At 39.1% G+C, this 499,017-nt stretch overlaps 2 protein-coding genes and 2 long non-coding RNA genes across 4 annotated transcripts; all 4 read right to left on the bottom strand.

Annotated features, from left to right (window-relative positions):
- Positions 1 to 23,500: 23,500 nt before the first annotated feature.
- On the bottom strand, positions 23,501 to 342,162 carry iglon5 (IgLON family member 5). Its single transcript, XM_022673935.2, has 8 exons — positions 341,405 to 342,162; positions 77,254 to 77,335; positions 74,248 to 74,480; positions 65,987 to 66,106; positions 45,693 to 45,824; positions 40,251 to 40,371; positions 35,892 to 36,043; positions 23,501 to 28,303 (listed from the first exon to the last, which is right to left on the bottom strand). The coding sequence occupies exons 1-8, from the start codon at positions 341,475 to 341,477 to the stop codon at positions 28,203 to 28,205; spliced, it is 1,014 nt and encodes a 337-aa protein (XP_022529656.2). The 5' UTR covers positions 341,478 to 342,162; the 3' UTR covers positions 23,501 to 28,202.
- Positions 58,186 to 58,621, bottom strand: LOC125784424 (uncharacterized). The gene is made up of 3 exons (XR_007427222.1): positions 58,572 to 58,621; positions 58,432 to 58,527; positions 58,186 to 58,343 (listed from the first exon to the last, which is right to left on the bottom strand). It is a non-coding gene; the product is annotated as an uncharacterized LOC125784424 (long non-coding RNA).
- A 45,911-nt stretch (positions 342,163 to 388,073) lies between the features above and the next one.
- Positions 388,074 to 388,949, bottom strand: LOC111193675 (uncharacterized). The gene is made up of 2 exons (XR_002650618.2): positions 388,674 to 388,949; positions 388,074 to 388,191 (listed from the first exon to the last, which is right to left on the bottom strand). It is a non-coding gene; the product is annotated as an uncharacterized LOC111193675 (long non-coding RNA).
- Positions 388,950 to 486,440: 97,491 nt separating this feature from the next.
- On the bottom strand, positions 486,441 to 490,723 carry LOC103030313 (hepcidin antimicrobial peptide). Its single transcript, XM_007239923.4, has 3 exons — positions 490,494 to 490,723; positions 488,669 to 488,776; positions 486,441 to 486,938 (listed from the first exon to the last, which is right to left on the bottom strand). The coding sequence occupies exons 1-3, from the start codon at positions 490,584 to 490,586 to the stop codon at positions 486,840 to 486,842; spliced, it is 300 nt and encodes a 99-aa protein (XP_007239985.1). The 5' UTR covers positions 490,587 to 490,723; the 3' UTR covers positions 486,441 to 486,839.
- Positions 490,724 to 499,017: the final 8,294 nt, after the last annotated feature.

Consider the following 499,017-nt stretch of genomic DNA (forward strand, 5'->3'; position numbering starts at 1 on the left):
CTGCTTCCTTTTACATTTTAAATGATTATATTTTTGAGCAGTCGTATGTCTTCTGGAGTAAAAGAGATCAGGGCATGTGTCTGTCTGATATAATTACTGTGTTATAAGACCTGAATAAGAGAGAGAACTGATAAAAATGGAGACAAAAAAACACAAAAAAACAGACTAGGGTTCAAAAGGTTAAGAAATGCTACTGGTGGTGACTGAGCTTTATTCCTATAGAGTCTACCTCATTAGAGGCGAGGCAGTCTCTACTACGCTTTACTCAGGGTTTGTCCAACCAAGGCTGAAGGTGATTATCCCTGGAAGCAGGTACCAACCCTACAGCTACAGCATCAGCCATGTAATCCAAGGCTGGTTTTCTTTAGACAGCTTTTCTAAGGCCTTTTATTCAGCTTCAGACCTTGAGGAAGAGCGTAGGGGTTGGACAATGAAACATTAACACCTGTCATTTTAGTGTGGGAGGTTTCATCATGGCTAAATTAGACCAGCCTGGTGGCCAATCTTCATTAATTGCACATTGCAGCAGTAAGAGCAGAGTATGAAGGTTCAATTAGCAGGGTAAGAGCACAGTTCTGCTCTAAATATTGCAATGCACACAACATTATGGGTGACATACCAGAGTTCGAAAGAGGACAAATTGTTGGTGCACGTCTTGCTGGAGCATCTGTGACCAAGACAGCAAGTCTTTGTGATGCATCAAGAGCCACGGTATCCAGGGTAATGTCAGCGAGATACCACCAAGAAGGACCAGCCACATCCAACAGGATTAACTGTGGACGCTGTAAGAGGAAGCTGTCTGAAAGAGATGTTAGTAAATTATCACCACTGCACTTTATCCCAATCACCCCAACTCATCCCAGACCAAAAGTACTGGATGGACCTATATCATTCTAGAGTACACAGTTCCACTGTTCCACAGCTCAAAACTAGGGGGTACCTGCAAACACTTGGACTAACTTATAAAATCTGGTCTGTTGCCAAATTATAGATGCTTCAAATGGTCATGTGTAACTAGAGCAAGCTAACATACAGCGCTGGAATAAATAAGAGGGCACTTAAAAATGATGAGTTTCTTTGATTTTACCAAATTGAAAACCTCTGGAATATAATCAAGAGGAAGATGGATGATCACAAGCCATCAAACCAAACTGAACTGCTTGAATTTTTGCACCAGGAGTGTAAAGCATAAAGTTATCCAAAAGCAGTGTGTAAGACTGGTGGAGGAGAACATAATGCCAAGAAGCATGAAAACTGTGATTAAAACCAGGGTTATTCCACCAAATATTGATTTCTGAACTCTTAAAACTTCATGAATATGAACCTGTTTTCTTTGCATTATTTGAGGTTTGAAAGCTCTGCATCTTCTTTTTTGTTATTTCAGCCATTTCTCATTTTCTGCAAATAAATGCTCTAAATGACAATATTTTTATTTGGAATTTGGGAGAAATGTTGTCTGTAGTTTATAGAATAAAACAACAATGTTCATTTTACTCAAACATAAACCTATAAATAGCAAAATCAGAGAAACTGATTCAGAAACTGAAGTGGTCTCTTAGTTTTTTTTTTTTTTTTTATCCAGAGCTGTATATATTACTTCAGAACAAAGAGTGAGAAAAAATATATATATTAGCCTTTGTGTAGAGAGTTCAACCACAGGAAATATACATGTCAGCAGTGTAAAAGAAAGAACTGCAAACCCTGAGAACAATAGGGTGTTAATTAGGCCATATGTTTCCATCAGCAGTAACTTTTAAAATCACTGTGTTCATTTTTAGAACGTTGGGTCTTGTTCACCAGGACATGAGGACACAGTGTTTCTCTGTTGCGTACAATAAAAACAATATGTTACTTTTTTTTGTCTGGTGAATCATCACTGATTGGTGGAAACTTCACACTAGACCTCGAGCAGTTTGGACTGTGTGTCTCTCCACTCTTCCTCCAGACTCTGCTCCCTTGATTTACTTTAAATGAAATGTAAAATTTACTGATGATCAGTGATGGTTTGGAGAGACATGTCTGTCATCTGCTGGTGTTGATCCACTGTGTTTTATTATCAAGTCTAAAGTCAGTGCAGTTTTGTTTTCCCTCAATCTTACAGCACTTCATGCTTCCCTCTGCTACAACTTTTATGGAGATGCAGATTTCATTTTCCAGCAGGACTTGGCACTCTGCCCAAGCTGCCAAAAGTACACTACTCACCACTGCACACTATATAATAGAGTTGGTTGGATCACCAGTGGCATAGTGAACTGAGAAAATCTGCTTTTAGCTACAGAGCACCAGCGAGCTGAAATTATTCACTACAGGAATCACTGAAGCTCAGCTCGCTTGGATCACTGAAACATTTTAAACTTTTAGTTTCTAATCACCATCAGAAAGCCTGTGATTGTTTTAAATGACTTTTTTGTTTATATTTATTTATTTATTATTACTATTATTATTGTTTTTTATTCAAATGTTTTTTAATATTTTCATTATTGTTCTTAGTTATATTTTTCATTTAATCATTTCTTATCCTTCCTAACATTTTACTTTACTTTTAATGTTCAAAGTCAAAGTCAAAGTCAAAGTGGTTTTTATTGTCATTTCAGCTATATACAGAGTACACAGTGAAACGAAACAACGTTCCTCCAGGGACCATGGTGCACATAAACACAGTGTAGACAGAACAATAGTGCAACAGTACAAAAGTGCAGACAGACAATACAACACAATACAGACAAAGAATAATAAATAAATAACAAGACAGTGTGCAAATTTTGCAGTGTGCAAAAAAGACCAGGTGAGGTAGTAATTACCTCTATTACACAGTGTGCAATAGAGTCCAGTGAGGTAGTAGGGTTTTTAGTGCTTTCCATTTTCTGGGGTAAGTGGGGTAAGAGTGTGTGTGCATGTACAGAAAAACCATCAGTTCAGTCTCTGCAGTTAAGGAGTCTGATGGCTTGGGGGTAGAAGCTGTTGCAGAATCAGGTCGTGCTGGACCGGATGCTGCGGTACCTTCTTCCCGAAGGCAGGAGGGAGAACAGTTCGTGTGAGGGATGAGTGGGGTCATCCCTCATTATCTTTTTACTTATTTTATATGTTATAAGTTTTTTACTTTTTATGTGTCAAATTTGTTTTTTATGGTATTTTAGAATTTTTTGTTTAACATATATATTTTTATTTATTTTATTTTATATAAAAAAACGGCTTTTGGATTTGTTGCTGATAAACATACTTTTTTCTGGCTTTTGTATTTCCACTTGGGTCTCGAGTGCCCCAAAAAACACTATAAACACTTCAGGTCCAAAAAAAAATTAATCCATCTGTTTTCTGTGAATCAGCTTAAAGAGTTTGGTGTCAGGAATAATTTGCTTCTATAAGCCGTTTGGATGCTCCTCTTTTATTGTTACAACACAATGAAAGGAAACCTGCATAGAACCCCTCTGACTCCACCCCTCACCCGTCAACCCCCACACTGTGAGCCCGGATAAGTTGAATTTGCTTAAAAATGTTGAGGAAATCGGTTGCCTTAAAAAAATTAAGTAATGGGGAATGAAAACTTGAGTTAGCATAACTTAAAACATCAAGTTATTACAAATAAAGAGGAAGTTGATTTAACTTTTTTATTTTTGTTAAACTGTAAGACCGGATAAGTTGAGTTTACTTAAAGCTCACCTTCCGTGAAAATCCGATTTTTCTTGTTTTTTGTGGAATACAGTAGGTCTCTCCGAGTTGAATGTGTACACCTGCACATTAAACTGTTTTGCAGCCCCCATTGTCTGCAGGAGCTAAGCAAAGAAATCCCCCCTCCCCCCCTCCGAAAAACGGGTGAATTTTGAATTATCTTTCTGCCTACGTAGGCAGAAACTCACAGACCAGCCCACCTTGGCTCGAGAAACTCCCAGAGGCGGAGCTGAAGCGACGCAACATCACCGCTCATCAGTTAGGAGGTGGGAGGCAGTGAGCGGCAGAGCGGCGGAGGGGCGTCGCAGTGCTCCTAGCCAATCAGAGGAGAGATATTTGCATGCTGTTTGCATGTATGAATATTCATGAGCAAAGCTGGAATCCGGTCATTTTGGACACACCCCTAAAACAGTCCATTAAAAAAGAGCTATACAGAGACACCTGAGCACTTTTTTTTTTACAAAAACGGCTCACATGTCATTCATTCATACTAGAGACCACAACTAGACATTTTAAAATGAAAGAAAAAACGATGGAAGGTGAGCTTTAACTTTTTTAAGGCAGCCGGTTTGCTCAATTTTTTTTTTAAGTAATAGGGAATGAAACCTTGAGTTAGCATAAATTAAAACATCAAGTTATTACAACTAAAGGGGAAGTTGATTTATTTTTAAGGTAGTCCAGGGGAAATCACTACACACTGATGGTGAGTGTCTGTCAGAAACTGTTGGACACGCCCAGTATGCAAATAGATTGTGACAGAAGCCAATGGAAAAGAAGCCGTTAAAAAAGAAACTCAAAGATCTCCGTTTGAATGTATAATATGTGCTCACAAATGTTCAACTAACTCAAACGTAAATATCCTATTTTTCCTCTGCAGGGGGATACAATTCTAAACACACAAACAATAAATAATTATACAATGGAAAAACAAAATTCTCAAAATAATCATTTTACACACCATAGGCCACGATCCCATAAAATAAACATTAACATAAGAAAAGGAAAGTATAAATAAAATCTTTTAAACCCCGAAGAACCCCCTCAAAATGGTATGGCCCAAAAGGACTGAGGGTGGGCCCTTTGCCAGTCCAGGAAGTGAGAGGAGCACAGGTCAGTATGTGAATGTGAATATTGTATCTGCAGCTATTTAAACAGAAATGTGTATCCCAGTGGCATACTTTAACTGTAAAATGTGAGAAATGTTTCAAGCTAGCAACATGTTCAACTTTTAAAGGGGGAATTAGTATTCTGTAGAGGGTTTTCCATCCACCAAGTTTTTGCGCATTTTCAAAATGCGCATGAAAAAAGCTGGATGGAAAAAGTCAAAAATTCGAAAAAAGCCCCAAATATCGCAAAACGATTTTTACGCTAGGAGGGGGTGGAAAAGTTAGAATATCGCATCGCCAAAATTCGGAAAAACTGGATGGAAAAGGTTTTTTCGCATAAAAAATGACGTATCAGGCCTCAAGTCATGTGATTCTGTACCATGTGATCAGACATGATCACAAGTTTATTCGCATAACTGTAGTGAATGGAAACACGGCTTAATTCGCATTTTTTTCTGCCGAAATTTGGAAATTGCGCATTCTTTTTTCGAAAGGTTTGGATGGAAACCAGACTAATGTGAAAAAAAAAAAAGAGTAAATGTGTATGCACTGAGAAAGTAGAGTAGGGACAGAACAGGACTGAAAACTAATTTGTTCTGTCACACAGTAAAACAAAAATAAAAAAGTTAAATCAACTTCCCCTATAGTTGTAATAACTTGATGTTCTAAGTTATGCTAATTTAAGTTTTAATTTCCCATTGCTTTAGTTTTTTAAGGCAACCAGCTTCCTCTAAATGTTTTAAATAAATTCAACTTATCCTGGCTCACAGTGTATAGGGGGAGTAAAGCTGAGTGGGTGGGATATTTGGCATAGCTAAATTGGGGGAAATAAAAGCGTACTCAAAGGACTTTTTTAAAAAGTGAAAGTGAAAGTTAAGAAAACTCCACTTAATGCACCAATTTCGTCTCAGTGACAGGTTGTTCTGTACAGGGTGTTCAGACGTTCATGACTTTAACAGATAGAAAGTGTCTTGTTTAGGACGTGCAGATCTCCTCGCCGTTGATGACCGCTGTGAAGCCGCTGTGAAACACACCCTGAATCTCCTGCTCATCAGGCTTATCTGCGAGGCGCATCTCTGAGGTCAGACTGGTGTGTTTTTCTGTTAAAGTACTGTCTGTCATGTCTGAACTTCCTCCTGATGAGCGCCGTTAAACACACCTCAGCAGTTTTCCTCTCTGATTGACGGCATCCTCCCGTCGTCTCCCCGTGGGTTCTCGCTTCTGTACCAAACAGTCTATTTTATTTTGTAGCTTCAGTGCAGGACTAAAAATACTAACCTGACTTAACAGGCATGATTTGAACCCGTGTGCTGAAGCTGACGGCCTAAACACAAAGCCTAGAATAAAATATGAATTCTCCCATTTTTATTCCCAATTTAGCTAGGACACTAGTACCAACTATTCAGCTGCTACTCAGCTTTATATTCCACCAACTCAAGGAGGGTGAAGACTAGCACATGCCTCCTCTGATACATGTGAAGTCAGCTACCAACACTGAGTAGCATCACAGCGCTAACGCTCGGAGGAAAGCGCAGCGACTCGGTTCCTATACATCAGCTCACAGATGCAGCCTTGTGCTGATCCACATCACCCTAGGAGTGATGAGGGGGAAAAAAAGAAAGAGCGCCATCTACTGTACCCACCCAGAGAGAGAGAGCAAGGCCAATTGTGCTCTCTCAGGGCTCCGGCAGCTGATAGCAAGCTGCATGACCAGGATTAAAACAAGAAATATTAAATAGTTAAAGGGCTTGTATTATGGAAAACTTAAAAACTCAATTTTTAAATACTGTTTTTTTTTTACTTTATGGATGATAAATCTTTCTATGGTCCTTTTGTATCTCTAGTTTGGAGCTCACACTGTTAGTTTCTTTTAAACATGAACTGTAATTATTAAATCATTTGACCAAAATGCATGAAGTGGTGTGAAAAAGTGGTGTTTGCCCCCTCATAATTTCTTATTTTGTGCATGTTAAATGTCTCTCTTATGCCTTTTCTGGATGGGATTACTTTCTCAGGGGGTCTGGGGTCATTTTCTCTTATGGGGGTTTTTATCCTCTGTGATTTTATTCCGTCAAGAACGATCATGTACGTGTTTTTCTCAGACGTCCTCTGATAGAAAATGACAGGCTGTATTATCTACTGTTTTTTTCTGGTCCTCCAGTAATTTTAGTCCCGTCTGGATCCACATCTCTGAGTTTTGTCTCATCGCGTTTAATAACGTAGATATTTGTCCACTGCCACGCACCATAATTACGTGATTACACTTTGGGCTCTGAGATCCACGTTAAAAACACAACAGCGAGTGGAAATGGAGGAGCTACTGAACTCAATGTCATGTGACCAAGAAAGCCTATAAAAAACTCTCTGGTCCTCCTGTTTTTTTTCAGTTGCAGTCTGTATACAAGAGTTTTATCACTGAGTAGAAATGATAATATAGATAATATTTTTTACAGACGTCCCCCTGAGAAACGAATCCCATCCGGATTATTAATGCACTTCAAGTAGTTTTGAAACCAGTTCTTTATTTAAACACTTTTACTTTTTTATTAAGAGTAAATAGCTTGAGCTGATTCTTCAACTTCTACAGAAGTATGATTTTAAACAATAGTATCTATAGTAGTTCTACCTACAGAGTAATGACTGACCTACTAGTGCATCCCTATGTTAATGCTAATGCTAACTCTGAATCCTCTAAAGCCGTGAGATACACAGTCCAGCTTCCCTTTCTTCAGAGTGAGGTTCATTTTGGGTCATTACATCACTCTCTGTGGTTATGGAGGCCATTATGTACGTGGTGTGAAGGCTGGAAGGCCTGAGGGCACGTCGTGTATCCGTGCTGTTCAGCGCTGCGTTGCGTTACTCGTCTTTCAGGGGAAAGAAAACACAAAGCAACTGTCAAACCACGTCTGAAGCAACTCGCCTCTTACCCCATCGCCCAGAATTTCCTGTCCCTGAGAGCAGAAAACAACAAACACACGTGAGAGAGAGAGCATGTGTTAAAAACAAAATTCACTTTTATTCTTTAATTTTCTTCTTGCCCATTTAATTCTGTCAATTTTAAACTCTTCTTGTTGGATACAGAAGGATAAAACAGTACACCTGCACAGAAAAGTAAAACAAGTGACCTGAACCCAAGAAAACACCCAAGGTGCACTTAAAATCCTTTAATTTCCCCAAAAATCATCAGAGCTCCTTATAATCTGGTGCTCCTTATGTATGAATTCTATCAGTCAGGTATTAAGGAGCAGTAAAGTCACTCTGCTGAAGTACAGAGTTATACAGGAGATTCAGTTTAGTTCTCCAGCACCCAGACTGGAGCAGTATTAGCATTAGCCGCTAACCATGCTAAGTGCTAGCTCTTTTACCATTCAGAGGTGAATATATCAGACTGTAGTCTGAGTGTTTACTGTGTTAAAACAAGCTACGTGGGACGAACCGCTAGCTAATATCTCCCTGGCTTACCGGAACACTCAGGGTTCCTCAATGTAGCGCTGTCGGTTAGCCTCTAATGCTAATGCTAATGCTGCTGACCCCAGCCTTAGTGTAAATCTATAAATCTAAGCTTACTGTAAATATATGGAAGAGCTTTACTCACCCAAATAAACAGTTTTCAGGAGAGAAATCTGTGTAGATTAACATCCAGCACTCGTTTAACTCTAAAATAAAATGTTTTTTTTTTTTAAAGAATTAAAGTTTGATTAACTTACATTAGCTTAGCTTTTAAAGCTAATCTCTTTAAGATCTGGCTTGGCTAATGCAGGTGAGATCTGCTAAATTAGAAGGAAAACATGGTGACACCCCTGTTCCTTACTAGTGTCCCATAATGCACCTTATTGTGCGAAAAATATGGTAAACCAATATTCCTTCAGTCGTGTGTGTGTGTGTGTGTGTGCATTTGGACACATAGTGTTTGTCCAGGTGGAAGACGTGTGCGTTTGTGTGTGTGTGTGTGTGTGGTTGTGTGTGTGTGTGTTTGTGTGTGTAAAGGGGTCAGGCTGATGTGGTGAAGTAGATTATGAAGAATTACGTCATAAAAAAAGCTAAAAAAATGTGCACCACAAATACACATACACACCCACACTAATACACACACCCACACATATACACACACCCACACAAATACACACACATACACCCACACTAATACACACACCCACACTAATACACACACCCACACAAATACACACAAATACACACACACACACATTTGCACGTACACATCAGTAATATAGAAGAAGAGAAACAAAAGAAGGGGAGGAGAGATGAGAAAGATGAGGGAACAGGAGAGAGAGAGAGAGAGAGAGAGAGAGAGAGAGAGGTAGTACTAATACAAATTAGAGAGAAGAGAGAAGGAAGACAGGGACACTGAAGAGAAAAAGAAAGAGAAAAAAGGTGGTAGTGGGAGAGAAAGCGAGAGAAAGAGAGAGAGAGAGAGAGAGAGAGAGAGAGAGAGAGAGAGAGAGAGAGAGAGAGAGAGGTGACTATAGGAGAAGGGACAGACAAAAAAAGTTTAAGAAAGAGAGAGAGATGAATAAACTGATGAAAACAGGAAGAGAGAGAAAGAAAAAAGGAAAGAGACAAAGAGCGAGAGTCAGAGAGAGAAAGAGAAAGAGGTAGTACTAATACAAATTAGAGAGAAGGAAGACAGGGACACTGAAGAGAAAAAGAAAAAAAGGTGGTAGTGGGAGAGAAAGCGAGAGAGAGAGAGAGAGAGAGAGAGAGAGAGAGAGAGAGAGAGGTGACTATAGGAGAAGGGAAGAGAGAGATGAATAAATTGTTGAAAACAGGAAGAGAGAGAAAAGAGAGAAAGAGTAACATATAAAGGAAGTAAAGAAAATGGTAAAAAATTTAGTAAAATATAAAGAAAAAGACTTTGGGCCCCAGATTAGCGACCTTTAACTAGAGCCATCAACTAGAGCACCGTGCAGCTTGATTTAGGGCGTCAGTGTGTCTTTGCTATCGTAACGACGGGAAAAGTACAATTTGAGCGGCACACAATGCGCAAAAGTCTCAAACTAATTCTCTTAATTAATCATGGGTGTACAATTGGTGTAACGTGAAATGTTGGCAGATTACAACAGCAATGGTCTAGGTTGTGTTCAGTCAGTGGAGCACCTGTGTTTTCTGTTGCCAAGGTAGCAATACGCCAGAAATTTACCTCAACACACCTCATTTTCAGACCACCACAGCAATCAGTGTAGATTTATCCAGAAGCTCTGTTGCTGTTTAAACAATGCAGGTGGAAGGTGTGAACATATTTTAGTATTTTTATATATTATGTCTATATACTATGAAATATATCTTATTTTAGTTCTTATTTTAGTTCATTTTCTTTTTTTAATTCTTTCTTTATTTTATTTTTAATAGCCTTTTTAACTTATTATAATTTGATTCTTTTATTATTATTACTACTACTATTAGTATATATTATTTGATTAATAATATTTGTATTTATTTATTTATTTATTTAATTATTTTGTACTGTGTGAAGTTTAGTTTTACCTTAAACTGCTTTAACTGTTTTTTTTTTATTTTATTAATCTCTTATCTTCTTTTGATCTTAACTTCTTATCAATTAAACTTAAATGTTTTATCGTTATTTTACTTTAATTTTTTTAAATCTATTTTTCTTATATTTACTGTTTAAAAAAAAAATCTTTTAATTTAAAATGATGAAAGTCACTGTATTTGTAAATGGTCGGCCACACTGTAAATGAGGGTTGCCCTCAATGTACTTCTGAGTCAAAATAAAGGTCGATTAATTGATTGATTGATTGATCGAAAAAGACTGTTAGTGGGGTGTAAGATAGCAATGAGCACCTTAACTGATATGGTACGGTGCTACAGCCCAGCTCTGCTGCTCTCACTGTATCCACACTTACAGCTCCCTGCCACAGTGCTGCCCCCTCCCCCCCCCCCCCCCCGTACCCCCACTTACCTATACCTGCCAGCCCACCTGCCAGCCCACCCGCCACTAACTGACAGACAGACTGACTGACAGACAGGATGTATGTAAATTGCAGTGGGCGAGCAGCACCGGGGGCCTGACACTCGGAGTGACGGGGCTTGTTTGTGCACAGTGGTGGGGCTCGCACGCCCACCGACTTCACAAGAACACACTCTCTCTCTCTCTTCCTTGTTTAACAATAAACCATTGAATTATGCTCATTGGTAATTAGTCTAGTGGCACTGATATGTAATGATGTACTGGTGTACCCATATTAAAGTATATTATCTAATATACAAAGAAAAGCATATCGAATTAATCTACTCTACTCTACTACTTTATATAGTTTTTTATTTTACTTGCACATTTTTACTAAGTAGTTTTTTGCACTAAACATTTTTATTTATTTAGACTAAAAAGTTTATATTTTTGTATATACAGTAGTTTTCTTTGTGTGTCCTGATTAAAATACTGAAAGGCATAGGCTGCTCTGAGTGTCAGGTGGTTTTTAGTATCTACATGTATCCTAGAGGTGTGATTATTGATTATCAAGAGAAATAAATCCACCTGATGCTGTTTCTCCATGTATTTTATCAAAGTAATAATTAATAAACCATGTAATGAACTTAAATCATTAATATTATTATGATTTCAACTCATAAACACTCTCGTCTAACCATTTTTGAAAATATATCTTAGGTGTGAATATATTTAAAGTCTATACATTCAAAAATAAGTAAAAAAAAAAAAAAAACAGGCGCTTGGTAAAATTTTGATTAAAACATGATCAGTTCCAGGAAAATATAACAATTCTGCTTCCTTTTACATTTTAAATGATTATATTTTTGAGCAGCCGTATGTCTTCTGGAGTAAAAGAGATCAGGGCATGTGTCTGTCTGATATAATTACTGTGTTATAAGACCTGAATAAGAGAAACTGACAAAAACAGAGACAAAAAAAAAAAAACACACCAAAACAGCCTAGAGTTCAAAGGGTTAAAGCACCTGTAGGACCCGGTAAGTATTTTGGATGTACTGGTTCATCCAGAGAAGTTTCATCGTAAGTAAAGGGAACTTACCTTCTAAAATGCGGGCTGTATTATATGTTTAACATTTTACATTCTTCAAAGTAGCACCTCCTGCTGATCAGGTTTACACATAGCTTTCAGTTAACAGCTGTGCTGAACTCATCAAGAGTTAATTACTTGAATTTCTTGTCTCTTAATAAAGTGTTTGAGAGCATCAGTTAAAGATAGATAGATAGATAGATAGATAGATAGATAGATAGATAGATAGATAGATAGATAGATAGATAGATAGATAGATAGATAGATAGATAGATAGATAGATAGAAATTCTTGAAAAAGTAGTGAAGTAGTGAAGAGGTAGAGTTACAGGTATACAGTGAATAGTGAATATTTGAGTGATGTTCTAATCCAGATTATGAGAAGCAACAACTACTCAACTAAATAAAGAAAAAATAATACATTAAGAAGAAATAAAGGTCAGTTAACCAGAACAGAAGGTTTTCAACCCTTGTGTGGTGTTCGGGTCCGTGGGACCCTTTTTCATTTTTCATCAAATGATACTAAAAAATATTTTTTCTAACTCAAACTCATTGGCATTGGCTCATTTTATGTAAAAGAAACATATATCAAAACACATTTTAGCTAAAACACACACTGTACACCCCCCCCCCCCCACACACACACACACACATTTATATTACATACAGTATGTTTGGCCAAGGGCTAATAAACATCGCTTCATTTGTAAATTTGAAACTAAACAAATTTTCTACTCATCTCTTGAGTTTAATTCATTTTCTTTTACATTTTATTAAAAAACTAATAAAAAAAAGAGTAGCACTTTTTAAAAGAAATGTAACATAAGAAAGGTAAAGAGCAAATATTAACCATGTAAGCTGTTTATATTGCTTGCAATTTAGGTGAAGCGAGCATGTGTAAAGCATTTTAATGTAGAACTGCTTAATTTTGCTGAATTAAATACAAGTAACAAAGTAAACGAGTAACAAAAATATGAACACCACACAAGGGTTAAGAACTCTGAAAGTATCCTCAAGTGCAGTCAAAGAAAAGACCATCAAAAACATTATAATGATGGAACTGGCACTCATCAGGACCGCCCCAGGAAAGGAAGAGCAAGAGTTTCCTCAGTTGTACAGGATAATACATTCATCATCACCACAGATAAGAGCACCTAAATAAATGCTTCTTCACTGAGTATTTTGGATTGTTTAAAATCTTTTAAGTTACTACATGATTCCTTATGTGTTTCTTCATAGTCTGGATCACTTCACTGTTCATTTATATATGTAGAAAAATAAAATAATAAAACAAAATTAACTACGTTAATGCCACTGATGTTTAAAATAAACCTTTGATATTTTCTGTCATTTTACACAAATTTATTTTGCATTGCTGGTGTATGAAGACCGGTCATTAACTTAAACTTGGTCTTTTTAAATATTTTTTATTGAACTTATGTTTTTTTATTTTTTATCTATTTTCTTGTCTTAAAAAAAGGAGAAAATGTTGTTTAGGTCTTTTTAAGAGGAAATAAGCAACTGATGTTTTATAAAAGGGTTTTAAGCGCCTAATAATAGCACATTATAATAGGCACATCATAGGCACTTCTAGATTATTACAGGAAATTGCTCTGAATTTCTTTTCATAGCTGAAATTTGGTTAAAAAAGTGTTTATTATAAAAGCGTTAGCAGGCCACAGCTATGGATTATGGAGGACCAAAATTGAGGACCAAAAAAAATAATAATAATAATTATAAAAACGTAATAATAAAAGTAAATCACTCAGTAAAAGTAATATGGTGATTGAAACAGTAAAGAATAATTATAATTAATATAAAGATAATTACATATCTATAAAAATAAATATCTTAAATTCTTATTTATGGGTTTGATTTCTCTTTTGATTCGTTTGTTTATTTATTTACATAACTATTTATTTCTGTATTTATTTATTTCACTATGTATTCATTTCTGCAATGATTTATTTCCCGATTGATTTATTTCTTCATTCATTTATTTCCCAATTTATTTATTTCCCAATTTGTTTATTTCCTGATTTATTTATTTTCCAATTTATTTATTTCCCTATGGATTTATTTCCCAATTTATTTATTCTCTGATTTATTTATTTCCCAATTTATTTATTTCTGTTTATTATTTATCTATTATTTATTTAATTTATTCATTTTCCTTATATGATAATGAAGGGGCTGTCCAGCAAAGATGTCACGGTGTCTTAGCATTTCTATTGGTTGATCGATGTTAGATAGCCTAGATTGATTGTGGAAATACAGATATAAATAAATCAGGAAATAAATGAATGCAAAATTAAATAAATTGGGAAATAAATTAATGTAGAAAAAAAAATAAATAAATAAACAAAGTTAATAAAGAAACCCATAAATAACAAAGATATTAAGATATTTATTTGTATGTATATGTATTTATTTGTATATTCAATTATAATTATTCTTTACCGTTTTAATCACCATATTACTTTTATTGAGTGATTTACTTTCGTTTTTATTTATTTATTTATTTTTAATTTTGGCACTTTTGGTCCTCCATAATGGATCTTCCTTCAGTGAAAATTATTAACTATTGGACTATTAAAATGATTCACTTTTCAGACATTTTCAGACATACAGAGTGATTCTTACCTTCACAAATAAAGAGAAACTTACCTTCACAAATAAAATTTACACAAAAAAAAAACACCCAAATACCTTAAAATTGAAGGCTGGCATGATTTGGCACTGCCCCCTGGTGCCCGGAGAGGCAAACTGGCTCCACAGATCAATCGATTTATATTTGATTCACACAGAAGAAGCCCTGTGAATCGTTTCCAGTGCATGAACCCTGAATCCGCTGCAGCAGAGGGAGGGAAATTCACTCTGACCGTGTTTTAAATCTGTTTGGACACAATGAGCCGGAGAAATCAATGCTGATTTAAAGCTCTTTCAGCTGCATCCAGGCCCTTAGTGTGTAAAAAATTTAACCACAGAATGAACGAATCATTTAGATTCACGATTCTTTAGAAAATTATTTCATTTTTTTTTTCATTTAAAAAATAAAATAAAATAAAAGGAGGTTAAAGGTTAGAATATTTTTTACACATCATACTGTTCATCGTCGCTGTCCAATGAAAAACACTCATCTCCATTTTTGTCGATTTTTAGTTTACTACATAATTTGAGCAGACAAACTGTCCCTTACACTGTGCCAAAATTTCTAGATGAATGGACCAATAGAAACTGTTCAAAATGACCTAAAAATAAACTCTTTTTACATTGACTTCCATTGAAAGTTTAGAAGGTTTTTTCTCTCTCCTGTAAAGTTGCTGTTTTGGAGATACATTTTTTTCATTGGACAGTGACGATATTAAAGCTGATGTCTGTAAGTTTTAGGATTTGGGAGATTTAGCACCCTCTCTGGTAAGAATGTGTAATTGCACCAAGCATGCGGAAGAATCATTTTAATAAACTGGGTTTTACTATGTGTAAGTGAGCTATTGAGGTCTGAGTTTCCTCTTCTGAAGTCTCCATTGCTCCACCAGCCGCTTGCGTTCAGTAAAACTGAGCCGGATCCTCTTTTAGAGGCTGTACATGTGACGTAAGTACGTAAAGACGCGTGACCTGGCCAGAAGAAGATTTCCAACGAAAAGCGACTCGACTTTTTAGTAATATATTGTATTAGGCTTAGCAGGGATGGTCGTTTCAGCACACTGCTACCATTAAACACTATATTTTATCTATACTCTTCTCCACTCAGAAGTACTTCTGCATTAGAAACAAAATATTAGGGACCGCCACTTTAAGGAAACATTCTGAGTTTAAGCAGTCCCATTTCCACAGCCCAGACTGCCAGGTATAGAACACAACAGCATGCAAACAGTGTTCTACAGCCTTGAAGATAGTAGAGCTGGCAATTTTTTTCTTTAGAACAGGTAATCACTGACCTTCAGTAAGGTTTGCTAACCTAGAAATCTAACAGAGAAATATACCAGTAACTTGAGTTTCTATATAAAACTATGCAAAGGTATAAATTCCTAAAATCACCTTACAGAGTACAACTTATTGTCACTTGCCACTTTGTGTCAATCTGTCGAGTCTAGTAAGTTGGGTATCTTATTTCCATCTTATTTAAATGAGAAAGAATTACCTCCTTTAACTCAGATGTTCTCGATTAGACAAGATATACCAAAAATATAATTAATTGCATCGAGGGTTAAGTACTGGCAGGTATCTTGCCAGTCCCATTTCCACACCCTGTGCTGCCAGGTATTGAACACAACAGCATGCAAACAGTTTATCACTGCAAACAGGTAATCACTGAGCTTCAGTAAGATTTGCTAACCTAGAAATCTAACAGAGAAATATAGCATCAACTTGAGTTTCTATATAACTTGCAAACAATAAAACTATGTCATGGTATAAATGTTTTAATCACCTTACACAGTATGACTCGTTGTCACTTTCCACTGTGTGTCAATCTGTTGTCGAGTCTGGGAAGTTGGGTGGCATATTTCCAGTGTTTTTTTTATAAATGAGAAAGAGTTACTTTCTTTATCCCAGATGTTCTCGATTAGACAAGATATACCAAAAATATAATTCATTGCATTGAGGGTTAATTACTGGCAGGTATCTTTCCACCAGTCCCATTTCCAGACCCTGTGCTGCCAGGTATAGAACACAACAGCATGCAAACAGTGTTATACAACCATAAAAACGGGCAAGCTGGTTATTTTTCTTTAGAACAGGTCATCACTGAGCTTCAGTAAAGTTTGCTAAACAAGCTAACAGAGTTGTATAGAATCAACATGAGTTAGTTTATAAGTTGCAAGCAATAAAAAATTGCAATGATCAGCTCACAGTGTATGATTTGTTGTTTTTTTTCCCACTGTGTGCCGATCTCAGGAGTCTGGGTTGTGTTTTCTACTGTTGTGAACATCCTATAACTTTTATTCTAGACAAAAGTATTGTCATTTTAACTTACATTTTACACCCCTCGTTGCATCTAACACCCAGCTTGCCTTTCTGAAAGATCAGAGATGAATCTACCGGCTGACCTGCAGTCATCTCCTCTCTTCTCACGGCTGTATTTCCGAGGGGGTTCACCGTCTGGTCAGAGCCGGCCCATCACCCCCAGTCAGTTATCAAGCTTTGAGCAGTCAGGGTTGGTTGATTCTCCAAAAGCAAACAGCAGACAGACTCACATCAGAGCATCCAAAACCTGTTTTCTAGACCTCCAGCTCATCAATTCACCCCATCAAAACCATTACCTCTTTTACTCTTTTATTATTTGGCTTACATCCCAATGGTATATGGTATAGACCCGAGGCTCCCAAGCATTTGCCACACATTGTGTGGCTCAAAATGCGCAAAAGGCATGAACTAATTCTCTTAATTAATCATGGCTGTGGTTATTTTTGGGCGTTACATGAAATAAACCAATCAGTGTGCCATTTCCCTTCATTCCTTTTAAGAACCAGCGTGGTGCTTTTGAGGGTCTCAGCAGAGACGGACACTGACCTGCATGTTCACACTGTAAAGATACACCAGCATTTAAGCTCATTTAAGGGAACAGTAATGTTATTTTATTCTTTATTTTATTTATTGTTAAGGTAAAAGCTTTGGGCGGACTGGGCGGGTGAATGTTGACTGTTGTCAGGGTTTTAATCGGTCAGTGGCGCACCTGTATTTTTCACATCCAAGATAGAAACACTCCAGAAATTTTCTTGAACACACCTCACTTCCAGACCACAAAGCCCATCAGTGTAGATTTATTCAGAAGCACTGTTGCTATTTAAACGATGTGGATAGAAGGTGTGAAAATAGGTTGTTGATAGGGTGTAAGATAGCAATGAGCATCACAACACACCTTTTCCTTCTTTTATGTTCTGCTTTGCACTCTAGGATTATAGTGTCCATTGTTACCATTGTTATTAATACATATGCAGTACTGTGCAAATGTTTTAGGCACCTGTTGGTGTAATAAGTGTTTATTAGCTCAGTAAAACACTACAATAACATTACAATAAATACTAACAGCAATTTTGCAAAAAGCAGTTACAGCTTCTACAGCCCTGTTTCCTTTCTTTAAAACATCTCCTAATCTTTCCTCTTAATCTGAGTTTAATAGAGTTATTTCTAGTTCTCATCATATTAATCAACACCTGGTTTGGTAAATTACTGGTAAATGTGGTAAATCAGATGAGCTGCTGACGGAACTGAACATAATCTACACATGCTGGCTGAGGAGCATCCAGGAGAAATCTGGATTCTCTACACTTTGTTCTTCAGCTCGGCTCACAGGATCTAACATCATACTTCGGTAAAAATGAGAATTCTTTGTTACGTTTTACTGTATTTATGTTTATTTGCATCTTTCTTTAGGTAAATACACTCATATTGCTGAGATAAATGGATTAGTTTAATTTGCTTTAGAGCCTAAAACTTTTGCACAGAACTGTATTTGAGATGTTTATCTGTACTACATAATTGGTACTGAAAAACAAACTGTATTTTTCGCACTATAAGGTGCACCTAAAATCCTTTAATTTCCCCCAAAATGAGCATTTACCATGTTAAAACAAGCTATGTGGGATGAACCACTAGCTAATATCACCCTGGCTTACCAGAACACTCAGGTTCCCTCAGTGTAGCCGTGTCAGCTGGCACTAGCCGCTAAATGCTGCTAGTGCTAGCGGTTGGCCTCTAATGCTAATGCAGCCTTAGTGAAACTTTACTCACCCAAATAAACAGTTTTCAGGAGAGATCTGAGTAGATTAACAATTACTAATTGTTTGACTTTAAAGGAAAATATATATTTTTTTAAATTACAGTTCTGTTCACTTAGCTTATTTTTAGCTTTCCTGCTGAGTTAGAAGGAAGACAAGGCGACACCCCTGTTCCTTACTAGTATCGCATAATGTGCCTTATAATCTTATAGTGTGAAAAGAAAAGTTGTTTGGCCTGTTCGCAATATATTTTTTTTTAATTAGGATGTACCGTTTTTATGTAAACGCTTGTTAGCATTAGCGCTAACCTTCACACATCGCTGGTCGCACATTCACACAAACCTCTCCACCGCATTCTCCACCTCACACAGAATATTCATATTCACGTCTGTTTATGTATATTATATATATTTCTTTAAAAAAATCCACCCATAACAAACATTTACATGCTTTTTTTTAACCCACATTGAGAAACATGACATACTTGTTAGCATTTTCTTTTTGTTTACTTCTTCTTCTTGAGGAGAAAACAGGTGCACAGGTTCGGCATGGAAGGGTTCGGACTTTACAACCGGGGGGGTGGGATGACCGACGAGGATGAATGGATCTGGAGACACAAGGACGGATGAGTGGATGGATGAATGGGTGGATGGATAGATGGGTGGGGAGTTGTAGAGGAGGAGAAAGTAAGTACTGCTGAGTATATATATACATATATACGGGGCTGTTTTTGTGCTTCGAATTGAACCCATATGTTGTGTTTTTGAACAGATTTTTACATTTTTGTATTGGGAAACTTATATATAACTTGTATAACTTAAACTTGTATATGTGTCTTTCACATTCGTAGCCATACAATAATTTGGATTGGAACGGGGTAAAAAGCTCACTAGCTAGCTAAGCAGTAGTGGTGTAATGTAATTACTTCAGATCACCATTGATTAATTGCTAAAGTTTAATCATAACTGTGTAAAACAATGGGTTAAGGTCTCTGTACAAGTTAAAAGTCCCTAATACTGACCAACAAGTAGACTGTGTCAAAATAAATGTCTTAAGTAAAATCTGTCAAAATAAAAAAGTCACCAACACTAAAACATACAGGGCCCTATTTTATAGCGATCTATAGCGCATCGGTCAATTGTGCATTGCACAGCTCGATTTAGGGTGTGTCGGTGTGTCTTTGGTATCGTGAGGGCTTCACAAATATGACCTAGACTATGAGAAGATTCCTAACATCCTAAAAAGCTAAGCTACAGCACAATGGCCATGGTCATACAGACCAACAAAGTTGAGTCCATTTGTGGACTATAATATCCAGGGGTAAGCCTCTTCTGAAGCTGATGCACAAGAAAGCCTGTAAAGAGTTTGCTCAATACAAGCAGAGAGCTTATCTTTGCCCCTACCGTCAAGCATGATGGTGGTAGCATGAGTGCTGCTGGCCCTGGGGACATTTTGAAGCAGAGCCTGAGCCCCTACCTTTGGAGGCTGGGCTGCATGGCAGTTTTCTAACATGATAACGACCCCAAACACACCTTCACAATGACTGAAGACATACAGTATTTCTAAATACTAAACCCAATTAAGCACCTGTGGGGCATCCTTAAGTGGAAGGTGGAGGAAAGCAAGCTCTTTAACATCAACCAGCTATCATTTATTCTGGATTTGGGCACGGCACTCCTGCATGGCTATGATAGGATTGGGCGACTGACTGTTGACTGTTGTCAGGGTTTTAATCAGTCAGTGGCGCACCTGTATTTCCCATCTCCAAAATAGAAACACGCCAGAAATTTACCTGAACACACCTCACTTCCAGACCACCACACCCATCAGTGTCGATTTATTCCTAAACTCCAATGCTATTTTAATGCCGCTGGAGCAAGGTGTGAAAATAGACTGTTGACGGGGTGTAAGATAGCAACGAGCATTGCGACACACCTTGCGCAAGGTGTACGATAGGGCTCAAAATTAGTAAAAATCAATCAGTGAAACTACTACATAGTACATTTGTGTTAAATAAAGGTGTTGATTTAACACTGGCAAATGTTCTGTGTACAAAACAACAATCTGTGTCAAAATAAAAGTCACTAAAACAACCAAACAAACATTTCATGTCAAAATAAAATTCCCTTATATGAATGAACAGACTGTGTCAAAATATAAGTCAGTAATACAACTGAACAAACAGGCTGTGTCAAAATAAATGTCCCAAGTATAAGCTGTCAAAATAAAAGTCACTAATATAAACATAGAATAAGTTGAACTGAGAATCAGCGTTAAACTGCTGCCCAATAGATATGTGTTAATGGTGTTGTTTTAACCCTGGCAAATTTACTGTGTATGAATGAACAATATGTGCCAAAATAAAAGTCACTAAAACAAACAAATAAAACAGTTCATGTCAAAATAAAAGTCATTAAAACTAGTGAACCATGTCAAAATAAAATTCCCTAATATGAATGAACAGACTGTGTCAAAATATAAGTCAATAATACAACTGAACAAACAGGCTGTGTCAAAAAATATCCCAAATAAAAATGAAAATAAAAATAAAAGTCACTAATATTTAAAATATAATCTGTGACAATCAGTGTTAAATTGATACACTGTGTGTTAATGGTGTTGTTTAAACACTGGCAAATTTACTGAGTACAAACAGTATTAAAACAAATATTATGAATATATTAAAATGAATAAAACAAAAGTTCATGTCAAAATAAAAGTCACTAAAAGTAGTTGACCATGTCAAAATAAAAAATCCCTAATATAAATGAACAGACTGTGTCAAAATATAAGTCAATAATACAACTGAACAAACAGGCTGTGTCAAAATAAAAGTCCCTAATATATAAAATATAATCTGTGAGAATCAGTGTTAAATTGATACACTGTGTGTTATTGGTGTTGTTTAAACACTGGCAAATTTACTGTGTACAAACAGTATTAAAACAAATATTACAAATACAATAAAATGAATAAAAGAAAAGTTAAAAGTCAAAATAAAAGTCACTAGTAGACCATGTCAAAATAAAATTCCCTAATATGAATGAACAGACTGTCTCAAAATATAAGACACGAACAGGTCGAGTCACTGACACACATGGACACACAGACTGTTTCAAAATAAAAGTCATTAATACAACCAAACATTCAAACCCTGTCAAAAAGAAAAAAAAGTCGCCAGTAGTAACAGACTGTGGCAAAATAATAGTTATTAAAACAAAAGATCAGACGGTTTTAAAAGAAAAGTACATAATACAAGCGAATAAACAAAATACACGAATACCAACAAAACATGTCATGATGTCCATGTCAAAAAAGTCCCAAATACAAACAGACTGTCAGAATAAAAGTCCTTAATAAAGAGGAAGCAGTAACACAAGATTAACATCTGTCTCCTTTTTTCTTTTTGCTGATATGAAAAATGGCCAAAAATGGCTCCAAGACCGTGATAAAGTTTTAATCCGTAAGTTTCTTGATTCATTACACCATTACTGAGCAGTTAGCTGACTAGAGAGCTAGCTACTGAGATAGATAGATAGATAGATAGATAGATAGATAGATAGATAGATAGATAGATAGATAGATAGATAGATAGATAGATGCATAAAGGTCAGGACGACTTTCAAGACCAAACACTGGCATCTACACTGCAGGTTTGTTGCAGAACATTCTGGATTAGATATAAAACAGAGCTTTTATGAATCATTTTCTTAATAGATTAATCCAATTCCCTAGTCTAGACACTTCTTTAACATTTTAGCTTGGGGTTATTGCTAGTTTAATTGAACATATACGCGGAACACACTGAGATACGAGTGTCGTATTGATCTGCAAATACAGGATTGAGTTCAGTGACCCTGCTGGGTTGAGTGTAGAGGCCTGTTTTTTTTTTTTTTTTTTTGCATTAAATGACCTATAAACTGCTTTTAATTTCATTTTTCTCAGATTTCTCAGAGGTATAAGAGTTGTTTCTATGTTTTTAAGAAACACTTATGTTCTCTGATTCGATTGCCTTGTCTGTATTACATTTCATTCAGAAAACAATTATCTGGCGAGTGGTTGATTTACCATTAAATCATCCACACTCCAAACAACTACAGCAAACTGTAGTACGATATTACATACAGTATCAGTCAACTTACTTTATAAATGAATAGTGAAGTGATCTATCAGACTATGAAGGAACACATAAGGAATCACGTAGTAACTTAAAAGTGTTAAACAAACCTAAATACAAATTATCTGGGGTGAGTAACAAAAGTAACTCTTGCTTTTCCTTTCTTGGCACGATCCTGATGAGTGCCAGTTTCACCATTACAACATTTTTGATGGTCTTTACAGTGACTGCACTTGAGGATACTTTCAAAGTTATTAAAATTCTTCTTTTCAGATTAAATAATCTTCATTTTTGTCCTTAAAGTCATGTTTATCTTTATTAAGTTGAGTAGTTCTTGCTTCTCATAATCTGGATTAGAACATTACTCAAATATTCACTATTCACTGTATACCTGTAACTCTACCTCTTCACAATTTAACACATTAAGAAGCAAGCAATTCAATTCAGATTAACTCTTGACAAGTTCAGACTGAGAATCTAACGTAGCAAGAGGTGCTACTTTGAAGAATCTAAAATATAAAACATATTCTGGTTGGTTTAACACTTTTTTCTTAACTAAATTATTCCATATGTTTTTCTTCAGTTTCTTCAGTTCCTCATAGTTTGGATGAGTTTGGATTAGTAGTTGGATTAGCCCAGTTCAGATAACGGCTATTGCTGTTAGCATCGTCTCAGATTAGCCTTATTATCAATGCTATCCAGTCCTATTTTGGACAGTTTTTCCTTTGAAGAGCACTCCTGATGAGTGCCAGTTTCATCATTATAACGTTTTTTTTATGGTCTTTGCGGTGACTGCACTTGACGATACTTTAAAAGTTCTTAAAATTCTTCTTTTCTAATAGATTGACAGACCATAAATTTTTTTTCCTTAAAGTAATTTTTTTATTCTGTACTTAGTTGAGTAGTTCTTTCCATAATCTGGATTAGAACATTACTCAAATGGAGCTATTTACTGTATACCAACTCTAAACAATTCCATATGTTTTTCTTCATAGTTTCTTCAGTGTCTCATAGTTTGGATGAGTTTGGATTAGTAGTTGGATTAGCCCAGTTCCAGTTGCATAGCAGTTGAGCATTATTATATCAGCTATCACTGTTAGCATCATCTCAGATTAGCCCTATTATATATACCATCCATTTCTATTTTGGACAGTTTGTCCTTTGAAGAGCGCTCCTGATGAGTGCCAGTTTCATCATTATAATATTTTTAGATGGTCTTTGCAGTGACTGTACTTGAGGATACTTTCAAAGTTCTTAAAATTCTTCTTTTCTAATAGATTGACCGAACTTCATTTTTAACCTTAAAGTCGTTTTTTTTCTTTACATGAGTTTAGTAGTTTTTGCTTCTCATAATCTGGATTAGAACATAGTTCTAGTTCTTTATAGTTTGGATGAGTTTGGATTAGTAGTTGGATTAGCCGAGTTCCAGTTGCATAGTAGTTGAGCTGTTAGCATTGTCTCAGATTAGCCTTATTATCAATGCTATCCATTTCTATTTAGTACAGTCTTTTGAGGATCTTTGCTTCAGCTTTTTAAGAAGTGTTAAACAATACAGAGACAGTCATTTTTGCTGTAGTTGCTTGAAGTTAATTGAGAAATGATTTAATTGTACCAAAGTTTAGCCGTAAAGAAGCTTTACTACACAGCAAATTCTGTTTTTTTAAACCCAACTTTAGAGTTAAAGAAAAATGTGTGAAAGTGTTCAATTGTGAGAGTATATTCTCCAACTTTTACTACAAGTTGAGTTGAGGGTAACTCTTTGGCGGTGTAGAGTTTATTTCAGAGTTTATTCCAAGGTGTTGAGGAGCGTGACTGAACTCAACTCCAATGGGCGTGTCCCCCAATCCTAACTTACCATCAGTGTGTAGTTTTGCCCACCAAATCTCTACCTTCCATTGGGTATTTCATTGTATTTTATATGATGGTTGTTTGCCTAGCTGATGTGTTGTTGGCTATAAGAGCAAGTTACCATCTTCTGCACTGTTAATGCGCTAAGAACAGCAATGCAGGACTAAAGTTGAGCCATGCAATTAAAAAATATACACTGGCATACAATTGTTGAGTATGAAATTGTTATTGTAAATCAGTAATGATGCTTTTCATTGTCATTTCTACTTCAAAATGTTCCAGTGTTTTAAAATATTAATAATATTAGTTTAATAACACATTTTTTTCCAGTGTGAAAGAGTTATGGTTAAAATTAACTCCAGAAGCTGAGATCTATATTTTACTGTAGATATATAAAATGAGTTGATATTAACTATTAAAGGGAGTTTATTCCAAAAAAACAGAATTTGCTGTCTAGAAATCGGCTAGGTTAAACCACTCTAGGCCAGATTAGTGCTGGTTGTAGGTTCAGCGAATGAATGTGTCCATCCACTGTGATTGGATGGCCAATTCAGAGCTTTTTTAAAATGTTTAATATTATTTTTTTTTGTATTTGAGAGAAAAAAACGAGCTAATAAAACCAAGAAAACCAATTTTTTTTGTCCTCAGGTTCTTTCAGCCAGGCACCGGCAAGCTCTCCACCAGCGTCCTCGCCATACGCCGCTAAGTGGCGGGTAATTAGTCCGCGGGGGGCTAAGATTCGGCGTGCCGCCGTCCTTGAAGAGGATCCTGTCAGTAGCGGGATTGAGCTTGATTTATGAGCCCCGTTCCGCAGCAGATGGAGAGACGAGGAGGATGCCGCGGTCCCTCCGCCTGGCCGAACCGCAGTGCCGGCTAGCTAATTACATCTCTATTTTACACTTATCTGGTTCCTGGTTGCGAGGAAGGGGATTTTTTTTGTGCTAATGCTAATGCTAGCGCTAACACTGTGTGAGTTTTTGGTTGTGTTATCAGGGAAGATGTGGGAACAAAGAGATGATGGCTGGATCAATTGATGGATTATCATACATCCCATACAGTACAGAGCCTTAAAAAAAGGAAGAAACGAACATACGAACAAACAAACGAACAAAATAGACCTAAAGAAAAGGACTTAAAGAAAAAAAACAAACTTTCGAATACATACACATTACAAATTATATTACATTTCATTGATTGCTCCCGTCGCGAGCAAGTGAGCGACCCGGCTCGAGTCGCGCCGCCCCCGTTTTGTATGTGTGTGTGTTTTTATTTTACGTTTTTTAAAAAGCTCGTCATGGCAAAATAGAGCACAAGACTTCGAAAAAACTCAACGTGATTTTTTTGTTTGCTTTTTTTTTTCTCTTTTTTCATTTTTGTTGTTTTTTCTCTTTTCTTTTATATATCTCCCCCCTCCCCCCGTTCATTGAATGCAGTTTATTCTATATTTTTTTAATATATTTTTTTTTAAACCAGAGCAAAGTACAAAAAAAATGTTATTTTCGCACGCATGGCTCCGTCGTCATTGCTTGTTTAGTTTTTTTGTTTGTTTTTTTCTTTATCGTCTGTTTTCCCTTTTAGTTTTTCGCTGTTTTTTTTCTCGTACACGTAAATATCATCATCACCGTCATCGACGTCGTAATGTCTGTTCAAATACTTATTATAACATCATCATAATAATCGTCGTCATCATCATTATTATTAACACCAAAAAAGTAATTAGCAGTTAACCTTGCAGATTAAATGTACACAGTGCAGGGGGGAGGGGTTTATAAGGAGGAGGCGGGGCTTTGGGGGAGGGGAGGGAAGGAGAGGGAAGGTTAGGGGCGGAGCTTGGGATGGACGTCACAACAGGAAACAGCTCTAACCAGTACATGCTATCAACAAGCGACAAGGAAGAGTGGAGAGTGAAGAGTGGAGGGTGAAGATCGACAGCTTTTCATTGGTGGGTTGATTGGTTGATTGGTTGATTGATTGGTTGATTGGGTTGATTGTTTTGTAGTAGAGTAGAGGATGCTGGGAAACGTGACCTCCAGGCTGCAGGAAAAACTCAATGGCTCATTGGGAAACAGAGAGGCTGATGGGAAATGTACTTTTTTTTTTTTCGTTTTGTTTCACTTCTTTCTTTCTTTTTTTTCTCTCTTTTTTTTTCTCGCTTCGCTATGAGACGGCCTCTACTGCATATACTGCATACGTATGTATATCTATTTACACTGGAGGTGATTCAGGTTCAACACGGGTGATGCGTAGCGTAAAGGGTTGCGGTGCGTGAAAAGGAAGAGGAACAGGAAGAGGAACATTATGAAGTGGAGGAAGTTGAAGAGGAAGAGTAGTAGGAAGAGAAGGTTTACAGATTCAGAAGGCCGGACTCATGGGGTCACATGCTTTGCCCTGGGTCGAGACTTCCAGCGAATGGAGCAAAGAGAACGAGGGAGAACGGGGAGAAAAGACGATGACCCCGCCCCCTCCCTTCCTCCATCCATCCCTCCCTCCCTCCCGAACATGTCCTCCATTGCTGACCCTTCAGCACAGGAAGTAAGGGTGGGTTTTGACATCATTCGGCACGCTCAGATGGCTGTGGGCTGGGGAAGTCCGAGAGGCGAAAGGCCCGGTAAGGGGGCCTGCTGGTGAACAGCCACGGGTATAGCAGGTATATAGAGGGTCACCTGACCTTCGTCTGCATTGACGTCGCCGATGGTAACAACGTCGCCAACGGCAACAACGTCACCCTCCTCATAAACATCATGATCATCATCATCATCGTCACTTTCACAAACATTATTTCACAACCATATCGAACAACATGCCCAGCACGCGCACCAACAAGACAACACAAGGTAAGAAGAATGTTCCCGGTCATTCCGTAACATGATTCGCGGTGCGTTACCTCGTAACCGTTTCTTTTTTTTTCCGTAAAAGTTTCGGTACCAGTCATTGTCATGTGCCGCTGTAGCTTCACATAACAATCGTAATCATAATCATAATAACAATAGTAATTCGTTTATAGCATTCGTTACGTTAGAGTTACCGTTACTGAATGACTGATTGAGTCGATTGAGTCGTTACATACTTACATACTTACATACTGACTGTAGCTTAAACACGGATTAACTAACATCATTCGCAGTAATATTTTTTTTTTACCATTTTTACCAATGTGGCGTGGTTAACAGTGTAATAACAATGTAACAACCATGTAACAACAATGTAATAACAATGTAATAACAATGTAACAATAATGATTCCTCCAGTTTCCAACGTTTTTCATCTTAGTCATTTTCCAGTCATTTTCTTTTCACATCATATCTTTTCTTGCACATCTTTTTCTCTTTTTTAAGCATTCGCGCCATCATTGCCATTACCATTACCATCACATCGTCGACGTACGCCAGCTATGAACATCTCGAAAGAAAAGAAAAATAGGAAAAAAAAAGAGAGGTGACCTTCACTGAAGAAGAGAAGAGGGAGAAGAGGCAGTGGCTTAGTGTGGAAGAGGAGTAGTTGATGCGCTGATGTGATGATAAGTGTGGATGAGTGGATAAAAAGTGAGAGATACAAAAAAAAAGAGAGAGAGAGATGGAGAGAGAGGTGAGAAAAGGAGAAAAGGAGGGAAGGAGGGAGGGGGAGTGATTATGGGATGTAGCGATGGCTCCTGGGTTAATGCATAATTCTTTTTGTTCACAGTGATGGGTTCGTAATTAAAGACTCCTTTTTTCCGAGGCGGCGAAGTTTTAGACCTTCATCAGGATGGAGACGGAGAGGCCCAGCCACAAGCCCAGTCCCGAGACGCAGGGGCTCAGCGGCGCCCCCACGCTGTACACCGCCCCGGGCCCTGCGGACGACAGGAGACAACGCGTCAAACAGGAGCAGGAAGGAGCGAGCCCAGGCTCTCAACCCCCCCCCCCCCCCCCCGTCCGGGGGGACTCCCTGCACTTCCCAACACCTTCTTCCCTTCTCCTCCAGCACTGACAACTCCTACCTACCATAATACAACAAGTCAGGTCATTATTACCAAGCTTTTCATGAGATGAAATCAGTGCCTGGGTTTTTTTTCGGCTATGAGATATTAGTGTATCAAGGAAGAAAAAGTAGAAGAAGAAGAAGAAGAAGAAGAAGAAGGAGAAGGAGTTAGTAATTGATATATTTAATACATAACAATTACGCTACCGATCAAAAGTTTGGGATCACAGTGAAATGTTCTTGTTTTCAATGGAAACACACTGTCAGAGTAGGAAATAGTCAAGTCAAGTAGTTTTATTGTCAATACTGCATATGTACAGGACATACAGAGAATTGAAATTACGTTACTCTCCTTCCCAAATTTTACAGCAGGTACAGATAATAGATATAATAAAAGAAAGAATGGGAGACACTATGTGCACAATACAGCAGGGACACAAATAGACATACATGAGACAAAAACAAGGTGCAGTGGTGTGGGGGTGAAATAGATATATAAATATAAGTAAAAAGAAATAGATATATAATCTAAAAGAGTGGGAGACACTATATGTACAATACAACAGAACACAATAAACATACATAAGACGGGAGACAATAGTGCAATATTGATGGTGATTGAGATGGAATGACAGTATAAATAGTATATAACAGTAGTGCAAATAAGGTATATAGCTTAGGGCTGGTAAAGTGAATGAGTGCGTAAAGTACTTAAAGTTCACAGTTTATGGGGAATTAAAGTGAGTATTGACAGTGCAAGTATATCAGTAGTGCAGGTGTTGTGTAGTGCAAGTCCTTTTGGAAGGGACCAGTACTTTGTGCATTGTAGTGCAGAGTTTCAGTACTTTATTAGTGGGGGGGTCAGGATGCTGAGTGTGTGTGTGCTGGGGGCAGGATTGGGATGGGGGTAGAGCAGGAAGAGAGTTCAGCATCCTCACAGCCTGATGGATGGGGCTGTCTCGCAGTCTGCTGGTCCTCGCCCCGAGACTCCTCAGTCTCCTCCCTGATGGCAGCAGGCTGAAGAAGCTGTGTAGTGGGTGGGAGGGATCTCCTGCTAGACAGAGGGCTTTAAAATATTGGTTTTAATGAAAATGATGACTGTGTACTTCAAAATTTGCTGTCATCAACGAAGCCACATTTTGCAGCAATTACAGCCTGGCAGACTCTAATCATTCTATCTGTCAACTTTTCCAGGTAATCTGATGTGATTTCATCCCATGCTTCCTGTAGATTCATCTCCCACAACATGGTCTGGCTTAGTGTAGTCTTCTTCTGTACCATACGATCAAGCTCCTCCCACAACAGCTCGATAGGGTTCAGATCCGGAGACAGTGCTGCCACTCCATTACAGTCAGAACTCTGGCTGACTCCTAAACTCCGGCTGATTTCCTAAATATTGTCGACACAATTCGTAGGTGTGTTTGGGGTCATAATCCTGTTGTAGGATGAAATTGGCCCCAATCAGGCACTGTCCACAGGGTATGGCATGGTGTTGCAAATCTTGTGGTAGCCTTCTTCTTTAAGATCCCTTCCACTCTGTATAAATCACCTATTTTACCACCTCCAAAGCATCCCCAGACCATCACACTGCCTCCACCATGCTTGACAGAAGGCATTAAGCATTGCTCATGCATCTTTTCATTGGTCCTGCACCTCCACAACACCTTCTTCCAATCTTCTGGTGTCCAATGTCTTTTCTCTTTGGACCATCGCAGTCTTTCCTTTTTACTGGCCAGTGTGAGGTATGGCTTTTTCTTGGCAATTCTTCTGATGCTGACACTGGTGTTTGACATGTTCCATTTAGTGCAGCTGTTATTTGACAGCCTGTAAGGCTTTTTTTCTCTCAAACTGCACACTTTAAGAAATTGACCTTCTTGCACAGTTGTGCATCGGGGCCTCCCACTCCTTTTTCTGTCCTTGTTAAAGCCAGTTTGTGTCGCTCTTCAAAGGGAGTAGTTAACAGCATGGTAAGATATTTTCAGTTTCTTGGCAATATCTCGCATTGAGTAGCCTTTCTTCCTTCCTTAACACAACTAAAGACTGACAGGTCTCTGAAGAAAGTTGTTTCTTTCTGGTCATTTTGAGCCTGTAAGCAAACCAACAACTGCTAATGCTTGAGATACTAAACTAACCTAGAATGTTGTGCTTCCTTTTTTATTCTCACTTATAACTCATAATGTTTTTAGCTGTGCATCGCAATTGAGCAAGAGTGTCCTAACAACCAATTAGCCCAATAAAATCCTTAATTTGGATTGGCGGCCGTACCAGGAGATTGAGGCAGAGGACTGAGAATTACTGATAATAGGACTATATGCAAAACAAGCCACTATACAAAAATAGGCTGTAATACAAATATTTTTATTCTTTAAAAATCATCTGATACACTTATATTAATTGTGAAATAGACAGTATTGTTTATGAATTGCATGAAAATGTGTTTTTTCTTTCAACAAAAGGGGAATTGTGCAAGTGATCCTAAACTTTTGAGCGGTAGAGTATACATAATTCTTTTTCTGCAGTTTGGCCTCCCATTAATATAATAGTATAATAAAACTAATACACTTTTATTTATTTATATAGCATCCTTCAGACAATAAAATGCAGCATGCTGTACACAAGGAGATGAACAAAGGAGGTGAACAAAACACCAACAAAGTTAAGAAAACCATCACAAGAACAAGAGAAAAAACCCCAGAACCAAATATATATATATATATATTTGTTTTTGAGGGGGGTGTTTACTTAGATTTATTTCTAATTTTCTCTTATTTTTTTCTCCGCAATTTATCTGGCCAGTTGTTCCACCCATTCAGCTGCTACTCAGCTGTATATCCCCCATCACTGGTGATGCCCTAACACCAGGAGGGTGAAGACTACTAACATGTTTCCTCCGAAGTCAGACTCCGTCTCTTTTTAAACTGCTGCTGATGCAGCATTACAGCTTCTTGACTCCTAAAACACTGATGTCACAATGCATGCAATGAATGTTTCTGACTTGATATCAAATATCTTCTTACCCCTGAATCCCCCAATACACTGAACCCCTTGGTGAGTTAAGTTGGGTGCATTTACTTACTTCTAATCATCTTTTATTAGTATTATGTTGTATTAATTCATTAACAATCATGAAAAATTGCAAGAAGTATGTACAATACCAGTTAAAAGTTTAGACACACCTTAAATTCATTCACTCATTTTTTTTAAGTTTGTTTTAATGTTCTGTATTGTAGATTAATACTAAAATCATCCAAACTATGAAGAAAAACAAATGAAATTATTTAGTAAACCAAAAAAGTGTTAAACAAACCAGAATATGTTTTATATTTTAGATTCTTCAAAGTAGCTCCACTTGATGTCTAGATGACAATTTTGCACATCTTGGCTGGAGGTAGAGTCAGCTGGAATTCAGACTTTCAGTTAACAGCTGTGCTGAACTCATCAAGAGATAATTACTACTTGCATTTCTTGTCTCCTAATAAAGTGTTTGAGAGCATCAGTTAAAGTAAAGTAGTGAAGAGGTGGAGTTACAGGTATACAGTGAATAATAGCTCTATTTGAGTAATGTTCTAATTAAGATTATGATAAGCAACAACTACTCAACTAAGTAAAGAAACATATTAAGAACTTTGAAGGTATCAAAGTGCAGATGCAAAGAACATCAAAAACATTTTTATGATGGAACTGGCACTCATCAGGCCCATCCCAGAATGGAAACTCCTGCTCTTCCTTTGCTTTGTTGCATCTAAAAGCTTCTTCACAGAGTATTTTTGGTTTGTTTAACACTTTTTAAGTTACTACATGATTCCTTATGTGTTCCTTCATAGTCTGATAGATCACTTCACTATTAATTTACTATGTAGGGAAAAACATGTGTACATCTAGCTAAATTACCCATTCCACCTTAAATGGCACAGCAATTATTGTGCAATTATTGTGTCTGTCTTGCATTTAAGGTGGAACTTAACACATTGGAACATAACTCTCTTCCAAAGGGAAGGATAGCCATTTAAAACAAGGGGTTGGGCTACAAATAAGAAATGGGATTGGTCCAAACAGTACTAGGACCACTGGTAGACCACTGTGTGGCGAGAGAAACATTGGGGACTGATTCAGACTGATTACGTCACGTGATCATCCAGGAATCATTTACACCGTATTGTCAGAGTGTGGCGGAGGTGGAGGCTGAGTTTCTGTGTTTTTTTATGTGGGTAAAGATGGAGGGAAGGAGATAAAGGAGAAGGAGTCCTGATGAGGAGATAAGAGGCAGGGGCCGAGGCCAGGATGCAGGAGCCACCGGCACGAATCAGCCGTAAGATGTATGAGACTGACAGCCAGTGACTCACTGAGGTGAAACTCGTGGAGATAATGGGAGAGAGAGAGATGGAGGGAGAGAGAGAGAGAGAGAGAGAGAGAGAGAGATGGAGGACTCAGTTACGATGGTAATGTGCAGAAGTGTGGCAGGAACGAGGGATGGAGGGAGGAAAGAGGGCCAGGGCTGCAGACAAAATCACTCACTGGGGACGGTAATGTGAGGAACAGAACCAGCCAACACGAGAAAGAGAGAGAGAGAGGGGAGAGAGAGGGAGAATGAGAGAGAAAATGAGAGAGAGAGTTAAAGAATGAGAGGGGGAGAGAGAGAATGAATTAGAGAGAGTGAATGGGAGAGAAAGTAAGAGACAATATGAGAGTAAGAGAGAGAGAGAGAGTCAGAGACAGAGTGAAAGAGTTATAGAATGAGAGAGAGAGTGAGGGAGTGAGAGAATGTAAGAGAGAGAATAAGAGTGAATAAGAGTGAGAGAGAGAATTAGAGAAAGAGAGAATAAGAGAAAGAGTGTTAGAAAGTGAGAGAGAGAGAGAGAGAGAGAATGTAAGAGAGAAAGGAAGAGTGAGAGAATGAGAGAAAGAGAGAGAATGAGAGTTAGAGAATGACAGAGGAAGAGAGAGAATGAATTAGAGAGAGTGAATGGGAGAGAAAGTAAGAGACCATATGAGAGAGAGAGAGTAAGAGAGAGAGAGATAGTCAGAGACAGAGTGAAAGAGTTATAGAATGAGAGAGAGAGTGAGAGAATTAGAGTGAGTGAGAGAGAGTGTGTTAGAAAGTGAGAGAAAGAGAATGTGCGAGAGTGAATAGAGAGAGAGAGAGTGAGAGAATGAGAAAGTGAAAGAGAGTTAAAGAATGAGAGAGAAAAAAATGAGAAAATGAGAGAGAGTAAATAAGATGAAGAGAGAGAAAGAAGACAAAATGAGAGAGAGAGTCAGTGAGAGAGAGACAGAGTGAGGCAATGAGAAAAGGTTTAGGGAGAATGAGAGAGAGTTAGAAAATAGAGAGAGAGAGAGAGAAAAAGAATGGGAGGCAGAGAGAGAGAGGGGAGAGAGAGAGAAAGAGAGAGTGAGAGAGAGTTAGAAAATGAGAGAGAGGGAGTAAGAGAATGAAAAAGCTAATTAGAGAGAAATACAGTAAATAAAAGTGAGAGAGAATTAGAGAGAGACAATAAAAGAGAGAGAGAGAGAGAGAGTGTGAGAGAGAGAAAGTGAGGGACAGAGGGAGAAAGGAGAGAAATGACAGCTTCCCGGGGTAACAGGACAGAACAAAGAGCGAGAATGGGCGAACGATAAACGAGCGGGAGCATAATGGCCCAGAGAATGGAGGGATTGAGGGAAATAAACGGGTAAAAGGAATGGCGAGAGGCGCGAGAGCGCTGAGCCGCACAGGAGGAAGAAATAAGAAAGAGTGTAAAAAAAAAGCGAAAGAGCGATGGAGGAAAAAAATAGAGGCCGTTTTGGGTTCATTGTAATGCAGAAGGCAAAGGAAATACGTCATATTAAAGCTCGTATGAAGTCTGATTACAGATCTTATAGGATCAAATATTGGTTTAACTGTTGAGGCTCAGTCCCATTTCTCACGTGTACACTACCCCTTGTTTTTGAGTGTCACCCTTACCCTTGGAACCAACGAGTTAATCATACTGTCTATCATACTGTCTCAAGCAGTTTGGACTGTGTGTCTCTCCACTCTTCCTTCAGACTCTGATTTCTCCCTTGATTTACAAATGAAATGTAAAATTTACTGATGATCAGTGATGGTTTTGAGAGACATGTCAGTCATCTGCTGGTGTTGATCCACTGTGTTATATTATAAAGTCTAAACTCAGTGCAGCGTTTTCATGCTTTTTCCCTCTGCTGACAACTTTTATGGAGATGCGGATTTCATTTTCCAGCAGGACTTGGCACACTGCCCACACTACAGCCAAAAGTACCCATTTTTTCTAATATAATATTCTAATTTTCTAAAACACTGATTTTTGGGTTTTCATTGACTGTAAGCCATAATCATCAACAATGAAATAAATATATGTGTTTCACATTTTGAACTGTAGGTCTGGCTCTCAGATCTCAGAGGCTGTTTCTGGGTAGTGTACCTCTTGGTGAGAGACTGATGACTGCTACACATGTCTCTATGAAGGGACGTAATTGATGGGACAACCCTTTAAGAACCCAATATACTGTATTATGAAATACATTTGACTTCATTAGCTGCTACTAGAGTTGCTGTGTAGGCGGCCTTTCTGGTCTGTTAGCATTTGGTAGCAAAGAATTGATAAAGTTCAGAAACCTCACTGTTGGGCTTTACTTATATTTACTGTAGGGCATCATATCTCTTTAAAAGGGGGGTAATCTGGAATGCAATATGTGTATTTTTGCTTTCTTTGTTCTGTAAACAGAGCTAGAAACTCCTTATGTCTACCTTCTGCACACGTTATCTGTGATGCTTTTCCAAGCTGAAGGATTTTCCACTTAGTTTGGTTTCATCTTTCTTTAAAGTAGATTGTGATTCCTTTACTACTTCCCTAAGAAGGTGGTAGCTGATGTCACTAAAAGTTGTTTTAGGGTTTTTCTTAACAGATCTCACAAAGTTTCTGTTATCAAATGCTGTGGTTTTCCTTGCTCTACCACCTGTAGAGCTTAGTACACCAGTGACGACTTTCTTCTTCAGGACATTCTAAACAGTTGTTCTGGCTATAAACAATATCTGATTGATTTTCTGTCTTTTCTAAGCTTCACTGTTGCTTGTTTTTCACCCATTCACTCACATAGCTCTTTGGTTTTTATGTTGGTTACTCCTCTAACTAGAAAACTATGCACAGTCGGCCAAAAAATCACATGTTCCAATACTTTTGCGTATAAGGAAAAATGGGTGAGTTCAGACAGAAGGTGCTGAATCTTCTGAACTGTGTATCACATCTAGATGTAAATACCTGGAAATAAAAGCTGAAATATTAAAGTTTTATATCATATTCATCATTTTAATGATTTCAAATGTTTTCAAATGTTTTCACTCGACAGCAGACATTATGCGATTGACCTCACTGTCAACTTTTGGAGGGCACTGGATCTATCTGGCAGTATATTTGGTGAGTAAGTCTATGTATGTATGTGTGTGTATGTGTAAATATACTCACTAAAGAGCAGCATGCTGGCGTTGGAGGCCCCTAGGCGGTTGGAGGCGAAGCAGGTGTAGTTGCCGAAGTGTTTCTCCGTGACGTTGGTGAAGAGCAGCAGGGAGCGCGTCTTCTCGTTTTTGATCTTCAGCGTGTTGTCGTTCTCCACCGGCCTGCCCAAGACCACACAGATAACATGCTTTTACATGTGAGTGCTTATACCCCTTGAACTTTTTCACATTTTGTCACTCTACACCCTTAAACTTATATATACAGGGGTTGGACAATGAAACTAAAACACCTGTCATCATTTTAGTGTGGGAGGTTTCATGGCTAAATTGGAGCAGCCTGGTGTTCAATCTTCATTAATTGCACATTATTGCACCAGTAAGAGCAGTAAGAGTGTGAAGGTTCAATTAGCAGGGTAAGAGCACAGTTCTGCTCTAAATATTGCAATGCACACAACATTATGGGTGACATACCAGAGTTCAAAAGAGGACAAATTGTTGGTGCACGTCTTGCTGGAGCATCTGTGACCAAGACAGCAAGTCTTTATGATGCATCAAGAGCCACGGTATCCAGGGTAATGTCAGCATGCCACCAAGAAGAACCAACCACATCCAACAGGATTAACTGTGGACGCTGTAAGAGGAAGCTGTCTGAAAGGGATGTTCGGGTGCTAACCCGGATTGTATCCAAAAAACATAAAACCACGGCTGATCAAATCACGACAGAATTCAATGTGCACCTCGACTCTCCTGTTTCCACCAGAACTGTCCGTCACCACAATAAATTATTGTGCTCTAAAACCAGGTGTTTCAGTTTCATTGTCCAACCCTTGTAATTTGTTGAGATTTGAAGTGATAGATCAACACAAAGTAGCATGTCATATGAAGTGAATTCTGCGTGATTTGTTCAGCCGTGGTTTACCTATCTATCTATCTATCTATCTATCTATCTATCTATCTATCTATCTATCTATCTATCTATCTACTAAGCATTACTATAGGGGAAATTAATATCGCTTATAATCTCGCTTTTCAGATTTTTATTTGACTACAATTTTGAAAACCATGTATCATTTTTCTATTATGTCTCTCAAATAAAAATCTCAATAAAATACATTTAAGTTTGTGATTGTAAGGTGAAAAACATGTGAAAAAGTTCATAGGAAAGTGATATTTTTTATAAAAATCACAAAACGAACTGCTTTACCGTATTTTTCGGACTATGAGGCGCACCGTATTATAAGACGCACTATCAAAGAACGCCTATTGTCTGCTATTTTTCCATACATAGGGCGCATCGCATTATAAGGCGCGTTAAGTGACACTAGAAAGGGTGCCTATATTAAAGTGAACAGGGGTGGCACCATGTTTCCCTTCCCCCACCGGGGGTGGTCGCTTGCCGGTGGAGCGTCTCAGTATACAAATCTAGCTCTTTCAAAGTCAAACGAGTGCTGGATATTAATCTACACAGATTCCTCTCCTGAAAACTGTTTATTTGGGTGAGTAACGTGCTTCAGTTTATTTACAGTAAGCTTAGATTTCCAGATGTCCACTAAGGCTTGCTGCACCAGCGTTAGCATAGCTATCCGCTAGCACGCTAGCTAGTCCCCTAAACTAGTAAAGTTAACCCAAACTTAAACGACAGCGTTACACTGAGTAATCCTGCGTGTTCTGGTAAGACAGTGAGATATTAGCTAGCGATTCGTCCCCCGTAGCTTGTTTTAACACGTTAAACAAGCAGATTACAGGCTGATAAAACTCACCTCTGAGAGAGTTAGCGCTTAGCATCTAGCTAATGCTAGCCAGGCAAAGCAGCACAGACTTACAGGCCGATAACTCACCTCTGAACGGTGAACGCTTAGCGATTAGCATCTAACTCTAATAATACTGCTCCAGCAGTATTAAAAGTGCTAAATTTAGAAAATACTGATCTCTGAACAGTAAAAAAGCTAGCTAGCTAAGCGGTTAGCATCTAGCTAATGCTATTTATTGCTGCTCCAGCCTCGGAGCGGCACGGCTCTGCACGGAGTGTGTGTTTACTGCTCCTTACACCTGACGGGTAAAATTTAGATAATACTGATCTCTGAACAGTGAATAAGCTAGCTAGCTTAGCGGTTAGCATCTAGCTAATGCTATTTATTGCTGCTCCAGCCTCGGAGCGGCACGGCTCTGCACGGAGTGTGTGTTTACTGCTCCTTACAACCTGACGAGTAAAATTTAGATAATACTGATCTCTGAACAGTAAAAAAGCTAGCTAGCTAAGCGGTTAGCATCTAGCTAATGCTATTTATTGCTGCTCCAGCCTCGGAGCGGCACGGCTCTGCACGGAGTGTGTGTTTACTGCTCCTTACAACCTGACGAGTAAAATTTAGATAATACTGATCTCACTGAATAAGCTAGCTAGCTTAGCGGTTAGCATCTAGCTAATGCTATTTGCTGCTCCAGCCTCGGAGCTGCACGGCTCTGGACTCTGTATAGCACTGAAACTCTCTATAACGCTGCACGGAGTGTGTGTTTACTGCTCCTTACAACCTGACGAGTAAAATTTAGATAATACTGATCTCAGTGAATAAGCTAGCTAGCTTAGCGGTTAGCATCTAGCTAATGCTATTGCTGCTCCAGCCTCGGAGCTGCACGGCTCTGGACTCTGTATAGCACTGAAACTCTCTATAACGCTGCACCGAGTGTGTGTTTACTGCTCCTTACAACCTGACGGGTAAAATCCATACAAAAGGCGCACCGTATTATAAGACGCACTGTCAATTTTTGTGAAAATTAAAAGTTTTTAAGTGCGCCTTATAGTCCGAAAAATACGGTATTTGTCTTTATATCTTTCAAAGCAGGTATGAGTCATATTTTTTTTTCAAATTATATAAAAAATGGCAATTTTTTAACACTTTTAACAGCTTTAACAGTTTTTTCTTCAATCACACAGAATCACTGCAATAACTAGCCTCACCCTGCAGCACTTCACCTTTACCCAATCTTCATAAAGATTTAATGGAAGTGGGATATAAGCTTCCATTACAAACTCCAGAGATGAAATAAAGAAGCGTTTTTTTTTTTGTGCTGCGCCACTCGTCTTCGGATGATGGACTACGTTTCAGACCAGGTGAAAATTGCGTAAGTGCCATTAAACGCTTTTTATGCTACAAATTGCAGTGGAAATCCAGCTCAGTCTGGCTCCCTGAGGTAAATTGTAGCTAAAGTGTAAATTAGCTGCCGCTGAGCAGCTAGCGCTAGCCTTGGATCTTAACCCTTTGAACTCTAGGCTGTTTTGGTGTGTTTTTTCCTCGTTTTTGTTTTCAGTTCCTCTTTCAGGTCTTATAACACAGTAATTATATCAGACAGACACATGCCCTGATCTCTTTTACTCCAGAAGACATACGGCTGCTCAAAAATATCATCATTTAAAATGTAAAAGGAAGCAGAATTGTTATATTTTCCTGGAACTGGTCATGTTTTAATCAAAATTTTTTACTTATTTTTGAATGTATAGACTTTAAATATATTCACACCTAAGATATATTTTCAAAAATGGTTAGACTAGAGTGTTTATGAGTTAAAAGCATAATATATATTAATGATTTAAGTTCATTACATGGCTTATTAATTATTACTTTGATAAAATACATGGAGAAACAGCATCAGGTGGATTTATTTATCTTGATAATCGATAATCACACCTCTAGGATACATGTAGATACTAAAAACCACCTGACACTCAGAGCAGCCTATGCCTTTCAGTATTTTGAGGATCAGGACACACAAAGAAAACTATATACAAAAATTTAAACTTTTTAGTCTAAATAAATGTTAAAAAAAATGTTTAGTGCAAAATAACTACTTAGTAAAAATGTGCGAGTAAAATATAAAAAACTATATAAAGTAGTGCGCACACCATACCTATAGCTTTAGTTTGAGTAAAGCAGGTAGTTTCACACTTTTTTTCTGCAGACACTTTTGAGTCTTTATTTACTGATATTATTTGGTTTGAAAATCATATAAATATGTTTGAAGCACTAAAGGTAAATAATATTGGTTGGGGAAAAAGATTTTTCACTTTTTTAGGTGTTTTTCTCAATGGGTTTCTTGTAGATTTAGCTTTACCGCACTGGGATGTGATCACTATTTTTAGAAAGAGTAAGCTCCGCCCTTTTTAACCATATATGGATTATGTTTATGTGTGAAGGAACTCCTGAGTAATTAAGCTGAGAACAAGGTGAGATTTTAGACAGAGGAAATCCGTCCGTAGGGTTCTAAGGGTTAAAGGCTTCATAAAAAGGTATCATCTGAAGCTTTTCTTGAAAAGACTTCCCCCTCGTCAGTGAACTATTCACTCCAGGGTTCATTCACTGGTCGAGACTCTCACCTCCGGTCGTCCCTGTACCACTCGAAGGACGCCGTGGGTACAGCCATGGCTTCACAGCGCAGGATGGCCGTCTTCCCGAGCTGAGCCGGCATGTTTTTCACGTCTGTGATTACAGGTGGATCTGAGGGGAAGAAAGAAAAAGCTTTTAGAAGATTTACAAATTGAAATTTACACAAATTACCATATAAAACATATAAAAAAGTACTTTGGTACCACTTTAAAATAAGACTACCTATATAAAGGATTTATAAATGGTTTATAAATTAGATTATTAAATATTATTGATTAGGTTTTAAATGCTTAAAGCAGGTTAAAACACATTAATTAAAAAGGCAAAAGTGATCCGTTGTTTCCTTAGTCATTTAATTTACAGTAAATAACTAAACATAATTACAATTTTATTAATAGGACAGGTTTAATGCTGTTTAATCATTACTTTGCAAATTTTCAGCTCACTGTTGCCATTTCTGTCTGTGTTGTTTTATATTTTTTATATTTACTAACTGATTATTCATAGGTTATACAGTATTTGCCGCCTCATTAATAACCATTGGTAAACTCATTTAAAAAACATTTATAAACCCTTTATGAAGGTAGTCTTATTTTAAAGTGGGACCAGTGCTTTTTAAGGAGAACAATCTATCCAAACCAACCCAAATCGAGCTTTTCTGATAAACAGCAACGGGTTTTTCTCATCTCTGTGGAGGAATTTTGTTCCACTCTTCTTTACAGAATTATTTTAATTCAGACACATTGGAGGATTTTCCAGCATAAACATCCTGTTTAAGATCATCCACATCATCTCAATCATCCAGACTTTAACTAGACCACTCCTCCAAAACCTTCATTTAGTTTATTTTTATTTTTATTCCATTCAGAGCTGAACTTGAACTTGTTTGTGTGCTTTGGGTCATTGTCCTGCTGCAGAACCCAAGTACTCCTGAGCTTGAGGTCACTAAAGAACAGATGGCTGGATATTCTCCTTCAGGATTGTCTGATAAACAGCAGAATTCCTGCTTCCATCTATTACAGCAAGTTATCCAGCAGCTCCAGACCATCACACTAATCACACTAATCACACTAATCACACTAATCACACTAATCACACTAATCACACTAATCACACTACCACATTACCACACTACATTTTATGTTCAGTATGATGATTTTTTTTTTGGAAATTGGTATCAATCAATCAACCTTTATTTTCACTCTGGAATACAGTGCATTAAGGGTGTCCCTCATTTACAATGTTACCAAACATTTACAGCATAAAAGTGATTAAAAACATTTAATAAGCAATTAAAAATATTACGGAACAAAATAGTAAAAAATACTAAATAAAAGAAATACTAACTAACTTTAAATATAGATTAATATATATATATATATATGATAGATAGATAGATAGATAGATAGATAGATAGATAGATAGATACTTTATTAATCCCCACAGGGGAAATTCATTTGTCCAGCAGCAACAACTATACAAAAATATACAAAAAAAAAAAAAAAACACAACCACAGAGTACACACGTCAACAAGAGGTGTTGTACAGCCTTATGGCAGTAGGAATGAACGACCTTCTGAACCTCTCAGTTTTATGTCGCAGCGAAAGGAGCCTGTTACTGCGGCTGCTTTTTTGAGCAGCCAGAGTCTCATGTAAAGGGTGTCTGTTGTTGTTAAGGATGGTTTGCAACAGACGCCTCACCCTCTTCTCCACCAGATCCCCCACATAGTCCACTTTCCCACCCATCACAGAACCACACTTTCTGATCAATTTATCCAGCCTGTTACAGTCTCTCACAGTAATGCTGCTTCCCCAACAAGTCACCCCAAAGAACACAGCACTCGCCACGACGGAATGGTATATATATATATATATATATATATATATATAAATTCTAAAAGACCTTAAAACGAAAATTACACATATAATATAAAATAAAATTCTATCAAATATATAGGAAATATAATAATAGTAAAGTAAATTGATCAGAATAAAAAAAAAATGATAAAATGAATATTAATGAGCTAAGAACACAGGAATATAAAATAATAATTTAAAACATTAGAATAAAAAAATGAATTGTATAAAAAATAAATACATAAAAAAATTATTCATTTATCATCTTTACCAAGACAGAAATCTGCAGGAATACCCATGAGGCTAATCTTCCTCTGCTGGGTGCAGGTATATATCCTATATATAGCCACTAATTTGCATTATAGTTATATGAACCTATATTGCGCATATCCAGATATAGAATTTAGAATAATTTCCCAGGTTCTTAGCAGTGAGATAACAGACATTATTCTCAGCTTTTTATGTATTTTAGTTCATATTTATAGATAACAGTTCATCACACTGTGTCAGAAACCCCATAAGTAAGTCTATTAGAGATGACCTCTAATGCAGAACTAAGTTTAGACAGCAGCGTTTGATCAGAGACGACATCTGGGGTAATGGGAAAACTGTGTAAATTGGGTAAATGGCTGAACGTTTTTATGTAGGCCATGCTCTGTGCTCATTTGCATCATCATGCATGATGCTTATGTTGTTATAAAAAGGGGTTAAGTCAAATATAAAATATATAAAAGATTCTCACATTTCCGCCAATATTTTATTATACCTTATATTAGCTTTACTACATCTGGAACAACACTATAGAAAAGAAACTTGGATATAACTTATAGTAATCAGTGTAGAGCTTTGTAAGCAGCATAGATGTACTGTTTTAAAATGTGGTGTTTTGTGTTAATTTCTCTAATACTGGCCACTGGATTTAACATGGCAACTCATGGCAAATAACTCTCTGAGGATATGAGAAATAGAAGTTTTGCTCTTCACAAAGATGACCTAGACTATAAAAAGACTGCGAACATACTAAAACTGAGATACAGCACAGTGGCCAAGGTCATACAGACCTTGCCAGGGTCAACCAAAGAAATCAAGTCTTAAAGAAAAAAAAAAAGAAAAAAAAAATACTACATGCCTTTTGTGCATTTTGAAAAATGTAGAAATAGGAGGTCAGCCTGCAATGCTCAGAACAAACACCACACACTGCATCAACTCTACGTCTACGTGGTCTGTGTCCCAGAAGTAAGCCTCTTCTAAAGCTGATGCACAAGAAAGCCTGTAAACAGTTTGCTAAAGGCAAGCAGACAGCTTTTCTTGCCTACAGTTGCCAAACAGAGTGTGATCCCTTTTTTTTTTTGGAAACTGGGTCGCATGGTAGTTTTCTAACATGATAACGACCCCAAACACACCTTCAATGTGAAACATTAAATTGATTGACTGGTGACGTACGGTATTTCCTCCGACCTAAACCAAATTGAGCACCTGTGGGGCATCCTCACGTGGAGGGTGGAGGAAAGCAAGCTATGATTTATTCCATGCCTAAGAGAGTTAAAGCAGTTCTGAATAATAATACGGGTGGTCACACAAAACATTATATATAAAATAAAAATAGCATTTAAAAATATCCCTTACAGTTTTATATTGTTTTTTCTTTTTTTATCATACCTACATTTTTCAGATTATCATACAAACGTTGACCAGAAAGAACAAAAAGCCCATTTCACGTTTGCCAGCTAACATCTTGAGGATCCCCAGCACTTTCCCCAGGAATATTGTTTTTGAAAGGGTGTGTTTCCCATTATAACTGGCATAAAACTAACCCATAAATTCATGAAAAGAACATCATACTGAAAACTGAAACTTGGGTTCTGCAGCAGGACAATGACCTGAATCACACCAGGAAGTCCAAATCTTCCAAATCAATTTTTTTACACAGGGCAAAATTGGTCTTGATATATATTTTTTCTATTAATAAATGAAATTATCCTTTAAAAAAAAGAGAATCTAAAAACTGTACGTATGACAAAAATACAAAAAACAAAAAAAAATACTTTTTTCACGACACTACGTTTACGGTATGAGGTTTTTTTCTCCTTATGATCCAGCTTTATCCTACATTTGTGGATTATAGCACAGTGAACTGTATTGTGTTCTATTACAGAATCAGTAAAGCCTGTTTTTAATGCAGAGCCACCTGAGGGCCCGAAGATCCCTAGCATCTTAATACTGACTTTAGGCCTTTAGTCCTTTACACACAGGCATTAATCCAGATTCTCTGAATCTTCTAATGTGAAACTGAGATCTCCCAATATTAACACTCTCTATTACACAGATTAGAAAAATAATACACTTAACTTTTACTATTAGTTACTCTGAAAAAAGGAAAAGCATGTTTTTTTTTATAAAACAGCTGTTTTACTCAGTAAGAACCTCTCAGGATATTTTTTGTCTGATATTAAAGTTTGTTTAATAATAAACAACAAAAAAGGTAATTATGACAAAAATTCAAATGCAAAAAGAAATTCTGTAAAGAACAAAATACTTTTTACACCACTGTAATTACAGGTTCTAACTTGTGAAGCACTAAACACTAATTAATATAATGTTAGGAAAATTATAGATAAAAAATGTATAGATTTCAGTACTTAGTATTTTAAAGGAAGCAGATTTTTTTTTTTCTGAGGTCATCTAGTTAGGGTACCACCTTGGGATATTTTGAGTACCACCAATGGTACCCGGTATCATCACAGTTAGGAAACACTGTACTGGTATATCATCGCTTTCCAATTAAAAAACAAGTATCTGCCACTATGATCGGGAGATCGCTGGTTTGAATCCCGGTCATGCAGCTTGCCACCAGCTGCCGGAGCCCTGAGAGAGCACAGTTGGTCTTGCTCTCTCTCTCTGTGGGTGGGTACAGTAGATGGTGCTCTTTCTTTCCCCTCATCACTCCTAGGGTGATGTTGATCAGCTCAAGGCTGCATCTGTGAGCTGGTGTATCAGAACCGAGTCGCTGCGCTTTCCTCCGATGGGTAGGTGGCTGACTTCACATGTATCGGAGGAGGCATGTGCTAGTCTTCACCCTCCTGGTGTTGGGGGGCATAACTAGTGATAGGTAGGAGTCCTAATGAGTGGTAAATTGGAGGGAAATTGGGATAAAAAAATTAAATATATTATAAAAAAGCAACTTTACAGCAGAGAGAAAAAACCTTCTTAACTTTCAATGGAAGTCAATGTAAAAAGAGCTTATTTCAAGTCATTTTTAGGTATTTTTATTGATCCGTTCATCAAGAAATTTTGACACAGTGTAAAACACAGTTTGTCTGTTCAAATTATGTAATAAACAAAAAATCGACAAAAATGGAGATACTAGTTTTACATTGGACAGTGTCGGTATGCAGGTCTGGTGCTGGTCTAGTGCTTATTAATGTCCTTTTGAGTGGGGGTGAACGCCTCCTGCCTACCTAAAGAGGAAGCTCTCCGGCCCTGATTAAAGAGTGACTTATTAAAATGCTGGAGTGTGTCCACACGTGTGTGAAGCGAGTGAGAGTGTGTGAGAGGGTGTGTGTGACCAGACTCACAGTTAACGGTGACCTTGACGCGGCGCGTGTCCGGCGGGGCCACGCCGTTGTTAGTGATGCATTCAAACTCCTCGGCCTGATGTCGTTTGATATCGGTGATGTCCAGGAACTCTCCCTCGTACATCCGGCCATCTGTATGTAAAGACAGACAGACAGACAGAAAGTGAGACAGACAGTCAGATATAAGTGGGCATTAAGGTTATTTTCCTTAACGAAAACGAACGAAATAACAAAAACTCAAAGAAAGAAAACATTAGTTTTTGTTAACTGAGACTAACAGAAACGGTAGCCTCTTCTGAAGTCTGCGTACAAGAAAGTCTGAAAACAGTTTGTTGAAGACATGTCAACACAGGACATGCATTACTTGAACCATGTCCTATGGTCTGATGAGACCAAGATTAATTAGTTTGGTTCAGAAGAATAAATTTACACTGTTATATAAGCTGCACACAGACTACTTTTCATTGTGTCAAAATGTTATTACTTACTATTTGAGATACTTGGTACTTAATCTCAAAAAAAGTATTACTTAGTATTTCAAAATACTGACTTGCTATATCAAAATAATGACTTAGTATCTCAAAATAATGACTTAGTATCTCATAATAATGACTTAGAATCTGAAAATAATGACTTAGAATCTCAAAAATTTATTACTTACTATTTCAAAATACTGACTTGCTATATCAAATTAATGACTTAGAATCTCAAAATAATGACTTAACATCTGAAAATAATGACTTAATATCTACAAATATTTGCTTAGATTCTCAAAAAATATGTAGTATCTCAAACAAATTACTTAGTATCTCAAAAGAAAACACTTAGTATCTCAAAATACTGACTTGCTATATCAAAATAATTACTTAGTATCTCAAAAAATGACTTATTATCTCAAAATAATGACTTAGAATCTCAAAAAATACTTAGTATCTCAAACAAATTACTTAGTATCTCAAAAAATACTGACTTGCTATATCAAAATAATGACTTAGTATCTCAAAAAATGACTTATTATCTCAAAATAATGACTTAGAATCTCAAAAAATACTTAGTATCTCAAACAAATTACTTAGTATCTCAAAAAATACTGACTTGCTATATCAAAATAATGACTTAGTATCTCAAAATACTGATTTGCTATATCAAAATAATGACTTAGTATCTCAAAATAATGACTTATTATCTCAAAATAATGACTTAGAATCTCAAAAAATACTTAGTATCTCAAACAAATTACTTAGTATCTCAAAAAATACTGACTTGCTATATCAAAATAATGACTTAGTATCTCAAAATACTGACTTGCTATATCAAAATAATGACTTAGTATCTCAAAATAATGACTTATTATCTCAAAATAATGACTTAGAATCTCAAAAAATACTTAGTATCTCAAACAAATTACTTAGTATCTCAAAAAATACTGACTTGCTATATCAAAATAATGACTTAGTATCTCAAAATACTGACTTGCTATATCAAAATAATGACTTAGTATCTCAAAATAATGACTGAAATCTCAAAAAACAATCTCAATAAACACTTAGTATCTCAAAAATACTTAGTATCTCCAAATACTCACTTGCTATATCAGAATAATGACTTAGTATCTCCAAAAATACTTAGTATCTCAAACAAAATACTTAGTATCTCCAAATACTGACTTGAAAATGTTATTTTATCATCTGCAGAAATGTGAGGGGTGTACTCACTCTTGCGATACTCTGTAATCAAAACTAACTGAAACTATGTACTAATAAAAACATTCAAAATAACAGAAACTAGCAAATTCACTCTGAAAATGAATTGAAGTAATTGAAAACGAAAAAAGTAAAGATTAAATAAAATGAAACTATAATTAAAAATTCTAATAAAACAATTATAACCTTGGTGGTCATCAGAGTGTGTGTTCAGGAAGATGTTAAAAGAGCAGGTTAGTCAAACTCTCTCCTGTTGCAGATAATGACTGAAGTGCAGTGGGCCTGGGATTTATGCTAATGAGAGCGTGCTAATTAGCGGCTGCTGGCTTTCACTCACCGTCAGACGTCCCGACGCTTTTGATCAAACTATTTGCTGAAGCTCGTCAGGTCTAATTGCAGCCTGATTTGGCCGTGGTGCTGTGATCGTTTGGACGTTGGCCGGCGAGAAGCTCTGCCAGCTTTCATAACCTCCAGTAGACGTAGCGTCGTGTAGTAAATGAAGTAGAGCATTAAGTACAGCATTAAAACATCCCTATTGTTTAGTAATTAGTCCAGTAGCAGTGCTGTATGGCCAAGACAAGCTGCATTTACATTTTTATTTTATCTTCATTTTATCAATGACTTTATTACTGATAATCACTTCCTCTCAGTAAAAAAACTCCTGCATCCAGACTGCAATTGAAAAAAACAGGAGGACCAGTGAGTTTTTAGGCTTTTTTCTTGGTCACATAACATTGTGGCGTTCAGTAGCTCCTCCATTTCCACTCGCTGTTGCGTTTTTAACATGGATCTCCGTGGAAACACAGTCCAAAGTGTAATTACGGTGTGCGGCACTGGACAAATAGCTACTTTATTAAACGCAAGGTGACGAAACTCAGAGATGTGGATCCGGACAGGACTAAAATTACCGGAGAATCACAGAGAAAAACTGTAGACAATTCAGCTTGTAATTTTCTCAGAGGACGTCTGAGAAAAACACGTACATGGTGGTTCTGGATGGGAATAAAATCACAGAGGACTCCCAATAAAAGAGAAAATTACCCCAGAACACCCTGAGAAACTAATCCCGTCCAGACTAATCCCATCCTTATTTTTCTCTTCACTGCTGAAACTGAGACTAATCCGGAGACGTTTAGTTTCTCCTACATTCTGTAAATAAGGTGAGATGAATGAACACAGATCCAGACACTGTCTTGAAGTGATGTTCTCAGGATTTTCAGTATATATGTCACAGCTTTCAAATTATCACATGTATCACCATGCACTGTAAACTCCCCATTTGTCTGAACTCGAAAAATTAAGCCTGTTTTAAAAAATTACTATTGTGAGTTAATATGCATTAATAAGTGCATTATTATGCAAAGAAATTGATTGAACAAAAGATAATATACTATTATATGTTCTGTGTTCTGGTTAAGTTGGCAGAAATTATAAAACAATTGTTATGTAATTCTTAATAACACCGATGTAACATACAGTTGCAAGAAAAAGTAAGTGAACCCTTTGGGATTTTTTTTAGATTTCTGCATAAATTGGTGATTAAATGTTTTCTGATCTTTATCTACGTCACAACAATAGACAAACACAATCTGCTTAAACTAATACCACACAAACAAATTATATGTTTGCATGGGTTTTATTAAACACAACATGTTAACATTCACAGTGGGGGGGGGGGGTGGGGAGTATGTAAATCTTTATATTTAATAACTGGTTGATCCTCTTTAGCAGCAAAAACTTCAACCAATCGTTTCCTGTAGTTACAGATCAGACCTGAACAACAGTCAGGAGGAATTCTGGATCATTCCTCTTCACTAAACTGTTTCAGTTCAGCTATAATATTCTCAGGATATCTGGTGTGAATTGCTGTCTTTTCATATTTTTATTTTTCTCCAACTCTATTCTTGTTTAATGTTTTCCTTATTGTGGTTTGTCAACCAAAATGTTAGCATGTGCCAGAGATTTCTTTAAGTCTTCAGATGACACTCTAGGATTCTTCCTCACCTCATTGATCATTCTGCGCTGTGCTCTTGCAGTCATCTTTACAGGACTTTACCACGCCTAGGGAGAGTAGCAGCAACAGTGCTGAACTTTCTCCATTTGAAGAGCGTCTGTCTTACCGTGGACACATGAACATCAAGGCTTTTAGAGATACTTTTGTAACCCTTTCCAGCTTCATGCAAGTCAACAATTCTTGAACGTAGATCTTCTGAGAGCTCTTTTGTAAGAGGCATGATTCACATCAAGCAATGCTTCATAAGTACAGCAAACTCAAAACTGGTGTGTGTTTTTGTAGGGCAGGGCAGCTTTAACCAACACATCCTTTAATCTCATCACATCCTGCTCTCACAATTATCTCTTAGAAAAATCATTAGTCTAGGGGATCACATACTTTTTCCACCCTCACTGTGAATGTTAACATGTTGTGTTTAATAAAACCATGCAAACATATCATTATTTGTGTGGTATTAGTTTAAGCAGACTGTGTTTGTCTTTTGTTGTGACGTAGATGAAGATTAAAACACATTTAATCACCAATTTATGCAGAAATTCAAATAATCCCAAAGGGTTCACATACTTCTTCTTACCACTGTATATATTAAGTTCAATGTACTTCAAAGTCATATTACATGAACTTTAATCATTTTAGGTAATCAGTTTTGAGTTCAGTGAACTTATTTGGTATTGCAGTGTGGGTTCTTTGGGTTAACAGTGTTTAATGGCATTTTAATGAAATTATCATTATTGTGAATACTTTTAATTCTAAAAAACAAAATAAAATTGCTATATCAAAATAATGACTTCGTATCTCAAAACAATGACTTAGAATCTCAAAAAGTACTTGGTATCTCAAAATTCTGACATGCTATTTTAAAATAATGACTTAGTATCTCAAAAAATACTTAGTATCTCAAAATACTGACTTGCTATATCTAAATAATGACTTAGAATCTCAAAATAATGACTTAGAATCTCAAAATACTGACTTAGAATATCAAAAAATACTTATTATCTCAAAAAAAAATGACTTAAAAAACTTAAGGGCTTGACAGTTTACTGCAAACTTTTTGTACACTGGATTTTATACCATTTTCACTGAACCTTAAAAGATTAAATGGCAAAAATAAAGGGGGGGGGGGGGGGGAATTGGAGTATCTTAAAACTTTTGACCAGCAGTGCACCAGCAGCAAAAGCTTAGATTTTAGTGATTTTAGTGATTGATTTGAGTGATTTAGTAAGGGAATTATAGTTATTGTAAATAATTCTAAAAAAAGTTATTGTGAATAATTCTAAAAAAAACAATAAAGAAAATTAAACTGCGTCTGCTTGATGGCAGACAAAAATAAAACATCCACGAAATCCTCTTTAGAAGTGTTTGTTTTTCTCCACACCTGCCGCCGGGCGATTGGGTGAGCGGTGGGCCGCGGGCGGCGCCAGCGGTCGTAATTCAGGAAGCCGCGAGGGGGAGCAGATTTTTTCTGGGCGGCTGTTCTAATTGAAGATTATAGCGGAGGATTATTAGCACAGCCACTGAGCTGGAGCCGATTATTTGCAGCTGCAGCCGCCGCTCCGCCGAGCGCACGCCGGGGCTCCGGCTACGCCAATGCTATTCACTCATTCTATTAAGTTATTAAACATGGCTCCACCGCGTCAGTCCCAGCCACCACACTCAGCACCCGGCTCCAGCCGCCGGAAAAAACAGGAGGGCAATGCTGTATCAGATCTGCTGTGAATGAGCATCAATTATACCAAAAATTATAATCAAAAATAGTGGGTGTCAAGAAATTTCTTAATTTTATCACTTTAAAAATATATAAGTAATATAAAAAATATAAAAAAATCCAGTTTTTACAGATCTGCATTTTTTAACTTTTGAAATATAATGATATTTATTATTCTGTAGCTAGAAGTATAGATACTAGAGTTTAAAATACTAAAATACGCCTCACAACTTACCATATTTTTCAGATTATAAGGCTCACTATCAATAAACATCTATTTTCTGGTCTATTTTCATACATAAAACACACCAGATTATAAGGCATATCTTATGAGACACTAGTAAGTTACAGGGGTATCGCCATATTTTCCTTCTAATTCAGCAGATCTCACCGCTGAGACAAGATCTGTAAAGCTAAGCTAAACTAAGTAAACAAAACTGTAATTCTTAAAAAAGTGCTAGATAATAATCTACAGAGATTTCTCTCCTGAAAACTCTTTATTTGGGCGAGTAAAGCTCTTTTGTTTATTTACAGTATTTCCACTAAAGCTGGGTGCAGCAGCATTAGCATTAGCAGCTAACCGCTAGAGCTATCCGCAGTTAGCAGCTAGTGCCACCTGACAGCGCAACACTGAGGAACCCTGAGTGTTCCAGTAAGCCAGGGAGACATTAGCTAGTGGTTCATCCTATGTAGCCTGTTTTAACCCAATAAACGTGAAGAGTACGATATACTCACCTCTGAATGGCGAAAGAGCTAGCGCTTAGCTCAGTTAGCAGCTAATGCTAATGCTCCTCAAGCAGTGCTAACCAGGGTTAGAAGCAGACTCCAGGCTTGACTGCCAGAAAAAGCAATTCAAAGGCAAAGACTTCACCATCCAAGATGCGTCAACCTAATTGTATAATCATCTGGATAAAACAATCTAGACCTCATCTAGATCGTTAAAATGTCTTATATCTTCATTTTTTTACAAGGACCCCCAGAATCTTCCAGGACTTCTTCTAAAACTAGTCGTAAAAAGTATTGACATTTATTACTTTGTGGGTAGAAGTATAGATACTAATGTTTAATAAAATACTTCTGTAGAAGTTAAAGTGTCAACTCAAGCTTTTTACTGTTTAAGTAAAAGTGTTTAAAAAATTACTGCTTTAAAAACTACTTTAAGTATAAAACTAAAAGAAATGTAAGGAGAAAAAAAAAGACTAAATTAGACTAAACCATAGAGTCCTAGAGTCCACTACAACCCCCCTCCCCAAAACACATTTTACTAAGAGCTATAATGACTATAATGTTCTATTATTGAAATGTTCATGTTGAAAATATAATTTGGGATTTTGCGCTAGGCTGTTCTCTAGTGTTTCAGCTGCATAGATGCTAATTATAAATAAATGTATTTATTTTAGTAGAATGTAAATATATTAAAGGTAAAGTTTAGTTGGACTGGAGTTTGTCTGGAGTTCTCTTGAGTCTCTGCACAGATCATCTTCATACTAGACTACGTACGTCTGCTATGTTCTTGCTGGAGTGTGTGGGGGGGGGGGGATTAACCAATAGGGTGTCGGAATGGTCGAAATAGTTATAATTACTCCAGTAGAGTATAGATAACCAACATTTCTATGACCAAGGATGTGATCATAATGCTATGGCTGATGGGTGTACATACAGTTATATCGAAATACATCACATTTTCTGGTTGTTCTGTCCTGCGTTTGATCTCAGCAGCAGTAAAGTGCTGATGTTTTTGTGTGAGAGGGACGTGAGTGGCTGGTGGAATAGGAGCTGACACTCGACGACCTCTCCAAAGGAGCAGCTCGGCTGATGGAAATGGGCTGAAAAAGCCTGGAGATAGCGATGGATCGGTGGGCTGCGGTGATGATGGGTAGATTTAGCAGGCCTTGTTCTCGAAACGAGGGAGAGAGAGAGAGAGATAGAGTGGGCTGAGCCTCGTTTGTCTTTTATCTGAAGTCCTCTGTGGTGTCACGGCGAGTGATATTTAGCCAATAAAGCGCGAGCCTTTCAGCGCCGCCACCGTGTCTCATCTCGGGAGATCAGGTGGAGGGGCTGTTCTTGCTGATATAGACAGATGTGAAGTGTTAATGGATCAAAGACGTTTTGTATGTGTCTGGTGAAAGTGTGTGTGTGTGTGTGTGTGAGAGTGTGTGTTTGTGAATGCTGAGAGAGAGAGAGAGCATGCTGATGGACAGGGACGATGCTGTTCGTGACACGTGATACTTATTTCTGACAGGCGTCTGTACGCCCGTCTGCGGATACGCTCTGTCAAAGACTGCAAGTGCTTTGTTTAACAGGTGAATAGAAAAAAGGGGGTGTGGCTTGTTGTTGCTAATTGATACTAATTTAATTATGTAACAAAAATTACATCATTTAAAAATGTCAAAAAAAGTGCACATTATCTCCACATTAATAAAAATACACTACAATAAATGCAGGAAAATGTCACCACATGAAAGCAGAACAATTGTCATATTATACTTGGCAACCGGGGTGTTGGCACATGTAACTTGGGCCAATTCTCATACTATACACAGCAACCAGGGTGTTGGTACATGTGGCTTGGGCCGATTCTCATATTATACTTGGCAACCGGGGTGTTGGCACATGTGGCTTGGGCCAATTTTCATATTATTCTTGGCAACCAGGGTGTTGGCACCTGTAGCATGGGCCAATTCTCACATTATACTTGGCAACCTGGTTGTTGGCACATGCAGCTTGGGCCAATTTTCATATTATTCTTGGCAACCGGGGTGTTGGCACATAAAGCTTGGGCCAATTCTCATAGTATACACAGCAACCAGGGTGTTAGCACATGCAGCTTGGGCCGATTTACATATTTACTTGATAACTGGAGTGTCGGCACATGTGGCTTGGGCCAATTCTCATATTATACTTGGCAACCGGGGTGTTGGCACATACAGCTTGGGCCAATTCTCTTATTATACTTGGCAACCGGGGTGTTGGCACATTTAACTTGGGCCAATTCTCATCTTATACTTGGCAACCAGGGTGTTGGCACATGCAGCTTGGGCCGGTTCTCATATAATACTCAGCAACCGGGGTGTTGGCACATTTCGCTTGGGCCTTTTCTCATATTACACTTGGCAACCAGGGTGTTGGCACATTCGGCTTGGGCCAGTTCTCATATTATACTTGGCAACCGGGGTGTTGGCACATGTGGCTTCGGCCAACTCTCACATTATACTTGGCAACCGGGGTGTTGGCACATGCAGATTGGGCCAATTCTCATATTATATTTGGCAACGGGGGTGTGGGCACATTCGGCTTGGGCCAATTCTCATATTGTACACAACAACCAGGGTGTTGGCACATGTAACTTGGGCCAATTCTCATATTATACTTGGCAACCGGGGTGTTGGCACATGTAACTTGGGCCAATTCTCATATTATACACAGCAACCGGAGTGTTGGCACATGCAGCTGAGCCAATTCTCATATTATACTTGGCAACCGGGGTGTGGGCACATTCGGCTTGGGCCAGTTCACGTATTATACTTGGCAACTGGGGTGTTGGCACATGTGACTTGGGCAGATTCTCATATTATACTTGGCAACCTGGGTGTTGGCACATGCAGCTTTGGCCGATTCGCATATTATACTTGGTAACCGGGGTGTTGACACATGTGGCTTGGACCAATTCATATATTATACTTGGCGACCAGGGTGTTGGCACATGTGGCTTTGGGCCGATTCTCATATTATACTTGGCAACCGGGGTGTTGGCACATGTAACTTGGGCCAATTCTCATATTATACAAAGCAACCAGGGTGTTGGCACATGTGACTTGGGCCAATTCTCATATTATACTTGGCAACCGTGGTGTTGGCACATAAAGCTTGGGCCAATTCTCATATTATACTTGGCAACCAGGGTGTTGGCACATTCGGCTTGGGCCAGTTCTCATATTATACTTGGCAACCGGGGTGTTGGCACATGTGGCTTCGGCCAACTCTCACATTATACTTGGCAACCGGGGTGTTGGCACATGCAGATTGGGCCAATTCTCATATTATATTTGGCAACCGGGGTGTGGGCACATTCGGCTTGGGCCAATTCTCATATTGTACACAACAACCAGGGTGTTGGCACATGTAACTTGGGCCAATTCTCATATTATACTTGGCAACCGGGGTGTTGGCACATGTAACTTGGGCCAATTCTCATATTATACACAGCAACCGGAGTGTTGGCACATGCAGCTGAGCCAATTCTCATATTATACTTGGCAACCGGGGTGTGGGCACATTTGGCTTGGGCCAGTTCTCATATTATACTCAGCAACCAGGGTGTTGGCACATAAAGCTTGGGCCAATTCTCATATTATACTTGGCAACCGGGGTGTTGGCACATGTGGCTTGGGCCAGTTCACGTATAATACTTGGCAACTGGGGTGTTGGCACATGTGACTTGGGCCGATTCTCATATTACACTTGGCAACCGAGGTGTTGGCACATGCGGCTTGGGCCAATTCTCATATTATACTTGGCAACTGTGGTGTTGGCACATAAAGCTTGGGCCAATCCTCGTATTATACTTGGCAATCGGGGTATTGGCACATGCAGCTTGGGCCTTTTCTCATATTACACTTGGCAACTGGGGTGTTGGCACATGCGGCTTGGGCAGATTCTCATATTATACTTGGCAACCTGGGTGTTGGCACATGCAGCTTTGGCCGATTCGCATATTATACTTGGTAACCGGGGTGTTGACACATGTGGCTTGGACCAATTCATATATTATACTTGGCGACCAGGGTGTTGGCACATGTGGCTTTGGGCCGATTCTCATATTATACTTGGCAACCGGGGTGTTGGCACATGTAACTTGGGCCAATTCTCATATTATACAAAGCAACCAGGGTGTTGGCACATGTGACTTGGGCCAATTCTCATATTATACTTGGCAACCGTGGTGTTGGCACATAAAGCTTTGGCCAATTCTCATATTATACACGGCAACCGTGGTGTTGGCACATAAAGCTTGGGCCAATTCTCATATTATAATTGGCAACTGGGGTGTTGGCACATGCAGCTTGGGTCGATTCTCATATTATACTTGGCAACCGATGTGTTGGCACATGCAGCTTGGTCCAATTTTCATATAATACTTGGCAACCGGGGTGTTGGCACATGCAGCTTGGGCAGATTCTCATATTATACTTGGTAACCAGGGTGTTGGCACATGCAGCTTGGGCCAATTCTCATCTTATACACAGCAACCAGGGTGTTGGCACATGCAGCTTGGGCCGATTCTCATATTATACTTGGCAACCTGGGTGTGGGCACATTCGGCTTGGGCCAGTTCTTATATTATACCAGGCAACTGGGGTGTTGGCACATGCAGCTTTGGCTGATTCGCATATTATAGTTGGCAACCTGGGTGTTGGCACATGTGACTTGGTCCAATTTTCATATAATACTTGGCAACCGGGGTGTTGGCACATGCAGCTTGGGCCAATTCTCATATTATACTTGGCAACCTGGGTGTTGGTACATAAAGTTTGGGCCAATTCTCATATTATACTTGGCAACCTGGGAGTTGGCACATGCAGCTTAGGCCGATTCTCATATTATACTAGGCAACCGATGTGTTGGCACATGCAGCTTGGGCCAATTTTCATATAATACTTGGCAACCGGGGTGTTGGCACATGCAGCTTGGGCAGAGTCTTATAATATAATTGGCAACCAGGGTGTTGGTACATGCAGCTTGGGCCAATTCTTATATTATACTTGGCAACCAGGGTGTTGGCACATGTGACATGGGCCAATTCTCATATTATACTCAGCAACCGTGGTGTTGGCACATGCAACTTGGGCCAATTCACGTATTATACTTGGCAACCAGGGTGTTGGCACATAAAGCTTGGGCCAATTTTTATATTATACTTGGCAACCGATTAAAGTCAGCTTTTTACTTCATAAACTCTAAGCAGATGAGCTGCTGTCTGTGTTTTATCTGTTGTGAACATCTGCGCTCTCTGATTGGGTGTTTAGAGGGCTGTGTTGTGTATCGGTGGGGGGCGGGTGGGCGGAGCTGGAAGGGGCTGAGGGGAGGGGATGATGGACAGTGGTTGGAGCGTGATGTCCGGTCTCCTGCAGGCTCTGGTTTCTGGTCCAGATGGTTCTCTCAGTCTCTGGGCGTTCGGCCGCCCTCACCGCTGTGCTGACAGCCACCGGCACCGCCGCGGAAACGCCTCCAGAATAACAATGTGTTCCTCTTATACTTTCACTTCCCTATTCTACCTCTCTCTCTCTCTCTCTCTCTCTTGCTCCAACGCTCTCAATCTATTTAACTATACCTCTCTCTCTCTCTCTCTCTCTCTCTCTCTCATATATATGTTATGTTTTGCTTTATCTCTTTGTCTCTGAACTCATCTTTCACACTACCATTTTAATCTCTTTTTCTTATTTTCCCTAACTTTCTCTATCTGTCTCTTTACCTCTATTTCTCTTTCTCTCGACCTCTCACTCATCCTCTCTCTCTCTACCTGTCTCACTTTCTCTCATTCTCTCTCTTACTGTTTTCCCTCTACCTCTCTCTCACTCACTCTTTCTCCCTCTCTCATTCTCGTTCTCTTCTCACTCTTTCTCTCTCTACCTCACTTTCTCTAACTCTTTCTTTCTCTTTCTTTCTTTCTTTCTTTCTTTCTTTCTTTCTTTCTTTCTTTCTTTCTTTCTTTCTTTCTTTCTTTCTCCCTCTGTCTCTCATTATTCCTGTACCTGTCTCTTACCCACTCTTTCTTTCTTTCTTTCTTTCTTTCTTTCTTTCTTTCTTTCTTTCTTTCTTTCTTTCTTTCTTTCTTTATTCCTGTACCTTTCTTTCTTTCTTTCTTTCTTTCTTTCCCTATCTATCTCTCTCTCTTCTCTTCTCACTCTTTCTTTCTCTTTCTCTAACTCTCTTTCTCTTTCTTTCTTTCTTTCTTTCTCCCTCTGTCTCTCATTATTCCTGTACCTGTCTCTTACCCACTCTTTCTTTCTTTCTTTCTTTCTTTCTTTCTTTCTTTATTCCTGTACCTTTCTTTCTTTCTTTCTTTCTTTCTTTCTTTCTTTCTTTCTTTCCCTATCTATCTCTCTCTCTCTTCTCTTCTCACTCTTTCTTTCTCTTTCTCTAACTCTCTTTCTCTTTCTTTCTTTCTTTCTTTCTTTCTTTCTTTCTTTCTTTCTTTCTCCCTCTGTCTCTCATTATTCCTGTACCTGTCTCTTTCTTTCTTTCTTTCTTTCTTTCTTTCTTTCTTTCTTTCTTTCTTTCTTTCTTTCTTTCTTTCTTTCATTATTCCTGTACCTGTCTCTTACCCACTCTTTCTTTCTTTCTTTCTTTCTTTCTTTCTTTCTTTCTTTCTTTCTTTCTTTCTCCCTCTGTCTCTCATTATTCCTGTACCTGTCTCTTTCTTTCTTTCTCCCTGTCTCTTATTATTCCTGTACCTGTCTCTTACCCACTCTTTCTTTCTTTCTTTCTTTCTTTCTTTCTTTCTTTCTTTCTTTTTTCTTTCTTTCTCTCTCTCTCTCTCTCTCTCTCTCTATATATATATATATATATATATATATATATATATATATATTTCTCTTTGTCTCTGAACCCATCTTTCTCTCTACCATTTTATTCTCCCTTTCTCTCACTCTCTACCTGTCTCTCTAACCCTCTTGATCTCTCATTCTCTCTCTCTGTGTCTTTTACTCTCTCTGCCCCTCTTTATCTCTCAGATGAGCTCAGACTTTGGCGTGTTGGTATTTTAACAGCGCAGTGCTTTGCAGGAGATACTGGTAGCCTCTTCTGTTCACTATGTGAAGGTTCTTTCTCTAAACCAATTTCATCCGTTAGCCCCTGCTGTGGTGTTTGGGGGTGTTGGGGGATGTTGGGGAGTGTTTTGGGGTGTGTGAAGAGCTGAGTGGACAGATTTGCCTGCAGTAAACCCAGAGCTTAGCGGGGAAGTGAATGCTTGTGAATAAACCGCCTGATGCCTGGCACACTGTTTTATGATGGTTTATGAAAGACCTAAAATGCAAATGCCAAATGTTCCCTAAAAAAACATAATTCCTTTAGATTTCCACTATTTTACCATGACAATTATTCCACTTAAAGCTCATATAGCACACGTAGGATCACTGTTGGGTTTGGACGTTAAATTAAGCGGCTATATTTGTACTGTAGTCATGGCCACCGCGAGTTCCAGCACTTATCGTCACCGCGTGAAGCGTTTTCACACCCGCACATTTGTCCTTGATAATGAGACCTGCTTCGAGGACATGCTAACCGACTAGCGTGTTCTACAGGACGACAGAGCGTGAGTGATTAGCTCGTAGATATGGATCCCATAGCTGTCCAATCAGAGCTCCAGTGGCTAATGGCTTCACACTGGAAATTAACAGAAGCGAAAGAGAAATCAGTGGAACGGAAACGCGCTGGAAACAAGACGTATAGTGGAGCAGATGGACATGTAATTAAATTAACTGCTGCACACTGGGGATTGATTGATACACTGGAGGTAGTGACGCTAATTAGATATGAGGGGGGGGGGGGGGGGGGTTTGGTGCTGGTTTATGTGATTATGCATGAGTCTGCTGAACGAGACGGATATAAGGTATAACTGATGTTCAGGTGTTCCACAGTAGGGCTGGGCGATATGGATAAAAAATAATATCTCGATTTGTTTTTCTTGATATGTTCCAGATTTTATACAGGCCTGTTTAATAGTCAGTGCTATATCCTGCATATTATAGTAGCCAATTAGGTTCAGCAGCATTTTACATTTTCAACAATGAAAAGGCTTTTTCAAGTTACGCTTATGTCCGTAAATTTGGGGATTCAGAGCCGATGAATCCGAATCCAGGTTATGTTCAGTCAGAAACTTCATACCTTCGTTTCTTTGTTTTTACTATGACTGAATGAGGGTGTTTGGTCCCACTTTATGAATAAAATCCTTAATAACTTGTAATTACACATTAATAATACATATAATAACATTGTAATTACACATTATTACAGATTTATTACAGTTGATAGGGAAAATACTGTGATATGTCTATCTACTGGTGATATGTTCATGAGGAAGAATCATTTACACAGGGAGGGTGTGAACAGGTTATGTTCAGTCAGAAAATTTCATAACTTCGTTTCTTTGTTTTTACTATGACTGAATGGAGGAGCTACTGAGCTCTGAGTTTCCCCTTCTGAAGTCTCCATTGCTCCACCAGCCGCTCTCGTTCAGTAAAACTGAATATATATAGGGAAAACTAAATATATTAGAGATATATTAGGGATGTGTTCAGTCAGTGAGTAAGAGAACGTGCATCCTGGCTCTAATCAAAACTCATTTCACCTCTCACTACTCTAAAGTATATCCTCTTGTAATTAAAGTTAAAAACAATGAAAGTCTTGCCCGCTGTACAGTTTGCATCAATGATTTCAGCATTGCCTAAAGTGGATTAAATGATTGTAAAAGGCATGTTGAGGTGATTTAATGTGACATGGTACATGTGTATACTTCTCTACATCCAATCACAATCAGATCTATCACTCTATCTGGATGGAGAGATGTATCTGGATGGGGGTTTTATTGAATGATGAGAAGCCAGAATGAAAACAAGCTGAAATGAAATAGGAGTAACTATTAAAGGCTATTTTTTTTTTATTTAAGGAGTAGGAAGTTCAGATAATTGTGTGAAATATACTGTCTGAAAAATAATAATTTCCTCAGCAATGTCACGCAGGAAGGAGGAGAGGATGGACGTAAATGCAGGTAGAAATATTTATATTTATAACAAAATAAGGAGAATTAAAGCATTAATAGAAAACAAGGGCTAGGATAACTTAATGAAAAAAAAAAAAAAACAAGAACTAAGCCTTACAAAAACTAAGAGCACAAGAAACCTAATAGATTGAAAATGACACATGGATAAAGAACTGAAACAAACCTGACACGCAAACATAGTATCATAAGCACACAAAATACTTCAAGCAGAGGGGGTTAAATACAAGAGATGGGTGAGGAACACGTGAGGCCGGTAATGAGGGGGCGGGGTTACCAACAAGACACAAGGTGACAACTCTAATGGCTAGGGCGGGGCTAGAGCAGAGTCAGGACTATAACAAAACAAGGCCATGTGCTTAAAGGCTTAGGTGTGACAAGTAAAATATAGATAACCAGCATTTCTAGTTAACTAACGTAACAAAGTATTGATCATAGCTGAGGTAGGCTTGGAATCATTGTCCATTTAAAAGACACAATAAGACCCAAACATCAGCTTTCTTAAAACTTTTGAAAAAAACAAGTGGGGTTATGTATCCTCCTTGGATATGTATTGTTAGGTTGACTTTATAGGCCTTGAAATAAGGCATCTAACCAGATAAAGTGACTGATTTAGGGTTTTTGGTCGCACTTTATGATTAAAATCTCTAATAACTGTGTAATTACACATTAATAATCCATATAATAACATTGTAACTAATGGTGAAGTACACATTATTACAGATTTATTACAGTTGATGGGGAAAATATTGTGATATGTCTATCTACTGGTGTTATGTTCACCAATAGATACACTGTTTTTACATGTATTGGCTCTCTCTGACTCCTGCTGCTGATGTCTAATAGGCGTAATCCTGTTTAAACCTCTCTGGGAAGTAGAAGTAGAAGTAGAAAGTTGTCTGAAGAATAATTAGTCTAGAAAATTAGAGATAACCAACATTTCTACCAACAGTTTTGATGATTTTTGAGGTATTTCTGGAATCATTGTCCTTTTTTCAGCTGTGTCAGCGAATGCAGTTATATAAAATAGAAATGGTGCTCTCTCTGACTCCTGCTGCTGATGCCGAAGGATTATAACCCCCTTTTAACCCTCTGTGTCACTTTATTATTAAATGTATTGTTATGTTGACTTTTTGGGCTTTGAAATAAGGCATCTAACCAGATAAAGTGACGAATTTATGGTTTTTGGTCGCACTTTATGATTAAAATCTCTAATAACTGTGTAATTACACATTAATTATCCATATAATAACATTGTAACTAATGGTGAAGTACACATTATTACATATTTATTACAGTTGATGGGGAAAATATTGTGATATGTGTACTGGTGATACGTTCACCAATAGTTACACTGTTTTTACATGTATTGGCTCTCTCTGACTCCTGCTGCTGATGTCAAATAAGCGTAACCCTGTTTAACCCTCTCTGGGAAGTAGAAGTAGAAGTAGAAAGTTGTCTGAAGAATAATTAGTCCTGAAAATTAGAGATAACCAACATTTCTACCAACAGTTTTGATGATATTTGAGGTATTCCTGGAATCATTGTCCATTTGGAAGGCACAATTTAGACCCAAGCTCCAGATTTTTTACAGTATTCTCCTTGGATTTATTGATTGAATGCATATTTGAGATGCGATAGCCTTGATTAGCCTCAGGAACCCAACACCCTGTTGCCAGATCTTGGACAGACCACCATCGTTAGTGCTCATCACTGCTGACCAAGCCTTACAAGACCCTTATTTTGGAGAAGATCCAACGTAGTCTTTAGCTCGTCTGGCCCTAACGATCTGGCCTTCGTCCAAGAGCTTCATATCTTCACACTGCCCATTTCTCCCAACATCCAGCACGTCGACGATGTGAACATGTATAATTAATGAGGGGGATAAACTTTAAGTAGGTCCAGAACTAAAAAAAAAACCATAAAACATAAAAACATGATATTTCTCCATCCATATCTCCATAGCTCTCTTCATCTCATATTCATATTAATTTTTTATGTACTGTAGTAACCCCCCCCCCCAACCCCCTCATGTTCTGCAGATCTTGCAGGAGATAAAGCTTGTTTAAAATTATGTTTTTTTTTTAAAGTTGCTTGTTTGTACGCTTGTGACAGTGTTTGTGTGAGTGTGAGTTAACTCCTCCCACGGGTCTAACTCCCCCCAGACCGGAGCGGTTCTTGCAGTGTTTTCTGGCAGGATAATACTCAGCAGTGTCAGCAAATGCCTTTATATGAAATATAAATGGTGCTCTCTCTGACTCCTGCTGCTGATGCCGAAGGAGCATAAGCCTTTATTATTAAATATATTGTTATACTGGCTTTAAAGCACTTGAGGATGCTTTCAAAGTTCTTGATTTTTTTCTTTTTGGATCGACTGACCTTCATTTTTCCTTTAAGACTTTCTTCTTTTTTACTTAGTTCATTAGTTCATGCCATAATATGGATTAGAACATCAGCACAGCTGTTAACTGAAAGCCTGTGTCTCACAAAGCTGAAGATGTACAAAGCTGTCTAATCTAAGCAAGAGGTTCTACTTTGAAGAATGTAAAATATAAAACAATATAAAACATATTCTAAATAATTCCATACGTTTTTCTTCATTGTTTGAGTGACTTAAATTTTTTAAATATTAAAAAAACACTGAATTTAAGGCGAGTTAAAACTTTTTGGAAGCTGATTAGTCAAAAAAATTGGTTTATCAGTCAATACCAATCCAATACTGATAATTTATATTATGTATTTAATTATGTGCCTGATGATTTTCTAACCAAGTTTAACCAAGTAGTTTGACACAAGGAGGGTCAGGAGAAGTGAACACCTCCTCCGATACACTTGAAGTCAGACCCCACCTCTTTTTGGAACCTGTTTTTTGGGGCCAATGGGCTTGAAGGAATGAACCGCAAGGATTATATTTGACAGACTAAGCGACGCCACCGCAAGCTTCCAGAGGATAAAGTTTTAGAACAAAATATAAATAAGCGTAAATGACCAGCTAGTTGTGCTCTCTCTCAGACTCCGGCTGCTGATGCAGATGGAGCACATCCTTGGCTTGATTTGGGTCAGGACAAGTGTATGCCACCTCTGATACATCTGAAGTCAGACCTCGCCTCTTTTTGGAACCAGATCAGATTTTTGTGGCCAATTGGCTCTGAAAAATTTGGCGGAAGGATTATACCCTATAGTCTAAGTGACGCCACCAGAAGCTTCCAGAGGACGAAGTTTCAAAATAAAATAAAAATAAGTGCAGATGAATGGCAAGTTGTGCTCTCTCGAACTCTGACTGCTGATGGCGAAGGGTTTTCATATTATCCAATAAAAATGCATCATTTATTTTAGTCCAAATGACAAAAAAGGAACTTGGCTAAAATTTGTTATCTGAATTTGTCTTGATTTCATAAATAGCACTTTTTTCCCAATACTGAAAAAAAATCATTGAGTATTGGCCAATACACTGTTTTTTTGGAATCAGATTTTTGTAGCCAATTGGCTTGGGGAAATTTGGCAGAAGGATTATACTCGACAGACTAAGCGAAGCCACCAATAAGAGCTTCTAGAAGACGAGGTTTCAGAATAAAATATAAATGAGAATAAATGACTAGCTAGTTGTGCTCTCTCAGACTCCGGCTGCTGATGCCAATGGAACACATCCTGGGCTTGATTTGGGTCAGGACAAGTGCATGCCTCCTCCGATACATCTGAAGTCAGACCTTGCCTCTTTTTGGAACCAGATTTTTGTAGCCAATAGGCTCAGAAGAATTTGATGGAAGGATTATACTCAATGGACTAAGCGAAGCCACCGCAAGCTTCTAGAAGACAAGGTTTCAGGATGCTAGTTGTGCTCTCTCGGACTCTGGCTGCTGATGCTGATGGAGCACATCCTGGGCTTGATTTGGGTCAGGACAAGTGCACGCCTCCTGTGATACATGTGAAGGAACCGAACTTTTGGAGCCAGTTGGCTTGGAAGAATTTGGTGGAAGGATTATACCCTATAGTCTAAGTGACGCCACTGCGAGCTTCCAGAGGACCCAGTTTCAGAACAAAATAGTTTATTTGAGTTTATTTGACTGGCTACTTGTGCTCTCTCGGACTCCGGCTGCTGATGGGGAAGGAGCATATCCTGAGATATTAACCGGCAATTGTAACCAATCATAACCATCATTACAGTTTACAGTAAGAATGCTGACCAACCCAATATTTATTTATTTATTTACTTACTTATTTATACATAATTTAGTTCAACCAATTAGCCACAAGAAGGGTCAGGACAAGTGTATGCCTCCTTTGATACATCTAAAATTAAAGGAACCAGATTTTTGTAGCTAATGGGCTCAGAGGAAATCGCTGCAAGGATTATAATCGAGGGACAAGGTTTCAGAATGAAAAATAAAGGAGCGCAGATAATTGGCTAGTTGTGCTCTCTCAGACTCTGGCTGCTGATGATAAAGGAGCACATCCTGGGATTGATTTCATAAACAGCACTTTTTTTCCTTTCCAAATACTGCTACTGTTTCTTTTTTATGATTTATTTATTTATTTATTTATTTATCATTTATTTGTTTTTGCTTTAATTTAGCTTAGCCAATTTGCCACAACAAGGGTCAGGACAAGTGCACGCCTCCTCCGATACATCTGAAGTCAGACCCCGCCTCTTTTTGAAACCAGATTTTTGTAGCCAATTGGCTCGGAAGAATTTGGCGGAAGGATTGTAAGCTTTCAGAGGACGAAGATTCAGAATGAAATATAAATGAGCGCAGTTGACTGGTTTCCGATCGGGTTGCCAGGCGTGCTGGCGAACAGTCATATTTCGCGAAAGGAAAAAAAAATAAAAATCACGGGACGATAATGAGTTCTAATAGGTGCTCCATCATGACCACCCGTAATGAACGTGATTTATATCAATGATGATGGAAGTTATAAATAGTGCCTTAATGACAAACATGATTATTAGTATTGCGGCGGCGGTGGCGGTGACAGTGGTGGAGGCGATGATGACAGATGTTGATGATTATGGCGCTGGTTATGGCCGTAATTACGGCTGATTTGATTGGGAGATAGCCGCGAAGTCCCGGCTCAGACCGGCGGGAGACTCACATTTGAAGTCCTTCCAGGTGATGGTGGGCTCCGGACGCCCCACCGCCAGGCAGAACAGGTTCACGTCGTCGCCCTCGTTCACCGATTTGTCCTGAGAGATGTTCACGATCTTGGCCGGCACTGCGGAGACAACCACACACACACACACATTCATCCCCGCCGTTATTAATCCCACAAACTCCAGACTCATTACACAGTTATTAATCTTCAGACTTATTATTCACCCACCGCTATAAATGATTCCCGTTCCGCAGCGGCGTGAAAAATACCCCGTCAGTTCTGCCATAAAAAATGTAGCGTGTGTGGAAACAGGCAGTTTAACTGCCTTTAATCAAGTCATCTTACATTCTTTCATTAAAAATGAAGCAAAGCTAAACAGCACTTCAGCTCAACACAGCCATGCTTTATGTAAAATAACCAGAAACTTCCAGAACAAAGAACAAAGCTTAACAGAGAATAAAGTTATTAAAAAATATATATAATCCAGACCGAAGCTGATAAAATGAACCAGTGCATCTAAAACAATTAGAGTCTCATTGAAAAGTTTATTGTACTTTATTTTAGTAATTCGGTTGACCCTTTTTTTTACATATTTTATAGATGTATCACACACAGAGCTATCTATTATCTAATCTACCTCTCTCTGTATTCGTCTTGGAGTTTTCTGAGCTTTTTATGGCTGCGGTCAAACGATTTGAACACAAAAATCTGAATCTGAATTGTTTTATTTTTTGGAGCAGTGTGAACACAAAGAATCTGAATCGTTTCAAATATAGATTTGAGCTTCATTGGATTCATAATGCTCTCTCTTCATTTCAAGGTACTGAAAGCCCTCTTGGGCCTTATTTTCACTGTTTAAAATTTAAATATGATCACATTTATTCAGAGCAGAGTGAACAAAAATAATCTATATTGTTTCAAATTTAGATTTGAGCTTAAATGGGCTCGTGATGCTCTCTCTTCATTCCAAGGTACTTTAAGGCTGCAATCAAATGATTTGGACACAGAAATCTGAATATGAATTGTTTCAATTCACGTTTAAATCTGAATTGTTTCTAAAATCACTTTCGAAACAACCCAACAGTGCCTCATTTGTCGCCATTCTCAGGCTATGTATTTACTGTTTAGTCTAAAAAAAAAACTTTTGAGCATTGTGAACACAAAGCATCTGAATTGTTTCAAATATACAGGTATATATAGATTTGAGCTTCACAATGGGCTCATAATGCTCTCTCTTCATTTCAAGGTACTCCAAGGCCTCTTGGGCCTTATTCTCACTGTTTAGAATAATTTTCTTTCAGAGCAGTGTGAACACAAAGAATCTGAATTGTTTCAAATTTAGATTTGAGCTAAAATGGGCTCGTAATCCTCTCTCTTTTTTCCAAGGTACTTCAAGACATCTTGGAGTTTTCTGAGCTTTTTATGTCTCTGGTCAAATGATTGAACACAGAAATCTGAATATGAATTGTTTCTATTCACATTTAAATCTGAATAGTTTCAAAAATCACATTTAAAACAACCCAACAGTGCCCCATTTGCCACCAATCTCATGTATTTACTGTTTAGTCTAAATAAGATTTTTTTTAAGCAGTGTGAACACAAAGAATCTGAATTGTTTCGAATTTAGATTTGAGCTTAAATGGGCTCGTAATGCTCTCTCTTCATCCCAAGGTACTTTAAGGCATCTTGGAGCTTTCTGAGCTTTCTGTGGCTGAAGTCAAAATCAAGTGTGAACATAAAAAACTTTAATCTGAATCTATTTTAAGCATTTATTTATTTTATTGTTGATGATTATGGCTTACAGCCAATGAAAACCCAAAAATCAGTCTCTCAGAAACTTTTCATATTATATAAGACCAAGATCTCTGAAGCATGAAGTGCTGTAAGATTTTCCGCAAAAACACAGCCCTGACTTTGGACATATATACATATAACACAGTGGACCAGAAGATGCTGCTCCTATTATAGTTGCAAGAAAAAGTATGTGAACCCTTTGGAATTACTTGGTAATGTCTTGGTTAACTTGTGAATTCATTTTTTATTGATGAGTGCAATCCGTCCAGACCCTGAGGCAGCAAAGCAGCCCCAAACCACGATGTCCCCTCCACCATGTTTCACAGTTGGGATGAGGTTTTTATGATGTTGTGCTGTGTTTCCTTTTTTCTCCACACATAGTGTTGGGAACATTGTGTGTTCCTTCCAAACAACTCAATTTTGGTTTCATCTGTCCACAGTATATTTAACCAGTACTGCTGTGGAACATCCAGCTGCTCTTTTTTTTTGTAAACTTCAAACGTGCAGCAATGTTTTTTTTGGATAGCAGTGGCTTCCTCTGTGATGTCCTCCCATGAACTCCTTGTCCATTCTTGTTTAATGTTTTCCTTATTGTAGATTTGTCAACAGAAATGTTGCCTGCATGTGCCAGAGATTTCTGTAAGTCTTCAGCTGACACTCTAGGATTCTTCCTCACCTCATTGATTCTTATTCTGCACTGTGCTCTTGCAGTCATCTTTACAGGACTTTACCACGCCTAGGGAGAGTAGCTCCAGTAACAGTGCTGAACTTTCTCCATTTGTAGACCGTCTGTCTTACCGTGGACACATGAACATCAAGGCTTTTAGAGATACTTTTGTAACCCTCTCCAGCTTCATGCAAGTCAACAATTCTTGAACGTAGGTCTTCTAAGAGCTTGAGGCATGAATTCAAAACTGATGTGTGTTTTTTTTATAGGGCAGGGCAGCTTTAACCAATACATCCAATCTCAAAAGTCAATAGCCTGTGCACTGTGAATGTTAACATGTTGTGTTCAATAAAACCATGCAAACATATATATTTTTGTGTGGTATTGGTTTAAACAGACTGTGTTTGTCTGTTGTTGTGATGTAGATGAAGATCAGAACACATTTAATGACCAATTTATGCAGAATACAAGTAATCCCAAAGGGTTAACATACTTTTTCTGCTATCCCCTTGAAATAGTTTCTCCATATCGGGTAAAATCGGGCTAAACTCTGCCCTTCTCTCTGCCAGTGCTCTGCATTGCGTATAGGTTGACAGCAGAACTTCCCTCAGGTTAGAAGGAATGGCAGCACTTTCAGCCGAGCACCACTTAGACACATTTCAGTTTCCTCCTCTTTCTTCCAAAAACTGATAGCCATAAGCTGTTGTGGTTTGCTGAAGCGGTGTTGTGGAGGCCGGCGCATAATGGTAGACAAATAACACAGATGCCCCTTGAATTTAAATGGTCTATCATTGCCGCTTTAATGAGCGTAGCCAAGGAATTCGCACTGCGAGGCATTCTCCGGCAGAAGCACCTCCCCGCCCACCCCGCGCCGCCCAAGCCGTTTCACCAGACAAAAGACACTTTTAACGATAAAGCAGAAATTGGACGTGCTGCAGGGTCAGTCCTGCTGGTGCCGTGTCTCCGGGGTGTAATTATTTTTCTGTGATATCATATGAAGACTTAAAATTGAGGGCAGCCCAGTATCAAACAAATACCATCGTGTCTCACCGAGTCTCTCTGCTGCCCAGAGAAAAGCTGTGTAAACACAAAATAATCTGAATTGTTTCAAATATAGATTTGATCTTAAATGGGCTCGTAATCTAAAATAAGATCAGATTTTTTTCAGAGCAGTAAGAATACATAGTTCTGCAGTCTGCAGTCAAATGATTTAGGCGCAAGTGTGAACATAAAAAAATCTGAATTGTTTCATGTTTAGATTTGAACTCAAATGGGCTCATAATCCTCTCTCTTCATTCCAAGATAAACCAGGGCAACTCGGTGTTTTCTGAGCTTTCTATGGCTGCAGTCAAATGATTTTGGCATAAGTAAGTGTAAACATAAAAAATGTAATCTGAATTGTTTTAAATCACATTTGAAACAACCCAACAATGCCCCATCTGTCACCATTCCAAGAGTACTACACTGTAAAACATTTCAAGTTGGTTAAACTCAGCAACATAAGTTCCCCTGCTGCCTTAAAAAGCGGAGTTAACTCAACTTGATAAAAACATTTGTATCAACTGAAGATGTTAAGTTAAACAAGTTGTTCAAATACTCATTACTTATTGTTACAACTTGATGCACTGAGTTAAAAAAAAACTTAAAAGGACTTAATTGGTCCTTTTAAAAAAATGATCTGTTTAGTCAAATAAACTAACATTTCAGCTTTATTTAAAAAAAAAATAAATAAAACTTCAGTAATATTCTCACAACTTATCATTTTAAGTTAGCCTTAGGTATTCGCAATATTTTTAATAATATTATTTAACTGCCAATACTGACAGTATAATGCTGAGGCAGTATAAGAGTAAACTGGGTAAAGAGTGAACTCTGTAGCTCAAAGCCAGCATACTGTGATCACTAGGAACACAGAATAAAGGTAACATGCTTTTACAGCCTACAAACACTGAGGCCTGGCAATAAACATGTATATTATAATACTGCACAGGATAAAGTGGCTTTGGGCAACAGACAACACAAAGATGGTAAGTAAGAGAGAGACCACACCCAATATGCAAATATTGGCCTGGCAATCAATGTATATATTATAATTAGTGCACGCCCAGAATAAGGTAGCTTTGGGCAACAGACAACACAAAGATGGTAAGTAAGGGAACACCCAATATGCAGATATATGGGACCAGGAGCCAATAGGAAAGCTGCATGAACCAAAACTGTAGAAAGAGCTAAAAGTTGGTTGAAATCACATTTTTTCATTGGCTCAACAAACATTTTTAAGTTTTCAGGTGGAAAACAATTGAGTTGTACTGGCCGGTGAGTTCACTCAACTTAATAACATTAGTTCTTCTGACTAAAACACAGAATTACTTTTTAGAGTGTTGGTGACTCAGTGTTTTCTGAGCTTTCTATGGCTGCAGTCAAATGATTTTGGCATAAGTGTGAACAAAAAAATTTAATCTGGATTGTTTCAAATTACATTTGAAACAACCCAACATTTGTGCCCCAATTGTTGCCATTCTCAGGCCTTGTATTTACTGTTTGGGGTTTAAATAAGATTTTTTAGACCAGTGTAAACACAAAGAATCTGAATTGTTTCAAGTTTAGATTTGAACTCAAATGGGATCATAATCCTCTCTCAAATCGGTGTTTTCTGAGCTTTCTATAGCTGCAGTCAAATGATTTTGGCATTAGTGTGAACAAAAAAATTTAATCTGAATTGTTTTAAATCACATTTAAAACAACCCAACAGTGACCCATTCACCACCCTTCCAAGAGTACTACACATTCTCTCAGGCTGTTTTTTGCACTGTTTAGAGTCTAAAGAAGATCTGATTTTTTCGATGCAGTGTGAACACAAAGAATCTGAATTGTTTTAAACTGTTTTCTTGTAATCCTCTCTCGTCATTTCAAGGTATTGCAAGTCCTCACAAGCTGCTATATTTCATTTTAGAATTAGAATTTAAATTTGATTAGAATTCTTTAGCAGAAGCTGCAGGGTGAGTCCTGCTGGTGCCGTGTCTCCGGGGTGTAATTATTTTTCTGTGATATCATATGAAGACTTAAAATTGAGGGCAGCCCAGTATCAAACAAATACCATCTTGTCTCATCGTGTCTCGCCACTGCCCAGAGAAAAGCTGTGTTTGTTGAGGTGCGTGGACATCTACAGGGTTTTGGGGGGGGAAGCCCCCCCTAGTCCCCGCCCACCCCTCTTTACAGCAGCGCTGAGCGCCGAGTTACCTCTCAGAGACCATTTTTCATTTTCCTAACACCCCGTCTCACGTTACAGCGCCCAACACAATGTAGAAAATACAATATACATAACAATTGACATGTTTTTGGGGGTAAGGGTCCGCCATCCATCACCAGCGCTGTCAGACTGCAATAAATTACATCACTACGGATCACTCATGCTTCCTGTCACTCTGCCGCTGCGCTGCGATAGGCTGGGTCCCTGTTTGGATGCTAATATTCAGTCGAGCAGTTCACCTTAGTCACTTCCCTTCCCTACAAACCCAACAGTGCCCCCTCTGTTGTGATTCTAAGGTACTGCAAGGCCTCTCAGGCCTTATTTTCACTGTTTAGAGTCTAATAAGATCAGATTTTTTCAGAGCAGTGTGAACACAAAGAATCTGATTTGTTTCAAGTTTAGATTTAAACTCAAATGAGCTCGTAATCCTCTCTCTTCATTTCAAGGTTCAAGGTTGTGAACACAAAAATCTGAATACGAATTGTCTCAATTCACATTTGAATCTGAATTGTTTTAATTCACATTTAGAACAACCCAAAAGTGCCCCATTTGTCACCATTCGCAAGCCTTGTATTTTATGGTTTAAAGTCTAAATAAGATTTAATTAGATAAGATCTGAGCAGAGTAAACACAAAAGGTATTTGAAGGCGTCTCAGGCCTTATTGTCAATGTTTAGAGTCTAATAAGATACGATTTTTTTCAAGCAGTGTAAACACAAAAAATCTGAATGTTTCAAATTTAGATTTGAACTCAAATGTGCTCACAATCCTCTCTTTTCATTCCAAGATACTGCAGGGCCTCTCTGATTTTTCTAAGCTTTTTAATGGCAGCAGTCACATGATTTTGACCTAAGTGTGAAGCAAAAATCTGAATACGAATAGTTTCAAATCACATTTAAATCTGAATTGTTTTAATTCACATTTAAAACAACCCAACAGTGCCCCATTTGACACCATTCGCAGACCTTGTATTTACCTTGTATTTTTATAATTTTTATAATGTAAACTTAAATAATCTACATTGTTTAAAATTTAGAACTCAAATGTAGAGCTCAAAAAGAATTCAAGAATCCGAATTGTTTCAAATCATATTGAAAATGATCAAACAGTGCCCCATCTGTCAGTATTCCAAGGGTACTACAAGGCCTCTCAGGCTGTTTTTTGTACTTCACTGTTTAGAGTCTAAATATGATCAGATTTTTTGAGCAATGTGAACACCAAGAATCTAAATTGTTTATATATATATATATATATATATATATATATATATATATATATGTATATATATATGTATTCAAATGGTATCTTAATCAATCTCTTCATTCTAAGGCACAGCAATGCCTCTCAGAATTTTCCTAGCTTTCTATGGCTGCGGTCACATGATTTTGGCTTAAGTGTGAAAGCAAAAATCTAAACCTGAATTGTTTCGAATCACATTTAAATCTGAATTTGAAACACAGTTGGAATATAGCAACTGTGCCCCATCTGTTGCTATTCCAATGTACTGCAAGGCCTCTCGGGCTGTTTTTTGCTTTAGTACAAAGTAGTGTGAACACCCATAATCTGAATTGATTCAAATTAGATTAAAACTCATTTGGGATCTTAAACCTCTCTCTTCAGTCCAAGGCACTGCAAGGCCTCTCAGGCTGTTTTTTTTAATAATCTGAATTGTTCCATTTCACATTTAAAACAACCCAGCAATGCCCCATTTGTTACCATTCCAAAGGTACTGCAAGGCCTCTCAGGCTGTTTTTTTGTACTTCACTGTTTAGAGTCTAAATAAGATCAGATGTGATCTTATCAGATCAGTATAAACACAAGTATCTGAATTATTAACACAACAGTGCCCCATCTGTCGCTGTTCCAAGGGTACTGCAAGGTCTCGAAGGCTGTTTTTTTTGTACTTCACTGTTTATAGATTAAATGTGATCAGGTTATTTTAACAAGTGTGAACACCAAAAATATGATCAGAATTTTGAGTAGTGTGAACACAAAAGAATCTGAATAGTTTCAAATTAGACTAAAAATCATTTGACATCTTAAAACTCACTCTTTAGTTTTTTGAGCTTTCTATGGATGTGAAATAAAACACTGAAATCAAAACTCAAATAGGCTTATAAACCTCTCTGTTTAATTTAAGTTACTGCAAGTCCTCATAGCCAGCTTTCTTTCACTGTTCTTTCACAGTTTTCTTTTTTGAGCAGTGTGAACACCAAGAATCTGAATTATTTCAAATTAGATTAAAACTCATTTGGGCTCTTAAACCTCTCTCTTCAGTCCAGGGCACTGCAGGGCCTCACTGTTTAGAGTCTAAATATGATCAGAATTTTTGAGCAGTGTGAGCACAAAAATATGATCAGAATTTTGAGTAGTGTGAACACAAAAGAATCTGAATAGTTTCAAATTAGACTAAAAATAATTTGATATCTAAAACCTCACTCTTTAGTTTTTTGAGCTTTCTGTGGATGCGGTCAAATGATTTTGGCTTAAATGTGAACACAAAAATGTGAATTTAAATCTGAATCAGAATTTTTTTAATGCGTGTCCTCACCCTGGACGATGAGGTAGACGTGTGCGATGCGGGGCTGGTTCAGGGCCTGGAAGCTGCAGGTGTACGGACCCTCGTCCGCCACGGCGACTCGCTCGATCTGGATGGAGAAGTCGCTGTCGTTACTGTTGACCAGAGAAACCCGCGGGTCCAGCGACCACTTATCCGTCCCCGCGAACAGGATGTTGGAGCGGTTCAGCCAGGCCTTGTGGGTAACTTCCTCATCAATCTTACACCTGAGAGAAACCAGACATATGATCAGTGTGGTCTGAACTGTAATTACACTCAGTACTGCATAACTTACTGAAGTAGAAGACTTTTTACTTCTACTTCTTTCATTTTCACACAATTATCTGAACTTTCTACTCCTTACATTTTATAAAAATAGCCTTGTTACTCCTATTTCATTTCAGCTCGTTTTAATTCCGGCTTCTCATCATTCAATAAAACCCCTATCCTGATAAATCTCTCCATCCAGATAGAGTGAATCTGATTGTGATTGGATGTAGAGAAGTATAAACATATACCATTCCGACTCCCTATTGGTTTATACTGTGATCCATCACACCTGCACACGTCACGCATATATATATATATATATATATATATATATATATATATATATATATATATATATATATATATATATATATATATGTAAAGTCACTACTTTACTGATAATGTTTGTAGTGTTGATATGTATTATGTTATGGGATGACAAGCAGACTGAATTAAGGATTTCATCATCACCATTACAACAGTAGATACAAATAAACCATATATACGCCATATGGCCATAAGCATTGGGAGACCTACTTATTACAAAGCAATAAAAAATGTATCATCCTTCTTTTGTTGCAGTAATTATTTAGACAAATAAATGCTATAATAAAGTCACATTCACTATTCATTAATAAGCATATTATTCTATATATATATAATGTCAGCATACCACCAAGAAGGACCAACCACATCCAACAGGATTAACTGTGGACGCTGTAAGAGGAAGCTGTCTGAAAGGGATGTTCGGGTGCTAACCCGGATTGTATCCAAAAAACATATATGTTCTAGTTATTGCTTAATAATGTATTGCCAAGAATTTTATTTAAATATTTTAATAATTATTATTATTATTATTATTATTATTATTATTATTATTATTATTATTATTATTATTATTATTATTATTATATATATATATATATATACGTGTGTGTATTGTTAATAAAGTATTGATGAGCAGTCAGTTAGTTACCTATTATATTAACAATAATAATAATAATAATAATAATAATAATAATAATAATAATAATAATAAATGTTATTTTATGTTTTAACTGAGCCCTTCAAATTATTATTATTATTATTATTATTATTATTATTATTATTATTATTATTATTATAACAAATATGTAGATATTGTTATGCAACCATATATACACTAAACTATCCAGACTTTTATTTTGACCTACATTAAAAATCTAATTCTAATCAATTCTAAGAGTACTTTTCTGATCATGCTGCTGTAGGTGAGCTGTAATATTTGTATTTGTTTGTTGATGATATTTGTGTGATGATCCTTAGGGATCATCCTTAGGGATCATCCTTAGGGATCATCAGATAAGATTATGACACATCACACAGTCTGATAACCAATCAGATTGAGTCTGACAGCAGCCGGAGGAACTGTAACTCCGCCCTCTGCCACTCGGTGTCAGTACTGAGCTCCTGTCGCTCACGGGAGTGAAAGTGGCACATCTCTGGGTGAAGAGCCTCCGGAGACCACGGTGCCCCAATTCATACCGCTTCCAGTCATCACATCAAATCAGTGTGTGTGTGTGTGTGTGTGTGTGTGTGCTGAATGCCAGCAGTTAGAACGCTGCCACCCTCCTGCGAGGTAAACTAGCGTCTGACAGGCGGTACAGGACTTCAACTGTTTGGCTGATAGCCTGAAACCAAGTCGCTTCAGAAAACATACATAAAAAATACACATTACAATATTACACAACTCAGACCCTATCTGACGTCTTTTGACAGATTTGAGCTGAATTAAATCAGACACACTGATGCACTACATTGTCAAAACTGTTCACCACCCATTCAAATCATTAAACTGTGTAAAAATCAGGTGTTCCTGAATCACTTTCATCTCCACAGGTGTCACAAAAAAAATGCAAAAAAAGCAGAAAAACACCCACAAAATAAAAAATCAGCTTGCGGGGGCAAGCTGATTGGCTGTTTCTCCTGAAAGGCGGAACTTAATGCTTGAACTGGCTCCGTGATTCGCGTCTAGAGATTTTTCATTCAGAGCGGACAGCAGCCTGTCTCCTCACTAATAATACAGCTGAGCTGAGCGAAATGATTCAGGGCTACTGGAAATTCATTCGGGGCTAAAGCCTCAGAAGCCCCGGCCAGGCGATGCCCCTGTGTATCATCATACATGAACAAACAGCTCTTACCGAAAATGTCGACTAGAAATAATTTTCCAACATCGATTATTGCACCTCCTCTAGTGCAGCGTCTCTATGCGTCTCATACGCTGCATACCCCCCTTTTTGCACCACTGAATATTCCACAGCCAACTGTCAGTGATATTATAACAAAGTGAAAGAGACTGAGAACGACAGCAACTCTTCTAAAGGCATTGTGCCAAGTGTAAAGTTTGGTGGAGGGGGGATTATGGGCTTAGCTCCTTAGTTTGAATTAAAGTTGAGACTCTCAATCAAACCTGGAAGAATGTACAAAAATTCCCATAAACACACTCCTAAACCTGGTGGAAAGCCTTCCCAAAGCCTTATGGCAATGCTCAAAAAATAAGAGGAAAGTGCTCTTTGGCAGTAAAGATAGTTTGTAAAATAAAAGCTCAAGTTAAATTTTTTTGTAAATAGAAGAAACTATGACACTGTGGTTTGAGGCACGTTAAATACCTGCACATCTTCAGAAATGGGCAAAGTTAGAATTAGCAAGTGGTTCCAAAATCATGATGGAAGTGTGGTGTTGAATACTCACCTCAGAATCACGCTTTCTCCTTCCAGAACGGTGAGGTTGTCGGGCAGGTGGCCGAACTCCGCCGCTTGGACGCTGTCGGGTCCTGCCAAGACAAACGAGAGGAGGAGGGGGAGGTGGTGAGTGTAACGCTGTTATTCCACCAGCAGACGGTGTGCCGGCTCGTGCCAATATCCCCCCTCACGCCAGAGCAACCCCTTAAGACAGAATCTAATCAACAGTGGCATTTCCAGAGACCCTCTGCAGACCCCCCAATAACCCCCCTCCATTTCCCAACCCTAGTCCTAGAAAACCCACCGGTCCACTGCAGTGACATTCCTACATAATTCAGTGCCATCCGTGGGGAGTTAACAGCAATAAAAGTTGTTTATGATCACAGGTTGTTAAAACTATACACCCAACCATAGGTAATACCAGTCAGTCTCGCCAGGGAGTCTGGCTGGTTGGTTGGTTTCACCCATTTTGATGCCCGTAGATCAATGTATACAAAACAGTCTTCTACTGATGGGCTTAACTGACCTCATAACAGAAACCAGTAGGTGGTGCTACATACCTAATTACCTAAACATAAGTATGTAATTATTAATGAAATTTGCATGCTAAACTTATGGGGTATACGTTATAAAAAAAATAGTCAGTGTCAGTTTTCATTTGTACTCAATCCTTTACTTGACCTTGACTACTTTTTAGAGTTTAGGCTCAATCTTGACTTGGTCTTAGTTCCCCTGAGGATTATGGACTGGCTTGATTTCAGCATCCTATAAACTCAGTCTTAACTCAATCTTAACCTCCATTCGACTTAGTCTTAGTCCTAACCTCCTGTAGACTCAGTCTTGACTTGGTCTTGGTTCACCTTCAGATAATGGACTTAATCTCAACATCCTATAAACTCAGCCTTAATTTAATTTTAAATTCCTTTGAACTCAATATTGACTTGTTTTTGCCCCCTTTAGATTCTGGACTCAATCACAATATCCTATAATTTTAGTCTTGACTTAATCTTAGCCTCTTTTAGACTCTGTCTTGGCACTCAATCATAGCCTTCTTTAGACCCAGTCTTGAATTAATCTTAGTCTCCTTTAGACTCAATCTTGACTTGGTCTTTACCTCTTTAGATTCTGGACTCTCTTGATCTCAGCATCCTATTACCTCAGCTTTGATTCAGTCTTAGCCTCTTTTAGACCCAGTCTTGACTCAATCTTAGCCTCTTTTAGACCCAGTCTTGACTCAATCTTAGCCTCCTTTAGACTCCGTCTTGATTCAGTCTTAATCTCCATTAGACCCAGTCTTGATTTAATCTTAGCCTCCTTTAGACTCCGTCTTGATTCAGTCTTAATCTCCATTAGGCCCAGTCTTGATTTAATCTTAGCCTCCTTTAGACCCAATCTTGATTCAGTCTTAATCTCCATTAGACCCAGTCTTGATTTAATCTTAGCCTCCTTTAGACTCCGTCTTGATTCAGTCTTAACCTCTATTAGGCCCAGTCTTGATTTAATCTTAGCCTCCTTTTAGACTCAGTTATGACCTGATCTTTTCCCCCCTTTAGATTCTGGACTCTCTTGATCTCAGCATCCTATAAACTCAGTCTTGACTCAATGTTAACCTCATATAAACTCAGAGCTGACTCAATCTTAACCTCCTTTAGACTCAGTTTTGACTTAGATTCTAAAGTACTGACTTGATCTCTGCTTCCTTTATGCTTCTAATTGATCCCAGTCCCCTTTAGACTTAGGCTTCAGATGGTAAATCCTGGCACCCTTCTTTATATCGCAACCACTTAATCACTCAAATTTCTGGCATTTTGCTCTCTTGCCAATGGAAAACACAGGTGCGTCACTGACTGAAAACAACCTAGACAGACGTCAACAGTCAGATGTTCATTGCTATCTGGGTAGTAAATTATCAAAACGGGCGCATCCTCAACACATGTACACCTTCACTTGAACCTACAGCAGTGCACAAACCCAACTTTTACATCAACAATAAACAGAATGAAGGAGTATGAATGAGCAGATCAATTTCCTCTGCTGAAAAGCATTGGACACATCCAAGTAGCTGCGCCGTTAATATAGCAATCTGCCAAAGTCAGAGCGCACCTGACTTTTAAAGGAAAGGGCAAGCGACACTCTGATTGGTTTGTTGCATGTTACACCAAAGACCACAAATAATTAAGATAATTAGAACATGCCTTTTGCAAGGTGTACTTTTCCCATCATTACGATAGCAAAGACACACTGACAAACTTTAAATCAAGTTGCGAGAAGCACACAATTTATTTATTTATATATTTTTTTTGCTGAAATAGGGCTCTTGTGACTTAAATGAGCAGGACAGTTTCCTCTGCTGAGAAGCGTTGGAATCGTCCAGGTAAATACACCATTAAAATAGCAATCCACCATAATCAGAGTGCACTTAACTCTTAAAGGGAATGATGAGCAAGTGACACATTGATTGTTTGGTTTACTTCACGTTGCACCCAAAGAGAAAACACCCAAGATTAATTAAGAGAATATGTACATGCCTTTTGCACATTTTGAGTCACGCAAGGTGTACTTTTCCCGACGTTACGATAGCAAAGACACACTGACATGCTCTAAATCAACAACTCCCCGATTTTTCTCGCTATAATAGGGTTCTTTCTGATTTGATATCAGGTCTTAGCCCCCTTTTACACTCTGGTCATATCTAGTCGGTATTCTTTTAACTTGTCTCGCACTTCACCGAGGTGGTCTTTTCACCACGGACCCACTCATTAGTGGAGCAGCCTTCACCAGAACCTGACGAGTGAACCGCCACGCCGGCCTGCACCGCCAGATCTCATCGATCCTGAGCTTTATTTTATTATTTATTTGTTATTTGTGAGCAGGCAGTAATAAGTACACATGCAGGGGTCCGCTGAGCTGTCAGTGCTGACCCGCCGCATATTTGAATAATGATTGGGTGGTGGTGCGCCCGGCCCGGCCTCGTGTTCGGCGAACAGGACCGATAATGAGCCCAGGGAAGAGCATTCACACAGAGCCGGCAGAGCGTGAAATGAAGGGACAGCCACGGCTACACAAGGGACACGAACGCTCGCACACACACACACACACACACACACACACACACACACACACACACACACACACACACACACACACACACACACTTTCCCAAAATGCACAAACTCACACTTGTACAATCGCTGAATACAAATAACAGGCCCATATTGTTAAATATACATTCAGGTAATTACATTCACAACTGCTGATGAAGCTACACATAAGCATGCGCACCATTACAAAAAATGTTAAAAAATTACTGTAAAAAAAAAACACGTTTTCATGGAAGTGGATCGATTTTTTTTTTTTTTTTTTTGGGGGGGGGGGGTACTTTTATGTAACCATGATAAAAAAAAAAAAAAGACTTATTTAAACTTTAGGTTTTGAACAAGGAAGTCAGAATTTACTAGTTCAGAGTAGAAATTGTAACTGGAGCTCTCAGAAAAGCCAAATCTTTAAATTCAAAATCAACATTTTCATTTTTATACATATAAAAAGAAGCTGAAAAATAAGTATAAATTACAATAAAACAAAACTGTTAAAACTTTGTAAGAACAGTGTAAGTAACATTAGCAGAAAAATTACACTGTTGTGATGAAACAGTTTAATTTACAGTTAAATAATGTAAAACATGCAATAAATGCTTGGCAGCATGATCATGATAATTCAGCAAAAAAAGGGTTGTTAAATTTACTGTTTTAAACTCTAATGTTTTTGTAAAATAACAGTTTTAAACTGTACAATATACAGGTTGTTCTGTAAAGTTATTTACATGCTGTTTTTTTTCTACAGAATTATTCTGGCCACCGCAGCTGCCAGATTTTTTTTTTGTAAAAACTATTTTTTTTGTACAGTGTAAGATTTTAAAGAACAGATCATGCATTCCGCTTAAAAAAAAATATATATTTTTGTCATGTTAGAAGATAATACTGTAAAGTGTGCTGGTATTGGATGGATGCTTTTGTGTAGTTTTATTTAATAATGATTGAAAATGACTTATTTAAACTTTGGGTTTTGAACAGGGGTGTCAGAAATTCCTAGTTTATGTAGAAATTGTAGAAGAGTGAAAAGTTCCTCACCAAACCCAACTTCAGAATTCAAGATCAAAAATATTCAGATTCTACTAAATCCGTTTCCAGTTCACAGAGGAGAGGAGGAGGATCGGTAGGAAAAAGAAGGAACTTTTGCGGTTGCTGGATGCAGCCTCTGATGTACCTCCCACAAAACAGATCATGTGACTTCTTCAACCAATCACAAAACAGAACAGATATTTATATGTAAATAGTAATCCCTTTTTGTTCTCTCTTGAACTGCTAGAACCAAAACTGTAACATTAAATTATATAATATTAAAACTATTCAACTTTTTTGAACTATTTAGTTCAGTATGCCAAATAGAAAGCTTACATTAGTATTGTTTTACACATTTTAATTATAAAAGAAAATACTGTAACTACTGGTATACTGTACTCAAATACAGTATCAAATAATCAAATACTGTACTGTAAAAACAAGGGAAAAAAAGAAAAACAAAGAACAAAAATAGTTAATTTCTGTAAAATTGCCAGCTATAAGGGGTTAAATAAACAATTTATTCCAATTCAATTGCAATTATATAAAATTCTTTTAAATTCTAAAGTTGACATGCGACACATTTCCAAAAACATATATGTCTATTGTCATTTTAATGTAAATACTGTGAAATGAAACTGAAAAAAGGCTGTAAAAATCATGCATTTTTTACAGCTCCAGCCCAGCACAACAAAAAATTGCCTACAGGGTGGTAAATCCCAGCTATAAATTCTTTGGTTAGTAGAACTGTTTTCTGAAAAATATAGAAAAAACATCAATTTATTCCAATACAATTCCAATTATATATCTTTCTTTTTGTTCAATTGACATGCGACACATTTCCAAAAACATATGTTTTTCTATTTGTCGTTTTAAAGAAACTATTGTAAAATGTACTGATATTTGAAAGTGGCATATCCACAACAGTATCACGTATCAATAGTGACCACTATTGACCACATATCAATAGTGTTTTTTCATGTTCCTAATTTTTTAAAAACAAAAAATAAGAAAAAAAAAATGGAAAACAAAAAGAACAAATATAGTTTATGGTTAATTACTGTACTATTGCCAGCTAAAATGAATAAAAAACAAACAAATAATTAATTCCAATACAATGCCAATTATGTATGCGACACATTTCCAAAAAAAAAGCATCTATTCCAGTTGAAATACTGTGAAATAAACTGGAAAAAAGCTGTAAAAATAATATATTTTTTTAAATGTTACTGGTATTTGAGAGTGGCAGATCTACATATCACCAGTATTCTTCATATTCCTAATTTTTAACAAAAAGAACAAACATTTTATTGTTAATTTCTGTAATATTGCCAGCTAAAATAAATAAAAAAATAACAATTTATTCCACTAAAATACCATTTATAAATCAATTTTTTTTGTAAAATTGACATGACACATTTCCAAAAACATCTGTTTGTCTATTATTTTCTGTCACTTTAAATGGAAATACTGTGAAATCTACTAGAAAAATCTATTTTTTAATTGTAAAATTCATGTATTTTTTACAGCACAGGCCCTGCATAACAAAACTGGCAGCCGTGTGGTAAATGACACCACAGAAAATGACAAATCTGCCACGTTTCTCTCTCAGGTGCCTCCTCTCGCATCCCAGAATGAAGAGGAAGAGCTGCAGCCCTGTTTTCCATTCCTCACGGCGGCGCGTGCGGCGTCTTATCAGCAGCGCTGGTAAAATTTATGCGTTTTTTTCTCCTGACGGACAGAAACCCGAGTGCGCTATCATAGCGGCGCCTGAAGCCGGGGCTTCCTCCCGCGCCGCCTCTCTATCTGCCGCTGAGCTCGGCCTGCCACAGCACCGGCGTGGCACCGGCACAGCGACCTGCCACCTGCCTCCAGCCTCGGCTCCGGCAGCCGCTCCTATCTCCCTCATAAACAGCCCTGTCCTTAATATCTCCCAGCCAATATTTGGCCGTCCTGCCTGTGAGGTTTAATATACGCCGACTTATGAAGCAGAGAAAAAAACAGCAAGTGCAGCAAAGAGGGAAGAAGCTCCCGCAGATCTTTCCCTTTCTTTTATTTTTCTGTTTCACAGGGTCAAGAATAGTCAGTGTCCTCAACTGACTGAATCACAGACAGGATAACTCACAGACCAGGGCTTCTGTTCACTGACTGAGTGATTTATATCCTAACTGATTCACAGCTCTATCTACTGTCTGACTGAATCACTGACAGGCTAAATCACAGACCAGTAATTCTGTTTACTGACTAAGTGAGTGATGTATATCCTAACTGAATCACTTATTTTTTAACTACTTACTTACTGACTTAGTGAATCACCAACAGATTAATTCACAGCTCTATCTACTGACTAACTGAATCACTGACAGGCTAAATCACAGACCAGTTATTCTGTTTACTGACTAAGTGAGTGATCTATATCCTAACTGAATCACTTATTTAACTACTTACTGACTTCAGTGAATCACCAACAGATTAATTCACAGATCTGACTGACTGAATCACTGACAGGATAACTCACAGACCAGGCCTTCTGTTCACTGACTGACTGATTTATATCCTAACTGAATCACTTATTTAACTACTTACTGACTGATTCAGTGAATCACTAACAGGTTAATTCACAGCTCTTTCTACTGACTGATTGAATCACTGACAGGCTAAATCACAGACCAGGGCTTCTGTTCACTGACTGATTCATATCCTACCTGATTGACTTATTCATTTAATGACTTACTGACTGATTCAGTGAATTACTAACAATTTAATTCACAGATCTGTCTGACTGACTGAATCACTGACTGGCTACCTCACAGATCAGAATAATCTTATATTCAGCATCTTATTACTGACGAATTTCCTAATTAATTGACTTATTGACTTATTAACTTACTGACTGAACTGACTCACTCAGAGGATCCTTAACAGGAACATTACATCTATTTACTGACTGACTGAATCACTGACAGGCTAACTCAAGTACAGTATGTATTTGTTAACGGACTTATTGACTGATTAAATGACTGATTGCTGTTATAAACAGCAAATGCATATGTTTACTGACTGAATAAATCACTGACTAACTGATTGATTACTTTATTGACTTACTGACAGACTGATATTTGATGAATCACTTGCAGGTTAAGCTACAGATATATTCAACACCTGACTAACTGACTGATACATAACTGACTGGCTGATTCTCAGATTTACAGATTCATAGAGAAACTGTGAACTGATTAATTGATTGACAGACTGATTAATTGATTGATTCAATGACAAGCCGGCTAACTAATTCACTAAATTATACACAAATTGACTAATTGATTCACTTAATAAATTACTAAAGGTCAACTGCTGAGAAATTCACTAAGGTTTGCAATCTAGATATTTGTTCTTCATTAACGTCTACAGTTAACAGTGATTAGCACGTAGCATGAATGCTACGCTAGCAGGTTGTCGTAGTCATTATTCAGCTGAAAGTGTATCTTTCTACAGTAGAAAAGTGTGAGGCTGGTAAACTGACAGACCGGCGAGCAGAACAGATGCGTAACGCAGCAGCAGCAGCGCTGCACGCTGACCAGCCACCGGCTTTTTAATTTGGACGCGAGCCTCGGTGGAGCGGGACACGTTCCAAATTGTGCACGCGACTAATGAAAAGGAGCACATCGCTGTCATGCCGCTTCATGCTCTCGCGCACAAATAGCACAAAACTGCTGCGAGTTACCATCCGGACTGACCGGCAACGACATCGCTAAATTAAGTTTTCTCTTCCTGCCAGACGAGCGCTGAAGCTTCGGTCTGATATGAACGGACGGGCCTCCTGAAGAAACGTCTCCAAACCCCTCTGTTCCTCCTCCTGCTCTTCCCTTCCTCTGAATTCATATCCAGCAGACATAAAACGAGATTAGTGTACTATTTTTGTTTTGTAGAAAAAAAGAGAGAGAAAAGGGACATCATGCAAAGGTTTGGGAAGCTCAAGAGATCTGAACTCTTTTTTTTTTTTAGGCAGTTGGTTATGGATTTTTTACAATCATCGTAAGAAAAGGTCAGCTGAAGTAAATGTCAAAGCTTTATGAATACTCTGACTCCTCACACCTTGTCTCAACGATTCACTGACTGACTGACTGACAGATGGAATGAATCTCTGACAGGTTAACTTACTAATCTCTCCACTGACAGACTGATTTACTGACTAACTGTTTGACTCACTGATTCAATGACAGACCAAGAGATTCACTGACTGACTGACTGATTCAGTGAATCACTGATGGGTTAACTTACTGATCCAGCCACTGAATGATTGATTCACTTCTAACTGGTTGACTTACTGTTTTAATTACAGACTAAGAGATTTAGTGAATCACTGATGGGTTAATTTACTGATCTGTTCATTGATTGATTTTCTGACTAACTTGTTGACTTACTGATTCAAAGCCAGGCCGTGAGATTCACTGACTGACTGACTGATTCAGTGAATCACTAATGGGTTAACTTACTGGTCAGTTCACTGACTGACTGATTCAGTGAATCACTGATTAGTTAACTTCTGATGTCCCCTTACTTTTTTACTGACTAACTGGTTGACTTACAGATTCAATCACAGACTAATAGATTTACTGGCAGACTGACTGATTCAGTGATTCACTAACAGGTTAACTTACTGATCTGTCCACTGACTGAGTGACTGACTGATTTACTGATTCACTGACAGACTGATTCAGTGAATTACTAATGTTAACTTACTGATCTCTTCACTGACTGACTGATTTACTGGATAGCTGGTTGACTTACTGATTCAATGACAGACTAAGAGATTAACTGACAGACTGACTGATTCAGTATATTACTGACAGGTCAACTTCCAGATCTGTTCACTGACTGACTGGTGCATTGACTGACTGATTCCTTTGCTAACTGACTAACTGGCTGAATGACCGAATGATTAATTCAATTCACCATTGATAGACTAACTTACATTTCTAGTTACTGACAGAATGATTCACTTTGTCTGCCTAACTGACTGACTGATTCGTCCAATGAATCATTCACAGGTTAAATCACATCCATTTGATGACTGAATGATTCACTGACTGGTTGATTCATTGACTGACTGACTGATAAAATTATAAATTAACTCAATCGCTAATAGACTAACTTGCATATATGTAATTACTGACTGACTGAGTGTTATTCCTGTGTATATACAGTATACACTGCTACGCTAATGGTTTCCAGTTTAACCTGCTAAGAACCTTATGTGGAGCATAGCTACGTTTACAGTACCAGTCATTTGGACAAACCTTAATTCAGACATTTTCCATTATTTTAAAAATGTGCTGCATTGAAGATTAAAACTAAAGTCATCTTAGGAAGAAAGACAAACCAAAATGTTTTTTTATATTTTAAATTCTTCAAAGTTGCACCTCTTGCTCAGATAGACCCAGCTTTGCACATCTTAGCTGGATTGTATCAGGCAGTTTCAGCTGGAATTCAGGAGTTATGTACTTAACAAAAAATGAGCTGAACCTCCACAGTCACCAGACCTGAACCCAATCCAGATGGTTTGGGGTGAGCCGGAGCACAGAGTGAAGAAGGCAAAGGGGCAACAAGTGCCAATAAACACCTCTGGGAACTCCTTCCTTCAAGACTGTTGGAAAACTTTTCATTTCAGGTGGCCACCTCTTGAAGAAGCTCATTGAGAGAATGGCGCCAAGAGTGTGCAAAGCAGTAATCAGAGCAAAGGGGGGCTATTTTTGAAGAAAGTAGAATATAATTTAAGTTAAGTACATAAAACTCCACATGTGTTCATTCATAGTTTTGATGCCTTCAGTGGGAATCTACCATGAAAACCAGTAATGGTATAGTTACTTTGAAAAAGTAATCCGATTACCGATTACTGATTACTCCTTTAAAAAGTAACTTAGTTACTTCATGGATTACTTGATTTTAAAAGTAACTAAGTTACTTTACAAGTTACTTTATTAGTTACTTTCAGCAGCTGCAGACACCACCTCCCGCCGCCTTAACATAAACATTATAACCAGTTTTGTCAATACTCCCTTTATTGGAAAATGCATTTTTAACAGCATCAATTTATCTCTATTAAGTCGAACTATTTCCTAAATAAGTTTTTTTTTATAAAAATAAAAAAAATAACTTAACATAAATATATATTTTTTTATAAAAAATAAAATATGGTCTTTCTTGATTTTACTTAACATAAATACTTGTTTTTATAAAAAATATATAAAATAAAGAAAGTCTTTCTTGACCTGACATATTTAACACTGTAAAACTGAACATTGAACCTGTTGTTCTCTGCAGGGCAGCAAGGAGTGGTTTTATAAAACAGAACCGTGTATATGGTCTAGACCAGGGATCACATATTTGCAGACTGCGGTCCGGGTCCGGACCCAGACGTTGTCCAATACGGACCCATACCGGACCCAACTACTGAGAAGGATTTAATTCTGACAGTGTTCATTTAAAGCACCGGAACTTTTCTTGTCTTTACGGTATTGTGCGCTCTGCGCCACAGTGAACTTCCAATCACGTGCGGTGTAAAATCTTTAAACGCTCTCCTCTGCCAATCAAATTTGTGGCAGACCGCTGCCCTGGCTAGTGAATTGGGACGCGGCCGCAAAAAAAAAAAAACGCTTTAATAAAGAGATAGGGCGCCGAGAACTGGCGGAAAACGAAAACGGGCGGAAACTAAAGACACGCCGAGCGCGAGAGAGAGAGAGACAGGGGAGAAAGCGAGACGTGTGTGATTGGGGAAGAGCGGAGGGGGAATCGGTAAGGGAGCGGTGTGTGTGTGTGGAGGAGATGAGGTGGAGAGAGAGAGAGAGAGTAACGCACAGTGACTTAAATAAGTAACTTTAATCTGATTACTGGATTGGAAATAGTAACGAGTTAGATTACTCCTTACTGAAAAAAAGGGTCAGATTAGAGTAACGCGTTACTGACATCACTGATGAAAACGCATTGAAAAAGAGAAGGTGTGTCCAAACTTTTGGCCTGTACTGTATATGTATGTGAGTGTGTGTGTGTGTGTGTGTGTGAGAGACTATTTAACAGCTCAGTAAGGTAAGTAACTAAATGGATCGTGGAAGGAAAGAGCGTGCCCCTGAAAATCTCCAGCTAAAAGCCCTAATCACATTAGCGCCAGCCGCTGCGCACTTGATGCCAGCCAACACACTGCGCTCGCAGCGGCACACACCTCTGTCTGCCTGTCTGAGAGTGGCAGAAGGGTGCTTGACGTATAAAAGTGTGTGTGTTTGTGTGTGCGCTATGATAGCGCTGGCTGCTGCCGCTGCCGAAGCAGCTGCTGTTGTTGCCGCCGCTGCCGCCGCTTCCTGCCCATGTGGAACAAGCGCGTTGAGTTCATTGAGTTGGGTGGTACAAGTGGAGCATTGAGGTTAATTCAATTCACTGCTTTCTTTAACACACACACACACACACACACACACAGATACACAAATGCAGAGGATCCTGGGAAATTCACACACACACACACACACACACACACACACACACACACACACACACAGTGGTACATGATGATGTGTTTGATGTGCAGATGATGTGCAGATGATGTGTTTGTAAGCTAAGCCCCCAACACAGCGCAGGGTGGGCTATAAAAACGAAGCGGGAGCTATTCCCTATTCCCTACTCAATTCCTATTTTCACAGCTCAATTGGCACCTATGATTCTAATACCAGACTCCCCCCTTTCACTCACCGGCTTCATGCTGCAATATGTTAGCTAGGGTAGCACACACACACACATTCACATATAGTCACATTCACTCACACACACAGAATTGCTGTGGGAATTCAGAATTCAGGATATCCTCTTTATTCTCTCCGAGATAGTCCGACATAAATAAGGCCACAAGTTGAGCTACAATAAACCAATTGTACATTTTGACACCAAGTCGTTGGCCAGCTCAGAGAAGATAAAAAAAAAATACACTTGGTATTAAGTTACTTCCATCTCCTGACTTTCCACAGACAGTAGGTATAGATTCCCCCCTCAAACAAAGTCTGCTGGCTATTCCCTGCTGTGTACTGTCTGAGGTTCTCAAACAGCAGACCGAATTTGCCAATGTTTCCTCTACTAATCAAGTGGTGGGGCTCTCGTGGGGGATTCAACTGTTTACAAATGAATGAATGAACACTTTTCATTCATTCAGTATAAATATTATACTGGGATTCATCTAATTTAAATATTGCTAGCTTGGGCTAAATAACAAAACAAGAAAAAGCTAGTTCACGCCTAACTGTGATTTTAAAGTACTTATATCTCCCTCATTTGCTGACTTGCCACGTACAGTAGGTACAGATCCCTCCCTCCTACAAAGTCTGCTGGCTAATCCTGTGTACTGTCTGAGCTTTTCAACCAGACGGAAATGCCAAATGGTCCTTCTACTGATATACTGGGTGGGGCTTAGAAATTATGAGATTCTTATTGATGATTTTACCTAATTAAAAAACTCTGGAATATAATCAAGAGGAAGATGGATGATCACAAACCATCAAACCAAACTGAACTGCTTGCACCAGGAGTATAAAGCATAAAGTTACCCAAAAGCAGTGTGTAAGACTGGTGGAGGAGAACATGATGCCAAGATGCATGAAAATGGTGATTAAAAACCACCTGGGTTATTCCACCAAATATAGATTTCTTTATATTCATAAAGTTTTGTTTTCTTTGCGTTATTATCTGAGGTCTGAAAGCTCTGCATATTTTTTTGTTATCTCAGCCATTTTTCATTTTCTGCAAATAAATGCTGTAAATGACATTCTTATTAGGAATTTGGGAGAAATGTTGTCTGTAGTTTATAGAATAAAACAACAATGTTCATTTTACTCAAACATAAACCTATAAATAGCAAAATCACCGATTCAGAAACTGAAATGCTCTTTTTTTTGCCAGAGCTGTACTTACATCTCCCTTATCTGATAACTTGCCACATACAGTAGGCACAGATCCCTCCCTCAGACGACGTCTGCTGGCTAATTTTGCTGTGCATTGTCTGAGGTTCTCTGAAACAGCAGATTGAAATGGTGTTTCTTCTACTGATCTAGTAGGTTTAAAAATTAAATTAATTAAAAAAAAAATTTAAAGAGTAAAAATTTAAAGAGTAAAGATGATACCGAGCTTCCTCTAATTTGAATATTGTTATCACTACATCGGCCAGGCCTGCTGTAGGGTCTGCAGCGCCCCCTCCTCCCCCTGCTGACTGTTCAGACTGGCGCGCTGTCAGATCTGGGCTTTGGGCCGTTAAGGATCACAGACAGGGTGTGGAAACACCTGGGAGACATCCGCCACCCTTCAACATCAATAATACACAGTGTGTGTGTGTGTGTGTGTGTGTGTGTGTGTGTGTGTGTGTGTGTAGGTGAGAGAGGGAAATAGAAATGTTTGAGCGAATGTTTGCGTGAGAGAGAGGCGCGAAAGAACCTCGGTGATGCAGAATGTAGAGTAATAAATGAATGATAGAATAAGGCATGGTTTCAGTGGGAGAGAGAGAGATGAGATGATCTATAGATATCTAGAGAGAGTGTGAATGTAGTGAGAGCGTGGGTGGGCTGAGGTTTGCACGCTAGCCGCAGCACTATTGATGTAACCTCGCGGCTTTATGTTGACTGCTATTGTAACAGGGTGGTGGATTCAATCAGCATGACTGGGGGGAAGCTCTTCTGGACAAGCTGTCTGTTTTTATCACCCCAGCTCTTTCCCAAATTGAACCATATTCAGCATATCTGTGACCTTTTGCTGGTCTGCAAGCATTAGCAACCAACCTGACCAAGCTAGACAACTAGTAAAACCAAGCAGGAGCTTGTTGGTCAACCAGCTTGGTCTTGCTTCTCATACTGGTTGATTAACTTAGTCTCGTTTGTCATTCTGGTCATAAAACTTAACTAGCATAATCTAGATGGTCATGCTGGTCAACCAGCTTGGTCTTTTTTTGTCTTGCTGGTTGACCAGCATGACCATCTATATGACCAGAATGACAAACGAGACTAAGTTAATCAACCAGCATGAGAAGCAAGACCAAGCTGGTTGACCAACATGGTTATTAAAATCAAGCTGGTTGGCCAGAAAGACCAATTGGTTGGCCAGAATGATCAGAAAGACCAGAAGAGAAGATAAACAGACCATTAAGACCAAGCTGGTCTACCAGAATGGTATTGAATCAGAATGGCCAGCTGGTTGGCCAGAATGACCAGAAAGACCAAAGTGGTTGACCAGAATGACCAAAAAGACCAGAAAGATTATTAAGATGAAGCTGGTTAACCAGGCTGACTAGCAAGACCAAGCTGGTTGGCCACAATGACCAGAACGACCAATACAACTGAGTTCATTGACCAGCATGACCAAGAGGACCAGCAAGTTTAAGCTTGTGGACAAGTATGAACATTCAAACCAAGCTGGTTAGCCAGCAAGACTAAGCTAATTGGCCAGAATGACCAGAATGACCAGAAAGACTAAACTAGTTGGCCAGTATGACCATTAAGACCAAGCTGGTTGACCAGAAAGACCCTCAAGACTAAGCTGGTTTGCCAGAAAGACCCTCAAGACTAAGCTGGTTGGCCAGAATGACCATCAAGACTAAGCTGGTTGGCCAGAATGACCATCAGGACTAAGCTGGTTGGCCAGAAAGACCCTCAAGACTAAGCTGGTTGGCCAGAATGACCAGCAAGACTAAGCTGGTTGGCCAGAATGACCATCAAGACTAAGCTGGTTGGCCAGAAAGACCCTCAAGACTAAGCTGGTTGGCCAGAATGACCAGCAAGACTAAGCTGGTTGGCCAGAATGACCATCAAGGCTAAGACTGTTGACCTGCAAAACCAGCAAGACTCCCAGCCAACACAGAACTTTATTAGAACATTCAGTAATTTTTTTTTTTAAAAAGTTAAAGCTTGTAACGTTACAGAAATAATGTTCCAGAAATGTTCTGAAATTATGTGACGTGATAACTGTTTGCATCACAGCATTATTAGATAGTTTCTATCTATCTATTTAACATTATGAAAATGTTAAAAGTGCCTTTTGCAAAACTAAAAATTAAAACATTGACACAAGAACAGTTAAAACGTTGCATAATTTTTTTCTAAGAACAACCTGAAAAGTTGACATGATTAAATGTTGTTAGAATGTTAATTTTAATGTTCTTTTAACCAAAAATTGTTAGTTGGAAGCTGGCTGACCAGCATATCCAAACAATGCATTGGTCAAGAGCTGGTTAACCAGTTGGATTACCAGTATATAAGGATTATTTTCTTGACCACCAAAGAGCAGCTTAGACCATACAAAATCAGCAGATCTACATTTGGTCCTGCTGGTCTTTTTGGGCCAAAACCAGCGTTTTCTGCTTGCTACACTTTGTCCTTCACCTCAAAGCCCCAGAGCTCGGTTCCTCCAGCGCCCACGGGACATTCATTTAAGCATGATTTGTATCCTCTTGACTTTTACACACTCTGGTGTGTAATTGCGCTTGCTCTTGCCGCAAAGTCATTAACCGGATCTTGCCTGAGCCAGACACTGAAGAGCTTCACTTTGTACTGTACATCTATTGCTTGTTGCCCTTGACGATCAATTGAAAACGGGAAACTTTTGAAAGCAAGCCCATCAGGACCGGTAGGAGCGGCAGCCAGGAACGAGCACGGCTCGCTATAATAATCCTCTTAAGCAATCATCAGCCAAAAATATATAAATAAACCAGTTTCACACACTTTCCTACATCAAATGTAGTTAATTAGCCAACACAGGTTTGGTGTGAAAAGTTTGCTTCTCTTGTTTCACACTGGCAGAAAAAGAAAAATCGGAACAAGCCATCGGGGGTCTGAACTTTGTCTGAACTGGCTAGAACAGTCTTAATAGTCTTAAAAGTCTTAACACCAAAGCTTTAAGTCAAGTCTCATGTCTTGACACCAAAGTTCTGAGTCAAGCCCAAGTCTTAGCACCCAATGTCTGGATAGAGTCCTAAGTCTTGACATGCAAGTCCCCAGTCAAATCCAGAGTCTTAACAAACAAGGGCAGAGTCAGCTCCCAAGTCTTAAGACCCTAGTTTCGAGTTAATTATCAAGTTTTGACACCAAATTTCAGAGTCAAGTAACCAGTCCTAACAGCCAAGTTTTGATTCAAGTCCCAAGTCTTGTCTGGATAGAGTCCCAAGTCTTGACATGCAAGTCCCTAGTTAAGTCCAGAGTCTTAACAAAGTCAGGTCCCAAGTCTTAACACACAAGTTTCGAGTCAAGTCTCAAGTATTGACATGCAAGTCTTCAGTAAGTTTGGAGTATTAACACCATAGGCAGATCCCAAGTCTTAAGACTCAAGTTTTAAGTCAAGTCCCAAGTCTTGACACCAAACCTTTGTCTCAAGCCTAGAGTCTTAGCAGCCAAGTGCAGAGACAGGTCCCAAGTCTTGACACGCAAGCCATGAATAAAGTTCCAAGTAATGACATTTAAATCCCTTTTAAGTTATCTGTTTTTACATTGGTGGATAAATGTTACTCATAAAAACTGGAAGCTTTACAACATATAACTTCATGTTAAAAAAAAAGAACAAGCCATCCTGTGGTCTGATCTTTGGCTGAACATGCTAGAACAGTCTTAACACTCAAGTCCACAGTCAAGTCCTAAGTTTTAGACCCCAAGATTCAGAGTCAAGTCCCCAGTCTTAACACCAAAGTTCAGGGTCAAGTCCCCAGTCTTAACACCAAAGTTCAGGGTCAAGTCCCCAGTCTTAGCACCAAAGTTCAGAGTCAAGTCCCCAGTCTTAACACCAAAGTTCAGGGTCAAGTCCCCAGTCTTAACACCAAAGTTCAGGGTCAAGTCCCCAGTCTTAGCACCAAAGTTCAGAGTCAAGTCCCCAGTCTTAACACCAAAGTTCAGGGTCAAGTCCCCAGTCTTAACACCAAAGTTCAGAGTCAAGTCCCCAGTCTTAACACCAAAGTTCAGAGTCAAGTCCCCAGTCTTAACACCAAAGTTCAGGGTCAAGTCCCCAGTCTTAACACCAAAGTTCAGAGTCAAGTCCCCAGTCTTAACACCAAAGTTCAGAGTCAAGTCCCCAGTCTTAACACCAAAATTCAGGGTCAAGTCCCAAGTCTTAACACCCAAGTTTGGAGTCAAGTCCCAAGTCTTAACTTCTGAACAAGATCAGAACAAGCCATTCTGTGGTCTGAACTTCGGCTGAAGTCCAAAGTCTTAAGTCCCCAGTCAAGAAAGTCATGAAATTTAATCCCAAGTCTTAACAATGAAGTCTTAAGTTGCGACATGTTCTGAGTCAATACGTAAGCCCCCAAATCAAGCCAACTAGTGTAATGCCATTTTTAATATTAAACGTCAAAAAAGTTTGTAATAAAATTACATTAGATGTGTTATCTGTGTGTCAGAGTGGATTTTTAATTATTACTTATTACATTAAATTAAGCCCAAATCACAACTACAAAGAAATTATATTATTTGACCTGTGACACAACTGGGGAAATAAACTGGAGGTTATTTTATACATTTATTGTCTGGATAAAAACATCGCTTTAAGAGTTGATCCATGGTCAACAACACCACCAACAATAAAAAGAGCTCTGAGCAGGAAAAAGCAGAAATAAGGATTAAATAAAGCTAGAGATAAAGAAGAGCAGCAGAGCGATGCATTGACTCTCTGAAGCCGGTTGCAGGAGATGTGGAGGTGCAGAACGAGGGATGACGGATGAGGAGAGGGCAGGGAGGAAGGAAGGACAGTGTGGAGAGAGAGAGAGAGAGAAAGGGGAGGTGCTCCCACGTAATTAACAGTGGCACCCTGCAACCAATTAAATATTTACAGAGGAGCTTCCCTCCGACACCTCGCTGATGAGGAGAGGCAGCCCGAGGATTATCAGATGCTCGGAGCCTCGGGCAGCAGAGGATTAAACATTAACCGGCAGATAGATCCCCCTTTTCTTCCCCGTCTGATCCTATTAACACTGGCCAGACTGCATCGACCCCTCTTCCTCACTAATACACACACATATATACACAAACATACACACACTGTACCAGTCTGAAGTGTGTACACACATTAAATTTTGTGATTTAGCATTATTTATTATAGATTAATTCGAAAGTCATCCAAACTATAAAGAAAAAACATCAAAGTTCTTAGATAGAGACAGTTTTGCACATCTTGGCTGGATTTTCTCTGTCAGTTTTATGAGGTAGATTCTCCTGGAATTCAGGCTAATTTCAGTTAACAGCTGTGCTGAACTCATCAAGAGTTAATAACTTGAATTTCTTGTCTCTTAATAAAGTGTTTGAGAGCATCAGTTAAAGTAAAGTAGTGAAGAGGTAGAGTTACAGGTATACAGTGAATAGTGAATATTTGAGTAATGTTCTAATCCAGATTATGAGAAGCTACACCTACTCAACTAAGTAAAGAGAAATGTTGTGATGGAACTGGCTCTCATCAGGACTGCCCAAGGAAAGGAGGAGCAAGAGTTACTCAAAAACTAAGCAAAAACTACTCAACTAAGTAAAGAAAATAAAAACTATATTTGATCATTTTAAAATAACGGTAAATAAAATATATGCATAGATACAAAATAAAAATAGAATTAGAGGGGGAAAAAATAAATTAATAATAATTATAATAAAGTGAGGTTTAATTGATAAGAAATTAAGATTAAAAGAAGAACAACAATTGGTTAAAATGAAGCTAAAACTAACTTTTACATAATACAATTAAAAAATACAAATAAATAAATTAACTAAAATAAATAAATAAAAATAATACAAATAATAGTAATAATAATAAAAGAAAATTAAAATAAGCTAAAAAGCAATAATACAAAACTATTAATAATATTAATAATGATAATAATAAGGAAAGAAATCAAAAAGGAAATAAAGAACTAAAAAAAAACTAAAATAAAATGAATAAGATTAAGTTAAACAGGTGCAGTCTGTCTGAAGGTGGTTAGATATTAGATATTAAATGTTTATATGTTATAGGTATATATTATATGCCTTATAGTATTAGTATGCAGAACACAATTGGGGTGTAGCTACAGTTCTTTCAGGACCGTCTCACTCCACCCGTCTCTCTCTCTCTCTGTCTCTCTGAAGGCTCTGAGTGATGGAGGTAGACCATCGCCCTCTAGACGCCACTCACTCTCTACACTGGAGGGATCACTCACCGCCCACACACACACACACACACACTCACACACTCTCTCTCTGACTGGTCAGCACTGAGGCATGGAGATGAGGAGAGCAGCAGGCCAGTCTGGAGAGTTCTCCACCCAACTTTACTTTCTTTCCTCTCAGCTTCTCAACAGGGATTAAGGGGGTGATGAGTGGAGACGGGGTCATATGGAGCAATGACTGAGATTCATAACAGCATTAATACTACTTCATAAGAGCACTAATATATCTGTATATATAGTTCTCAGTGCCTTTACTGTATTTTTCACACTATAAGGAGCACTGGAATATAAGGTGCATTATGCGACACTAGTAAGGAACAGGGGTGTCGCCATGTCTTCCTTCTAATTCTGCTTGGTTACGTTGGTTAATCAGATAATGGGAAAACAGCACTGTGTAATCCAATTACTGCAGAACATTGAAGTTTGTCCATTGAAGATATTCTAGTCAACATATTTACATGACTATGGGTAATTAGATAATTGGCAAAAGGCAAATTCCTATAGGACAAGCTTTACACACATGCATTTCTGGACAAGCTGAGAGATTTAGAACTATGTTTAGAGTTTAAAAAACTTTCATCCAGCACTCGTTTGACTTTTATATATATATATATGAATTGCAGTTTTGTTTACTTAGCTTAGCTTCACAGGTCTCGCTGCTGGGTGGTAAGACGAGAGCTGGATGTCAATCTACACAGATTTCTTTCGTAAAAACTTGTTTATTTGTCCACGCTAAAAATTGTAGTACAGTACATTAAAATTAATTTTTACACCCAATAAAGAAACAAGAAGCATATTTGTACTCTAATGTAAAAAGATCACATATATTAAACAGCAATTCTTAGTACATTTCTAATATACTCTGTGTATAATAAATAGTGATACAGTTGTAATACTCCTTAAATGTATTATAATAATTATTATTATAATAAGCATATTTATATAAATATGGGGTTACATATATGAAGTAGTTTAAATGTTTAAATGTTACTTAAGTATATTTAAAATAGTTCCATTTTAGTACAGTTAATTACACTTAGCACAATTTAAGTGAGACTTTTCTTTTTTTTTTTTTTTTACTATTTTTATACAATTAAAGTATAATAAGTACAAAAAAAATGTATAATACTGATTAATATTAGTGTGGCTACAGGAACACTTCAGTGTACTATAGCATAATAATGAAAAAAAAACCTCTCAAGGCCTGAATTTGTCATTAATTTCAGGATGCTTTGGCCTTGTTGAATCCCAAGGCTAGTTTATGATGGATACAGTAAAGGAACCTGTCGCCAGCCACGCTTTTTTCCAGTTTTTTTTTAGTCCAATTCTCAGGATCTCTATTATTAAACAGTGAAGTGAAAGCTTGTAATTCGCGTTTACGGAGCTCGCTCTGCGTCCGTATTACACACAATCTGCCAGCCTTAGAAAGACACAGCTGTCAAACGCCAGTCTAATACCCTGCTCTGTTACCTGGCTGCTCTGCTATCATACACACACCCATACCAACACACCCCCATACCAACACACACACACATATACGCCCGCCTCCATCCTTTAAGCGGCGGCAGTGCGCCTGCTGCATAGAAAGCCTCCCCGCAGCACTCAATCTCCTCTCCAGACGCCATTCCCTCTGCACACATCAGTCAATACACGCCTCCCGACTTCAACGGCAGCCCGAGCTCTGCGGATCTTCAGCGCCGGAGCAGCGCGCCAACCAACCGCAGCACCCGAGACCCTCTCCCCCAAGCCCTGTCCGTTTTTAACCCCCGTTTTTAGCTGGAAGGAAACTCCAAAACCCCTCCGCTCTCAGAAATCGATATGCTAGTTAAACTGTTATTTCCTCAGTAGACACAGAAAAAGGGGGGGGGGGGGAACAGAAGAAGGAGCCGGAAAAGGTCCCCCGGCCCGGGAACCGAACAGATAATTTGACGGAGTCGTCATCGGGGGGCTGTGCTGAGCCTCCTTTAAACAAGAAGTTAAAAGCACTGTCACAGTTCTGCAGGGTGGACGGCAGTGCAGGGGAAGCTGAAGTGTCAGGCCGAGCCAATGGCATGAAAAATGGAGGAGGGAAAACGGTCAGAGCGAGGGAAAAAACAGAGGGGATGAAGCAGTATGAGGAGAAACGAAAGTTGGGACCAGTGAAAAACACACATATTAACTAAAAAAGGACAAAAAACACAGATAACTCAGTAATATTGAACTATTTTAGTGTTTTCTATGGATAAAATTACACATAAAGTGACAGAAAGTGGTGATTATTATTTTCTACAGACTGGAGAAACTGGAAGACGTCTGGCTGACCCAAATGGAAGCAGCTTTAGCCTTCAGCTCTAAAGATGTGTCAGGCTGAGCCACTGGCATAAAAAAATCAAGAAGGGGCAACGGTCAAAGCGAGGGTAAACGAAGGGGATGAAGCAGTATTTAAATTTAATTTATGTTTTTCCTTTGGAGAAATTACAGATGAAGCCAGAAAGTGGTGATTACTCTTTTCTACACCTTTAAAAGACTTAGAAACTGGAGAAAACTGCTACAGAAAGAGTAGCATCTGGCTGACCCACATGGCAACAGTGCCTTTAGAGTTGTGTCAGGCCGAGCCACTGGCATGAAAGACAATGGGTAGGAGGGGAAATGGTCAGAGCGAGGGAAAACAGAGGGGATGAAGCAGTATGAATGAGTATGACCAGTGAAAAACCCCTTAATAACTAGTAAAAGACACAGAAACACAGATAACTCTGTAATTATTAATTATGTAAGTCTTTCCTTTGGAGAAATTACAGATAAAGTAAAAATTGAGGAGGAAAGAGAGTTGGAACCAGTGAAAACCTGGGAGGAAAGAGGGCAGCTGTTCTAGTGTTAATCTGGTTTTGAGAGCACCAACAGTACACACAAAAAATTGCCAGCTCAAGCTTTTTACTCTTGGGTTACTCTTTACAGAGGTTTGTGGCTGTATAGAGAAGTTTTTTGGCCATTGGGAAACTTTGTGCCATTTGGATACAGTTTGAGACACTCGTCTTTTTGGTTAATCTTTATTAAAACTCAAATGATTATGGGTAGCTCAATCAAATGGTGGCTTGTAGTAAGTGCATCTGTGTAAGCAGAACTAGTTTGATGTCCTCATGTACTTTGAAGATTGAAGAAAATTGAAGAAAATTATCAACATATATAATTAATAGGAGGTTATTTAATTTACCAAATACTGAAAAACAATTGATCCATCTTTGAAACCCAAGTATCTCCTTTCATATGAGCCATTAAACACCAAGGTACAGTGTGCTTTTAAAAAAAAATCTAAGCTGGGGGACCATCAATATAGGTGAAAATTTGCATTTTTTGGCCATTGTGTATAAATGAGTAAAAAACGGAAGAGGAAAGACAGTTGGGACCATTGAAAATCCAACAGGAAAAGGTCAGCTATTATAGTAATAATCTGGTTTTGTTAAGACCAAAAAAAGCAACATTGTAAAAAATCAACTCAAACTCAAAAACTCAAGCTTTTTACTTGTTTAGTAAAAGTGTAAAAGTAAAGGTTTCAAACCTACTTAAAGTAATGTAAAGTAAAAGTAATGTAAGATAAAAAAAAAATGCCATTATGAACAAAAGCTACAGGGTCCTAAACACACCATAATAACTAGAAAAAGGCACAGAAACAAATATAACTCTGTAATTATTAAATTATTTAAGTCTTTCTTTTAATGAAATTACAGATAAAGCCAGAAAGTGGTTATAACTCTTTATTACACTTTCAAAAGTCTTAGAAACTGGAGAAAACTGCTACAGAGTCGCGTCTGGCTGACCCACATGGCAACACCAGCCTCTAGGTCTTTAGCTAAGCATGATTGGACTAAGTCTAAACCGTTTCAGCATTGAAGAGAAGAATTCAAGGCCTTTAAACAAGAAGTTAAAATCTCTGTTACCCGAGACCCTCTCCCCCAAGCCCTGTCTGTTTTTAACCCCCGTTTTTAGCTGGAAGGAAACTCCAAAACCCCTCCGCTCTCAGAATTCGATATACTAGTTAAACTGTTATTTCCTCAGAAGGCAGAAAAAAAGGGGGAAAAAAGCAGAAGAAGGAGCCGGAAAAGGTCCCCCGGCCCGGGAACCGAACAGATAATTTGACGGAGTCGTCATCAGGGGGCTGTGCTGAGCCTCCTTTAAACAAGAAGTTAAAAGCACTGTCACAGTTCTGCAGGGTGGACGGCAGTGCAGGGGAAGCAAAACACATTTTACCAAAAAGCCTTTTTAAAATGAAAATATGTACTTAAATACATAATAAATGTACTTATTTTGGAACAACGTATACTTAAGGCAACTTATGTATGTTGTATATTGTAATTAAGCTATATTTAAATACAGCATTAAAAAAAATAATTAAAATAAATTGTACAATTTCTGCAAATGTAATTAATTGATTTAAGTATGTGTTTTGAAACACCCTTTTTTAAGTTCAGAAATCAATATTTGGTGGAATATCTCTGGTTTTTAATCACAGTTTTTTCATGCATCTTGGCCTGTTCTCCTCCACCAGTCTTACACACTGCTTTTGGATAACTTTTGAATGCCACTCCTGGTACAAAAATTCAAGCAGTTCAGTTTGGTGGTTTGATGGCTTGTGATCATCCATCTTCTTCTTGATTATAAAACAGAGATTTTTCAATTTTGTAAAATCAAAGAAACTCATCATTTTTAAGTGCTCTCTTTTTTTTCCAGAGCAGTATGTTGGGACAGTGAAACTGAAACACCTGTTTTTAGAGCACAATAATTTATTGTGGTGACGGACAGTTCTGGTGGAAACAGGAGAGTCGAGGTGCACATTGAATTCTGCCGTGATTTGATCAGCCGTGGTTTTGTGTTTTTTGGATACAATCCGGGTTAGCACCCGAACATCCCTTTCAGACAGCTTCCTCTTACAGCATCCACAGTTAATCCTGTTGGATGTGGTTGGTCCTTCTTGGTGGTATGCTGACATTACCCTGGATACCGTGACTCTTGATGCATCACAAAGACTTGCTGTCTTGGTCACAGATGCATCAGCAAGACGTGCACCAACAGTTTGTCTTTTTTTGAACTCTGGTATGTCACCTATAATGTTGTGTGCAATGCAATCAATATTTAGAGCAGAACTGTGCTCTTACCCTGCTAATTGAACCTTTACACTCTTACTGCTATATGTATATGACGTCCTAATGTTTGCTTTCAGTACTCAGGAGGTTCTCAGAAGGATACCTTGCACCTCTACTCCACTATGGAAATGTAAGACGTTCCTCCGCCATCTGTATCCGTTAATCGAGAGCATGGAAAAACATTAGTGTCAGCAAAATTGAATTTGCGGAGGAGAAAAGCAGAGAGGAATCTGTATTCTTTCCGTAGCTGGCATTTAGATCACATTTGAGTTTTTTTGTTTAGCTTTTTCTGCACGCGTGCCTAAGCTCGGCGGCGGATCACAATGGAATTAGCTTATTAACAGCGCGGCGGCGTACAGCGCTCGTGGCTTTTTAATAATTCAGTCTCGTTCTGTGTTTTAGCAGCGAGCGAGCGATGCGGCGGCGGCAGCGGCGTAGCGCTCAGAGGAGCGACTCGGTGACAGTGAGAATGTAGGCCACTGACAGAGAAAAGCAGCGCTCCAACCGCACTGCCATATGTCACCCTCTCTGTTCTGCTTTCAAGACACGAGAACACACAACACCGCGAGGCTGCGGCGGCTACGAATGCTGCTGCTGCTGCTGCTGCTGCTGCTCTACACCCTGCTTAGACCTGCACCGTCCTCCACGGCACAGGTACATGCACAGAGACACTGATAAATGAACGGGAACGCGCTGTGTTATCTGTCTTACGCTGATTCACAGCTAAAGCTACGGCGCGCAGCCTCAGCCTGCACCCGAGGGGGCTACAGGACACGTCCAGGGGGCTGCGGAAAAGTCTTACTCCACAAAAAAAGTGCAGAAGAATAGAGCCGAAAATATAGACTCGGGTATCTAGGAATAGACAGAAGAGGTGGGAATTGAGTACTTTTTTGTCAAAGGTACAATACTGGTCTTTACAGGGTCAGATTTGTTCCCTCTGAAGTACAAAGTCATTTCTAACAGCAATAAGTACAAATTTGTACCATTTAACCAGCAGCCAAAAGGTACATTCAGTATTCTGTATCACTGTACTAATAAATAATATATATTTTAATTGCACATTTTTTATTTGAAAGCCAGACAATTTTGTATCATCAAGTTTTTGAGCTATATTTAGTTGATGATAATGTTTATAATCTTTATAATCTTTACTGGCACAAAAAACATGGGTACAAAAAAGGACTTTCACTGAAAGGTACTTTTTTGTACCTCAATATAAGGTACAGCCCCAGCAACAAGCTTTGTACTCTTTTAGGTACAAATCTGTACTTACTTTTCTTAGTGTGTATCGTTTTTTTTTTTATATCATGAACGATATTATACCCTAAAATATCGAAATATCGTGCCAAATCACCCATCCCATTTCCCATTATATATCTACTAGAGACAAGAGATTATATCTGTCCAGTATTATCAATTATTTGCCTGTAATCCTGGATATATAGAGATATTTGGAGTGCGTTATTATTATTAGTACATGACCTTCTGGATCATTGACTTCTGTTACAAATCTGATAAAATTCTTGTATTTTTTTTTGCAGTATTATTATAATGTATGTAATAATAAAATATTATTTTTTATTTTCTTGCAGTGTATAGTGTATTTTTGAAATAGTTTTTTTTTTAAGTGTTTTGTCATATCGTCAAGAGTATCGTTATCGCTAAAATACCATAAAATATTGTGATATTATTTTAGGGCCATATCGCCCACCGCTTGTGGGAATATATCCTGAGTTTATAATAAAAAAAGCATTGGTAAGACTTTATAATAACTTTCATTAATATATTTTTACTTAATGATCAGTAGATGATGTAAACAAGGCAGTAGTTCATCAGAATTTGAATATTAACAAATGCTCACACATGACACTTATTTATTATTTATCAGCATAGAGTTTTATATTAAAAATGTTAGCAAATCATTAGCTCATCAGAATTTAAACGTTAAAAAAATCGCTAGTAAATGCTAACTTTAAACCAGGCAAATCAATCAAGTTTATCAATGCATTCAGTAGTATTTACAAATACGATAGCAACTTCTTAGTTTCTTAAAATGTGAAAAATAACAGTTATTAATCATTAGTTAATGGTATATTAATGAAAGTTATAATAAAGTGTTACTAAAGCATTTCTCAAATGAAAAAAAAAAAATATGCAAACCAATCTAGCCCTTAAAAAATCTAGAGAAAAACTCTTTAACCCCCCAATAAATTAACTATGATTAATCACACTTTTTGAAAAGCCGAGTTTAATTTTACTACTAACCACAATCAGGCCTGATTACTGCAAGATCTGTAGAATCAATAAAGAAATCACTTAAATAGAAGCTGTCTGACAACATGAATGTCATGAACATGAAGTCATTGATTATTTATCAGTCTGGAAAAGATTATAAAGTCATTTCTAAAGCTTTGAGACTCCAGAGAACCACAGTGATTCACTATTATTATTCACTAATGGAGAAAACACAAATGGAACACTGGTGAACCTTCCCAGGAGTGACCGGCCGACCTAAAGAAATTACTCCAAAAGGGCATGAACAACTCATCCAGGAGGTCCATAAAAAAAGAACCCAGAACAACATTTAAAGAACTGCAGGATCTCACTTAAAGCCTCAGTTAAGATTAATGAGTGTTAATGATTCAATAATAAGAAGAAAGAGACTGGGTGAAAATGGTCTCCACCCGTCTCACATTTACCAACTAACATCTTGATGATCTCCAGAACTTTGGGTAGATATTCTTTACAGGACTGACGAGATAAAAGTGGAGCTTTTTGGAAGGCGTGTGTCTATCCGTTACATCTGGAGTAAAACTATACAACACACATCATTTCAGTAAAAGAACATCGTACTGAATGTAGTAAAACATGGTGGTGGTAGAGTGTGATGGTCTGGGGATGCTTTGCTGCTTCAGATCCTGGACAACTTGCTGTAATAGATAGAAAACATGGAACACTGGTGAACCTTCCCAGTAGTGACCGGCCGAACTAAAGTAATTACTCCAAAAGGGCATGATCAACTCATCCAGGAAATCCCAAAAGAATCCAGAACTACAATTAAAGAACTAAAGGATCTCACTTAAAGCCTCAGTTGGTGGTAGTGTGATGGTCTGCTTCAGGGTCTGAACAACTTGCTGTAAGAGACGGAACCAGGAATTCTGGTATTAGGTAGGAGTTTATTTTGAAACATAGGGCTCTAAAGTCCCTAAGCCTCGCCCCCCTCCCCTATTAGACTTATTAAAGTTGCTGCTTCATTACTCTACATGGTGCGCCATAGTCAAATAAATAGGAAAAACCTGTGGTTAAGAATATGGTTGTGAAATTTTGTAAAACTGACACCAATAAAGTATGGTGGAATCACAATATTGTGATATATCATGGTTCATGTGGGATTCCAACACCAAATCAACCAATAAAATAGGACTTTCTGGAGCAAATGAATAAACATGAACCTACTGTATTAGCACCATCAGTGCGTAATATGCCAGGCATGGCCTCTATGATTAAATCATCACTAATCAAATCTGATAATCGCTCAATAATGAATGATTAGTAAACTTTTGAATCCATAATAACTAAAAAAAAAATAGATTTTATATAGCTCAGTATGGCTGCTGCACTTTCGCATATCTCCATATCTCCACATCGAGGACACATAGGCTCTTTCTGTTAAAGGGAGGGACTTTATCCTTGAAAGAATGCTGGGCTGAGTGTTATAAGATCTTCCAATCATCTTTAAATCATTGACTCTGATTGTACTGAAGAGCTTAGAACTTCTAAGGTGGATAATGATATAAATGCATTCTTTGTTATTAGATTAACTGCAATTCTCGCTCAGAATGTCTGAAAGCTTCTATATCAACCACTGAATTGTGAATAAATTCAGCACAGTGGGTGGAGTTCCCCTTTAACTGCTCTCTCATTCTCTGGTGACAGTTTTCTTTTCGGGTCGTCTGATGATGAAACTACATGGAAATATAATTTCAGCGAACCCCGGCGCTCGCGCATGCTGTTACTCGCGCTGAAAGTGAATTTTTCTCTCAAGTGAAATTAATGTTTGCTCCAGTGAAACTGGAAGTGCAGGTGCTGCCCTTGCTTAGGAGGTTCGGGCTCCCAGAAGCCCAAAGAGCCCGAGGAGCCTGAAGAGCCTGAACAGCATGAAGAGCCTGAGGAACCCGTGGGCTGCTGGCATAATTCAGCACTCAGGCATTCAGCACTTGTGCCTAGAACAAAAAGCAAATTACCTTAGGGAGCTTAAACCAGCCAACACCAGCGTAGGAGAGGGAGGAGACCCCCGGGGAGTGCAGGGAGGTGGGAGTGCGGAACAGAACGCATGGCACGGTGGCACAGCGGGTTGCAGGTACAGAGCGAAGGAGAAAAAATTAGTTTTTTTTTTAAGTGTTTTTTTTCTTTCTCTTAGCTGTACATTTCTCTTAGCTCCCGCACTTTCGCCGCACTGCTCCATTTCCACTCTGCTACTCCGGTGGGTAGGGGATTGGAGTTCCCCTCCCAGGCATGAACCCTTCAACGAACCCTTAGCTCAGCAGCTTCACCATTGACTGGCTCTTATTTCAGCCACACTTCTGTCTGTAGCATTGAGCGGATCTCCTGATAGCACCACCGGCCTTATTATCCAATAAGTTCCAATTACGGTACAGCACACCCCGGAGGGCTCGTCCACATCGTACTGTAGTGTTTATCCTCCTGTAAAACGCTCGATTCCCCTCACTCGCTAACGGCCTTCACTTAGTCCACTTTACTCAATGCTCCTTAGACGTCTTCATTATCAGCTGTAATGCCAACGACATGCTGTAGATTCATATGAATAACTTCTAACTCATTCCAAATAGTAAAAATAACTTGATCAAAAACTCAAAGCCAAGTCTGAGCTTTAATCTAGGCCTGATTCTCCCCGGTTGCTGAGTATAGTATTGGAGCCACTTTTGCCAACACAGTTTCAATCTAGGCCCAATTCTGGCCTATTCCCTGGTTGCCGAGTATAATATGGGAATCTGCTCGTGTCGCTTGTGTAAGCACCCCAGCTGCTGAGTACAGTATGGGAATTAGGCCTGTCACGATAAGACTTTTTTGTGGACGATATATTGCCCCAGAAATTATTGCGACAGACAATATTTTTGTCATTTTAAGACTATTAAATGCCACTGATATAATGATAAGAGAATAGCATACAAAAGCAATTTTTAACTTTGTAAAGACAACAAAATTTGAAATTAATTTTGTTTTTAGAGAATTATATACTTATTTATTTACAGTTATTGAAGCAAGACTTGCTAAAATACTGTTCACTGTTATATGTGTGAACAAACATACAAATAAACACAATAGACGATATCACGGTTATCAAAAATTATTGAGGTCATGTTCATTTATCGTACGATAAATCGATATTGCAATTATTGTGACAGGCCTAATGGGAATCGGTTTAAGCTGCATGTGCCAATACCCTGGTTACATATTATACTATGTAACCAGGGTATTGTTGGGAAATGCAGCTTGGGCCGATTCCCATACTATATATAGTATGGGAATCGGCCCAAGCTGCATTTCCCAACACCTCAGTTGCTGAGTATAGTATTGGAATCAGTCTAAGCTGCATGTGTCAACACCCCAGTTGCTGAGTATAGTATGGGAATCGGCCTGAGCCACTTTTGCCAACACTCTAGTTGCTGACTCCTAGTTTCTATAAGCCAGAGCTGCTTGTGACAACACCCTGGTTGCTGAGTATAATACAGCAAACAGCCAAGTCATATTTGGTTGCTGAGTATAATATGGGAATCTGCCTGTGCCCCGGTTGCCAAGTATAGCATGGGAATTGGCCCAAGCTGCAGGTGCCATCACCCCGGTTGCTGAATTTAGTATGGAAAGTGACCAAAGTTGCATGTACCAACACCTCGGTTGCTGAGTATAGTATGGGAATTGGTCTGAGCTGCATGTGCCAACACTCTAGTTGCAGAGCCCTAGTTGCTATGAGCCAGAGCTGCTTGTGACAATACTCCGGTTGCTGAGTATAATATGGGAATCTGCTTGCGCCGCTTGTGTAAGCACCCCAGTTGCCGAGTATAGTAGATAGATAGATAGATAGATAGATAGATAGATAGATAGATAGATAGATAGATAGATAGATAGATAGTATAGTATAGGAATTGGCATAATCCACTTTTGCCAACACTCTAGTTGCTACTTGCTATAAGCCAGAGCTGCTTGTGACAACACCCCGGTTGCTGAGTATAATGCGTCAATCGGCCAGAGCAGCATGACAACACGCCAGTTGCTGAGTATAATATGGGAATCAACCAAAGCTGCATGTGCCAACACCTTGGTTGCCGAGTGCAGCATGGGAATCGGTCTGAGCTTCATGTGCCAATACTCCAGTTGCTGAGTATAGTATGGAAAGTGGCCAACACCCCGGTTGTTGAGTATATTGCGACAATCTGCCAGAGCAGTATGTGACAACACTTTCGTTGCTGAGTATAATATGGGAATCTGCCTGTGCCACTTGTGCAAGCACTCTGGACACCAAGTATAGTAGATTAGACTGAGCTGCATGTGCCAATACCCCAGTTGCTTAATATACTATAGTAAATTGGTACCTGGTTGCAGAGTATAATATCGGTGGTACCTACTAACTGGCTAGCTCATGCCTGGTGCCCTGAGCATTCATGGAGACATTGCTATTTAGTGGCATTCAAGAGGTATTAACTAGGCTGTTATCATACCCAAGTAATAATACCCAAGGCATATGTGCCAATACCTCGGTTGCTGAGTATAATATGGGAATCTGTTTGAACCACTAGTTTAAGCACCATGGTTGCAAAGTATAATATGAGAATTAGCATAACCAACATCAACTAAGCCTTTTAGCCCCTCCACTTCTGTGACGTGGTTGGCTAGCTCAACTGGCTTTTTTTGTCTATGTTTTGCACGTTTACTACCCCAAAGAGAATGCACAAATTCTAATGGTGTTATTCCTTGGCAGACAATGCTAGCCAGTATGACCTTAGACAGTCGTGCCACCCGGGGCCTCTTTAATCTCGTACAGTCTGCGATTCTATAGATCCTCAAAAACACAGACTTCCTTTTGACAAGGAAAGTTCTTTCAAAAAGCTCCTTCCCGAAAAACTGCAGAAGCTCAGAGAGTTCCCTGGCATCCGTTAGCGTGACGCACTCTCGGTTTTGTGCACTTTTGCCTTCGGCTCGTTTTGTTTTTCGCAGTTGAACAGACTACTTGGCCGCGGCCATGTTGCATAAGAGATGGTTTCCCTCGGCAACGGCACATTCCTCCCTACACCAGCCCTCCCATCCCTCAGCCTCGAGACGCTCCGGGCCAGACGTGCCATCCTCACAAGACTCCAGCCTGTACAACTACATATTTTCTTTTTATGTCTCGGCTTTTGAGTGGGAAGGCCCATTAGAGGCCTGAAATCGATAGACAGCTATTTAATTTACTCTCAGAGCCGAGTGGAGAGGGGATTGGATGGGAGAAGAACAATGCTCTCTGTCTTTCATTCAAGAGCAGTATCATTACGGCCTTCAGAAACCCTCTACCACCATTCAGCCTGAGCTTTAGAAGAAGCTGTGGGTGGGAGCTTAGATTTATTAAAAACACCTACAGGAGAACCTTGTGCTTTAGCTGACTGGCCACTTTATTAGAAACACCTACTGTAGCATGTGCTTTCACTCACTGGCCACTTCATTAGAAACACCTACACACTACATCATGGCCACTTTATTAGAAATACCTACCAACATTACGTTACTGGCCACTTTATTAGAAACACCTACTACAGTACCTATTGCTTCCACTCACTGGCCAATTTATTAGAAACACCTACATTACATTGTACATCCACTCACTGGCCACTTTATTAGAAACACCTACACAGTATCTTGTGCTTCCACTCACTGGCCACTTTATTAGAAACACCTACCAACATTACGTTACTGGCCACTTTATTAGAAACACCTACTGCAGTACCTATTGCTTCCACTCACTGGCCACTTTATTAGAAACACATTCACAGTAGCCTACCTTGTGCTTCCACTCACTGGCCACTTTATTAGAAACACCTACACACTGGCCACTTTATTAGAAACACCTACTACAGTACCTATTGCTTCCACTCACTGGCCACTTTATTAAAAACACCTAACAGTACCTTGTGCTTCCACTCACTGGCCACTTTATTAGAAACACCTACACACTGGCCACTTTATTAGAAACACCTACACACTGACCACTTTATTAGAAACACCTACACTGGCCACTTTATTAGAAACACCTACACACTGGCCACTTTATTAGAAACACCTACACACTGACCACTTTATTAGAAACACCTACACTGGCCACTTTATTAGAAACACCTACACTAGCCACTTTATTAGAAACACATACACACTGGCCACTTTATTAGAAACACCTACCCTGTACCTTGTGCTTCTACCCACTGCCCACTTTATTACTACAGTGAGTGATACCAGACGTTACTGTCGGTGTTTCTATTAAAATGGCCAGGAATTGGAAGCACTATTTATGTTTTTTCTACTTTTTTAGGAGCACTAACATAAAATCCCCTCTCACTGGTCACTTTATTAGAAACACCAGCCTTCTGCTAGGGCTAGGGGAGCACTATCTCTAACTGTGCATCAGCTGGTTAACCCTACACCAGGCAGGGGTTTCTAGTGAAGTGTCCATACACTTTATAACCGCATTATACCAGCATTATAACTGAAAGGTTAGGGTGATGGGTGATGTCAGGTCATGTGATCTAACAGATAAAATGATAAAACAGCTGCAGGATGCATGTATGAATGATGACAGTCCGTGGTAACTCCAGACGTGGCTCTTTAGCGTTAGCCGGCGGCTAATCTGAATGGAGATTTGCTGTTTGTGTCGTTGAGGCGTTCGTATTCATATTCATGTCTGGTGCCCTGAGCGTTCATGGAGACATTGCCATTTATTGGCATTCAAGAGGCATTAACTAGGGCTGTAATCAAAAGCATGAGGCGCCTGGTGCACACCTCATCTGCTTGATTACATAAAAAGCGCAGACATGAGTCAGTCTCGGCGGTATTCTAACAACTAAGTCAGCTGCCTGATTTATCCTGATCCCATTTTTTTTCTCCCTTCTTTCGCTCGAAAAAACTCGCGGAGCACAAACTCTCCAAGTAGAACTCCCGGCACATCAAAGACCTTAAACAATTACATTCGCATTGGATGTCGGCTAATCCTTGATCGTCTGCAGCTCAGGAAATTATCCAGCGCTGTTCGCTTTTTACCGCGTTAATGTGGAAACGCTTTGAGCGGGAAAGAAGCGTGTTTCCTCCCTGAGGCAGCGCCGGTGTTTACCCGCGTATAAAGCATGCAAATGCCCTGCTAGCCACAAGTGATTGAACTGTGTATAAACAAACCCAACAACGGTATCTGTATCTGTATCTGTTTAGTGCTTCAACCTTTCAAGCCGAGTTTATCATATTTCATACATCCATGATAGCATCAGTGTATCTGTATAGCAATCACCTAAATCCACTTTAGCTCTGCAATCATTCTACTTTTCCTTTTCTAGTTTAAGATAATTTCTTACTTATTCATCAAACTAATGAAAGAACTATCAAATCTTCTCTAAAAATGCATATTCCTGGACCACGCTTATTTGCCATCAGCAGCCGGAGTCTGAGAGAGCTCAGTCGGCCATTCTCTCTCTGCTGCTGCTGGTTAACTAGTTAACTTTAGGGCTTTAACGTATGTTTTCAGAAAGGAAGCAGGTTGAGCAGCAATTAATAAATATCATCCATTATTTAATACCCTTGCGATGGGGAGATAAAATAAGCTTTTATTAGTTTTTATTCGCTTTTATTTTATTCGATTTTTCAATTCCACCTTACATTCCACAGGCTCTGTCGTCTGTTGCACCATTTAAGATAGAACTGAAAAGTTAGCTAGCAGGCTACTAGTTGAACTACTAGTGATTTTGTAATGCTTTTTATAAAGACAATGACCATTAAACATTGATACTACACATTAATCTATGGTAATATAGTTGTTATTGTCATTTTGACAAGGAAAACACTGAAATTGGTGGGTTTATTTGCTTTCTTGTGCTGCCATCTTCCCAGAGATTCTTATAAGCCTCTGTTTTTAGTGATTCCTCAGTTTCAAGGGTTAAGTATAGCCCTAATACTTCAGCCTAACCTACCGCTCTAACCTAGGCTTAAACACGCAAAACAGAGGGGTAGGGTAAGTGGTAGGGCCAAGGGCAAAAATAGGATTGAGCCTAAAATAGGGGATAGGGGGAGTCCTAATGAATGGGTGGACGAATTGGCTTTATACATAGGGGAGACAAAAAGGTTAAAATAAATATTATACAGAAATAAATGATTATATGCTTTGCCACGAGCATACATGGTAAATGTCATGGGCCGCTGCATCAGAAATTCAGAAATCAATATTTGGTGGAATAACCCTGGTTTTTAATCACGGTTTTCATGGCATCATGTTCTCCTCCACCAGTCTTACACACTGCTTTTGAATGACTTTATGCTTTACACTCCTGGTGCAAGCAAAAACAAAATTCAAGCAGTTCAGTTTGGTTTGATGGCTTGTGATCATCCATCTTTATCTTGATTATATTCTAGAGGTTTTCAATTTGGTAAAATCAAAGAAACTCATCATTTGTAAGCGCTCTCTTATTTTTTTTCCAGAGCTGTATAGCTGAAGAGTTTTACAAAATGATTTTAAAGACTTTAGACAATCACTAGTCTACAGTACGGCAAACAAATTAAAAAAGTCTACAAATTAAACTAAAATCTAACCCTACTCCTAACCCTAACCCCTAACCTTAACCTAAGCTTAAAATCTAACCCTAACCCTAACTATTAATCAACCCTAAAATCTAACCCTACACCTAACCCTAACCTTAACCCTTAATCATCCCTAAAATCTAACCCTAACCTTAACCCTAACCCTAACTATTAATCAACCCTAAAATCTAACCCTACACTTAACCCTAACCTTAACCCCTAATCATCCCTAAAATCTAACCCTAACCTTAACCCTAACCCTAACTATTAATCAACCCTAAAATCTAACCCTACACTTAACCCTAACCTTAACCCCTAATCATACCTAAAATCTAACCCTAACCTTAACCCTAACTATTAATCAACCCTAAAATCTAACCCTACACCTAACCCTAACCCATAACCTTAACCTAAGCTTAAAATCTAACCCTACACCTAACCCTAACCCTAACTATTAATCAACCCTAAAATCTAACCCTACACTTAACCCTAACCTTAACCCCTAATCATCCCTAAAATCTAACCCTAACCCTAACTATTAATCAACCCTAAAATCTAACCCTACACCTAACCCTAACCCTTAATCAACCCTTAAAATCTAACCCTACACCTAACCCTAACCTTAACCCTTAATCAACCCTAAAATCAAACCCTACACCTAACCCTAACAATTTATCAACCCTAAAATCAAACCCTACACCTAACCCTTACCCTAACCTTAACCTAAGCTTAAAATCTAACCCTAAACCCAATCCTAAAATATTAAGATAAGTGTTTGGATTAGAGTTGAATGTAGGGTTATATTCAATAGAAAATCATTTACTTTCACCTTTAAGTTTATTTGCATTTAATAGACATGCAGTTGAATGTTAGTTGAGCATCAAAGAGGCCATCAAATGGACCATCCAAGTAAAGTCTTACCAAAAAGAGACAAAATAAATATTATATAGAAATAAAGGCTTGCATTCCACAAGCAGTAGAGACACTCAGTGCAGTAGAGACAGTTGGTGCGTTGGAGTGTCTTTTATTAGTGCACCAGAAATGACAAACCTGCCCCTCCCCTCTGGGGGTCTTGCTGGTTGTTTGCCCCGGATAGAGCCGGCGTCTGTCTCTGCGATTTCACCAGCCCCTCTGTCGGCCCCCCAGCACCCAGACGCTCACACTCTGACTTCAGAGGCGTTAAGGCCTGCGAGCCCATCCTCCCCAACATAAATAAAACAACAAGCGCAGCCTCCTCTCGCGAATGCCGCTCACGCTGCCAGCAGAAACCCAACAGATGAGCGAGGCGGAAACCCTAACCACTCGGTCACGTTGCTGCTTCAGAGCAGGATCAGGGCCGTAGAGTCGCCGCACTGCCGGCGCACAGTCGGCCTTTCTCGATCAAAATGTTCAAAATCGCATTTCCCCACATTCTGAGGGGCACGGAGAAAGATTAACGCGCCATCCGGACATCCCCCACTCCACTCGTACACCGGGAGCCGCAGGGCTGCCTGCGAGCGGCTAATCAAATCAGTCGTCCGACACGTTTCCCCCCGAACCTGATCTTTGAGCTTGATTTGGCGAAGGTCCCCGCGGCTCGGCCGCTATAAACCAGACCCTCGCCCTCGACCCACTTCACGAGCTGACACCTGCAGTCTGCTTCAGTATAGTCTCAAATCAAACACTGGTGTCTGCAGCTGAGGTGGAAATTATTCATTCAGCTAGCACTATAGTGCCTGGGTTAGCATTAGCATTAACCTTGCACTAGCCTAAGACTCCTGGCTATAATTCAGAAGATACAGATATTTCTGTACATTGTACACTTGCTTTACAGGGGTTGGACGACGAAACTGAAACACCTGTCATCATTTTAGTGTGGGAGGTTTCTTAATGGCTAAATTGGAGCAGCCTGGTGGTCAATCTTCATTAATTGCACATTGCACCAGTTTGATGAAGGAGAGAGTGAAGGTTCAATTAGCAGGGTAAGAGCACAGTTCTGCTCAAAATATTGCAATTCACACAACATTATGGGTGACATACCAGAGTTCAAAAGAGGACAAATTGTTGGTGCACGTCTTGCTGGAGCATCTGTGACCAAGACAGCAAGTCTTTGTGATGCATAAAGAGCCACAGTATCCAGGGTAATGTTAGCATACCACCAAGAAGGACCAACCACATCCAACAGGATTAACTGTGGACGCTGTAAGAGGAAGCTGTCTGAAAGGGATGTTCGGGTGCTAACCCGGATTGTATCCAAAAAAAACATAAAACCACGGCTGATCAAATCACGACAGAATTCAATGTGCACCTCAACTCTCCTGTTTCCACCAGAACTGTCCGTCACCACAATCAATTATTGTGCTCTAAAACCAGGTGTTTCAGTTTCATTGTCCAACCCCTGTATTTCATATAAGTATTACTGAAAGTGTCCAATTCCATTGGCAGGTATTCCATTTGGATTAGGGCTGCACAATATTGCAAATTGGTAACCTCGTGCTTACTCCTGCCCCCCTCCTTCCCGCTCCCCCTCTCCATTGTGCTTCTCAGACAGCAGCATCCTGTCACTCACACAGACACAGAGACGGCGCTGTGTATCTACTTCTTGTGTCAAGAATCAAAACATTGCAACATGACCTGTTTGTTTGATTTAGTTGCCCTAAGTGACATCACACGTCCTGCGATGTTACTATTGTGCATGCGCACATCATGATGATGATGCTTAACCGATATATCGTGCAGCCCTAATTTGGATGGTGTCACTATATACTGTAAATGAAGCACTGGATTTGGTCTTCATTACAGGAATTTTGACAATGGTCCAAAGTTGTGTTAATGAGGTGCTGCAACCGGTGTCCCTATTTTTTCTGAATTCACACTCACTATTCTACTACTAGTGTCTCAAGAGCTTACCAGAAGGACACAGTTACAGTTATAAGCCATGGACGGCTGCATCAAACATTTAGAGTTTGCTCTGCACAAGAAGGATGCATGTACTTGAGCCATGCGTTGCCAAAAAGAGCTGTCAGAGGATCAACGCTAAAAAAAATGCTGATTTAAACGTAGCTGGAAAGTTTTACCCCATGATTTTAACAACTTAAAATTTTACCAGTCTACAGTAAGGCAATTGTTGGTATATATTTATATAGCTGGAAAGGTTTACAGCATGATGATAAATTAATTTTAATTTATTTTTTTACAGTCTTCAGTAAGGCAATCAATCTACAAATGGAGACAGTTGGGGACTATTGGGAGTACCACTCTGGCAAGTAACAATTCTACTACTGGTGTCTCAAGAGTTTGCCTTGAGGACACCTTTTGAGTTTGATGAGCACAAAAAGTGTTACGTGTATGTGAACCGTACTTTTAAAATAGCTTTCAGATAATCTACAATAAAAAAAAGTTGGTTTTCATATAGTTGGAAAGTTTGACAACATGATTTCAAAGACGTCAGCAATATTCCAGTCTACAGTAATGCAAACAATCTATAAACTGAGACAATTTTGGACTGTGGCTGCTTGTCTTGAGAACACAAACTACAATGTATGCCATGGTCAGCTGCAACGCCAGACCTCAAAGACCTATTCCCTGACTATATATGACTACAACTCTTGAAGCTTGTCAGTTCAGGTTTTGGTTAAAAACATCCAAACAATGATGAATAACAAACTACAACCAACATCTTTATTAACCAAAGCTTTTATTATATTAAACATTACTTTTATATGCTCATATTTGTCCAACACTAAGGCTAAAATACTAAATAAAAAGTATCTTCCGCACTGATAGGGACTTTATTTCTTTCTCAATTTTGGCAACCCAAAATTGTAGCCAAAAACAGGGCAGAGAACATACCAAGAATGGCGACACAGTCCAGGTCGATAACAAGGTGAGCAGCGTAGAAGAGCAAGGCAAAATTGTAGTTGAAAGTACAACATATGTGTCTACTACAGATTAAACAAGCATTCACAGACAGGATAATTGCTTTGTGTAGACAGACAGAACCAGATCTTATACTCGGTGCAGAGTAAATGATGTGCATGTGTATATATATACATATATATATAGTGTGGGGAACAGGTGAAATCAATACTCAGGTGATTGTGCTCCGGAAGTCAGTTTAATAGATGTGTTAATTACTGATTTTGTTTGGTATTTTTCTTACAGTCTGTAAAGTCCCTAAAGTTGCTGGCATTGTAGTAAGTTTAGAGGTGTTGCAAAATATTTGGAACCCTAGAAAGAGGTCATCAGCCTTAACTTTGACGCCACCTGTTGGTCAAGGGCGCAGTTTTCACTACCAGAGTTGGACTCCACACCGGTTCGCTGTGCAAATTTGATTTGATTTTCATTTAACGCTTAGCTCTGATAAGCTCTATGGTACTAAGGTGTCTCTTTACGACCCCCCTCTAACCCTATCCCCCCTGATGCTCTGTGAACTCATCACTGACACCGCGGCTGATCCCCTGCCTCTAATTCCCCAGCTTATCTGAGCTCACACGTTCAACAAGCCTCTCTCTCTCTCTGGCGGCCCCTCGCAGCTCCGATCCCTGGAGAGCTCCAGCCGGAGAGAGGGGCGGAGAACGGTAAGACAAGGGCGGAGAGAAAAAGACAAGAGAGAGAGAGAAAAAAAGAGAAAAGAAGAGCGAGACCACCCCTGCCCCCTCAACCACCCTGGGCCAGAGATAAAAAAACCTCGACAGGAAGTGAGTGACGGAGATTTTGTACAGATGTGTCACACAAAGCTGGATCTTTAGTCAGCCCCCCTGACAGCCTCAAAGAGCCAACTGTAGCTGTTGCCAATCCCTCTCTCTTCTCTTCCCTCTCTCTCTCTTTCCGTCCTGTCCTCCGCCTCGCGCTCGGTGTCTCCGCCTCGTTGTCTCCCGCTTTCTTTCGTCCCCCCGCAGAGCGGAGGCAGCGCCGGCGTCTCCAGCCCGCTCTCGCGCAGAACGTTAATGAAATTCAGCCCCTTTCTCAGACACAGATGGCGGAGACGCCAGCCTCTAGCTGAGGAAAGGGGGCAGAAGAAAAAGTCTCTGCAGTATCTTTCTTTTTTTTCTCTACTCTACAGAAAACCCAACTTAGCCCGCCCCCCCCCCCCCAAAAAAAAAGAAAAAAAAAACTTTGATTGACATGAACGCAACTGCTTACAGGACGTTTTTCGAGTTAACTCAACGTATTTGGTGACCACAAAGACCATCGAACAAGTCATAATGATGGAACTGGCACTCATCAGGACTGCCCCAGGAAAAGAAGAGCAAGATTGTCTTCTGTTGCACAGGATAAGTTCAGCACCCTTTTAAGAGTTACCAGTCTCAGAAACCATAAGTTAACAGCACCCCAGATAAGAGCAATTTTGGTATGTTTTTACTACTACTTTTACAGAGATGCGGATTTCATTTTCCAGCAGGATGCCTAGTTTTACCAGACATTCACACCAAGCAATTCAAACTGAGAGTTTCCCCCATGGTGGAACAAACTACCTTCCACAATCAGACCATAATTATTTGTAAGTCGCTTTGGATAAAAGTGTCCACAAAATGCTATGTAAAGAGCGAAAAACAAGCACTTTTCTCTACAAAAATGTATTTACCATTCATTAAATTGAGCCTTAAAAACATTAGTAAATGAGCTACAGCTGAAATTGATTAAACATTGTATACCTGGTCTTCCTGTTTTTAGAACGTTGAACATGTAGGGTTGTGGTGTTCATGAGTTGTGAACTTAATGAGTAGCAGTTAGACAGTCACTCCACTCTAGAGCTCAGAAGCCAATGTGAAGCCATTTCTGTGTTTGAAAAAGGTACATTTTTACATACATTTTCCAACATTTCTAAGCAAATAAACCAAAGTATTTTCACTTCTCCCATTTTTCTAGCGGTCTCTAATATTCCAAATGCCAATGCATAAAAAAAAGCCACCCACAAGACCCTCTACATTTTTTTTTATTGGAAATGAAAATGCTGTCAGATTTACAGTCACACAACAGGATTTTATGTGAAGTAATGCTGCACTGCTTTTATTGGTCCTTTGGTTGTAAAATATTCATACAATATAAAGTGCGGCTATATAAACTATATTACTTTGACTATATACTTCATTTACTGTGTGTAGAGTAGGAGATGGCGGCACCTTAGGAATGTTAATGAATTTCCTTTCTCTCTCTCCGACTGCAGAGAGAAGGAAAAGTGGAATGCTTTCTCTTTCTCTCTCTCTCTCTTTCTGTCTCTCTCTCTCTCTCTCTAGCTAAAAATATCTTAAAACACATTTCTATTTCTCTATTTCTTTCTCTCTCCATCTCAATCTGTAAATATATTTAAAACACGTCTTTAAACTTTTCTCTCTTTATTTCTTTCTTCCTCTCTCTCTCTCTCTCTCTCTCTCTCTCTCTCTCTCTCTTTGTCTGTCTCTCTCTCTCTCTAGCTAAAAATATCTTAAAAACACATTTCTATTTCTCTATTTATTTCTCTCTCTCTCTCAATCTGTAGATATATTTAAAACACTTTTCTCTCTTTATTTATTTTTTCCTCTCTCTCTCTTTTTTCTCTGTCTCTCTCAAGCTCTCTTTCTTTCATTCAGTGTCTCTTGTTCTTTCTGTTTGTCTCTATCTCTCTTTAAAACACATCTCTACATTCTTTCTTTCTCTCTCTTTAAAAAAATCTACTTGTTCCCTTGTTTTTTTTTCTCTTCAATTTTTAGTCTTCTCTCTTTCCTGCTCTTTCTCTCTCTCTTTCTACAGTTCATCCCTTTTTCCTGCTTTAGTTAAGCCCTGTTCATCTCCTTATCTTCTCTCTCTCTCTCCCCCTCTGTCTATCTATAAATATATTTAAAACACGTCTTTAAACTTTTCTCTTTCTCTCTTTATTTCCCTCCCTCTCTCTCTCTTTGTCTCTGTCTCTCTCTAAACCTCTCTTTCTCTCCTTTCATTCAGTGTCTCTTGTTCTCTGTCTTCTTCTCTGTGTGTCTCTCTCTATCTCTCTTTAAAACACGTCTTTAAACTTTTATCTTTGTCTCTTTATTTATTTATTTCTACCTCTCTCTCTCTCTCTCTCTCTCTCTCTCTCTCTCTCTCTCTCTCTCTCTCTCTCTCTCTCTCTCTCTCTGTCTATGTCTCTGTCTCTGTCTCTCAACCTCTCTCCTTTCATTCAGTGTCTCTTGTTCTCTGTCTTCTTCTCTGTTTGTCTCTCTATCTCTCTTTAAAACACGTCTCTACGTTCTCTTTCTCTCTCTTTCCAGACACATACTTGTTAACTATTTTTTTCTCCATTATGTATTTCTCTCTCTTTCCTGCTCTTTCTCTCTCATCCTTTTATCCTGCTTTAGTTAATTGCAAAGCCCTGTTCATTCCTCCCAGACCTAAAATATCTCTTTATCTTTCTATCTCAACTCTTTCTTTCATTCTCTCTTTCTCTTTTTCTCTCTTTCTCTCCTTCTGTCCAGACACATGCTTGTTCACTCGTTTTATTCATCTACTATTCATTTTTCTCTATTCACTGGGGTTACGGGGGCTTAGTTACTTTTACTGGTAACTAGTTACTTTTATAGTGGAGTAACTCAGTTAGTAATTCAGTTACTTTTTTGGAGAAGTAACTAGTAACTTTAACTAATTACTTTTAAGTGACGTCACCAACACTGGAGGTAACTCAACTTTGAGCACATGACTTACTCCCTTTCGACAAGCAGGCAGTTAGACAGTCACTCCACCTGAACTTTTACTAATGTAGACACACAAAGTGACTGCAGAGAGGAGGTGGACTAGAATGTTTTAATTTTCTTTCTCTCTCTCTCTCTCTCTCTCTCTCTCTCTCTGTTTCTCCCCCTCTCTCATCCTTCTCTTGTCCTCATGACCATCCTTTTTATCCTGCTTTAATTGCAAAGCCCAAGTAATTCCTTCCAAGCCTAAAATATTTCTTTCATTCTTTCTTTCTTTCTTTTTCTTTCTTTCTGCCTCTCTCTCACTCTCTCTTCATAAAATACATCTCTACTCTCTCTCTCTCTCTCTACACTCAACTCTATCTATCTATCTATCTATCTATCTATCTATCTATCTATCTATCTATCTATCTATCTATCTATCTATCTATCTATCTATCTATCTCTGTCTCTCAAATTTCAAATTTCAAATTCAAATGGCTTTATTGGCATGAATTGTAAACAACAACTGTTGCCAAAGCAAACAATTCAACAAATACAAAAATAATAATCAAATTATGACAAAATTGAAGGATAATAAATAAATTACAATATGTGAGAAAAAAAAAATAATAATAATAATAATTATAATAAGAAATAAATGTACATATAGTTTATGCAATAATATATATATAATTATATAAGCAGGGTGGTTTAGTGTAGGGTGGGGCTCTGGTTTCTCAGGGTGTGGCAGTTGTGTACATATTTAGCAGATAATCCAACACATTCTGTAATCTCTCCTAAATACAGTCTGATCAGATCTTCCTCTGTTATTAATCTGAGTGATGGGATGGTGGATGTGATGTTCTGTAGGAACTGGAGTCTGAGCTGGGTGTATTTAGAGCAGGAGGAGAGGAAGTGCTGCTCGGTTTCTACCTGCCCGGAGCTGCAGTGATCACACACTCGCTCAGCTCTGGGTCTCCAGTGTTTCCTCTGTCTCCCGCTCTCTATCGCCAGGCTGTGGGCACTGAGTCTGTACATCGTCAGCGTGTGTCTTTCTCTGGGGTTTTTAATTTTAGTCAGGTAATCTGCGAGGGTGTATTCTCTATTTAATGATCTGTAACATTCTAATTTATTAATGGAGGAAATTTCATGAAGCCAGTGATTAATATAGTCTGATTGCTGTGTTTTGTGGATGGTTTGGAGGTGTGTGTGTTTGAGGGTGTAGCAGGTGGTGGTGTGAAGGTGGTGGTGGTGTTTAATGTGTGTGAGAGGGTCTGTTTCTGGGTGTGTGCAGGTATTAAGGTATGCTGTGTGGTGATATGAGTCTGGGTGGGATTGGGACAGGTGAGAGTGGAATTTTAAAGCTCTGGTTATGATGGATAGGGAGAGAGGAAACTGGCCGAGCTCTCTCTTTCACTCTATATATATATATATATCTTTAAAATGTGTCGCTACTCTCATTCTCACTGTTTATTTCTGTCATCCTCTCTCTCTCTCTCTCTCTCTCTCTCTCTCTTTCTCGCTCTCTTTTTGCCTCTCTCTTTATAAAACACATCTTTACGCTCTATCTATCTATCTATCTATCTATCTATCTATCTATCTATCTATCTATCTATCTATCTATCTATCTATCTATCTATCTATCTATCTCTGTCTCTCTTTCACTCTCTCTCTATATATATATATCTTTAAAATGTGTCGCTACTCTCATTCTCACTCTTTATTTCTGTCATCCTCTCTCTCTCTCTCTCTCTTTCTCTCTCTCTCTGTCTATCTCTTTTTCTGTCTCTCTCAACCTCTTTTTTCATTTACTGTACCTTTCATTGAGAGTATCATTGACACTCTCTCTCTCTTTACTTCTTCCACACCTCTCTCACCCTCTCTCTCTCTTCCTCCTGCTCATCCCTTTATCCTGCTTTAGTTCATTATGAAGCCCTGTTCATTGCTTGCGGGTCTAAAACCCGTCTCCCAGTAGAGCGGCTGATGTTCTTCAGCCGGGGGAAAGTTTGGCTCTTTTAAACACCTCCCTGTCGCTCACCCCCCTCCTCTCATTTTCCATTTCCAGCACACATTTCTGATTTGCACGGCCGTTTCGTTCCGTTCTCGGCTTTGACTCTGTAAAATGGGGCCGGCGTGGGCGGCCACCTGAATAACCAGTGGCGCAGCCGTGCCCCGAACACGCTAGCGGGGGGCCGCAACATGCAAATCAGCAGTTCAGGCCCATTTACGCTGCAGGCATTAAACCGAGCGGAGACCACAGCCTTAATGGAGCTTCTGAGGACGGACAGCTGACCACCACACAACCTGTGCTGAGCCTTTCCATTAGTGTGCTGTGTGCTATATGCAGATTACAGTAGTACAGCCCTTAAAGGCCCTTAAAGGGATACAGAATTTCATAATTTTAAAATAAAATTAGATTTTTTAAAGTAAATTTAATTTCAGATCAATTTAAGTAACTTCAAGACTTAAATGTTACACAGAATAAGTGAACTGAACTACAGTCAATCCTTTCTTTTAGTAAACTTTACTTCATTTATTTTTACTGAATCAATCCTTTCTTTTAGTAAACTTTACTTCGTTTATTTTTATTATTATTATTATTCATCCAAACTTTGAATATCTAAAATTATTTAGTAAACAAAAAAAAAAAAACGTTTTAAAGAAATCAACTTTGCACAGTTAATTACTTGTTAAATTTCTTGTCTCTTAATAAAGTGTTTGAGAGCATCAGTTAAAGTAAAGTAGTGAAGAGGTAGAGTTACAGGTATACAGTGAATAGTGAATATTTGAGTAATGTTCGAATCCAGATTATGAGAAGCAAAAACTGCTCAACTAAATAAAGAAACAAATAATTTAAGAATTTCAAGAACTTTGAAAGAAAGCATCCTCAAGTGCAGAAATGATGAAACTGGCACTCATTAGGACAGGACCAGCCCAGGAAAGGAAGAGCAAGAGTTTCCAATGTTGTACAGGATAAGTTCCCAGCCCAGAACACAAGCCAACTAAATGATTATAATTATTGTATTTATTATTTATTGTCTTTTCTACTTTCTACCTTTCCTGCTTTAGAAACGAACCTCATATAAAAACAGCAAGCAGCATAAAATGCTAATGCGGGTCCTGCCTAAACTGGCAGCGGCAGCGGCGAGGTCGGTGGAATTGTTTGACCGGGTCAGTGATAAACAGAACGGGAGAAGAGAGGAAACAGCATCTTTTTGGTAAGTTCAGCGTATTTTTTTTCGCTCTGTGTCAGCGAGCGTGGGAGGAGCCAGAATCTGAAGTTAAAAAACGTGGAGGTTTTTGAGTTTTATGGAAACAGCTTTCACACCGAGCTCAGCGCTGTCTTTCCTAAAGGTCAGAGGTCAGAAGTTTTCTACTTAACCTAGAGAAGGAGTCCATCAGCCAAGACATATTTAGTGAGTAAATTCTGTTTTATACTAGTAATTCAGTTAAAAATGTGAAAATCATATATTATATAGATGTATTAAACACAGATTTATCTTTTTTAAGTGTTTATTTCTTTTATTGTTGATGATTATGAAGCTTACAGCCAATGAAAACCCAAAAATCAGTGTCTCAGAATATTGAAATATAATATTATATAAGAGCAATTGGTACTTTTAGGCAGTGTGGGCAGTGTGCCAAGTCCTGCTGGAAAAGGAAATCCTCATCTCCATAAAAGTTGTCTTCAAACCATCACTGATCATCAGTAAATTTTACATTTCATTTGTAAATCAAGGGAGCAGAGTCTGGAGGAAGAGTTCAAGCTGCTCAAGGTCTAGTTTGAAGTTTCCACCAATCAGTGATGGTTTGGAGAGACATGTCATCTGCTGGTAAAAGAAATAAATGCTTAAAATAGTTATAAAGGTGCGTTAGCAGCTCATTTACTGCAAGACCAATGCTATTTTTTTTAGTATTCTCTTTATTCTTGATGTAAAAGTCGGGTTTGTGCACTGCTACGGGTCCTTTTGTGTGTAACAAGTGCCACAAGTATTGTCAAGATAGCAATGAACGTCTGATGGTCGACCTAATCAAAATGTAGGTTTCAGAACCAGGAACGTTCGTCAGTAGTGAAAACTAAAGCATACTGGGTTCTTCAGAGGGAGTAAAACAAACATAGGTAATAACACTGGAACAGAGAAGTTACGATGTTGATCATGCAGGAGAGGATGCTGCAAATTAGAGGAAGTTAAGCTAATCAGTCAGCTAAACCAGTTTGACCAGCTTTGGTCATGCTGGTCATGTTTGAGCATTAGCCATGTCTTGGCTTATCAGCTACAACTGTTATGGACGGAAAATCGTGCGTGTTTGATTTTGTGGCTCAAAACCCTGATTGTTTTAACGACTTTTCCATTTTCTAATTGATTATCTAATTCATCTAAATTAACAAGCACATTAATTACAGCCTGAACATTAACATTTACTCTCACAGTCTCGCTTATCTCACTATCCTCTCTGATACTGGGAATAGATGACTGATTTTTAACTGGTGGCTGTTTGTGTTGTGGAGTTTCTTGTGTTGTGTTGTGTGTTTATATGTGGAAATAAACTGTTCCACGTGCCTCTAGATGTCTTTATCAGGATATTCCTGCAAATGATCATCATAAAGAGGCTTTCCTGGTTAAATAAAGGTAAATAAATCCCTCTTTCTTCCTCTGTCTCTCTCTCTCTGGCGGTCTCTGAAGGAGTGGACGGTGATCATGGCGGTATTTGTTGGCTCCCCTGCTAATCTGCACAGCATTAATAATTGATCAGGCCCTGTACACTGCAGTGCCGGGCTAGAGCTTTCCTTTCTCCCTCTTTCTCCCAGTCCGTTCATCACTCTGTTTTCTCAACCAGAAATAAATACATCATACAGCCCCTTATAGAGGAGTAATCATGTATAGGAAAGATTGTAGGAAATCAGCATGGGAAAGAGAGAATTTAATCATACATTCACTGATAAGTATTGGTTCAATATCTCTGGTTCAAAGAAAGACTGCCCAATCTACTGGAGGTGGTTTTTGGAATGCACACTAATTTATTGTCTGTGGGATTGCTCTGTAATTCAGGACTTTTGGTTGCAGCTACATAAAGAAAAGCTACATCAAGGAAAACCGTGCATTATGCCCCTACATAAAGTGAATGTTACGAGATGGAAAAACGTGCATTATGCCCCTACATAAAGTGAATGTTACAAGATGGAAAACCGTGCGTTAAACCCCTACATAAAGTGAATGGTATGAGATGGAAAATCGTGCGTTAAACCCCTACATAATGTAAATGGTACGAGATGGAAAACTGTGCATTATGCCCCTACATAAAGTGAATGGTACGAGATGGAAAATCGTGCGTTAAACCCCTACATAAAGTAAATGGTAGGAGATGGAAAACCGTGCATTAAACCCCTACATAATGTAAATGGTACGAGATGGAAAACCGTGTGTTAAACCCCTACATAAAGTGAATGGTACAAGATGGAAAATCTTGTGTTAAACCCCTACATAAAGTGAATGGTACAAGATGGAAAATCGTGCATTATGCCCCTACATAAAGTGAATGGTACAAGATGGAAAATCGTGTGTTAAACCCCTACATAAAGTAAATGGTACAAGATGGAAAATCGTGCATTATGCCCCTACATAAAGTGAATGGTACAAGATGGAAAATCGTGTGTTAAACCCCTACATAAAGTAAATGGTACGAGATGGAAAACTGTGCATTATGCCCCTACATAAAGTGAATGTTACGAGATGGAAAATTGTGCGTTAATCCCCTACATAAAGTGAATGTTACGAGATGGAAAATCGTGTGTTAAACCCCTACATAAAGTAAATGGTAGGAGATGGAAAACCGTGCGTTAAACCCCTACATAAAGTAAATGGTACGAGATGGAAAACCGTGCATTATGCCCCTACATAAAGTGAATGGTACAAGATGGAAAACCGTGTGTTAAACCCCTACATAAAGTGAATGGTACGAGATGGAAAATCGTGCATTATGCCCCTACATAAAGTGAATGGTACAAGATGGAAAACCGTGTGTTAAACCCCTACATAAAGTAAATGGTACAAGATGGAAAACCGTGTGTTAAACCCCTACATAAAGTAAATGGTACGAGATGGAAAATTGTGCATTAAATCCTAAATTAGGGAATGGTAAGAAATGGAAACCCATGCATGTTTGATTTTGTGACCAAAAACTCTGATTGTTTTAACGACTTTTCCATTTTCTAATCGATTATCTAATTTAGACCCCTACATTAAGTGAATGGTACGAGTTATTAAATAAAGTGACCTCCTATGAAAGACTCTCTTTCAGGCTGATAGGGACTAAAAAAAAAAATTAAATAATGAAAAAACACAGAATCTAAGGTAAAGGGGTTGGACAATGAAACTGAAACACCTGTCATTTTAGTGTGGGAGTTTTCATCATGGCTAAATGGCCTGGTGTTCAATCTTCATTAATTACACATTGCCCCAGTAAGAGTAGAGTGTGAAGGTTCAATTATCAGGGTAAGAGCACAGTTCTGCTCTAAATATTGCAATGCACACAACATTATGGGTGACATTCCAGAGTTCAAAAGAGGACAAATTGTTGGTGCACGTCTTGCTGGAGCATCTGTGACCAAGACAGCAAGTCTTTGTGATGCATCAAGAGCCAGGGTAATGTCAGCATATAATACCACCAAGAAGGACCAACCACATCCAACAGGATTAACTGTGGACGGTGTAAGAGAAAGCTGTCTGAAAGGGATGTTCGGGTGCTAACCCGGATTGTATCCAAAAAAACATAAAACCACGGCTGTTGTCCAACCCCTGGGTGTTTGATAATACACATTTCTTGTCAGATCAAGCCATTAAACTCCTGTTCTCACTCTTTTAACTCTGTTTTTTTTTTTCTTTTATATTGCAGAAAACTGCTTTTCCGAGCTGTTTAGAACAGATGGGCTTTTCTTTTTCTATCCGTTGTCTCCTTCATGTACAGCTGCCGATTGTCGTGTTGAGTTTAGGGTACTGACGGCGTACAATAGGCTGTCAATACCTGCGCCGCTGTCCTGCAGCACCGTCTGTTACGCTACACGGCGTAAATCTACCTCAGCGCTGCTGTTCTCTGTAGTGCAGAGTGGGATGTGTGCTGCATCCCTGCAGCAGTGACCAGGACATCCCCTTTATGTGGGGCGAAGGTACGCCCGTCATAATAGAGCTCTCTCTGAGGACCCACTGCACCAACACACTGCAGTGTCCATTACTCATAGCATGACACACATACTGTACACACACATGCTTTAGTACTACATGTGTATGTACACACTTATGCAGATACACACTTTTGAGTATAGACTGCACCAATCTCAATTTTATAAAATAGTACATTATTGTAATAAGTTACAATAGTCTGAAAAGGTGCATTAAATATCAGCATACAGTACAAATCAAAATAATAGATTTTATACTCAACACTTATGCTGACATTTCAAGCGATTTCATCAAATGATGATGATGATGAAGCCTCTGAGTCTTACACTTCAAAGATACAAGACTTGACTCAGACTCACAACCTAAAGATATGAGACTTGACTCAGACTCACACACCAAAGAAACAAGACTTGAATCAGACTCACACACCAAAGAAACAAGACTTGAATCAGACTCACACACCAAAGAAACAAGACTTGAATCAGACTCACACACCAAAGATATGAGACTTGACTCAGACTGACAACCCAAATTTATGAAACTTGTCTCAGACTCAAACCCCAAAGATAGAAGACTTGATTTAGACTCGCACAAGACTTGACTCAGACTCACAATCCAAAGATGAGAGACTTGAATCAGACTCACACCCCAAAGATACAAAAAGACTTGACTCAGACTCAAACCCGAAAGATACAAGACTTGACTCAGACAAGACTTGACTCTGACTCACAATCCAAAGATGCAAGACTTCACTCAGATTCACACCCCAAAGATGAGAGACTTGAATCAGACTCACACCCCAAAGATACAAGACTTGACTCAGACTCACACAAGACGTGAATCAGACTCACAAACCAAAAAGAAAAGACTTGAATCAGACTTGCACTCCAAAGATGCAAGACTTGAATCAGACTCACAAACCCAAAAATATGAGACTTGACTCAGACTCACAACCCAAAGATACAAGACTTGACTCAGACTCACACTCTAAAGATACATGACTTGACTCAGACTCCAATCCCAAAGATACAAGACTTGACTCAGACTCACACCCCAAAGATATAAGACTTGACTCAGACTTGCATCCTAAAGACACAAGAATTGACTCAGATTCCAATCCTAAGGATTGAAGACTTGAATCAGATTCCAATCCTAAAGATAAAGATCCTAAAGGTATCTTGACTTGACTCAGACTTGCACACCAAAGAGAGAAGACTTGACTCAGACTCACACTCTTAAGATGCAAGACTTGACTCTGACTTGCACAAGACTTGACCAGAGATTTTTAAACTGTTGAAGACTTTTACCCCAAAGACTGGTGACTTGAATTAGTCTTACAGTCCAAAGATTAAAGGCTTGAATCAAACTGACACCCCAAAAACTCAAGACTTAACTCAGACTCACAACCCAAAGATGTGATACATGACTTTGAACAACACGCCAACGATAGAAGACTTGACTCAGACTCACACCCCAAAGATACGAGACTTGAATCAGACTCACACCCCAAAAATACAGTACAGACTCGTACTCTGAAGATGCCAGACTTGTCTCACACTCACTTTAAAGATACGAGACTTGGCTCAGACTCAAACCCCAAAGATATGAGACTTGACTCAGACTTGCATCCTAAAGACACAAGAATTGACTCAGACTCACACAACAAAGATGCAAGGCTTGACTCAGACTTGCATCCTAAGAACACAAGAATTAACTCAGACTCGCACCCTAAAGACGCAAGACTTAACTCACACTCACTTTAAAGATACGAGACTTGGCTCAGACTCAAACCCCAAAGATATGAGACTTGACTCAGACTCAAACCCCAAAGATATGAGACTTGACTCAGACTCAAACCCCAAAGATATGAGACTTGACTCAGACTCACACCCCAAAGATATAAGAGTTGACTCAGACTCACACCCCAAAGACTCACACTCCTAAGATGCAAGACTTGAATCAGACTCACACTCCCAAGATATAAGACTTGACTCAGACTCGCACCCCAGAGATACAAGTCTTGTCTCAGACTCACACTCCAAAGATGCCAGACTTGTCTCAGACTCATACCCCAGAGACTCAAGGACTTGAGACTTATGCTCCAAAGATTCAAGACTTGACTTAGTCTTACAGTCCAAAGATTAAAGACTTAAATGAGTCGTATTCCCATAATAATAGTAATAATGTATTAAAATCTTGGATATGTAACTGCCATTTTCTAAAATGTATATGCAAACCTGTATTCCCCTACAAAAAGCAGAATTTATTAATTATCAGAAAATGTTAATTTTAGACACACTAATTGTGTATCAGCGCCTCTAAAACTCTTCAGTATCTCTTTTCAGTGTGAAAAATCTCTGTAGAATCTTACTTGTAAGGATTGAAACATCAATTCATATAAAAACGAATGTTTAGACTGTGGCTTGTGTGGTTTTAGAGCAGCTTGCAGGCAGCCAACCCGACACATTTCCTGTCAAATCAAGTCATAAAACTCTTTTATTTCCTTACTACTCCTTCTCACTCTATCCTCCTCTTCTGACTCTGAGTCTTTGCTTTAGATTCCAGAAAACTGCTTTTGCACGTTGTTATGAACAGATGGGCTTTTTTTTTCCCCTATCCGTTGTTTCCTCCGTGTACAGCTGCCGATTGCACTTGTTCTGTTTGTGGTAATGACAATGTACAATAGGCTGTCAATAACACTGCATCTGTCCTGCAGCACCTTCTGTTACGCTACACAGCTTAATTCTGCCTCCGAGAATCGACTCTGACTCGGGCTAGCACCCCAGAGACTCGTACTGGACTTGGACTTGACTCAAGAATTAACTCGGGTTTATACTCTAGAGACTCGGCTCAGACTTGGAATTGCAAGCCCATAGATTTGGTACCTTAAACAGACTCACACCACAGCAGCCGGTGCCAAGAGTGATGGCGGCGCTCGGAGCTGAAGCTAGAGTTATGGGATGTAAACAGTGGTTTTTAATACAGTTCTTGTGCCCTTTTTAAGTTATTAATGCCTCGTTTTAAATGTCAGGGCTCTCCGGATTCTAGCACGGAGGTGTGGAGCTTCTTTGAGCTGGATAACGGGGAAAATGCGATTTATCGGGGTAAATTATGCCCCGTGTCACCCAGTCTGAAGGGTGTTTGGACAAACTGTTAAAATTTCTGGATCTCAGAAAGCTGTGGGAGAATGGAGGTGTGCTAGTGATCAAAGGTAAATACTTTTTATCATGTTTTACTACAACAAAAGTCCATTTTACACCAGAGTTCTCCTTTAACTAGGGCTCCAATCCCTTTATTTGAACTCTGGAGACTTGATACTTGGACTTCAATGCTTCTGAATACATCTACACTGATGGGCGTGTTGGCCACAGAAAACACAGGTGCACCACTGACTGAATACAACCTAGACACATGTCAACAATCAGACGTTCATTGCTATCTTGGCAGTGAATTATGAATTATACACTATCTTGGCATCTCCAACACACAGCAGTGCACAAACCCATAACGCCTGCCTGTTGTCCTCTGTTGAGAAGCATTGGACACATCCAGGTAACTGCAACCCTGAAATAGCAATACGCCAATGTCAGAGCTCACCTGGCTCTTAAAGGGAATGATGAGCAAGTGACGTGCTGATTGGTTTATTTTACGTTACGCCCAAAATTAAACACACCCATGACCAATTAAAAGAATTACAGTACAGTACAGATCTTTTGTGTTTTTTTGAGCTGTGCAAGGTGTACTTTTCCTGTCGTTACGATAGCACAGGTATATAATGACATGCCCTAAATCATGTTGACGCTTCGTGTTTTTTTAAACATTCAGTGAAAATTTACGAACAAATCCCCATTTTTTTAAACAGTTTAGTGTAACAAAATAATAATTAAAAATATATATTCTAATGTGTAATGCGAACATATACCACAAAACTAAAGTACAGCAAGTTTATTCAGTAAAAATTATATAAACAGTAATACAAAATGGACTGCTTTTAGTAATATCATATCAATATATAGATTTTATATAGATTTCTTTTATCAAAGTGTATTAAAATGTTGGCTATATTGCTGCATGCAAGTTGATATGACACAACCTTACCCCCAGTTTCTGTTTGCTAGCTAGTACTCATTATTATGCTATTATACCACAGTTTGTTTCGACCCTGCAATGCGATTGGCTGAGAGGTGTTCTACGAGTGACGTTATCAGCTGGTAATGCACTGTAACCGAAGCTCTTCATGTATTGCTCTGCCACATACAGGTAACCTTGCAGCGATGCAGCGCTTACAAACCAAACAGCGCAGCTACAAACAGCAGAGCAGCAATGGAACTATTTTAACTCGCGGAGTGTTTTTCTAAGCAAACAGATCTCCAGTTCAGTTCATTTAACAGACTAGGGGATGTGGTGGGAAAAAGGGATCCTAAAGAATCCTAATCAAAGTGAATCGAGGTCAGAGATTTAGACTTTTAATATATGCACACATCCAGAGGGCGCTCCTGTGCACCCCGTTCATATGCAGATACTCGCTGCAGTGTTATAAATTCATTATGAAGCAATCGAGCATACAGAGCCGAGGCTGCACAAACACATTTACCACCCTCCATAAACACAGAGGCAACGGCACCAGGACACACACCGCACACCGCATGTGTGTGTGTGTGTGAGCACTGGGGAAGTCATGGGTCATTAAAGAACAGAGGTGTTGGCAGGCGGTGGAAGGAAAAAAAGAGGGAAAGAAACGAAAGAGAGGAAGAGCGAGGGAGGGAGGGTGGAAAAATGAGAGGGAGGTTCGGAAGGAGAGACGAGGGAGAGGCTGTTGATGAGAATTGAGCAAAATCTCACATGCGAAGAGTGACTGACCGCCTCACCATTACAAAGGATCAACGCCCGAGGCCAAAACGAGAGGCCAGCGTCCATTAGGCCACGACAAGGGAGGCGGTCAACTCTGATGATCCACTAATGAAATTATCCTGTTAGTGACCGCCGTTCCATTTACTACACTTAGCCGTGAGGAGGGGGGATTGTTTCTGTGGAGCGCTGACAATACTTTGTCATCCTTGTGATGCTATTCTTCAAATCGTTGGTTAATCTATTGACAGTTGAATTAAATCCGGCTATTAAACCTTCCTCAAAGTGCAGCCATCTGCTTGACTTAAACTTGCAACCCAAAGACTAGGGACTCTGTATTTAGGACTTCGAACTCACAAATCAAGTAAATCCACATTAATTAAACTTGCAACTAAAAGACTAGGGACTTGGGACTTTGCACAGGTTCATATCCCAGACATTTCAGACTCGATTTGAACTCACAAACTCACATTCCTCACAGTGCAGCTATCCACTTGACTTAAACTTGCAACTCAAAGACTAGGGACTCTGTACTCAGGACTTGTGGGACCTGTACTCAGGATGTGAACCTGTGCCAAGCCAGAGTACCGAGTCCTTAGTCTTTGGATTGAAAGTTTAAGTCAAGTGGATTAACTTGATTTCCAAGTTCAAATCAAGTTAATCCACTTGACTTAAACTTTCAATCCAAAGACTAAGGACTCGGTACTCTGGCTTGGCACAGGTTCACATCCTAGAGACTCAGGACTTGACTTAAACTCGCTAAGCAAGTAAATCTATCTGACTTAAACTTACACAACCCAAAGACTCAGGACTTGGCACAGGTTCACATCTAGAGACTTGATTTGAACTTGCAAATCAAGTCCATCTACTTGGTTTAAACTTGCAACCCAAAGACAAGGGATTCTGGACCTAGCACAGGTTCACATCCCAGAGACTTGAGATTTGATTTATACTCGCAAATCAAGTTAATCCACTTGATCTAAACCTAAATCCTGAAGACTAGGGACTTGTTACTTGGAACGGAAAAAAAGTTTCACATCCAAGAGACTTGATTCGAACTCGCAAATCAAGTAAAACTACTTCATTTTACTTTACAACCCAAAGACCAGGGACTTTGTATTTGAGACTTGGCACATGTTCACATCCAAGACACTTGAGACTTGATTTGAACTCGCAAATCAAGTCCATCCATTTGACTTACAACCCAAAGACTAGGGACTCAGTAGTCAGTACTTGCCAGAGGTTCACAACCTAGAGACTTAAAACTTAAACAAGTAAATCCACTTGACCTAAACTTACAACCCAAAGAATAGAGACTCGAGACATGGCAAAGGTTCACATCTTAAAGATTTGAGACTTGATTTATACTTGCAAATAAAGTAAATGCAAATAAAGTAAATCTAAACCTAAATTCCGAAGACTAGGGACTTGGTACTCGGAGCTTGAAAGAGTTTCACATCCAAGAGACTTGATTCGAACAAGTAAAACCACTTGACTTAAACTTGCAACCAAAAGACTAGGGACTCTGGACTTTGCACAGGTTCACATCCCAGAGACTTTAGACTTGACTTAAACTTGCAACCCAAAGACTAGGGACTCGGTATTGGAACTTGAAGGAGATTTACATCCAAGAGACTTGAGACTTGACTTAAATTCGCTAAGCAAGTAAAGACTAGGGACTTGGTACCCATGACTTTGCACAGGTTCAAATCTTAGAGACTTAGAACTTCATTTGTAATTGTAAATCACTTACAACCCAAACACAATGGATTTTGGACTTGGCACTGGCTCACAAATCAAGTAAATTCAATTGACTTAAATTTACAACCCAAAGACTAGGGACTCGGTATTGGAACTTGAAAGAGATTGACATCCAAGAGACTTAAGACTTGACTTAAACTCGCTAAGCAAGTAAAGACTCGGGACTTGGCACAGGTTTACATCTAGAGACTTGATTTGAACTCGCAAATCAAGTAAATCCTCTTGATCTAAACTTACAACTCAAAGACCAGGGACTCTGTACTCTGAACTTGGCAAAGGTTCACATCTTAGAGACTTGAGATTTAATTTATACTTGCAAATCAAGTAAATCCACTTGATCTAAACCTAAATTCCGAAGATTAGGGATTTGGTATTGTATGCCGTTGTAGCTGCTGAACTAAAATGCACAGGCAACTTTTGGACACCAAGCATGTCTTGACTGATTGACTACATCAGGAGCGAGATGGAAATTGTGTACATTTGATTGCTCAACAAACCACAGTATAGACGGGTCTAATGTGCTCTGGCAGCAGATCAGCTTGATTCTAATAGAAGCTACTTTTAAAAGAGGGGGTGGGCGGGTTGTACAGAAATTGCTGTGCCTTGATTGTAAACATATGAAGTGATTGTAAACAGGTCATATATGTCTTTGGGGCTTGGGGCTTAAGTGGGATTTATAACAACATTCCTGCTGCTCCAGCAGACTAAGGAGATTGCTGGTTAGAATCCCGGTCATGCAGCATGCCATTGGATACTGAAGCCATGAGAGAGCACAATTAGATGGCGCTTCATCACTCCTAGGGTGATGCTAATCAGCACAAGGCTGCATCTGTGAGCTGATGTATAGGAACCGAGTCGTTGTGCTTCCCTCCGAGCGTTAGCACTGTGATGCTCCTCGGTAATGTTCAAAAAGAGGTGGAGTCTGACTTCATATGTGTCGGAGGAGGCATGCGCTGGTCTTTACCTTCCTTGTGTTGTGCCATCACTAGGAATAGGGGCTAATAAACAGTCCTAATGAGTGGGTTGGCTAATTGGCCTGTTAAAATAGGTTAGGAACCATTATTTTCTAAAGCAGCCTTTCAATGCACTTTCTGTACAACATTTCCTAATGTCTTCTAGATGGTTCTTCTTTCACCCCATGGCTGCAAGAACCAATCAGATCCTAAACAATACAAAAAAAAATTATTCCACAATGGTATAAAGGCTAGAAAACAAGGGAATCGCTCCAGCAAACCAAGATGAAGGTACCGTAGGCATCCGTAAATGACGGAGGGCTTTTTGATTGGGGGGAAAAAAAGCAGAATTGCCTGCAATTAAATTTTAATAAGGGAACACTTTCCACCCTTCCCCATATCACTTAGAGGGGAGAGACGGATGAAGTGGGCTAAAGAGGAGAAGAAAGGGAGGGATGGCAATGATGGATAGAAGCTCTAAATCTGGCTGAATGCGCATCAACAGTTTCTCATTAAAGCGTAATCGCTCAATTGATCCTGGGCGAACTCAGCACTGCTTAAATAGTTACAGACACAATAGCGTGACCTCTGAGGACGTGGAGGAGATAAGACCTCCAGGCCATGTTTATCTGAGCGCTGCGGTGTTTGTGCTGCGTTTACAAGCTGACGTTGAAAAAAGACATCTGAAAGACGTCCGGAGCTTCGTACTTCTCCGTACAACTGACGCAAACATCAGTGGACGTTGTTTAATAAAAGAAATAAAGAAAAAAAATAATTGCTCTCAGTTCACTTGATAAAGCAAACTATTACAGCTCATAAACGCATTACTTTTATATATATATATGTCAGGTCTCAGTACACCGCACCCATACATCTGTGAATGCATTATGGAGTGGAGCGCATTTTCTCATTATCATTTCCTGAGATGTAAATGTGGCTGAAGTTCTTTTCTGTCTGTGATAAAAAAGAGAGAGACTATTGTTTATTGTAGTTTATTGTATTTAAAAATGTTTTTTTTTTTAACAAGAGAGCATAAAAGTGGTTCTCCGCTGCTCTATATACTGTAAAGACTCTTATTGGCTAGTTTTGGGTAGTGTACCTCTTGGTGAGAGATGGGGGTTGACTGCTAGACATGCCTCTACGACAGGGGTCAAAAATAAGCTGATTGTTTGAACTATAGTGAACAATAATGACATAAAAAAGGAAAATAAAATGCTTCTCTGGTGAGCTTTAGTTTACATTCCTCCCTGTCTGTCTGTCTATCTATCTATCTATCTATCTATCTATCTATCTATCTATCTATCTATCTATCTATCTATCTATCTATCTATCTATCTATCTATCTATCTATCTATCTATCTATCTCCCCAATTCACTCTCAAGGGCAGCGGTAATGTATTGTACCGTGACCCTGACGACACGGGTTCAATCCCACGTGAGGAGCAGTGTGTTTATTTATTTATTTATTTTTTATTCATCATTTGTTCTTGGGTTTACCTGTTTTGAGATCAACTGTTCTGCTGCAATTGGGTTCAACAACCCTCTGGATTGGAGAGCTACTAGTCTCTAGCACTCCATCCCACCATTACACTTCAATTTCCAGAACAGAAGGGTTTTTTTTAGTGGCCCGCCATGTAATGGCTTGAAAAATATCTGGCCCGCACCCAAACGTAATGGCCTACCCCTGATCTACAATGTAGACAATTCAGATAAGGTGAGCACTTCAATTATGCCTTTGCTGTGAAGCAAAACATTGATACTCTGATAATCGTAAGCCGTTGCATACCACAGTCGGCCACCCCAAGTAGTGATACGAGGTACACTTAGCCTTAGCTACTAACCGCAGCGCTAACTCTTTCACCGTTCAGAGGTGAAATGCTAATGCTAATGCTAATGCTGCTGCACCTAGCCTTAGTGCTGGAGAAACTTCTAAAAACTAAAAACTCACCCTTAGACCAAATATGAGAAATCTAAGCATACTCTAAATAAATGAAAGTGCTTTACTCACCCAAAGAAACAGTTTTCAGGAGAGAAATCTGTGTAGATTCATTTCCAGCGCTCGTTTGACTTTAAAAAAAATATATATATATATATATATATATATATATATATATATATATATATTTAAAGGATTACAGTTTTGTTTACTTAGGCGTTTCCCCTCAGCTTCCCCATTAGAAGGGAAACATGGCGACACCTTTGCTCATTCTGATGTAGGCATCCTTAGTGTTGCCTTATAATCCAGTGCCCTGTCGAGTTGTGTTACCTTGCCAAACCGTGCTTCCCTAGGGTGTATTTAACTGTACAAATACAACAGAAGCACTATATATTAGGGCATGTACCTAGTAAAAGTCTACATCTACATAAGCTGTAGGTTGGTATATCTGGCTAGCATTAATCAGTGTATCATGGTAAAGTTATGGCAAATAGAGGCCATGAAAAATTGCTTTTGTATTTTTTTTTTTATAAGAATAATTGTTGTATTAATTAATATTAATTTTCATTTACACTTTTGACAGTGCAATGACAATGAGACCAGGTTGTTTAATGCACATAAAACCTCAACAAAAAAAAAAAAAACAGATTTGTTATTTAAAAAAAAGAGAAATAATTAAATAGTGTAGGTCAGCACATGCGTAATACCTTTAGGAAGCACATATCGATGGGTAGCATAACCCGACAGAACACCGGTGCGCCTTATATTCCAAAAAATACAGTATATCTATTAATATGCTTTTTTATATATTTGTGTTTTATAATAATTACTATCTATTATTCTCCTGAAGTAGCCATCGCATTCAGGCTTAAAAAACGTCCCGAATGCAGGTCAATTTTGGAGGAAGTGCCAAGAATGGCCAAGAAATGCAGAGTTTTCCTTCTAGCACAGAGTAATTAATGTTAAAATAAATAGTTATTTGCTGGGGAAGATTAAGACGGGGCGCAGGGTCTGCGTCTAGGGTAAAACATGAATGGCAACATGTGCCATTATCCATGTTAAGTTTAGACGTGCAAATTGCAGCGTGTCCTCAACCAAAAGCACTAATGCTTTGACTGCTTTGATCTCCATTATTGCTTCATACAGCAGCACTCGAGACTCCGAATGAGAAAAGTTAAATTTAACAGTGTCTCAGCACTATCCCCTGAATACTTATTACATGCCGCCTATAAATAACACATGAAAAGAGTGACGGGGAGATGTGCAGTCGTTCGCTGACTGAGACTGTAACACTGTCTTTACTTTATTATCTATTTAATGCTTATGGTAGAGAAGCTAGCCATATTGTTGGCTATATGTAGCTGCAGCTACATATATAATTATTATGTGTATATATACATAAACTACATGTTAAATATTGGACACACCTTGAATTCTGTGTTTTTCATTATTTTATTATGTTCTGCATTGTAGATAATATAGACTGTAATACTAAAGTCAACCAATCTATAAAGACAAACGTTATTAACAATTATTTATTATTTATTGAGACATTTCTGCTTCTCTGCAGCATGATACTTACTTTTTAAAATCTTTGACACTTTGGCCTTAGACAGTGCTCATACCATCAAGGTCACAGTACAACATTGCACTTATCTGATTGAAAACACGATGGCGGGAATCCCAGTCAAAGGTTTCTACAGCCAGTCCAAGCAGAAACATGGGTCAGGTAAAAAAAAAAAAATCATAGAATTTTGTTTGAAAGTTTATTTACTTACTGTGGAAAGCTAAAAACTTTGTTTTAGCTTGTAAAACACAGAATCAACCGGAGATCCGATTTAAACCTATAGATCCTTACAAACTAGCTGGTATAAACAGAGCTGCAAGCTCTTCAGCTCTGCCTGTAGACTAATTGGTTCCATCTAAACCCAAAGGTTAATTTTTAAATGCTAAAATAAACTATTGTCCGCATTTGAGGACACTATGTTTGCACGTCAAAGTAGCACCTCTTGCTTAGATTAGACAGTTTTGCACATCTCTGCTGGATTTTCTCAGTTAGTTTTATGAGGTAGAGTCACCTGGAATTCAGGCTACTTTCAGTTAACAGCTGTGCTGAACTCATCAAGAGTTAATTACTTGAATTTCTTGTCTCTTAATAAAGTGTTTGAGAGCATCAGTTAAAGTAAAGTAGTGAAGAGGTAGAGTTACAGGTATACAGTGAATAGTGACTATTTGAGTAATGTTCTAATCCAGATTATAAGAAGCAAGAACTTCTCAACTAAATGAAGGCTTAAAAAATACTTTAAGAAATGAAGATCAGACAAACTGAAACATTTCAAAAACTTTGAAAGTATCCCCAAGTGCAAGCACCACAAAGACCATCAAAAAAACGCTCTCATCAGGACCGCCCCAGGAAAAAAGATGGATGCTCACAAGCCATCAAACTTTCAAGCTGAACTGCTTGAATTTTTGCACCAGGAGTGAAAAAGAATAAACTTATCCAAAAGCAGTGTGTAAGACTGGTGGAGGAGAACATGATGCCAAGATGCATGAAAAAAAACTGTGATTAAAAACCACCAGGATTATTCCACCAAATATTGATTTCTGAACTCTTAAATTGTCTCTTTATGAATATGAACTTGTTTTCTTTGCATTATTTGAGGTCTGAAAGCTCTGCATCTTTTTTGTTGTTATTTACGCCATTTTTTAAATCATTTTCAGCAAATAAATGCTCTAAATGAGAATATTTTTATTTGGAATTTGGGAGAAATGTTGTCTGTAGTTTATAGAATAAAACAACAATGTTCATTTTACTCAAACATAAACCTATAAATAGCAAAATCAGATAAACTGAGTCAGAAACGTGTTAGCTTTTTACTTAAAGTACTTTATTCATTATAGAGTTATTATACAAGGTTATGATGGTCACTATAAGGTTTAATTCATGCCATATAATGCATTACGAACCTTTATTTCTACCTAAATAAGGAAATAAAATGTAAAAAAGCAACGTACCCGTCTAAGGGATGGATAAGTAATGGACACAGACACAGTTAAGGATCTCTGATATTGAACATTTTCAGTGGAAATGACTCTAAACTCCACTCTGGGCTTCTTGGCACACATCCCCCCTCTCTTGGACGGCGCTGAAGTTATGACGGGTGTGTTGGCGAGTTAATTTATTCATGGGCTCATTTAACCAGCTCTTAAATGGTCTCTCAGACTCTGGTCCGGAGGCTCGGCGCTCGGAGGCCCGTAATGTTTTTCCAGATAGAAATTTAATCAGCAACCAAACTGCGCCATGGCCATGTAATCATGGCAACAGCACATCCCTGCTGCCTGGTCACTTAACTGCTCATCTGTTCTTTGCGAGTGGCCAAGGGGGTCCGGCTCTTCGTTTTCTGGCCCGTCTCCCAGCTAAAGCGAATGTTCTCTAGCAGCGCGAGAGGAACAAGGCTTCCCCTTCATGACCGCGTAGCGGTTTGAGCACCGCCGTGCCTCTTTATGTTGCACACAGTATGTAGGAAGTGTCTTTGGATCAGTCCCAATTTGACAACTTGATATTAAGCATTTAGCACTTAGCCCTTAGTCCTGTTTTGTGTGTTCTACCTTCTATATATAGGGTAGGGTTTACCAGTTCTTGTTGGGATTGAGGGGTAGGGTGCAGGGTTATCAATCAATCAATCAATTAAATATTATATCAACCTTAATTTAAACTCGGAGTACATTGAGGGTGGCCCTCATTTACAATGTAGCCGAGCATTTACATAGGGAAGTGAATGACCGCTACAATAGAATAAAATAAGTAATAAAAAAATAATAAAGGTATAAGAATTATTTTAACCCTTGTGTGGTGTTCATATTTTTGTTACTCGTTTACTTTGTTATTTGTATTTAATTCAGCAAAATGAAGCAATTCTACATTAAAATGCTTTACACATGCTTGCTTCACCTAAATTGCAAGCAATATAAACAGCTTACATGGTTAATATTTGCCCTTTACCTTTCTTATGTTACATTTCTTTTAAAAAGTGCTACTCTTTTTTTATTAGTTTTTTAATAAAATGTAAAAGAAAATGAATTAAACTCAAGATATGAGTAGAAAATTTGTTTAGTTTCAAATTTATAAATGCAGCAATGTTTATTAGCCCCAAACATACTGTATGTAATATAAATGTGTGTGCTCACAAAAAATGAGCCAATGCCAATGAGTTTGATTTAGAAAAAATATTTTTTTAGTATCATTTGATGAAAAATGAAAAAGGGTCCCACAGACCTGAACACCACACAAGGGTTAAACAATATAATTAATAATTATAAAAAATATAAAGATATAAAACAAATAAGGTATCATAGGTAAAAAAAAATAATAAAAAAAATCAACTACAGATGAATAAATACAAACTAAACACATAAAAGAGTAAAATATAAATAAGCAACACCAATAATAAAAGAAAAGAAAGAAGCTAAAATCAAATGAAATGAAATGAAAAAGTAGAACAAGAAGTTGTTAGTGAATAGCTTCTGGATAATTTCGGACCTCTATCACACCCTAACAGCATTATTATTATTATTTTTTTTTTGGTAGAACATTACCTGTTAAGGATTGTCAGTACCACCTTAAAATAAGACTACCCTTATTAAGGGTTTATAAATAAGATTATTCATTATTATTATTGATTGTGTTGTAAATGCTTAAAACAAAAAAAAAACATTGATGAGCAGTTACAACACATCAGTTAAAAAAAAAGGCCACAGTGATCCGTTGTTTGCTTAGTAATTTAATTCAACGTAGTTTAACATTTAATTTATAGTAATTAGGTAAACATACTTACACATATATTACTATGACAGGTTTAATGCTGACTGATGGAAAACACAAAGAAAGGTCAGTATCTAGAAAGATCTGAGGTTTATGTGTTGTTTTATCATTTTTAACTTAATCAGCTTAATAATGGATGGATGGATGGATGGATGGATGGATGGATGGATGGATGGATGGATGGATGGATGGATGGATGGATGGATGGATGGATGGATGGATGGATGGATGGATGGATGGATGGATGGATGGATGGATGGATGGATAGATACTTTATTTATCCCGAAGGAAATTTAGGCATCCAGCAGCAACAACACAATACAATAAGAAACATACTCAGACAAATCAAAACACAGAAGAATAGAACAAATATAAGGCTATATATTTTTTTTTGTTTTAAAGTATTTGCAACCCTAACAATTAGTAAACTCCTTTATAAACCATTCATAAACCTTTATAAAGGTAGCCTTATTTTAAAGAGGTACCAGATTATCTGATTTTCCAATCATTTTTCAGTTTTTTTATATATGGTCATCCATGGTACCCTTCTTTTTTTTATTTTATGTGATGTGTTGTATGTTGTAAAGTTAAAGAAGGCTTCTAAAACTTGTCATACAGTGTTTGCCCAACGTTAGTGATGGTGTTACTCATTTTAACGTTAGTGTTCCAGGGTTAATCGAGAAATGGGTTTGGGTCTTGTTTTAAGATGGACCGAGCCGTAGCCTCTTTCTCGCTCACTGCTGTAGCGCCTCACTCGAGATGCTGCAGGCGTGGGCCAGTGTCTGCCCTTGTGCTGCCCGGCCATTACGGATATTACTTGCTGCCCCAGAAGAATAGAAGCGCCGCGGCGCCGCATAAAGCGAAAATGTCACGGAGGACGAGGCCGTGGGAGAGTTCCTCTCCGGCCCGAGCGTGCCAAGTGTGACGGGCAGTGGTGCAGAGAGCCGCGAGGCCGCGAGCATCATGAATAATGCAGGACAGACCGGCCAGGACCCGCCAGTACTGCTGCTGCTGCTGCTGCCCATTTGCCTTTTGCACGCTTGGTCTGAGCGATGGAGGAGACTACAGCGAGGGGGACGCCGTCAACACGGCGGGAGACCAGGAGCAGGGGACGCTGCTAAGAGCTCAGGGTGCTAATTGGTGCATTTGATCAATATGTCCTAACACAGGGGTTCTCAACTGATCTTAGCCCAGGATCCACATTTTCTAATGGTCATTAAGTCATGACCCATCCAATATAGAATATAAATCAAAACACTTTTATTTCTGAAAAAAAGCCTTTAAAACCAATTTTAACATATGTATGCATGTAAAGTGAATTTTCTTTAATGGTTCTTTGTGAAATACTATAGATCTCTCTGAGTTGTATATGACGCTGAACATGAAACAAAATGTTTCTCAGCATCCACTGTCTGCAGCAGATAGTAAAAGAAAATCCTCAGAAATACGAGTTGATCAGAGAGACGTTAAGGTGTCTACGTCAACCAGTGACTTCATGGCCTCGCCCAACTCGGCTCAGGACCGCCCACAGCAGAAGAAGCTATAGTTTACAGAGCTAGTTAGCATTAGCTATCTTGTGTAAGTAACTATAGGTTTAAATAGGATCTCCGATTGATTCTGCGTTTTACAGAGACCTTAAATGTATACACTAAGGAAGCACAGTTTGACAAGGCAGCACAACTCGACAGAACACCAGTCTAAGCGAGCGCCGTTCACATTAGATTTTATGATATAGAGCGTACAAACTATGGGGCTTCGACGTGGTGAAACTGCCCAAACACCAAGTCGCCAAGTCTGAGGTAAGAGTTTAGTAGCGTTAGTTTAGCTGAAAGAAACTTTATCAATGCCACAGGTAGGGGAGGAGTCTTTGCTCGGCTCACGGCAACGTCACTTCATCTAGCACTCAGTTCTATATCTTTATAACTAATTCTGTATCTCTGAAAACATTTGAGATTCCTTTGAGTTTTAGAGCCGTAAAAATCACTATAGGGGAAGTCAGGTAAGAGATCTCTGCTGCAATGCTGTTAGCCAATCAGAGGCAATGTATTTGCATGTATTAATATTCACGAGCAAGAGCCCAAAATCTGTCTGTGTTCAGAGACCACTAAGGAAGAGAACTAAAGCAGGGCTAAATTGAAACACCAGAACTCTTTTTTTTTCCACAAAAAAAGGCTCACGTGGCATTTATTCAATACTATAGACCATAACAAGACTATTAATGTTTAAAATTAATAAAAAAAAAAATGATGGTATGAGACCTTTAAAGAAACCGAGGAGGAATTAACAAAGTTATAGTACACAGTATAAACCAATAGGGAGTCGGAATGGTATCTGTTTATACTTCTCTACATCCAATCACAATCAGATCTATCACTCTATCTGGATGAAGAGATTTATCTGGATGGGGGTTTTATTGAATGATGAGAAGCCGGAATGAAAACGAGCTGAAATGAAACAGGAGTAACGAGGTTATTTTTTTTTTGTAATAAAATGTAAGGTCCTGTATAGAGTATAGATAACCATCATTTCTACTTTTTTCCGTAAAACACTGGATTTCCTTATAGATGTATAAAAGTCTTCTTTTGAATTATAAGGTACATCAAGGTTAAAGGAGCGCTAAGACCGCTAACCTTAACTAATGCCAAACTCTGTAACTGTGAAAAGAAAGCTCTCATTCATTGCTAGCCTCATTAGCATTTTGGGTAAAGTTTACCTCTAATTATGCGCATACTTTAAGACTTTGTCAGGCCCCGACCCTACACAGATCAAGCAAACGCCATTGCCTCAGAACTGCTCCAGTTGCATCACCCGTCCCTTAGCGAAAACATTTTAATCGTGATTAACATGACAACAATCTGGCAGCGCCGGCACTCGATCGCTGGGTATTATCCCTCAGGTTTTACACAATACAAATAGCAGTAAACACCGGCTGAGTAACCGAGCCTCTGCAGCTCCTCAGACTCCTACAGTGAGGAGGACAGTGGATCTGTGTGTCTAAAGCATGTCATAGTTTGCCTGGGGCGAGATTTCGGGCACTAAATCCAGCCTCGCCTCCAGTTAGCCTTCCTCACACAGTCCCCAGTGTCACTTCCAGTTTCTAAAGAGCTGATCTGGGTACTGACGGGTGCACTGCTCCATCGCTCTGGAAAAAAAAAACAAGAAAGCACTTAAAAATGATGAGTTTCTTTGATTTTACCAAATTGAAAACCTCTGGAATATAATCAAGAGGAAGATGGATGATCACAAGCCATCAAACCACCAAACTGAACTGCTTGAATTTTTACACCAGGAGTGTAAAGCATAAAGTTATCCAAAAGCAGTGTGTAAGACTGGTGGAGGAAGAGAACATGATGCCAAGATGAAACAACTGATGAAAAAACAGAACCAGGGTTATTCCACCAAATACTGATTTCTGAACTCTTATAATCTTTATGAATATATTTCAGCCATTTCTCATTATTTTCTGCAAATAAATGCTTTAAATGACAATATTTTTATTTGGAATTTGGGAGAAATGTTGTCTGTAGTTTATAGAATAGAATAAAACAACAATGTTCATTTTACTCAAACATAAACCTAGATAGATAGATAGATACTTTATTTATCCCGAAGGAAATTTAGGCAAATTTAGTTTGCCTGGGGCGAGATTTCGGGCACTAAATCCAGCCTCGCCTCCAGTTAGCCTTCCTCACACAGTCCCCAGTGTCACTTCCAGTTTCTAAAGAGCTGATCTGGGTACTGACGGGTGCACTGCTCCATCGCTCTGGAAAAAAAAAAATAAGAAAGCACTTAAAAATTATGAGTTTCTTTGATTTCACCAAATTGAAAACCTCTGGAATATAATCAAGAGGAAGATGGATGATCACAAGCCATTAAACCACCAAACTGAACTGCTTGAATTTTTACACCAGGAGTGTAAAGCGTAAAGTTATCCAAAAGCAGTGTGTATAAATAGCAAAATAAATATATAACCTATAAATAGCAAAATCAGAGAAACTGATTCAGAAACTGATTCAGAAACTGAAGTTTTCTAGAGCTGTACAGTATAGTATACATTATATTATATTACAAACTAAAAAGTGTTCAACAAACCAGAATATTATTTATATTTTAGATTATCTTGCTTAGATTAGACAATTTTGCACAACTTTTTTATGAGGTAGAATCAGCTGTAATTCAGCCTTTCAGTTAACAGCTGTGCTGAACTCATCAAGAGTTAGTTACTTGAATTTCTTTTCTCTTAATAAAGTGTTTGAGAGCATCAGTTGTAAAGTTGTGAAGACACTGAATAAAGTGTTAAATCAAAACAACAAAAGAAACTCAGGGTTAAAGAGATCAGGATTTAGGTTCAATACTCGCCGAAGGGGAACAGAAACAGAGGGGTATTTATACAAAGTCAGACAGGCTGTGGCAATCACAACAGTCAGGTGAGCTGGGGCGTCAAAGCATCTTGTGAGGTTAGATACAGGTGCATTCTGGGAAATGCAGTTCTTTTTAGAGGGAGAACTAGAGTCTACGGCGGGCAGACAGTCAGCGGCAGGTCTTTTCTATCTAATCCAGGTCTGTTTCTCCATATGTGTTCTTGTATATTCGTATCTGATATTGTTAAATCTTGCAATAACCTTATTTCCAAGAACACAAGCCTGTTCTTTGCATTCTTGGTATTAAGAAATGACCCCTCAAAGGTCTTCTGAATGGAGCATCACCGTTTGAGGTCTACATTAGCTCTATTCTCAGCAATGCTCCTGTCGTCTTTGTGTGGAGGGCTGGAATTGTTCAAATCAAGAGCTCAAGTGAAGCATTCATGGATGAATCACGAGCGGCAGGGCGCCCATGCCAGCAGAGCAGGTGAACATGGCCCACATGCTCTGTATCTCTCTCAGGGTGAGAGTGGTGTGTTGGCAACATCACCTGGCACTCGTTCCCTCCTCACCGCTCCTCCAGGCACGGATATCGACGCTTTCTAACGATTTAGAATAACAGCCTCGCCTTTTTTTTACGGTCACAGCTTCCGCGGATTCAATACGGGGAACGGCCCCCTCTGGAACACAGCGGGAATGAGATTATCAGGTTTTCCTGAAGAAAGAAGTGGAAAAATACTGTTTTTTAGGTCAACAGTTTCTCAGATCTGACTATTTATAGGGAAATATTTATGTAAATGAACATGTTTGTTTTAATCTAGAAACTACTGGACATATTCTCCCCCCAAAAAAAGGTCAAAATAACAAAAAAGTGCTCAAATAATTCAAATAATTCAAATAATTCCAATTAAACAGGTTCATATAATAGGGCAAAATGAGGTTATCAGGTTATCCAGTTTCTTAGATTTGACTATTTAAAGGTAAATATTTATGTAAATTAACATGGTTGTTTTAATCTAGAAACTACTGCACACATTCTCCCCAAAAAAATGTCAAAATAACAAAAAGTGCTTTCAGACCTCAAATAATTCCAAGAAAACAAATTCTTACAAGGTAAATATTTATGTAAATTAACATTGTTGTTTTATTCTATAAACTACTGGCCACATTTCTTTAAAAAAAATAGTCAAAATAACAAAAAGTGCTCAAATAATTCAAATAATTCAAATAATTCCAAGAAAACAAAGTTCATACAATAGGGTGAGAATGAGATTATCAGGTTTTCCTGAAGAGAAAAGTGAAAAATTACTGTTTTTCAGGTTGCCAGTTTCTCAGATTTGACTATTTATAGGTAAATATTTATGTAAATGAACATTGTTGTTTTATTCTATAAACTACTGGCAATATTTCTTCCAAAAATGGTCAAAATAACAAAAAAAAATGCTCAAATAATTCAAATAATTCCAAGAAAACAAAGTTCATACAATAGGGCGAGAATGAGATTATCAGGTTTTCCTAAAGAAAGAAGTGTAAAATTACTGTTTTTAGGTCACCAGTTCCTCAGATTTGACTATTTATAGGTAATTTTTTTTATGTAAATGAACATGTTTGCTTTATTCTATAAACTACTGGCCACATTTCCCCCCAAAAATGGTCTAAATAACAAAAAGTGCTTTCAGACCTCAAATAATTCCAAGAAAACAAGTTCATACAATACTGGATTAAAAGCTTTAATGCATCTTGGCATCATGTTCTCCTCCACCAGTCTTACACACTGCTTTTGGATAACTTTATGCTTTACACTCCTGGTGCAAACATTCAAGCAGTTCAGTTTGGTTTGATGGCTTGTGATCATCCATCTTCCTCTTGATTATATTTCATATGTTTCCAATGATGTTCAACGGCACTTTATCGCATAGCATGGAGCATTGTCCTGCCTAAAAAACAGTACTCAGAGTTGGGAAACAGAAATGATTTTTCACAAATTTATTACAAGGAATGTCCCCCTCTGGAACAGTGCAGAAATGAGATTATCAGGTTTTCCTAAAAAAAAAAAAAAAAAAAAAAAAAAAAAGGAAAAAATGAAGAGCTAGGTTACAATATATTACAATATATTTTTTTAGGTTACCAGTTTCTCTGGTTTTAGCTATATGTTTAAGTAAAATAAACATTTTTGTTACTGACAAAATGTATCCCAAAGTCTAAATAAAAATATTGTCATTTAGAGCATTAATTTGCCGAAAATGGGCCAAACAAATGTCAAAATAGTGAAAACGATCCAGTGCTAGCCTGGACCTCAAATAATTCCAAGAAAACAGATTCATACAATACGGGAATAGCCCTTTTATACATCTTGGCATCATGTTCTCCTCCACCAGTCTTACACACTGCTTTTGGATAACTTTATGCTTTACACTCCTGGTGCAAAAATTCAAGCAGTTCAGCTTGGTTTGATAAATTGTGACCTTCAATCACCCTCTTGATTAATTTCAGAGGTTTTCAATGGGGTTTAATGGTCCTTCATTGCATGGGAACATTGCCCAAGTTATTTATTTATTTATTTTTTATGGTCACAGCTTTCGTGAATTCAGTGTGGGGGATGCCCCCTGTAGAACAGAGCAGAAATAAGATTTTCAACCAAATTCACACAATACTGGAATAGCTCTTTCATGCGTCTTGGCATGTTCTCCTCCACCAGTCTTGCACACTGTTTTTGGGTGACCTTATGCCACTCCTGGTGCAAAAATTCAAGCAGTTCCGGTTGGTTTGATGAATTGCGACCATCCATCTTCCTCTAGATTACATTCCAGAGGTTTTCAATAAGGGTTCTCCTAATGTTCTCCTCCACCAGTCTTGCATACTGATATTGGGTGACCTTATGCCACTCCTGGTGCAAAAAATCAAGCAGTTCAGTTTGGTTTGATGGCTTGTGATCATCCATCTTCCTCTTGATTATATTCCACAGGTTTTTAATGGGGTTCAGGTCTGGACCTTGGTCTGGTGGTCTCTGGTGGAGTTGGGGAACATTGCCAGAGCAGAAAGAAGCAAGTTTTTTTTTTTTTTTACGGTAACTGGGAAGAGCTTTAAGCTTCCCTGCAACAGAGAGGGAATGAGATTGTCAGGTTTTCCTAGAGAAAGACGTTAAAAATTGAGAGGTAGCTTCAAATCTATTCCTTTTTTGGGGGTATTTCTGCTTGGGCTGGCGTTGTGGAATTGGTTAATGATCTCCGAGAAGCGCATCCATCTGATATCCCTGTGGGAGGTCATGCTAGCATTGATCTGTCTTTTCCCCCCTCCCTCTGTCTTTCTTCTTTTTCTTCCTTCTTCTTCTTCTACTTTGGTCTTTTCTGCCAAGACCGAGGCGTAGGGGAAATCGATAGGAAATCAAGCAAACAGATAGAGAATAAGTTGTACGTAAAATGTTACCGAGTGAACTTTTACTTCAAAAGAACTTCTGAAATGAAGAGTAAGAAAGGTTTTTTTTTTCCCGTCCTCTTCATTTTTCGCTTTGTCTGGCATCAACTTTGATGCTTAGGCTCTGTAACCGGGATCGTTAGATGGAGGTTAGGAGTCAGGGATGGGATGCCGAGAGATTGCCGCAGGATTAAAGGTCAAAAAACGCTATTGACAGAAAGCTACAAATGAGAGGTGCTCTGTTATCTCAATCTGCTCGTGGCGCTCTGTGTCTGTGGGGTATGGAGCCGGCGTGGAATTATCTTCTGATGCGCTATCATAGCAGGAGAAGCCTGCGATTGGTGTTCACGGCACGCAGCGCCATCCCTCTGAAGGATACAGAGTGCCTGGTCAGCGTCTGAAGCCTGACCCTCCTCGCAGTGTTATTACTATTTCAGGGCTTAATGATCGGCAGTTACTGGACCTCAAATCCCACCGGCACCGGTAGAGCTTTCCGGAAAATTCCCAGTAGAAACTTTGGGTAACTTGACTGTCATGGAAGAAATATCTGGTGAAAACTGATCTGACTCTGGTCATGCTGTCATTTTACTGCTGAAACTGTTAATTGCCCATTTTTGACAACCTTCATGGTGGTCTAAGGTAACATTGAAGTGTTAAACACACAGTTATTGAGCTATTCTCAGCTGTCAACCTCACTGAACCTCTGGTTGACTTGTTTACCTAGTTTTCAGGGTACCTGCAAAGAGTCCTGGTGGAAACAGGAGAGTTGAGGTGCACATTGAATTCTGTGGTTTCATGTTTTTTGGATACAGCTTCCTCTTACAGCGTCCACAGTTAATCCTGTTGGATGTGGTTGGTCCTTCTTGGTGGTATGCTGACATTACCCTGGATACCGTGGCTCTTGATGCATCACAAAGACTTGCTGTCTTGGTCACAGATGATCCAGCAAGACGTGCACCAACAATTTGTCCTCTTTTGAACTCTGGTACGTCACCCATAATGTTTGCATTGCAATATTTTGAGCAGAACTGTGCTCTTACCCTGCTAATTGAACCTTCACACTCTGCTGTTACTGGTGCAATGTGCAATTAATGAAGATTGAACACCAGGCTGCTCCAATTTAGCCATGATGAAACCTCCCACACTAAAATGATGACAGGTGTTTCAGTTTCATTCTCCAACCCCTGTATATATTTAGAGCACTGTTGCTATTTAAACAATGCAGGCGGAAGGTGTGAAAAGAGACTGTTTGTGGGGTGTAAGATAGCATTGAGCATCCTGACACACCTTGAACAGGGTGTAAGATGTGGCTTTAAAAACTGTAACCCTAAATTAACAAAAATCAACAAACATGGAGATACTTTCTCATTGGACTGTGATGATATACACTGAGCAACATTCCATCTTGTTTAAAGTCTTTTAAGACTTTAGAAACTTTTAACACAAATTAAGGGGCCTTATTTTAGCGATCTATAGTGCAGTCATCAACCATCAAGTCATCAACAGCTTGATTTAGGACATGTCAATGTTTCTTTGCTATCAAAACAATGGGGAAAGTACACGTTGCATGGCTCGAAATGGTCAATAGTCATGTACTAATTATCTTAATTAATCACAGGTGTGGTTAATTTTGGACGTAACATGAAATAAACCAATCAGTGTGACACTTTCTCATGATTTCCTTTGAGAGTCAGGTGCGCTCTGACTTGGCAGATTGCTAATTTGATGGCGCAGCTAAACCTTCTAAGAGCTAAAACCTTCTAAATTTACAATGGAAGTCAATGTAAAAAGATTTTCAGTTCATTTTGGAAACATTCTGTTGGTCCATTCATCAAGAAATTTTGACACATTGTAAGGGACAGTTTGTGTGTTCAGTCAGTGGTGCACATGTGTTTTCTGTTGCCTAGATAGCAATACACCAGAAATTTACCTGAACACACCTCATTTCCAAACCACCACTTCTATCAACATGGATATATTCAGAGGCACTGTTGCTATTTAAACGGCACAGGTGGAAGGTGTGAAAATAGACTGTTGGCGGGGTTTAAGATAGCAATGAGCATCCTAACACACCTTTAACAGGGTGTAAGATAGCAATAAGCATCCCGACACACCTTTAACCTTTAAATTTCACCTTAAATTAACAAAAAAAATGGACAAACATGGAAATACTTGAACTTCATTGGACTGCGGTTATGTGCAAGGGAGTTGTTAATTTTTATCTGCGCTGTAGATGCATTTACTTTAAAGGTTTTAGCTGAAATTATAGAACTTTTTTTTTTTACACTTGATGTCCTTTAATCAGACTACATAAATAGAGCTGTCTTGTCTTATCTTGTCTTGTCTCGTCTTGCCTGATCTACAGTGGACCATCAAAGTACAACGTTCCCAAAGTTCCTCGCCGTAGTTCATGAAGGCCCAGCCAAGCAGGAGAGCTCAGCATTACCTGCCATTAGGCTGCCAAGCAAACAAATGAGAGGGAACCACATAAACAAACAAGGGCTGCTCCCCGCGAGCCGAGCGGGATGAATGTGTGCAGTCAGCCAAACAAATCCCACATGGCCGCGAAAAGCACAGGGAGCCCTCCGACGCCTTTCTGCACCAACAAAAATACACGCATTACGCAATCAACTGATGAAGTGGGTGAAAGAGTGGGACTCGGATTAGCTGTACTTCTACACAACTTTGCTGCTCGGGCGACCCTGTCCACCTCACTCCTCCTTTACAGTTTAAAACAATACAAAAAAAGACTATATCGCTAAAATGTGCACCAGAGAAAATAGCAGTGACACTTTCTATGAATGTCATCTCTATTAGACTCTATAAACATACGCTGAAAAAAAGGATACTTTGGACCAAACTAAAAAAAATTACTCTAATTTGTTTTTTAACTTATATTTATATTTAGGTAGAATCTAACATTTTGATTTAAAACCAATCAATATACTTTTAAACCAAGTACACTAAAAAAAGTGTAACAACCATGTCATTGATTTAAAGTGCTTTTTTTTTTACATTGGTCTAATGAAAAATGATTTCTGGTTCAAATTCTGGCAAATATTAAACAATTTTAAAAGAATTTAAAATAAATCAGAGGTTATGACATCATCACATCAGATCACTCCTCCTGGAGACTTTCTGTAAATCTGTCTCACACTTTTCCCATTGGTTCCCGTCACCACTATTACACGTAAAGGGCGTGACCTCCCTCACCATCATTTATCTATCATGTTATACGTCAATATTAAGAAACTTAGTCCCAGCTTGCAGAACTATGCAGTATGACTATTTACTGAAAAACTGAGAAAAACAGGTTCATAAACCAGAAATCATAATTTTTCATTAGACCAACATAAAAATACACTTTATATTCAATGCCATCAAATACACCTTTTACAGTGCGACTATAACACATTAAAATGCATTCTATCTATCTATCTATCTATCTATCTATCTATCTATCTATCTATCTATCTATCTAACATTTTATACGTCAATATCAAAAAACTCAGACCCAGCTTGGCTTGCAGAATTATGCATTATGACTACTATCTATCTATGTATCTGACTGTCTATCTATCTATCTATCTATCTATCTATCTATCTATCTATCTATCTATCTATCTATCTATCTATCTATCTATCTATCTATCTAATATGTTATGCGTCAATATACCTTGCAGAATTATACGCAGTATCAATAAAAAGCATGCCTTACTCTTCAATCATCAATATTCTTGCTTCACATGTTTTCCTAAGATATCTGATTCAAGCACTCCCTCAATGATATCAAGTAACAGTATGGTGAGTCCCATTAGGTTGCATTAGCAGGAGCCTTAGTTGGTAGCAACCAAACCCCAAACCTTAAGTCACATCCCCACTTTTGTTTGATTTGACGGAGAAAAAAATGGTTCCTAGTATCTTTTGAACAGAGTTGCCACATACTGTATGTAGGCACTACTGTTTCCTGGAAACTGAAGCTGCTGGTCTACATCAAGCTGGTCTGTTAACACTTCTGTGGTTCTGTTTCACAATGCACTTTTCTGGTGCATTCATAGAATCCTTTAGAAAATCTCGGACGACCTGGATCAGGGGTGTTAGATTAGTGTTGGGACAAAACTCAGCAGGAGGGGTAGCTCTCAGGGAACAAGGGAACAAAGTCTGGAGATAGCTGTAGCAACCCCTTCTTGGGCTCAGACAAGAAAGATATGTTACAGTAATGATACGAGAATCTCACAAAAGAAGAGCACAGGGGGAAAAAACAGTGCAAAATGGAATCAGTGTTATGTGGCGTTGCGTTAATTAGCGGATTGCTGGCAGGCCAAAGGCGGGAGCTGAATGGCAGCGGTACCTATTAGGCACTGGGAGGGTAGCGCATTCCTCCAACATAACCCATAAATGAGAGTGCGGTCGACTGCTATTCGGCGATGCCAAGGCACCCAGACTAAGAGTAATGAGTAACATGCTTGTGAGGAACCGGTGGGATCAGGGCCTTAATTAAATCTAAGAACAACCACCGGAGAACCAGGGAACATGCACCTCTGGGAATTGGGCAAGTGAGAAATAGAGAGCGAAAGAGAGAGAGAGAGAGCAAGAGTGAGAGAGCGAGAGAGGTGGAAGAAAAGTAGTCTAGGAACATGGGTAGGGTGTCGGAGGGTACTGTGATAATTGTAATTGTGTTGAGGAGAAGGAAGGTGGTGGGGGGCTTGTGGTGGAGTAGGAAGAGTGTGTGGTGAGAAGCAGGGAAGGAAGGGTAAGACAATCAAGGAAGACCCCATGGGAGGGCACTTTGTCGAACTGGGTAATTGGAGGTCATGGCAGTGGGACTTCTTAGGATTGAGAGGAAGGAAAAGAGGAGAGAATGGTGGGATGCTTAGACAGTGAGGGGGGGGTATTGGATGAAGTGGGAATCGTTGACAGATAGGAGGCGATGGCGCCATTCTTTTGGTTCGGGTCAGAAAAGGCAATATTGATTATCACATTTGTTTAGTGCCATTAAAGCCTTCCAAGAAGCAGGATCTGTAAATGTATTGAGCATTATTTTCCCTGTGTTACTGTATTCCTGTTTGTTGACTCTCTAGGAACATGGGTAGGCTGTCGGAGGGTACTGTGATGATTGTAGTTTGGGTCAGAAGAGGCAATATCGATTGTCAGATTTGTTTAGTGCCATTGATGCACCCCGAGAAGCAGGATCGGGAAGAATGGATAAGGTACCCAAGCTAAACTGCACTATTGAGATATGTGGTATTATGATATACAGGTCTGCCCCCCCCCCCCCCCCCCAAAAAAAAAGGTCTGACCAATAAGAGGAGAGAAGAGAATGTTCTCATGTGGTTCTCAAACTAGGTAATTGGAGGTAAAGGCCCCAATTATTGGGACTTCTTAGAATTAAGAAGAAGGACCAGAATCTGAATGGAGAAGAGGATGGTGGGATGCTTAGACAGTGAGGGGGGTATTGGTTGGTGGGGCAATTGTTGCCAGATAGAAGGCAATGGCGCTCTTCTTTTGGTTCAGGTCAGAAGAGACAATATCGATTATCAGTTTTTTTAGGGCCATTGAAACCCCCCAAGAAGCAGGACAGGGATCTTTGCCCCCCCTGACCTGGATCTTTTGTTAATTGTCTCTGCTTCTCTGTGAAATATTGCCACTTTGTGACTTTATTGAGCATTAGTTTCCCTGTGTTACTGTATTCTTGGTTTTTGACTCTCTAGGAACATGGGTAGGGTGTCAGAAGGTACTGTGATTATTGTAATTGTTCAGGTCAGAAGAGGCACTATCGATTAACAGATTTGTTTAGTGCCACCCAGAAAGGGACTTGAACTTAAACATGCCAACCACCAACCAAGAAGCCATGTATGTCACACCTAGCCACCATTCCACGGTTCCCTGACCTGGATCTTTTAGTTAATTTGTGGCTCTACATAAGCCTGGACTGACTCTACTTATGCCTATCTCTGCTTTTCCATGAGCTATTGCCACTTTGTTCCAATGTTTCTTCCATTAAACATTCCTCCTTTTGCATCCAACCACCTGGTCTGAGTGTTACAACGGAAGCCCTTGGAAAGCAGGGGAGACAAGGAATGGAGAAGGTACCAAATTGAAGCTAATTTAAAGCAATTTGTGGGGTGGGGGTGTATTAAAAAGGCACTCTGTCACACTGTGTAAATGGAGGGGATGATGGTGGGATACCTAAACTGCAGGAAGGCTATTTGACAGTGAGGTGGGTATGGGGTAGTTGACAATTGATTGGCAATTGGAAGGAGGCAAGGGTGCTCCTCCTTTGCCTTTGGTGAGCTCTTCTTCAATTCCTCAATTATCAGATTTGTTCAGTGCCATGGAAGCCCCTGGAAAACCAGAGGTACCCAATTCTCTTCAAGAAGAAATGAAGTGAAAAATATATTTAGTAGGGGGAGGGGTAGGGTACTTTCTTGCTACTGCCCCAGACAGGTTTGACAGAGAATAAAGCTTTCTTAAGAGGGAGGACACTCTCTCATTATTTGGGTAATTGGTGGTGATAGTCTTGGGACTTCTTAGGACTGAGAGCCAAGAAAGAAATCAGAATGGAGGATGAGTTGGTGGGATGCCTAAACTGAGAGGAATCTTTCTGGCAGTGAGGGGGGTATGGGTTGGTGTGGCAATTGATTGGCAGGCAGGAAGCAAGGGCACTCTTCCTTTGGTTCAGGTCAGAAGAGGCAAAGGCAAAATCGATGATCAGATTTGCTCAGTGCCATGGAAGCCCCCAGGAAGCCGGCAGGGAAATGGAGGAGGTACCCATTTGAAGCCGAACTGAAGCGCATCTCCCTTCAAGAGGAAAGAGAGACAAATAGATTTGGTGGGGGTGCGTCACAGAAGGGAGCAGACAAAGAGTTGGGAGCGAATGAGGAAGACTTCAGGGAGGTAAAGGGGAAAAAAAGGACAAGAAGCGAGGGAAGGAGATGGAAGGAGGCAATAATGAAAGCCGGACGGCAGAGAGGGCGAGGAACGCAGCGGAGAAAGTGAAGAGGGACGGGAGCAAATAGAAAAACAGAAAGAGGAGCGAAACACTGACTCACGAGGGATTAGAAGCGAGATGTGGCAGAAAGCGAAAGAGAGAGAGAAAAAGAGAGAGAGAGGGGGAAGCAAGGGGGGAAAAAATCTCAATTAAAGGAATTGGGTCAGGGGAGGTAGGAGGATGGGTTTGAAATGGTGAACATCAGGATATCAAAGGTCTGCCAAGCAATCCTTACGTAAGAGCAAAAGATCCACAACCTTCTTGACCTTTTCTTATTGCGTATGTTTGTCATCTTATGTGTCGGGAAATTGAATGCACTCGGGATATTCAGCACCGCTGTGTTTCGGGAGGGAAAAAAAAGGCAACTAGCCTTGATGTGGGCTTAAGCCCATGTGGCCTTCTCAAGACTGCTGGGTCAGTATTTCATCTTCTCAGAATACAAATTCTCTCAGGTCTCTCACGGCGTTAAAAATGTTCTGGAAATGTGGCAACAAAAGTGGCTCGAGTGGACAATGACAAATGGCAGGGAGTTATTCCGGTCAGAAAAAAAAGGTACTATACAGTTACATTTTTGTTCCTCGGGGTGCAAACAATTGAAATGAACTCTCAAAGGTGCAACATGGTCTAGCTTAAAGGTACACTACGCTCCCTTGCACCGATCAGCCATAACATTAACACCAGCTTCTTTTTGCCTGTTCTATCAGCTCCACCGAGTCTACAAAGCACTTAGAAAATAAAATAAAAGACAACAATATTCACCATACTTTTATGGCATGTCTTTGGCACCCTGTAAGAAGTCAGGGTTAAGATCTTTGATCAGGGGGTCAAACCAGTTTATAGTACCCATGCACAACCCTGTCATCAAAGACCCAGTGCTCTAGCAAACCAGGTGGTTTTTAACCACCACTGCCCATAATACACTAGGCCAGGGGTTCTTAACCTGGGGGTCAGGACATACTACCAGTTAAACTTAAGATTTGGGCACTGACCTATTGTTTTTCTTTACTGAATCAAACCGACTCATTCTCAGGCTTAATTCAGGGAACCGCATGCTTTAAAATAAGTCGCTTTTTCATAAAGCATCTTTTTGCTGATTCAAACTGACTCATTCGCCGCTTTACTCGACTCTTTGATCTCAATCTCGATTCAGGTTTACACATGCGCACCGCAGCTCTGCAAGTCCAGACTGGATTAAAATTGAGCTTTTTTAGAAGGTCGAGCTTCCAGAAAAAATATGATGAAAAGTACTTGAAATATAAATTTACAAAGACAAGCGACGGAGAGGGTGCACGACTGCAGTGTGGAGTATGTGGCGAAGAACGCTCTCTGCCCGATTTCTGGATTTTACTGTTAACGAAGTTCCTAGCACTAGGTTCAATGGCACTGAAAAAAAATCCTTTACTAAGCCATGTATAGAAAATATTTGTGCCTCAATGCAGGCCCAACCACTTCAGTTGTACTGCCAATGATGGGGTGGGGGGGGTGGGGGGGTCGCAAAATTCTCTGGAGAATACAAGGGGGTCATGCAGCTAAAAAGGTTAGGAACCCCTGCACTAGGCAAAATACACTGTTCATTAGCCAGGGTTCAAAGTTGCAATGTTGGGCCACAGAGAGAAATCTGTGTAGATTAACATCCATTGCTCATTTGACTTTAAAATATATTTTTTAAGATTTAAAGTTTTGTTAACTTAGCTAAGTGGTGAGACCTGCTCAATTGGAAGGGAAACATGGCGACACCCCTGTTCCTTACTTGTGTCACATAATGCGCCTTATAATCCGGTGCTCCTTATATAGGAAAATAAAAGATGAGTAACACAAACTCTGCAGTTTCTGTAGGTCTATGAGCTCCAGACCCCTTTGGCCAATGCATTATCTTGACACGAAACTCCTAGGCAAGGTCCAAAAAAGGATTTTTAGTAGTCTTAGTAGTTGTACTCTTACGCAAGGACTTCTTCTTCTACTTCTCCACGCATGTCCGTGCTACCTCCTGAACCGAGTGAAGAGCGGTAAACATGTGTATCCGCAGGGAGGAAGCAGTGGAAGATGTGACGAGTGACACATCTCCTAAGTGTGTGTACGTTTCGCTTTCATTTAAAAAAGTGTTCTTTTTAAGTCGAGGGCTTAGGGATTACCCTTGATACGTCAATCAAGTCCATTTGGAGGTTGAGGCGAGGACGGGGGCGACAGAAAGAGCGAGAGAGCGAGAGAGAGAGGAGGGGAGGAAAGTACAGAAGGACAGGAAGGCTTTCAGATGCATCGCCGGCTGTTGTTCGGCGGGTTCTCCAGAGAGAGAGAGAGAGGCGGCGAGAAGGATGTGAGCGCTGGTCCTAACTAGCCCTTATCTGACACAGCAAACACTCCAGCGCCGGGGCTCTCCGGGCGGCTGCCGCCACCGCTTACACACTTAACGCCCTTTTTGACACCTGGAATACAGTCAAGTTACTTTATCTGCTGAATGTAATGAGTTTGTATTTTGACGGAGTGCCTCCAGGCATTGTGTGCTTACTGCTGTCTTCCGACACCATCTCTCATACACGCAAAAAAAAAAAAAAAAAAAAAAAAAAAAAATCCCTCAGCAATTATCCTGAGAGCGCTTTTATTAGATTTAATACAAATGTAGTGAAGTAGAAAACAAACGCAGTTACTAAACCCGGCTCTCTAATCTCGCTAATTTGTTTATTTACTTAATGACTTGTGTTGCATATTTATTTATCTGTCTGTTTATTTGGCCAGCCAACAGAAGCATATTAAATAACTGATTAATTCATATATATATATACATATACAGCACAATTGGGAGGTCTGTAAACTAAAAAGAATTATCAGCAGATTAAAACTATGCTACAATTAACCTGATTGCTCACTGACTAATATCTCCTCGTTGTTATTGAGGTCCTGTACACTAAATAACGTATATGGTATTGTATGGCTGTGTTTGTTTGATTGTTTATGGACTAATATCTAATGTTAAAGTGTATAGCAGTTTTTATTGAGGGTGTTTATGGACTAATATCTAATATTAAAGTGTATAGCAGTTTTTATTGAGGGTGTTCATGGACTAATATCTAATATTAAAGTGTATAGCAGTTTTTATTGAGGGTGTTTATGGACTAATATATAATATTAAAGTGTATAGGAGTGTTTGCTGAGGTTGTTTATGGGCTAATATCTAATAGTTTAGTGTATAGGAGTGATTATTGAGAGTGTTTATAGACTAATATCTAATATTTTAGCATTTAGAAGTGTTTATTGGTGTTTTTTATGGACTAATATCTAATATTAAAGTGTACAGGAGTGTTTATCAGTGGTTTTTCTGGACTAATATCTCATATTTAAGTCTATATGAGTGTTTTTTCTGAGGGTATATACATGCTAATATCTCATATTTTAGTCTATAGAAGTGTTTATTGAGAGTGTTTATGGACTAATATCTCCTATTATAGTGTAATAATGGTTTATTGAGGGTGTTTATAGACTAATATCTCATATTTTTGTGTATATGAGTGTTTATTGAGGGTGTTCATTATCTAATATCTCCTATTCCAGTGTTTTGGAGTGTTTATTGAAAATGTTTATGGACTAATATCTCCTATTATAGTGTAATAATGGTTTATTGGGGGTGTTTCTGGAATAATACTTTATATTTTAGTGTATAGGAGTGTTTATTGAGGGTGTTTATGGACTAATACATATTTTAGTGTATAGGGGTGTTTATTGAGGGTGTTTATAGACTAATATCTCATATTTTAGCATATATGAGTGTTTATTGGGGGTGTTTATAGACTAATATCTCATATTTTAGAATATAGGAGTGTTCATTAAGGGTGTTTCTGGAATAATACTTTATATTTTTTTGTATAGGAGTGTTTATTGAGGGTGTTTATGGAATAATACCTTATATTTTAGTGTATAGGAGTGTTTATAGAGGGTGTTCATTATCTAATATCTCCTATTCCAGTGTTTTGGAGTGTTTATTGAAAATGTTTATGGACTAATATCTCCTATTATAGTGTAATAATGGTTTATTGGGGGTGTTTCTGGACTAATATCGTATATTTTATTGTATATGAGTGTTTATTTAGGGTGTTTATAGACTAATATCTCATATTTTAGAATATAGGAGTGTTTATTGAGGGTGTTTCTGGAATAATACTTTATATGTTTTGTATAGAAGTGTTTATTGAGGGTGTTTATGGACTAATATCTCATATTTTAGCATATATGAGTGTTTATTATGACTGTTTCTGGAATAATATCTTATATTTAGTGTATAGGAGTGTTCATTGAGGGTGTTTATGGACTAATACATATTTTAGTGTATAGGAGTGTTTATTGAGGGTGTTTATAGACTAATATCTCATATTTTACTCTATATGAGTGTTTATTGAAAATGTTTATGGACTAATATCTCCTATTATAGTGTAATAATGGTTTATTGGGGGTGTTTCTGGACTAATACCTTATATTTTAGTGAATAGGAGTGTTTATTGAGGGTGTTTATAGATGAATATCTCATATTTTAGCATATATGAGTGTTTATTGAGGGTGTTTATGGACTAATACATATTTTAGTGTATAGGAGTGTTTATTGAGGGTGTTTATAGACGAATATCTCATATTTTAGCATATTTGAGTGTTTATTAGGGGTGTTTCTGGACTAATACCTTATATTTTAGTGTATAGGAGTGTTTATTGAGGGTGTTTATGGACTAATACATATTTTAGTGTATAGGAGTGTTTATAGAGGGTGTTCATTCTCTAATATCTCCTATTCCAGTGTTTTGGAGTGTTTATTGAAAATGTGTATGGACTAATATCTCCTATTATAGTGTACTTATGTTTTATTGAGGGTGTTTATGGACTAATATTTCATATTTTAGTGTATATGAGTGTTTATTGAGGGTGTTTATGGGCTAATATCTCATATTTTAGTGTATAGGAGTGTTTCCTGAGGGTGTCTATGGACTTTCTTATATATAATAATATATAGAAAATATATTATTCTAGTGTATAGGAGAGTTTCTTGATGTTTTTATGTACTTACACCTCCTATTCTAATGAACAGAGGTTCTTCGTGGACTAATATGTACTTTTCGCTGCTACGAGAGTGTTTTTTGAGATTACCTATGAACCATTACAACACCTTGGCTCTTTCTTATTTACACCCCAAACTGACAAACACTCAGCCTGCTAGCGAAAGCCGAGGAAAAGCCTAGAGAAAGGTCACGGCCACTTTGGGAGAATATGATGTTTTTGATTTCCCCTGGATGCACTTCACTGCCAGACTCGGCTGGTTGTTGTGATCACGGCTTTGCTTGTTGAGCGTCTGAAGAAAAGTAGAGCTGCTGTTCGGAGAAGCTCGGCTGTGGAAAGGCGTGGTGGATATCGGCTAAAAGCTCAACCCAGACTATCGGGTCAACTCTTCGTCATTCAACAAACCAAGAGCCCTATATTACTTCCTGAGCAAGACGCTCATTGCTATCTTACACCCCGCCAACTGTATATTTTCATGCCTTTCACCTGCCTCATTTAAATAGCAAGAGTGCTTTTAAATATATCTACACTGATGGGCGTGTTAGAGTTCATTTCTGGCGTATTGCGATCTTGGTAACAGAAAACACAGGTGCGCTGCTGACTGAATACAACATAGACAGATGCCAGCAGTCAGACGTTCATTGCTATCTTGACTCTTGATCTTAAGAGTTCCTCTGTTGCACAGGATAAGTTTATCACAGTTACCAGCCTCAGAAACTGCAAGTTGTTGAGTATTTTTGTTTGTTTAAAAACGTTTAAGTTACTACATGGTGATTCAGTACCACTTTAAAATAAGACTACCTATATAACGGGTTTATAAATGGTTTATAAATACGTTTATTAATTATTATTGACTATTAAGTTGTATATGCTTTTAAAAATCATTGATTAACATTTACAACACATCAATAAAAAAAGAAACAGGGATTCCGTTGTTTACTTAGTCATTTAATTTAATTAATAGCAAATAGTTACATACTTACAAATATATTAATATGACATGTTTAATGGAAAACACAAAGTAAGATCAGTATTTAGGAAGATCTTAGGTTTGACAGTATAAATGAATGTGGAATAAAATTTGCTCATTTTCAGCTCACTGTTAACATTTCTATGTATGTGTTGTTATATATTTATTAACTGCTTATTGATGTTTTTTTTAAGTATTTGCAACCCAATTAATAGCCATTAATAAACTCATTAATAAACCATTCATACAATCTTTATAAAGGTAGTCTTATTTTAAAGTGGTACACATGATTCCTTATGTCCTAGTACTTTTAGCACGTCACGTCAGGGTGTATTGTATTATAAGTTTTTAAAATTGATTTTAGATAGATAGATAGATAGATAGATAGATAGATAGATAGATAGATAGATAGATAGATAGATAGATAGATAGATAGATAGATAGATGCCGTATGAATGATTAGATAGATAGATAGATAGATAGATAGATAGATAGATAGATAGATGCCGTATGAATGATTAGATAGATAGATAGATAGATAGATAGATAGATAGATAGATAGATAGATAGATAGATAGATAGATAGATGCCGTATGAATGATTAGATAGATAGATAGATAGATAGATAGATAGATAGATAGATAGATAGATGCCGTATGAATGATTAGATAGATAGATAGATAGATAGATAGATAGATAGATAGATAGATAGATAGATAGATAGATAGATAGATAGATAGATAGATAGATAGATGCCGTATGAATGATTAGATAGATAGATAGATAGATAGATAGATAGATAGATAGATAGATAGATAGATAGATAGATAGATAGATAGATAGATGCCGTATGAATGATTAGATAGATAGATAGATAGATAGATAGATAGATAGATAGATAGATAGATAGATGCCGTATGAATGATTAGATAGATAGATAGATAGATAGATAGATAGATAGATAGATAGATAGATAGATAGATAGATAGATAGATAGATAGATACTTTATTGATCCCCGAGGGGAAATTCTAGACATCCAGCAGCAGGTATAATACAAAATGAAAATATATAAAATATAAAGATATAAAGATACGTATAAATATAATCAAATAAAAAAAATAGAATGTAAAATGTAAAAGTACAGTCTTTAGTGTGTGTGTAATGTAGAATGGAGGTAGTGCAATTGAACAATAGACAGTGAACACCAGTTGATGTGCATAAAGTGAGGATAACTGATGTCCGCCATACAGAAAGTGCAAATGTGCAGTTATATAATGATTTAAATTCAGCAGTGCAAAAGATACGTAAACAGTAGATGGATGAACTACTAGTGCGAAATAGGGTAGAACTATAAAAATAGTGTTATAGGCATCAGCAAGTCTGAGAGTGTGTCCATAGCGGAGGGTGTGTCCATGTGTGGCCAGAGTTGCCAGGGTGAAAAAGTGTCACAGAGTCTTCAGTTTGCTGTGCTGAGAGGAGTTGAACAGTCTAATGGCCTGAGATCGTACCTCACTGGGCGCTCGTTCAAGGTGTCGTGGCAAGGACAGCTGTCCTCAGCCCGCTCCTTATCCACTGGGGTTCCCCAAGGTTCGGTACTGGGTCCCCTTCTCTTCTCAATATACACCACCTCTCTTGGTCAGGTTGTCCGCTCACACGGATTTTCCTACCATTGCTTTGCTGATGACACCCAGCTATACCTGTCGTTCTCACCTGAAGATCACTCAATCTCTGCACGGATATCGCAGTGTCTCTCTGACATATCCTCATGGATGAAGGAGCATCACCTTCAATTAAATCTCTCAAAGACTGAACTTCTGGTTATACCAGCAAAACCATCTTTTCAACACAACTTCTCTATAAGCATCGACTCTCTCTCTCTCTCACCGACAAAGGTTGCTAGGAACCTGGGTGTTCTGGTTGATGACCAACTCTCCTTCACGCACCATGTGGCCTCAGTTGCTCGGTCCTGCCGCTTTGCGCTCTATAACATCCGAAAAATTAGACCGTTCCTGACGCAACAGGCCACCCAACTCCTGGTGCAAGCGGTCGTCATCTCACGCCTCGACTACTGCAATGCCCTGCTAACTGGCCTCCCAGCCTGTGTAGTAAAACCACTCCAAATGATCCAGAATGCAGCAGCACGTCTGGTCTTCAACCAGCCAAAACGGGCACATGTCACCCCACTGCTCATTGAGCTCCATTGGCTACCAGTTGATGCTCGCATCAAATTCAAAGCTCTTACAATCGCCTACAAGGTGATGACAGAACAGGCTCCTTCCTACCTGCACTCGCTCCTGAAGGCTTACGCTACCTCCCGGCCGCTGCGCTCCTCCAATGAACGTCGCCTCGCTTTGCCAAACATTCACACAAAGCAATCCAGACTGTTCTCATACAGAGTTCCCCAATGGTGGAACAAACTACCTTCCACTACCAGATCAGGAGAATCTCTCGCTATCTTTAATAAACTCCTGAAGACAGAGCTCTTCAAAGAGCACTTACTCTCTTAACACCTCTAACACACTAACTACTTCTAACCTCATTTCCTTCTTCCCCTCCTTCACTCCTCTATCCTATTATTCCCCTTTGACCTCCTTTTATCCCTATCCAAAGACGTTTTACCTTTAAACTTATTTTACATTGTACTTGACTATTGTAAGTCGCTTTGGACAAAAGCGTCTGCCAAATGTAATGTAATGTAATGTAATGTAATGGGACAAAAGACTTTCTGAGTCTGTCTGTGTAGCAGGACTGGGACAGTAGTCTGCCGTCTGCCGCTGAATGAGCTTTTTTAGTCATGTTTTTAGCTGAACTGATGGAAAAAGGCCAAGCTATAGATGACAGACGTGACAGAGGCCGCTCTGCCAGACCTCAGGAATAGATTGACGTAATTGGCGGATCTGTTGGTATTTAGCTGAACGGGGAAAAGTGTAAACAGCACGGGGGGAAGACGGTAAATCAGGTTGCAAGCTACATAATAAATGCTGCTAGTCAAAGGCTGCTGAAACCATGAGTAATTCTCCCCAACTTCTGTCAGCTCCTGCCAGCAGTGCATCCATCATACCCCACCTGCTCTGCTGCCGGAATTCATCACAGCCTTTACGTGTTGCTCACTGAGATAATAAACCTGTTATAAACAAGTTCAGACTTTACTATGTGTACACAGCTCAGTGATTTTCAATAAGCCAGAGTGTGTTTTTATTTATTTGATTTACTTTACTTTAGTTTATATAAGATATCATTATACAATATATAGACTTGTACACAGTAATGTTTACTGACCTTAATATGACCTATTATTACGCTTCAGCTCATGTTTGTAGTGTTTCTGTAGTTATTTTTCTTGGTTCTTTCTGTTCCTTTATTGCTCTTTTTTGTGCTCTTGTTTGTCTTCTCTAGTCTGCTTGTATTTACAGCTAATGTCACTGCCATCAGTGTTCTTACGTGTGCTGGTGTGTTACCCCGCCCCCTTGTTATCTTCCCCAGGTGTTCCTTGTCTGTGTCTGTATATATACCCTATGCTTTTCTTTGTGCTCTGTCTATGTGTTTTCACCCTTCGCTGTGATGTTTGTCCCTCTGCTGTACTTTGCCTGTTAGTTTGGTGGTTTGACTTTTGTTTGTTAGTCTTGCTTTTAAAGCTAGACCTTTGTTCTTTTGTTTTAGAGTCTTTGTTTTTTTGTTTTTTTTTTAGAGTATTTGTTGTTGGTTTTATAGTCTTTCATTTAGTTTTTTTGTTTTATAGTCTTTAATTGTTTGTTTTTGTTTTCTATTTTTGTTTTTGTTTTACATTCTTTGTTCTCTTTTATAGACTTTAATTGTTTGTGTTTTTGTTTTATAGTCTTTGTTTTGGTTTATAGTCTTTGTTCGTCCATGTTTTTTTTTTTAGCTTTACTGTCTACGTGTTTTTTGTTTTATAGTCTTTGTTATTTATGGTCTTTCTCTTTGTCTTTTTTTGTTATATAGTCTTTGTTTTTATTTAAAAGTCCTTATTTTTTCTTTTATAGTTTTTGTTTGTCTTATTTTTTTATTTTATTGTTTTTTTTTAGTCTTTGTTTGTTTTGTTTTATAGTTTCTTTGTTTGTTTTTTCTTATGGCAACCAATAAAACCAACTTGCATCTCGTCTCCATCTTGTTACACCTATTGTGTTTTTTTTTGTTTTGTAGAGCATATAATAAATGGGCAGATTATTTATGTTTAATTTTGTTTTAATACAATTTTATTATTGAAATGTTTAATTGTATTCCAATTCTATTTAATAATCATTTCAATTGCAAAAATTGTGTCTTAAAATGAAAATTATATGGTTTATTGCAATTATATCTGGGCCAAATCTGAATATCCATGTATATACATACAAAACCGTGACAGACCTATTTAATCACAACCTTAAGAAAGAATAAACAAAAAAAAATAAATAAAACAGTGCATCCAAGTGCAGTCGATCTGAAAAATGTTTAAAAGTATCTTCAAGTGTAGTCACAAAGACCATCATAAATGTTATGATGAAACTGGCTCTCATCAGGACCACTCCAGAAAAGGAAGAGCAAGATTTCCCTCTGTTGCACAGGATAAGTGCAATATCAGATTTACCAGCCTAGGAATCCGATATATGGCGTATTTGGTGCAAACCTTGGGTCTGAATACAGTATTTTTGGTACAGGTGTCTGAGCTCAGTAATGTTTCAGGAGGTTTCTCTGCTTTAACTGAAATAGAAGCTTTTAGCACTTTGAGCTCCTCCGGTGGTTCCTGGGTTCACGGTGTGCTCTGCAGACCGCTAGAGGTTGCCATGTTTTAATGGGGATTTTTTATAGCTCAGGTAAAATTTGAGAAGCAGTGAAAAGCAATCCTGACTCATACTTGAACTCATCCAGCAAAATATAGACCCACCTGCCCAGTCCAGTCCTCGACTACACCCTCTAAACTGGAGCTGCTGCTTCTATGAGTGGTGCCATAAAAGATCTAATTTTGGATTCATAGAAGAAACTTTTAGCTATAACAGAATACCAGGAAAAATGTGTTTAAAATCCGCCTAAATTAAATTAAGGATTACATTTTCTTTCGTAACACTTAACAGGGTCAGGATGTATCATCAGATATTAAGGAAACATGCTGAGGTGAGTATTATCGGCCTGTAGCCTGCTGCTGCTAACTCCAGCTAGCACTGCTGGAGCAGCATTAGCATTAGCAGAAAAAACTGTGATAAGCTCTAGCTCTTTCCCTGTTCAGAGGTGAGTATTATCGGACTGTAGCTGCTGCTGCTAACCCTGGCTAGCACTGCTGGAGCAGCATTAGCATTAACTGCACTAAGCGTGCTAAGCGCTAACTCTTGCGCCGTTCAGAGGCGAGTATATTGGACTGTAGTCTCCACATTTATTGTGTTAAAACAAGTTACGTGGGAAGAACTGCTAGCTAATATCACCCTGGCTTACCAAAACACTCAGTGTTCTTCAGTGTAGCGCTGTTTAGGCGGCATTTAGTGCTAATGCTAATGCTAATGCTGCTGCACCCAGTCTTAGTGGAAATCTGGGAATCTTGGAAAGCTTACTGTCAATAAATGGAAGCACTTTACTCACCCAAATAAACAGTTTTCAGGAGAGAAATCTGTGTAAATTAACATAAATGAACAGCACTCATTTGACTTTAGAAGTAAATGTTTTTTTTTAAAGAATTACAGTTTTGTTTGCTTAGCTTAGCTTTACTTAACCACCACCAAGTGGCGAGAACTGCTGAATTAGAAGGAAGACATAGTGACACCCCTGTTCCTTACCAGTGTCGCATAACTCGCCTTATAATACGAGTGCGCCTCATAGTCTGAAATATACGGTAAGCATAATTATTCAATTCTGTGAGTAAAAAAAGTGAAATGAGCCGTAGGCCACCGTGATTAGGAGCTGCACTGAAATAAGCCAAATGGAGAGATTTAACTTGGCCTGCTTTAAGCAGAATCATCTTCACGGACCATCTGTAGGGCCAGTCATTTCCAGTCACCAGACAATCGTGCCAACTGATAAGAGAAGAGTGTCCAGTGCTTTAAACAAGCTGCACACTTTGGGGAGTATGGGGTAGTGGGGGAAGGTTTGGCGTACAACTACCTAGAAAACGCTTGTTTGCTTGTTTGAATCCCGGTCATGCAGCTTGCAATCAGCTGTCAGAGCCCTGAGAGAGCACATTTGGTCTTGCTCTCTCTGGGTGGGTACAGTAGACAGCACTCTTTCCCCTCATCACTTCTAGGGTGATGTGGATCAGCACGAGGCTGCGTCTGTGAGCTGATGTATCAGAACCGAGTCGCTACGCTTTCCTCCGAGCATTAGCACTGTCTGACAACATGAAGCAGATAAAAGATCTCAAAAAGCAACACATTATTATACCCTGATCTGAAGAAACTCAACAACAGATCAGAAAACAAAGTCATTGATCATCTATCAGTCTGGAAAAGTTTATAAAGTCATTTCTAAAGCTTTGGGACTCCAGAGAACCACAGAGATTCACTATTATTCACTAATGGAGAAAACATGGAACACTGGTGAACCTTCCCAGGAGTGACTGGCCGACCTAAATATATTATTCCAAAAAGGCATGAACAACTCATCCAGGAGATCCCAAAAGAACCCAGAATAACATTTAAAGAACTGCAGGATCTCAGTTAAGGTTAATGAGTGTTAATGATTCAATAATAAGAAAGAGACTGGGTGAAAATGGTCTCCATGGGAGAATTCAAAGACAAAAAAACACTGCTGGCCAAAAAGATTAAGCATTATATTTTTACAAGTTGCCAGATATAGAACACAACAGCATGCAAACAGTGTGCTGCAGCCATGGACAACAGGCGAGCTGACTATTTTTCTACTGAACAGGTAATCACTGAGCTTCAGTAAGGTTGCTGACCATAGGTAGGTCATTTATCATCACCACCACTAGCGTAGTAGAGAAGTAAAGCATCAGTACTAACCAGAAATAGGCCTGATTGCTACCAGATCTATAGAATTAGAAAATCACTTAAATAGAACCTGTCTGACAACACATTATGCCTTGATCTGAAGAAATTTAAAAACAGAAATAAAACAAATTCATTGATCATCTATTAGTTTTAATAAAAACAAGATAAAGATAAAAAAACACTAATGACCAAAAAGAACACAACCACCCGTCTTAAATTTACATCTTGATGATCTCCAGAACTTTGGGTAAATATTCTTTGGACTGATGAGAGAAAAGTGGAACTTTTTAAAAAGGTATGGTGTAAAACTAACACATAATTTCAGTAAAAGATAATCATACTGAATGTAGTAAAACATGGTGGTGGTAGTGTGATTAGTGTGATGATCTGGAGCTGCTGGATAACTTGCTGTAATAGATGGAAGCAGGAATTCTGCTGTTTCTCAGAAAATCCTGAAGGAGAATATCCTCCATCTGTTCCTTAGTGACCTCAAGCTCAGGAGTACTTGGGTTCTTCAGCAGGACAATGACCCAAAGCTCACAAACAAGTTTATCTCTGAATAGATTAAAAATAAAACTAAATGAAGTCTGATTGAGATGCTGTGGATGATGGAAATCCTCCAATGTGTCTGAATTAAAACAATTCTGTAAAGAAGAGTGGAACTAAATTCCTCCACAGAGACAGATGTGAAAGCGTACTTCCTGTTGAACAGAAGGGGGGTGGGGGGGGTCTTCCTGAGGTAAAAAAAAAAAAATCAACAGCAGTGTGTACATGAACCTTTGACCCTCTCAGTAAGCCCTACAGCCAGCAGCTATTTAAATAGAAGTAAATGTTTCAGTGCCAATCAATGTCAACCCCGCCCCCCTCTACCCCCGCCTTCCCTCCCCAAGCCTCCTGGAGCCGCTGTACAAACAGGGAAGTGTAGGGTTGGGGGGTAGTTGAAGGGGGGTGTGAAGATAGTGGGGTAAGTTGATCATTATGTCAGGCTGCACCTGCTCTTTCATCACCCCCCCAGGGTTAAACCCCCCCATCACTCTCTAGCCCGCCCCTCCCCACCCCCCCGGAGGCGGCGTGCACTTCCTGTCAGTTTCCACTTCTCAATGCCAGAAACTGGAGGAGCTTGTTACCATGGAAACAGCCACGGCGAGGGCGGGAAAAAAAATAATCTGCCGCATTGCTGGACTTGCGCACCTATACCCGCTCGCGCGTGTGTGTGTGTAGTGTGTGTGAATGTGAATTAGAGGGGATGGTCTGTCTGGCAGTAGTGTAGTGTAAATATATATTTATACTGTGTACTGTACTGTATATACCCATGTACACACACATATACTGATATGCACAGTTTACATACACTGTTTTCACTACTATTACCATATATTTTTGCACTATAAGTCACACTTAAAATCCTTTAATTTTCCCAAAAATTGAAAAAAAAAATCCAGTGCACCATATGTATGATTTTTTTATTATTTTTTGTGTAAGGAGTAGTAAAGCCACGCCGCTGAAGTACAGTGTTATAAAGGAGTTTCAGTTTAGTTCTCCAGCACCGGGGGCTGGAGTAGCATTAGCATTAGCATTAGCCGCTAAGTGCGCTAAGCGCTAGCCCTTTCGCTGCTCAGAGGTGAGTATATCGAACTGTGTTTAAACAAGCTACGTAGGACGAACCGCTACTAACTAATATCACCATGGCTTACAGAAATACTCAAGGTTCCTTAGTGAAGCACTGTTAGGCAGCATTAGCCGCTAACTGCTAGTGCTTAGCCGCTAATGCTAATGATCCAGCTTTAGTGCTGGAGAAATTTGGGAATCTAATGCATGGATCTGATGTTCCATATAGTGCAAAAAGTATAGTACTACTGTTTTTGCTACTTCTGATGCTATTGCTTTAATCAGAAATATTACTAACTCAACTATTCCTACTATCACTACTACTACTACTACTACTACTACTGCAGCTGCTACTACTAATACTACTACTATTACTACTACTACTGCAGCTGCTACAACTAATACTACTACTATTACTACTACTACTGCAGCTGCTACTACTACTACTACTACTACTGCTATTACTACTACTGCTACTGCTACTACTACTACTACTACTGCAGCTGCTACTACTATTACTACTACTACTGCTGCTGCTGTAACTACTACTACTGCTACTACTACTGCTGCTACTACTACCACTACTACTACTACTACTGCTACTACTACTGCTACTACTACTACTACTGCTACTGCTATTACTACTACTACTGCTGCTACTACTATCACCACTACTGCTACTACTGCTACTACTACTACAGTTGCAACTAGTACTACTGTTACTACTGCAGCTGCAACTACTACAACTACTACTGCTGCTACTACTACCACCACTGCTACTACTGCTAGTACTGCTACTACTACTACTACTGCTACTACTACTACTACTACTACTACTGCAGCTGCTACTACTAATACTACTACTACTGCTATTGCTGCTACTGCTACTACTACTACTACTGCAGCTGCTACTACTACTACTACTACTGCTACTACTGCTACCACTACTACTGCTGCTGCAACTACTACTACTACTACTACTACTGCTACTACTGCTACTACTACTGCTACTACTACTGCTACTGCTACTAATACCACTACTACTGCTACTACTGCTGCTGCAACTACTACTACTGCTACTACTACTGCTACTACTACCACCACTAATACTACTACTGCTGCTACTACTACTACTACTGCTACTACTACTACCACCACTACTGCTACTACTGCTACTACTACTACAGCTGCAACTAGTACTACTGTTACTACTGCTGCTGCAACTACTATAACTACTACTACTACTACTACTAATACTATACTACTACTACACAACATCAATTATTGGTGCAACTACTATAACTACTACTATACTACTACTCTTACAACTACTACTACTATACTACTGCTACAACTACTATAACTACTACTAATACTATACTATTGCTACTACTATAATACTACTAGGCAATACTACTACACTACTGTCTGTCTGTCTGTCTGTCTATCTAAACAAAAGTACATTGAGATCTTTACAGAGATTTTTACAGGGATGTTCCTGCAGTTTTCAACAAGACAAAGCAAATATATGTAAATACAAATTCTACTGCTGCTATATGTTTGTTTATATTGATATAGATCTACAGTATGTTGTAACCTGACCTGACCGCACTCTGTCTCTCAGGAGTCTTACCCGAAATTTCAACATCAGCCAGAATTTTTGACATACAGCTGCCAGAAACTGAAGAGGAGAAAAAAGAATCAGGGCTCCTCTAGCTGTCAGAGAATCAGTTCAATAGGGCTCGTTTTCCACAGATCCAAACATGCCACAGTTCCAGACTGCAGGAATCTGCTTTTATTTAAGAAAACAGAGCCGGGACTGGAGCGCCGGCCCGGTTACAGCACTGATAATATTTACTGAAGCCCATCAACCGCAGATCAGCCAGCCGAGTTCAACCATTCAGAGCTTTAAACACGAGCTGAGACAACTTTCAAAATCCATCCTCAAACATACAGGTACTCAGTGCAGTCCAACCTCTATCAGTCAATCTCTCTCTTTCTCTTTCTCTTTCTCTCTCTCTCTCTTTTTCTCTCTCTTCTTTTAGATAGGGTTCGTTCTGCTGCGTTTTGCAGAAGCTGTATAGATTGTTTTTATGAAGTCCAATAAAAAGATCTTTACAGTAATCAATTGTAACAAATGTGGGTACGAGACTCTCCTCATCGCTCAGGGATAGAAAAGGAGCAACTTCAGCAATATTTCACAGAAGATTAAAAAGTGAATTTAGTGACTGAACTCAAAATCTAAGGTCCTAAGAGCCTAAAGCCTAGATTTAACTCTTTAGAGCAGGGGTGTCCAAACTACGGCCCGCGGGCCATTTGCGGCCCGTTTCCTTTTTTGGAGCGGCCCGCGAGGTATTTTAGAAATAGAATGAAAGTTGGTCCGCTGTTAAACAGGTTTTTATAATGTGAAATTCAAAGTTTGAATGCTAGGTGTCAGAAACGGGCCAAAGAGTCTAAAAGCGGCGAGAGTGAAGTTGTAGCGCAGAAAAATGGGCCAAAGAGTCTAAAAGCGGAGAGAGTGCGCATTTCTAGCGCAAAAAAAACGGGCCAAAGAGTCTGAAAGCGAAGAGGGTGTGCGTTTCTAGCGCCAAAAAACGGGCCAAAGAGTCTAAAAGCGGAGAGGGTGCGCATTTCTAGCACAGAAAAACGAGCCTAAGAGTCTAAAAGCAGAGAGGGTGCACATCTCTAGCGCAGAAAAACGGGCCAAAGAGTCAAAAAGCGGAGAGGGTGCGCATTTCTAGCGCAGAAAAACGGGCCAAAGAGTCTAAAAGCGGAGAGGGTGCGCATTTCTAGCGCAGAAAAACAGACCAAAGAGTCTAAAAGCGGAGAGGGTGCGCAGTTCTAGCGCAGAAAAACGGACCAAAGAGTCTAAAAGCGGAGAGGGTGCGCAGTTCTAGCGCAGAAAAACGGACCAAAGAGTCTAAAAGCGGAGAGGGTGCGCAGTTCTAGCGCAGAGAAACGGGCCAAAGAGTCTAAAAGCAGAGAGGGTGTGCAGTTCTAGCGCAGAAAAACGGGCCAAAGATTCTAAAAGCGGAGAGAGATTTTTCCAGAAGAATTTCATGTACTATATTTGGATAGCCTAAATCACTTCAGCATGGTGGCTTTACTGCTCCTTAATACCTGACTGGTAAAAATTATATATAAGGAGAACCGGATTATAAGGAGCTCTGATTTTTGGGAAATTTAAATAATATTTAGCGCGTTAAATATGGTATTTATAGGACAACCAATTGAAAAGAAAGGTCAGAGATCATTTACATATATTAGTCTCAAAGGCACAGCACCAAAAAGAGAGAGATTGGAATTTTTTAATCGTGTAAAAGCGAGTTATGAATTATTGGTGTATAAACTCTCATATAAAGCAGCGTTTTATGGGGGCAGCAGTGGCCTAAAGGCCAGAGAAGTGGGCTGGGGACTGGAAGGTCACTGGTTTGATCCCCAGCACTGTTATCCATTAGGCCACAGCTGCCCTTGAGCAAGCCATCTAACCTCCAATTGCTCCCTGGGCTCTGAGGGGGCTGCCCACCACTCCAGGTGTGTGTGTTCACTGCCCTAATTAATAGTGTGACTGTGTGTGTGTGTGTGTGTGTGTGAGAGTGTGTGTTCTGGGGTTGAATTCTGCTATTTTATGCTTTGCAATGGACTTTAAACTACACAGAAATCTAATTATCCAGTTTAATCACTTTGTTCTTATATATATTTTTTATACATTTCCTGTCATGCATGCGTCCACCCTGTTACAGGAAGCTGCTTGACTAGATGGACAATTTTAGCAATTTGATTAAATAAACATGGTTAAGCTAGAGATGCAGATATGTTGAAATGTTCATGGTTACCTTGTTTTGCTTTAAATATATACAATTATTTTAATTACCATGATATTTTACCGAGACAGGGTGGACAGCTTGAACTTTACCTCAGTTTACCTAAGTATAGAAACAGTATGAATGAAATAAAACATAAAAAAAAAACAAAATTAATATTTGTAATTGCTAAAAATGCAGCAGTTGGTGTCTTCAGTTCCTTAAAAAAAAACATTGCGAAAGCTGTGATGGTTATTTTTCTTAACTTGCCAGAATTATTCCAAGAAAATAACAGGGTTAACAGGGAATTTCTCGACATGTTACACCCAAAACACACCCATGATTAATTAAGAGAATTAGTACCTGCCCTTTATGCATTTCAAGCATCGCAAGCTGTACTTTTCCCGTCGTTATGATAGCAAAGACACACGGATGCTCCCTAAATCAGGCTGCACAGATACAGATCACTAAAATAGAGCCCTCAGTTTTTGGCAGCTAATTCACGGATCATTAATCCAAAGTAATGCAAAATTAGAATTTCAGAGAGCTAGCAAGATGAAAGAGAATCATGCTAAAACCAACAGATTCATCAAAATACACATCTTAAAAGTATTGTTCTTCTCTATTGTAGAGATCTTTAAAAGGAGCCAGCACAAAATACATGTTTTAGAATATATTTGCAGTGATTTCAAAAAGGAGGGTGTACCAAAATGCATGTTTTAAAAGTAATTTTCGGCATTGTAGAAATCTCTAAAAGGAGAATGCACCAAAATACATGTTTTAAAAGTACTTTTCTGCATTGTAGAGATCTCTAAAAAGAGGCAGCGCCAAAATGCATGTTTTAAAAGTACTTTTCTGCATTGTACATATCTGTAAATGGAAAATGCACCAAAATGCACGTTTTAAAAGTAATTTTCGGCATTGTAGAAATCTCTAAAAGGAGAATGCACCAAAATGCATGTTTTAAAAGTAATTTTCTGCATAGTAGAGATCTCTAAAAAGAGGCTGCACCAAAATGCATGTTTTAAAAATACTTTTCTGCATTGTAGAGATCTTTAAAATGAGGCTACACCAAAATGCATGCTTTAAAATGACTTTTCTGCATTGCACTAATCTCAAAAAGGAGGGTGCACCAAAATGCATGTTTTAAAAGTACTTTTCTGCATTGTAGAGATGGGTAAAAGAGGACTGCACCAAAATCCATGTTTTAAATGTACCTTTCTACATTGCAGAGATCTATAAAAGGAGGCACATTTATAAATATGTGCATTTGGGTGCACTAAAATGCATGTTTTTAAAGTACTTTTCTGCATTGTACATATCTGTAAATGGAAAATGCACCAAAATGCATGTTTTAAAAGTATTTTTTGCATTGTAGGGATCTCAACAAGGAGGCTGCACCAAAACTCATGTTTTAAAATTACTTTTCTGCATTCTAGAGATCCCTTAAAGAAGGCTGCACCAAAATGCACGTTTTTAAAATCACTAAAATAGAGCCCTCAGTTTTTGTCAGCTCATTCACAGATCATTAAACCAAAGAAATGCAAAATTAAAACTTAAGAGAGCTATCAATATGAAAGAGAATCTCACTAAAACCACCAGATTCATCTGGACTAAAAGAAGACTGCACCCAAATTCATGTTTTAAAAGTACTTTTCTGCATTGTAGAGATCTCTGGACCAAAATGCCTGTTTTAAAATTCAATCTTTGCATTGTAGAGCTCTTTAAATCTGCAAAACTCACAGACTGTCACTTTAAGAACTATGCATTGGACACAAAAGACACGCTATATAGCTTTTCAAAGCAGAGCGCTCCCCCGCCCCCATGTTTAAAAGGCATTGTAAAAGCATTACCGAAGTTCTATCACCTGCATAGCCTTATTGAAGCACCTCGCCTTAATAAATGCCTTTACACAACTTCCTCAGACGCCAGCCCCCCGCCACTGAATGGTCAATTTACCATCTGCCGGTGAAGGTGCACAGACACGGCCAGATGTGCAAAGGTCGGACCCCGGCTCCCGTTGGCCGGGGTGAGAGCGATGGCGGGCGGGCGGGTGAGGGGAGGGGCGGGGGGGAGGTGGGGGGGGGTGTATAGAGAGGTTGGAGAAGCCCATTCTCATTCAGCCCCACATTCCTCTCTCTATTGATCCCACAATCTCATCAAGCACGTTTTCCTTGAAGAAGCAATTTCCAGCGCGTCGGCAGCAGGGGCTGCGGCGCTTTGTTCCACAAGCCATTGATCCTGGAGCCCTACGCCAGGCCTGCCAGCCCCTGCACCTCCAATCATGCCCACCAAAAAGCCCCTGTCCACTCCTGTCCACTCCCTTCCCCATGATTAGATGCTCCGGTTTGGGCCCAGTGAACTGGACTGACACCTGCTCTAATAGACAGGGCGTGGCAGACCCACTCTCTCCCATAGAAATTAGAGCGAATTTAGAGAGAGCATCACCTACACTTACACTTTTGGCCATTTTATCAGAAACGCCTTCCATATCCTCCTGAGACCCGAACGTTTGCTATGTAGGATCAATAGGAACAAACTTAATCAGTAGTATAAAAACTAAATTCTGTCTTTGTATAGAAAGTCATTTTTGCAAATAACATTGTCCTTAAAAGGAGACAATAGTTTATTTTAAAATTTAAAAATGGTCAGAAGAACTCAATTAGTCCAAAAACAAAATTTGAACTTTCTACAGTAAGTAAATAAACTAAAATAAACGTAATAAACGTAAAATTGGACGAGATTTTTTTTACCTGGCCCATGTTTCTGTCCGGACTGGCTGTAGAAACATGTGACTGGGATTCCCTCCATCTTATTTTTAATGGAGGCAATGTCTCCATATGAGGACAAAGGGCTAGCATTTAAAAAAAATGTCCAATCATGAAGCAGACATGCAGAAATGTAATGTCCTCATATAAGGACAAAGGATCTCAAGAGGATATACTTGGACAATTACATGGGCTGCAATTGCTATGCTGTCAACTAGAAGTAAGCGATACTGGGAATTTTGGTATCGATCCGATACCAAGTAAATGCAGGGCCAGCATTGCCGATATCGATACAGATACCGATACTTTTTTAAAGCTTCACAGATTCAAACCATAGACTGTGTATAGCTGGACAGAGCATTGTCTCTCTGCCTTTACATTAGGAAAATAAACATTTTTTGACGTAGAAAAGGAGCAGCCACAATACAAAAATTAAATAAAAATTCTCCCCTCACTAGACATCTTTTCTAGTTCTTTCTTTCTTTGTTTCGTTGTTCAAATATAATTGTTCTTAGGGAAAAAAAAAGATAGTGCACCAAAATGCATGTTTTAAATGTACTTTTCTGCATTGTAGAGATCTCTAAAAGAAGAGTGCACCAAAATACATGTATTAAAAGTAATATTCTACATTGTAGAGACCTCTACAAGGAGCCTAAACCAAAATGCACATTTTAAAAGTACTTGTTTGCATTGTAGAGATCTCTAAAAGGAGAGTGCACCAAAATGCATGTTTTAAAAGTAATATTCTGCATTGTAGAGATCTCTAAAAGGAGAGTGCACCAAAATGCATGTATTAAAAGTAATATTCTGCATTGTAGAGATCTCTAAAAGGAGTGTGCACCAAAATGCATGTATTAAAAGTAATATTCTGCATTGTAGAGATCTCTAAAAGGAGACTGCACCAAAATGCATGTATTAAAAGTAATATTCTGCATTGTAGAGATCTCTAAAAGGAGACTGCACCAAAATGCATGTTTTAAAAGTAATATTCTGCATTGTAGAGATCTCTAAAAGGAGAGTGCACCAAAATGCATGTATTAAAAGTAATATTCTACATTGTAGAGATCTCTAAAAGGAGACTGCACCAAAATGCATGTTTTAAAAGTAATATTCTGCATTGTAGAGATCTCTAAAAGGAGACTGCACCAAAATGCATGTATTAAAAGTAATATTCTGCATTGTAGAGATCTCTAAAAGGAGTGTGCACCAAAATGCATGTTTTAAAAGTAATATTCTGCATTGTAGAGATCTCTAAAAGGAGACTGCACCAAAATGCATGTTTTAAAAGTAATATTCTGCATTATAGAGATCTCTAAAAGGAGACTGCATCAAAATGCATGTTTTAAAAGTAATATTCTGCATTGTAGAGATCTCTAAAAGGAGACTGCACCAAAATGCATGTTTTAAAAGTAATATTCTGCATTGTAGAGATCTCTAAAAGGAGAGTGCACCAAAACCACCAGACCACCAGAAGACCACCATTTATTGTTTGTTTCAATGAAGCATCCTTTTTTTATCAGACTAACCATCTCTACTGTCCAGAGAAGACCTTCTACTAGCTTTTAGTACATCTGTGATGATTTGATTGCAATCAGAGTGGTCTATGACAAGAGATTGAGGTTATAATGTTGGATGACAGAGAGCATCACCTACACTTACACTTACTGGCCAATTTATCGGAAATGCCTTCCATATATGTGGACGATTACTGACTGCTATCGCTATGCTGTCATAAATGGGTCGATTAATGGGAACAGACCACCAGAAGACCCCCATTTACTGTTTTCTTACCAGAGTTATTATCTCTACTGTCCAGAGAAGACCTTCTACTAGCTTTCAGAACATCTGTGATGATTTGATTGCAATCAGAGTGGTATATGACAAGAGAGTGAGGTTGTATTGTTGGATGAGAGGGAGCATCACCAACACTTACATTTACTGGCCATTTTATCGGAAACACCGTTCATATACGTGGACAATTACTGACTACAATTGGGGACAACATTGACAACAAAACGGGAAAAGACCACCAGAAGACCACCAAAATGCATGTTTTAAAAGTACTTCAATACACATAAGTAAAAGCCCTTCAATACACATTCTTGTCTTTAAGCATCTCATGGCTTTTTCGGCTCTTTTTTCCTAATATTTCTCTGCTTCATGTGAAGGATCTTGGGCTCTTCCTGATCTTCCTTATGGGAGATCCGGGTGACTGATCACCCATATGGTACCAACAGATAGCAAACAAATGAGCATGTTCTGAAGCCTTTCGAGCATCTGTTAGCGTGGAACCTGTTGACGAGTCAGTCTCTAATAATCCAGATGTAAACATCTATTAAGCTTCATCATTATGCGAGCCTTATACGTGGTGCACGTTGGACTTGCGCTGTGAGATTAGCGATGCTAATGAGCAAGATGATGCCCTCTTGTTGGCACACATGGCTGATCTTGACGAGGCCTTATCTGAGGAGCTTACTTCAGTTCAATTTAGAGATAGAATACAGAGCGAACAGAGCAAAACTGCTGCGGCTTATTAGGGGATTTTCACGGTTGGAAGTCTGGATTTCATTGTACATTGTATACTGTAGAAATTGACTGGTTTTTATTTTAATTTTTTATTTTTTTAATTTTAGCTGTATGTCCTGTATCACTAGTGATTCCACAACACAAGTAGAATTAAGACTAGCACATGCCTCCTCCGACGATTCATGTAAAGTCAGACTCCACCTCTTTTTATCTTTTGCCGAGTAGCATCCCAGCGCTAACGCTCAGAGAAAAGCTCAGCGGTTCTGATACAGCAGCTCACAGATGCAGCCTTGTGCTGATCGACATCACCCTAAGAGTGATGAGGGGAAAGATTGCAATCTACTGTACCCATGTTTTTTTACGTTTGTGATTCATATATTTAAATATTTGCTAGAAAAAGCATATTAAACCCACGCTGAAAGGAGAACTCTGGTGTAAAATGGACTTTTGCTGTAGTAAAACATGATAAAAAGTACTTTCTTTTGATGAATAGCTCACCTCCATTCTCCCAAAGCGTTCTGAGATCCAGAAATTTTAACAGTTTGTCCAAACACCCTTCAGACTGGGTGACACGGGGCTTCTTGTGCATTTTTTAAGTAATTAAGGCCTTATTTTAAATATCAGAGCTCTCCGGATTCTAGCAAGGAGGTATGGAGCTACTTTAAGCCTGAATAACGGTGGAAACATCGATTTATCGGGGCAAATTATGCCCCGTATCTCCCAGTCTGAAGGGTGTTTTGGACAAACTGTTAAAATTTCTGGATCTCAGAACGCTGTGGGAGAACGAAGGTGTGCTATTCATCAAAGATAAGAACTTTTTATCGTGTTTCACTACAACAAAAGTCCATTTTACACCAGATTTACACCAGATTTACACCAATTGGAATCATTTTGTGTCCACCATTATTATGTAGTACTGCTTTACATCTCTTGGGCATCTCTCTTCCACTCATGGAAGCAAGTCCTATTGTGCTCTTTCGGGGCTCTGGCAGCTGATGGCAAGCTGCATGACCAGGATTTAAACCAGCGAACTTCCGATGATAAAATAATCTTTTTAAAAGATTAATATTTTGCAAAATGTGGTAGGGATGTGGGTTTTCTGTTCAGCCAGCATTGTCGTTTAGCCATTTCAGCCTCATTTTCATAATTATCTTTCACTAGGTTTTCACTAGTGTAAATTCTGGTTGGTTTGGCCCAGTTTACAGCTCTGTTTTGCTTCTGCCAGATGTTCTCTTGAAGTTCACGGTTCGTCATGTCAACGTGCCAAACTCTCCTTATTCAAATATGACAAGATAAACACAGTTTTGCATTCTAGGGCACGTTTAATGTTTTAAACATGCCATGCTGCCTGTCATTAATTAGCTAAAACTTGTCGCTACCACCTGCCAGGATGTCTTGATTGTCTCTGCTCTAAAGACCACCTGTAGCTTAGAGACTGAGACACGTCTACAGTCTAGTTTACACTCGAAAACAAGGGGGAAGGGTACGATTAAGAAATTTGGGATTTATTTCACAATCTATTGCACTACAATCCTCCAAACTAGCTGATTCTAATGCTTAGATTTAGTTTTTCTCAAAAAAGTAAGGAACAACAAATACATTGACTTGTTGTGGCTACAAATCTACAGCTACATCCCACAGGGGAAAATGGCCCAAACTGCCCAGTGCTCTTACCACTCTCCCTCTTTCCTCTCAGAAACTGATCCCAATAAGGAATTACGTTGCAGCAAAGAAAAGAAGGGCTTGTGTCTAGTTCGTTTTGATGGAATGTATTATTTATTTATAGCTAGTGTAGCCTATTGTTATATACTGTGCATACAGTATTCAAGTGTTAATATACAGGGGTTGGACAATGAAACTGAAACACCTGTCATCATTTTAGTGTGGGAGGTTTCATCATGGCTAAATTAGAGCAGCCTGGTGTTCAATCTTCATTAATTGCACATTGCACCAGTAAGAGCAGTAAGAGTGTGAAGGTTCAATCAGCAGGGTAAGAGCACAGTTTTACTCAAAATATTGCAATGCACACAACATTATGGGGGACATACCAGAGTTCAAAAGAGGACAAATTGTTGGTGCACGTCTTGCTGGAGCATCTGTGACCAAGACAGCAAGACTTTGTGATGTATCAAGAGCCACGGTATCCAGGGTAATGTCAGCATACCAGCAAGAAGGACCAACCACATCCAACAGGATTAACTGTGGATGCTGTAAGAGGAAGCTGTCTAAAAGGGATGTTCGGGTGCTGACCCGGATTGTATCCAAAAACATAAAACCACGGAATTCAATGTGCACCTCAACTCTCCTGTTTCCACCAGAACTGTCCGTCATCACAAGAAATTATTGTGCTCTAAAACCAGTGTTTCAGTTTCATTGTCCAACCCCTGTATATCCAAGGTCTACTTCAAGTGCTTATATTTTGCTTTATTTTGAATAAACAATGTACTGAAATAAAATGGTTGTATCTATATAGCAAAATATTATGTATAATACTATAAAAACACATGCAGTGCTGTGAAAAAGTTCTTTTTTTTTTTTTTTTTTACCTGTCGAATCAAGGAATAAACTACCAACATTACTCCAAAAGGGCATGAACAACTCATCCAGGAGGTCACAAAAAAGAACCCAGAACAACATTTAAAGAACTGCAGAACTTATTTACCTCAGTTAAGGTCAATGTTAATTGGCATCTATCTATCTATCTATCTATCTATCTATCTATCTATCTATTATGTTTAGGGGTAAATCTTTTTTTTAACACAGGGCTTATTTTTTTTAACATTAAGAAAATAAATAAATAACAGTATCATTAAAAACGGCTTTTATATTTACTTAAGTTATCTTTTTATCTCTGTTTGATATTAAAATGTGTTTGTTAGTGTGATTATGATAAAAATGTAAGTATAGACAGACAGTTCCTTCCTGCCCCTCCCATCTCTTTTGATCCTCTTGTTTTCTTCCCTCTGTTATCTTGTCGCGGACGCATTAGAGATATGACTAACACCTTCTTCTTCTCTTCCCCCCGACTGCGTTCTCTCTCTTCCCTCTCTTCTTTCCGTTCCTCTCCCCTCCTACTCTCTTCTCTTCTTCTCTTAATTACCACAGCAATCACATTTCCCCGTCACCCCGAGTCCTGCCTGAATACGCAGATTTACAATATTTTCATTTATCTCCACCGCTCCCCCCATCCATCCCCCGTTTCCCCCAGAAACAGACACGACTCGCTCGACCTCCAGACACAAAATCTACGATTTAATTGAGTGGGTCAGTGGCTCTGGGAGAAATTAAGGGGGGGGAAACTGATATAATAATAAATAAATAAAAACAAAGCGAAGCTGGAAGCTGAAAATGAAGCGATTGAAAAGAAAAGGCCTGGGTTTCTGTTGTTCTCTCCCTCCCTCTCTCCCTCCCTCCCTCCCTCCCTTCCTCCCACACTCGTTCTCTCCGCCGGACGTCAAACCTGTCCGTCAGCAGGCTTTTTAGCTGGAGACGAGATTCAGAGATACACACTCTGCACCGGCTGGCCTTTGCAACGTTAATGTCAGTGTTTATTTTAGTGCGTGTGCAATTATTCAGCCTGGAGTCTGACAAGTATTTTGCCTAGAGTGAAAGAAATGAAAACAGACACATACACACGCATACCTAGCAGCCTACGAGACAAATACATAAACACGTACATACATATTTATTTAACAGATGGATATAAAACGCATTCACGAATTTTATATACAGTCCTGATTACTGCCAGACCTGTCGAATCAAGGAATCAATTACGGACATCACTCCAAAAGGGCATGAACAACTCATCCAGGAGGTCACAATAATTATTAAATGTTACTATAATGCATCATCAGTTATGCCATGCTATATGTCAATACCACGAACCTCTATCTATCTATCTATCTATCTATCTATCTATCTATCTATCTATCTATCTATCTATCTATCTATCTATCGACAGCTGCATCAAAAAAAATCATTGAAAATCATTGAAAAGTTACTTTATTTCAGTAATTTAGTTCAAAATATTTTTGAATATTTGTATATTATATAGATGTATTAAACACACAGAGTAATCTATTTTAAGTGTTTATTTCTTTTATTGTTGATGATTATGGCTTACAGCCTATGAAAACCCAACAATTTCATTTTCCAGCAGGACTTGGCACACTGCCCACACTGTCAAAATTGGTACTTATATAATATTCTAATTTTCTGAGACACTGTTTTTTGGGCTTTCATTGGCTGCAAGCCATTATCATCTACACTAAATACATCTATAGGATATATTCTATCTATCTATCTATCTATCTATCTATCTATCTATCTATATATCTATCTATCTATCTATCTATCTATCTATCTATCTATCTATCTAAAAGTTACTTTATTTATATAATTCAGTTCAAAATGTGAAGCTCATATATTCTATAGATGTATTAAACAAAGAGTGACCTATTTTAAGCATTTATTTATTTTATTGTTGATGATTATGGCTTATAGCCAATCAAACCCCCAACATATCATTTTCCAGCAGGACTTGGCACACTGCCCACACTTTCAAAATTGGTACTTATATAATATTCTAATTTTCGGAGACACTGATTTTTGGGCTTTCATTGGCTGTACACTATAATCATATACACCAGGGGTGTCCAAACTTTTTTTGTTGGGGGCCAGAAGGAAAAATATATTTGAAGTCACGGGCCACAGACTCTGTAATAAAACAAATAATGAAATATACCACTTTAAATAATACATTTTCCTTACTTTCATTTACACACCACTTTACTTGACTTATTATCTTTATCTTTGACAGTGTTGTGTAAACTAAGATTTTTCAAATTAATGTTTCATTTCATGATCTCTCTTAATAATAAACTCCTTTATTACAGCAACTTTTAGACTCATTTGCCCCGTTTTTTTGCGGAACAACTGAACACTCTGGCCGCTTTTAGACCCTTTGGCCCGTTTTTCTGCACTACAACTGCGCACTCTCTCCGCTTTTAGACTCTTTGTCCCGTTTTTCTGCGCTAGAAATGCGCACTCTCTCCGCTTTTAGACTCTTTGGCCCATTTTTTTGCACTAGAAATGCGCACTCTCTCCACTTTTAGACTCTTTGGCCCGTTTTTCTGCGCTACAACTTCACTCTCGCCGCTTTTAGACTCTTTGGCCCGTTTTTCTGCGCTAGAAATGCGCACTCTCTCCGCTTTTAGACTCTTTGGCCCATTTTTTTGCACTAGAAATGCGCACTCTCTTCACTTTTAGACTCTTTGGCCCGTTTTTCTGCGCTACAACTTCACTCTCACCGCTTTTAGACTCTTTGGCCCGTTTTTCTGCGCTAGAAATGCGCACTCTCTCCGCTTTTAGACTCTTTGGCCCATTTTTTTGCACTAGAAATGCGCACTCTCCACTTTTAGACTCTTTGCCCCGTTTTTCTGCGCTACAACTTCACTCTCGCCGCTTTTAGACTCTTTGGCCCGTTTCTGACACCTATCATTCAAACTTTGAATCTCACATTATAAAAACCTGCTTAACAGCGGACCAACTTTCATTCTATTTCTAAAATACCTGATCTACACTAAAAACATCTATCTATCTGTCTGTCTACCTACCTACCTACCTACCTACCTACCTACCTACCTACCTACCTATCTATCTATCTATCTATCTATCTATCTATCTATCTATCTATCTATCTATCTATCTATCTATCTCTCTAATCTCGATCTATCGGATGTTTGACGGACTTTACCTGCTCCATATGTCCCTCTGCCAGCTCGCCCAACTTTAAATGAGATATCAGTATTTAAATGGGAAACCTGTCAGGGGGCTTTATGATGGATTTTTGGCAGCGTCTCGTGTACCATCTTAATGAAAACCTTCAATTAAACTGCCCTTTAAAGTGTTGCCAGTCTCTCGCATCGAGCAGGCCGTCCGCCAGTACCGAGCACGGGATTGCAGTGGCTTAACAAATTAATAGATGATCTATCATGATGACAAATAATGTAAGTGTCAATATGATGAATAGCCGTCCGGATGCGGCTGGCGCCAGGCATCTCGCGCTGAAAGCCATTAGGCGTGACGCTCGCACAACTGGACCATCATCCTCAAATATCATCCACGACAAATTCCATCATCCGCTCGGAGGAACGCCAGGAAACGGTAAACATCACGACGTCCGTTACGATGTTACGACTGTTCAATAACGATGTGAGATTAAACAAACGCTTTTTCAGCCTCTCTTTAGATTCTAAACTGAAGAGAAGGCAGAACCCAAAACGAGTTAACATGTTCATATTGGTCGTACATGTGTGAAACATGGGCTATATGGCTTTTAAGTGGGTTCCAGTTGGGTTTCTACTGTATATACATATATATATATATATATATATATATATATATATATATATATATATATATATATATATATATATATATATATATATATATATTGGTGATTGATATTGGACTTTAAATTGGGATACCAAATTTGTTCCCCAACTTTACAGCCCATCTTAGTCCCACATACAGAACAGAACAGAAAAAAGCAGCTGAAAACAAACTAGAATTCCGGGGATGATGAGCGTGAAAACAAGATGTGATTGGCTGAGTCTGGAAACATGATATTGTCAGAGGCATACTGGGAATTGAAGTTCTGAAGCAGAGATTGTCCATTGACGGAAAGGGAGATATCGCAAAAAATCATAGATATTATCTTTCCTAAGTATCGCAATATATTGCAACCTTTTAATGTAACCAGGCCTGTTGCAACAAGGCAAGCAAACCAATGAATTGCCTAGGTAAGCGTCCCTTAAAATTCTGTAACACTGTTATCAGGATGGCCCTCAGAAAGGCCCCTCCCAATAGTTGCTGACAGAGTTACTAATTGGCTCCACCTGTCCTCCCTAGTATATATACCCCTCTGTTTGCTCAGTTCATAGCTGAGTATTGAATCAAGTTTTCCTAGCTCTTCTACAATGCAATCTATTGTTTTGCCTTCCTTGTTACTGACCCTTTGTTGAATCTCTGTTTATCGTCTTTTGTCTTGCCCATTCTATTGAATACCTATTTTTATTTTTCGTATTTTTGACTCCTCTTTTGCCTTCTCCCTTGTTTTGCTGAATTATGTTTGGTATGTTGTTTATTTTTGATGCCATTCTGTCACTGACCCTTCCTGTCCCTCACAACTCTTTTAAGCCTAATCTCTTTTGTAATGTCACGCGGGGATGAGACGGGAGGCGGACGCTTGAGCGGGTAATCACTTTAATAAATAATAAATAAACAAGTAAACAAAACAGGGGATAAACGAATATAAATATGTACATAAACAAACAGGGAAAACAAACAAAGAGCTAAGCTAAACAGATAAGTGGCTAAACTAAACAGATAATAACAAAACAGGGCTAGGGAATATATACAAGGATAAATACGTGGATATGTACAAACAAGGAAAATAACAAGACTAGAAATAAACGTGACAAAATATAAACTAGAAATAAACAAGAACGTAAGAACACAATAACATAGAAAGAGCAATGACGTGGCGTAGTACACAATGAGAAAACGTGAACGTGACAGACAACAGAGGAAGGTGCAAAGACCGACACAAACATTAACAAAGGGAGACTATTTATAGCAACATGAAACACAGAACACCTGGGAAGGGGCGGAGTTACAAATTAGACACACATAATGGAAAATAACAGTGGAAACACCGGGGAAACAGAGGGAAACCTGGCGAGGGCGTAACATGTAATAAACTCTGTCATTTTTTCCGCGAGTGTCTGTCCTTAGTCTGGCCAGTGTGAGAGTCAGGTTTGTTGTTCCTGCAGCCGGCAAAATATGAAACTTCACCCATTTCGCTTGTGGCACCCAAATGCCTTAAAACGGCCACAAATGCACCCCGATATCATGCCACATATCAGATCACCAGGTTGTTCGTGTTCTTAATACACAGCCCTACAAGCCAGGGGTCCAAACCACAGTATCACCTGCTCTGCCGTGGTACAGTCCACAAACTGAAGTCCTGATACCAGAGACTGGAACCAGGAACAAGGTCACGAGATTGTGGCAAACTGCCCATGTCCCCATGATGATTTCTGAAAAGCAGAACCTAATAATTTTTTTAAAAATGATGCGTAAAATAGACTTCACTTATTTACTCTATGTAATATTTAAGTCTTGAAACCAAGTTGAAATTACTTAAATTTATCTGAAATTTAATTTACTTGAAAAAAGCAAATGCAGAAAGTTGCGAAACTTTTTTACAGTAAATTTTACGCATCATTTTTTTTTTCAGTGTATTTCCCAGAGTTCCCATAGATCCAGGCTGCCCTGCTCCTGCTTGTGCTTATTTAAATCAGTGCGGGGGCCAAGATCTGCCGGCCTGTCTGAGGTAATCAACGTCAGGGGCCATAAACTGACGCTAATTGAATGGTCTCCTCATTGTCATGCACAAAGGCATGCGGACTACTTCCATCTCCTTCCACCGGCCTCTCCGCCTCCCTCTCTCTCTCTCTCTCTCTCTCTCTCTCTCTCTCTCCCTCTATTACCAGTCCCCCAGTGCCCCTCCAACACCAGCAGCGTTTTTTCCCACACTTCCAGGAAGAAAGCAGGCCTTGTTCGGAGCAGGCAGGGAATCTGCTCTCTCTGGACGAGGGAGGAAAAAAAGATATGCTGTAGAGCATCAGCTTCCAACCCAGGTCCTGGAGTCACCCTACACAGGCAGCACCTCTTTACATCTCTCTGCTGGATTTCCTCAGTCAGTTTTATGAGGTAGAGTCACCTGGAATTCAGGCTAATTTCAGTTAACAGCTGTGCTGAACTCATCAAGAGTTAATTACTTGAATTTCTTGTCTCTTAATAAAGTGTTTGAGAGCATCAGTTAAAGTAAAGTAGTGAAGAGGTAGAGTTACAGGTATACAGTGAATAGTGAATATTTGAGTAATGTTCTAATCCAGGTTATGAGAAGCAAGAACTACTCAACTAAGTAAATAAAAAAAAAAAAGGTCAGTCAATATAAAAAGAAGGATTTCAAGAACTTTAAAAGTATTCTCAAGTGCAGTCACCACAAAATAGACCATCAAAAACATTATAATTATGGAACTGGCACTCATTAGGGCCGCCCCAGGAAAGGAAGAGCGAGAGATTCCTCTGTTGTACAGGATACGTTCATCAGAGTTACCAGCTTCAGAAACTGCAAGTTAACAGAACCAATGAAAAAATGAAAAAAATGAAATAAAAAAAAAAGAAATCCACAAAAAATATGTATTCCTTTGTAAAATGTGATGATTAGCATTATATCACCCTAGATTAATGTGTAGTTTTAATGTTTAATGGCTGAATTCTTCATAACAAGCATAAAAAAGATCGCTAGTAGTTTGCCTCAGCAGATAGCTAGCTAGCTAACTTTCCTGTTCCACCTTAAATGGTGCAACAGGCGGCAGGGGCTGAAGCATTAAAGGTGGAATTGAACCATAAAAGCTAATCAAAGCTAATTTCAGTCATTTTAGCTCTCCATCACAGAGGAATTAAGGAATGAATAATGGTAATTAATTTCTTCACCACAACCCCCTCCCCCCCTTTCTAAAGACATACAATAAACCCTAAACCCTAACTTAACTAGTTACTAGTTACCCAACAGCAGCTAGGTTGCTGAACTTTTGCGCTCCTGATGACGTATCTATCAGGTGTTTAAGGGTTGTCCCAATTATTCCTTTTGTAACTATGTTTTATGGGGAAGTTTACACTTAAAAAGAAGGGGTAAAGGTGAAATGGGATTGGGCCTAATTGGTAGTTCTTAGTCCTTGTTCTGGACTCAACAATAGTATCGTAATAGATGGAGATCCACTGTTTTAAATCCAATTTTATACTGTTTCAACTGCAAACTCTACCTCATACTTCTCAACTTGCCTCAAAGTTCTCCCAGTTCTTGAACTTAGTAATAAATTGGTGAGTCAGGTTGGTGAGAACAGTGGAAACGCTCAAATGTGCAAGACGGGGGAACTCTGGGGCCGGCGCTGATGACCACAGCTTTAGAAAGAGTCAAGGATTTTCTGCTTCTTCGTTTTTCTATTCTGAGCTCATCGGTGACACCAGAGTTCAAGCTGATTCTGTTCCTGCCAGTCTCCTCTAACTCTCGCTTCACCTCCTCCCAAAGGTTGTAATAAAACGCCCTGTGTAAACGGACCTCCCTGCCCTTGTATTAACATGTGTAGGAGATAATTTGGCACGAGCAGGGGTGACCCATCAGGGGTGAAATCATGAGCGGTGTGGGGGTTATAATGTGGCACAACAAGGGCAGGCTCTGCCAGGCACTGCTTTAAAGAGATAAAACACTTGAAGAGAGCCTGGAACTCCCTGGGTATACGGTATTGTGTTGCTTGCTCTTTGGGAGTACCATGGAGGTTTCTTGCATTTATTGCTTTTCGTAAACATGCAGTGTTTTGCTCGACCCTTGAAAAAACGAAAAACAGGTCTGATCTTTGTAGACATTGTTTCCAGCTGCAGTTTACTTCTCTTCTGTCTTTCTGTCGTTCTGATCTTTTCTGTTAGAGGTTAACCCACTAAAGAAAGTAAGTTTCTTTAAAGTTTTCTCATCTCTCACATCGCTAGCCTGGCTGGAAAAGTGCAACAGGAGAAAAAGATAAAAAAAAGAGTCAAAAGACTTTATTTATTATCACCTCAAAAAAAGAGTGAGCCAAACCCTCCATCGACTACATTCAAGAGGAACGATGACCTTGGTAGGCTGACACCATTCCTACACTTATAAAAACAAATGTATGAAAAGGGAAAATGGGAATAGTGGTTCCTCAAGACTGTTCCTGAAAGACCTTTTGTCCTACAAGTTTTACTGCATTGAGTCACAATATGACCATAGTTTATAATACATCAACATTTAATTGCTCTTCCTGAGTTAACATAAGATCATAGCAGGACTGGGAACCAATTGTCTAGACCACTGGTTTTCTAGACCACTGGTTCTCTAGACCACTGTTTTTCTAGACCACTGGTTCTCTAGACCACTGGTTTTCTAGACCACTGGTTCTCTAGACCACTGGTTCTCTAGACCACTGGTTTTCTAGACCACTGGTTCTCTAGATTCACTCAATGGCATCCATGGTACATTAGCTTCAGTAACTCATTGGTAATTCTAAGTCCTAGTTCTGGGCAGATCTGTTTTAAAATGGAGAGCTAAAAGTTAAAGTTTATGGTAAGGAATATGCCTTAAATGCCTAAAATCTAACATGCCATCAATTCCCATAACTTCTCAAAACCTACTTGCACCAAGGAGCTTTAACTTCAGCAGGCTACTCTTACACTTATAAGAACAAATATATAAAAAAGGACAATGGATCCTCAAGCATGTTCCTGAAAGACCCCCTATCTCAGAGGTTTCCTAGTTAACATCGTGCAAAACTTCATGCTGCATCGAGCTGAAATATGTACATACAGCTCTAAAAACAATAAGAGACCACTTAAAAATGATTATTTTCTTTGATTTTACCAAACTGAAAACCTCTGGATTATAATCAAGAGGAAGATGGATGATCACAAGCCATCAAACCACCAAGGTGAAATGCTTAAATTTTTGCACCAGGAGTAAAGCAGCATAAAGTTATCCAAAAGCAGTGTGTAAGACTGGTGGAGGAGAACATGATGCCAAGACGCATCTGAAAATCCAACAAATCAGAATATGCTGTTTACACGATTACTTTAATAATTTTATATAACTGCAGAAATCCTTTAATAATCGGATTATGAAGGACATATGAACACACTTGGTGTTTTACGGCTAGACGGTATTAGAATTGCATTCATTAGTCTAGTTACCACAATAAAGAAATGACATATGAGAGTTGGGATGCAGCCACAGCAAGTTTATATCTGCATTATACATTGTTCTGTGGTAATAAGCAAATTATCTTATCTTGAGTTTTATAGGTATAGGGAGACGATTTGAAGCTTTTTTCATCACTAGTAATTGAATGGACTACTCAGGACTTTACAGCCTTCTTTTATATGTCACCTTTTTTCCCCCAAACAAACCGTTGTTTGGTTTGTTTGCAAATATGTCTGTAGGTACATAACACCGTTTATAATTTTCTTGCTTGGTCCAGACCAAAAGAATCAAACTACAACAAGTATTAAAAAACACCCTAAGCATGCAACAAAGCATGCAACATTATCACAAAGTGCCTTACGGCAGAGCTACGGCATCCAATAAAGCAGCTGTAGCTGCCTCTAATGATAACCATTAACAATAACATATGTCCAGACAAATGGTCCTCCTGGACAAAGGATATAGCATGTATTGCTATTAAAGCGCTGGCACTCGTTCTGGTCCGTTTCAATCCCTGAATTAAACGAGCCTTGAGAGGAATCTGCCCTCCTGATTATTCAAAGGGAGCGAGAATCTCAGTCGAAGGCCTCCTACAACAACAAGGTCATCAATCTGAGCGATCTGGAGGTTCACGCTCTTCATTTATAATTCAGCTGCGTATCAAATCTTCTTATTCATAGTAACAAACCCAGACTACGCTTGCGTACACTTACACTGGAGCATTTATCATTTATGGCACTGCACGCACGGTTATAATTAATTCGTGTGCTGGGGCCCCGCTAATCGCTACACTCACCTTCACCCTCGGAAAATGACACCTCTTGCCCTCCCGTAACAAGGTCAGTGCCTGGGTCATTGCATCTAGCACCGTGCCGGAGCTCCACCACTGCTTTTGGCCAAAAGAGCAGCGAGTCGACTGTGGGCGAAGTCTGCGAAAACCACCTCGGCAACTGACAATTGATTGCTTTCTCTTTTTTCGTTCTTTCTTTTCTTCTGCCTTTCTTATTTTCCCTTCCTTTTCACCTGGATGCTTCGAGAAACTGTAATCATTCCTCGCAGACTCCCACCCCGCCACCACCACCATCATCGGATCCTCCCCCAATTCACTCCACCTCACTCCACTCCACTTCGCTCCCCCCTCCACCTCCCCAGTGGCAGCTGTTGCTCAGCGAACCATCTGGAGAGGCACGAGAGAGCCCTCATCACCCTGTGCCCCTAAGCACAGCTGGCAAAGAAGGAGAAGAAGGAGACGAGGGAGAGACTGGGGGGGAAAAGGGAAGTGGGAGGCGGTTGGAAAAGAAAAAATCGCAAGAAAGAAAGAGAAAGAGAGAGAAAGGGAAGGAAAGGAAGCTCTGCAAATGATACAAGCGAGCGAGAAGTACGAGAAGTAGAACGAAAGCATCGCCCATGTCCTTTATGGCTCGTAAATTGTCTTTCAAGGCATCGGCGGAGGGGCTATTGTTCTGAGATAGACAAACACACTCCCTGAGCCATTGCCAAAGCTTTGTTCGCCTCCATCGATGAAGTGCTGGATCTGCTTTTCTCTATCTTTTCTCTCGCTTCATTCTGTTCTCCTCTATCCTGCCGATGTTGACGATGATATTTGCTCTTTTCTGCTTCTTCCTCCGGGCGCTCCGCCTCTCAGCAAGGTCGTTAAGACCTCAGGAAAGGCAGAAAAAAACGAGAGACGAGGGCAAACTCTTAGGGAAGACCTGCCACTGCCAGGGCTTCTTCCTCTGCCTTCTACCTTCTTCCTCTCCATACCTCTAATGAGACGCGGTGTAGTCTCGGCGAGTTCGGCTGCCAGGAGAATCATGCTGCCACTCAGGCAGACGGAACGAATCCTCGCCGGCGTGGCAGGCGGGTTAAGTGCTACACAGTCCACTGTATCTCTCCCATCAAGTGTCAAATCGCAAATCTTCCGACAACTGACTGAGATTAAATCAAAAACCTCTTTACGCCAGCCTTGTTTATGAATCACGAGAAACCTGCGCGAGAGCCGGCCTTCCCTGCTGCCTACCGGTACTGATTTTTTCATTTCCCGCTCGCAAGGAGTTACTACTTATCTATTGTGGAGAAGCCTTTTCTAAAGGGGTGAAGTCTAAAGTCACCTCCTGTGAGATTGGACTGACTAAGGGATACAGGGATGTCCATGGATGTCCAGACTTCAGCTCTATTCCTAATCCAGTCCCATCCAATCATACTTGGGATTAACAGGCAATATGGGTTGATTACGTATGATTGCCAAAATAAATAGCCATCCAAACTTAGGGTCCTATTTTTCCGATCTATAGGCGAGTCATCAACCTTGAGCTTGGTTTACGGCGTGTTAGTGTGTCTTTCCTATCGTAACGACAGTAAAAAAGTACACCTTGCACAGCTCAAAAAGAGCAAAAGGCATGTGCCAGGCATCTCTCTTAATTATTCATGAGTGTCTTTTGGGAGTAACATGAAATAAACGAATAAGCGCATCACTTGCCATTCCCTTTAAGAGTCAGGTGCACTCTGACTTCGGCTGATTGGTACTTTAACGGTGCAGCGCTTCTGCGCTTCTCAGCAGAGGAAACTGACCTGCTTGTTCATAAGAACAGCAATGTTATATTATTCTGTGTGCTGTGTATTCTTAATGTAAAAGTTGGGTTTGTGCACTGCCTACGACGCCAAGATAGCAATAAACATCTGACTGTTGACTTTATTTATCAGAGTTTAAATCAGTGGCGCATCTGTTTTTTCTGTTGCCAAGATAGCAATACGTCATGATACTTCACGTTATCTTTGTTACTTAAGAGGATAAAACACTCCTAAATATTATTAGCAAATACTATTAATTTAGAATGAATTTATTGGTGTCAATTTCATATAATTTAATAACCAATATTCTTCACCGCATGTTTACCCTGTTCATTTGATGATAGCGCCACCATGTGGAGTAATAAGGCAGAGACTTTAATAAGTTAGATTGGGGGAGTCTTTTATTGAGTCTTGTTTCAGAATGTGGGATTCCATCAATTGTCGCAAAGCTTCTGACACTACCTGAGACTAAATCGAAACCTCTTTTCACCAGGCTTGTTTAAGAATCTCTTGACTGTTGCCAGGGTTTTAATCAGTCAGTGGCGCATCTGTGTTTTCTGCTGCCAAGATAGCAATACGACACGATATTTAACATTATCTTTGTTGCTAAAGAGAATAAAATACTCCTAAATAAGCAAATACCAATAATTTATAATTAATTTACTGGTGTCAATTTCACAGAATTTAACAACCACTATTCTTCACCGCATGTTTACCCTGTTCCTTTGATTATAGCGCCACCATGTAGAGTAATAAGGCAGACACTTTAATAAGTCAAATTAGGTGAGTCTGTTATTGAGTCTTGTTTCAACAAACGTTGAACGATATTTGATGCCACATATCGTCAATGTATCACAAACGAAAATTAAATTATATATTGTGATATTGAAGGTGGGATATTGAAGGTGCAGAAGGTGGGATTCCATCAAATGTCACAAATCTTCTGACACTTTTGTCGGGGTTTAAATCAGTAAGTGGCACATCTGTGTGTCCTGTTGCTAAGATAGCAATACGACACAAAACTTATCTGCAGGTTATCTTTGTTACTTAAAAGTATAAAATACTCCTGAATAAGCAAATTCCAGTTATTTGTAATGAATTTATTGGTGTCAGTTTAACAGAACTATTGACAGCCAATATTCTTTATCGTAGTTTTACCCTTTTTACTTGTTTATAGCACCACCCTGTGGAGTAAAAAGGCAGGGACTTCTGTAAGTCAAATTGGGCAATGAGTCTTGTTTCAATAAAATATATATATCGATATTTGACGCCACATATTAACATGATATATCGCAATATATATATATATTGTGTCCCACCCCTAGTGTAGAAGGTGAGACGTCAAAATCGAAAACCTCTTTTCACAAGGCTTGTTTAAGAATCATGAGAAACCTAGACGAAAGCCGGCCTCTCTGCTGCCTCCCGGTACTGATTTCCCGCTAGATGCGCTACCCTGCTTTTCTCATTCCCTTTTTTATTTCCCGCTCGCAAGGAGTTTCTACTCGGTGAAGCATTCTCTATTTTTGTCCGCCTTCATTGAAGTGGCTCCAACAGGGAGACTTGATTAGATCAAAGTTACATCAGTAAACAAGCCGACGAGTATTGCTCTGTTTTTTTTTGCGGAGCTGGGTAATTTGAATGCACCCGCACTTAGCCTAAAGTCTATTGGTAAAGTGGTAAACTCTCCGGCGGGCGCTGCCACCTGACGGTGCACCTGGCGTTCGGACATGAAGGCAGCCGGCAGGCAGGCAGCCGCCAGGTGTGGCGGTCTCCTCCCTTGCCGTTTCACTACCCCTCCTTCCTTCTTTCTCCGCCACGGATCTTAATTGCAAAGTTCAACTTCATATTTAGGTAATCATTCCGGCTGCACTTGTTTTTCCCTCTACCTCTTCGGTTTTAATGAGCTGCTAATTAAGAGGTACCTGAAGGATCTCAGCCCTGGAGAACAGAAGGAGCCCAGTTCCCAGAGCCACTCCGTCACTCGCCAGCCCACCTGGCCTGGCCCCCTTTTTTTTGTGGAGAGCTAGAGCGATGGTGGGCAGTCGCTGAGGGTCCCCGCCATCTTGATTTAATCAGCGGATTCGTTCTCAGCCTCGGTCCCTGTCGTCTCTTTGTTCCTTTTTGCTTTCTTCCTGAAGCTTCTCTGGTGGGATGCTGGGAACGAAGACAAATGCTCCAATACACTCCAATACACTTCCTACTCTCCATCTCCACACCTCCTAAACACTTCGTTCTTTCTGTTTTTTTTTCTTTCTAAAGAGATTATACATGTTTCTGAAATGACTTTACGGAAGTAGACGCATGCTTTTCCTTTTTTCCATAGTTCTGGTGGGATGCTGGGAAAGAAGACAAATGCTCCAATACACTCCTGTACACTCCACACCTCCTAAAGACTTAGTTCTTTCTGTTTTTTTTTCTTTTCTTTCTAAAGAGATTATATATGTTTCTGAAATGACTTCTAGAGTCCTGTTTTTATCTTGGTGAACCACCACATGAAGTAACGAAATAGAGACTTTAGTCAAAGTCAAATTGGGGTTTGAGTCTTGTTTCAATAAAATGTCAATATTTTACGTCACGTATCATCGATGTATCACAAGCAAAGATTACACGATATATTGATATTGATATTTTGTCCCACCCCTAGTAAAAGAGCATTGCTTTCTTCCTGTAGCATGTCTGGTGGGATGCTGGGAAAGAGGACAAATGCTCCAATACACTCAACACCTCCTAAAGACTTCGCTCTTTCTGTTTTTTTTTTCTTTCTAAAGAGATTATACATGTTTCTGAAATTACTTTACGGAAGTAGACTCATGCTTTTCCTTTTTTCTATAGTCCTGTTTTTATCTTGGGGTGAGCCACCAAGTTGAGTAATGAAGCAGTAACTTTTTAGTAAGTCAAATTGGGGGCGAGTCTTGTTTAGATAAAATATCGATATTTGACACAACGTAGCAAAAACGACACGATATATCGCGAAATTGATATTTTGTACTAACCCTAGTGAAGAAGCAAAAGGAGCCCAGCTCCCAAAACCACTCTACTCGCTACTGCCCCCTTTTTTTGTGGAGAGCTACAGCGACGGTGGGCAAGCTCTGAGGCAGGTCCCCCAAGCCTGCAGAGTCATCTTAAGGGACCCCGCCATCTTAACTTAATCAGCGGATTCGTTCTCAGCCTCGGTCCCTGTCGTCTCTTTGTTCCTTTTTGCTTTCTTCCTGAAGCTTCTCTGGTGGGATGCTGGGAAAGAAGAAGACAAATGCTCCATACAATCCAATATACTTCTGTACACTTCCTACTCTCCATCTCCACACCTCCTAAACACTTTGTTCTTTAATTCTTTTCTTTTCTTTCTAGATTATATATGTTTCTGAAATGACTTCAAAGAATCAGACGCATGCTTTTCCTTTTTTCTATAGTCCTGATTTTATCTCGGTGAGCCACCACATAAATTTTTCAGCTTAGAATTCAATTATGTTTCAAGACAGTAAAAACAAGAGTAGTAAAATACACCTACACCTGAACTTCTGGACATTCCTGATCATGTGACTCTTCGCCGTTCATACCCCCTGTTTCCTGTTCACTATTGCCCGGTCGGTTATTGAATCTAGTTACTAGCTCTTCTACCTCAAATTTTATTTGTTGTTTTTTGGTTGTTACCGAACTGATTTTGTATTTTTGACCACTCTTTTTTTGACTCTCACTATTTTTCTCACTCTTTTTGCCTTGCCCTTCTACCTATTTTGGAAAATGTTAATATTTGACGTCACATATCGTCAATGTAGCACGACATTACAAAAGACACGATATATCGAGATATTGATGTTTTGTTCCACCCCTAGTGAAAGAGCAGAAAGAGCCCAACTCCCAGAGCCACTCCATCACTCGCTACTGCCCCCTTTTTTTGTGGAGAGCTACAGCGATGGTGGGCAAGCTCTGAGGCAGGTCCCCCAAGCCTGCAGAGTCATCTTAAGGGACCCCGCCATCTTGATTTAATCAGCGGATTAATTCGTTCCCAGCATCTCTGGTGGGAGGCTGGGAACGAAGAAAAATGCTCCAATACACTCCTGTACACTCCACACCTACTAAAGACTTCGTACTTTCTGTTTTTTTTTTCTTTTCTTTCTAAAGAGATTATACAGTAACAGTAAGCAGTAACTTTAGTGCCACCATGTTTAACAGCAGAAAAAACTAACGTCAATTACCTTTTTCAGCTTAAAATTGAATTATGTTTCAAGACAGTAAAAATAAGAGTAGTGAAATACACCTACACCTGAACTCCTGGACATTCCTTATCATGTGACGCTTCACTGTTCTGACTCACCTAGTTTCTGAGATTACTCACACCTGCTCCCCCTAGTATAAAGACCCCCTGTTTTATGTATTGAATCTAGTTACTAGCTCTTCTACCTCACATTTTATTTGTTGTTTTTTTTTGTTACCGGACTGATTTTGCATTTTTGACCACTCTTTTTTTGACTCGCAGTTCTTTTTCCTTGCCCTTCTACCTATTTTGGAATTCCTGAGTATGACCTTTTGTCTTCCTCAGTCAAATCTCGGGTCGGGTCTTGTTTCAATAAAATATCGATATTTGACAATTGATATTGAAAATGACACGATATATCGAGATATTGTTTTTTTTGGGCAAGCATTTTAAAAATGGAGCAATACACTCCAATAAACTCTTGTACACTTCCTGCATTCCATCTCCGCACCTCCCAAACACTTCTTTCTTTCTGTTTTTTTCTTTCTTTTCTTTCTAAAGAGATTATACATGTTTCTGAAATGACTTCAAGGAAGCAGACGCATGCTTTTTTTCCTTTTTTCTTTTTCCTTCAGTTCTGTTTTTATCTCGGTGAATGAGAGCATTGAGAGCGGTGAGAGCACTGAGAGCTTTAGTCGTACAGGGAAGAGACCTGTCGCTCGGGCTCCTCGCGTGGCTCCCAGCAGCAGAGAACAGGCGGCTAATTAGTTTTGCTGTTTTACCGTTCCTCCTGCCAGTGTTTCCTCCAGCCCCGGCTCCTCCGCGACGACGGGCCCCGAACAAACTGCCCTGCCGAGACGAGAAAGTGTTTACTGACCCGGAGAGAGAGGGTTCAGCAGACAGACCAGGCATCTCTGCGAGCTAACCTCAGCGCTAATCGGGCTCTGCTGCTTAATTAGCCCGCTGAAGTTCGTTAGCAGGCCTGACGGAGGAGACAGACGAGAGCCCCAGCGTCTCTGCACATGCCCAGAGTGAGACGCTGATTAACTGGCTGGATTTACGGCAGAGGCTGTGATAAAACACACACACAAGGCTGTTTTAACCAGCCATGTTCTCTTTTGTTCCCGTCCAAGACGAGCAGAACATCAGGATTAGCAGGTCCAGGGATTAGCATTTTTTTGGCTAGTGATCTTTCATCGCTGTGACCCCCCCCCCCCCCCCCCCCCGGAGTCATTTCCAATTTTTCTTATTTGTCGCTTTAATTAGCAATGCACATACATACATGAAATGATCAACCAAAACATTATGACCATCTGCTTTTTTCCATTATTTAGTTGTTTTTTTTTTGAGTAGCATAATCAAATCAAATGAAGTTTTTGAGTATTTATATAGCACTTTTTACTACTGATGCAGCTTTAAAAATAAATGTGGTAGCAGAACAGAGAATCAGACAAATCATTGTCTCACATACTATTCTATGTACCTTGTACCCTCTCAAGGCTAATACCTATATAAGGGGGGACCAGAAGGTAGCATAGACACAAAGGCACCCAAAAACAACTGCATTCACCCACTCTACCATCTGCAAACCCCTCAGCATCCACCAGCTTCTCAGTTTACCACAATTCGAAATGTCTATGCACCCCTGGATCAGCAGGGATCCAACATCATTGGTGGTTATTCTTAGCACTTCTGATAACGCCAGTTAGCACTGCTGGAGCAGCATGAGCATTACCCGCTAACCGCGCTCAGTGCTCGCTCTTTCGCCGTTCAGAGGTGAGCATTATCGGACTCTAGTCTGCATGTTTACAGTGTTTAAACAAGCTACATTGGACGAACCGCTAACTGATATCACCCTGGCTACTAAAGTTTAAGCTGACTGTAAATGAACAGAAGCACTTTACTCACCCAAATAAACAGTTTTCAGGAACATAATTTAAGGAACATAAATTCACAGCTTTACAGGTCTCACCACATTAGAATTAGAATTAGAAGGAAAACATGGCAACACCCCTGTTCCTTACAAGTGTTGCATATCAAATCTATAAGTATATAAGTGCCTTATAATCCGGTGCGCCTTATAGTATGAAAAATATGATATATGATCAGTCTGTATTTAGTGAAGAATCTAGGAGTTGGTTTCGATGTTATAGTTGATGTCGTCGCTGTCCAATGAAAAACACTTATCTCCACAAAACAGCAACTTTACAGGAGAGAAAAAAAAACCTTGTAAACTTTCAGTAGAGATCAATGTAAAAAGACTTTATTTTTAGGTCATTTTGAAGAGTTTCTATTGGTCCATTCATCAAGAAACTTTGGCACAGTGTAAGAGACAGTTTGGCTGTTCAAATGATGTAGTAAACTAAGTGTTTTTCATAGGACAGCAATGATATATGGTATATTTGGGTAAAGTCCTGCTTTAACAGTTGGGAACTCAATGGATGACACTGATGCACGTTGTACTATCTAATAAATGCAACACATCCCATTATGATGGCGTCTACAGGACACTTCTTTTCACCTGTAGAAGAATTCTAAGGTGTTTAAAAACTCCAGCAGCACTGCTGCACAACACTGACTATCAAACCACTACTAATAGCACACTAACTGGCAACCCTCAACCTTTTTTTTTTTAAATCTTCAATATTAACAAGCGTAAGGATCGTATCATTAGCGCTCTTAGCTTGTCCAGCAGCTCCCTCTGCTTCCGTCTCTGCTTCTGAGAGTCCTCCAGCCGCCGTTGGGATGATGGAAAGCGCCTTTGGCTCTGTGTGGAGTGGTGATTATGATATTGAATTTGGAAAACGCTCAGCTGAAAGGAATCCCGCGCCGAAAAACAAAGGGATGTGCTAAACAGTAAGCCGCAGTCTTCTGTAGGTGAGTCACCCTCCGAGCTCACGCTTTTTTTTTTTTTTAAATATAGCAGAGGGCTTTTTTTCCCCAGGATTTACGCAACAATAAAGGCGAGGAGTATGGAACAAGTCGCGTTTTAAGCTTTGCCACTTGACTGCCTAATTAAATGCACTTGAGAGACGAAGGCCGCTTTAAAAGACGGGAACCTTTTATCTTAATGAGAACATTGGCTCTATGTTGCCACCCCGCTCCCCAGTGCGCGAGACTGACAGCACTTCATAAACTTTTTTTTTTTTGCGGTGACGGCCACGGTTCCAGTTTGATTAAGGCTTTCTACACCCAAAGCAGACAGCCAGCCACTTCAGAGGGGAGATAAAATGTCAGCGCTGAAACACGGCTGAGATATGTCTGAGCATGACGAGCTTGCTTCTTTTTAAATCTACAGCCGAGGCGAGTGATCTGGAGGGAGGACTTCCAAGAAGGCTTCTTTTTGTCCTCAGTTCACCTGATCCCTCATCACTCTATCTATTCACTACCCATCCAATACGATTTATTCACCTACAGTTGCAAAAAAAAAGTGGATTTCTGCATAAATTGGTCATTAAATGTGTTCTGATCTTCATCTACGTCACAACAATAGACAAACACAGCACGTCTGCATGCTTTTATTGAACTCAACATGTTAACATTCACAGTAAGGGTGGAAACAGTATGTGAACCCCTAGACTAATGACTTTTTTAAGAGCTAACCAAGACATTTTGCGGGAAAAAATTAATTAAGACCATCTGTCCACCAACTAAAGCTCAACAGAGGATGGATGATGCAACAGGACAACGGCCCAAAACATAGAAGCAAATCAACAACCGAACGACTTCAACAGAAGAATATACGCCTTCTGGAGATTCATGTGATTAATTACGAGAATTAGTTCATGCCTTTTTCTGTATTTCGAGGTCAGGATACCAAACACACACAGACACACCCTAAATCCAGCAGTGCAATTGTGTTATAGATCACTAAAATAAGGCTTATGATGTTTTAAACCCTTATTTACCCATATATATATATATATATATATACCAGTTTTACTTATATTGAGTAACCTGATTTTTCCATTTCTACCATTTTTCCATTCATAAACTGAATACATCCTAAAATAAGAAAACCTTTTTTAACGTACGACTTTTTATATTCAATCACCAATAAAGAAAAAAAGAACCACCTACACAGACTGCAAAGAATGTTATAAGAAGTTAGCCTGTTACGTTACATAAATAATGCTCCAGGAACATCTTAAAAAAAAAAAAAAAACCTGTGGCATAGTAATTGTTTGCATAGTTATTCATTACTCTGTAGGTAGAAGTATAGTTACTACGGTTTAAAATACTTCTGTAGAAGGTCATTGTGTGTAAATGTGAGAAGTAGATGTAAAAAGTTGTCTGAAAAATAAAGAATTACTCCAGTTAAGTAGAGATAACCAACATTTCTTCTTAAATAAGGTACTGGACACTTTTGATTGGTTAAGTACAAGTTATCTTGTACTTAATTTGTCATTTCATCACACTAACCACCTACCTCTCCATTCACCAATCCATCCATCCATTCATTCTTTCCCTTCTTTTTCTCTTCCCCCGGTCTCTAAATGATGGAATATGAGTAGAATGTGGCCCGGTGTTTTGGAGACCCCCTTGGTGGCACACATCAGGCCTAATTAAAGTCAGTGATCTGTGAACCGAACCGTACCGTGCACCACCCCGTCTCTGCTCCGGGAAATCGCACTTGGCACACAACGCAAAAGTTCGCCCGCGAGTCGAAGCCGAGGTTTCTCTTTATCTCTCTGCGCTCCTCTAGAACAAATTATGCTGGATGTGAAACGAGTGCACTAAACCTCCTCGTTTGCTTTATCATCATTTACAGAGCAGCAGTTCTTTAAACCTCGCCTCAGTGTCGTTACGGGACTGAGAACAGTCCAACAGCAGCGTCCTGAGAGCAGCGTCCTGTTGACAGTGTCCTCTGACCACTAATGAAGGACTAGAACTTCTGCAAGATCTACAAGATGAAGCAGCTAAAGAGGCAGTGTTTAAAAACTCCAGCAGCACTGCTGCATCTGACCCACACCGTGAACTACTAGTGCATCTTCAAAAGTTAGAATATCATTAATAAAGTTATTTTATTTTAGTAATTCATTTCAAAATGTAAAAAAAAATTTGGAGTTTGAAAATCTGGCGTTAACCAAAAATGTGTGAAAGCGTTAAATTGTGTTTTGAGTTTATTCTCCAACTTAAACTACAAGTTGCTATCTTGGCAACGAAAAACACAAATGCGCCACTGACCGGTTTAAACCCTGACAACAGTCAACAGTCAGACGTCCATACCTACAGTATCTTAGCTACCCAGGTGCACAAGTGTGAGCTAAGCGAATGTACACCACCACTCGTTACACATGCACATGGATGCACAGCAGTGCACCAACCTTTGCACAACTTTAACATTGAAAATAAACAGAATACTAAAAAGCGCAGAAGTGCTGCGCTGCTAAAATAGCAACGTGCCAAAGTCAGAGCACACCTGGCTCTTAAAGGGAATGGTAAAGTGATAAGCATTTGATTGGTTTATTTCAGGTTACGCTCAGAATTAAACACACCCATGATTAATTAAGAGAATTAGTATATTAGCCTTTTGCATATTGAGTTTTCAAATACTTTACCCGCCGTTACGATAGCAAAGACATGCAGTCACGCCCTGAAACAAGCTGCACGGTGCACACGGTTGATGGCTTGTCATTTACAGTTGAGTTAGAGTTGCAGTTCTGTTCTAGTAAAGCCCACACACTGAGCGTCTTGTCCGGGAAGACGGTGGATTTGCAGTTTTTTTTTTGTCCTGACTGCTGTTTTTTTTTTTTACCACGTCCCATTGTCCCATTGTTCCGCCGGACCCTCATTGTTCCTTCCTAATTTGTTTTACAAATTCCAAAATAGCTTTGAGTGGACTAATTTGTTGATCTCCTTAATTACCAGAGGACTTGTTTGGGTAGCGTTTGCTCAGCGGAGCCTGTTATAAACCGATGCATTCACAGTCAATTAGCCGCAACACCGTGCTGCATATTGCTGAACGGGAAACAATGGTTTGACAGATAATTTGCGAAAAAAAAAAAAAGGGAAGGGAAGATTCCCCCAGTAAAGCAGCCTTATTATTATTGTGTTATCACCAGAAAGAAGTTCCGCCGGGGCCGAGCCATCTGAATCCGCCTTGCATAACATAGTGGTGGTGGTGGGCGGCTGCTTTTGGTCAAGTGCACACGTTTTGGCCTTGAGAGGGAGAGCGAGATGTTAGCGCTGAAGGGATCTGGCAACCAATGCGCCCTTATTAACTCCTCCACCAGTCCTTACACACATGTAAGTCTGCTTGTGCTGTATATCTTTATTTTCTCCATCTGTATGTCTAGAGCGTTAAGAGAGGCTAGTAGTGTGTTGGAAACTGTGGGACCAAGAACTTGTACGTATATAATTTTAATTACAAATAAGATGTAATTAAGTACAAATTTAATCAATCAATCAATCAATCAATCAATCAATCAACCCTTATTTTCACTCGGTAAATACATTGAAGGTAACCCTCCTTTTCAATGCAGCCGAGCTTACACAAAATTAAGAACAAATTTAATTAAGAACAAATTAAAGAAATAAAGGACTAAAATAACTTAAATGATAAAAATTATAAAATGTAAATGGTGGAAATAAAATAAATAATAGTAGAAAGTAAAAAAAAAAATTATAAAAAATAAAAGGAATACGAACCCCCGCTCATGCAGCTTTGCCATCAAACTGCCGGCGTTCAGAGGGAGCACAATTGGCCCTGCTCCCTCCAGGTGGGTAGATGGCGCTCTCTCCCCACACTCCTAGGGTGATGTCTGCAGCACAGGGCGTCTGTGAGCTGATGTATCAGAACCGAGAAAAGAAGCGGTGGCTGGCTTCACATGTATCGGAGGAGGCATGTGTTAGTCTTCACCCTCCTGGTGTGTTGGGGTATTACTAGTGATAGGGGGAGTCCTAATGAACGGGTTGGGTAATTGGCCGTGCAAATTGGGGAGAAAATGGGAAAAATTAGAAATAAAAAATAAATAAATAAAAGGAATAAATAAATGAAATAAAAAGGTAAAAGGCCAAAAGCAAAAGCAGTAACAAAACAAATAAAAGGATGAAATGGATAAAATAAATAAAACAGTAGGGCTAAAAGGTTAAACATAAAATTAGATAAATAAAAAGACAAAATCATTCAAATAAATAACAAGGTAAAAGAAAACCATGACATAATGCACAGACCTATTTGACCGTAATCTTATTTAGTAATCAAGTATACTTTTTTATTTTTCACAAGAGCTTACTCTTTGCTATATTTTATTAATTAATTTATTTAATCGTTTATATAACAGGGACAGTGTACATTAATTAGCATTACTGTAAATGCAGCAGAATTAGCCTAAAGGCTATTTTTCATCCGTTGTCCCTGGACAGATCTTGAAATTGTCTACCTAAAAAAAACAACATGAAGATTACAATGAACAATGCCAATATAAAAGAGCAACAAAACAGATATAGCACAGTGTATAAGTTTGCTAAAATACAGCTGTAGCTGAAAAGACAATCTAACTAAAGATACTATATGGATAAAAATGGATAAAATATGGATCAAATGGAAAAAAAAAACAATACCACTAGCTGCCAACGTATTAAAACATGGCGCTGAACACTGATTGTATTCGCTGCCCAGCGAGCAGCCTGAGAATTGTGGTTAATTTGGACCTGAGGCTGTCAGTCTCCGAGTGAATCCTCATATTAACAGCAGCAGAGCAAGAATTGAAAAACTCGACTCCAATAAAGGGAATGTGTAGCTTCGAGGAAAATCCCCTCACACAGAAGAGAAAGTAGCCACTTGAGAAAGAACCAGTATGTGAATAACAATTAAATAAAATAAAATATATATATTTATATATTTGCGAAGGACAGCCATAAACTTTAACAGAATGTGTGTATGCTCATATACATTTATATACACTTTACTTAGTAGAGCGCACAAAGACCTGTTATAATACATTATAATTGACTATAACTAATATTATATCCAACACAAGTATGATTCATAAGTGGTTAAAAATATATTTATAGGATTACTGAGGGTGTGAAGCTTTTTTAGTCACAAATACAGTGGTAACACTTTCTATGAATGTCCTCTTTATTAGACTCTATAACTACATTCATAATATATTATGATGCATTCATAAGGCATTATAAACATGGCTATAAATATTTATAAAAATGCATAACCCACTATACCCATATTTATTAAGCATTATGACTTGTGATTATAATACATTATAAGCTATGCTTATGACATACATGTTAAAATAGTATATATCTATCGTTAATAATCCAGTCCTGCAATGAAAAAGTCTGTCACTTTACTTAGAGCGCACAAAGACCTGTTATAAAGACCTGTTATAGACCTGTTGTAAAACTGACGTAAAGCAATGAAAATGCTCTAAGATTATATGGAAGCCTTATATACTGTATTTAAGCAACGTGTGGTCTCCAAAAATATAAGATGTCTTCGAAGTGAACATTTATAAGGCATACAAGTCATTACACCATTCAAGAATACGTAATAAAGATACCCAGTAATCATAAAGAACATTAAAGCTATGTTCAGCCAGGACGTAAATTAGCCTAAAATTCCAAACTAAAATACAATATTAATTTTAGGCTGTTACCTATATCCAAGAGCAGTCTCCTAAACAATTTAGGGCCCTAAACTGACGCTTCAGTGATGTATCACTCTAAAGCGTGCGGCAGCTTCACGTGAAGTTTCGGTTTCATCTTCTGTTTGAACTATTGCACAAACAACAGTGTTACATTCATTCTACTTGTAATCAAAAGAAATCAACCGAAAGAAATGAATCTTGTTGCATTAATAAGGTCATGCATTCCAATGCGTTATTTTAATGGGATAATGCTCATTCAAATACTGCTACTGTCTCAGAAGCTAAAAAGATACTTCCCCCGATTAACTGGTTAACAGCTCTTGAAAAAAAAAATAAGAGAGCGCTTAAAACTGATGAGTTTCTTTGCTTTCACCAAATTGAAAAACTCTGGAATATAATCAAGAGGAAGATGGATGATCACAAGCCATCAAACCAAACTGAACTGCTTTAATTTTTGCACCAGGAGTAAAGCAGCATAAAGTTATCCAAAAGCAGTGTGTAAGACTGGTGGAGGAGAACATGATGCCAAGATGCATGAAAAAAACTGTGATTAAAAACCAGAACCAGGGTTATTCCACCAAATATTGATTTCTGAACTCTTAAAACTCTTTGTGAATATGAACTTGTTTTCTCTTTGCATTATTTGAGGTCTGAAAGCTCTGCGTCTTTTTTTTTTGGGGTACCACTTTTAAATGAGACTACCTTTATAAAGGGTTTATAAATGATTTACAATTAGTTTATTAATGGTTACTAATTAGGTTGTAAATGCCTTAAAATCATTAATAATCAGTTATAACACATACATAGAAAGGAAATTGTTGGTTCATTATTTGGCAAACAACAGGTCATTGTTGCCCTTTTTATGTATGTGTTATAACTGATTATTGAAGATTTTTAAGGCATTTACAACCTAATTAGTAACTATTAATAAACTAACCGTAAAGTAAACCATTATAAAACCTTTATAAAGGTAGTCTTATTTGTCATTTCAGACATTTCTCATTTTCTTGAAATTACAATATTTTTGGGGGAATTTGGGAGAAAAGTTGTCCGTAGTTTATAGTATAAAACTTTATTTTTACTCATTTTACTCAACATATACCTACAAATAGCAAAATCAGAGAAACTGATTCAGAAACTGTATGATAAAAAAACATTGGATTTAGGCCAGAATCTTCTGTAGACATCTTTAATGTTCCCACCACTTATACAGCACCATCTGTATGTGTGTTGCTCTTCATCTTATAACTAACTAACATCCCTTACTACCGCTACTGCTTCTGAATTAGCCTTAAAGCAAAAAAAAGTAAAGCCAGCATCTGGAAGCTGGAGGAAATGAGTGAAGTTGGAGCCAAAGTGAATCAGTTTGTTCTTTTAACCTGATCAAACATCTTTCAGCTTCATCAGAAGAAGAGAAAATTGGTCCATCCCTTCAAGGTCTGGGAGAAACTCCTACAGTTTACCTTTTCCAGGCATTCTAAAGGCCTGTCAACCTCTATAAATCACTCTCCATCATTTACAAACCATGTTGTCCAACATGCAGTGGAGATTTAATCCGGCCTGAAAATCTGCTCCGAACCTGAAAGCCCAGCAGGATTTCTGCTGCAGCACAACAAACCTGAATAAATCAAATAACCAGAGCGAAAGAAAAATCCTTAAATATTCCTTATGATAAAAAAAAAACTTGAGCTATTTCTAGGTTGAAAACCACAAGGTAAGCTTGAGTTACATCAGCCCATCTCTAGTTAAGATTTAGGTAAAATTCCCGCCCAAATGTGCCAAAACCCTTGTTGCCAAGTATAATATATTGGCAAGTCCAAACCACTTTTGCTAACTTTCCAGTTCTCGAGGATAAACCACATTCGAACCAATTCTGAATGGCTAATGTCAATTTTCAGCTCATATATCAGCCAATCTCAGGAGGAGTCAAGCTTGCATTGTGGTATTCAACCTAAAAATTGAGTGCTTGAATGATTTTTGTAATCTGGTATCCTTTCAGTGCCAGCACCATTGGCAGACGGCTGCACAACACAGGACTTGCACATGCATGCAGACTATTAGAATTTTTTTTTTAATGGCTTAACACTATGCCAACATCTCAAAGACTGCAATGCTTGCCTATGCCTATATTTCCTTCTGAATGCAACTAGTTTTGATGCTTATGATTGTAGTTAAAAAGTGATGTTAAATCAGTTTAAATAAATACTTTTTGTCCTAACGTGGTTCTGCAGACAACAGGGAAGGAAATAATGGGCAGTAAAAAGGGCAACTTGAGCATGCTGCTGGTTCCCAGCCCGGGCGAGGACAGTTGCAGAAAGTTTGTTGTTGTTCTCATTATGCTTCCTCGCATATCTGATTAATTACAGTAATTATGCTAATTGAAAGTCACCTCTCTGCTGGTCCTGCTGGGGGAAATTGCCAGCTAACATGGGCACGGTCCTGATTGAGCATTGCCATGTGACACCATCACTTTTAATGTTTCTATTCTCGTCTGCACCCCCCCTCAACAACTCCTTCGATAAATGACAGCCAAACCACACCGGCTGCCACGGGAGCAATTGGCCTAATAAACCAATTAACTAATTAAGAGCTCGTTTGGAGACTACACCGCCTGCTCATCCATAAATAAACAGCATTTTTACAGATCCACGTCTCGTTTATGTGGGTCATTCTACAGAAATGCCCACTTTGTTTAAAATATTTTAGTTTTTAAACATTTAAACTGTTATTACGTACTGAATTCTGTATTTATAATGCATCATATACCATGCACAATATCCTTATAATGACTGTCATAAGCTTGTTTAATAACTTTTATCAGTAATACAATAAGTATTTATACTGATGTACTGTACAAACATTAAAAATACAAATAAACTACAGGTATGTGACTTCATGAAGACAGCCTAAATGTAAACCAGAGTTGGGTCGATGTAAAGTGCCAGCACCATTGGCAGATGGCTGCACAACACAGGACTGCATGTGTGTAGACTTTTACAAAGAGCAAATGCCAACATCTCAAAGACTCCAATGCTGTCATGCCATTCATTTAAACTTAGACTATGTAATTCTATAATGTATATGACTGCTGTATTAATAATGCATTATATAGCATAATGAATAACTTATAATGATTTTAATAAGCTTGTACGATAACATATAAAAATAAAAAATACGTATTTAAAGAGACATATACATAACACTTTATAAACCATAAAGTATTTTACTTTAAAAAGACAGCATATTATATGTTTTATACAAGTATTATAAGGCATTATGACACATCCGTTTAAAAAGCAACATACTTGTGCTTTATAGTGTATTAATAATATCACTATAAGTACTTATGAGTTTATGAAACAACACTATGACATTCATTATAAGGTATTATGTATGCCATATAATGCAATATAAATGCTTTATTAGTGTGTTTTGAATGCAGGATTTATAAGAAGCTTTATCATTATTTGGGCATTTATCTAAATATTGTGGCAACAAAAAACAGTACCACCAGTGAAAGTGACACCAGAGACAATAACAAAAAAGACAGTACCACTAGTGACAGTAACACCAGTGATGGTAAAACCATATATAGTAACACATAACACCAGAGACAGTAGCGTGTAACATGAGGGACAATAACAGCAGACAGTAAAACCAGAGACAGTAACACTAGTGGCTTTAACACCAGAGACAGTAACACTAGTGTGTGTAACACTAGAGAAAAGTAACGCTAGTGACAGTAACACCAGTGACAGTAACACTAGTGACAATAACACTAATGATCGTAACAACAGAGACAGTAAAACCTGTGACAGTAACACTAGTGATAGTAACACCAGACAGTAACACCTGTGACAGTAACATTAGTGATAGTAACACCAGAGACAGTAAAACCTATGACAGTAACAATAGAGACAGTAACAATAGAAAGAGTAACACATGTAGCAGTAATATCAGTGATGGTAACTCTAGAGACAGTGACACCAGTGACAGTATCACTAGTGTTGATATTACCAGTGACAGTAATACCAGAGAGAGTAACATTACAGACAGTAAAACCAGTAACAGTAATACCAGAGGCAGTGACAGTAGAGATAGTAACACTAGAGACAGTAACACTAGTGATGGTAAAACCAAAAAGAGTAACACTAAATACAGTAACACTGGATGTAGCAACACATAACATCAGAGACAGTAACACCAGTGTTGTTATTACCAGTGACAGTAACAACAGTGACAGTAACACTAGTGTGTGTGTAACACTAGAGAAAGTAACGCTAGTGACATTAACACCAGAGACAGTAACACCAGTGACAGTAACACCAGTGAAAGTAACACCAGAGACATTAACACTAGAGACAGTAACACCAGTGACAGTAACACCAGTGACAGTAACACCAGATACATTAACACTAGAGACAGTAACGCCAGTGACAGTAACACCAGAGACAGTAACACTAGAGACGTTAACACCAGAGACATTAACATTAGAGACAGTAACACCAGAGACATTAACACTAGGGACAGTAACACCAGAGACATTAACACTAGAGACAGTAACACCAGAGACATTAACACTAGAGACAGTAACACCAGAGACAGTAACACTAGAGACAGTAACACCAGTGACAGTAACACTAGTGTGTGTAACACTAGAGAAAGTAACGCTAGTGACATTAACACCAGAGACATTAACACCAGTGAAAGTAACACCAGAGACATTAACACTAGAGACGGTAACACCAGTGACATTAACACCAGAGACATTAACACTAGAGACAATAATACCAGTGACAGTAACACCAGAGACATTAACACTAGAGACAATAACACCAGTGACAGTAACACCAGAGACATTAACACTAGAAACAGTAACACCAGAGACATTAACACCAGAGACTTTAACACTAGAGACAATAACACCAGTGACAGTAACACTAGAGACAATAACACCAGTGACAGTAACACCAGAGACATTAAGACTAGAGACAATAACACCAGAGACAGTAACACCAGAGACAGTAACACCAGAGACATTAACACTAGAGACAGTAACACCAGAGACAGTAACACCAGAGACAGTAACACTAGTGACAATAACACCAGAGACGGTAACACCAGAGACAGTAATACCAGAGACATTAACACTACAGACAGTAACACCAGAGACAGTAACACCAGAGACAGTAACACCAGAGACATTAACACTACAGACAGTAACACCAGAGACAGTAACACCAGAGACAGTAACACCAGAGACATTAACACTACAGACAGTAACACCAGAGACAGTAACACCAGAGACAGTAACACCAGAGACAGTAATACCAGAGACATTAACACTACAGACAGTAACACCAGAGACAGTAACACCAGAGACAGTAACACCAGAGACATTAACACTACAGACAGTAACACCAGTGACAGTAACACCAGAGACATTAAGACTAGAGACAGTAACACCAGAGACAGTAACACCAGAGACAGTAACACCAGAGACAGTAACACCAGAGACAGTAACACTAGTGACAGTAAAATTAGTGTGGTTTTAAGTTCAAAATATATATATTTTTTGCTCTATGGTAACACCACTGGCATGAATCCATCCCAGCTTTCCTTACATTTTCAATATATATATATATATATATATATATATATATATATATTTTTTTTTTTTTTTTTTTTTTTTTCATAAAAATATGCCACTTTCACATGTCACTGTCAAAACCAGCACTTTTGTTGTACTTGGAATGCAATAGGTATAATAAAAAAAATATATAATAATGCTAAATTGTAGTGTCATGAAGGTATATTCATATATATATATATTTAAATAATTTCTTTTTTTATGTAAAATATGAACGCATTGGAACAGTATCCTGTATTTTGTCAGGTGTAATATAGGTGTGTAATATATGCGTGTAAAGGCTGGGGACTGTATAGACGCGGCGGCGGCGGCGGCCGCAGTGCAGTAAGGTTACTGATGCTCTTTAATAACGCTGCTGATATTAGGTGGGTGATTTGAATTGACTGGTTGGAAAGGGAGCTATTTTCTCTGGCTGTCTGTCACATCTATGACTTTTTAATGAAAGCTGATCGCATACACATGAATATAAATACTCACGCTTTCATGTCCTCACACATCAATCTGCGCGCCGGCGGAGGTGCTGTCAGCGCCCGGGCTCGGCCTCAAACATCATCAGCCGTGAAAAAAAGACTCGATACGTTATTTGGTGGCGCGTAATAAGAGCAGTCCACGCTTTCAGAAAATCCATGCAGCGCACTTTCACCAGCCAGAGCAACGTTCAGCACAGTGTCTACCACTGTATCCAGCTGCCATACACAGATTTACGACAGATATATTACACAACCAGACAGGCTTTCAGTTAACAGCTGTGCTGAACTCATCAAGAGTTAATTACTTGAATTTCTTGTCTCTTAATAAAGTGTTTGAGAGCATCAGTTAAAGTAAAGTAGTGAAGAGGTAGAGTTACAGGTATACAGTGAATAGTGAATATTTGAGTAATGTTCGAATCCAGATTATGAGAAGCAACAACTACTCAACTTAATTTGAAACATTTCAAGAAGTTTAAAAAAGTATCCTCAAGTAAAGTCTCTGCAAAGACCATCAAAAACGCTATGATGATGAAACTGGCGCTCATCAGAACTGCCCTAAGAAAGGAAGAGCAAGAGTTCTCCCTGTTGCACAAAAAAGCTTCATAGAGTATTTTGGTTTGTTTAACACTACCTGACTTAAATTTAAGTTACTACTCCTTCTGTGTTCCTTCATAGATCACTTCACTATTCATTTACTATATAGAAAAAAATAATTAACATATAACAAATAGAAATATACAATTGTTTAAAATTATTTCAAATATCTCAGTGTAAAACAATACAATACATTGTTTTGTTAAATTTTTGAAAATTCTGATTTAGTATCTCATTGATTTTCTTAATCTGACTTCAGAAATCAGATTTTTTTTTTTTTAAAGCTTGGAGGCATAACGATTTACTTAAAATAATATCTGACAATTAATATAAACATTATGTCATATCTAAAAACGTTCTTATTTTCAACATTTTTTGCCATGTTGATGTTAATTAATTCTCTGTGACTTCAATTTGCTCCACTGACTGAACAAAACCCTGACAACAGTGAGTCATCAGAGTTCATTCCTGCCCATTCCTGTGCAAACCCAACTTTAATCTTAACAATAAACAGAATAAAGAATAAAATAACATTACTGTTCCCTTAAATGAGCTGCTGGTGTATCTTCAGGTCAGTATCAGTCTCTGCTGATATACGTATCTGAAGATACAAACGTGCCAAAGTCAGAGCTTACCTGGTTCTTAAACGGAATGACTGCTGGCACACTGATTGGTTTATTTCACGTTACACCCAAAATTAATCACACCCATAATTAATAAAGAGAATTAGTTCATGCTTTTCACGTGTTTCGAGCTGCATGAGGCGTAATTTTTTGCGCCCTCACGATACCAAAGACACACCCGCACGCCCTAAATACAGCTGTGCACAATGCGTAATTGACCGGTGCACTATAGATCACTAACATTGTCCAGTTCAGCTACCAGTTCTTCTGCTAAAGCTAAAGTTCTGCTTCAGACAGTCAGTGTCAAACTAACCTCCACTACACTGTCCAGATCTGTCACCCAGTTTCCGTGGCCAGTCTCCTCTGAAGTGGACTGAGTTTCTGAACAGGAAAGAGTGAGGAAGACCCTGAGTGACAGCTGGACTCATGAAAAGATGATCTATTGCATCAACCTTTCCCAGCATTGCTATTACTCAGAAATGCTTTACTGACAGTGTAGCAGAGAGCTGCACCTCATCACAGTGCTGGAAGAGTCAAAACTAGTGAACAGAGCTAACAGTCAGGACAGGGTCTTCTTTATATCCTGAAATTATGAGTTAATTTCTCAAAAATTTGACCTAATACCTCATATTAACAATTTGATACAGTGCAATAAAAAAAAAAACATTGATGTATCTTATAATAGTGTAATTTTTACAACATATTTTTACAATCTTAAAAATGTCCTGATATATTTTTACTTATACACAGTACCAGTCAATAGTTTGGAGCTTTTTTTATTTTACTTATTTTGTTTTAGTATTTGTACATTGTAGACTGATATTAAAATTGCATATTTAAGTGACCCAAGATTGACTGATGCCCCAGATACTTGAAACCCCACTTGGACATGGACCAAAAGAACCTAAGAATGAACTCAGATGCAGACACAAAGAACTCAAGATTGTCTCTGACTGATGCACCAGAGACTTGACATGTACATGTACCACAGAGACTCAGTTATTGACTTGGACACTGACTCAAGGGACACAAGATTGACTCAGACTGACACCCTAGAGACTCAACTTGTACATGAACCCTGGAGACTCAAGAACCAACACGGACACTGAATCAAAGAACACAAGACTGACTCAGACTAACACCACAGAGATTTAAAAAAAAAATTGGGCATGGTACCATGGGACCCGAGTAACTTAAAATTGCCCCAGACTAACACCCCAGAATCAACTCATATACAAACCCAAAGGACTCAAGATTGTCTCAAACTGATTCCAGAGACTCAACCTGTTCATGGACTATCAGAGACTCAAGAAACACAAGATTGACAAGTTTAACACTCCACAGACCCCAGAAACTTAAAACCTGACTTGGACATGTACACAAGAGGCTCAAGATTAACTCAGACTAACACCTCAGAAACTTGAAAACCCACTCAGACATAGACTCAAGGGACTCAAGATTGACTCAGACTGAAACCCTAGACACTCAACTTGTACATGGACCCTAAACACTCAAGAACCAACTTGGAGATGTACCCAAGAGACTCAAGATTGACTCAGACTAACACCCCAGAGACTCGACTTATAGCAAGTTTCTCAAACTTTTACTTGTACATGGACCTCAGAGACTCAATAATCTACTCAAGACTCAATCGACTAATCGCCTCAAGGGACAGAAGATTAAACTTGGTTGACTCAGACTAACACCCCAGAGACTTAAAATCCCAGAGACTCAAGATTGACACTCCAGAGACTTCACTCATACATGTACACCAAGAACCCTCAAGAACCAACCTGGATATGGACCCAAAGGACTCAAGATTGACATCAACTAACACCCAATAGACTTGAAACCCAATTTGGACATGGACCCATGGGATTCAAGATTGATTTAGACTGACACCTCAGAGACTCAACTCATATGTACCCAGGAGACTTAAAACCCAACTTGGATATGGACCAAAAGGACTCAAGATTGACTTAGACTAACACCCCAGAGACTTGAAAACCAACTTGGATATGGACCTAAAGGACTCAAGATTGACTTAGACTGACACCCCAGAGACTCAAGAAGCAACTTCGATATGGACCCAAAGGACTTGATTGACTCCAACTAACGCCCAAGAGACTTGAAACACAATTTGGACATGGACCCAATGGACTCAAGATTGACTTTGACTGATACCCCAGAGACTCAACTTATATATGTACCCCAGAGACTCAAGAACCAACTTGGATATGGACCTAAAGGACTTAAGATTGACTAAGACTAACACCTCAGAGACTCAACTTGTACATGTACCTCAGAAACTCAACTTGTACATGTACCTCAGAGACTCTAGAACCAACTCAGATACAGACACAAATAACTCAAGATTGACTCAGGCTCCTCAGGGACTTGACTCATAGGAAGTTCCTCAAGGTTACACATGTACATGTGCCCTAGGCACTCAAGAACCAATTCAGAAACCGACTCAAGGAACACAAGATTGACTCAGACTAACACCCCAGAGACTCCACTTGTACATAAATCCCAGAGACTCAAGAACCAACTTGGATATGGACCTAAAGGACTGAAGATTGACTAAGACTAACATCCCAGAGACTCCACTTTTACATATATCCCAGAGACTCAAGAACCAACTTGAACATGGGCCCAAGAGACTCAAGATTGGCTCAGACTAACACCCCAGAGACTTTTAATAGAACCTGGATATGGACCCAAAGGACTCAAGATTTACTCAAACTAACTCCCAAGAGACCTAACTTGGGCATAGACCCAATGGATCCAAGATTGACTTAGACTGACACCCAAGAGCCTTGAAACCCAACTTAGACATGGGCACAAAGGACTCGAGATTGACTTAGACTGACACCCCAGATACTCAACTCATACATGTACCCCAGAGACTGAAGAAGCAACTTGGATTTGGACCCAATGACTCAAGATTGACTTAGACTGACACCCCAGAGACTCATCTCATACATGTACCCCACATACTCAAGAAGCAACTTGGATATGGACTTCAACTAACACACAAGAGACTTGAAACCCAACTTGGGCAAGGACCCAAGAGACTCAAGATTGACTTAGACTGACATCCCAGAGACTCAACTCATATAAGTACCCCAGAGACTTAAGAACCAACTTGGATATGCGCCCAAAAGACTCAAGATTGTTTCCGACTGACAAATCAGAGACTCATTTTATGGTGAATTCCTATCGATTTTTGGGAATTGGGAAGCACTGCACACAACAGTGCAGAATACAGTAAATACACATCCGGTCTGATGTGAATGCTCAATCGGGAGTTGAGGAAAAAACTGTATTTATTCAAAAACACAGATATCAGGCTCATTTAAGGACCACGATGTGTGTCTAATGAAATGCCTGATGTAAATCCTCCGGGGAGTGGCGGAAAGCCCTGATCGACTCTGGCACTAATCCCTCTGCCAGAGCCCACAGAGAAGAGAGGCGAGGAAAAGCGAGGAGAGGCGATACGGGGGAGGGAAATGGAGAGATGCTGAACGGGAAGGAGACGAGATTAGGGAGGGAAATAGCAGTGGGGAAAATGGCGGGCTCTGGGCGATGTTGGGGGGCTGGGTTTTGGAGTGTTGGGGAGGTGCAAAGTGCAAAGCAACTTAGGCAACTCGGGCATGATGATATGGCAGAGAGGGGTGATGGGGAAGGATCAGAAAGTTGGGAAAAGATGAAAAGAAGCTCTGATGTGCATAAGCATGACCTCATGGGTTTCTGTCGCAAGCCAAACACGGGAGGCGGGGGGACGGGTGGCAAGAAAAGCTGAAGATACTTTTTTTTTTTTAACTCCCTACCATTTTTTTCCTTCGTTTTTTTGCACACAGTCAGCGGGTTTGGTCCCAGACTGCAGCGAGCGGATCGATGTGAGTTTCTGTAGCCAGAAAAATCCCCTCCATCTCTGCCACTCTGATACGGTGATGATAGACCAGAAGGCAGTGTGTATGTGCGAGTGTGGGTGTATGTGTGTGCTGTATGTATGTGCGCTGGGTTGGGCTGGCGGATATGTTGCAGATCCAGCAAACTCATTGCTGATGCATTACGGCAATACGCTTCAGCAAGAGAGAAAGAGCATAATAAATAAACATATTAATCACGGAGACAAAGTGTGTGATGCATCCTTGCACAAAAACCTCCAAAGCGTAAAGAACAGAAATAATCTACAACCCTAAATCAAAAAGGTAATGATTTAAGACAGTAAAGTGAAACCTCCTTCGCAGCAAAGGAACAACGTGAATCATAAGAAATGAAACAGAAGCAGAGACGGCAAAGCACAGAAAATTCAGGTATAAAACCTCGGACTTGGATATGTACTCTAGAGATTCAAGACCTTACTTGGACATGTATGGACCCCCGAGACTTCGATTTAAACTCTTTCATCAGCGACCCAATTTACCCAAAAAGAACCCCTGAGACTTGTGACCCACACACGGAGGCCCACATGGACTTGGACTTTATCCCAGACATTCAACTTAGACACAAACCCAAGAGACTCAATACTGGACTCTGACTAAGACACTGATTCTTACTTCAGGGAGTCAGCTTGGTCTCGCACTTGAATTGGACTCCACAGATACTCAGACATGAATCACAGGGGCTTGAGACCCAACTTGGACTTCACTCCAGAGATTTAACTTGGACATGGCCCCTTGAGACTTAATTCTCAGGTCGAAGATTCAAGACTAATTAATTCAGACTCAAGATGTGGAAGTAAATTGCAATTGCACTCCAAAGACTTAAACTTGCACATTAGACTTACAATTTGCACAAGATCCCTAGAAACTTGTGACCTGATGCCTACAAGGACAAATGAGACCCAATTTGGACTTCACTCCAGAGACCTGACTTGGACATGGACCCCAGAGACTCAAGATTTTACTCAACCAGTTAACCTCAGAAACCAAAGACACAATTCGGAATCGAGATGGGGAATGGACCTGCACTTGAACTCCAGACTTTGAACTCCAGAATTTAAACTCATATTGGAGGCCCAATTTGCACAAAGCTTTTGTGACTTGACTTTTGTGACTTGACTTGACTGTGACCTGACTTACACTTGGACTTATGCCGCTACACTTGAAATGTCTTATCAACGCAAGGTGACTTGAGACTTAATACTGCACTTCAACTTATACCTTACCCAAGAGAATCAACTCAGGTTTGCATGCCAAAGACTTAATTCTGAGTGTCCTGATGTAACTCTGACTTGAAAAATTGCACTTAAATAACTCAAAAACTTGACTCCATCTCTAGACCCCTAATGTTGACTTTTACCCAAGAGATTTAACCCATACATCGACCCAAAAGCTCTAGAAGTGACTCAGACTTGGAACCCAGAGATTTAAGGGTTGAACTGAACTCGAACTGAAATCCCAGAGATACACCTTGTATATGGACCACTCATGAAGAAACTCAAGAAGTGACTCAACCACAGTCTATTCAAGACTTGCAACTTAAAACTCGAGACTTGAACCCCCCCCCCCAAAAAAAAAAAAAAGTAAAATAAAGCCTTAAAAAACAGAGGAACGCGTTATGAATAACGCTTCATAAATGCGTGTGGTGTGAATTGGCCTTCAACAGTCTACACTGGACAGCAACACTATCTATATTTTATAAACTCAGCTGTCTAATTTATCACAAGAGCATACACTCTTTTAAAAAAGTTCTATTTTAGCCATAGTTTTATGCGATTCAGTGGTATGTAGATGCATTTATGCATTCTAGTAATTCCCTGAGTTGTCTTAGTTCTATATTACCATCAATGCTGCTAAATAATTCATAAGTGAAAAGAGTAAAAGATGCCAGAATCTGTAATCTTTTCTAAAGTTCTATGTTTAAAAAACTGTCATTGTATTTCAATATTTTTTTTTACATATTTAATGGTGTAAAAATTTTAAGATAACAACTTATGGTTTTTATATTTGAAAAAATCAGTACAGTAAGTTTAAATGTATTGATTTAAAACCCCAGAAACCTCACAATTCCAATATTTTATGTGTATTTTACATCAATCTCTTTAAAATATAAAAAGTAAATCATTTTGTCCACTTTTAAGCTCCATACATGCCCACCTGTTTAAAGGTTTTAAGGTTTTATCTTAGGTATGGTAAGTAAAAAAAAAAAAAATATATATATATATATATATTACTATTTTAAATTAGGGGACATTTGCAAATACATATACACTCAAACAGAGATCTTTGAGTTGAATCAACTTTTAATAACTGAGTTTAGTCTCTTGTCATTTGTTTTTTAATTGCATTTTTGAATTTTCTGTTTTATATATATATATATATATTTTTTTTTTTTTTTCTGTTTATTGGGTTTTTAATACACAAACTTACACACCACACAATATACAATCACACAAAAAAATTTTTCCAATGCGATCAACATGATTCACAAATTATATTTTCCGAAGGGGTCAATATCCCCCTTTTCGTGCAAGAGAGGAAAAAAAAATAAAATAATAATAATAATAATAATCATTTTTAAAAAAATGAAAAAAAAAAAAAAACAGTCGAAGGCAGCAACAAATCTTAACACCATATCTACATGTAAAAATAAAAATAAATTTCGGTAGCACTTTCTATGAATGTCATCTTTATTAGACGCTATAACCACATTCATAACATATTATAATGCATTCATAAGGCATTACACAAATAATAAACATGGCTATAAATATTTATAAAAATGCATAACCCATTATAGCCATGTTTATTAAGCATTATGACCTGTGATCATAATACATTATAAGCTGTGCGCATAATATATATGTTAAAATAGCACATATCTATATCTATCGTTAACAATATAGTCCCACAATGAAAGTCTGCCCGTTTCCTTAGAGCGCACAAAGACCTGTTATAATACATTAAAATTGACTGTAATTAATATTATGTTCAAGACATGCATAATTTATGAGTGGTTTAAAAATATATTTATAGGATTATTGAGGGAGTGTTTATAAGCTGGAAGCTTTTTTAGTCATTATACAGTCTGTAAGCTGAGACTGAGTTTCTTGGTATTGATGCATAACATGTTATAAACACAGCTATTAATGCATTATAATCACAGTTCATGATGCATAATAAACATGGCTATGATGAATTATACATTTTTATAAATATGTATAGCCATGTTTATAAAGTCTTATGAATGCATTATAATGTGTTATGAGTATGTTTATAGAGTCTTATAGAGATGACATTCATAAAAAGTGCCATAATGCTTAACAAACTATAATGGCTATAATGGGTTATGCATTTTTATAAACATTTATAACCATGTTTATAATGCCATATGAATGCATTATAATATGTTATGAATGTGGTTATAGCGTCTAATAAAGATGACATTCATAGAAAGTGTTACCAAATGATTTTATATTATTACATTATTATATTATTTCTAAATTATTATTAAATGTGTTATTAAACCTTTGAAGTTATTTCTAAATTATTATTAAATGTGTTATTAAACCTTTGATGTTATATCTAAATTATTATTATTATTAAATGTGTTATTAAACCTTTGATGTTATATCTAAATTAGTATTATTAAATGTGTTATTAAACCTTTGATGTTATATCTAAATTATTATTATTATTAAATGTGTTATTAAACCTTTGATGTTATATCTAAATTATTATTATTATTATTAAATGTGTTATTAAACCTTTGATGTTATATCTAAATTATTATTATTAAATGTGTTATTAAACCTTTGATGTTATATCTAAATTATTATTATTATTATTATTAAATGTGTTATTAAACCTTTGATGTTATATCTAAATTATTATTATTAAATGTGTTATTAAACCTTTGATGTTATATCTAAATTATTATTATTATTATTATTATTAAATGTGTTATTAAACCTTTGATGTTATATCTAAATTAGTATTATTAAATGTGTTATTAAACCTTTGATGTTATATCTAAATTATTATTATTAAATGTGTTATTAAACCTTTGATGTTATATCTAAATTATTATTATTATTAAATGTGTTATTAAACCTTTGATGTTATATCTAAATTAGTATTATTAAATGTGTTATTAAACCTTTGATGTTATATCTAAATTATTATTATTATTAAATGTGTTATTAAACCTTTAATGTTATATCTAAATTATTATTATTATTAAATGTGTTATTAAACCTTTGATGTTATATCTAAATTATTATTATTATTATTAAATGTGTTATTAAACCTTTGATGTTATATCTAAATTAGTATTATTAAATGTGTTATTAAACCTTTGATGTTATAAATGCTTGACAACATTGTAAAGGAGGGTCACCCTCAATATTTTTCCCCGAGTGAAAATATAGATGTGATTGATTAAATTTTTATCCAACAACTCAGAAAGTTTATCAGTTCATCAGTCATTGCACAGTATCTTGGGATAAAAGGAAAGCTGCTCCCATAAGAGACGGTGGAAATGCTTAGCGTAAGGTCATGGGCGCGGTGCGGTCGGGTTTTCGAGCTGAAGAGCTCCGGCTCTCCAAGGAGTAATATAAAATTCCTTTGTACCTGCACGAATGAATTCAGGCCGCTTAATTATGCATGATTGGGAGATTGTGATTTTGACGTTTCGTGACACAGATGTGAATTAAACCTCCTAAACGGCTCTTTAGAAACCGCTGGCCCTGTCTTACGCCGCTAAGAGGCTGCGAAAGGCGCCGGGCGCGAGAGTTTGGAGGTGTTGGGGGGGTTAAGCACGTATCGGAGAGAGAGAGAGAGAGAGAGAGAGAGAGAGAGGGCTGAGGGGGTCTCGTGCGGCGCGAGTGTCGCCGGCGCCCTTGAGCAAGGTCTTCACCGCTCGAGCACGACTAAACCGGCTAATACGCGCTGTGTGAAAAATGTAAGTGGCATAAATCGCATTAGCCTACGTTAGAGGAGCCTGCTGGGCGCATAAGTGACAGAATAAAACAATCCCTGCGTTAGAAACGGCACCCTGCTCTCCATTCTCTGCGCTGGGGATGAGTCGCATGCTAATCTAGGAAATTAACTCGTGGTTAGCTAATCATTCCGGTGCACAAACCCAATGCGAAAAATGGCGCCTTGCTGATCGTCTTGCATTATCTTGAATGTTTTTAAAAACGCACAAAACTCACCTCAAATCATCCCAAACTCACCACATATTAATCACAGAGTCAAACAATCCCTGTTTTAGAAACGGCACCCTGCTCTCCTTTCTCTGTGCTGGGGATGAGTGGCATGCTAATCCAGGAAATGAACTCATGGTTAGCTAATCATAAAGGTGCACAAACTAAAATGGTGTCTTGGATGGCGTCTACTACTACTACTAATAATAAACCCAAACCCTCCCCAAATGCATTACAAACTCACCCCCAAAATTTATTTAAAAAATTGTCCTAAACTCATCCCAAATTAATTTCAAATTCATTCATAGTTCATTCCGAGTACTGTGATCATCATTTGTGCAATTTATTTAATGTGCAATATTTTTTTCTCACTTTTGTTTTTATCTATTATTTATTTGATATGTATTCACTGTTACTCTTGTGCAATAATACTGGTCCACCCTACCATAATCATATCTCTATGCACTAGATGTAAATATATTTTTTTCTTTTACTATATATAATTTTTTAAACTATCTTTATATATTTTCCTACAATAGGTTTTCTGTATATATAGATTTATCATTATTTGTATTTACCTTTTCCTGACCTGTTTCTCTGTCCTTTACTCTGCACTGCTGTAACATGGTAAATTTCCCCATTGTGGGATTAATAAAGGATTATCTTATCTTATCTTATCTTATCTTATCTTATCTTATCTTATCTTATCTTATCTTATCTTATCTTATTCCAAACTCATCCCAAAACCCTAACTTACCTCAAACTAATGCCAACTAACCCAAATCAAATTCATCCCAAAATCACCCCAAATAATTTCCAAATTTATTCCAAACTTATCTCAAAATTCATTACAAAAACGTTCTAAACTCATCCCAAATTAATTACAAATTCATTCATAATTCATTCCAAACTCATTCCAAAATCACCATAAATTACCTCAAACTAATGCCAACTAACCCAAATCAAATGAATCCCAAACACACCCCAAATTATTTCCAAATTTATTCCAAACCTATCTCAAAATTCATTACAAATTCATTCATAATTCATTCCAAACTCATCCCAAAATCACCACAACTTACCTCAAACTAATGCCAATCTAACCCAAATCAAATTAATCCACAACTCACCCCAAATTAATCCCAAACTCACCCCAAATTATTTTCCAATTTATTCCAAACTTTTCCCAAAATCACCCTACCTTACCTCTCAAACTAATCCCAATCTCATAAAAAAATCCCCTGACCTCACCCTAACCCAAACTCACCCCAAACTCACCTCAAAACTCTTCCACAACTCATCCCAAACTCATGTCCAACTCATTTTAACTCATCCCAATCTCACCTCAAATCATCCCAAATTCAACACATATTAATCAAAGAATAAAACAATCCCTGTGTTAGAAACGGCACCCTGCTCTCCATTCTCTGTGCTGGGGATGAGTAGCATGCTAATCTAGGAAATGAACTCGTGGTTAGCTAATCATTTCGGTGCACAAACACAATACGAAAAAGGGGTCTTGCTGATCGTCTTGCATAACTTGAATGTTTTAAGATGCACAAAACAGTGTCTTAGGTCTTCTACTACTACTACTACTACTAATCCCAAACCCTCCCCAAATTCATTAGGAACTCACCGCAAATTAATCCCGATTAATGACAACCCTAGATTCATGACAATTGTTTTCTAAACTCATCCCAAATCAATTCCATTGTTCATTCAAAACTCATCCCAAAATAATCCCAAAACCCTAATTGACCTCAAACTAATGCCAAACTAATCCAAATCAAATGGATCCCAATCGCACCCCAAATTATTTCCAAATTCATTCCAAACTCATCCCAAAATCACCCTTACTTACCTCAAAATAATGGCAAACTAACCAAAATCAAATTAATAACAAACTCACCTCAAATTCATCCCAAACTCACCCCAAATTATTTCCAAATATATTCCAAACGTATCCCAAAATTCATTACAAATTTGTTCTAAACTCATCCCAAATTCATTCCAAATGCATTCATAGTTCATTCCAAACTCATCCTTAAATCATCTCAAAACTCTAATTCACTTCAAACTAATGCCAAACTAACCAAAAACAAATGAATCCCAAACTCACCCCAAATTATTTCCAAATGTATTCCAAACTTATCCCAAAATCACCCTCAAACTGATCCCAATCTCATTAAAAAAATCCCCTGACCTCACCCTAACCCAAACCAAATAAATCCCAAACTCACCTCAAATTCATCCCAAACTCACCCCAAATTATTTCCAAATATATTCCAAACTTATCCCAAAATTCATTACAAATTTGTTCTAAACTCATCCCAAATTCATTCCAAATGCATTCATAGTTCATTCCAAACTCATCCTTAAATCATCTCAAAACTCTAATTCACTTCAAACTAATGCCAAACTAACCAAAAACAAATGAATCCCAAACTCACCCCAAATTATTTCCAAATGTATTCCAAACTTATCCCAAAATCACCCTCAAACTGATCCCAATCTCATAAAAAAAATCCCCTGACCTCACCCTAACCCAAACCAAATAAATCCCAAACTCACCTCAAATTCATCCCAAACTCACCCCAAAACTCTTCCACAACTCATCCCAAACTCACCCCAAAACTCTTCCACAACTCATCCCAAACTCACCTCAAATTCATCCCAAACTCACCCCAAAACTCTTCCACAACTCAACCCAAACTCATGTCCAACTCATCTTAAACTCATCCCAAACTCACCTCAAATTCATCCCAAACTCACCCCAAAACTCTTCCACAACTCATCCCAAACTCATGTCCAACTCATCTTAAACTCATCCCAAACTCACCTCAAATTCATCCCAAACTCACCCCAAAACTCTTCCCAACTCATCCCAAACTCACCTCAAATTTATCCCAAACTCACCCCAAAACTCTTCCACAACTCATCCCAAACTCATGTCCAACTCATTTTAAACTCATCCCAAAACTCTTCCACAACTCATCCCAAACTCATGTCCAACTCATCTTAAACTCATCCCAAACTCACCTCAAAACTCTTCCACAACTCATCCCAAACTCACCTCAAATTCATCCCAAACTCACCCCAAAACTCTTCCACAACTCATCCCAAACTCACCTCAAATTCATCCCAAACTCACCCCAAAACTCTTCCACAACTCATCCCAAACTCACCTCAAATTCATCCCAAACTCACCCCAAAACTCTTCCACAACTCATCCCAAACTCATGTCCAACTCATCTTAAACTCATCCCAAACTCACCTCAAATCATCCCAAACTCACCACATATTAATCACAGAATAAAACAATCCCTGTGTCAGAAACAGCACCCTGCTCTCTATTCTCTGTGCTGGGGATGAGTCGCATGCTAATCTAGGAAATGAACTTGTGGTTAGCTAATCATTCCGGTGCCCAAACGCAATACGAAAAAGGGGTCTTGCTGATTATCTTGCATTATCTTGAATGTTTTAAAACGTATAAAACGGTAGCTGAAGCTCTACTACTGATCTCGGTTCAGAGAAGACCAGCTCTTCACAGAAACGCTGTGTCGTCGAAACACGTTAGCGTCAAAAACTTGGATCTAAACCAGCAACAGACCAGCGTAAACCAGTTCAGACCAGCATGGAATCACGGAATTCCTCCAGCAGTGTGTGTTTAACGAGGTTTTACATAGAAAGTGAGATAAACAGTCTCTCAGGATGGCTTTTAACTGCACACACACATTACTGCTGTAGCTGCCAGTACACTGATATCACTGCCAACAGTATTTATCAATCCAGAAATCTCAGTATATACAGTACACTCACACCCCCACAGGGTTAGACACACCCCTTCTCATCCAATGCAATGCTTTCTTTCTTTATGTCTTTTATGTTAGAAAATAATAAAAGTAAACACTATAAATAAACACACATGACGTTATATAACACCCCCAGTATGTTTTATACTTCAGATTCTTTAGACTCAAAGTAGCAGCTTTAGCTTCAGTGCCAGCTTTTCCCTCTCTCGGCTGATTCTCTCCGTCAGCCTCATGAGAAACAACCTGCAATCGTTCTCCAACAATCCTGAAGGAGCTTCCAGAGAGGAAGAGAGAGCAAGTGCCGCTGCTTTTCCTTCACTCTTCCTTCTTAACTCCTCCCAAACTCATCCCCAACGCATCCCAATCTCATCACAAACTCCAAACATCAGCTCAAATTAATTCCAAACTCATCAAAAACTCACCCTAGTCATCTCAAACTCATTCCAAATGCATTCCAAATTTGTTCCAAACCTATCCCCAAACTAATTTCAAACTCATCCCAAATTCACTCCACTCACCCCAAGTTCTCACTAAAGTTATCCCAAATTCAACCCAAATTCATTCCAAAATTCATTCCAAACTCATTAAAAACTCACCCTAGTAATCCCAAACTTATTTTAAATGTATTCCAAATTAATTTTAAACTCATCCCAAATTCACTCTAAACTCCAAACTCACACCAAATTCATTCCAAACTCAACCTAAATTGACTCCAAATTCATTCCAAATTTGTTCCAAACCCACACCAAATTCAATTCCAAACTCATCCCAGATTCACTTCAAACTGATCCCAAATTAACTCCAAACCCAGCTGAAATTCATTCAAACTCATTCCAAATCCACACCAAACTGATCCCAAATTAACTCCAAATTCACGCCTAATCCAAACCAAACTGATTCACTCCAAACTCAAATTAATTCCAAATTTGTTCCAAAATAATCCCAAACTCAACTCGAATTCATTCCAAATTTATCTTAAACTCACCCAAAATTAATTCCAAACCCACCACAAACTCATCCCAAATTCACTCTGAACTTCCCCTAAATTATCCCAAACTCAACTCAAATTGACTACAAACTCACCCCAAATTCATCCCAAACTCAGTCCTAAAATCATTTAAAACTCATCCCAAAATCATCTCAAACTCACCCTCAAATTCATTCCAAATTCACTCCAAACTCATCCCAAATTTATCCAAATTTATTTCAGACCCCAAACTCATCACAATCTCACTTTACAGTCATCCCAATTTATCCCAAACTCATAAAAATATATATATATCACCTGACCTCACTCTAACCCCAAACCAAACTCATCACAAACTAACCTCTCAATTAATAAAGAACTCTTCCAAAACTCACCTCAAACAAATGTCCAACTCTTTCAACCCGTAGCTCATCAAAAACCCACCCCAACTTCATTCCAAATCCACTCCAAACTCATCCCAAATGTATTCCAAACTCATCCCAAATCCACTCCAAACTCATCCCAAATGTATTCCAAACTCGTCCCAAATGCACTCCAAACTCATCCCAAATGTATTCCAAACTCATCCCAAATCCACTCCAAACTCATTCCAAATGTATTCCAAACTCATCCCAAATGCACTCCAAACTCATCACAAATATATTCCAAACTCATCCCAAATCCACTCCAAACTCATCCCAAATGTATTCCAAACTCACCCCAAATGAATTCCAAATTTATTCCAGACACCAAACTCATCACAATCTCACTCTAAAGTCATCCCAATTAATCCCAAATTTATAAAAAAAATAATCTGACCTCACCCTAACCCCAAACCAAATAAATCACAAACTAACCTCTCAATTAATAAAGAACTCTTCCTAAACTCATCCCAAACTAATGCCCAACTCATCACTGACTCATCCCTAAAGTTACCCCTAGCTCATCCTAAACCCATCCCAATCTCACCTCAAATCATCCTGAACTCACATTAACTTCATGGTGAGTAATGGATGAAGTAGTTGTAGTAGCTGAAAGTGGTTTGAAGGACTGTGTGTGGTTGTTTTGTGTGGTTGTTTTGTGTGTGGTTGTTTTGTGTGAGGTTGTTTTGTGTGAGGTTGTTTTGTGTGGTTGTTTTGTGTGTGGTTGTTTTGTGTGAGGTTGTTTTGTGTGGTTGTTTTGTGTGTGGCTGTTTTGTGTGTGGTTGTTTAGTGTGGTTGTTTTGTGTGTGGTTGTTTTGTGTGGTTGTTTTGTGTGTGGTTGTTTTGTGTGTGGTTGTTTTGTGTGGTTGTTTTGTGTGTGGTTGTTTTGTGTGAGGTTGTTTTGTGTGGTTGTTTTGTGTGTGGCTGTTTTGTGTGTGGTTGTTTAGTGTGGTTGTTTTGTGTGTGGTTGTTTTGTGTGGTTGTTTTGTGTGTGGTTGTTTTGTGTGGTTGTTTTGTGTGGTTGTTTTGTGTGTGGTTGTTTTGTGTGAGGTTGTTTTGTGTGGTTGTTTTGTGTGTGGCTGTTTTGTGTGTGGTTGTTTAGTGTGGTTGTTTTGTGTGTGGTTGTTTTGTGTGTGGTTGTTTTGTGTGTGGTTGTTGTGTGTGGTTGTTTTGTGTGGTTGTTTTGTGTGTGGTTGTTTTGTGTGTGGTTGTTTTGTGTGTGTTTGTTTAGTGTGTGGTTCTTTTGTGTGTGGTTGTTTTGTGTGGTTGTTTGGTGTGTGGTTGTTTAGTGTGTGGTTGTTTTGTGTGTGTTTGTTTAGTGTGTGGTTCTTTTGTGTGTGGTTGTTTTGTGTGGTTGTTTGGTGTGTGGTTGTTTAGTGTGTGGTTGTTTTGTGTGGTTGTTTTGTGTGTGGTTGTTTTGCTGTGGTTGTTTTGTGTGTGTTTGTTTAGTGTGTGGTTCTTTTGTGTGTGGTTGTTTTGTGTGGTTGTTTGGTGTGTGGTTGTTTAGTGTGTGGTTGTTTTGTGTGGTTGTTTTGTGTGTGGTTGTTTTGTGTGTGGTTGTTTTGTGTGTGGTTGTTTTGTGTGTGGTTGTTTTGTGTGGTTGTTTAGTGTGTGGTTGTTTTGTGTGGTTGTTTTGTGTGGTTGTTTTGTGTGGTTGTTTTGTTTGTGGTTGTTGTGTGTGGTTGTTGTGTGTGGTTGTTTTGTGTGTGGTTGTTTTGTGTGGTTGTTTTGTGTGGTTGTTTTGTGTGTGGTTGTTTTGTGTGTGGTTGTTTTGTGTGTGGTTGTTTTGTGTGTGGTTGTTTTGTGTGGTTGTTGTAGTTTTTTTCTCTCAGCTCTAATGAGACGGTGAGGCTGCAGTTTTGGACGTATCTGACCGGCGCTGGTTGGCCTCTTGCTGAGAGTTTGGCTTCCAGCCACACCGGATCACCCGCGCTACGCCATCAATGCCATCCTGGCCATGGGCCAGGGCCAGGTGCTCGGGATATCAGGCTCGTTACCCGGAGTCCTGCTGCAGAGGCCGGGGTAAATTAGAGCGGCGCAGACCCTTATTAGCCTCCTAATATCTTTTTTACCGGGCCGGCGGTGTGCTTTAGGGAGCGGGTGGAGGCTGGGGTACAGCGGGGGGAAATGCTGCGCTGTGACTTTTTATTTTTGCCTTCTTTGCGCTGCTTTCTGCAGAGCCAGGTGGTGGAGGAGAAGGGCTATACGTTATCCCACAATGCCGCGCTCTCTGAAGAATGGTCCGCAGCCTGTCGGCTGACGCCGGCTCGGGCGACGAATGCGACGACTGTCTTTTGTGGTAATGGCCTTGTGTTCACAGTCGCGCTCTACAACAGACCAGACCACGCGCTGAACGCTCGCTGATGACACGTCGATGGGAAGCTCACGAGCTCGTTGTAGTTTTTGACACCGCACCGCACATGAAGCATGAGCCGGCCTCTACAGAGCCTCCCCCCGTACTCCCCCCAACTCCCCCCCAGCCCCTCCAACTACAGCCTTCCCCCCGAGCTCCGTGCAGAGAACAGGCTTTATACACCTTTTACAGAGTAAAATTCAAGCACATTTAAGAGCCATTTATTAAATTTTTCCAGCACCTTTCAGCTGTGATAAATTAATGATAATGGTGATATCTCAAAACTGCGATTCAGCGATAATCAATATATCGCAAAACTCAGGGTGCTTGAAATCCTGGAAAATGCTCGAATTTTAACGTTCTGTTTTCCAGGCCTGGAAACTCACCCCAAATACATCTCAAAACAATTCTAAACTCATCCCAAATTCACCTCAAATCAATTCTAAACTTCCTTCCATCCTCCCAAACTCACATTTCTTCCAAATTCGTTCCAAACCCACACCAACTTCACTCCAAACTCACCCCAAATTCATCCCAAACCTACCTCAAAATCATTCAACAACATACCAAACTCATCATAAACTCATCCCAAATGAATTCCAAATTCGCTCTAAACTCAACCCAAATTCATTCTAAACTCACCCTAAATTCATTTAAAATGCATTCCAAACCCACACCAATCCTACCTGAAAATCATTCTAACTTTGTTCCAAAAACATACCAAACTTATCACAAACTCAGCTCAAATTCATTCACAACTCATCCCAAACTCATCCCGAATTCAATACAAACTCTTTGCTCTAACTCCTCCCAAATTCATACACAACACATCCCAAACTCAGCTCAAATTAACTCCAAATTCACTCTAAACTCAGTCAAAATTAATTTAAAAATGCGTTCCAAACCCACACCAAACTCATCACAACTCCCCCGAGCCCCCAGCCTCCAGCCCCTCCGACTACAGCCTCATCATTCCAACTTTTTTCCAAAAACATACCAAACTCATCACAAGCTCTGTTCAAATTCATTCAAAACTCTTTGCTCTAACTCCTCCCAAATTCATACACAACACATCCCAAACTCACCATAAACTCAGCACAAATTAACTCCAAATTTACTCTAAACTCAACCCATTTCATTCTAAACTCACTCTAAATTTATTTAAAACTCATCCCAAACCCACCCCAAATTCCTCCCAAACCTACCTCAAAATCATTCCAACTTTCTTCCAAGTACATACCAAACTTATCCCAAACTCAGCTCAAATTCATTCAAAACCCATCCCAAACTCATCACAACTCACTCCCCTGAGCCCCCGAGCCCCCAGCCCCTCCATCTACAGAGAACAGGGTTCATACACCTTTTACAGTGTAAAATTCAAGCACTTTGAAGACCCATTTTCAAGTTTTTCCAGCACCTTTTTTCTTTAGGCAAACTTATTTAGACAGATAGTTGTTTATTTTAAAGTAAATGCATTTAGAATTTCAAGCATTTTCAAGCACTTTTTCTAAAATTCCAGCACTTCCCAGGCCTGGAAAACAGAACGTTCAAATTCAAGCATTTTCCAGGAATTCAAGCACGAATGAACCAAATGAACCGTACGAACTCTGAGAGAAAGTCCAGCCAAAGCTAAATCAAGGCGAGGTGAGACGCAGGAATCTCTCAGTGTGAAACTGCAGGGAGCACTGTGATTGTGCCACAAGCAGGAGACGCTTTGTGGTGCTCTCATTCCTGCAGGCGTCAGGCATCTCCAAACACTGATGGAGGACCCCTGAGTGGGCGCCTAGAGCAGTGTAGAAATAATATGTAAAATAACAAAAAAAATACATATGTGCAGTTTTCTGAGCTGTTCTAACACTGGTGTTCTATTTATTAAGTACTACTACTATTCTTTAAAACTAAACTTTAAGTACTTTTACACAAATTTACACATTTGTTTTTGAGATATTGACATTCCAACTCTTAAAAATGTTTGTCATGATTGGGAATAGTGGGTGAGTTTATACAACATTTGGATATGTCCAATAGTTTTTGGACAGGAAGCATATAAACTGCTTAATTGCTAAATGTCCTTCAGATCAATAAAGTATCTATTCATCCATCCATCCATCCATCCCTCCATCCAACCATCTATCTATCCAACCATTCATCCATCCATCCATCCATCTATCCAACCATTCATCCATTCATCCATCTATCTATTCAACCATTCATCCATCCATCCATCCATCCAACCATTCATCCATCCATCCATCCATTCAATCATTCATCCATCCATTGGAACAAACCTAAAATAGCCAAATTTGTCCATAGGAAAGCATGGAAAAATAAGATGTACAGTTTTTGTAAAATTGTTATTTGAATAACCCCCATAGGAATATATAGGGAAAGTCATATTGACATGTTCCTTCTTCTTTGTATAATAGAGCTTTGGGATTTCGTCAGATTATTTAAACTTTCTTCACTATTTTACATTGAGAAACAGTTTTCCAACTTTATTTCATCACTTTTAAACACAGATTGGTAAAACTCTGCCAAGCTTTACTTCTCTCTAAAATGTTCTTTTTTAAACTAAATCATGTACTGTATGTGTAAAAATACATTAAAAAATATCAAACTTGTAAATGTTTTTTGGAAGTTTACTAAAACATTGAAATACATGTCAAATGTATGCTGCACTCTTTGGAAAATAATCCTATATACTGTATATATTGTTAAAGTGGAGCCAAAACAAGCAAAAAACTATAAAGGTGCTAGTCCATTCTTAACTGGGTGTTGTTCTCTGGATCTATTTTTAGTGTATTTCTAGTGTTTGTTTTATAGAATAAGATGTTAAAAGGTTTCTCACACTAGTGCCAAAATATGTTTAGAAAAATTGTGTTTTATTGTCTTTCTAAGAGTTACCCATTTTCATGTTTAGCGAATTAGCATGTTGCGTCCGCTGTGGACGACGTCGGTGGACGATATTGGGTGGCGTGTTGGAATCCTGCATGTTTCCTTATTACTTGGACGGGGATCAAAAGCATTAAATGAGCTGTCTCTCTCTCTCTCTCTCTCTCTCTCTCTCTCTCTCTCTCTGCAGTCCTCTCGCGCCCTCGCACTCGCGCTCTAATGTCGTCTCTCTTATTTGTAGTCACTTCGGGAAAAAATTTGATGACCTACTTGCCGGGGTCACAAGCAAAATGAACAAGACAAGCATCTTTGAAGATTATGATAATGGAATGGAGGGGAGGAATCGGGAAGGGCTTGAAATTCACAGCCACGTTTCCTCTTTCTTATTATCCTTCCTCCGTGTGGCGCCGCGTATCAAGGGTATGATAAAAAACACATTAACTAATATTACCATTCCAGATTCCCAGCCCAAATATTCCTGGTAAAGCTTATTTTTAAGATGAGAAAAACGTGTCGAGACAAATACATGGAATCAGGCGAGTGTGTCTCCAAAACAGGTTCAGAATACTGATGCCACATTAAAAATAAATAGATTTATGTGCATGCACTGATCAAGTTTCTACACCTCTTTTCCATAGCAGCAATGCTGCTTGAGTTCTTAAACACTGTCCTTTATGCTGTTAGGCACTCCTACCTACAGCTGATCCACCTTGTAGATAAAGTAAACTCAGAGATAGAAGATCTGAATCTATTTCTGCACAGTTTACAGTGTTGGTCATCCTCTAGTCCTTGCAGGACACTGGCCAAAAAGATGATGCCCACTGGATGTTGCCCAAAAAATGCTGACCACAGGATGCTGCCCAAAAGACTCTGCCTAAAAAGATGCTGCCCACAGGACGCTGCTCACAGGATGCTGACCAAAGCATGCTGACCGAGGGATGCTGACCAAAGGACACTGACTAAAGGATGCTGACCAAAAGATGCTAACCAAAGGACGCTGACCAAAGGATGCTGACTAAAGAATGCTGACCAAAGGATTCTAACCAGAGGATGCTGACCAAAGGATGCTGACCAAAGGATGCTGACTAAAGGATGCTTGACCCAAGGATGCTGACCAAAGGATGCTGATGAAAGGATGCTGACTAAAGGTTGCTGACCAAAGGATGCTGACCAAAGGATGCTTACGAAAGGATGCTGACCAAAAGATGCTAACCAAAGGACGCTGACCAAAGGATGCTGACTAAAGAATGCTGACCAAAGGATTCTGACCAGAGGATGCTGACCAAAGGATTCTGACCAAAGGATGCTGACTAAAGGATGCTGACCAAAGGATGCTGACTAAAGGATGCTAACCTAAGGATGCTGACCAAAGGATTCTGACCAAAGGATGCTGACTAAAGGATGCTGACCTAAGGATGCTGACTAAGGGATGCTGACTAAAGAAAGCTGACCAAAAGATGCTAACCAAAGGACGCTGACCAAAGGATGCTGACTAAAGAATGCTGACCAAAGGATTCTGACCAGAGGATGCTGACCAAAGGATTCTGACCAAAGGATGCTGACTAAAGGATGCTAACCAAAGGATGCTGACCAAAGGATGCTGACCAAAGGATGCTGACCAAAGAATGCTTACGAAAGGATGCTGACTAAAGGTTGCTGACCAAAGGATGCTAACCAAAGGATGGTGACTAAAGGATGCTGACTAAAGGATGCTGACTAAAGGATGCTGACCAAAGGATGCTGACTAAAGGATCTGACCAAAGGATGCTGACTAAAGGATGCTGACTAAAGGATCTGACCAAAGGATGCTAACCGAAGGATGCTGACCAAAGGATGCTGACTAAAGGATGCTGACCAAAGGATGCTGACTAAAGGATGCTAACCAAAGGATGCTGACTAAGGGATGCTGACTAAAGAAAGCTGACTAAAGGATGCTAACCAAAGGGTGCTGACTAAAGGTTGCTGACTAAAGGATGCTGACCAAAGGATGCTGACCAAAGGATTCTGACCAAAGGATGCTGCCCAAAAGATTCTGCCCAAAGGATGCTGACTAAAGGATGCTGCCTACAAGATGCTACTTGTGGACCAGGCACCTACTGCAGATTCACAGCTTGTAGAGAAGTGGTGCTGCTACGTGGTTTCCTATGGAGTTACTTGGTCAATAAATAGTTGCTATGAAGTTATTTAGTAGGTTCCTATGATGTACCTAGATAGTGGCTACCTGGTATCCCAGGTGGTCGCTACGGTGCTGCAAGGTTTGCTTTAGGCAGTTGTTCTGGTATCCCAGGTAGTTACTAAGATAGCTGGTTGCTAAAATACTGTAAGTAGATGCTATGGTATCTATGACGTTACTAGGCCATTGCTGTAATATCCCAGGTGGTGGCTATAGAGATAGATGCTATATTATCCCAAGTGGTTGCTATGCTGTTGCTAGGTTATTGGCTGGGCTAGAGATAGATGCTATGATATCTCAAGTGGTTGCTATGATGTTGCTAGACCATTGCTTTGATATCCGAGGTGGTGGCTAGGCTACAGATAGATGCTATGGTATCTTAAGTGGTTGCTATGATGTTGCTAGGCCATTGCTGTAATATCCCAGGTGGCGGCTAGGCTACAGATAGATGCTATGGTATCTCAAGTGGTTGCTATGATGTTGCTAGACCATTGCTTTGATATCCCAGGTGGTGGCTAGGCTAGAGATAGATGCTATGGTATCTTAAGTGGTTGCTATGATGTTGCTAGGCCATTGCTGTAATATCCCAGGTGGTGGCTAGGCTACAGATAGATGCTATGGTATCTCAAGTGGTTGCTATGATGTTGCTAGACCATTGCTATGATATCCCAGGTGGTGGCTAGGCAGAGATAGATGCTATGGTATCTCAGGTGGTTGCTATGATGTTGCTAGGTTATTGCTGTAATATCCCAGGTGGTGGCTAGGCAACAGATAGATGCTATGGTATCTCAAGTAGTTGCTATGATGTTGCTAGACCATTGCTGTAATATCCCAGGTGATGGCTAGGCTAGAGATAGATGCCATGGTATCCCAGGTGGTTGCAAAGGTGTTTATAATAACAAAACAACGCAAGCGTAACACAATATAACATTATTATTACATGATTATTCTAGCCGCCAAGGAGACAGGTTGACGTGATCTTAAACCTGGGCTCGCATTCTGACGCGGTGTTTACCAATAACGCGCCGAAATGAAAATTTAATGGCGGCGTGTGTCCTTGTGCAGCTCCTGCGAGGGCCTGTTTTTTTTTTTCCTGGTTCAGTGCAGTACAGCGAGTGCGGAGAGCCGGAGAGGGAAGGAGGACGGCTGTTTGTCTGGGAAAATGTCACGCTATTAATGTTTTATGAGTGTATCTCTGCTAGCAGTGTGTGCTAAGCTATGTGTGTGTGTGTGTGCACATGTGTGTGTGTGTGTGTGCACATGAGTGTGTGTGTGTGTGAGGAGGTCTGGGAGGACGCTGGTAGCCAAACAGAATAAAGACGTTCATTAGGCGACACTGGGCATGGCTCTAACGTCCGTGGGAAATCATCGCTGAGAGGGGACTCCGTGAGCAAACATGTAGAATTGACACGTGTTTGAGTAAAATTAACATTGTTGTTTTATTCTATGAACTACAGACAACTCCCAAATTCCAAATAGAAATATTGTCATTTAGAGCATTTATTTGCAGAAAATAATGAGAAATGGCTGAAATAACAAAAAAAGATGCAGAGCTTTTTAAGACCTAATTGCGTCAGTCAGTGCGGCATCACTTTCGTAACGTCGGGAAAAGTACACCTTGCTCGGCTCAAAACGAGCAAAAGACATGCACTAATTCTCTTAATCAATCATGGGTGTGTTTTGGGTGTAACGTAAAATATACCAATCAGTGTGTCACTTGCCTTTAATTCCCTTTAAAAGCCAGGTGCATTTTGACTTTGGCGGATTGCTATTGTATCAACGCAGCTACCTGCATGTTCATGCTGTAAAGGAGCTCCAGCAGATCATTTAGAGGAACAGCAATGCTATTTTATTCTGTATTCTGTTTATTGTTGATGCCAAGATAGCAATGATTGTTGACTGTTGTTTAGGTTGTATTAGGTCAGTGAAGCACCTGTGTTTTCTGTTGCCACGATAGCAATACAACAGAAATTTACCTGAACACACCTCACTTCCAGACCACCACGCCCATCAGTGTAGATGTATTCAGAAGCACTGTTGTTATTTAAACAATGCTATCGGAAGGCATGAAATTAAACACTGTTTAAACATGTTAAACATTTGGAAGTGAGTTCAGGTAAATTTCTGGTGCGTTTCTATATATTTTAGTGGTGGAAAACACAGGAGCTCCATTGACTGAATAAAACCCTGACAACAGTCAATCATCAGAGTCCATTCCTATAGGGGCTGGAAAGCACAAACTCGACTTTTAACTCAACAATAAACAGAATAAAGAATAAAATAACATTACTGTTCCCTTAAATGAGCTGCTGGTGTATCTTCACAGTGTAAACATGCAGGTCAGTATCCTCCCATGCCATGCTGTTAAGATACGAACGTGCCAAAGTCAGAGCTCACCTGGTTCTTAAAGGGAATGACAACTGACACACTGATTGGTTTATTTCATGTTTCAAAATTCATTGAACAACTTGCCAGTCTCTGGATCTACATCTTCCTAAATTTCTCTCTTGTAGAGGTCAATTTTCAATAAGATATAGGGGGAAAAAATGTGAAATGATTTTTACCATTTGGCAAAAAAAAAAAATATTATATGCACTGCAAAAAATCTATTGGCAAAAACTAGATAAAATGTATTTAAATTGAGACATACATGCTTAAATTAATAAAAAAAAATGGGGTAAGCAATTTTTTTATATATATATATATTCTTCTTAAAATAAGCAATGACAAAGCCTAAAAATGAGTGAAGTAAGATGCAAGTATCAGAATAACTTGACTGGTGACTCCTTGTGTTTATTTTGATTTCAAATTACTTAAAACAAGGTCAAAATTCTAAGCAATACTAAATAAAATAATTATTCCTAAAATAAGTAAAACAATCTTACTTTTACAATGCTTAGTAAGACAAAAAATACTTATCAGAGCAAGAAATGAGATTTATTGCTTTAAAACTAGATCCTTTCACTTGCTAAGATTTCGTTTTTGCAGTGTGTAAAACATTATAATCAATGTTTAAAAGATCATTTGCTTTATGTTTTTATATATTATTAAGATAGAGGCTTTATTTAAGCCTGTGTTAGGTTTTTGCCTTTACCTGCACTGTATTTTAAAGCTATTTGCACTATGTGTATGTTGTTGTTTTTTTTGTTTGTTTTTTTTGTGCAAAAATTAATTGAGTATACTCAGTGTGCTATAGATCGCTAAAACAGGGCCCTATGTTTTAACTGAGGGTTGTAGCCTTTAAAGAGAATATTCCTTGATAAAAAACAGCCGGTTTATTTCTAAGAAAGGCTGGAAAAAGTTGCTGGAAAAGTGAAGCATGACTCGAGCATCAAAAGTGGAGCTCGGGGAACAACATTTGGGTCTTATTAAATTAAATATGCAGGAAGGACAGTGAAACTGTTTTAGCACGCTGCAGAGGAAGTCACGGGTGAAGCTAGCTACAGCGTAGTGTCGCATTGCCAGCAAGCAGGAGTCACTGCAGTGGATTCTGCATGCATGCATGTATGTGTGTGTGCATATGTACACATGTGTATACTTGTGTGTGTGTGTGTGTAGCTGTGTTCTACTTGCTACTGTTAGCATGTGGCGCATCTGCGGCACCAGGCAGCGGGGTGTGTGCGAGTCCACAGCACGGGCAGATATTTACAGTGAGCAGCACGGCGCCACTGAGTGGCCGGGGGGTGTGTTTGTGTGTAAGTGTGTGTGTATGTGTGTGAGTAAGTGTGTAAGTGTAAGTGTGAGTGGAGGATGAGGAGGCGGGAGGAGGCGGCCAGGTGCTGCAGAGCGTGATGCTCAAGCAAGCGGTGGAAGATAAAAGGCAGGCAGCAGCAGCAGCACCATGCGGGTCGGTGGCTGACGTCCAGCGGAAGTCCTCCGACCGAGCGCTCGCCGAGCTGTCAGAGGCGATGAGTCGCTGCCTCGCCACCTCGCTGTCTCATCAGCGTCTCACCGCCACGACTCCACGAGAAACGACAGCAAGGATTAGCACGCATTTCTGTACACGTTCTGAAAACGTGACTGTAGATGCACCTCTAAAACGTTTAGTTCACTGAATTAGTGGTCTCTGAAGAAAGAAATTGGAGCAGTCTGGTGGTCAATCTTCATTAATTGCACATTGCACCAGTAAGAGCAGAGTGTGAAGGTTCTATTATCAGGGTAAGAGCACAGTTCTGCTCTAAATATTGCAATGCACACAACATTTTTGGTGACATAGCAGAGTTTAAAAGAGGACAAATTGTTGGTGCACGTCTTGCTGGAGCATCTGTGACCAAGACAGCAAGTCTTTGTGATGTATCAAGAGCCACGGTATCCAGGGTAATGTCAGCAAGATACCACCAAGAAGGACCAACCACATCCAACAGGATTAACTGTGGACGCTGTAAGAGGAAGCTGTCTGAAAGGGATGTTCGGGTGCTAACCCGAATTGTATCCAAAAAACATAAAACCACGGCTGATCAAATCACGACAGAATTCAATGTGCACCTCAACTCTCCTGTTTCCACCAGAACTGTCCGTCACCACAATAAATTATTGTGCTCTAAAACCAGGTGTTTCAGTTTCATTGTCCAACCCCTGTATATATCTAGAGTGTCATCCTGGACTAGTAGTCTGTACCATCACAGAACCCACCACACTTCAAACAAGCCCTTTTTTTCGGTACATTTATAGTGTATTCTTATCCTGTGATCAGAAGCTTCACGGTGCTAAAATATGGATTTTCAGGCTTTCAAGAGTTATTTAAGGTTTTCCAGCCAGGGAAAGTCAGAGCCAGATTTCCCCTGCAGGATACAGGGAGCCCAGATAATGCTAATGATGTCTTCTGGGACGAGGGGAAAGGAGGGGGGTGAGGGTTCCCGAGCGAGGTCCTTTGGGAAACCCTCTGACTTCTGGCGCTGCTGGCTTCATCCCAGGCCCCAGATAAGGTGGGCAAATCGCTGTTTCATAATGGAATTAATTTTGCCATGATAAGACCTTTTCATTAGGAGATTATCTGTCGGGATGACGCATTAAAACTGCAGCTTTGCACCGTCATGATCTCCTCCCCCCCAAAAAAATAGTCGAGAGAGAGAGAAAAAGAGAGAGAGTATGTCAAGGGTAAGTACTGAGTTGAGTAATGCACTTTTAAGAGGAGTATACGATCACGGTCCTGATAACATGATACTCACTGTGCTGGGTTGAGTAATGCCACTCAAGAGGGGGTATCCAGTTAGTGCTCCTTAATGTTGCTACTCAATGTACTGGCCTGAAGGATGCATTCTCAAGTGGGGCATAGAGTAAGTCTTCTAATACTCAATGTACTAGGCTAAATGACAGACTTTCAAGAGGGCTATCTGGTTAGTGCTCTAAAAACCTGTGTACTGGGTTGCACAAGTGATGCACTCTTAAGATGGGTATATGATTACGGTCCTGATAACATCATACTCACTGTGCTGGCTTGAGCAATGACTCTTAACAGGAGTATCCGGTTAGTGTTCTGCTACTCACTGTACTGGCCTGAGGGATGCTCTCTCAACAGGGATATACTGTTGAGAGCCAGTTATCGGACTGATCAAAATCTCTTAAGGTCATCTCAGGTATCAGGGATTATGTGATTATGTGCAATGATTGAGCACTTAAGCTGTCTCAGAAGGACGTAAATAGTCCAGAGAGAGAGAAAGAGTATGTCAAGCTCTTCAATTACTTTTACCGCTAATGTATTAGGCTGGAAGTGAGTGGAACATAATTGGTGGTTTTCTTAAAGGCAGAACTCTAAATCCAAGGAAAAAGCCTTAAAATGCTGTAGAACATTTAGAGGAGGTTCCTGAGTTCCTGAGGGAACACAACTTGGCATTCGAAGTACTCAGGAGAATGACTTCATGAAGGGGTCACGTGATTGTCATAGTCACAGACTGGTGCGTCCTGGGTAGTGTAGTTCTTGTGACTGGAAGTCGAGCTAGGTAGAGCTGAGTGTGGGTGAGACATAGCACAGTTTCAGGTGATAAGGTCATAATGACCTCAACATTATTACCACACAATTATGTGTAAAATATTGATATTTCTTAGGTTTTATGCCAAAAACAGCCTTAATAAACCAGACATTGAACGTTTTAAAATATTTTAAACATTTATTTTTTTACTTATTGCCTTCATTAAATTAAGAAAAGACAAGAAATATGAATCACAAAACTAATATAAACCTTTTTTACAGAGATTTTAAACACTGAATGGTGTCAAATTGACCTAAAAGACAATAGGAGGGTTTACAGGCTACGCCTACAACAATAAATTATGTGAGAAATCCTTTTACAAGCTTATTCTATTGGCAATACTTTTTTACAAAAACTAGAAACACTTTTTTGCGTATTTTTAACACATAAGTTTATTCTATTTCAGTCAAGGTTTGTCTTAAACTGTGGACTCAGTTCTCTCAAAAACAAATTTTCCTTTTATAAAAGTTAAGAGTATTGAGTGAAGACGTGCTGAAACAAACTTGAAACAGGTTAGCATTAGCATTTGGCAGCATTTAGTAAACACTTTCGAAATTAATTTCCTTACATTTCCACCTTACATTTCACTGCGTGCAACAAATCTCTGTCTTTGTGCGTTTTTCTAGCATGTGGCTAATAGGTAAAACAGGAAAACAGCTAAGCACAGTATTATTAGGAGGCAATCTCAAGCAGCGTGGATGGATGTTTACAGCTGTGGCAATAAAGCAGCAGCAGAACAGCAGTATAACATTGTTAGCATGGGGCTAGCAGGAGCCGAAGCATTAACGGAGTATGCCGTTAGCAGTTTGAGCAGTACGACTGCTGACTAGCATTATCACTCTGTGGCTAGCAGTTGATGCAATAAGGCTGCTCAGCAGATTAGCGCTGCTAGAATGTGGCTTGAAGGAAATGTAATTAAGCTGCTCAGCAGATTAGCATTACTAGCATTGATGGATGGCTATAAATGCAGTTAGGCTGCTCAGCAGATCACTGTAGCGCTGGTAATGAATGGCTTGTGGCTAAAACAACAGAGAGGCATTGCAGAGAAAGAAGCCTGCAAAATAAAATTAGCATTAGTATGAGTATGAAGCAGTAAGGCTGGTCAGCAGAATATCACTATTAGCATGCGACTAGCATTAAACTGGCTGTAATTGTTAGCTTGTTATATAGTAATCAAAGCAGATAGGTCACTGAGCCAGACTTGCCAAGTCTCCCGGAAGTCGTTGGATATTTATTAATCTGATTTATTAGCCAGATAACGCTAATTATGCTTTATCTGCTGCTCCATGCTGTTTACACATGTGACCTGTGCAGCGTTCACTGCTCGAAGACGCAACACAACACTCCATTTGCCATAGAACCAAAGGACCATAGAAACCAAGTACAGGTGTAAATACCCTAAGATCATCAATCATATAATCAGACTAGCAATGTAAAAGCATTTCTCTCAGTTGACACAGTAAGATTTTTAAGCAGATAAACGGACATGCTTTGCTACTCTGTATCTTCTACTCTCTATCTATCTATCTATCTATCTATCTATCTATCTATCTATCTATCTATCTATCTATCTATGTTATAGTAGCATTGTTAGTTGATATAGTAATGTAGCTAATCAGATAATCAGACTAGCATTGTTAGCATGCTCCTTATGTGGTTTTTAACTGATATATTATAATTGTTAATCAGATAATCAGATTATAATTGTAAGAATTGCTTCAGTTTTTTGTTAGCAGTTGATTTATTGAGTCTGATGAGCAGAGTGTGATTATTAGCGTGTTGTTAGCCGTCAGTGCAGTCAGGCCGTTAAGCAGACATGCTCATTATAGCTGCTCAATAGCGAGGGTTCAGCACAACCCTCTGCTCTCAGCTGTCAGAGCGCCACTCACCCCCGAGTAGATAACAATGACTGGAGTAAACACCTCCGAATCAACTGGTGCTCTGGAGTGGGTGCTACAGTATTGTATCCACAGCTGTGCCAACCCCCTCGCCACCCTCGCCACCCCCGCTCCTCATTCTCTCCCTCGCACGATTCAATTTCCTTCAATTCTTTATGCTTTACTGGGATAAACGCTACAAATGACATTATTTCCAAAGCAATTAATTCGATTGCAAATAGAAGAGGGGTGATATTAACATCATAAACTGTCACTCATCTCTCATCTCTCTCGATTGAGCCGTCCCCCCTCATCATCCTCCCCCGTATGCATCCTCAGCAGAACTCTCAGTGGATCTGGCATGGGATCTACTGCTTCTATGAACCAGCACTGATCTGGTTCCCACACCTAATTTTAAACCGGTTCGCCAAATTTTTTTACCAACAAAAGCAGATTCCAGAACCAGGAACGCACGTTCGTGGCAGGAACTGAAGAATACTAGGCTCTTCCGTGCGAACAGTGACCACTCCTGTTCACCGGTGCTGTGCAACATCCTCTGTTGATGTCGTATGATGTGATGTTTTGATGGTTTCCACTACAACTGGTGTATAAGCACCACGGTTCTTATAATCCTGAAAGGAAACTGGTTCATTCTTTTGGTGTAAAAGCGCTATGTTTGCGTGCTGTTGCTTTCTATATCTGGCAACCAGGGGTGTGGAAATGGGACTCGGGGATGGGTACTGTGACGTACTGCACAGTTCAAATAAGAAAATACTGGCTGAAGCCCTGGAAGAAGCCATGCATGCTCTTAATGAACGCTTTAGGAATCTATAAATACTGCATTAATCTGATCTAATACATAATTAAACACACAGTTATGTAACAAATCGCACAAACCTTGTCTGTCTGCACTGATACCACAATTCAGTAATCAGACTTGAGCTTATTAACCACTTAAATGGCCAGAAATGTTGTCAATTTCTAACTAATATTACACCCCTAAATATAGAAGATTTCTATTTCTAAAAGCTTTCATGTTTAATAAGGAACTTTACTGAAAATCATAATTATAATTGTAATAGAAAGTAGGTCAAGTAAGTCTGAAAAATAGTCAAGTAAATCTGCAACTGTCAAAATATTATTAATAAAATCCTAAAATTGGCTCTGTCCTGAACTTCATTTTAAAATCAATATTTTCCTGAATACAAATCAAACAGTTCCAAAATGCCTTACTACTTTACTACGCTAGTGGTGGTGAAGATAAATTACTTAGCTATGGTCAGCAACCTTACCGAAGCTCAGTGATTACATGTTTTAACAGCATTAAAGTGGCAGTACGTGTTATTTCGTTTCTAAACTAAAAGCAGAAGCATTTCTGAGTGGAGAAGAATATGGATAAAATATTGTGTTTATTTAATGGTACCACTGTACTAGAATGACCATCCCTGCTAAGCCTAATATCTAATATATTTATTAAAAAAACTGGGGTGTCGGGTCACTTTTCACAGAAGTTGTTCTTCTGGTCACGTCACACGTCTTTAAGTACTTACGTCACATGTACAGCCTCTAAAAGAGGATCCGGCTCAGTTTTACTGAACGCGAGCGGCTGGTGGAGCAATGGAGACTTCAGAAGAGAAAACTTAGAGCTCAGTCGCTCCTCCATTCACTCATAGTAAAACCAAAGAAACGAAGGAGTGAAGTTTCTCACTGAGCGTCCTCTCTCTCTCTTTCTCTGACTGAACATAACCTGGAATCGGAGTCATCCGCTCTAAAAGGAGACTGCATGACACCTGCACATTTCTCACCAGAGAGGGACCTAAATCCCCCAAATCCCAAAAACTTACGGACATCAGTTTTATATTAACCAGCTCGCCCATTTCCATAGCTACAGCGCATTGTTTGCATGCTGTTGTGTTCTATATCTGGCAACCAGGGGTGTGGAAATGGGATTGGTGGATGGTTACTCTGACATACTGCACCGCACAGTTCAAATAAGAAAATACTGACTGAAGCTCTGCTGATGGATGTGGTGGTCTGGAAATTAGTTGTGTTTAGTTAAATTTCTGGCATATTGCTATAACGGAAAAAAAACACAGGTGCTCCACTGACTGATCACAACCTAGACAGACGCCAACAGTCTGTGCAGCACACAGCAGTGCACAAACTCAAATTTTACATGAACAATAAACAGAATCCAGAGTAAAATAACATTACTGTTCCTGTAAATGAGCAGGTCAGTTTCATCTGCTGAGAAATGCTGGACACGTTCAGGTAGCTGCGCCGTTAAAATAGCAATCTGCCAAAGTCAGAGCTTACCTGGTTCTTAAAGGGAATGACGAGCAAGTGACATGCTGATTGATTTATTTAATTAAGAGAATTAGTAAAAGCCTTTTTTAGTTTTTTGAGTCATGCAAGTTGTACTTTTCCCGTCGTTCTGATAGCGAAGACACACTGACGCCCTAAATCAAGCTGCATGGTGCTGCTACAGTTGATGGTTCACCTACAGAATGCTAAAATAGGGCTCCTTAACTCTAATGCTTTGCCATTCTTTCTTTTTCTCTACTTTCTATCCAATAGAATTGTTTTTTTCTTTTTAGTTTATGACATAAAATGCCTGCGTTCTTATGGTGTAGCGTATGAGATTGCTTCGCCCACATGTTTATTAATTTAACTCATAACAAATCTCATAACTTCTACTTCTTCTACTTCCAGACGCGAATGTGGTCTGAATCGAAAGCTTATAATCTGCACTTTCCACACAATTCTCAGCTACTGATAACTGATAAATAATTAATTATTGTGCTGTCAGAGTTATTCATTATTTATTAACACCAGTCGTTTCTTTAAACACTGTGAAACACTGGGCTGAAGCTGGTGCTCCAGCACTGCATATGTTGTTCTGACAGAATACGGAGCTAAATCTCTAAGCTCTAATAACAGCTTCTACACCTCCGTGGTGTTAAATATGCCAGTTCTTTATTTATTTGCCTTTACAGAATTAATTTCTTACTCCATAACCAGAGAGATATAAATATTTAAATTATGTGATTATCATCAAGCAACCAATCAATCAGTCAAACTTTATTTTTAACTCAAGAATACATTTTCGATGCAGACAAGCACTTACAACTTAAAGGGACTAAAACGTATTAAATCAATATTTAAATTAAAATCAATTATTTTATTATTTGAGCTAAAATAAGGAGCTTCATAACCAAAACAATGAAAAATTTAATGGCACGCAGGCCTCACTTGATAAAAACACTATATAGAACTCTTAGAATCACTTAAAAATTATGCGTTTCTTTGATTTTGCCAAATTAAAAACCTCTGGAATATAATCAAGAGGAAGATGATCAAGCCATCAAACAAGCCATCAAACCAAGCTGAACTGCTTGAATTTTTGCATCAGGAGTGCAAAGCATAAATTTATCCAAAAGCAGTGTGTAAGACTGGTGGAGGAGAACAAATGATGCCAAGATACATGAAAAAAAAACTGTGATTAAAAACCACCAGGGTTATTCCACCAAATATTGTTTTCTGAACTAAGCTGGAGCATTAGCTTTAGCATTAGCAACTAACCGCTAATGCCGCCTAACTGCCACCCGACTGTGCTACACTGAGTGTTCCGGTAAGCCATGGTGATATTAGCTAGCGGTTCGTCCCACGTAGCTTGTTTTAACACAGTAAATGCGCATACTTCAGGCCGATAACACTTACCTCTGAACGACCAAAAAGCTAGTGCTTAGCGGCTAATGCTAATACTGCTCCAGCAGACTACAGCCGATAAAACTCATTTCTTTTGTAAAAATCTCACACTGAACTTGTTTTCTTTGCATTATTTGAGGTCTGAAATTTCTGCATCTTTTTTGTTATTTCAGCCATTTCTTATTTTCTGCAAATAAATGCTCTAAATGAGAATATTTTTATTAAAAAAATTATACAATAAAACAGCAATGTTCATTTTACTCAAACATTTACCTATAAATAGCAAAATCAGAGAAACTGATTTTTTTTTCCAGAGCTGTATATGCATTTATGTATACACTGTGCTTTTATGCTTTTTAAATAATGACCATCCCTTTGTCATTGGCAGCGGCGGTGGTGGGTGTGTCTCTTTGGCCCCAGCCGGATGGTCCATCCTGAATGTCAAGATCACCTTGGGCCAATCAATCCATGTGATCAGATAACAGACAGCTGAGGGATAGCTCCAGTGGCCCAGGGCAGGCGAGGCCGGGACAAGAACAGAGACCCAGACACACTGATTAACGTCCCCGCCTTGATTTGTCCTCTACAAACCCGCCCATTCTCTGATTTCTGCTGCCACTGTTTAAGAGGCACTCTGGCCAAAATCAAAAACGTGTCCACTGCTGCATCAGCTGTTAACACAAGTATCCACAACCTACAGCACTGCTGCCATAAATGTAAAATGTTTTAGAAGACAAAACACTTGGAAAACCAGAAACTTTACACTAAGCAACAATTCCATGGCAACTGATACAGATATAAGCAAAGTAGACCTGAAAATCTAACTTGTAGACCCTAAGAAATAACAAGAAATTAGCAATAGAGAGAGGTTGGCAATACTTCGCAAAATTTCACAGGAAAAAAAAACTGGTTCTGTATATATTAGAGCAATTTAAATTTTGTGTGGAATCGGAACTAATGTCACTGGGAATATGACACTAACAGGTGAGTGTAATCAGAACTCAGGTGACTGGGAAAATGGGATCTCTTCATGATTGGTTAAATTTTAATCTACTCTAGCTGCAAATTACTAACATGTGAGTGTAATCAGAACTCAGGTGACTGAGAATATGGGAACAGCCTATAACTGACTAAAGGCGGGCACATGACGGAGGGTTCTGAAGAGAGAGAATTATGGGAAATGTATTTTTTAGCGATAGTGAAAGCTGGTAATGACTAACAGGTGTGTGTAATCAGAACTCAGGTGACTGGGCATACGGGATCTCTTCATGATTGGTTGAATTTGGGCACATGTCAGAGTGAGAATGATTGATGAAGAGTGGGAATTATGGGAAATGTATTCATTGGAGTTTATGGCGGCAGAAGGAAGACCAGAGAGAGTGAGGGGGCCTTTTCAATTATTTCACTTATTTTAAGCAACTCTTTCACTTATTTTAAGCAGTAATGACTAACAGGTGTATGTAATCAGAACTCAGGTGACTAAGACAGTGGGACTTCTCCATGATTGGTTGAATTTGGACACATGACACAAGGTCCTAAAGAGCAGAAGTCATGGGAAATGTAACGGGTGAGTGTAATCAGAACTCAGGTGACTGAGAGTTTGGGACTTCTCTATGACTGGTTGAAGTTGGGCACATGACAGAGGGCTATGAAAAGGAGGAATCATGGGAAATGTATTTATTAGAGTTTGTGGAGTCAGGAAGAAGGTCAAAAAGAGTGATAGATATAAACAACTTGGCCTTTTCAATTCTTTTCACTTATTTTAAGCTACTCTAGCTGCTAATTACTAACAGATGAGTGTGATCAAAACTCAGGTGACTGAGAATATGGGAGCTGTCTATGATTGGATGAAGGCAGGCACATGACTGAAGGTTCTGATGAGACAGAATCATGGGAAATGTGTTCTATGGACATTGTTGAGGCAGGAGGGAGGACAGGAAGCATGATAGGTATAATAAACGACTTGGTCTTTTCATACACAGTATTTTCACTAAATTTAAGATACGCTTGCAGTTAATGACTAACAGGTGTGTGTAATCAGAACTCAGGTGACTGAGAATATCGGAGCTGTCTATGATTGGCTGAAGGCAGGCACATGACAGAGGGCTCTGAGGAGCCAGAATTATGGGAAATTTATTCATTAGGATTTATGGAGGTGGAGGTAGAAGGAAGACCAAAGAGAGTGATGGGGATAAATTGGCCTTTTCAATTATTTTCACTTATTTTAAGCTACTCTAGCTGTTAATGACTAACAGGTGTATATAATCAGAACTCAGGTGACTGAGACAGTGGGACCTTTCTATGATTAGTTGAAGGCGGGCACATGAAAGATGGTCCTAAAGAGCAGAATTCATGGGAAATGTATTCATTAGAGTTTGTGGAGGCTGGAAGGAGGCCAAAGAGGGTGATGGGGATAAATGACTTTGTCTTTTCACTTATTCTCACCTATTTTAAGTTACTTTAGCTGCTAATAACTAACATGTGAGTGTAATCAGAACTCAGAAGACTGAGAATATGGGAGCTCTCCATGATTGTTTGAAGTTGGAAATGTACCTATTAGAGTTTGTGGAGGCTGTAGGGAGGCCAAAGAGAGTGATGGGTATAAACAACTTGTTTTTTTTTTCGATTATTTTCACTAATTTTAAGCTACTCTAGCAGCTTATGACTAACAGGTGAGTGTAATCAGAACTCAGGTGACTGAGAATATAGGAGCTGTCTATTATGGGCTGAAGGCAGGCACATGACAGAGGGTTCTGAAGAGTGGGAATCATGGGAAATGTATTTATTAGAGTTTATGGAGTCAGAAAGAATGTCAGAAAGAGTGATAGATATAAACAACTTGTTTTTTCTTTCGATTATTTTCACTAATTTTAAGCTACTCTAGCAGCTTATGACTAACAGGTGAGTGTATTCAGAGCTCAGGTGACTGAGAATAAGGGAGCTGTCTATGATTGGCTGAAAGCAGGCACATAAGAGTTTGTGAAGGCAGCACGGAGGCCATGGAGGAGTGTGACAGTTGTATATTATTTGTTTTCCAAATGTTTTGTGCATTTTTATTGTAAATCAAACGTTCAGAAAAACATTTGTCTGCCGGCTCCTCTAAGCAGGCTGGTCTAAATTGTGAGTGTTTGTCCAACATGCTCTGCGTTTACGGCGGCTGATTGACGAGGAAGATAAAGCAGCTCGCTCTCGGTCAGACATGGCTGAGTTTCTGTCAGGGAGATGAACTGGCCTCGCGGCCTCTGTGATTACACCGCCTCGACTTTATCAATATATTGGACTTCATCTCCTCTATGGCAGTTTAAACGCTGCGAGAAAAGTCACAGTGAGCAATTTAGCTGCTATTCTGAGCTCCTGCTCTGTTACAGAGATCTGGAGCCGCAGTCGCTCGGGAGGAGCCGAAAATGGCCGGCGATTTGGTGTTGTTTCGGAACCCAGGGCTCCATTAACGCTCAGCCTCATCAATCCTCTTAACCCTTAGGAGTCTCAGCCATCGCCAGTCACGAAAACAGCACGCTGTCGTTTTCTGTGAATTATTATTATTATGAATTCTCCATCGCTCGTGGAAACAAGTGGAGAAATCGAGTGGAAACCGGCGATTCTACGCTTCGAGTCCATTAGTGTTTGGAGTCTCCATTAGGAGAGGAAATGCAATTCAATGCAACTCAATGCAATGCAACGTAAATCAAATGTAGGCCAACATGAGAATAATAAACGAATGAATGCAAATGCAATTCCTTATTTAACTAACTGCATAATTAATCACAGCGCTGGGATCAGATGGGGGCGTCCCTATGAACGTATGAGATTGTTATTCATTGCTTAATTAATAATTTAATGGAAGTACAATAACAGCATCATATGAATGTATAACAAAAGTCCAATAATAAATAAATGACTGTATATTCCACGGCTAAATACATTATTCAATACGAATGTGCATTTCCTAAAGGAAAGGCTGAATGGTTGAGCAGCGTAAGTGGTTTCCACTTGCAGGTGGTTGCTAAGCAGTTGCTATATGGTAACTAGGGTGAAAGTATGTTGTATGGTGTTTTTACTGGGTGTATACAGTGGTGTCCCAGGTGTGCAGGTGCTATGGCATTCTTGGTGGTTGCTAGGGTTCTGTAAACATTAAGGTGGTTAAGCTGGGTTTCTATCTAACTGTATGCAAGGTTGTTGCTATGGAGTTGAAGTGTGGAGTTTGTTTGTTTGACTTTTTTTTATTGATTGATTGATTACTAGGTGGTTGCTGTGGTATTACTACATGGTTGCTATGATGCTACCAAGTGACTGATAGATGCTTAGCTAGTTGCTATGATATCCGAAGTGTAAAGTGATAGCTCTGTTGTTAGTAGGTGACACATGTGATTGAGACAGTGGGAACTGTCTTTGATTGGTTGAAGTTGATCACATGACAGAAGGCTCTGAAGAGCAGGAATCATGGGAAATGTAGTCGTTAGAGTTTTTGGAGGCTGGATAGGTATAAACAACTTGGTATTTTCTTAATTATTTTCACTTATTTTAAGTTACTCTAGCAGTTAATGACTAATAGGTGAGTGTAATCAGAACTCAGGTGGCTGAGACGGTGGGACTTATCCATGATTGGTTGAAGTTGGACATATGACAGAGGGTCCTAAAGAGCAGAAGTCGTGGGAAATGTATTCATTAGAGTTTGTGGAAGCAGGTGTGTGTAATCAGAACTCAGGTTACTGAGAACATGGGAGCTGTCTATGATTGGTTGAAGGCAGGCACATGACAGAGGGTTCTGAAGAGTGGGAATTATGGGAAATGTAGTCATTAGAGTTTTGGAGGCTGGAGAGAGGACAGGAAGCATGATAGCTATAAAGGACTTGGTATTTTGTATTTATACTTTAACTTATTTTAAGTTATTCAAGCAGTTAATGGCTAACAGGTGAGTGTATTCAGGTGACTGAGAATAAGGAAGCTGTCTCTGATTGGCTGAATGTCGGCATGATTTCCAAAGTGATAGCTTTGGTGTTGCTTGGTACTGTAGTTGATACTGTCCTAGGTGGTAGCTATGGTGTTGGAATGTGTTTTTATTTCTTTAGTGGTTACTAGGTGGTTCCTGTGGTGTTGCTCCATGATTGATAGGTGCTTGGTACTGTTTATATATGATATAGTATCTAAAGTGTTTGATTTGGCTTTGCTAGGCAATCTGTATAAAGTTGCTTAATGGTTGCTAGGGTGTTACTAGGTGGTAGCCAGGGGATTGTTGGATAGAAAGATTGCTTTGCATTTGCAATTGTTTAATTGATTATTTTGTCTTTGAAAAACTATAAATACATAAAGTATTTCTTCTTTTTGATCAAATATAGATGTCTAAACTCTTAAGGTGAAGATTACAGAGTATGATAGAATATATAAACCTAAACTGTTACTCATCTTATAGTGTGCATTGTGATTTTTTTTTCACTTTTGGCATGAAAATAGTCATTCCACACAGTGGCTGGAACATGCTGTGATATTCTGAATGAGAGCAGGAGCACTTCTTCAGAGCCATTTGAAGAAAATTGGGCAAAAGTGACCAAATTACATTTTTTATTCCCTGTCCTTCCGTTCCTCACAGAGCCCAGCTAGAAAGATCGGCCACCGTGTTCTGGAAAACTCAGCCGGCAAATACGTGGCATTGATTTATTCTTAGAGCTCAGTGAAGAGCTTGTGCACTACATTTTACTGAATGCAATCAAATCCACACAGCAATGTCCCGAAATCTATTATAAACTAGTCCTTGGGCTGTAGAGATGGTTACTTCAACAAAAAAAAAAAACAGGATAAACTATTTTTTTCCCATTTATCCACAGTGTTACAAGGTAAGAATAAAATTACCACCCACAGTTGGAGTGTTTTTGAATTTACCATTCCACCTTAAATAGCTGAAAATGCATTTTCTTTAGGTGCTTTGAACTAAATGTCTTTAGCTTTTAAGGTGGAACAGACAATTCAAGCACAAATCCACATTTAGGTTATTTATGTCTTTATATCTGTACAAAATAAAGCAGATATCCTAAAACTCATTAGGCATTTAAACATAATGTCATGACTGTACAGGACAACCAGTAAACAGCAGCAAGAGAGAGAAAACATACCATAAACGAGGAACAGTTAAATCCAAGGGTCATACGCAGGCAAGGCGATATCAGAGGGCAGTCAAAAGGTACAAAAACAAGGTCAGAACGAGAGAGTTAACACAGGCAACGAATAAATGAGTTCTAAAATGATGAGTTTCTTTGATTTTACCAAATTGAAAACCTCTGGAATATAATCAAGAGGAAGATGGATGATCACAAGCCATCAAACCAAGCTGAACTGCTTGAATTTTTGCACCAGGAGTGTAAAGCATAAAGTTATCCAAAAGCAGTGTGTAAGACTGGTGGAGGAGAACATGATGCCAAGATGCATGAAAAAATCTGTGATTAAAACACAACCAGGGTTATTCCACCAAATATTGATTTCTGAACTCTTAAAACTCTTTATGAATATGAACTTGTTTTTCTTTTGCATTATTTGAGGTCTGAAAGCTCTGCATTATTTCTTATTTTCTGCAAATAAATGCTCTAAATGACAATATTTTTATTTGGAATTTGGGAGAAATGTTGTCTGTAGTTTATAGAATAAAACAACAATGTTCATTTGACTCAAACATAAACCTATAAATAACAAAATCAGAGAAACTGATTCAGAAAGTGAAGTGGTCTCTTAATTTTTTCCAGAGCTGTCTATATAGTGAGTAGAACAGGTGTAGGCAATATTCTGGTGATGAGCTTCTTAGAAGTGCCAATAGTGTGAGTATTGCAGAGTACTGCAAAACTGCAGAAGTAGGAACAATAGTTTGCTCTGGTCTTTTAGTGGAAATAAAAGGCAGCCGCAGTTCGCAGGTAGTGCTGATTTATTGTGCAGGACAGTGGCTTGTCCATTCCCATGAACCGCGGGCCGCCGGACGGCTGAGTGGGTGAAGCAGTGACTCAGATGTTTAACACTGTTGTCAGCTTTATCTCCATCACTCCCTCACCCCCTCACTCGCTCCACTCCTTCTCCAGGACTACGAGGCTTCAGGAGTCGAGAGAGCTTTACTGGTGTTTACATAAGTACTGCAGGATTCGCTCTGTCAGGTAAAGAAGCAGCATAGTGTCCCGTGACTTTTGCCATTTCCTATAGAAGCTAAAGAATGCTGCACAAAATATCGTGTTAAGATAGCATATGCTCATTGCTATCTCAACACCTCGCCAACAGTCTATTTTCACAGCTTTCACCTGCATCCTTTACTGGTATTTTTCTATCTTGGTAACAGAAACACAGGTGCGCCACTGACTGAATAAAACCTAGACAGACACCAACAGTCAGACGTTCATTGCTATCTTGGCAGTGAATTAAACACATATGGACACACAGCAGTGCACAAACCCATAGTGCATGCCTGTTGGCAGCTATGCAAACTTTTACATCGACAATAAACAGAATGAGCAATCAGTTTCCTCTGCTGAGAAGCGTTGGACACGTCCAGGTAGCTGCGCTGTTAAAATAGCAATCCGCCAAAGTCAGAGCGCATCTGGCTTTTAAAGGTAATGATAAACAAGTGACAAATTAATTGGTTTATTTCGTTTTACGACCAAAACAAACCCTTGATTAAAAATGAGATTAAGAGACGCACAAGGTGTACTTTTCCTGTCGTTACAATAGCAAAGACACAGCGACATGGTGACTTGAAGGAAGCAACAGTCTCAAACATTGGCGGATTCACTCGTTCATTAGTTAATTTATTAATTCACTCCTTTACTCGCCATCTTACATCCTGCACAAGGCTCGTTGCAATGCTCACTGCTATCTTACACCTCGCAAACAGTCTATTTTCTAGGCTTTCACCTGCATTGTTTAAAAAGCAACAGTGCTTCTGAATATATCTACACTGATAGACTGGTGTACTGCTATATATCTTGGCAACAGAAAAAAACACAGGTGCGCCACTGACTGAATAAAACCTAGACAGACACCGACAGTCAGGCGTTCATTGCTATCTTGGCAGTGAATTAAACACATATGGTTACACAGCAGTGCACAAACCCATAGCGCATGCCTGTTGGCAGCTATGCAAACTTTTACATCGACAAAAAAATAGGATTAAAGAGCGTGAACGAGCAGGTCAGTTTCCTTTGCTGAGAAACATTGGATACGTCCAGGTAGCTGCGCTGTTAAAATAGCAATCGGCCAAAGTCAGAGCTCACCTGACTTTTAAAGGTAATGATGAGCAAGTGACACTTTGAATGGTTTATTTTACTTTACGACCATAACAAATGCATGATTAAAAATTTGATTAAGAGACGCACAAGGTGTACTTTTCCCGTCGTTACGATAGCAAAGACACAGCAATGCCCTAAATGAAGCTGAATCAAGCTTAGTAAAATGTAATTTACACCACTCGTTCACTTCTTCACCACCTCGTTTCTTTTTGCTTTGTCTCCATCAACCTCTTTCTCTCACTTCGTCACTCGTTCACTCCTTTACTCACCATCTCCCTCCTCCATCTCTCCCTCCCTCCCTCTTTTATGCTCTCTAATTCTCAGCTCAGTCAATACACGTCAGCAATAATGTATGACTAAAGCCTGCTCCCCCCCCCCTCTCTCTCTCTCTCTCTCTCTCTCTCCACGTCTCTAGCTCTTGTTACACGTCTCTCCTTCATTTCATATTTATGCACCTATCGGCACTATCCATATTCCTCCCCTTCCCCATCCTTCCATTCTCCTGTCTTCTCTTTTACCCGTCATAAGCGTGGGTTTCAAATCTTCATTCACAAATTTTCACCTAAATCTTGTCGATTCATGCAAATGGATATTGATCTTTAATTAGCTATTTTTTCTGCTGTATAAGCATGAAGTATTAACCCCCATTAGCAGCCTGTTGTAGCTCAGTAGGCTATAGCTACTGCATGCTTAGCATTCCAGCTTCCATACTGTTAATGTTGCTAAAGCGCTGTTATCATTACCGTACCATTAATATTGCTAGCATGGCACTTGTCAATTTTACTTAACAACGCTACTATCGCTTTAACGGCTTTAACCTTGTACATCACTGCTACCGTGGTTTTAGTATCATTACTGCGCCTTTAGGAACGTTAAGGCACTGTTAACATTGCTACCACACTTTTTTATACTTTCTACTGCACCATTAGCATCACTAATGAACTGTTAACACTGTCACTGTGTTATTAGCACTACTACTGTGCTATTAGCATCGCTTCTTTGCCGTTAGCATCGCTACAGAACTGTTATTATTGCTATTGCATCATTAGCATTGCTACAGTGCCATATTGTAGCATCTCTACTGAACTGTTATCATTTTTACAGTGCTGCTAGCATTGCTACTGTGCCTTTTATCATCACTACTGCACTGTTATCATTGCTGCTGCACCATTAGCATCACTACTATGCTGCTAACATCGCTACTATGCTCTTATTATTGCTACTGAGCCTTTAGCATTGCATTGCAACTGCACTGTTATCATTGCTCCCAAGCTGTAATCATTAGCATTGCTACTATGTTGTTAGCATTGCCACTGTGCCTTTAGCATCGCTAATGTGCTGATAAATTGCAACTGCACCATTAGCATTGTTAGTGCACAATTAGCATCGCTACTGTTTTCATTGCTACTGTGCTGTTTTCATTGCTACTGGACCATTAGCATTGCTACTACACTGCTCATATTGCTACATGCTGGTATCATTGCTATTGCACCATTACCATCACTACCACACTGTTATCATTGTTATTGCAAAGTTATGCTTTTAACATTGCTACTGTGCCTTTAACATCCCTTCTAAGCTGTTAGCATTGCTATTGTGCTGCTAACATTGCCACTGTGCCTTTAGCATCACTACTGCACCATTAACACTGTTAGTACTTTATTAGCATTGCTACTGTGCCATATTTTAGCATTACTACTGAGCTGTTATTGCTACAGCACTGTTGTCATTGCTACTGTACTATTAGTTTTGCTAATGTGCTGTTAACATTGCTACTGTGCTGTTTAGCTTCACTACTACACCCTTATCATTGCTAGTGCATCATTAGCATCGCTACTGAACTGCTAGTGAATAGGGGTGTGAATTACAGGATCATGATACAACTTTATCACAATACATTGCACAATACGACAACAATGTTATCACAATAATCTGATTCTGTGATACTCAATATATCACAAGATGATTTCTCTATGATACTTCATATCTTCTGTGTTACCGAAGAGTACCAGGAATTATGAGTTTATTGGTTTCAGTTTCAGAGAATTTTAGAACCGATAGTTGTCGCCATTTGACCTTTAAATAATGTATCGGTAAAGAAAACCATACGATACATCGCAATGTCAATATTTTGTAACACTGTGATCAATCAATCAATCAATCAATCAATCAATCAATCAATCAATCAATCAATCAATCAACCTTAATTTAAACTCTGAGTAAATCAAGGGTGGCCCTCATTGTAGCCGAGGCAATACATAGGGAAGGAATTAGAATGCAACTACAGATGAACAAATAAAACTAAGAACATAAAGGCTTAAAATATATATATATATATATATATAATATGCAATAACCACAATAAAATAATAAACAAAGAAGAAAAAAAAAAGAAACTATAAAAGGTAAAAGCTAAAAAGACAGCTAAAACAAACTATAAATTAAAAAAGCTCAATAAAAATAAAACGTGACTAAAAAAAAAAAAAAAAAAAAAAAAAAAACTAGGGACTATGAGTTTAAAATGATTTTGGGACACCAGTAGTGAACTGTAGTGAATTCAAAGAAAACGATACGATATATCGCAATATCAATATTTTGTCCCACCCCTTAATTGAGAGGATGCACTAGGCTAGGTTTTTTTCTCACATTTTATTTTAATTCATCAGGAGGTCTTTGCTTTTTGCCGTTTTCCGTTAAAAAACTTGATTCCACAAGGAGGAGGAGGTGTCTGGTCTTTGACGGCCCATATTCTGTCTTTAATCTATTTTCCCAATAATGTCACATCAGACGTCCTGGAAGACACCGCGGGCTTAGCGGGGACGATCTGCGCTTCTGGGGAGACCGGGTGAGCTGAGGACGCCTGCGTCTCCGCAGCTGTTTTTAATTAAGAGATACCTAAGAGACACCAGCGGTGGTCTTATCCCTCCTAGGATAGTGTTAGTGCTCCCGGCAGTAGAGTGTGTGTAGTGTGTAGTGTGTAGTGAGTGAGGAGATGGGCATGTCCACCGGGTGTCCACTCGGCTCCCGGTGTGAGGGGCTTTGAGAAGAAGGTGGTTTGGGGGGGGGGGGGTGGTTTGGGGGGTTAGAGAATGACTTGTGTCTCAGAGACTCACTCAGTTTATTATTAGCTGGGAATGAGTGGGTGGGAGAGAGAGATAGAGGGGACGAGACGGAGGGAAGAGGGGGAAGAAGGGGAGCGTGAAAAAGGGAGGGAAGAGAAGGAGACGGAGATAAAGACAGCAAAGGCGAGGAGGGAGTTTGAAAGAGTGAGTGAGTTAGAGAGAGAGAGAGAGAGAGAGAAAGAGAGAGAGGGCAAAGATATGGTGGGGGGTGGGGTGGAGAGCCATTCAAGCAGAGTGAAAAGAGAGAAAAGAGAGAGAGAAAGAGAGAGAGAGAAACTGTAGAAGGATGAGAATAAGGTTTTCCCGAACAAAAATGTTCCTTGAGGAGTACAGCAGAGTATCACTTCTGCTTTTCTATACCTATGGTTGTGATGCTAACAGCGTGATCAATCAATCAATCAATCAATCATTCATCCAATCAATCAATCAATCAATCAACCTTAATTTAAACTCTGAGTACATCAAGGGTGGCCCTCATTTACAATGTAGCCGAGCCAATACATGTGGCCAGGCAGTGTTTATAAAATAAATGAGAATAAAGACTAAAAGTCCAATAAAAGCTCCACCTTAATGATGTCAGAATCCACACAGTATAATGTATAATTTTCGTACGATATAAAGCGTTACCGTTCGATTCTAAACCGGACAGTCTGTGCAGACGCACTGCAGGCGCTGAGGATTACAGGAGCGCACTGAACAAATTGAGATGCATGAAGAATGTCCTTGTTTTTCTCCTTTCTGCTGACGTAGGAATAGAAGCATTTCCATTTCCGTGCGTCTTCCACTTTAGCGTGGATTTCATCGTTTCCAGACAGCCTATTTCCCTCCGTTCTGTAACGCAATCGGAGCCAGAGAGCACGTGGACGGAATTACGCTCACTTTTCCTCACTTCTCTTCTCCTTCCTTAACTTGCTGTGCTTTCTTCGCGTTCTCCGACCCCCTGTTTCTTCAAAGTAAATCTAATAAGAATTTGCGGCGCATCCTGTACCCAAAACAAGGCGCACTTATCTGCAGAGCACCAGCAGCATCGGTAAGAAGGTCACGCCTCGCCGGCACACTCTTGTGCGGGATCTGGTTACAGCATTAAATTGGGAGCGCAATTTAAAGAAGGCTGGGATTCCAGTGGCTGGAAGGGTCTATATGTATATATTTGCATCTTCTCTCTTCTCTTTTTCTTCCCTTCAATTTTTCTACCCCTCCCTCTCTCTCCCTCTCTCTTTTTTCTCTTTCGTACGCACTATTACTCCGGCTGGGTGGAAATTGGCTCTAGAAGTCAATCAGCGTCTGATACGTGCGCCTCTACGACCGTCACCGCCGCCGCCACGGCTGCCTCCGTATCATCTTAATGTCAATGTCCTGTTTACAACCGCAGCAAACAAGCCAGACAGCAGACGAACCAAACAAGCCAACAAACAAACGAATAAGCGAAAGAACACACAAGCAAACAAACAGAGAAAGCTCAAAGATAGTCTCCGTTAAGCCCGGAGTGTCCTCAGGTGTGTCTGGTGTGACATTATTGGGGACTGAAGCAGAAAATTAGGCCTCAACTGTGTCTAGACCTATTTTTAAAGGTCTCTTTCCTCTAAAATCCACTTTTTCTTGTACTTTCTCTCTTGTTCATATGTTGTATATGCAGAAAATACCCACGTCTCTGTGTGTAGGTATCTATAGGTTTAAATAGGATCTCCGGTGGATTTTGCGTTTCACAGAAACTCTAAGACTAGGTCAGTGGCTGAACTGCACTTAGCAGAGCATCATTACACATGTAAATAACTGTGATGAATATAATAAATTAAATTAAAAAAAATAATTTTGGCGCTTCACTGTATTTTACGGGGTACTGAGGGTTAGTTATAAGATTTAATCCATATTTCAGGACAAATTAATTGAGATTAATCACACTTTTGCTTCATCTTAAGACTTAAGCCTTTAATAATGGGTAAAATGGATCGGCTATAACCTACAAAGTGGAATAGAAGTTAATATGTAGTAAACTAACACTTTTAAGTTCACTTTTAGTACAGTTTAAAGTAAACCTCAACTACAAGATTCAACTTATATGTAAACTACCTGTATACTTAAAGTTGACTAAATGTATGACTTAAAAGTACACCTAAAAGTTTAAAAGCAGTAAACTTAGTATTTTTCCCATATCAAAATGTAGTAATTGTACACCATAAGCTTATACTTAAAACCATACTTTTATATACTAAAATTTTACCAATTAGCATTGAAGTAGTACACTTGGAAGTCTACTACAAGTACATTGATCCTAGTATGCTTAATACATAATATATACTTAAGTTTACTTATTAAAATAAACTGTAAGTATATGTTTTTTTCGTAGGGGAGTTTATAATGCCAGCAGTTTCATGTCAGTTCATCTGTTCCAAACAGTCCAAACGAACCAAACAAACAAACGAATGAGCGAACAAACAAACAGACAAAGCGCAGAGATAGTCTCCGTTAAGCCTGGAGTGTCCTCAAGTGTGTCTGGTGTGACATTATTGGGGAAATAGCTTTAAAAATAGCTTGACTGAAGAAGAAAACGAAACAGGCCTCAACTGTGTCTAGACCTGTTTTTAAAATTGTATTTATAGACAAAAGTACTGAAACACCTGTAATTACATTATTTCTTTCAAAATCAAGGGTATAAAAAGGTGTCTTGCATTGGATATTCGAATGTTAATAAAATAATTAACATAAATATTGTCAAAAATGAATTAAGTCTATATTCGTGGTGTCAGTCACTTACAAGAATAAGTATGTTAATCACATTAACATACTGTAAAATACATTTAAGAAAATTTATTTCTGGTACTTCACTGTATTTTAGGGGGTAGTGAGGGTCAGCTATGACATTTAATCTCATAACTAACCTTCGCAACCCCCTTAAATACAGTGAAGCACCAGAATTTATTATTCTTTAACTCATGATTTTAATCACATTTATTTACACTATATTGATGTGATTAATAGACTTATATTAGTTTGTGACTGACACCACTAATATCATAAGCATATTAATTTTTTTTGAGAATCTTATGTTAAAATATCCATTATTAAAGCCAGCGCGAACAAAGCCCCAGAGTCTGCTCTATATCATAAAATCCGACATGAACGGCACCCGCTTTGATCGGTGTTCTGTCGAGTTGTGCTGCCTTGTCAAACCGTGCTTCCCTAGTGTATTTATTTAAGGTCTCTGTTAAAAGCAGAATCAACCGGAGATCCTATTTAAACCTATAGTTACTTACAGAAGATAGCTAATGCCAACTAGCTCTGTAAACAGAGCTGTAAGCTCCTCCTCAGCTATAGCTCCTAATGCTGTAGCCCGGGTTCAGCCACGCCTGTGGGCGGTCCTAAGCCGAGGCGGCCGAGGCCATGAAGTCACTGGTTGACGTCGACACCCTAACGTCTCTCTGATCAACTCGTATTTCTGAGGATTTTCTATTCTTATCTACTGCAGACAATGGAGGTTGAAGAACAGTTTCTTTATGCAGCATCATATACAACTCAGAGAGACCTCTATAGTATTATACAAAGAAAAACTAGAAAAAATGGATTTTAACGGAAAAAGACCTGTAAGGGAGTATTTTGTGAGTATACGTTTTTTGTAAGGGTATTTCATGATGCCTACAGGTTCATGTTGGTTCATCTTTTCAAGAGACTCTTACTACTGTACACACTTCTACTCTGGCTTGGTGTAAATTGGCTCTGAAATTCAATTAACATCTGATACCTGTGCTTCAACTACGACCGTCACCACCGCCACGGCCGCTTCCGTATCATCTTAATGTCAATGTCCTGTTTACAACCGCAGCAAACAAGCCAGACAGCAGACGAACGAACCAAACGAACAAACAAACAAACAGGCAAACAAAAAAACGAGCAGGCAGAAAGGACAGCCAGAGAAAGAGTCCTTGGGCGTCGGAGCGTAAACATTCACTGCCTCCTTCAAAAGAGCCGGAGCCTGGCCGGCTCGACTGGAGCCATTCTTCACTCGGGCGGACGTGCGGTAAACAAATAAATAAATCTTTCAGCCAAAGAAGAAAAAAAAGAAGAAAAAAAATGTCGGTATTCAACTGGTGCTCCTTTTTTTTTGTAGCTGCTGCCCAACAAATAAAAAACAAAACGTCCTTCTTCAGCTCTGGCAACCTACTATTGATCCTCGCTGGATTTCACCTTGTATTATCCGGCTTCAGGATCAATCAATCAATAAATAAATCAGTTGAGGTGCACACTGAATTCTGGCATGATTTGGGCAGTGATTCAATTCAGACAGCTTCCTCTTACAGCGTCCACAGTTAATCCTGTTGGATGTGGTTGGTGCTTCTTGGTGGTATGCTGACATTACCCTGGATACCGTGGCTCTTGATGCATCACAAAGACTTGCTGTCTTGGTCACAGATGCTCCAGCAAGACGTGCACCAACAATTTGTCCTCTTTTGAACTCTGGTATGTCAGAACTGTGCTCTTACACTGATAATTGAACCTTCACACTCTGCTCTTACTGGTGCAATAATGTGCAATTAATGAAGATTGATCACCAGGCTGCTCCAATTTAGCCATGATGAAACCTCCCACACTAAAATGACAGGTGTTTCAGTTTCATTGTCCAACCCCTGTAGATAGGGATGGGATTTAATTTTTTTTCAATAAATTAAAAAACAGCATTTTAATAAGATAAGCAAAGGTAATAAAACTAATAAAATGCAACTACAGATGAATAAATAAGATTAATCACATACAAGAGTAAAATATAAAAAAATGTAAAAATAAATAAATAATTAAATAACTAAATAAAAAAAGCAGCTAAAACAAAGCAAAATAAAAAAAGAAGTCAGAAATCATTGCAGGAGGCTCCTCTTTCATGTCACGTAAAATTTTGTAAAAAAAATAAAATAAAAAAATTCCGTCCTTCTGCGGCGGGGGCGGATAAACGGAGGTGAAATCGAGCCTTTCGGAAAAGCCGACGTGGCGTGGCGACGGATTTCAACGGGAGCTCGTTAAGAGAAGCGCGTCCCTCGTTTTCTGCCATGGAATTGCAAGCTGCGCTGATTACTTTCCTTTCCCCTTTTTTTTTCTTCCTTCCCCCAGATGCTATTTTCACGGATGACATTTAATCAGGAGCGTTTGAGTGTTGCTGCTCTTTTCCTCTCTCTCCGGCTTTCTCTCCTTTTTTGTGGGCCTTTTTTTTTTTGCGAAAGCTCGACTAAACACCACGCTGGCCATTAAAAACCTCGCTCCTTCGGAAACCTCTCTCTCTCTTTCTCTCTCTCTCTCTCTCGTCACTAATGTTTGTTTTTCTCGGGACTTTGCAATTAGGACAAAGAAGAAAGACCCGCAAAGGCTTGGGCTGTAAAGCGAAGCTGTTCCGAATGAAGCTTCAATTGTCTTTAAAGTGCCGTCCTTGATATGAAGAGCGCACTTTTGCTTAAATGATTCGACTGTTCTCTCTTTTATTAATCATTGTTAAAAAAAAAAAAAACACTGGAAATGGTTTTGCCTAAATGGAGGTGAAGCCTCTTTCTGCAGGCCCCCTATTGGCTGGCATGGAAATTAGCTTAGATAAATGGATTTAATACACAGATTTGAAAAATGGATCATGCGATAGCAGTATCTACAGATAATGAAACTGAAACACCTGTCATTTTAGTGTGGGAGGTTTCATCATGGCTAAATTGGAGCAGCAGTAAGAGCAGAGTATGAAGGTTCAATTAGCAGGGTAAGAGCACAGTTTTACTCAAAATACTGCAATGCACACAACATTATGGGTGACATACCAGAGTTCAAAAGATGACAAATTGTTGGTGCACGTCTTGCTGGAGCATCTGTGAACAAGACAGCAAGTCTTTGTGATGCATCAAGAGCCACGGTATCCAGGGTAATGTCAGCATACCATCAAGAAGGACCAACCACATCCAACAGGATTAACTGTGGACGCTGTAAGAGGAAGCTGTCTGAAAGGGATGTTCGGGTGCTAACCCAGAAATTACTCCAAAAGGGCATAAGCAACTCATCCAGGAGGTCACAAAAGAACCAGAACATCATTTAAAGAGCTGCAGGATCTCACTCGCCTCAGTTAAGATCAGTGTAAATGATTCAATAATAAGAAAGAGACTGGGTGAAAATGTTCTCCATGGGAGAATTCCAAGATAAAAAACACTGCTGACTAAAAAACAACACAACCACCCGTCTCAAATTTACCAACTAAAATCTTAATGATCTCCAGAACTTTGGGTAAATATTCTTTGGACTGATGAGACAAAAGTGGAACATTTGGAATGTGTGTCTATCCGTTACATCTGGCGTAAAACTTTAAAACACATAATTTCAGAAAAAGAACTGAATCATACTGAATGTAGTAAAACATGGTGGTGGTAGTGTGATTAGTGTGATTAGTGTGATTAGTGTGATGATCTGGAGCTGCTGGATAACTTGCTGTAATAAATGGAAGCAGGAATTCTGCTGTTTATCAGAAAATCCTGAAGGAGAATCAGAATCCGTCCATCTGACTTCAAGCTCAGGAGTACTTGGGTTCTGCAGCAGGACAATGACCCAAAGCACAAAAACACACAAAAAGTTCACCTCTGAATGACTTAAAAAAAAAAAATAAAATAAATGAAGGTTTAGGAGGAGTGATCTAGTTAAAGTCTGGATGATTGTGATGCTGTGGATGATCTTAAACAGGATGTTTATGCTGGAAAATCCTCCAATGTGTCTAAATTAAAATAATTTTGAACTAAATTCCTCCACAGAGATGAGAAAGACTAATTTCCAGTTATTGGTAAAGCTTGATTGCATGAACCCAACCAAGTTATTAGCTTTAGGGGCTAGATATTTTGGGTTTGGATAGTTTTTTTTTCTCCCTTAATAAATAAAAGTATCATTTAAAAAAGGTACCTAACTGTAACTTACTGGAGACGCTTCAGAAGGTTGGATGTCTCAAGGTGTTTGAAGCTTAGTCAGGCAGGCGGCTTTAAAGGGAGCGAGGTGCAGGTCTTCCACAGCCTCAGCAGAGTCTCTGTAGGATCTTGTGATTGAAGATTCGCTGGAATTCGCACGACCTGCCGTGCCTCCTGTCTTCTGAGAGAGAGGGAGGGTGGGAGGGTGCTAGACTGCCCCCGGTAAATGGCCACATTTAGCGCTCGGCTCTGGGTAGCAGGATCAAAGCCGGGCCTGTGGGGCCTGTGGGGGCAGAACAGCAGGTCTAGAAGCTGAAGCGTGACTGGTGGGTCCATCAGCCTGACACGCACTCCACCCGGCTCAGGGGAGCCAGCGAGACGGCGTGAGCCTCGCAAGCCGAGAGTACGGATACGCGCTGCACTCGATACACACCCAGGGCTGTGGTCAACCAACCTCTTCAGAGATCCTGCCCTACCCGAGCTAACACGGCCGAGCCGTTTGACCCGATTCAAGGTCCTCTGAAGAAACTTTGATGTCTTTTCAAACAAATTTGACGTCTATTCGGATGAAAGGAGCAGAAATATCGCCGTTTCCACTCCATCAAGTGAAGCTAAGAAGAAGGTCGTGCTTGAAGTATAAAGCGTGAGAGGGTCGTGACCACTGGCCTCGAGGAGGACCTTGTTTAAAAGGTCTACTGATGCCAGATGCTCTGAGGAAACCTGGGGCCTAAGTACTAAGACTTGCATAGATTCTATGGTTTTGGACTGCAGAAGAAAAGTCCTCAAGTAGGGACCTGAACCCAAGACTTTAGTTCTAATAGAAAGAATGTAGAAGGTGCGAACCACCAAGCCACAAACACCATTTTGTCTCGACTATTGGTCGAACTCAGAGGGAGAACCAATTAGTATCTTCATTTCAAGGGGTGGTGGGACTTCCAAGAGATGATCTGTACAGGGGATTCTGTCCTGCCTTGCAGCAGGAGGAAGCAGAAGAGGAGATGGACGGATGAATGGAGGTCTTTCTACTTGATCTAAATTTGCTTTCTTATACTTTCCTTGCTTTACTATCTAATTTATTCTTTGGTTTACTGTAACTGGGGACCTGGCATTTGTTTAAATCCAATCCTGCATACTCTTAGTAAGTAGTGGTGAGAACCAATGAAAATATTATTTTTAACTAGGGTCCGGCCAACAGAAAGTCAAACGCTGATGACCTAAACCTAAACCTAAAACTCAATTAAGACCTGCTTTTATTCCCAATGCTAAATCTTTAAATGTCTGTACAGCATATATATATATATATATATATATATATATATATATATATATATATATATATATATATATATATATATATATATCAGAGAACCATCCAAATAAATGACAGCACAAACATCTCGTCACTGTCAGACTGGGATCTGATTCCCCATCGAATTCACAAGCGACTCTAGACAGATCTATTGGTACCTACAAGTACCAATTCTGACAACCATCAGTGAGCTACACAACTGTAGACCTTTAGACAGTTCAGAGATGCCAGTTAAGGCAGGAAACAGCCTATTTTATGAGTGGCTGGAGTCACTAAACCACTTTGCTGTCGCCCAACAAACTCTTTGCGACTGTCACTGCAGGGTTGGTGGATCCATCAAAAATCTCCAGACCAAGGTTGACCTAAAAGCCTGATCTTTAGATCTTTCTGGCATTTGTGTACAAATGTTAACATTTGAAGGAACAGAGCTCTTCAAATAAATCAAATAGAAGGAAGCCTGGCTCTGCAGTAGGAAAACTGAGAACCTTGAAACCTCATACGGGAGGAAATAGACTTCTGGAAGAGTTGTGTTTCCGATATATCATTAATCTCTCTGTTCCATCCTTCTGTTATCTATAAACTTGCCTTTCTACCAGGGTCTGAGGTCTAAGGGTCCTTCTACTTCATGAAAAAAAAAAACATCATGGCAGACAATGGCTAGTCTAAACTGTCCCCTAGTTGTGGGTAAATGGAGGTGTGTGGCATCATATGGTGACTTGGCGATCTGTCTAGAAGGTAATAGTGCCTTGTGCCCAATGATTCCTACTAGGGTTTAGGCCCACGGCAAACCTTAACCAGTAGGGAAGCAAATAAAATAATTAAAGCTTTTCTCCAGCCAACATTTTCATGTAGGCTAGATTGGTTCCAAGTGGCCAGGTTTGGTATTAAGTACCCTACAAACGTAGAGTTGGCAGAATAAGCTTGGAATTGGATGGGATTCCAATATTATACTTGGCAACCGGGGTGTTGACACAAGTGGTTTTGGCATTTTCCCACATTTTACTCATGAACAGAGGTGTTGGTACATGTGGCTCAGACCGACTGTCATATTATACTACGCAACCGGGGTTTTTGGGCGCCAATGGGGGTTTTGGCATATGTAACAATCGATCTTAGATCCAAACAGGAGACAAGCGGCTGCAATTCAGGCTCGGCATGTGGTATTTGGCCTGGAAATGGATTGAGTAACTTCTGTTATCTGAAAATCCATATGTGGGGCCAACCTGGAACCCTGGGTATCATCTGGGTTGGTCCTATTTGAGAGTGAATGGGATTTGTGGAAACCTGAAGTTAGACTGGTGACCCAACACAACCCTGACTAGAAGAAAGCAGATAAGAAGATGGAAGGATGGAAGCCTTTCTATGTTAACCAATTTTGTTTTCTCAATATTTAAGACTATTTGCACATTACTGGCCAGGCTTTCTACCCAGTTATTTTTTTTTTTTTTTTTTTGACTTCACAGATCTATCTTCTGGCCCAAGACAGCATTTCCCAACACTGGAGAAGCCCTACCTTCCACATTACAGCATTTTCCTGCTCGACTGCTGCGTACCTGACAACTGGAAACTCCAAATTCGTGCTACCTCAGCTGCTTGAATTCACTCACAGTGACAGAGTGAGCTCAACATGCAATTACACAAGGATACCTCTGCATCCACTGGCTTTGGACTTGATAATAAAACACAGTGGATCAACACCAGCAGATGACAGACATGACTATCTAAACCATTTTAGCCATAGACTAAAAAGAGAATGGGCAGTGTGCCAAGTCCTGCTAGAAAATGAAATCCGCATCTCCATAAAAGTTGTCAGTAGCAGAGGGAAGCATGTAGTGCTTAAGTAAGATTTTGCGGGAAAACTAAACTGCACTGACTTTAAACTTGATAATAAAACACAGTGGATCAACACCAGCAGATGACAGACATGACTCTCCAAACCATCACTGATCATCAGTAAATTTTAAATTAGAAATTGAGGAAGCAGAGTCTGGAGGAAGAGTGGAGAGACACACATTCCAAACTAGTCGAGGTCAGAGACGTTACTGCAGGGAACAGAACACTTCGCAAATACTGACAAATACTGTATCTGTCTACATTAGATCAAAGACAAAGGTCATGCAAAGGAGATTCACACACACACACGTATATACACACACCACCGCAGGATTCCCTCTCTTATCCGGCACCCCGCCCCCCCTCGCCCCAGGCTCTCCTCCGATTAGCAGGCAGCTCGCGTTGGGTTTCACCTGCCCGTGCAGCGGAACACCGAGCGTCTACCTTTTGCTAACACGGCTGATCCACAATTAGCCTGTTGCTAATAGCATCTCATCACTACACTACAGGCCCGGGCGAGAGAGAGAGAGAGAGAGGCTTCCAAATGGCACGGGGAGCTGGGGGCTTCCTATACTTAGCCCTGGCTCAGGGTATAGACCCGGCACAGTCATGATTTATTCAGCAGAGGAACAGCGGGAGGTGAGAGCAGCACAGAAGAGCAGAGAGCGCTCAGTGGGTGAAAGCTCACGCTTCGTTACCAGCGCTGATACATGGTTCTCGTAACCGTCCGCCTGTCTGTCTGTACTCTTGTGAGTCTGTCTGTACTTCTGTAGGACTGTCTGCACATCTGAGCGACCGTCTGCCGATCTGTCTGTCTGCGTCCGCCGATCGCCAACCCCCTCTCGCCCCCCCGCCGCTGTCTTGCTCCCGGATGCAGGATCACAGCGAGCGAGGCGCTGGCCTTTGATGAAGTAGGTCACTTTTAAAGTTCCAGCCCTTGGATTTGGACCAGCGCTGGAGAGTTCGCTCCCCTGTGCCTTCTTAAGAAAAAAAAAAAGCCCAGAAATAACCCAGGCGATCGTCCACATTTATCACAAGCACTCGCCTCTTTTCGCCTCCTAATTTCCAGAGCACGCTAATCTGAATTAGCGGAGAAACTATGATACAACTGTTTAGCAACTAGCGGTATTTGCAGTACAGATACGATAGCAGGAATGACTGTACTCTACTGAGGTAAATTATGACCAAAAGCTAAATATTACAGTTTTTAATTGGTAAAAAAACACTTCTGTGATACAACTGTTCAGCAACTAGCGGTATTTGTAGTATAGATAGGATTGCAGGGAAGACTGTACTCTACTGAGGTAAATTATGACCAAAAGCTAAATATTACAGCTTTTAATTGGTAACAAATACTTCTATGATACAACTGCAGTTCCGCAACTAGCAGTATTTGCAGTATAGATACGATGGCAGGGATGACCGTATTCTACTGAGGTAAATTATGACCAAAAGCTAAATATTACAGTTTTTAATTGGTAACAAATTGGTACTTTTACACGTTAATACAACCATCTTTTACGATACGCCCTCCAGACAACAGACACTGTTTTTCAGACATAGTAGTGCAAGTTTCAAAAAATACAATTTTATCATTAAAAAGTTTTTATTGGTTTTATTGATGATAATTATGGCTTACAACCAATGGAAACCCAAAAATCAGTGTCTCAAAAAATTAGAATATTATATAAAACCAATTGGTACTTTTAGCAGTGTGAGCAGTGTGCCAAGTTCTGCTGGAAAATCTTCAGTAAATTTTACATTTAATTTGTAAATCAAGGGATCAGAGTCTGGAGGAAGAGTGGAGAGGTCTAGTGTGAAGTTTTCACAATCATTAATGTAATGGTTATCTTCCCCAGGTGTTCCTTGTTTTCCCAAACCTACATATTCCCCATGCTTTCCTTTGATCTGGGTTGTTCTTTGTTTGATCCTTCTTGTGTCCTATATCTTGTGTCGTATGTTTTCTGTATTCTTCTATTTCTGATTTATTGGCATTTTTGATTCGTTTATTTTGTCTATCTAATTTTATAGCTTTCATGTTTGTTGTTACTTTGTTTGTTTTCAATATGGCTACTAATAAAACCGCCTTGCGCTTGCATCCAGCCTCCAACTCTGGATTGTTACAAATTAAATTTTGATAAAAATTACATTTTGATAAAAATTACACTTAAAAAAAACTCAAGGATATATATATATTTTTAAGCTAAATATTATGACTTTATTATGTTTACATGTTTATTTTCATTCAACCATTTTTTTAACTATTGACCCTCTAAGGTGGGAACTTGATTTTTGCAAATGTCAGCATTTCTTAGACTGTTTTTATTCCTGTCTTGCTTTTCTATCTGTCTTTTCCCCAGCCTGTTTAGTTTTCTTCCCAATGGGCCCCAATTTGTTGCTGTCTTTTTTTCAGCCTAGCCCCGCCCTGCCATCAGTGTTTGTACCTGTGTAGTTTGTAACCCCGCCCCCTCGTTATCTCCTCCAGTTGTTCCTTGTTTTCCTAAACCTGCATCCATCCTCCAACTCTGGATCGTTACATATGACATTCAACAAAAAACAAACAAAAAAAAAAAAACTGATGGATATTTTGCTATTTTAAGGCTAAATATTGCACTTTTTTACTTACTAACAAATAATTTTCCATGATTATACAACCGTTTTCACTAGGAACCCTCCTGAAAATCTGGAGTTTTCCTTCGAATGGGCCCACATTTCTTGCTGTCTTGTCTACAGGTGTTTGTACCTGTGTAGTTAGTAACCCCGCCCCCTCGTTATCTTCCCCACCTGTTCCTTGTTTTCCTAAACCTACATATATTCCATGTTTTCCCTTGATCTAGGACGTGCTTAGTTTGATCCTTCACTTGACTTGTGTCGTTTGTTTTCTGTATTCTTATATTTCTGTTTTAATGGAATTTTTGGTTAGTATATTTTTTCTATCTAGTTTTTTAGTCTTCATGTATTTTATTATTTTGCTACTAATAAAACTGTCTTGCGCTTGAATCTAGCCCTCCACTCTGGATTGTTACAAATTAAATTTCAATAAAAATTACACTTAAAAATAATTATGGATAATTCGTTTTTTAAGCTAAATATTAATACAACTAAATGTTTATACAACTATTTTTACAATGGACCCTCTAAACACACAATGTTTTTTTAAGATACACAGTACCGTAGGTGTGAACTTGATTTCTGTAAATCTCGACAGCAGGGATTCTATTGAAGTCAGTTCAAGGTTTAATAAACAACATTTTAGCTGGAGTTAGCCAGCCAAGTTCACTGAGAAAAATCTTCAGCATTTGAACGTGAATCGTTCTCCGTATTGACGGCTTCATTTCAGCGTCTGATAGCAGTTTATATCGATTTATAGAGGCACATCAGAGCCTGTTTGATTCAGCCGAAGCAATTAAGTAGTCTGTTACGTCTGTTTTCACTTTCCAGGCCGAGCTCTTCGTCTGCGCTCACCAAACGAGGACGCGCTCACGCCCTGCGCCGTTTCAGAACCTAGCAAACATGTTTTTGGCTGTTTTCCTCCGAGCACACGATGTTTTCTCCAGCTCTTTAATATCTCTAATTTCAGTCTTTTAACGGAACTGTGAGGCTCGAAAGGATTGTAGCAGAGGACAGAAATTACAGAGCCTGTTACAGTCTCAGTGTCCAATTTGGCTTCAGTCCAGGGCTGACAGCTCTGAGTGCTTTTCTGTCTCATCTTTTTGAGTTCATATTAAATAAATAGGACTCACCTTTCAAACGCAACAAACTGATTATGCAGGGGTTTTTTTTTCTTGTTTTTGTGTAAAATATAATCACCACCTTGTTTGTTCTTAAACCTCCTTTTTTCGACCTCCTACTGAATTGTAAATTGTCCTTATCTATGCCTTATTTGTCCTAAAACTCCACCTCTTTTTTCTGTTATCGACCCTAATTTCGTTCTAAGACCTACCCCTGACTGTGATTCTAATCTCTTCATCATTTGTACTAGGACTTTCATCTGACTGTGTTTGGTTTTAATCTCTACCTAATTGGTTCCAAGACCGACCACTGATTCTGTTGGGTTCTGAGATTTCCATCTGACTGTGATCAGTTCTAATCTATGCTTCATTGGTTGTAAGACCTCCCAATGATTGTGTTTGGTTCTAAGACTCAACCTACTTGGATCGTAGACCTCCCAAAGACTGTTTTAAGACATCCCTCTGACTCTTTTTGGTCCCAAACTCTACCTTAATTGTTCTAAGCCCTCTGTCTGACTGTTTTTGGCCCCAATCTCTCCCTTAATTGTTCTAAGACCTCTATCTGACTCTGTTTGGTCCCAAACTCTACCTCAATTGTTCTAAGACCTCTATCTGACTGTTTTTGGTCCCAATCTCTACTTAATTGGTTCTAAGCCCTACGTCTGATTGTGTTTGGTTCTAATCTTTACCTCATTGGACCTACCACTGATTCTGTTGGGTCCCAATCTCTACCTAAATGTTTCTGAGATTTCCATCTGACTGTGATTAGTTCTCTACTTCATTGGTTTTAAGACCTTCCCAGGATTGTGTTTGGTTCTAAACATTCCCTTTCACTCATTTCAAGACCTCCCTCTGACTCAGCTTAGTCGCAATTTTTATCTCAATGGTTCTAAGACCTTACCTTGACTGTGTTTGGCTCTAAGTGTGCACCTCATTGGTTCTGAAACTTTCATCTGATTGTATCTGGTTATAATTTCTGCATTATTTGTTCTAAGACCTGTGAAGGACTGTTTGGTTCTAAATATTCCCCTTCATTCAGTCTAAGACATCTCTCTGACTCTGTTTGGTCCCAATCCCTACCTTAATGGTTCTGAGACTTTCATCTGACTGTGATTGATTCTAATCTCTTCCTCATCAGGAATGTGTCTGGTTCTAAGCCTCCACCTAATTGTGTCTAAGACCTCATCAGGACTGTGTTTGGTTCTAAAACCTCATCAGCACTTTGTTTGGTTCTAAAACCTCATCAGGACTTTGTTTGGTTCTAAAACCTCATCAGGACTTTGTTTGGTTCTAAAACCTCATCAGGACTTTGTTTGGTTCTAATCTCTACATCATTGTTTCTAAGACCTTCCACTGATGCTGCTTGGTCCTGATCTCTACCTAAATGTGTTTAGTTCTAATCTCTGCCTCCTTGGTTCTAAGCATTTCCCTTTATTTGTTCCAACACCCTATTGGTTCTTAGACTATCCCCTGACTCTGGTCCCAATCTCTACCTCAATGGTTCCAAAACTATCCCCTGACTGTTTTTGGTTCTAATCTCTACCCAATTTGTATAAAGACATCTTCCTGTCTCTGTTTGGTTTTAATTTCTTTCTCATCTTTTCTTAAAACTCTCTCTATATTGCTCATTAGTTTAAATGCATTCAGTTTTTCTTTCCAGTGTCAAAATTTCAATGTTACCACTCGCCAAACTCAAATAGAGCTGTGAATTTTACATGTAATACGCAAATGCCAGCAGTTTCTCAGTGGGTGCACAGTGTATACCTGCTCGACACGTACACACTACACCTCTGGCATTCGATAAATCCCCGCCTCTGGCAGCTCATCCCATCTCCTCCTCCTTCTCTAAATTGGCATCATTGCACCTGTAACCCTTGAGCGAGGGATGATTGCACATTGCAGGCTTTTAAAGCAGCTCCAGAGCTGATCCCTGACATTCTCTCAGACAAACGTCGTAAGTTGTATCACATCAGAAACAGAAATACATAAAACTGATTAATGTAGAACAGAGGAATATTTTTTATATAATTTTTTACCTGAAACAGACACAGTTACTGCAAAAAATATATGTACTAAAACATACATGTATAGTGTTTAAGGCCATAAGCTCACCCAAAACATAGGCTAGGCTAGTCATATGCTAGGCTATGCTAAACTGCTGTAAGCTACTGTGGTAACTCGGGTTAACCAGCTAATAAAAATCTGAGCATTTGTAAATAGGCTTGTTAAACAGCATCTGAGCATTCCATATCCAAACCTAAGTCACACACTTACTATTTATACATAAAATAATGAATAAAAAAGCCCTCAATAAATACATTAAAAGACACAGTTAATTAACGCCGGCTTCTCTCGCTCCCTTTTCTCTTTGTGTCAAACAGTAAATAAACCTTCAGACTCCAATGACCAGAAGGAAAATGAGAAAGGAAAGAAGGACGGAGAGAAAGAAAGAAAGAAAGATGAGAAAATGACCCAGAATTAAGTGAAAAATGTCAAAGGCAGCGTGAGGACAGGCACTGAAAGCTAAATGGGAGGCAGCTGAGAGGCTGCAGGATGGGAGACAGCGAGGATGATGAAAAATTACAGTTAAATATCTGTTTCCACAAATGATTTCTGTCTAGAAATACGCTGTGTTTTCTCAAAGTGCTCAGGTATCACGTAGCCTCCAGAACATCAGTGATATCCTACTGTTATCAGTGTGAATTTATTTTAATTCTGTTGTCTATATATAACAAATATGATCCTATTTTTTTTGCACTATAAACGTATTTTTTCTGGTCTATTTTAATGCATAAGGTGCATCAGATTATAAGGTAAAATTATGTGACTCTAGTAAGAAACAAGGGTGATGCCATGTTAAGCTAAGCTAAATAAACAAAACTGTAATTCTTTAAAATATATATATATATATATATTTTTTAAAGTCAAACTGCTACCCCTAAAAAAAGTGCTTCCGTTTATTCACAGTAAGCTTGGATTTCCAGATATTCACTAAGGCTGGGTGCAGCAGCATTAGCATTATCGGCTAAATGCTTGTACTAGCCATGGTCAACACTAGTAAATGCTGCCTCACAGCATACAGCTGCACTGTTTTAACGCGACAAGCGGCTAATGCTAATGCTGCTCCAGCAGTGCTAGACGGAGTTAGCAGCAGGCTACAGGGAAAAAGAGCTAGCGCTTAGTGCGGTTAGCGGCTAATGCTAATGCTGCTCCAGCAGTACTAGCCAGGCCAATAATACTCAGCTCTGAACAGCGAAAGAGCTAGCACTTAGCATGGTTAGCGGCTAATGCTAATGCTGCTCCAGTCTTGGTGCTGGAGAACTAAACTGAAACTCCTTGCCTTAAGCACCTCAATCACAAGATAACACCTCATATACAACATATACAGGTGAGGATGTTCCCATGCTGTCACTGGCATCAATTTAACTTCAACACAAATATAGACATTTTATTTATATCCAGTATACAAAGCAACCAGTAAACCTACATGTATCTCCTGATATTCATATGTCATGTTCATATTAGTAAAGTAATGGACAATTTGAGAATTAAGATGTTTTCTTTAGGGACTATTTTGTCGACCCCTGTTGTGCTCATATCCCTCCACCATTAATGGATTAAGTGTTTTAAGCCAAGATTATCTCAAATCTACTGTAAAAAGATTATCTCAGGCACCAGGAAGCGTATATTTCAGGGTTTTTTTTTTTATAACTTTAAAACGCCTGTACTTTTAAGGTGCTTAAGTTTATGCAAAACTCGGCATGCAGTTATATCATAGGCAAATATTTAAATGATTACAGTGTGCCGCCACACAGGGGGTAGTGTACCTCTTGGTGAGAAATTAATAACTACAAATAATGCCTCTACGATGTATTCAAAGGCTCTCAGAGTCTGATTTGGGTAGTGTACCTCTTGGGGAGAGATTGATAACTGCTAGTAATGCTTTTACAATGTACCCAAAGGCTTTTAGAGTCTTCTTCGGGTAGTGTACCTCTTGGTGAGAGATCTACAACTGCAAGTAATGTCTCTACAATGCCCCTAAAGGCTCTTAAGAGTGTTCTTAGGGTAGAGTACCTCATGGTGAGAGATCAATAACTGTTTGTAATGGTTTTACAATGTACGCAAAGGCTTTCAGTGTCTTTTTTGGGTAGTGTACATCTTGGTGAGAGATCAGGAACTGCTAGTAATGGTTTTACAATGTACCCAAAGGCTTTTAGAGTATTCTTCGGGTAGTGTACCTCTTGGTGAGAGATCTACAACTGCAAGTAATGTCTCTACAATGTACACAAAGGCTCTTAGAGTCTTATTTGGGTAGTACCTCTTGGTGAGAGATCAATAATGGCTAGTATTGCCTCTACAATGTTCCCAAAGTCTCTCAGATACTTCCCTGGGTAGTGTTCTTCTTGGTGAGAGTTTAATAACTACTAGTAAAGCCTCTACAATGACCCAAAGCCTCTTAGACACTTTTTTGGGTAGTGTACCTCACGTGAGAGATCGATAACTCCTTGTAATGCCTCTACAATGTACCCAAAGGCTTTCAGACACTTCTTTGGGTAGTGCACCTCTTGGTGAGAAATTGACAACTGCTAGTAATGACTCTATAATGTACCTAACGGCTCTCAGAGTCTTCTTTGGTAGTGCACCTCTTGGTGAGATATTGATAACTGCAAATAATGCCTCTACAATGTATCCAAAGGCTGTTAGAGTCTTCCTTGGGTAGTGTACCTCTTTGTGAGAGATTGATAACTGCAAGTAATGCCTCTAAACCCACTAATGCACCCAAAGGCTCTTAGAGTCTTCTTTGGTAGTGCACCTCTTGGCGAGAGATCGATAACCGATAGTAATGCCTCTACAATGTACCTTAAGGCTCTTAGAGTCTTTGGGTAGTGTACCTCTTGGTGAGAGATCTATGACTGCTAGATATGCCTCTACAATGCACTCAAAGATATTTTGGCCACTTGTCAGACTTTGAGTGGAAGCCAAAGACAGTAAAGTTGTGGAATCTGACTCAGGCTGATGAGCGAACTCCTATTACCTGCCGTACAAACACCACACAACCCCTGCCTGCAACATCACCACACACACACACACACACACACACACACACACTCCTGGTCTCCAGCTGTAAGGAGCAGCATGAGCACGCCAGGCCACTGGCTGTAATTTCTCATTCACTTAAAGCCGTGTGGCTAAATGACAGCTAGTCGATGCCGGGCTCCTGCAGCGCGGCCCTCAGTGCCACCGGCGCCGGCGCACACCTTCGCTTTTCTCCACACCAAAGACAAAGATTACTCAGGCATCTCCAGCCCTCCGCCGGGAACCTCGCTGCAGAGAGAGGAACGTGCCGAGTGTGTGTGTGTGTGTGTGTGTGTGAGGGGGAGTGTGTGTGTGAGAGGGAGGTTGGGGGGGGTAAAGGGGGGTAGCGGTACACTTTCCCAGCTTATTTACACGTAGCTGCAGCTATGACAGGTAATTTGGACAAATTCTCCACAGACCTGGAAGCAGACGCGCAGAGAGAGAGAGAGAGAGAGAGAGAGAGAGAGAGAGAGAGAGAGGGAATAGAGATATTAGAAGAATAGACAGAGAAAGAGAAGGAAGAAAGGGTTAGGGAGAGAAAGAGAGAGGGAGGAGAGAGAAAAGACAAGAGAAATATAGAAAAGATGAAGAGAAATGAACAGGAATTCTAAAAAAAGAGAGAAAGTACACAAATTGTAGGTGATGGAACAATGGACAACTATAAGAGAGAGAGAAAGGAAGAGAGAGAAAGAGAGAGAATAGAGATATTAGAAGAATAGACAGAGAAAGAGAAGGAAGATGGTGTAAAGGAGAGAAAGAGAGAGGGAGGAGAGAGAAAGCACAAGAGGAAGAGAGAAAAGATGAAGAGAAATGAACAGGAATTCTAAAAAAAAAAGAGAGAAAGTACACAAATTGTAGGTGATGGAAGAATGGATAACTATAAGAGCGATAAAGGAAAAGAGTGAAAGTGAGTGAGAGAGAGAGAGAGAGACAGTAGGGGAGGGAGAGAGAGAGAAAGAGAGAGATTAGGGGAGAGAGAGAGAGAGGTGGAGAGAGAACAGTAAGAAGGAAGGACAACAGATAACGAAGAAAAGAAGAGAGAGTGAAAAAATGAAAAGAGAGGGATATGTGGGCGATGTGTGGGAGAGAGAAAAAGAATAAGAAAGAAAAATAGCAACAAACTAACAAGAGAAGCGAAAGAGAGAACAAAAAACAGAACGTGTGAGAGAGAAGCCAGAAATAAGAAGAAACAGAGAGAGAGAGAGAGAGAGGGATAAAGGATGTGAGAGAGAAAAAGAACAAGAGAAACAGAGAAAAGCCAGTAATAAGAAGAAACAGAGAGAGAGAGAGATAAAGGATGTGAGAGCGAGTAAGACAGAAAAAGAGAGAAGTATAAAGGATTAGAGAGAGAAGGAGAGAGGGAGAGAAAAAGTATTAGGGTGAGAAAAAGCGAGAGAGAGAAAGTACATGAACTGTTAGTGATAGAAGGAAAGACAAATATAGCAGAGGGAGAGAAAGAGAGGAATAAAGGAAGATAAAGAGAGGTAGAGAGAGGAGGGGAGAGAGGGAGGAAGAGAGGGAGAGCCAGAGGAGAAGGATAAAGAAAGAGCAAGAGAGAGAGAGAGATAGAGAGAGAGCAAGAGAGAGGGATAAAGGAAGAGCGACAATAAGTGAGAGAGAGATAAGGGTGTAAGAGTGAGAGAGAGAGGGGGTAAAGCAATAGAGAGAGAGAGAGAGAAGGATAAAGGAAGAGAGAGAGAAGGAGAGAGGGAGAGAAAAAGTATTAGGGTGAGAAAAAGAGAGAGAGAGAAAGTACATGAACTGTTAGTGATAGAAGGAAAGACAAATATAGCAGAGGGAGAGAAAGAGAGGAATAAAGGAAGATAAAGAGAGTTAGAGAGAGGAGGGGAGAGGGGGAGGAAGAGAGGGAGAGCCAGAGGAGAAGGATAAAGAAAGAGCAAGAGAGAGAGAGAGATAGAGAGAGAGGAAGAGAGAGGGATAAAGGAAGAGCGACAATAAGTGAGAGAGAGATAAGGGTGTAAGAGTGAGAGAGAGAGGGGGGGTAAAGCAATAGAGAGAGAGAGAGAGAGAGAGAGAGAGAGAGAGAGAGAGAGAGAGAGAAGGATAAAGGAAGAGAGAGAGAAGGAGAGAGGGAGAGAAAACGTATTAGGGTGAGAAAAAGAGAGAGAGAGAGAAAGTACATGAATTGTTAGTGATAGAAGGAAAGACAAATATAGCAGAGGGAGAGAAAGAGAGGAATAAAGGAAGATAAAGAGAGGTAGAAAGAGGAGGGGAGAGAGGGAGGAAGACAGAGAGAGACAGTGGGAGAAGGATAAAGAAAGAGCAAGAGAGAGAGAGAAACAGAGAGAGAGGAAGAGAGAGGGATAAAGGAAGAGCGACAATAAGTGAGAGAGAGATAAGGGTGTAAGAGTGAGAGAGAGAGGGGGTAAAGCAATAGAGAGAGAGAGAGAGAGAGAGAGAGAGGTATAAAGAAAGAGAGCAGCAGCAGTGTTACATGTTCGGACTGCTCGACACTCTGGGCTCCAGCAGGAGAGGAAGAAAGCAAATGGGTTTCCAGATTTCAATCTAGAGCTGAGAAACGACAGTGTGTGTGTGTGTGTGTGTGTGTGTGTGTGTGTGTATGTGTGTGTGTGTGTGTGTTTTGGATGCTCGGGAGTGAAGCTGTTGACAAATTCTGACAATTTTATTTATCAGTGCCGTGGACGAGTGAAAGATATCAGAAAGCATTTTTTAAATTCAATTCCGCTCTCCCTCCGTTTAACTGAGAGCATCAGGAAAAAACGACAGCAGAGGGGGAGAGGAGGAGTAGAGGAGGAGAAGAGAGAAGAGGAGAGGAAGAGCTGTAGATGTTCCTAGTGGTGTCCTGTAATAATCCATCCCATGAAGCTTGAATATTCTCACAGTTTTCCAGAAGCCAATTAAGACTGCTAGATTCGAGTAAAGTAAAGTGTCAGTGTGTCTTCGCTATCGTAATGATGGGAAAAGTACAACTTGCACGTCTCAAAACACGCATGTACCAATTCGCTTAATGAACTATGGGTGAATTTTGCACACAACCACAAATAAAACAATCAGTGTGCCAGTTGCTCATCATTCCCTTTAAGAACCGGGTGAGCTCTGACTTTGGCACGTTCGTATCTTAACAGTGCGGCACTTTTGCACGTCTCAGCAGAGAAGACTGACCTCATGTGTGCCTAACAGGTAACAGAAAGCGAAATATAGCAGAGATGGAGAAAGGGAAAGGGATAAAGGAAGAGCGTACGTAAGAGAAAGCTAGAGTGAAAGAGGGATAAAAGAAGAGGCAGAGGGAGAGAAGGAGTGAGAGGAGTAAAGGAAGAAATGCACAAAAGCCATGTACTAATTCTCTTAAATAATCATGGGTGTGTTTTGGGTGTAACGTTAAACAAACCAATCAGCATGTCAATTGCCATTCGCTTTAAAGGTCTTACTAGTATGAATGAATGCCATGTGCGCTGTTCCGGTGTTTCTATTTAGCCCAGATTATAGATCACTCAATTAGTGGTCTCTGAAGAAAGACAGGTTTTAAGATCTTGCTCATAAATATACATACATATGCAAACATATCGCCTCTGATTGGCTAACAGCACTGCAGCAGACGCTAAGCTAAGTTAAGCTAAGTAAACAAAACTGTAATAAAAAAAGATTTTCTTTTAGAGTTAAATGAGTGCTGGATGTTAATCTGCACAGATTTCTCTCCTGAAAATGGTTTATTTGGGTGAGTAAAGCACTTCCGTTTATTTACAGTAAGCTTACATTAGCATTAGCGGCTAAGCATTAGAGGGTACTGCTAATGCTGCTCCAGCAGTGCTAGCCAGGGTTATAAGTAGGCTACAGGCTGATAATACTCACCTTTAAATGGGAAAATAGTGGTTAGCGCGGTCTCGGTACTGGAGAACTAAACTTTTTTTCACTGGGGACAGGCTAATAATACTCACCTTTGGACGAGGAAATAGCATTTAGCGGCTAATGCTAATACTGCTCCAGCCTCAGTGCTGGAGAAAGTTCACTAAAACTCTGTACTTCAGCAGAGTGACTTTACTGCTCCCTAATACCTGACTGATAGAATTCATACATAAGGAGCACCGGATTATAAGATGTACTGACGATTTTTGGGGGAAATTAAAGGATTTTAAATGTACCTTATAGTGCGAAAAATACGGTAGATAGGCGTTAAAAAAAGATGGAGTGAGAGATGGGTCTCTTGGTTTTTCCTCAGTCTCGTCTCCAGTAGTCTTGACACCATTACAGGAAGAACAGAGGGAAGAGAGTGAAAGGAAGGGAAAGAGGGAGGAGATAGCAGCGCTCCAGATCTACTGATTTATGCAGTCTCCACTTTCTTCTGTTGTTTATATCCGTCTGCCTCTCTCTGTATGTGTGTGTGTGTGTATTTATAGTAAACTCCTCGTATCGTCTCGTGCAGAACTCGTCTGTCTGTCTGTCTGTCTGTCAGAGCTCACAGCAAATTACAATACAGATGTTAATGGAGCAGCGGTGGGCTCGGCATGGGGGCAAGAGGACTTTATTCTTCCTCCATCAGAGAGAGAGAGAGAGAGAGAGAGAGAGATTAAATAAAGAGAAGAGAGAGGATGAAGACATCAAAGAGGGAGGAAGAAGAAGACTTTATCAAAACGAGAGAGAGAGAAGAGAAAATGAGATGTAGTCTATGTAGAAAAAATAACACTTTATTTTAAGGAACACAAAATATGCGCTTATTAATGTCTTATTATCTGCTTAATAAAGCCTTAATTAGACATTTGTAAATGATGTATTCACTACTTATCAGGCTTTATTCAGTGTTACTATAATAAGTGTTATTGGTGCTTAATTAGTGGTCTGTTATGTGGAAATGATTAATAATGGCTGTATTAGTTCTTATAGTGCACAATAAACAGTTATGTTAGCTAGCTATTAGCTAATTCTACATGTTATTAGTGTATAATTGGCAGCAGTTGGATCTACTGTATGTAAGTTTGGTAAGGTTATGGCTGTGCTGGAGTTTATTGAGTTAACCCTTTGAACTCTAGGCTGTTTTGGTGTGTTTTTTCTCTGTTTTTGTCCGTTTCTCTTATTCAGGTCTTTAACACAGTAATTATATCAGACAGACACATGCCCTGATCTCTTTTACTCCAGAAGACATACGACTGCTCAAAAATATAATCATTTAAAATGTAAAAGGAAGCAGAATTGTTATATATTTCCTGAACTGATCATGTTTTAGTCAAAATTTTACCAAACGCCTGTTTTTTTTTTACTTATTTTTGAATATATAGACTTTAAATATATTCACACCTAAGATATATTTTTAAAAATGGTTATACTAAAGTGTTTATGAGTTGAAATCATAAGAATATTGATGATTTGAGTTCATTATATGGCTTATTAATTATTAATTTGATAAAATACATGGAGAAACAGCATCAGGCGGATTTATTTCTCTTGATAATCAATAATCACACCTCTAGGATACATGTAGATACTAAAAAACTACTTAGTAAAATAAAAACTATATAAAGTAGTGCGCACACCATACCTAGCTTTAGTTTGAGTAAAGCAGGTAGTTTCACACTTTTTTTTCTGTGGACACTTTTGAGTCTTTATTTACTGATATTATTTGGTTTGAAACATCATATAAATATGTTTGAAGCACTAAAGGTAAATAATATTGGTTGGGGAAGGAGATCCCACTTTTTTAAGTGTTTTTCTCAAGGGGTTTCTTGTAGATTTAGCTTTACCGCACTGGGATGTGATCACTATGTTTAGAAAGAGTAAGCTCCGCCCTTTCTAACCGTATATGGATTATGTTTATGTGTGAAGGGATTCCTGAGTAATTAAGCTGAGAACACAAGGTGCGATTTTGGACTGAAAATCCAATGTAGGATTCTAACAGTTAATAAGTGGTTAATAAGTGAGGTTCTGTTCATCACTAATTAGACACTACAAAGAATTTAATAAATATTTAATCAATCACTGACCTCTAATTAAGCACCAAAAACACTTAATATAATAACACAGAATAAAGCTTGATAAGTAGTGAAAAACATTTACAAATGTCTAATTAAGGCTTTATTAAGCAAATAATAAGACGTTAATAAGCACCTAATTTGTGTTACTTAAAATGAAGCGATACCTGGAACAATTTCGGGTACCACTTTCAAATAAGACAACCTTTATAAAGGGGTTATCATGGTTTACTTTATGGCTAGTTTATTAATGGTTACTAATTAGGTTGTAAATGCCTTAAAAATCATTAATAATCAGTTATAACACATACATAGAAAGGACAACAATGACCTGTTGTTTGCCAAATAGTTGCCCTTTCTAAAAAACAATTATTAATGATTTTTAAGGCATTTAAAACCTAATTAGTAACCATTAATAAACTAATTGTAAACCATTTATTAACCCTTTATGAAGGTAGTCTTATTTTAAAGTGGTACCCAATTTCGTCTCCTTCGTTGTTTCTTTTGTAATTAAAACAGTTTATCTGTCTTTTGTTGAAGTAACTGCCTTTACCGTCACTACAATAAATGATTGTGATCTAAAACCTGGTGTTTCAGTTTCATTGTCCAACCCCTGTAAGTCAGAACCATCTGCTGGCCTCTGGTGGGCAGGCTGAGGTGCTCCATCATTAACGTTGAGGTGTTGTTGGGCAGGCGTGACCCCACGCGTCCCCCTACGTCTCCGGGCGTAATAAGAGCCGTCTATCTCCCGGACGAACGGCTCTCTTCACGTGGAGGTTAATGGGAATGACTCGCATATTAATAAAGCCATTATTACCGCAGAGACGGCCCGGCGTTTGAATTCAACACGACTGCAGCGTTCCCTGAGGCGGGCGGAGGGTTAAAGGCCACCCTCCCGGCTTTCTCCGCCGGCTAGCCGCCGCCGCCGCCTGCCTCGAGGACGTGACGGACGCGTGGTTCACGCCGACCGCGACTCGTGCTACCGTCAGACCGCGAACTGCAAATCGCCCGCGACAACGCCGACACGGGGCCACGGGGAATTAAGACCGAGCTGACCCGCTGGCTAATCAGCGATGGTACGCAGACAGCTAAGCAGAAGCATGCAGTCGACTCAGATTCCTGACGAGCAGAGAAAAAATAAAAGGAATGAAAGAGCAACAGAGGCCATGCCTGTGTTTTATTAGATTCAAAGGTGTGGAACATATTCCTCATTCATTAATCTGTAGATACTAGAGTTTAACACACCTTCTCTTTTTCAATGCGTTTACTATTTACACATAGTAGATTTTCACTGAAGGCATCATCAAAACTATGAATGAACACATGTGGAGTTTTATGTACTTAACTAAAAAAATGAGCTGTCCTCCACAGTCACCGGACCTGAACCCAATCCAGATGGTTTAGGGCAGGGGTCACCAACATGGTGCCCGCGGGCACCAGGTAGCCCGCAAGGACCTTATAAGTAGCCCGCAGACCTGGTCTAAAAATAGCATTTTTGTTGCTATTCTTTTTTTTTTTTAAATCACAGTTGCATTGGTGTAATTTTAGATTATATTAGATTAATATTAGCTTAGAGATAGCCTATAGTTTATATATTATACAATATAATGTAATATAATATGTAATATTATATTAAAATATAATATAATATAAAATGTAAACAATTGCAGAGATTTATAAAAATAGTGTTGCATATTGATATGTGTCTTCACATAGATGAATGTCATTAATTATTAATAATAACATATAATTAAAGGTAAATTGAGAAAAGTTGTAATTTCATGAGTGTGTATCAAACTGGTAGCCCTTCGCATTAATTGGTACCCAAGAAGTAGCTCTCAGGTTCAAAAATGTTGGTGACCCCTGGTTTAGGGTGAGCTGGAGCACAGAGTGAAGAAGGCAAAGGGGCAGCAAGTGCTAATAAACACCTCTGGGAACTCCTTCCTTCAAGACTGTTGGAAAACCATTTCATTTCAGGTGGCCACCTCTTGAAGCTCATTGAGAGAATGATGTCAAGAGTGTGTAAAGCAGTAATCAGAGCAAAGGGGGGCTATTTTAAAGAAACTACAATATAAAACATGTTTGTTTTTTATTATTTCACCTTTTTTTGTTAAGTACATAAAACTCCACATGTGTTCATTCATAGTTTTGATGCTTCAGTGAAAATCTAAAGAGAAAATGTATTGAAAAAGTGAAGGTGTGTCCAAACTTTTGTACTTCCGTAGAGGTTGAAGTAGCAACTCAAACAAAAAGTGTAAAAGTACTGGTTTCAAAGCTTCCACTTACAGTGGTATGAAAAAGAATTTGTCCCCTACAGATTTATTTAACTTAGCTTTTTTTGTCATAAAAAGAAAAAAAAATATTTTATGTATTAAGGGGAAAAAAAAATCTATCCAAACCCTGTGTTAAAAAAACAAGTTTTTGCCCCCTAAAACTAATTGTTTGAGTCACCCTTTGGCGGCAACAACTGCAATCAAGCTTATTAAACAAACTTTAATATCAGACAAACATAACTTGAGTAAATGTAAAAAAAAAAAAAACTTTTTTTAAATGATCACTTTATTTATTAAAGGGGAAAAACTATTAAAACCAGTCCCCGTGTGAGAAAGAAAAAGTGTTTGCCCCCTAAATCTAATAACTTGGTTGTGCCACTCTTGACTGCACTGTAAAAACTATTCATTGGCTTAACTTAACTCACTCAAGTCATCATTTTGCTTTGACTCAGTTAAGTTGTAAAAACATACAATTTTAAGTTCATTTAACTTAAATGAGTCAAAGCAAGATGATAACTTGAATCAGTTAAGTTTATTCAACTTAACTGAGTTTTGTTCACACAACAAAAATTTAATTAACTCAACAGTTTTATGCAAGTTTTGTGAACTTAAATAATTTAGTTTATATATATATATATTCTCAACATATTTAGTATATTATTATCTAACTGCCAATACTGATAGTATAATATTGGAACAGTATAGGAGTAAACTCCGTAAAGAGTGAACTCTGTAGCTCCAAACCACAACATACTGTGATCACTAGGAAAACAGAATAAAGGTAACTTGTTCTTACAGCTTTACAACACTGAGACCTGGCAACAAACACATATATTATAATTACTGCACAACCAGGATAAGGTAGCTTTGGGCAACAGACAACACAAAGATGGTAAGTAAGGTAGAGGCAACACCCAATTTGCAAATATATATGGTGCCAGGAGCATTATGGGACATCATGGGCATTGACACATGCAGTAACTAAAAGTTGGTTGAAATCACATGTTTTTCATTGGCTCAACAAACATTTTTAAGTTTTCAGGTTCTCTGAACTCATTTTATTGAGTTATACTGGCCGGTGAGTTCACTCAACTTGATATTAGTTATATTAGTTCTCCTGACTAAAACACAGAATTACTTTGTGTGGTAACGAGTCTTTCTCATCTCTGTGGAGGAATTTAGTTCCACTCTTCTTTACAGAATTATTTTAATTCAGACACACTGGAGGATTTTCCAGCATAAACTTCCTGTTTAAGATCATCCACATCATCTCAATCAGACTTTAACTAGACCACTCCTCCAAAACCTTCATTTAGTTTTTTTTTTTTTTAAAAACATTCAGAGATGGACTTTGAGAGTTTGTGTGCTTTGGGTCATTGTCCTGCTACAGAACCCAATAACCTCTTGATACATCTCTTTTCCAGAACAGAAGTTCAGAAAAAGGGTATCAGTTGTACCATTGTGGCAACTATGAGTACGGTTGGGACCACAGGCCAGGAAAAGACCTCTAGAGTCAGAGGATGAGGTCATGTGGACGGGTAAGGTAGGCATTCCTCATCTTCTGCAGATAGACACTTGAAACCCCCACAGGACCGACGCTGCCCTTCCTTCCATCCCTCCTTACTTCCCTCCTTCCCTCAGTCTCCCTCACCCACAGTTCTACCCAGATCTCTGCAGCTGCAGCTTAAAAATTTAATGCGTGTGGGTTTTAGGTCATTAAAGACTCATCAGGCAGGATTTTTCCTACGGAAATCCAAAGTTCAATATTCATGAGAACGTTTTTGTCTTTCGTCTGCTTCTTCGGATTGTTCCCTTCCTCCCTGCCTTCCTCACTGTTTCCTGCTTCCTGTTTCAGGCCGTGTTTGTCTGCAGTTCTGGGGCTTGTTTGTGGACGGCGTAGGTTAATGGAATGCTATACTGCCGGGCCAATTACTAAGTAAAGAGCTAGCGGCAGTAACACTAATGAGCTAAAGGCCAGCCTTAGCGGACGAGGCCTGTGTAGGAGTGCGAGGTTGCGCCGAAAAAAAGAGCAGGAACGCTAACCTCCGCGCCAAGGAACGGCTCGGACCAAGAGTTACCACAGGGTTACGTCACTCCATTCTCTCTCCTTTCATTCAAAATGCATTGGTTTCAGAGCCAGAGGAGCATTCAGTGCTCAAAACCTCGCATTTACTCATGCTCGGCTGCACACAGCCAACACATACGAGCCGGGTCACACCAGGCCATTCCAACTTCACCTCAAACCAACGTTCAGCATCAAACCAAAGAGAAGAGGGGTCAGTTTCAGATAGTGTCCAGACTAGGCTTGTAAAGATCTGCGAGATGCAACGATTTTCTGATGCCTTTTTTTTGAGTGTTTCACAAATAAATCTCAAAATCTCAGAAAATAAGTGAAATTCACAGAGGTTTTTTTTTTTTTTTTTTTTGCACACAATCAGCCACTCGGTCACTATTTAACTTTACTTAATTAAATGACTATAAGGCTCTAAACTTCAGAGAGTAAAAAAAAAAGAATTTTATCACAGTCAAATATCATGTACAACTTGCTTTTGGCCGTATTCGCCTATTCCCATTGCATAACGATTTTACATATTCATTATTATTATTATTAAATTAATAAATATATTTTGAATTGTAATCAAAAATATTGACTTGACTCACATTCAATACCATAGCAAAAGTTAAATATAAATATGTTTTATTTTATATCAATTTGTCACACACGCCAAACCAGGGACAGACAAGAGGGTGTGGCAAAAGAGTTGTCAAAGTAATCAAAAGTACAAAACACGTCTGTAACAAAGGCAAAAACAAATGAAAAGAAGAGCACTGTGGAAGGGCTAGATAACTAGATTCAACACTCGGTAGGAAACAGAGCAAACTGTATTAAGGGGTATTAATACTATACAGACCAGGTGTGGGCAATCAGTAACAGTAACTGGGGGAGCGGGAACGCCATAGTGTCACATAAGCAGCAGAGTCAGGGAAGTCCGATGTGAGTGCATGCTGGGAATTGGAGTCTTTGTTGTGTGATTCAGAGTCCAAAGCAGGCTGACCATGATCTATATATCTATATATAGCAATGAAGCTATATAATTAACAAATTAATGTATTTCTTTATTTGTTAAATGTTTTGTTTTTAGCTGTATTTATTATTCATTCTACTACTACAACTTATTTTACTACTTTAAAATAATAAAATCGAGTGGATTGCTATTTTAACAGCACAGCTACCTGGACCAATGTGTTCAACATTTCTCAGCAGAGGAAACTGAATTGCTCGTTCACTATTGTTCACTGGGGTGTATGAGTATTGGCAATTCACTGCCAAGATAGCAATGAACGTCTGGGTTTTGACGGCTGTCTAGGATGTTTTCAGTCAGCAATAGATAGATAGAGATGAACCTGAACACACTTTATTTCCAGACCATTTCACGCCCATCAGTGTAGATATATTCAGAAGCATATTTAAACGAGGCAGAAGGAAGGAGTGAAACTAGACTGTTTATGGAAGGGGTGTCCAAGGTACGGCACGCGGGCCATTTGCAACCCGCTTCCTTTTTTGATGTGGCCCGCAAGGTATTTTAGAAATAAAATGAAAGTTGGCCCGCAGGTTTTTATAATGTGAGATTCAAAGTTTAAACACTAGGTGTCATCAAACGGGCCAAAGAGGCCTTAAAGCGGCGAGAATGCGCAGTTGTAGCGCAGAAAACAAGCCAAAGAGTCTACAAGCAGCAAGAATGCGCAGTTGTAGTGCAGAAAACCGGCCAAAGAGTCTAAAAGCGGCTAGAATGCACAGTTGTAGCACAGAAAACGTGCCAAACAGTCTAAAAGCAGCTAGAATGCGCAGTTGTAGCACAGAAAAACGTCCAAAGAGTCTAAAAGCGGCGAGAATGCGCAGTTGTAGCACAGAAAAACGGCGAGAATGTGCAGTTGTAGCACAGAAAAACGGCCAAAGAGTCTAAAAGCGACGAGAATGCGCAGTTGTAGTGCAGAAAAACGGGCCAAAGAGTCTAAAATGTGCAGTTGTAGCTCAGAAAACGGGGCAAAGAGTCTAAAAGTGGCAAGGGTGCGCAGTTGTAGCGCAGAAAAGCGGTCAAAGACTCTAAAAGTGGTGAGAATGTGCAGTTGTAGCGCAGAAAACGGGGAAAAATACAGAGTTCAGAGGGAAGTGTGTGTTTAATTTGTATTGAGTTTAATATTAAGAAACATTATGAACTGAAACATCAATTTGAAAATCTTAGTTTACACAACACTGTCAAAGATAGATAACGATAGTAACTCAAGTAAAATAGTGTGTAAATAATAGTAATCAAGAAAATGTATTATTATACGTAGTATATTTCATTATTTGTTTTATTACAGAGTCCTTCTGGCCCCCAACAAAAAAAGTTTAGGCACCCCTGGTTTATGGAGTGGAGTGTAAGATAGCAATGAACATCGCAATGCACATTGTAAAGGGTGTAAAATAGGGCCAGCAATCTCAGATCTCAGATCAGACTCAAAAATCTACAACACCAAGAAATTGAAACTAAATCCTGTTTGAAAAAAAGTGATTCTCAAACCAGACTGATTCATAAACCAGGTCCAGATGAAATCCAGCCATTGAATAGAAATGTAACGGATCAGGTCGGATCCGGCTGACAGTACCAGACTCTCCGTATTATCATGTAAAAACACATCACAACAATCCCGACTCCCACTCCTGCTATTAATCCACCGGCGCCTCTCGTACGACACTCAGCACCAATAATAGCGCTAATAAAGTCTAAATGTAATCCGTGTTGTTAGTTCTCAGAGGCGGCTCTTTCAGCGGCTCTGTGGAAGCTTTGTGTTGTGTTGCGAGGCTGGCTGTAGTATTCTTTACCGCAATTACATCCTCCAGTGGAGCAAGATAGGTAATCCCTGCTCTCAGTGTCTCTGATTATATTTTATTGCGGTCGTTTTTCATTTCTTGTCCTCCCCTTCGCCGTAGGTATCTCCTCAGCCATCGCTCGGCTCGGCAGAAGAGGCTCTCTCTGTCTCTCTCTCTTTATCTCTATCTCTCATATATATATATATATATATATATATATATATATATATATATATATATATATATATATATATATATATATATATATGTGTGGAATTAAAGGGAAAAAAATCTAAAAGCTCTAAAGCTTTACCGATAACTGGCAATGAGTCTTTTTCATCTCTGTGGAGGAATTTTGTTCCACTCTTCTTTACAGAACTTTATTTTAATTCAGACACATTGGAGGATTTTCCAGCATAAACTTCATATTTAAGATCTACATCCACATCCACAGCATCTCAATCATCCAGACTTTAACTAGACCCCTCCTCCAAAACCTTCATTTAGTTATTTTTTTTTTTTTATCCATTCAGAGGTGGACTTGTGTGCTTTGTGAGCTTTGGGTCATTGTCCTGCTGCAGAACCAAAGTACACCTGAGCTTCAGGTCACTAAGGAACAGATGGATGGATACTCGGATATTCTCCTTCAGGATCACAGTTAATCACAAAGAGCTAGATTAGTTTGGTTTAGGTTTTTTTTTTTCCCTTAATAAATTGAATCACCATGTATGCAAGTTTGTTTGATTATATGAAAAATAAAAAAATGTAACAAAAGAAATCTGTAAGGGGACTAATACTTTTTCACACCACTGTATATGTGTATATACATAATGTAGATGTGTGTATAATACATAATATAGATTTTAGGGTCACGATTCGATTCGATACTTGATTTTCTTTTTTTTTTTACAGCAGAGAGGCTTATTTTAAAATGTGGGCTTGATATAAGTGATGCAAAGTGATACAAGTGATCTGTAATACACCACAGTATGCACTAATGGTCAAATTTAAATAATTTAATTAAGTTATATATGTAATGCCATCTAGTGGCTTTTTTGGTAGCAGCAGTGTGCACTATTAAAATAGCAATGTGCAACATAACAAAATAATTAATAAAAAAAATACAGGAACAGTCATGTACAAAATAATAGAACAATTAGAAACTGAACTCTATCCTACTTTTTTTCTTTAATAATGATATATTATTAACTTTATCTGGGAGAAAGATGCTCCTTAAGGTACCAAAACTATTAACATATTTGAGGCTAGACAAAACAACTGTTATTTTTATATTTTCAAGTTTTTCTTTAAGAAGATGAGATGTCCGCGGCGTCGGCTACAGTGTGCTGCGCCATTTGCCTAGCGCGCATCGATCCTCTTTTTGACTTATTTAGATGAAATATCGAAATCATGACACGCCTATTATATATATATATATATATATATATACAGCTCTGGAAAAAAAATAAGAGAAGAAACTCATCATTTTTTCGATGGGCTCTTAATTTTTCTTCCAGAGCTGTATATATAAGACTTCTTTCTCTTTATTTTCCTTTCTCTCTCTCTTTCTCTCTCTCTCTTTCTCTCTATGTCACCCACAGTGATGTTGTTGTGCGAATGGAGGTGGCTGAGCAGCAGGGGGTTATTTGGACTTGAAGTACAGACACAGATAGAAAACATTGTGTGGGGGCAATGAATGCCTATTGTGTATGTGTGCGTGTGTGTGTGTGTGTGTGTGTGTGTTTGTTAATACACACAGACCAATACATTCATTGCTGGAATCAAACAAAGATTTATAGTTTATGTGTGAATGTAATGATGATATATGTAAGTGACAGTATTATACAGTATAATACAGTGAAAAGATCAAAGGCTAAAGTTTATTGTTTAAAATGAGGCTTTAGTTCCTTTTATGCACCTCTATCCTGGACACAAAACTCATAATATTTAAAATGAAAATATCCAATTTTTCAGACTATAAGGTACGCTTAAAATCCATTCATTTTCCCAAAAAGTCGAGTATTAAGAAGCAGTAAAGCCACTCTGGTGAAGTACAGAGTTATACAGGAGTTTCAGTAAAGTTTCTCCAGCACAGCGACTGGAGCAGTATTAGCATTAGCCGCTAAGCACTAGCTCTTTCATCGTTCAGAGGTGAGTATATCAGACTGTAGTCTTCATGTTTACTGTGGTAAAACAAGCTACGTGGGACGAACCGCTAGTTAATATCTCCCTGGCTTACCAAAACACTCAGGGTTCCTCAGTGTATCGCTGTCGGGCGTTTACTTGCGCTTACTGTGGCTAGCACTTGTGGTTAGCAGCTAACGCTAATGCTGCTGCACCCAGCCTTAGTGGAAATCTGGAAATCTAAGCTTACTGTAAATAAACAGAAGAGCTTTACTCACCCAATTAAACAGTTTTCAGGAGAGAATTCTGTGTAGATTAACATCCAGCACTCGTTTGACTTTAAAAGAAAATTATATTATATAAGTTTTATATTATATAGTTTTGTTTACTTAATTTAGCTTAGCTTTACAGCGGTGAGAGCTGCTGAATAAGAAGGAAAACATGGCGACACCCCTGTTCCTTACTAGTGTCGCATAATGCGCCATGTAATCTTCTGTCCTGCTTCTTGTGCACATGGTGGTCTGGAAGTGAGGTGTGTTCAGGTACGTTTCTGGCCTGTTTTTATCTTGGCGGTGGGAAATACAGATGCGTCACTGACCGTTTAAAACCCTGACAACAGTCAACAGTGAGCTGTCCAATCCTATCTTAGCCATGCAGGAGCTACAGAGGGCAAATCCAGCTTTTAACTCAACAATAAACAGAACAAAGAATAAAATAGCATTACTGTTCCATTAAAAATGAGCTGCTGGTGTATCTTTACAGCTTGAACGAGCAGATCAGTATCAGTCTCTGCCGCGTTGTTAAGATACGAATGCGCCAAAGTCAGAGCTCACCCGGTTCTTAAAGGGAATGACTAGTGACACACTGATTTATTGGTTTATTTCACGTTACACCCAAAATGAAACACACTCAGAATTAATTAAGAGAATTAGAACATTAGTGCCTTTCGTGCGTTTCAAGACGTGCAAGGTGTACTTTTCCCGTCGTTATGATAGCAAAGACACACCGACACGCCCTAAATCCAGCTGCACGATGCACAACTGACCTGTTATCATTTACATATCTGCCTGAGACATAACAGAGTCTTGAGCATTGCAGGGTTTGTGTATCTGTGTGTAATTTCTGTGCGTTTTGGAGGTGTTTGTGCACTCAAGCGAGCGACAAAAGGAGATAGAAGGGTAGACACGATGCGCTGTGGTGTGTGTAAGTGTGTGTGTGCTCCTGTTTGTGCCTGAGTGAGCAGGTATCTGGAAAGAAGGCAGGGTGAAAAGGTCACCGCAGGAAAGCCGCCCATACAGCTTTTTTCGTGAGTCACGAATAAGAACACACACACCTGCTTGTAAACAACTGCAGAACTCGCTGCTTACAAGACAATGTCCAACACACTCTAATATTCGATTGGATCGTCTTTATCTTTGATTGCAGCTTTACACATTCACTGTGGCTTTGTTTCAATAAGCTTCTGCAACGTCACAAGATTTGTTTATATTAATCCAGTGTTGCATTAATGTATACATTTTTCACCAAGATCTTGCAGCAGCATTGATGATGGTCGAGTCTGACCAACCGCTGCACAAAGCCTCACATAATGCAGCAAAGACAACAAATTCATACTCATAAGAGAGTTTTAAGAGTTCAGAAATCAGTATTTGGTGGAATGAGCCTGGTTTTTGATCACAGTTTTCATGCATCTTGGCATCATGTTCTCCTCCACCAGTCTTACACGCTGCTTTTGGATCAAGCAGCTCAGCTTGTGATCACCCATCTTCCTCTTGATTATATTCCAGAGGTTTTTAATTTGGTAAAAGCAAAGAAACTCATATTTTTTAAGTGGTCTGATACCACGTTTACTGTAAAAGCGCTACTATATAAGAGTTGCTGAGTTGTCCAGTGGTCTAAAGCCCTGCTACTATGATTGGGAGATCTCTGGTTTGAATCCCGGTGATGCAGCTTGCCTTTAGCTACCGAAGCCCCAAGAGAGAGCACAATTGACTTTGCTCCCTCTCTCTCTCTGAGTGGGTACAGTAGATGGTGCTTTTTCCCCTCATCACTCCAAAAGGGCGATGTCGATCAGCATGAGGCTGCATCTGTGAGCTGGTGTATCAGGACCGAGTCGCTGCGCTTTCCTCCGAGCGTTAGCGCTGTGATACTATTTGTCACATGTGCTAGTCTTCTTCACTAGCTGAGTAGCATCTATCAAAACAGCCACACGCTACGTCTTTACTCAAACAAAATCCCATTCAAGCGTCACAAACTGCAGGTACGTTACCGAGGCCCCCTGGATGCGGGAGTGCGTAACGGCGAGGCCGAGACGGGAGGAATATGACACTAATTGGGGTGTGAAAGTGGTTTGACTCGGGTGTAATGAGAGAGTGATATTGCAGGAGTGAGGCTCGGCCTCTGCTGTGATTAAACCTGCCACTCTGACGAGCGCCGGCACCGCCGCCGCAGTGCGCCGCTGCCATTAAGTGGGTGACGGCGCTAACATTAACTGTACGGAATAAGCGCGCTTGTCGCTTCCACGCTATATTTAAATAAACCCTATCAGTGTACGTTTCACTCCGCCTCCGTAGCCACGAGCTGCGGTGTACGCTTACCAAACGCCTCGTTATTGGCAGATAGATACGTTACCGAGTTACGTGTTATGTGTTGAGATTGCAGGAGCCTGACTTGATATACTTCCTTAGCAAGGTGCTAAAAAAGTAGGGTCGCCACCCGTCCAGTAATTGTAACAGTATTTGTTACGTATCTGTTTCCATAAATGTCCCAAACACATATCTGACACACAAGCAGAGATTTTGAAGAGAGAGTTTTGAATAAATGATCATTTATTTAATTCATGGCCATTTAAAGAACAAATCAAACTAATGGATAAACAGTTGATAAATAAATAGCTAAATAAATAAATACCTAAATAAATACATTTGTTTAGAAAAAAATATATATTCTTTAATATATAAAGAGTGGTTTATTTTTTTTTTTCATGTTTGTCACTCAACTTTTATACTTTATACTTTATTTTATTATTTTTACTCTATTTTTCATCTGTATCATATGATCCTTTTGATCTTCTGTGTACTGTGTATACCTGCTGCTACTGGATGTCCAGAATTTCCCTCTGGGATCAATAAAGTATCTATATATCTGTCTATCTATCTATATATATATATATTAAATGTTTCAAATCATCAAACCAACTTAAATATTAGTCAAAGTCAAATCAAATAAACACAAAATGCAGTTTATAAATGAAGGTTTTGAAGGTCCTCAAGCAGCAAAGAACCCTTACAACATCACACTACCACCACCATGTTTTACTGTAGATGTGGTGCTACTTGTGGTCATGTGGTCATACATAATGGGACAAACACCTTTCAAAAATTTAAACTTTTGTCTTGTTTAGGCCTGTTTAAAAATCCATTTGCGGGTGAAAATTCTTTGTGCTACTTAAAAAAATTACCGCGGCCACCAAAAAACAGAAATCACCAGGTGATACAAAAAAAGTTTAGAACTAATAAAACACTAATGACATTAAGATAAATTAATAAATAAATAAATACATGTTGATAATAAATCCCTTATTAACAAAATACATTCATTTAAATAATTCATTTAAAATACAGCCATTTGCTTCAAAGGTGAGAGACATATATATTCTGGGCTAGTTTAACCTTCTGAAGAGGATTTAGACTGATTTTGGGCTGGATATTTTTATTGGACCTGGCAACCCTGCTTATTTTCTGAAGTCTGAAGGGTGGGAACCCTATAAGGAAGCCACTGAATCACTGAGTCAATCCAATGGGCACATTTCACTTGGCTTAACGAGCTAACAAGCTAACTCTCGACTCAGCAGCTGCGGCGTATCGGCCGACTCCCGGCTCCTCGACTCCCGACTCTGGCAGGCTCATCATCATCAGAAAAGAGAGAAAAAAGAAAAAACGAACAAAAGTAAAAAAAAAAAAAAAAATCGAGGAATAAAGACGAGCCATCATGAGATTTTGTCAAGAGGCCGCCCAGCCTTTTTCCTACATTTCACTTCACAGCACGACCCCGAGACGCTCAAAGTGCCCAACTTTAGCTTGACAATTTAGCTTAGCATCCTACAGAGAGCGGGAGAGCTTAGTGAAGACATGCCCCGACAACCCCTGCATTGATCCAAGGCCTGTCAGAACTGTCGTCCAACTTTTTCTTATTATTCATGAGCAGAAAAAAAAATAATAAAAGGGCTATTCAGACTGGCTAAAGTGGCAGGCTACACGAGGCTGTCGTGCTGATATAAGACGCTAACGGCTAACACTCTAGCCCTCTCTCTCTCTCTCTTTTTCTCTGTAAAAGAGGTGAAAAAGGAGCTTTAACTGCAGTTCTAGCAGCATTTGAATTTCAATAGCAGTCGACGGCTATCCCCCACAATGCCGCGCTGTGTTTACAAACATGAAATTGATCCATTATGGTTTTACGGCATCCGCTTACAATGCGGCATAAGCTGCTTTGATTGTGCAGAAAGCGACGTACACAAAAGAGTCTGGCAGCTGGAGTTGCCAGCCAGAAGTGCACTATAGATAATGCCGGGTCTGCTCTCAACTGTTCGTTTTTTTTAGTCGACTTAATTTGGGTTTCCCTTCCATTTGTTTCTTTATTTTCATGTTTTACTCGTTTTAGCGAACGTTCAAGATATGCTAAGGCTAAATCTCTTTCATTTACTCTAGATGTAACACATTTAGGCTCTTTAATTTATGTATTTGTGTGAAAAAAAGTGGCAAATTTGAATAATGAAATAGTTAAATAAGCAGCATTCTCTACGATTGAGTTGAGAGAACTCTAAAAAGTTCTAAAGAAACAAGTGGTCTGGTAGGTTTGTAGGATGTAATTGCTCTCTACATTTTGAAATAAATAATCAAATAAAACAATATACTCAAAAACATTAAACATTTCACACATCAAAACATTTACAGCTCTGTAATTAAAAATAAGAGACCACTTAAAAATGATGAGTTTCTGGGGCGCTGAGTGGTCCAGCGGGACCAAAATTGGCCTTGCTCTCTCTGGGTGGGTACAATACAGTAGATGGCGCTCTCTCCCCTCATCACTCCTACGGTGATGTGGATCAGCACAAGGCTGCGTCTGTGAGCTGCTGTATCAGAACCGAGTCGTTGTGCTTTCCTCCGAGTGTTAGCGCTGTGATGCTACTCGGTAATGCTAAAGCATCAGCAGCAGTTCACATGTATCGGAGGAGGCATGTGCTAGTCTTCACTGTCCTGGTTTTGGGGCATCACCAGTGATAGGGGGAGCTGGGTAATTGGCTGAGTAAAATTGGGGAAAAAATGAAAAAAAAACAAAAACAATTATGAGTTTCTTTTATTTTACCAAATTAAAAATCTCCAGGATTTAATCAAGAGGAAGATGGATGATCACAAGCATCATCAAACCAAACTGAACTGCTTGAATTTTTGCACCAGGAGTGTAAAGCATAAAGTTATTTAAAAGCAGTGTGTAAGACTGGTGGAGGAGAACATGATGCCAAGATGCATGAAAACTGTGATTAAAAACCACAGTTATTCCACCAAATATGGATTTTTGAACTCTTAAAACTTGAATAGGAATATGAACTTGTTCTCTTTGTATTATTTGAGGTCTGAAAACTCAGCCATTTCTCATTATTTTCTGCAAATAAATGCTCTAAATGACAGTATTTTTATTTGTAATTTGGGAGAAATGTTGTCTGTAGTTTATAGAATAAAACAACAGTGTTCATTTTACTCAAACATAAACCTATAAATAGCAAAATCAGAGAAACTGATTCAGAAACTGAAGTGATCTTTTCATTTCTTTCAGGGCTGTACATTAACCTACTTTAAAAGTACTCTTCAGCATGCTCTGAGTCAGTGGTGATGCTGGATGAGCCTGGTAGCTGGAGTGCTAACCCCGCAGTAGTGATGCTCAAACAGTCTAAACTGTTAGCCCAATATATTCCTAGAAATCCTGTATACAGCAGATGTAATGATGTTTAATTGATATTTAATTGATGAACGCCCGGGCAACATGCATTATTTTGCTGCACTTTTGAATGATGCTCTTTTATGCGGCGCTACAGTGAAGCTCAGGCGCGAGAGCGGCTCCACGCCGCGACTGCACAGCGGAAAACCTCCTTTATTAGCCAGACCTTTGGAGCTGGAGCTCATGTTCATCAAAGCGCTCCACGCAGCGTGGCGTACTGCTGTTTCCCTCAGATAAAGACCTGACGAAGGTCTGGCGTCGGAAACGCGCTAACAAACGCGGCGTTTTGCTTAGCAGGACCCGCACGCAGTCTCTTAAACTTACATGGCAGGGCTTTATTCTCCTCTACCTGCAGCTAAAGAGATATTTTTGATATTTTTTGATATTTTTTTCTTCGTTTGAACTCTCTGACAAAGACTTTGTTATTGATATAATATTCAAAGACATGTATCGATACAGAGGGAATATTAAAAACTGTATTCACAGCTTGGATGTTTTTCCCCTCAGGGATGCACAGGATATTCAGCAACTGAAAAAAAAAAGTATTTGACAGAAAATGAAAATAATAAGTAACTTTTAAATTTGGCAAAGTAAAAAAAATATTAATATATATATATTTTTTACAGAACAATCAAATTGCAGAACACTTGTGTGTTAAAAAAAGTTCAGATTTCATTTTTTAATTGTAGTTTTGTAAAACATTAAACAAATATTTAAAAAGCTGCACAACAATATATTTAGGCTATTTTGTAAAAAATACATATTTTTTTATGGCACAATTGAATTGCAGACAGATGGTGTGTTAAAAAAAAGTTCAGATTTAATTTTTAAATTGTATTTTGTAATATGTTTTATTTAAAAAAGCTGCACTACAATATATTTAGACTTTTTTCTTTGTACATATTGGTGAAAAAAGTGCCAAAATGAAAGAAAATTATTTGTAATTCAGCCAATTTTCTCTTTTTGTTTGATTGATGGAGAGGGACCAGTGGTGCACAGTGTCTTGCTATCCCATCATGCACTGCTGGCCCCTCTCCATCATCAATCAAAGCATTTTAGTCCATTCCTGTTTACCTATTTTACTGTTGTTACAAGCTTTAGGACAATATATTATTATTATTATTATTAGTAGTAGTAGTAGTAGTAGTATTATGAATAAAATATATTATTCTTTATTCACATCACTTATTTTTTATTTTTTGTTTGTATCAAGCTTTGAAATAGTTAAAATATGTGAAATATGAAATATCTGGTCTATTTCAGGTCAAAACATGCTGATTGTAAATGTAGATTAATAATAAAGTCATCTATAAAGAACTATCAACTATGAAGAAAACATAACATTATTTAGAATGCAAAAAAAGCAAACAGTTGGTGTGTCCAGAAAACAACATTTTGGTGGAATAACCCTGGTTTTAATCCCAGTTTTTTTTTTTTTTCATGCATCTTGGCATCATGTTCTCCTCCACCAGTCTTACACACTGCTTTTGGATAACTTTATGCTTTACACTCCTGGTGCAAAAATTCAAGCAGTTTTTTTTACTTAAAACTTTATGAATATGAACATTTTGTCTTCGCATTACTTGAGATTATCTGAAAGCTCTGCATCTTTTTTTTTTGTTATTTCAACCATTTCTCATTTTTTTGTAAATAAATGCTCTAAATGATGATATTTTTATTTGGAATTTGGGAGAAATGTTGTCTGTAGTTTATAGAATAAAACAACAGTGTTCATTTTACTCAAACATAAACCTATAAATAGCAAAATCAGAGAAACTGATTCAGAAACTGAAGTGATCTCTTCATTTTTTTTTTCCAGAGCTGTATGTACTGTATAATCGTATGCACAGTGTCATTTTTGCATTATAAACTGTGATAAAAGGCTTATAATCCAAAATTAATAAATGCCCACCCACACACACATCAGCCCACACACCTCACCGTAAAGCTGTTAAGTCTCGTTAAATGTTAAACAGAATAAAGTTAAACCCCTGTTGTTTAATGCTATTAGTTTATAGCTAATCTTCTATTAGATATGCCTCCAAGATCCACAATAGATTGAATTTTTTAGCATTTCCACCGTTAAAACGTGTAAAAATCAATTTTTCACTGATGTTCCTGCATATTAAAGCTGGGTACAGCTTCAAATATTGATTATTTAGTGGGTTTTAAGGCCAAATTCTCTTTCTAATTGAGTTTTTAGTGCATCCTGGACTGATGCAAGAAGAGCGAAAGTTCAGAGACAGTAAAGTATAGCAACAATGAGTAGCACATTAGCAACCAACCTTTTATCATACTAACCACCTAACAATACTTTACCACCTTAGCAACCACCAAGCAATACCTTAGAAACCATCCAGCAGCAGCCTATAAACCACCATGCAAAGCCTTATTAACCAGCAGATACACCAGAGAAAAACTTTAGCAACCAAAAAGCAACACCTCACAAACCACCACAACACATATACCTCAGCAACCACCACGAAATGACACACAATACCTTACAAATCATCCTAAAACACCCTATCAACCACCACACAATGACTTACTAGCCAACAGCTGCGCCATAGAAACACCTTAGCAACCACCAACCAATTTCTCACAAACCAGCTAGAAGCACCTTCATGAGCAACCACTACCAAGCATTGGTGTACTTACCAACACATATACCATACCTCAGCAACCACCACGCAACGGCTTTTTAACCAACAGCTGTGCCATAGAAACACTTTAGCAATAACCAAACAATACCTTCCAACCATCTAGCAACACCCTAACAGCCATCAAGCACGTCATTACTTTCTAGCAATACCTTGAAAACAACCTAATACCCGATTAAGTAGCAGCTATACCACAGAAACACCTTGGCAACTACAAAGTAACACCTAAGCAACCACCAAGCAACACCTTAAAACCACCTAGCGATGCCTTATTAACTAATAGCTACACCATAGAATCACCTTAACAACCATCAATCAACACTTTACAAACCACCTAACAACACCGTAGCAACCACCAACCAATGTCTTATCAACCAACATCCATGCAATACCTCAGCAACCATCATGCAATATTTTATGAACCAAAAGCTATGCCACAGAAAATCTTAAGCAACCAACAAGCAACAACTTACAAACCCCTTAGCAACACCTTTACAACAGACCTATAAACATATTACCACCTAGCAACATAGAAACACCTCAGCAACCACCAGGCAATACCTTAAACCCACCTACAAGTGTGTTAATAACTAACAACTATACCATAGAAACACCTTAGCAATGCCTTATTAACCAACAACTGTGCCAGACAAAATCTTTAGCAACTACCATGCAACACCTTATAACCACCTAACAATGCATTATTAACTAACTGGTATGCCATAGAAACACCGTAGCAACTATCAAGCAAGCTATTACTGTAATCTTACATCTTAAACCACCTAGCAATGCTATATTTACTAGCAGCTATAACATCGAAATACCTTAGCAACCACCAATGAACACTTTGCAAACCACCATGCAACAACTTAAAACCACCTAATAATGCCTTATTAACTAACAGCTATACCATAGAAACACCTTTGCAAACCACCAATCAACAATTTGCAAACCACCTTGCAACAATTTAGCAACCACCAAGCAATGCCTTATTAAGTAACAGCTATACCATAGAAACACCTTAGCAAATACCAAGCAACACATTGCAAACCACCAAGCAACAACTTAAAACCACCTAACAGTGAATTATTAACTAACAGCTATACCAAAGAAACACCATAGCAACAACCAATCAATACTTGCAAACCACCTTGCAACATTTTAGCAACCACCAAGCAATGCCTTATTAAGTAACAACTATACCATAGAAACACCTTAGCAACCACCAATCAACACTTTGCAAACCACCTTGCAACAATTTAGCAACCACCAAGCAATGCCTTATTAAGTAACAGCTATACCATAGAAACACCTTAGCAACCACCAATTAACACTTTGCAAACCACCTTGCAACAGTTTAGCAACCACCAAGCAATGCCTTATTAAGTAACAGCTATACCATAGAAACACCTTAGCAACCACCAATCAACACTTTGCAAACCACCTTGCAACAATTTGGCAACCACCTAACGATGCCTTATTAACTAATAGCTATACCATAGAAACACCGCAGCAACTACCAAGCAACACATTACAAATCAAACACCTAGCAACACCTCATCAACCACCAACTTACGGAACATTTAATATGGTTGTATATTCGATCTGGGTACAGGTGTAGATACAGAACTTTAGCTTTAGATTTTAGAAAGCTAAACTCTGTTTGTAATCATTGTTTAATTACGTTAGACTGCGGTACAGGATGTGCGTAACCCGCGGCGACGGCGTTGATCGCTCGGTCTATTTATACTCAGAGAGGAGCGCGGTGACGTCTCTTTCTGTCGATGTGTCCTGACTGTGATGGATCTCGCCGACTTTATCTTTCGACTCGACGCTTGATAGGAGCGGCGCGTCCGTGGCGCGCGGCCGTAGCCACGTCTGAATTAAGGCCTCTGTGGTAAACAGATCAATTTTCATCGAAAGTTTTGATGGACACCGTGTGCATGCGGAATAAGAATGAGATAGACAGTGGGCTGGTTCAAACTCGCTCAAAAACAAACCAGGGGGCGGAAAAACGGGGCTCAGGAACGATGCTGTAGAGGAACAACCCTCCGAAGCTTCAGGAACATTGAGATGGACTGGTGTTAATGAAGAAATCCAATGATTTGCTGAATATTACGCTTAACTTATCGATAAAATATGTGAAGAAAGTCAATCAGGGTGGGCTTTAAGCATGGTTATGCGTGCATCCACCCTGTAAGCACCTAGCAACACCTTAACAACCACCAAGCAAGCCTTTACTGTCTAGCACCACCTTAAAACCACCTAACAATGACTTATTAGATAACAGCTATACCATATAAACACCTTAACAACTGCCAAGTAACACTTTCAAAAACACTAAGTAACACCTTAACAACCACTAAGCAAGCCATTGCTGTCCAGCAACACCTTAAAACCACCTAGCAATGCCTTATTAACTAACAGCCATACAATAGAAACACTTTTGCAACTACCAAGCAAACCTTTAAAAACACCTAGTAACACCGTAACAACCATCAAGCAAGTCATTAGTCTAACAATACCTTAGAACCACCTAACAACGCCTTATTAACCAACAGCTATACCATAGAAACAACTTAGCAACTACCAAGCAACATTTTATAAAACAACTAGCAACACCGTAACAACCACCAAGCAAGCCATTACTGTCTAACAACACCTTAAAACCACCTAACAATGCCTTATTACCTAACAGCTTTACAATAAAAACACCTTAGCAACTACCAAGCAACACCATAGCAGCCACCAATGAACACCTATACCATAGAAACACCTTAGCAAATACCTAGCAACACCGTAACAACCACCAAGCAAATCATTAGTCTAACAACACCTTAACAATGTCTTATTAACTAACAATTACACCATAGAAACACTTTAGCAACTACCAAGCAAACCTTTAAAAACACCTTGTTACACCGTAACAACCACCAAGCAAGCCTTTAATGTCTAGCAACACCTAAAAGCCACCTAATACCTTATTAACTAACAGCTATACCATATAAACACCTTAACAACCACCAAACAGCACTAAAAAAACACCAAGCAACACATTAGCAACCAACAATCAACACCTATACCATAGAAACACCTGAACAACCATAACGCAACACTTTATAAAACACCTAGCAACACCATAAAAACCAACAAGCAAGCCATTACTGTCTAGCAACACCTAACAACACCTTCTTAACCAACAGCTATACTATAAAAACACCTTAGCAACAACCAAGCAACACCTTAACAATCAACACTTTTACAGTAGTAACATCTTAGCAACTGCCTAGCAACACCATAACAACCACCAAGCAAGTCATTAATCTAATAACACCTTAGAACCACTTTACAATGTATTATTAACCAACAGCTATACCATAGAAACAACTTAGCAACTACCAAGCAACACTAAAACACCTAGCAACACAGTAACAACCACCAAGCAAGTCATTACTGTCTAGCAACACCTTAAAGCCACCTAGCAATGCCATATTAACATCCAGCTATACCATAGAAACACTATTGAAACTACGACGCAACACTTTAAAAAACATCAAGCAACACCTTAGCAACCAACAATCAACACCTATACCATAGAAACACCTTAGAAACTACCTAGCAACACAGTAACAACCACCAAGCAAGTAATTAGTCTAACAACACCTTAGAACCACCTAATAATGTCTTATTAACTAACAGCTACACAATAGAAACACCTTAGCAACTACCAAGCAACACTAAAAACACCTAGCAACACCTTAAAGCCACCTAGCAATGCCATATTAATGAACAGCTATACCACAGAAACACTATAGAAACTACGACGCAACACTTTAAAAACACCAAGCAACACCTTAGCAACTAGCAATCAACACCTATACCATAGAAACACCTTAGCAACTACCTAGCAACACAGTAACAACCACCAAGCAAGTAATTATTCTAACAACACCTTAGAACCACCTAACAATGTCTTATTAACTAACAGCTACACAATAGAAACACCTTAGCAACTACCAAGCAAGACTTTAAAAACACCCAGCAACAGCTATACCATAGAAACATCTTAGCAACCACCAAGCAATGTCTTATCAACCAGCAGCTATACTATAAAAACAACTTAGCAACTACCAAGCAACATCTTATCAAGCAACAGCTATACTATAGAAACCTTAGAAAGCTTAGCATCAACCAAGCACCAAGCAACACCTTACAAACCACCTATCAATACCTTAACAACCACAATACAGCATCTTATCAGGATAAACTCTTTTTAATACCCTTGATTTCAGAAGAAATTGTAGAAATATGCAGGTGTTCCATTACTTTAGTATATATATATATATATATATATATATATATATATATATATATATATATATATATATATACTGTATATATATATATATATATATATATATATATATATATATATATATATATATATATATATACTGTATATATACTGTATATCCAAGTCATCAAACACTGAAGATTCATTTATTTTAAAGAACACAGTCCGGTCTCCAGTCCCCAACTCGCTACATATTGACATGTCAGCACAAATGGGGCGGGTGTTGTGGCAATATTGCAACATCAGGGAGACAATTGACCTCCGTGAAGCTTTCATTACTGTCTGATGGAACGGAGCGAAGCATGTAAAGGTCACCGCCGCTCGGTAAAGTCAGCAGCCGTTATTGTGCATTTCGCACTCAATTCTCTGTAGAAGAATCGAAAACTAAGCAAAAAAAGAGAGATGAAATGACTGGTCAGATGGTCTGCAATATACACTCTTCATCAAAAAAAGTGTTGGATTGAGATGCTAATCAGAAGGAAGATTAAAGTTACCAGGAAACCATAAAATATTGGACATTTTTACTGAGATTTATTGAGTTATTGTGGAATGCATGTGTAAAACAACATGTATCGTAGAGGTTCCTAATGGAGTCCAGTAATAATACAATATTAATATGGATGAGCATTGACTAGCAGTGATTCTATAGTTACTTAAAAAAAAGTAATGTAATTACTGATTACCCCTTAAAAAAGTAACTTGGTTACTTTATGGATTACTTGATTTTAAAAGTAACAAAAGCCCTATCTGGATGGGATTAGTTTCTCAGGGGGGTTATGGGTTTTTTTATCCTCTGTGATTTTATTCCCATCCAGAACGACCGTGTGGGTTTTTTTCTTAGACGTCCTTTGAGAGAAAATTACAGGCTAAATTTATTATCTACTGTTTTTCTCTGAACACCGAGGGCACGCGTTTCCACGGAGATCCACGTAAAAACACAACAGCGTGTGGAAATGGAGGAGCTACTGAACTCTGTCATGTGACCGAGAAAGCCTAAAAAAACTCACTGATCCTCCTGATTTTTCAATTGCAGTCCGCACGCAAGAGTTTTATCACTGAGTAGTGAAGTGTGAAATATTTTTAGCAACGAACAAATAACACCAATACCATACATAGAAACACCTTAGCAACACGTTTAAAAAACAAGCAACACCTTAGCAACCACCAATGAACACCTATACCATAGAAACACCTTAGGAACTACCAAGCAACACTTTACAAAAACACCTGGCAACACCTTAGCAACCACCAAGCAACTAATTAGGCTAACAACACCTCAAAACCACCTAAAAATACCCTATTAAACACCAAGCAATACCTTATTACATACCTTCTAACAGCTTAGCGACTACCTAGCAACACATTAAAAAGTGCTAGCAATACATACAGTATTTCCAAGCCAGCAGTTGTATGTGAATGAGAATTGTTCTGTTGGACAATAGCATTTTAACGCAAGTGATGCATATTTTGCTGGTATATTTGATCTGCATGGATTGAACTACCACAGAACACCATTAGGAACCTCTACAACTCCATGCAAAGATCTAAAATTCTCTGTAAACCAGACATGGGCAACTCAAAGTGTTAAAGTGCTGAAAATGCAGTAAAATCGTATAGAACTGTTGAGAATATTGGAGCTGCATGGGATGGATTATCACAGGACTTCATTAGGAACCTCTACAACTCTATGTCTTAGACTTAGTCTTCATTTATTGTCATTCTTAATACACTCCTGTACGCAGAACGAAATTTTGTTGCATTGACTCGCAACAAAACAGAAAAATACAAAATACAAAAATATATGAAAATTTTGCAGCATGAATATTAAGTATAGATATATGACACAGATACACAATGTACATCTTTAAAAATATACACACCTCTATGATATAATCATAAATATCTATAAATAAAGTGACTGGTGCAGTTAGGAATATGTAAAGTGTAACAAAGTAAATACCTAGTACTTAGTCAGAGTTTCCATAAATTGACCAAGGTTTAGGTGTTTAACAGTCTAATAGCTTGGGGGAAAAAACTGCTACAGAACCTGGTGGTCCTGCACCGCATACTCCTGTATCTTTTTCCAGAAGCCAGCAGGGAAAACAGACCATAGTGAGGGTGTGAAGGGACACTATGTCAAGATGTCTGTTGAGTTACACAGTGATATTGTAGGTGAGGCTCAATAAATATTTTTTATTATTTTAATTACTTTTCCCAGTATCTTCCTGCAAAATAGTATTGTAACCCGACACTTTTACACTTTCACTTTTACACTATTGCTCTGATCATGAGTGTACAGTAAAAGGTGCCCTTGTGAAATAATCTGGCTGAGAAAAGGCCAGAAAACCACAGAATTTAAAGACGAACACTTAATGACTTTTAATATCACCCTGAAATTAATCATATCAGGTCCTGCGATAAAACCCAGGAGAATTAAGTTGCAATAAAAAATGCATAAATAAATAAACAAAGCATGAGTAATCACAGCAGAGGTCAGAAGGTAACGCGGCCGATGCAGGAAACAGCAGGAAAAGTGATAAGTCAGTGAATTAAAGCAGATAGAGGCAGATGATGTTCCAGATAAGCAAAATGAATCACTCATAATAACTCAGCGACGGACTGAGCTAATTAATCCTGTATCATATAATAATCTCTTAATAAGAAATAGCCTACAACAGATATCCTGATACAATTCTTCAATTTAAAGGGCCTGTAGACATAAAATAAATAACCGCAAAAAAAAAAGCTTAACAACTACCTAGCAACACATTAAAAACTGCTAGCAACACCTTAGCATCCACCAATTAACATTTTTTTAAATCAGCTAGTAACAGCTTAGCAACTAATCATAAGTCATAGTCTAACAGCACCTTAAAACCACCTAATAATACCTTATTAACTAATAGCTATACCACAGAAACACCTTAGCAACTACCAAGAGACACGTTAAAATAGCTAGCAATACCTTAGCATCCACCAATCAACACCTTTTTTTCAAATCACTTAGCGATATCTTAACTACCACCGATCAACAGCTTACAAATTGCCTAGCAACAACCGAACAACCACCAAGCAAGTCATTTCTGTCTAGCAACACCAAGCAATACCTTATTACCTAACAGCTTAGCAACTACCTAGCAACACATTAAAAACCACTAGCTAGAAATGAAGGACAGTCAATCCGAAACATTTCAAGAACTTTAAAAGTATCCTCAAATGCAGTCGCAAAAAAAAGACCATCAAAAACCTTTAATGATGATGATGAAACTGGCTCTCATCAGGACCAGCCCATGAGAGGAGACTATATACAGTCATATCAGAATATTATGACCACCTGTTTGGTTCTTCTGCTAATGAGCAAAGACTGATGTGAATGTCGTCAAGACCAATACTGAAGGCTTTTATGCAGGTGTTTAAACTGGTGCATGTGAAGGCCAGACAACTCAGATACGTAACCCTTAATTATGTAAAAAACAGTGACAAATTAGTTAGTTAGTTAATTAATTAATTAATTAATTATTCATCAAAACGCTCCACACACGTTTTTTTTTTTTTTGAGAATGAGAGGCGAGGCTGGAGAGAAGCAGCGACGAGAACGGCTCCATTTGGAAATGAAAGCGAATTCCATTAAGCATGGATATCTCGTTCACCCAAACAGGACATAATGCAGCGAAATTCATTCAAATTAATTAAACGTGCAAAAAATTGCCTATTTTTTTTTTGGGCTTAATGATATTGAAATTAGAAGGCTGAGGGAAATTCGAGGGCAGAGCACAGTCACGCAACAAAACGCCTTCGTATTAAAGCGCTCGCAGACGCGTTCCGGCGCTGGAACGCCACCACAAACCACGCGTTCCCACGTTAATTTCTCCTATCCTGATCTCAGCCATACTTTAGGGCTGGGTCTATCTTATCGTATTTGGAGGGATTTCAATCCGGGCTGCTTTGCGCGAGAGTGCTTAGCGAGAAATGCCATTCCCTTCCGTTCGGAGCGAGAGCATCGCTCCAGTGCTATATACCACCGCAACAATGGAGAGCCATCTGACTGCAAACCCAATTAGATTCATATCTTAGCTCAGTTAAGGTGTCGAAATCGCAGCTTTTGCTCTCGATTAGAGAAATAATCACTTCCAGCAATCCTGTCTCTTCCTACATTTACCCTTCTGTGGGGCATTGGGTCAATTAGGGCTGGGCAATACATATATAAGGTATCGTATATAGCAATATATTCAGAACTTCTCATTCTCAATGTATTTTGTACATTGTAGATTAATAATAAATACATGAAGACTCTGAGAAAACTAAACTATTACAGGTGATTCCAGGTGTTTATATATATATATATATATATATATATATATATATATATATATATATATATATATACAGCTCTGGAAAAAACAATAAGAGACCTAAAAATGATGAGTTTCTTTGATTTCACCAAATTAAAAACCTGTGGAATATAATCAAGAGGAAGATGGATGATCACAAGCCGTCAAACCAAACTGAACTGCTTGAATTTTTGCACCAGGAGTGTAAAGCATAAAGTTATCCAAAAGCAGTGTGTAAGACTGGCGGAGGAGAACATGATGCCAAGATGCATGAAAACTGTGATTAAAAACCAACAGGGTTATTCCACCAAATATTGACTCCTAAAACTTAAAACTGAAAGTTCTGCATTGTTTTTTTGTTATTTCAGCCATTTCTCTTTATTTTCTGCAAATAAATGCTCTAAATTACAATATTTGTATTCAGAATTTGGGAGAAATTTCGTCTGTGGTTTATAGAATAAAACAACAATGTATAAGTGTTTGTACTGAATAGCCTGAATCTCCCTGTACAATAATAAGAACTGCTGCAGTGGCCGTTCTTGCGTTAGCGCGCCGCCGGATGCTAATCCTCAGTGAAATTTCCTCCTGGCCGAGCTCTCGCTGTGTGAATATGATGTTAATATCTGTCCTTTATTGCTGGGAAATCCTATCAGCGCCTCGGCAGCCGGAATATCTATCAAGTGTCAGAGCCGAACAAGTGACGAGGAAATTGAGCTGGATCTCTTCATCGGGGAGGACGCGCGCTTAGCCAGGCCTGCGCTCTCACAAAGGGGACGTTCCAGAAGCGCTAACTGTTTATTACCGGTCCCTGTCGCGTCTGCATTAGCTTCCTGAGGGAAGTGTAATAATAAATAACGGGGTGACGCCCTGAGCCGACACAGCATCCGACACGACATCCGACACCCTTCTCCCGAACCTCCGCTAACACTGAGGTGAAAGAGGCGACGGTTTCATTAGCGAGGCCTAGCGCAGGCTAATAGCCGAGTAGTTGCCGCACGTCTCGCTGCAATGACGGACTAATGAGGACGATATCACTTCACTGCCAACTCCTCGCTGCCACCGCCGCTTCTGCAGGGCCATTCGGGGAACCGGGGAAACGGCAGCCCGCGCCCACGTGCCACGCCAGCCGCGCCAGTTTCTTAGCGGTCAGAGAAACCTGTTGTTTATGATGGTGCGTAATGACTTCGCCTTCAGATCAATCTAGATAGCACTCTCTCGCTCTCGCGCCGCCATCTCCCCCACTCGCCATCTGTCTCTGCTCCAGTCGCCAAACCAGAAACAAACTACCTCAATCATTCTCTTTTTTCATAACACCTCGCCTCGCCTTGTGACGACATTCTCTATCTCTCTCTCTTTCTTTCTTTCTTTCTCTCTCTCTTACCCTTTTCTCTCTCGCTCATTCCCAGACGCCTCAAAGTGATGGCTTGGAGAAAACACATTATAACAAAATGTGCACATGCACGAAGAGACAACACACTGCTGCGGACAAAGCCGAGGAGGAATGATGGAATGATGGAAAATGGGCTTCAGGATGATGGTACTACTGCTGTTTTTAGCTATGTTGACACAGTCAACAAGTCTCTATATGTTTTTTTTTTTTTTACTGGCAGTAATAGAATAAGACCTAAAGGGTCTTAAAACATGCAAAAGGCATGTATTAATACTATTGTCCAGGTTGTATTCAGTCACTGGCACACCTACAAGGGTTGGACAATGAAACTGACGGATAGTTCTGGTGGAAACAGGAGAGTTGAGGTGCACATTGAATTCTGTCGTGATTTGATCAGCCGTGGTTTTTGTTTTTTGGATACAATCTGGGTTAGCACCTGAACATCCCTTTCAGACAGCTTCCTCTTACAGCATCCACAGTTAATCCTGTTGGATGTGGTTGGTGCTTCTTGGTGGTATGCTGACATTACCCTGGATACTGTGGCTCTTGATACATCACAAAGACTTGCTGTCTTGGTCACAGATGCTCCAGCAAGACGTGCACCAACAATTTGTCCTCTTTTGAACTCTGGTGTGTCACCCATAATGTTGTGTGCATTGCAATATTTTGAGCAGAACTGTGCTCTTACCCTGCTAATTGAACCTTCACACTCTGCTCTTACTGGTGCAATAATGTGCAATTAATGAAGATTGGACACCAGGCTGCTCCAGTTTAGCCATGAAACCTCCCACACTAAAATGATGACAAGTATTTCAGTTTCATCGTCCAATAGATAGATAGATAGATAGATAGATAGATAGATAGATAGATGAGGCTCTGCATGAATAGACACTAGTGCTAAAGTGCCCCATCCCAGCGGGTCTCTGAGCATCGCACCACTCATTAGTGATCTGTGTCTCTACTTGCCCCTCGTTCTCTCTCTCTCTCCCTCTTTTTCTCTCTCGCTCTAAAATCTAGTCTTGCTGTGTCCTCCCCTCCCCTCCCCTCCCCTGTCCACCCTCCTCCCCCTCTGTTTGGCTGGAGGAAGACTGTGTGTGTGTGTGTGTGTGTGTGTGTGTGTGTGTGTGTGTGTGTGTGAGCGGGGAGCAGCTGCTGAAATATTTATTGATCTGTTTTCCTCAGCTTTATGTATTTTCCTCTGTCTCTCCTGCCCTCCTCCGCCGCTCGGCTTCACCCGCAGCACCGCTCGCTGTCAGAGACGGAGAGACGGCTGAAATTCTCCACACCACACCATTACTTAGCATTTGCAGCGCCGCCGCCGCTGCTGCCGCATCATTCCACCGCTCCGCTGCTGAAAACATAGAGCTCAAATAGCTCCGCACGGCTGTAGGAGCTCGGGGATCTATACAGGCCTCGCTTCTCTGGAGGCAACCTGTGGATTCCTTACAGTAGAAAAGTAGAATACATTCTGTCTAGAGTGCAAATGAAGATCTGCATCAAAATCTGGTCATTTTAGGTTTCCAAGTTTCCAAGACACCACCCTGCGCAAGGTGTGTCGCAATGCTCGTTGCTATCTTACACCCCGTCAACTGTCAACATTTTCATGGTGCGCCGAGTGGTCCATCAGCTGCCGGAGCCCTGAGAGAGCACAATTGGTCTTGCTCTCTCTCTGGGTGGGTACAGTGGTGATGGTGCTCTCTCTTTCCCCTCTCTTTCCCCTCATCACTGCTAGGGTGATGTCGATCAGCACAAGGCTGCATCTGTGAGCTGGTGTATCAGAACCGAGTCGCTGCGCTTGTCTCCGAGCGTTAGTGCTTTAATGATTGATGATGATGATTTCTCAATACACAAGTACACAAGTCTGTACTCCCGTACTTGCCAAGTACTGGAACAGCTGTGAACTTGATAACGTCACCCTCTTAGAGGAGAGGAAAGCGTTGTTCCAAAAACATATGAGCACATTTTCCCCTAGCCGCTTTCTTAACAAATAAACCACACATCTGAAGTCTAAACCCCTACATTCTCACCTAAAAATATCTTAAAACATTATTTTAGCACACAGCAGTACTGTTTTGAAAACGTACCGATGCTTACAGTTATGTACCTTCTCCTCCTGCATTGTGCTAATGCTGCTGCGAGGTGCATTCTGGGTTATCGGGCTGTAAGAAGTCCACACAAGTCACCTTCCATGCATCCTCGATAAAGTGGGAGGAGCAAGAACACATCCGGGTATTAGTTGTGTACTTGGCTAACTGTGATCTTCTGAATTGGAACAGTACTTGGGCTGCGACTGATGACGTTTCACGAGTCCACAAGAACACAAGTACAGACAAGAACGCAGATTAAGAAACGGCCAGAGTCTCTTTTTGTGACTTCACATGTATCAGAGGAGGCATGTGCTAGTCTTCACCTTCCTGGTTTGTTGAGGCATTACTAGTAAGTGGGGGAGTCCTAATAAGTGAGTTAAGTTAATTGGCTGAGCAAAATAGGGGGAGAAAAAGGAGAAAAATTAGAAATAAAATTATTGAAAAAAAAAAACAGTTTATTTTCACACCACAATTATAAAAAAGTAAATGAGGGAACTAAAATAAAAAATAATAATAATAATAAGTTAAAAAAGTATTTTAAAAAAATGAAATAGATAAGGATGAAATGAATAAAATAAATAAAAATAAAAGGGCTAAAAGGTAAAACCTAAAATTAGATAAATAAAAAAAACATGCTGTCTGAAGGTGGTTAGATATTAAAAGATATTAAAGTTTATAGATATACAGTAACTCCCCCTTTTCACTAGTAATGCTCCCTAAAACACTAGAAGATACATGAAATGCCACCTACTCTATTGTACCTGCACCCAAAGAGAGCATGGCCGGTTGTTCTCTCTCTCTCTCTGACTCCGGCTGCTGATGCCGATGCATCAATTCCACCATTCTAACCATTCCGAGCCCCTCCCACATGCATCGTTTAAGCCACTGAATCATTTATCGCAAACTAATAGCGGCGGTAAAGACACAGAGGAGAGATAACGCTCTGTTATTGGGTTTTATTTTGCAGCGTTTCTCTCCAGCGGAAGAGGAAGCTAATGAAGTTACAGTGAGTGGAATGGCTCTGAATGGTTTTGAGTAAGTTGTGGCGTTGGGGAGGAACGCGGTGAGCAGACAGCGCCGGAGACGAGTCGTGGAATACGCTCGGCTCGTTTGCAGCAGATCGGCGGCGGCGGCGGCGTTACGGCACTCCCGAGTTTTACAGTACGCACTGTACTGCTCTCCACTACATAAAGCATCCGAGCCGGCACCGTGTCAGGACTCATGCAGCTACAGGGAGCTGATGCAATGAGGAAGAATGGAGGAAGAGTAGCAGAACCAACACATGCCTGCAGTTAGACTGGAGGAGAGAGAGACAGAGAGAGAGAGACAGAGAGAGAGAGAGACAGAGAGAGAGAGGGAAAGAGAGAGATACAACAAGTAAACTGCACTAAACTGTAGAAACAAAAACCAGACACTGTCCATTACCAGACATTACTGTCCAGCCTGTAGCTCTGAGGAGAGGAGAGTTCTCAGAAGATAAATCAAAGAGTTTAGTTATACACTGTAAGCCCAGATAAGTTGAATTTACTTTAAAAAAAATGTGGAAACCGGTTGCCTTAAAAAAATTGAGTAATGGGTAGTAAAAACTTAAGTTAGCACAAATTAGAACATCAACATTTAACTTTTTTATTTTGTTATACTGTAAGTATAACAAAGGCTAAACTTTTTTAAGGTGGTTTGCTCAATTTTTTTAAGTAATGGGGAATGTAAAAAACTCGAGTTAGCACAAATTAAAACATCAAGTTATTACAACTAAAGAGGAAGTTGATTTATTTGTAAGGTAGCCCAGGGGGGATGACTATGATCACACTGATGGTGAGTGTCTGTCAGAAACTGTTGGACACACCCAGTATGCAAATAGATTGTGACAGAAGCCAATAGAAAAGAAGCCGTTAATTGCAAAACAGACTAAACTCAGTTATTATAAGTTTATAAGTTGCTTCAACTCAAAGATCTCAGTTTGAATGTGTATGTGATCAACAAACTCAAAATAGTTGAGTAGTGTTTAGAAATATCCAATTTTATGTAAAACATTCCATCATGATATCGGAAGCTACATACACTAGTGCACCTCAAAAAAATAGAATATAATTAAGAATTTTAATTTTATTGTTGATTATTATGGCTTACAGTCATTGAAAACCCATAGAATGCAGCATGGAGTCACTTTATACAGCCAATAAAAACCCAAAAAATCATTGTCTTATTATATAAGACTAATTGGTACTTCTGGCAGTGTAGGCAGTGTGCCAAGTCCTGCTGGAAAATGAAATATCCATACGCATCTTTATAAAAATTGTCAGCAGAGGGAAGCATGAAGTGCTGTAAGATTTTCTGGGCTTTAGACTTGATATAACCCAGTGGTCCAACACCAGCAGATGACATGTCTCTCCAAACCATCACTGACCATCCTCTTTTGTTCAGAAAAGTGTGGAGGCTAATGCTAATGCTAATACTAATACACACACACTATAGCACCCAAATCATAGCACATTTTACCCACTATTATAAAAAAACAGCTATTGCTTATCAGTCGCTCTTATACATTGCTTATAACTAGATCAGGACATGCCTAGTAAAACGGATTAAATCTAAATGTATATCCAAATTTAGCATAATAGCATTTAGCGTAATCTCTTAATCTTAATATTGTTCAAATGATACTTAAAAAAAAGTCCATTGTCTCTATCTCACACCCTGTTCAAGGCATGTTGTGTGGTGATGCTCTTTACAGCCTATTTTTACACCTTCCACCTGCCTCATTTAAATAGTAACAGTGCTTCTGAATATATCTACACTGATGGGTGTATTGCTTGTCTATCTTGGCAATGAAAAACACAGGTGCGCCACTGACTGAATACAACCTAGACAGATGTCAACAGTCAGATGTTCATTGCGCTCTTGGCAGTGAATTGTCAACTCTGGCTAGCACTGCTGGAGCAGCATTAGCATTAGCCGCTAACCACGCTATTTTGCTGTTCAGAGCTGAGTATATAAGAGTGTAGTCTACGTGTTTTTACGGAGTTAAAATAAGATACATTGAAATAAATGAAACAAAAATGTAAAAACTAATAAAAGGATGACATAAATAAGATAAATAAAATAGATAGATAGAGATAGATAGATAGATAGATAGATAGATAGATAGATAGATAGATAGATAGATAGATACTTTACATAAAAGGGCTAAATGGTAAAACATAAAATTAGATAAATAAAAATACAAAATAATTAACATAAATATTTTTTTTATTATTTTAATTATAAGTTTAAAATAATTTAGTGACATATAAAAATATATATATAATATAATATAATAAATTAGTGTCCTATTTGTTGTGATATGTGTGTGTAGTGATGCTCCCTTCCTAAAATGAGATATTAAGACAGCAAAAGTAAAAAAAAAAAGAAAATCCATAATTTATTTTAGATTTATCTCAGTGTCTTTCTAATTTTGACAAACCCGCCAAACAACATGCATGCACTCCATGCACTGGAGGTTATTTTTGACGCGCAGTGAAATGCGGCCTGTCGTTTAGATGTCAGGAACGCTAACAACGCGTCGAAGATGTTCTTAAATCTGACAAGCGGCATTAATAATAAAAAAACACCCTGAAAAATAAAAAAACGGGGCTCGTGACATTTACATCTGTACTGCGGTGGCGGCTGTGGTTGAGTGTAGCAGTGCAGGAACAGAGCGAGTGGAGGAATAAGAGATGAGGACATCATTTCGTTCTGTCTGGAACCCACAGCTCCACCCTAAACTGTGGTAAAATAACTCTGCATTAAACATTACTGCAGTTTATCCCACTGCTGCAGCTCCAGACTGCACAAGAACACCATATTTACAGATAGATGTGGTACAATGAGTGTACTGTGTCATTATCATAGAACTAAAAAGTGATATATATAGTCCTGTACCTTCAGTAAGATTGAAAAAATGGGAAAAAATTGATAATTTGTTATAGAAACAAGGGGGTGGTCATAATGTTATGCTTATGATTGGTGCATATGTGTATATACAGTACCAGTCAATATTTTGGAAACACCTTAAATGCAGTGTTTTTTCATTATTTTAAAATGTTCTTAATTAATACTAAATAAGGCTGCAACTAATGGTTATTTTGATAGTCTGACGATTATTTTTTTTCGATTAGTCGATTAGTCAATTAGTCAACGATTATTTCTGATGATAGAGACAGCTGAACATGAGATTTAAGAGGCATTTAAATGTCACTTAAACTAAGAAGAAAAACATATGGAATCATTTAGTTAGAACATAAAAGTGTTAAACAAACCTAAATATGTTTTATATATTTTACATTTTTCAAAAAGTAGCACCTCCTTCTTTGATGCCAGCTTTGCTTATCTTCAGCTTTATGAGGTAGAGTCACCTGGAGTTCAGGTTTTTCAGTTAACAGCTGTGCTGAACTCGTCATTATTCTATAAACTACAGACAACATTTCTCCCAAATTCCTAATAAAAATATTGTCATTTAGAGCATTTATTTACAGAAAATGAGAAATGGCTGAAATAACTAAAAAAAGAGTTTTCAGACCTCAAATAATGCAAAGAAAACAAGTTCATATTTATAAAAGTTTTAAGAGTTCATAAATCAATATTTGGTGGAATAACCCTGGTGAATTCTTATCACAGTTTTTTTCATGCATCTTGGCATCATGTTCTCCTCCACCAGTCTTACACACTGCTTTTGGATAACTTTATGCTTTACACTCCTGGTGCAAAAATTCAAGCAGTTCAGCTTGGTTTGTATTCCAGAGGTTTTCAATTTGATAAAATCAAAGAAACCCATAATTTATTACTCTTGGTTACTATAGGTCTTGGTTCCCATAGTTCCTATTGGTTGTTGACATTGTTCATGTCACTATTTGCGTGAGCCAAGTCTCAAAACTCATTAAACATGATTATTTTATCTGAACCAGGACTAGAAAAAGACCTAAACCTGACTTAAACATTTAATCTCAACCACATTACACTGAAAGATTGAGATGACTGCAATTCTCCACTCCAGCATAACTCTTACATAAAGGCATGATTGGTAGAGTACACAACAACAAATACTCCAGCATAAGTAGCTGCTTGAATCTCTGCAGCTCCTCCAGAGTGATCATATGCCTTTTGGCTGCTTCTCTGACCAGTGCTCTACTTTTGGAATGTAGGTGCTTTTAAAAGCCTGAGTTTGTCGCTGATGCTGTTATACAGTATGTACTGTATATTTTTCAGACTATAAGGCGCACTTACTTTTAAGGCACATTTTAGGCAACACTAGTAAGGAACAGGGGTGTCACCATGTTCTCCTTCTAATTCAGCAATTCTTGCTGTTCTTGGAGGATGGTAACTAAGTGAAGTAAAGCTAAGCTAAGTTAATAAAACTGTAAAGTTTAATAAAAAAAACACTTTCTTTCAAAGTCAAGGTCAGCGAGTGCTGGATGTTAATCTACACAGTCTACGAGAGTGAAATCGCTTGAAAATAAAATTAAAAAAGAAAATTATGATTTTAGGGACTTTTAGAAATGATGGTAGAAAAAAGTAAATCCGAAATGTTTCAGGTCCAGTTGCAAAGATCTTCAAAACACTATGATGGAACTGGCACTCATCAGGACTTCCCCAGGAAAGCAATAACAAGAGCTAAACTAGTCTCAGAAACAAGAATTATAAGTTAACCGCACCCCAAATAAGAACATCTAAATGCTTCTTTACAGAGTATTTTGGTTTCAATCAATTAATCAACCTTTATTTAAACTCGGAATACATTGAGGGTGGCCCTATTTTACAAGGGATTGACAACAACTACACAAAAAAATGTAAATAGAATAAAATAAATAATAAAAAATGAAAAAACAGCATTTTAATAAGATATATTAGATCATTATTTTAAAAAATAATCTTTTTTTTTTTATATTAAGATATAAAACAAATAAGGTAAATATAATCATTTAAGAGTAGGAATCATAAAAAAAAGTACAACGTACAAAAAAAGGTAATAGAACTAATAAAAATTCCACTACAGATGAATAATATAAAGGAGTAAAATATAAATAAGCAATACCTAAAAACAATATAAGGAAAGAAAGAAACTAAAAAGAAATGTGAAAAAAAACCAGATAAAACAAACCAACATTAAAAACTAAAAAGTTAACAAAAACATAAAGTAAAACACACCAAAGATTAAACTAAATAAAACTAAAATGAGCTAAAAAAGTGGTTTCTTTAACACTTTTAAAGAAGTTACTACATGATTCCTTATGAGTTCCTTCATAGTCTGATAGATCGCTTCACTATTCGTTTACAATCTGAGTGCACATCAATGCGTACACATACACCTGTACGCCACAAACCCCCGCACACACACACACACCGTGCAATCACGGCGCGCGACCGGCGTCAGTCTCTAAGCCTTTTTCCATTGATTTGCGGCCGAGGACCATGTCTGCCGTAATGAGGACACGGAGAAATCAGGCAGCACTTGTTCATCCTCGTCCCACAGAGCAAAGAGCCCACTCCAATCTTATTCCACTGTTCTACACACACACACACATATATATATATACACTGTACACACACACACTCAAACACACTGAAACACACAACCCCCAGAGCGGCAAAACATCTTCCCATCAATGGCTCAATCCTCCGACGCCGCCACCGTTCCCTCAGCCTCAGAATTCCTGTCGGCTTCTTCCTATACAAGAGCAGTATTGATAATAGATAACTGATCAATAGTGGTTATTTACAGCGTGTCTATGGGCTTGTATGAACATATAGATGTTTCTCGCAGGGTGCTGGGTGCTTATCGACCCGCTGGCTCGAATTCGTCTGGCTTGTGGCCGAAAACTATAGGAAATGTGGCTGTAAGACGCACTTAAAATCCTTTAATTTGACCAAAAATCATCAGTGTGTCTTATAATCTGGTGCTCCTTATGTATAAATTCTATCAGTCAGATATTAAGGAGCAGTAAAGTCACTCCGCAGAGTTATAGAGACTTTTCAGTGAAGTTTCTCCAGCACCAAGGCTGGAGCAGTATTAGCATTAGCTGCTAACCAGGCTAAGCGCTAGTTTTTTCACTGCTCAGAAGGCAATGTATCACCGTGTTAAAACAAGCTGTGTGGGACAAACTGCTAACTGTAATGCTGTTGGGCAGCATTAGGCGCTAACCGCTAGCAGTTAGCGGCTAATGCTAATGCTCCAGCCTTAGCGCTAGAGAAATTTGGGAAATTACAAGTGTAAAGTGCTTTACTCACCCAAATAAACAGGATTTTTCAGGAGAGAAATCGTAAACTGTATAGATTAACATCCAGTGTTTGTTTGACTTTAAAACCTTTTTTAAAAAGTTTTTTGTTAAGAATTACAGTTTTATTTACTTAGCTTTACATGACATAGTAAAGTAAAGCCACCACCAAGCAGTGAGACCTGCTGAATCAGAAGGAAAATATGGCGACACCCCTGCTCCTTACTAGTGATAGTACGGTTAAGACTGGGCATAGGGTTAAGACTGTTCCTAGAGGTAAGACTGTTTCTAGAGTTAAGACTGTTCCTAGAGATAAGACTGTTTCTAGAGGTAAGACTGTTCCTAGGGGTGAGACTGTTCCTAACTGATTCCCAATGAGGTTGAGTCTGAGAGCACTCGTTTATGCTTTTGATATTGGTCTACAACTATAGACAGGGGATTTATTACATAAAGACTTGGGGCTATTTGGATTTTAGATAAAGTCCCAGAATGGAGAATGGTAAATGTATACATTATATCTTATATAGTGTTCAACTTTTTTTCCTTTGTCTTTGTGTTAGAATACAGTTAATTCAAAAGCAGTCCAAAATAATCTGATAATAATCTTTAAAGCAGGGGTGTCCAAACTAGGACCCGCGGGCCATTTGCGGCCCATTTCCTTTCTAGCGAAAAAATGGGCCAAAGAGTCTAAAAGAAAAGCGGAGAGAGTGCGCATTTCTAGTGCAGAAAAACGGGCCAAAGAGTCTAAAAGCGGAGAGAGTGCACATTTCTAGCGAAAAAAAAACGGGCCAAAGAGTCTAAAATCGGAGAGAGTGCACATTTCTAGCGAAAAAAAAACGGGCCAAAGAGTCTAAAAGCGGAGAGAGTGCGCATTTCTAGCGAAAAAAAAACGGGCCAAAGAGTCTAAAATCGGAGAGGGTGCGCATTTCTAGCGCAGAAAAACGGACCAAAAGAGTCTAAAAGCGGAGAGAGTGCGCATTTCTAGCGCAGAAAAAAAACGGGCCAAAGAGTCTAAAAGCGGAGAGAGTGCGCATTTCTAGCGAAAAAAAAAACGGGGCAAAGAGTCTAAAAGTTGCCGTAATTAAGGAGTTAAATATTAAGAGACATCATGAAATAAAACATCAATTTGAAAAATCTTAGTTTACACAACACTGTCAAAGATAAAGATAGTAAGTCAAGTAAAATGGTGTGTAAATTAAATAATCAGGAAAAAATGTATTATTTAAAGTGGTATATTTCATTATTTGTTTTATTACAGAGTCTGTGGTCCATGACTTCAAATATATTTCTCCTTCTGGCCACCAACAAAAAAAGTTTGGACACCCCTGCTTTAAAGGATTACTCTAAACTAGTAAATACATTATTAAACATTATTCTGATAATTGAACAGGTAATCTGTATCCGATTATACATATTAAAATAACCCTAAACCCAGTCGTGTCTGTACTCTGTATGCTCTACACTGTATGCAGTATACTGTGTGTGTATGCCAGTGTGTGGCTCAGTATTAGAATGCTAGCCATGTAGGCGTCAGCTATGTGTCCTTGCATGTACGTGAATGCATTTGCTAGTGTGTGTGGGTGAGGAGTGCGGCGCATTCGAGTGTGTGTGTGTATGTGTGTATAAGTGTGTGTGTAAAGTGTGTGTGCGTCTCACACCACTTATTTCAGCCTCTACACCCACTCTGCAGCCACTCGACTGATCTCGCTCCTCCATTGCTAAATAAAACATGGGTCTTTTCTCCCCGCTTTTATTAGAGGCCGAGCCTTTTGCTCATGCACATATTCATGCACGAGGCGGCGTGGAGGGCTCCTCGCGCTGGGAGTGGGACTACAGGGTGAGGAAGTGGCTAGTATTACAGTAATTATACATGGTGAAAGAACCCGTCCCACGCCACAAGCTAACCAACTTCATTTCCATTTTTCTCAACTCCGTACACTTATAATGACTGTAATTATAGTAATGAATAATCATCGCGAGACGGTCCTCGTTTATTATTCCGGACCTAATTGCGAGCGCGGCGGTGTACGAGGAACAACGCACGAGGCACGCGCCTCCGCCCGCACTCTCCAAGAGATCAATTGGAATTGCAAGGGGCGCAAGGAGCGTTTAGCCAAGCGGCCTGATCTCTAACCTCGAAGATGCTCCTTGATCTGGCTGACCTTTCTAATAATGTTCGGAACGTGAGGTCAGATAAGATATCATCATCAAATGAATGTGGAGATCAGTGTTATATAACTGTTACATAAGCGCAACAACATGTTAGCCCTGCCCTGTTTGTAGGCGTGGGACTGTTCCTAGAGGTGGGACTGTTCCTAGGGGTGAGACTGTTGATAAGGATAAGATTTTTCCCAAGGATAAGAAAGGTCTTAGGGATAAGAATGTTCCTAGGGGTAAGGCTGTTCCTAGGGGTGAGACTGTTCCTAGGGGTGAGACTGTTCCTAGGGGTAAGGCTGTTCCTAGGGGTGAGACTGTTCCTAGGGGTAAGACTATTCCTAGGGATGAGTTCTAAGGGTGGCACTGTTCTTAGAGATAGGACTGTTCCTAGGGGTAAGATTGTTCCCAGGGGTAAGGCTGTTGGTCGGGGTAAGGCTGTTCTTAGGGATAAGACTATTCCTAGGCTTGAGACTGTTCCTGGGGATAAGACTGCTCCTAGTGGTGATACTTGTTCTAGGTGTGGGACTGTTCCTAGGGGTAGGACTCTTCCTAGGGGTAGGACTGTTCCTAGGGGTGAGACTATTCCTAGAGACAAGACTTAGAATGTTCCTAGGGATAAGACTGTTCCTAGGGGTAGGACTGTTCCTAAGGTGGGACTGTTCCCAGGGATAAGACTAGTTGTAGGGGTGAGACTGTTCTCAGAGATAAGACTGCTCCTAGGGTTGAGACTGTTCTCAGGGATAAGACTGTTCCTAGGGATTAGACTGTTAGTAGTGGTAAGACTGTTGTATAGGGGTGAGACTCTTCCTATGGGTTAGACTTGTTCTAGGGGTGAGACTGTTCCTAGAGTTAAGACTGTTCCTAGGGGTAAGGCTGTTGCTAGGGGCAAGGCTGTTGCTAGGGATAAGACTATTCCTTGGGTTGAGACTGTTCCTAGGGATAAAACTGTTCCCAGGGGTAAGATTGTTTCTAGGGATAAACTGTTCCTAGGGGTAAGGCTGTTCCTAGGGGTAAGACTGTTCCTAGGGGTAAGGCTGTTGCTAGGGGTGAGACTGTTCTTAGGGTTAAGACTGTTCCTAGGGGTGGGACTGTTTTTAGGGGTGAAACTGTTCCTAGGGGTGGGACTGTTCCTAGAGGTGAGGCTTGTTCTAGAGGTGTGACTGCTCCTAGGGGTAGGACTCTTCTAGTCATAGACAGATGGAGAACTTCCAGATAAAATGAGAGAGCACCTAAAAATTAAGAGTTTCTTTGATTTTACCAAATAAAAAACCTCTGGAATATAATCAAAAGGAAGATGGATGATCACAAGCTGAACATCAAACCAAACTGAGCTGCTTAAATTTCTGCACCAGGAGTGTAAAGCATCCAAAGTTATCCAAAAGCAGTGTGTAAGACTGGTGGAGGAGAACATGATGCCAAGATGCATGAAAAAATTGATTAAAAACCAGAGATATAAACAATGATGTTAATTTTACTCAAACATAAACCTATGAAAAAGCAAAATCAGAGAAACTGATTCAGAAACTGAAGTGGTCTCGTATTTTTTTCCAGAGCTGTGCAATATTATCATAAATGATATGACACATGATTATGGCACTCCCCCAAATACAGCGTTTTCTTCTGTTTATTCTTAAGCTTTATGACACAAAAAATCAGCATCCTGCTTCATCATCTGCTGAATCATTACATGAGTGAGATCCACCTCCTCACTCATGATCTGCAGCTTAGATTGAAGATGTTTACTTAAGATATCTCGGTTTGTTTGTCTTATAAAACCCTAAACCCTCTGCTGTCCATCCGTCCGTAATCAAACGTTCATGCTACGCACCGGGCGACGGGTCATCTCAAATGGTGTGAAAAATACAAACAAAAAAACAAACAAAAGAAAGTGACTTGAAGCGAGGTTTTTAGCAGAGGCTGCCTCGTTTGCTTCTCAAGATGACGCCTCATAATATCGCCCCTGACAACAGTGCAATCTGTCAATCCTCTGTCCAACAGGTGCGGCGAGCACATGCAGAACTCTGGGCACCACGCCCGGCCACCGCTCTCAACACCCTGCTGCTCCGGCCTGCTGCATCACTCTGCTCGGCCATCGTTACGTCAACCCTTCCCTCCTGCAGCCCGAGGGCCTTCCAGCCGAAACTTTTCTCACCGTCCTAAATTCACTGTCATGATGTGCAGTGCAATTTTCATACACTACCGCTCAAAAGTTTAGGATCACCTGCAAATTTCCCTCTTCTTGAAAGAAAAACACATTTTCATGCAATTCACAAACCAATATTGTCCATTAAGAGGCTAAATTGGAGCAGCCTGTTGGCCAATCTTCATTAATTGCACATTGCACCAGTAAGTGCAGAGTGTGAAGGTTCAATTAGCAGAGTAAGAGCACAATTTTACTCAAAATATGGGAGACATACCAGAGCTCAAAAGAGGACAAATTGTTGGTGCACGTCTTGCTGGCGCATCTGTGACCAAGACAGCAAGTCTTTGTGATGCATCAAGAGCCACGATATCCAGGATAATGTCAGCATTCCACCAAGAAGAACCAACCACATCCAACAGGATTAACTGTGGACGCTGTAAGAGGAAGCTGTCTGAAAGGGATGTTCGGGTGCTAACCCGGATTGTAAAGACCTGTTATAATACATTATAATGGACTAATATTTTATTTAGGATGAGTATAATTCATGAGCAGTTAAACTATATATTTAGAGTATTATTAAGGGTGTGTTTTTAACTAATGCATAATTCTGCAAGCTGGGACTGATTTTCTTGGTATTGACATATAACATGCTATAAACGCAGCTATTAATGCATTATAATCACAGTTCATGATGATTAATAAACACGGCTATGGTGATTATACGTTTTTATGAATATGTATAGCCTTGTTTATAATGCCTTATGAATGCATTATAACGTGCTATAAGTATGTTTATAGATTCTTAAAGAGATTATTAACGATATATATATATATATATATATATACTGTTTTAACATATATATTATAAGCACAGCTTATAATGTGTTATGATCACAAGGCATAATGCTTAATAAACAATTAAATTTATTAAAAGTAAATAATTATAGCCATGTTTAAAAAGCCTTATGAATGGTATGAAACTCTAATTGAGAAAACAGTACTAAAACTGTAAAAAAAAATGATGGTAAATTGCATGATGTCTGTATTTAACTGTTATTTTACGAGGAATTTAATTTACAGTAAATATAATGTAACAATCAGAGGGTAAGCCAGGTCCTGTGAAGAAGTGGACAGGGTACATCTTGCACATCAGTGATCAGATTGGACGAGGACCGGGGGCTTTGGGTTTCAACAAGGAGGCATCTGTTGGGGTTGGCAGTCGGCGGCTCCCTGTTCCCCCCTCGTTCCTGATCCACGAGCCAGAGTTCCTGCTTCTGAAGCCCCCTGGGGGGAACGGGCTGGCTAACATGTGCCGTGTGTACCGACCCCACTTCTCGCCCATATGCTACAGTAACAAGCCTTCTCTCTGGTGACAAACCAAGTGACATATTTACCTACACTGGATGCTTCATGAGGAGTCCACGATTTTATGGTAGCTTCATTTTAACCCTTTGAACTCTAGGCTGTTTTAATGTGTGTTTTTTTTGTCTCTGTTTTTTTTTCAGTTCCTCTTATTCAGGTCTTATAACACAGTAATTATATCAGACAGACACATGCCCTGATCTCTTTTACTCCAGAAGACATACGACTGCTCAAAAATATCATCATTTAAAATGTAAAAGGAAGCAGAATTGTTATATTTTCCTGGAACTGATCATGTTTTAATCAAAATTTTACCAAGCGCCTGTTTTTTGAATGTATAGACTTTAAATATATTCACACCTAGGATATATTTTCAAAAATGATTAAACTAGAGTGTTTATGAGTTGAAATCATAACAATATTAATGATTTAAGTTCATTACATGGTTTATTAATTATTACTTTGATAAAATACATGGAGAAACAGCATCAGGTGGATTTATTTATCTTGATAATCAATAATCACACCTCTAGGATACATGTAGATACTAAAAACCACCTGACACTCAGAGCAGCCTATGCCTTTCAGTATTTTAATCAGGACACACAAAGAAAACTACTGTATATACAAAAATATTAACTTTTTAGTCTAAATAAATGTAAAAAAAAATGATTAGTGCAAAAAAACTACTTAGTAAAAAAATACGACTACCTTTAAAAACACATCAATTAAAAAAGCAACAGTGGCAACTTAGTCATTTAATTTATGGTAAATAGTTAAACATACTTAGAAACATATTAATATATTAATATGACACGTATAATGCTGATTGATGGAAAACACAAAAAAAGTAAAATCAGTATCTAAGAAAGGTTTCACAGTATATATCAGCTCACTGGTACCATTTCTATTTATGTGTTATATATATATATATATATATATATATATATATATATATATATATATATATATATATATATATATATATATATATAAACACACTTTCTATGAATGTCATCTCTTTATATGTCATCATAAGGCATTATAAACAAGGCTACACATATTTATAAAAAGTATAATCCACCATAGCCATGTTTATTATGCATCATGAACTGTGATTATAATGCATTAATAGCTGCGTTTATAACGTGTTATACGTCAATACCAAGAAACTTAGACCCAGCTAGCAGAATTATGCATTAGTTAAAAACACACCCTGAGTAATACTCTAAATATATAGTTTAACCGCTCATGAATTATACTCGTCTTAAATATAATATTAGTTATAGTCAATTATAATGTATTATAACAGGTCTTTGTGTGCTCCAAGTAAAGTGACTTACTTTCCTTGTGGGACTAGATTATTACTGATAGATATATACTGTTTTAGCATACATATATTGTAAGCACGTGGAGAAACAGCATCAGGCGGATTTATTTCTCTTGATAATCAATAATCACACCTCTAGGATACATGTAGATACTAAACACCTGACACTCAGAGCAGCCTATACCTTTCAGTATTTTAATCAGGACACACAAAGAAAACTACTGTATATACAAAAATATTAAAATATAAACTTTTTAGTCTAAATAAATGTAAAAAAAATGATTAGTGCAAAAAAACTACTTAGTAAAAATGTGCAAGTAAAATAAAAACTATATAAGTATATAAGTAGTGCGCACATCATACCTAGCTTTAGTTTGAGTAAAGCAGGTAGTTTCACACCATTTTTTTTGCTGTGGACACTTTTGAGTCTTTATTTACTGATATTATTTGGTTTGAAACATCATATAAATATGTTTGAAGCTCTAGAAGTAAATAATACAATATTTGTTGGGGAAAAGCAAATTGCTCGTATTTTTTATTGTGCATTTTCAATTTATTCAGAGATTTTGAGCAAATAAATATTATTAATGGATTTAATTGAGAATGCAGATGCTTTACTGCACTGGGATGTCATCACTATTTAAAAAAAGAGTAAGTTCCGCCCTTTCTAACCATATATAGTCCTGAGTAATTAATCTGAGAACACAAGGTGCGATTTTGGACGGAAAAGCCATCTGTAGGGTTCTAAGGGTTAATGGTTCTGAATGGTTCCTTAGAAATGCGAACCGGAGGGCGCCGAGTTGTCCAGCGGTCTAAAGCGCTGCCACTATGAGCGGGAGGTCGCAGGTTCGAACCCCCGCTCATGCAGCTGTAGCATCAAGCTGCCGGCGCTCAGAGGGAGTAAAATTGGCCCTGCTCCCTCCGGGTGGGTAGATGGAGCTCTCTCCACACATCACTCTTAGGGTGATGTCTGCAGCACAGGGCAGCCGGCTCGAAAAGAAGCGATGGCTGACTTCACATGTATCGGAGGAAGCATGTGTTAGTCTTCGCTCTCCTGGTGTGTTGGGGCATCACTAGTGATAGGGGGAGCCCTAATGAGTGGGTTGGGTAATTGGCTGTGTAAATTGGGAAAAATTGGAAAAGAAAAAAAAAAAAGAAATGCGAACCACCTGGAAATAGCAATGCTGACAACTGGATTGAGGCAATTCTTGGAGTCACGTAAGTAAGAGGACTCCCAAATCAATATCTACAAGGGTACAAGTTCATACCTAAAAAAACGTACAGTCTTTAGAAGAACCTCGGAAGGATTCTGCCTGAAGAATCTCTTTTTCTCTTCCTTCACTTTTTTTCTATCTGGAGCCGAGATGCCAGGCTCGACAGAAAGCCGGCAGCTCAGATAATACCATCAATAACCTCCACTCTGAATTGGCACGGGGAAATCCACCGGCTTGAGTGATGACTGTATCTCAGGCCGATGGCTGCCGGCGCCGTAATGCGGGTGTTTCTGCACCTCGGCTGAATCTTTTACGTGCTGCCGCTCTGTCGGTTCTTGACGGACTGGGTCCGGACGGTGGTTAGATACGGTGCGACGTTTAACGCGAGGCGACTCCTTGACCTAGTGAACGATTCTGACAGTAATGAGATGGAGGGGAAGGGGCTTTGGGACGAAACAAGGTGGGCGTGATGAGAGCGGTTGTCCTTGGGCGCTGTTCAGGGGTATCTGTTGTTTTCGGGTGTAATTAGCATTCATCGCAAAAACAAATGTCTCGCCAAAGTATGTGTTCCAACCAGGACAGACTGCCTGGTCTCCTCCATCCCCCTCCCTCCCTCCCTCCCTCTTTTTCTCTCTATCTGTGTCCAGATTGTTCTCTCGCTCTTGTATTGTATCGCTCCCTCTCTATCTGTACTCTGGGTGGGTGGGCAGTGTCTCGCAGTGTCTCTCAGGAGGTCACTGTAGGTCACTTATGTGATATAGGTGTCTCTTTATCTACCTTCTTCTTTTCCCGAGATATCCTCAAAACCTCCAACCCGTCCCAGGACTCATGAAAGGCTGAACAGTTGAATTAAGTAGGGAGTTTTTTATACTTATAGAATAAATGAGTCCCCACTAGAGATGCATCAATACAGAGTACCAATATCTATCCCAACTCTGACTTGTCTACTCAACAGCAGTCCATTTTTATAGGCCTTATTTTGATAAAATATATCAAGAGCTCATTCCCTGCTTGAAAAGTTTCAGGTTATGGAAAATCCCCCATTCCAATAAAAAAGAGGTCTGTAGATTCCTCAAGGTTCCTTAAATGAGAGTAATCTTAAAATCCAGAATTTTTAAAAAGGTCTTAATCCGAAGAACCTTGGAATGATACTGATTGGCAGGGCTTTTCCACCAATGTGGAAGCGACACCGTTCTAGTTCTCAAACCAAATTTTGAACCGTTCGTCACATTTTCACCAACAAAAGTAGGTTCTGAAACCAGGAACGTTCATTTGCAGAAAGAACTGAAGAATACTAGGTTCTTAAGCACGAACCATGACCACTTCTGTTCACCGCAGCTGTGCACCGCCCTCTGTTGAAGATGTATGATGTTACGTTTTGACAGATCAACTAAAACTGGTGGAAAAGTGGGCTGGTTATAAGCCTGAATGGAGCTGGTTCAAGAACCAGATTTCTTTAGGTGGAAAAGCGCTAAGAATGGCTTGATGAGGTCAGTAATAAGTTTTGGATTTGACAAACTAAAGGAAGTCCCATCACTGCCTTCTAGACATAAGAAACATTTGGATTTTTTTTTTCCAATACCAACTCTGACCTCAACTACTCAACAGGTCCCTACAATATAAATCCCACTATTAATTGTATAGTGGTCCATTTTTATAGTTTTTTTTTTTTTTGTAAAAGCAGTGTTTTGTATCTCAAATAAGATATAATAAGCTTAAAAGAATTTGAGAACTCATTCACTGTTTGAGTAACTCCACAGTTAAAGTTTCAGGGTTATAAAAAATCCTCCATTTCAATAAAAAAGAGGTCTGCAAATTTCTCAAGGTTCCTTAAATAAGAGTAGACTCAAAACCCAGAATTTTGAAAAAAAGCCTTAAGCCGAAAGAACCTTGGAATGATTGTGTGTGATGTGGATCCAGCACCGATTTGATTCACAAAACCCAATTTCTCTTCAGTATTAATCCCAATATTTACTGTATAGTGGTCCATTTTTATAAGCTTTATTTGGTAAAAGCAGTGTTTTTGTACCTCAAATTAGACATAATACGCTTGAAATAATTCAAAAACTCATTCTTGAGTTTCATGGTTTTTAATAAAAAGAGGAATTTGTATACTGAGAGGTCTTTTAAATAAGATATAACAAGACTGAAAGAACAGCATTTACTGGTTGAGCTAATTGAGTTAATTCAAATTTGCGAAGCATAATAAACCAGTGGACTGTGGACGTAATGAACATAATGATGAATTCAGTCATCAAGTTTGCCAATACAGTCCGCCCCAGGACTGGTTCTAGCCTTGTTTGTTGGTGGAGCTCATTATACCTGGTTCGTTTTCACACATTACAGTAAGGTCATCGTCTGAACTGTGGACCAATTGCCCAATTCCATGTTTTACTTTCCTGCATGTAGTTTCACAAAAACTTTGGCTGTTTTTTTTAATTCAAACACTCAGACCAGCATTTATCACCATGCTGAGCTTATTACAGTACCCTCGCTCTAGTCCCATCACAGTGTAGCTTTATTAAGATTTAGTAAAATAGAGGGAAGCACTGCAATACGTGGAAGCAACCATATTATAAAAATAAAATGTAACTCTTTCTATGAATGTCATCTCTATAAAAACCTATAAACATACTAATAACACATTATAATGCATTCATAAGGCATTATAAACATGGCTATACATATTTATAAAAATGTATAATTCATTATAGCCATGTTTTTTTATGTATCTTGAACTGTGATTATAAATCATAATAGCTGTGTTTATAACATGTTATAGGTCAATACCAAGAAACCAAGTCCCAGTTTACAGACTGTATTATGACTAAAAAAGCTTCCAATCTATAAACACACCCTCAATAATCCTATAAATAAATATTTTAACCACTCATAAAGTATTCTTGTCTTCAATATAATATTAGTTATAGTCAATTATAATGTATTATAACAGGTCTTTGTGCGCTCTAAGTAAAGTTCCAGACTTTCATTGTGGGACTATATTATTAACGATAGCTATATACTATTTAAACATATATATATATATATATATATATTATAAACACAGCTTATAATGTATTATGATCACAAGTCATAATGTAATAAATATTTATAGCCATGTTTTTAATGCCTTATGAATGCATTATATGTTATGAATGTGGTAATAGAGCCTAATAGAGATGACATTCATAGAAAGTGTTACCAAATAAACCAATCACATAACCGCACACATAGCACCAGGAGCAGATACCTTTTTCACCTGGAGTGAATTGGCAGCACAACATGAGTCCCCATGAAAGGAACCCCAGGCCATCGATTTTAGGAAAAGACTAAGGATCTGTAGTTTGGACCACTCTCTGCTCATAAACAAAAAAGTGTGTAAATGTCTTGAATGACTCTTCATGCAACTATTTTGCCCTATGGCCTTTTCCTAATTGCTAAATATCTGGCACCCCTACAGCATTTCCATTGCTCAGAAACGCAAGAAACAAAGTGAATATTGAGATCTGTCTCCATAAACCCCTTTGTATCCCTAGAATTCTCCAACAAGAGAACACTAGAGGTCAAAGACCAAACGCCAGACAAGAGCTGAAGGTCTGAACACAAGTGTCCGCCTCAGACGATCTCCTCCGGCATACAAATCTGCAGACATGCAGACACATCCTCTGGGGAATGAGCTTCTCAATTCCAAGAAAAGGAACCATCAATTGCCAGAGGCTTTCCCCTTCCCCTGAATGCATGTCATCTGGATTGTCAAGTGTGCTTCAGTGGAAACATCTCAAGCAGTCTGTTTGTCAGTTTGTGAAGCCCATCAAAAAGCCCACGCATCCTAACATGATCTTACAGCGGGGCTGTTGAACTGGAATCCTGGAGGACTACATGCCCACAGGAATAATTCCCCCTTTTCTGACAACGCTGGAAGACCTGCAATTGCATAGAGGTCATGTTTTACAGATAATGACCATGAGCTTTTAATTCCTTAATTGCTGGCACCCCTACAACATTTCCATTCTTCACAAATGCAAGAAACAACGTCAGTATTGAGATCTGTCTCTTTTATCCACAGAATTAATCCTCAGAATTCTCCAACAAGAGAGGACTAGAGGTCAAAACCAAACGCCAGACAAGAACTGAAGGCCTGAATGCAACTTTTAACAACTCTGGAAGACCTGCAAGTCCACAGAGGGTGGATAAACCCAAGAGGCCATGTTCTACACATCTCCACGTGAATATTGAGATCTGTCTCCGTAAACCCTTTTTTAATCCCTAGAAATCTTCAAAAAGAGAGGACTAGAGGTCAAAACCAAACAACAGACAAGAACTAAAGGTCTGAACGCAAGTTTCCATCTCAGATGATCTCTTTTCCAACAACTCTGGAAGTCCTGCAAGTCCACAGAAGTTGGATAAACCCAAGAGGCCATGTTCTACACATAATGATCATGAGCTTTTAATTCCTTAATTACCCCTACAACATTTCCATTCCCTAGAAATGCAAGAAACATTGTGAATATTGAGATCTGTCTCCATAAACCATTTTTGAATCTCTAGAATTCTCCAACAAGAGAAGACTAGAGGTCAAAACCAAATGCCAGACAATAACTGAAGGTCTGAATGCAATGTCAGCCTCAGATGGTCTCCTCTTTTCTAACAACCCTGGAAGTCCTGCAATTCCACAGAAGTTGGATCAACCCAAGAGGTCATGTTCTACAAATAATGATCATGAGCTTTTAATTCCTAGATTACTGGCACCCCTACAACATTTGCATTCTTCAGAATGCAAGAAACAACATGAATTTTGAGATCTGTCTCCATAAACCCTTTTTTGTATCTCTAGAAATCCCCAACAAAAGAGCACTAGAGGTCAAAGACCAAACGTCAGACAAGAACCAAAGGCCTGAATGCAAGTTTTAACAACTCTGGAAGTCCTGCAATTCCTCAGAGGATGGATAATTCCTAGAGGTCATGTTCTAAAGATAATGATTGCCCTCTTATAGTCTGAACTGTATAGACTAATTTCTAATTTCCTGAACTTCTCCAGTCTAATCAGAATCAAAAAGGCTTTGAAGCCCTCAATTATCTTTGGCGCCTTCAAAGTTGATTTCGCCAGGCAACACCTGCTAATGCACATACTGGGCTGGGAATTTTTTTTAACACAGATAACTGTACTTGGGGTCAAAAGAGGAAATAAAGACAGAAGGAGCTGCCTATTGGCCAGCTGGGCCACTGCCATAGCAACGTTGGATGAGCTCTGTCACCAGCATAGCTATTTCGATATTTTGATATTAGTGACATTGGGCCAGCCTGGTCACCGGCATTGCTAATACAGCATTAGCAATATACTGCAAGATATTAGAAAAAAGTGGGGCGTTTTTTGATGATATATACTGTATCGCAATATTAAACAATGCAAAGCCCATGATGTCACCAGTCCCGCCCCCACCCACGCGCTGTCTCACGTCTGGACCAATCAGAAGCTGAGTCAGGGCCGAGCACTCTAAACCTGTGTAAAACAGCAAAACAACAGTAATCTGCTCTTTAATCAGGCATTTAAATGGCTTTTTGAAAGGTTTGTTTTTCTGGGATTAAAAGCATGAATTCAGCTGTAACTGAATCTGCGCTGCTAAACTGTGCTGGACTGAGGTGCACAGCTTTCAACATGTGCAAAGTGCATTTTACAAGCATGTGACCAACCATGTGAATGGAGGCCATGCGACGGTTAACTCATGTTTACTCCTGCTACCCCTCCCGCTTGCGCTCCCCCTCCTTATTGCGCTTCTCAGGCAGCAGCAGCCTGTCATTCAAACAGACACAGAGACAGCGCTGTGTATCTACTTCTTGTGTCAAGAATCAAAACATTGCAACATGACATGGTTGATTTAATTGCCTTAAGTGACATCGCACTTCCTGCAATGACGATGCTTAAACAATATATTGCGCAGCCCAAGCGCTAGCATTGCTAGCACAGTGCTAGCTAGATAGCATATTGTTGATGCCAAAAGTGCAGAAAGAGTGTCTAACCAGTGATCAGCTGATCAATAACTGAGCTCCACACATGGTGTTAGAATTGCAAAGGGGACCAACTACACACTAATGATTATGGGTTTTAAATGTAATGTCATTAAAAATCCTGTAGGTTTTTTATATGTATAGGTGTCTTAATAATTTAATCCAAACCTGTCGATATAATTGCAAAAGGGGGACCGACTACACACTAATGACTATGGGTTCATAATGGGATGTCTTTAAAATTCCCAATGGTTTAATGTGTAGGTATCCTAATACTTTGCATTGTTATAGTACAGTATAGCTCTCAATCTCATCCAATCAAAGCCAGGCACACTAATTAGTTAATGAGTCAGATCATCTGAGCTAATTGAGGTAAACCTCTAAACTCAACAGGCCATTGGTCCACAGGGACTTTGGGACCCGACACCCTGCTCTACACTTCCACAATCATATTTAATGGTGCCAGGTGCCACCAGTTAATGTGGCCAAAGCTGCGGTGTACACACAGCGCTAATATTCGCATTAGCCTTCGCTAATCGGCGCATTGCAATTAAGTGGTCATTTGTTTATTCAAATGAGCAATCCCAGATTTCATCCCGTTGAAAGCAGCACGTGCTAATCGCTGTCAGCGAGGAGGCAGAGTGCACAGGACAAGATAACGGACCACTCAGGGATCTGCTATGGGATCAGTAGCTTAAACCTGGATATACACATAATATTATGACCATTTCCTGTCCATATAGGACACTCTGTAGTTCTATAGTTACAGACTGTAGTTCTTTATCTGTTTCTCTGCATAAAGTACTTTATGTTTTTAACTGAACTGTTCTTAAAACTCCAAACACACTGCTACACCATAATACCAAACACACTGCCTCATGGAACCAAACACACTGCCTCATAGTACCAAACACACTGCCTTATGGAACCAAACACACTGCCTTATAGTACCAAACACACTGCCTCACAGAACCAAACACACTGCAGCTTCATTGCACCAAACCCACAGTCGTATAGTAGCAAACACACTGCCCCACATTACCAAACACACTGCCTCATAGTACCAAACACACTGCCTCATAGAACCAAACACACTGCCTCATACTACCAAACACATTGCCCCATAATACCAAACACCAAACACAACTGCTGTTTCATAAGTCTTAACACTCTACCAAAGACACTGATTCATAGTGCCAGACACAACTGTTGCTTCATAATACCAAACACACTGCAGCTTCTTAACCTCAAACACAGTACCTCATAATACCAAACACACTGATTCATAGTGCCAGACACAACTGTTGCTTCATAATACCAAACATACTGCCTCATCATACCAAACACTGCTTCATAATACCAAACACACTGCCCAACAGTACCAAACACAACTGCTGTTTCATAACTCCAAACACACTGCCTCATGATGCTAAACACACTGCTTCATATTGCCAAACACAACTGATGCTTCATAATCCCAAGCACCCTGCCTCATTATACCAAACACTCTGCCTCATAATGCTAAACACACTGCTTCATAGTGCCAAACCCACTGCCTCATAGTGCTTAACACACTGCTTCATAATACCAAACACACTGCCTCATAATGCTACACAAAATGCCTTACAGTACCACACACAACTGCTGCTTCTTAACCCCAAAAACAGTACCTCATAGTACCAAACACACACTGCTTCATAGCACCAAACACACTGCCTCATAGTACCAAACACTTTGCCCCACAGTATGAACATTCATAGAACCAAACACACTGCCTCATAGTACCAAACACTTTGCCCCACAGTATGAACATTCATAGAACCAAACACACTGCCTCATAGTACCAAACACTTTGCCCCACAGTATGAACATTCATAGAACCAAACATACTGTCTCATAATGCTAAACACAGTGATTCATACTACCAAACACACTACCAGATAATACCAAACACACTGCCACAAGGAGTTGGTCATAATGATATGCTGAAGGAACAGCCAGAAGCCGAGCTGATTGGTTAACGGTGAGGAGATCAGAATGCAGAACACTGAACAGCCCTGAAGGCGAGTGAGGGAGATCAGTCATCTGCTCTCAGAGTGTAATGTATGTAGACTAGGGGAAGGTGATAATGACCCTGCTGTCAGATACAGCCTGATCTCAGATCAGGATCTACACAGACGCGCTGATAATATTATGACAATGTAATAAAGCAAATTGCTATATATATATGCATTATGCATGTTATAACCACGCTATAACAGGATTAGACTCATCCATTATACATACTCATATTCCCTGCTTTAATGCCTTCTAGAGATTCTGCAGCGTTGGCTGGATTCAGAGCTTCTGAGCTATTATTCATCTGATGCTATTTATTCATCTGGTGCTCACCAATAATAATGCCTTGTTATTTTTTTTTTTATCTGAGAGATTTGTGTCTCATTCATATATTCATACAAAACACATTGCCTTATTATATTAATCACACTGCATCACAATACCAAACACACGGTCTCATAAAACTATATTGTCTGATAACTGCAAAAATACTTTACATCAAACACTCTAGTATGGTCATGCAGTGCTTAATGTTTTAGGCAAACAAAATGCTGCATCACAATATACCAAACACACTGACTCCCAAACACTGTCACACCATATGACCCACTATACTGTCCAGTCTGACCTAAACACTCTAATATATGACTTAAATAGTGTCGCACTATATGACCTAACATGCTGTCCAGTTTGACCTTAACATTTTAACATATGACCTAAATAGTGTCACACTGTATGACTAACATATGACCTAAATAGTGCCACACTATATGACCTAACCTGCTGTCCACTTTGACATAAACACACTCTAAAACCCTACATGACTTAAATAGTGTCACACTATATGACCCACTATACTGCCCACTTTGACCTAATCAAACTGACACCCAATATGACTCAATCACTGCCACACTGCATGACCTAACATACTGTCCAGTTTGACCTAATCCCACTGACACCGCATTTGACCCAAACACTGTCACACTATATGACCCACTATACTGTCTAGTTTGACCTAAACACACCAACACCCTAAGTGATACATATAGTGTCACAGTATATGACCCACTTTACTTTCCAGTTTGACCTAATCAAACTGATACCCAATATGACTTAAACACTGCTACACTATATGACCCAACATGCAGCCCAGTTTGACCTAGACACTGTATCGCTACACTATATGACCTAAATAGTGCCACACTGTATGACCCACTGAACTGTCCAATTTGACCTAATCACAGTGACACCGTATTTGACCCGAACACTGTCACACTATATGACCCAACATGCAGTCCAGTTTGACATAAACACTCTAAAACCCTACATGATTCAATCACTGTTACACTAGATGACCTACTATACTGTCCAGTTTAACCTTATTGAACTGACACCCAATATGAATTAATCACTGTCACATCATATGACCTTACATACTGTCTAGTTTGACCTAATCACATTGACACTGCATTTGACCCAAACACTGTCCCACTAGATGACCCACTATACTGTCCAGTTTGACATAAATGCTCCTAAACCCTATATGACCTAAATAGTGTCACACTGTATACCTACTATACTGTCCAGTTTAGCCTAATTGAACTGACACCCAATATGACTTAATCAGTGTAACATAATATGACCTTACATAGTGTCCAGTTTGACCTAAACACACCAACACCCTATTTGGCCCATACAGTGTGACACTATATGACTTAACATGTGAGCCAGTTTGATCTAAACACCCTATATAACCTAAATAGTGTCACTTCTATTATACTGTTCTGTCCAGTTTGACCCAATCCCATTGACACCGCATTTGACCCAAACACTGTCATAATATATAACCTTATGTACTATCCAGTTCGACCCAAACACTGTCACACTATATGACTGTCCAGTTTGACCTAGTCATACTGACACGGAATTTAACTCAAATGCTGTCACACTATATGACATAACATGCAGCCCAGTTTGACCTACACACTATAACACAATACTATATGACTAAATAATGACACACTATATGACCTCATGTACTGTCTAGTTTGACCCAATCACTGTCACACTGTATGACCTACTACAGTGTTTGGGTCAAACTGGGCAATACCGTAATATTGCCCAGTTTGACCCAAACACTGTAACACTATATGATGGTCCAGTTTGACCTAGTCACACTGATACTGAATTTGACTCAAACTCTGTTACACTGCTTGACCTAACATGCAGCCCAGATTGACCTACACACTTTAACACTATATGACCTTACGTACTGTCCAGTCGACTCAATCACTGTCACACTATATGACCTTACGTACTGTCCAGTCGACTCAATCACTGTCACACTATATGACCTTACGTACTGTCCAGTTTGACCTAAACACACCAACACACCAAGTGATCCATATGGTGTCACACTGTATGACTTAACATGCGGCCCAGTTTTACCCAAACACTGTCACACTATATGACATAATATACTGTTTTTACACCTGGTGCCCCTAATATGACCCAAACACTATCACACTACATGACCTAACCATGCTGTCCAGTTTCACAAACAGTAACCCAAACACAGTGGGGTGCCCTCATATGACTCAACACACACTCTGGCGTGATGTCTCACGTGATATTGCATGCATGGCTCTTTTTCCCCCCAAACGCATACACAGACACACGCGCTCGCGCGCTTACAAACACACGCTCGCATACAGTGACTGCAGCCTACTACCACTTATATAGCTCAGTACCAGCGCGCACTACGCTAGAGCTGACTTGTTGCAGAGGAACGAGGGGGGGGGGAAAAGAGGGAGGAGGGGGAGGAGAAACGAGAAAGAGAGAGAGGGAGGGAAGGATGGAGAGAGGGAAGGCGGGAGGGAGGGAGAGAGTGTCTCTAAAACTCTTGCTTGCTATGCAGCGCTCGTACGTGGTGGAGCGTGAGCGCGCGCGCGAGCGAGCGGACTGTGCAGCGCTGCTGCTGATGCGGCAGCTGTGATCATCAACCTTCGGCGCGAGCCATCCAACCCCCCCCCAACAAAACAAAAAAATATATATATAAAAAACAGCGCGCGCGTGCACCAAACCCAGCAATGCACGCGCGCACATGCACATTAAAAACAACATAGAAGCCATAAACACACACTGAGATCAAAGAGATGGACCCGTGGTTTAGGACCCTCGAGCGCGCGCGCAGCATTAGTATTCGAGTCCTGCAACCACGCTCGCTCTCTCTCTGGAGCGCGCGGGCGCGCGCGCACACACACGCACGCACTCCTCCTCACTCAACATCCATCCATCCATCTCTCTATTTTTCCATCTCTTTATTCTATCTCTTTTACACTGTCTCTCTCTTTATATCTTTCCCTGTGTATCTTTCTATCCATGTCTCTCTCTCTTTCGTTCTGTCTCTCCATCTCTCTCGCATTCCTTCTGTCTTTTTATCTCTCTCTCTTTCCTTCTGTCTCTCTTATTGCTTTCCCTATGTCTCTCTCACTCAACATCTCTCTTTCCTTCTGTCTCTCCATATTTCTCTCCCTATTTCTGTTTCTCTTCCTCTCTATCTCACTCTCTATTTATTGCTTTCCCTATGTCTCTCTCTCTCTACATCTTTTTCTTTCCTTCTGTCTCTCCATCTCTCTCTTTCTTTCTGTTTATCTTTCTCTCTCTCTCTCTCTCTCTCTCTCTCTCTCTCTCTCTCTCTCTCTCTCTCTCTCTCTCTCTCTCTCTCTCTCTCATCACTTCTTCTTACCTTTGGAGAGCAGACCCAGCAGAACCAGCAGCGCGCCAGCGAGCGCGCACCGCAGCACCAAGCAGCACCCCATGCTTCTGTTCCTCGCGTTCGTCCTTCCAGGTAGGTAACCAAAAAACGGAGGTCCTCCCAATCAGCTTGATCGATTCGACAAATTATCGATAACCAGTACGCACGCGCTCTCCTTCTCTCCTTTGCTCCTGTGATCCGTTTGTTTTTTTTTTTGTTTTTTTTTCCCCCAAGGTTCGTCCTCGCGCTGGCTGCAGTGGACCAGCAAGAAGAAAAACGCTGAAGCAAAACGCAGGAAAACAGCAAAAGCACGCGCGCGCAGCTCCGGAGGAAAAAAAGTATCGTGCACCCCTTACTCTTCCCCCTCCAAAGAGAAAAAAAACAATGTCCTGTAAGAGAGGGTCCCAAACCAAGACGGGGCTCTTCTGCTCGGTCCTCCTCCCCCCTCCCCTGCTCCCGCGACCCTTGCGCGTGCCAAAAGCACCACAAACAAACCGACAAACAAATAAACAAACAAATAAACAACCGCGAGAAGAAGAATAAGGAAAAGAAGACGAGATAAAACGCGCGACGCTGGAATCCCTCGTTCACGCAGAGCGCATCCTCCTCACAGCCGAGATGATGATAATGTTGCTGATGATGGAGAGGATGATGAGCAGCAGTAGCAGCAGCTATAGCTACAGCAGCAGCAAGAAGCACGAGAGGAAGATTTCTCTCTCTCTCTCTCTCTCTCTCTCTCTCTGTTTCTCTCTCTCTCTCTCTCTCTTTCTGCGCATCGACGCGACGTGCATCGTTAACGTAGGGGGGCTTACAGACGTAGGGGCGCACAGTCCTGATTGGCAGCTGGAGAAGGGGTTGGTGAGTTTGGCCAATCCCTGCAACCGCAGAGAAGGAGTAGGGGGTCGGCTCGGCCAATCAGAGACGAGCAGTGGGCGGGACTAACGCAAGCACAGGCGAAGCGAGGCTGATCTTGTGGTGTGATTTATAGCAAAGCTGGACGTACTGCAGTGCTAGTGCTCCTCAAACACTGTGTCCAAAGGAATCCAAGGGGGTGGGCGGTGCAGAGAGGAGGGAAGGGGGAGGGGCGTGGGGTGCATATTAGTAGGCATGTAGTAGCCCTGTGTGTGTGTGTGTGTGTGTGTGTGTGTGTGTATATATATATATATATATATATATATATATACTGTAGGAGGATGCAGTTGAAGAATCTGTTACACTATATGACACACTGATACGACATACCGTCCAGTTTGAACAAAAACCTCATATGACACAATTATTGCCCTTATATATTTATATTTATTGTGACTATATATTTTCCGTTATTGTCTAGTTTGGCCGTAACTCACTGACACCCCATATGACCCAAACACTGTCACACTATATGACCTTAAATATTGTTTAGTATGATATAAACACACAATTACCCCATAACGCTCAAACACTGTCACACTATATGACCTACTATATTGTGCAATACATGCATAATTACCCAAACACTTGGATGCCCCAATATGACCCAAATACTGCGACACTATATGACCTAACATTCTGTCCAGTTTGACCTAAACAGTATTTAATGTCATATAGTGTGGTTCAAAATCAATGTGTTTATGTCAAACTGGACAGAATGTTAGGTCATATAGTGTCGCAGTATTTGGGTCATATTGGGGCATCCAAGTGTTTGGGTAATTACGCATGTATTGACAATATAGTAGGTCATATAGTGTGACAGTGTTTGGGTCATATGGGGTAATTGTGTATTTATGTCATACTAAAAAGAATTAAAGATCATATTTTTGTTATAAATACTGTTTAGTGTGATATGAACACACAATTACCCCATATGATTCAAATACCGTCACACCACTGGACCTTACCACACTGTCCAATACACACATAATTACCCAAACACTCCGATGCTCCCATATGACCCAAACACTATGACACTAGATGACCTAACATACTTTCTATAATATATGAACATAAACATGCCAATACCTGTTCTTCACTCACTAGCCACTTTATTAGGTACACCTGTCCAGCTGCTCATTAACGCAAATGTCGAACCAGCCAATCACATGGCAGCAACTCAATGCATTTAGGCATGTAGACATGGCCAAAACCATGTGCCATCAACCTCAGCTGGTTAGTCATGATGGTCAACTAGCATAGTTAACATTAGTTTGATGATGCTTGGAGATGAACTACACTTACAAATGAGTGAAAGGAATCAAAAAATGAAGAATAAATGGAAATAAAATGCTTGACTGGTCTTGAGAAACACTCACGCCCAGCCAGACCACGGCCATAAATTCACAGTCTGCATTAATAGCAGATACAGCTTTGGCTGACCAGCATTACCTCATGTTCAATAAGGGTTCATACTGAGGGCAAACTGTACTCAATACCAGGACTATTAACTGGTAGATTGCTTTTAAACAGCACTAGCAGCGTCTCGGATGCGATTACTGTCCATCACGCTCTCCGGCGCTCTCTAAAAAGCCGCTCTCGCTGTTTATCTTTCCCACTCCAGCGTCTGCATTAAAATGACAGGTGTCATTCAGAAGCGGCGCTCATTAAGATTCAGAACAAGTTCCTCCGTCCTGCCTCTTCACTCACGCTGTCATTCTTCTGATCGCACCAGCCGATGGATCGGCTTCCTCACAGGAGCGCCCTTGTCCCAAGCCTGCCGACCTTGTGGAGATGAAGACGCGCCGCGAAGCAGTGCTAACCAGAAACTTAGCCTACGTTGAGCAGATCTGCAACATCAAGTGTCTTCAGTTCAGGTCTTACTCCAGATGTATAAGACTGTTCTTATATAAAAGCATGGGAGTCTTTTTTAGATTTGGCCAGTATTATAGGCATTCCAGTAACATAGGGGGTCATGTCAGTGTTTTTAGGACAAACTGGACAGTATTTTAGGCCATATAGTGTTGCGCTATTTAGGTCATATGGGGGCATCCAAATTTTTGGGTGATTATGTGTTTATTGGACAATATATAAAGTACTATAGTGTGACAGTGTTTGGGTCACATGGGGTACTGGTGTGTTTATGTCATACTAACACAAACGTTTCGGCCCTTAGGCCTTCCTCACGCTGAGGTATTGGTGTGTTTATGTGATATTAAAAAGTATTTAAGGTCATATAGTGTGACAGTGGTGACAGTGTTTGAGTCATATACAGTGTAATTCAATTCAAATGTTTAATTACAACTGGACTCTATGTAAGGTCATATAGTGTCGCAGTATTTGGGTCGTTTGGGGTATCTGAGTGTTTGGGTAATTACTGTATGTGTGTATTGTAGAGTTTAAAAGGTCATATAATGTGACAGTGTCTGATTCATATGGGGTGTCAGTGACAGTGGTCAGACTGGACTGTATATAAAGTCATGTAGTGTCACAGTATGTGGGTCATATGGGGTCTTCTAATTGTTTGGGTAATTATGTGTGTATTGAATAGTACAGTATGTCATATAGTGTGACAGTGTTTAAGTCATATGGGGTGTAAGTGACATTGGTCAAACTGGACTGTGTGTAAAGCCATGTAATCTAGCAGTATTTGGGTCATACTGGGACATATTCATCAGTACACTAGGTCATTCAGTGTGACAGTGTTTGGGTCATATGGGGTATTGGCGTGTTTATGTCTTACTAAACAGTATTTAAGCTCATATAGTGTGACAGTGGTGACATAAACAGTGTAATTCAATTCATTTAAATTCAAACTAGATGTTATTTAAAGTCATAGTGTCGCAGTATTTAGATCATATAGTGTCACAGTATTTGGGTCATATGGGTGACAGCCAAATGGTTGGGTAAATATGTGTGTATTTTACAGTATAAAAGATCATATAGTGTGACAGTGTTTGAGTCTCTTGGGGGGTCAGTGACTTTGGTCAAATTGGACTGTGTAAGGTCATGTAGTGTCGCAGTATTTGGGTCTTATGGGGGCATCTAAGTGTCTAGGTAATTTTATGTGTACTGGACAATATAGTTGGTCATATGGTGCGACAGTGTTTGGGTCATATGGGGTATCATATGATGTGTTCATGTCATACTTAATAGTATTTAAGGTCATATAGTATGACAGTGGTGACAGTGTTTGAGTCATGAACAGTGTAATTCAATTTAAATGTTTAATTCAGTCTGGACTGAATGTAAAAGTCATATAGTGTCAGTATACATGATTAATGAAATTAATTTTTAATATATAAATATAAATTATATAAATATAATTAAATTCTGCCTCTAAAACGGATTCTTTTATTTAAATTTGTATTACCTGGCTGTATTTAGAGCATGTTGGTATGTCTTTAGGATCATGAGGGCACAAGAAATACGCCTTGCGCAGCTCAAAACATACAAAAGGTGTGTACTAAGTCTCCTAATCAATCATAGATGTGGTTGATTTTGGGCATAACGTGAAATAAACCAATCAGTGTGTCAGCTGTCATTCCCTTTAAGAAGCAGGTGAGCTCTGACGGGTTGTAAGATAGCAATGAGCATCACAACGCGATTTAAGCAGGATGTACAATAGGGCGCTTTGGCCTAATGGAGTAGAAAAATTGTGATTAATTACAATTAATCCCAGAATTCTGTTGTTTAATTGTTTTTTCATTGACTGACACCACTAAAAATGATCCATACACAAGTAATACTGTCTTTCGCCCAAACACAAATACAGCTTAAAGATTTTTGGTAACACTTTCTATGAATGTCATCTCTATAAGAATCTTTAAACATACTTATAGCACATTATAATGCATTCATAAGGCATTATAAACATGGCTATATACTGTAAATTTATATTTATAAAAAAATCTATAATCCATCATAGCCATGTTTATTATGCATCATGAACTGTGATCATAATGCATTAATAGCTGTTTATAATGGTATACGTCTATACAGAGAAACTCAGCTTGCAGAATTATAGCATATTAGAGCATTAGGACTAAAAAAGCTTCCAACTTAAAAAAAACAAAACACCCTCAATAATACAATAAATATATTTAATTGCTTATAAATTATACTTGTCTTAAATATAATATTAGTTATAGTCAATTATAATGTATTATAACAGGTCATTGTGCGCTCTACTAAGTAAAGTGACAGACTTTCTTTGTGCGACTAGAACATATATATATTATAAGCACAGCTTTTATAATATCATAATGTATTATGCTCACAAGTCATAATGCTTTATAAACGTGGCTATAATGGGTTATGCATGTTTATAAATATTTATAGCCATGTTTATAATGCCTTATGATTGTATAATAATATGTTATGAATGTGGTTATAGAGTCTAATAGAGATGACATTCATAAAAAGTGTTACCAGACTTTCTTTGTGCGACTAGATTATTAACGATAGATATAAACTATTTTAACATATATATATTATAAGCACAGCTTTTATTATATCATAATGTAATATGCTCACAAGTCATAATGCTTAATAAGCACGGCTATAATGAGTTATGCTTGTTTCTATTTAATATTTATAGCCATGTTTATAATGCCTTATGATTGTATAATAATATGTTATGAATGTGGTTATAGAGTCTAATAGAGATGACATTCAAAGAAAGTGTTACCAGACTTTCTTTGTGCAACTTGCTTATTAACGATAGATAATAACTATTTTAACATATATATTATAAGCACAGCTTATAATGTATTATGATCACAAGTCATAACGTTAATAAACATGGCTATAATGGGTTATGCATGTTTATATTTAATATTTATAGCCATGTTTATAATGCCTTATGATTGCATAATAATATGTTATGAATGTGGTTATAGAGTCTAATAGAGATGACTTCATAAAAAAAGTGTTACCAGACTTTCTTTGTGCGACTAGAACATATATATATTATAAGCACAGCTCTTATAATATCATAATGTATTATGCTCACAAGTCATAATGCTTAATAAACATGGCTATAATGGGTTATGCATGTTTCTATTTAATATTTATAGCCATGTTTATAATGCCTTATGATTGTATAATAATATGTTATGAATGTGGTTATAGAGTCTAATAGAGATGACATTCAAAGAAAGTGTTACCAGACTTTCTTTGTGCAACTTGCTTATTAACGATAGATAATAACTATTTTAACATATATATTATAAACACAGCTTATAATGTATTATGATCACAAGTCATAATGCTTAATAAACATGGCTATAATGGGTTATGCATGTTTATATTTAATATTTATAGCCATGTTTATAATGCCTTATGAATGCATTATAACATGCTATAAGTATGTTTATAGATTCTTATAGAGATGACATTCATATAAAGTGTTATCAATTTTTTTTTTATTCATGATTTTATATTAGTATTGACTCATTTATTTACATTTAAAAATCACTAATAACGTCTTAAAGAGGACGTCTTAAAAAGTGTGATTAATCATTGGTAATCAAAGAATATTGCTATGATTAATCCTAAATTATTGTTTTAATCGATTGACACCTCTACTAATCATGCTTGAGTTTTATTCCAGAGCCTCATCAGTAAGAAGCAGAGAGTCCACAGTGTGTAGTGCCTCTGAAAACAGCGGCTTTTGACAGTTTAAAGCAACACAGGTTGAGACAGTTCTAGGAGAAAACACAGCCGGAGCACAGAGACAAGACAGTGGATTTTTTTTTTTTACTACAAATCTCAAATAAACTGTTGTGCACAAGAGGGTTGTTTTACTAAAACTGCACCAAGCAAAAGACAAATCGAGAAATATTCTGTGTTTGGGAAACACCAGCAAACAAAAGGTATGATTTGCAATGTAATTTGTAAATTATGGCACATACAGGGGTCGGACAATGAAACTGAAACACCTGTCATTTTAGTGTGGGAGGTTTCATGGCTAAATTGGAGCAGCCTGGTGTTCAATCTTCATTAATTGCACATTATTGCACCAGTAAGAGCAGAGTGTGAAGGTTCAATTAGCAGGGTAAGAGCACAGTTCTGCTCAAAATATTGCAATGCACACAACATTATGGGTGACATACCAGAGTTCAAAAGAGGACAAATTGTTGGTGCACATCTTGCTGGAGCATCTGTGACCAAGACAGCAAGTCTTTGTGATGCATCAAGAGCCACGGTATCCAGGGTAATGTCAGCATACCACCAAGAAGAACCAACCACATCCAACAGGATTAACTGTGGACGCTGTAAGAGGAAGCTGTCTGAAAGGGATGTTCGGGTGCTAACCCGGATTGTATCCAAGAAACATAAAACCACGGCTGATCAAATCACGGCAGAATTCAATGTGCACCTTCACATTTTTTTTATACCACTGTATTTCTGTAATGTTACAAGCTAACATTCCTGAAACCTTTTAAAAATGTTGCTATAAACGTTCTTATAACGTTCTCTTTTGGCTCGTTGTCTATCTTTATCAGTAACTCACTGAAACATTAAAACACTCCTCACTCTGAATGACTAATGGAGGGAAAGCTCCTGCTGTTGCGCTCCTCATTGAGCATTCAACAAATATAGGCGGCTAATGTTAAGATTGAGAAGATCCAGCAGAATGAACTGATAAATCTCTTTAATCCCACCATTTGCTTCCAAACATTAGTCTGCACAGTTGGACTGGTTAAGAGTCTGATACAGTGTCTCACTGTTTACAGTTCTTCACTCAGACTCTGTGAGCTGCTTTCTCAGACAGGGATTAAACCTAAGGCTAGTCGAAAGCTCGACACGGACAATGTCACAACTTTTAGCGTGTCCCATGACTTTTGTCATGACCCAAGGAAGCTACAGAACGCTGCACTGACCTACACTGAAAAAAATTATGCGTAAAATTTACTTTAAAAAAGTTTCGCAACTTTCTACATTTGCTCTTTCTTTAAGTAAATTTAATTTCAAATAAATGTAAGGTACTATTTTTAATATGTGTGTTTTAATTAAAAATATTTAAATTTCAGGAATTATAATATATTATGTATCATATATTATTTGAGTAATATTGTATAAATTAAGTAGTTGTAATTAGGTAATATTGTATGCAGAAATGAAGTAAAGTTTACTAAAAGAAAGGATTGATTCAGTAAAAATAAATGAAGTAAAGTTTACTAAAAGAAAGGATTGATTCAGTAAAAATAAATGAAGTAAAGTTTACTAAAAGAAAGGATTGATTCAGTAAAAATAAATGAAGTAAAGTTTACTAAAAGAAAGGATTGATTCAGTAAAAATAAATAAAGTAAAGTTTACTAAAAGAAAGGATTGATTCAGTAAAAATAAATGAAGTAAAGTTCACTAAAAGAAAGGATTGATTCAGTAAAATAAATGAAGTAAAGTTCACTAAAAGAAAGGATTGATTCAGTAAAATAAATGAAGTAAAGTTCACTAAAAGAAAGGATTGATTCAGTAAAAATAAATGAAGTAAAGTTTACTAAAAGAAAGGATTGATTCAGTAAAATAAATGAAGTAAAGTTTACTAAAAGAAAGGATTGATTCAGTAAAAATAAATGAAGTAAAGTTCACTAAAAGAAAGGATTGATTCAGTAAAAATAAATGAAGTAAAGTTCACTAAAAGAAAGGATTGATTCAGTAAAAATAAATGAAGTAAAGTTTACTAAAAGAAAGGATTGATTCAGTAAAAATATATGAAGTAAAGTTTACTAAAAGAAAGGATTGATTCAGCAAAAATAAATGAAGTAAAGTTTACTAAAAGAAAGGATTGATTCAGTAAAAATATATGAAGTAAAGTTCACTAAAAGAAAGGATTGACTGTAGTTCAGTTTAATTATTTACTCTATTTAACATTTAAGTCTTGAAACTGAGTTGAAGTTACTTAAATTAATCTGAAATTAAATTTACTTAAAAAAAAGCAAATGCAGAAAGTTGCGAAACTTTTTTTAAGTAAATTTTACGCATCATTTTTTTGTGTATGGGATATGTGGGTGGGCTTTTCTGTACTAAATATGGAAGTCACTTTGTCTGGGACCACAGACAGTTCTAGTCGATAGTCATGATTCTAGGCGGATCATTATCACTCACTGCACTGTGGTACTGTCTACTGGCGGTTCTAGGGGCGGGGCTACAGGGTCAATGGACCCAGCTGAAATCTGATTGGTCCCTTAAAGTGCCCCAGTCCTATTACTCATTGTCACGGCTTGGCAGAATTCTGGCACGAGCAGATGCAGATAAAAATATACTTTATGAACAAATGTGTCAGGCAATATCTGAAGGCTATTTATAGGGCTAGTACTCAGGTGATCTACTTCCTGAAAGTGACTTGTGCTGTGTCATGTGATCGGGATTGGGTGTAATGATGTATCAAGAGCCACGGTATCCAGGGTAATGTCAGCATACCGCCAAGTAGGGCCGACCACATCCAACAGGATTAACTGTGGATGCTGTGAGAGGAAGCTGTCTAAATTATTGTGGTCTAAAACGAGGTGTTTCAGTTTCATTGTCCAAACCCTGTATATGTGATCCAGGAGCACCAGAGTTGAACGATTTGGATGGGTGAGTAAATACTTTTGTCAGTATAATGTACTGTAGGTAGATGCTGGAAAGCTATTTTAATTTCCATATTTGTGATCATAAAAAGTGGTTTCTGTCTCTTTTTCTCTTTTTTTGCTGTTTTGTCTTTCTTTTTTTCTTGTTCTCTGGGTGTATTTATAAATCTGTCACTTTTATTAAACCCCCCTCCTCCCCTCCCTCTCTACACCACCCCCCTCCTCCTTGTTTCTTCAGTTCAAGGTAATTTCAGAGCGAGAAAGTTTTCTGCAGAACTGTCCCGACGTCTCGTTCGCGTCTTGACGATGTTTGATGAGAGCCAGCTTGCCTGGTTCTTGCAGAATCTCCTGCGCCATCCTCCCGAACGAGGCGGAAAAAAAGGGAAAGAGGAGCTTTAAAATATCCCATCCAGCCAAAGAGCATCTTTTGATGTATCCCTCCAGTCTTCAGTCTCCCTCTGTCCCCGTGCAAAGCTGTCATTTGATCATGTTGATTTTGCCATTAAATCTTCATATTCTTTGACACTCAGAAGGTCTAGTCAGGCACCTGCCACCTCCTCAGAGATGAAACGGCGTCTCGGAGATACGAAACGCTGAGGATTCTTACGTTTCAAAGCACAGTTCTTTAGGTTTTTAGGTTTTTAAATGTCCTCTCTGGACTTCTCAGGGGTTGGACAATGAAACTGAAACACCTGTCATCATTTTAGTGTGGGAGGTTTCATCATGGCTAAATTGGAGCAGCCTGGTGGTCAATCTTCATTAATTGCACATTATTGCACCAGTAAGAGCAGTGAGAGTGTCAAGGTTTAATTAGCAGGGTAAGAGCACAGTTTTACTCTAAATATTGCAATGCACACAACATTATGGGAGACATACCAGAGTTCAAAAGAGGACAAATTGTTGGTGCACGTCTTGCTGGAGCATCTGTGACCAAGACAGCAAGTCTTTGTGATGCATCAAGAGCCACGGTATCCAGGGTAATGTCAGCATACCACCAAGAAGGTCCAACCACATCCAACAGGATTAACTGTGGATGTAAGAGGAAGCTGTCTGAAAGGGATGTTCGGGTGCTAACCCGGATTGTATCCAAAAAACATAAAACCACGGCTGATCAAATCACGCAGAATTCAATGTGCACCTCAACTCTCCTGTTTCCACCAGAACTGTCCGTCACCACAATAAATTATTGTGCTCTAAAACCAGGTGATTCAGTTTCATTGTTCAACCCCTGTAGTTCTTTAGAGGATATGTACGTCTCAGTAATTAGTGTGAAGTTAATAGTGAACTACTATAATCAGTAGTTCAGTACTATCTACTGAGTAATTACTCAGTACTTCCTGGTAGTTAATAGAAGAGATTTAGGAGTTAATGCAGGACTATTAATTACCTACTGCTTAGCTACCTAATAACTATAAAAAGTATTATAACGAAATATCATAAATTATAAAGAAATATCAAATACACCAAACACACCAAATTCCCTTATTTTTTTCTGTGTATATTTGTGTGTATTATTTAATTCATCCAAGCAATTAATCAATTAATCAATCAATAAATCAATCAACCTTTATTTTCACTCGGAAGAAAAAACATTGAGGATGACCCTCATTTACAATGTTGCCGAGCATTTACAACATCAATGGGATTGATGGGAAATGTTTAATTAAATAGTAAAAAATAAAAGTCCCAATTTTAAATCAACATTTAATATATATATATAAATAAAATATATATGTACAACAAACATTTCTAAACTTCCATAAAAAAAAAAAAAAACATATAAAAAGTTAAAAAATTATAAAATCCAGAGACGCATTTGTACTTTCTGTACAGGAATATACACTTTATTCAGTTCCATTTCTGAGAGAAACCTTTACTTTTACTTTTACTTTTTTATTTTCATTAAGACCATTCATTCAATTACACAGCACTCATCTCAAACACCAGGAAATCTCCTCCTGTCTTCTCTTCCACTCTGCTTTATTTCTTTAATCATCTCCTACAATATGAACGTTAATGTATTGTTTTTGTTAAAACATGCAGTCAATTTAATATCAGTGCTTTTCAGTTCTCTTTGTGTGGGGAAAACTGCCAGTGATGAGTCATTACATCACGTACAGACGGCAAAGCGGGAATCATTTAATTATAACATATTTTTACTTCATATATTTCTGTATTTAAGGTGTGTTTTTAAATGTTCCCTTTAAAACAAACTATATTAAGACCAGCTTTTGTTGTTAGCCATTTTTAAGGTGGTCTATACCGGCCTTTAATGGTCAAGGTGGTTGAAAATATGAATGTAATCCATAACAGTAACTATCTAACTATCTAATATCTCCATTCATTACTCTGTAGGTAGAAGTATAGATACTAGGGTTTACAATAAAACTTCATTTGAAGCATCAACTCAAGCTTTTTACTCTTTAAGTACTTTAGGTACTAAAAGTACTGCTTTCAAAACTACTTAAAGTATAAAAGTGAAAGTAATATAAGGACAAAAATAAAGACATTAAGAACAAAAGTTCGTAAAGAGTCCTATAGTGCACTAATCCCCCAAAACACATTTTACACATCTAAAAGCTATAATGACTATATAATGTTCTATTATTGAAATGTTAATGTTGATAATATAATTTGGGATTTTGCGCTAGGCTGTTCTCTAGTGTTTCACCTGTATATATGCCTCATTGTAAATGAATGTATTTATTTTAGTAGAGTGTAAATATATTAAAGTAGGAGTTTAGTTGGACTGGAGTTTGTCTGGAGTTCTCTTGAGTCTCTGCACGGATCATCTTCATACTAGACTACATACGTCTGCTATGTTCTTGCTGGAGTGTGTGTGTGTGTGGGGGGGGGGGGGGGGCATGTGCAGGTGTGATGGATCACAGTATAAACCAATAGAGAGTCGGAATGGTATATGTTTATACTTCTCTACATCCAATCACAATCAGATTCACTCTATCTGGATGGAGAGATTTATCTGGATAGGGGTTTTATTGAAGGATCAGAAGCCGGAATGAAAACGAGCTGAAATGAAACAGGAGTAACAAGTCTGTTTTTATTAAAATGTAAAGAGTAGAAAGTTCAAATAATTGTGTGAAAATGTGGAAGTAAAAAGTCATCTGAAAAATAAAATAATTACTCCAGTAAAGTATAAATAACCAACATTTCTACTTAAAGGAGAACTCCAGTGTAAAATGGACTTTTGTTGTAGTAAAACATGATAAAAAATACTAACCTTTGTTTAATCAATCAATCAACCTTTATTTAAAGTCGTATTATTTAAATTTATAGTCGTATATTTTTTTAAGTACATTGAGGGTGGCTCTCATTTACAATGCAGCCGAGCATTTACATAGAGATGGGATTGACAGCAACAAAAATAAATAAATAATGTAGATAATAAAAAAACAGCATTTTAATGAGGTATAAGGATTATTAAAAAAGGGATAATAATTTTAAACATATTAAAATAAAAAAATATGGTAAAAAAAATAATAATTTAAGATTAGGAATCATAAAATCATAGGTACTAATAACAATAGCAATAGCTAAAAATATTAAAGGAAAAGAAAGAAACTAAGAGAGAGAACAACAGAAGAAAAGCAAGGGGAAAGTGAACAAGAGACGCAGAAACTGAGAGAAAGAAAGAAAGAAAGAAAGAAAGAAAGATAACGTGTGTGAGAAAAAAGAGATATAGAGAAGGCTAAAGGAAAAGAGCGAGGGGGGGCAGATTGATATAAAGAAAGAGATGGATGATGTGAGGGAGAGAGAGAACAACAGAAGGAAAGCAAAGAGGGGCAAATAAATAAAAGATAGAGAATGGGAGAGGAACAGATATATATATATATATATATATATATATATATATATATATATATATATATATATATATATATATATCTGTATATATATATCTGTATATATATATATATATAGAGAGAGAGAGAGAGAGAGAGAGAGAGAGAGAGAGAAAAGAAAAAGTGTGAGGTACAGAGATGAGCGAGAATAATAGAAGGAAAGCAAGAAGAAGAAAGAATGAAAAAAACAGAATGTGAAAGAGAGAGAGAGAGAAACTCAATGTTAACTCAATGAAGGCAGTCTGAGACAAGCAAATTTGACAACATGGCAGCCAATGTGGCTTCATTTCTGCAGGAAAGAAATGAATGTGGTTAATCTGATGATTCTGATGATTCTATTATGCTCTGAATCTTCTGATTTCCATCCTTCGCTCACTACAGTTATCAGACTATGTGAAGGAGGTGCTAATTTCTGTCTGAGAGAGTGTTTGATGTCCCCTGGAGTTTAGTTCTACAGGAAATATTCAGATAATGATCATTTATGGGAGTTTTCTCCGTGTGATTTAGAGGAGGGGAGGATCTGAGGCTGGAGGTCGTCCAAAACCCGGCGGATCCTCAGGAGAGAAGAGTCTGAAACGCCAGTAAACATCTTAAAGCTTCCTCACATGGGCCAAGTTTCTCTTTTCTATAGAGAGAGAGAGAGAGAGAGAGAGAGAGAGAGAGAGAGAGAACAGGCTGTTTAGTATGATAATGTATGGAGATGCTGCATCCATGCCCTCTCTCTCTTTCTCTCTCTTTCTTTCTCTCTTGTCCACACTGTCCTATTCTTAAAGCTTTCTCATTAATTGGCATGGCAGAGGCGGCCGACACTCACTTGTAATCACTGTCCCTCAGAGAGAGAGAGAGAGAGAGAGAGAGAGAGAGAGAAAGAGAGCAAAAGAAAGAGAGAAAAAGAGAGAGAGAGCCTGAGTGACCATGAGAGGAGCAGTGCGATTCTAGAGTAAGACTGGAGAGGGGGATAAAAGAGAGAGAAAGAGAGCAAAAGAAAGAGAGAAAAAGAGAGAGAGAGCCTGAGTGACCATGAGAGGGGCAGTGAGATTGTAGAGTAAGACTGGAGAGGGGGATAAAAGAGAGAGAAACAGAGAGAGAGAAAGACCTGAGTGACCATGAGAGGGGCAGTGCGATTCTAGAGTAAGACTGGAGAGGGGGATAAAAGAGAGAGAAAGAGAGCAAAAGAAAGAGAGAAAAAGAGAGAGAGAGCCTGAGAGTAAGACTGGAGAGGGGGATAAAAGAGAGAGAAACAGAGAGAGAGAAAGAGAGAGATAGAAAAAGAGAGAAAAAGAGAGAGAGAGGCTGAATGACCATGAGAGGGGCAGTGAGATTGTAGAGTAAGACTGGAGAGGGGGATAAAAGAGAGAGAAACAGAGAGAGAGAGAGAGAGAGAGAGAGAGAGAGAGAGAGAGAGTGAAACAGAACAACAGAAGAAAAGCAAAGAGGAAAAAATGAAAGATACTGAAGAAAGTAAGATATAAAGAAAGGGTGAGTAGAAGAGAGAGAGAGGCTGAGTGACCATGAGAGGGGCAGTGAGATTGTAGAGTAAGACATGAGAGGGGGATAAAAGAGAGAAACAAACAGAGAGAGGAGGTGGAGATATGAAGAGAAAAAGAGGTATAATGTGAGGGAGAGAAAGAAATAGCACAACAGAAGGAAAGCCTAGAGGTAAACATAAAAAAGGAAGAAAAAGAGGGATACAGAAAAAGTTAGGGAAAGATGGAAGAGAGGGATAAAAAAGGAGGAGAGGGAGGACAAAGGTAGATAATTACAGAGAGTGTAGGGATAGAGAGACAGAAGAGAGAGAGGAGCAGTGAGATGAAGTAAGAGTAGAGAGGGATAAAAGAGAGAGAAACAGAACAACAGAAGGAGGGCAAAAAAAGGAGAATGAAAGAAATATAAGAGAAGAAAAAGAGGGATACAGAAAGGGCATGGGCAGATGAAAGAGAGAGAGAAAGAAGGAGAGAGGGATGACAAAAGGAGGGAACTACAGAGAGTGTAGATAGAGAGAGATTGCATGAAAAAGGGCAGATAGACAAACAGTGATAAAGAGAGAGAGAAAGAAAGAAAAGAGAGAGAGAGGCTGAGTGACCATGAGAGGGGCAGTGAGATTGGAGAGTAAGACTGGAGAGGGGGATAAAAAGAGAGAGAAACAGACAGAGAGAGAGGGTGGGTGGAGACGGATATGATGAAAAAGAGAGGGAAATTGTGAGAGAGAGAGAGAGAGAGAGAGAGAGACAGAACAACAGAAGGAAAGCAAAGAGGGAAAAATGAAAAAAGATGTAAAAGAGGGATAGAGAAAAGTTAAGGGAAAGATGAAAGAGAGGGAGGATAAAAGGAGAGAACTATAGATAGATAGATAGACAATCAAATAAGAAATAGAATATACAGTGTAAATGTACAGTCTTCGTGTGTGTGTGTGTAATGGAGATGGAGAATGGAGGTAGTGCAGTTGAACACAATAGACAGTGAACACCAGTTGATGTGCATAATGTGAGGATAACTGATGTCAGCCAAACAGAAAGTGCAAATACACAGTTATATAATAATTTAAATTAAATTAAGCAGTGCAAAAGATACGTAAACAGTGCAAAAGATACGTAAACAGTAGATGAATTAACTAGTGAATGAACTACTAGTGCAAAATAGGGTAGAACTATAAAAAGTGTTCTAGGCATCAGCAAGTCTGAGAGTGTGTCCATAGCTGGGGGTGTGTCCATGGTGTGGCCAGAGTGGCCGGAATGAAAAAGTTTCACAGAGTCTTTAGTTTGCTGTGCTGAGAGGAGTTGAACAGTCTTATGGCCTGAGGAACAAAAGACTTTCGGAGTCTGTCTGTGGAGCAGGACTGGGACAGCAGTCTGCCGCTGAATGAGCTCCTCTGCCTGGTGATGGTGCTGTGCAGAGGGTGGTGAACATTGTCCATGATGTTCAGCAGCTTACTGAGGGCTCTCCTCTCTGCCAGTGGTGTTAAGGACTCCAGCTCTAATCCCAGCACAGAACCAGCTTTCCTCACCAGCCTGTCCAGTCGTCCAGCATCCCTCTTGCTGATGCTGCCTCCCCAACACACAACAGTGTAAAAGAGGACGCTGGCTACCACAGACTGGTAGAACATCAGGAGGAGTTTCTGGCAGATGTTGAAAGCCCTGAGCCTTCTGAGGAAGTACAGTCTGCTCTGAGCCTTCCTGTAGAGGGAGTCAGTGTTCACTGACCAGTCCAGCCTGTCGTCCAGGTGCACACCAAGGTATCTGTAGGACTTGACCACTTCCACATTGACCCCCTCGATGGAGATTGGCCGCTGAGCAGAGGGCCTGGACCTTCTGAAGTCTATGCACATCTCCTTGGTTTTGGAGATGTTCAGCTGTAGATGGTTCGTTTTGCACCACATCACAAAATCCTCAACCAGGCTTCTGTACTCCCTCTCATCACCATTACGCACACACCTCACAATTGCAGTGTCGTCAGAGAACTTCTGCATGTGGCATGACTCCGAGTGGTATTTGAAGTCTGATGTGTACAGTGTGAACAGGACTGGAGAGAGAACAGTCCCCTGTGGTGCTCCTGTGCTGCTGATCACTGTGTCAGAGGAGCAGTCCCTGATCCTGACATGTTGTGGTCTCCCAGTAAGGTAGTCAGTGATCCAGGTGACCAGGTGCATGTCCACCTCCATCTTCATCAGCTTGTCTCTCAGCAGTAGGGGCTGTATGGTGTTGAAGGCACTGGAGAAGTCGAAGAACATGACCCTCACAGCACCTCCCCCCTTGTCCAGATGAGAGTGAGCTCTGTGCAGGAGATAGAGGATGGCATCTTCCACTCCCACCTTTTCACGGTACGCAAACTGCAGTGGGTCCTCAGCATGGTGGACCTGAGGTCTGAGTTGGTCCAGCAGCAGTCGCTATAGAGAGTGTAGAGGGAGAGAAAAATTGTGTGAGAAAGGGCAGACAGAAAAACAGTGATAGAGAGAGAGAGAAAGAGAGAGAGAGAGAGAGAGAGGCTGAGTGACCATGAGAGGGGCAGTGAGATTGGAGAGTAAGACTGGAGAGGGGGATAAAAGAGAGAAAAACAGACAGACAGAGAGAGGGTGGGTGGAGACGGATATGATGAAAAAGAGAGGGATAATGTGAGGGAGAGAGAGAGAAACAGATCAACAGAAGGAAAGCTAAGAGGGAAAAATGAAAGAGGGAGGATAAAAGGAGAGAACTACAGATAGTGTAGGGAGAGAGGGATTGTGTGAGAAAGGGCAGATAGAAAAACATTGATATATATAGAGAGAGAGAGAGAGAGAGAGAAACGGAACATTGTTCATCTTAACAAATGCTTTACTTCTAACGTTAATAACAAAATAACATTAATTAATGCTGTAGTTTCCGTGTTTGATTAACATTACCTAAGCATTGTTAATATTGTATTACCTCATGTCTTACTCATGCATTAACTAATGCATTAATATATATATATATATATATATATATATATATATATATATATATATATATATATATATATATATATGTGTGTGTGTTTGTGTAAATATGTGGGATGGTAGGGGGTATTTACCACAGAGAGGAACAATTAACTCTGTATTAATTGTGTTCTCTTTATGATGGTAACTTGCTCTCATAGCCTACAACATGTTGGCTCGACAAACAACCATTATATAAAATATAATAGAAAAACTACACACTGGTAAGTTTGGATCTGGGGATGCAAATAATGAGTTTAATTGGGCGGAGTTTAATTAAATCTCTGTGGAGTATTCTGGGCAGTATTTATTGGATTTATTGGGATTTACACTGAAATATTCAACTCTGTCAAATTAACTCAACCTCAGCACTGAACACCATTCAAATCTTGTTAAAATGAGTTAAAATGACACTTTGAGAGTGAAAATGGGAAAATCAACTCTCAGCTATTGACCTGCTGTGCATGAAGTGCTGTAAGATTTTCTGGGAAAAGACTGAGCACTGACTTTAGACTTGTTTGGTCCAGAAATTGTCCCAATTGAGTTTTAGGGTTCAGGGGGAAATGTAAAATGTAGAACAGGGGCTTTATAAAATCATCTCTCTCTCTCTAAAGTGTTTGAAATAAAGATTCAAGATTCAAGATTCAAAGAGTTTATTGTCATGTGCACAGTAAGAAACAAGTTTCCTCGTACCATGAAATTCTTTCTTTGCCCCTTGCCAAGTATGCCCCATAAAGATAAAAATAGAAAATATACAATAAAGAAAGAATAAACTAACAAAATATAAATATTAAATTGGTGTTACATTTACATCCATGATGGAAATATATACATGGAAACAGTAATGGGGTATGGATATTATTTACAAGTAAGTACATGTTATCTACAGCAGTGGAATATGAAAAAAGTGCAAAAGGTTCAGTAGTGCAATTATAAGATTTTGCAAAGTAAAGTGAGCATGTGCCTCTGAGAAATGTCCTTGACATGTAAACATGTAGAGAGTAAGGTGAATGGTTATTTCTGAGGTAGGTTCAGGAGTCTGGTAGCAGTGGGGAAGAACCTGTTCTTTAGCCTGGTGGTTTTGCATTTCACACTTCTGTACCTCCGGCCTGAAGGCAGAAGAGTGAACAGTCCTTGCTGGGGGTGGGTAGAGTCTTTGAGGATGGAGGCAGCTCTCCTGAGGACTCTCTGGTGGTAGATGCTCTGCAGAGAGGGCAGTGGAGTCCTGATGATCTTCTCCGCAGTCTTTACCACTCTCTGCAGGCGTGTACGGTCCGTCACAGTAGTGTTGCCGTACCACACGGTGATACAGTTGGTCAAGAGGCTCTCAATGACACAGCTGTAGAAGTTGCAGAGTATCTTGGGAGTATCTTGGGAGATAAACAACTCCAAGCTAGTGTGTGTGTTTTTGTGAATATGTGGGCCGGTAGGGGGTATTTACTACAGAGAGGAACAATTTACTCTGTATTAATTTTGTTCTGTTTAAGAGGCGACGCCGCGGCTTGTGTTAGCGGCGCCGCGGTTCAACATGTCGTTACATTTGCTTTGTTATCGCAATTGTTTTTTTTGCGCTGATTGCTCCGGCAGCACGTCATGCCTATAAAACACCTTGAAATTGAAAAGCCGAAGCTGAATGAGGAAAGACGAGGAGGAGCGCGAGGGAACGAGGAAACATTAAAACGAGAGAAACCGGAGGGAAGGAGGTCGATGAGGTCTCGGGCTTCCAGTGCTAAATTGAATTTGTACTTTTTTACTTTCACTGAAACCTTTATCACGGTGTTTTTTTTTTTTTTTTTAAGGATTTTGACCTATAAACGAGCGTGTGTTTTAATTCGGTTTCTCCCCAAGGGCGTGCTAAATTATTGATATTAAAGTGATGATGATGAAACAGCCAGGAGAGCTTCACCTTTTAAAACAGACAGTTAAAAAACACACACACACATATCTCTGAGTCAGGAGCATTGGGCATGTTGGGATTTAATCATGTCTTCAGCCTTGTTTCTGTCCATCTCTCTTTCTCTATCTCTCTCTTTTTCCCTCACTCTCTTTCTGTTTGTAAATATCTACTACACCTACTACAGTATGTCCCGTGTGAATTTTGACATTTGACATTAGAACAGAATTTGCATGGGAACTTTAAAATCCCGCATTGCAATTCTTAGTGCATTACCAACACTGTACTGTCACAGTTTACAGTACAGAAGCTGATAACTTGCTCTTACAGCCTACAACATGGCCATTATATAATATATATTATACAACAGTTAGTTCCGACCTCACAATCTGATTGGTTGAGAAGTGCCGACGCATTGCCGAGTAACGGCGTATTTATATACACAGGACAGTTTTGAATCATCACCTCCAACAGCGCTAGCATTAGCATTAGCTTAGCACATGGTAGCGCTCAGCCACGGCACGCTCGCCCGCAGCGCTGGCTCATCTTTTGTGGACAAAAGAGAAGGAAAAATCGCTCTGCTAATGCCGTCTGACAGCCAGAATGGTAACTTAACCAGCCAGGCTAGGCTAAGCTACGCTAAGCTAATGCTGAGCTAAAGGACGCTACGCTAACCTAACCACATTCCAGCCGGCATGCTAACCAACACCACCCAGCAAAAACAAGCAGAAATGCTTAAAAAATGTGCAGCTTTCACCTGAAGACGACTTCTCTGAGCAGGAGAGGAGAGTATTAGCGTTATTTCACGCTCCTAACGTTACCATCTTCACTTATTCCCAATTTTGATTTCAAGCTAACTTTCGTGGTGTTAGTCTGCCTGAACCATACACCGTTTTGTAGTTAAGTTTCAGTTCTGTTACAGTTGTTGTGGAACTACTTTTTGGCGGAAGGCTCAGTCCATATTAAAGCATATTCATTCTGAATTTCTTAAAGTTCTTTGATTTATTTTCTTTATTCATTTTGTAAAAAAAAGAAACTGTTGTATAAAAGCAATAGAACACGAGAGGGAGTGTGTTATCACGAATAAAATCACAGCCGTGATGAACTACGGCACTCACATTCAGCTCGTCACAGCCATGATGTTATGTTCTATTGCTTAATAATATAATGGAATACCCAATGGAAGGTAGTCCTGATGGGCAAGACTACACACTGATGGAAAGTTAGGATTGGGGGTATGCCCAATATGCAAAGTTTTTTTGTGCGGAGTTTACTTAAATCTCTGTGGAGTTGTGCAGTATTTATTGGGTTTATTGGGATTAACACTGAAATTCAACTTCAACTCTGTCAAATTAACTCAACTCTGAACACCGTTTAAATCTGAACAAGTTAAAATTGCATTTTGTGAGTAAAAATCAACTTTTAGCTTTTAGCTAACTTTTAGTGCTGGAAGATTTACAAATACTACAACACTACAAATACTAATATATAATATGCATGTAATGTAATATTTTCTTTCCATTGTATCAAAATTACAAGGAAATGCTTCAAAATGGCTTAAAATACTAAAGAGATAGGCTGAGTCAAAGCCACTCTGCTAGGGAAAAAAATGACTAAAAGCCTTTAATGTGTCATGGCAAGTAGATCTAAAAAACAGTCCTATGGCTTAATATAAACTCTTTTTAAATCAACTTACATACATATTTTTTTACTAATAAATTCTACTGCAAAGTGGTGTGTGGTTTGAATCCCGGTCATGCAGCTTGCCATCAACTGTCAAAGCCCTGAGAGAGCACAGTTGGCCTTGCTCTTTCTCTGGGTGGGTACAGTAGATGGCGCTCTTTCTTTCCCCTCACCACTCCTAGGGTGATGTGGATCAGCACAAGGCTGCATCTGTGAGCTGATGTATCAGAACCGAGTCGCTGCGCTTTCCATTGGCTAGTTTTCACCCTCCTGGTGTTGGGGCATCACTAATTATAGGGGTAGAGTCCTAATTAGTGGGTTGGGTAATTGGCCGAGTAAATTGGGAAGAAAATAATAAAAAAAAAAATTTGAAATAAAATTTTAAAAGAGGTTTTACTGTAAAGTGGCCCTTTTTTGCAGCATGAAGCTAAACCGTTCCGCTACATGAAAAATGTCCACACTGGCTCCATTTCCTGTTATCTCCTCTCTACCCCCGTCTCCTCGCAGTGCTCTGTCAGGTGCTCTGGCCCCGTCCCTGCGTCCGTCCCTGGCTGAGGTGTGTTTATCATTTTGATGATGCAGCTCTGCTGAAGGTGTTTAGTTTCAGCATATGGTGAGATTAATGAGAAGCTGCTTCATTTAGAGCATCGCGGGGAGAAAAAAATGCTTCGAAAATTGGATCAAATTGATGAAATGTGCTGACACGCCTCTTTATTGTCTGCGGCGGTGCAACCTAAGAAGCTCGGGCCCTTAACACACACACACACGCACACACACACACACACACACACACACACACCAAGGCTTCAGTGCTCACTGAGGCATTGCACTCTGACTCAGCCGTTACAGCGCTGTGTCAATGCTACCCACATCAGTTACAGGCCTCCAGAAACCCGGCGCGCGTTTCAGCGCTGCTTAGGTGGTGGATTCCCAAATACTGCACGAGTGCATAATTCTGACAGACCATAAATACTGCAAATAGAGTGTTAAAATATAGAGCATAAAAAATTTACATTACTACTGCTGATAATTATACATTTTATAGTCAGTAATAACCTTTGTTCTGCATTACAGGCACTTTAACTAATCATCGTTACATTAATAACTATAATAATGCAGCAACTGCAAGTGTGATTGCAGTGCTTATTCTTGGCTGTGGTGGTTGCTAAGGTGTTGCTATGGTATACACGTTGGTTGCTATGTTGTTTCTAAGTGGTTGGTAGGGGTTTATAAGGTGCTGCTAGGAAGTTGTTAAGGTGTTTTTAGCAGGTTGCTAATGTTTTGCTATGATGTCTGTGGTGGTTGCTAAGGTATTACTATGGTATATGTGCTGGTTGCTATGTTGTTTCTAAGAGGTTACTAAGTGGATGCTAAAGTGTTTCTCAGTGGTTGCTAAGGTGTTGCTAAGGTACATATGTTAGTTGCTATGTTGTTTCTAAGCGGTGGCTGGGTGGTTACTAAGTTGTTCTTAGGTGGCTGCTAAGTGGTTCCAAAGGTGTTGATATAGTGTCTGTGGTGGTTGCTATGTTGTTTCTATGTGGTTGCTAAAGTGTTTCTATGGTATCCATGTTGGTTGCTATGGTTTTGCTATGGTATCCATAGTGGTGGCTATGTTGTTTTTGTGTGGTTGCTAAGTGGTTGCTAAGATGTTGTTAGGTGGTTGCTAAGCTGTTGCTAGGTGGTTGCAAAGGTGTTGCTATGGTACACGTTGTGGTTGCTATGGTGTTGCTAGGTGGTTGCTAAGTCTTGTATTTGTATAAATCAGATTACACGCACTTAAACAGCACTTCTTTACATTGATAAAAATAATAATAACAATTAGATTGAAGTTCCTGCAGAACCTGCGATTGTGATTGCAATGCTGATTCGTGGCTGGTTGCTATAGTATTTGTGGTGGTTGCTATGTTGTTGCTATGGTAAATGTGTTGGTTGCTATGTTGTTTCTAAGTAGTTGCTAGGTGGTTGTTAAGCTGTTGCTGAGTGGTTGCTAAGGTTTTGCAAAGGTGTCCGCGGTGGTTGCTATGTTATTTCTAAGTGCTTGCTAAGATGTTCTGAGGTGGTTGCTATGTTACTACTAAGTGGTTGCTAAGGTGTTCTGAAGTGGTTGCTATGTTATTTTTAAGTGATTGCTAAGGTGTTCCAAGGTGGTTGCTGAGGTGTTGCTAGGTGGTTGCTATGGTATCCGCGGCACTTGCTATGTTATCTCTAAGTGGTTGCCAGGTGGTTGCTAAGGCGTTCCTAGGTGGTGGCTATAGTGTTTTTCTAGGTGGTTGCTGAGATGTTGCTATGGTGTCTGTGGTGGTTGCTGTGTTGTTTCTTTGTGGTTGCTAAGTTGTTGCTATGGTATCCATGGTGGTTGCTATGGTATTGCTAGGTGGTTGCTGAGTGATATATTTGCATAAATCAGATTATAAGCACTTTAACTGCTTATTATTACTTTATTAGCAATAATAATACTGTAATAATAACAGTAATTCTGCTATTCTGACGTCTCACAAGCTTACCTTGAAGACAGTCACGATAGTATGGTGTTGCTAGGTGGTTGCTAATGTGTTGCTAGGGTATCTGTGGTGGTTGCTATAGGGATGGAGGGGAGTGTGAATCATCCTGTTTTGTGAGCAGAAGGACTTGTTATTAGTGTTATTAGAGGTCTATAAAAGACAGGTGGAAGATGGCGATTGGTCGAGGTCACATGACATAGCATTAGAGTCTCCTAGCAGAACTTTATCATGCTTACATTTCTCTACATCATTGCTTTCAGCTGCTTTATGAAACTTTAGTAGTAACTTTTTTTTTATTTTATTGTGTTCTGCCATTGAACTCTCGTCTCGTCTCTTTTTTCCATCTCAAGGCATTAGTTTTGTTACGATTTATAATGTGACTAAAATAAAGATCATGTTATCATGTCTCCGGGTCGCCCTCCTCGTTCTTCAGCTCTCCGAGAGGCTCTGGAGAGAAGCTACAAGCCGCCGCAGTGCAGAGACTGGCCGCGGGTCGTCACGGCTAAACTGGGACTCTAATGAGGATGGCGACCTTGGCTTAGGCCTTTCAGTAGACGGAGAGAAAGAGCGATAGACCCAGAGTCCAAACTGGAAACAGCTGACAGCTGAGGTGCCTCTAAAGGGGAGGGGGGTTACTACCAAAAATAATCAAGAACCCAAATATTTGTAATATTAAAATCCTTTAATTTTTTTAAAAATTGACAGTGCGCCTTATAATTTGGTGCACGTTATGTATCATACATAAGAATTCTACTAGTCATTAACCCTTAGAACCCTACAGACGGATTTTCCTTACAAAATCGCACCTTGTGTTCTCAGCTTAATTACTCATTTATGGTTAGAAAGGGCGGAGCTTACTCTTTCTAAAAATAGTGACCACATCCCAGTGTGGTAAAGCTAAATCTACAAGAAACCCATTGAGAAAAAAAAACTAAAAAAGTGAAAAATCTCCTTCCCCAACCAATATTATTTACCTTTAGTGCTTCAAACATATTTATATGATGTTTCAAACCAAATAATATCAGTAAATAAAGACTCAAAAGTGTCCACAGAAAAAGTATTAAACTACCTGCTTTACTCAAACTAAAGCTATAGGTATGGTGTGCGCACTACTTTATATAGTTTTTATTTTACTAAGTAGTTATTTTTTGTATATACTGTAGTTTTCTTTGTGTGTCCTGATTAAAATACTGAAAGGCATAGGCTGCTCTGAGTGTCAGGTTTTTAGTATCTACATGTATCCTAGAGGTGTGATTATTGATTATCAAATAAAATAAATCCGCCTGATGCTGTTTCTCCATGTATTTTATCAAAGTATTAATTAATAAACCATATAATGAACTCAAATCATCAATATTCTTATGTTTTTAACTCATAAACACTCTAGTCTAAACATTTTTGAAAAGATATCTTAGGTGTGAATATATTTAAAGTCTACATATTCAAAAATAAGTTAAAAAAAACAGTCGCTTGGTAAAATTTTGACCAAAACATGATCAGTTCCAGGAAAATATAACAATTCTGCTTCCTTTTACATTTTTAATGATGATATTTTTGAGCAGCCGTATGTCTTCTGGAGTAAAAGAGATCAGGGCATGTGTCTGTCTGATATAATTACTGTGTTATAAGACCTGAAAGAGGAACTGACAAAAACGGAGACAAAAAAAAAAACACACCGAAACAGCCTAGAGTTCAAAGGGTTAAGGTATTAAGGAGCAGTAAAGCCACTCCACTGAAGTACAGAGTTATAAGGGTGAATTTCAGTGAAGTTTCTCCAGCACTAAGGCTGGGTGCAGCAGCATTAGCATTAGCCACTAACCGCATTCTTTCATTCTTTATTTTGTTTACTGTTGAGTTAAAAGTTGGATTTGCGCTGCAGTGTGTTTATTTGTGTGTCTATCTTAGCCGTGGATTAGACAGGATTGGATGGCTGAGTGTTGACTGTTGTCAGGGTTTTAATTAGTCAGTGGCGCACCTGTGTTTTTCCCATCGCCAAGATATAAACACTTCAGAAATGTACCCAAATTTTGGTTTGTTCATGTCTACAACCAAGTTCTTCCCAAATAGACACTTTCAAATCATTTTGTCTTTTTAAGAAACAAACAGACAGTGTCCTGCTGAGGAGTGACTAATAAACGGATGAGGGATGAACAGAAAAGTACTAAAAAAAAAATTCATCATAAATCTTTAGAAATCATTCGCTGAGTCACTGATCAACATTTGTCACATCCAACAGACTCGGATCCCCTCGCGCCGCCGCCGCTGTAAACACATCACGGAAACGTCTTGAAAACTGAGCACACAAAGCGTCAAACATTGATTGTCTAACCTTTCCTGGAGCTCCTCAGCCCCCTACACCATCAGCCAGCGCTGCTATGGGTCTGTGTGATGATCACAGCTTCCGTAGATGTGACAAGTCACGGATCGAGTTAATCCGCAGATCAGAGAGGAACATGTGCTGTTGTAGACGCCGGGCGTCGGCTGAAGCGCCGTCGTGTTCTACACTCACGTCTTCTCCTCCCTATTTGGTTCCTGTATTTACACAGAGCTAACTGTTTATTAGACATGTTCTACTACTATCGCTTCATAAAACTCAATCAAATTCAATCAAGTTTATAGAACACAGAATTAGAAAACACCATAAAAACTATTGTTCTTTTGAACGTATTAAACCATTAAGACCCCTTGCGAATAGATATGTATACTTAAGAGCATTAGCGAGCAAGTACAGTATGTTCAAATTAGGTAAAGAATACTAAAAGTGCATTTTCAGTTTAATATACTTTATAAAAATACACATTTAATATACTTTCTCTGTTCTCTATTTCCATTAAATATATTTTTAAGCAGTACTTTAAATTGTGTAATAAATTGTCCAACCCCTGTAGATTGCAGGTATTGTATCTGTGGTGGTTGCTAAGGTATTGCAATGGTATACATGTTGGTTGCTATGTTGTTTCTAAGTGGTGGCTAGGTGATTGTGTCCCTAAGGTGTCCCTAAGGTGTTACTATGGTATCCATGGTGGTTGATAAGCCGTTGCTATGGTATGAGTGTTGGTTGCTATGCTATATCTAAGTGGTTGCTAATATGTTCCTGGGTGGTTGACCTTAAACTTGAGAAGACGAATTCCTGAGGGCACAGATTCTGTGAATCTGGCTGCTTTGTGCAGGAATGTTGTTCCATGTGGAAATGATTGCGCTGCACAGTTACTGCAAATTTGACGGAGGGACAGTCTTGCTGTGAACAGCCCATTTCACCTTTAACTGGCAGCCCTCGCGGCAACTATCGCGCCATGCTCAAAGTCACTGAGGTCACTCGTTTCCCCAATTCCAACACTCGATTGAACACCAACCGACACTGGTCTGACATATTTACTCACAGTTACGTGAAAAAATATACCTGGACACCCAAAGCTTTTTTTTATTCAAGGTATTAAAGCACCGAGATATTTGATCATTTTTCATTTGATGCATCTTGTGGTCTGCTTTTTGGCAGAACTTGCCCATATTGGTCATGTTGGTTGTTTCAATTTATTGTGCCAACAGTAGAATAGATGACTTTCTTATTGTTCTGAGATCTTTTTCAACCCTTTATCAGTGCCATTGCCCTTTTTGTGGCTCTGTTTTATTTCCAGTTAATTTTGTATATACGTAGGGAACTGTGGGAAACCAAGGGCTTGGAAGGATACATAAGATGCGTCCTCGAAATTATTCCAAACACCAGCTGCCTCTTCCCAACTGTCATTAGCCTTTATGTCTACATACTATCTCATGTTATGCTCTGAGACTTCCACCTGATTGGACCCTGATTGGTCCAGATCAATGCTGTATTTGCTCAAAGACCTCCTACCTCAAATGCAATTGGTTCTCCCCTGGTTGTTTCTGGCTGTTGCTTGTACTAATATCCTCCTTCTGACATTACCATTACCATTACTCAGATTTTTTGCTGAGACCTGCCACAGACTGAAACTGGTCCTAATCACCAGCTCATTTGTTCTGAGTTCCTCCCACGACTGTGATTAGTCATAATCACCACTGAGTGTGTGTAATTAGTCCCCAGTCACTGCATTGTTTGTTATAAAACCTCCCCACTGACTCTGATTGGTCCTATTCACCACCTCATTTGTTCTAAGACTCTAAGACTCACAATTGTGATTGGTCTTACACACCATGCATTTTGTCCCCAAGACAACAATTGGTTCTATTCACTAACTTGTTTAAGAACTTGACCAACTATAACTGGTACTAATTAGCAGTTTGTTTGTTTAAGGACATTCCCCCTTGAATGTGATTGGTTCTAATCACCATCTAAGATGGTCTATGACATCCCTTTGACCCCTACTTATCGGTACTAATCATTAAATCGTTTATTTCTAGACCTCCCTTCGTGTATGAGTGGTTCTAATCACCACAAGGTTTGTTCCATCACATCCTGATTGTGATTTATCCTAATCTTCACCTCATTTGTTCTAAAACCTCCCCTCTCCCTGACTGTCACTATTTCTATTGACCTTTGCCGACTGAGATTTGTCCTAATGACCAAATGATAAAGTTTGTTCTTTGACCTCCCCTAGACAGCAATTGGTTCTATTCACTAACTTGTTTGTTTTAAGACCTTGCCCAACTATTACTGGTACTAATTACCAATTTGATTGTCTAAGGGCATCCTCCTCAAATGTGATTGGTTGTAATCACCATCTAAGACATTCTAAGACATCCCTTTGACTGTAGTTGGTCCCAATTTCAACCTGATTTGTTCAGCTTGTTGTTGAGACCTCTACCCATTTACAGCATTGATTGTTTGCAATGGCTTCTAATCACCAACTTATTTGTTTAAGATTTCCTCTTGAATATAATTGGTAAGAATCATTGTACTGTTTTGTTCTAAGACCTCCCTACTGACTCTGATTGGTCCTATTCACTGAATTATTTGTTCCGAACCCCCCCCCCTCCCCCCTCAACTGGATTGGTCCTATTCAGCATGCAGTTTGTTCTTTGACCTCCCCAAGACTGCAATTGGTTCTATTCAATAACCTGTTTCTTTCAAGACTTGACCAACTATTACTGGTTATAATTACCAATTTGTTTGTTTAAGGAAATCCCCATTGAATGTGATTGGTTCTAATCACCATATAAGACATTCTAAGACACCTCTTTCACTGCAGTTGGTCCCAATCACATCCTGATTTGTTCTGAGACATCTACCCATTTACAGCATTGATTGTTTCAAGACCTGACCTCTCTGTTTGCAATGGCTTCTAATCACCAACTCGTTTGTTTAGAGATTTCCTCTTGACTATAATTGGTATGAATCATTGTACTGTTTTGTTCTAAGACCTACCTACTGACTCTGATTTGTCCTATTCACTGAATTATTTGTTCTGACCCCCCAACTGGGATTGGTCCTACTCCCCATGCATTTTGTTCTTTGACCTCCCAAAGACAGAAATTGGTTCTAGTCACTAACTTGTTTGTTTCAAGACTTTGCCCAACTATTACTGGTATTAATTACCAATTTGTTATTTTAAGGACATCCTCCTTAATTGTGATTGGTTCTAATCACATCCTGATTTGTTCTGAGACCTCTACCCACAAAATTGATTGTTTTAAGACCTGACCCTGACTGCAATTTGTTCTAATCACCACTTTGTCTGTTCTAATACCTCTTTGTTTGCAATGGCTACTAATCACCATCTTGTTTGTTTCACGACCTCCCACTGACAGTGACTGCTTATCTCATTTATTCTAGGAACTCCCCCAGACTGAGACTGGAGCTAATCACCAAATTGTTTTTTTAGAGATCTCCCCATGACTGGTACTAATAGAGACTAATAATTAAATGGTTTGTTCCTTGACCTCCCCTTGTGTCTGATTGGTCCTAATCACCATAGGGTTTGTACTAACAACTTCTCCTGACTGTGATTTTTCCTAATCCCTATGTTGCGTGTTCCTTGACCTCCCCCGACTGGGATTAGTCCTAATGACGATAAAGTTTGTTCCATGACATCCTCCTGGTTTCAAAAGGTTCTAGTCAATAACTAGTTTGTTTCAAGACCTTGCCCAACTACTACTGGTTCTAATTACCAATTTGTTTGATTAGGACATCCCCCTTGAATGTGATTGGTTCTTATCACAATCTAAGACTGCATTCGCTTCTAATCATAAACTAACTTGTTCTGAGACCTCTCCTTATTTGCAAAATTGATTGTTTTCTGACCTGACCCTGACTGCAATTGGTTCTAGTCACTAACTTGATTGTTTCAAGACCTCACCCAACTATTACCAGTTATAATTAGCTTCTAATTTGTTCTATAAACCCCCCTCTCTGATTGTGATTGGTCTTAATCACCACAGGGTTTGTTCTAACAGCTTCTCCTCACTGTGATTGATCCTAATCTTACTGGGATTAGTCCTAATGACCATAAAGTTCGTTCTATGAGCTCCTTTTATTGCAATTGGTTCTAGTCACTAACTTGTTTGATTCAAGACCTTAACCAACTATTACTGGTACTAATTACCAACTTGTTTGTTTAAGGACATGCTCCTTGAATGTGATTGGTTCTAATCACCATTAAATTTGTTCTAAGACGTCCCTTTGACTGCAGTTGGTTTTAATCACAACCTTCTTTCTTCTAAGACCTCTACCCATTCACAGCATTGATTGTTTTCTGACCTGACCCTGACTGCAATTGGTTCTGGTCACTAACTTGATTGTTTCAAGAGCTCGCCCAACTATGGTCTGGTTCTAATTACCATCTAATTTGTTCTAAAAACCCCTCTCTGACAGTGATTGGTTCTAATCACCACCTCATTTGTTCTGAAACCTCCCCCTGAGGTGACTGGCCCTAATCACCATTTTGCTTGTTCTGATAACTCCTCCGAAATTCAAAAGGTCGTAATTTCCAACTTGTTTCTATTAATACAACCCCTCAACAAATAAAAAAACAAATCTCCAGCTTATTTGTTCTGAAAACTCCCCCTGACTGTGATTGGCCTTAATCACCACCTCATTTGTTGCCAGAATTCCCACAACTGTGATTTTTTTTTTCAGATGGATGTTTGCCATGTGGCTACAATTTGTGGTAAATATGTCAGACCAGTGTCGGTTGGTGTTCAATCGAGTGTTGGAATTGGGGAAACGAGTGACCTCAGTGACTTTGAGCACGGTGCGATAGTTGCCGCAAGGGCTGCCAGTTAAAGGTGAAATGGGCTGTTCACAGCAAGACTGTCCCTCCGTCAAATTTGCAGTAACTGTGCAGCGCAATCATTTCCACATGGAACAACATTCCTGCACAAAGCAGCCAGATTCAGAGAATCTGTGCCCTCAGGAATTTGTGTTCTCAAGGCTAAGGGACAAATATGGTACCGTATAGTAAGTATACCTACTGGCCTCCTCCTGACTCTGATTGGTCCTAATTAGTAATTTGTTTAAGGACCTCCTTCCTAAGTGTGATTGATCCTTATCACCAATGTGTTTGTTTTAAGACATCCCCCTGTCTCTAATTGGTTCTATTCACCATTGTGTTTGTACAGAGATCTCCTGTAATTGGGTCTTGATTGGTTTTCATATACCAATGCTTGATTGCAACTAAGACCATCCCTGATTTTGATTGGTTGTAATCACCAATTGGTTTGTTGTTTAAGAGCCCTCCCCTGACTGGTGTTTTTATTGATACCTCCCACTGACTGTGATTGGCCCTTTTTACCACATCAATTCATTCTGTTTTAACACCTCCCCTCAAATGTTTTCAGTACTAATCACGGTTGGGTGTATTCAGAGACCTCCTCTTGATTGTGGTTGGTCCTCATCACTACCTAATTTGTTCTGAGACCATGACTGGTTCCAATTACCAACCTTCTCTTAACTGTGATTGGAGGGCTTGTTCAGAGACATCCCTTTGACTTAAACTGGCCACGATTGCCATCTTATTTGTTTAAGGACCTCCTTCCTGAGTGTGATTGATCCTAATCCCCAACGTGTTTGTTTTAAGACCTCCCCTTGACTGTAATTGGTTCTACTCACCACTGAATTAGTTCAGAGACCTCCTGTGATTGGGATTTGATTTGTTCAGATCTTGATTGGTTGTAATCACCAATTGGTTTGTTATTTAAGAGCCCTCCCCTGACTGTTGTTTGTTCTGATACCTCCCTCTGACTGTGACTGGCCAGTTTTACCACATAATTCTTATTTGAGACCTCCCCTGACTGCAATTGGTCCTAAAGACAAATTTATTCTGTTTCAACACCTCCCCTCAACTGTTTTAGTACTAATTATCACTGGGCTAGTTCTGAGACCTCCCTTTGACCTTCACTGCTTCCAATTATGAACATCTTTGTTTTAGGACCTCCTACCTGACTGTAATTGGTTCGAATCAAGATTGGGCGTATTCAGGGACCTCCTCCTGATTGTAATTGGTCCTCATCACTTCCTTATTTGTTCTGAGACCTTGACTGGTTCCAACTACCAACCTCCACCAACTACAGTGATTGGAAAGCATGTTCAAAGACACCCACAGACACTTCATCTGATCATATATGTTTAGAAATACAACCAAACGTTCTACAGAAAGCTTTAAGACAGATTATACTTACAAGGACATGATAACCTTGATATTATAGATGTATACATTTACAATATGTTTTGAAATCAGTAATCATCAAGAACATTCCTTTTCCTAATGCAGAATTTGAAATGCTCTTTATGCTGCAATTACGTTTTAATTCAGTATGCCAGGAGTTATTAAGGTTGAAGACAGAGAGATGGGCTGGCGAAATTCTTGAGGGTCTGTTTGTGAAAGCAGCATTCACGCTTTTGACATTGTTTCCACAATTGTTTTGTGCTGGCTCTTTGTGATCAGGCTGTCTTTATCTCTTTATCTTATAAAGTGGACCATTCGCATCCCGTCCCATTTTATCTCTCTTTTTTTCCCTCCCTCTCTTTCTTTGTGCTTATGCTAGTCTTTGCACAGTCACAGCAATAACCACCAGTCTTCTTTCTCTCTTTCTTTTACTCTTTCTCTCTCTGTCTCTCTTCCTCTCTAGCTCGCGCTCTTTCTTCCGCATCAACCATCCTCCTCCTTTTGATTGCTGTTCCCTTTGTTACTGTCTCAAATCAATTGCGCTCATTTTGAACAGAATTGATTCCACCGTCTCTTATCGTAGACACAAGCATCCATACCCCTCCCCATCCATCTCTATCTCTGCCCATCTCTCTCTTCCTCAGGCCTGCTGTAACTCATTCGGAATAGCTCCTTTTTCCCCTCCCGTCCTCCTTGTCTACTTTCCTCTCCAGCGTCTCCCGTGAGTTCTGCAACAAAGACTTGATCTGATGGTGATGGAACTCCGGCGCCCCGGCACATTTTATCATATAGAACGGAATATCCCATTGCTCGCATGTATCAGCCGCTCTCCAAAGTGTGCAGCGGCATGTGTGCTCGGGCAATTCTGCCAGGCAAATGAGCCCAGAGATGACTGCTTTGAAAGGCTCACTGGTTTGAGCAGAGTCCCATCACACTTTCTGCTTTCCGAGACACTCTATAGTGGCCTGTCCTGGAGCTTGCCTCTAACAGGCTTTTGGTCTGGCAGTTGCTCACGGAAGGAGCCGAAGGAGTAGCTAGGATGATATCTGTGCTAGCCCAAGGAGCTTCTGCCTGGATAAGTGTGTGATTGATGGCTTACTGAGTCGAGACAGATCAAAACGGTTGCCGCAAGTAGGGATGGAAGCTGGTCTGAAGTGATGGAGGAAAGGTTTGCCCCTAAACCTGTTGTCTTTAGATCTGATCTGATCTGAAAATTAAGAGACACTGTATGTCCTTATATGGCCTTTCCTGGAGCTGACCACTAACAGGCTGTTGGCCTGGTGGTTGGTCTCTGGAGTAACTTAAGGAGCTGCTAGGAGGAAATCTTAGTTTGGCAGAGGAGGTTCTGCTGAGAGTAAAAGCTGACCCAGAGTGGAAAACAGAGGACACTTTTCGGCTCTAAACTTGGTTGATATACATTGTTTTTTTTCAGGTCAAAGGATTTTTCGTTTAAAATAAATTATTTGAAGAAAAGACGAAGCATTGAAACCAGCTTATTGCTTGTAGATATGAAACTAAATTGACACTTTAGGGTGGCCACTAACAGGATTTTGGCTAGATGGTTGGTCTCTAAAGGAACCAAAAGAGGTTGCTTGGAGGAAATCTTCGCTTGCCTGAGGAGGTTCTGCTGAGATAAGCATGAGACTGATGGCTTACTGAGAGACAATGGTGCTGGAGATGAGGACGGAAGCTGACCTGAAGTGGAATCTGACCCAAAGTGGAAGCAAAACCAAGAGTTAAATTTGCTTGACATGCGTTATTGTTTTTTTCGATGTCACAGGGCTCCTGGCTTAAAATAAATGATTTAAATAATTGGAAAAGATATGAAACCTGGTTACTTCTTTATTGATAAGTAACTGATGAGACATTATATTGAGGCCTCTCCTGGTGCTTGGCACCAACAGGCTGTTGGCCTGGTGGTTGGTCTCTGGAGGAACCAATGGAGTTGCTAGGAGGAAATCTTTGCTTGCCTGAGGAGGTTCTGCTGGGATAAGTATGGGATTGATGGCTTGAACCAAAAGTAAAAGCTGGCCCAGGGTGGAAAGTAGGGGAACTGTTCGGCCTCTAAACTTGCTTGATATGCATGTTTTTTTAGGTTACAGGGTTCCTGGCTTAGAAAAAATAATTTGAAGAAATTAAGAAGTCATGAAAGCTGGTTATTTCTTGTTGATAAGTAACTGACGAGACATTATATGGAGGCCTCTCCTGGAGCTGGCCACTAACAAGCTTTTGGCCTGGTGGTTGGTCTCTAGAGGAACCCAAGGAGTTGCTAGGAGAAAATCTTTGATTTCCCAAGGAGGATCTCCTGAGATAAGCATGAGATTGATGGCTTATTGAGAGACAATGGTGCTGAAGTGGAATCTGACCCAAAGTGGAAGCAGAACCAAGAGTAGAAGTTGACCAAAGATGGAAACTAGAAAAATTGTTTGGCCCTTAAAACCTTCAATACACATAGTTTTTCTCAGGTGAAACCTGGATATTTCTGTCTATATTTTCTATATGAAACTAAAAAACACTATGTAGTTTCCTGTCCTGGAGCTTGCCACTAACAGGCTTTCGGTCTGGCAGTTGCTCTCAAGAGGAGCCAAAGATGTTGCTAGCTAGTCCGAGGAAGTTCTGCTGGGATAAGCATGTGATTGATGGCTTACTGAGAGTCAGCAGATCAGCCAGGGCTCTGCGAGTGGAGACGGAAGCTGACCCGAAGCCGAGGCTGACCCAGAGTGGAAAGTAGGAGAACTGTTCAGCCCCTAAATCTGTTTGATACGCATAATTTTCTTCCTGGGGCCACGGGGCTCATGGCTTAGGAGAAACGATTTGTCTGGAAGCATGGAGGCAGCCGTGAAACCTGGATATTGCAGGTCAATATGCAGATCAAGACGAAGGTCTGGACAGAAACTGAAGAGTAGCGGTCTTTCCGGTTCCGGTCGAGGTAAAGAACATTGGTTTAACAAGTCCTGAAGTCAGGCAGAGGCTGTAGCCATTCCTACCAAATCCTCCTATCAATCACAGTCAGGGAAGCTGCTCTTAAGGGGATTTGCTGTTTGGGTGGCCTTGAGAGTCTGAAAGAAAGGCACTGGGAGAGAGAGAAAATGAGAGAGTAAGAGAGCGAGAGAGCGAGGGAGCAAGATTTCCTTCTTCTTCTTTTTTTTTTCAGGCCGAGCAAGCAGCCTGAATGCAGCATTAATAATCAAGAAAAGGAAAACCTTGCCAGAGAATGTCTGAGTAAATTCAATACAGAGATGTTTATTTAACGACTCGGCCATCGATTTTTATCCAGCTTCAAAAGTTAAGAGGACGGCTCGCATGATTAAGGATTTGATTTTGCCCGCTTCGTGCCATCCATTTTCCTACCGTTTCTGAAGTCATTGTTTTGTCATTTGTTTCCAAACAGCCGCAGTTTCCATCCTCGGCTGTGCGAATTCATCGGGATGCCACTGGGACTGAGGCACGACCCTTCTCGAGCAAAGCACAGGGACTTTCTTGATGCCGTAATGCATGCACGGCCATTTCCGTGGCTGTTGTCAACTCCCTGTTGCAACCATTAGCGGAGGAATCAGTATTTGCATTAGCACGTCTTGGTTATCATTGCCATTATCACTGCAGTTCAATTTATGTATTGATCAGACTCTCTCTCTTTGTCTCCCACCCTCTCGCTCTGGCAGGGTGGACAGATTAGGGGTCACCCCCTTAACCTCCCACTCGTGCTCCCCTTCCACCCATTAAGCTCTTAACAGACATGTTCTCCAGGCCATTAATTAAACACGTCCAAGCCGCCTCCCGCCTCCGCTGGTCAATGCGGCGCAATCGACTCTTTAGTGCTGACGCTGCCGCGGCCAGAAGTTTCTCCAGAGACAATCGATTAGGTGAGATCCCGCCCACTTCACCGACTGTCTCTCTTCTGATCTGGTCTAAGAGTGTGTCTGGACTAGGGATGTAAGAAAATATCGAAGTATTGCGATATTTTGTTTTGTAATACTGTATCGATATTCAATATACGGTAAGACTTTATACTTTATACTAACTTTCATTAATGTATTTTTAACTAATGATCAGTAGAACTACTGCTTTGTTCACCAGAATTTGAATATTAACAAATGCTCACACATGACACTATTTATTATTTATCAGCATGGATATTCATATTAAAAATGTAAGCAAATCATTAGCTCATCAGAATTTGAACATTAATAAGTCACTGGTAAATACAGATTTTAAACCAGGCAAAGGTTTACAATTGCAATTCATTAGTAGTTAGCAACTTTTTAGTTTCTTAAAATGTGAAAAATAACAGTTATTAATCATTAGTTGATAGTATATTAATGATTAAGTTAGTATAAAGTGTTACCCAATATACAGTATTGGTTTATTATTATTATTAGTTTACATGTAAAAATTGGTGTCAGAAGTGGGTCATCTAGAAAACAGTGTTTTTGCTATAAACAAGTAAACCTTTGTTTTGCTCAGATTTTTTAAACATTTTTATACTATGACAGTTTTACTCAAAATTACAATATATTTCCTTGCTTACAAAATTGCCATATGTTGCGATTTATTGAATTGTTACCCCTGTATCGTGATATGTATTGTACCACCAAGTTCTTGCCAATACGGAGCCCTAGTTTGGATAGTTCACCAGATTGCCAGTTTTATATATGTACATATCAGATATCAATGTTCAGGTGGTCCTCAGCAACTTTATCACTTGCATTTTTATGAATCTAGTGCAATTTGCATTTACACAGTGGTTGCTAAGGTGTTACTATTTGATTGATATGGTATACCACACGGTTACTTAAGCGTTACTATGTGCTACGATGTTGCTGAATGATTGGTACTGAGTTGCTTAGTGGTTGCTTGGTATTGTGTTTTCTAGGTGATCCTTATGATATCCAGTTGGTTGCTATGGTGTTGAGACATGTTTGTTGCTGTAGTGTTAGGTGGTTGCTATGTTATACCTATCGGTTGCAATAATTTTCCTAAATGGTTGCTTGGTGGTTGCTAGTGTGCTGCTAGGTGGTTGCTATGATGTTACTACATGTTTCCAAATAGTTGCTATGGTATTGCTAGGTGGCTGTTTAGATGTTGCTAGGTGGTTACCACTGAGTTGTTAAGCGTTTGCTATGTTATGCAGGTGGTTATAATGTTGCTACATGTTGCGAGAGCCTTGCCAGATGGTTGATATGACCTTGTTATAAATGGTTGCTATAGGGTGGTTAGCGGTTGCCAGTTGGTCAATATACTGTAGCGTTTTCCAGGGGCTTGGTATTGTATAAAATTGGCTACTATAGTATTGCAATGGGTTTTCTTATTCGTTGCTATTATATAACTAGGTGGTTGCTATAATGTGACTGTGTGGTTGGTGCTGAGTTGCTTAGTGGTTGCTTGGTAACTGATACTATAGTGTGTTCAAGGTGTTTGCTGTGGTATTTAGGTGGTTGCAATGACGTTTTGATGTTTGACGTTTGCTAATTTGTTGCTTTATTGTTAAGCGTTTGCTACAGTGGTACTAAGTGGTTAATGTGGTATTCAAGGTGGTTGATATGGTATACTTATTGGTTGCTATACTTTTCCTACATTGTTGCTTAGTGGTTGCTATTGTGCTGCTACATGGTTTCTATGATTATGTCTGCAAAGTAGTTGCTATGGTGTTGCTAGGTGTCTGTATATAACAATATAGCTGATGTAGTGGTTATAATGTTTCTACATGTTTGCTGGGTAGTTACGTTATTGTTGCCAGGTGGTTGATGTGATCTTGCTACATGTTTGCCTAGAAGTTGCTTTGGTTTCCAGGTGGTTGCAATGGTGTTTTGACATGTTTGCTAATTTGTTGCTTTAGTGTTAAATGTTAGGTGGTTGCTACAGTGTTACTAAGTGACTGATATAGTATCCAAGGTGGTTGCTTTGGTGTTGCTTTGTGGTTGCTATGGTTTCCTACATGTTCCTACTGTTGCTAGTGTGCTGCTAGGTGGTTTCTATAATGTTGCTACATGTTTGCAAAGTACTTGCTTGGTGTTGCTGTATATAGTGATATAGGTGTTTGCTATGTTGTGCAGGCGGTTACAATGTTGTACATGTTTGCTTTGCAGTTATGTGATTGTTGCCAGGTGGTTGATGTGATCTTACTACATGTTGGCTAAAAAGTTGCTATGGTGTTGCTAGGTGGCTGTGTAGATGTTGCTAGGTGGTTGCTATTGAGTTGTTCAGAGGTTGCAAGTTGGTTGATATAGTTTTTGCTAGGTGTTTGCTATGGTACACAGGTGGTTGCTACGGTGTTGCTACATGTGGCTGAATGCAATCTTTGGAAGGGGGTGTCCACAGACTTTTGGACATATAGTGTCCGACATCTCGGAAGCTTCTTTTCTATCTTGTCCTGCAAAGACCCCCAAACCTTTATAGGTTTACCCCAGTCTAATTATTTCTCTATAATAAGATTTAATAAACTTATTTACTGCTCTGTAGCCTTGAGTCTTTTATGTTGCTCCTTTAAATCAGGGTTCAAATACAAAGTTTAGCTTCTACTACTGCATGGTTACTTAATTCTGAATCTGAATGAAATATATTTAATATATATATATATATATGTTTATTAAATATGACCCTGAATTTCACAAGCGATGCATTGCTACTTTAATTAACTCGACAGTGTACTCAAGTTAAATTAGTTTTGAAGAAATTTTACTTTAAAAAGTCAATTTCCTGTGCGAGGCAACACTTTTTAAATACAGTACATACAGTAAATTGAAAATATGTTTTTAAAATGCTTTAAACTCACTATTCAACCATTTCTGCCTCAGGTTTTTCTTTTGGTTCTCTGTGATTTTTATATTTAAAACCTCAGTTGTTTTTACAAACCAGAACAAAAGATTGCTGTAATTTTGCATAAATTATATATATATATTTTTTTTTTCTCATTGACACATCAAAAGGAAAACTGTTAAGTAGCACTTTTGTTTTAGATTAAAATAAGATTAGATTACATTAGATTCAATCTAATTGCATTAGATTTAATATTTAATATATTGGATCAGATCAGAACAGTTTATATTTGCTTAAGCTTATATTTGTTTAATTTGGTCAAATTATGTTACATTTGATTTTATTAGATTAGGTTATAATCTGTTTAGAATTATGTTCATATGTTCGTAAATATATTTGTCCTATATTCGTTGGGCAATACCCTTCCACAGAGACTAGACTAGCTTTATATGTGTATTTGCACACCTGTGTCAGCAGTTGGTGCAACTTAAAGAGCCACTAAACTCTAAACCATATATATTTTGTCGTTTATAGCTGAAATGTGTTGCTTTGAATTAATGGAATGCTATGGTATACCACATGGTTACTAAAGTGTTACTGAGTGGTTGCTATGATGTTGCTGAGTGGTTGGTCCTAATTTTCTCAGTGGTTGCTTGGTATTGTGTTTTCTAGGTGATCCTTATGGTTTGTTGCTATGGTGTTGTGACATGCCTGTTTCTTTAGTTGCTTTATTGTTGATAGATGGTTGCTATTGTGCTTTTAAGTGGTTGATATGCTATCCAATGTGGTTGGCATAATGTTTCTACATGGTTGCTCAGTGGTTGCTATTGTGCTGCTAGGTGGTTGCTGTGATGTTGCGGCATATTTGGTTAATGCTACTACGAGTTGTTATGTGGTTGCATTTTGATTGATATATGGTTGCTATTCAGTTTTTCAGTGGTTGCAATTTGGTCGATATAGTGTTTGATTGATGTTTGCTATGGTACACAGGTGGTTGCTATGGTGTTGCTGCATGTGGCTGAATGCAATCTTTAGAAGGGGTGTCCACAAACATTTGGGTGGTTGTTCTGAGTTGTTCAGTGGTTGCTTGGTTACTATATTGGTTACTGTATTCTAAGTGGTTGCTATGGTGTTGCGTTGTGTATGCTTTGGTATACCCAGAGGTTGCTATAATTTTCCTACATGGTTGCTACTGTGCTGCTAGGTGGTTTCTATGATGTTGCTACATGTTTCCAAAGTTATCAGAGACACACTGCTCGGCCCAATCAACTCTTCCTTCGGCCCCACCCCCAAACCCATACATCACCCAGTGCCCCTCCGTAACTACAGATCGATTTAGGGCGTGTCAATGTGTCTTTGCTATTGTAACGTCAGGAAAAGTACACCTTGCACAGCTTGAAACTCGCCAAAAGGCATGTGCTTATTCTCCCTCCTGCCCCGCCCCTAAACCCATACATCACCCATACATAAGCAGATTGATTTAGGGCGTGTCATTGTGTCTTTGCTATCGTAACGACAGGAAAACTCACAAAAGGCATGAACTAATTATCTTAATTAACCATGGGTGTATTTGGCCGTAACATGAAATAAACGGTAACACTTTTTTTGAATGTCATCTCTATAAACATACTCATAACACATTATAATGCATTCAGAAGGCATTATAAACATGGCTATACATATTTATAAAAATGTATAATTCATTATAGCAATGTTTATTATGCATCATGAACTGTGATTATAATGCATTAATAGCTGCGTTTATAACATGTTATACATCAATACCAAGAAACATTTTAACCACTCATAAATTGTTCTTAAATTGAATTTAATATTAATTATAGTCAGTTATAATGTATTATAACAGGTCTTTGTGCGCTCTAAGTAAAGTGCCAGACTTTCATTGTAGGACTAGATTATTAATGATAGAGATATACTATTTTAACATATATATATTATAAGCACAGCTTCTAATGTATTATGATCACAGGTCATAATGCTTAATAAACATGGCTATAATGGGTTATGCATTTTTATAAACATGTATAGCCATGTTTATAAAGCCTTATGAATGCATTATAATATGTTATGAATGTGGTTATAGCGTCTAATAAAGATGACATTCATAAAAAGTGTTACCAAATAAACCATAAATAAATCAGCGTGACACCTGCAGTTCCCTTTAAGAGCCAGGTGTGCTCTGACTTTGGCAGATTGCTATTTTAACGGTGCAGCGCTTTTGCACTCCTGAAACCTGAAAACAGAAAACTGAAACTATTGTAATATTGTTGATGCAAAAGTTGGGTTTATGCACTGCTGTGTTTTCTTGTATGTTTAACGAGTGAAAGTGTACACGTGTTGCCAAAATAGGGATGTATATCTGACAGGCGACTATTGTCAGGGTTCAAACAGTACGTGGTGCACCTGTGTTTTTTGTTGCGAAGATAGCAATACACCAGACATTAGTGTAGATATTTTCAGAAGCACTGTTGCTATTTAAACAGTGCAGGAGGAAAGTGTGAAAATAGACTTTTGACAGGGTGTAAGATATCTTGTGTTATCTTGTGATTGTAATTGAAGATGCTGGCCAGTGTGCTCATGGCAAGGCAATGTAAATTAGTAGTAGAACAGAGTTGTAGCGATGTCAGGATAGATAGATCTGTTCATCTCTGAAGCTGTAGAGGTGGAAATGTTGATATTGAATGAAAAGCAATTTGACTGGCGTTCATTATGTAAATAACGGTGTAATGAATCGAGCAATTACCGTCTACATTATTGCGAACCTTAATCAAATGTGCTGCAGAACGACGATAATAACTCCAGCCTCCCAGTCTGTGAATCAGTGATTCCTAAACAAATGACTAACGTCCATTCAGCCTTGGACCCTCCGCCTGTCGCCTATTCATATTTAATCACTGAATAGGTGTTCATGGTCAAACAAACAGTCTCTCTCTCTCTCTCTTTTCTCTACCTCTCTCTCTCTACCTCCAGCTCTCTCTCTCTCTTCATGGCTCTATCTCTTTCTACCTCTCTTTATCTCTTTCTTTCTCTCTCTTTTTTAATCTCACTCTACCTTGCTCTCTTCTTTTTAGTGTCTCTTTTTTTCTTTTATGCTCTCTTTACCTCTTCTCTCTCTTTCTCTCTCTCTACCATTCTGTTTCTATCTATCTATCTATCTATCTATCTATCTATCTATCTATCTATCTATCTATCTATCTATCTATCTTATAGTCTCTCTCTCTACCTCTCTCTCTGTCTCTAGTGCCTCTATATATCTCTTTCTCTCTCTCTATCTTCTCTACCTCTCTCTGTCTTTCTCTCTCCATTGCTCCATCACTTTCTTTCTCTTTCTCTCTCTTTTTTAGTCTCACTCTACCTTGCTCTCTTCCATTCAGTGTCTCATTTTTTCTTTTGTGCTCTCTCTACCTCTCCTCTCTCTTTCTCTCTGCCTCTATTTTTCCATCTATTATTTTTTACATCTATCTATCTATCTATCTATCTATCTATCTATCTATCTATCTATCTATCTATCTATCTATCTATCTATCTATCTTATAGTCTCTCTCTACCTCTCTCTATCTCTAGCACCTTCTCGTTATATATATCTTTTTCTCTCCATTGCTCCATCACTTTCTTTCTCTTTCTCTCTCTTTTTTAGTCTATCTATCGATCTTATAGTCTCTCTCTACCTCTCTCTCCGTATCTAGCGCCTCTATATATCGCTTTCTCTCTCTCTATCTTCTCTACCTCTTTGTCTTTCTCTCTCCATTGCTCCATCACTTTCTTTCTTTCTCTCTCTTTTTTAGTCTCACTCTACCTTGCTCTCTTCCGTTCAGTGTCTCATTTTTTCTTTTGTGCTCTCTCTACCTCTCCTCTCTCTTTCTGTCTACCTCTCTTTTTTCACATCTATCTATCTATCTATCTATCTATCTATCTATCTATCTATCTATCTATCTATCTATCTATCTACTTCTGTCTCTCCCTACCTCCCCCCTCTCTCCATCTGTCTCTCTGTTTCTAGCACCTTCTCTTTATATATCTCTTTCTCTCTCTATCCTCTCTACCTCTCTGTCTCATCACTTTCTTTCTCTTTCTCTCTCTCTTAAAATCTCACTCTACCTTGCTCTCTTCTATTAATTGTCTCTTTTTCTTTTATGCTCTCTCTACCTATCCTATCTCTTTCTCTCTACCTCTCGCTGCCTCTCTTTTTCTATCTATCTATCTATCTATCTATCTATCTATCTATCTATCTGTCTGTCTGTCTGTCTGTCTGTCTGTCTGTCTGTCTGTCTGTCTGTCTCACTATACCTTGCTCTCTCCATTCAGTGTATCATTTTTTTTCTTTTGTGCTCTCTCTACCTATCCTCTCTCTTTCTCTCTACCTCTATTTTTCTATCTTTTTTTACATCTATCTATCATATAGTCTCTCTCTACCTCTCTCTCCGTCTCTAGCATCTCTATATATCTCTTTCTCTCTCTCTATCCTCTCTACCTATCTCTGTCTTTCTCTCTCCATTGCTCCATCACTTTCTTTCTCTCTTTCTCTTTACCTCTCCTCTCCCCCTCTCTCTTTCTACCTCTCTCTATTGCTTTCTTTATTCCTTTCTTTTATTCTTTCTCTCTCTACCCCCTCTCAATTTTTCACTTTCTTTCTCTCTCTCTCTCTACATCACTCCGTCATCTCCTTTTCTCTCTTTCTTTTACTCCCCTCTCTCTACCACTCTTCTCTTTCTACCTCTATTACTTTCTTTCTCTCTCTTTCTTTCTCTCTTATAGTTTCACTCTACCTTGCTCTCTTCCATTCACTGTCTCTTGTCCTCTCTCTATCTCTCTCTTTAACATTTTTTATTCTCTCTCTATCTTAAAGTCTCTCACCCCCCCTCTCTCTGTCTCTCTATTTTTCTCTCTATCTCTCTCTCCATCATTTTTTATCTCTCTCCCTTTCTCTCTCTCTCCATCGCTTCACCTGTCATCATCTCCTTCTCTCTCTTTGTTTTAATCCCCCTCTTTCTCTACATCTCCTCTCTCTTTGTCTTTTAACCTCTCTCTCCATTGCTTTTTTCTCTCTTTCTTTTTCTCTCTTTCTTATAGTCTCTCTTTACCTCTCTCTATTTTATTCAGTGTATCTTTTCCTCTCTCTATCTCTCTACCTCTTTTTTCTTTTACACTTTCTCTCATTTTTAACTCTCATCTCTCTATTTTAAAGTCTCTCTCTATCTTTCTCTTTTTTCTCTCTTTTTCTCCCTCTCTCTATCTTAAAGTCGTTCTCTATCTTTCTCTCTTTTTGTCTTTCTCTCTCTTTCCTCACTTTCTCTCTCTCTTACTCTCCATCTTTTTTCTCTCCATGTCTGTCATCACTTTTCTCTCTTTTCTTCTCTTTTACCCCCTCTATCTATCTATCTATCTATCTATCTATCTATCTATCTATCTATCTATCTATCTATCTATCTATCTATCTATCTATCTATCTATCGTTAACTCTTTATTTTATTCTGCTCACTCTCTCCACCTCTCTCTCTCTTCTGTGCAGTCTATTTTTCTCATCTCTCTCTGTTTTACTCTTTCTCTCTCCATTTATATATATATATATCTTTCTCTCACTCTATCTATTTTTCCGTCTCTATCGTTCTTTTTTTTACTTTTTATTTTACATTTTTCTTTTTCTCTCTCTCCCCTTTTTATTCTGTTCTGTCTATATTTTTCTCTGTTTCTTTTTATTGCATTCTTTCTTTATCTCTCTCTCTCTTTCTCTCTTTCATTCATGGTGAAGCATACGCTGTAAGCCAGCCTGAGAGATCAGAGGCTTGGAGAACACACACACAGACACACACACACACACACACACACACACACACACACACACACACACAAACACACACACACACACACACTCACAGAGCCGGCCAGGTTGCTGTCCAGGAAAGCCCTGTGCTCTGGCTGAGCAGCTCTGAGCGGCTCTGGAGTTTAGCGAGTGAACCCATTAGCATTACAGTGTGTTCCTCGTTAGCGTGGATTAGCAGGATTCACTGTTCTGCTCTGGCTCTGGGCTCGGCTCGTTGGGTCTGGGTGCAGACTGGAACAAGAACCTTCTGCAGACCACCGGGGAAACTTCACCAACCCATCAGCAGAAGATCCCTAGTGATGCCATAGCCAACCGTCAGTGGAAATTCCAGGGAGATTACCTGCCTTCACCTTCAAAAGACTCTGGGAAACTGGATTAAACTGCTACAGGAAGACGTCTGGCTGACTCACATGGAAAAAAACAGCGTTAGCCTTTAGCTCTTTAGCTCAGATTAGCATAATTGGACTAAATATTAGTTTCAGCAGTTAAGAGAAGAATTAGAGGTCTGATAGGTGAAGGGAATAGCAGTAATAAAGACACAGCTTTTTTTAAGCCATTCAGAAGTGGACTTTTTTGTGTGTGTTCTTTGGGACACTGTCCTGCTGCAGAACCCAAGTACTCCTGAGCTTGAGGTCACTAAGGAACAGATGGAGGATATTCTCCTTCAGGATTGTCTGGTAAACAGCAGAATTCCTGCTTCCATCTATTACAGCAAGTTATTCAAGGATTCAAGGAGATTTTATTGTCATTCGCATCACATGTGGTACATGAGGTGGAACGAAATTGTGATCTCACGATCCAGTTTTACACCCAAAGAGCTGTTATTAATATATATATAGACAAAAAAAAGAATACAATAAAAGAAATAGAATATACAAAATAGATAAATATCCCAAGAATAAAAAAAAATAAATAGAGAGTAGAAAGGTTCAGCAACATGAAGTCCAGAGTGCAAGTGTGCTATAGCAGCATGATAATGTGAATTAGAGCAGTGGAGATAAAAGCTGCGGTCCAATCTGAAGGGAGCTGCCTAGGTAGTCATTGCCTTCAAAGGCAGCTCCCTCGTTCGGCAGCATTTTCACCCATAAGGGATCTTATAAGGCAGCGCGTTCGGGACACGCTCTGGAGTCAGCATACGTCATCACGTCTAGCGCGCTGTGCTCGTGAGCTGTTTATAAATAACTAAAGTTAATGATCACTTACCTCGGGATAAATCTCAATGCAGCGGCAGCTATTTCTCTTTTACTCATCCAAATATTACAGATATTTAAATATTCATGATTTACTTTAATTATACACTTTTCCTCACTTCATTCTCAGAGTATGGTCAGTTTTATTTATGTATTTAATTCATTTTTGATTAGATGCTTCGTAGAAATGCATGAGTAATGAAACCATGATATAATAAATATTTTGTATGCTTACGTTTTCACACAATAGTACATTCATACAGAGTCAGCTAATTTATCTTTACCTTTTAGTTGCATAAAACACAAACATAACATGATTCATAAACTTTTTTTTTTTTTTATTTACCCATACCCACTAGTTGAGATGTGATACTACAATAAGCATAGTGACAATAAACACATAGCAAGCAAAAATAATAATGTTAAGAGAGAAAACTTTATTACATTCAAAGAAAAAAAAACTATTCATAAAGGGAGCTAACGCTGCCTCCAGCCGGTCTGACCAGCGTTCACCTTCCCCGGCCCACGTTCATCCCTGTGGAAAAAATAAATCTGAATTAGTAACAGCGGTTTATGGAGAACACGCTCATAATTCCACTATTTACACAGTAAATCACTCAGTTACAGGTAACTCTAGTTATTCCCTCTAACAATTAAACTATTTAAGCGTTAAATCACTGAGTTACAGGTAAGTCTACAGTTATTCCCTCTAACAATTAAACTATTTACACAGTAAATCACTTTTAAAACTTTTTATACTGGACGGCCAGGGTATCTTTGTTTCCTAGCGGGGGTTTCCTCAGCGCTGCAGCCGCGTTTGGTAGTCTGTAAGTCGGCTAGATGCGTGTTAGCTTACCCGGTAAATTAGCGCGATAAGCTAACGGTAGCTTCCGCCGGTCAGGTCTTACATTAAATAAAGTACAGGCGAAAAAAACAATGGAAAACAACTTAAAACAAATATGCTAGTTTGATAAACCCACGCAGCGGTGAGTGGAAATACAGGAGGAAATTACTTACATTTGTACAGAAATTCCCTCGCAGTGCCGGCTCCGTCCGCCATGTTTTTAAATCTGAGAGCTGGAACTCTGAGCTGGTGAAATGCATCATGGGATTGCCTTTGCCGTGAAGGATACATCTCACGCTGCCTTCAGAACCGGGGTAAAATAAGGCAGCTGCCCAGGTAGGCAGCACATGCTACCTTCCGTATGGGACAGACCTTTTCTCGGGAGCACGCCTATGCTGCCTGGAAATGCTGCCTAGTTGGGCAGCTCCCTTCAGATTGGACCGCAGCTAATGTGTCTCAGTGCAAGTAAAGTGACCATGTTGGTAAACAGTAAACAGTAATTTGTCCTTGGTGTCAGTGCAGTGTGTTGTTAAGTGGAGTTTAAGAGTCTTACAGCTTCCGGAATGAAGCTGTTTCTGAGTCTTGTTGTTTTGCACTTAATGCTCCGCAGCCTCCGGCCTGAGGGGAGTGGGACAAAAAGTGCGTGTGCTGGGTGGGTGGGATCCTTCCTGATGCAGGTGGCCCTTTTCCTGCACCTGGAGGTGTAAATGTCTGTGGTGCTGGGGAAGCTAACTCCAACAATCCTCTGTGCAGCCTTCACCACCCTCTGCAGAGCTTTCCTGTCTGCAGCAGAGCAGCTTCCATGCCACACGTTGATGCTGGAGCACACGACGCTCTCCACCACACATCTGTAGAAGGAGGTGAGGACTGCGCTCCCGAGTCCAGCTCGTCTCAGCCTCCTGAGGAAGTAGAGCCGCTGATGTGCCTTCCTGACCAGAGTGGAAGTGTTGTTGCTCCAGGTGAGGTTGCTGGTCAGGTGCACACCCAAGTACCTGTAGCTGTCAACCACTTCCACCGCAGATCCTCCAATGTGCAGGGGGAGGTGGGCATGCTGGCCTCTTCTGAAGTCCACAATCATCTCCTTCGTCTTCTTTACGTTGATGCAGAGGTTGTTCTCTCTGCACCAATCCTCCAGGTGTTCCACCTCCTGCCTGTAGCTGGACTCATCTCTGTTTGTGATGCATCCAACCACTGCCGTGTCGTCCGCAAACTTCACAATATGACAGCCTGGATGGAGAGGTGAGCAGTCATATGTGAGCAGTGTGAACAGGAGGGGGCTCAGCACACAGCCCTGAGGGGAGCCAGTGCTGAGGATTATGGAGGGGGAGGAGATGTTGTGAATTCTCACAGACTGCGGCCTGTTGGTCAGGAAGTCTAGGACCCAGTTGCACAGGGAAGAGCTCAGTCCAAGTGAGGAGAGTTTGGTTATCAGTGTCTGAGGAATCATGGTGTTGAAAGCAGATGTGAAGTCCACAAAGAGCATCCGAACGAAGGAATCCTTCTGCTCCAGGTGGGTGAGGGCAGTGTGGACCACGGAGGAAATGGCATCCTCTGTGGATCGGTTCTTCCTGTATGCATACTGGTGTGGATCCACAGTGATGTTGATGGTGGCTTTGATGTGGGTCTGAACCAGTCTTTCAAAGCACTTTCAAAGCACTTATCCAGCAGCTCCAGACCATCACACTAATCACACTACCACCACCATGTTGTTTGTTTTATGTTCAGTATGATGATCTTTTTCTGAAATTATGTGTTTTATAGTTTTACGCCAGATGTAACGGATAGACACACCCCTTCCAAAAAAAAGTTCCACTTTTGTCTCGTCAGTCTAAAGAAGATTTACCCAAAGTTCTGGAGATCATCAAGATGTTAGTTAGTAAATGTGAGACGGGTGGTTGTGTTGTTTTTGATGTTAATTAATAAATGTGAGTCTCTTTATTATTATTGAATCATTAACACTCATTAACCTTAACTGAGGTGAGTGAGATCCTGCAGTTCTTTAAATGTTGTTCTGGGTTCTTTTGGGATCTCCTGGATGAGTTCTTCATGCCCTTTTGGAGTAATTTCTTTAGGTCGGCCGGTCACTCCTGGGAAGGTTCACCAGTGTTCCATTTGTGTTTTCTCCATTAGTGAATAATAATAGTGAATCACTGTGGTTCTCTGGAGTCCCAAAGCTTTAGAAATGACTTTATATCCTTTTCCAGACTGATAGATGATCAATGACTTTCTTTTTTCTCATCTGTTTTGGAATTTCTTCAGATCGGGGCATAATAATAATGTGCTGTTTTTTGAGATCTTTTATCTGCTTCATGTTGTCAGACAGATTCTATTTAAGTGATTTCTTGATTCTACAAGTCTGGCAGCAATCAGGCCTGGTTGTAGTTATTTTAAGAGCTTTTTTCTATTTACTCAGGTTATATCTGTCTGATATTACAGTTTGTTTAATAATCAGAAAAATGTATGACAAAAATGCAAAAACAAAAAAGAAATCTTTAAGGGGCAAATACTTTTTTACGCCACTGTCCAGAACAGGCCAAAAGTTTGGACACACCTTCTTATTTTCAATGCGTTTTCTTGATTTTCATGACATTTCATGACATTGCATGACTGTGAATGAACACATGTGGAGTTTTATGTACTTAACAAAAAAAGGTGAAATAACAAAAAAAAAATGCATATTCTAGTTTCTTTAAAATAGCCCCCCTTTGCTCTGATTACTGCTTTGCACACTCTTGGCATCATTCTCTCAATGAGCTTCAAGAGGTGGCCACCTGAAATGAAATGGTTTTCCAACAGTCTTGAAGGAAGGAAGGAGTTCCCAGAGGTGTTTATTAGCACTTGTTGCTCCTTTGTCTTCTTCACTCTGTGCTCCAGCTCACCCCAAACCATCTGGACTGGGTTCAGGTCCGGTGACTGTGGAGGTTCAGCTCTTTTTTTTTTTTTTTTTGTTAAGTACATAAAACTCCACGTGTGTTCATTCATAGTTTACTTGATGCTTCAGTGAGAATCTACAATGTAAATAGTCATGAAAATAAAGAAAGAAAACGCACTGAAAAAGAGAAGGTGTGTCCAAACTTTTGGCCTGTACTGTATGTCATGTATTTGATATCTACTTTATATATTGCTATATATCAGGCTTTTGCACAGGATTCAAACACACACACACACACACACACACACAGTAGTGGATGGATTTAGCAGTTTTTCTGAGGCGGAAAAGTCGCTGTGTTCTAGCAGGTGTTGCTGTCCAGCCAAGCATGACTCCTTCAGCGCTCGGAAGGTGAGGCCTAATGAAGGCGCTAATTATCCAGATTTCTCCCATTAAACCCACCACTACAGGACCATCACTGCAGCACAAACAAACAGCCCGGCGGACGAGCGCGTCTGATACAGTTCTCCTCCATTCTTTATCTGTGTAGTTATGATAATTTAACACGACCGCTGGGATTGGATGGCTGACTGTTTGCGGAGTCGAGCGAGCTTTGATCTTCCTCACGATATAAGTGCATCACGTAAGAAATAAATAACATCAAATACTGAATTTACAGAGATATGAGAGGGAAAAAAGCCAAACGTCCCTCTTTTTTTCCCTCTCTGCTACCCCTGGAGAGCTGTGCTATTTCCTCTTCCCACATCCAGAATCAGCGGCAGGGTGATTTATCGCTGGTTTGCGGTGAAATACACGCTGGATCAACACCGCAGGGCGCGGCGGAGGAAGCTGATCAATGTAAATTGGTGCGTGAATGGGCCCGGCGACCTCTGGACGTCCTTGAAAGGGGGAGGCGAGGCTGGTCCTGCTGTTTCAGGCCTGTTTTTCCACGAGCGTCCCCGCTAACGCGGACCTTGGCATGCAGCAGAAAAGCCAGCAGGCCCCCCTGGCCCTTGGAACGCCCCCCTCCCTCCATCCATCCATCCCCTCCATCCCCCCTAATAAATGCCATTAATGCCACTTGGTCCCAGCTTGTTATGCAGCCTCCATTCAGTGTAAAGAGTGTGTCCTCAATTTATCACATCCACAGGGTTTAAAAAGGACAAAACGCAATTAAATCGAATGGTTTAAGCCCGTAGAGTCAGTGCCATTGCTTTTTAAACACTAGATTTTTTGCATTGTTGTCATACTTGCATACTTACATTTTTCAGATTATCAAACAAATTTTAATAAAGCAGCACATTATTATTATGCCCCAATCTGAAGAAACTCAACAACACATGAGAAAAAACAAAGCCATTGATCATCTATCAGTCTGGAAAAGGTTATAAAGTCATTTCTAAAGCTTTGGGACTCCAGAGAATCACAGTGATTCACTATTATTATTCACTAATGGAGAAAACACAAATGGAACACTGGTGAACCTTCCCAGGAGTGACCGGCTTACCGACCTAAAGAAATTACTCCAAAAGGGCATGAACAACTCATCCAGGAGATCCCAAAAGAACCCAGAACAACATTTAAAGAACTGCAGATCTCTCATTAATGCCACTTGGTCCCAGCTTGTTATGCAGTCTCTATTCTGTGTAAAGAGTGTGTCCTCAATTTATCACATCCACAGGGTTTAAAAAGGACAAAACAAACGAAATCAAATCGTTTAAGCCTTTAGAGTCATTGCCATTGCTTTTTAAACACTAGATTTTTTGCCATTTTTGTCATACTTACATGTTTTAGATTATCAAAGAAACTTAAAATTAGACAAATAAAACCTGAGTAAATATAAAAAGCACTTTTTTAATTGATGATTTCATTTATGAAGGGGAAAAAACTAACCAACCCAATCTAGTCCTGTGTGAAAAATGTTTTTGCTCCCAATAAATGATCTGTGATTAATCACACTTTTTGAAAAGCTGAGTTCAGTTTCACTACTAACCACAACCAGGGATGATTACTACCAGACCTGTAGAATCAAGAAATCACTTAAATAGATCCTGTCTGACAACATGAAGCAGATAAAAGATCTTAACAAGCAGCACATTATTATTATACCTCCATCTGAAGAAATTCAGAAACAGATAAGAGAAAACAAAGGTCACTGATCATCTATCAGTCTGGAAAAGGATATAAAGTCATTTCTAAAGCTTTGGGACTCCAGAGAACCACAGAGATTCACTATTATTCACTAATAGAGAAAACACAAATGGAACACTGGTGAACCTTCCCAGGAGTGACCGGCCGACCTAAAGAAATTACTCCAAAAGGGCATGAACAACTCATCCAGGAGATCGCGAATAGTTGTTATGCAGCCTTAATTCTGTGTAAAGAGTGTGTCCTCAATTTATTACATCCTCTGCACTTCAAAAGGACAAAATGCAATTAAAGCCAGTAAAGTCATTGCCATTGCGTTTATATACTTAGATAGATATATTTAGATGCAATAATTTCATGGATTGCATGTCGGGTAACTTAGACGTGGAGGAGGGGTATGTTGTCCTCTTATCGTGTTTCTCTTTTCTCTGATTAAATAATGGGGACAAAACATAATCTTTACTCATTCACAGAATGGCTATGGTGTAATTATTACAGAAAATGAATCAGTATCACTATCAGTATTTAACATCATTACTGTATTAGTAATTAAGATTTCCCCCTAGATAAAGGTTGTAGATCCACAGGTTCATGGACCTTATGAATGATGTATTTACCGCTTGCATGCAGTTGCTCAGGTTTGTGGATGGTGGAGTGGATGGATAGATGGTGGCCAGTGTGTCCTCAGGGTGCTCTCATGTCTATGTTACCTTCTGGCTATCTTCCTTTAGTTACACTGTTACAGTCAGATCTGCCAGTGTTAGTCACATTCTCTCTACTCTACACAGTTAAATCCACAGGGCTAAAATCACTGTGTAAACTAGTGTGGATTCAGTGTGGATTCCAAAATTTTTACTCCCCACAGAATTAAAGTTCAAATCCCCGTAGAGTTGAAAATCCAACTCCTCACACAATTAAAGTTAAACTCCGCACAGAAATTAAGTTCAATTCCAATATTATTAAAGTTCAATTCCCCATAGAGTTAAAATTTAACTACCCACAGAATTAAAGTTCAATTTCCCCAGAGTTAAAAAACAACTCCTCACAGAATTAAAGATAAACTATCCTCTGAATTTAAGTTCATATCCCCATATAATTCAAATTAAACTCCCCACAGAATTAAAGTTAAATTCCCCACAGAGTTAAAATTCAACTCCACACAGAATTAAAGTTCAATGCGCCATAGAGTTAAAATTCTACTACCAACAGAATTAAAGTTCAATTCCCCATTGAGTTAAAATAAACTTCCCACAGAGTTTAATTCCTCACAGAACTAAAGTTTAGTTCCTCACAGAATTAAAAAAAACACCTCTCCACAGAATTAAAGTTCAATTCTTTATAGAGTTGAAAATTCAACTTCTCACAGAAGTAAAGTATCCATACACTTTCACAAATTCAACTACACGTAGAGTTTAAAGTTTAATTCCTCACATAATTAAAAAATATATACTGTCCACATAATTAAAATTTAAAAGTTCAACTCCCGATAGAGTTAAAATCCACTCCCCACAGGATTCAATTTGTGACCGAGTTAAAATTCAACCTCCTACAGAATTAAAGTTCAGTTCCCCATAGAGTCAAATTCAACTCCCCCAGAGATAAAATTCTACTCCACATAGTTAAAATTCAACTCCCCACCGTTTATTCTGCATCTGAGTTTTTTTTTTTTATGTTGTTCTGGGGTTTTGTGTGTGCCCCCCCACAGAATTAAAATTCAATTCCCACATAATTACAGCTCTCCACAGTAAATGCTGTATATTCCCACAGTATGTTCTGCATCAGAGTGGCTTTTTATGTCTTTTGTATGTGTTTCTATATAAATGAGAATTACTTGGTGAGGGTTAGTTAACCTGGTGTTGGTGTTGGGTTGAAGGGTGGGTAAGGCTCATCACTGGAGAATTGGCCTATTATAAGAGAAGCTTCTTTTTTAAATGGCTGTGTTTTAGGATGCTCTCATGTCTATGTTACCCTCTGGATCTCTTACATTAGTTACGCTGTTATATTTATACTTCAATACATGATTTATCATATCTAACACTACAGTTTGTGCTGTAGGTGCTGTACTGTAAAGGTTCATACTGTATGAACAGAGCGTATCTAATACAGTACTGCTGAGTAGACCCTCCCTGTCTCTCTCTCTCTCTGGTTCTGGTTCAGTCTCAGCAGCAGTGGAGGACTCTCCGTGCCTGAGGACAGTGACCCCTCTGGCGGGGAGGACACTGCCACATGGCTTCAGAGCACACACCCTGCTTCTGCTCTCCATCCTGAGGCCAGACAGAATGAGAGCATGTGAAGGCCGACCTCATACATGAAATATACATGAAATATACATGAAATATACACGCATGAATTTACATCTCAATGACTTCAGTGTGTTACACAGAAAAAACGGGGACTTGCTAACTTTAGCTTTTAATGTTTCATTAATCTGACAGAAAACAAAGTGATTATAATACAATAAAAATAAAACAATACTGACGTAGTGATAGAGCAATACTACAGCAGCAGTAGTAGTAGTAGTAGTAGTAGTAGCAGTGGTGGAAGTAGTAGTATAGTAGCACTAGTAGTAGTAATAGTACCATTAGTAATACAGTAGCACTAATAGTAGTAGTAGTAGTAGTAGTTGTATTAGTAGCACTGGCAGTAGTAATAGTTCTAGTAGTAGAAGTGGTAGTAGTAACAGAATTAGCACTAGTAGTAGAAGCACTGGTACAACTAGTAGTAGCACTCTTAGTAGTAGTAGTAGTAGTAGTAGTAGTAGCAGTGGTGGAAGTAGTAGTATAGTAGCATTAGTAGTAGTAATAGTACCATTAGTAATACAGTAGCACTAATAGTAGCAGTAGTAGTAGTGGTTGTAGTAGTAGCACTGGCAGTAGTAATAGTACTAGCAGTAGAAGTGGTAGTAGTAAAAGTAGTAGCACTAGTAGTAGTAGTAGAAGCAGTGGCACTGGTAGTAGTAGTAGTGGAAGCAATGGTAGTAGAATTAGTACTAGTAGTATAGTAGTAGAAGTGGTGGTAGTAGTAGTAGCCCTACTAGTAGTAGTTGCAGTAGTAAGAGTAGTAGTAGTAGTAGTAGTTGTAGTAGCACTGGCAGTAGTAATAGTACTAGTAGTAAAGTAGTGGAAGTGGTAGTAGTAAAAGTAGTAGCATTGCTACTACTAATAATACTAGTAGTAGTAGTAGTAGCAACACTAGTACAACAAGTAGTCACACTGTAAGTATTAGTGGTATGAATAGTAGTAGTAGTAGTAGCACTGGTAGTAGTAATAGTACTAGTAGTAGTAGTGGTAGTAGTAAAGATAGAAGTAGTAGTAGTAGTAGTAGAAGGACTGGTACAACTAGTAGTAGCAGTGTTAGTAGTAGTGGTAGTGAAAGCAATGGTAGTAGGAATAGTACTAGTAGTATAGTAGTAGAAGTGGTAGTAGTAAAAGTAGTAGCACTAGTAGTAGTAGCACTGATACAACTAGTAGTGTAACTGGTAGTAGTAGTAGGATTAGTAGCACTGGTAGGTAGTAGTAGTAGTAGTAGTAGTAGTGAAAGCAATGGTAGTAGGAATAGTACTAGTAGTATAGTAGTAGAAGTAGTAGCAGTAATAGAAGCAGCACTGTTTGTTGTAATAGTCCTAGTAGTGGTAAAATTAGTAGTACAATAGCATTAGTAGTAATAGTAGCATTAGTAGTAGTAGCACTGATACAACTAGTAGTGTAACTGTTAGTAGTAGTAGAAGTAGTAGCACTCGTAGGTAATAGTAGTAGTAGTAGTAGTGAAAGTAATGATAGTAGGGATAGTACTAGTAGTATAGTAGTAGAAGTAGTAGCAGTAATGGAAGCAGCACTGTTTGTTGTAATAGTCATAGTAGTGGTAAAAGTAGTAGTAATAGTAGCATTAGTAGTAGTAGTAGTAGCACTAGTACAATAAGTAGTAGTAGTAGTAGTCGCACTGGTAGGTAGTAGTAGTAGTAGTAGTGAAAGTAATGATAGTAGGGGTAGTACTAGTAGTATAGTAGTAGAAGTAGTAGCAGTAATGGAAGCAGCACTGTTTGTTGTAATAGTCATAGTAGTGGTAAAAGTAGTAGTAATAGTAGCATTAGTAGTAGTAGTAGCACTAGTACAATAAGTAGTAGTAGTAGTAGAACTGATACAACTAGTAGTGTAACTGTTAGTAGTAGTAGTAGTAGTAGTAGTAGTAGCACTGGTAGGTAGTAGTAGTAGTAGTAGTAGTAGTGAAAGTAATGATAGTATAGGGTAGTACTAGTAGTATAGTAGTAGAAGTAGTAGCAGTAATTGAAGAAGCACTGTTAGTTGTAATAGTCATAGTAGTGGTAAAATTAGTAGTACAATAGCATTAGTAGTAATAGTAGCATTATTAGTAGTAGCATTAGTAGTAGTAGTAATAGTAGTAGTAGTAATAGTAGTAGCTGTAGTAAAAGCAGGAACTACAACAAAAGCAGGATAAGCGTATTTTATCAGCCTTAATTTTGGAACCAAACAATGGATGTGCAGTTTGCAATGCGTCTGATATGTTTGTAGATATGTTGTATATTTATTGTGTTTATAGTGCAGGTTATTCAGTCTGTAAGCAGTAGTATATTTAGCAGGTGATTTACAGACAGCCGGGCTGAACATCTATAAAAATCTATAAAATGCTTGGTTGGGCAGAGTTCATGAATTGTATATTTAATATTTGTGTATGAATAAAAGAGAAGCACCTGAATCTTTTTATTTTATGAAAATCTATGAAGCTCCGCGGCCTGTGATGAAAATGACTAGTGAAATGTCAATATTCGGATTTTTGTCAAATACTCTGAGCGGGTTGGGTGAAGTAAGCATTTGGAGAAGAGCCAAAGGCTTCCTGCTCTGCGGCACACACACACACACAGACACACACACTCAGCTGTCAAGAGAGGATCACGACCGCTTCAGAGAAAACACCTGATTTTTTTTTTTTTTTTTGGAAAAGAACAAAAAAAGATAAATCATCATTTTAAAATGTCCTACATTGGCGATTATACTAAACTCGTCCAAACTATAAAAAAACATATACAATTATTTAATAGCAAAAAAAAAAAACAAGTGTTAAACCTGGAATTCAGGCTAATTTCAGTTAACAGCTGTGCTGAACTCTTCAAGAGTTAATAACTACTTGAATTTCTTGTCTCTTAATAAAGTGTTTGAGAGCATCAGTTAAAGTAAAGTAGTGAAGAGGTAGAGTTACAGGTATACAGTGAATAGTGAATATTTGAGTAATGTTCTAATCCAGATTATGGAAAACCTACTCAACTACAGGGATTGGACAATGAAACTGAAACACCTGGTTTTAGACCACAATAATTTATTGTGGTGACGGACAGTTCTGGTGGAAACAGGAGAGTTGAGGTGCACATTGAATTCTGCCGTGATTTGATCAGCCGTGGTTTTATGTTTTTTGGATACAATCCGGGTTAGCACCCGAACATCTCTTTCAGACAGCTTCCTCTTACAGCGTCCACAGTTAATCCTGTTGGATGTGGTTGGTGCTTCTTGGTAGTATGCTGACATTACCCTGGATACCGTGGCTCTTGATGCATCACAAAGGCTTATTGTCTTGGTCACAGATGCTCCAGCAAGACGTGCACCAACAATTTGTCCTCTTTTGAACTCTGGTATGTCTCCCATAATGTTGTGTGCATTGCAATATTTAGAGCAGAACTGTGCTCTTACCCTGCTAATTGAACCTTCACACTCTTAATGCTTTTACTGGTGCAATAATGTGCAATTAATGAAGATTTGCCACCAGGCTGCTCCAAAAACGGTATAATGATGGAACTGGCACTCATCAGGACAGTTCTCTCTGTTGCACAGGATACGTTTATTAGAGTTACCAGCCTCAGAAACAGAGTATTTTTGGTTTGTTTAACATTTTTTAAGTTACTACATGATTCCTCTTATGTGTTCCTTCAGTCTAGATCACTTCACTATTCATTTACTATGTAGGGGAAAAGAAACCGCATTGAGTGAAAAGGTGTGTTCACACTTATACTGTTATATAGTGTGGAAGTGGACCTCGTTAAGGTCTCTGAATGTACGGTCAGTGTGATGTTCAGTCTTACATTAAAAATAAAACAATACTTACGCAGTGACATAGCAATACTACAGCAGCAGCAGTAGTAGCAGCACTACTTTTAGTATTAGCAGCAGTAGTAGCGCTGGTAGTAGAATAGTAATAGTGGTAGTATAGTAGCAGTAGTAGTAGTTGTATAATAAAAGTAGTAGTAGTATTAGTTGCAATAGTAGTAGTAGCACTGTTAGTAGTAGTAGTAGTAATAATAGTAGCACTGTAGTTGCACTGTTAATAGTATTAGTAGAATAGTGGTAGCACTGTTAGTAGGAATTATACTACTAGTAATAGTAGTAGTAGTAGTGCTACTGCTCTTACTACTACTACTTCTACTACTATTACTGTGCTACTATTACTACTACTACTACTATTACCACTACTATGACTAATATTAGCACCAGTGCTAATACTTCTACTACTAGTTTTACTACTTTTACTATTCTACTTCTACTACTATACAACTAACACTATTACTACTATCAGTGCTACTATTACTACTACTACTAGTGCTACTTCTACTACTGCTACTAACTGTTGTATTACTAGTTGTTCTAGTGCAACTCCTACTACTACTACTACTAATATTATTATTAGTAGTAGTTGTTGTATAATAACAGTAGTAGTAGTAGTATTAGTTGCAGTAGTAGTAGTAGTAGTAGTAGCAGCAGCATTGTTAGTAGGAATTATACTATTATGCTACTAGTAGTAGTGCTACTGCTCTTACTACTACTTCTACTACTATTACTGCTACTATTACTACTACTACTATACTACTACTACTACTGCTATTACCACTACTATGACTAATACTACCACCAGTGCACCAGTGCTAATATTTCTACTACTAGTGCTACTACTTTTACTATTCTACTACTACTATACAACTAATACTATTACTACTATCAGTGCTACTATTACTACTACTACTACTACTACTTACTGTTGGATTACCAGTTGTTCTAGTGCTACTTCTGCTACTAGTAGTATTAGTAGTAGTAGCACTGGTACAACTATTAGTAGTAGTTGTTGTATAATAACAGTAGTAGTAGTATTAGTTGCACTAGTAGTAATAGTAGTAGTAGCACTGTTAGTAGTCGTAGTAAGCGTCTCCTGAGCTGACCTCAGTCCAGTGTATTTGTGAAAGTGTGATGTGCAGCTCTGCCCGGCTCGTTAGCTCATAGCAGTCTGAAGCAGTCATATGAAGATTTAAATGAGCTGCGATCCTATAGACCACCTGCTCCGTCTCCTATACACCCCAATCCCGCTCTAACAGCCCCCATTCAGCCCGGGAGGAGCCTGATCACTCGCTAATGATGCGACTCGGGCGCAGGAAACATGGCCGTGCGCCGATATAAACACTGTGCTGTGCTCTAAGCAAATGAGCTCATTATAAAGACAGGCAGAAGTTTACGTACGCAGAAGTCTGCAGTGGAGCGGCGCAGCACAGTTGTTCCTATTAGAGCTACAGTACTGTGCAAATGTCAGAGAACAACCCTTCCTTTAATTAATTTCCTCTTATAATGAAACTAAAATAACAGAACAGCAAAACTCCTACAACTGCATGCACTCGTATTTACTAGAGGTGTGGTCTGAATAGACTTTGGGACTTTGAATAGACTTTAGCATCCAATAGAGTTCCAACCCTGCAATGTGATTGATTGGCTGAGAGGCGTACTACGAGTGACGTTATCAGCCGTTAATGCACTGCAAACGAAGCTCTCCATGCATTACTCCGCCACATACTACAGGTAACCTAGCAAGGATGCAGCGCTTACAAACCAAATGCGATGTCATTATTTATTCATCACTGGGAGCCGCTGGATGCCACAGTGCAGAAACGTTACAAGGAAACAAACTAATGATGTACGTTACAATGATGAAACTGGCACTCATCAGGACCGTCCCAGGGAAGGAAGAGCAAGAGTTTCCTCTGTTGCACAGGATAAGTTTATCAAAGTTACCAGCCTCAGAAACCGCAAGTTAACTAAATGTTTCTTCAGGTTTAGGTTGTTTTTTTTTTTTTTTTGTATGGTTTAAAGCTGATTTTCATCTTTAAAGAATTCGAGTTTAAATAAAGGTTGATTGATTAATTGATTGATTGATTGTTCCTTCATAGTCTGGATGACTTCTGTATTCATTTACAATGTAGGAAGAAAATATATATTAAACAAAACGGTGTGTTTCTCTTAAATCTGTCAGGTTTGAGAGCATTTGTCTTCTACACAATCTGTCTTATGAAGGCTAACTTGCTCAAATATAGCCTACAAGTCTGTTTCCTACCATCTGCTTATGTAAGGGTGGCATTTGAGTTTTTGTCATATTTTGGGAAATGAAAAGTAGGCATTAGTCATCCTTTTATTCCCCCATGTTGCTCGTCCTCATGCTACTTCCTGTCATTGTCTTAGTCACCCCGTATCATGTCACAAACGAGGATTTTCTTCATTGTTTTAGCTGATGAAACTAGTTCTGATAACGCTACGCTCGGAGGCTGGGCTTTAAAATGAGAAACAAACTGCTCTGTGATCTTTTACAGGTATAGAATAGTATAATTTACTGTACACAGGGCTCTATTTTAGCACCATGCAGCTTGATTTAGGGCGTGTCAGTGTGTCTTCACTATCGTAACGACGGGAAAAGTACAGCTTGTGCAGCTCGAAACTAATTGTACTAATTCTCTTCATTAATCATGGGTGTGTTTAATTTTGGGCGTAATGTAAAATAAACTAATCAGTGTATCACTTGCTCTTCATTTTCTTTAAGAGCCAGGTGAGCTCTGACTTTGGCAAATTGCTATTTTAACAGCGCAGCTACCTGGACCAATGTGTCCAATGCTTCTGAGCAGAGGAAGCTGACCTGCTCATTCATGCTTGTTCATTCTCTTTATTTTTGATGTAAAAGTTTGCATACCTGACAACAGGTATGCACTATGGGTTTGTACGCTGCTGCATGTCCTTGTGCCAAGATAGCAATTAACGTCTGAAGGTTGACGTCTGTCTAGGTTGTTGTATTCAGTCAGTGGTGATTTCTTGATGGATGCATCAATATAAATGATCCAAAATGACCTGAAATAAATTATTTTTACATAGACTTCCATTCAAAGTTAAGAAAGTTATATCTCTCTCCTGCTGTTGATTTGGAGATATTTGACATATTTCAGTAGTAGAAACTCTTTCTCAGCATAAACTCTTTCTATATCTTTGATTTTCTTAATTAAATATAAATAAATAAATAAATAACTTTCAAAAATCATAGGACAGCAGTCTTAAGCTACCAAAACTTGCATATTGGATAGACCCCCAGTATTGACCTGGTATTTAATTTTTTTATCGATTGTTAGTAAACTACATAATCTGAACAAACAAACTGTCCTGTACACTGTGGCAAGATTTCTTGATGAACGGACCAATAGAAATCCTTCAAAATGACCTGAAATAAACTCTTTTTACATTGGCTTCCATTGAAAGTTAAGAAGGTTTTCTCTCTCTCCTGTAAAGTTTCTGATTTGGAGATGTTTGACATATTTGAGTAGTAGAGACAGTTACTCCAACAAAAGCAGCATAAACTCTTAGAAACTCTTTCTATATCTTTGATTTTTGAAGAAGCAATGCTTGTGAATGGATGTGTCCCATTATGTTTCTTGGTAGCTGTCCAATGAAAAACAAGTATCTCAATTTTCTGTCTACACAATTCAAACAAACAAACAAACAAACTGTCCTTTACACATTTCTTGATGGATGCACCAATAGAATTTTTCCAAAATTACCTGAAATAAACTCGCTAACACTTCCTTTGAACCCTGTATTCATAATGCATTATGAGCGCATTCATAATGCACTATATGACATGCATAATACCTTATAATGACTGTAATAAGCCTGTATAATTGCTCATAAGTACTTAAAGCGACATTCATAACACATTATAAACTACAAGTATAAGGGTTTATAAAGAAAAAGGGCGTATAATGCCTTATAATATCTGTTAATAAGATTATTTTACAATGTAGTGTTGTAATGCACTATAACACAGATTTGGTATATTTTGGTATAATGCATTATAATATGCAGCTATGACTTCTCACATTAAGCCTTAGATTTATGTGAAGTGAATTTTCATATGAAATCATAGCTGCATATTATAATGCATTATACCAAAATATACCAAATCTGTGTTATAGTGCATTACAACACTACATTGTACACAGTTTTTATGAACAGATGTAAGTCCTATCTTTATGAACCCTTATACTTGTAGTTTGTAATGTGTTATGGATTTTGCTGTACTTAAGTACTTATGAGCAATTATGCAGGCTTATTACAGTCGTTATAAGGTATTATGCATGTCATATAGTGCATTATGAATGCACTATACTCTATATAACTCTTTTTACATTGACTTCCATTGAAAGTTAGGAAGGTTTTCTCTCTCTCCTGTAAAGTTGATGAATTAGGAGATTTTGTACGTTATTTATTCAGGTGAACCCCAGCATTTCACAGCTTCTGTATGTTGGGTTTTACAGCAGGAGTTAACTAGGGAGGTAAACCCCAGCGGAGGGCGGCGCAGGACATCTGTGGAGGCGTCACTGGGGACCCATACGGCACTGGACAGCCTGAGACAGCTCATGCACGTAACCTGGCTCGGCGAGGCTGCCCACGCTCCAGCTGGCATCCGGCTCCGGCTCAGAAGAGGCTTTACGCCCTGCTCTGCATCATGTGGGCCTTAATTGGGTTTGACTGGACAGATCTGGCCTACCTGGAGGTCTGTTCGGGGGCCTGAGCCAGCTAGCCGCATGCTAGCTACAGGTGCAGCTGATGCCCGGAGGACGCTGGTGGTTACAGACGCTCGGGTCCTTTCCCAGGCGAGCGGGTCCAAGTTTGGGGGTACTTGGTGGTCTGTGGAGGGGAACTCTGATAGAAGATCCAGTATCAGGGGAGGCAGTGATTCCCACGCTTCCAAATCCAGATTATTCTGCTGCTTTTTCTCCACTAACACACCTGATCCGACCAATCTGAGTTCAACTCAAGCAGTCCTGATAATTCTCAAGATTTCCCTTCATAAATCATTGGTTGTTTAGATAAGCGATTTCAGTTATATATACAGTATCATATAGCAGACGAACACAGTGATATTTAAAAAGTGAAATTGCTGAAGTTTATAGGATTTACATAAAAACGTGCTTTAATTCTTCAAATTAAATTAGGCAGGTGCATAAATTTAAGCACCCCTACAGAAAAAAACTACATCAATATTTAGTAGATCCCCCTTTTGCAGAAATAACAGCCTCTAAACACTTCCTATAGCTTCCAATGAGAGTCTGGCTTCTGGGGTGATCTAATAATTAGTGCTAAAAGTATTCAAATCAATAAAGAAATAAAGAATTATTTCACACTTTCTGTAAATCCTATAAACTTCATTTCTCATATCACTTCCCAAAAATAACAATGTTCGTCTACTATATGATATATTTAACAGACATTATTATATATATATACACTCGCCGGCCACTTTATTAGGTACACCTGTCCAACTGCTTGTTAACGCAAATGTCGAATCAGCCAATCACATGGCAGCAACTCAATTTATTTAGATGTATGTATGTAGACACAGCCAAGACAATCTGCTGCAGTTCAAACCTTCAGAGCATCAGAATGGGGGAAGAAAGGTGATTTAAGTGATTTTAAACGTGGCATGGTTGGTTTTTGGTTGGAGTGTTTCAGAAACTGATACTGATCTACTGGGATTTTTACCCACAATCACCTCCAGAGTTTACAGAGAATGATCTGAAAAAGAGAAAAAAATATCCAGTGAGCTGATATCAGTTCAGTTCTGTGGGAGTAAAGGCCTTGTTGATGCCAGAGGTCAGAGTTCAGAAGAGAACGCACAGACTGGTTCCAGCTGATAGAACTAAAGCAACAGTAACTCAAATAACCACTCGACTTTTCTGCGGAAGAAGAGCATCTCTGAACATCAGCACAACACGATGTCCAACCTTGGGGCGGATGATGATCTACAGCAGCAGAAGACCAAGACCACACCCGGTGCAGCTCCTGCAGATAAGAACAGGAAACTGAGGCTACAATTCAAACACAGGATCACCAAAACTGGACAACAGAAGAGTGGAAAAACCTGGTTACCTGGTTTGATGAGTCTCTGATGATTTCTGCTGCGACATTCGGATGGTAGGGTCAGAATTTGGTGTCAACAACATGAAAGCATGGATCCATCCTGCCTTGTATCAGCTTTGGCCCATTAGTATCAATTGAACATCGTGTCGATGCCACAGCCTACCTGAGTATTGTTGCTGACCATGTCCTCCATCCCTTTATAATCACAGTGTACCTGATCTTCTGATGCTACTTCCAGCAGGATAATGCTCCATGCCATAAAGCGATGAGAGAGTTCACTGTACTGGAATGTCCTCCACAGTCACCAGATCTCATAGATCCAATAGAGCAGCTTTTGGATGTGGTGAAACGGGAGATTCTCATCATGGATGTGCAAAATCTGCAGCAAATGCAATTCACCAAGGCTGCGACCCAACTGCATACTACACACTAATACTGTAAGGTATACACTATATAAACTATATCAATAGTATGAGTTTTGTAGGTTATTACACCACATAATAATAAGAAACTCAAACCTGTATTTCCAAAACATGCACAGGCTGGAGGTGATGAGCTGCTCTCTAGTATCAACAACACCATTGTATCCTGAAGTCATTTAACCATTTCAACAACTCAAAAATTATGAGGCTGTAAATTTAGCGAGTCAAGACTGTGATGTAACAGTTCTGGAGTTTCGGACTTGGCTTGTTTTCCAGCTCTGTCTTATTTTCTACTGGCTTTTCTTCAAATCATGAGCCAACAGTATTTAAGGGGCACGGTTTGCTACTTCTATCAGCTCTGCCAAGATAAATACAGTTTTCTTTCCAGAGTAAAGAACGCTTGAATAGAAGTTTTCACTGGTTTTTATGTTGTTCAAGGTTTTTCTTTTTCTCTTCACAGATCTGCAGTAGAGGGCTGAGGAAGATGGACTGCACCTTGTCAGGTGAGCATAACATTTAGCAGACCTGGGTCTGTTTATGTAGCGACAGGGTAGCGCGTGTCTTCAGTTTTCTTGTCAAGCACTTGGTCCCTCTGTCTACAGAATGCATGCAATAACAGAAGCTTTCAGAAAGAGAGAAATAAAAGCAACAGCTCACATTCAGAGAGACGATTATACTGCAATACTTCCATGCAGAAATTTAGACTTTTCTTTCCATAATCCTTTACTCAGGATTGTTTAGCTTTGAAAAGGAGAATCAATGAGTGTCGCTGGAAGGACACATACATGCATTGGTAATTGCTTGCTATACTAACAGAAATGGTTGCTAGGGTGTTGCTAAGCAGCTGTCAAAGTGTCCAAAGTGGTTGCTAGGGTCCTAATGTGTGCTTTATTAAAAAGAGCCAATATTGATGGAAAGACATATAAATGCATTATTGGGTTTTGCTATAATTTCATAAACAGTTGCTAACATATCCGAGCATTGTAAGACGCTTGCTATAATATCATTAATAGTTGCTAGAGTGCTGCTAAGCAGTTGCCAAAGTGTCCGAAGTGGTTGCTAGGGTCTTAATAGGTGGTTCCCTTAGTGCCATAGGTGCTTCATTAAACAGCCATTATTGCTGAAAGGACATATAAATGCATCATTGTGTTTTGCTTTAGTATCATAAATTGTCGCTAAGGTGTTTCTTTAGCAGTTTTAAGGAGTCTGAAGTGGTTGCTAGGGTCCTTATAGGTGGTTTCCTGAGTATCATAGGTGCTGCATTAAAATGTGTCAGTGTTGCTAGAAGGACATATAAATGCATTATTAGATGTTTACAACAAAATCATAAATGGTTGCTATGATCTTGCTAAAAAGTTTCAAGGAGTCTGATGTGGTTGCTAGGGTCTTAGTAGGTGGTTCCCTTAGTGTCATAGGTGCCTCATTAAAAACAGCCAATATTGCTGAAAGGACATATAAATGCATTATTGTGCTTTGCTATAGTATCATAAATTGTGGCTAAGGTGTTTGTTTAGCAGTTTCAATTAGTCTGAAGTGGTTGCTAGGGTCCTAATAGGTGGTTTCCTGACTGTGTTGTGTTAAAATGTTGTGTTAAAATGAGTCAGTATTGCTGGAAGGACATATAAATGCATTATTAGATGTTTGCAACAAAATCATAAATGGTTGCTAGGGTGTTGCTAGGCAGTTTCATGGAGTCTAAAGTGGTTGCTAGGGTCCTTATAGGTGGTTTCCTTAGTGTCATAAGTGTTTTGTTAAAATTAGTGTCACTGTAAGGACATATAAATGCATTATTAGATGTTTGCAACACAACCATTAATGGTTGCTAGGGTGTTACTAGGCAGTTTCAAGGAGTCTGAAGTGGTTGCTAGGGTCCTTATAGGTGGTTTCCTGAGTGTCATATGGGTTGTGTTAAAATTAGTCAGTGTCACTGTAAGGACATATAAATGCATTATTAGATGTTTGCAACAAAATCAAAAATGGTTGCTAGGGTGTTGCTAAGCAGTTTCATGGAGTCTAAAGTGGTTGCTAGGGTCCTTATAGGTGGTTTCCTGAGTGTCATACGGGCTGTGTTAACATTAGTCAGTGTCACTGTAAGGACATATAAATGCATTGTTAGATGTTTGCTACAATATCATTAATGGTTGCTATGTTTCAAGGAGTCTAAAGTGGTTGCTAGGGTCCTAATAGGTGATTCCATGAATGCCATAGGTGCTTCATTAAACACGGCCAATATCGTTGGAAGGACATATAAATGCATTATTGTGTTTTGCTATAATATCAAAAATAGTCGCTAAGGTGTTTGTTTGGCAGTTGCTAAGATATCTAAAGTGGTTGCTAGGACATACAGTATGAATGCATGTTTAGATGCGTGCTACAATATCATAAATAGTTGCTAAGGTGTTGCTAAGCAGTTTCAAAGAGTCATAGGTGCTGAAATTAAAATGTGTCAGCGTTGTTAGAAGGACATATAAATGCATTATTAGATGTTTAGAACAAAATCATAAATGGTTGCTAGGGTTATAATAGGTGGTTTCCTGGGTGTCAGAGGTGCTACATAGGTGCTTAAAAACAGTCAGTGTTGCCGAAAGGACATACAGATGCATTGTTAGGAGCTTACTGCATTATAATAAATGGGTGATAGAGTGTTGCCAAGCAGTTTCAAGGAGTCTGAAGTGGTTGCTAGGGTCCTAATAGGTGGTTCCCTGATGGCCAAAGGTTCTTCATACAAAAACATCCAATATTGCTGCAAGGACATGCTGGAAATGCATCACTGTGTTTTGCTATAATACCATAAATGGTTGCTAGGGTGTTTGTTAAGCAGTTGCTAAGGTATCTGAGGTGGCTGCTAGGGTCTTAATAGGTGGTTGCTTTAGTGATACAGGTGGAAGGACATACAGTATGAATTCATTGTTAGATGCTTGCTACAATTTCATAAAGGGTAGCTAGGGTATTGCTAGGCAGTTTCAAGGAATCTGAAGTGGTTGCTAGGGTACCAAAAGCTAGTGAATCTAGTCTAGGCTACTTTTAACTATTTGTTAAGGTGTCTCGTGTTTTGTTTTTTTTTTAAGGTTGGCTAGTGTCTTAATAGTTGATCCCCCATCTGTCGTAGATGTTCATAGTGTGTGTTTTCCCAAGTGGTTGATAAGGTATTGTTCTATATTTACTCTGGTATTATGACAGTTTATTTCATCAGTGTCATAGTAGGGACATATATAAGTGCACTGTTACGCACAAGCTATGGAATTGTAAGTGGTTCTCAAAGGTGGTTGCTAGGGTATTGCTAAGTGGTCCCAATATCATTGCAGGTGTTTGCTTGAATGTTACTAACCAGTGGCTGTAGTATTTCCGATGGTTTATTGGGTGTTGCTAAGTTACAGTGGTTACAGTGGTAGTCTGTTGTAAGTGGTTCTCAAAGGTGGTTGCTAGGATATTGCTAAGTGGTCCCAATATCATTGCAGGTGTTTGCTTGAATGTTATTAACCAGTGGCTGTAGTATTTCCGGTGGTTTATTGGGTGTTGCTAAGTTACAGTGGTTACAGTGGTAGTCTAAGTCTAAGTGAATGCCATGGTTTTGTAGCCTTAAAATTGTAGGTGTTTATACGGTATAGCTAATCAATTACTATGTTTTCTCAAGTGGTTGATAAGGTATTGTTGGATATTTACTCTGGTTATTGTTAAACACGATCTATGCTATGGCATTAAGTAATTGCAACGGTGTTGCTATGAAGTATTTACGTACTAATCTAATTTAATGTCAAACGTGGAAGCAGGGGTTTAACTAGGTGGTTGCTCTGGTATGTTAGTCACTATAAGTAGTGTTAAATTGAAGTGTGGGCTTGAATAGAGGTTTTCAGTGTATTTTTTTTATGTCGTTCAAGGTTTCTTTCCTTTTCATAAAGCTGGAGAAGATGTCCGTCTCTTCTTCCCCAGGGTCAAACACTCCCTAGTGAGCACTTGTTTCGTTAGCGCAGCTGATTAGCCAGTGGATTGAATCAAGGCGAAGGCTTTTTTTTTTCACGGTTCTCATGTCTGAATAGCCGCCGCGAGTCTCTTTAGTAAGTCGAGCATCCTTGCATGCAGCCGAGGGCTGCTCAGCACTGCACGGATACACGCTAATACCCTCATTCCGCTAATCCGTCTCATCAAGTTTGTCAAATATTAATTCCTGTGACAACCGTTTCAATACCCCTGTCTGTTAGGCTTCTGTGGCCTGTGTAGAGTGAAGGGTGGGGGGGGGGGGGTTGCAGGGGGGGCTCTAAGGCCTTTATTACGTTCCTTTCTTATATAGGGATCAGCTCCCATATACAAGCATCAGAAAAAGTATGTGAACCCTTTGGGATTTTACTTGGATTTCTGCACAAATTGGTCATTAAATGTGTTTTGATCTTCATCTACGTCACAACAATAGACAAACACAGTCTGCTTAAACTAATGCATGCTTTTATTAAACACAACATGTTAACATTCACAGTAAGGGGGTGGAAAAAGTATGTAAAGCTTTGGATTTAATAACTGGTTGATCCTCCTTTAGCAGCAAAAACCTCAACCAATCGTTTCCTGTAGCTGCGGTTCAGACCTGTAGAACAGTCAGGAGGAATTTTGGATCATTCATCTTCACTAAACTGTTTCAGTTCAGCTATAATATTATGGGATATCTGGTGTGAATTAATCACTCTCTTGAGGTAATGATGCCACAGAATCTCAATTGGGTTCAGAAGGTCAGGACTCTCCAGAAGGCTCAGTATTTTCTTCTGTTAAAGTCGTTCGGTTGTTGATTTACTTGATATACTATGTTTTTGGTCGTTGTCCTGTTGCATCATCCATCCTCTGTTGAGCTTTAGTCTTAAGTTTTCCTGCAAAATGTCTTGGTAAACTTGGGAATTCCGTTAAGGGATGACGGCAATCCGTCCAGACCCTGAGGCAGCAAAGCAGCCCCAAACCATGATGCCCCCTCCACCATGTTTCACAGTTGGGATGAGGTTTTGATGATGGTGTGCTGTGCCTTTTGCTGTCTCCACACATAGTGTTGGGAACATTGTGTGTTCCTTCTAAACAACTCAAATTTGTCTTCATCTGTCCACAGTATATTTAGCCAGTACTGCTGTGGAATATCCAGGTGCTCTTTTTTTTGCAAACTTCAAACGTGCAGAAATGTGTTTTTTGAACAGCAGTGGCTTCCTCTCATGAACTCCTTGTTCATTCTTATTTAATGTTTCTCTCAGTGTACATTTATCAGCAAAAATGTTAGCATGTGCCAGAGATTTATGTAAGCCTTTAGCTGACACTCTAGGATTCTTCCTCACCTCATTGATCATTCTGCACTGTGCTCTTGCAGTCATCTTTACAGGACTTTACCACGCCTAGAGAGGGAAAGTAGCAACAGAGCTGCTGAACTTTCTCCATTTGTAGACTGTCTGTCTTACCGTGGACACATGAACATCAAGGCTTTTAGAGATACTTTTGTAACCCTTTCCAGCTTCATGCAAGTCAACAATTCTTGAACGTAGGTTTTTTTTTTTGAGCTCTTTTTTTGCGAGGCATGATTCACATCAAGCAAAGCTTCTTAAAAACAGCGAGTTTTAGAGTTTTCTGTAGTAAAAATTAATTCTTAAATATCATGTGTAGTTTCTACTGTTGAGTCACAATTTGTCTAAATGCTATAATTCTCAAGGTTGTTGTCTGTGGTTCTTCTGATGGTTCTTCTCAGTGGTTCTTTTCTGTGGTTCTTTTCTGTGGTTCTTGTCTGTGGTTTTTGTCTATGGTTCTTCTCTGTGGTTCTTCTCATGGTTCTTCTCTGTGGTTCTTGTCTGTGGTTCTTCTCTGGGGTTCTTGTCTGTGGTTCTTTCCTGTGGTTCTTGTCTGTGGTTCTTCTTATGGTTCTTCTCTTGGTTCTTGTCTATGGTACTTATGTGTGGTTCTTTTTATGGTTCTTGTCTGTGGTTCTTGACTGTAGTTCTTCTCTTGGTTCTTGTCTGTGGTTCTTCTCTTGGTTCTTGTCTGTGGTTCTTGTCTGTGGTTCTTCTCTTGGTTCTTGTCTGTGGTTCTTCTCATGGTTCTTCTCTGTGGCTCTTGTTTGTGGTTCCTGTCTGTGGTTCTTCTTATGGTTCTTCTCTTGGTTCTTCTCTTGGTTCTTGTCTGTGGTTCTTCTCATGGTTCTTCTCTGTGGTTCTTATCAGTGGTTCTTCTCTTGGTTCTTGTCTGTGGTTCTTGTCTATGGTTCTTCTCTGTGGTTCTTGTCTGTGGTTCTTCTCATTGTTATTCTCTGTGGTTCTTGTCTGTGGTTCCACTCATGGTTCTTGTCTGTGGTTCTTCTCTTGGTTCTTGTCTGTGGTTCTTCTCTTGGTTCTTCTCATGGTTGTTCTCTTTGGTTCTTGTCTGTGGTTCTTGTCTGTGGTTCTTCTCTTGGTTCTTCTCTGTGGTTCCTGTCTGTGGTTCTTCTCTTAGTTCTTCTCTGTGGTTCTTGTCTGTGGTTCTTGTGTGTGGTTCTTCTCTGTGGTTCTTTTCTGTGGTTCTTGTCTGTGGTTCTTCTTATGGTTCTTCTCTTGGTTCTTCTCTTGGTTCTTGTCTGTGGTTCTTGTCTATGGTTCTTCTCTGTGGTTCTTATCAGTGGTTCTTCTCTTGGTTCTTGTCTGTGGTTCTTGTCTATGGTTCTTCTCTGTGGTTCTTTTCTGTGGTTCTTGTTTGTGGTTCTTCTCTTTGTACTTTTCTGTGATTCTTCTCTTTGTACTTCTCTGTGGTTCTTCTCTTGGTTCTTCTCTGTGGTTCTTGTCTGTGGTTCCACTCATGGTTCTTGTCTGTGGTTCTTCTCTGTGGTTCTTCAGTCTTAATTTCTTACGTTTTTCATTCTTAAATATCATGTGCAGTTTCTACTGTTGAGTCACAATTTGTCTAAATGCTATAATACTCTTCTCATGGTTCTTGTCTGTGGCTCTTCTCTGTGGTTCTTGTCTGTGGTTCTTCTCATGGTTCTTGTCTGTGGTTCTACTCATGGTTCTTGTCTGTGGTTCTTGTCTGTGGTTCTTCTCATGGTTCTTGTCTGTGGTTCCTCTCTGTGGTTCTTGTCTGTGGTTCCTCTTCCTGGTTTTAGTTTAGCACTGAGCGTTGAGTTTTATCCACCTACTTCTTGTTGGAAAGTTATTATATTGCTGTAATATTCTATATGTTTTTTCTCTATATGAGCGCAGACTGATATTCTCGGAGGGCCTGTAATTCTCTCAGATTGTTCTGTTCCTCAGTATCATTGCTATGTAACCTTGACTAGTTTTATAATTGGAGAGAAGCAGTCAGAACCAGTTTCCGGCTGAGAGAGAACAGCACTAGAATGTGGATGCTGCTGTTCTGAGAGTGGAGAGAGGAATGGTTGGGCTGTTCTTTTTCAAATATATTTTATTGTTTACTTTGGATCAGGACTATTGTATCTCATTTTTCTCATCCAGTTCAAGACCAGCTGTTGCTCTGGTTGTTGGTTTCCAATGGTCTTCGCTGGTCTTTAGGGGTCAAGGAGGTTAAATGCTGGTCATCCAGGAGAGAACATACTTTATTCTATATTTTTTTTTTGGTGAGGGTAAAGACTAGCACATACCTTACATACATGTCCTTACTTAACTTAAGCTTATTTAACTGAACTGAATTAAATGCATGAATTTAAATTCTGTGACGGTCAATGCAAGAAAGTACAACAACACAGAATCCCCCTCAAGAAGCCCCTCCCACTAGTTACTGATAGTAGAATACAACCAGACTGGAACATGTTCAGCAGTATCCATGCTCACCAGCTTCAACATCACTGCCTTCAACACTCGAATGGCTAAATCTACTGACTCACTGACATTAGTTTCACTTTCAAATCATGGAAACGACACACCAAAAACTTAACCTAGCCTTTATATTTGACCATATTTGATTAACTTCACATGTCCTTACTCAACTTAAGCTTATTTAACTGATCTGAGTTTTTTATGGTTATATTTGTAGCTTCACTCTGTCTGAACTTAGTTTTGCGCGACGCTGTTTGATCGGTCTAAAGCACTGCCACTATGATCGGGAGAACGCTGGTTTGAATCCTGGTCATGCAGCTTGCCATCAGCTGCTGGAGCCCCAAGAGAGCACAATTGGCATTGCTCTCTTTGGGTGGGTACATGGTGCCCTTTCCCCTCTTTTCGCAATGCTGCATCAGTAGCAGCTCAAAAGAGTTCACAAGAGTCTGACTTCATGTTCATCAAATATTGTCAAATATAAAGGATAGGTTGAGGTTTTGGTGTGTTTATTCCATGATTTAAAAGTGAAACTAGTGTCAGTGATTCAGTAGCTTTATCCAGTCTAGTGTTAAAGGCAGTGATGTTAAAGCTGGTCTACATGGATACTGCTGAACATGTTCCAGTCTGGTTATATTCTTCTGCAAGAGGATTCTGATCATAACACAAGCTGAAGCTAGCGTTATAGGATGTAAACAGTGTTTTTTATTGAGCTTCTTGTGCACTTTTTAAGTTAATAATGCCTCTTTTAAATGTCAGAGCTCTCCGAATTCTAGCAAGGAGGTGTAGAGCTACTTTGAGCTGCTGGATAACAGTGGAAAAAAAGTTTTTTATCGGGGGAAATTATGCCCCGTGTCACCCAGTCTGAAGGGTGTTTGGATGAACTGTTAAAATTTCTGGATTAAGGAAAGCTGTAGGAGAACGGAGGTGAGCTATCCATCAAAGGTAAGTACTTTTTTAGTATCTTTTTATCATGTTTTACTACAACAAAAGTGTATTTTACACCAGAGTTCTCTGGAGCAGCTCTCTCCTTTAAGTTAGGGTGCTATATCATCAACATCAACATACAGCATATTGAGCATATTTTTGTGAGTTTTCTTGCCATGTCCCTGCTGCAGTTCTTGTCAGTTTACAGAAACTAAAAATTCTAAGAATGTGAGAATCTTTCAGGCTGTTCTTATTAAGAGTCAGGACCAGCTCTACTGGGAAGCTGCTCGGGAACACTGTGTGTTTTAAAAAAAAAAAACGCCATAAAGATACAATGGAATTGATTTACACCGCGACAATAGACAGCGTTCGCGCCGTCTCTTAGCGAGGGATCTCGGCCGTCTGCAGTTTTGTTCTCTGGGAGTCTGAACGCGAGGAACCGCAGGAGCCGAACTTTAAATTATTTAAGCTACAAGATGCTGGAGCATGGAGGAACTTGCCCCTTCTGACATTGCTTCTTCTGCGTAGCTTCTGGAAAGCTTTATCAGCGCTAATGAGACGGCTTTATTCCCCCGTGCCACACCAGATCCACGTCCCGCCGCTCCGCGAGCTTCTCTTATGACTCACGGCCGCTAAGAGACACGTCGGGCGGCTCTAAACAGCGGAGCGCCGTGCATCCGGCTGCCGCCGCCGAGCCCGGGCGTAAATGTATTCAGCGGCACAGTGGTAATGCATTTATCTGATCTTCCGCTGATTTGGCTGATCTGGAGTTATTAGGGTGGCGGCGGGGGTGATTCATTATCAGATAATTACTCTCTCTTGTGCAATATATATATGTTTTAGTGTGAAAAAAACCCCCCGATAATAAAACATTCATTGTGCGAGAGATAAGATCTCCGGAGCGAATAACAACTACAGCGCCGTGTGCAGCACCACGCAGGCTTTAGAGCTGACTTCCTGTTCCTGCGGTTCCCGCCAGCTGGATGCTATGATATGAGGTTATACAAGGTACTTATGTAAGGAATTTGTTGGGTAGAAAAGTTGGTAACACTTTCTTTGAATGTCATCTCTATAAGACTCTATAAACATACTCATAACACTGTTATACTGCATCCATAAGGCATTATAAACGTGGCTATACAAATTTATAAAAATGTATAATTCATTATAGCAATGTTTATTATGCATCATGAACTGTGATTATAATGCATTAATAGCTGTAGTGTTTATAACATGTTATACATCAATACCAAGAAACTCAGTCCCTGCTTGCAGACTGTATCATGACTAAAAAAGCTTCCAACTTATAAACACTCCCTCAATAATCCTATAAATAAATATTTTTAACCACTGATAAATTATTCTTGTCTTGAATATAATATTAATTATAGTCAGTTATAATGTATTATATCAGGTCTTTGTGCGCTCTAAGGAAAGTGCCAGAGATATACTATTTTAACATATATATTATAAGCACAGCTTATAATGTATTATGATCACAGGTCATAATGCTTAACAAACATGGCTATAATGGGTTATGCATTTTTATAAACATTTTATAAACAGCCATGTTTATAATGCCTTATGAATTAATTATAATATGTTATGAATGTGGTTATAGAGTCTAATAAAGGTGACATTCATAGAAAGTGTTAGCGAAAAGTTATACCCATATCTAACTAAACGTTCCGCTGATTTAGTGGAATAATGAGCTAGAACCCAGAGGCGGACTAAGTAACTAATTACTAATTTACTCACGTTACTGTAATTGAGTAGATTTTATGAGTAATTTGTAATTTTTAAAGTAGTTTTTAAAATAGGTAATTTTACTTTTACTCAAATTCATTTTGACTCAAGTAATTTACTTCGCTACATTGGAAAACTCCCTGTTACTGAGTAACAAATAAAATGCTGGGAAAAAAAACAAATTGAGTTTTGTTCTCCATGGCAGCGCAGCTGAACTTTTCCCAGCAGTGCTTATTATTGCGGTTAGCGGGAGACACGCTGTGTGAATCAGCTGTGCTTGGGGGAACAGGTGTTCTGTCGAGTTATGCTTGTCATGATGGGGTACAGAATACAGACAGGTGCAGATGTAGATAAATAATTTAATAAAAGTAAGAGGCAATACCAAAAACAGGACACAGAGACAGAGGTAATCCAGAATTTCGGCAACGTGAAACAGTCCAGGTCAAACACAGTATAATCCACAATCAGAGATAATCCAAAAATCGGTGTCGAGAAAACAAAATCAAGGTCATACACAGAAAAACATACACAGTAGGGTAACGCTTTGTAAAGTGGTAGAAACCAGGCAATACGCGGCACCAAAGAGTTTGTGAAGCGTCCTTAAATACCCTGGGGTAATCAGTACACCGGGCTTCCTAGCGGAAGCTGGTGAGGTGTCACGTGAGTAGGTGTGTGCGTGATGTCAGCGTGTGGTGCGTTCTGGGTAGTGTAGTTGTTAGGCTGCAAACTTCCTTGTGTGAGAAGAACAGAAGCGCCTACAGCACCAGATGTGACAATGCTACCCGTTAATATGTGCTTCTTCACAGCACTGTGCATGTTTTCATGATAATAAAAGTTTTTTTTTGAGAACATTAAACAATCTGCTTGAATGCTAAAAAAAACATGTAAATAGCAGTTAAAGCATAGCAATGGCAAGAAATTAAACAATGAAAATAATAATTAACTGTAAAACTATAAAAATACGGTTTATAGTCACATATATGACCATAACCTCTTAACTTTTTAAGAGTAAAGAAAAAAAATGGATCATAGAAACCTATACCACTTGTTCTTGAAAAAAATGTTTTATGGGGTGTTCTTAACAAATACTGCCAAAAAGATTGAAATTATTTAATTGAATAATTATTTAATTTATGATTTGTTGTACTTTTTTACATACAATAATTAAAAGTAACTATGTAACTTTTACTCAAAGTACATTTTAAATTAAGTACTTTTTTAGTTTTACTCGAGTTGATTTTTAGATGGGTACTTTTACTTTTACTTGAGTAGAATTTTAGCAAAGTAAAGGTACTTTTACTCAATTACAATTTTTCAGTACTTTTTTTTTCACCTCTGCTAGAACCTCATCATGACCAAAAGTTGCTGTTTGATTGGCTAATAAAATAAAAATTAATTTTGTAGGACAACAGGCCTTAATCTGTGTTAAATGCAAGAATACACAAAAAAAACAAGAAAACTTAAACGTTGTCCATTGCAATGGATGCAGGGTCTGAAAGAGCTAAAGATTTTAGAATCTAAATTGAATATAAACTTTAATTTTCCTTGCTGAAAAAAATCCAGTTCAAGACAAGCTTTTGCTCTGGTAGATGGTTTTCAATGGTCTACACTGGTCTTTGATGATGGTCAATGAGGTTAAAAGCTGGTCATCCAGTAACAAATCATACTTTATTCTGGTAAGCCAGCTGTTTTTTTTTTTTTTCCCCTTGATACATTCCAAGTCAGACTCCGCCTCCTTTTTAACTGCTGCTGATGCAACTTAAATTATATAGCAGCTTTCATACATAAAAATGCACCTCAAAGCTCAAAGTGCCACAATGAAAATAAATAAAACAGCAGAATGTGAAAGTAATATAAAACAAACAAAAAAAAAAAACTATTAAAAAGCAACAACTTAATAAAATAGTAGGAAATAAGACATTATTAAAATAAATGTTTAGCTCATTTAATATATTAAAATAAAATTTAGAATAAAATACATGTAAACAAAAATGATACAATTAAAATAAGAACAAGAAAATCAGTCAAATAAAACAATTAAGTGTAAGCAGAACAGAACTAGTACTGAGTACTGAGAAGGTTCTATCACATCAATTCAACTTTTTAGTACATCCATTATAAATATGATCAGAAAGGCAGATTTAACCTGTTTGAAATCTGTTTAAAAGCTAAATGCAGTATATATAGTTAATTGGGTGTTTTTTCCAGCTATATATATATATTATTTATTTATTCTCATTATACACTGATAAGCCAGAGGAGTTTGTGCCTTGCCCTATTGGAGGTAAATAATTCTGTAGACAATGTAGTAACTTAAAAGTGTTAAACAAACCAAAATACTCTGTAAAGCATTTAAAAAAGCGCTTATCTGAGGAGCTGTTAACTTGCAGTTTCCAATGCTAGTTTCTATGCTTTGATGAACTTATCTTGTGCAACAGTGGTGACTGATGAGTGCCAGTTTCATCCTCATACCATTTTTGTTGGTCTTTGCGCTGACTGCACTTGAGGATACTTTCAAAGTTCTTGACTTAACCTTCATAAAGTCTTTTTTCTTTCTTGACTTAGTTAAGTAGTTCTTGCCATAACTGAAATATGGCTATTCACTGTATACCAACTTTAAGAGGCAAGATACTCAAGTAGTGAACTCTTGGCAAGTTCAACACAGCTGTTAACTGAAAGCTGGAATTCCAGGTGACTATGCTTCCAACCAGAGACTGTAAAAAAAGATGGACGCCGAGACGCCGTTCCCATTCATTCAATGAAAATGAAGCCAAAATCTTCCACCATGTTGGCGATCCTGAAACCAGAGTCTGTAGAGCGCAGTAGAGACCAGAGGAGGGAGAAAGACTGTGGAGAGACAGCCTACTCATTTAAATAACCCCGCCCCTGAAGGATACCTCGAGGTCACAGGCTGCAGAGCGGGGCGGAGTGGAGCTGGCGGTCTGTTATTGGTCCCGCCCATAACCAGCCCTTTTACAATAACCACACCTTTTAGAATAGAGCTGATTAACGTTTTTAAAAACTAATTCTGTAGGGATATAGAATTAACAATATAAGCAGAGGTTACACTAGCTGTTGCATTTAAATAATGGAGGTAGAATTACAGTATAATAGAAAAAAAACGTGATTGAAAGTTGTCTGTTTTGCCATTGAAACCTATGGGGGTGGGAGGGGTTACGCAGTTTTCTGCAACCGAACAGCAGGGGGCGCCCGACCTGTGGTGGCTTCACTTTTGAGAGACGATGCTCTGTCCAGCTATACACAGTCTATGCTTTCAACAGGTTATTCTGAGCTACTTTGCTCTAGTTAATAAACTAGTAAATGGTGTAAAAATAGCCATTTCTTTGCATGGATAACTCTATGCCCCTATCTCTAGCATTGGAAGATAGTTGGGAGCATTGGCTAAAAGGGCTGTATTTCTGAAAGAATCGACTGAATGAAGGTGGGCTACTCAACAAAGCTTCGTACTTGTAATCACATTTCACTACAACTCAAGCGCATTTCACACCAGAGTTCTCCTTTAATGCAAAAAAAACCCAAAAAAACAGAATGTTCTCAAAGTACCCGGTTAATCATGTTTGAATTTGCATCCAAGAATTAAAAACTCTAATTTATACAAAAGCTTTGACTGTATATAAATCCCTGTAATTCCGCTGTACTTGTTAAACCTCTTGAATTAAAGCTGAACATCAATCAATTCAGTCGCATCCTGAATAATTAGATTTAAATCTACTGAGCTGGTGAATAAAGACACAGTTAAGAAAAGCTGTGTTTCTGATCAAAAACTTAATATTTAATATTCAGACCTGCAGATTTGACCCACTAATGACCGAACAACAACACAGCGTATTATCATAGATCTTGGTAAATAAGGACGTTCACCTTCAGTCTTTCTCCTTCCTGCGGGTCCTGTGGGGATACTCCTTCCTCCTTCCTACCTCGTCATCCTCGCCCTCCCGCCATCGACAGATGACACTCGAGGCGGGGGGTTGTGGAGTCTGCCCTGTCCCCCTGCAGGCTGGCATATGCCCACTCCTCGGCCCTGTCCTTTCCTTATTGCCATCCGGACTCACCACGCCCAATCCCAGATCAGCCCAAATCTTAGGTTTAGCTTTTTTATTTTACTGTAAAAATACCACCAAAGTATGAGGAGTACTCGGAGTACTAGAAGTAATCCACACTGGCAGCAGAAGAGCTTATTGAACTGGCCATATAACCCTCTTAGCATGCTAATGGCTAATGCTAACAGCCTGGTACACCTTCTATAAGCATTCTGTTCAAAGCTTTAATCCTGAAATCCTGTTTCACTAGACATCATACCATGTTCTGGTTATGATAGCAACCACTTAACTATACCTTAGCAACCACCTACAGTACCCTAGCAACTGCCTATCAGCCAATTCGAAACACCTTAGCAACTGCCTAGCAACACCTTAGTAAACACCTCAGAAATAACAGCAACTGCACAACAGGATCCACAAAGATGCGGACGCTTCATGGCCTGGGCCAATGATATAATAGATGGCCTCAATTAGCATGCTAACAGCTAATGCTAACAGCCTGGATAGACCTTCTACTAGCATAGGATACTTCTTAAAGCTTTAATTCTGAAATCCTTCCCCATTCAAAATTATGCCCCACCCACAAGTTTCCTGTTCCAATAGACATCATGCTATGCTTTGGTTATGATAATATCTGCCTAGCAACCACTTAACCATACCCTAGCAACCCCCTGTAATACCTAAGCAACTGCTTAGCAACCAATTAGCAAAATCTTAGCAACTGCCTAGCAATACCTTAGTAACCACTTCAAAAATAACAGCAACTTCACAACAGGATCCACAAAGATGCGGACGCTTCATGGCCTGGGCCAATGATAGGGCCTCTATTAGCGCGCTAACAGCTAATGCCTTGATATACCTTCTATTAGCATTTTGTTTAAAGCTTTAATTTGAAAATCCTGTCCCATTCAAATTTATGCCCCACCCACAAGTTTCCTGTTCCAATAGACATCATGCTATGCTTTGGTTATGATAGCATCCGCCTAGCAACCCCCTTAACTACACCTTAGCAACCCCCTGTGATAACCTAGGAATTGCCTTGCAACAAGCAAGGACATTGGCAACCACATGGAATGCCTTAGTAACTGCCACTTTTAATAATTTTCTAAAGGCCTAGCAACACCCAACTAACCACGTCAGCAATAAAAGCAAATGCATTGCGACCAATTAGCAACACCTTAGCAACTGTCAATCAATACCTTAGTAACCACTTCAGAAATAACAGCAACTGCCTTGCAACAACTTAGCAGCTGCCACTTTTTATTCTTTCTATATGCCTAGGAACACGTAACCAACCACCTCAGAAATTATAGTAACTGCCTAGCAACTAATTAGCAACACCTTAGCAACTGTCTAACAACCAATTGGTATCCCCTTAACAACTATCTACCAACAACTTAACAACCAAAGAAATAATCGTTTATATTATTATACTGTAAAAATACTACTAGAGTATTAGGAGTAATACAGCACTTTTAGCATTCTGTTTAATTCTAAAATCCTCCCATTTAAAATTGTTTTAGCAATCATCTAGCAAACACTTAACTACGCCTTAGTAACCACATGGAATACCTTAGCAACTGTCTAGCAACACCTAACCAACTACCTCAGAAATTATAGCAACTGCTGGTGACGGACAGTTCTGGTGGAAACAGGAGAGTTGAGGTACACCCGAACGTCCCTTTCAGACAGCTTCCTCTTACAGCGTCCACAGTTAATCCTGTTGGATGTGATTGGTCCTTCTTGGTGGTATGCTGACATTACCCTGGATTCCGTGGCTCTTGATGCATCACAAAGTCTTGCTGTCTTGGTCACAGATGCTCCAGCAAGACGTGCACCAACAATTTGTCCTCTTTTGAACTCTGGTATGTCTCCCATAATGTTGTGAGCATTGCAATATTTAGAGCAGAACTGTGCTCTTACCCTGCTAATTGAACCTTCACACTCTGCTCTTACTGGTGCAATGTGCAATTAATGAAGATTGGCCACCAGGCTGCTCCAATTTAGCCATGATAAAACCTCCCACACTAAAATGACAAGTGTTTCAGTTTCATTGTGCAACCCCTGTATATTGTAAAGCACTTGAATGTAAAGTGAAACATCAAAAAGGCTCTAGATGTTGCACTTGTTTGATTTTTTTTTTTATAGGCTACTTACTCTCTTTTAAAAGCTCTTTCCCTGAATTAGCAGATGCTGCACCACCGCAGACAGGAAGTGGCCAGTGGGAGTCAGCAGGGGGTGGGATTGGGACGCTGCACCAGGCTAAATCTTCCCTCCTCTTCAGCATTTTGTCTTTGTCCCTGTCTCTCTGCATTTGGTAGAAGCTTGACGCCGATCGCTCGCCTACACTGTGGCCTGCCGCCGCGAGGAGCAGCTAGCCATGCTTCAGCTGAGATTCTACTGCATCACAGCACCGCAGCGCTGCCGTGCAAACTCCGGCACGCTCCAGTGCACCAGCCCGGAGAGATCTAAAAGGCCCTCGGCGTCGGCTCGCCGTCTCACGGTCCTCTGGGATTGATTAGTTCTCTGCATGTTGCTGTGCGGCGTATAGTTTTTTTCCATCCGTGCGATTTGCATTATATACATTACATGTCCACGAGGAGCCGTATGTCACATCCAGTGAGGGAATTGATCTAATTGAAATGTTACATAAAATCATTGTAGCTTTAATGTCAGACTCAAGTGCAGCTTGAGGTTAGTGTACCCATTGCCAAGCATGGGCTAAAGGGGTTAATGAAGAGACCACTACAGTTTCTGAATCAGTTTCTCTGATTTTGCTATTTATAGGCTTCCTGTTTGAGTAAAATGAACAATTTTGTTTTATTCTATAAACTACAGACATATAAACATTTCTCCCAAATTAAAAAAAAAAACCCCGTCATTTAGAGCATTTATTTGTAGAAAATAATGAGAAATGACCAAAATCACAAAAAAGATGCAGAGCTTTTAGACCTCAAATAATGCAAAGAAAAAAACAAGTTCATATTCATAAAGTTTTAAGAGTTCAGAAATCAATATTTGGTGGAATAACCCTGGTTCTGGTTTTTAATCACAGTTGTTTTCATGCATCTTGGCATCATGTTCTCCTCCACCAGTCTTACACACTGCTTTTGGATAACTTTATGCTGCTTTACTCCTGGTGCAAAAATTCAAGTAGCTCAGTTTGGTTTGATGGCTTGTGATCATCCATCTTCCTCTTGATTATTGATTTTCCCAAAACATTATTTAAACTACGGAAGATTACAGAAGATATATATTTTTTACTTTGTAAATTTAATATTGAAGGCTTTATTAAACGTTTAAATGTTAAATGTGCAGGAATAATAATCTAAAATGTAAAACAAATATGTCTCAGTGATGAAAAAATATAAAAATTCTGTTTTCTCTCCGTAAGGCACACAAAAGAGAACTCTATTCTAATAAAAAATCAGTATAAAAATGTTAGCAAATTAACTAAAACATTTATTTATTGTTGTTGTATGACTAATTCATACTTTTGGCAGTGTGCCAAATCCTGCTGGAAAATGAAGTCTCCATACACTCCAACATCTCCATAACAGTTGTTTTCAGCAGAGGGAAGCATGAAGTGCTGTAAGATTTTGTGGGAATAAAACTGCACTTTAGACTTTAGACTTGATAATAAAACACAGTGGATCAACACCATAGCAACCACTTAGCAACACCTTAGCCGCGGGAGCCATTGTAGCTGTGCCTTCAGGAAATGCACTTTTGTAGTTTTAACTACAATACTAGTTTTTAAAAAAACATGTTTTTAAAAAAAAATAGGTTTTTTATTTTTACCAAATTTTAATTTTGGTTAATATATTGGATTTTTCCATTACATTTAGGTCTTAATCAGCTGTTTGCACGCACACACACACACACACACACACACACACACACACACAGTGAGCTGCTGAGTTTAGATGTAGGCAGTGTGGGGTGTCTCTCTGAGGGGCTGGTGGTCAGCTGCTATCTCAGGGTTAATGGCCCTTGTCCCTCTCTGCAGTCTGGCTCACAGTCTGACCCACCCCCTCAACCCCCCCACAATCCCACAATCCCCCTGTCCTACTCTTCTCTCCTCTCCTCTCCTCTCCTCTCCTCTTCTTTTCACAGCTTCAGTCCTCCTGACCTGCGACACGGTCAGCCAACTGTAAACCCCTCATTCATTCCTCTCACATCCAGGGTTGCCAGATCCAACAAAAATATCCAGTCCAAAGTAAGTCTACAACCCACATTACTGTTTTATTAGTTTTGTCTCAGAAAATGTTTATATTATGTAAGACCAATTGGTACTTTCGGCAGTGTGGGCAGTGTGCCAAATCCTGCTGGAAAATAAAATCTGCATCAGTCAGCAGAGAGAAGCGTGAAGTCTCCAAACCATCACTGATCATCTGAAAATTTTACATTTCATTTGTAAATCAAGGGAGCAGAGTCTGGAGGAAGAGTGGAGAGACACACAGTCCAAACTGCTCGAGGTCTAGTGTGAAGTTTCCACCAATCAGTGATGGTTTGGAGAGACATGTCATCTGCTGGTGTTGATCCACTGTGTTTTATTATCAAGTCTAAAGTCAGTGCAGTTTTGTTTTCCCACAAAATCTTACAGCACTTCATACCTACCTTTGCTGATAACTTTTATGAACATGTGGATTTCATTTTCCAGCAGGACTTGGCAAAAGTACCAATTGGTCTTATATCGTCACTGTCCAATGAAAAACACTTATCCTCATTTTTGTTGATTTTTAGTTTACTACATAATTTGAACAGATAAACTGTCCCTTACACTGTGCCAACATTTCTTGATGAACGGACCAATATAAACTCTTTAAAATGACCTGAAATAAACTCTTTTTTACATTGACTTCTATTGAAAATGTACAAGGTTATTTTCTCTCCTGTAAAGTTGCTATTTTGGAGATAAGTGTTTTTCATTGGACAGCGACAATATAATATTCTAGTTTTCTGATAGACTGATTTTTGGGTTTTTCACCAATTAACAATAAAATAAAAAGAAGCTTAAAATAGATCACTCTGTGTTTAATACATCTATATAATATACGAGTTTCACATTTTCAACTGAATTACTGAAATAAATAAATTGAAAGATTTTCAATGACATTCTAATTTTTTGAGATGCACTTGTATATATACATGAGAAAACAGCTGAAAGGAATCACAAATCAGGTGAGGCTGATTTACCAATCTGGTGCTGATTGGCTGGCTGAGACACATGACTGAGAAGTGCATTCTGGGAATTGAAGTTTGTGAAGGGAAATGGAAGGTGGCGGAACAGTTTCAAGCCTCACAGTTTTAAGCTTCTTTCTTAAGCTTAATTCTGTACTCTGTACTTTGAGTGCTTGCCTTTGTTTATTGTTCTTAAATCCTGAGAAAATAAAATAAAAAATTCTTCTTTGTAACTTTACAACATTTCCACTGTATAAATTCCTTCATACAGATTTGGATCAGAGTAAATATTCAGTGTTATTATTTTGAGTTTCTCTGAGTGTGTTGAAGTCAGGTTGGGTTATATTCTCAGTGTGTGTTCCTGGCTGAGTGCTGCGCCGGTTCGTTTGGGGGGTATTGTGATGCTAATCAAGGCTTTGTAGTGAAGGGAGTCTGGCTCTGATTGGTTGAGGTGAGTTTGCCACATTTTGCTTGATGTTGTAAATGAGTGGGGATCTGTCTGCTGATTAGAATCTCTTCAGTATCCAGGATGAAACTGTTCTGAAGCTGTTTGCTCACAAATTTCATAACTTTATTGTGAAAACTTTGTGCTTTTTCTTCCTGCGGAAAAACAGCTTGAAACTAGTAAGGAACAGGGGCGTCGCCATGGTTTCCTTTTAATTCAGCAAAAGGCTAAGCTAAGTAAACAAAACTGTAATTCTTAAAAAAAAGGCAAACGAGTGCTGGATGTTAATCAACACAGATTTCTCTACTGAAAACTGTTTATTTGGGTGAATAAAGATTTCCAGATTTTCACTTAAGCCACCTGAAAGTGCTACACTAAAGAACCCTGAGTGTTAAAATCAGCTAGCAGTTTGTCCCACGTAGCTTGTTTTAACATGGTAAACACACAGGCTTCAGTCCCAATATACTTCCCTCTGAATGACGGAAGAGCTAGCGCTTAGCACGATTAGCAGCTAATGCTAATGCTGCTCCAGCAGTGGTAGCCAGGATTTAAATCAGGGGTGTCCAAACTTTTTTTGTTGGGGGCCAGAAGAAGAAATATATTTAAAGGCACGGGCCACAGACTCTGTAATAAAACAAATAATGAAATATACCACCTGTTTTTCTGCGCCACAACTGCGCACTCTCTCCGCTTTTAGACTCTTTGGCCTGTTTTTCTGCGCTACAACTGAGTACCCTCTCCACTTTTAGACTCTTTGGCCCGTTTTTTTTTGTGCTACAACTTCACTCTCTCCGCTTTTAGACTCTTTGGCCCGTTTCTGACACCTAGCGTTCAAACTTTGAATCTCACATTATAAAAACCTGCTTAACAGCGGGCCAACTTTCATTCTATTTCTAAAATACCTCGCGGGCCGCTCCAAAAAAGGAAACGGGCCGCAAATGGCCCACGGGCCGTAGTTTGGACACCCCTGGTTTAAATGCAAGATACAGTATGTAATTTTTGTTCTTTATTTTCTCTTTTCTTTATTATCTATTTTTTATGTGTATATATGTTTTGCTAAAAAAACTAAATAAACTAAAATAAACTAAACTAAACTAAAATGTAAGGAACGTCAATTAAAATCTGTGGACCTACAGTATATCTACTGTATGTTTCTTGCTGTTTAGATGCACAAAATACAGTATAATGATTTTTTATTGTCTGGAACGACGGGATAACAATGCTAACCTGAGACAGTGCTGACACAGACAAATTGGGACATTAAATTTAGGACATTTTTTGTTGGATTTGCCTTAAAATACTGGTAAAATATCTTCAAACGCTTTAGATTGATGGAGATGTTTAGGAATAATCTACAGTTATATGAAGGTTTAACCAGTCAAATCTGGTGTGATGATCCAATGACTCTATTCTAGGACAGAAATACAGTTTGAACCTCATTAAAATGAGTATTATTCTGAGCAGGACACATTCCTCTGCGAAGGGAAATATAAAAAAAGGATAGATATTTCTTTTCTTTCTATTGACAGTTTCCATCTTCCAACTTTCCACTCAAATTAATCAGAGTAATCAGAAATCATATTAGACATTCTACTCATGCGGCAAAGAGAACAAAGCTAGCTGAGAAGCAATCAAGTCCCAGAACACTACATTTCTGTGTTGTGTGCTTCCTCGCCAAGACAGCTGGGAACAAAATTAGTGCAGGTTAATGCATTTTTCTAGCTCTTTTCTTTTATCACATACCTTTTTCGCCACTCTTTTTGTGCTTTTCAGTGATGGTATAGTTACTTTGAAAAAGTAATCCGATTACTGATTACTGATTACTCCTTTAAAAAGTAACTTAGTTACTTCATGGATTACTTGATTTTAAAAGTAACTAAGTTACTTTACAAGTTACTTTATTAGTTACTTTCAGCAGCTGCAGACACCACCTCCCGCCGCCTTAACATAAACATTATAACCAGTTTTGCCAAAACTGCCTTTATTGGAAAATACATTTTTAACAGCATCAATGCATCTCTAGACATTTAAAGTTGAACTATTTCCTGAAAAAATAAGTTTTTTTTTATAAAAATAAAAGACCATTTCTCTTGAATTAACTTAACATAAATTATTGTTTTTATAAAAAATTAAATATGTTTTTTTTCTTAAATAAAAAATATAAAATAAAGAAAGTCTTTCCTGACATATTTAACACTGTAAAACTGAACATGGAACCTCTTGTTCTCAGCAGGGTAGCAAGGAGTGGTTTTACAAAACAAAACCGTGTATATGGTCTAGGCTGATATTATGTGTACTTTTGTTACTTTGGCCTTGTTTTATTTTGTAATCACATTCTAAGGAGTGAAACAGTGGAGTGGGGTGAGTAAACCAATGGTTGTACCTCATTACAGAAGCTTCTCAAACCTCTGCTACAAAACACTACTAAGTAACGCGTTACTGACATCACTGGTGCTTTTTTTTATGTTTTTGGTGTGGTACTAGGCTGGTGCTAGGCTGAAAGCTAACCAATTGACTGGTATTTGCCCTGCTATAAATTCTGAATAGACATAGAACTTATGCTGGGAGATGGTTTCAGTTGTTTTAAACTGGTTTTGATGGAAAATCTGGGTGAAACACACCTTATACTGTTAAACTAGCTGGTTAACCAACTCCTGACCAGCACAGTGATTTTATTTTTGCTAAAAAAAAAAAAAGTGTGGTGTTTCTGCTCAGTTTGATGAACGTTCCCATGCTGGTTGACATTTGTGATCATGTTGGTCATGATGGTTCTGACACCTCCCATTCTTAATCCATAGGGTTTAATAAGATTCTGGCCCATATTTCGCAGCTACAGCTGCTTTAACTCTTCTGAGAAGGCTTTCCACAAGGTTTAGGAGTGTATTCATGGGGATTTTCGACCATTCTTCCAGAAGCACATCTGTGAGGTCAGACAATGATGTTGGACAAGAAGGCCTGGCTTACAGTTGAGTTACAGTTGTGGTTGAGTTACTGTCATTCCCAGTCTCTTGCACTCTGTTATAATATCACTGACATCTCTTTCCCCTTCTTGCATAAGAGAATGTAATTCTGGAGTTGAAATTTCTTGTTTGCAACTCAAATTCAAAATCAATTGGAATGCAGCATAATTACACAATACACCGAAACTGTGATGTAACAGTTTTGGGGGTTTTAGAACTGGCTGGCTTTATAGCTCTGTTTTGTATTTTCTTGGGTTTCTTGACAGGAAATCAGAACATCCAATTCTGACATCCAATATCAAATGGAACGCAGCATAACTATTATTAGCCAAAACTGTGATGTAACAGTTTTGGGGGTTTTAGAACTGGCCTGTTTTAAAGCTTTGTTTAAAATTTTCTTTGGGTTTCTTGAGTTTCCTAGAAGGAAATCAGAACTTCCAATTCTGACATCCAAGATCAAATGGAATGCAACATAAATATAACAAGCCAAAACTGTGATGTAACAGTTTTAGGGGTTTCAGAACTGGCTGGTTTTATAGCTCTGTTTTAGATCTCCTTAGAGTTTCTCAAGTTTCCAATAAGGAATTGTAACTTGTGAGTATTTTCCAGTTGCAATTCCTTATTTGTAACTGAGAACTTCTAATTCTGACATCCAAAATCAAATGGAATGCAGCATAAATACACAATAAACCAAAACTGTGATGTAACAGTTTTGGGGGTTTAAGAACTGGCTGGTTTTATAGCTCTGTTTTCGATCTCCTTGGGTTTCTCGTGTTTCTTAGAAGGAAATCAGAACTTCTACTTCTGACATCTAAGATCAAATGGAATGCATAATAAATATAACAAGCCAAAACTGTGATGTAACAGTTTTGGGGGTTTTAAAATTGGTCTGTTTTATAGCTCTGTTTTGGATCTCCTTGGGTTTCTTGAGTTTTCAAGAGGGAAATCTGATTTGTGAGTATGTTCCAGTTGCAATTCCTTATTTGGAACTCAGAATCTCTCATTCTAAAATCCAAAATCAAATGTAATGCAGCATAAATGCAATAAGCCAAAACTGTGATGTAACAGTTTGGGTTTTTTTAGAACTGGCTGGTTTGACAGCTCTGTTTTAAATTTTATTTGGGTTTCTTGAGTTTCCTAGAAGGAAACCAGGACTTTCAATTCTGACATCCAAGATCAAATGGAATGCAGCATAAATATAACAAGCTTTTGGAAGGTTTTGGAACTGGCCTATTTTACAACTCTGTTTTGGATCTTCTTGGGTTTCTTGAGTTTCCAAATAGAAAATCTGACTTGTAAGTATGTTCCAATTAAAATTCCTCATTTGAAACTCAGAACTTCTAAAATCCAAACTGTTATGTAACAGGAGGTTGGAGGTTTTAGAACTGGCTGGTTTTATAGCTCTGTTATAAATCTTCTTAGGGTTTCTTGAGATTCCTAGAAGGAAATCAGAACTTCCAATTCTGACATCTAAGTTCAAACGGAACCTAGCATGAATAAGACAAAACTGTATGTTTGGGGTTTTGAAATGGTCTTGTTTTATACCTCTGTTTTGGATCTTTTTGGGTTTCTCAAGTTTCTCGAGAAGGAAATCGTACTGATTTCAGAAATTTGAGTATGTTCCAGTTGCAGTTCCTTATTTGGAATTTAGAACTTGAATGGAATGCCGCATGAATATTACAAGCCAAAACTGTGATGTAACAGTTTGGGAATTTTGGAATTGACCTGTTTTATAGCTCTGATTCAGATCTCTGAATTTGAAGGAAGAACAGCAGTTCATTATTCAATGATATCAAGATACATACAGTTTAATATTCTATAATCTATAGCATCTATAGCAATTTTTATTGATAATTATTCTTTATTTATTCTATAATATATGATGTAGTATTTTATGGCATCTCCGAACAAAAAAAATGTATTTTCTTGTCCTGTATTCAAGATATATTTAGAAACATTTTGAAAGGGCAGGTTTTTGCTGTGCGTCTCAATGATTGCGACGTTTTGTCAGAGTGCTTCTTTTTCTTTGTTGGTTCTGAAAATGATAAAATCATTACTCAATCATGTGTACTGAATATTACACATTTTATTTCTCGCCCTTCTAAAAGGAGTTTCTCCTTTGTTTGTCTGCTTTTGTTCCATTTTTTACACAGCTTCAGCTCAGCTTAATGTAGATTGATTTTGTTATATTGTTCATTTGACCTCTTGTTCAATTATTTGTCAGTTTGGAGAACAATCAGCGTGTTTTAATCCACAAAGAAGGCAATGATTTTTCCTCTGGAATATAGTTGTGAACATGGTTTGTAAATCAGGGTTTGGAGGAAGGGGGTCTAGATGTTCTACTGTTGCGCAAATTGGTAAGAAGACAATTTGAGATTTATTGATAATCTAAAGCTTTTAAATATTCGGTTTGAATCCCAAAATTATTTAAACTTCAGAAGATTTATTCTAATACAGATATCTCTGTAGTTTTGATTTATCTTTATTTAAAATCGCCTAGAATTGAGCTTTGGAGCTTTTGTGCAACTGTTTTCTGTAGATCCAATATTTTTGGATACAAAAGTGTAAAAACATTTCTTGCTGTAAATTTGACAGTAAGTTAAAACATAAAGTTGCCAATAAATGACTGTAAATCTACAGTAATTCGCTGTGAAAGAAAATTACATCATATTACCATATAATAATTTAAAAAATAACAAATACCCCAGAAAAAATAGCCCTGGAAGGCAAGAGTCCATAATTATGGTGAGTAAAGGGACACGCCCATTATGCCTATTATGCAAATGAATTTTATCAACAGCCAATAGGAAAGATGTAACTTTTGAACAACATGCACTGAGCAAGAAATGTTACTTTTTAGTAGATTTCTACTCAAAATATGTAATAATAACCATTGTTGCGTCAAATATATTGAGTAGATTGTATGTTACTTTGCTAGTATTGACCCACGCCCTTGACTGGGCAGAGAAGAAGAAAGAGGGGGAGCGAACTCAGAGTATTTGGGGTGGAGTTCGGGGCAGCTTCGCTGTAAAGCGTGAAGCCGAAGCCCCCCCTCTCATGAAGAGAAACATGAGAAGAGAATAAAATTAAAGAAGGAGGAAGATGGGGAGGAGGTGGGTGCGAGGTTGTTCAATGAGTAGGTAGAGAGGAAGTGACGGTTTAAATAGGGATGGAAGTGGGAGGAGTGAGGGCGTGGATCACTCCCAAAACTTAGTTATGACACATAACTCCACTTTTTACAGTCTATAACTGAGTAAAATTTAGGAAGCTTTTGCACGTGGTAGATTTTATGTGTTTTGCCTTGTGTTTAGTCACAAAGCAAATCAGTACATTTTCGGGAATTTAACCATCTGTTGTTGCCACAGGAATGTTTTAGTGTTGATGATTGTGGCTTACAGCCAATGAAAACCCCCAAAAAAATCAGTGTCTCAGAAAATTTAGAATATTATATAAGACCGATTGGTACTTTTAGCAGTGTGGGCAGTGTGCCAAGTCCTGCTGGAAAATGAAATCCTAATCTTCACAAAAGTTACCAGCAGATGACATGTCTCTCCAAACCATTTACGTGATTTGGGACACTTTTTAAATCGTGTTATGGGTTAGTTTGTGAAATATAAAGATTCATATCAAATCTAAAATAAAATGTTGAATGAATTAATAATTCAATTGGCCAGTTGAACACATTTTATATTGAATACATTTTTATACAGATTTTATATTAGAATAGAGTCCTCTTTTGAGTGCATTACAGAAATAAAACAGCGTTTTCCTATGTTTCCATTATTTGAATATAAGTCAGATCTGAAAGGTAATTTTTTTTTTTTTACATTGTAGATTAATATTGTTTAAGGCATGAACACATTTACAGGACACAACAAAACAAAAGGACTAAGGTATTAAACATGTACTGGTGTGTTTAACACTTGTCTAACGTTTCCGTAGAGCTTTAATATAGTAAAAAATATAGTACAATGTAAATATATATATATAAAAAAACACATAAAAACACAGAAAAGGTGCATCCAAACTTTTGACTAGTACTGCATACAGGTGGCCACTGTTTTTGTTAGGAATCCCAACATGAATTTCCTAAGGAAAAAAAATAAATAAATAAATAAAATATATATTGTCATTTGGAGCATTTATTTTCAGAAAATGATAAATGCTTTCAGACCTCAAATAATGCAAAGAAAACTTATTCATATTCATAAAGTTTTAAGGGTTCAGAAATCAATATTTGGTTATCTGGTTTTTATTTTATCTGTTTTTTCATCACAGTTTTTTTTATTTTTTTATTTATCTTGGCATGTTCTCCTCCACCAGTCTTACACACTGCTTTTGGATAACTTTCTGCCACTCCTGGTGGTTTGATGGCTTTCAATTTGGTAAAATCAAAATCAATAGGTGGTCTCTTTTTTCGAGAGCTTTATATATATACTGTGGCGTGAGGAGGCGGGGGAACCGTGGGTCCGCCCCACGCCGGAACTCACAGCCATGTCTGTCCCAGCCGGTGTGCATTCAGGACTGATTAAGCAGCCGGCTGGGACAGGTATACAACTCAGCCTCAGCTCACTGAAGAGGACTCTTGACTGGGGAGCTGAGGGCTGAGGCTGCACAGACTCTAAAAAGAAGACTAAAGTTCATTATACAGACTCTAGAGCCCCTTTGGGCCATAATTATGTTTTGAGTTGTTTTTGGGTGTGGTGGAGGGCGTTTAAAAGCAAATAAAAGGTACGTTTTGAGTTCATTTACTCCCCGTGTCTGTGTTATCTGTGTGCTTCCTCCTTCCGGGTCACAGTGGTCACGCCCCTAACCCCAGGGCCTACCACAATATATATATATATATATATATATATATATATATATATATATATATACAGCAACTGGTAACAGTGAATGCTTCATTCATTAATCTAGTAGAACATTTTAACTTCGACAAAAGCAGGATAAACTCTTTATAATACTCAATAAAAGCAGGTGTCCTAATACTTTTGTCCGTATGCTGTATATCAGCTGCATATCCGTCTGTATTGTTGTTTAATTCCTTTGATTAGTATTCAGCATTTCATTTGGATTCACTGTTATCTCACTATATCTCTCTTTTCTCTCTCGGTAATCTCTTTTATCTGATTATCTAACGTCTAACGCTGTGTTCTGTGCTCTGTTTTCTTTGTTCCCCACTTCCTTCATCTTTCTATCTGCCTGTCTTTCTGTCTTTCTGTCTGTCTGTCTGTCTGTCTGTCTGTCTCGTTCATATCCCCGGCTCTTTATTGGCCCACGGCTGGCTGCTCCACCAGCACATTTCTCATGGTTGGGATCTGGCATGGCATTCAGATGTAATATAGAATCTGTCATGTGGGGGGCATTAGGGGATATAAATATTTATTCTTCCCTCCTCATCATTGCTTCCTCCATCTCCATCTGTTCCGCTGTTCTCCTCCTCGCCTGTTCCCTCCCTCTCTCACATATTCCCACATCTCATGATCTGCCTCTTCAAAACAGAGGAGTATAAACAGAATTCTTTCTGAATAATACACCCTGTTCTTCAGAAACACACCAGATATAGCTAACCATGCCGTCTACAGGGGTTGGACAATGAAACTGAAACTCCTGTCATCATTTTAGTGTGGGAGGTTTCATCATGGCTAAATTGGAGCAGCCTGGTGGCCAATCTTCATTAATTGCACATTGCACCAGTAACAGCTGTAAGAGTTTAAAGGTTCAATCAGCAGGGTAAGAGCACAGTTCTGCTCTAAATATTGCAATGCACACAACATTATGGGTGACATACCAGAGTTCAAAAGAGGACAAATTGTTGGTGCACGTCTTGCTGGCGCATCTGTGATCAAGACAGCAAGTCTTTGTGATGCATCAAGAGCCACGGTATCCAGGGTAATGTCAGCATACCACCAAGAAGGACCAACCACATCCAACAGGATTAACTGTGGACGCTGTAAGAGGAAGCTGTCTGAAAGGGATGTTCGGGTGCTAACCCGGATTGTATCCAAAAAAACATAAAACCACGGCTGATCAAATCACGGCAGAATTCAATGTGCACCTCAACTCTCCTGTTTCTACCAGAACTGTCCGTCACCACAATAAATTATTGTGCTCTAAAACCAGGTGTTTCAGTTTCATTGTCCAACCCCCGTAAATGTACTGTATGTCCAAATATTTGGGGACAACTTTCAAAACTATCCAAACCAATCTAGACCTATGTAAAAAAAGTGTTTGCCCCCCTCATAAATTAACTGTGATTCATCACACTTTTTGGAAAGCAGAGTTTAATTTCACTACTAACCACAACCAGACCTGATTACTACCAGACCTGTAGAATCAAGAAATCACTTAAATAGAACCTGTCTGACAACATGAAGCAGATAAAAGATCTCAAAAAACAGCACATTATTATTATACCCCCATCTGAAGAAACTCGAAAACAAAACAAAGTCATTGATCATCTATCAGTCTGGAAAAGATTATAAAGTCATTTCTAAAGCTTTGGGAATCCAGAGAACCACAGAGATTCACTATTATTCAGTAATGGAGAAAACACAAATGTGACCGGCTTACCTAAAGAAATTACTAAAAAAGGGCATGAAGAACTCATCCAGGAGATCCCAAAAGAACCCAGAACAACATTTAAAGAACTGCAGGATCTCAGTTAAAGCCTCAGTTAAGATCAGTGTTAATGATTCAATAATATGAAAGACACTCACGTTTACCAACTAACATTTTGATGATCTCCAGAACTTTGGAATGACGTGACAAAATTGCACTAATAAAATAATAAACTAAAAACTAATAAACACATAATTTCAGATAAAGATCATCATACTGAACGTGGTAAAACATGGTGGTGGTAGTGTGATTAGTGTGATGATCTGGAGCTGCTGGATAACTTGCTGTAATAAATGGAAGCAGGAATTCTGCTGTTTCTCAGAAAATCCTGAAGGAGAATCAGAATCTGTCCATCTGTTCCTTACTGACTTCAAGCTCAGGAGTACTTGGGTTCTGCAGCAGGACAATGACCCAAAACACAAAAACTCTCAAAGTTCACCTCTGAATGGATTAAAATAAACTAAATGAAGGTTTTGGAGGAGTGGTCTAGTTAAAGTCTGGATGATTGAGATGCTGTAGATGATCTTAAACAGGATGTTTATGCTGGAAAATCCTCCAATGTGTCTGAATTAAAATAAAATAAAATATTTCTGTAAAGAAGAGATGAGAAAGACTCATAGCCAGTTATCAGTAAAGCTTGATTGCAGTTGTTGCTGCCAAGTTATTGGGTGCCAAGTTATTTTTTTACATAGGCTAGATTGGTTTGGATAGTTTTTTTCCCCTTAATACATAAAATTATCATTTAAAAAGTGCTTTTTATATTTACTCAGGTTATCTTCGTCTGATATTAAAGTTTGTTTTATCTGAAAAATTCCAGTATGACAAAAAAGCAAAAGCAAAAGAAATCTGTAGAGGGGCAAATACTTTTTCACACCACTGTATAAAAAAAACTATCACCCAAACAACAGATATCAGTACAGAGTGTACCGAATATATAGCATCACAGGGAATTGAACCTGTGACCTCCTGATGCTTTTTTTTGTTTTTTTAAGAGTTTGTTTTTCTGTACCACTTTTAGGATGTCCTACTTTTCTTCATATCTGTCCAGACAAGGCCTGGGACTGCTAAAGCCCACGGGGACTATTTGAGAGTGAAGCGTTGGGATACACACACACTTGGCCTAGCGTTTAGCGTGAATGACAGGGATGTTCTCCCGGGTGTGTGTGGATCCGGTCGAGTGGAGTCCGTTTCTGAGAGAGTGTTTGGTAAAAGCAAGGAGTCGCATCAATCACAGCCGCTCGATCCCAGCCTCGGCTCCTGGCCGGCTCGCCAGAAACGCCGTGCCGCGAGATGTATGCGGATTAAAGGATTCTGTCTGCTGTTCTGATAGTAGAGAAAATGCACTCATTTGTGTTTTATTTATTAAATTTGCTCTAAAAATGACTGTATTTTACAGAGTTATTAGTAAGTAAGACTAGAGAGCCGGACTAACCAACCTGTATGAGTCCCCAGCTCTTATTTACCAGTGACCACCCACAAACCAACTCACACCACCATGCCATTACACGCTAAAATACATATACTATAACTTTTATACCATGAGCAGGACACACTGGGGGTGGTAATTAAAAATTAGATACCATTTTCTTCCTTCTAGTGTATTTTAACAGGTTGTTAAACACATATTTTGGAGTCAGACACAGCTCCTTTGTCAGCAGCTCTAGCTCTTTTCAATAAACCTGAAACACCTGTCATTTTAGTGTGGGAGGTTTCATGGCTAAATTGGAGCAGCCTGGTGGTCAATCTTCATTAATTGCACATTGCACCGGTAAGAACAGTGTGTGAAGGTTCAATTAGCAGGGTAAGAGTACAGTTCTGCTCAAAATATTGCAATGCACACAACATTATGGGTGACATACCAGAGTTCAAAAGAGGACAAATTGTTGGTGCACGTCTTGCTGGAGCATCTGTGACCAAGACAGCAAGTCTTTGTGATGCATCAAGAGCCACGGTATCCAGGGTAATGTCAGCATCCCACCAAGAAGGACCAACCGCATCCAACAGGATTAACTGTGGACGCTGTAAGAGGAAGCTGTCTGAAAGGGATGTTCGGGTGCTAACCCGGATTGTATCCAAAAAACATAAAACTCAATGTGCACCTCAACTCTCCTGTTTCCACCAGAACTGTCTGTCAAGATAATTATTAAATTATTGTGGTCTAAAACCAGGTGTTTCAGTTTCATTGTCCAACTAAAAAAAGATATCCTGTTCTGTGATAAACTTTTTTATTTCTTTTACAAATGTTTTAACAGCAGGGAAGGGGTAGAAAAGAGGGAGCAGACAAAAAGCATACAGCAAACACTATGCCGCTGCGAGACGTACTGCGGATCATGGAAATGGAAATGGCGATTGGGATTTTTGCCCAATTGCGCAGTTATGCGAGTAAACGTAAACGCGACTTTCTTTCTTTCCTACGAGAAAATGCACAGATGTTGCATTCTTTTTTCCCAGTTCTTCCCCCTCGGTGACAGGTCTTAAGTTTATGAAGATGGACTGTCTGGCTGTCGACGGATGCATTTGCGTGGCATCTGTGCACGGAACAGATCATTTGCATCATCGTAACATCACGAGACAGTAAATGTCTGCAATTTGTAAACATGAGCAAGTGTGTGTGTGTTTTTCCAGCCCACAAAACATATGTTTGGTTAATGACCTCCTACATGTGCTGCATTATGGAGACCGCTGTCAGTAGATGTAGTGTAAAAAATGTAAAGGCTGACAAAAAACTGACACAGTATCAGATTATGTGATGCTTTTTTTTTAGATAACTCGACATAGTTTAGCTAAAGGTTCGAAATCAGTGGCACTCTGAAATGATGGAGCTCCATCTGTGAAGCGCATCAGTCAATCTTTAAACTAAACAAGGATGTTACGTTTGGGGTAGGGGTTGGAAAATTAATATATTTATGTCTATATATGAATTAATTATATTATTTACTTATATGGGTATGGTTTATTACTTTTAAATCTATTTTAATAATAGTTTTGAAATAGTAATTTTGAAAGAAATATGCTTATAAAACTGTTTCTTCACCAAGGAGACTCGAGAATGGTTGCGATTAAAAAAAACTCAGGAACAAAGGAAATGCTAAAAAAAAATGGCATGTACAGACAAAATACAGCCTTTCAGCTTCAAATACACCTTACTGAACACCTTACACCTTACTAAAAACTCGCATTTTACTTATCGTCATGGGTTTCTTTTTTAAGATTTTCTTTTGTCCTTTGTTTAAGCTTCCTTTCTTTTTCTTTGATTTCTTTAAATTTTCTCTCTTTTTTCTATTTTCTTTTTTATTTTGATTGTTTTCATTCGTTTTTTTTCCCCTCTTTTCTCCACTGTTACCGATCACCCCTCTACAAAGGTGCGACAGCGAGTCCTGGCTTGACTCTGGTTTATATAGAGTGAATTATATAGTTTTTGGTCTGATCTATCTATCTATCTATCTATCTATCTATCTATCTATCTATCTATCTATCTATCTATCTATCTAATCATTCATACGGCATCTATCTATCTATCTATCTATCTATCTATCTATCTATCTATCTATCTATCTAATCATTCATACGGCATCTATCTATCTATCTATCTATCTATCTATCTATCTATCTATCTATCTATCTATCTATCTAATCATTCATACGGCATCTATCTATCTATCTATCTATCTATCTGTCTATCTATCTATCTATCTATCTATCTATCTATCTATCTATCTATCTATCTAATCATTCATACGGCATCTATCTATCTATCTATCTATCTATCTATCTATCTATCTATCTATCTATCTATCTATCTATCTATCTATCTAATCATTCATACGGCATCTATCTATCTATCTATCTATCTATCTATCTATCTATCTATCTATCTATCTATCTAATCATTCATACAGCATCTATCTATCTATCTATCTATCTATCTATCTATCTATCTATCTAATCATTCATACGGCATCTATCTATCTATCTATCTATCTATCTATCTATCTATCTATCTATCTATCTAATCATTCATACGGCATCTATCTATCTATCTATCTATCTATCTATCTATCTATCTATCTATCCAATACGTTTGAAAAGAATGAGGTTGGGGTCAGGATGGGTGCTGACCATCCAACATTTTGATCTTACTAATGTAATTTTTTTCTGGACAGTGGCAACAAAAAGCAAAAAACAACAGCAGGATTAACTTTTTTTTAATACCTTGATATTGAGAAGTGGTCCAATACTTTTGCATATAAAGTGTAGCACAAAAAAAAAAAACATTTGCCGCATTATGGCAAATTTAAGGTGTTGCCACATTATAATACACCTTAATTATCTATCTATCTTATGCATTTTTTTGAATTTCATGGAATTCCAAGAATTTTATTTCCTTTTGTTTAATCTCTTCAGAATTTAACCCTCTCTATTGTAAAGGTTAAACATGCAAAATGGTGTGTATTAACTCTCTTAACAAATCGCGGATGTGGTTAATTTTGGACGTAACATGAAATAAACCAATCAGAGAGACACTTGCTCATCATTCCTTTAAAGAGTCAAGTGCACTCTGACTTTGGCGGTTTGTTATTTTAATGGGGCAGCTACCTGGAAGTGTCCAACACTTCTCAGCAGAGGAAACTGACCTGAGCAGCTATTTTAAGGGAAATGCAATGTTACTTTATTCTGTGTTCAGTTTATTATTAATGTAACTATCTATAATGTATCTATCTATCTATCTAATCATTCATACGGCATCTATCTATCTATCTATCTATCTATCTATCTAATCATTCATACGGCATCTATCTATCTATCTATCTATCTATCTATCTATCTATCTATCTAATCATTCATACGGCATCTATCTATCTATCTATCTATCTATCTAATCATTCATACGGCATCTATCTATCTATCTATCTAATCATTCATACGGCATCTATCTATCTATCTATCTATCTATCTATCTATCTATCTATCTAATCATTCATACGGCATCTATCTATCTATCTATCTATCTATCTGTAAGGGCTGGTGGCCAACCGAGGCGTCCTCCAGGGCATTGGAGGGCGCGCCAGGCCAGCGCCGAGGGTTAGTTGGCTAATTATCAACACCTGCTTTCAACAGCTTATAAGCAACGCCAACTAGCCACTCGGCGCTGGATCTTTGAAGCTCGTGAGAGCGAATCTATGCCCGATTTTCGAGCGAGCCTTGGCTCTTTTTCTCTTTTCTTCCCTGCTATCCCCTTTGGAGAGAGCATTGATCAGCATCGCTGGCGTGCCTCTCCCGCATAAGTATCTTCCTCTATCCCTTTCCTCTCCCTCTCTAGTCTGGTGGAGCAGAGCGGTGTGCTCTGTTCTGCCGCCCCTCTCGAGTCTGTGTTTCTCACCGCGAGGCGCGGTTTGTTTACCTTCTCTCTCCCGCGCTGTTCCTCCCCTCTCTGGTAGAGCAGCGTTTAAATCCACAAACACCTCAGTTCAGTTTTGTTTTCTTTGGAAGCCCCTTTTGTTCAGTTACTCCTTCACCTCGTTTTATAAGAGGTAGCCGTAGCTTCCACGGCGAGTCTCATTTACAATTCTCCCCCTTTCTCTCACTCACGCTCGGCGTGAATTTTGTTTTCCGCCTGTTTTCCCTCTCCGCCCGTTTTCGTTGCTTCGCCCCTTTCGGTGGAAGCTCTAAAGGGCGATTAAAGCGGCCGCATCCCAATCCGCTCGCTGGTTCAGCGGTTAGAGCATTGGGCTGCGACCGCGACAGCCTGGGTTCAATCCCCGCTTGGAGCGGGGTTTAATAATAATAATTATATCTATAATATTATTATAGATCCTATTAATATATATATATATATATACTATTATATATTAATTCTTATTATTCTTATTATTATTATTATTTTCCCCTTTTTCTTGGGTTTACCTGCTTTGAGATCTGCTGCTCTGCACTTGGTTCCTACAACCTTCTGGGCTGGAGAGCTACTGCTCCCCAACCCATTACAGAAAGATCCAGCCCAAACATGGATCCAGCGGAGCAGTCGGATCTCGAGCAGGTAAAGCTCGCCCTGGGCAACCAGGGAGCTGTCATAGGGCGACATGAGCAGGTCCTGCAGCAGATCTTGGCCCAGCTGCAGGGCCTGACTGCTGTACTCGCTCCTAATCCCCCCCTATCTGTACAGCAAGCCCAGCCTGGGCCTGAGGTGGAACACCTGGCTGCTGCACCCTCTGTGGGGCCTCGAGTAGAGCCCCCACTACCAGCCCCAGTGCGGTATGAGGGGGAGCCAGGAGGCTGCAGGGGGTTTCTTTTGCAGTGCTCCCTCGCGTTCGAGCTTCAGCCGTCCCGCTTCCAGTCAGAGCGTGCCAAAGTGGCGTACATTGTCTCCCTCCTCTCTGGAAGGGCGTTGGCATGGGCCACCCCTGTATGGCAACACCAACCGGACGTCTGCGCTACCGCTGAACTATTTGCGGCAGCCCTCACGCGGACGTTCGACCTTCCAGTCTGAGGAGAGGAGGCAGGGACCCGCCTCCTGAACCTACGACAGGGTAGGAGGTCGGTGTCAGAGTACGCCATAGAGTTTCGCACGCTCTCGGCTGAAAGCGGGTGGAACCCCAGCGCTCTGGCAAGCGCGTTCCACCATGGGCTCAATGAGGAACTCAAGGATGAGCTTGCTCATCGTGACACTCCAGCATCGCTTGATGACCTCATTGAGCTCACCCAGAGGCTGGACAACCGCTTGAGGGAGAGGCGCAGGGTGCGGGGCTCAGGTACCATCCCCCGGGGGCCCCGTGGCCACTTCGCAGGTAGTGGGCCATCAGGGGCCACTGAAGGCCCAACTGACCACGGGGTCCAGCCCATGCAGTTGGGGCACACTCGCCTTCCCCGTCAAGAGCGTGAGGCACGCATGCGTGAAGGGAGATGCCTCTACTGCGGGGTTCCAGGGCACCAGCGCGCCTCCTGTCCCGAGCTGGCATTAAACGCCAACGTCCGTTAGGGGAGGAGGGCCCCTTAACGGACCGGCCAGGGTCCCCTCACACTACGGGAGTGTTCCTGAATGCCACACTGGGGTGTGGGCATTCTGAGGTTCGCATCCCAGCTTTTTTGGACTCAGGAGTGGCAGGCAACTTCCTAGACGCAGCCTTGGCTAGGAGGCTTGCGTTGCCGCTGGTTCCCCTAGGGGAACCTTTACCAATAGCAGCGATCGACGGGCGCTCCCTGGAGCCAGGGGAGGTGACCCACCAAACACGCCCTGTCATGCTGCGAGTCGGGCCACATTCTGAGCAGATCACGCTGTACGTCATCAGTGCTCCTGACTTGCAGCTGATTTTGGGATTCCCTTGGCTCCAGAGACATAACCCCCATGTTGACTGGCTGTCTCGTTCGGTGGTAACATGGGGGCCCGCTTGTCGATCGTCCTACCTCAAACCTCCCAGGGCTTTTCAGGGTGTGGATCCTGATCCCGGGGGTCCTGACCTTTCCCGGGTACCCTCCGACTACCTGGACCTCCGAGAGGTCTTTAGTAAACAAAAGGCCCAAATCCTGCCCCCCCACCGCCCCTGTGACATGGCCATTGACCTTCTCCCTGGGACTAGTCCTCCCAGGGGAAGGTTGTTTTCTCTCTCTGGCCCTGAGCGCCGGGCGATGGAGGAGTACATTCAGGAGGCCCTCGCCCTGGGATTCATCCGACCTTCTTCCTCCCCGGCTGGTGCCGGGTTCTTTTTTGTGGGCAAGAAGGATGGCGGGTTGAGGCCCTGCATAGACTATCGGGGTCTCAACAAAATAACGGTAAAGAACCGTTATCCCCTACCCCTGATGTCATCCGCCTTTGAGGCACTGCAGCAGGCTACCATTTTTACCAAACTGGACCTGCGCAGTGCCTACAACCTGGTTAGGATAAAGGCGGGTGACGAATGGAAGACGGCGTTCATCACCCCGTCCGGGCACTATGAATACCTGGTTATGCCGTTCGGGTTGATGAACGCCCCCTCAGTCTTCCAGGGGTATATCAACGAGGTGCTCCGGGAGGCGTTGGACCGGTACGTGTTCGTCTACCTAGACGACATTCTTATATACAGTCGCTCGGCAGATGAACACGTTACCCATGTCCGACGGGTTCTCCAACTACTCCTGGAAAACCACCTCTACGTCAAACTGGAGAAGTCCGAGTTCCATGCGCAGTCCATCTCGTTTTTGGGCTTTGTGGTGTCCCATAACACCCTGCGCATGGACCCCACCAAGGTCAAGGCAGTCGAGAACTGGCCCCGGCCCACATCTGTGCGCCTGGTCCAACGCTTTCTGGGCTTCGCTAACTTCTTCCGGAGATTCGTCAGGAATTTTAGCACTGTGGCCGCCCCGCTAACCGCTCTGACGAGGAAGACGTCAGGGCGGTTCAGCTGGTCCACAGAAGCCCAGGAAGCGTTCGATGCTATCAAGCATCTACTGACCAGGGCTCCGGTTCTACGGCTGCCTGACCCCGGACTCCCGTTTGTCGTTGAGGTGGACGCCTCGGAAGTAGGCGTGGGTGCGGTCTTGTCCCAGTGGGCGGGACCGGATGGCCGACTGCACCCATGCGCCTACTACTCCCACCGGCTAACCCCTGCGGAGCAGAGGTATGATGTGGGAGACCGAGAGCTACTGGCAGTGAAGCTCGCCCTGGAGGAGTGGAGGCACTGGCTGGAGGGGGCAGAACATCCCTTTCTGGTCTGGACGGACGACAAAAATCTGGCGTACATTCAGCAGGCCAAGCGCCTGAACCCACGCCAGGCCAGATGGGGACTGTTCTTCACCCGGTTTGACTTTACCTTGTCATATCGTCCCGGGTCAAAAAATGTCAAACCGGATGCCCTCTCTCGACAGTGGGAGCCCCTCCCTCTTCCAGGCGATCCCTCCACCATCGTGCCTCCGGCCAGGATTCTGGCACCTCTCCGCTGGGGCCTCTTGGATGCTGTGAGGCAGGCCCAAGGGATTGATCCGGGTCCCCTCAGGGGACGGGTACTTACCTGGGGGCATTCGTCACCCCAAGCTGCGCATCCAGGGGTCACTCGGACCTTCGAGCTCCTGCGGCGTCAGTTCTGGTGGCCCCGCATGGAACAGGACGTGCGCAAACATGTGACCGCCTGCGCAATATGCGCAAAAAACAAAGACCCCAGAACCAAACCCTCGGGCCTGCTGCACCCTCTGGCAGTCCCCTTGCGTCCCTGGTCCCACCTGTCCCTAGATTTTATCACGGGGCTGCCCCCGTCTCGGGGCAACACCGTGATACTAGTCATAGTGGACAGGTTCTCCAAGGCGGGGCGCTTTGTAGCCTTGCCCAAGCTCCCGAGCGCGCAGGGGACAGCCGAAGTGGTGCTCGACCAGGTGGTACGTGTCCACGGACTGCCTTCTGACATCGTGTCGGACCGTGGGGCACACTTCACCAGTCGGTTCTGGGGTGCTTTCTGTCGGTTGCTGGGGGCAGAAGCCAGCTTGTCATCAGGGTTCCACCCCCAGTCCAACGGCCAGACAGAGAGGGTTAACCAGGACCTCGAACGTACCCTCCGCTGTCTGGCCTCTTCGGCTCCATCCACCTGGTCCGAACAGCTAAAGTGGGCGGAGTATGCCCATAATACCCTCTGGCACTCATCTCTAGGGATGTCACCCTTTGAGTGCCAGTTTGGGTATGCTCCGCCTGCTTTCCCCGGACGGGAGACGGTCACCGGAGTCTCCTCAGCTGACCAGACGGTCCGCCGTTGCCGCAGGGCCTGGAGGAGGGCCCGGGCTGCCCTCCTGTCTGCCAGGGCGACCCAAAAACGGCATGCTGACAGGAGACGGCAGCCCGCCCCTCTTATCGGATCGGCCAACGGGTCTGGCTGTCGGCGAAGGATATTCCATTGCGGGGTACCCCGCGCAAGCTGGCCCCTAGGTACCTGGGGCCTTTCAAGGTCCTTCGCCGAATCAATCCGGTGTCATACCGACTCGCCCTGCCACCTGCCCTTAAAAGGATCCACCCGACCTTTCACGTCTCCCGCCTTAGGCCCTACCTCTGTTCTGTGGGTCCTGCTGCTCCTCCGGGTCCCCGTACCATTGATGGTGCCCCCGCCTACACCGTCCGACGGCTGCTGGACTCCCGAAGGGTACGCGGGGGTCTCCAGTATCTGGTAGACTGGGAGGGGTACGGGCCGGAGGAGCGGTCCTGGGTGCCCGCTAGGCACATCCTGGACCCAGAACTGATCAGGGCTTTTCGGCGGGACCGTGCGGCGGGTTTGGGGCCGTCGGGTGCCGCCCTTTGGGGAGGGGGTCCTGTAAGGGCTGGTGGCCAACCGAGGCGTCCTCCAGAGCATCGGAGGGCGCGCCAGGCCAGCGCCGAGGGTTAGTTGGCTAATTATCAACACCTGCTTTCAACAGCTTATAAGCAACGCCAACTAGCCACTCGGCGCTGGATCTTTGAAGCTCGTGAGAGCGAATCTATGCCCGATTTTCGAGCGAGCCTCGGCTCTTTTTCTCTTTTCTTCCCTGCTATCCCCTTTGGAGAGAGCATTGATCAGCATCGCTGGCGTGCCTCTCCCGCATAAGTATCTTCCTCTATCCCTTTCCTCTCCCTCTCTAGTCTGGTGGAGCAGAGCGGTGTGCTCTGTTCTGCCGCCCCTCTCGAGTCTGTGTTTCTCACCGCGAGGCGCGGTTTGTTTACCTTCTCTCTCCCGCGCTGTTCCTCCCCTCTCTGGTAGAGCAGCGTTTAAATCCACAAACACCTCAGTTCAGTTTTGTTTTCTTTGGAAGCCCCTTTTGTTCAGTTACTCCTTCACCTCGTTTTATAAGAGGTAGCCGTAGCTTCCACGGCGAGTCTCGTTTACAATTCTCCCCCTTTCTCTCACTCACGCTCGGCGTGAATTTTGTTTTCCGCCTGTTTTCCCTCTCCGCCCGTTTTCGTTGCTCCGCCCCTTTCGGTGGAAGCTCTAAAGGGCGATTAAAGCGGCCGCATCCCAATCCGCTCGCTGGTTCAGCGGTTAGAGCATTGGGCTGCGACCGCGACAGCCTGGGTTCAATCCCCGCGTGGAGCGGGGTTTAATAATAATAATTATATCTATAATATTATTATAGATCCTATTAATATATATATATATACTATTATATATTAATTCTTATTATTCTTATTATTATTATTATTTTCCCCTTTTTCTTGGGTTTACCTGCTTTGAGATCTGCTGCTCTGCACTTGGTTCCTACAACCTTCTGGGCTGGAGAGCTACTGCTCCCCAACCCATTACACTATCTATCTATCTAATCATTCATACGGCATCTATCTATCTATCTATCTATCTATCTATCTATCTATGTAATCATTCATACGGCATCTATCTATCTATCTATCTATCTATCTATCTATCTATCTAATCATTCATACGGCATCTATCTATCTATCTATCTATCTATCTATCTATCTATCTATCTATCTAATCATTCATACGGCATCTATCTATCTATCTATCTATCTATCTATCTATCTATCTATCTATCTATCTATCTATCTATCTAATCATTCATACGGCATCTATCTATCTATCTATCTATCTATCTATCTATCCAATACGTTTGAAAAGAATGAGGTTGGGGTCAGGATGGGTGCTGACCATCCAACATTTTGATCTTACTAATGTAATTTTTTTCTGGACAGTGGCAACAAAAAGCAAAAAACAACAGCAGGATTAACTTTTTTTTAATACCTTGATATTGAGAAGTGGTCCAATACTTTTGCATATAAAGTGTAGCACAAAAAAAAAAAACATTTGCCGCATTATGGCAAATTTAAGGTGTTGCCACATTATAATACACCTTAATTATCTATCTATCTTATGCATTTTTTTGAATTTCATGGAATTCCAAGAATTTTATTTCCTTTTGTTTAATCTCTTCAGAATTTAACCCTCTCTATTGTAAAGGTTAAACATGCAAAATGGTGTGTATTAACTCTCTTAACAAATCGCGGATGTGGTTAATTTTGGACGTAACATGAAATAAACCAATCAGAGAGACACTTGCTCATCATTCCTTTAAAGAGTCAAGTGCACTCTGACTTTGGCGGTTTGTTATTTTAATGGGGCAGCTACCTGGAAGTGTCCAACACTTCTCAGCAGAGGAAACTGACCTGAGCAGCTATTTTAAGGGAAATGCAATGTTACTTTATTCTGTGTTCAGTTTATTATTAATGTAAAAGTTGTGTTTATGCACTGTTGTGTGTTCTTGTGTACGTAACAAAGTGGGGGTGTATGCTTGTGGTGTTGCCAAGATAGCAATACACCAGAAATTTACCTGAACACACCTCATTTCCAGACCACCACATAGATAGAGCCCATGGTGTGGTTCATTTTAACATTTCAATTCAGAATTAAGAATGATCCCTTAATTCCACTTGTTCATTTAAAAAGCTAAACTATTTCTGCTTCTTTATGACCATTTTTTTTTCTTCTAAAAATACCCAGAAGAACATTTGGTGATGTGTCACAAACCCTTTAAATACGGTGTAAAGTTTGTTACAACATTGACAACTTTCGAAATAGCAATCTGCCAAATTCAGAGCACGCCTGGCTCTTAAAGTGAAAAGCAAAAGACCAAAATTAACCACACTCATGATTACTTAAGAGAATTAGTACATGACTTTTGCGTGTTTCGAGCTGCACAAGGTGTACTTTTCCCGTCGTTACGATAGCAAAGACACATTGACACGCCCTAAATCAAGCTGGAGTTGCTCCAAGACTCGATTTGCACTGATTTGCACCCCAGAAACTCAAGTTGTGAACTGGACTCGCTCTCTATAGAGCAGGGGTGTCCAAACTACGGCCCGCGGGCCGCTCCAAAAAAGGAAACAGGGCGCAAATGGCCCGCGGGCCGTAGTTTGGACACCCCTGCTCTTGGAGCAACTCCAGCTTGATTTAGGGCGTGTCAATGTGTCTTTGCTATCGTAACAACAGGAAAAATACACCTTGTGCAGCTCGAAACACATAAAAGTCATGTACCAAAGGTATTTTAGAAATAGAATGAAAGTTGGCCCGCTGTTAAGCAGGTTTTTATAATGTGAGATTCAAAGTTTGAATGATAGGTGTCAGAAACAGGTCAAAGAGTAGTAGAGAGTGCGCATTTCTACCGCAAAAAATGGGCCAAAGAGTCTAAAAGCAGAGAGAGTGCACATTTCTAGCGCAGAAAAACTGGGCCAAAGAGTCTAAAAGTGGAGAGAGTGCGCATTTCTAGCACAGAAAAACGGGGCAAAGAGTCTAAAAGTTGTCGTAATTAAGGAGTTTAATATTAAGAGACATCATGAAATGAAACATCAATTTGAAAAATCTTAGTTTACACAACACTGTCAAAGATAAAGATAGTAAGTCAAGTAAATGGTGTGTAAATGAAATAATCAGGAAAATGTATTATTTAAAGTGGTATATTTCATTATTTGTTTTATTACAGAGTCTGTGGCCCTTGACTTCAAATATATTTCTCCTTCTGGCCCCCAACAAAAAAAGTTTAGACATCCCTGCTCTAGAGACTCAAGACTCCCATTGATACCAGTCAATACTTGTCAGTCAGGCTAAAACGATGCCATCTGTTCGGTTACTCAGTATATAAATCTAAAGGCTTCTTCCTGTTAATGTGACAAAACACAACAGGCTGCTGATATGCATGAAAGTCAGAGAGGCATCATCATCTCAGCACTTCAGATCACTCCAGGCAAACTCAGGTACAGGCCAGAGACTGGTGCACACGGGCCGGTCACGCTCCGCAGATCCCGTTAATTCGGCGGACACGGCCAAGAGGAGCTGGAGAGCGCGAGGCCTCCCGGGCGAGGGACGGGTTCCCGGGTTTGTTTAGAGAGAATGCCAGACGGCAGGAGGAAGATGGATGGGCTCTCCTCCTGCCTGTCTGCTTCTGATCTGCCAGAGCTCAAGGTCAGCCAGCTCAGAACGGGAACGGGGGGGAGCGGGGGATCAGAGGTGTGCTCGGGAAGACTGAAGTCCTGCTGCAGGAGAGAGTTTAACCTTTAAAGCTGAAAGGGTTAAATACTGGAGAGATTAATCCAAAGGAACTTGTCCATTTGAGTCATGCTTAACCCTTTAATCCTGACGCAAAACGCTCATTAATTGCACATTATTGCACCAGTAAGAGCATGAAGAGTGTGAAGGTTCAATTAGCAGGGTAAGAGCACAGTTCTGCTCAAAATATTGCAATACACACAACATTATGGGTGACCAACCAGAGTTCAAAAGAGGACAAATTGTTGGTGCACGTCTTGCTGGAGCATCTGTGACCAAGACAGCAAGTCTTTGTGATGTATCAAGAGCCACAGTATCCAGGGTAACGTCAGCATACCACCAAGAAGGACCAACCACATCCAACAGGATTAACTGTGGACGCTGTAAGAGGAAGCTGTCTGAAAGGGATGTTTGGGTGCTAACCCGGATTGTATCCAAAAAAACATAAAACCACGGCTGATCAAATCACGGCAAAATTTAATGTGCACCTCAACTCTCCTGTTTCCACCAGAACTGTCCGTCACCACTATAAATTATTGTGGTCTAAAACCAGGTGTTTCAGTTTCATTCTCAACCCCTGTACGTTTATGTTTTATTTTATCTATCTATCTCGCACACACACACTCTTTTCCCTGTTATATTGTCTCTCTCGCTCTCACGCTTTTTTTCACTCTCACACTCTTTTTTTCTGAAATATTCTCTATCTCGCTCTCTATCTCTCTCTCTTTCATACACACACTTTTTCCCAGTTATATTCTTTCACTTTCTCTGTTACTTTCTCTGTCTTTCTCAGTTTCTTTTCCCTGTTATATTCTCTTTTACTCTATCTTTCTCTTTCTCACAATCTTTTTTCTTGTAACATTCCCTCTTTCTGTTCTCTCTCTCACACTCTTTTTGCTGTTCTGTTCTATCTCTCTCTCTCTCTCTCTCTCTCTCTCTCTCTCTCTCTCCCCGTGTTCAATCTCGATACTGTCAGTTTGCGGCCTGCTCCTCTCTCTCTGTGCCATTGATCACAGTGGCACAAGTGTTTTGTGTGAATGTGTGTGTGTGTAAGTTTGTGTGTGCGCGTGTGTGTGTGTGTGTTGAAATGTGTGTCTCTGCAGGACAGGAGGCAGAGCAAACACTTTAATTACAGACAAGCTCGGAGGTGGTACCACACAGTCATGTAACCGGGACAGCTGGGGACAAGGACTGCCGCAAAGACGTAAGTGAACACACACACACACACACACTAATATACAGTGCCAGTCAACTGTTTGGACACACCTCCTCTCATTCAGTGTGTTTTCTTTCTTTTTATGTTTTTTTTTTAATCGTAAATTTAATATTGAAGACTATATTAGAGCTATACAGGAACACATGCAGAATTATTCTGTATACTAATAGTGTTAAACCAAACCAGAATATGTTTTACATTTACTATAGCTGTGGCTGTCCGTGTCACATGGTGTTAAGGAGTCTGATGGCCTGAGGGAAGAAGCTGTTGCAGAGTCCTGTTGTAAATTTAACCCAACACCTAAGCCTTCTGCTAAAGCTAAGTATTGGGTTAGGTCCTAATTTAGCCTCTAAATGTTGAGGAGTCTGATGCCCTGAGGGTAGAAGCTGTTGCACAGTCTAGCATTAAGGTAACCCTAAACGTAACCCTTTCCGGGGTAAAGTTTTGGGATAGAACTAAATTTAAGGACAAAGTTAGGCATTAGGTTATGTTCTAGTTTACCTTCTAAATGTTGAGGAGTCTGATGCCCTGAGGGTAGAAGCTATTGCAGAGTCTAGTATTAAGGTAACCCTACACGTAACCCTTTCCGGGGTAAAGTTTTGGGATAGAACTAAATTTAAGGACAAGGTTAGGTATTAGGTTATGTTCTAGTTTACCTTCTAAATGTTGAGGAGTCTTATGGGCTAAGGGAAAAAGCTATTGCAGAGTATGGTAGTAAGGTAACCCAACACCTAAACCTTACTGGGTAAAGTTTAGGGTTAAAATTAGGTTTTAGAATAAGGTTGGGCATTGGGTATGATTTTAGGGTTGATTCCAGGTTAAGCCGAAGGTTTAGTATTGGGTTAGGTTTTAGTTTAGCCTTTAAATGCTGAGAAGTCTGATGGTCTGTGGGAAGAAGCTGTTGCAGAGTCTGGCAGTGAGGTAACTCAACACCTAACCCTTCTGGGGTAATGTTTAGGGTTTTAGGATAAGGTTAGGTATTGGGTTATATTGTAGTTTGGCCTTTAATTGCTGAAAAGTCTGATGGCCTGAAGGAAGAAGCTGTTACACAGTCTGGCTATGAATTGAAGCCTACAGCCAACCCTTCCAGGGTAAGGTTTAAGGTTAGAATCAAGGGTGTCAAAAGTATTCCCATTCATTACTCAAGTAGAAGTATAGATACTGGGGTTTAAAAATACTTCTGTAGAAGTTGAGGTATCAACTTAAACGTTTTACTTAAGTAAAAGTATAAAAGTACTGGTTTCAAAACTACTTAAAAGATAAAAGTAAAAGTATTGTAAGTATTGTATCCAACCACACGCTTTCCGGATGGCGTGATTTATCTGTTGTTTTTTTTATATTGACCAGTCAGAATTAAATCAAGCCAGGATAAAATATAAGTAATGAGGCTATTTTTTTTTTAAATGTAAGGAGTAGAAAGTACTGGAAATAATATTTCTACTTCGTTACTTGACACCTCTGGTTAGAAATAAGTTTTAGGATAAGGTTAGAAATTGGGTTAGGTTCTAGGGTTGAAAGTTAGACATAAAGTTAGAATCTATATCCTCCTGAGACCCAGACTTTAGCTTAGTGTGTATTTTAAATTAATCCTAGCTATTTGAGATTAGCAGGACCTTCTAAGTATAAAAACTAAACTTTGTCTTTGTACAGGAAATCGTTTTTGCAAAAAAAAAAAAAAAAAAAAAACAATGTCCTTATATGGGGAGAGTAGTAAAATGATTAAAAAAAAAAAAAAAAGATCTTTGCCATTTGGGATCAGAAGGACCCAACTGTACAGTAAGTAGAATTAACTACATTCAAACACAACATTCAATGAAAATTTTGTTACCTGGACCATTTATCTGCCTGGACTGGCTGTAAAAACTTTTGCTTGGGATTCCCGCCATTTTTTTTTTTTTTATCAATTGAGTATAATGTTGTTATGTGAACACTAGTTGCTATGGGCAGTATCTCTATATGAGGCCAAAGGGTCAACGTTTAAAAAAAATATTATAATAATTTATAATCATGGTGCAGAGAAGCAGAAATTTAATGTCCACTTATGAGGACGTAAGGTCTCAAGATGATATAGTGTAAAATCACACCCTGGTCTTTATGAATCGTACTCTTCCTTCCTCTATTCATGATCACTATTGCTTTGATTTGTCGTATTTCCTTTCACTCGTGTTTTTCAGCTCTTTAGCGGAACACCACCTACTCACTCCATTTCTCCTCACCACATTATATCCCTCGCCTTCTCTCCCTCGCCTGTGTAAAGGCCTGCACTCGTTTTGCCACCAATCAGCCTCGATTGAGTCGCTATCGCGCTTTCTCGAGCTTTCTCGAGCTTTTGCTCTCGCCCCCATCCTCCTGCCGCCTGATCCCACCCCCACCACCACCACCTCACACGTTTTTTTACACCTCTCTCAGAAAGAAAGTAAATAAATAAATAAATGAATCAGAAGCATGACACGCCGGGCCCGCTCCTCCGCTACTCTACGCTGTAATCAGTTTGCAAATCGATGCAGCGCGAGGAGAAAGTGTTACCAGGCCCCTCGGATCACTCCGTCTTAATCTGCCAGACAGACGAGACGCAGAGAGACGCCCAGCCTGGAGTGGATCTGGTGTCTTACAGAACCTCTGAATGAAAAGAGAGAAAGAGACAGAGAGAGAGAGAGAGAGAGATAAGTGAGTGTGTGACAAATAAAGAGATATGCGTTTTTTTACACCAAAAAATAATAAAACGCAATCATATTTAGCACACCTCGCTAACGTGAGCTTTTTAATGGAGTGAAACACTTGCATAAAGAATAAATATACCATTAAACATAATGTTTCTATGAAATTTAACTGGAAAAAGTATCTGCTGCTGTTGTGCACTGGAACCTGTTCACTCCCGTGTTGGAAGAACCCTTGAAACAGGTGGGGTGGGCGTGGCCAGTCTCAGACAAAGGCTCAGGGTACCAGCAGTCAGTCCAAAACCAGCTGACCAATGGCGAGTCAAGGAGAATGCCTTCTTCTAGTCTTCTCAGAAGATTCCAGAAGCAAAAGTCTTTAGCAGAAAAATCCCAAAAAATCCATAGAAAATTCAATAAAACACACAAATAAAAGCAAAGGCTGGCAAAATCCGAACTGAAATATCATACATTTCAAATAACAGCAAAGGATAATATATTATAAATTGTTGTATTTGCTATATATTTTTTTTTCCTCTTTTGAATTTGATTTAGAGCATTTTGATTGCCGATTAAATGTTTTATTACGTAAAGCTTTTGGCACAAAATTCAATCCATATGTGTTTAGGGTTGCAGCGGTAACCGGTTTCACGGTATACCATGGTATTAAAATGCACGGTTATCATACGTGTGTGTTTGCTTATTACCGGTAAAACGCAAGCCAGCGGAGAAACTCACCCGCGCATGCGCAACTCTGCTCCGCTTCAGCTGCTCAGCACACAGCGGTGAGAACAGCAGAAAGTGCATCAGACTAAACAAATCTCCGTCCGCCTAAAAAAAGGCTAAACTAAAATCAGCAGTGTGGGACTATTTCAGAGACCCGCCGAACGCACCCGAGGATGGTTATCCGATTTGTAATCAATGTGGCCGTAAAGTCACAGCTAAAGGTAGACATACGTCAAACCTGTTCTCCCATCTCCGAGAACACCACCCCGCTGTGCAGCGAAAAGTATGTGTTTAGTTTATAATTTTAATCTGAACCTAAATAAAACCTCTTTGTAGTCGTGCACAACCCATGCAGTAAGCGCCCGCAAAAGCGCTGAGTTATCCGAAATTTGGGCACGCAGGTACAGGCGTGAAGTGCGTGCTACGACGGATTCACGTGTCCGTGTAAAGGTCCTGGCCGGACTGGATGTGAAAGACGCCATTCATTTACATGCGTTCATTTCATTTTCAAATTCTGACGTGCCTGTTTTTCATGTGTTAAAACCAGACTCAGAAATAAATCCCCTCTATCTGGTTATATACCAACTTGGCAGTAAAACGGACGTTTACAACAGTTGTTGATCAGACACTGACCCAGGCTCAGTTTATCAGATATTAAATAATTTAAACTTAAATAATTGTACTGAATATTTTAAATACAGGATCTTTACTTCTTAGAGGACATGTAACGTGTGACACGTGTGTGTGTGTGTGTGTGTGTGTGTGTGTATATATATATATATATATATATATATATATATATATATATATATATATATATATATATATAATTATATACACCCTTAATGACCTTAAGAGTAGTGGAAAAACCTGGTTTCCTTCACCTAATGGTGTACAGTTTATTTTTTTTTAAGGAGACATTATCTATATAGTTGTTCCAGGTTTCTACAATAAATTGTTAATTGAACAAAAAAACCTTTGTTGTAATTTCTTTAAGGGTCAGTTTAATAATATATGTAACAAACTGTGATACCGTGATAACCGTGATACCGCGGTATTTTCTGAGACGGTTATCATACCGTGAAAATCTCATACCGTTGCAACCCTATATGTGTTCTATATAGTGTTTGTAAAAAGCGTAAGAACGTCTTACTCACTCTGTTTGCAATATCAGTTCAAACAGACAATCAGGTCTTTCTTTGCCTGCTATATATATATATATATATATATATATATATATATATATATATATATATATATATATATATATATTTATGTACTGTTGTCTGAAATGCTTTGACAATACAAATATAATGTATAAAATGTATGTGAGAGAGATGTAGAAAAATATTAAAAGGAGACAGAGGAAGAGAAAGATGGGTAGTAAGATAGAGAAGAATGGAGAGGGAGAGAGCTTAGACAAAGAGACATTAAGATAGATTAAAAAAATAGATGTTGTCAAAGAGAGAGAAAAAAGAAAGTAAAAGAGAGATAGAGAAATAGACAAAGAATAAGGGAGGAAGAGAGAGAGAGAGAGAGAGAGATAAAAAGAGAGAGAAAGAAAAATAGAGACAGAGGAATAGACCGAGAACGAGAGAGAGGATAGAGACAGAGAGACACTAAGAAAGAAAGTAAAAGAGAGAATGAGGAATAGACAGAGAATGAGAGAGGAAGAGAGAGATAGAGAGACAGACATAGAAAGTAAAAGAGAGATAGAGGAATAGACAGACAACAAGAGAGGAAGAGAGAGATAGATAGAGGAATAGAAAGATAATCAGAGAGGAAGAGAGAGAGAGACAGAGAGAAAGTAAAAGAGAGGTAAAGGAATGGACAAAGAGTGAGAGAGGAAGACAGAGAGAGAGATAGAGAGAGAGAAAAAAAAGAAAGAGAAATAGAGGAATAGACAAAGAATGAGAGAGGGAGAGAGAGATAGAGAGAGACAGAGAGAGATAAAGTAAAAGAGAGATAGAGGAATAGACAGAGAATCAGAAAGGAAGAGAGAGACAGAGATATAGAGAGATATAGAGAGAGAAAGTAAAAGAGAGATGAAGGAATAGCCAGAGAATGAGAGAGAAAGAGAGAGAGAGAGAGATGTAGAAAGATACTTAAAAGAGATAGAGGAAGAGAAAGATAGGTAGTAAAAAAGAGAGGAATAGAGAGGGAGAGAGTTGAGACCAAAGATACAAATTAGACAGAGACAAAGACATATAGAAAAAGAGATGTATTCAAAGAGAAAGAGGAAGTAAAAGAGAGATAGAGGAATAGACAGAGAGAGAGAGAAAGTGAAAGAGAGATAGAGGTGTAAGCAGAGAATAAGAGACTTAGAGAAATAGAGAGAGAGAGAGAGAGAGAGAGAGAGAGAGAGAGTCTTTGAAAATGAGACACTTTGTAAAGGCACTAGAGCTGGAGTGGTTACTGGATACAAAAGACATAAGTTAAAGTACTATAGAAGGCCGTCAGTTATCTTTGTGTGTATGTGTTTGTGTGTATGTGTTTGTGTGTGTGTATGTGTGTGTTTCATGGTTTTACACTATAAAAGCTCTTTCTTTTCTTTTCTTTTCTTTCCTGTCTTTCCTTTATGTTTCTCCGGCAGCTTCAGGACTCACATCACCTCATCATATGGATTAAAGTACTGCAATTTTTTAACAAGACAATACAAAACCACGTGCTGCACACACTACAATTCCCACACTGCCCCACCCTGCTCTGATGTGGGGTTTTATTATTCCCACCCTTCAGGCAGTACCTCACGCTGTCTGGGTGAGATATGGGTCTCAGCAGTGACCTTGGTAAGGAGTGAGGGAGGTCTGGGTGGGCTGCTGTCCGTGGTCCTGGTGATTCAGTAGCTCTGACCTGGAGGGTAATGAGCTTTTATAGACTGTATTTCATAGGCAGGAGGTCTACAGCAATCACTGTATATAAGAACCGACAGCTCAGCATCTCTGTAAAGTGAAGCGACAATCAACACACACAACAGAATGATGAGTAGCTCCGCCCATCCGTAGGTTTCAGTGACAAAACAGTGTGGCCCATTTTCCAATGGCAGACCACCAGTTTTACCATCAGGTGTCTTTAGCTGTACATCGTGTCCAATGATGATGCTTGCACCAAGGGTAGGGGATGGGAATGGGTCTTTGGGGTTGGTGCCACTTCATGTGACTGTGGAGGCCCATTCTGGAGCCACACACTTGATGTTGGGGTGATACCAGCTGGGGCCCATCCTTCAGTCCTCCCATGTATAAAGGTGTTGTTTATTTGTTCTTCTACCTTGATGCAGATGGTTTGCCATCTTGGCCTGTTAAGTGCCAAAGCCTCGAGATGGTTTGGATTAATGTCTTCATTAGGGGTGTGTTTAAAAAAAATCGATTCTCCAATTTAAATTGATCTTCATTTAAATGGTCTAATATCGATTCATATAAACTTGAATCGATCTTTAGAAATAGCCCCTTTTTTCTCGTATGTGCATTAGTGCTGGGCGATATGGGAAAAATCATATATCACGATATGGAATTTTTTATATCATGATAACGATATATATCATGATATACCACATTTGAGTATGTTTTCAGTTATTCTTCGAAAAATATAACAAAATAATGTCATTGCTTACCTACTTATTTTATTTATTTATAAATAAATTAATAAACACAAAAATGAGGGTATTCAATCTGTAATTTCAGTTCGTTTTAGTTTTTTTTTTTCTTTTAATTACCGTTTTTTTTAGTTTCAGTTAAGGAGAACTTTCACTTTCACTTTTCGTTATTTCATTCTTTTTCTATAACAATAATACTTGATTACTTAGCTATATGGTGATTATCATGCTATAGCTTTATATAAAATAAAAATAGTTTTAAAAAACAGATGACTACATCACAGACTATTTCCTGGAATCTCGTGTCAGTCCGGGCAGAGAAATAAAAATAAAAGTATCCTGCTATTTAAAAGAATGGAAAATTAATAACAATTATAATATAGTTCTGCATACTAGAGTTTAGATTGTCTGCCTGAACCCGAGCGTGAACCCTGAATTCTCACTGCTTTCCTGGCGCACTGTCGGGTTTGGCTGAAGGAACTAAGTTCAATATAACAAATCACACTGAGATTTTTGTGCTGATCCAAAAGTTACAGCTCATCCACACGTTTAAAGCTCCAAAGGTGGATTAATGTCAGCATATAAATCACCTGCGTTTTCCTACAGGACAAACCATTCAAACGTGCGGATGAGCTCTCCGCACCTGATTAAAAAATCACACAGTGTCTGTCTGGCTTAAAATAATTAGATAAAGCTATTAAATAAATAAATCAACTTTCTTAGAAAATTCCAGTAAGACGTTCTGTATGCTAAATAACAAAGAAGGCAGCAACAAGCTAGAAGCTAATAAGCTAATAACAACATTTAATAAACACAGAAAAATAGATATAAAATAGGAAAATAACCAAATAAACTAGGTAATGCACATGGGCCCCCAGTGGGCCAACCAAGTCTTGGGTTGGCCACTGTCCGTGGTCCTGATGATAACAGCAGTGATATTGGCAGCAGAAAGCATGGAAATCTCAAACCCCATGAGCACTTGGCTGGTTGTGTGGTACCATATCTGCAATTCACCTGTGAGAGGTCAGCTTGAGGGTCAACAAACATTGATTATTTTGTGACCCACCAGTTCTTGGACTGAGGCTCTGCGTGGACAACTGTCTATGGTTCTCATGATAACAGCAGTAATATTGGCAGCAGAAAGCAGGAACATCTCAAGCACTATGGGTACTTGGTCAATCATGGAGATCTACAGATCCAGATCTACAATAAACCTTCAAGGATTCCATTTGAACATCAATAAGCATTGCGGGGCCCATCGTCACCTTAAAAACATTGATGGTAACCTGCCAATTAATGGATTTTGGTCCCCAGTGGGCAATCAGGCCTTGGATTGGACACTGTCCATGGTCCTGGTGATAACAGCAGTGATATTGGCAGCAGAAAGCATGAAAAATTCAAACCTCATGAGCTCTTGGCTGGTTTTGTGGGACCAGATCTGCAATAGACCTGGAAGGGGTCAGCTTGTGGGTCAACAAACATCAATCATTGGTAACCCAACAGTTCTTGGACTGTGGCCCTGGGTGGACAACTGTCTATGGTTCTCATGAAAACAGTAGTTGCCTTGGCAGCAAAAAAGCATGGAAAAACTTAAGAACCAGGTGTACTTGGTCTACAGATCTTGATCTACAGGTCCAGATCTACAATAAACCTACAAGGATTCTATTTGAACATCAATAAGCATTGTGGGGTCCATTGTCACCTTAAAAACATTGATAGTAACCTGCTAATTAATGGATTTTGGCCCCCAGTGGGCCAACCAGGCCTTGGATTGGCCACTGTCCATGGTCCTGGTGATAACATCAGTGATATTGGCAGCAGAAAGCATAGAAATCCCAAACTCCTTGAGCTCTTGGCTGGTTGTGTGGGACCAGATCTGCAATAGACCTGGAATAGGTCAGTTTGTGGGTCAACAAACATTGATCATTGGTAACCCAGCAGTTCTTGGACTGTGGCCCTGGGAGAAACACTGTCTTGGCAGCAGAACATATGGAACTATAAGCACCTGGGCAGTCATGGAGGACCAGATCTAGAATATACCTACTACAAGAGTTCCACTTGAACATCAATAAAAACCTTAAAAACTACGATGGTAACCTGCCAATTAATGGACATTGGCTCCCAGTGGGCCAAACAGGTCTTGGTAAGGCCCCTGTCTATGGTTCTAATAATCTTGAGGGTTTAATGTTGAGGGAGTTCTTGATGTTTGGTAGTGGTCTTGGCAGCAAAAAGCATCTCAAAGAATCTCAAGCACCATGGTCGCTAGGCCAGTCATGGGGGACCAGATGTATTATATATCTTTTTAAAAAGTTTTTACCTTATAAAACATTGAAGATAATCCAAAGTGTGGAAATCTCAAGCTTCATGGGTGGTTGGGCAGGCATAGGGGACCAGATCTAGCATAAAACTACTACAAGAGTTCCACTTGAACATGAATGGAAATTGTGTGGTCCTTCATCACCTTAAAATCATTGATGGTAACCTGCCAATGAATGGACATTGGCTGCCATTGGGCCAAACAGGTCTTGGATGGGCCCCTGTCCATGGTCCTAATAATCTTGAGGGTTTACAAACACTGATTATTGGAACCCCACCAATTCTTGGTGTTTGGTAGTGGTCCTGGCAGTAAAAAGCATGGGTATCTCAAGCTTCATGGCTGCTAGGCTAGTCATGGGGGACCAGCTTTATTATAGAGGTATATTTAAAAGGTCCAAGGTCTCACCTTATAAAACATTGAAGATAATCCAAAGTGTGGGAATCTCAAGCTCCATGGGTGCTTGGGCAGTCATATGGGATTAGATCTATTCTATTTCAGCCAGAATCTCACTGTGATATGTATTTTAAAGGTGACCTTGGTAAAGAAGAAGAGTATAAAGTGAGCATTAGGGTCCCAGGTGGGCCATTGCCCCTTGTTGCTGATGATCCAGCAAGCTCTACTGAGCTGAAGAGCGAGCTCTTGCCTCCCCTCCATCCACAGCTGAGACCCCCGGAATGCTGCGATGCACTGTTCCTCTCGGTTTGGTCCGCCACGCTGCAGTGAACACAGCCGGAGGAGGATCCGAGCTGTGGTTTGGGCGGGAAGGGGAGGGGTGGGCTTGAAGCGACTGAGCAGGCCCTTGCGTCTGAAGCGTGGGGGCGTGACTGGGACATAAACAGGACAGGGAAGACAGACGGCAGCTGTCAGGGACGAGGTAGAAGAAGCATAAAAATGCAGCCCAAGCTGAGTCAGCACGTACATGAGAGTGTGTGAGCTCAATTCCGCCTCAAAGCCACATTTGTTTGCTTCGTTTTTTCGCTATCTTCCCACGAGAACGACTATAAGGGGCTGCCGGGGCTCACGGGAGAAGGGAAGCAGTGCTGAAGTTTGCACTTGACAGTCTCCAAAAGCCCCTCAAAACAAACAAACGCACACACCTCCACACTGCAGCTAATCCCCCTATTGATCATTCAAATTGGTGGGCGAGGCGCTGACTCATCCTGGATGCCACCGTGCAGGACTTTGCGGGACGGCAGCATTGGCGGGGGAGGAACCAGCAGAGCCTCCTGCCAAAACCATGGTGGCTGACAAAGCATGCGGTGCTGTCACTGTTGAGCTTTCTTCAGATTTGGAGGAATCAGACAAGAAATACAAAGAGAAGAAATTCAGAAGTAATTGCACAATAGTTGTGTAGCTGTTACGTAAGTGGGGAACCAAGAAAATGGGAACCAAAAGTGGTTTCCATGGTGTTGCTAAGTGGTTTGCTATGGTCTTTGTTCCAAGACGAATCTTAGGATTTTGCTTTACACTTGGCAAGTTACAAGTGGTTACTAGTACTGCATGGTTGCTATGGTGCTATTAATTGGCTGCAGTGTGGTTGCAGTGTGGTATAGTATCACAGGTGGATATCGTAGTAAGTGGAGGCGCAAGGTACTGTAGGTGTTTCTAATAAAGTGGCCAGTGAGTGGATTCACAAGGTTGGAAGGTGTTTTTGATAAAGTGGCCAGTGACCTAAATTGCAAGATTGGTAGATGTATCCAATAAATGATAATAAAGTATAATAAATAGTAATTACAATAAAGTAAATTATAATAAAGTGGGAGCACAAATAAGGTATATGTACCTAATATAGTGGCCAGTGTGTGAAAGCCCAAGGTTGGTAGGTTTCCATGGTGTTGCTAAGTAGTTTGTGTGGCATCCCAGGTAAGTGCTATGGTGTTGCTGCAAGAGGCATTCTAGGAAGTTGCTATACAACTGGCAATTTATAAGTGGTTACTAGTACTACATGGTTGCCATGGTGTTGTTAGTTGTTTGCAGTGTGGTTGCTGTGTAGTTTCTATGATATTTAACTTAGGTGCCATGGTGTTGCTATGTGGTTACTAGCTGTTTGCTATGATGCTTCAGTTGGTTGCTATAAAGTTGCTATGTGGATACTATATGAGGAAAAATAAATAAATTAAAGTGGCCAGTGAGTGGTAGCAAAAGGTACTATAGGTGTTTCTAATAAAGTGGCCAGTGAGTAGAAGCACAAGATTGGAAACCAAAAGTGTCCCTAAGTGGTTTGTTTGGTATCCCAGGTAAGTGCTATAGCATTCAAGGTGGTTGCTATACAATTGTCAAGTTACAAGTGGTTAATGGTACTATATGGTTGCTATGATGTTGTTAATTGGTTGCACTATGGTTGCTATAGTATCGCAGGTGAATATCGCAGTGAGTGGGAGCGCAAGGTACTGATAAAGTGGCCAGTGAGTGGAGGCACAAGGTTGGAAAGTGTTTCTAATAAAGTGGCCAGTGAATGGAAACACAAGGTACTGTAGGTGTTTCTGATAAAGTGGCCAGTGGCTTAAATTTCAAGATTGGTAGGTGTTTCTAATAAAGTATAATACAGTATAATAAACAGTAATTACAATAAAGTGAATTATAATAAAGTGGGAGCACAAAGATGGTAGATGTACCTAATAAAGTGGCCAGTGTGTGGAAGCACAAGGTACTGTAGTGTAGGTGTTTCTAATAAAGTGGCCAGTGTGTGGAAGCACTAGGTACTGTAGTGTAGGTGTTTCTAATAAAGTGGCCAGTGAGTGGAAGCACTAGGTACTGTAGTGTAGGTGTTTCTAATAAAGTGTCCAGTGTGTGGAAGCACTAGGTACTGTATTGTAGGTGGTTCTAATAAAGTGGCCAGTGTGTGGAAGCACAAGGTACTGCAATGTAGGTGTTTCTAATAAAGTGGCCAGTGTGTGGAAGCACAAGGTACTGTAGTGTAGGTGTTTCTAATAAAGTGGCCAGTGAGTGGAAGCCCTAGGTACTGTAGTGTAGGTGTTTCTAATAAAGTGGCCAGTGAGTGGAAGCACTAGGTACTGTAGTGTAGGTGTTTCTAATAAAGTGGCCAGTGTGTGGAAGCACTAGGTACTATATTGTAGGTGTTTCTAATAAAGTGGCCAGTGTGTCGAAGCACTAGGTACTGTAGTGTAGGTGTTTCTAATAAAGTGGCCAGTGTGTCGAAGCACTACGTACTGTAGTGTAGGTGTTTCTAATAAAGTGTCCAGTGTGTGGAAGCACTAGGTACTATATTGTAGGTGGTTCTAATAAAGTGGCCAGTGTGTGGAAGCACTTGGTACTGCAATGTAGGTGTTTCTAATAAAGTGGCCAGTGTGTGGAAGCACAAGGTACTGTAGTGTAGGTGTTTCTAATAAATTGGCCAGTGAGTGGAAGCACTAGGTACTGTAGTGTAGGTGTTTCTAATAAAGTGGCCAGTGAGTGGAAGCACTAGGTACTGTAGTGTAGGTGTTTCTAATAAAGTGGCCAATGAGTGGAAGCACTAGGTACTGTAGTGTAGGTGTTTCTAATAAAGTGGCCAGTGTGTGGATGCACAAGGTACTGTAGTCTAGTTGTTTCTAATACAGTGGCCAGTGTGTGGAAGCACTAGGTACTGCAATGTAGGTGTTTCTAATAAAGTGGCCAGTGTGTGGAAGCACTAGGTACTATATTGTAGGTGGTTCTAATAAAGTGGCCAGTGTGTGGAAGCACTAGGTACTGCAATGTAGGTGTTTCTAATAAAGTGGCCAGTGTGTGGAAGCACTAGGTACTATATTGTAGGTGGTTCTAATAAAGTGGCCAGTGTGTGGAAGCACTAGGTAGTATATTGTAGGTGGTTCTAATAAAGTGGCCAGTGTGTGGAAGCACTAGGTACTGCACTGTAGGTGTTTCTAATAAAGTGGCAAGTGTGTGGAAGCACAAGGTACTGTACTGTAGGTGTTTCTAATAAATTGGCCAGTTAGTCGAGGCACAAGTTACTGTGCTTTAGGTGTTTCTAATAAAGTGGCCAGTGAGTGGAAGCACAAGGTACTGTACTGTAGGTGTTTCTAATACAGTGGCCAGTGTGTGGAAGCACTAGGTACTATATTGTAGGTGGTTCTAATAAAGTGGCCAGTGTGTGGAAGCACTAGGTACTGTAGTGTAGGTGTTTCTAATAAAGTGTCCAGTGTGTGGAAGCACTAGGTACTGTATTGTAGGTGGTTCTAATAAAGTGGCCAGTGTGTGGAAGCACTAGGTACTGCAATGTAGGTGTTTCTAATAAAGTGGCCAGTGTGTGGAAGCACAAGGTACTGTAGTGTAGGTGTTTCTAATAAAGTGGCCAGTGAGTGGAAGCCCTAGGTACTGTAGTGTAGGTGTTTCTAATAAAGTGGCCAGTGAGTGGAAGCACAAGGTACTGTAGTGTAGGTGTTTCTAATAAAGTGGCCAGTGTGTGGAAGCACTAGGTACTATATTGTAGGTGTTTCTAATAAAGTGGCCAGTGTGTCGAAGCACTAGGTACTGTAGTGTAGGTGTTTCTAATAAAGTGGCCAGTGAGTGGAAGCACTAGGTACTGTAGTGTAGGTGTTTCTAATAAAGTGGCCAATGAGTGGAAGCACTAGGTACTGTAGTGTAGGTGTTTCTAATAAAGTGGCCAGTGTGTGGAAGCACTAGGTACTATATTGTAGGTGTTTCTAATAAAGTGGCCAGTGTGTCGAAGCACTACGTACTGTAGTGTAGGTGTTTCTAATAAAGTGTCCAGTGTGTGGAAGCACTAGGTACTATATTGTAGGTGGTTCTAATAAAGTGGCCAGTGTGTGGAAGCACTTGGTACTGCAATGTAGGTGTTTCTAATAAAGTGGCCAGTGTGTAGAAGCACTAGGTACTGCACTGTAGGTGGTTCTAATAAAGTGGCCAGTGTGTGGAAGTACTAGGTACTGCACTGTAGGTGTTTCTAATAAAGTGGCAAGTGTGTGGAAGCACAAGGTACTGTACTGTAGGTGTTTCTAATAAATTGGCCAGTTAGTCGAGGCACAAGTTACTGTGCTATAGGTGTTTCTAATAAAGTGGCCAGTGTGTAAAAGCACGAAGTACTGTAGTGTAGGTGTTTCTAATAAAGTGGCCAGTGTGTGGAAGCACTAGGTACTGTAGTGTAGGTGTTTCTAATAAAGTGGCCAGTGAGTGGAAGCACAAGGTACTGTAGTGTAGGTGTTTCTAATAAAGTGGCCAGTGTGTGGAAGCACAAGGTACTGTAGTGTAGGTGTTTCTATTAAAGTGGCCAGTGTGTGGAAGCACTAGGTACTGTACTGTAGGTGTTTCTAATAAAGTGGCCAGTGTGTGGAAGCACAAGGTACTGTAGTGTAGGTGTTTCTAATAAATTGGCCAGTTAGTCGAGGCACAAGTTACTGTGCTGTAGGTGTTTCTAATAAAGTGGCCAGTCTAGGTGTTTCTAATAAGTGGCCAGTGAGTGGAAGCATAAGGTACAGTAGGTGTTTCCGTTAAAGTGTCCAGGAAGAGTAAGCAGAAGTGCAGTATGTGTAGGGTAAAGGTATTAAATCCAGAATGAATTTAGTGTCTACCTGAAGGTTGTTGGTGCAGCAGCTGTGCTCATATTAATGCTGTGAGGAATTCAGAGTCAGCAGAAAGAGAAATTCCCCAGAGAGCTCAGAGACCCGCCGCCATCAGGAAACCCGCCCTGCCCTCACAAATCAGAGCCCCTGCATCACCAAGACCCTCCGTAAATGCCGAGACCCTTCATGACCCACCAAGACCTGGGGACTGAGGGAGGGTCCTGTAGTAACTTCTCTATTGATTTACGTATATAATGACACTTACAGCACAAAATGTGCATTGTAATGTATATAATAGGGTTGAAAGCAATTATTCTGGAAACTTTAACACCTTTTTTTAAACACAAGTTAATCACATTGCAAGGTTTTAAGAGCCTGGTGATGCATTAGTGGTTTTATTTAGCAATGAAGTAAAGCGTCGCTACTGCCAAGTTCATTGTATCGTGATTTTAAAGGGAACATATTAGGGCTGCACGATATTGAAAAAAAATTACATTGCAAATGTTCTTTTTCGGCAATATATATTGTGATATTTAACATGACATCACGAGCCCCGTCCCCATCCTCGCACTGTTTCACGTCCGGACCAATCGAGAGCTGAGTCAGCGCCGAGCTCTCAAAATCCAAGGAAAACAGCAAAACAACAGTAATCGTCCCTTTAATCAGGCGTTTAAATGGCTTTTTAAAAGGTAAATAAGAGAATTTTTCTGGGATTAAAAGCCTGAATTCAGCTGTAACTGGAAATATATGTGCAAAACTGTGCTGGACTGAGGTGCACAGCTGTCAACAAGTGCGTTCACAAGCACGTGCCTAACCATGTGTATGGAGGCCATGCAGGTACCTCGTGTTTACTCCTGCCCCTCACACTCCCCCTCCACCTCGCACTTCTCAGACAGCAGCAGCCTCTCACTCACAGACACAGACACAGAGACAGCGCTGTGTATCTACTTCTTCTGTCAAGAATCAGAACTATAAACACTATAAACACTCCAAACACTAAAAAAACGTGTTCATCTTTTTTCTGTAAACCAGCTGAAAGAGGCTGGTGTCAGGAATAATATGCTTCTCTGAGCTGTTTACATGGCTTGTAGAAACACCCTGGAACCACTCCTCACCCATCAACCCCCACCAAAGCCGCACCCACTAGTTCAGTTGTAGAAATGACAGCAGGACTAGCCAGCAGACTTTTTCTGAGGGAGGAATCTATACCTACTATCTGTGGCAAGTCAGAAGATGAGGGAAATGAGTTTTGTGCTTCTAAAACAGTTAAGCATGAGCTAGCTTTTTTTTGCATTTTTGCCATTTAGCAAAAGCTAATATTAATGTGTGCTAAATACTCAGTGTAAATATGGGGCGTGGCCAGTAGCATCTCATTTGCATAAAAGTGACAGAGCCCTTAAATGACTCAATCGCAAAGGGAAAGGGACTGAAACTGCCAAGAGAAAACAGCTGATGAGATCTCTTTATGTGAAAGATATTATTATTAACTATGTGATGTATTATATATTGTTATTATTTATAGAGTTTTAAAAGTATATTGTTTAAAAGTACTTCTAAGTATTTTAAGTAATCTAATTTCTAATCTAATTATTTGTTTGTCACACTCTGAAAAAAAAAAAAACACCCTGAAAAAACTAATTTCACCACCCATGTCCTATACACTTGTTCACAAGGAGGTGGTCATAATGTTATGCAGGTTCATTATGCAAATCTGCACCATCCGTCACTCAACCCAAGCACCCAGTAAACCCCTCTGACTGGCCAGTATGTAATAATAGTGGGAAATCGGCTGGGTGGGAAGGAAACTGCAGAAACTGGGAGAAGCTAGAAACCAATCTGCGTGTTATAAAGCCGTTAAGCATCAATCACAGAAACATGCGGTATGTATTGCATAGCCAGCATTTGCATGTTCCATTGATCTTGGGTGTCCGTGTGATTGGTTAGCGGCATGACGAACGATGAATCTAAAATTCATGTAGACAAGCTGGAGATACTGGAGTACAGCTGAAGGATAACAAGCCAGTAGATTACAGATGGGGTATGAAATACGCCCCTGTCAATATACGCATTTAATCCCAGCATGGACGTATATCCTCTGTTCTGACAGGGCTGAGTCGACTACACGGCACGGGAAATATGGGGCATACGGTGCCGTGGGGAGTTTAGAAGAACAACACTTGAGGAATCTGACAAAACACACAGATCATTTTTTTACTATATTTTTATTTGGAAGTTCTCAAGGCCTGTGAGAAGAAAGCAAGGCTTACCTGCTTAAGTCAAACTGATCTACTAGTACTTGAACCCAATTTTAGCCCAATAAACATACAATCTGTCTAAATCAGACTATAGTCCAAAATAATTCTGACTACAATAGAAAAAAATGGGTTTAAAACCCAATCTTTTGTGAAGTCAAAACACTATATTCTGAATAGGACTTTAGCCCAACATCATTGTGTTTGATTTTCAGTGTGTTTAGACAATATGTAGTCTGAATCCCACTGTAACAAATACAAAAACGAAGTTGAACTGTAGTTATATAACATTTCTCTCTGAAACTGACAAAATACTGTCTGAAAATGACTGTAAACCAACTAAATTCAGAGTTGTGTTTGACAGTCCAAACATAGTCCACCTAAATTATGTCTAAACTCAATTTTATTCCAAACAAATTCTGTCGAAACCCAACTATAGTCCAACTAAATTCTGTCGAAACCCAACTGTGTTTCAACCAAATTTGTTATACATCAGACTGTAATTCAGCAAAATTGTAGTTCAACCAAATTCTTTCTGAACTCAATTGTAATCCAACCCAATTCTGTCTGAACCCAACTATAGTCCAAACAACGTCTGTCTAAATCCAACTGTAGTACAAACATGTTCTGTCTAAATCCAACTGTAGTCCAACAAAATCTGTCTTTAACCCAACTGTAGTTCAGCCATCTTCTGTAAAACCCAACTGGAGTCCAACCAAATTCTAAACACAACATATTCTGTCTAAATCCAACTGAAGTCCAACTCAATTCTGTCTAAACCCAACTGAAGTCAAACCAAATACTGTAGTCTAGAAAAAGTGTATGTCTGACTGTAGCCCAATCATTTTTTTGCAAAACCCAAGTATAATCCAACCAATTTCTATCTAATCCCAACTGTAGTCCAATCAAATTCTGTCTAAACCCAACTGTAGTCCAACCAAATTCTGTCTAAATCCAACTGTAGTCCAACCAATTTCTGTCTAAACCCAACTGTGTTTCAACCTAATTTTAGACCTAACTGTAGTCCAACCAATTTCTGTCTAAACCCAACTGTAGTCCAACCAAATTCTGTCTAAACCCAACTGGAATCCAACTGAATTCTGTTTACACCCAAATTCTGAGTTTTAGCAAAGTACTAATTGAATTCGTTCTTAACAAAATGCTGTTTTTACCGGAATCTAGTTATTTAGAGAAGGTCTCAAAAGAAAATTATTTCTGATCTTCACTGTGTATAGTGCCACATCTCATGAATGATATTGACACAGCCATAGTGTCTTAAAAAAAACATAATTTATACATGAACAGTTCAGTTTATACATGACTGAATTATGTTTTCTCATCATGGAAATACAGTATGTATGACTAACTTGTAACTTTCTCTTAAAGGGGGAGCTAGTCAGGAGGAAAAGACTACACAGCGATGGTGGATGAGGTGGCGGGGCATGCTCAGTGTGAAGATTGGTGGTGCCAGGAGCCCATTATACGGTGGAAATGCATTCTCAAACCTCAATCTCCAAACCTTCAATGCCAGATTGTACATTGTTTGTGAAAGTTTGAACACAAATAAATTAGATTGGAAATAATGGAAATTCAGTTAAAGCTCTTTTATTTGGATTTAGAAAAGCCTATGCATCTATGTTTGTCATGCCAGCAAATTATCTTTATGTAAAACCAACAGGCACTCAAATTTCTTGCATTGCTTAACAAATTTCAAGAGGTTGAACAGCAACAACATATTCAACATATAATCCTGACTCTCACACACTGACTCTCACACACAGCAAGCCTTTGTCCACCGAGTCGGAACCGTAGCGCCATGCTCCACCAGTCACAGTATCTTCTGAGCAAATGTTCCTCAACTCATCCAGAGCAGAGCAGGAGCGCTACGTCGGGCTGTAGGCCGATCCTACGTGATGCAGAAGAGTCTCGACGTAGCGCCGCAATGATCAAACGCACCGGCCTCCCCTGGGCAATCATCTAAATACCACGCGCTGAGATTTATGTGCATATACCACATGCAATGTGCAAAATTATGCATGAGAACACTGGGCACATTTCATCTGCAGGCATCTGCCGACAGGGGCTTCGCCAGCGACACCGCCACGGCTCCGCGGAAGAGGGTGCTATCTTTCTCGGATCCTGCCCACCCTGCCGGATTCGATTGTGTGCAGAAATCTCTGGGTGTATGGGAGTGTATCAAAGGGCTGATGTCCTGGACGGCCTGTACCCATTACAATATTTACACTCCGGCACAATCTCTGCTGCAGAAAGAGAGCAGAAAAGCGAGGCAGGGAAGACAAGCCCACTAAATAAATTCGCACGGCAGATACGGCCACGGTTTGCACTGGAATTAAGTAGACCTCCAAAAGCCTGTGGAAAGTTCCAGTCGCCGCAAAGCCAGATAAGACTTAGCATACAAATGAAACTGATGGGGTGTGTCTGGGCTTCAAAAACAGGCCAAGAGAACGGAAGAGGCATTTTTGACGGTGCGAAGCCTGAATGAGGTCAGACGGGGAACAGAAGCTCGTCCTCTAATGTAAAGTGTAGACGGGCCCAACTGTAGTCTAATCAATTTTTTTCTAAACCCAGCTATATAATCCAACTGAATTCTGTATAAACCCAACTGCAATCCAACCAAATTCTATATAAATCGGACTGCAGTCCAACCAAATTATGTCTAAACCCAACTTTAATCCAACCTAATTCTGTCTAAACCCAACTGTAGTCCAAATAAATTCTGTCTAAACCCCACTGTAGTCCAAACAAATTCTGAATAAATCATACTGTAGTCCAACAAAATTGTAAATCTGATTTAATCCATTCAAATTCTGTCTAAATCCAACTGTATTCCAACCAAATTCCATTTAAACCCAACTTTAATCCAACCAAATTCTGTCTAAACCGTTCTCTAGTTCAGCCATATTCGGTCTAAACCAAATGCAGTCCAACTAAATCCATCTAAACCCAACTATAATCTAAACCCAACTGTAGTTCAATTAAATTTTAACTTAACTGTAGTCCAACCAAATTCTTTCTAAACCCAACTTTAGTCCAACCAAATTTGAACTGAACTGTAGTCCAACTAAATTCTTTCCAAATCTAACTGTAGACCAACCAAATGTTTACTCAACTGTATTTCAACCAAATAATTTATAAATCGGACTGCAGTCCAACCAAATTCTGTCTAAACCCAACTGTAGTCCAACCAAATTATTTATGAATTGGACTGCAGTCCAACCAAATTTCGTCTAAACCCAACTGTAATCCAACCAAATTCTATATAAATCGGACTGCAGTCCAACCAAATTCTGTCTAAACCCAAATTAAGTCCAAACAAATTCTGTCTAAACCGAACTGTAGTCCAAACTAATTCTGAATAAATGATACTGTAGTCCAAACAAATTCTGAATAAATCATACTGTAGTCCAACAAAATTGTAAATCTGATTTAATCCAACCAAATTCCATCTAAACCCAACTGTAGTCCAACCAAATTCTGTCTAAACCGAACTCTAGTTCAGCCATGTTCGGTCTAAACCAACTGTAGTCCAACTACAATCCATCTAAACCCAACTATAATCTAAACCCAACTGTAGTTCAACCAAATTCCATCTAAACCCAACTGTAGTCCACCCAATTTTAACTCAACTGTAGTCCAACCAAATTCTTTCTGAACCCAATTGTAGTCCAACCAAATTCCATCTAAACCCAACTGTTGTCCAACCAAATTCTTTCTAAAGCTAACTTTTATCCCAACCAAATTTTAACTCAACTGTAGTCCAACCAAATTCTTTCTAAATCTAACTGTAGACCAACTAAATGTTTACTCAACTGTAGTTCAACCAAATTATTTATAAATCGGACTGCAGTCCAACCAAATTTAGTCTAAACCCAACGGTAATCCAACCAAATTCTGTCTAAACCCAACTGTAGTCCAACCAAATTCTTTCTAAACCCAACTGTAGTTCAAGCAAATTCTTTCTAAAACCAACTGTAGTCCAACTAAATTCTTTCTAAACCCAACTGTAGACCAACCAAATTCTGTCTAAACCAAACTGTAATCCAACCAAATTCTAAATAAATCATACTGTAGTCCAACCAAATTATTTATAAATCAGACTGCAGTCCAACCAAATTCTGTCTAAACCCAACTGTAGATCCTCCATCTAAAAAAACTGTAGACCAACCAATTTGTAACTCAACTGTAGTCCAACCAAATTCTTTCTAAACCCAACTTTAGTCCAACCAAATTCCGTCTAAACCCAACAGTAGACCAACAAAATTTTAACTCAACTGTAGTCCAACCAAATTATTATTTATAAATTGGACTGTAGTTTGTACTGGAATTAAGTAGACCTCCGAAAGCCTGTGGAAAGTTCCAGTTGCCGCAAAGCCAGATAAGACTTAGCATACAAATGAAACTGATGGGGTGTGTCTGGGCTTCAAAAACAGGCCAAGAGAACGGAAGAGGCGTTTTTGACGGTGCGAAGCCTGAATGAGGTCAGACGGGGAACAGAAGCTCGTCCTCTAATGTAAAGCGTAGACGAGCCGACTCCGAGCGGGCCTGGGCGTCCGGGTGCGAGCAAAGGCACTTCAAACGGAGTTGTGAATATTAAGGGCGATAAAGACAGCAGGAGGTCTGACTGAAGCGACCTGAGGGTACGTTCTTGCAAATAAGCGGGATACAGTGGCGCGCTAAAGTGCTAAATGTTCTGCTCTTAAAAGAAATGACACAAAATGAAAAGCAGAAACTGCTAAGAAATACTAATCATTGTTTTTTCTTCCATTTTTAAAGGGGACATATTATACCTCTTTTTACACAAGTAGGTTCTTTATAAAGAGATCTCACCAGCTCTATTCAGTGAGCCATTTAAGGGCTCTGTCACTTTTATGCAAATAAAAGCTGTTGACAAAACACAAGCTATCTAGTTCATACTTACATGCGATAGAAGCACTAAGAAATCTCACTTGCATCTCTCTCCTTTGCTCACTTGCCATGGACAGTAGGTACAGATCCCTCCCTCAGACAAGGTCTGCCAGTACTGTCTAATCTAGTGGGTGGGGCTCCGGTGGGGGTTGATTGGTGAGGATTGGTGCCAGGGTGGTGATGTCACTTTAAGGGACACATCCAAACAGTTCATAAAAGTAAATGATTGCTCAAACCAAACACTTTAACCTGATTCGAATCAGAAAACGGATTGACCAATGGAAATGGACGGACCATCCAGACCATGAAGCAACACATAAGGAATCATGTAGTAAAGCATTTAGGTGCTCTTATCTGGGGAGCTGGTAACTTGCAGTTTCTGAGGCTGATAACTCTGATGAACTTATCCTGTACCACAGAGGAAACTCTTGCTCTTCCTTTCTTTCCTGGGATGGTCCTGATGACTTCCATCATTATAATGTTCTTGGTGGTCTTTGCAGTGACTGCACTTGAGGATACTTTCAAAGTTCTTGAAATGTTTCTGTTCGGATTGACTGATCTTCATTTCTTAAGGTAATTTTAAATTTAAGATCTTTACTTAGTTGAGTAGTTCTTGCTTCTCATAATCTGGATTCGAACATTACTCAAATATTCACTATTCACTGTATACCTGTATAACTCTACCTCTTCACTACTTTACACAACTGATGCTCTCAGTCTTGCTCAAGAGTCGAGTCGTGGTCACGTCATCTCGATGGTTCAGTGTAAGGTGGTTAGGATTGAACGTTTTATTCGATCTTTTTCATGTCTTGGCACTCAAAAATCAACCATGTTTAATATTATCGCAAGTCTTGAGGCAACAATGAACAATGTGAACAATGAACAATGTCAGCAACCAATAGGAGAAGAGCAAGAATATATTACGGTTTGCCGTTAATGTGACTTATATGCTTCTTACTTTAATTTGTAAAGTATTTTAAACACAGGTGTCACATCCTGGTCTCGTCTCGTGTCTGTGTGTCTTCCCCACGTGACCTGTGCTCCCCTGTGTCTCCTGTCTCAGTACTTTTCCACCTGTGTCTCATTTGTAGCTCCGCCCCTTCCCCAGGTGTTTCTAATTATAGTGTTTCCTGTTTCTTTAAATAGCCCTCCTCTGCCACTTTGTCTCCGTCGGTCTTTGCACTAACCCCTGTTGTTTTGTCTCTCTGTGCTTCGTAGTTTCTCCGTTTTTCATAGCCTCTGTTCCTTGTTATTTTCCCTGTTTATTGCCCTGCTCAGTTTAGTCTTCCTAGTCCTGTTTATTTCTAGTTTCCCTTGTTATTCTCTTGTATATACCCTGCTTTGTGTTTATTTTCTAGTTTTGCTCCATATATATATTCCCTGTTTGTTTATCATTATTATTATCTCTAGTTTGTTTATGTTCTCTAGTCTCCCTCGTTTATTTTGGTTTATTATCTTTGTTACGTGTTTACTTGTTTCTTTGTTTATCTTTGTTATTTATTTATTAAATATTTCCTTTTGTTCTTACCTGCACTTGTGTCCGCTTTCCTCGTCTCCCTGCCTGGGTCATCCGTGACAACAGGCAGCACTTTAAAGTCGTTATATTTAAAGTTATTTTATTTCGCACTTCTTACTACTGTCTAATTGTGCAGTTATTGTTATTTATAATACAAACAAGTTTAATAAATACACATTTTGCAAGAATGATGTTCTTTATTGCATTAATTCTATCTAAAACAAAGGCAAATGTACAGCAGTGAAGCTGTGATTCTTTGCTCTAGACAAGATTGTAGCAAAAAATGGGGTAAAAGAAACTCATAGGATGAATTGAACAGAAAATGTATTCTATTAAAAAATATCAAGAACTAACAGTGAGGCAGAAAAATACACTGTTGATGGGGACAAAAGCTGTGAGTGTGATGGGCAGTGCTGCACCGCGGGCTGCCAGCAGGGGGACTGGTAGACATAGGGGAGGAAATGGTTGAGTGGGATCCCAAATCTCCAACTCCCAGAATCCCCGGCAGTGATTAGTGTCAACCATAGACTGTATATAGCTGGACAGAGCATCGTCTCTCAAAAGTGAAGCCACCACAGGTCGGGCGCCCCCTGCTGTTCGGCTGCAGAAAGCTGTGTAACTCCACCCATCCCCATAGGTTTCAATGGCAAAACAGACAACTCTCAATCACGTTTTTTTCTAATATGCTGTAATTCTACCTCCATTATTTAAATGCAGCAGCTAGTGTAACCTCTGCTTATATTGTCAAATTTTTATATTCTCACAGAGTTCGTTTTTTAAAACGTTATTCAGCTCTATTCAAAAAAGGTGTGGTTATTGTAAAAGGGCTGGTTATGGGCGGGACCAATAACAGACCGTCAGCTCCGCTCCGCCCCGCTCTGCAGTCTGTGACCGCGAGGCAGCCCTCAGGGGCGGAGTTATTTAAATGAGTAGGAGCTCTCCACAGTCTTTCTCCCTCCTCTGGTCTCTACTGCGCAGACTCTGGTCTCTGAATCGCCAAAATGGCGGAAGATTTTGGCTTCATTTTCATTGAATGAATGGGAACAGCGACACGGCGTCCATCTTTATATACAGTCTATGGTGTCAACCAGCTGCACATGTGCACTACCCTATATAAACCTTAGTCAAACCAGACCTCACTGTTGCACCTTCACTGAGGGGTGACCGGTACTAGAGGGTATAAGAAAAGAAAAGAAAAGAAAAGAGAATAAAATAAAAGGTGATCTCAAAAAAAGGAAAGTGATCTGAAAAGCAAGCATCACAGAAAGAAAATAAAATAAAAGAAAAGAAAATATCTTGGAAAAAGAGAGCATAAAGAGAGGACTGAGAGGGGCTCAGCCAATTTTAAGTTTGGTTGTGTTTTAGTTTGGTTTATTTGAAGTTTAACGCTGTCTTTTCTTGGTACAAGCCATTTTGTGGCATTTCCTTTGTTCTGTTTCCCGCCTTTTTTTTCCACACCTCTTGTGGGGGATTTTTCCCCACCCATTCTCCAGTCTCCTTGGAGAAACATTCATTTAAGCACAACACATTTAAAATTATTATCACAATCCATAACTAGAACTAAATAATACAAAATAGAACGATATCCTTATAAGTAAATAAATATATATAAATATATATATATATATATATATATATATATATATATATATATATATATCCATTATATATTCATATCTGCTCTGCACTTGGATCCCACACCTACCCCAACCATAGCAGTGAGTCTCTGATAAATCGCAGTATTAATGTACACATTATTTGTAACTTAATATGTCTCAACGAAAAGCATGATGGGAAATAATCTCAGAAAGAATCGAGTTGCAGTCTTGCAAGATTTCCAGTCTTTACAAAACCTTAGTTTGCGAGTAAAAAGTTTGCTAGTAAAAAGTCTGTAACTTGTCTTTAGATGTGAGAGGGAGTCGGAATTTAGCTTGTTTAAAGTTTTTTCAGAGTCTTTTCAAAGTTGTGTAGTGTATAGACAGCATAAGAGACAAGAAATTCAGGTAATTAACTCTTGATGAGTTCAGCACAGCTGTTAACTGAAATTAGCCTGAATTCCAGCAGACTCTACCTCATAAAACTGACTGAGAAAATGCAGCAGAGACGTGTAAAACTGTCTAATCTAATAATGTAAAACTTAACATATTTGGGTTTGTTTGACACTATTCTTAATCTAAAACATGCATTAACACAAACTCACATACAGACTTATGCATGTTGGGTGGGCCTGTGGAGACGTGGGTGGGCCAGCAGGGATGCTAGATGTGAGTTTTGTGATCACAGCCTAATCCAGCGCTTCAGGCCGGCAGTGATATAAAACAAAAGCAGGACTGTGTAGAAGTGTGTACATTAAGAGGATTGGCAGGGTTTATGTAAATGCAGGATTCCCATAAACCCAACCAACACTGTAACATTCCTCACTATAGACCGGCATCTGCTCACAACAGACTCCGCGTTCGCTCTGTACCAACGGCATAACGGCGTACGAATCACACAGCAGAGCTGAGAAAATACAAAACCGCAATCCCAAAATATAAACCGTTAATCTTCCTAGGCTACACAGACCATTCTGACCATTTATTTCTTAAGCAAAAGCCTTCTCTTCTGGTCTTTCATACATACATAAGGCGCACTGGATTATAAGTCAAATTTAAGCAACACTAGTAAGGAACAAGGGTGTCACCATGTTTTCCTTCTAATTCAGCAGGTCTCGCCGCTGGGTGGTGGTGGTGGTGGGCGTGTAACTACTAAGTTGAGTAAAGCTAAGCTAAGTAAACAAAATCGTAATCCTTAAAAAAAATAAAAAATACTTATAAAGTCAAATGAGCACAATAGCTACACTGAGGAAAGCTGAGTGTTCCAGTAAGCCAGTACGCTATCTTCTAGCAGTTTGCAGACTAATATACTCACCTCTAAACGTGAAAAATCTACCACTTAGCACAGTTAGATTGCTCCAGCAGTGTAGCCAGGGTTAGCAGCAGGCTACAGTCTGATATACTCGCTTCTGAATGGCGAATGAGCTAGCTCTTATCGTTGTTAGCAGCTAATGCTAATACTACTCCAGTCTGGGTGCTGGAGAACTAAACTGAATATTATATTATATAATGAGACCAATTGGTACTTTTGGATACAGTGTGGGCAGTGTGCCAAGTCCTGCTGGAAAATGAAATCCACATCTTCATAAAAGTTAAGTCGGTAGCAGAGGGAAGCATGAAGCGCTGTAAGATTTTGTGGGAAAACAAAACTGCACTGACTTTAGACTTGATAATAAAACACAGTGGATCAACACCAGCAGATGACATGTCTCTCCAAACCATCACTGATTGGTGGAAACTTCACACTAGACCTCGAGCAGTTTGGACTGTGTGTCTCTCCACTCTTCCTTCAGACTCTGCTCCCTTGATTTACAAATGAAATGTAAAATTTACTGATGATCAGTGATGGTTTGTTTGGAGAGTCATGTCTGTCATCTGCTGGTGTTGATCCACTGTGTAGGTAAAGTGGTAAAGTGTGTTACATTTATTTGCTTTTCAAAGATAAACATAATTTTCTTTTTTTGTGTGTGTCATAGTTTTTCCTTGTTGGAATTTCATTAGTTGTTTTTTTTTAACGCTTAAAGTCTCCAATTTATTTATGTCAAATTCAAAGGCTAATAAAATCTGTATGAGGTGTTATTTTAAAGTTATTAAAGGGACCCACCGGTGGCTTTGTGAAGTCATTTTTATTGTGCGTCTGGTTTATTTTGTGTCTTGCAGAGTCTTTGTGTTGGTGCGCTGAGCCCCCTGTATAGATAATTGAATGAAGGATCAAATTAATTGATCTGTTCACTCATTTATTTCTGATTTTAAAGGAAATAAAAACGTTTGTCTTGGTGATTCTGGTTGTTTCAATGAAGTAGAAACGATAGAAGGTCAACAGAGGGAAAATATGGGTAAGGTGGAGGAGAAAACACAGGGCTCCCTGCTGATCCTGCACTAATTTATACAAACAAATACAGGTGCAGCCTGAAACCCAGAGAAGCGAGAGAAGAGAGAGAAGAGAGAGAAGCGAGAGAAGAGAGAAGAGAGAGAAGCGAGAGAAGAGAGAGAAGAGAGAGAAGCGAGAGAAGAGAGAGAAGCGAGAGAAGTGAGAGAATCAAGAGAATCAAGAGAATCGAGAGAAGCGAGAGAAGCGAGAGAAGCGAGAGAAGCGAGAGTATTAGGGCCAGGAGGGGCTGGTGTGAGGTGGGTTCAGCCTTTGTTCAGAATATTCATTCATTCTCTCTGGGAATTTCAGGATTATCGATTTACACATGCAATGCTACACGTTTTTTTTTCATTTATTTATTTATTTATTTATTTATTTATCTATCTAACCTCTGAAGTGATTTAAATGCAAATGATAAAGCGTGAGAGATGAAGAGGCTGTTTGTGGAAGAAACCATTCAAGAGGTTTTATAGAAAGCCTCTCAGGCCTCTGGATTTAATTTTTAATTCTAAATTTTTATCAATGTTTAAGCGTTAATGCACACAGTATTAATTCATTTGGAATCAATAACACAAATTATTTTAACCATGTAAAGGTGATAGCTTGATTTTAGGGCGCGTGCCTACTTTGCTATCGTAACGACGGGAAAAGTACACCATGCGTGGCTCAAAATGTACTAATTCTCTTAATAAATTATGAGGGTTTTTTGAGTGCAAATAAACCGGTTATTGTGTCACTAGCAGCTACCCTCAGGTTGACGGTAGTTTTATACAATGACAATAAAGACATTAATTCATTCATTCATTCATTCATTCATTCACTTGCTTATTACTTCCTTTAAGAGCCAGGTGCGCTTTAACTTTGGCGGATTGCTATTTTAACAGCGCAACTACCTGGACGTGTCTAATTCTTCTTAGCAGAGGAAACCGACCTGCTTGTTCACACTTTTTATTCTGTTAATTGTTAATGTAAATGCTTGCATAGCACATGTGCATACAGTATGTGTTGACAGTCCACTAGATAGCAATGAACGTGAGTTGAGTGGTTTTATAGAAAGCCTCTCAGGCCTCTGGATTTAATTTTAATTTTTTATTAATGTTAAAGCATTAATATTGCACACAATATTAATTAATTTTGAATGAATAACAAGCTTTCATTTTTTTTATAACACAAATTATTTAACCATCTATAGGTGATCGTTTGATTTTTGGGCGTGTGCCAATGTGACTTTGCTATCGTAACGATGGGAAAAGTACACCTTGCGTGGCTCAAAATGCACAAAATGGGTAACACATTGTTTTATGGAACACAAATTAGGCACTTATTAATGTCTTATTATTTGGTTATTAAAACCTTAATTAGACATTTGTAAATTATTTATTCACTACTTATCAGGCTTTAGTCTGTGTTATTAAGTGTTATTGGTGCTTAATTAGGGGTCTGTTATGTGGAAATGATTAATAATGGCTGTATTAGTTCTTATAGCGCACAATAAACAGTTATGTTAAGCAGATTAGATTATTAAGCATTAACTATTAGCTAATTAATTCTACATGTTATTAGTGTTATTATAATTGGCAGCAGTTTGATCTATGTGAGTTTGGTAAGGTTATGGCTGTGCTGGAGTTTATTGAGTTAATAAGGGGTTAATGAATCACTATTAGACCAAGAACTCTACCATATTCTAAAGTAAGGTTCTGTTAATCACTAATTACACACTAAAAAGAACTGAATAAATATTTAATCAATCACAGACCCCCTAATTAAGCACCTATAACACTTAATAACTCAGAATAAAGCCTAATAAGTAGTGAATAAATCATTTACAAATGTCTAATTAAGGCCTTATTAAGCAAATAATAAGACATTAATAAGCGCCTAATTTGTCTTCCTTAAAATAAAGTGATACCAAAATTATTAATATATCAAATTATTTCCAATAATACAAGCCGTTTATTGTGCTCTATAAGAACTAATACAGCCATTATTAATCATTTCCACATAACAGACCCCTAATTAAGCACCAATAGCACTTAATAACACAGAATAAAGACTAATAAGTAGTGAATAAATCATTTATAAATGTCTAATTATGGCTTTATTAATCAAATAATAAGACATTAATAAGCGCCTAATTTGTGTTCCTTAAAATAAAGTGTTCCCACAAAATGTGATGAGGGTTTTTTGAGTGTAACATGAAATAAAACAATTATTGTGTCACTAGCAGCTACCCTCAGGTTGAGGTAGTTTTATACAATGGCAATAAAGACATTCATTAAGTAATTCATTAATTCATTCACTTGCTTATTGCTTCCTTTAAGAGCCAGGTGCGCTCTGACTTTGGCGGATTGCTATTTTAACAACGCAGCTACCTGGACGTGTCTAATTCTTCTTAGCAGAAAAAAAGAGCTGGTTCACGCTCTTTTTTTTGTCTATTGTTAATGAAAAAGTGTGCAATCGCGTAGGTGTTGAAAGTTCACTAGATAGCAATGAACATTTGACTGTTGATATCTGTCTAGGTTGTTGTATTCAGTCAGTGGAGCACCTGTATTTTCAGTTGCCAAGATAGACAAGCAATACACCAGAAATGTACCTGAACACACCTCAGTGTAGATACAGTGCCTTGCAAAAGTCTGCGGCCCTCTTGAACTATTCAAACTTTTTCCACATTTCAAGCTTTAAACATAAAGATATAAAATTGTAATTTTTTGTGAAGAATTAAGAACAAGTGGGACACAATCGTGAAGTGGAACAAAATGTATTGGATATTTAAAACTTTTTTTTTTTTAAATAAAATCTGAAAAGTGGGGCGTGCAATATTATTTTTCGTCCCCTTTACTTTCAGTGCAGCTAAAACTCACTCCAAAAGTTCAATAAGGATCTCTCAATGATCCAATGTTGACCTAAATGACTGATAATGATAAATACAATCAAGTCTCTGAATAAATGAACCTGATCTGTGATCAGAGTCTCAGAGTTCTGTTTAAAGCTATGCAGAAAACATCATGCAGACCAAGGAAAAACACACCAGGCAGGTCCGAGACACTGTTGTGGAGAAGTTTTAAAGCCGGATTTGGATACAAAATGATTTCCCAAGATTTAAACATCTCAAGCAGCACTGTGCAAAAATATATGTTGAAATGAAAGGAGAGAATCAGACCACTGCAAATCTACTAACCAAGACCCAGCCGTCCCTCTAAACTTTCAGCTCAAACAAGGAGAAGACTGATCAGAGATCAGCAGCCAAGAGTCCCATGATCACTCTGGATGAACTGCAGAGATCTAGAGCTGAGGTGGGAGAATCTGTCGACAGGACAACTATAAGTTGTGTGCTCCACAAAACTGCCCTTTATGGAAGAGTGGCAGGAAGAAAGACACTGTTGAAAGAAAGACGTAAGAAGTGCTATTTATACAGAAAACATGTGGAAGAAGGTTCTGTGGTCAGATCAGACCAAAGTTAACCTTTTTGGCTTAAATCCTTCCCCACTGTTAAACATGGTGGTGGCAGCATCATGGTTTGGGCCTCCTTGTCTTCAGCAGGGACATGGTTAGGGGAAGATGGTTAAAATTGTTGGGAAAGATGGATGGAGCCAAATACAGGAGCATTCTGGACGAAAAGCTGTTGGAGTCCGCCACAAAGTATTAACGCAAGGGGGCTGAATATTATTGCACGCCCCATTTTTGAGGTTTTTATTTACAAAAAAAAAGTTTAAAACATCCAATAAATTTCATTCCACTTCACGATTGTGTCCCACTTGTTGTTGATTCTTCACAAAAAATACAATTTCATATCTTTATGTTTGAAGCCTGAAATGTGGCAAAAGGTTGAAAAGTTCAAGGGGGCTGAATACTTTTGCAAGGTATTTGCACTGTATATTCAGAAGCACCGTGAGCATCATGACACACCTAGCACAGGGTGTAAGATTAATGCACAAGATAATTAGTACATTTTGTGCATTTTGAGCCACACAAGGTGTACTTTTCCCGTCGTTACGACAGCAAAGTCACACTGACGTGCCCTAAATCAAGCTATCACCTATAGATCACCTAAAAAAAAGCCTTTTCAAGAGGACAATGCTCGTCCTCAAACTGCTGCCGTCTCAAGAGCTTGCTCAGCTGCATCCCCAGACTCCAGACTAATCCCTAATTATGTATCTGTTACCTCTGGGAATTTCAGGATTATCGATTTACATAAGGTACTCTACATGTTGTTGTTTTTGTTTTTTTTTTATCTCTGAAGTGATTTAAATGCAAATGATGATAAAACGTGTGAGATGAAGAGGCTGTTTGTGGAAGAAACCAGTCGAGTGGTTTCATGGAAAGCCTCTCAGGCCTCCGTTTTTTAGACGCAGAGCAGATTGTGAATGGGAATGTGTTTATCTGGGCATTAGTTGAATGAGAATTTCACTGATATTTGTAGAAACGGAAGCATAATTTCATAATTAAGGCATACACAGTCATTCACAGTTGGGTTTAGTGTGAAGCAGTTAGCTGTAACAGCACAGTGTGATTGGATGAGAAATCAAAGCTAAAATAGTATTTTTTGAGAATTGTTCTGCATCAGATTGATGCATCAAGTACTGTATATAAACAGAGGTATGAAAAAGTTTGGGCATCTGGGATCTGATAATTTTCATGATTTTCCTTTATAAATCATTGGTTGCTAAGATCAGTAATTTCAGTTAAATACTGTATATCATATAGCAGATGAACACAGTGATATTTGAGAAGTGAAATGAAGTTTATAGGATTTACAGAAAGTGTGCAATGATTCTTTAAACTAAATTAGGCAGGTGCATAAATTCGTTTTATTGATTTAAATACCTAATTACTTATCATAACACAAAATTTGTTTGGTTAGCTCATTGACCCTTGACCTGCATACACAGGTGAATCCAGTTATGAGAAATGGTTAAAGAGCCAATTGCATTTTTTCTCCTGTTTGCATTTTCTCTTCTGAAGTGTGGCAACACTTCATAATCAAACGAATAATGATCAAAATGCTTCTCTGGTGAGCTTTTGTTTACATTCCTCCCCTTTCTCTCTGTTGTGCTCTGCGTAACTTTAGTTTCTGCCCGTTCTTGTTTTTCCACCCATTCTTTGGCTCCCTATCTCCTTATAAGGGCGTTTTTTTTCCTTGCTGTGTCCCAATTCACTAGCCGGGGCAGCGGTAGTGTATTGGACCGTGACCCTGACGACACAGGTTTGATCCAGCGTGAGAGGCGGTGTGTTTATTTATTTATTAATTTATTTATTCCTTTCTTTCTGGGTTTACCTGCTTTGAATTCAACTGTTCTGCTGCAATTGGGTTCAACAACCCTCTGGGCTGGAGAGCTACTAGTCTGTAGCACTCCATCCCACCATTACACTTCAATTGACCTGTAAAATCACTTAATTTGGACATTGTGTTTTTATACCTAGGCTCCTTATTATGACCCAAAGTACAGTAAACCAGAAAAGATTAGCATCCAAAATGTCAGTTTTAGAGCTGCCAACTGTCATGCACTGAGTGAAAAACGCAGAGTTGTCTCTAACCTCACACTTGTCATTCCTCACACATTTTTAACAACCCCTCGTTCTCCTTCATAACAGAAGTCATATTTCGCAGTAGTGAGCTTGTTTTCTGCAGTATTTTAACGTAACACTCTAGTAACACTAATAGGGCCGATTCACACGTACGCAGTCAACACTGTAGAAGTTGTTATTACAGCAACGGCAGCGTTAATGAACGAGAACGTGAGAAATCACAACTCCAGAGATCTTGATATTGTATTTATCTCAATTCTCCAAATGTTTTTTTTTAAGAGAGAAGTATGTTAGGGGTTTTGAATACGATGTAATAGGGCAGGGGGTATTGGTATATTTGGTGCTTTTATACAGTAATCTATATAAATATGTATGTGTTCCAGCAGCGAAAATATTGTAAAGAGAAATTATACTACGATATTTTAATGCAACAAATTGCTAGTTTGTCTCAGCAACTAGTTAGCTAACCAAATTTCCTGCTCCTCCTTAAATGGCACTAGTTTATCTCAACAGCTAGCTAGTAGCTAACTTTCCTGCTCCTCCTTAAATGGCACTAGTTCATCTCAACAGCTAGCTAGTAGCTAACTTTCCTGCTCCTCCTTAAATGGCACTAGTTCATCTGGACAGCTAGCTAGTAGCTAAATTTCCTGTTCCTCCTTAAATGGCACTAGTTCATTTGGACAGCTAGCTAGTAGCTAAATTTCCTGTTCCTCCTTAAATGGCACTAGTTCATCTCAACAGCTAGCTAGTAGCTAACTTTCCTGCTCCTCCTTAAATGGCACTAGTTCATCTCAACAGCTAGCTAGTAGCTAACTTTCCTGCTCCTTCTTAAATGGCACTAGTTCATCTGGACAGCTAGCTAGTAGCTAAATTTCCTGCTCCTCCTTAAATGGCACTAGTTCATCTCAACAGCTAGCTAGTAGCTAACTTTCCTGCTCCTCCTTAAATGGCATTAGTTCATCTCAACAGCTAGCTAGTAGCTAACTTTCCTGTTCCTCCTTAAATGGCACTAGTTCATCTCAACAGCTAGCTAGTAGCTAAATTTCCTGTTCCTCCTTAATAGGCACTAGTTCATCTCAACAGCTAGCTAGTAGCTAACTTTCCTGTTCGTCCTTAAATGTTACTTTTTCAACACAGCAGCTAGCTAACTTTCCCATTCCTTCTTAAATGGTACTGCCAGTTCGTCTCTGCAAATAGCTGGCTAGCTAACTTTCCTGTTCCACCCTAAATGGTACTAGTTTGTCTTCGCAGCTAGCTATCTAACTTTCCCTTTCCTCCTCAAATAGTGCTCGTTCTTTTTGGCAGATAGCTAGCTTACTTTCCCGTTCCTGTTTAAATGGTTCTAGGTTATCCTGCTTAAATGGTACTATTTAATCTCGTCAGCTAGCTAACTAGCTAAATTTCCTGTACCGCCTTAAATGGTGCTAGTTTGTCTCAGCAGGTAGCTAGCTAGCTAACTGTCCTGTTCCTCCTTAAATGGTGCTAGTTCTTCTCATCAGCTAGCTTGCTAACTTTCCCCTTGCTCCTGTAATGGTACTAGTTTGTCTCAACAGGTAGCTAGCTAACTAACTTTCCCATTCCTCCTTAACTGGTCCTAGTTCTTCTGGGCAGCTAGCTAGCTAACTTTCCTGTTTCTCCTTAAATGGTACTAGATTGTCTCGGCAGGAAGCCAGCTAGCTAACTTTCCCATTCCTCTTTTTTTTCTAGGCAGCTGGCTGGCTAGCTAACTTTCCTGTTCCTCCTTAAATGGTACTAGTTTGTCTTCGCAGCTAGCTAGCTAATTTTCCCCTTCCTCCTTAAAGAGTTCTAGTTCTTTTTGGCAGGTAGCTAGCTTACTCTTCCGTTCCTCCTTAAATGGTTCTAGTTTTTCCTCCTTAAATGGTACTCGTTCATCTCGTCAGCTAGCTATCTAGCTAACTTTCCAGTTCTTCCTTAAATGGTACTAGCTTGCCTCAATAGCTAGCTACCTTGCTAACTTTACTGTTTCTCCTTAAATAGTACTAGTTTGTTTCGTCAGCTAGCATGCTAACTTTCCCCTTCCTCCTAAAATGGTAATAGTTTGTCTCAGCAAGTGGCTATCTAGCTAGCTTTCCCGTTCCACCTTAAATAGCACTAAATCTTTTTGTAAGCTATCTAGCTAGTTAACTTTCCCATTCCACCTTAAATAGTAATAGTTTGTTTTGGAAGCTAGCTAGCAAGCTAACTTACCTCTTCCTCCTTATATGGTACTAGTTCATCTCAGCAGATAATTAACTTTCATATTCTTCCTTAAATGGTACTAAATAATCTTGGCAGCTAGCTAGCAAGCTAACTTCCCTGTTCCACCTTAAATAGTGCAAGAAAAGAGAAACAGGGGTCCAAGAACTAAGCCCTGGGGGACTCCTGGACTGCATTGATAAATTTTATGAAACATGTTTATTAAAAACGCCGTATCACAAAAAGTTCACTTAATGCGTGAGTTAATATATGTACAACATGCATAAAAATATACAAAATACAGTCAAAAACATCCATCAATATAGAATAAGCATACAGAATAAGTATTTTCCTGCCATTCACTGATAAAACAATTAGCTAATAATGCTAAATGAAGCTATTTAAGCTTTACATAAGCTTCTAGAGAGGTCAAGGCTGTTTAGACCCGTTTAGCATTAGCATTAGCTTTGTTGAGATGCTGTCACCGCTTCAGGAAATCAGTGGAAGATGACAGGATGTGCAGCAGGGATGATTTCAGTTCGATAAATAAGTTAAAAGTCTCTGGATTTCTCAGTAATATATGAGCCGGGTCCAGGTTATTAGAATCTGCAGCAGAAGCCGCATCCTTTATTCTTGCAGCAGTTGCAGCAGTACCGGCACAGCGAGAGGTGACTCTGACGCTTGGTCCTGAACAGCACCTGAACAAAAAGGGCAAAGCTATTAGTCACCTTATACTTATATGTGGACTTTTCTACAGTTTTTGGCACTGTATTATATTAACTTTGGATCAGTAGTCATAAATTAAACTCAGGATATATAACATTAAATACGCTAAAAAAAAATGAAATAAAAAAGGATATATTTTCTATCAGAATAACTTATATTAACATAATCAGGACGTATGGGTTTAGCTTCTGAACCCTTCCACCAACTTTCCCCTAGTCCCATTTCCACACTCAGGGTTGCCAACTACAGAACACAACAGCACCAGCATGCAAACAGTGTGCTTTATCCATGATAACAGGAGAGTTGGCTAATTTTTTTGTGCTGAACAGGTAATCACTGAGCTTCAGTAAGGTTCATTAACCATAGCTGAATTACTTATTCTAAGTAGCTTTAGATAAATTCATAAGCATTAATACAAGCTTGGAGCAGCAAAACAGACGTATTTTGCAGGCTATAAAACACATCAGATTATAAGGTGCATGATCAATAAACATCTGTTTTCTGGTCTATTTTTATACATAAGGCACACCGAATTATAAGGTGCATTAGAAGACACTAGTAAGGGTGCCTACATTGAAGTGAGCAAGATTGTCGCCATGTTTCTCTTCTAATGGCAAAGCTGGGGGAAAATGAATGCTGGATGTTAATCTACACAGATTTCTCTCCTGAAAACTGTTTATTTGGGTGAGTAAAGCGCTTCCGTTTATTAACAGTAAGTTTAGATTTCCAATATTTTCTATTATCTAAGGGAGAGTTTCAGTGAAGTTTCTCCAGCACTAAGGCTGGGTGCAGCAGCATTAGCATTACCCGCTAACCGCAGAGCTAGTGAGACATAAATGCCAGGTAGCGTTTGTCCCATGTAGCTTGTTTTAACACTGACACCTCCGAACGGGCGAAAGAGCTAGCGCTGTGGTAGCGGCTAATGCTAATGCAGCTGCACCCAGCCTTAGTGCTGGAGAAACTTTACTGAAAATCATCCTTATAATGCTGTACTTTAGCGGAGTGATTTTACTGGTAGAATTTATATATAAGGAGCACTTTCAGTTTTGGGGAAAATTAAAGGATTTTAAGTGTCCAAAAAATATAGTACAGTATATACAGCTCTTGAAAAAATTTGAGACCACTTAAAAGTGATGAGTTTCTTTGATTTTACCACATTTGAAAAGCTCTGGAATATAATCAAGAGGAAGATGGATGATCACAAGCCATCAAACCAAACTGAACTGCTTGAATTTTTGCACCAGGAGTGTAAAGCATAAAGTTATCCAAAAGCAGTGTGTAAGATTGGTGGAGGAGAACATGTCAAACATGAAAACTGTGATTAAAAACCAGAGTTATTCCACCAAATATTGATTTCTGAACTCTTAAAACTTCATTAAAGCATTATTGGAGGTCTGAAAGCTCTGCATCTTTTTTTGTTATTTCAGACATTTCTCATTATTTTCTGCAAATAAATGCTCAAAATTATAATATTTTTATTTGGAATTTGGGAGAAATGTTGTCTGTAGTTTATAGAATCAAACAACAATGTTCACTTTACTTGAACATAAACCTATAAATAGCAAAATCAGAGAAACTGATCTATATGAATAAAAAAAAAAGTGTTTAAAGCCATCTGTTGCATGGTGTTGCATCATTATCACATATGTTGTTTCATATTAATATAGCCCTGGGGGGTGCTATGTTTATGGTCAGTGCTCACCTCCTCAGGCCTCAGTGTCTCCTCTGCTGCTGAGGCTGCAGTCCACTGCTGTTCTGACTGAGGAACTTCACTGTCCATCTGCTGCTGCTGCTCGGCCTGAGGATGAGTCTAAAGAGGAGGAGGAGGAAGAAGAAGAAGAAGATGTCAGGAGATTTAAAACTATTATAGAAAGTCTGTGATCAGCAAGTTTACACTTATAAAGTCTTTACTGAGAACTGAGAAGTTACACTATAGTCTATAAGTAGCATTAGCTAGATGACATTTAGAGAACAGATAATCCAGATTATAAAGGAACACATAAGGAATCATGTTGTAACTTAAAAGTATTAAAACAACCCAAAATACCCTGTGAAGAAGCTTTTAGGAGCTCTTATCTGGTGTTCTGTTAACTGGCACTTTCTGATTAATGTATTCTGTGCAACAGAGGTAACTCTTCCTTTCTCTTCCTGATGAGTGCCAGTTTCATCATTATAATGTAACGTATAATGTATTTTTGATGGGTTGAAATTAAAAAAAGAAAAAAAAATTTAAAGTTCTTGAATTTGTTCTTTTTTGGATTGACTGACATTTTTTTTCCGTAACGTCATATATATATTTTTAAGTGCTAGTATATATATATATATATATATATATATATATATATATATATATATATATATATATATATATATATATATATTTATATATTTTTTAATTTTATCATTTGTTTTTTATTTATATATATATATATATATATATATATATATATATATATATATATATATATATATATATATACTTTTTATATATTTATTTATGTTTAAATGCCTGTTTCATTACAACCTAATTTATAACGTATTTTTGATGGTTTATGCAGTGACTGCACTTGAGCTTGAAATTAAAAAATAAATAAATAACTAAAAACTTTTAAAGTTTTGGAACTTCATAAAGTGATAAATATATATATATATATATATTTTTTTTCCCCTTACTTAGTTGAGTAATTATTTTGAGAATGTTACAAATTAGAAATTAGAAATTCAATCAATTAACTCTTGAAAACCCTTGTGGAAAAAAAGAAGTATACTTTAAAAGTATGTTCAAATTAGGTAAAGAATACTAAAAGTGCTTTTTTAATTTAATATACTTTATGAAAAAATACTAATTATATACTTACTCTGTATTTCCATTGAGGAATATGCTTATATATATATATATATATAGATAGATAGATAGATATATATAGATATATATAGATATAGATATAGTGGTATTAAATATTGCTTAAAGTGCACTTTAGTGTAGTTTTTTATTTTTGGTTGCATTAAGCTGTACACAATATGTGCATCAATATGCAAAGTAGTACATTTACAATATACTTCAAGTGTATTTAAAAGGGTGTATAAAAAAGAAGAAAAACAACTCAAAAGCACAATTTAATGCTTTTATGTTGTGTTGTATTAAAATTCTTAACGCTTATTTACAACTAAAATACATAAGTTGTGATACATTGTATGTATGTATTTAAGTACATATTTTAATGTTAATGTTCCATGTTAAGCATACTTTCTAAAAATATATACTAAATACACTTTTACTTTACAAGTAATCAACTCTTGATGAGTTCAGCGCAGCTGTTAACTGAAAGCCTGAATTCCAGGTGATGCTACCTCATAAAGCTGAGCATAAAGATGAGCAAAGCTGTCAAATCCTAGCATGAGCTGCTACTTTTTGAGGAATCTAAAATATAAACTCCTAAAATATATTTTAGTTTGTTTAACACTTTATATGGATGATTTTAGTATTAATCTACAGTGCAGAACATTTAATTGGATCAGGAACTCACCTCGGACTGAGAGAACGGTACTGCTGTGGTCTGCAGGATGCAGATGCAGGTGACGGTGAGAGCCACGGCACAGACTACACTGATGGACTTCATTTCCCACAATTCTTCACTTCTCCTTTAAAACAGCTGTAGTGATTCAGTGCAGCTCTGAGTTCCTCTTTACTGAGCTTCCTCTGGGGAGACAGTGACCGTGAACTGGTTCCTGGCCTGGTTCTTAAGCTGGTTCTACCTGTGATCTGAGCTCAGTGCTGGTATTTATGACCCTGGGCATTAGCTCCGCCCCCTGCACTGAGCCGACCCCTTCCAGTCAGCTCTTACCCAACAGCCCTGGGAGTTTCCACACACTCAACTCATCCAACACCACACTCATCACTTTCACCATCATCTTCCTCATCTTCATCAGTTCTGCTATTTATAGGTTTATATTTGAGTAAAATGAACATTGTTGTTTTATTCTATAAACTACAGACAACATTTCTCACAAATTCCAAATAAAAATATTCTCATTTAGAGCATTTATTTGCTGAAAATAATGAGAAATGGCTGAAATAATAATAAAAAAAAAAAATGCAGAGCTTTCAGACCTCAAATAATACAAAAAAAAAAAATCACATTTTTCTTCATGCATCTTGGCATCATGTTCTCCTCCACCAGTCCTACACACTGCTTTTGGATAACTTTATGCTTTACACTCCTGCTGCAAAAATTCAAGCAGTTCAGTTTGGTTTGATGGTTTGTGATCATCCATCTTCCTCTTGATTATATTCCAGAGGTTTTCACTTTTTTTGGTAAAATCAAAGAAACTCGTCATTTTTAAGTGGTCTTTCATTTTTTCCAGAGCTGTATTTTTTCATCATTAATAGTTGCACTGGCACTATTACTACCTCTATAATATTAACAATACACAATAATGATAGTGACTAATTGTCATTATTGGTAAATTGTGTCAGTCCCAGTCAAAAGTTTGGATGCACTTTCTCATTCAATGTTTGTCTTCATTTCTTTTTTATATTTTTATTTAAATTTTTCTCCTGTTTTTCTCACCCTTTAATTTATTTATTTTGTCTTTTACTTCATCTAATTTTCTATTTTACATTTTAGCCTTTTTATTTATTTTATTCATTTCATCCTTTTATTTATTTTACTCCCTGTTCTCATCTTCTTATTTTTTCATTTATTTTGTTATTTTATTTATTCTATTATCTTGTGTTTTAGCTTTTATTTTATTTTCATCACTTTTTTATAATCTTGGTGGTATTTAAGCTACTTCTTCATTTCTTAGTCTTGTTTCTTTTTTTGCATATTTTATTATTCTAATTATTTATCTTTCTATTTTTATTTTATCTTAATTAAATATTATATGTTTTGCTTGTTTTTTATTGTATTGTTTATGAAGTTCCTTATTTTAGCTTAATCTGCTTAAATAAATTGTAATTTATCAAATATAATTTAAATAAAAAAATATAAAATACATTTTAATTTAAATTTATTTTCAGTCCTTTAAGTTTTAAATGTTTGGCTGTATTGGAAATGAGGGTTAACTTCAGTTGTGTTGGTGGGAAGATGGGTAGATTGGTAGGTAGGTGGGTAGATGACTGATAATTTATCTGTTTCAGCTTTTATTTTATCTTCATCATTTCTTTATATCTATAGCTTGGTGTTATTTTAGCTGTTTATTTTTTTAGCCCTCTATTTCTTTCTTTATTATTTGTGCTCATATTTTATTATTTCTAATTATTAATCTCTTTATTTTATTGCTTTACATTTTAGTCTGTCCAATTGCGCTTTTATTTTGAATTATTTTATTTCTTGTTGATTAAATCTTAGATTGTTTGCTTCTTTTTCTAAAGCTCTTACCATTTATTTTTTATGTTTTTTTTTTATGAAACTCTTTATTGTAGCTTAACCTGATTAAATACTTGATTTTAATTTAAATTTTAATTTATTTTTCAGTCCCTTTAAGTTGTAAATACTCGGCTGCATTGAAAATGAGTGTTACCCTCAATGTATTAACGAGTGAAAAAAAAAGGTTGATTGACTGATTGATTGATTGATAGATAATTATAGCTATAAATAATACAGTTTAAATTTGCAGCTGCGTTACTCTTTGGTAATTTATGTTTAAACACATTTTAATTAATATTAGCATAAACAACACTAGATATACTATAACTACAATAATAGTAATAATATTTAATTACAGTTCTAAATAATACAATTTTAACTTCATTTTAATGAACCTGTTCATTTTTGGTTATAATTGTTAAAAAAAATAGTAGTAGCAATACTATTACTACTAGTTCGACTACTAGTACTATTAATAATAATAATAATAATAATAATAATAATAATAATAATAATAATAATAATAATAATAATAACAGCAAATGATGTGTATAGTAATAAATACTAATGAATACAGCTTAAACACACAATGTGTTGCTGTTTTAATTGGTAATATATTCCTGACCAATCTTTTTTTTATTAACAGAAGCAGTCAGTCAGATATTGTAGAAAAAAGCCGAAATTATGTAAAAAATTTTAAAACATCTTTTTTTCTCCTTCTTCTCCTTTTTTTAATAACTAGTGCTGGGAAATTCCATTGCCAAATTGGATAAACTTGAGCACACAGCCCTCCCCACCTCTGACCCTGGAAATTCCATTTCCTTCTGCTTTATTCTTCATTTTATTTTCTTTATCTTTTACGTTTGAGATCATATTTTATATTATAATGTTCTGCTTTGCACACAAATGACCAATTTAACTAAATAAAGCATAAAAAATATGGAACTCTCAGATTTTGAGCAGTTTAGATTGTGATGATCTGCCTCAATAGTATTATTAATAAAGTGTTATTAACCCTAGTGAAAAAAGTGTATTACAGTATAATAAGCATTATAATACTATAGTGCACTAAAGTGTTCTTGTAGCCACTTTATTATTAATCAGTATATTTAAAGAGTGATAAAATAGAACAACTTTTTATTGTACTTTAATACAGTATATATACTTTAATTACAGTATAAAAATAGTACAAAAAAGTGTTACTTAAATTGTGCTAAGTGTACTTAACTGTACTAAAATGGAACTATTTTAAATATGCTTACTGTAAGTAACATTTAAACATTCTTAAACTACTTTATTTATGTAAAGCCATATTTTAAATATGTTTACAGTAAAATTATAATATATTTAATGATGATTATTACAACTGTACCCCTATTTATTAGGCACCAGATATAATATATAAGAAACGTACTAAGAATATATGTTAAATATATTTGCATTAGAGTATGCTTTATTGGGTATAAAAATATATTTTAATATGCTTTACTACAATTTTTTTGCGTTTAACAAATTTATTTTAATTTTTTTTTAAATGTTGTAATATAATTTACTTTAATTATATATTGTACTTTAAGTGATCTGCTGTAGCAGCTGTTTTTAACACACTTTGCTAAAAATGTATTTTAGAAGTATATTGAATTACATTCAACTAAAAGTGAACTTCATAGTAGTCTATATATTTTTTTAAATACACTATATTGTACTTTTAAAAAAAAAGTATGATCAAAGTTTACTTTCAAACATTTGATGAAAGCATGATATTAATGTACTTTTTTTTAAAATATATTTTAGTAAATACATAAATCTGTTAGTATATTTACATTTCTCAATATGTTTTAAGGGTACCACTTTAAAATAAGACTACCTTTATAAAGGGGTTATGGATGGCTATAAATTAGGTTGCAAATTCTTAAAAAAAAAACATTAATAAGCAGTTTATAAATGTACACAACACATAAAAAGCATCTATACCCTCAAACCTCAGATATTTCGAGATACTGATCTTACTTTGTGTTTTCCATCAATCAGCATTAAACCTGTCATATTAATATATTTACTATACTTTTCTATAAATTAAATGCCTATGTTGAAATAAATGGCTTTTCAACTGATGTGTTGTAACTGCTAATCAATGGGTTTTAAGGCATTTACAACCTGATCAATAAGAATAATTAATAATCTAATTTATAAACCATTTATAAATGCTTTATAAAGGTAGTCTTATTTTAAAGTGGTATCGTTTTATATATTTTATATATATATTTATATATTTTTTCACCAGGGCACTGATGTAATTAAATTGATCTGATTAAAACACAGTCCTTCTGATTTTAAATTCACTTTTAACTATTAAATTGTAATTTAATTATAATATAGGGTACTCCTACACCATGTTCTTTGGAACAGTATATTAAATATACATTTTAACTAAACATAATAATGCAATATGTACAAATAAATGAATACACCTATAATCTGATAGGAGCCGCTGACGGTGATGTTAATAACTCTTATTTTTGAGGGGATTTGGTGACGAGTGCTGAGTCACTAGTGAGTCTGTGTTATTAACACAGGATGAGAAAAGTCGGACGCGTCAGTCTGTCTCATTCAGAGATAACCTCCCGCCCTGCATATTGACTCTGATAGACGACAAGCAACAGTCAATAAACACAACCACAAACCACTTCTGATTACATTCACCCCTATATTCTTTGGATTATATTGTAAAATAATTATTTTTGTCCACTTTTTACTTCCTAACATTTCTATCTAAAACCTTAGCCTTGGTTTGTATGTAATATGTAATATTTAATATACAATATTCAATGTTTCTTATATACACTGTAACCATGGCTGACCAAAAACATGGCTCAACACAGGTCAAAATGTGGCACTCCACCAGGTAAAGAGAGGTGATATATAGGCCAAAGTGTGAGGCACTTATAGGGCAAATTGTAACACTTCGAAGAGTAAATTGTGGCACTCCTTAGGACAAATTTGGCATTTCATTGTAGCAAATGGAGAGGGGCGATCTATTGGCCAAAAGTGTTATCCGGACGGTTATCATGCAAATCGTGGCACTTTGTAGAGTGAATTGTGTCACCCCTTAAGACAAATGTAGCACTTCATAAGGTGCATTGTGGCACTCCATTGGACAAATTGTGGCACTCCACTGTGGCAAACTGTGGCACTCCACAGGGTAAAGAGGGGCGATCTATAGGCCAAAGTGTGAGGCACTTATACGGCAAACTGTGGCACTTCATAAATTCAATTTTGGCACTCCTTAGGACAAATTTGGCACGCCATAGGACAAATTTAGCACTTCATAACGTAAACTATGGCACCCTTTAGGAAAAATTACTACATTGTGGCACTGAGACACACTATGGTCTAAAAGTGGTCTAAAACTTCATAGAGTAAATTGTGGCACTCCTTAGGACAAATTTGGCACTCCAATGTGGCACTCCATATGACAAATTGTGGCATGCCTTAGGACAAATTTGGCACTCCATTGTGGCAAACTCTGGCACTTCATAGGGCAAAGAGGCAGGTCCTATAGGCCAAAAGTGAGACAGTTATCAGGCAAATTGTTTCACTTTGTAGAGTAAATTGTGGCACTCCTTAGGACACATTTGGCACATTGTGGCAAATTGTGGCACTCCACAGGGTGAAGAGGGTCAAACTATAGGCCAAAGTGTGAGGCACTTAAAGGGAAAATTGTGACACTTTGTAGAGTAAATTGTGGCACTCTATTGTGGCAAATGATGGCACTCCATATAACCAATTTGACACTCCATTGTGGCAAATTGTGGCACTTCTTAGGATAAATTGTGGCACTCCATTGTGGCAAATTGTAACATTTCCTATGACTAATTTGGCAATCCATTGTGGCATATTGTGGCACTGTAAAGGACAAATTTGGCACTCCATAAACTAAATTGTGTCGCTCCTATAGGCCAAAAGTAAGACATGTATCAGGCAAATTGTGGCACTTTATAGAGTAAATTGTGACATTCCATAAGACAAATTTGGCACGCCATTGTGGCAAATTGTGGCACTCCATAGGACAAATGTGGCATTTCATTAGGTCAATTTTGGCACTCCATTGGAAAATCCTTGCACTACAAATTGTGGCACTCTGTAGGACAAATTTAGCACTCCATAACATGAATTGTGGCACTCTGAAAGACAAATTTGGCACTCCACGGTGGTCTACTTGTCCCGTCGTTATGATAGCAAAGACACAGTGATACGCCCTAAATCAAGCTGCACGGTGTTCGGTTCATGGTACACTTACAGAGCAACCAGAATCACACCAGAAACCAGTAGTTTAATCAGTTTAGTCAGTCTTTAAATTCATTTCTGATCAAATGGGCTTCTGCTTGTATTTATTAAATGTATTTTAGTATTTATTTATTTATTTATTATAGTCCAATTTTATTCATTTTAATTCTTCTTTGCTCTTTAAAAATGTATAAATTTTTATCACTTTCTTTTAAACTGTTTTGCTGCTGCATGAAGTCTTCAATCTTTCTGTAAAGCACTATGAATTGTCTGTGTGTATGAATGAAAAGTGCCATAAAAATACACTTCTCTTGCCTATAGAGCAGGTGTCGACTTTCTCAAGCAGTCCTGAATCAGTTTACAGACTGCTGTTTTATTATATGTATATATTATTCTCTTTTCACAACACATTTTTAAATATTTCAGTAACTCAGTGCAGCACAACGTTAATAATTACATATGTTTTTATAGAGAACCGGACTGGAGAGCTTCCTGTCTGCATTACTTGTGTATTGTTCCGTGCTGTTAGACTCACTGGTGTGAAAATGCCACGCGCTGTTATTTGACATAAGCGAGACCTTTAGCAGAAAGTGAGAGCGCTTTTCCAGCACTGGATTGATTGGGGTCGGCCTTCTTCAAATCACGGCCACTCTGAGCTGATTGTAAAATGGTAGAGAGGCTATCACTTTTGGGAAACTGTGTGTGTTCCAGTGGGGAGGCCGGACAGGTTACAGGGAGGTGATGGTGGTTTTGATGCTGTTTTTTGTTTTGTTGGATGAAAGAGAACATGTTTATTAGATTAATATCATCAAGAAAATCGTATACAACTCGAATCTGTGCATTAGTTTCCGATTAAATGCTAATGCTAACTCCAATGTTGATGCTTATGCCTTTATTAAGACTAACATGTTTTAGAATTATTTTATAGCATAGTAGAGCACCTAAATATATATATAGAGCTCTGGAAAAAAAACAGACCACTTAAAAAGGATGAGTTTCTTTGATTTACCAAATTGAAAAGCTCTGGAATATAATCAAGAGGAAGATGGATGATCACAAACTGTCACATCTTGGCCTCGTCTCGTGTCTCTGTGTGTCTTCCCCACGTGACCTGTGCTCCCCTGTGTCTCCCGTCTCAGTACTTTTCCACCTGTTTCTCATTTGTAGCTCCGCCCCTTCCCCAGGTGTATCCAATTCTAGTGTGTTTCATGTTACTATAAAGCACTCCTCTGCCACTTTGTCTCGGTCGGTCTTTGCACCTTCCTATGTTGTTTTGTCTCTCTCAGTGTTATCAGTCCTCTTAGCGTTTTTCTCTGTTCTCTGTTTTTGCCATTTATATATATAGTCTATTTCCTTGTTTATTTCTTAGTGTTTTGCTTCTTGTTGTTTCCCTTGTATATATACATCCCTGCCCTGTTTAGTTTTGGTTATTTCTTGGTTATTTTTGGTAGTTTCTAGTTTCTTGTTTATTCCTTGTTTATGTTCTTAGCTTTGTTTGTTTCTTTGTTTATTTACTCCGTTTGTATATAAATATATTTAGTACTTCTTGTTTGTTTAGTTTATGTTCACTAGTTCCTCTCGTTTGTTTTGGTTTACTTTATTATTACGTGTTCTTTGTTATTTGTTTATCTTTGTTATTTATATATATATATATATATATATATATTTATTAAATTATTCGTTTCGTCCCTCCTCGTCTCCCTGCCTGGGTATTCGTGACACAAGCCATCAAACCAAACTGAACTGCTTGAATTTTTGCACCAGGAGTGTAAAGCAGCATAAAGTTATCCAAAAGCAGTGTGTAAGACTGGTGGAGGAGAACATGATGCCAAGATGCATGAAAAAAACTGTGATTAAAAAACAGGTTTATTCCACCAAATATTTATTTATGAACTTTATAAATATGAACTTGTTTTCTTTGCATTATTTGAGGTCTGAAAGCTCTGCATCTTTTTTATTATTTCAGCCATTTCTCATTATTTTCTGTAAATAAATGCTCTAAATGACAATATTTTTTTTACTTGGAATTTGGGAGATATGTTGTCTGTCATTTATAGAATAAAACAACAATGTTCATAAATAAAAATCTTAAAACTGGGACCACCCAGTTCAAACCTTATAACAATAAACCCAGTCCCTATAAAACCATGAGCTCTCCCAACAAGTACATACATTTTGGCCCGAAACTGGGACCAGTCATTGCAAACCTGATTGGAACCAATCAGCCCAACCTATCCAAAACCATGAGATAAACTTGCCCAACAAGAAAACCCTGTTCTAAAATTTGGACCATCAGTTTCAAATCTGGGGTCAATGAACCCAACCCTTCTAACATTATAGGACGTGTTTGGCTCAACAGGTAAAACAATATATATGCTTATTTTTTGTACAT

This window comes from Astyanax mexicanus, chromosome 1 (genome assembly GCF_023375975.1).
Source record: "Astyanax mexicanus isolate ESR-SI-001 chromosome 1, AstMex3_surface, whole genome shotgun sequence".
Classification (NCBI taxonomy): Eukaryota; Metazoa; Chordata; class Actinopteri; order Characiformes; family Acestrorhamphidae; genus Astyanax; species Astyanax mexicanus.

Bases quoted from the DNA above. Each gene is read 5' to 3' on its own strand.
- iglon5 (XM_022673935.2), bottom strand. From the start codon at position 341,477: ATGGGGTGCTGCTTGGTGCTGCGGTGCGCGCTCGCTGGCGCGCTGCTG. The intron at 77,336-341,404 runs GTAAGAAGAAGT...TTGTCTTGGCAG, and splicing joins GCTGGGTCTGCTCTCCAAAG to GACCCGACAGCGTCCAAGCG. The intron at 74,481-77,253 runs GTGAGTATTCAA...GGTTTCTCTCAG, and splicing joins GGAGAAAGCGTGATTCTGAG to GTGTAAGATTGATGAGGAAG.
- LOC103030313 (XM_007239923.4), bottom strand. From the start codon at position 490,586: ATGAAGTCCATCAGTGTAGTCTGTGCCGTGGCTCTCACCGTCACCTGC. The intron at 488,777-490,493 runs GTGAGTTCCTGA...CCTCCTCTTTAG, and splicing joins TACCGTTCTCTCAGTCCGAG to ACTCATCCTCAGGCCGAGCA. The intron at 486,939-488,668 runs GTGAGCACTGAC...CTTTTTGTTCAG, and splicing joins AGACACTGAGGCCTGAGGAG to GTGCTGTTCAGGACCAAGCG.